General features: G+C 39.4%; 2 protein-coding genes and 1 long non-coding RNA gene across 4 annotated transcripts; 2 read left to right on the top strand and 1 right to left on the bottom strand.

Annotated features, from left to right (window-relative positions):
• Positions 1–135,272: 135,272 nt before the first annotated feature.
• Positions 135,273–458,488, top strand: jade2 (jade family PHD finger 2). 2 transcript variants are annotated; one of them, XM_039774037.1, is made up of 12 exons: positions 135,273–136,186; positions 200,817–200,880; positions 206,016–206,101; positions 235,213–235,370; positions 328,069–328,253; positions 332,926–333,137; positions 344,619–344,786; positions 350,383–350,499; positions 355,730–356,251; positions 423,969–424,086; positions 443,890–444,018; positions 456,059–458,488. In XM_039774037.1, exons 2-12 carry the CDS (start codon positions 200,817–200,819, stop codon positions 456,880–456,882), a joined length of 2,583 nt encoding a protein of 860 aa, XP_039629971.1. In that variant the 5' UTR covers positions 135,273–136,186; the 3' UTR covers positions 456,883–458,488. The 2 variants fall into 2 exon arrangements, with proteins under 2 accessions (XP_039629971.1, XP_039629972.1); XM_039774038.1 differs by lacking the exon at positions 135,273–136,186 and adding an exon at positions 137,476–137,642.
• Positions 458,489–510,238: 51,750 nt separating this feature from the next.
• On the top strand, positions 510,239–534,199 carry LOC120542783. The gene is made up of 3 exons (XR_005636237.1): positions 510,239–510,407; positions 512,503–512,612; positions 532,752–534,199. It is a non-coding gene; the product is annotated as an uncharacterized LOC120542783 (long non-coding RNA).
• Positions 534,200–536,907: 2,708 nt separating this feature from the next.
• On the bottom strand, positions 536,908–568,376 carry LOC120542781 (GTP-binding protein SAR1a). Its single transcript, XM_039775432.1, has 7 exons — positions 568,174–568,376; positions 561,990–562,065; positions 554,727–554,846; positions 553,769–553,834; positions 546,242–546,345; positions 545,777–545,908; positions 536,908–539,514 (listed from the first exon to the last, which is right to left on the bottom strand). Exons 2-7 carry the CDS (start codon positions 562,045–562,047, stop codon positions 539,398–539,400), a joined length of 597 nt encoding a protein of 198 aa, XP_039631366.1. The 5' UTR covers positions 562,048–562,065; positions 568,174–568,376; the 3' UTR covers positions 536,908–539,397.
• Between the last annotated feature and the right edge of the window lie 8,340 nt (positions 568,377–576,716).

The following is a 576,716-nucleotide window of genomic DNA, read 5'->3' as shown; positions in this document are numbered from 1 at the left end:
TCATAGAATTAGCCTAGCTGCTCTTCTAGCACTGCCCTGTCTTTTTTGTAATATGGAGACCAAAACTGCACACAGCACTCCAGGTGTGGCCTCACTAGTAAGTTAAATAACTTAAGCATAACCTCACTTTACTTGCACTTACACACCTTGTGATATGTAACGGAACATCCCGTTAACTTCCTTAATCACTTCTGTACATTGTCTTGATGTAGATAGTGATGAGTCTACTATGACTTCCATTGTGTGCTGTAAAATTAACATAGGGACAAGAAAAAAAGTTTGGTGATCCTCTCCATATACCTGAAAATTGTGATGAAAGGTCTTTACAAACATGAGCTCCAAACAGAACTGAGCTTGGTAGAAAATGGCTGGCATATACTGTATACACGTCAGACAGGAAGTGATGTAATTGATGGGTAGATTCCTGGAAACTGGAAATTACATCAGGGTAAGGCGGGATCTTGAATGGCGTGAGGGGATTCTTTTTTTTTTTTTTTATTAATTTTATTACAATCCATACAAAGCAATCAAGTTTTTACAAAAAGAAGAATTGAGTTAAGAACAGATCGATCCCCACCCCTGAGAGAGAGAGCAAGCCAAATGGCGTTAAATTTAAGGCTTGTAAACATACCTAAATTAATAAATTCTCTGTGCTTTATAAACTTATTTTATAATATTACTGATTAGATCCTGCCATGTTTTGAAAAAGGTCTGTACAGATCCTCTAACTGAGTATTTGATTTTTTCCAATTTCAAATAATATAACACATCGGTTTCCCACTGACTTAAAAGAGGATAGTTTGGGTTCTTCTAGTTTATCAGAATAAGTCTGCGTGCCAAGAGTGTAGTGAATGCAATCACAATTTGTTTGTCCTTCTCCACTTTAAGCCCCTCTGGAAGAACCCCAAACACAGCTGTTAATGGGTTAGGAGGGATTTGGAGTTCAAGGCTGTCTGAGAGGTAATTAAACATTTTTGTCCAGAATAATGTTAATTTGGTGCAGGACCAGAACTTGTGACCTAGTGAGGCTGGGACTTGGTTGCAACGTCCGCAGGTTGGATCATGCCCTGGAAACATTTTGGAGAGTTTTAATCGAGACAGATTTGCTTGATATATAATTTTGAGTTGTATAATTGTATGCTTTGCGCATATGGAGCTCGAGTGAATTCTCTGCATTGCTACTTTCCACTCCTTTTTTGACATATTAATTGAAAGATCTTTTTCCCAGGCTAAGGCGGGATCTTGAATGGTGTGAGGGGATTCTTCCGCTGGTCTGTAAGGGAAAAGGAGAAAGAGTTAGAGGGCAGTGCCAATCCCTGCTCCGGCAGGAGAAATATAAGTATTCAAGCCAATAAACTGTCTCCCCTCCGCACATGTGTGACAGTTTTCATAACCAACATTTCTACTTCCTACATGTAATACTTTACATTTACTTGCTTTCAATTTTACCTCCCAAAAATATGCCCAACCTTGTATGCTGTCCAAGTCCCTGCTGATTCTACATCATTTGCCTTTACACCTAGTTTTTTTTTTTTTTTTGGTTCTTTATTTCGCCTTATACAATTTCTTGTATGAGGAGTTTGTTAGTTTTTCCATAAATCCTTGGGGTCAGAGCACAGGCTCAGCCATTGTATGGTGCCACTGGAGCAAATACAGGTTAAATGGCCTTGCTTAGTGGCCCAGCAGAGTAGGATCTCTTTTTGGCAATAACAGGGGTTCAAACTGGCAACCTTCCAGATACCCGCACAGATCCATATATATGCAGAGTTAACCATCTTATTTGATTATGTTCTTGACCAAATAATTTATGTATATTTAAAAGTACAGACACCCCTAGCTCTGTCTCCTGAGAGAGACCACTTTTAACATCACCTTCTACTGAAAAAGTTCACCTCATCATAACAATTTGATTCCACACCTCAAACTATTTGAGTTTGATCACTAAACTTGTATGTGTTTTCTTATTAAAAGCCTTCTGAAAATTAAGATAAATGCTAGCTTATGCACTTCTCTAATTGTATGCTTTTGCTACTTCCTCATAGAATTATAGCATATTTGTGAAACATGACCTTCATTGTCTGAGCCTATCTTGACAATTTGCTAATTACTATGTTCTACTCATGCGCTGCTTCATCTTTTCCTTAATACTGTAATTGCTTCCATTAATTTACCTTGGATCAACATTAAGCTTACTGACCTATAGTTACTTGGATCAGCACAATCACCCTTTTTATATAACAGGATAATATTTGCTAGCCTCCATTTTTTACAAAATTCTGCAGTGTGCTGAAATTTTCAAAAAAGTGTCAAGGGTTTGTACAGGTAATCACTAACTTCCTAAAGTACAAATGTCATCTGCTAATTTGGTGGACAGAGTAACAAGTGAATTTATAATAAAACAAGTAGAAAAATACATTTGCATTTAACTTCAGGTTTAAAAAAGAGGAAAATGACTCACAATGTTTTGATGTCAATGTAAAGTCTGAGCCTGCTTTATGGCACAGAGTCTTCCAGTTTTGATACCTTTAACTCATGTTCTGTTTCTATGTTCAGGATGTTCCTGTACTAGTTTTTAAGGAAAAACCAAGGTAATCAAACTTTCCACAAGTCAGGTCAGTCAGATCAAGTTGGGAGCATACATTGGTACAGAGTGTTGCCGCACCCATCACACGATGAAACAGCTTGGGATCCTGATTGGCAACCTCACCAAGGAGACATGCAGTTCAGTCACACCCCCCGCGCCCAAAGGGAAATGACTATGTATGTACGGCAGCCAGGTGTTACGTGGGCATCCCCTTGGCTCAGTTGAGCCACTCGGGTCCTCAACAATGAGGATCTTGTGCGCCAGATCACCCTCAGGGAATCACGCCACATAGCCATAGTGCGGTAACTGATGCTCCCTCATAATAATCCCTCAGGTAATTTGTCTCATTCAGGACTCCATTTTTATCATTCATCATGTACCACAAATGTCCACCCAACAGCCTCACCTGATCTTATATACTAGGTTCTATTAGTCAAAAAGCACATTTTAGGGGAATGTTTTTGGTCAAACACAGGTGTACTTAGATGGTTAGTCTTTTCACCTGCACAGATCTCACACTTTTATTTTCGTATTTGAGCTGAAAGCAGTTACTGTTTGTGTTGCTGGTGGCTGAAAATGTTTTGAATAACCAGCATTGGAGTGTTGTGAACAGCAGGGGGTGATCTTTCACTGAGCCACCTTCCCAAAGTAACACTAAGGAGACAAGAACAGCCACCAGAGGGAGCTGACGTTGAGGTGAGTGGTGCAAAAGAGTGTGGGATTCACTTGGCTACAGACTTCAGATATACTGATTTTGTTTCTTGTTCTAGATGCTGACATTCAACATCAAGAATATTAAAATATTCTAACCAGCCTTGGCTGCATTAGCCTATATTTATGTTCAACACCCTTGAACAAAAACATGAACTACTTTGAAAACATCAGAAGTAATCAGTTCCTAGAGGTTAGTGTCATCAAAACATCAGATTTTTGATAATTGCAAAAGTAAGCTTATGGACTGTCCTATAGTTATGATTTCAACTTTGATGTTTAGTACATACTGGTAAATTAATTCTATTGAACGCATTTGCACAGATGTGGTCATTGACGTAATTAAACAATTAATGAGCCATAATAGTTAAGAGCATGCATAAAAATGTTGGGCAGATCCAGATCATCCTTATTCTGGCATTATCAGTGAGAGAACAAACATTTTGGTGTGTTTGACAGTAGCTTCAGCAATGTTGTCTGCTCAGTGCACTAATGTTTCATAAGGAACAGGCCCAAAGATGATAATTGGAATGGAAGTCAGAGAGGATGATGTCATTAGGAATGGGAAAATGCAGATAGACATGCAAACTGCTTGACTGAGATGCAAGAAGAAATAGACAAGCACATCTGGAGTATTTGAGTATATAATGTCAACCTTAAGTGAGAGCAGGATCATTGTGAAGAGTCTGTCAATAGAGAGGAATCCTAAGGTCAGGTTGTACTGCATATACCCTTTATTACACCTAAAAGTGCATAATTTATGGGTGAAGTGGTACATAAAAAGAAGACAGTGATGTACTGAACAAATGAAAACACATTTGGCCATATAAGTCATCCTTCACCTTGTTTTTAACAGACAGATACCATTAGAAGTGTACAGCCCTGAATGGTTCTGATGGCTCTTTTCTCGTGGGGACTGTCTTTTCTTGAAATGGCTTATGCCCATTGATTTCCAGGTTAAATGCAGTTAAATGCAAAGCAATCCTCAAAGATCATTTTTGTTCTGTCATGAAGCATATCTGTCTTGATTGTTGTGTTTTAGTACCCCCATCAGCAGGGTATAAATGGTCAATGAATGGTTTGATGACAACAGCAATGATGTCAGCAATTTGATAATTTCCGGTTTCTGAAGGGGTACATATACAGCAGGGGTCCTTACTCACAGTCCTGGAGGGCTGTAGTGACTGCAGGTTTTCCTTACAACTAGTTTCCTAATTAGAAGACAGTCCTTGCTGATAATGAAAATTGGTATTTAACTATTTGGCTTGTTAGTGCTTTCATTCATCCAAGAGAAGTTTTAATTGCACTGTGGAGTTTCTTTCTCGGAGAACATTATCCATATGTTTTGTGGATCAGAACAGATTTAAACTTTACAGAATATTTGAGAAGTAACTGGGAGAAAAATAGTCAGCCTTACTGTTACCAGGGCCAAATCGTGAGACAAAATGGAAGTTAACAATTTGAGCAAAGTCAATAAACAGAGCAACAAAAGTAATAAGTTTTAAAGGTACAACAAGATATTTTGAATCTACAAACATGGATAAGAAATGATCTCCAAAGATGACCTTTTAACCAATCACTTCCTTAACTAGAGGCCACAACTTCTGAGCACATTTTAATAACAACATGAGAGGATTCCCTATTGACAGGATGTCAAAATCACAATGATCAAGGATAAAGTAGCCCCCAAAACAAATAAGAAAAACAAAAGTAAACTTCAATTTAATTCAAAAATCTAATGTTAAATTTAGATTCTAAGTGCAAAGAGATGTCCCAAAACATATTCTTCCTCACAAAGATGAAGAATAATGGACAAAGATTTAAAAAATTGTCCCATTCATAACATCACAAAGTCTATGTATCAATCATGTGCATTGCATAGCAAAAATAATGTGATGCCTGTAAAAGACCCGTACGACAGGCTAGGGTCATTCTAACCCTGGCCAGAAAAGGCATCACCTAGGGCAGCCTGACCCAATTACTCTACTGACCAGCTTTGGCTTACATGTTCCTGAAAGAGATATTGGCTTCAAAAGTTTAAATAATTATATTTATTTTGGAATGCAAAAAGAAGCACAAAAAGCCAAAGACAAAAAATGAGTCAAAAAAGATTTGCCTTAAAGGCAATTCAGAACAAACAAGTCCCAAAATGTGATCCAATAATCAAAACCAAGAACAAAAGTGATTAAATCCAAGAACCAAAAAATATCAAATAATAAATGAACTGCTAAAGGACCTGCTTCCCAGCTTTAAATATATAGAATGAGGAAGGTCCCTCGGCTGTGACATCGGGATGACCTTAGCTTTTCTAGTTCCAAACACAAATCAGAAATAACAAAGGAGAACATATCATACATAGATAGTAAATAATTGAAAAGTATAATAGTAACACAAATACATGCATACAATAATAATCAGAAAAAGAATAATTAACAATAAAGAAAGGACAACAAAAACGAAAAATAAACCAGGCAATACCCTGGCAGTGTAAGACTGTGAATGTAAAATTGCTCTAATCAGCCAAGATATTCAGTGAATTGAAACATTTGCTATTGCCAGTGATGGGTATCTCTGGGTAGGCATGTCCTGCAGATCTTGGAATGCCCAGAAATCTTCTTGAATATTTTTTGGATGACACTTAGGTATATTGTATTCATGTTTGCACCATGTGAGAAGCAGCTGGTTTGGTACTTTTTTCAGAATCACAAGGGAACTTAGCATTGGGGCCTGAACCCACAAATTTGTGGTTTACTGGTGGGGCAAGATGTGGATGCTTTAGAGTGGACCCAATGGCTAGAATGACACTGTGACATTCCAGATAAAGTTTAGTAAGGATGTTTAGTTACACAAGATATACAGGTGAGAGGGAAATGGAGTACACACAATACAAAAGGGTGAAAGTCTATGTCCCTCTGGATCTATCTGTGGTCATTTGGGCTATCTACCTGAGTATGACACTTAGGTGCTCCTCCTCCTCCTCACCAGGTCAGCCTTTGCCTTTATTTGTCTTGACATTTCTTTGGCTGAGAACTGGAGGCAGATATAATGCTTCTTTTGGTGTCACTTCAGCCTGTAAGGATCCACTTCTGGGTCACCTCTGTTCCCACAGGGACTACTGCAAATACTATGCCTCCCAATTATCTCTGGGAAAACATTTAGGAGCATGTGAGGCCTGTAAGCAGAATAATTATGCCACCTGGTAGTAGGCTGGGGTCACTGCTCTGTTAAAGACCATCCCCATGTGAGAACCTCTTTATGTGGCATCCTGACCAGGAAATAATATTGTCACATTCCCTCACAGTACCCCTACCATACTGCTGCTAGTTTCACATTAGTCATTGGGCCATGCTGTCTACCAGACAAATTGTGTTTGTATTTAAATCCTGTCTTGGAACCAGCTGTTAATTTAGGAGAGGTTCTTCATAAGTGTCCCCAAAGCACAGATGGAAGCTGGAGAAGAGCTAATTTCACACAAAGTTCAGGAAGCACCCTTTTATTTTGTTAAGTACTAGTTTCTACTCCACTGTGTATTAAAGTAGTTGCCTAGCAGTGCCAAACAAACTTGTACCCTGGGGACCCTTAAGAATGAGCTTGCTACTGTTTTAAAGGCACTTGGTGAATACAAACTGACCACACATTGGGCTTGAATGGCCTCTTCTTGGCAGAATACTTTTTTATGTTTTTATAGACAATGATGGTCCTATGCAGTCATGACTTTTCCAGACTTGTTAGAGGGCTGAAGTTTATCCAACATTCATTGATAGCAAGACAATATGGGCCACCCATATATTGCAGTACACATTGAAACACTGAGTTTTAAGCTGTCAGTTAACAGAGTGTGTGGCAGGATTCTGGTGCCATGCAGGCTTAAATGACCTACCAGAATTTTTTATTGTGCTTAGATACCACTACTTGCAAACAGTGTGGGCATAGCGCTTAAATTCTAGCTGGTTTTGAAAATGGTTAGACTATTAGATTGATCAAGTGTGAAGACTGAACTGCATGTCCAGCAGTGACCCATCAGCCAAGGAAAGATATCCCTCTTGAGGCTGACTTCAGAAATAACCATAAATTTAAATGAAGGACAATCAGCAAAAGCAGAATGCCTCGTTGAACAATATATGCATCAATGGGTTTCCAAGGGACATATGCTGGAGCTCCATGGTCTGCCCATCTGTTCCATGTCTATGGACTTCTGTGTTGGGAAGCACAGCACAGATTGAAGTCCCCCGTAGTGTGTCAGACTTTCTTTTCCTGCAGCTTTCTGCTCTGTCTTTTCTTTCCTCTTTTACATTTACCTATTTCTGTTTCATCACAGCTATGGTTCTATTCATGCACCCAGCAGAGAACAGAGAAATGTTTCTTAAGATTTAAACCACTATGTAGATCTCCAGTTTCCCTAGTGCTCACTGTTTTCCTTATGAATTGAACATTTTCGTTGGAGGTAGAGATCCAAGCAGCCATATTAGAAACCCAACCTCACTAGTACTACAGTTCATTATGGAACAAACATATAAAATCACTGAGTCAATTTAGACTCGCTGTATTAGCAGATGTTAATCTATAAGAGAAGACCCTTGTGAAATGAAAAATATGCAAGCTCTACATAGAAGACCATGATCCAGACCCAGTTTGAGTCCTGTTACACTGATGTTCCACCCTGCGCACTTTGTAAATTAAAGTTATGAATGAATCTCCTGATTTAGGTTATGCTAACTGAAAACAACAACAAAGGCTTTCATTTAAACACACAGTGATTTTAAATAAAAGAGTGTTAGCCTCTTAAATGAACATTAGACCAAGCTTTAATGACACAGGCTATCTATTACCCAAAAGGGTTGAGGCCCACGCCTTCTCTGAATTTCCGAGTGTTTCTCTAAACAGTGGTGGGGCCTATGTGCCAAGTGCAGGTCAGGTCTTTTTAACAATTTCAGATTGGGACAAATTCCTTGTGGGAAATATTTATCCAGAGATAATGAAGGTGACCTAGACAAAGTGTTAATTGCAGATGCTGTCTCTTTCCTAACTGAAGGTGTAAACTATTGCATGCATTGAATTCAGAAAGGATTTAGACCCCCTTCACTTTCTACACACTTTATTATATTATTGATTTATTGTAAAATTAATAAATGTGTGATTTTCTCATCAATCTATACTCAATATCCCCATAATGACAAAGTAAAAACATGTTTTTAAATTTATTAAAAATCAAAAGCTGAACTAATTCATATAAGTATTCAGACCCTTTGCTGTTGTCAGGTGACTCCTGCTTGCTTTTAATTTTCCTTAAGAAGTGTCTTGAATTTGATTGGAGTCTGCTTGTGGTAAACTGGATTGACTGGACATCATTTAGAAAGGTACACAACTATGGATACAAGGTCTAACAATTCATACTGCATGTCTTGATAAAAATCAAGCTATGAAGTCCAAGGAACTCTCTGTAGTGCTGTCCACAAAAAGTGGTGCAAAACCACTTGTGAAGCTTTGAGTGTTTCCAGGAGCCCAATGACCAAAGTCTGGAGCAACCAGGACTCGTCCTAGAGTTGGCAATCCAGCTAAACTGAGTAACCGGGCAAGAATGGCCTTGATCAGGATGATAGCCAAGAACCCAGTGGTCACTCTAACAGAGCTTCAGCAGTCCTCTCCTGACATGGGAGAACCTGTCGGAAGGATGGCCTTCTCAGAAGCACTCCATCAATTTATGGTATTTATGGTTGAGTGGCTAACTCCTTCATGGAGTTTGCCAAAGAATTCTTTAGGCAGAACCCCAAGCACTGTGTCTGGCAAAACCAGGTACTGTTCATCATGTGCCTAATACTTTCCCTACTGTAAAGCATGGTGGTGTCTCTTGTGGTAAATTGAATTGACTTGACATCATTTAGAAAGGTACACATCCATGGATATAAGGTCTAACAGTTCATACTGCATGTCTGCATAAAAATCAAGCTATGAAGTCCACAGCACCATAACAGCAATATATGGTATTTATGGTAGAGTGGCACTCCTTCATTGAGTTTGCCAAAGACCTCTTTAGGCAGAACTCCGTGCACTGTGTCTGGCGAAGATTAGGTTCTGCTCATCACCTGCTTAATACTGTCCCTACCATGGAGTCAGCATCCTGCTATCAGGGTGCTTCTCAGCTACAGGCACTGTGAGACTAGAAATGCAGCCAAATACAGAGAGGTCCTTAAAGAAAACTTGCTCCAGAATGAATACAGTATTTCCTCACACTGTGGCGACAGTTCACCTTTCATCCTGACAATTACCTGAAGCATACAGCCAAGATAACACTGGGGTGGCTTTGGGACAAGTCTCTGTCCTTGAGCGGTTGTCTGAACACTTTCTGAATCCACTTAAGTGCAAAAGGTTTCTTTTTCCTAATTGAAGATGGTGTTAATGTCCTAAGTAAAGAAGGGGTATGTTCCCTTAAAGAAGACAGATCTAAAAGATATTTTTCCCAAATGGAGATGGGGCTCAAGTGAAAATAAAGACCAAGTCTTAGGAGTAGTGGAGCACTAAAGTGTCAGTTTCCCAGGCTAAGATGGTGGTGGGGGGTGCTGTTGGGATTTGGGATTTCAGAGACATCCTGGTAAATGCTGGATGTTTAACTCTAACCACTGACTCACACATTAAGGCACCAGCTGGTGCAAAGTGTGGCCCACTTCTAACTTCTATAGATTCTCATTCTCTGTGTCACACCATCTTTTAAAACACTCACATTTTAGAAGAATGAAAATCTGCCTCATCTCTCACCACCTGCACGGAAGCAGATGGTCTGCTTGGACTGGATTCAGTTTGTATGTTTGATTGTAACGCCTGTTATCACATTCAAAGAAGCTGATTTGCATGCCTTTCTTATCTCTAATTAGTCTGTGTGGTTAGCCATCGAGATGTACCTCTGAGGGTTTCAACTCCCACTCCCTTTTCCCGTTTAAGACAAGCACATAATGGGGGAGGATCTGCACCTCATCCAATTTCAGCTTCCTTTTGCTTTTGCAGGCACGTCACTGGCCATCAGGGCTGCCAAGAACAGAGCCTGAGTCATCATCCCAGGTCCGGCTTGACCTTCTGCAATGCCACACGCACGCCAACCATTTTTTGTTGCTTATTTTAATCAGGCAGCACATAATGTTTAATTCATAGCCTTCCCATTTGTTTTTTAAATGTTACTGAAAGGCAAATCAGAGGCCCCATCTATATTTTCCATTGCACAAATTTGTTTTCCAGCTCTGTATTTATAAAAAGTGTTTTGTTTCTTTTTTTTTTTCCAGGAAGATATTTCACCATCATTAATATTTTGGATCTGTGAGAAAAATCCCTGATAATAAAATAATAAAGTGTTTGAGATGCACAACAAATGGACTCTTTTTGATGAGTCACCTAATGCATGCTTAGTCAGGAGAAAATTCTGTAATTGGAAGTAATGGAGACAGCAGGTTGCCTTTTCAGCAGAATGCTGGACTCACGCCAGGGAAACAGAACTGTCCTTGACAGCAACATTGAGAGCTGGAAAACGCTTTTATGGCTTTCTTCTGGGGGTAAGGAGGGCTTGTGTATTTTTGTCAAACTTGGGAGAAATTTTCCAGACATCTCTAAAGTACAATGCGTCACATTGTAGTCAATCTTGAAAATATCTGGTATTACAAAAAGTAAGAAGCAAAATGTAGCAGAATGGAAGGTAATACTAGTGCAACAGTGGGAAAAAAAATCCTTAAATCAGAAAATTGAATTGGGTACTTCTGTTATTCTATTTGAAGAGTTTTAACCCCCCTACTCTTCAAATACATGCCTTCAGTTGGATTTGTAGCTCTAAACATTCCCATCTGTGACACATAATCAATTAGTCTTTCATGTTGAACCTTTTCTTCAATGGCTAATTTAGTACTTTGCCTTTTACAAAAATATGCATTTTTATATTAGGATTGCTGAAGACAGTTGGTTGAGGTTATTTAGGTGGCAGAAGTGGGGTTTTATGTTCCTGTAAGACAGAGTATAATGTCATAATGGACAATTTGAAGGAAGTGACAGATAACAGCTAAGGTCTTTCTTGTAGCGATTTTCTCAATAATGGTCAGTCATTTAAGCAATGGACACAAGTTTTTTTACAAAGTTCAAAGGGCAAAACAGAGTTTACATCAAAACATAACTGAAGTTGTAACCAGAATCTTATTCATAAATAACTAATTTATTTGCTCACTACAATGCATAAGTCACTTCTTTATTGTGTTGAAATTCTAACAGTTCTTACTGCTTACTGTGTTGTACAGTTTATACATAACATACCCAGTAATGAGCAGCATTACTAGTTTCAAAATGGCCAGGTCCGTAAGAAATCATCATCCAAGCCGCTATATCCTAACATAGGGTCACAGGGGTCTGCTGGAGCCAATCCAAGCCAACACAGGGCACAAGGCAGGAGGAAACCCCAGGCAGGGCATCCATAAGAAATGACAAGATGAAGTCACTGATGTAATGAATAAAATGTAAAGCATCATTAACACTAAAATAAAAAACTTAAGAATAAAATCAGGCACCAAAAATAACTCAAAAGATCGTTATCCACCAAACCACAATGTCTAGGTGAATTCTTATAGAGAAATGTCTTGGTATATGGCACAGAAAATGTGCCAATAAACAGCACTTAAAAACACAGAACAGTACACAGAACGAAAAGAATTTGCCTTGTGGCATGTATTTAACTGCTAAGAAGCGTCTTACTTTGATCCATCCATCAATTCATCCATTTTCTGCTTCACTTATCGCAATATAGAATTGTGAGAGACTGAAGCCTGTCCGAACAGGACTCCACACGACACAGAAACCGACCTTGGATGGTATGTCCTAATTAATTGATTAAATAACTGGATTTTGGGTTGTTCTGTGCAAACTTTTGTGGAACAATGTTGGTTTATTCTGAACTACAGAGGCTTGGATTTGATTACTAGCCTACTCACTGTTTACATTGTGTTTACATTGGAACATCCATCCGACCATTCATCTTCCTAACCGACTTGTGCAGGGCAGGGTCACAAGGCAGCTGGAGCCTATCCCAGCAAGCGTAGGACACAAAATAGAAACAATACCTTATCAGGACCCCAGCACTGCAGGATGAACTTGTACATGGGTCAATTTAGCAATGCCAATACAGCTTGGGAACATGACTCTGTAGTGGACCTTATCATGCATTTACTGAAAATTTGAAACTTAATTTGCAGGTATGATTTGGCATTTTTGCCAATTTGTGTGCTTGTACTATAATTTGTATGCTTATACCTAATTCAAAACATATTACATTGTCCATATTATGCAATTCTCTAGCTATGTGTTTGCTTGTTTTCATAAAACTGCTGTTGAAACATTTACATTGATGTGCTGTGATGATTGTTTAGAAATGTTTTTGAAATGTCAAATATAAAGTCTATCCATCCATTATCTTGTAGCCCACCTTGGTCCAATAATGTATATAAATGTAGAGAGCCCATCCCTGCAACACTGAGGCAATGCAAGAACCATCAATAGATCTGGTGCCCGTCAATCAAAGGGGACATTCATTTAGGTGGAAGATTGATCATCTAGTGACTTGGGGCAGCCAGTGCAACCTACTCAGAACACAGTGGAGATGGTAATAGATTTCTGGAGGAGGCTACCCGCACTGACCCATATCACAGTGTGCATCGTACCTGTAGACTCATTCCTTCCATTGCCTTAGCGCCTGTATTGCTAATTATCTCAAATGAGAACTGAATATTAGTTTGCTCACTTAGAAAGATCAGCAAAGGATTTTTTTTGATGGCAGGTAAAGACATTCAACCCATCAGAGACAATAATGATGTTTTTTTATTCTGCCACCATTGAGTCCATTGTATCTTCCACTTTTATTGTATGGTATGCTGCTGCACAGCCTGGGACAAACTGCATTATATCATCAAAAATGCAGAGAAGGTGATTGGTTGTCAGTGGCCATTGCTCCCGGACTTTTGTCTGACATGCAAGTAAGATCATAGCTGTCAATAACCATTCTTTTCTAACTCACAGTGTCTTAGGGATGTTTATTCTTAGTTTATTTTTTTATTTCTCATTTTATGTATAGAGCTCTAATTGCATCAAAGCAAATTCCTTATACATGTAAGGGTATATGGCTAACAAAGTCTGATTCTAATTCGGGTTTATACTGTAGTACTTTAGTCATGCTAATTAGGCTAATATTCACATCGTTAGAAATGTGGAGGAAGATTAGAGTTCTTGGAAACAAGGCTTGAAATTACTTTTATTTCTGTGACCACTAGGGATTGCTCAGCAAATTAAAATTCAGGACAACAAAGTCAGGATTGTGGTTACTTTTATTTACAATTATTTGTCAGTTTTTTCTGTATTAAAAGGTCATTTTGATTGCAAGACAAGGTGTTGAACCTCCAAAATGAGACAGAAAGCAGGGCAAGACCTTCATTATCCTGCTCAGATGTAGCCATACCCCAAGTCCGCCAGCCCCAACCAACTACTAGCTAGCTGCAAGCTGTAGCCTACAAAGGCCCAGAAGATGGGGAGCTGGCTTTAAAAATTTGAAATATGACAAATGTGCCAGAAATATATAAAAATTATCTGCAAGGGTGAGTGTCACTGTAAATCTCTGGCTTGTGAACAGGGTAACGATGAATCTTTATAAAATGAAGATTTATTAACAAAAATAGAAAAATATAACAAAATATTCAAAAAAGCAAAAAGGAGTCAAATAAGTCCAATTTCACAATCAAACAACAAAATCGAATAAGAAAAGAGAGGAAAAAAATAACCAAGTAACACTGCACTGATCTCAGAGTGCAGAAATCCCATTTTAGATTAAATAAAAATGCCAAGCTTTGTGAGTGATCCCTGTAATGAAGTGGTAGTCTGGCCATAGTTGGTTCCTGCTTATTGCTAATAAGAAGAACAGGCTCCCTGTGATCTTGTTATAGAAAAGATGGGTGAGAAAATGGATGAATGTAACATAAAGAGAGGAGAGAACACACATAAACCCATTATGCCATGGACCTAATAATTACATGGGTGATGCTTGTTGGGGGTTTGTGGCAGTGTGTAGAGTTTTTAAAATACAACAGTGTGTCTGGGGCTCTGTGTGTGCATGTAGTTGTGGTGTTGGTGGATATGGGGTGTTTATTGTGGAGGCAAGCTGATTACCAGTTAATTTTCTGACTAAATCAGCTCAGCAGTGCCACATCAGCACTCCTCAGATTATAATGAAGATGCCACATCCATTGAGATATATGGGTGCTCAAAATAAAGATCAAGGGAAGACAAGAAAGAAACAAAGTCTGAAGGTTAAACTGGGAGAAAAGAGGAGTCAGGATTGAGGCAAAGCCAGTGAGGCAGTGAGAAGGCAAACGATCTGGGATGATGCTACAGACGGAGGAGGAGTGCTCTGTTAGTAGGGTCTTCTGCTACTGTGTTTCCAGAATAGCAGGGGCAACCAGCTGTTCTGAGAAATTCCTGTGGATGCCAAGGGACAGTAGTGGGAGAAAGGGGCAGGTCTCATGGGGTCCGCACAAATACCAAGGGATGGTGGTTAGGAATCAAGGCAGTTAAGAGTTGACTCAACTTGTCAAAAGATGCTTTCTGCCGTTAAGTGAACCATAAGGGTGAGCAGCAGGGACAGGGGTTAGAAGAAGCTCATGATGTTTTTTTTTAAAGGAACAGATCCTGACAGTTCTTTAACCTTCTAATTTTAACTGTTAAAATATGGGTTAACACTTTTTGCGTCATGCATTTCCATGACCCACTGTTGTATTCAAAGGGTTGCAGACAGCTTGCAAAGTGATTTGTGATGGTTGGTCGTGGGTGTCCCCCATCGTCAAAGGGGGACCTCCATACAATCTGGTCTGGGCCTCGAAGACACTAAGAAGGTCAAGATTATATCAAGAGAAAAAAAAGTTTAAGAAGCACTGGTTTGAATTATTTATTTAAAGATGTTTACCATTCATGGAGCACTTATTTATTTATTTATGGAATGAGCTCCACTGCACTTTATGGTTGAACACCGATTTGTTTGAATTCAAAATAAAAGCACAATTCACTTTCTCCACCAACCAACCTCCTGTTGCTATGTATCTTTATTGCTCAGTTCATCCTCTGTTTATGACTATCAATGTATTGGATTCAAGGATGAAGTGGCAACTGTAGACAACCTGGGCATAATAATGCCGTCATCTTTTCTTCTGTCTTTTAACCTCATGCAGCCCTGTCTGTATGGCTTGAGGCCTGCACAAAATTCTGCTCTTAGCTCCAGTCACCATTCATCTGTTGGGGTGATGTCAGAAATCCAGACAGAATTCTGAAGTTAGATTATGGTTCTGCCTACTGTTAGCTATGACAAATTTTACATGCAGGATTGTTCATTAAGCAGGGTTCATTATCCCTGCTTAAGCCCCCAAACATTACATGAAATTCCCAGCAATTTTCAGTTATAGCATTCATTTATATAATCTTAGTGAGTCATGGACCATTATTCATGCAGCTTGGCAACCCCAGTGACTCAATAATACAACTCTATGACATATATGACAAAATCAGAGTCACAAGTCAGGAGGCTAACAAAAGAGAAGAGCCCAATTAGATCTACAAGAAAAGGAAGAACAGAGAAGAGCATTGGTGGCCTCCAGAAATGATGACAAATGGTCTTCTTGATTGCACAAATAAGGATGCGGCTCATGGACCATCGAAGCCAGTACAAATGTATATTTGACAGCTCATATCAGTCATACCCTGACAGAGTAAAGAAAGAAAAAAGATGTTCCACGTTGATTGGCTGCCAAATGTTTCAAACTTATCATACTTTCCTAACCCAACAGAAAATTTGAAACTGCAGAGCAGCCAAGAGGGAGTTGTCTAATCTGACATCTTCATCCGACCAGTGCTGTCATTAAGGCCTCATCCCCATTGGCATCATTAGTATCTGTTTTTTTCTTTTGTCAACGGTACTTCGTCATTTTCAACACTAGAAAATAAAATCTTCTGAAAACACCCTGCTGGCCCACGTACTTCTGAAAATGTAGCATTTGTAATATGCTTGGGCAAAAATGCAGTGTTTTGAAAACACAGACTCTAATTTGTTTGTACGTGTCCCTTACCTGATTAGATCCTGCTTGTTACAATTTTTCATTTCCTGATTGGTCAGTCTTCACTGAAGAAAAAACATATTTAAACATAGAGAGGAGTTATTTTCCATGGCACTTGTTGTGTGGTAAGTTGGAAGCATCTAAATTGTGGTTTGTAGAGTTTGAGTGCCGCATACATGCACAAAGAGCAAATAATTTACTGGTCATTAAGATTTTGCGATAAACCCTATGGTTGTCACCGTTACTGTCCCTTCAAGGATCTTTCTGTTCTTGCATGCCTGTCCAGCATTTTCACCATTTTAACATAGACAACTGTTTTCATAAATGAAATGAAAATGCTAGTAATGACAGGGATCATTATGGTTTAAAAACGTTGTTTTTAAATGAAACATAGTATATTCAACGTAGCCTAAGTGTGACAGGCACTCCGAGGTGAAGATGTGTAGTGTGAAACCAGCGTTTGTGTAAAGTCCTATGGCAGTGTGCCATGTGGGTATGAGAATAAGACCTTCTGTGCACAGTGCTGTACTAACCCAGCCAAAGGTGATGCACAAACCAGTGTGTTTCGTTGTGCTGGTCCCAAGCCCGGATAAATGGGGAGGGTTACGTCAGGAAGGGCATCCGGTGTAAAATTTTGCCAAATCAATATGTGGACAACAGTACAAATTTCCATACCGGATCGGTTGAGCCCCGGGTTAACAATGACCACCACCAGTACTGTTAGCCAACAGGGTGTTGGCGGAAATTGGGCTACTGTTGGCCGAAGAAGGAGAAGAAGAAGGGTGGGACGTGTCCGGAGGCAGGAGGAGAAGAGGAAAGTAAAGAGAGTGGAACTGAGGGTAGGAACTTTGAATGTTGGCAGTATGCCTGGTAAGGGGAGAGAGTTAGCAGATATGATGGAGAGAAGGAAGGTTGATTTATTGTGCGTGCAAGAGACTAAATGGAAGTGGAGTAAGACCAGGTGGATCGGAGGTGGATTCAAATTGTTCTGTTATGGTGTGGATGGTAGAAGAAATGGAGTAGGGTTATTCTGAAGGAACTGTATGTCAAGAGTGTTTTGGAGGTGAAAAGAATGTCAGACAGAGTAATGATTATGAGGCTGGAAATTGGAGGTGTGATGATATCTGCTTTAATAACAGGGATCCACCAGGTCTTATTTTATACTCATTCCATTCATTCACAGATTTTTCTGTGTTTGTTCACCTGGAGCACTGGGTGGAGACTTCCTCAGGGTTACACTGGGAGTTGGAGGAAAGGTTTGAATCAGCAGCCATGTTGCTTCCAGTCCAAATCATTAACTACTAGGTCACTCTTAAACCTGCTGTTTTGTCTTCCTAGTTTATATGTCCTTTGAAAGTAAAGTTCTCACTCTACATATGTGAAGTCCCAATACCCCACAGAAAGCCCATAAAGAATTATATAAAGTGCCTCAAACCGTCTCTCTGATTTAAACAGATTGAACCTTAACCATGATACTGAAAATCTATTCAATAAAACTAAATTTAACTCTCTCCGGGTTCTTTTTGCAGCTGCTGACGTTCAAAGTAATTAGGAAGAAATCCAAAAATCCAGCCTAAACAAATGAAGGCTTCCCTGCGTCTCTGTAAGAACTTGTCTGCGTTCCCTGGGACTCCCACAGACGCCATCTGTAAGCCTCCATGTGCACATAAATGTAACTTGCTGCCTTCTTTCAGCAGATTGTCTGACTTGTAACTTCCTTTTCTCAAAGGGTGGTCATCATTTCAAATCCAGACTCTGATTTTCACTTCTTTCTTGGAAAGCTCAGGGGACCAGGACCACCCTTGGTAACAAGTATCCAGCGCATTGGTGAGTGTTATCTGATTCCCTGCTAAGTGCGACACTCTGAGTTGTGCCATCCAACATGTCAGCAGTAATTTAGCTTGCTAGCTGAATGACAAAAGGGCCTTTTATTCAAGTGAATCTCTGCAGGCAGCAGCATGTCATTTGTGTCATGATCCTGTCAAGAAGGCGTGCGTCATAATTGCAAAATATTGTCACTAGCTGAACATTATATGTAGTTGGTCTTGAAATCGCAGTTCATTTGACAGAATTAAGACACAGTTGCTTTCTGTTACCTTCTGACCCATATGTAGACTTAAATAAAAGAAATTACCCATTTATTTATATAACACTCTCAAATCCAAATTTCCCAGTTCAAAGTATCAAGTTTCCAGAGCCTATCCTGGCAACACTGGGTGTGACACAGGATGCCATTCTTGCAAACACCCAACTAGAGAAAATGTGGAATAAGCAATTAAATGTGACTTGCATGTCTCCTTCTATACAGCATCTTTCTATTGATCACCATCCCAATGCCCTTTATTAGTACAGTGAGCTGTAGTACAATCGATTACATGTATTTAAATCATTTTTAAAAACACATTTTTACTCTCTGGCTTTTAACTGAGTATGAGATGTTGGCTAACTGTATATTTTGGTATATTTTTTTATTAAGAATCTGTTCAGTTCTTATGTGCTTATTTATTTATGTGTTTATTTGTTTCTGTTTCATTTACCCTTTGGTTTAGTGTGTCTGATATGCTGTGTTTTTATTGTACAGCACTTTGGTCAGCCTTGACGTTGTTTTTAAAGTGCTTTATAAATAAATAAATAAATTGCAGCCAATGCAACTGAATTAAGTTGCTAAAGGTCACACCAGGAAGCAGAGAACATGTGACCTCAGAAGTTAAAGCCCATACGTTTGTCTTTAGTTCTTTTAAAATGGAGTCTGTTGTGACTACTGTGCTAATGCTGACCTAGTGTCTTGTTGTCAGTCACCCATGATGTATATTCAGTATGGCATAGGCATTTGAGAAATAAGCTTTGACTTGAAATTGAAATAGAACTCTTCAAGGTGGTTGGTTGAATCCCTGTACCACCAAAATCTGCAAACACAAATGCCAAATTCCAAATTTACAGCAAAAATGATGATTTTTAAACATTTTAGGGAGGAATATCATATTGTTCAAAGCAAAGCAGAAGCATGGCAAACCCTAGCACTTTCCTTGGACCTGGTTAAACAGGATATGGTCCATAACTCTCACTCAGACAGTGCCTCAAGCACCAGACCAGGAGACTTTCTTACAGTGTGCCCTCTCTGTCTCTGGCTACACCTCACTCTATGCCAGTTGAGTTTTTGTTCCAATTCACTTCCTGACTCAGTTCCATTGGAAGTGGTGTTGCTTCCACTGGAATTCCTTGGAATCACTTCAGAAACACCATCTGAACACCCTGAGTCAATCCCTCAGTGCTCCCAGTGATCCCATCATACACTCATGGAGCAAATGTTTACGAATTCTGTACTAATACAGCTTAGGGCCTCTTTTTGCTCCGCTCTCAAAACATCCTAAATTCTTCATGGCATAGATTCTGGTCCATATTGGCATGTTTGAAGATTTGTCAGCTGTACATTCATGCAGTGAATCTATCATTCTACCACATCATTGATGAACACTGAGCTCACTGTCATGTTCGTAAAACCAGTTTGAGATGTCTTTTGGTTTGTGACATAGTGCATTAACATGTTGAAATTAGCCATCAAAACGTGGGTAAATTATGGCCATGAAGTAATGCACGTCATCAGCAACAACACTCAGATAGGCTGAGGCATTAAAGTGATGATTGATTGGTACTGAAAGGCCCAAAGTGTACCAAGAAAATGTTCCCCACACCATTATACTGTCACAACCTGCCTGGACTTTTGACAAAAGGCAAGCTGGGTTCATGGATTCATGCTGTTGGCACCTAATTCTGACCATACCATCTGTGTGCCTCAGCATAAATTGAGATTCATAAGACCAGCCTAAGTTTCTCAAGTCTTCAACAGTCAAGTTTTGGTGGGCTTGTACTCATGGCCACATCAGTTTTCTGTTCTTGGTAGACTGGAGTGGAACCCGGTTGGTCTACTGCTGTTGTAAGCATTCACCTCAATTTTCAACATGCTGTACATTCTAAAATGATTTTTTGCTCAAAGTGGTCATCTGAGTTACTGTCGTCAGTTTGCACACTCCTCGATAGTCCGGGATTTTTCGGGTGATTTTCCATGTAATAAATTTAATAAGTTATAGCGTAATGAAAATTGCATAATTAGATCTGGACCACCCTATACATGGTTAAGCAGGTGTACAAGTGTTCCTAATAATTTGTTCTTTAAGTGTTCAAATGAATTGCCTTGCACTCTTGGTGGACACAGCACTATGTGCCCTCCATGTTATGGTACTTTACCTCCCATATTTCATTTTGTAGTCCTGGAGGGAAGGATGTGTTCTCCTGGCATCTTTTTAGTCAGCCATGACCTCACTTCTACTTTGAAGTAACAACTTTTAGGACGGCCCAGGAGAGGCGCACTTGGACCAGCTTACACTCAGCTACCACCCGTAGACTTTGGCCCAACTAGCATCCCAAAAACAGGAAAACTGATTCTAAAGTTCAGTATAAATCATAACAATCCCAAAGTCCCTCATAAGAGGGCAAAACAGTGGAAAACTCCAGCTTGTGGCCAAAAAGCAATGAGGATTCATTATAAAATATTTTATTGGATATCAAAATGAATAACAAAAGGGTGCTCACAAGAACAAGATAAACAAGCCCCAATATACAAATCAAAATAAAAAGTCTTAAAAACAGAAGTAAAAATTAAAAATTGGCAACTCCAATACAAAATTGGATTTAGTTAATAAAAACCCTCCAACAAACACCAATGAGTAGCTAGCTGCCTGAGCTCCTTTCCACAGAGCTTAAAAAGCCAGGGGGAGGGATCAGGAGTGGTGATGTCATAGTGGCCCCGCCTCCTAGGGCTCCAGTCACAAAGAACATGAAGCACAGGCAACTTAAAGAAAAAGTACATAATTAGCCTCCATCCATCCATATTATAAATAAAATCAAAATAAATAATTCACTAATATAATATAAATAAGTAATTTACAATGGGCTGCATGGTGGTACAGTGGTAGCAATACTTCGTATAAGGAGACCAGGGTTCATGTCCCAGGTCCTCCCTGTGTGAAGTTTGCATGTTTTCCCTTGTGTCAGCATGGGCTTCCTTCAGTTGCTCTGGTTTCCTCCCAAAAGACATGCAGGTTAGGTGAATTGTCAGTGCTAAATTGGCTCTAGTGTGTGTTTGGTGTGTGTGTGTGTGTTTTTGTGTGTTTTCTGTCAAAGACCTTGACCTGGGTTAAACAGGTTAGAAAATTATATGAAAATTAAATATAAAATAAACTTGCATTCCCTGTATAACATAACAGATATGTTTCAACCAGGGTATGTACCCTGCTTTATGTTTATCTATATCCTAACTACAGGGTCACGGGGGTCTGCTGGAGCCAATCTCAGCCAACACTGGGTGCAAGGCAGGAAACAAACCCCTGGCAAGGCGGCAGCCCACCGCAGGGTGTGCACACACACACACACACACACCAAGCACACACTAGGGATAATTTAGAATCGGCAATGCACCAAACCTGCATGTCTTTGGACTGTGGGAGGAAACCGGAGCAGACACAGAGAGAACATGCAAACTCCATGCAGGGAGGACCCGGAGGTTTCCTTACTGCGAGGCAGCAGCGCTACCCACTGCGCCACCTTGCCGCCCCTGCTTTATGTTTATTTTCATTGCAATCTTTGTTTTTTCTGATGTATTTTTTCTAATGTGCTTTTTTGATTGTGTAAATTATACATTAATATTATTCTGTGTATTTATTATTTAGTATCTATGTATGATTTGTTCTCTTATATTGCTTGTATTTTTTGGTGCCACTCTGGTATGTGTATATATATATATAGACTGGGTAATGTGTTAGGAACGAAAGGATGCCACATCGTTTGATGGAAATGAAAATGATCAACCTACAGAACCCTGAATTCAAAGACGCCCCAAAAATCAGAGTGAAAAAATTATGTGGCAGGCTAGTCCATTTTGCCACAATTTAATTGCAGCAACTCAAAATTGTACGCAGCACTTTGTATGGCCCCTGTGTTCTTGTATACATGCCTGACAACATCGGTGCATGCTTCTAATGAGATGACAGATGGTGTTGTGGGGGATCTCCTCCCAGATCTGGACCAGGGCATCACTGAGCTCCTGGACAGTCTGAGGTGCAACCTGGTGGCATTGGATGGACCAAAACATAATGTCCCAGAGGTGTTCTATTGGATTTAGGTCAGGAAAGTGTGGTGGCCAGTCAATGGTATCAATTCCTTCATCCTACAGGAACTGCCTGCACACTCTCACCACATGAGGCCAGGAATTGTCATGCACCAGGAGCCACTGTACCAGCATAGGGTCTGACAATGGGTCCAAGGATTTCATCCTGATACCTAATGGCAGCCAAGGTGCCTTTGTCAAGCCTGTAGCGGTCTGTGTGACCCTCCATGGATATGCCTCCCCAGACAATCATTAACCCACCACCAAACTGCTCATGCTCAATGTTCTCCATGGCTTCTCCAAACCCTTTCACCTCTGTCACGTGCTCAGGGTGAACCTGCTCTCATCTGTAAAAAGCACAGGGCACCAGTGGTGCATCTGCCAATTCTGGTATTCTATGGCGAATGCCAATCGAGCTGCATGCTGCTGGGCAGTGAGCTCAGGGCCCATTAGAGGACATGGGGCCCTCGGGTCACCTTCATGAAGTCTTTCTGGTTGTTTGGTCAGAGACATTCACACCAGTGGCCTGCTGGAGGTCATTTTGTAGGGCTCTGGCAGTGCTCATCCTGTTCCTCCTTGCCCAAAGGAGCAAATACTGGTCCTGCTGATGGGTTATGGACCTTCTATGGCCCTCTCCAGCTCTCCTAGAGTAACTGCTTGTCTCCTAGAATCTCCTCCATGCCCTTGAGACTGTGCAGGGAGACACAGCAAACCTTCTGGCAATGACACGTATTGATGTGCCATCCTGGAGAAGTTGGACTACCTGTGCAACCTCTGTAGGGTCCAGGTATCGCCTCATGCTACCAGTAGTGACACTGACTGTAGCCAAATGCAAAACTAGTGAAGAAACAGTCAGAAAAGATGAGGAGGGAAAAATGTCAGTGGCCTCCACCTGTTAAACCATCCCTGTTTTGGGGGTCATCTCATTGTTGCCCCTCTAGTGCATCTGTTGTTAATTTCATTAACACCACAGCAGCTGAAACTGATTAACAACCCCCTCTGCTACTTAACTGACCAGATTAATATCCCATAAGTGTTCCTTTAATTCTTTTGAGCAGTATATATATATATATATATATATATATATATATATATATATATATATATATATATATATATATGAAGCTGTGGACTAAGTCCTTCAGTGGCTCATTGTGGATGTTTGTCCTTCGAAGCATACTTCTTTGTGAGCATTCTATTTATCTAGTTTCTAAATTCTTGCTTCTATCTTCAGCTTGTGATTGATGGATTACAGATCAGGATTTTTTGCCTTTGTGCAATGATTTGCTCTTTTGGATTAAATTCAAATAAATCCTTGTTTTTATAAGATGGATGAACAGCAACAGCAAGTGGTACACCATGCAAAATCACTGAGCAGGGCCACTGAATGCTGAAGTTCATAGCATATAAAAATCGCCAATTGTCTGTTGCATCGCCAGTATCAAAGTTCCAAACTGCATGTGTCAGCATTTTCTTGAAATGGGTTTCCATTGGCGAGCAGCTTCACAAAGGTCTGAGATCACTTTGCACAATGCCAAGCATCTGCTGCAGTTGTGTAAAACACATTGCCATTGGACTCTGGAGCAGTGGAAATGTGTTTGCTGGAATGATGGATCACGTTTCACCATAAGGCAGTCTGATGGATAAATCTGGGCATGGTGGATACCAAGACAATGATACATTGTCGACTGCGTAGTGCCTACTGTAAAGTTTGGTGGATTAGCGCTAATGGTTTGGGGCTGTTTTTCAGGGTTTGGTCGAGGCCCTTTGGCTCAAATGAAAGGTGCTGTTAATGCTGCAGCATAGCAAAGCATTTTAGACAATTGTGTTCTTTCAACTTTGTGGCATCTGTTTGGGGAAGACCCTTTTCTGTTCCAGCATGGCTGTGCCCCATGTGTGCTCAGCCAGGCCCATAAAGACATAGAGGAACTTGAGCAGACTCTTTGCAGCCATGACCTAAACCTTACAGAACAACTTTGGGATGAATTGGAACACTGATTAAGAGCAAAGTGTTCTCATCCAACATCAATACCTGATCAACAAAAGCACTCTTGGCCAAATGGGCAGAAATTCTCTCAAACACATTCCAAAATCTTGTGGAAAGTCTTTCCAGACTCCATTAATGTCCTTGGTTTTGGAATGCGGAAATTCTGAACTCATATAGGTGTGATGGACAGGAGTCCACAAACATTTGTCTATATAGTGTGTATATACTGTACTTACTACCTGGCCCAGTCTACAATAAATTGTGGGCTATTGGTCTAGAGCAGGGTTGGCCAACTCTGATCCTGGAGGGCCTCTGTGGCTGCAAGCTTTCATTTTAACCATTTTCTTAATGAGTGACCAGTTTCTACTGGTAATTAACTTCTTAATTGTTTCTTTTTTCCTTAATTAGCAGCCAAACAATAATGAGACACAAAGTGAGTCAGCACATGACCAGCTAACCTGTGTACATCATTCTATATCTGAAAATAAAGAAAGATGAAGGTCTCAGTAATGTTGATCTGCTCAGATCCTTAAAACATTTTGATGGTTCTCTTTGAAAAAAAAAATCAACTGATTTGGAAATCTCTGCTGTGCAAATTGAGAGCACATGCAAGCCATGGAGGTAAATAACAGGTTTAATTAACAGCCAGAATAGTATTTTAATTAAGAAACTGGTTGGAGAAAAATAGTTTGGAGTTAGCTGGTCATCTGTTTGCTCACTTCACTTCTCAGCTTTGTTTGAGTGCTATTTAGGAGAAATTCAGAGGACAGAGTTTTTAAAACATGGCAATTAAAATGATGGGAATAGAAGTCAATTAATAGCAGAAAGTGCTCCCTGATGAAGAAAATGGCAGGAAGGAAAACCAGCACCCACTGCGGTATTCCAGGATTGGCATAGGACACCCCTGGTCTAGAGCATAGATCTAAGTGTCGACGTGTCATCTCATTGAAATGAATTTAACAAGTCCCTACGATGTCACTTGTGAAACTCTCACTCCAGGGCTTCAGTCTCTGTATGCCTGTTCCAAGGCGCTTTTCATATGTACTGATAAACACCTTGCATTTTTCATTCTAAAGGAATGAACAAAAGAAAAATTAAATCGAAAAAATATAGGAAATAAAAAAGACTGACAAGGTAAGTAACTATTCCAGTGGAGCACATAGACTGTCATACAGAGGGAAATGTTAGTGTGTACCCTTTTTGAGGTTAATGGGATATTTTATTTATTTATACAGTTTATTTCTGCTCTCATTTTGTAACACTAATGAGGGCAGATCACCAGAATGTTTAATGAACTTGAATGAGGATAGTACTCCATTTATCACTTTTTAATTTCCTATATTATTTCTGTATAAAGTTCCCCTTGTGTCAGTTTGTCTATATAGTGTCAGTTTGTCTCTTGCTGCAGTTATACTGCATTTGCTACAGGATTCCCAATAGCAGTGCTAATATTTAAGATGCGCCATCTGCAGGAATGAAAAATGCAATGCATTTTGTTACAACATTAATTACAAAATGCAGTCCAGTAGATGGCGTTCCACACACTTTAACTCAATCTACGCCCAATAGTGTTACTTGCCTTGTGTTATACAAGCACTGCGCATATAAATGGCTCACAACTGCTTGAGCACTGCTGAGCTCAATTCCCACCTGTGTGGAGTGTGCAGGTTCTTCCTGTGTCTTCATTATTTACATGTTGGTTTCTTTCCTCTTCCTGATGACATGTTTGGCTGAGTATATATATGTGAGAGTGTGTATGAGGGGGTTCTGTGATGGATTACTGCCCAGTGCTAAGTTAGTTCCTGCTTTGAACCCAGTGTCATCAGTTTTGGCTACAGCCCTATGCAGGTTCAAATTATTAATAGTTGTCAATGTCATTTCCATCCATCACAATTGCCAGTGTCACATTAGCTGTACCTCAATTGTATTTTGTTATTTCCCTTTTTGATTTCCCCCTGTTGCACTAGAAATATTTAGCACCAAAGGACAAATTTTGAATGGCCTGATGTCTGTTCTTACATTTTCTTGCCGCTTATTATTAACACATAAATTATTAATTGTGCATCACTCCACCTTTCATCACCTTAATTTGTCCCTCTGGCAATTTTAATTTTGCGTAGCATCTCAAGTTTACTTCAGTAGTGTACAGTATTGTAATAACCCAGGAGGTGCATGAGAGAAAGGAATGGATTCAGAAATGTTTTGCGAGAATGCAGGCTGTGGCCATAAAAATGACCCTTGGTTTCTTCTGGGACGACTCCACCACTCCATCGCCCAGCTGCCTTGTTCTGTTGACCCACACCTCACTCTGGCCAGCTCTGCCTCACTTTCTCAGCTGGGGTCAGAGAGAACCCAAATACCACTCTACCCCCCGGTTCTGTGAGCCGACTCAAGGCCAGGGTCCACATCCATACTCTTACTGGTGGGCTCACATACATGATGATAATCCTGAGCAGCGTGGAGATGCATAATAAAGTGCTTCTCACAGTGCTGGGTCTGTAGCTCCCCACACATATGGCCGACTTCTTCGGGTATCCCTGCCCTTTACAAAAGTCTGTGGCCATCACAGGTACAGACCAAAGGTTGCAACAGTATTCAGCTTTTATTTTCTCATGTACATTTCTATTTAATGTTTTCAATTTTCAATTCTTTTTTTGTTTGTTTTGTAAAGTGCCTTGTAAAGGTGTACTTCTCTGACGACCACTGTACAATACAAAATAAATTTTATTAGTTGACTGAAATCATCTACTGGTGTGGCCCAGCCACCGTGTAAGCTGCAGGAGTCACACACTCTGTATAAAGCAGACGTAGCAGGGTTTTATATTTCCTGCTAGACTGGCGCCCCGTCCAAGGCTGGTGTCTCCCTTTGGCCCATTGTTGCTGGGATACGCTACATCTTCCCACAACCCTAAACTGGATAAGCAGGTTTTGAAAATGGACAGGTTAAATTTACAGCACAAGGTGAATTTCCGTCATCCATACTAATATGAAGCGGTCATTGGCCTGATTCCTCATGAAGATCACCGTCGGCTTTCGATTTTTCTTTGTGACACAGACTTCATATGACAGATTTTTTTTTCTCAATCCCCTCCTGGTCTTGACCAGATTTCATTGAGTTTCAGCAGTCTATTTTTTTTTATTTCATTTGGACTGCAAAGTTGAAAACAGGAGATGTGGGAGGGGCTTTGGGATAACAAAGAAAGCTTTGTTTGTGAAGATGTAAGTAGGGAAATCTGAAGAACCAGTAAAACACCATTTTAGCTGCTGATCTTGGCTTGTCTCTGTTAGCAAAAAGAAGACGGCAGCTTCTCTAGCGCTGTCAGCTGATGGCGCCTCCTCATGAGGGTGCAGTCACAGCTATCTTCTATTCTCCTTTCTTAAGACTTCCACTAGGTCATTGTGTAGCTCAGTATGTTCCTTGTCATGACTCTGGTGTACTTTTCCACAACTTGATTCTTTGTGCTCCATTTGGTTAATGGCTGTAATGTGCCTAAGACGTACAGTATGTGCAGCAACCTCATGCAATAGAAGATTCCTGTGCATAAACTTCAAGTGCAGCGGACTGCAGTCCACACAGCTTCAGCTTTTCCACTGGGCCTTGATGGGAACAGCATTGGCCAAAGAGAAGCAATACGATGAACCAAAAGAAAAGCATAACGATAAACGGAACCGCTCCGAAAAAGACAAGAATAAATGTGTAAAATCACTTCCATCACATCTGTGTTCTAAATTGGTTTCAAGAAGTAATCAGCTTCCCCAAAACTAAAGCGCCTTTAGAAATTATTCAGGCCCTGACACTTTTATTTCACATTTTGTTATGTTGCAGTCTTTACATTCATTTCTTCCCCTCATCAAGCAACACTCAACACCCAGTTTGGGAATTTTCTGCTCTCCTTCTCTGCAGATTCTCTCAAGATCTCTTAGGTTGGATGGAGGCCATTAGTGAACAGCTACTTTTGGTCTCTCCAGAGATGTTTGCTTGGGTTTAAGCCCGCGTTCTGCTTGGGCAACTCAAGGACATTTATAGTGTTGTCCCCAAGCTGCTCATGTATTGTCTTTGCTTTATGCTTAAAGTCTTTTTCCTGTTAGGAAGGTGAACCTTCTCCCCAGTCTCAGGTCCAGAGCACTCTGGAGAAGTTTTTTTTTAATTAAGGATATCTCTATACTTTTTTCCTTTCAGCATTCCTTCAACCTTGTCTGCCACTGAAAAACAACCCCATACCATGCTTCACTATTGGAATGGCATTGCACAGGTGATGAGTGGTGCCTGTTTCCTCCAGACATGACACTAATCTTGGTTTCATCTGACCAGAGAATCTTGTTTCTCACAGTCTGAAAATCCTTTATCTGGGCTTCCATGTGTCTTTTTCTGAGTTGAGGCTTCTGTCTGGCCGCTCTGTTGTAAAGCTCAAATTACTGGAGTGTTGCATTGGTGGTTGTCCTTTTGGAGATTCCTTCTACCTCCATACTGGTTCTCTCAAGCTCAACCAGGGTGACCATTTGGGTTCCTGGTCTCTTACCGTGGCACTTCTCCCACAATTGCTTAGTTTGGCCAGGCGGTCAGCTCTAGAAATAGTAGTGGTTGAAACATCTTCCAGAATTGCAAAATCAACTGTGCTCTTGAGAACCTTCGATGTGGGATTAACTTTTTTGTATCCTTCCCCAGATGTGTGCCTCAACACAATCCTGTCTCTAAGCTCTGCAGGCACTTCCTCAAACTCATGGCTTAGTTTTATCTTTGATACACATTGACGACTGTGTGGTCTTCTATAGACTGTCCTGTGCCTTTCCTAATCATGTCCAATGAATTGAACTGACTGCAGGTGGACTCCAAACAAGGTATGGAAACATATAAATGATGATCAATAGAACATGATGCACCTGAACCAAATAACAGGGTCTGAATACTTGTGTCAATGTGATTTGTCAGTTTTTTTATTTTTAATAAATCTCCAAACATTTCTAAAATCCTGTTTTCACTTTGTCACAGTTGAATGTTGCTTGAAGATGGAAAAATTTATTTAAATGAAAAAATGAAAGTAAATGATTTTAGCACAAGGCTACAACATAACAAAATGTGTAAAAAGGGAAGTAGTCTGAATACTTTAAGAAGGAACTGTCAAACTAGGAATACAACTCCAGGGCTCCAAACATGTGATGGGAGTGATTTTACACATCACCAGGAGATAATTCATCAACATTTATTCTCATCTCTTTCAGAGCTATAGCATTTTGCAGCTGCAACATGACAAAATGTGAAAAAAGTGAAGGGGCCTGAATCCATTGTACTTAAACTACAGCACATTGGCTCTAAAATAAGAGGAAGCATGTTGGGTTAAAATTAATACAGAGTCTTTCACGCCATGATGATTGAAACTGCTTCTGTGTCAGAAGAGGAGGCCTAATCTGAATGTGTTTCTTGTCTGCATTAACTACTCTTAATGTAGCCAGACCTGCAACAAAAATGATCAAATGTCAGCTGTTTTCTGGGTGTCACGGTGCCGCAGTGGTAGCTCTGCTGCCTCACAGTAAGGACACCTGCGTTTGCTTCCCGGGTCCTCTCTACGTGGAGTTTGCATGTTCTCCCCGTGTCTGTGTGGGTTTCCACCCACAGTCCAAAGACACGCAGGTTAGGTGCATTGGCGATCCTAAATTTTCCCTAGTGTGTGCTTGGTGTGTGTGTGTGTGTGTGTGTGCCAGAGTTTGTTCCTGCCTTGCGCCCTGTGCTGGCTGGGATTGGCTCCAGCAGACTGCCGTGATCCAGTGTTAGGATATAGCAGGGTAGACAATGAGAAACTGTTTTCTGAGCCTGAGCTGTGGGCTGCAGCTGAAGTTACACGAGTACAAACCCTTTGTGCCGAAAGTCAAGACACTATATGAAGGAAGAGCTGCTGCCTATAAGAAGGCACAATTAGTTAAAGCACAATGCTCAGTCCTATCCTTATGCCACCAGTCGATACACATTTGTCACGGTGCTCTTTTTGTCATGACCCTAGCTCTAGCTATCCACCAATCAAAATAGCTGGTGCTCTGAGTGCCCAGATTGGCTAATAGCTGCTATGTCAGGCCTTTTTAGGATTTAATCTCTTCTTTGATAATATGCTAAATGGTTTGTCGTAGACTGCCACTATTCATTAGGCAATATTCTGGCTTTTTCTCAGCAGTTTTACAGAGTGGATGTACAAGGCAGCCTCATCTGAGCCACTCTGTATATCCTTTGTGGCGGGGCTGGGACATTTGTCAAATTGCTTTCTGGTCCATTCCATCCCAATTTAAGTACTGGAAGAAATCAGCCCTGGATGGGGTGACAGTCCATTGCAGAGCACAAACATACTTAATCTCACCTCTCCTGGGACAGTTTACAGTTGCCAGTCTAGCTGGTGTGCATCTCTTTGATATGTTCAGGTTTTAGCTAAGTTCACGTTTATTGTCACGCGTGCACAGTGCAATCAAATTCTTATTTGCCTGTCTTAGACAGACCACAAAAAGAAAGGGATAAAACGTTATATCAGCTGCTATATATATATATAAAGCTTTCATATTTTATTTTTATATAGCATTGAATCACATTGGAATTAATTTGGCTTTTTTAACAACTGATCAACAGAAAAAAACCTTTTTGATGTCAAAGTGAAAACAGATGTCTGCAAAGTGTTCTAAACTGATAACAAATATGAAACAGAAAATAACTAATCCCATTAAGTACTCAGCCATTTCAAGTCAGTATTTAGTAGATGCACCTTTGGCAGCCTTCAGTCTGTGAGCACAGGTCTCAGCTTTGCACATCTGGATGCTGACATTTTTCCCATTCTTCTTTGTAAAGCTGTTTAGCTCTGTCAGGCTGCATGGGGATCATGAGTGAACATCTTTTTTCAAATCGAGCCATAAATTCTCGGTGGGATTGAGAATCTGGACTGTGAGTTGACCACTCCAGAACATTAACATTGTTGTTCTGCCGCTATTCCTGTATACCTTTGGCTTTATGCTTGGAGTCATTGTCTTGCTGGACAACAGATCTTCCCCCAAGGTGACAGTGTCTTTCATACTGCTTCAGGTTTTCCTTCAGGGTTTCCCTGTGTTTTGCTGCATCAGTGTTTACCCTCACAAGCCTTCCAGGGCCTGCAGCAGAGAAGCATCCCCATAGAATGATGCTGCCACCACATGCTTGCTGTTTAGTCTGATGGCCAAAAAGCTCAATTTTGCTCTAATCACACCATAGAAAACCTTCTTCTAGCTGGTAAACTCCAACTCAGAGCTCATGTACATTTTTTAACAGTGGCTTTCCCTTTGCCATTCTTCCATAAAGCAGTGACTGGTGAAGCACCTGGGCAGCAGTTGTTGTCGGCACAACCTGACACTCACATTCTGAGTCACGGTAGCTTGTAACTCCTTTAGAGTTATCTGTCTCTTGGTGGTCCCTTGCTAGTCTTCTCCTTTCACAATCACTCAGTTTTTGTGCTCTAGGTGGAATAACAACTGTGACATACTCTTTCCATTTCTTAATGTTTGATTTATATGGATTTCAAGGGATATTCAGTGAATGGATATATTCTAGTGTCCATTTCCTGACTTGGGCTTTTCACCTTCTTATGGAGTTCTTTTGTCAGTTTTGTGTCAGTTTGGCCACCATACTGACTTTTCACAAGTTATTCTTTCCATTCATTTAGACTACAATTAATGGTAACCCTTTGACCCTTTGAGGTGATCTCCATTAAACTAATTATGTGACTGCTAAAACCAATCAGCTGCACCTGCGATGATTTAAGGGGTTTTATATTACAGGGAATGAATACTTTTGTAATCAGTTATTTTGTGTTTTATATTTGTTATTAATTTATACCATTTTATAGAGATCTGTTTTTTATTTTGACATTTAAAGACTTTTTATTTCGATTTATAAGTGTCAAAAAAAGCCAAATTAAATCCACTTTGATTCAATGCTGTGTAACAATAAAATATGAAAAGTTCTAATTGGATGAGGGGGTGAATACTTGTTATAGATGCTGTGTATATATAGTACATATATACTAGGGGGCTTTGCCCCCTGCTCGCTTCGCTCACCAACCCCTGTGTTTGGTTAATCGGATATACAGTTTTAATTTTTTTTTTCTTTGGAATTGTTTCAATTTCATTATTTGCACTTTTACTTAAAAGCATCATTAAAAACAATATTTTTTGGAGACACATTGTGATAACGCAACGTATAACTGCCCGTGAGTGAATATTGTTTCAGTTTCTTTAATAAATAATCTGACTTTTTCTAATGTTTGTGCATGTGATTTATTGATTATCATAACAAAAGCTATTCTCATGGTAAACTGTAAACATTTTAATACGATTGGCATATCACGATCTCCTTTGATGTGTAATGATATTCTCAGAATATATACATTACCTTTCTTTTTGCCTGTTAAAAATGCATCACTTCTCTGTGATCATAAATATACACCTGACCGAATTGTGTATTCTTTGCAATTCAACTTGTCGTTGCTTTAACTGTTCCAGAACCACAGATTCTCATAGCGTATGGTCTATTATTGTGTAAATCCGCGTTTTGTGCATTGAATGATGCGAATGCAAAATGACTTTGTTGTCTACTCTTTGCCTTTTATTTCTGACCTCGATTTGTCCTGCTCTTTTTTCAATTACACCTGGTTGTGATGATTAATCACCTTTTGTTTTTTGGTAATGTGATCTTTTCTGTCTTTTCTTTGATACTGTACTGACTGACATGATAAAGTGTCACAAAAGTTTTACTTGAACAATCGCTGACTTCGTAATCCCAAACACAACATTCTAGCACAACCCCTCATCCCTTGCATCTCAATTACCGCATCAATCAATACCCCGCTATCAGTCTTCTGTGCTGTACTCCGCCCTCCCTCAATCGGACCAAACAGCCACTTAAAACCAAAAAGGCCTAAACCTGGCTGGCACGCTACAATACTTTCTAATTTTACTGCTTTCATATTCTGTACCTTTCTCTGCATGTGTATCGCGCCATCGTTTGTTTGAGCCTTTTGAATTCCATTGCTTTCATAATTTCTTATCTGCCTTTTTTTCTCTCCAGTGCCTTTGGGTCTCTATTCTCCGTATTGTCCTTATACGCTTTATATGTGTTGAGAGCACATGATCTGTGTGCACTACATGCTTTTACTGCGACTGAATGTTTTTTGGTGGGTGTGCTCTTATATGATATCTTTTGTAAGTAGGGCGTGTCTTTCAAGAATCTCATGTTCCACGTCCCTGCGAGACAGCCCTTGGACAAATTCTTGGCACTAAGTCTCATGTTTACAGTTTCCACCAGACGCTCCGTGGCAAGTCTCTTTTGTCTTGCTGGTCTTTTAAATGTCTACCGAGAACTTCCGAGAAGATCACGTATCGTCACCTTGCTTTTTCTTTCCAGGATTTCTTTTTATAATAGAGAGACAGTCCCTGAGCTAGCCACACAGCCCCACAGCATGATGGAACCTCCACCAAATTTGACTGTAGGTAGCAGGTGTTTTTCTTGGAATGCACTGTTCTTCTTCCGCCATGCAAAGCGCTTTTTGTTATGACCAAATAACAAAATTTTTGTCTCATTTTTGTCATACAATAAGCAACTCTGTTTATGGCGTGACTACAGAAAGGGCTTCTTTCTCTTCACCCTGCCATACAGATGTGCTTTGTGCCAATTGTGCTGAATTGTAAAACGATGTACAGATACTCCATCTGCAGCAACATGTTCTTGCAGGTCTTTGGAGGTGATCTGTGGGTTGTCTGTAACCATTCTCACAATCCTGTGCATATGCCACTCCTGTATTTTTCTTGGCCTGCCAGACCTGCTGGGTTTAACAATAAGTGTGCCTAGTGGCCTTCCATTTCCTGATTACATTCCTTACAGTTGAAACTGACAATTTAAACTTCTGAGATAGCTTTTTGTAGCCTTCCACTAAACCATGATACCGAACAATCTTTGTTTTCAGATCTTTTGAAAGTTGCTTTTGCAGCTGGAGATCCACAAAGGGATAAAATGAATCATGTATCATAAAGTTGTTTTTATTCCTGAGCTTTCAGTCCATTATGTGATGGGGGGGCTACGTCAGTGTGATCAGGAGGGTATAGGTTGTAAAGTTTTATTTATTATGAACATGTTCTTCATAAGTTTGCATATGCAAACCCCCATGTAATTTTTGTTATATATTGCCTTTGATTCTTGTAAGTCTAAGCATTATCCTCTGATGAAGGCCCCTGGCAGGAGCTGAAAGCTCAGCAATAAAAACTACATTATGATACGTGATTCGTTTTCTCCCTTTGTGGAACTACAGCTGCAAATATGCAAACCGTATCACAGACCTTCTCTTCCATATATATATATAGGGCGAAACACGTGTTGCATACTCTTTGCCTTATTTGACAGTAAACTATGCAACATTCTATGATCTGCTTCTTGCAACTGAAAGAGTGCACCGTGGCGGATGTTTGCCAACTTGCAGACCAACCACAAGCATTACCTGGTAGATAACCACCCATACAATCAGATTGTGATTCAGACTACGAATGCCATGAATGTAATTACCCCGATCTACAAGCGGTCAAGTAAACGAACCACACGCCGTGGTGCAACGTTAAGAGTCTTCGACGCTGACGTCCAAGGTTCAATCCCTGAGAGGGGGTGCAGTGAGTGTGTACGCCTGATGAGCCCAGAATTAGGGCGAAACACGTGTCACGCATTATTTGACAGTAAACTATTCAACCATATATATATATATATATATATATATATAGTCACACACTTTGGTACAGTCTCATAAGTGCTCAAATTGCCGGGCTTGCGTTCTCACAACTGAACACCTACTTTATATAAAATTATAGCAGGGTGCGGTAATGACTTCTCAGGACTGCAGCAAGAAATTTAGGTGACACCAATCTGTGTGAGCCCTTTTATTGGTCCAAAGACACAAAGTAAGGAAAAAGAAAAGAATGTGTCTGTCTTATGGGAATTCAACGAGCTGACTAAGGGAATGTTCCGTCAAGTTTCAGTGAAGTTCTGTCTTGTGGTTACTCAGACTAAAACGGACGCCTTCTTAAGGAACACCTGGGAGTTTATAGCAGTGAGCCTGGAGGTGGCATGTCTAAATGCATTGGGTTTTTATAGTCCGACCAGAAGGGACAAGGTTGGTTACCCTCAAGGGGCATTTTCTCTGTGCTGGGGAGAAGAAAAGAGTCAATACTGCTAGTGACAGTGGCCCCTCTTGCCCCTGTGGGGTACTGCATACTTTAAATGACCCTTAAATGGAAGTTGTTCCTCTAACGTGCAATACATATATAATACTGAGTCCAAATCTTGCTGCTTAATTTTACTGTCATATGTTCAGAGTGCAGTGAAATTCTTATTTGCTTCTGCTAACCCACATGCACCATGTCCCCACTCTCCAGCTTTATGATTAATGAGTACACCTGCCTTACTTTGAAACTTCTGTCTTCTTTCTCTGAAAAATGTCAGAGCATATTGTTAATGAAGCAGCATGAAAAAGAAAGTGTCCTGCATCACGATCAGTCTTTAATATTCGTAAAAGCATGTATACAGCCTCATAAACGGAGTTCCATTCCGTTTTTGTGTCCAGTATTGTCCCTCCGTGGCTTTTGTTTCCTTTTGGTGCTGCAGTTGATAGAGTTACTGGAAGAGGTGATCCTCTTAGACAAGGGGTGTCCAGCTCCAGTCCTGGAGTTTCATTCTAACCCTTTACTCAATTATTGACTAGTTTTTGCTGTTAATTCACTCCTCTGAATTGTTTTTTTTTCCTTAAATGGCACCCAAACAGAAATGAGATGAGACCTTAGCTAACAGATGATGACCAGCTGAGTAGGGGCTACAAACTCCTACCAATTTCACCTATCTAGCTTTCTAATTAGAAACCGATTTTTGTTTTTAATTAAGCCTGATGTTTGTGTTGGTGGTCTCATTCTGCCACAACAGACTTTTCCAAAACTTGATTTTTTTTTTTCTGAGACCACTGTCATAATGTTTTGTGGACGTGAGCAGATCAACATTACTGAGACCTTCGCTTTTCTTTATTTCAAGATGTTGCATGATGGACACAGGTTAGCTGGTCATGTGTTGGCTCATTTTGTATCTCATTGTTATTTGGCTGCTAATCAAGGAAAAAGAAACAATTAAGGGGCTCTGAGTCTTAAATAGCAAATTAATTAAAATGAAGAGTAAAGAAGCTAATTAGCTTCAATAACCATTCACTAATTAAGAAAATGGTTAGAATTAAAACCTGCAGCTACAGCAGCACTCCAGGGCTGGATTTGCAGACCCTTGTCCTTAGGGCCATCTTGCTTTTGCTGAGTGAGGCTAAGCTACCTAAACTTCTGATGGTCCCCTCAAAAGTGCATTCTGGATGCCAGGATTGTGGTTCCTGAGAGTGAAGGCGAGAACAGCATCTAGAGTTGTTAACCTCCACCCAGTGACCTTTTTGAGTTCCCATCAGTAACAGTGTGAACTATGGCAGTTAACACACACACACACACACACCCACTCAATGCTCTATTTGTATAAGTAATGGCTTCCCTTAATCGTTAGAATGTAACTCGGGCCTTTTGTGCCTTCCTTCTTGACTCAGCACTGTCCTGCTCTTCACTACTTCAAGTCTTCTGTCTCTTTTTGTGTTCCTCTTTAAAGCTTCCTTTTTTTCTTTGTACTTACTGAATCGCATGCCATTTGTGTTTCTTGTTCCCAAGGCATGGACTCAGATTTATCTTGCCTCAAAATCTTCTTTCATTTTCCTGTCCTTCAGATACTCTGTCTGCCAACAACACACTTGTTGTTCAGAGGTTGCTCATTTCCCATCAAGGCCTGAAGCCAGCTGAAGGACTAAACATCTTCCTCCCTCCAAAAGATTGTTGTTGTCCATTATGATGTTATCTGACTAGCAGTTTAAAAGCATTTCATGTATTCTCGCCTTTGCATGTCACCTTGGATAAAGCCATTCACTAAATAACAAAATATTCATCAATCCATTTTTCCACTAGGTGTATAGGGATATATTTTAAATAAACACATCAATGCAATTTATTAAAATTGACTCCTTATCATTCAAGCTTTCATTGCTTTTTACTGAACATATTTTGTTTTGCACTTCCTTATAGCCGTACTGTTCAAATAAAGTGTTTTAGGCCTACAAGTTTGCAACCCTCTCTTGTATTAGGTTTCAGAAAATGTGACTCAAATGTGTGCACAGAATTCTTTTCTCCTGTCCTGAATGGAATGAATCCCATTTTTATTCAAGGCTTTTGCACGGACATGAAGGATTCATTTTCAAGCTGCTATTTAATGCTAAGAGTGTGAGTCCAGTAAATCAATCACTCTATTATACAGAGCTTTTCACCGCGAGTTCCATCACAATCACAATATAACAAAATAACAAAGTGGACATAAAGAGAGTTTTACCAAGAGACTTAAAGAGTTACAATACATGTAAAACTGTGATAAACTGCGATAAATAACTCAGCCTTGGCTCCCTGTGCGGCTTTGGACGAGTCATCTGATTTCGTGGTGTCTCGTCCCTTGAGGGAAGCATAACTGTGGGAACAGCGGGTCTATTGTCTGTGAGCCTATAGCAGTTGTTCCCGCACAACTGACTCCCAGATTCTAAAGAAAACGCCTTGAAAATGAAAGAAGCCACATTATTGCCTCATGGAGGTTTGCTGTTATGTGTTTGTGCTTGTATCAGGGTCTGCTGTCTGGTCACCTCCACCCAGTGTGCCTCAGTGTGTCTTCTTAGATTTATATTTGGAAAGGCTGTCCAGTCTTATTTTCGTAATTTCTCTAAAATGCAAGTTCTCTTTTCGTTAAGATCAAGTGTGGTCAAGTGGCTAAATGTTTGTCAGACGTTTGACAAGTCAGTCTCCACAACTAATTAATTTCAATCTACAACAGTTTCAGGATACTGGGCTCAAATTCCAGTCTCCTCCCTATGTCCATGTACTCTCATTTTTATCCCTCATCATAGAGATTTGCATTTTAGTTTAACTGTTCAGTTTTAATCAGCCTAGTGTATGTGTGAGGGTGAGTGGGCACTGCAGTGGATTTATGCCATGTCTTGCACTGATGCTGCTGGGAGAAGCTGTAGCCATCTCTGCTTGACCCTGAACTGGATTAAATGGGTTTGTGAGTGAATGGATGGATGGATGTTCAAAATGTACAGATGTGCAAACAGCCTACCTACGCACTACATCATTTTTGTTTATAAAATCACAAATTAGTATTTTTTGCCCTTCTTTCACATGACTCCAATGTTTTAAACGCCCCAAAACAGAGACTTTTGAAAACACTCTGCAGAGCTGTGAATTTCTGTTGTGGCAGACGGCCAGGATCCTTACCTGAGCGGGATGCCTCTGAAGTGGAAGGACCACCAGGGGAGAGACCATGCATAGGGCACTATCTCCCCTTGAACGCTAGATGGCAACTGCCCCTGGGTTACAGTGGTGCCTCAGATTCCCACAAGGCTTCGTGGGAGTTGGAGTTCGGCACATGGGTGCTGCCAGGGGGTGCTGCAGAGACTGCGGAGCCCAACTTTGTCGGGCTTCCAGACCACAGTAACAGGCCACTAGAAGTACTCCCAGGTGCTGGATAAAAGAAGCCCACTGCCACTGCTCCTGGAGGAAGAGGGACAAAGCTTGCTGGAGGAGGAGTGAAAATAAAAGCCTTGTGTGTTGCAGAGATTCATGTCTGCGTCTGTCTATGTCTGGTCTGGGGAGCTGGAGCGCCCCCTGAAGGCTACACTGTATATTTCATTGCGGTGTGAATGGGTGAAAATGTAGAGCTTTGAGAATCCAAATGCTAATCACACTCTGATTGATTTGTGCGTATTACATGGACCTTCTCTGATTGGACTATTACATTTTCTTTCACTTTGCTTCCCTTATAGTCATGGGTTACTCTCAATTACAATTCCACATCATTGTCAGTCCAGTGACTTTATATTTTGTCACCCCGATGACATTAGAGCAGTGAGTTTTGTTTTTGGTGATTGTGAAATTGCATGTAAAACACATTTTAGCATCATTTTCACAAAACGCTATGCAAAGTGAAACTCAAGAGGTCACAGGTCACTATTTGTAGGTAAAAAAAAAACAAGATGGCCTGGAGTCATACTACTTTCTCCATGCTCTGACCACTCTCGTTGGCAGCACATGTATGATCTGTGGTCAAAATTTAAAACTAGCATTAGTAGTTACTTGACAGAACTGAACCAGGTCTAAGCATCCGTAATGGACTTGTCACTATCAACATCTATTCAGTATCCATGAAGCCATTAAGAAGGCTAATTGAATGTTGTTATATATCACGATGTGTAGAGTAAAAGTCACAGGAGGTTATCCATCCATTATCCAACCCGCTATATCCTAACTACAGGGTCACAGGGGTCTGCTGGAGCCAATCCCAGCTAACACAGGGTGCACACAGGAGGTTATGCAAAAGTTAAATACCGCACTACTGAGCTCCCACCTAAAGCACTGCACACAATTTTTGCAAAAAAAAGCCGTAGCAGCACTAGAGGAAGCCCAGAGAAGAGTAACTAGGCTGAATCTAAGACTGACTGAAAGAGTCAGACTGAAAGGTAACATGACTGAAGTGTTTAAAATTATGAAGTGGATCAAGACTGTTATTTCAAAATGAGATGAACAAGAACATGTTGGTATGGTTGGAAACTTGTTAAGGGCAGATTCGGCTCACATTTTAGCAGGTTTTTCTTCACATAAACAAAGACGCACCAAGTAGTGTGGTAGACAGTAGGCCTTGAGGGACCTTCGAATCTCGACTAAATGTTAATTTGGAGAAATGAAGTGGATAGGATTGGCAAGCCTTGTTCTTTTCAACATTTTTCTAATGTTCCGTTTTTCTTGCTGGTGAATACTTTTTCTCACTGTTCAGAATTAGTTAAAAATATTCAGACAAAAACGGGTGATGTTTTCACTCCCATTATTGCTCATTTGGTTTTTTCCAAAATATAAAGCACCATACACAAAAAACCCTTTTCCTGCAGTAAACATAATAACTAATAGCAAACTGGAAATGGTTCAAAACATAGAAAAAAGCTTTAAACAAAATACTTCATGTAAATATTCGAGGCTTGGAGGTGTGTTATCAGGTCTGATGAGTCGAGTTTCTGCTTGTTACTTGAATGTTGTGAGGCGATGGGTACATCATAAACCGCATGAAGCCTTATATGAGGACTACTGTATGTGCAAGGTGCTGTCCAAGCGAGAGACAGCTCTCGGATGTTCTGTGGCTGTTTCAGTTAATAGGAAACAGGTTCTTTGGTTGAGGTGATGTTGCACTTGAATCAGAAGAGCTACATTGATCTACTGGATGACCGTGTTTTATGTTTTGAGCTTCATTTCCAGAGAGAACACAGAATTGGCTACCCCAGTCTTTCAAGATGACAGTTGACGAAGCAGAACAATATTGCTTCCACCAGTATTCTCACATCTTGATTGGCCTGTAAAATCTCCAGATTTAAATCCCATAGAAAGTCTGTGGGACTATTTACAGGAAAACGCAAAACACCAGCAGAGATATCCAACCAATCTGAGTGAACTGCAGGGTTTGGTACTCAAACAGTAAATGAGAATTGATGCCAACTGCAAACTGATGGCGTCCATGCCAGACAAAACTGCAGCTGATTTTGGGTCTCATGAAAGAGTTATGTACTATTAGGTATGATTTAGCCAGGGTTGACTCACGTTTTTATCTGGTGAGCTTATATTGACTGTGCAAATAAACAGGGTGAACTATTATTATAGTCTAATAAAGGCACACATAATACAACAATAATTTAATACACTGGATTATAACTCAGGCAGCACAGTAATGCAGTGGTTACAACTTCTGCCTCACAGTTCCAGGGTCTGGATTTAGTCCTGGCCAGGTCACTGTCTGTGTGGTGTTTGTGGGCTCTACCCCATAGTTTCTCTGGATACTCGGGTTACCTCATATGCCCCATCAATGTACATGTTAGTTTAAAAGGGGGACTTGGTGTGAGAAGACTGGCGTCCCCTACAGGGCTCATTCTTACCTTGCTCCTAATGTTGCTGCTACAGGTTTTTTCCTGTAATGAAAAAAATTGATGGATGATTTAAAGGACAATTTTTGTATTTTTCAAGTCAAAGTTATGTGTTCATACTCATAGTATATTTTAATTTTCATTATAAAATTGGTGTTACAAAAGTGAAGCATTTTTATGTATTTTAAAAATACATTGTCTTTTATAATGGGGCTGAAGTGTACCAGGGTCCAACTCAGTTAAACTCGTCAGGCATGGCCACTTTTTAAGGTAAGAATGTTTTCAGATATTAATCCATACCTTGAAATTTCACAAATATGATAAAACAGAACATCCATATCACTTTAGAGAAGAATAAAAACAGCAAAACTATTTGTGAGATTTGGACTTTTTAAATGAAAAGTGTCTGTGCACCTCATCTTTTCGACTGTCTTCTCCCTTTGCAGCACAATTTCTTGTGTGAAAGGTAACAAACAAGCGCCAGCCCATCACAGGAATAGCTGTCTCAAGCACTCATCCACAATCCCATTCACAACCTGGAATCACTATTTCAAATTATCTTTATGGCTTTCTCTATGTGACATGGAAACTTCACACGAGCAATGACATTATTCAGACCAATGACACTAGGTCCACAAAGCAACACCAGTAACAATTGTTCTACCTTGCCACCCTACATAAGAGATACACATCTCTACCTTATTCAGTTTGCTAGTAAATGACATTTCCATTGTTAATATTCTATGGCTTTTCAATTATAGCTGCAGTTAAATGACTCACCTTAAGTTTCTTTGGAACTGCATTTAGATTTAGAGGACTGTTTGACTTATGTTAGGTAGATTGCCCAGAGGGGACTGGGTGGTCTCTTGGTCTGGAACCCCTACAGATTTTATTTTTTCTCCAGCCTTTGGAGTTTTTTTTTTTTTCTGTCCACCCTGGCCATCGGACCTTACTCTTATTCTATGTTAATTAATGTTGACTTATGTTTATTTTTTATTGTGTCTTCTATTTTTCTATTCATTTTGTAAAGCACTTTGAGCTACATTTTTTTGTAAGAATATGTGCTATATAAATAAATGTTGATTGATTGATTGAGATTCAAGCATTGGCTGATCAGGAACACATTTTTTTCTTGTCTTCGGCAGCAAGTGGTCGTCCACAGAGAAATGAGTATTACAAGTCACAGGTCTGCTTTCAGTAGGTTCTCCTTTTGAATGCTCACTTCCAACTTAAGCCATAACTTTAAGGTATCGTGATTATCCCAAGGAAGTAAATGGAAACTGTATACGCTTCTTTTTTTAAGTTTATGTTCACATCCTTGATAAACACATTTTTGAACCATTTTCTCAAAAGACAAAATTGCTCTAAACAACTTCAAACACGTGTTTGGTTTTTTTTGTCTAATCTCCACCCAAAATGGCAGCCGTGAGCAGATACGCAAACAGGAAATGTATTCTTACCTCAAAAGAAAAAAATAGTTTCAAGAATCTTTGCTATAATAATAATTTTTAGTTTCCTTTCATTATCACAGAGATGCCTCATAAATGTGGAAGGCGTGTTTTCTTAATTCAAAACCTTTGCCACTTGAGTATGGATGTATTTGGTTAGGTTTTAAGGCTTTTTTCATTTAACTGCAGTCCCTGATAACCTTCAGCCCCATTGTAAGCTGCCATAATAGAGAAGGCAATTTTAAAATCTGTAAAAAATGCTTCACCTTAGAATGCAATTTTATGTGGAAAAATTAATATATAGCATGATTGTGAAGAAATAACCTCAATTTGAAAAATAACAAACTCGTCCTTTAATCGGCCACAGTGAGAAATAATATAAATGAATATGGATCAATGTGTTTGGGTGCTTTTGTCTCGTTTTCTAAAGAACGTCTGATTTCCTAAGGCATAAAAAAACAAAACAAAAAATCCCACAATTAAGTTTTTCAGTGACAAGTAAGGTGCATTCTGATGCAATGCAGAGCAGCAAGATGAAATACTTCAGAATATGAGATGACAGTTAACTAGGCCAAGCAAAAAATTACCATAGAAAACAATAGTGGCAAAAATAATAGAAGGTTAGTTTTGTGCAATTTTAACTTGGTTTGGATAATGCAAAATGACAAGCCTAAGAACCTTTAAGAGTCTTTTCAGTATCTTCTATTGGCAGCCTAATCACTAAATATCTGTGACAGGAAGCCATTGTTGAGCCTTCTGAAAAAAAAAAAAAGGTTGTAGTTCTTTACATCTGCATCTGCTTTTCACATCCAGTCCTGTCAAGGGCCCATGGTATGATGATGCCTGGCCCACCTGCTCGCCTCTAACCATCACTTGTCTGGGACATTTACAGACGCTCTCCAGCCTTCACAGGGTCTCAGTATAAAATGAAACTGGACTTTGAGCAGCTCCTGGAAGTCACTTTATAAGGGGATTTTAAAATGAGAACAGAGTTGTCACCTCATGCAACGCCAAAGTCTTCACATTTCTAGGAACTCTTTGGTTTTAAATTTTGTACCTGTGGATGATTGAGATTCTTTCTTTGGTGAGGGTGCCTCTACTTTCTGTGTTTGGGGAAATTTGCCGCAGGTTCTCTGGTACCTCCAACAGTGAAATGGTGATTTTAAATTGCCCTTGTTCTCTGCCTCAATCGATCAGTCAGATGGTGTTTTCTTTGTATTTGGGACTGGCTAACTTTTGTTAGTTGACATTTGTTTGGATCGTTATTTAAATGTTAAAAGGGAGTCAACCTCCAGGATTGACAACAATTAATTAATGGACAGATTTTGTTGGTTCCCATGAAAACTGAGAAATGACAACAACAACAACATTTATTTATGTAGCACATTTTCATACAAAAAATAGCTCAAAGTGCTTTAGATAATGAAGAATTGAAAAATAGAAGACACAGTAAGAAAAGAAAATAAGTCAACATTAATTAACATAGAATAAGAGTAAGGTCCGACAGACCAGACGGCTGGAGAAAAAAATAAAATCTGTAGGGATTCCAGACCATTAGACTGCCCAGTCCCCTCTGCATTCCTTCACTCTGACTTGTAAGGGGGTGAGAGCATCATAGCTCATCATGTCCCAGAGGCAATTTGAGGCCCTTCTTCATTTTCTCCTGCGTCTTCTATGCAGAATTCCCTCTGTGCCCAAGAATGATTGTACTTCATGAACAAGATCTCTAGCGACCTGCCATCCAGCTAATGTACATCATCGATCATGAGCTGTCCTATCCCACTTGGAAATGCCAGAAAATGGTGCTCAGACAATAATCAGCATCCACTGAATGCTTTGAACACACTGAACAATAATGAACTCATAAAAAGATTTTGAATTAACAAAGGTGGAAGAATATTCATAACAAGTTCTGTATGTCACTTGATCAAAGCTGTCAGCCAAAATGAAAGTGTTGGTAACATTGCATTTTTGGCCACAGCAAAAATATAGCTTTGCAATAGCAATGATTTAAGTATGTCACAACCAACCGTTTCTCAAATTTTGAACACCCTTACAACACGGGAGATAACGCCCAGATTAATAAATTGCCCCACCGCTCCATGTGAGTTATTATTAAAGCAAGCTGCATTCATTAATTGTCGGCACACACATAAAGACTGATGCCAAGTGTAGATGACCGTGTATGTGTGAATCATAAGCAACCTCACAGTATCAACACACTGGTGGTCATGAAGCAAATTACCCTGCAGAATAACAGCGAAATGGCACACACGTACGCTGAGCTCTGCATTCCAGGAAAACCTGGAATATTCACATTTAGAACTCGCAGGACATTGAATAAATAGAACCTTGCCAAAGTTGCCTAAGCACATTAACCTGGAAGATGATCAGAAACACTGGAAGACTGAATGTGAGTTCAAGAAAAGCATAAGTCATGGCTAGTTTCAGCAAGTTAGTTCCCAAGGCATTTTTCTATGGCCTTAGCAGGAGGAAGCTGATTCCTCTGAAAGTATGGCTATGGATCATTCACTGTTAATAAAATGTGCACATTATTAGGCTTTACTGTCATTCAGTTAGTGTGTCTCAGTCTTTCCATCTTGGTTCTCGCTACTGTAATATTCTCGATGTTGTTGCTAAGTGCCAACAATTACATGCAGCTTACTTAACTCAATATCCTACCTTATGGTTCTTCTTTTCCTACCACTTTGAATATTATTATTAATAGGAGTATTATTGTTATTGTATTTGTAGTGAAGACTTGGTGTTAGTATCAAAATAAAAATACAAAGTGTCTTCATTATTTCCAAGGAAATAGCAGAGACCTTCATGAGTGCCAGTTTGCAGCTTAGGTTGCTGTAAAATCGTGTTGTAATTCATTCATTCTTGGCTGGGAGAGCGTGTAGGATGCTTCATAACTACTTCTCATGTTCTAATCTAAAGGATGGACACGTTCATCCTAGTCCTAGTCAGAGTTTTACTGCAATTTGTAGAAGTAATTCTGACATGCGGGGTGGCACAGTGGCACAGTGGGTAGCACTGCTACCTTGCAGTTAGGAGACCCAGGTTCACTTCCCGGGTCCTCCCTGCGTGGAGTTTGCATGTTCTTCCCGTGTCTGCGTGGGTTTCCTCCGGGTGCTCCGGTGTCCTCCCACAGTCCGAAGACATGCAGGTTAGGTGCATTGGTGATCCTAAATTGTCCCTAGTGTGTGCTTGGTGTGTGGGTGTGGGTGTGTGTGCCCTGCGGTGGGCTGGCATCCTGCCTGGGGTTTGTTTCCTGCCTTGCACCCTGTGTTGGGGGGATTGGCTCCAGCAGACCCCTGTGACCCTGTAGTTAGGATATAGCGGGTTGGATAATAGATGGATGGATTCTGACACGCTTGATAAACATGCACACAGATCTCTTGTAAAGTGGACTAAATGACTTAAAACACAAAATAATTCATCACATACATATTTAGTCAGGAGGTTTAAATAGAGCTGTTTTGGCCACACCTGAAGTCCTACTTGAGAGATAGTGCAGAAAGGGGCTGGGGCAAAATTACAAGCAATACTTACAATACAAAAAATGAGCAAACAAAGGCATGGGGGAAAAGATACAGAAAATGCAAAAAAAAAAAATAAAATAAAAAATAGTAATGTGATTTAAAACAAAAGAGGAAAAGCAAGAATACAAAAAACATATGAGGGAGATCTGGAGCAAAAAGCAGTGGAGAAATGCATCTCAAATGGAACTAATGAACTCAGAAGCTTTCTTGCTAAGTGGGGCACATATCAAGGAAATTGTACAAATGAAATGAAAGAAGAAACAGGGTTTCATCACGATGGGATTATCCATGTATCCATGTTTCTTAAACTGTTTAATCCAGTTACAGATTTTGGGGGTTTAACTTGGTAACTTCAGGTACAAAGCAGGAATTAACCCTGAATAAGGTGCAAGTCCGTTACAGGACACATTTACTCACATACTCATATGGGACCAACTTATAATCACCAGATTTCCTAACACACACACACACGTCTTATAGGATGTGAGAGAAAAACCACAGTACCTGGAAAAAAAGCTACATAGACAAGGATAAAACTTGCACACTCCATTAAAAGCTTGGACATTGGCTCTTGAGTGTACTTATTGTATTTGCCTTTTGGTAATAAAATAAAATGTATAATGAAGAATAGATATGGCTTTGATTAGCTTCAGAGAGATGCATCCTTAAACCTAGACAGGATAACAACAGCGAGCACCAGAGCGGCTGTACAGGGGTGTGCTTGTTTTTTAGCCTTCATCGAAATAGGGCATGTCCATGCTGCAGATCTAGAGATCAAAACACACCATTGAGATCATCTTTGATATCTCAGTCTGACAGGAGAAATTGAGACAACAGAAGTCCAATTTAATCAGTTCAAGTCAATTACGTGTGTCAGATCTCTTTTTATTAAAAGATGGGTTGGGCCATAAAACACCCACCCCTGAGAACTCACTTTAAAAATCTTGGATGACACACCGTTGAAAATATCTGATGAGGATACAAGTGAACTCAATTTGGTGCATTTCTTGTGTTCTTGCATTTTAAGTCACCTGTCTCCATGGCTCAGGGATTTTAGAGAGTGTAGAATGTATGGCTTGCTAGATGTACAGTTAGGTCCATAAATATTTGGACAGAGACAACTTTTTCTAATTTTGGTTCTGTACATTACCACAATGAATTTTAAATGAAACAACTCAGATGCAGTTGAAGTGCAGACTTTCAGCTTTAATTCAGTGGGTTGAACAAAAAGATTGCATAAAAATGTCAGGCAACTAAAGCATTTTTTAACACAATCCCTTTATTTCAGGGGCTCAAAAGTAATTGGACAAATTAAATAACTGGAAATAAAATGTTCATTTCTAATACTTGGTTGAAAACCCTTTGCTGAAGTCTTGAACTCCTGGACATCACCAGATGCTGGGTTTCCTCTTTTTTAATGCTCTGCCAGGCCTTTACTGCAGCAGCTTTCAGTAGCTGTTTGTTTGTGGGCCTTTCTGTCCAAGTTTAGTCTTCAACAAGTGAAATGCATGCTCAATTGGGTTAAGATCAGGTGACTGACTTGGCCATTCAAGAATTTTCCACTTCTTTGCTTTAATAAACTCCTGGGTTGCTTTGGCTGTATGTTTTGGGTCATTGTCCATCTGTATCATGAAACGCCACCCAATCAATTTGACTGCATTTAGCTGGATTTGAGCAGACAGTATGTCTCTGAACACCTCAGAATTCATTTGGCTGCTTCTGTCCTGTGTCACATCATCAATAAACACTAGTGTCCCAGTGCCACTGGCAGCCATTCATGCCCAAGCCATCACACTGCCTCCACCATGTTTTACAGATGATGTGGTATGCTTTGGATAATGAGCTCTTCCACGCCTTCTCCATACTTTTTTCTTGCCATCATTCTGGTAGAGGTTGATCTTGGTTTCATCTGTCCAAAGAATGTTTTTCCAGAACTGTGCTGGCTTTTTTAGATGTTCTTTAGCAAAGTCCAATCTAGCCTTTCTATTCTTGAGGCTTATGAGTGGCTTGCACCTTGCAGTGCACCCTCTGTATTTACTTTCATGCAGTCTTCTCTTTATGGTAGACTTGGATATCGATACGCCTACCCCTGGAGAGTGTTGTTCACTTGGTTGGCTGTTGTGAAAGGGTTTCTCTTCACCATTCTGCGATCATCCACAACTGTTGTCTTCCGTGGACGTCCAGGTCTTTTTGCGTTGCTAAGTTCATCAGTGCTTGCTTTCTTTCTCACGATGTACCAAACTGTAGATTTTGCCACTCATAATATTGTAGCAATTTCTCAGATGGGTTTTTTCTGTTTTTTTGCAGCTTAAGGATGGCTTCTTTAACCTGCATGGAGAGCTCCTTTGACCGCATGTTGTCTGTTCACAGCAGATTCTTCCACATGCAAACACCACACCTCAAATCAACTCCAGGCCTTTTATCTGCTTAATTGATAAGACATAACGATGGACTTGCCCACACCTGCCCGTGAAATAGCCGTTGAGTGAATTGTCCAATTACTTTTGAGCTCCTGAAATGAAGGGATTGTGTTAAAAAATGCTTTAGTTGCCTCACATTTTTATGCAACATTTTGTTCACCCCACTGAATTAAAGCTGAAAGTCTGCACTTCAACTGCATCTGAGTTGTTTCATTTAAAATTCATTGTGGTAATGTACAGAACCAAAATTACAAAAAAGTTGTCACAGTCCAAATATTTTGGACCTAACTGTAGATGATTAGTGTTTGGTGCTTTGGTGCATAGTGTTTTCTTGTTCTTGTCTCAGGCAAAAATTTACTCTGTTACTGTCAGACTCAAGATAATGGAATGATGCCAGTGTGATCATAACCAATGAGGTCCAAAAATCAGCTGTGTCAGTCACTCTGCCGTCCTCATTATTCCTTAAAGGTTGTGTGGAGCAAGAGCTTATCCCATTAGCACCAGGTTGAGGTCTTGTGCACTGCCTTCTCATACACACACAGGGTTGGGTTTTGATAAGGAATCCCAAGTTCAGATCTGAAGGGCCACAGAGGCTGCAAGTTTTTGTTCCAGCCTGCTTGATCAGATATCCATTGATGACGATAAAAGAATTTGTTATGTAAGTTTATCGCTGGTTAGTGGTTTCATTCTCCTATGTCAGGTCATTCTTGCATTGTGGATTTTTTTTCTGATACCATGCAAGTGAATTGTAGCCCAGAACACATTTAGTAATTCTATCTTTCATTTTTTTTCTCTCCATTTTCTTTCCTAATTTAATATCATGAACAGTTAGAGGTGTCAATGGGACCAAGTCACTTGTCATTTGTATCTCATTGTTAATTAGCTGCTGGTCATGGACCACGGATCTGCAGCAGGAGGCTGCATGGTGCATTGGGAAAGCCGGATACTCTGTGATTCCTGCAGCACTCCCTACTATAGGACACAGCACTTGAAGCGGTATTCAGTAACATTTGATTTAACCTTGCTACAAACCACAACTCTGTGTTGACATCAAAACCTAAAAGCAAAATTGCCTCATCATATTATGGACTTGAATAAATGCCTCCCAACAACAAACAGTAAAAGTTACTAATTACATTTACTTCCTCAAACAAGCCATCCTTAGCTGTTCTCTTTCTGTCTGCCATATTCTCACCAAAAGTGGCTCAGCATCTGCTATAAATATGCAGTACATGGTTAGTGGAACTTCACTCTTTGTCCTCACCGTGTGAATTGTTTTTTGTTTCCTCCATCATTTACTTACTGTGTTTGCCCACCCCAAGCCACAGAAACTATATCATGCTGAGTGTTGATTGGCATTATGAACTTATTGCCATGTCACATTAGACATTATTTCCAGTCATTTTCAGTCACATTCCTCCTTTACATAATCTTAGCAAGTCTGAGGCAGACGAAGGCAGTCAGTAGCGCACTACTGTGAAGGCCAGTCACGGCCAGTCTGATATGCCAAGTGACTCACTCCAACAATGGAAAAAAAAGGGCAGAGCTTGTGGCTAAGCTTGCTACCTGTTAACCCTTTGTACAGGCCCAGGTCTGTCAGGCATCACACTATTGGCTCTCAGAAAAAGCAGCAAGCAAGACTGTGCTGGAAAGTTGGGACACAATCACGTAATTTTACATGCACAGTAGTTTTCAGCTGTTTAAATCAAAAGGGTCCGGCACCCTCAGTTTGCAAGTCTGACATACCCTCAACTAGAATTCGCGTAATGTGATATCAGCTATGGTGACTACATGTAGGTACACAATGCCTTTGGCTCTTTTAAAAAATTTGTAGTTTTGCTTTGATAAAAAGTGTAATCCAGTGTAACCAGTTCAGAGTTGATTTATCGTTATGAGTGCAGCAAAATTCTTATTTGCATGCTTGACCAAAAGGCAACATGTGCCACTTTCTGATTCTGTCAATCTTACTCCACAGATTACAGTATGTAAAATATAACAACAGAAAAAACAGTACGTTCAGGCCTGACCCTGGGTGATCCCCCACTCTGCTTTTCAGACCTGTGTAGCTAGTTAAGAAAATAAGAAGTAATTAAAAAGAGGGAATTGAAGACTAAAAGTAGCAAATAAAGGATGGAAATGGAGTTAACTAAAATCAAACCCAAAATGGTGCTTGAGCATTCATTTCCTCAGCAGCCATAATTAGCTTCTAATTCACGCAGTGAGAAGGAAGAAAAACCTGCAGCAATGCTGTGGCAGCCCAAGACTGATTGAACTTGAGAAGCCCTGGCTTAGAGTCACCAAGAACACTAGCATACACATCTTTGAGGAGACGCGTGAGGACTTCCTAGTCCCTCAGAGAGACAGTAAGCAGGCCAGGAGAAGACCCCAGGTCACTGAAGCTATTAGAGTGCAGCACCAAGTATTACACCATCATGCCACATACCGATGATTCAGTGAATCTTTATTTTACTGTGTATAGCAGCTTACATCAGTGGTTCTCAACCTGTGGGAAAGGGGGCGCGAAGTAACAAAAAGGGGGCGCGAAGATGTGAAAAAAAGAAAACAAGAATCAAAAATATGAAAAAAACATCTTTCGAAACCAAAACAAATTAACTTAAACTACATTCTGATACTAGAACAATAAATATAGAGTTAGATAAATGTTGATAAAAGTTAAGTAGGTATAATAAAATATGCATCTACATTTCAAAAAAATGTTAGGGGGGGGGCGCAATTAAAACTGTTATGAAAACTCGGGTTGCAAATACTTAAAAGTTGAGAAACGCTGGCTTACATTGTGTGCATCGTCAAAAGGCAGTTTAGCAAGCACATCACAATACATTTCAGTGCAAGACACAATCTTCATATACCTCTTCTAAAAATGTCATTGCTCTCTTTGCGTATTCTAATGGATCAAATAAAGTCAAGAATAAAGATTACTATGAATAGCTGTACAGAATAAGTGCAAGTACATGCTAAAAGTATTTGCTGCCTAAAACAGGACAGGTTAGACTGAATGGCAAATGTGTGCAATAAAATCTGTTAGCTTCACATTAAGTGTTTTCCCATCCTGGTCACTAGATGTTTCAAATTTTCAGATTACTAATTCACTATATTTACTACTGCTCTGATTTAAGATAACTCTCATTTATTATAGAGATAAAGAGAATAAAAAAAGAAGGCTCTCATTCTGCTGCTGATAGTTTGCCATTTGTTCAACAGCAGTTACATGGCAGCTTTTCAACTGCACCTTGATTCTGTGCCAAACAAGGGAATGCTGTCCTTGACTTCAATACAGTTCTCGGGGGAGTTCTCTTCATTACCTGCTCAATGGAATCACAAATTCTTGGATTACACATGATTTCTGAGCTCCTAAATATATTCATTATGTTTCTGCATAACAATTTAGAATAGTTTGGCAGATGCCACAGAGCTGTTCAATATACTAGTTTTGAATCTGGACCTGGGCTTTATCTGCATTGAGCTTTGTACATTCCTCCCATGTCTGCATGGGTTTGCAGGTTATTATCATTTTCTGTTATGATGTCAGTTTCCTTTTGATTTTTCATGGGTTTCCTTAATGCTGGAAATCTACAATCTGTGTCATTTTGGGGGTTTTAACACCCAAGGAATCCAATTCGTCAGTCACAATTTTGGTTTGATCTTTGATTTAGAAGTTCTTATATTTTCTGCCTTCTTTTCTTTTGGTTGTGGTGCTGCTATTTGGTGGGTTTTGTGTTGTCTGTTTCCATGGGGCTTTCCTATGAAGCCATCACCATATCAGTATAAAGAACATCCAAAAAATTGTCCTGAGCTACCTACAACAATCTCTTTTATCCAAGCCAGATATTTTTATGTGGTTTTTGGTTTTTTAATTATGTTTGTTAATTTATTTGTTTTGTAGCTTCTGTAAAATTTTAATTTCCCCTTGGGGACAAATAATCTATCTATCTATCTATCTATCTATCTATCTATCTATCTATCTTTTTTAGGTAGAATGCCCAGAGGGGACTGGGCGGTCTCGTGGTCTGGAATCCCTACAGATTTTATTTTTTCTCCAGCCGTCTGGAGTTTTTTTGTTTTTTCTGTCCCCCCTGGCCATTGAATCTTACTCTTATTCAATGTTAATTAATGTTGATTTATTTTGTTTTATAATTGTGTCTTTCATTTTTCTATTCTTTAATATGTAAAGCACTTTGAGCTACTGTTTGTATGAAAATGTGCTATAGAAATAAATGTTGTTGTTATCTATCTATCATATAGTGACTTTATCTATCTATCTATCTATCTATCTATCTATCTATCTATCTATCTATCTATCTATCTATCTATCTATCTATCTATCTATCTATATAGTGCCTTTATCTATCTATCTATCTATCTATCTCTATCTATCTATCTATCTATCTATCTATCTATCTATCATATAGTGCCTTTATTTATTTATCTATCTATCTATCTATCTATCTATCTATCTATCTATCTATCTATCTATCTATCATATAGTGCCTTTATTTATCTATCTATCTATCTATCTATCTATCTATCTATCTATCTATCTATCTGTCTATCTATCTATCTATCTATCTATCTATCTGTCTATATAGTGCCTATCTATCTATCTATCTATCTATCTATCTATCTATCTAGTCTATCTATCTATCTATCTATCTATCTATCTATCTATCTATCATATAGTGCCTTTATCTATCTATCTATCTATCTATCTATCTATCTATCTATCTATCTATCTATCTATCTGTCTATCATAGCATACTACTTACTTTGAACTAAGATTACTGGTATTTTGAAATAAAGTTCTGCCTTTTTGATTTTTTGTTTAAGATTTGGCTTTGATATTTCTTTTTAAGTTTCAGTTTTAATCCTTGCTTTGCCCTTTGACTGTGTTCTTTCTCCTGATCTTCACTCTTTAATTATATGGACTGGCTGACCTTTTTACAGTCAGTACTCAGGTTCTCCAGTTTCCATCCTAAATATTAGCAAATAAGGTTACTTAAAGTTGTGAATTGGAGTCACAGACATGGTAAGAATGGGTGTGAGGGGTCTTAAAAGTCTCATAAAGCAGGCCAGTTTTAAAAGTTTAAAGTACACTTTAAATTCTGAAAATTCGTAAAAACGTTCTTCAAGAGGGAACTGTCAAACCCATGACTAGAACAGACAAATCCAAAGCAAGAATTTATATAAATAAAAGCTTTATTACAGAAAAGAAAAACAGGACAAAAAATAGGGAACGGGCAAGAATAAGGACAAAAAGGACTTGTCTTGAAAGGCAATTCATAGCCAATAGCAAACAAGCCCCAATACGAAATCCAATAATCAGATATCCAAGAATAGAAGCAAAAAATAAAAAATAGAAAATCAATTTCATTTTAGAGTTATTTTCTGCCTTGTCCCCATAATGCTGGGTTCAGCTAAATGTCCAGCAAATCTAATTCTAATATGACGGTTAGATTTTAAATGGAGGAAGACTTCTGACATTTCTTTATACGGTATATTTATCTCTGTTTAATGTATTGGATGTTCAGTCACAGCTCGCCAGGTGAGAGTTAATTGAAGACCCATGGAGTCAATTAAAACTGAAAGGGGGAGGCTGCTTCCACCTGCCCACTGCCAGTCCTAGGTTATTTTGTGCCCATGGGCAATTTTATTAGTGCACCCACTGACTGTTTGGTGGCTAACCTGTGTAGCTGGGTCCCCACCCCCCTTATGATCTGCGCCCTAGCGAATGCCTAATTCGCCTTAATGGTGGCACTGGACCCCTGCACCTACCTGAGATATTCACCCAGTATCAATATTTGAAAATGATGTGTTATATTAAGTAATGAGCCAATCTAATAGTAATGCTTTAATAATCAGGCACTGAATCATACATTATGAAATAAATCTATTAGAATTGTTCTATTGATATCATCCGTTAAATCATTGTTGAAAAAACATACAGTAACTTTAGCATAGCACGTTCTACTGAGGCTGCTCTGATGTTAATAACCTTTTTTTTTTGCAACACTTCTAAGCTGAGTCCTTCCTTCTCATTCCCTTTTGATGTCTGCTAGTGTCACTTATTGACAGGTCTATTTCATTCAGGTTATGCCTCCTGGCTTTGCAATCGGACTTTGGAATAAATGTGTTACTACCAACACCTGTGCTGTGGTGTGTTGTCGGAGTGCCCAAAGATGGCCTGGGTAACCAGTACGATTAAGAAATTTCTTTTAACTTTTGGGCATAGTCTGTTTGATGTATTAAGTGTGGATTTTTGGTGCTGCTTTGACTGCCGTTTTACTGTGGGCACCACCATTTTGCTTCATCTGATGTTAGCAGAGCTCTGTTGTCGCCATGTGTTTATGGTGTTGACACACTCTATCTGGTATTCATGGTTTTGAATTGTAAACAAAACTCTTCTTTGTGCTAGGTAGAGCAAAAATATTTCCTAGCAATCAGGAGATGAAACAGTCAAGTAAATGAGCCATGGTTCATTAACAGAAATCAATAAATCAAGAGCTCAAAACACTAAATAAAACTGTAATCAGAATAACAATACCATAATCAAGAACTAGAGACACAAAATCACAATGAAACATGCAAGTAGTTTTCGTTGAATCCTCAATCTGGGACAACCAGGAAGTCCATAATGTTGACCTTTGAACCTTCACAAAAGTGACATTACAAATGTGTCCTCCTAGTCATCACTCCAATGTGCTAGCGACCACTAACAAAACACTTAACTGACATGACGGCACCAACTGAAAACAAGATTGCATCACAGGAGAATGACAAACAATTTTGACTAATTTCAAATAAAAACGTAACTAAAAATAAACAATAGAAATTACTCTATAGTATATAAACCCCGGCGGCACGGTGGTGCAGTGGTAGCGCTGCTGCTTCACAGTTAGCAGACCCGGGTTCACTTCCTGGGTCCTCCCTGCGTGGAGTTTGCATATTCTCCCCGTGTCTGTGTGGGTTTCCTCCAGGCTCTCCGGTTTCCTCCCACAGTCCAAAGACATGCAGGTTAGGTGGATTGGCGATTCTAAATTGTCCCTAGTGTGTGGGTGTGTGTGTGCCCTGTGGTGTGTTGGCGCCCTGTGTGTGTGAGGGCAGATCCATGGTGACTGTATCTTGGGAGTAAAACTTCAGATAATTAGAAGGTGATTGTGCTTTTGCAGAAATGTAGTTGATATTGTTGGTCTTCATATAAGGACTGGGAATTTCAATAATAATAACAACTAAATTGGAAAAAACGTTTTAGACAATACAAACTTCTCAGTATATTGACTTACTTTTGCAGACTGCAGAACCAGATGTCATTATCATAAATGGACTCTTAATTACTCTGAAGGCCCCAGGTGTTTGCAGAGTTACCCAAAAGTATGGAGTTCCATGCTTATAATTGATCAGATAAAGGAGATGGAGTTCTGATGCATGTTTGTTTTCATACATGTTAAAAGAGCTGGATCATAACTATTCCAGTTGTTCATAATGTTCTTTTTTGCCACCGTGAATAGTCTGCTTAATAACTTCATTGTGTTATATAAGGTCCAGCTGAAGTTTGATCAATGTTTAATTATCTGACAAATGTCTGGATTCATTTTGACCTCAGACCCCTTCCGTTTCTTTTGCATATGGTTCCTGGATTGGGTGGAAAGGAATATGTATTTATATGGGACAAACTGTGGGACCAGATGGAGTCAGTCCTTGAGTTCTTAAGGCCCGTGCTGACCAGCTTTGCTGTATCTTCAGTAACCTGTTCAGTCTGTCATGGAGGCTTCAGAAAATGCTGCTGCTGTAGAAAATCTCCTGTATTGTTTCAGTTTCAAAGCAGGCAGATGCCTCTTCACCAAATGACTTCAGACCACTGGCCCATTCATCCCTCATCATTAACACCTTTGAGAGGCTGGCCTGGATTATATGAGTCTCTTATGAAAGACTAAACGGACAAAACACAGTGTGCCTATCAGTCAAAGACTTAAGTGAAGGATGCAGTTATCTATATGCTGAACAAATCTTATCCTAACCTCGACAATGTTGGGAGCATTTTAAGAACGATGTTTTTTGATTTCTCCAGTATCTTCAGTACCATCCAGACATCAATGTTGAGGAGTAAGCTCAGAGATATTCAAGTGGATTTGACAATCATGTCCTGGGTTATTGACTATCTGTGTGGCTGACCACAAGTTGTGAGGCTGCATGTCTTTGCCTCTGATGTGGTTGTAGGGAACACTGAAGCACTACAAGGAATAGTCCTATCTCCTTTTCTCTTCACCCTGCGCACCTCAGACTATAAACATAACACTTTTAGAAATTTTGAGATGATTCTGCACTTATGGGATGTATTGACAAGGGGAATTAGACAGAGGACAGGAGTCAGGTGAAGTTTGCTTCTTGGTGCAGAAAGAATTTTCCGCAACATAACATCAGCAAAACCGAAGGACTGATTTTTGAATTTCCCTATACCAAAGAGCTTCTATGTCCGGTTACTGTTCAGGGAATGGATGTGGAGGTAGTGCGCTGCAACAAGTTCATGGGGGTCTACATGAGTGACAGGCTGGACTGGTCTCATAATTCAGAAAAGCAATATAGGAAACAGCAGAGAAGACTTAATTTTAAGGAGTCTGTGTTCCTTTAATATGAGTAGTAACTTCCTTAACATCTTCAATAACTCTGTTTTGGTCAGTGCGATTTCGTATGCTGTAGTGTACTGAGCTGGTAACATCACTTCAAGGGAGGCCACCGAATCAACAAGCTAATTAAAAGTTCAAGCTCAGTTATAGAACACATGCTGGAACCCCTGGAGTTAGTAGAGAAGGAGGGAATTAAAACAAAACTGAGTGCCATTATGAACAATTCTGCACATCCTCACTCTGACACATTGAGAGCGTTCAGCCAAAAGATTATTCAGCAGAAGTGTGTCCAGAAATGGTACTGGGACTTTATACCAACAGCAGTATGCCTGGATAATGCCTCACTGGGTCTGCGACTGCTCCTTTTATCTTTAGCCTAGTCACAAGGTTTCTTTTTTTCAGTAATCCTTGTGGATACTTGTTTGTTATGATTTTTATTTATTTATTTATTGAGCTTGTGTAAAAAGCTACATTTATTTCCATTTTAAAATAAACTTTGTTCTCTCTGTCTAAAGTGGCTTGCAAAAGTTTGGGCACCCTCCTCAAAATGACCATTACTGTGAATAGGTAAGTGTGCAGAAGACAAACTGATCACCAAAAGGCATAAAGTTAAAGATAACACATTTCTTTTCAAGATTAGTGCATTGTTTTTGTTTTATGCAATTGTACAATGAAACACCATGCAAAAGTTTGGGCACCCCAAGTTATTTCTGGTCACAGGTAACTTTTTTGCAGGTCTCTTGCCTTAATTAGCTCATTAGGACTTCACAGTCATTGTTGGGGAAACCCCAGGTGATGCAAATTGCAAAGCTGTATAAATTCTCTGACTCTTCAAACCTTGTTTCAACAATCAGCAGCCATGGGCTCCTCTAAGCAAGCTGCCTGGCACTCTGAAAAATAAAATAGTTGATGCTCACAAAGCAGGAGAAGGCTACAAGAAGGTAGCAAATCATTTTCAGTTAGCTGTGTCCTCAGTTCATAATGTTAATACGAAATGGCAGTTAACAGGAAAGGTAGAGGTCAAGTTGAGGTCTGGAAGACCAAGAAAACACTCTGAAAGACCTGCTTGTTGGACTGGTAGAAAGGCAAATAAAAAACCCTGTTTGACTGCAAAAGACCTGCAGGAAGATTTAGCAGTCTCTGTAGTGGTGGTGCACTGTTCTGCTATGCAGCAACACTTGAACAAATACAGCCTTCATGGTAGAGGCAGCAAACAAAAACCTTTGCTGCATCCTAGCCATAAAATTCAGAGCCTGATGTTTGCAAATGAACATCTAAACAAGCCTGATGCATTTTAGAAGCAAGTCCTGTGGACGGATGAAGTCAAACTAGAATGTTTTGGCCACAACATGCAAACATATGTTTAGAGAAAAAATTGTGGTGAATTCCAAGAAAAGAGCACACCTCCAACTATTAAACATGGGAGTGGATTGGTCAACTCAACTAAACTCAAATTTTATTGTCATTCATCCACATACAATAGTACATCGTACAACAAAATGTTGTTCCTTACAGTCGCTGGTGCAGAGGCAAAACAACATACATTTTTAACATACACCATAGCATTACCAAAACCAGTGCAACAATACAATGAAACAGAACAAAAGATGCAGGACTATACAGCTCTAACAATGCTCAATATCCACAGCAAAATGCAGAGTGTAAAGTGACAATACATAATTGGGGGAATGTTATGGAGAAATGGTACTGAGGGATATGTAGGAGTTCACAAGTCTGATAGCTTCGGAAAAAAAGCTGTTATTGGACCTGGCTGTACTGGTCCTAATGCTGTGGTATCTTCTACCTGATGACAGGAGGTCAAACAATATGTGTGAGAAGTTAGAGATGTTTTCCACCGTGGCGGAGGCTCTCTGCAGACAGCGGGTTAGAAAAATGTCCTGGATTGAGAACAGGGAGACCCCTATGATCCTCTCAGCTGTCCTCACTACACACTGCAGAATCTTGCACTTATGGGCTTTGCTGTTCCCAAACCACACAGTGATATAGTTTCTTAGGACACTCTCCACAGTTCATCTGTAAAAGGTGGTAAGAACGGGCTGTGGCAAGCCGATTCACTTCATTCTCTGCAGAAAAGAAAAGTGTTGTTCTACCTTCTTGAAAACAGAGTTGGTGTTGATTGTCCAGTAGAGGTCATCAGAAATATACAGGCCAAGAAACTTGTTGTTACTGACTTCCTCCACAGAAGATCCATTGATGAGCAGTGGGGAATAGTCAGTGGGGTTCTCCTGAAATCAACAAGCATCTCTTTTGTCTTATCGACATTTAGAGACAGATTATTTTCACTATACCATTATGCTTTGGGCTTGTGTTGCAGCCAGTGGCACAGGGAACATGTCATTGGTAGGAGGAAGAATGAATTCAAATAATTACCAGCACATTCTGGATGGAAACATCACAACATCTCCAAAAACGTTGTTTGAAATTTAAAAGAGGATTAGTCCTACAACAAGATGATCAGAAACACACCTCAAAATCTGCAATGGAATACTTCAAGAGACACAAACTTACAGTTTTGTCATGGCCCTCACAGTTCCCCAACCTAATCATCATTGAAAATCTGTGGACAGATCTCAAAAGAGCAGTGCATGCAAGATGGCCCAAGAATCTTGCAGAATTAGAAACCTTTTACAAAGTCAGATGGGGAAGAACTGAAAGACTCTTAGCTGGCTACAAAAAGCATTTACAAGTTATGATACTTGACAAAGGGGGTGTTACTGAGTACTGACCAAAACAGGCCCTTTTAATTTTTTTGGTATTTTGTACCTGTGAATTATGGAAATAAAAATGTAATCTTGCTTAAAATATTAAAGAAATGTGTCATCTTTAATTGTATACCTTTTGGTGATCAGTTCATCTTCTTATCACATAACCATTCACAGTAACAGACATTTTAAGCAAGGGATCCTAAACCTTTGCATGAGACAGAAAAAAGGAAAGATTGACATTAGATATTTAGTTTTTCACTCTCTATATATTCAATTTGTTATGACTTCTTAGTGTCAATGACAACTACTGCCAGTCACTGGTTTAGACCCTCAGGATTTATGATGTCATCCAGAATTCCCTAAATAAGATGGTCATATTCAAGTATTGTATTTCTTACCTAATTCTCTTGACCTTTTCTGTTAGTGTTAGTGGAAGCTATAAGATGTTTCCAAGAAGATGTTACCATTAGGTGTATTTGTTTGCTTTCATTTCACTTCAAGTTCATTGAACATCTTTGGTATATTTGTTTCAGTTCTTGATTATTTTTCCCAGTTTCTGATCCCTGACTGTTTTTTCCCTACCTATCTGTTTCCTGGTAAGTATCAGGTGTAGAATATAGGACAGTACACTTCCAGAAATGTCATGCAGCATTAACCTTTTCTAGCTACTGTTTGATGCTTACAGCCTTGGCAAAAGCAATTTTGCAGAGAGAATATCCTGCTAACTGGTGCTATAGGTATGATCATAACTTTTGACTGTTCTGAGTGTTCCACACAAATTTTTGATGAGTGGCAAAATTTGAAAGATACCCTACTGATGAAAAATGAAGCTTCAACTGAATAATCGTGATGAACTGTAATTAGCAGATTTAGGAGCCTAGTAGAAATAGATTGATCTTTTTCACCTTACCATTAATATTAACAAATTTTGGCTGACACAGGGATAAAGGTAAACATTCATATTACAATATATACTTATGGATTGACCATGGACAGTTGCAAAACTTGCCCAAATTTCAAGTACAGTAGACCCCTGCAAAGTCGTGATTCAGAGTTCGCAGCCTCAGTCGTTCGCGGATTTTTCCTTAGAACCTAACTAATAATTGTTAGTGGAAACCAGAAATATCCTCCGCAATTTTTTTGCCTTTTTTTCGTTGCAATACTATACTGTAGAGAGTACACAAAGCAACCATAGAGGAAAATGTGGCTTGGGAAGGTGAAAGTAGCCAATCCAAGAGTGTTATTCATTTCTCTTTGCTGCTGATTGGCTGCTGCCCTGTGACCTATCTCTGACAGATGCAGCCCAGCATTCCCACATCATAACAGTTTACAGCATGTAGCTATATTGAGTGTTTTGCTGAGTGTTCTCGTGTTTTTCGTTTTGTTCTAAGATGCCGCCGTAATGCCCTGCACCTTCTAATGCTTCTGCCAATGAACCTATGCCCCAGAAGAAGTTTAAGACACTCCAGAAGAAGGTTGAACTACTGGATTCGCTCCAGGAACTAAAATGTTATGCCACAGTAGCCACCTGAGGAGCTGTAAATCCTCTGCTTTGCTGTGCAGTCATTATCTTCATTACATACCTTCATCATCCTGCACAGCTAATTCATCATCATCATCATCTTCAATCAATATCATTCATTATTGGTGAGTACCTCTACATTTTACTGTATTTTTATTAAATTAAATTATTGCATATTTACCCGACTACTTATACCAAAGAAAACGACAGCACATACCAAAGAAAACGTGCTTGCATGAATTATAGTACATATAAGGATAACATCTGTATTTTACATTCTAGCATTGTGGGAGACATAGCAGTACAGTACTGTACAGTATACGGGTTTACCTTTACATTCCTTTTTTTGGGTAATGTATTAAGCTGAGTTTGAAATGAAATGAAACTGTTTTGGGGGCATATTTAGGGTTTAAACTGTAAAAATAGGTATTTATAGGTATTTTTTTACCACATCCAAAATTTATGGTTTTTCACAATTTGCGGGTGCTCTAGGAACGTAACCCCTGCAAATTTTGAGGGTCATCTGTACTACCTATATAATGCCACAAGTTCTCTGTCATGTTATGACATTTTTGCTCATATCTTTGTATGTTTTGTTATTTGTGTTTCCATTTTTGCTCCTGTTGCACTGGTTGTTAGATATGCTTTGTTATTGTACACATGGATCTGTTCCTGTGTGTATGTCATGGGTGGCAGTTATTACAGTGCAAATGTCAGCATTGGTATGGATTGTGGAAAGATTCCTTGACAAGACACTTGCATAGTCAACAGCATTTACATTGTGGGTAACGTGTAACAAATGCAACAGTATAAAGTATAATGAGAGCAGTTTGTAATACTACTTGTCTAAACTTTAAGTAAGACTTGATAAGAAATACAAACTAACTCAAGAATTTTAGGTTTCTCAACTCCACTTATGACTTTGACTTTTAGTTTAGCCCTCACTAGCACTGAACATTATTAGATTTATACCTACCCATTTAAATGTGTTTTGAACAATTACAAAATTCAATTTGAGAACATATACATTGGTCACAACAAGCAGATGTACATACAGAAAATTTCGACTAACAACAACATTTATTTATATAGCACATTTTCATATAAAAAGTAGCTCAAAGTGCTAAGCATCTTATATCGCATTGCTTCCGCTGAACAAAGAATACTGACAGGTGATGCAAGCAAGCTCTGCAAGCAAAGTGTCTTCTCGATTCCACATTATTTTTTGACTTTGTCATACTTCCATTTAGATTACATGGGAACCCCCTAATATTCAACAAGTGATGAACCACATTTTGAGGTCCCATTCTGGGGCATATGAAGCTTTTTTGATAGTCATTGGGAATCTATTTACTGAAGTCTTAAGTAATTTGAGAACTAATCAAAATATAAAAGAATGAATAAATTAGGCATGCCTAAACCCTATCTCAGGGGTCTATATAAAGAAAAGTCGTATCCACCAACCATTTTAAAAAAGTTCAAAGAAATTTAACTTTTTCCTGTGTCTAAAATCCAAAAGATGAGTACAGTAGTCTTTCTTGGTCTAGCTGTAGTGGGCATCTCAGAACCTAAACACCAGAAAATAGCTGCCGCAGATACAAGCCCTGGGTTCAAAATGGGTCTTTTATTTAACAAAGTACCTTTCAACAGGCTTCTTTTTCATTCACTGCCTCCACTACAGATGAGCTTCATCCTTCTCCATTCCCAACTCCAAGTTAAAGTTCCTGATGGGTTTGTGCTATTCAAATAGGAGTCATGTCAGAGGGTCGATGCCACCCAGTGTACTATGGGAACCCATGGCATTGGAAGGCAGTCTCTCTCTCTGTACTTCCACTATGTTTGAATACTTTTGAGAAAGGGAAGTGTAATCAACCTGGCTGGGATTCCCTTCCATCCACATTGTGCATCCATTACTAGAGTCTTCTGGACAGGGAAAGAGACATTATCCACCCTAGGTGGGATGCCAGCCAATCCATTTTCTTTACAACACTATAAATTTTGAATTCTGCATGGTGCAATGCTATGTTCCTGGATTCTATGATACAATGGAAAATTTCTTCTTTTTGCTATGCAAAGTTTAAGGTCAAGTTCAATAAAAAGTTTTGTTTATTTGCCTGGCAACCTCCTTTCTCAACCCAACAATTACAACACTCACATAGGGTGTGACAAAGACATTTAGAAGAGCAATATTGAAAGGAACTGCCTGATCTAAATGTGTGTGGTGAATTCCTGTTTGACTTTAGCGCTATTCATAGGTTCACCACAGCAAATGCAGTCTTTGAGCACACTGCATTTCATAGGAGAACCCGGCACCTTAACGCACAGTGTCTTCTTTTGGCTTCTCGAAGTCTCTTTTTTATTTAAAGGGAGAGATGCTCCTAAACATGTTGTTCTCTCCTGTAGCAAGCTGGGCCATCTGCTGATTTGGGGGATAATATCAGCTTATTTCCATTTAGCTATCCATCTATTATCCAATCCCAACTACAGGGTCACTGGGGTCTGCTGGAGCCAATCCCAGCCAACACAGGGTGCAAGGCAGGAAACAAACCCCGGGCAGGACACCAGCCCACCGCAGCCATTTAGCTATAACATCTATAATAAAAAAGAATTTTCTTTCAGGACATTGCATTTATACAGTTTAAAACTGTCTGTTCAGAGAAACTTATTTTCTATTTCTATTTCTTAAGATGACTCTTGTCAGGCCATTTCCCTTTCATATGCCACTTTAATACCACTTGTGCCTTATAACTTTACATTAATCAATCTATATTTTATATAGCAACCTTAGCAGTAGAATACCAAGGTGGGGCAGTGTTTAGTACTGTTACTTCACTGCTTCAGCATACTGAGTTCCATTCCAAGCCCAGTTACACTACATGTACAATAAGACATTTTAATAAACAAACAAAAAACAGCTTCTCTTAACTTGTAAGACACTTGATTGCATTGCATAGATCTATTATTCAGTGACATCTCCACCCTGTAATGAAGATCAGTGATAACAGCTCCCTGGATACAAGATTTTATATTACAGTCTGAATTTATGTATATTGTATTTTAATGATTATCTTTCATATAGTATGTCGGACGGCCGGGACCCATGCCCAGCCAGGACACACTTTGTCACTAGATCCGGGGGAGCAGCCATGGGAGCCACGCTACGTCCCTCGGAACCTTTGTTTATAGCTCCCCTGGGTTGCGTCGGGGCCACTTTCGTGGAACACCGGAGCTCATATTGGTTAGGCTCCATGGCCTCCACCAGGGGGAGCTGCATAGAGCTGCACGGCTTAACAAGCCCGTCTGGGCGGGAGTGCAGCCACACCCAGAAGTGCAGCCAGAAGTAGGTCAACGAGCACCTGCAACACTTCCAGGTGGGCTATAAGAGAAGCCTGCAACCACTACTCAGGGCGCCAGAGCTGCCCTGGGAGGAGTGGAAGACAAAGAGTGTGATTTGGGGTGATATTTCTTTGTTTATATTTTGGGACTGTGTTGTGCCTGTGGGGTTCACGGGGAAGACATGCCCCACAGGTGAAGAAAAAATAAATCTTTTTGTTTATTTTGCCCGTGCCTCTGGTGTCAGTCTGTGTCGGGTCAGCGCCAACCGAGCGCCAATATCACAACAGTATGTTATGACTTTTCTGGTATGTTTGGAAGTACATATTGTTTCTTAAGAAGTCCTAATATTCCATGTGCTTTGTGGATGGTTACTTAGGAGGTGGGGCCACCATGAGGTCACTAGTCCTGACCCCTCTGTCTGGCTATTTAAGCCCAGAGAGAAGACAGCATTTTCAATGAAGTCATTAAAGTTTTCTATATATTATTATTCTTTTGCTTTTTGTCAGTTCTTTGATTATTAGTGCAACTCTTTTGGATTTTGATTTCTGGATTGTGTATTGGAACTTGTTAGCCTAAGGAATGCCATTTAAGCAACTCCTTTCTGTTCTTTTGAGCCCCTCTTTTTTTTTGTTTAAATAGAAAATTTAAATTTATTCAAATTCCAAATTTATTTATAAAACAAATTTAAAACAATAACATAAACAATAAATCACAATACATAAACACTAGACTAATCCTCCAAAAATCAAACCTACAACAGACATCCCAAGCAAATACATTATGCTACATCCCCAAAAGACAGAGTAAGAACATTAGACTTTAGGTGAGATTTAAATATCATAACCTTGGAAGCAGTTTTCACATCTAGAGTTAGAGCATTCCAAAGTTTGGAACAGTCACTGAAAAAGCTTGATTGACAACATTGTATGTGTTGAGAGTGTAGCATCTGCAATAAAGGTTGAGAAAAAGATCTGAGCCACCCTCAGGGTGGAATACTTCTAAAGAAGATCTGAAATCTGGTGAGAAGCCAGTTTGTTTAAAGCTACAAACAAAGGTACCTTTTAACTCAATCCTGTACCCAACAAAATGAGGGCAAGACAAGAGTGACGTGTTCTCTCTTTTGTGTGCCTGTTAATAACCTGGCTGCCACATTTTGAATTACAGTAGCTGCAGCCAAGCTAAAGAGGACTGACTAACACCAAAGCGCAATGAGTTGCAGTTATTATTTGATTCAAAACAAAAGAATGGATTACTATCTAGGCTTTCAGCTGATAGAAACTACCCTTGACCAGTGGCATCTCTAAGGTTGGTATGGTAACCAAGTCCGGATTAATGTTGAATTCTATTTACCTTTGAAATCAGACATCAGAGCTGGGAGTGATGTCACACCCAAGTTGACCACACCACAGTCAAACATTTGGCAAAGCAATACAGACGCATCCAGGAATACCTTTGCTTTGCTTGCTCTTTCGTAATGCGGACAACTATGGAACAACGAATTGCGGGGTACTTTGCACATTTAAACACCATAGCAACGTGTCCACAAATAGGTTGGACATTACTGTGTGTATTGCTGATTTAATGAGACACAAGTACTAAGAAACAGTATAATAGAACAGCTTTCACTAAAGTTTGTGGTATACATTGCCATTTTGGATTGACGTCATAACCTGAAGTCAGACAAAAGTTTCCGAGTAGGAAATCTGACATGTGGGGGCATTCCAGTTAAAAAATACAACTAGGACCTTGGAATTTCCTATTTCTAGGTTCAAATAGAAAGCAGCATAAGGCCTCCACAGGCTCCTGGTTGACTTGATTAATGAAAAGAGTTCCTTACCAGAGAGCATCTCAGTAATTCCCACTATTAATAGTGGATTGTTTCTTCAAGCTTTGGACCTCTTTAGTGATTTCAGGCCATGATCACTCAATTGTTTTTAAAATTGTATAGACAGACTCTTGTGTATTATCCCTGTATAATAATATTTTGAGCTAATATTAATAGTACATTTACCTGTGTTTTTGTTTAATTAAGTTTCACACAAATGAAAAACACTGTTTACCCCTATAAGCTAACATTTTAATGGAATATTCTTAATTCTCTGCTCTATTTCTGTAAGATAGCTAGAAAGAAACATAAACTGTTAGTCAGAAAGGCATTAAGTGCATATAGTTTTTGACCGTATGTGCATATGTACATCGGTCAAGTGTAGGTCCTAGAGTGTGTGATAACAGGCAGAAACCTTGAGAAATTTCTGGAGAGACCTGAAAACAGTTGTCTACTGACAGTCTTCATCCAACCAGACAGAATGTGAGAGGATCTGCAGAGAAGAATGGCAGAAAATTCCCAAATCCAGATGTTCAAATCTTGCTGCATCAGACTTTAGACACCAGTACTTAGTAAAGGGTCAAAATTTTTGTATTAATGGGATATTTTAGTTTTTATTACTTTTAATAAATTTAAAGACATTTCTAAGATATTGTTTTCTCATTTTCTCATTCTGGGCTATTGAGCGTTACTTGATGAGGGAAAAATTAATTTTACTTATTTTAGCATGAGGCTACAATATAGCAAATGTGAAAAATGTGAAGGGCTCTGAATACTTAGTGAAGGCAGTGGGCACAAGGTCGGATCTAACCCTGAACAGGGCACCAATCCACACCAGATTAAACAAATTCTGAATCTGAATATATGTGCAAATGTCACACTTCCACCCTAGTTTGAAAGAATAACTGTATGTACAAACATTTTATGTCCTGAAAAGTAAAATTTCTAGATTGAAATGTTATAACTCTATGAGATTTAATTAGCTGACGTTCCCTGGAATTAAACTGTAACAGTACCAAAGTTTAGACAGAGGCTTTCGAAAGACAAAAGCTGTTTACATTGCATGGCATTAAAACTTGCAGATAAGCATTTGACATTGTCTGCCCTGTGGGAATTCTGCACTTGGGTACAGTATACTCTTTGGCATAGTGGCATTTTGGCAGCCTGCCACTTCTCCTGTCTGCCCTATGGCATTAGTGCCTTTATCCCTGACCCAGCCCAGTGTCTAGCATTTTAAGTCGCCTCCCTACCGTGTCTCTATGTGGGGACTTATGAGTCCGGTTTTTCTCTTTTTCATGCATTCTACCCTGTAAATTGACTATTTAGGAAATTTATGCTATATTTGTATTTCTAACTTTATACTTTTATCATGTTTTTATTGTTTAAACTTCATGTACCATATATCTCCTCACGCTGGTTCTAACCTAGATCTTTATTTATTGATTTTATTTTGCTTAAGTAAATTTAGTGCTAAGCCTAAATTACCAGTCAGTGCAGATTACTTTAGTTAGAAATTAAAAAATAACTGTGCAGTTGTCATTTTTTTTAGCATAAACAGCCCTCAGTCGTTCTTTATCTTTATTTTATATCTGCTATCGATGAACAGATAATTTACACTGATCTCATTGTGGACTGGCTGCTTGTAGAAAGATTTAAATAATAGCAAGACAGTAAATTGTTCAGGACATGTCAGAGAACAACAACACTGCTGTGTATAAAATGTGCAGCTCTACAGCACTAATGTTACAAGGGTCAGACCATCAACTACAGTATATTTGACACAATGGACAAAGAATGGAAGTGTGCTACCTGGGCAAACACAGACTTCATTTGCAGTCATCTAACATAGGCTGCTACAGCTCTTGTTCTCATGCTGGCTGGCCTTGCAAAGCATCATGGGGTGCTGGGATAAAAAAAGGTTAGCCCAAGCCAGCTGCACAGTGACTTTTCTGGAAGTCACTTGGCAAACAAGATCGCCAGCAAACCCAGCAAATTCACTGCAAACAAAATGCATTGGTGACTTTTACCAATCAACACTACTAATACTTATGTGTGGCATGTTTACGCTCTAAAGTTCTGTGGGTGCAATTCCAAAAGGCAGATCCACCCTGATGTCACTGCTGAGGGACCACCCACCACCTTTATATTCAGGTACAGGAGATGGTTCCAGCAGAGCGTCATTGTCTGTTGAGGTGTGGATTTTATGGTGAATGTTGCTTAGAACTTAATCTCGTTTCTCGTCTTTTTCTTCTGCTTTTGGATGTTTCTAATTTTGTTATGGAATGGCTTTGCTTATTTTTGAGGGACATTTAAAAATATTTTTTGCACTTTTAATGACAGTGCCCCATTTTGGATATGTGCATGCCTTGAAGCCTGCCTTTTGAATTTGGGGTAAAGCCTATTGCTGGAGCTGATCAGTGAGTTCCTGGTCAGGTCTTTGTATATTTAGAAGCCCATTTGCCCTTTTGGATCATTTTGTGCTACAGCTTGAGTATAGCATGAGTGAGTGTGGGTTTGTGGGTGAGTACTGTATATCTTGCAAAGGAGTGTTACCCTGTCCATCAGTGTTTCCACATTTAGACCAGTATTGCCAATAATAATGTCTGCTTCCTGTGACTCTGAACTGAATAAGTGAGTCTGAAGATAAAAGTCTGAAGACATCCATGCCACCTGTAAACACCTGGTATTTTATTTGTTTATGCTAATTCTGTAATGTTTTGCATTGGAAATCTGCACAGCTGTGCTATAGTATCCAAGAAAAATATGTTTTCGGATTGCTAGATAGATAGATAGATAGATAGATAGATAGATAGATAGATAGATAGATAGATAGATAGATAGATAGATAGATAGATAGATAGATAGATAGATAGATAGATAGATAGATAGATAGATAGATAGATAGATAGATAGATAGATAGATAGATAGATAGATAGATAGATAGATAGATAGATAGATAGATCTTTATTTGTTCTCAGGGAGAATTTGGCTTTTCACAGAAGGTCAATAAATAAATACAAGTTATTGGATTCTGACAAGCAATAAGCCCCCTCTCAAATGCACAACAGAATCTGCATTTAAAGATCTATAATGCTGTCAATGTATTTGGTGATGTGATCCTTGAGCTTGAAGAGGATGACACTTGCAGTTACTTTTAATATATATGCCATTTAACAGTGTTAAACTATCAACCATATAATATTCTCAATTAAATTCACATCATACTTTGAATGACCTTAATCTCAAACACAGTCAAATGTTTCTTGTGATTTGCATATTCATTTATTTGATTGTCATGTTTTTACCACACCTTCATTTTGAATCGGTTTCAGGCATTACCATTTTATGCTCTTGTTCTTGGGTACTGACATATTGTGTACTGTTGTCATGGTACTATGGACCACATAACAACATATGATATCATCATCCTGTAGCTATTAAACATGGTGGCGTGGAAGTCGCTGTATCCTAGTATTTAGATAAACAACTTCTTTTTTATGTTTTCTTTGTTACTTGAAAGGACTTTTTCTGGTTTGAGACTTTTCTTTGGTTTTAGTCACTAGAGTAGTCACTTTGCCCTGGTTTTTGATTCCTTTCTGATTTTTGTTTTTGACCTTGGTTTAGTCTACTGTGTTCACGTTTGCTTGACTATTCCTTCTCCTGATCTTTCCATGTCCTTTTCAGGATATTCATTTTCAACAGTTTTTGTAAGAGCACCAGTTTTTCCATCTATTTTTTTTTAAACTGACCTGTTTAGGGCCAAGTAGTTTGTAAACTGTCCTGTTAGGACAGGCATGCCTTTTTGTACTGACATTATGCTTCAACTTAGGCCACAGTGAAAAAAAGTTACCAGATTTGAGTCATGCCATCCCATGTCAGCAGTCAGAGTCATGGATGTAATTATAAAATCTTCAGTAGTCTTAATGCCTTGGGCACATCTGAGTAACTGATTTCCCACTGTATGTTTTCTTGTAGATGAATCAGAAACTTAAGAAAATTCTGGGGTGATTATTATCCTATATATTGGAAGATTTGTTAGCCTATATAGTGGTAGTTGAGTCAAGAGGTTTATCAACTACTAAAGAAATCTGGAAAAGGCATAGAAAACTAATGGACTGGAAGATGAGGAGCAAAAAAAGCATAGTCTTAATAAAGGAAACATGCAAAGGCCAAAAACGTGAAATGCAAAAGTACCCAAATTACTAAACCCAAAACGTTAAGCAAACTCAAAGTTGAAACAACATGCATAAGTATAAAGAATCACTTTAAACTAGGTAATCACCAAGAAAGTTCTTGCTTTAAATCTTGGACATTAATTACAGTGTGCCGCTGTTGTGACTGGCAATCTTTGATGGCAGTCTTTGATTTGTTTGTTGTTTTGTTTGCACTGCCTTTCTTATTTGTTTCTAACTTCCTTTGGTTTCTTTTGAAATGCAGAATCGATTTCTTTCATCAGTTATCTCATATATATTTGCTCCAAAGATTCTAAAATGTTGTTGCCTTTTTTGCCTGGTTTCTATGGAATGATGTCGCACCACACACGATGTTGCAGGTCGTCTGGTGTACAGGTCAGAACCTTTGGACGGTCTGAGTTTGCAAATATCACAACAAAAGAGTTTCTCGTGTGTATGATTTCAGAGTACTTTAAATTTACAACCTGATTTTGTTTCTTTGATTAAACATTGAGGAGTTTGGTTTGGTTTTGATTTTTTGGTATTATCCCTTCGGGGATGATAGCCTTACTTGATTCTTCAGTTCTGACCTCTGCTACCTATTTGATTGCCCTTATCTCCCGGTCCTTTTCTCTCTGCATGGGTGGCATGCCCTTTCCATCCTTGGCACAATATCTTAAAAAATCTTTGTGAATGACTCTAATAAAAGGCAACTATAGAAGAAAGTCCAAACATTTGTCTTTTTTTCTGCTAGTAGGGCAAACAGTTTCTCAAAGTCATTATCACAAAAACTCAAGGTCATATTCCCATGGCTTTCAAAACGTTGCTCCCAGCTGCAGGCAGACTAGCTACACAAAACTATGTCTGGAAGATAAAAAAAGATATTTTTAAACAGAGATGGGGTCTGTGGCTCTAGTAAGTACCCAGAAGAGTGGCTTTTAGAAATTGTTCAGCATAATCTAATCCTCATTCAGAGCTGTAGGTTCTTGTTATATTTCAGCCAGGGTCCCTCCTCCTGGAGTGGGTATCTTTGTTTTTTTGTCCTTTTTCTTCATTTTGGTTCTTTTGTTTACATTAATATTGCTTGTGTTTATTATATGTATTCTTTGTTTTTTAGTTTCTCAAAGTATCAATGGTGTGGTAGGTCCCATGTGTTATGTGGGTGGTCCCACAAGAGTTGGGTCCATCTGCCAGTCACCACCAGGAACTGCCCTATAAATATAGAGGGTATCCCATAGTTCCTGGTGGTTTATTTCAAACGTGCTTGGGAGTTTTGATGAGTTTACTGTGCTTTTGTGAATTTTTGTTTGATTTTTCTAGGTTCCTGATCTTTTTTGCTCAGCTTTCTGAACATTTGCTGAATTTGTGATTTGTGACTTTGTTTGCTAGCATTGCTTTGTGTGTCAAGCAATTACATTTTGCCTTTCCACTCCACGGAGATTCGTTCTCATTGGCATGCTGTTTTGCAAAGAATATACAGTATCTTTTGTTTTATAAACAGCCTGTATTTGCCCTATTACTACCCAGGTAGTGATGATTGGAAGTTCTTTTTGGAATTTGCATGCCTTCAGACTCCCAGTCATAACAGGTGCAAAGTCTATTCCAGCAGCATCAAGCAAAATGTTAAGTCACCAATCAGTCTGTCTTTGGGATTAAAGCTGGAGTACCTTGAGGAGAAAATCCAGACTTTATACACACTTTACATAACACTGTGCTGCCCTTCTACCGCTTATTTAAAAATCTTACAAAAATAAAACAAATATAACTCACAGTTTTCTGACTTTTCACAAAGTTGCATTTATTAAATAGGCTACTTTTATCAAAGCGGATGAGATTAAAGCTGAGATAATGGTAACTGCTAAAAGTGTCCTCCATTTAGGCAGCACATGTGGCACATTTGTACATTTTGGAAGCCAAATCCTTTATGGCCTCCTATCGCTTGACTCTCCCTACTTAACTCTGTCACACATATTTGAAACACACTACCTGCTTTCTACTTGCCAAAATCAATTTGCAGCTCTCTGCCTGTCATTTTTATTCTTTTAAACATAATCTCATGTTTCAGCCTACCAGTATATATTCTATAAACGCTTAAACTCATTGAATCCTAAAATTAAATCCTGTTGAAGGCTGTCAAATGACAAGGACTTGCTGCCAGAAATTAAAAGAAAACAAACAAGCAAGGAAAGAAAATAATTTAGTTGCTGAAACCACAAAATCAGTCAAATGCACTTTAAAATGTAATCAGCCTTCTCAGGTTATGTTAATATAATTACTGTGTAATACGTATTTCATATTCTTTGTCATTCTTGGAGGATAATCCAACCAAAAAAAGAGCAGGGCAGCCTAGTCTTGTTCTTTATGGAACCCATGCCCAGCCACATCAGGAAGGGTGAGAGGAGAAGCACATGTGCAATGATATGAGTGGAAGACAAACTACCGAATCTGAGCATCGAGCAAGCCAGACTATGTGAGGTCCTCCATAGTTCACACAGATTCCATCACCTTTTGTAGCGCCATCCAAACCCTTTATGCAGTTTGGCTCTTTCCTTTCTGAGTAGCCCTGAAGCGCTCTATTGTTCAACTCTTAAATCCTGTTTGGATGAGTGGGTGCACCACTAAAAGACTGTTGTTCAAGTATGCTGCACTGAAACACCGTTTCATCTTTTATGCTCTCATTCAGGTACACAAATGCTATTGTAAGTTTTAAAGAGACTAGGAGATGAATGCAGAAGCTCCACAGCAATGTCAGCCAGACAAACACAAGTACTAAGTTAAAGAGGAGAATCAAAAAAATTAAGTGTTAAAAATTAATTCAAAGTCAAAATTCCAAAATACACTTCTCTACTCGTTACATAAATGAAACTACCGAGAGCTATAAGAGAGAGCTATATTCACTAAGGGAGAGTTATATTCACTAAGGGAGAGCTATATTCACTAAGGGAGAGCTATATTCACCAGGGAGAGTTATATTCACCAATGGAGAGCTATATTCACTAAGGGAGAGCTATATTCACTAAGGGAGAGCTATATTCACCAAGAGAGAGTTATATTCACCAAGGGAGAGTTATATTCACTAAGGGAGAGTTATATTCACCAAGGGAGAGTTATATTCACCAGGGAGAGCTATATTCACTAAGGGAGAGCCCCAAGATCCAGTAGCAATGCATTTTTACCCAGCAGTCACTAAATAACTGTCGTGATGGGACGACTCATGTGACATCTAAGTGGTGTCTCATAACCGCAAAATAACATGACATGAAGAAATATTAACATTGTTAAAGTTAACATTGAGAACCAAGTAAACATCAAAATTAAATTTCTTATGAAAAAATGCTAAGAATGGTGAAACAAAATGGAAATATCAAAGGTCAAAAATAATTAAAATAAATAGAAAATAAACCATAATAATAACATAATCTGCGAATAAAGTTTAATATTTTTGTAGTGATAGCCACTTAGCTACTATGCATTCGTACATTTCCAGACTTAAGCCTGATTAAGCTTTCAGGGCATTTCTTTATAAAAACTATTAACACACAACATCAGCAATTTCTACTGTGGATTTGCTCAGGATAAAATATATCTGGAAAAATTATAGAGATAGACGTGCCTTCTGTGGTTGCACAATGTCGTCATCTCAAAACAGCTATACGCATTATAGCTACGTAACTATTACTCCTACTAAATCTCTAAAATCCCCGGGGGGAAATGTCATTTTATGGATATGACGGAATTTTACTGACAAATCAATTCACATTCTTATGGACTTTCTTGAAAAGGTAAAAGGTCATCCTTACTAAGATGTGAACACACAGTCGATAAAAAGTTACTGACATGACAGAACAATTCAGATGGATTGTCTGGTAATAAATCCTTTAATTGACCTTGTGGTGTAAAACTACTCCTATTTGGACAGGGCTTTACTGCATGCAGTTTTTTGGTACTTCTCTTTTCTGTGAAATGGAGACAGAAACATGAAGAAAGCAGTGAGTGGCCTCCAATATAAACCACAAAAGTAGAACAGGACCTTAACTGGCCAGGCCAGAAGAGGCTCATCCCAAGCTTTGGTTACCTGCCAGCTTCGGCCTAGACAGGCCTAAAATGCGAAACTGGTTTTAAAAGTTCAAAATTCACAAAAATTCTCTTCTAGAGAGAGGAACTGTCAAAGAGCCGGCTTGAACAGATGTGAAAGAATTTTTTTTATAGATTTTTTTCTAAAAGTGATTCTATGTCTCACCTGTTTTATACATATAAATTCTCATATATACTAGTATTTTAGAATAAAGCATTTCCTTTAACCTCATCTAAAACAAGGCATCACTTGGATAATATTATAAGTTGTGTACTTTATGTTTCTGATTTTCTTCATAATTTTCTACAGTCTATTGGACAGTTTACTATTTGATAGTTATCTTTCTTATCTATGTCAATATATATTTTCTTTGTCTAGTTAACAGTACCCAGTAGATCTGTTGAATATACAGTATATGAGAGACAGCTAAAGGGCCTGAATAATAGTAGTTCCATGCCAGACCAGGGGATGGCAAGGTGTACTGACTTTCTCTCTCGATATTCTGCAGACCATCCACAGGAAATCCTGCACAGTTTCAGCGCCAATGATGACGTGACTTCTGGTCACAATGATGTCACTTCTGGTTTCGGCCTTTAAAGCTGCCATCTTTACACCTCTCAAGCAGGTCTGTTTTGGACTTGAGCCTGAAAACAACTAATCTCAAACAAATCCATTTGCAGCCAGGGCATAATAAGTGGGTGGCTGCCCCAAACCTTTTTGATGTCTTCTGTCTATTCTTGTGACAATATATATATATATATATATATATATATATATATATATATATATATATATATATATATATATATATATATATATATATATATAAATCTGCAGACGTACTGGACTTTTTTCCTGCGACAAGACTTGATCTTTAGAAGAGAGATCTTTTGAAGAGAGACAGAGGAACACTTTCACATCCCGCAAGATGGTCAAGTCACATCATACTTACAACCTTTGGAAGCAAGTCCCGTGATACACATGCAGAGCAGGTTAGAGATAATGAAAGTAGGAAAGTTCGAAAGTCTCACAAAAATGAGAGTAAACAACGCATTTTTGCAAACAAATGGAAAATATTATTCGGTGAAAAAACAGAACAGTGAAAAGAGATTGAACATTGTTTGAGGATGTCTGGGTGAGAATAGAGACAAGGCAGTGAGACAAAAGGACAGCTGCTGTACAGGCTTTTAAACGGTTGAAGCGCCGCACGAAATGCAGATCACACTGCAAGGCAGCAGAAGCAAGCCAGCATCTGATCGAGCAAAGAGCAGGTAAAAAAAAAGTGTACAGTAATCCCTCGCTATATCGCACTTCGACTTTCACGGCTTCACTCCATCGCGGATTTTATATGTAAGCATATCTAAATGTATAACACGGATTTTTCACTGCTTCGTGGGTTTCTGCAGACAATGGGTCTTTTTACTTCTGGTACATGCTTTCTCAGTTGGTTTGCCCAGTTGATTTCATACAAGGAACACTATTGGTGGATGGCTGAGAAGCTACCCAATCAGAGCACACAGTTAAGTTCCTGTGTGCTGATTGGCTCAGCGACGGAGTGCCGAATTCAATTCCGTAGCGTTAACCAGGAAGTCTCGACTCGCTCATTCAGCATCAATGTGTTTCGCTGTGTAAAGAGTTAACTGTTGTGTTTATCTTTGTGCATAGTCAAGCCCTTCGTTATAACTCCAAAATGATCTGCTCCTGCTACTGCTTCAGGAGCCATGCCCAGGTGCCAAAAGAAGATGCTAACAATTGCCGAAAAGGTAAAAGTTTTGAATATGTTGAAGTAAGGGAACAGCTACACCGCTGCAGGACGGCATTACGGCATCAATGAGTCCATGATTCTTTTTATTTAAAAAGGAGGAAAAGAATATAAGATCTACGGCCGCAGTGTCCTTTTAACCATATATATACGTATTGTCACAAAAGCCACAAAGAGCCATAGCAAGGTTTGGGGCAGCCATCCGTATATTTGGTTTCTTGGCTGCAAATTGAAGTTGCAATGATAGCACTGCTGTGCACAAAACCGAGTCCAAAAGAGAACTGAGGGAATAGGGAAAAGGTGGAGGCTTTTTAAAGGGGAAGACTAAGAAGTGAGATCAGAGAGGTCCAGCTCATGAAGGTCTTCAACCAAAGGTTCGAGCCCGGACGTGACATCGCAGTGGCTGGAGCTGGCAAGGTCTTCTTCCATAGGCTCGGACCCGGAAGTGACGTCAAGAGGGCCAGGTGGAATCTCCCGTGAATGGTCTGCAGGAAAGGGAGAAAAAGAGTCAGTACACTCTGCCACATCCTGGTCTGATTCAAAATTGCCCTTACTTAAACTTAAGCCCTTTAGCTGCCTCCCATGCACACATGTGTGACAGTATACAGTGGAACCTCGATTTGCAAGCATAATTTGTTCCGGAAACATACTCGCAGTCCAAAGCACTCGTATATCAAAGTGAATTTCCCCATAAGAAATAATGGAAACTCAGATAATTCGTTCCACAACCCAAAACTATTCATATAAAAATGATTAATACAAAATATAAAGTAAAAATACATGAAACAAATTAACCTGCACTTTACCTTTAAAAAGAATCATGGCTGGTGTGAGTGAATTTCTAAACTCTTGTGGGATTCCACCCAATGGGACGACACACGGAAGAGTGTCCCAAAGCAATCGCAGTCTCCCAGCACTGTAGTAGTTCGCCGTATAAGCATATCCAAAAAGATCGTAGACATGCTATAAGCGCCAGCCTTCGATGGGTGATACAAGGAACATTATAAAGATCCTGCTACAATAAATAACCGCGCTGTTACTGTTTCAAGCTGAATAAAGCTAGTGTTGTTAAAGTACTGAGACTCAGCTTCGTGTTTTGGGGCGCAAAACGGGGACTCGCACTTCACAGCACACACGTGCGCGCGTGCACACACACACACACACAGTCACAATGCTGTAGTAAACAGTATATGCTCGCACGGATGTTGACTATATGAGTGAGGCACACAGACTCAGACAGAGAATAGGAGATGATTGCCCTCAAGAGGAGAGAGAGAGAGAGAGAGAGACGCGTGCAAACGAGCAAGATAAGGAGAGAGAGAGAGGGAGAAAGACCATCAGCTCAGTTGTGATCACATGACGCTCAGCAAACAAAGTGTATCCATACTACTCGTATTGCAAGAGATCGCTCATTTATCAAGTGAAAATTTATTAAAAAATTTAGCTCGTCTTGCAAAACACTCATAAACCAAGTTACTCATAAACCGAGGGTCCACTGTATATATATATATATATATATATATATATATATATATATATATATATATATATATATAAATCCTTTACAGAGTAACTTTGGCATATTTATTTAAAAGAAATAGAGGGAAAAAGGCAATTTTTATGTTTCAGCAAGGGGTCCTGTCATGGCTAGTCTTCAAAATACTTTTTTTATTTCTTTTTTTCGCATGTTTGATTCATTTGTTTGCCTTAATACTGTAATTTATGGCAATTATGTGTTTTCTTCTTTTTTTTACTAGTTTTGTGTATTATTTAATTTCTAAGGAGATTTGAATTTCTGAGGAGATTCCCCTGTCGGGGCAGCACTGTGGCGCAGTGGGTAGCGCTGCCGCCTCGTAGTTAGGAGACCCAGGTTCGTTTCCCGGGTCTTCCCTGGGTGGAGTTTGCATGTTAGATATCTAGATAGATAGATAGATACTTTATTAATCCCAAGGGGATGGGTTTCCTCCGGGTGCTCTGGTTTCCTTCCACAGTCCAAAGACATGCAGGTTAGGTGCATTGACGACTCTAAATTGAGCTTGGTGAGTGTGTGTGTGTGTGCCCTGCGGTGGGCTGGCGGCCTTCCCGGGGTTTGTTTCCTGCCTTGAGCCCAGTGTTGGCTGGGATTGGCTCCAGCAGACCCCCATGACCCTGTAGTTAAGATATAGCAGGTTGGATAATGGATGGATGGACTCCCCAGTCCCTTGAGGTACATTGTATGCGCTGGGCATTGGTGAATTCTGTGTGATTTTTGCTGTGCTTTCTTTGATTCATTGGATTTTGACCTCTTTTGCTTTGTTTTTGACCTCTCTTTGGATCTGTGTATTGGGACATGTCTGCCACTGGATTGCTTATTTTTGAAGTCAAGTCCTTCTGTGCCTTTTGAAGCTCATCTGAGCTTCTTTTGTTGCAGAGCATTTTGATAATAAATCTTTTATTTTATAAAGATTCTCTGTTTGTGTACTGACTCGTGGAATCAGGAGAAAAGACGTGCTCAGAAAACAGACAGGTCAACACTCAAAGGACTACTGGCTGATCATGAAAAATTAAGAACGCTAAGCCAAAAATCAAACTCTAAAACCAGAAAAATATTTTCTTCAGAAAACCAGTGAGTTGGTCAGAGATAATAGCTACATGCAATCAAATAGACAATCTTAATATTGGATGCTCTTTAAACCTTTGAGCCAATCCTTATGCCAGCACAGTGAATGACATCATGTGCTGCACACTCCCGGGGGCTGTTGGGATGGATCACCATGACAACAACTTATGCTAACTCATCAAAATGGCAGTGTTTAAAAAACAAAAAAACTTATTAAGTGTTGCAGATTTTTCAAAATCATTGTGAAGTTCACATTGCTTAGGGTTCAGAACCCACGTCCATGAAAAAATGTCCAAATCTGCAAACAAGTATAGATAGACACTTAAAGAACAGAGCAGAAAGTCAACAAAACCAGAATATCAGAAGAAAACAATACCTATTACAGAGCTCCCGAAACTTTCAAGCCTGACGGAAGCCATCACATCATGCATGGAGACACAGTTTGTAAACATAAACACAGCAGCATTACATGAGAACATGCAGTTATGAGCAGCAGGGAGTGCTCCAGCTCCCCAGACATCCAACACAAACAGGCTCGGACACAGGTTAAAAGGCAAAAGAGTCTTTTATTGTGGGAAACTCTTCTTAAATAAGCATTTCCCACCACTGCCACAAATGTAAACAATACACAAGCTCAACTTTTCTTTTCTTTTCTTTCTTTCTTTCTTTCTTTCTTTCTTTCTTTCTTTTTTTGTCACTGGTCACTACCTCCTCCACTCCTCTTAGCAAGCATTGTCCTCCTCATTCCGACTCTGGCTCATTGATATGAAGCCGGATGCTCCTTTTCTCTAATCTCCGGGAGTGCTTCCAGTTATATGACAATGCTGCTTCAAAGCACTTCCGTGTGAGGTTGGAGCCCTTTGTAGTAGTGACTCCCAGATCTCACAGCTCCCCCTGATATCCCCCATGGGACCCAACAAGGCCGTCCCCCAGGACTACGATACTTGGCATGCTTTGAGGGCATCTCATACAGGGATCTGAGCCTGGGCTCACTGTCATCTACCATTCTGGAGGAGACAGAGCCCTGTATTAGCTGTCTCCCCCTGTCCGTCCACCTCAAGGGCATCCTGGCTGGGTAAGAACGCCGGCCATCCCTCACACGGTATAACTGAGACTGCAGTAGCTTAGCCTTAACTTCTTCATTTCCTGCTGCAGTCTAAAGTTGAATGACAGATTCTTTTGAGGCGAGTCGATCTTTGGTCAGCCCCTACTTACTTTTGCTGATTATTGTGAATTGAAGTCCTCTTGGTGACCCTGCCACAAGCCAATAACCAACTTGTTTGTTGAACAGACAAGTACATTAACACTGAATTGTCTTAGTGGGTTTCCTGTATATTAGTTTTCTAAGAAAGCCTCTGTCATGCTTCTGTAACCCTTCTGCACTCTGAGCTATATTGTTTGTATGAAAATATGCTATATAAATAAATGTTGTTGTTGTTCTGATTTGAAGGAGCTGGACTACTGACACTTTGATTGACTTTGTGTCAATTCTGATGAGGGAGCCCTTTGGATCTGGATGACCCCTGCCTTGCGGGGACGACTGTGTGTGCAGACTTTTACAAAGTATTTGAAGTGCATTTTAAACCACACAGCATTGTACCTGATGACATTACAAAAAAATGCTGTGTTCATATTTCAGTCATTGTCCCTTATGTTTGGCTACACCAGTCACCACACCTCTCATCTGCTGTTTGCTGGCAACAGTTTCTAGCCGGCAATCACCTGAAGCTCATGTGAGCTCAACTGGCCTTATTGTGTAAGCAGCCTCTTTACACTCAGATAGCCATATTCCTGATTTAGTCTTTTGAGCTTTGTTTTGTTTTGTCAGTCAGTATTTTTTGTCATTGTCTCTAATAACTTGACGTTTTTTTCTTCTGTCCTTCTTACTCTGTTTATGTTGTGACTTTTACCCACTTTTTTTAACACATCTCTACGTACTTTCTCATGTTTTTGATCAGTTGGTTTACCAACCATAATTTCAGGTCATAATGACGCTAGGGACTTTCATTTCCCTGTTCAGGTACAAGGACTTCATGTCTGTGAGCAGCTGCACCTTTAATCTCTAGCTAACTACAAATCTCCACGAGCAGATGAAGAGATGGTATGGGAGGAGAGTTTGAGAGTCTGTGGTGGTGTTGATCCTGGAGTGCTAAGTACAAGCATGGTGCAGTCAGGTTCATCCATTTCAAGCAAACATCCTACATGCAGTTAATTTTTTTTTCCAAGCCTGACCATGCTAAAAAAGGTCACAGAGAGCCCCAGCTTATCTAGTAGCATTGGGTAGAAGACTGAAACCCACCATAGACTTACTATAGGCACTTTCGCATCATAGGAACTTTGTTTTCAGGAACCAGTGAGTTCCTGTATGATGCAGACCCTGGCCTTTCCACCACACAACAGGAACTGTAACCTTTATGCAAACTATGGGATGTGAAAAGAAGGGTGATGTGCCCCCCCCCCCTTTGCTTTGACGTGGTCTGGACTTCATGGAGGATCCCCTTAAAACATATTACTTTGATGCGGTGCATGGCACGGCGCACCAGAAATGTGGCTGTAAAGTTAGTGACGTAGTGTGAATTGCGACTTGATCGGGATTTCATAGGGGATCCTCCTGCCTTATTGCTTATTCACGGGGGAGATTATTGCTGTAATGCTGGGCCTGGACACAGTAGTTCCTAGTTGAATGAAATGTACAATAACCAGACTGGTAATTGAACCCTGGATTCTGAAGCTGTGAGGTAGTATGGTGATAATCATTTTCTTACCATTTTGTCACGCTGCATGCAATTATAATTTGTAAATTAGTATGCTGCTGATGAGACTCAAAGAAATACGATTCAAACGAAAATATTTGATAAACTTACTGGTGAAATAAACAAAAATAATTAAATAAAATTAATATTACAACATTATTTTTGGGGATTCCTGCTTAGTTATTTATAGCTTTATAAAGACCACATACTAGCATGCTTTAAATCCCTGTAGGCATCTCATAATTAGCAGTTACTTTGTGTCACTTCAAATTATTAAAACTATTCAGCCATTGATCCCTCTATCCATTCTCAAACACCTCAATCCATTTTCAGAAGCTAGACCCCATTTGGTCCTAGTTCAAGTTTGTGTGGTGTCTTCTAGGGTGCTTATTAATCACAGGACTCACACTTACTTTAACTTAACACTTTATGGTTGTAAGTTAGTCTGCCTTTGAACAGAAGTCAGAGTACCTTTAGAGAAACCCATGCAGACACAAGGCTAGAATTTTTTTTTTTTTTGTGTGATATATTAATCCCCGAGGACTAATTATCTTTTCACCTGACCTTTGGAATTCAGAGGACTGGGTCAGCCATTGTACAGCATCCTTGGAGCAAGTTTCAGGTTAAGGGCCTTCCTCAAGAGTGCAACAGAGTAGGATCCCTTCTGGATGTAACAGGACTTGAATCATTATTTTTTACAGACACCAGCACAGATTCTTAGACTCAGAGCTACCACTCCACCGTAATCAAAGCCAGTCTGCCAGTGTCAGGCTAACCACCGCACTACTCTTCTCCTGTAATGCAGGCTGGTAAATTTTAAACCTGTCTGTTCGTATCCTGCTTGGTGTCTCCTCTGACTTCGAAACCCAGTCAACCAAAAAACACTCTGTGCCCCTCCCTCTTGTCCTTGGCATCACTGAGACCTCTTGGGCAGATCCTACTATGTGTCCTGGTGGGGAAAGAGGTCAAGGGTGCACCAGGCAAGCATGGGGTTAGGTTAGGTTAGGGGTAGGGTTACGGTTAGGGCCCAATGGATCAGCACTGGGTCTTCTCTTCTTCTCTATCTACACCTCCTCACTAGGCCCTATCATTCAGTACATGGTTTCTCATATCAGTTGTATGCAGATGATACACAGCTATATGTGCCATTATCTGTAAAGGTCCACATGGTATCAACTAGAATCTCTGCATGTTTCATTGATATTGCATCCTGCAAGAAAGAACACTGTCTCCAGCTCAGCCTGGCAAGGAAATACATCTTACTATCCCAGCTCGTCTCTATGTTCAACAAACTATCTCTGTTTAGCTTGGCTTATTATCACTAATACCCAATAAGTTGATACGCAACCTTGGGGCTCTGATCAGTTACCAAATGTTCTTTAGGGACTGTGTTACTACAGTTTCTCAGTATTCCTTCTGTACAATGTCCACAAAATCAGACCGAATCTAACAGAGAGTTCAGCACAACTCCTGTTCTATCTGGCAGGAGTAACACCATGTGTCATGAAGATGCTGCAGATGATTCAAACTGCAACGGCATGATGGCATTGAACCAGCTAAGGAGGGCACATGTCATTCATTTCTCTTTTCAGATTAGTATATTGGCTCACTGTAGCCACACATATTGAGTTCAAAATCTTGATACTTGCCTACAGAGTAGTCAGTGGGTCTGCACCTATGTATATGAAGACACTTGTGAAGATCTATGCTACTTCTTGACCACTTAGGCCTGCTGACGAACCGCTTCTAGTGATACCATCTTTGTGTGGCATCCAATCTTAATCTAGTGTGAAGGAACCAGGGGCATCAGTGAGCCCCAAACCCCCAAACACGATCACACCGAGTCCTGGGTTCAAATAACAGTGCGTTTATTGCACACAATCCTTCAGAAAGTTAACAAAGTATAGCACAAAATTAACATAAGTACAAGATTCTCTTTCTCTGTCTCCTCCATACTTCTCACCACCACCACATTGCCCTCCTCCAACTGAGTGTTGCGCCATGATCCCCCCAGCCCAGACTTGTGTGGATAAGGGAATGCGGTCCCATTTATTAAGGACGGGGAGTACTTCTGGTGCCAGGGCCATTTCCCGATGGAAATACTTCCGGGTCATGTGAAAGTCCATTACAGCAGGGAGCTTGTGTCCCTGCAGCGCCCCCTTGCTGCACCCAGTGACCCCAGCAGGGCTGCTCCGCTGGCTTCTCACTGGGCAGCGATATCCAGGGCTGCTGCCATCTAGCCCTTTGGTGGAGCCCCCAGCATCATCTTCCATCTTCAGTGGGCTGTCCATCTATCCCTTCTGGTCCCTGGACCCTTCCAGGTCTGGTCCCCTTCTTCTCCCTGGCTGGGATGCCTGTCTGGCTACTAGGATCCTTCCGTACATTTAAGTAATCATCCCCTCTTCTGGCCAGGATGCCTGTCCTGCCCATGTGGCATCTACACTAGATTCTTTTCATGTGTAGATCCTAACTGGGGGAGTGAGCTGCCCACCTCCATTCAAAATTCTGACTCCCTCAATATGTTTAAGAAGGACTTGAAGACTAATTGGTGAAATTCTGGCTAACTGCTGTTGGTGTTTTGTAATGATAATTATGATTAACTTATATTTTGTTCTGAGCTCATAATTTGTGATGATCATTTTGTAACCGTGTCCTGTAACACTTGTTCTCAAAGAGTCCCCCAAGTGATTTTGTTTTGATTACGTTGACTTCTTTTGTAAGTCAGCACCCACTAGGCAATGTCAATGTAAATACAAACCAAGTGTCACAGAAATAAGTATAAATATGACTAGAATGCAGTTAATGAAGTGGACACTCTTGTCATTTTGTTGCCATTCCTGTACGTACACTGTTGTGATTCAATCAGGACCACATTCTAGTTTCCTCCCTGTTCTTGCAACCTATAGAGAATGAATGCTATATGCAATAAACTGACAAAATTTGCTAAACAAATCCTGCTTGTTCTTATTCATGGGATCAAATGTCTTTTCCACAACCTTCTTGGATTAGTTTTACTGATTATTGGGTGTATTTGTGCATGTGACAGAGCCCTTTAACGTACTGCTAAGAGCTGCCACTGGATTAGGATAGCAGACTTCACAGCAAAAGCAATTGTCCAGTGTATGAAAAAAAAATGTGGGAATTATCACTTACCATGAAGATGATAGACTGGCTGACTTCAAGAAAAAATGAAAGTAAACACATTGGGACTTAAAGCTTATGGCTGGGGGTCTTTAATGTGATTGATGTAGTTCTCAAAGCGCTGTCCACTAAGCCTGGGTGCTGAATCTGATCAGGAGCATTCGCCTTGGCTTCTTCCAGCTTCTAGCAGGCCATTCTAGGGGCAACATTTACATAATTTCTATGTACACTGCCAAGTTAAAAGAGATTAGATAAATATATAGAAAATATATTATTAATATTCAGACATGGTGAACTTTTGGTCTTGTTTTACATGCATATGTCCATTTACAGAAACACACCTTTTCAGTACTGTATTGAGGGAAGCCGCCATTAGGGCCTAGTGAAGTAATCAACATGCATGATGCTGAGCCAGGATTCTGGGTTTGAATCCCACCCTTTGTATAGAGGCTGCATTTTCTTTTCGTACCTGTATAGATGGTTGGGGCCATGGATTCACTATCATGTTAAGTTCATATTCTAATTCTACAATGTTAAAAACATTGAGAAAAGGTTGTTTGTTTCTAACATGGTGTCTCTGTGTATTTCTATGTGTATGTCTATAGAAAGTCAAAATGATTTTCTATTTTTGTCAGAAAATTATGCATTTTTGTTGTGTTGTGTCAAGCTTCTGAATCACAACATCCTAGCAAAGATACACACATTTTGAACAAGTGGTTTCCATGATATCAATCCTGGTACAGTAATAACTTCTGAAAATACTGACATATCTTCTTCAGATAAGTCACATTGTGTTTGTCTTGTTACAGGCTCCAGGCCTATTGTTTTTTCCAGTTTGTTTTCCTTCAAAAACTGTTTGTCCTACAATAACTGCCATAGAAATTATTTAATTTAACTGGGGTTTTTGTAAAGCACTCTGCTTAGTCATGAGACCAGGATTTTAGATTTGAAACATTTTTGCTTCAGTAGTTTTCGAGATAAAGTGTAATTTTGCACGGAAGTACAGTATGGACCATTCCATACTAATTGTTTTCTTGGGGTACTTTACCGTTCTTTCCATTTCTCCAAAAATGTATGTGTAGGTTCTGATTGGTAAGTTTAAATTGGCTCATTGTGAGTGTGGGTGTCTGCATAGGTGGGCCTTACAACAAACTGATGCCCCATCCAGATGTTGTGACCGATTTGCAGGATGGGCTCTAGTCTTTCAAATCCTGACTTACAATACATGAATTTGAGAATGTTATGTTATTATCAAATTATTTTAATGGGCTGAGAAAATGCAACACAAAGTAGTCACATGATATAATTAATGGTCTGTTTCCATAGCAATTATGAACAATGGAATCAGTGATTTAATCTTGGGAGTGTCTGTTCCACCAAAACGTAACATGTGAGCCATTTTCTTGTATCTGAGCCTGGCATTCTAGCATGTTGGTTGGGTTTCACGCATAGTTTAATCTCCACATTTGGCTCATTTTGCAACCCCGAACAGATCACCCAATTTACCTGTGTTCCATTTCTGAAAATTACATCATCAGCCACAACATTAAAACCCCCTGCCTAATATCATGTAGGTCTGACCCACTGAGGTATGGACTTCACAAAACCTCTGAAGGTATCCTGTGCTATCTGATACCAAGGCTTTAGCAGCAGATCCTTTAAGTCCTATTGGTTACAAGGTGAGGCGGCCATGAATGTGACTTGTTTTTCCAGCTCATCCCACTGATGCTCAATCAGATTGAGATGTAGAACATTTGGAGGCCAAGTCAACACCTTGAACTCTTTGTCATGGTCTGCTACCCATTCCTGAACCGTTTTTGCAGTGTGGCATGGTGCATTTTCCTGCTGAAAGAGGCAATTGCAAATCTGTTGTCACAAAGGACAAATCTGTTGTCACTTGTTCTGCAGCAAATTTTAAGTAGGTGGTACATGTCAAAGTAACATGAATGCCAGGATCCAAGGTTTCCCAGCAGAACATTACCCAGAGCATCACATAGCTTGCACCAGCTTGCCTTCTTCTAATAGTTCATCCTGTTGCCATCTTTTCCTCAAGTAAATGACACACACTCCTGGCTCTCCTCATGATCTAACAGAAAACATGATTCATCAGACCAGGCCATCTTCTTCCATTGCTCAGTGGTCCAGTTCTGACACTTACTTGCTTATTGTAGGTGCTTTTGGCAGTGGACAAGGGTCATCATGAGCACTCTGATTGGTTTGTGGCAACAACGTCCCATACAGAGCAACCTGTGATGCACTGGGTGTTCTGACTCCTTTCTCAGCATTAAGTTGTACAGCAAGCAGTAGCTCTTCTGTGGGATCGGGCCAGAGGTGCTAACCTTCGCTCCCTAGGTACATCAATGAACCTTGGACACCCATGGCCCTGTTGCAAGTTAACTGGTTATCCTTCCTTGGACCACTCTTGGTAGGTACTAACCACTGCATACCTGAAACACCCCAGAAGACCTGCCGCTTTGGAGAATCTCTGACCCAGGCATCCAACCATCACAGTTTGGCCCTTATCAAAGTCATTCAGATCCTTACACTTGCCCATTTTTACTACTTCTAACACATCACCTTTAAGATCTGACTGTTCACTTGCTCCCTAATACGTCCGATCAATTGACGGGTCCCATTGTGACAAGATAATCAATGTTATTCATGTCAGCTGTCAGAGGTTTTAGTGTGGCCGATCTCTGAATATAAACAATAATAAAGTATTCAGAGCTTCATTATCAGTTTGGTTAAAATGTTCTACCAAATCTTAAACAGATTAGTAATAATAATATACATAAGGGCCGCTATGGTTAGTGCTACTGTCTAACAGTTCCAGAGTCCAGGGTTTAAATCCCAGCCAAGTCTGTGTCAGTGTGGAATATAAATATCCTCCTATACCTGTCTGGTTTTGTTTTTTAGGTTCTCTGGTTTTCTTCCAGTTTCCCAAAGATACGTAGAATTAGTTGACTGGCAACTGTATCCTGGCCCCTTATGAATTGTGTAGGTATGTGTTTCAAGGTGCCCTGCATTCATGGACGGATATATTCAAGATAGTTTGGACTCCCTCCAGCTTGCATATTATTACAACTGGTCCACAGAGGGTCCCATGTCCCTTGCACTTCATTTACAACCTGGCGCACCCAAATAATAAGAATGGATATGTCAGAGTCCTGTTTACTGACTGTAGCTCAGCCTTTAACAGTGTTGTACCATCAAATCTGATCATTAAACTCCTAAACCCAGAACTTCCTGCCTCCCTCAGCACCTGGATTTTGCACCTTCTAACTAGTAGACCTTAGCCTGTGTGGATCAGCAACATCACTGATCCTCAGTTCAGGAACTCCAGAAGGTTCTGTTGTATGCCCTCATTGCCTATTGCTGTGTGATCAAATAACACATTTAATTTTCTGATGACACCACCATGTTAGGTCTGATCAGCAGCAATGAGGCTACATAAAGAGAAGGGATTTGCCATCTGACACAGCAGTGCAGGACAGCTCTCTTAATGTCTGTAAAGCTAATTAGCTGGTCATAGACTCCAGAAGGTAACAGACAGAACACACTTCAATCTGCATTGGAGAAAACACTATAGGAAGGGTCAGCAGATTTAAATTTCTTTGATTGAATCTTATGGGTAGAACATATCTAAGGGCATCACTGCCCTCCCCACAATAACAATGTCAGAAGGTAGTAGACTTTGTTGTTTTTCAGGATTATTTGCCCTTTTATGCTGATGAGTATTTTCATGGCTTTGATTTTTTTTAATTTATGTAAAATCATGTTTTTATTTAATTATGTTTTGTTTAATTATTTGTTGGTAAGTATTATTCTTTTATGTTCCTTGTGTTTTGTGGGTGGAACCCCAAAAGGCAGGCCATGCTGACATGATTGCTGAGGCTCCGCCCTCAGTTGATATATAGTGAGGCTGAGGCTTAGATCCTTTTATTGTTCATAGAGTTCCTATCACAGTAAGTATTATTATTTCTGAACTCTTAGATTATTGCTTCTGTTTTGGGTTTTTTGATTCTTAGATTGGCATAATGGGCCTTGTTTGCTCTGGGTGCCTTTATAGGCAAACCCTTTTTGCCTCTTTTGTGTTTTTCTGCTATTTTGGTGCTTGTTTTTTATTACAAATAATTATTTTTAATTATAAAGATTCTGCATTAGCCTGGTTCTTCCAAGACTGAGGCTTGTACCGTTCCTCTCCCTTAAAAGGCACTTTTATATTTTTGTGTATTTTTAGGCATTTAAAGGTACTGTATATTTTGAAAATTTTATGCCGGCCTCCTAACACACACAGATATTTTTGGGCCTTTGTGGGCTGAAGCCTTCCTGCAAAGCTGGATGTTCAGGCTGCCCGGTGTGAGGCCTATTTCAGGCAAACTAAAGAGGACTTGTCTTTTAGAGTAGCAGTTCAACAAGTGTGGTCAATGGACTGCTAATGGTCGGTAAGCATGTGCCAGGTGGTCTGTGGGATGACCTAGTCATCATTCTTAGAAGCACTTTCTTGTGGATAAGGCCTCATGAATCAGATCTAAGATGCCGACCCCAGAGTTTCAGTTCCTTGCAGACAAAAACATCTTTTACTTCTACACTACTCCTTCTTGCTCTGATCCTGTATGGTTGTAGTAACAGGATCACATGGGGCCTCATGTATAAACAGTGCATACGCACAAAAATGTTGCAAAAGAACGTTTCCACGTTTAAATCGCGATGTATAAAACCTAAACTTGGCATAAAGCTACACATATTTCCATGGTAGCTCATACTCTGTCGTACACAAGTTCTCTGCTCGGTTTTGCAGACTGGCAGCACCCAGCATCAAAGCAGTGCTACTGTTCCTGTTACTGTTATCCTTTCTTTTTTAGATCCACATCCCTGATGCGGCTCTATAAATACACTGAAATTAACCGCATATTGTTTATTAGTTTAATGCATCTGATTGTAATTAACCAGTAACAATATAATGGTCCACATGAGTATTTACATCACTGTATCTGAGTGTGAATCACAGCTGTACAGCAGCTGATCGGAAAGAGAATTATCAGTATACAGAATCAAGCAGATGCTGCCTCAGCCATGCTGTCTATTGAACTGCTTTCATATGACAAACGCTTCAGAGCCTTTCCTGTACGGACCTCACAGTTCAGAAACAGTTTCATCCCAAGAACTCTAAACGCACTCAATCAGTCCATCAAGTGCTCCTTGTAGAACTGTTTGTACTTATAAGTACAATTACCTCACTGTAAACTTGCACTACAATTATAATATTGCACAACCTGAGCCATTTTATAAAGCGGATATTTACATATGATGACAATATCATTTTTACGATGAAATGCAGCAAAATATATTTATTATATTATACAGATAAAACTTTAACTACACAGTGCTGCAGCACTAGCGAGCCTCTGGCGCTCTGTTCATGGATTGTTTCTGCCTCGCGCTGTATTCTTGCTGGTGCTGGCATGACACTGGAAGCATAGATGGATAGAATAATTAAACATGTACTACGAAGATATTTCAATATTCCTTAAAAGTTTCAAAGAATCGCCGTTCTAAGCTTACAGATGGCATAATAATAACATGCTTTAACTCCTATCGTCATGAAAATGATATCACGTATACATCTCAGTATTTAAATTATTTAGAGAGCTATAATATCACGAATGTAATGGATTCTGTGACCTGTCGGAGGAAGAGAAAGCCCAGAAGCACATAGTGATTCACACACATAGAAGATCAAATACAAAACAAAGCATTTAACGTGCTACATTAGTTACAATGGGATTTGAGAAACTAGTAAATGAATTGATTTTAAGATGAAGTTTATGATGTTCTACTTTAATGACAAAATAAGCCACATGGAAATTTAGAGATTAAAGTTGACATTTCATGCTTTTTCCCCACTGTGTACCTTTTTTTTTCTCTGTACCCTAATAATTTTTCATATGACTCTCAAGCAGTGGGCTACGACTCGCCTTTTCACGGCGACTTTGATATCAGACAACTTCTTTTTTATTTCGGGCATTGTGCAACTTTGTGATCTTGAGCTTTCGAGTTTCTCCGACACTCTATGCCATTCGATCAACCACTGTTTATACCACTGTTTAAATCAACAAATAGTATGTTTTTCTTTGCCTCCACTTGGTATTCGCTGAAATTCTTCTATTTTCCCTCGTGCTTTTGCCATTGTCTTTTCACAGAAGGCTGATCTTAAGGGCTATTTATATTGATTAGCATATTCAAAGAGGCGTAATTCTGGGAGGAGTTGGGGCAGGACAGCAGGTGCATGCACGTGCATTACTTTTCACGCTGACCGGGATTTATGTAGTGGAAGAATGTGGAAGTTGGCGTTCGCACAGATTTATGCATCTGGATTTTTTTGTGCATAAGCACATTTCCAGTTTTGTCCATACGCCATGTTATAGTGTGAATTCTACGCACCGCGTTATACATGAGGCCCCTGGTGTGTAGATACAGTGTATGCCACCCAGACCTGTGAGAAGATACTCGGTGAAAAACAGAGACTTGTAGGGTAAAACCAATAAAAAAGTAGCAAGTGTGGAGGCTCACAGAGTAACAATACGAGAAGTAGCTTGCAACATGGAAAGAGATAAAGGAGCAGCACAAGTTTGACAGAGTTCCATTTGTGCTGGGTGGTCTTTCTTTGGGTGCCTTCCAAAGGCATAACAGCTGGAATAGTGCAGAAGCTTAAAATAATGAGGTGCCCTGTCCTGGCCTACTAACTCACTTTTTGAGTGTATGTGCATAGACTCTCCTTCTTTGCACTGTTCATCATTACAATATTTTTCACATGAGTACATGTAGAAAAAAGAATGTGGTAATTGTTAATGTGCAAACTACAGTAATGAGTGGCTGTTGATCATACGTGATCCTCCAAAACTTTGACTTTGACAAGGTGGTTCTTGATCCAAAACACTTTGAGAACAGCTGTTTTAGAGGACACAACCCCTTTTAATATTGGGATTGCACTTGAAACATGATGAATAGAGTGCTGTGCAGAAAACCAAACTGGTTAAACTAAATGCCTGTGCAGCCCATCATTCCTGTATAAAGATAATGTGAAGCCAGCGTAAGCCCACTGTGTAGTCAGCATCTCTTTAAAAGTACACAGACTAAAGGAGAGCAGGGGTTAAATTTAAGTTGAACAAAAATAAATAAAAACACCAAATAAACAGCCGCCTGAAGCCCCTCCACTTGTAGAGGCATGCAGCGTATGTCAGGTTAAGTGACTGACAGGTTGTGCGACGGCTGCAGGGTCACAAAGTAGGCCACTGCAGAGAAATAAAGCAAAAGATTAAGATGTGCAGTCTAAAGCCTAACCTACTAGGCATTTTGAGTACCCCATTGAGAGATAACCTTTCACATTCCTTAAAAAGGCTTAATGCAGTAAGACAACCATGACTTTATTATTTGGCTGCATATGTTGCATGGAGTGACTGACATGATTAATCATTTGAACCAGTGTCTCAGAATAGTAAAAAAATCATTTAGTCATAGTCGTAAAGCTATACCCGTTTAAGAGCCACAGTGGCAAAAAAAAAAAAAAGTTTGGAGTGGCAGCACTGCTGCAAAGAATGAAACTCATGCCAGGTTGAAGAGAAAAAAAGCCATGATTGCTAGCTGCTGCAAAGAAATGTGAGTCATCACAATACAGGAAGAGGAATGGAGGGCTGCTTGTGGTGCCAAGAAATAATCAGCATGCAAAAGATCTGCCTGCCTCATATTAAGAAGAGACTTTTCTGTTATATTTCATTTCTGCTTAGCTTGCACTTTCCACAATTCTGTGGATCCTTTCTTTCTCCATCTTTGTAAACGTTTCTTATGCTCATAGTCCTCCTTCGCTTGTGCACTCTACAAGGCAGCATCTGTTTCTTTCACTTCCATAACTTCTTTTGCTGTAAAGAAACTGTCTTGTCTCCTCGGGGCTCTGTTTATAGGGACAGAAAGCAGATCTTACTTAAAATTAGTATTTACATCATGCCCCCGAGTTGTGAATCTGTTGCTTAATCTGTGCCTTTGTTTTTTCACACTTCTTTTATCGTATACCATCTGTGGGTCTTTCAAGTTACAGCTCTGAAAAGAGGACTGAAGGCCTGAACAGAAAGGCGAAAGAAGCACTGGGGATTTAAGTGAACTGTTAAAATGGCCCAGGGATTTTTATACTGTGATATCCTTAAGAGCTCAACACAGCCATGGCTTCCTTTATGTCCCCACAGCTGGATTAGAAGGAACAGTCTGAAGCAGAGCAGAAAGCCGAGCCATTCACACAGGGCTGGGTGAACCATGGAAATGGAGGGTCAAAGCAGCCCGGGTCTCCTTTCTAGCCAATGCTCAGAAGCAACAGTGCACCTGTAAGTCAACTCTTTACTGGATTCACTTGCTTTTTCTTCCCCATTTTTTTGTCCTTTTTATCTTTTGCCAATTTTAAATGTTGTTGATATGCCTAAACAACCTTCTCCATACAGCTTGGTCTTCAGTTCCTTGTGAATTAAATCCTTTTCCTTCAGATCTTCTTTTACTTTGTCCATCCACCTCAGCTTCAGTCTTCATCGCTGTCTCTTCTCCTTTACTTCTGTTTTGGCCTCCTAGTCATTTTCTCTAATCATTACATGTCCATACCATACCATAATGAAACAGGTTTGATTTTATCCTCAGTCACAGGCTCTCTGTGTGCATGAGAGCTGACAAGCAATGAGAGCTCAACCAGAAATGCAAATCATATAGCGCAACGATGAGGAATAAGAAATGCGGATGCTTTGGACCTCACAAACAGAAGAGAAGCTTGTCCATCTGATTTCTTGTGTTGTACGTATGACAGCAGAATGGGAAAAAGAAAAAAAAAATAGGGCAGTGACTGTAGCCAAACTTGCCGTGCCAGTTAACCTTTCATGTAGAACATTATTGGCTGTGACAAAAAGGGACAGGCAGGACTGTGCTAGAAGTAAAGCACATGGTCGCTAAATTTGACATCAAGAACGGTAAAAGCAGTCAGCAAGTCTGACATACCCAACGATTAGACTAGAAGGTGTGTAATGTAATCAGAGAGATCAATGAATTCTGAATTTCCCCATAGGATTAATAAAATGTATCTAATCTAATTTAATCTAATCTAACCTAATCTAAGAAACAAAAAAATGAGGGCAAATTGGATTATTGAAAGGCAAGGACACAAAGAGAGTTCAAAAACCAAAATGATTCCCTCCACTTGGCCTGCTTGCTTAGAAACTATTTATGTTAAAGTTTGTATTTATTTATCCAACTGAGGGATACTGAAACATGAGAATGCCACCATATTTGTATCGTCACATGACTTGTCTCAAACAAATAATGGAAAGAACAAAAACAAAATTAAACTTTGCTAAAATAATTTGAAATGGTTAGAAATCTCCGTAAAATGATTCTCCATGTCAAAATAACACAAAATGCAAGTAAAACAATGGTGCACCATTACTACAACCTGAAAAACAATATAACTCAGCCCTTATTTTATATAGACCTTTAACAGCATGCATCACCGCAAGGCATTTGTGCCAAGCAGTAAAAATAATCAACAGTCTTTAACCAATGGCTTTAAATAGCTGTGCAGACATACAGTAAGTCCTCTATTTGTGCCGTACTTACCCGTTTGTATTTACATTTAACCTGCAGTTACAGTATATGCTGCACGTACATAAACAGTATTTCATCCATTCCGCTATATCCTAACTACAGGGTCCCAGCCAACACAGGGCACAAGGCAGGAAACAAACCCTGGGCAGAGTGCCAGCCCACCGCAGGGCACACACACACACACACCAAGGACAATTTAGAACCACCAATGCACAAAAACCTGCCTGTCTTTGGACCGTGGGAGGAAACTGGAGCACCTGGAGGAAACCCACACAGATATGAGGAGAACATGCAAACTCCATGCAGGGAGAACCCGGGAAGCGAACCCAGGTCTCCTAACTGTGAGGCAGCAGCGCTACCCACTGCGCCACCGTGCCGCCCTACAGTATTTCATATGCACTGTAAAAGTATTAGAAATCCAATACAGAAGGTTGTTCTTTAGTTTTGCCAGATCACTGACAAGAGGTTATTTATAAGAAACCAGGAGACACATGTATAAACAGAAATGGGAGAAAACTGGGAGATCAAGAGAAGAGCCAACAAGGCCAGAAGGTGTGACAAAATCAAAGTCAAAAATTCATAGCACTAGATCAGAACCGAAAAAAGCAATAATGCGGATTTTTAGTAATATCTTGTTAGGTTTATAAATCTGCAGTTTGGATGACAAAGTCGATCTCTTAACCAACAGGTCACGACCTCTAAGGCCACGCCCCGATAACGTGGGTCAATGCCCTAATGATGGCTCATAATCATTCAGAAACAAAATGGCAGCCACAACAATCCAAAAAATTATGCAACTCCTGAAGTATTTAGAGAAACAAAAAAAAAAATGCTGAAAAGGAAGTCTCTGGCTTTGAAAACAATCAAAATGCATATAAGATCATAAACAATAACCAAAATACTAAAAACAAAACTCATATCATAACAGTTTTCAAATGTAATCATCCAAATAGAGACAGATAACTAAGAAAATAGAGTAGATGAAGGTCAGGCTGAAAATGTTTTATGCAACAGGTTTTAGCCAGAATTTTACATTTAAGGATATGAGAGGTTCTTATTACAAAGTATTCGAATGCTTTTTTGTAGACAACATTTGAATAAAGTGATAAAAAGTGATGTTACCACACCCAACTGTCTGCCGCTAAGGTTAAAATCTGTTTGCTGTCCTGAGGAATCAGCGACTCATCCAGCTGTTGGACGTCTTCCTTCTTTACCAAAGAACCTGAACCAGATAAAGAGCCAAGAGCTCAGGGAAAGACACAAAACTCGCTGATGTTGTTGACCAGAGACTTTTATTCTTCTTCTGATGATGATGATGATGATGATTTGCCAATTAGCTCTATGTAAACATTTCTAGTTGGTATCTGCCTTCTGCAAAATAAATTAAGGTATAGACAGAAAAACGATGCAATATGGCTTAAGACTGTGGAATTCATGAGAACGGTAAAAATTTAAACTGTATGACAAGTAGAAACAAGAATGAAACATTGGCAGACAGTAGAAGGTGAAAAGAAAAAGGCTGAATTAGCATAAGCCCCCCTAATGTGGCGTGTTTGTAAGAAATGTTATGATTTGCTTCATGAGGTAGAAGTACATAATAAACAAAAATAGTTGCATCAGATATTTGAAATATTAAAATGCCTTCCTCAATTAAATCTTATTTGTCATTTTTCACCCTCTGACAGAGGTCCATAGAGGGCTAGATCCCTAGTAAAGGATCAAAAATCAAAAATAACAGCATATCTTAGTCATAATCACTGACCTTGAAATAGTCTAAAATAACACCCCACATTCTCATGTTTCAAAGTTGTCATTTTTAACCATCTCGAAGTGACTCTTTGAGGGGTAGGACCACCGATAAAGAATCAGATATCAAAAATATTTTCATGTCCGTGATCACCAACCTCGAAATTGCATAAAATGACACTCCACAGGCCTGCATACTGATCCTCACTTTTATGGAAAGGAGTACTTTTGACCCCTCACATCCCATTAGAGGGGGAGCCCCTGGGGTTGGCTGATGTGGTCTGCACAACTTCAAGTCCTTCTGATCATTTCTGTTAAAGATGCCAGTTGGTTTACTCTTTATCACAGCAATTGGCTAAAAATGAGGGTTCATCATCTCTAGAGGGTCAAAAATATGGGAGAACCTAAATAAACGTGATGTATTGTATAACTCGATTTCAAGACTCGTTGAATAGTATATCATATGTCGGGGGTCAAGAGGCGCCCAGCAAAAAGAAAAAAAAAAAAACTACAGTGATTGCAAAGAGTTTCTAAGTAATTCTCATGAACACTAAACAGCAAAATACCCTCTGGGAACAAAGAAATCACTTGAACAAGTAAATCATTCTTCTCCTGAATTAATGAGAAATATTGCCTTTGTTAAAGACACATAGTTTGTAGAAGTGATCCATCATCCATTTCCTAACCTTATTATTAAATTCAGAATCTTGGAGGTCCAGCCAACCCTGAACAAAGCACCAATCCATTACAGGACTGACTCAGTCACTATTTCACACTCAGTGCCATGCAGAATTTAAACTCTCCATTCATCCACACATTTTCTGACCTGCTTAATCCAAAATCAGGGAAAGCCTAAGATGAGACACAAAACCAATGCGCGATACACACCAGTTCAGAATGTGAATGATAGTGGTACCAAGAAGTTTAGATGATTACGCCCTGTTGACAGACTCCTAATGGTAAACTTCTGTGAGCTTATCCTTAATTAGTCATTTTAAATGCTAATTGGTTATTAGAGAAACCTTTGTAATTTTATTAGTTCCTCTGAAATGCGCTGTTCTGTTCATCTGGATTACAAAGTACCAGCACTCCTAAAGTTCAGTCCTGGATTCAAAATGGCCAAAATTAAACAGCTTTCTCAAGAAACAAGCAGGTCTATTGAGTTGGGTTTTTTTGTTGTTGTTTTTTTTTGGTTTTTTTTTGTTTTTTTTTGCAGAATGAAGTTTATTCCATGAGACAGATTGACAGAAGATTTTAGTACAAAGGTATCTATTACTGTGTTGAGAGTGTAGGGCAAACTGGATCTAATGAGGATACAAAAAGAAGGGGAAGGCTTATATGCACGACTGCATTAGAGCAGAAGGACATCAGAGTCTGTAATTTGAGAATGAAACACCTTACAGGTCCTCGGTTGGCTTCTACATTAAATACATGCCAAACACCAGTGTCATTTACAACAGAGAAAAGATGACTCCAGGATGCTGGCCTTAGGGGAAAAGTTTCAAAGAAAAATCCATATGTGGAACTGGCAAATAAAAAGAAAAGGATAAAATGGACAATAGAACACAGACATTGGACAGAAAAGCATATTACGGTCATCATCATATGGAGTCATCTTTACTCTGTGAGGGATTTCAGTTTTTGATTTTTAATAAATTTGCAAACCTAAACACATATTCAATTTGTCATTATGGGTTACGAAGTGTAGATTGACGGCCAAGAATTGTAAATTAATCCATTTAAAATGAAATCTACAACACGATAAAGTGTGCAGAAAGTGACGGGGCTGAAAGGGCCTGAATACTTTCTGAATTCACCATACAGTATTTACACTATACAAGATATTCTCTTTACACTTTCTGTGTATTTTCTCCTTCTTTTGTCTGATATTTATGTAAAAGACATGACCAATTGTATTTCTTATTTAGATTTTTTTCCCTTGACCTTTATTCTGCAAGAACTATAAGAAAGGCTTTATTACTATTATAGTAGATTTTTGTCAGGTTCATCATTTATTTGGTTTTGTATTTGAAGAAGAAACTGAAGACCTTTAACTGACAATTTTGGCAGTCAAAAGCAGTTCAATTAAAACACTCAGTCTGCAGAAAAACAGCTCCAGTATCATCTTGCATCTGAGGTGATATAATAAGAATAAAAGATAGTGAATAGAAAAGGATTATCAATCTAAAGTAAATTCTAAGAATATAAATAAAACCTTGGATTGCGAGTAACTTGGTCTGTGAGTGTTTTGCAAGACGAGCAAAAATTAGTAAAATATTTTAACTTGATAAACAAGCGAGATCTTGCAATACGAGTAGTATCTATACTCTTTGCCTGCTGAGCGTTACGTGATCACAGCTGAGCCGACAGTTCTCCTCTCTCCGCGAGATTGTGGGTAATCGTCTCCCATGCTCGGTCTCAGTCGCCATGCCTTGCTCATATAGTCAACATCCGTATGAGCGGATACTGATTACTATAGCATTGTGACCACATGTGTGTGCGCGTAAAGCATTTTTTTATTTTGGGTGCGAGCGATGAATCTGTTTAACGACAATGTAATGTCACAAAGGGAGGCAAAAGAAACTGTCATTGGATGGGTTCCTTGTTAAAAGTCGCCAAAAAAGAAAAAGATTCTAGTGAGCCAACAGAAAGTAGTGATTCTGTTAGTTATAGTGAAAGTCGTCCTACACAATAACCGTCCTCCTCCTCTTCTCTCTCTCCTTTCTCTCGTCTCCCTCACACCAGCTACAATTCTTTTCAAAGGTGCCCGTTAATTTGTTTTATTTATTTTTACTTTATATTTTGTATTAATCAATTTTAAATGAATATTTTTGGGCTGTGGAACGGATTATCTGAGTTTCCATTATTTCTTATGGGGAAATTACACTTTGATATACGAGTGCTTTGGATTACAAGCCCGCAAACCAAGGCACCACTGTACACTATATATATATATTTATAAAAGTCAGTGTGTGTATGTATGTTCCAGCATCACGTCCGAACAGCTGGAGGGATTTTCATGAAACTTAGTACACATGTTTCTCAACGGTTGACTAAAAATACTGTAGGGTGAAATCAGCCCTTCTGGGAAGGGTGGGGGGTGATCTTACGCTCTTGTATGCATGTTATCATTCAGTTGACACTCAGAACAACCAACAAAAGGGCGACCTTGAGGTGACTGCCAGCATTCTTTATGTTTGAGCACCACTACGCCTCTGTTGCTTTTGAAATTAAATAGAGTTCTACACATGCAAGTGTGTGTGTCTGTCCGGCCCGGAAGTGACACGTAGAGTCGGGGTGAGGGCTCCAGCTCCAAGGATATGCAAGTGAGGCCAGCACACCGGCAAAAGGAAGCCTCCTAAGAAAGACAGTCGCTTAGCTGCTAATGCAACAACAATGCGAGCACGTCGGCAACAGGAATCCTCCTAGCAGAGAGATGCCCAGAGAAGTTCTGACGATTTAAATACTTTCTAGGATCCCGTGCTTTTAACAGCATGGGCTTACACAGTTAGTATATAGCAGGCAACTGTCAGCATTCTGTTGCTTTTCATATTAAATAGAGATGGCCGGTTCCGAGCGTCAGCTGGATGATAATATACATACAACACTACAAGACAAGCACATTAGTGAGTCTTTATCCATCCATCCATTATCCAACCCGCTATATCCTAACTACAGGGTCATGGGGGTCTGCTGGAGCCAATCCCAGCCAACACAGGGCGCAAGGCAGGAAACAAACCCTGGGCAGGGTGCCATCCCACCGCAGAAAACCCACGCAGACACGGGGAGAACATGCAAACTCGACACAGGGAGGACCCCGGAAGTGAACCTAGGCTTATTGTTTGTTAATTTATTTTTATTTTTAAAGTTGTTTTTTTTTTAATTACACAGGGTATTTCAGCTAGTATATATATATATAGTGAAATAACGAGTCTCAACACACTAAAAGAAGGTTTGGGGCAGCCACCCATATATTGTTCCTAGCTGCCAAAGGATTTAGAGAGCACAATTGATGTTGCTGGTTTGAGTTCCCAAAATTAACTGAACTTGGTTTGGCAAGATGGAGGATTTATAGTCTGTAACCCAGAAGTGACTTCAGTCTGGGAGCCGGAGCCGGAAGTGATGTCAATCTGGGAGCAGGAAGTGACATCGAATCAGGCAGGTTTTCCCGTATTTGATCTGCAAAATTAACAGAAACAGGTTTAGAGCACCCCACCACCCCCTGGCCCAGCAGGTAATCACCTCCACCTCGACTTGGTCCTGTCAGCTCGCTCCTAGTCACACGTGTGTGACTATATATATATACAGTGTATATATGTAGGTAATGCAGAGTGTGAGGACTAAAGCCAAGCATGTCAACAAATGATTTTTCCAAACGTTTTACCTAACATATTGTGCCAAACAATGATTGATTGGCATTACCAGGCCCAAAGTGTATCAAGAAAACATCCCGCACAACATGATACCACCACTACCACCAGCCTGGACTGTCGACACAGGAAAGGTTGGCCCAAAGGTTTCAACCTACCATCTGTGTGCCTCAACAGAAACTGAGATTCATCAGACCAGGCCATGTTTCTTCCAGTCTTCAGCTGTCAGGTTTTGGTGCCCTCTGCAGTCTCAGATTTCTGTTCTTGGCTGAGAGGAGTGGAACCCAAGGTGGTATTCTGCTGATGTAGCCCATCTGCCTCAAGGTTTGACGTGTTATGTATTCTGAGATGGTTTTCTGCTCACCACAGTTGTACAGAGTGGTTATCCGAGTTGCCGTAGCCTTTATGTCTGCTCAGACAAGTCTCCATTCTCCTCTGACCTCTCATCAACAAGGCATTTCTTTCAGCAGAACTGACACTCATTGAAGTTTTTTTGTTTTTTGTGTCACTCTGAGTAAACTCTAGAGGCTGTTGTGAATGAAAACCCCAGGAGGTGAGCAGTTACTGAAATACTCTGACCAGCCTGTCTGATCTTTCTGGTTTTTGATCCCTTTCCTGTCTTTGTACAGTTTTGCTCATAAGTTTGCATACCCTGGCAGATTTGTGAAGTATTGGCCTTTGTTTGGAACATAAACATGATTATGCAGAAAGCACTTCTTTTAATTAGGGTGTGTGCTCAGGCGAGGCCATTTATTATCATACAATGGTGTATGCCCTTTTTAAATTATAATGAGAACTGAAATCATCTAAATGGGCCTGATCAAAACTTTACATACCCTTGAATGTTGGGGCTGATAATATTCACACAAGTTGACACACACACGTTCAAACTAAGGGTAGTTAAGGGAGAGTGTCCACATCAGTAACTTCTTGGATTGTAATCAGTGTCTGTGTATAAACACTCAATTTAAATTCATGAAGAGCTGCACTGACTTTGCTGGGTACTGAGCCATGGGGAAAGCAAAAGAATTGTCAAAGGACCTGTGAGAAAAGGTTGTTGAATTGTATACATCATATATACATCAGGAAAAGGATATACAAAATATCCAGAAATCTTAAAAATCTTGTCAGCAGTGTTCAAACTCTGATAAAAAAAAGTTTCAAGTCAGGGCTTCTGTTGTTAACAAGCTATGGTTAAGTAAACCAACCGAGATTTCAGCCACAACTGCCAGGATCATTTGTCGAGCTGCCAAGAAAAATCCACAAGCCACCAGACTGAGATGCAGGCTTCTCCACAAATAAGTTGTGTTGCTGTTTGAAGAAACACAATAAGGAGGTACTTGAATGAAAATGGGGCGCATGGTCAAGTTACAAAAAAAAGCCTTTACTGCGCCAATGCCACAAAACAGCCTGCTTACAATATGCCAAACAGCATCTAGACAAGCTTCAAAACCTCTGGATCAAAGTCCATTGGAGTGATGAGACCAAAATTTTACTTTATGGTCACAACCATAAACGCAAGGCCCATTACAAAAAGTACACCATCCGTACTGTGAAGCATGGAGGGGGATCTCTGATGTTCTGGGGGTGTTTAAGCTAAAGTGGCAAGATGAATGCAGCATGTTACTGGAAAATGTTGGAGGACAACTCGCATTTATCAGTCCAGAACCTTGCACATGGGACACACTTGGATCTTACAACATGACAATGATCCAAAACACAAGGCCAAGTCAACCCTTCAGTGGGTACAGCAGAGAAAAGTGAAGGTGCTGGGGTGACCATCACATTCTCCTGACCTCAATTTCATTGAGCCACTTTGGTGACATCTCAAACGTGCAGTTCATGCAAGGCAACCCAAGAATTTTTTGGGATCTGGAGGCTTTTTGCCAAGAGGATTTGGCAGCTCTACCACCTGAGAAAATCAACGGCTTCATCCACACCTATCACAAAAAAAGTGTAGGCCATCATTGATGCTAAACGGGGCAATACACAGTAGTAAGAACTAAGAGTATGCAAACTTTTGAACAGGGACCATCTCATTATTTTCCTTATTGCTATGTTTTATTTAATGGTTGTGAAATTCTGTGATGCCTTATAGTTTAGTTGGCACCATTGATCATGAGATCTAGCTGTTGCAGCTTAAGCATATGGGGGTGGGGGCGGTGATTAAAGGGGCTGCTTCAGGTCATATCTTACTGGTAGACGCATTTCAGCGACTTTCAATTCCTCTTTTTCGTCTACTGCTCCTGTTAGTTGTGGTGTTCCTCAGGGATCCATTCTCGGCCCTATTTTATTTTCCATTTATCTTCAACCTATAGGGAGTATAATGTTTCTTTTCACTGTTACATTGATGACATGCAGTTTTATATTCCTGTGTGTAACTCTGCAATGAATCCGCTACATGATTTTCTTGTAGAACTAAGATCATGGATGGCTGACAATTTTCTCAATCTTAGTCAAAATAAAAGGTAAGTGCTGATAGCCGGTCCTGCAGCCAAAGCTCAAATTGGTTTTGAACTTCTTGGCTCTTTCGTGGAGTTTTTGCAAACCTCAGATTCAAAATCTTGGTGTTTTTTTTTTACTGTAACCTCTATTTTGAGAAACAGATAAATTCTGTGGTCAAGAGTTGCTTTTTTCGGGCTTCATCATCTTTTAGACATAGTTAAGACTTTTTTTTATCTCCTAGCGATCTTAAGAAAGTTACTTATACTTTTATCTGTTCTCAGCTTGATTACTGTAACTCAGCAGATCCCTGATATACAGGTTGCAGTTGGTTCAGAATGTTGCTGCCTGCTTTTAGGTCGGGGCAAGAAAGTTTGATTCTGTATCTCCAATTTCAGCCTCTTTACACTGGCTGCCAGTTGATTTCAGAATTGATTTAAAAATTTTCCTGCTGGTTTTTAAACCACTACATTGGTATGCTCCTGCCTATTTATTTGAATTGTGTGTTAAATCCCAGCCATCTGGAGAGCTTAGATCTACTGGTCAGATGTCTCTTGTGGTCCCTTATACTAAGTGAAAAACTAAGGGGGCATGGCCTTTGAAGCTGATGGTTCCCTTCCTCTTAGTCATTTGTTTCTTTCAATTTACTGCTGGTTGTATTCTGTTTTATTGCATTTTATTCTATTTATTTTATTTTCTGTTTATTGTATGTTTTATTGTAAAGCACTTTGGCCACAGCATTACTGATGTTGTGTTAAATGTACTCTATAAATAAACTGACTTTGACATTTAACTTGGATTCCTTTAAAATTAGATGAAATGTGTTTTGCCTGCTCAGTCATCATTTCTTTAAAGTGTTGTACACATCTTACAAATTCTGCTAGGGTATGTAAACTTATGAGCACAACTGTATGTTCCTCTCCTGGTCACTCTCAAATACCGTCTGTTTTGCAGTTATAACAAATACCGTGACAAAACAAAAATAAGGCCAAGCAAACCAGTTCAATGACTTTACTGTTACTGCACAGGAATTCATATTGGACACTGGTGCTCTGTGCAGTGAAGTAGTTCAGATTGTGCTTGAGCAGGTTAAGAGCCACACATTCCCCATTCCAAGTGGTTCTCAGGAAACCCAAATAACTGGGCTGTTTTCTAATCGTCAGCGCAGCCCTTGTTATTCAGATTGGTCAACAGAAGCTTTCATTAGCTGTCTGCTGGTGGGATATTCTCTGGAATGGATTTCTGCCTTGTACAGGGTGGGGCATAAAATTCTCCCACACTTTGAAGGGGTATAAAAAAATGAACGAAGCTATGTAAAAAATGTATATATTTCTGAAAAGTACTTCAAAAACAGTTTTGTCTTAATGGGTTTTAAAAATCATGTCAGTCGTCATTGACAATACATTGCTGACGATGTTCCCTGAAGTTCTCCATCACTCTCCGGGTCATTTCAGGTGGAATGGTGTCAATTTCCTGTCTGATCCTTTCCATCAAATCCTCAACAGATCAAGGATGATGTTTAAAACCTTTTAAGTCACATGGACTTAAATCTAGTGACTGTGCTGGCCGCCCCACATCTCCTCTTAAACAGATCAAATGGCCAAAGAATATTTCCCTCAACACTCCGAGCAAACGTTGTGCTGTAGTAGCTGTGGCCAAATCCTGTTGAAACCACACATGTTCTGTCCTAGGTCTGCCAGGTGATTTTCTTTTCAGTGTGGATCCAGTTGCCTGAAGGTAAGAAATCCATAGCAAAATCATTTTCCAATCTGATACAGATGCATTTCGACCAAGCGCAAAGCGAGTATGGAACTCTCTCTGTGTTGTTCTCATAATACGCTTGAACAACAAAGCTCCGATGTTCACCGGTCTAACTCATGATGGGTACTGCAAACGATAGATCCTAACCTACCAAATGAGACCTAGCCCACCTCTCTACCCCTACTACAACCCATACAGTTCTCCCTCGAAATGTGGGAGATCTTTATGCCCCACCCTGTATGATTCTCACCACTCCTGCAGTAACAAATGTACATTACATTGTACAGAGTTTACAGCAATTTTTGATTGCCTGAAAGAAAAAGAGTGGCCACAAACTGACTATTAAATGTTAAACAAGGAAATAAATCAATTGGTGACTATGTGGTGAATTTTAAAACCTTTGTGGTGGATGTGTCCTGAAATGAATCAGCATTACCTCCCTTATTTAGCAATGGTTTATCGGAAGATTTAAAAAATAAAATGGACAGTGACAATATTGGTCCTTAAAAGTAGAAGCTGGATTATCAGAACGTAAAAGGGAATAAAGACCTAAACCTAACCCTAAACCTAATCCAATGCAGTTAAAGTGCCATCAGAATCAAAGAATGCTTTAAAAGAAAAAAGGAAGAATGACAGATGGATCATTTTTTGTACTTACTGAGAAAAGAGCAGTCAGTTAAAAAATGAAGAGTGAGGAACAGGTGAATGAATGGAGTCGAGAGCAAAGCAAAGGTTAAAACCAAAGGTCAAAAGATAAATATCAGAGACAAATCGTAAACCAAAAATCAGAGTTAAAAAACAAAGCTATGCTTCAAATAACCAGTAATCAAGAGTACAAAGAAGTAAGTCGCTAGTTTCAACCCAATCTTTATACTGGCTCACTGCCACAAGATGGTGCCTCCGATAGTGAAAACAAAACAGTGTCAGGAAGGACGATAAAAATAATGAACATTTAATTGGACACTCTTATTAAAAATCTGTTTGTAGAATTGGATTCCTTGGATGTGAAAACTCCCTAAATGACAACAAGATGATTTTTCTGGCTTCAGGAAAGTCCAAGAAAAATGAAAAGATAACTCTAGCAATGTCCTATTGTTTACTAAATGTTCTGGCCGTCTTGAAGTTATATGTCAATTATATATTTAATATTCCATATTTAAGGTTTAGTCTACATGGATGAAATTCTTATCATTCCTGCCAATTTAAATACCCATTTGTTACCTTATTTGAAGTAAAATTATTTATATGTTAAACTAGACAGATGTGAAATCCTCTGTGATATTTTTGAGTTACCATATTATTCAGTCATGTCTGAGGTATGGTCTAAGCCAAAGTCCTGGTAATCCAGAATTGTCAAATTCCATTTTCTGTCAAGCAGGAGTAATGTTTTGTTGGGTTTGTCAACTTTTATAGAAGGTTCATTAAACTTTCACTTTGGCAATAACTCCTTACAACAGCATTAATGAACAAGTCTTTAAAAAAATCCCTAAGGCTCAAAATGCTATTGATCACCTTCAAAGATTACTGGGGATTGACCAGTTTTGTGTCTTTCTAACTGCTTGATTTAGCAGTCGAAGCATCTAACATAGGGGTGGGAGCCATTCTGTAGCAAATGTTTTCTAATACAGTGAAGCTCCAATCCTGGTTCTATTTTTTCAAAAAACTTTTTACTGTTTGAACAAAATTATGATGTAGGAAATTGAAACTATTTGCAATAAAGCTAGCATGGAAGTGTAGTACTAGTGACTTCAATCTGCAAAACATTTTTTTTGTTAAATTTACAGCAAAACTGAATCTATTTAAAAACAGTGAAGCGGTTGAAGGCCAGACCGGCTCAGTGGGCTCCCTTCTTTAGTCACTTGAGTTTTGTAATTTCATATAAGGCCAAGGTGAAAAATGAACAGGCGGATGTGTTATCTCAGTAGTGTGAAGATAATGATCCTGCCCTGGAACCAAATTAATTCTCCCTGCAGAGAGATTTCTGGATGTTGTAGAAGTTCATGAACCTGGTGGTTTACTGAGTGAAATTAAGAGGACTAGCAATGGTCAGGTAATTCCAGCAGAATAAGGAGAGAGGTCACAATTGGTGCTGGATTCTTATTGTAGTCAAGTGCTCACTTGGAGGCATGATTAGTAACTAACCGGGCACCCAAGAATCTCTCTGAGTAAGCAGCTCATTATTTCTAATGGCCATCTATTAAAATGAATATTAAAGTAAAATGTGAAGTCTGAAACACAGATATATACATTTCAGGAAGTCTGTTTGTCTATTATTACATCTTCCCCTTCAAACTCAAACTTGTCAAGAGATTCAAAGTGATTTTTTTTACAAACTTACCTCAGTCTAAAGGTTTGCAGCTATTTTGATAAATGTGAATCGATTCTCTACAAGGGGTTGATTTATGTCATTAAAAAAATTCCTTTTGCAGAAGAACAAACGGGAATGTTTATTAAGGAATATTTTTAATTACCTGAATTGCCAAAATATAGTAACCTCTGGTCAGGGTCCTACATGCATAACCAGTTTCTGAGAATATTTTTGTGCAAAGGTGGGCACGAACTTTAATTTAACATCTGGTCATCATCCAGAGTGTATTTGTTGAGCCCAGTAAATTGACCAGTAAATGGAGAAGTATGTGAGGTGCACCATCATTGCCTTACAGTCAGATTGTCTTGATGTATTACCGTTTGTCATATTTGCTAGAAACATTCATAGTGCTTCTTCCTAGCATTCCCATTTATAAGGTACAGTAGATATAAGCCACCTCTCTCATCCATAGCATCCATATCCTCCTCCTTACCTTGATTTTGGAGCATTGAACTTGACTAATGGACGTTCAGCAGAAAGTGAGGAAAAACTTGTTGATGTCTGAAAACTCTGCCAAAATTTTTGCTGACAAAAGAAAGAATATCTCGCCTGAGTTTTGCGTTGGGACAGATGGTGTGCTTTGCCACACAGGATTACTGCCTGAAGGTTCCATCCTGCAGACTCCTGATCACTGGGTCAGAAAAGCCAGTTAATGACACCAGACCATTTTAAGCTCCATCCAACCTTCCACATCTCATTCCTCAAACCAGTACATAGAAGCCATATATCTCAACCCACTGACATTTTTCCTTCTGTGATAATGAATGGTGAACAGGAGTAAGAAATTCAGAAGATTTTGGAACCTTATCGTCGAGGTTTTTATGTAGGACACCTTACATATTGGATGGGGTAAGCTCCAGGAGATTCCACCAAGGCATGTTCATATTCTGTGTTTATCATCCATCCATCCATCCATTATCCAACCCCCTAACTACAGGGTCACGGTGGTCTGCTGGAGCCAATCCCAGCCAACACGGGGTGCAAAGCAGAAAACAAACCCTTGGCAGGGCACCAGCCCACCGCAGTGCACACACACACACACACACCAAGGACAATTTAGGATCACCAATGCACCTAACCTGCATATCTTTGGACTGTGGGAGGACACTGGAGCACCCGGAGGAAACCCACGCAGACACGAGGAGAACATGCAAACTCCACGCAGTGACATCCCGGGAAGCGAACCCAGGTCTCCTAACTGCAAGGCAGCAGCGCTACCCACTGCGTCATAGTGCCACCCTGTTTTTATCATGCTGGCTATAAATGTGTTACCCTTTCAAACCAGATGGATGTACTCAGGCATCATTTTGATTTTGGTATTTAGCAATCTTCTTTTTGTCCTTTGACTCCTGGTTGATTTCAAACAACTTTGACAAAAAATCAGTTTTTTTAAAGACCTGCTATCATAGATGACTTCCTTCCTTCATTAAATCTCTCTGAAATTCCATTTTTCTAAACATGATAATAACATAATATTGAGTCTTTGATACACTGGTGAAATGACTTGTGGATATGCACAAATGAAGTATGCAAAGAATTAGATTTTTTGCTCAGTTTGGATTTGCCTATCTTGACGGTTCACACTCATAAGTACAAGTGATTTGTATGTAACTGTCCTCCAGAACAGCACATATTCATATGTTCGTGCACAAGTCATCTGTGTCACCAACATAAAAAAGTCTTATTTGTGAGACAACTTGTGGTACTAAAAGCAACAAAATGGAAGTGCTGGTAGTTAGCGCATGTATCGCATTTCACTCGAGGACAGCAAACAGTTCGTTAGCAGTACTTGGGTTGAAGACCATCTAGGAATAGCTTGGGTTGCTGCTGGAAACAGTGTTGGCACGGCCAGCAGAAAGCTTTTACCCTGTGGTCTGAATGCGGATCCCAATGTGCCAGTGGAGTGACAGGGACATTGTGCTATCTATATGGTGCCATGCTTTGGATGAAACGTAAAATCAAGGTCCTGATTCTCTGTGGTCATAAAAGATCCCTGGACATCCTTCATAAAGAGCAGGGTGTATCCCGATGTCCAGGCTAAATTACCCACCACGGCCTATTCATTCTGTCTCTTGAATCATCCCCTGTCTCTCTCTCTCTCTTACCACTTCCCCACCTAACAGCTCATGTGTGGTGAGCATACTGGGGAAAAAATGGCTGTCATCACATTAGATGCTGCGCACTAGTGGTGGTTGAAGTGGCTCCCCATTCACTATGTAAAAAAGAAAGCACTTTGAGTAGCAAGTAAAGCGCTATATAAATGTAAGAATTATTATTATTATTATTATTATTATTATTATTACATAATTAAGTCAAGAAGGTGAAAGAAACAGCTTTTGCTGTCATTCACAGCTGTTTTTGGCACTGCAGCACCAAGAGATGCCAGCAATGGTGGGACCGTATACCACACTGCCGGTGCTGGCTGTTGATGACAGCACTCAGGCCATGCATGTAGACTAAAAAACACGTGAATTCCGATCTGACTGTTCTCATTCAGGTCACATGACCATGAATCAGCTACGTATGCAATCTAGAACTGCATATGAAAATGACTCAAATCTCATTTCAAAAGATCAGATTTCTGTGTCCACACAGCCCTGAAAACATCAAATTTGTGTCACATCAAGACATAAAAGATCAGCCTGGTAATGTGAATGTAGCCTTTGCGCTGGTAGTTTCCCAAAAACACATGCATGTAGGATGTGAGAGGAAAACTAAAGCACTTAGACGGGCATGGAGAGAGCATGAAACTTTTAATAGATACTGTCTAAGCCTGGGATTCAAATCCAGTGAGACAGCAGAGTGGACTACTGCACCGCCATGCAACCCCCTGTTACATCAGGCTTTTCAAATGAATTAAATACCTGCCAGATGGTGTTGCTGAATGAATGGGTGCGGGCTGCCAGTTGGCCACGGTCACTGTCTTTGTGGCACCATCTTTCTTTGACTATGACTTTGTCTGTTACAACCCACCATGGAAGTCCCAGAAGTTCATTTTCTCTTTGAATTTTGTGCACTGATGTTTGTGTTTTCCTTCTCTCTGTTGTCAATTGGTCATCTCATTTATAATGGACTTTATATTTTTGGAGAGCCAGAAGTAATTCCACTCCTTTGGGCCCTTGAGCAAGGCCCTTAACCTGCAATTGCTTAATCCTGGGTATGACATTAATCTGCATTCACCCCAGCAAGCAGGTCTTTCAACTTGCAAGGGAAACTCAGGGGTTGGTGGCAGAATTAGCACTCCATCCACCATAAAAACCTCACACTCTTCCATTGCATTCAGACTAACGTGTTGCTGTGGTGGTGCTGAGATGTTGTATGGCCACACTTAGGTACCTAATTGGGGTTCCTGAGGTGCTTCATCGGGTGGTGGGTCCGGCAACTCACTGTATCAGTGCAAGCTCCCAACCTGTCTCTCTTACACTTTCATTATTCCTTCATGTTGATCAAGTTGAAATTGTTTTCTTTGTAAAAACAGTTTAAATATTAGTGTATATAAATGTGGTATGATTTGTAATTTAATGTTGGTACATTTATACAATTGTTTCAGAAAGTATTCAGACCCCTTCACTTTTCACATTTTGTTATGTTGCAGCCTTCTGCTAAAATCATTTAAAATTCATTTTTCCCACATCAAGCAACACTCAGTACCCTAGAATGAGAAAGTGAAAACAAGACTTTAAAAATGTTTGCTAATTTATTAAAAATGAAAAACTGACCTGTGGTCAATTCAATTAAATTGAACATGATTAGGAGGGGCGCACACCTGTCTGTAGAAGGTCCCACAGGTGACAAAGTATATCAGAGTCAAAAACCAAGCCATGAGGTTGAAGGAACTGACTGCAGAGCTTAGAGACGGGATTGTGTTGTGGGACACAAGATTAGAAAAAAACCCTGCAGTATTGAAGGTTCACCAGAGCACAGCTGCCTTTGTAATTCTTAAACACGAGAAGTCTGGAAATCCCTCAACTCTTCCTAGAGGTGGTCACCCAGTCAAAATGAACAATCATGGGGGAATGGTCATGGTAAGAGAAGTGGCCAAGAACCTGATGGTCACTCTGGCTAATAACCTCTTTGGAGATGGAAGAAACCGGCAGAAGGACAGCCGTCATTGCAGCACTCCAACAATGTAGGCTTTATGAGTTGCCAGACAAGAACGTCTTCTCAGTAAAAGACACATTAAAGCTCACTTGGAGTTTGCAAAAAGGCTTCTAAATGACTCTAAGGTTATGAGAAGCAAGATTCTCTGGTCTGATGAAAGCAACATTAACATCGTGATTGATGGAATCAAGCTTCGCTCATCACTTGTGCAATTCCATTCTGATGGTGAAGGGCGGTGGTGGCAGCATTGTGCTGAGGGTTTTTTTTTTCAGAGATAGGGACTAGGAAACTAGTCAGGTTTGAGGGAATGCTGAGCAGAGCCAAGTGCAAAGATATACTTAATGAGAAACTGCTCCAGTGCACTCTGGACCTCATACTGTACTGGTCTGAAGATTCACCTTCCAAAAGGAAAATGATCCTAATTACAAAAGAAATATATGCAAGAGTGGCTTATGGGACAACTCTATCAATGTCTTTGAGTTGTTCGGCCAGAGCCCGGACTTGAATCCAGTCAAACATCTCTGGAGAGACCTGAAAGTAGCTGTCCACTGATGGTCTCAAACCAACCTGACAGACCTTGAGAGGATAGATCAGCAGAAAAGAATGGCCGAAAATCTCCAAGTCCAGGTGTGTGAAGCTTGTTGTGTCATACCTGTGAAGGCTGGCATCGCTGCCAAAGGGGCTACAGCAAAGTACTGAGTAAAGGATCTGAACACTTGTGTACAGGGGGCAGATCTACTATGAAATTAATAACGCTTAAGCTTGAGGGCCCCCAGAAGTGAATAACTTGAACTACTATAAAGCATAGGAAATGTATATTCACACCAGTGACTTTGACGTGTAATACCAGCAATTTTACAGTATTTTTCGGACCAGATTATAAAGCGCAATATCAATGAATGGGTCTACTTTCATACATAAGGCACATCAGATTATAAAGCGCATTCAGCGAAAAAAAAGTCAAACTTTATTCAACTCATTCACAATAACTCTCAACATTGTTCAGTTGTAACATAAAATACAAAACAATACACTCACTTTTTCAGTTCATTTTTCCACAAATCCATCAAATTCTTCATTCTGCATCTGCATCAAGTATGCCCGGATCTCTCTTGTCATTATCTGAGTCAGTCTCATTGCTGTTACTTCACTTTTTAGTGATGATTCCGCCCTTCGTGAAAGCTATAGGACAATACTTGAGACTGATACCTTAGCCCAGGCATCCACGGTTCATTGGCAGATAGTGGCGTAACTCGCCTGGCGTTGCCTTCCTGTCTTGGTGAATGTGTGTTCGCCTTCCATCATTCAATGCTCCCACGCAGCTCGCAATTTAACTTTGAAAGACCTGTTGACACCGATATCTAACAGTTGGAGTTCTTTGGTTAATCCATCCGGAATGATGGCAAGCTTCGAATTAGTTTGCTTCACTTGGATTTTGACAGTATTGGTGAGATGGGCACTTATGGAGTCGCAGATCAATAGAGACGGAGATTTGTGGAAAAAGCCATCCGGTCTCCTGATGTAAACTTCTCTCAGCCACTCACTCATCTTCTCCTCGTCCATCCAGCCCTTTGGGTTAGCTCTGATGATGACGCCGGCTGGAAACTTTTCTTTTGGCAAAGTCTTCATCTTGAAAATGACCATGGGTGGTAGTTTCTGGCCATTAGCCTGGCAACCGAGAACTACAGTGAAGGATGACTTCTCATTCCCTGTGGTGCATATAGATACCGTACTGGTTTCTGTTTTCTCGACAGTACGGTTCACGGGTATGTCAAAGGTGAGGGGGACCTCGTCCATGTTGGTGATGTGTTCTGGCCAGATCTTCTTTTCAGTGATTTTGTTCTTGCAGTAAGTGCGGAAAATGGCCAGCTTTTCTTCGTAATCCTTTGGCAGTTGCTGCGAGATGGTAGTTCTTGTGCGGATGGAGAAATTACGTCTTTTCATAAAACTGAAACACCAAGAAGGACCTCCTCGAAAGTCAGTGATCTTCATGTCACATGTTACCGCTGTTGCCTTGAGTTGAACAGAGACTGTAGAGACGCTTCTACCTGCTGTTCTCTGTTCAATAACCCACTGTTCAACTTTGTCCTCTAACTGTGGCCATCTCGCTTTGTTCCCTCGGAAACTCTGTTTGGTCTTCTTTACTTGGCGCAGGTCATCTTCTTGCTTCCTCCACTTCCGCACCATCGATTCATTAATGTTGAATTCTCTCGCAGCTGCTCTATTCCCATGTTCTACTGCGTGCCTGATAGCCTCAAGTTTGAAATCTGCTTCATAAGGCCCCTGACTACGGTAGCCGTAATGCTCCAACAATCCATCAAGTGGTGCGGCTTCGTAGCTTACCAAAGTCATTCTAAAACATTTTGATAGATTTTTGAGCACCGTGTACCACATAAAATCGGTTCGAGGTCAGTAAGCACAACCAGAATTAATACATAAGGTGCACCGGATTATAAGGCGAACTGTCTATTTTTGATAAAATTAAAGGATTTTAAGTGCGCCATATGGTCCGAAAAATACTGTAATCAAAATCTGAGATGTAGTGGTTACATTTTTTAATAATTTGTGGTGAGCAACCCCATCATGGTTACCCAGACCTCATTGCTGGTTGCAAAGTGGCCCCCATAACACTCGTGTCAATGTGATATTTCAGTTTTTTATTTTCAGCAAAAAAATTCTTAATTCTTGTTTTTTCTCTGAGGTATTGAGTGTTCTTTGAAGGTGGGGGTGAATGTAGATGATTTTAGCACAAGACTGTACCATAAAAAAATGTGTAAGAAGTGAAGGAGTCTGAATACTTTCTTGTATTTGTAAATATATGCAAGTGCTCTGAGCCTGTACCTAGTAAAGCGCACGATACAAAAATGGATTGAAATCTGACAAGGGAATGCTATGAAACGCCACAGCTATGCTGTAAATGTGTTGTTGCCTCGTTTTTTGAATGGCATGTCCATTCAGATGACATCTCTCTAAAGCCGGTGTCACAAAAGCGTCTGTCTAATTCAAGTGCTCAGACGTGGCATTGACAGGTGACTGGCAGAGACTCATCAGCAGGTGCCACACATCAGGTTTTCAGAGCCTTTATTAAGCAAGGAAGAATAGAATTCAAAAAACAGCCAGCCCTAGGTGCTGCTATTGACGTCATCTCATGAGTCAAATGGCATTCCAAATATTTTTCTCTTGATCTTAAGATATTTATTTCACACCATTCATGAAAGATTCATATAGGATTATTTTGAATATCATTCATATGCTGTAGTACTGAAAGAGAACACCAAATGGCATTTCCATAAAGGTGAAAGAGAAGAAGAACAAAGACAGCAGTGATTCAAAGTTTACAGCATTGTATAGTGTGGCAAAAATGGAAGAATGGCTTTTGCAAGGAATCCCTCGTTTTGATAAATCCTGAAGTTAAACAGTAGGGCCTTCCTGTGGGGATTGATAAACAGCTCTACTTATTTAAAAAAAACTGCTTATGTAATTTCAGAGTCATGGTGACTTTGGAGTTTTGACAGCCCGGGATGGGATGCCATCTACTGGTACTGAACCAGTTCAGATTCAGTCATGTGAAAAAGTAAGTATATCCCATGGAAACTTGACTTTTTCCACATGTTTGAACAGACAAACAGTAGATCTTCACGTAAATAAAGCCTACAGATAAACGTGATATACTTGAATAAATGACATAAAATTGACATGGTGTATTCATTGTCATCTACATTAACAAAATGCAAATTTGTCACAAGGAAGAAGTAAATATACCCCTTAATTTATCACCACTTGTGGCCCATAAAATTAGAATCAGTTGTTCCAGGCTAGGGGTCAATGATTAGAACTCCTCAGGGAGTATGCAGGTGGACCCTGTCTTATTTAAACCACAAATATCAAGGGTCTGCCATCTTCTTTGTGTGTGTTGTCATCATCCCAAGATCAAAAGAGCTCTCTGAGGTCCCCAGAAAGAAGGTTGTGGATGCCTGTCATCTAGAAGTGGCGTAGATTTGAAATGACTGCTAATTTGTCGAAGACTGAGTGGCCCGTCAAATTCAACCCCAGAGCTGATGGCTTCATACTCCAAAGAAGAATCTACAGGTAAGTACCATAAAATCCATCTTGGGATCTTGCCCAAATTTGACCTGTGATGTGTGCCAAGAAGAAACCTTTTCTGTCCAAAAACCAAACATTACATCAAGGCTACAGTTTGCCATTGGTCATCTAAACAAAGACCAGGGGCCTCATGTATAACGCTGTGCGTAGAACTCGCACTATAACATGGCGTAAGCACAAAAGCCGAAATGTGTTTACGCACAGAAAAATTCAGATGCAGGAATCTGTGCGTACTCCAACTTCCAAGTCCTTCCGCTATATAAATCCTGGTCAGCGTGAAAACTAACGCTTGTGCACGTGCTTTTTGTAACGCCCCAACTCCTCCCAGAATTACGCCTCTTTGAATATGCAAATCACCCTTAAGCTCAGCCTTCTGTGAAAAGACAATGGGAAAATCACGGGGGAAAATATAAGAATTTCAGCGAATACCAAGTGGAGGCAAAGGAAAAACATACTATTTGTTCAAATAAACCGCGGTATAATCAACAAAAGGAAGTTGATCGAGTGACATAGCGTGTTGAAGAAACTTGAAAGCTCAAGTTCACAAAGTTGCACAGTGCCGGAAATAAAAAAGAAGTCATATATCAAAGTTGCCGTGAAAAGGCGAGTCGTAGCCCACAGTCTGAGTGTCACATGAAAGCTTTTTAGGGTACAGAGAAAAAAAAGGCACACAGTGGGGAAAAAAGCATGAAATGTCAACTTCAATCTCGACATTTCCACTTTAATCATGTAGTTTATTTTGTCATTAAAGTAGAACATCATAAACTTCATCTTGAAATCGTTTAATTAACCAGTTTCTCAAATCACATCGTAATTAAAGTAGCACGTTAAATGCTTTGTTTTGTATTTGATCTTCTATGTGCTCTATGTGTGTGAATCACTACGTGCTTCTTAAACCGGCTCTCTTCCTCCGATAGGACACACAATCCATGACATTCGTGATATTGCAGCTCTCTGAATAACTAAAATACTGAGATGTATACGTGATATCATTTTCATGATAATAGGAGTTAAAGCACGTTATTAAACATGGGTTTCACGGCGCAGTGATTGTGTGCGACCTTCGATGAAATTATTTATTGCAGCAGTACTCATGGGCAGCTCTAGGCTTGTGATGGCCCTGGGCAGAGAAAGAATCGGTGGCAAATTCGTCCACCAATGTCAATATGGTATCTTATGCACGGTGGATGGCCACATCCGTTGCAGACACTGCATAGCCGCCTCGTGCTCATGACACAAGCGTTTAACTTTTGTCGAAATTTGCCGCTGCATTTTTAGCTGTGTCATTATTTTCTCTTTCTGTTTTATATTCAATATGTATTGGCGTGGCCGCCCCTGCAGTCCTTACTTTTCTTTCTCCAAATACCCAATTGCCACACAATCAGCTCTGTAATAAATGTTAAGCCATCTGTAAGCTTAGAGCGGCAATTCTTCAAAACGTTTAAGGAACATTGAAATAACTTCGTAGTACATGTTTAATTATTCTATCCTTCACACCAGTCCCAGTGAAGAATATAGACTATTTAAATGAAGTTAAAGTTTTATCTGTATAATATAATAAACATATTTTGCAGCATTTCATCTTAAAAATGATATTGTCATCATATGTAAATACGCGCTTTATAAAGTGGCTCAGGTTGTGTAATATTATAACTGTAGTGCAAGTTTACAGTGAGGTAATTGTACTTATAAGTACAAACAATTCTACAAGGAGCAATTGATTGAGTGCGTTTATAGTTCTTGGGATGAAACTGTTTCTGAACCGCGAGGTCCGTACAGGAAAGGCTTTGAAACGTTTTACCGTGGCTGAGGCAGCGTGTGCTTGAAGCTGTATACCGATAATTCTCTTTCCGATCAGCTGCTGCTGTTATTTACACTCAGATACAGTGATATAAATACTCCGAGTGCTGCAGTGAGAGTAATATGGAAAAAGATGATACGCTGTGGCAACTCCTAACGGGAGCAGCTGAAAGAAGAAGAAGAAGAAGAAGAAGAAGGTGCAGTGAGAGTAGCAACGCTAAAGCAGTTATGGTATTTGTAATACTATGGCTATTCCCTGGACCATTATATTGTTACAAGTTAATTACAATCAGATGCGTTACACTAATAAACAATATGCGGTTAGTTTCAATGTATTTATAAAGCTGCGTCAGGAAAATAAGGTGTAACCACATAGGAACAGTAGCATTGATTTGACGCTGGGTGCCGCCAGTCTGCAAAACCGAGCGGAGAACTTGCGTACGACAAGGTATGAGGTACCGTAGAAAAGTGCAAGGCTTTACGCCAAGTATAGGTTTTATACATCGCGATTTGAACCTGTAAGAGTTCTTATGCAACATTTATGTGCGTACGCACCATTTATACATGAGGCCCCAGGCCTTCTAGAACAATGTGCTCTGGACGTATGTAGCAAACTCTGCTGCTTGGCCACAGTAACAGTGGATGTGTTTGTTGCAATCCAAGACAGCATTTCAGAAGAACCTCATACCAACTGTGAAGCATGGCAGATGAAATGTTCTAGTTTGGGGTTGCTTTGCTTTTTCAGGGTCACGGCAGAAAAGTCTTAAAAGTATTCACAACCTTAATGGAGTACTTTGTAGAAGCCTGTTTGGTCACAATAATAGCTTTGAGTCTTTTTTAGTTAGTCTCTACAAGCTTTGCACATCTGGATTTGGGTAGTTTATCCCATTCTTTTGACAGATCCTACAGAATTTTAATAAAATATTTGTTATTAATACATGATCATTTTTACAATTTAGTGGAAGCATATACTTAAATGAATTTGGGTTTTTGAAAGCATAAGGAAAAGGACTGACGGTACCTAAAGGGTTAACTAAAAGTGGCATGTGAGGGCTGCCTCATCTTAGAGCAGGGGTTCTCAACGTCGGTCCTGGGGACCCCCTTTGGCTGCAGGTTTTTGTTCCAACCAGCTTCTGTTTTTAATTGAACTACTGGGCTAATTAAGTGAACTGATATTTCCCAAGTTCTGTGTTTAAGGAACAATATATTAATTAGAAAACTAAGTTTGCTAAAAAATATATATATATATTAAAATATACCAAGCAGTTATATAGGAATAATGTATTTTTGTCTTTTTAACAGTATTTTCATCCTACTTTTCCAGGTGTTCTAATTGTTTAATTAATCCATTATTTACTAATTAGTGGGTCTGACGCTAAAGTACTTGCAGCCTTTGATTATTCAGTGTTGTTTGGCAGCGTGTCTGATCTGCTCGTTTTCAGTTGTCATTATTAAAATACAATGAAGGGGGAAAAACTGCACAGAGAAATGGCAAAGTAAAATGAAATCAACAAAAGACAGTTAAGCATTTAAATCTATAGCAAAAGCAGAAATATTTATAAATGTCTTATAAATGTAAAAATCATGCTGCTATGATTTTTTTGAATGTCAAATAAAAGAAAAAATAATACCAGCTAATTAAATGAGCTCCGTGTTATCAGGTGTTGTCACTGATTAGGAATCTGGTTGGAACAAAAACCTGCAGCCACAAGGGGTTCCCAGGACCGACGTTGAGAACCCCTGTCTTAGAGGAACCACTGAAGAAATTACTAAGGTCAAAATGAAGTAAATGAGCAATGAACACCCCTTAAAAAGTGAGAAAAAACTAGTGAGAAAGCTCAAACACCCCTATTGTGAAGTGGTGATAAAATCAATGGGGAAAACCGTAGGACACCCCTATTAAAGAAGTGATGTTTAAAATAATGGAAGAATCGACATGTATACAAAGTTATTGGTGGCTGTAGTTGATTGGCTAAGATGATAGAATTCTGCATATTAAGAGTCAGATGACGTGATGTATTAGTGCAGTGCCTGGGGACCCCCTGTGGCTGCAGGATTTTGTTCCAACCCGATTCATAATCAACACCTGATAGCACTGAGCTCATTTATTTAGCTGGGATTTAGCTGCAGCCATAGTGGAACCCCAGGACCGAGTTTGGGAAACTGAAATAAGGTAAAGGTAATAGGAAAGTATAAAAGGAAATGAGTTGTATTAATGATGGCTCACTCCATGGTCTGAGACATTTCTGCATATCTCTGCGCAAATAATGAATTGTTCTGCATTTTCATCTCGTCTCCATGAATGAGTTCTTTGAAAACAGAGGAATGTGTCTTCCTCAGCAATCCTCTCAAGCTCCATTACATTGGATGGAAAGTGTCTGTAAACTGCCATCTTCAGGACTCTCCACACATGTTTTGTGAGGTTCAGGTCAGGGCTTTGGCTGGGCCACTCACGGACAGCTTGAGGCTTGTGCCACAGCCACTCTAGTGTTGTCTTGTCTTTATGCGTCGGGTCATTGTTGTACCAAAAGGTGAGCTGTCTCCCCAGTCTGAGGTCACATGCATTCTGGAGACAGTTTTCTTGAGAACCTCTCTGTATTTGGATGTATTCATCCTTTCCTCAAACCTGACCAAACTCCCTGTCCCTGCCAATGAGAAACATGCATGTAGAATGATGCCACCACTACCATGCTTTACTCTATGGGTGGTATCAGGCAGTTAATGAATAGTGCCTGGTCTTCACCAGTCATAGTGTTTGGAGTTCTGCCTAAATACTTTAACATTTGCCTCATTGGACCAGAGAATCTTTTTCTTCATGCTGTCACAGTGCTGGCAAACTGCAAGAGTGACTTGGCAACTCTGTCTGCCTGTTTGATGGAGGGCTGTTGTCCTTCCAACAGGTTCTCTCATCTCAGCAGAGGACTACTGAAGCTCTGTTAGAGTGACCACTGCGTTCAGGTCAACTTCCTGACCAAGGCTCTTCCTGCCTGGTTACTCATTTTAGCCAGATATCCATCTCTAGGAAGAGCACAGGTGGTTCCAAATGTCTTCTGGTTCACAATTATTGAGACCACTGTGCTTCTGGGACCACTTAATGCTTTAGAAATGGTATTATCCCCTTGCCCTGAAATGTACCTCACCACAATTTGACCATAGAGGTCTACGGAGAGTTCCTTGGACTTCATGGCTTGTTTTTCATCCTGACGTGCAGAGTGATTTGTGGGGCCTTCTATACACAGGCCTTTCTAAATGTCATCCAGTCAGTTTGATTAGGTACAGGTGGACTCCAATCAAGTTCTAGAAACATCTCAAGTAGAATTAGATTTATACAGGATGCATCTGGCCAGAGTCTGGAGTTCCATAGCATAGGGTCTGAATATTACAGGGATGAGAGATTTTGGGTTTTGAATACATTTTTTAAACCTTCCTGAAAACATTTTCACTTTGTCATGATGGGTTATTGAGTGTAAACTGATGGGAAAACATGTCACATTATTCCATTTAAAAATCTACAACACAATATTAAGTGTGCAGAAAGTGATGGGGTCTGAATATTTTTGAATCCGCCGTATGCCCAAATTTCTTGCTATGCCCGCTCTAGTTTGAATGCAGGTGTGAAAGACTTGCATCCCGTCCAGGATGGGTTCCTGCCCTGCACCAGTTTCTTTAGGATAAGCTGTGGCTCCCTGTGTCCATTTAATAGATAAGGAAGTTTGAAAAACAGATGGATATTACCAATTGGCATATTGGGGTGGCAGGTGGCTTTTCCGTTAGGGGCATAAGCACTAGAAAGAACAGAGCATACGGGTAGAGGATGGGATGTTTCATCAAAAAAATCACAAGTTTCAAGATTGATTTGCCGTGTTTTTCTTGCCAGTGATTCTAATTCAAAGGTCTCCAATGCAGCTCCCAGTGGGCTGCAGTTTTTGTTCCAACACATTTCTTAATTAAAAGCTAAATGTTGTTATAAATGTCTCCTGTCATTTGATTAGACACCTACCTGAGCTCTCAGTCTGCAGTTTACCGAATATCAAACACTGTGGGTTACACAGTTTCAAAAAAGGCTTCTTGGAGACTGAATATTTAGTATGCAGGTGTTGGGTTAGTCTTTACACTTTTGGGTTTAATTTTATTTAAGATTATTTACTTTCTTGTTTCTTAATTTAGCCCTTAAAAATGAATATACAGTAGATGCAAAGTAGCTGCCAGCAGAGCAGCTAATGTGATCCTATTTGTACCTGTAAGTAAGCTGTCTGAATTCAGTAATTACAGCTGAGTAAGGACAAAGTTGATGACTGATGGGTATTCCCGGCAGGTGATTTTGAGGTAACACCTTTGAAAACAAAAATGTTAAAGGTAAGAGTTCTAATAATTGGTACTAGCCCTTCCCACCTTCTTCATAATAATAAGAAAAATGTATAACATGAAATGAAGTTCTCAGCATGTCTCTTATACCGCGGGTCTCAAATTCCACTCCTAGATGCCCAGTGACTGGCTGCTGCTTTGTTTTTCATCTCTTTTTTTAATCAGAGGCTAATTCTGCTTTCTAAACAGCATCCTTTAAGCTGGCTTCTCATTTCTTTGTTTCTGAAACCAGTAGGTGGATTTAAAAATAGCATGCAAGATGTCTTCACAAGTTTCATTATATCACACGAATCCAGTTTATCCCTTCATCCATTTTCTAAGGCCATAGAGCTGCAGGAAACTGGAGTCTACCCTGTCATTACTGGGAACAAGACAGGAGTTAAGATGGGATCAGAGACCATTGCAGGGCACTCCTGAAAGAAGTAAAAAGCATTATGCAATAATCAGTTATTAATACATTGCTGTGATTTGTAATTTTAAACTTCTTTAGAGACATGTTGGCTCTGTTTTTGCTCTTTTTACACACAAATACGTTCAAACAGTACTAAAATATAATACACAATAATAATATATAATATAATAATACACACGTATATGAAGAGTGTATATTGTGTATATAAATGTGCAGTATTTATTGTTACACTCGTTGTTTTTTGCTCACTTATTTAATGGGGTCACCCACTTGGTGCCCCAACACTCCTTGTCTTGGCAACATTTTGTGGTTTGTCCACCTAGTAACAATAAATACTGTATGTTGTGAGTGCCACAAAGGGCAGACTGGCATCCCGACTGGGATGGAGGGTGAGTCCTTGCCCAGCTGGAAGGCGTATTAGAAGAACAGTATGAATGGAGGCATAACGCAGCCAGGAAGGTCCTCAGTTCATATCCCAGTAGGGATGAAAGAATAATAGATGTACTGAGCAACAATGGGTAGCAAGAACAAGTCACCAAATCAAAAGGTATGCAGTGTTCCTCGGGATTGCTCCCAGTTTGGACACCTGCAGACTTGACTTTCACTTGTGGTCAGGAAGTGCAGCTCTGTCAGGGGTCTTTGGGTGCCACCAGAGGCTGCTGTTGGCAAAGAACCTCCCATATGACCCAGAAAAGTTCATCTATCATGCAATGCCATAGCAATCTGAGTACTCATGGGTCCAACATAATTGAGGCGTCTCACGTCACTCTGGGAGTCAAAGTCAGGAGGAAGAGGACAACACTTGTCTTGGCTAAAGTCACCATGAGGTACTATGAAAGTGTGGACACACTTCTGCTGAATAATTTGTTGTCCAAAAGTCCTCAGATTTAATGTGTCAGCGATAGGATGTGCAGCGTTGTTCATAATCTTTATTTGTAATTGTTTGTGCATATTTCAGGGAGGTTATTGTTTATTTGTTATAATATTTCTCAACATTTCATAAAAAGCTACATTTGTGTCAAATAAACAAATAAAGCATCTATCTATCTATCTATCATATAGTGCCTCTATCTATCTATCTATCTATCTATCTATCTATCTATCTATCTATCTATCTATCTATCTATCATATAGTGCCTTTATCTATCTATCTATCTATCTATCTATCTATCTATCTATCTATCTATCTATCTATCTATCTATAATATAGTGCCTTTATCTATCTATCTATCTATCTATCTATCTATCTATCTATCTATCTATCTATCTATCATTGACTGTGAGAGATTTCAGGCTGTATGAAGTTTGATAAAATGAAAGAAATATATGTCTGGTGTTTGGAATGTGTCTAATGAATTCCCTTTCATTCTTTTATGTGACTTTAATTCTGACTTGTTCCTTTTAAGGGAGCATGGCCCTGCCACATAATAATAAGAGGCTCTGATTTTAGAAGACTTATTGCGTTTGACCTCTGCTTACAAATACTGATTTCCATCTCAGTTTTTAGTATTAGATATCTACCTGGCACCTTTATCCAAGGAAGCTTATGGGACACATTACAATTGAAGCCCATGCAGGTTAAATGAGTTGCTCAGGGTCACACAGCAAGACAGAAATGATAGCTGAACCAGCAGGCTTACAATTTAAGGCTTTGTGCAATAGCCATTACACCATATTGGCTGGTAGGCAGTTAATATCTGTTTAGTATACATGGTGTGGACTACCAGGGGGCGCACCAGCCAACCCAACCCCAACACAGACAGGCAGAGACACGAGTTCAATCAGAGCACACACTTTTATTGATGTGGGGAGAGCTATTTCCTTGCTCACCACAACACAGTACACAAGCACCAAATGCACAGTCCAGACAAAACCCGGAGAGATTTCGGAGGAAGAGTCTCCGACGAGGTATGTGCTGGGAATGTACTTTATAATCTTTTAATTTAACACATGATGTCCCATGTACATTCCCAGATGTCCATCCTCCTTCTTGAGCAAGCACCGCTCTCCCTACTTCTTGAGTTTCAGAGCACAGCCCGTGCACTTGTTTCTCCACACTCCACTTGTTTCTCCACCTCTTCCTGGCAAGCTTCATTCACCTCCTCCCATCTCTGGCTCCCCAAATGGAGTGAGGCAGCTCCTTTTAAGCAGACCCTTGGAGTTTTCCAGGGGGCTCATTAATGGGACCTGGAAGCACTCCCAGGTGTGGTGAAAGCCCCACGTAGGGCTCTGCAGCTCCCCCTGGTGGCTCCCATGGAACCCAACAGGGCTGTGTCACACTCCAACTCCCCGCGTGCCCTGCAGGAATCCATGGTGCCACAGCCACCCAGGAGGGCTGCCGATGCCTTCTCCCCAGGTCCTTTCATCCAGTTGCTATCCCGGCCAGGTAATGACCGTGGCTGCCCGTCACAACAGATTCAAAGGTTATAAACATTTTTTCAGAAACTGGTCTTTGATCCAAATAATGTCTTATTTGCAGAACCAATGCCACTTAAAACAGCATGTGATCAAGCAACCTTACACACTTTTATGGCATCTAGAGAACTAAATTTTGATATCGTCTAACAACTGTGCAATAGTCCAACATAATTGGCAAACCTGTATAACAAAAACAGTGGTCAGTACAGTGAAAAGCACAGCAATAATAACTAAAAGCATTTCTTCTTTGACATGTAGCGCTGTAAGGCTGTTTCCGTGCTGTGACAAACCAGAAAGCTAAAGCGAAAATATTCAAATAGTTTGTAGTGTTTAAAATTGAATATATGTTCAATAGCCATTGCTTTAAAAGATTTTATAAAACAACATTTGTGTTTAAAATACGTTATATTATGAATATGTAAACATGGATCTACGTTTCATTTCTTTAAAAAGTCCTAAAAATATTCAGACTAAAGGCCACTGGAATGGTGCTGGTGAAATGCAGGCTCTACAAACAGAGTCACTAAGTTATTTAATCATTTATTTGAAACTCTGTGTAAAGAATGGGTGGTTTGTTCAATTTTAGAAATCAGTTGTGAAATTTCTTTTTAATTACATTTAAAAATATCGATGAGAATGCATCCCACGATTCCAAAAATTTGAAGCTGATTTTTCAGTCTGTAATCTAATGATGGCTACTTTATTTTTCAATTAATTTGTAAAGCCATTACTGTTTGTTGATGCTGGAGGAATTATTAGATAACAGTTCTGATTTTTTTATTTGTCATCTTTAGTGCTTTTCATTTCTAATTTCATGTAATAGTTTGAAAGAGAATTCAGTGTGGGCCACATAAAAAGTCTTTCTTATTATTTTAATGCTTTCAGTATTTGCTCTTTGGTAAACCTGCAGTGTGTTGTTCTCTGCCTACTCACTAGGTTTTGACATTCTGATTTAAAACCATGGAATTATTCAATAAATAGTGGATTTTATTTTTTCCTGTAACTACCTTTGGTTTGAAGGGAAGTAGTACAGCTTAAAAATACCAAGTGGTGCAGTGGTTATGGTACATACTGTATGTGAGCTGATCCATACTGGCCCAAAGAGCACACTCTTAAAATAAAAGTACTTGTTCTTCAGGGAAACCATTCTAGAAAGTGCCTTAATTAATTTAGATCTGTAACAGGCTCCATAAATAACTATGAATAAACGATAACAGACTTCTCAAGTCCCAGTGGCCTCCTGAGTTTCAAAGGACAGACAGGCTGAGTTCAGGTTTTCTTGATCTGCTGTATCCTGCTAGGTAGCCTACTAGACATGACAGAATCCTGTTTTGTCCACAAATGATGACCCTTTCAAAACCCAGAGAACTGTTTTCATGTGCAAAGCAGCCTTGACAGAAATACTGTAGCTCTTTGTCAAGCAATGGCTTCACAAGAACCAAATCACCCAGCAAAGTGCCATTTAAGAAACATTAGAATGAAGAACTGGATCTTCACATTATCAATGAGTCTTGATGTTGCACTTCTCAGGTTTTCACCCATTCATTTATTAAAAATAGATGGACCAAATGTAATTAATTCATAATCTGTTTTGTTTTTTTTTTCCGGAGACAGATAAAGAACATTTTAAATATCAGCACCATAAGAAATAAGTAGGCATAACATAAGATCATCTGATCTGCAACCATTAACTGGAACAACCGAGTTCTAAAAATGAATGGATGGATATGATTATGAGAACATGCTGGAACTGTTTGGAAAAATCTCACTATATTAAACAGACAACATTTTATTATTGTGTATGTTTTCATGAATCTGTAAATAATAAAACACCTGTCAAAATTACTAGGTTGGCCAGATAAAAATTTGCTAAATATGTCAAAAATTGAGGATATTGCATTGGGTTTGATTTATTTTTGATATTTACTGTTAGTGTGGCAGTTTATATCCAATTTGCAGCCTCAAGGGGTCTACTGATTATAGGGATGAAGAGCTAAAACTCTGTGCTTTCAGTGTAAATCATGGTTTACCACTGGCCACTAGATACAAAGTAGTTGTTTACCTCACTTATGCCAGGAAACAGTCATGACTATTAGCACCACGATGGATTGAAGGCTGCCTGGATTTTATGAAGTAATTTGAAATCCATCAATTAAAATTATTACACATCAACGACAGTGACCAATACTGCACAATGTATGGAAGAACATAAAACCATTCATTTGAGAAATTTCTGTCTGTGTGCTAACATAAGTTCAAGTAAGCAAACAGAAATTAGACTTTGTACTTCCTATAATGTCATTAGCCGGAAAAGCTATATTTCTTCAAACAAATATATAGCAGGCAACCCTGCAAATTGCTCTGATTTATGTGTCCTGGTTTAACAGTTAAATTGTTCTGTTTAGTAAATTACTAATATTGGGTGACATAGATAGATAAATAGGAAAGGCACTATATAATCGATCAATAGGAAAGGCAATATATAATAGATAGTTAGATATTCCCCAGAGGAAAGGGTTCACCGACAAAAGCGTGATAGACATATGAGCCCCGACAAAACGGCGACGGACAAATGAGCGCTGACAAACCCGCTAACTGGTTTTCGACAAATGCACGCCGACAAAATCGCGAGAGAGGCCAAGAGAGTGGGACGCGTACGTGCGCATTATGTACACATTATGTGCTGGGTTATAACTGTTATAACTGCTGATGGCATGCCACGAACAAATAACTTAGTCGAGGGTTGGCATAACACGTCGTATACAAAGCGGAATTACCAGCAGTCAGGCAGCCAGCAAGTCTAAATACGCTCAACTATCAAGACGTCTTACTGCAATTCTTCCTACATATGCAGGGCGTGATCTTAAGGACTATCTGCGTGCCGTGCTGATGGCATGCCGCGTCTCATAATATTGACTTCTAAAATAAACATCATTATATATGCTTTAAACTAGTAATTCATATTTAATGAAACTTTTGCGATTTTGTCGGCGCGATTTTGACGCCGTGTTTGAATCGGCGCTATTTTGTCGGCACTCATATGTCTATTGTGCAAATGTCGGGTCACAGAGGAAAGTGTGATATTTTACAGAACCCCTTTAAATAAATAAATACATACATAAATAGTCTTAGCACATTTCTACTGAATGATTTGTTGGCTGAAAGTCCTCAGTGTTAGTGTGTCAGGGAGAGGATGTGCAGCATTGTTTATAATGGCACTCAGTTTTGTTTTAATTCCATCCTTTGCTACAAATTCTAGGGGGTCCAAAGTGTGTCCCATAACTGAGCCTGCCCTTTAAATTAGTTTATTGATTCAGTGGACCTCCATTGAAGTGTTGTTGCCAGCCCAGCACACCGCAACAGAAGATTTCACATTTTATTAGTATACAACATTGAACTAATCATTGGTTTTATTTGTTTTTTACACACTGATTAACTAAATAAAAGACCCTTTAATGACAAAGTGAAAACAGATCTCTTCAAAGTGTTCTTAATTAATTACAAGTGTAAGACTCACAATAATTGATCATTGTAAATATCTTTCAAGTCCATACTTAGTAGATACACTTTTATCAGCCATGACAGCCTTATGTCTGTGTTTTCGCAGGTCTCTCTGATTCTCTCTCAGCCTCCACCATGTTTCACAGATGATGTGGTATTCATTGGATCATTTCTTCTCTTCTCCATGCTCTTCTCTTTCCAACATTCTGGTATATATTGATCTTAGTTTTTCTCTGTCCAAAGAAAATTGTTCCAGAACTGGACAGGCATTTAAAAATGATTTTCTGGCAAAGTCTAATCTGTCGTTTCTATGCTTGAGGTTAACCAATGGTTGGCACCTTGTGGTAAATCCTCCGCCTTTGTTTTCAGGAAAGTTTACTCAATGATGGGATTACCTCCTGGAGGGTGTTCTTGGTTTGGCTAAATGTTGTCAAGGGGTTCTTTGTCATCAAGGACATACTGTAATTCTGCAGTCATCCAACACAGTTGTCCTCTGTGGTTTTCCAGACCTTTTGGTGTTGCTGAGTTCACCAGTGCATTCCTTCTTTTTAAGAATGTATCAAATAGTTTGGTTGGACCACTCCTGGTGTTTCTGCTATCTCTCTAAAGGACTTGTTTGTTTTCTCTGCCTAATGATGGCCTGCTTTTACTTGCATGGACTGTTCTTTGAGAGTTTACTGTGATAGCTTCCAAATGCAAATTCCTCACTTGAAATCAATTCCAGACCTTCTGCCTGCTTAATTGTTAATGAAATAATGAGGGACCTGCTCCCGCCAGGCTATTGAACAGGTTGTCGGTCAAATGTATAAATACTTTTTGAGCCCTTGGAAATCCATTGTGGTGGCATACAGAGTCAAAATTATGAAAATTGTGTCAGTGTCCAAATACTTATGGAGCATACTGAATAAGGGAGAAAGTCCAACACAGTTACAGTCCTGTAGACCTTGGCCAACTAGCCACCCAACCTCTCTGTGCAGGGCCGTCCACTTCTTTGAATCCAGTTCTGTACTCATAACTTGCAACTACACACTTAATTGAAAGAGTCACTCTGTCCAACATGGAGTTACAAAAAACACATTAGCCACCGCACTTAGTGAAAGCTTTGCCAGCACATTCCCCATACTGACCCTTCTTATAGAAAGCATTTAGCTAACCAAATGAGCTGGATGGACTGGATGATCTCCTCACGTTTGTCAGACTTCTTCTATTTGTGTTTATATTTCTGTTCACATTAATGACCAGATAAACAAAAAAAGAGAAACAGAAGGACTTCACCATATGCGCTTGAGCACCATGCTAGGTGTTAATAAGACAATCCTGCTACTGCTTCATACAAACACTACGTCATTAATTTTGTAGATCAGTCCTTTATATAGACCTGCTTAATCTATTTATACAGTCATGGGGAGATGGAGACTGTTCTGGCAGCATTTAGCTCAGAAAGTAACTGTAGACGGGATACCATTGCATCACAAGGCACAATTTTAGAAAAAAGAAAATCCACACAGATGCTAGAAGAATAAGATCAGACCTAATCAGACTGAAAAAAGATGTAGTACTCTAGTTGTACTAACTATTTACTGAAACACAAGCCTTGTAATGAAATCCTTATAATCAATACAAATATAATTTAAAAAAACACTTAAAACGGACCTGTGAGGAAGCAGTGGAAACCACTATGCCAAGATACTCACCAACATTTGCATATGGAAGCTGAGACTTGGTTTTATATATATATAAAAAAATGGCTTGCAGAGTTTAAGACATTCAACCAGGGTGGAATGGGTGGAGAAGAGTGTCAGGAATCATTTGTGACAGACGGGTATCGGCAAGAGTGAAAGGGAAGGTCTACAGGACGGTAGTGAGACCAGCTATGTTATATGGGATGGAGACGTTGGCACTGACCAGAAAGCAGGAGACAGAGCTGTAGGTGGCAGAGTTAAAGATGCTAAGATTTGCATTGGGTGTGACGAGGATGGACAGGATTAGAAATGAGGACATTAGAGGGTCAGCTCAGGATGGACAGCTGGGAGACAAACCAAACAGACAGGCGAGATTGCATTGGTTTGGACATGTGCAGAGGAGAGATGCTGGGTATATCGGGAGAAGAATGTTAAAGATAAAAAGAGGGAGACCTAAGAGAAGGTTTATGGATGTAGTGAGAAATTACATGTAGGTGATGGGTGTGACAGAACAGATGCAGAGGACAGAAAGATATGAAAAAGGATGATCCGCTGTGGCAACCCCTAACGGGAGCAGCCGAAAGAAGAAGTACCTTTTTTGGTGTCAAACTGTCATCCTGTTCACAAATGTCACGAATTTACTAATCTATTAACAACTTTGTTTTTCATATGTGAATTATTTAATCTTTAATAAAAGTTTGGGGTATAATTACCAACTTTTTAGAAATGCCAGCCCAATATTCATGACGATTAAGAATTCCATGATCAACAGTATCAGAAGCAGCACTTAAGTCTAAGAGTGCCTCTTAGTAATCCAAGACTGTTCACGACTTTTACTAATACTGTTGCAGGGCTCTGACCAGATCTAAAACTTGACTAAAATTTTTCATGAATGTCAGAAAATTATTAATTTCTAGAAATACTACAAATACTACCACATTTGTTTTTTCACAGCTAGACCGCTGTGATGCCTGGTATACATGATTACCTAAGTGTGCAATAGAAAGGCTACAGCTGGTCCAGAATGCTGTAGCAAGAGATTGACCGGTGCCAGAAAGAGGGAACACATTAAACCTTTTCTAGCATCTTTGCAATGGTTGCCCGTTTTGTTTAGAGTTGATTTTAACATTTTATTACTGGTTTTTAAGGCACTTAATGGTTTAGCACTGTCATACATCTGGGAATCTTTAACCAAATACTGAATGTCTCATCTAAAGATTTACAGTCATATAAATGCTGGTTTTCTGATTGTTCCCAGAGTTAATCACAACTTATCTTTACTTTTGTGCAAACCACAGCACACAGTAAGATCTCAAGATGCCACTCTACTTATGATTATAAGAATTAATAAAATAACAGTGGAAGGTTGAGCTTTTAGTTACTGTTCCATGAAGCTGTGGAATGATCTGTCTGCTTGCATAAGAGATGCTCCTTCAGTCTCAGCTTTTAAATCCCAGCTAAAGGCTCACTATTTTAGGCTGGCATACCCTGACTAGAGCTGCTGATTAGCTGTGCATAGTGCATCTCTGTTTATTATTATTTTGTACAGACTATAAGTAATATAATATTTAAAGAAAAACTACAATCTACCTTTCTGTTTATGTTCTTGGTATTTGTATGTGGCACCAAGCTCTATTGACAGGTTCTTCTCCTGCCCATGGAAAAGACATCTCACATACTGGGAGTATTGGAAGGATTCTATCATCAAACTGGACAGCCCAGCATAGACTGCACTGTAAAATACACAAGAGGAGGCAGACGGCCAGTTAGCTGGGATCTCCAGGACTCTACTGTGACTGTATCTGACTTTGACTTTCCCTCCTATAGTTGACCGTGGACCCCCAAAAGACGTTTATTTACTCCAGGGATTCTGCTTACTGCAGTATTTGTTTTCCTCTCCTCTGTTATAAAATAACCAAAGTTCAACAATTAATTAATGGACTGATATTGGTGATTTACATTTATGTTAATTGGTTTCTGTGTTGTTTGCTGTATTTATTTAACAACTCTGTGTCTTTATGTGTACTAATTCTGTATTTAGCAATCTATAAAATTTGTACTTGCATTTTACCTGAGAACTTATCACAGCTCTCTGTGCCTGCATTCAGTGAAGACTGCTATGCAAAAAATAAACTGAATAGAATTGAGTTGAAGTGGTGAAGCAGCCTTTAAATTTTTTGCTCCAAATATCTGGAACACATATCTCGATTACACTGACATGCGACAATCTTATACCTTATTTTTTATTTTACCATTTAATTAATTTAACTTTTTTACTCTCTGACATAAGTAGTCTTGTTTTATTGACCTTAAATAATACAATATTTTGATTTGGGTTTGTTTCTAGATGGGACCTTTTTTGGTGTAGAGGGCATAAAAAAAGAAGAGAAGGAACAGAAAGGAGGGGTGAGCCAGGATGGTGATTGGTGGGTCCCAGTTGTGAGATTGCAGGATGGAAAGCTGGAGAAATGAGAACAAAGAAAGTTTTAAAAAACCCTCAGTCTTCAGTAACCCAGTTGTGTTTCTCTTCTTGTCTCAGAAGACTTGGAGATTCAGATTGCTACAAAGAAATGGATTACAGATTGGTGGCAGAAGTGGGATTTGAATGTTGTCTTTCCCATCTTCAGATGATACTGATTGCTGCTGATGGCTAACACCCACATTTGGAAACGTTCCCTTGTTGAACCTGAGCTTTTGGACAGGAAAAAAACTGCTTTCAAAAAAAAAAGATGCACTGTGCATCAATTCATAGTTATTTGCTTGGGGTTAACAAATAATCCTCCCAGTCAAAGACTAATGGAGCTGGTGCTTTTCGAGTACTTAATTGGAAACTGTGTCTCATTTATCTTGATGATGTTCTTGTGGGTTACACATATATAATATTACTGTATTTATTCTTATTTTTATTGTTCCATACCATGTTCTAAGCCCACTGACCAAGGTTGTAGGGGGCTAAGAATTACTTTATAAATACTTTGAAATCATGTGATATATTTTTGACTTATCCTGATGTCTAGTTATGCAAGATGTCAAGCTTTTTGGGGTAGAAGAACGTGAAGATTTACATGCCACATAGCCACCCCCTGGGGTTCAACCCTTAATACCCTTTGTGGCAGTAGTGCTCCCTTGAACCCTCAGGTACAACTCCAGACAGCAGGTAAAAGTCCAAGACTTCTTTATTTCTTCACAGAACGTGCAGAAAGCACCCTCCACACTACTCATATATTTCACTACTAAATAAACAATCCACTAACTACAATAATCACTCCTCCTCGCCCAGACACTTTGCTCCTCTACCTCCCAGCACAGCTCAGTGTCTGGACTGAGGCACCGTCCTTTTATAGCCCCTGACCCGGAGGTGTTCCTGTCCCAGCAGTCCACAGTTCCTTATTCCTTCCGGGTCAGGGCAATCAGTCTTTTACTTCACCCCGGGAGCACGCCATTCCTTCCGATCCTGCTGTCGGGAGAGCTCCTCCTGGCGGCCTGGGGGTGAGGACCGGCCTGGGAAGCCGGCAGTCCTCCACACCTCTTAAAAATAAAGGTGCTAGAGTGTTTCTTCAGAGCCATGCCATACAAAAGACCCATCCACATGAAGGGTCCAGAAAGGACCTTTATTTATTTGGATATGTAACAGACTTCATAAATATCCATGAATAAGAATATAACAGATTTGTGAAATACCAATGGCTCATAGTTTTAAAAGGACTCTTGCTACATACGTTCATTAACACTAACACAGACTAAGCCCAGGTTTTCTTAATCTTCTAGTGGCCTGCTAGGTTGCCTACCATACACTAAAGATTTCATTTTTTTCTGCATATTAGGAAGTTTTTCAAAGTACAAAGAACCAGCTTCATATACAAAGAGCCCTTAATGAAATGCTGCTACAAGGAACCACATAACCCAGTAATGAACCATAAAATGTCATTCAAGAACCAGTATTTTTAAAACTAGGACAGGAGGCCTCAAAGTTACTCCTTTTTATGAAACTGCAAAAAAAATGGGGATTGGTAATATAGGCATGTGGATTGTCATTTTATACTATTTTGAGGATGCTGATCTTGAATATAATATTTTAAATATTTGCTTCTTTACCATTGGTCCTAGCCCTCTAAGACCCACTCTCAGAAGATTAAAAATGACAAATGTCAAACATAAGCACGTGAGGTATTGTTTTAGACTATATCAAGGTCAGTGGTTACGACTATGATGTTATTTTTTTTTTCTATTACAATCGAGAATATTTTCACTTTAGACATTTAATTTGGCGTACACGTTATAATATTTCAAACATTTGGTGCAATTGCTCTTTATTATTATGTACGTCTACCTCCTGAAGTAAGTCATTACATTTCTTATGAACACCCGAATTAGGGCGGCTTTCGCTAACCTTTTGCCTTTTCCTATTTCTATCTTTTTATTATTATCGATCGTTTTATATTTGTGAAGCACTTTGTGTTGTATGTTACATGTATGAAAGGTGCTATATAAATATACGATGTCAATTTTTCAGACGATTACTTTGAAACGCACATGGACAAGCGAGTTTAAGGCAGAGCCGTTTGACGTTTTTATATTAATCTGACATTCGTGCTTCCTAGCCATCAAAACAGAATAGGAATATAATGGTTTCCAATTTTAATGTACTCCGTATTATTTTTTTCCTTCAAATATTCCAGTTTTTAAAAGGATTAGAAATGAACTTGAAGAAACTACGGGATATGTGTAAATGCAGCAAATGGTAGAAATAGCTTGTCAAGTGAAGGCGAGCTTCACGTGTCCTCTGTTGCCTGTGACTTGGGGACTGACTGTGTGCACGCACGTGTGTACTGTGTCCTGTGTTCGCTTGCACATGCACACGCATAAGGAAGTGCCGGGCAGTGTCTGCTGAATCGGGCAGCTAGCTCTGAGTTTAGTGCTTCAGAGACAACCTGAGCGAGCGAGCGAGCAAGCGAGAGAGAGAGAGAGAGAGCTAGAAAGAGAGAGAGAGAGAGAGAGGAGGGGGTAGGGGGAGAGAGAGTCGGCGAGGAATGTTCTGCGGCGTGTTACGAAGCTTAACTCTTTCGCCTTTCGGAGGATGAAAGCTGCCCAAATGACATCACTTTAACAAGAAACTTGACTGGCGAGTGAGCCGAGACGCAGCCTTCGCCGCTCTGCTCCGCTCGCTGGGCGAGAGAAACCGGCAACTGAGCGCCGAAAGCCAGAAGCAGTTTGAGGCGCAGGAGAAATGGCAAATTTAAAGTACGTCATTAATATGGCGCCAAAAGATTTTTAAGTATGACTCCGGGAGCGTATTTTTTGTTGTAAGGTTGCAAGATCCAGTGTACGCCTGTGCAATCACAAGAGAAGAAGACTAGGCAGCGAGCGAGCGAGCAGGGGAGAGAGAGAGAGCGAGAGAGAGAGGGTGGGAGAGAGAGAGAGGGAAAGGGAGAGATGTTTTGGTAGCACGGCGTTGCGAAACTAACCTGATCTGACTTGTAAGGCAATTTGATCTGCCAGTTTCTGCAGGTTAAGAAAGGAAGCAAGCACCTACTGTACAATACAACCTGCACGATCGGATATCAGTATTGGATTGGCAAAGACGATGCGACAGGCTTGAACGCGAAGGAGCACACGATTTGCATTTCGGAAGAGATCGTTACAAAGTCATAAAAAAGAAAAAAAGATACACAGTTCGGTGGCTGCGTAGGCGGCCATCTCCTTTTTTGGTTGTACCCCCCTTTTGGATATAATAAATGGAGTTGTTACGACTATGCACTCCTGGAGGAGCATCTAGCTAACGGTGTTCGGAAGCAACGTGGAATGGTGCAAACGCCAGCCGCGCACCTCAATGATCTCCTAATCCGACAGCATCGTTGCCCTCCGGATCTGAAGACGCGTCGCATCCCAAAAGCGCCCTGCGACTAAGGTAAATATAGCATGCATTTGCGTGCATTTTGACATTTTTATTTATCTTTTCTGCTTCCGCCCGTTTTCTTTAAGTCCCCGGGGCGACGGTTTAAGATGACACCCAGACGCGCAAATAAATGATGAAAAAAATCGTCAAGTGGGGAGTGGAGACTTTCAGGAAACGAGCGGGTCGGGGAATTCTTGCGCATGTAAGCTGACTAAGATGCTTTCAAGAGATGCAAACAGTCAAGAATACTGAACTTTTTTTTTGGCAATCGGATAGCCCGGGTGTGTATAACCTGTGTGGCTTTTTGTGTATTTATTTTTCAAGCCGTGCATCCTGGCTTTGGGATCCAGATGGCAGAAACGACAGGGCAGCATGGCAGGGTATAATAGACTTTCCTGTCTGTCGTGACATTTTTTTTTCGGCCTCCGTATCGACTTCAGTTTGGAAATTTAACTGCTGCACGGCAAAGTCCACTCGCGAAACTTGCCGCCTCTCCCGATTCCCCCTTGACAGCACTGCGGACGCGATCGGGTATGTGTGGGGCAAAGCGAAATCTTTTACTTCTTTATGTGACGAGGAATGGTGCGCGGCTGCTGGAAATAAGAAGAGCAAGTTTATTATCTTATTCGCAAACAACTTCGTTTTTACATTTGCAAATACGTGCTTGCTGCTTAGTTTCACGAATGATGTTTATGAAATAGAAATTCTTGTTTTTCAAAGGGATGGGCTGCGCCAAGAGGTGAGGGTGCTGCCTGCCCGCCAGAGCGCTTGCAGCCTACCGCCTGCAAGCTGTGCAGGGCTTTGACTCTAGGGGGCGTGGCTGTTGTTTACCTTCTCAAACTGGGCTCCCATATCTGTGGGGGGCGGGTTCTGAGCGAGCAGTAGACAGCGGATGTCCTTTTGCTGCGCATGACATAGCGTGCAAGTTACAAAATGCCGCAAAGGTTGAGAGGCTGCTGGGGCGATCCCGCGGAGCGAAGTTCACCGCATCTGAACTGATGGCGGTTGTGCAGGAAACTTTTATGTGTAAATCGGAGGTCCCCCATCTGAAATGCGAGAGTATTTTCTACTGGAATTTACCGGCTGCTGCAGGTCTCAATCGCTCGTAAATATCGCGCTCTTCGTCCTTGCACGTATACGGGCGGAGGAGAACGAGGGCGCGGAGGAGGAGGGCTAGGGAGCTGCCAATCATGAACGGCCGGCTGGCTACTCCCCATACCTGTCAACACCATGTGTCGTGCGCACGTGTAGTTCCCTTCTCTGTTTCTGTGTACCTCTTGTGCACGTGCACTTTACTTCTGTCAGCTGTCGACTACGTTCACGATTTATATGTACTGCGTGTGTACGCGAAGTTTTATTTCTTTTCATTTTCTTTGTCCAACACCCATTCTAACTATGGTCTGCTGACAACTTTTGTATAGCTCCCGATCTCAAAGCTTAATTGAAGCGTTGCATTTTCGTCAGATAAGTAAGTAAGTAAGAATTTCATTACATATTAAACCCACTTTAAACATAAATTCGACTGCTCGTTTATAATAAGAATAACAGTAACAACAAGAGTGGTTTATATTGATTAATTGTTTAATACTGTGCATGAACGTTGGAGTCCTCATTTCGGTAAAATAGCAATGAAGCGTATAGTTACATTCCACACGCGTTACTCCACAAAGCACTCCATCACAACAAATGTGTGCAACTGCTGGGATCTGACCGACTTATAAAAGTGCCGGACAGCTAGCTATATTGTGCTTTTTTACACGCACGTTCACGCATACTGTGGTTCAGCCTCAGTACTGTGTAGTACAGACAGCTAAGTGGTGTCTGTGAGCATGCATTACTATCCCCCGTGCCTTATTAATTAATGTGCCAAAAGACTATGGAGTGCTTCAGTGTATTCCATTGCTGCACCGTGTGCTCTTATACTGTGTAATTATTGTGTTGTTAAGAATTACTTATGAACGCTGTGAAATCACTTAAGTTGTTTTTGTCCAGCGCCTCCCGACTCACCCCCGTACAAAACAAAAACTACCATATGGTATAAAGAGCGACTCGTCTTGATGTCCAGTTATTTCTAGTTGCATACTTTGTGCAGGAAATTATACTCCTATGATAAAGAGTAAACCAATAGATGTCTTTAGTAAAAATGACCAGAAGGACTTAGACGTTTTGCAAGCTTCATCATTCAAGTTTATCCCCAAATGGGATGTGAGGGGTAAAGTTACTCCTTTTCACAAACTTTGAAAAAACGGGAGTCCCTGTTATAGGCGAGGGGAGTGTCGTTTTATGCCATGTAGAGATTATTGATCATGAATTGGTTAATATATTTGCTCTTTGATTTTATGATGGCCCTGACTCTCTTCAGACTCACTGCCAGAAGTTTAAAATTCAAACATAGGCATGTGGCGTATGTTTGTTTTAGACTATTTCAAGGTCAGTGTTTACAAAATATGATGTTATTTTTGATTATTGATCCTTTATTAGGGATCTAGTCCACTATCACAGGGTCTAAAATGACATTTTTTGTATTACAATTGAGAATATTTAGACTTATTTTAATATTTCAAATATTCGACATATCAGTACCTGATTATTATGCACTTCAGCCTTGTGAAGTAAATCATTATAGGGTGGTCCAGATCTAATTATGCAACTTTTAATGCAATACAGGAAAACAATACAAGACAAAAGAATTGTTTGAAATACTGTATCTTGTAATAAACGAAAATGGACTTACATTGAATTAATTCACTAATTTTCCATGTAATGTCCCACTTGTCCTCCATTCAGTTGGATACAGGCTCGGAGTAATAAACTTAATAAGTTATAGCGTAATGAAAATTGCATAATGAGATCTGGACCACCCTGTACATTCCTTGTGAACACCCCTAAGTAGGGTGGCTTACACTAAATCAGACTTTTTTTATTTAGTAATGTATTCAGTATATGGCAGTAGTACATGGTACAGGGTAACTTAACATTAAATATGCCAAAAGTCAATACAACTGTAAACAGATGTATGTATAAATGTAAATAAATTAGATAATTGAATTTACATTGAAAGCACAAAGTGCAGTCACAATGTAATATTTCCTTTTTTTTAAATCAACTTTGGATGAGGGCAGCCTCAGCAAATCTGTTTGTGTATTAAGGTAGGACATGCATTCACAGTTTTGTACAATATGAGTTATTGTTTAGGTAGGGGCACCACAGATGCATTCTGGGTTAGGAATTACTCCCCATGTGCAAAGGGAATCCCCACATCTATGGTGTCCTATATGGTTTCACTTCAAATCCTGCAGGTCTCTCCCTGGTGGTGATATGGCTATGACTGTCGTTGGGAGTTGCTTGAATCCAGGATGAATTCTTCCCATTCTTTCTGTTTATCTAAATTTTCTTCACAAGGGGCCCCTGCTAATCTTATTGACAGATGTCTGGATTTTAGCCGATTTAAGAAGGCCTTTGGCATATCGTGGTGTGTAGGTAGTTGCACAGCACCAATAATTTTCCAGTATTCTCTCAGTATGGCATCATGTCTTGGTAAAGTTGGGGGTGAAATGTGGCTGAGTGTGGAAAGCCAGAAATTAGAAGCTGATTTGATGCAACCAGTAATTATACAAATAGCCATGTTAAACCTGCATATCCAGCTTTCCAATGTGATGGCTGTTCAGCCACACTGGTGCCCCATATTCTGCCATACTGTATACAAGCCTTAAAGTTGAACATCTCAGTGTTGTAGCTGTGGCACTCCATAATATTCTGCAACTTCTGTAAGATATTCTTTTCTTGTGTAAACATTGGCAGCTAAATTATTCAAGTGCTACCTGTATGTCAGGGTATGGTTGAGAGTGATTCCTAGATGCTTGAGTGTTAAATTATAGTTCTCAAGTTCTCCGCTCACCATTTTACTGTTCAAATGGAAAGTATTCCGTTTTATTTGGATTAATGATATAAACCTCAGAGCATCCTGAGATCCCTACCAAAGTGCTTCTTCTGCCGTTTCCACAGCTTTGTGCTGGACAGGAATTGCTAGGTTGTCTGTGTATATAAACTGTCTGGATGTTGTATCTGGCATATTTGTGATTTGTAGGTTAAACAGAATGGAGCAAGACTGACCCTTCTGGGACCCCATTTAAAATTTTTTTTTTTTTTTGTATTCTCCCATCCTGACTTGAATTGTTTTGTCGCAGAGCATGTTATTCAGCAGTTGAGCTAGTTTTTTACAAGGAAATATTCTGAGAAACTTGTAGAGCTGCCCTTCTGTCCAGACTGTGTCATAGGCAGCACGTAAGTTGATGGCCACAGCTGCTTTTCTAAGACATTTGTGAAATCTACATTATATGTACTGTATGTTTTAAGGCTTAGCACTTAGTTGGTGTAGCTGCTTCCTGGTCGAAGCCCTGCTTTCTCTATTGGGATGTTTTGATTGCTTTTATCTCCCATTCCATTCATTCTGATGTTGTTTTACTGCACAGTGTGTATGTAAGCTGTCATTCTAACTCCCTCAGCATTTTGATCAGTACTTGTATAGTGTCTGAATGCACGTATCCCTGCTAAAAGCTCATTTGCAATTCTTGAGTACACCTGCATGGGTTCTGACTGCCAGTGAGGGACAGGGTCACAGGTGGGCAAGACATCGCTCTTGAACAAAAGGGTTTAGACCTGAGCCAACAGAAAGTGCCCTGGGTGTCCAGTGGTGGACTGAAACGGACAGTTTCAAATTTCAGATAAAGACAAGCCCTCTACAAGGTATGGTATTCTATCTGTTATTCAATGTTGGATCGTCAAGGACACAAATGCGTGCGCTGACACCCACTCTCATGTTAGGCCAATAGAATCACAATCACTGATGAATCCAATAAGCACATCTCCAGGAATGCAGGAAGAAAATCCATGTAGATATGGGGGAGAATGTACACACTTCATATGTATAATGACATGGCACAGGATTTGAACCTAACATTTGAAATGGCATTTGAGGCTTGAGACAGCAGTGCTAATTACTCTGCCACCCTTAAAGAGTTTATATTTGTTAGTTCAAAATTAAAACATTTCAAAGTGACAAGATAGGCAGAAACACTCCATCTGTATAGGGCCCGAGTGTTCCAGGATAGCTTAGGTTTGTATGACTTATACAGATACAGTAACTGTATAGCGCCTCTGCACATGCATTACTCCACACTGGTTACCCCAGTACAGCTGCTTTCACTGGGTTCTGACTGTTCCTGTGTATTTGCAGTATCTGATGCTCAAGTGCAAACATTTCCTTGTTGACATCTTCAGTGCAGCATCTCTGTAAACATTATGAGGTTTTGACCACTTCAGTTTAATATCAGTTAGCTGTGTAGCGACTGTGTATCTGTTGCTGTCCATGGACAAGAATATCATCAATAAGCTGGTTTATATAATCGTATATCTGGAGATGATACCTGGTTAGGTGGTAGGGCCAATGATGTAGAAAAAGCTAAATGTTACAGAGGGACTTGGACAGATTTGTGATAGGTGATATTATTATTATTATATTTATTTAAAAAAAATATATATATATATATATATTTGTTTATATACTTTATTAATCCCCAAAGATAAGTTGTTTTTTCACATGACCTCTGGGGGTCAGAGCGCAGGGTTAGCCTATGCAAAGCACCCGTGGAGGAATTTTAATATACGTAAATGTAAAGTATTACATACATTGTAGTAAGTAAAAATGTTAGTTTTGAATAATACATTGGGAGGTCTGAAACTTGAAAGTCCACCTTATGAAGGTGACAAGGGCCAATTTGTTGCAGTGGACTCATCACTACCTACATCCTGACAGTGCACAGGAGCGATCAAAAAAGGTAATAGGATATGTGGATTACAATTCAAGGACGGGTATGCTTAAGTTATAGAACACACGTGTGAGGCCACAGCTGGACTACTGTGTGGAGGTTTGGTCAACATATTACACAAAAGATATAGCAGCACTAGAGAAAGTCCAGAGAAGAGCAACAAGGTTGATTCCAGGACTAGGAGGTATGAACTGTGAGGAGAAATTGAAGGAGCTGAACTTTTTCAGTTCAAGAAAATCTAAGATTAAGAGGGGCCATGATTGAAATGTTTAAAATTCTAAAAAGGATCTGGTACAGTGGATCCCAGTTGTTATTTTAAAATAAATCCTGCAACAAGAACATGGGGACACGGTTGGAAACTTGTTCAAGGCAGATTTCACATAAATGTTAGAATTTTCTTTCTTCATGCTAAGAACCACTGACACATGGAATAAATAACAAAGTGTTGTGGTGGAGAGCAGGTGTTTAAGGATCTTCAGATCTGGACTTGATGTTATTTTGGACAATTTAGGTGAAAAGGATGGGTGAGATTTATGGGCTGAATGGCCCACTCTTGTCACAATCTTTCTAATGTACGCCATTGACTGACTCCACAAAGCACCCATGTGCACTTCTGATTTCTGACTGTTCCTGTATAATACCAAATAGCAATATGGTGCCTTTTGTGTAATGTGCATGCATCACTCCGCTCTCTGTGACAGGTTTTGTTCATGCAGGTTCAAGATTCTTCCAGATGCTTTTGTGGAGTGCCTGTGTGCCCCACAATTTATTTTGTGATTGCTTTACACTTGTTTTTTTGGCCTAAAGTGCATGGATTGTTTTGTTCAATGAAGTTGTGTTTTCCTACTTACTGCTCTCATGACTTTTCCTGCATAATTTCTATGTACACACTTTCAAATTCTGATAAGAATGCTTTTCTGCTCTGATTAATCTGAAATGTAAAAATGCTACATAGTGCCCTTTCACGTTAATCTCTCTCTGTATGCTGTTAGAGCTTCTCTGCCCACCTGCTTGCTCTTACCTGTTGTCTCTGGCACAGATTGGTCTTCTGAGTGCTGTTATTAGACCTAGCATACACATTGATGTCCTTACGGCCTCTGAATTCTCTTAAAAGTGTACTGTGCCTGTGTGCACATATTGGGTTTGATGGTTTCTTTTCTGTGCCTGTGTGCATATGTTGCTCTTCTAAAATCTTCTGTATATTGTGTGCACACCTTAGTGCCAGTACGCATGTACTGTTTTCCTGAATGCTGTTTCAGACAGTATATAGTGCCCCCGAGAGTATGTTGATATTCGGATTACTCCTGGCTAGTGCCCACATACTGCGGACTGTTCCTGTAAAGCTTTAATGCACACACAGAGTCGTGACTGCTCTTGTATAGTGTCTGAGGGCATGTCCAATGTTCAGGTATAATTGACGTGACTGTTTCAGTGTTGTTCCTGTAAATTATTTAGTGCCTGGTGGGTATACCTGTTACTCCCCTAACTGCTCCTGAATAGTGCACACGTCCACCTGTTGACATTCTGACTGCTTCTTCATAATGCTTGTTTACATACTACTGTATATATAAATTTCAATACTGTGATGCCGGCAGGTATCAAAATGAGTCAGAGTATCTGTTTCCAAGTTTTGTTTTTTTTTTTTATTGCAAGTCAGACAACATAAAGGAGGCAATACTTGTACGTTGATTACATGAAATGTTTGCAGTGGATATTTGTGTACTCACCTGCATAACATACTTGAAGGGAATTGCTGCAGGACTAATTGTTCATTTTGCTGCTTTTTAACTTTTGGTTTAGCTCAAGTTTTTTTGTTTTATACAGCATTCCTTGTTTGATTCCGTCAGCATAGTTTCTCATTTTGGATTAAATGCTGTTATCAGGTCAACCTGTAATAAATGCTCTAGTTTATCTGTGGTCCAATGAACTTGTGACTCCATGTTACATAAGCAACAAGTGCTAAACAAAAAAAAAAATCAAATAAATTACCACAGCGTTGACATCAACCTAATGATACTTTAAGGAAATATTTACCACCCACTTGGTCACCACAGCTTCCTTGGCGGCATTCCCATCCATACAAAGCTAAAACTTTGCAAGGTGTAACATTTCATGGCATGGAAGTACAGTGGTTAGCACAACTGCTTCATGGATCCAGGGTCCTGTGTTTGAGTCTGGCACAAAGTTAGGCAGGTTAGGCAACTCTTAATGGCTCCTTGTGAGACGGGTGTGCGTGTGACAAGGTTCTGCTATGGACTACCTGCCACCTTGTCTGGGGTTATTGTCTGCCTTTATACCCATTGCTGCCAGTGAAAGCCCCCTGTTACCCTAACTGGGTTTGGATTTAGCGGTTTGAGAATGTTCCCTTTCAGAAGTCTGCTGTTTCCATCTTTGTTTGCAATCTCTTTTAGAGTGTTCCATGACTTTTCTTTGTAATTATAAAAGTATGTTAACTTTCTCTGTCTTCCTATATTGTATGGTGCCCATTTCTGTCCTCTTCCACCGCTTTTGCATATAAAAGCAGAAATGGGAGCTCATGGTGAATGTTCTGCCAGATTGCAGTTTGTTTTTACAAAAATAAATGTGAAAGATATAAAAACCGTGATATTTGGAATTATTTTTTCATTGAAATCAAAAAAGGAATTATATCATCTTTTTTGGTTAAATTATATGTAGTTGCACTCTTCAAGTTGTTCAATAAAAAAAAATGCTATTTTATATAGTGTCTTTCAAAACTCACTAGCTTACTACTGAACAAAAGACTGCAGTAAAAAGTAAGACGGGAATAAAGCGCAATCAAACATAATCAGTAGTGTGCTGGGGAAATGACATTAGTGCAAGTGATGCCAACAGACTAAATAAACTGATTAAAAAGGCTGGATCAATCTTGGGAGTCAGGCTGGACTCCCTAAAGGAGGTGGTAGAACAGAGGTCACCCCGGAAGCTATTTACCGTCCTGGACAATGACCCTCACCCTCTGTATGAGGTTTTGGCCAGCAGAGGTGCATCTTCATGACAGGTTGAGACAACTCTGTTTCTTTAAGGAGTGCTATGTGGGGTCAATTGTATCCTCCGCCGTCAGGCTGTATAATGAATTGCCTCTTGACCAAGGTGGTTTTGTTACCAGTTTGCTTAATGGTACTGAGCGGGTCTAGCAGACATTATAACAGACTGATGCTCTGTGCAATGGACTGTGCCAGTGACCGACATCCTGTACTGTAAAATTATAACTGTGTATGTTAGTCAACTTCAAATTTGTAACATATACTACTAAAATTATAACCTATAACTATGTGTAATTCTAATCACTATACCTAGTACATAAATACCTACATTTTATTCATTTACTTCTCGATAATTCTTGTTACATGTTTATTTGTACCTTGTTAGCATAGATGTCAGGCAAGCTACTATTTGAACTTGAAATTGCAGGCAGCAAGGTTGTATGTGTATTTTGTAACAAATATATTGGAAGTTTAATTCCTCTGGTTTTCATAGTAACAGTCAACAGTAAATAGTTATTACAATGCACTTATCCTGCAATTAAGTCCATTGAAAGTATAAGTAGACCGTTATTACTGTATACTTAATGTGCAACTCAGAGTAGTGGCATAAGTAAGCACACATTGCTCATTCTTATTTCTTACTCTGTTTTCTCTATACAGTATCTTTACTGTTGCTACAGATACACATTACATGGTAAGTAATAATGACATATGATTATACTGTAAGTAATTACCAAGCAAGTACATTGATGAACAAAAACATACTGGCCACCTGCTGATATGTGGTTGCTCCTTCATGTGCTGCCCCAATGGACCCTACAAGACCTGTGAAGGAGTCCCGTGCTATCTGGAATCGTAAGGTTCGCAGCAGACTCTCTAACTCCTTCGAATTGCAAGGTTCAGCTGCTGTGGATCAGACTTGTTGTTCCAGTCAGGGCCGTGGAGTCCATACATAAAAACCTTCCCCTCCATCTCCTGTATTTATGATATCACCGACTCCAACTCCTCAAATTTATGGTACCACTGACTCCAACTACTCTATTTGTAATTAGACTAATATATTTACCACGTTGATTGAAAGCACACACTTTATCACTGCCAGCATGAATCATCAGGCTACCTTTTAGCACTCTGACCAGTTAAAGTTCCATGTAAAAGGCTGTAGCAATGTTGTTATGACTTGCAAACGCTGAGTAACGTCTCTCTCTATATAAAATCCAATGTCTGTCTGTCTGCCTGTCTGTCTGTCCGCTTTTCATGAGAGAACTATTTAACGGATTTAGATCTGTTTTTTTTTTTTTTTCTACAATTTGCTTGAGCATTCCGGTTGATTTTGCAGATTCCCTCATCGTGTTAAGTATCATAGTTCACTTGCAGTACCAATTTATTTGTGTAAATCTGAGAGAGATGCAGCGGGCCAAGGGGAGGGGGGCTATGCCTTCCTCACTCATGTGCATCTTACCTCCACTTAGCTAGAGAACGAGAGAGCTACTTAAAGGATTTAAATCGGGTTTTTTTTCTATAATCTGCTTGAACATCCCGGTTGATTTTGTGACTTGTCTCATCGTGCAAAGGATCATAGTTTGCTTGCAAAAGCAATATATTCACACAAATCCGAAACAGAGGCTGCAGGCCGAGGGCAGGGGGAAGCGTGACGTCAGGAGTGCCCTCCTCACTCATTTACCATCCTCCGTTCAAGTTGGTGTACCTCTGCATTTTGGAGTGTAACTTTCCTCCGCTTAACTGTGTGTTTATTGTATTGATTTTTAAAGTTTTTAAAGTTTGTCCTGTTTAACTACTACGCAGGCGGCGTCATGGGGATGGCTAGTTTCAACATAAGACTAAATAGCTAAAAGCTATATAGCTAAAAGCTATATTTTTTTTATCAAAAGTCTAGAAGAAAAAACGGTTTGATCAAATCAGTATCCATTACTGCTGTAACCAGTATTACAGTTAGCTGTCCTTCTGTTGGTTCATGCCAGACGGGATAGCCTTGTTGACCTCTTGCATTGATGAGTCTTGGCTGCCCAGCACCCTGTTGGAGGTTTGTGGTTCTTTCCTCCATGTCGCGTTGTCATGCTGGTGGGAGTATTCATAATGTTTTAGTTCATCCGTTTATATTCATCATTATCTGTGACTAAAAGAACAAGAGGAATGAGAATTCAAAGAGTAAAACTTCTACTTTCAAATTCATACTTAATTGTGTAAGTGCCATTACGTTTACTCAAGCAACACATTAAGTACATGATAATAATGTATGGCAGTTAATTACAGTGTAAGTATGAGACACTTACTGGAAGGCAATTCTGCAATAACAAATTAAAAAGCAGCACAAGTAATGCAGTCGTTCAATATAGAAAACAATATAGCATACTGAATATGACAACCTGCAGTATGCAGTGCAAAAGTGAAAACATTTTGCAGTCAGTCAGCAAGCGGTCAGACAGTCTGGATTCTGCTAAGTGACTGTGAGACGCACTGATTGGAGGTATAAACTCTTTTTGAACTCTGTAGTCTTGGCTTTAATGGTGTGACAACCATTGAGGTGTGAACAGTTTGCCCCTGGCTTGTTGAAATCTTGTATTGTGGAGCTGGTTTTATTTTGACAGCATTTGATGTTAGTCAGTCCTTTTGATTTAACGTGTTGAGGTTTTGAGCAAACACACATGACACATACTTACTAACGGTTTCTCTTAGAACCTTTGACAAGTGGTTAGTGCGTGTGCCACACAGCACTGGTAACCAGGGTTTGACTTTCATTCTGGCTGTCACTTCCTGTGTGTTTTTTGCTTATTCTTTTTGTTATACATCTGTTTATTTTTGTGCACTCCAGTTGTCCTCCTCCATGCTTGCTGGTCAGGTATTTGGTATAAGAAAGTATGCCCGGTGACAGACTGGCATGGTTTCTGAGTTGCACCTGATGCTTTCCGGAAAGGCCTGGCTCCCCTCCACTATGACATGATCCTGGCACTTTGACAGTAGTGGGGAGACTGATGATAGTACTTTTGTAAAGAGTATGCCTTCAATCAGAATTTTTAATGACCACAACCAACTAAACTAGCACACCCCTGAAACTGCTAAAGTTTAAGTGGAATTTGGAACAAGCCATTTGTACAAACCTTTGACAAGCAGAAAAGGCGGAGATCTTGAGAGAGCAGCACTTTGTAAAAGACAGAAGGCAGCCATTGCTAACTCCATTGAAGAACCAGCCCCTTTTTAAACAGGACAAGACTTTTCCTGAACGCAGCTGTTCAATATGTATCATGTTCTTAATTCATTAGTGTAGTACTTTTTATATTTGGTGTGTTCTCTTTAGCCCACACTGGGAATTGGAACCAAGGCCAGCACAGAGTACGAGACAGGAACACAGCTGCACAGGATGCCAGTGCATAATCAATTCATTTAAATTGTAAAAAGAAGGAAAGAAATATACCTCAGGTGTTATCTGGTTTGGAGTGGAGCCTCACAACTGCAGAGACATGGATACAATTCCAAATGGTTAGTCACTCCGTGGAGACTGCATGTTTTTACACTGCCTTTTCTCCAGGCACTACAAGCATCTTCCCAAATCCAGAATGTGCCCAGTAGTTGTGTAGGATTTACAGGGAGATTATTGTCCTGCTTACAGGTTACAGTGAAATTCTTACTCAAATGTGCTAATCAACATACAGTATTTCCCCATGCTCTGGCTTCATGATTAGTGAGTAGCTTAATTGATCTAAATTGGGGTGCATAGGGGAGCACGTACATGTGTGTGTGCTCCTGCCTCAAGCCAGAAGCCTCTGGAATAGTCTCAAGCTCCCTGCAGGCACATATACAGTAAACTGGTTTGGAAAATGAGTTGGAGTCGCATAATGGTGAAGTGGTTAGGGCTGCTGTATTCAATTTGAGGAAACTGCTAGTGTGTAGTTTGCATGTGCTTCTCATGTTTGAATTGGCTTTTCCAGTTCTTCATTGGTTAGTTTGGTTTTCCTCTCCAATCCAGATGACATGAAGTGTGGAAACCAGGGGGTGTACAGCTCCCCCGGTACCTGACTCCCCAGACTCGGAGGCACAATTCCAGCACAAGACATGTTTATTTTCAGCTGGGGAGCTCTGTTTCCTTGCTCCCCACAGCACAGCACCAAATAGCATCCGCCTCCACTGACAGGCTTCGTCTTCTCCTACGTGGGTCTTCGAATGGAGCGAGGTGGCCCCTTTTATAGGGCACCCAGAAGTGCTCCAGGTGCTCCCAGATCCTCTTCCAGCAGCACTTCTAAGCTATAAACCTGTGGCTCCACTGTGAACTAGGGGAGTTGCCCTCTCATGTTCTGGGGGAGGTATTGCCCTGAATATGCCCTCTTATCCAGTCCCTCCATCACAGGGGCGTCCCGGCTGGGCCCGCTTCAGTAGGTTAAGTTGATTGGTTATGCAAAATTACCTAAGTATGGCACTACTTTGTATCTGATGTTGACAGAATAAACTCTCAGCCCTGGCATCCCAAATTGGAATCAGTGGGCTCAGGAAATGAATGGGTGGATCGAAGGACCTCAGGCTTTGCTTCATATAGCACCTTTTATGGTGGTGTGCGATTTCTAAAGAAAAAAGCTACTTTTTTAATTGAAAATGGTTTATATTGGAATTTAAACCAGGGCATCTTAAAAAAATTGCTTCTTCACCCTGACAAAATTAGTATTTACCAAGACGTGTAATCACTTAAAGTGCGCACATTGTTATACTGGAGGAAGCAACATGCAAATCAGTAATTACAAGATGATCTGTTACTGGTTTCTCTATCCATTTTTCTCAAATATTTGCTCTTCAAGTATGAGGTTGTGGAAGGTCAAACCTTTCCCTGCACCCATGGCTGCATGACAGGAGTCAACCCCAGAAGAATCGCCAATCTGTGCATGCAGGCTCATGGTCACTTATGCTAGGACAGTTTAGTGTTGACAGCCTAACAGAAGCGCTTCAGACTTGGACAGGAAATGTATGGTGGAAGAACAAGAAAACTTGGGAACTGAACCGAGGATCACATTGCTCCTTCCATTCTTTATATACAACCATCTCTCTTAAATATATTTTTGCAGTATGCTACCATGGGCTGTAAAATCAATCAGTTTCACATCAAAACAGCAAATTGACATAATGAAATTTTTAAATCATAAGAGCTATTTTAATTAATATAAGCATTACAGAGAATTTTATCACTGACTACCTGGTCTGTGAATTGCTGCTGCTGCTGCTGCTTCTTCTTTTTTATTTTTTTAAGTTTGTTTCTGCTTGTTGGTACAGAGATACATTGTAAGTGGATACACAGCGAAGTAACAATAAGCACACACAATGTCTGTGGCTAAGATCAGCTGTGAATGTCCAAAAAAATACCACTGTATAATGAAACATTTCTGTTTTTTTCTGTAGATTCTTGAATAATGTATTTGTATATACTTTTCAGACTGAAACTTTAAACATATAATACATGTAATGAAAAAATGTGCAAAATAATAATACACGAACTATTTTACAAATGTACATAAACCCTCATTGTAATGTCCATCCCATGTCATACATAACAATAAACCTCTAAACACATCACAACCCGTAGTAATGAAATAATTACAGTCCAGAATGAAAGCAATTATTATGAAGTTCAGCAAAATGTTATAAATGATGTGAGCTACCATAGATGTGCAATGAGCAGATCTTGTAACGAAATGAATTGTCCCACATTATATCTGTTACTCAAGTGGGTTAAAGTTCAGCTTCTCGCTTGCTCGCTCACTCACTCATTCGCTTACTGTCTCAGTAACGCCACCGCTACTGCTGACAAAACGTAGCCCATTCCTGCATGTAATGTGCACCGTGGCACAGTGGGTAGGATTGCCCTTTTCACATATACAGGTGGCATACTTAATAAATAAACATCCATCCATACATTATCCAGCCCGCTATATCCTAACTACAGGGTCACGGGGGTCCAACACATGGCACAAGGCAGGAAACTGCAGGGAACACACACACCAAGCACACACTAGGGGCAATTTAGGATTGCCAGTACACCTAACCTTCATGTCTTTGGACTATGGGAGGAAACTGGAGCACCTGGAGGAAACCATGCAGACACAGGGAGAACATGCAAACTCCACACAGGGAGGACCCGGTAAGTGAACCTGGGTCTCCTAACTGCGAGGCAGTAGCGCTACCACTGCGCCACCGTGCCACCTATACACACACATATATATTTCAAATTAGTTTTTGGTTGCCCTTCTGCACCATATTGACAGTCAGAGGTCTTATTGGTTCATGGTGTAGTTATTACTCCTTTAAGAAACCTTTTTTTTTTCCACTGTTCTATTGTGGCAGAAGTTCTAATCTTGTATATAAGTGACTACACGTGGAAATTTGTTTGTGTGTCTGTCCATCCTGGAAGTGAGCTGTAGAGCCGGGGTAAGGGCTCCACCGCCGAAGATATGCAAGCAAGGCCAGTATGTAGGCAAAACGAAACATTCGAAGAGAGAGTCACTCGCTTATCTGCAATTACAGAAGCGTGGCGAGCATATCAGCAAAACGAAAACCTCCTAGGAGAGAGATGCCCTGAGTAGTTCCTTCAATTACCTGACATCTCCACATTTCATTGTTTTTCTAACAATTTCAATAGTTTTTAGGACACTGTGCTTTTTACAGCACGGGCTTACACAGCTAGTAATGTTATAATAATGCTATTTAAATAAATAGTTGTAGCAACTTCATCCATTCATCTTACTCTTTCCAGGAACAAGTAAAGTTAGAAACATAATTAATCCCAGTTGAAATTACATTTGCAATATTGGTCAAAACAGATATTTTTCACAAATCATACAGCCCTGATTCTGTTCTCACTGGGAATAAGGCATGAACCAGCTGTGTATGGGTTGCCAGTATGGCACAGGGCACACTGACATTTGTGACCCCATGTTGGAGTTGGCCGTTAACCTACACAGCTTTGGGATGTAGGAGGAAACTACAATATCTAGAGGAACACAGAAGAACATGCAGAATCCACACCAGCTTTGACTGGTTAGGACTTGAACCCACTTGCATTGCAATAACAAAGTGAAGGACTATGGGACTCAAAAGTCGTTTAACAAAATGACTTACGTATAAGTGAAAGTTTAAAATGAAATTGACTCAATATGGAATGGTGCCCCTTCTGGGTCTGATTTCCAATCTTGTGTCTTGTGTATCCACGAAAAGCTGGGTAAGCTTTGCCTCTCCTTGGCCCTGTACTGAACACAAATCAATAGATGTTCAGTTGACAAAGCAACACCCCATGTAGTGCCATTCCATGGTGATACACATCAAGGGACACATTTTTGAAAACTGAAGCATAAAATTCTTTATGACATCGAATTTCCACATGGTTCCTTTCAAAGTGAAAAAAAAGTTTTTGACTTGTCCTGTGGTGTCTTGTTAATGCCTCCTTGCTCCAGCTTATGGAGGTAATAGTGTGTGCAGTTTTTTCACATATCTATTTTCAAAACTTAACTGGTCAAACATTCTTTATTTTATGCAACCTTTTCCATAAGATCCATTGTCAGGTGCATCACAGTTGCAGACGTTTAAAATAATTATTTACATGTGCTTGTTTAAAAATTGAATTTTGGAAGATTAAGGATTGAACTGTCAGTCCTGGAGGTTTAAACTCCATGTCTTTAACTTCTGGACTATAGTGCCTAATGTCAGACCTATGGACAGCCTGAGTCTGTTCCAGGAGCAAATAGATGTGAATTAGAAATCAGCCCTGCACTTGTCACCTTTCATACTGGGCAAATAAAGATTAGTTAAATATATCTTTTTAAAATCTAAGATGAAATTTGAGAATCACAAGCAAAACATGAGTGTTCAGACTCCAAAAAACATCAACCCCATCTAGTCGGTTTTCCTCTCAGATTTTGAAAGTGTGTATATAGTTCATTGTTGGTTCTAAAATTGACCTAGGATGACTAAGCATGGGGTGTATGAGTTGTTGTGCCTAGAGGTAAAGATGGTTCCTGTTCTGTGCACAGGCATACTAGGATAGACACATGCATGCCACAACCCCAAACTGGACAAAAATGGTATAGAAGATGGGTGAATAGATAATGAATCAAAATTTACTGTGAAAAGCAAGCTCATAGATCTAAAGAGCAGTATCTTTTTCACCCTTGTTTGGGAGAAGATGGAGTTTTTTCCTATAGTGTATCCCAAGGCATATCACTGAAATGTTTTCTCAGGACCCATATTTGTGTATTTCTCAAATCAGCAGAATTACGCTTTACAGCCATAAATCGCATTTTGCACCTGTTCCTTATCTTGAGCCAGCAGATTTTATTCTGTAGATCTGTTTGTTAGTCAAAATAGTAACAGAGAAACAAGATTACAAGGAAAGTTCATTCAGTCCATCTGGCCTCTCTGTTGCCATTTCAGCTCTGAGGCGGAAAGGGGATTTCGGCATCCTGCCTTGCGGCTCCCATTATTTGCTTTTCTTTCATTGGCAGCTGCCTTGAATTGCTAGATAAGCTGGTGATATCGATTAAGGGGAAACTTGTTTAGCCTTCCTGGGATGTGTTGGAAGCAGAGTGGTTAAAGTAAAGGGATTAGAGACAAGAGGGTCACTGGCCAGTATCTGACTTGTCATGTCTCTCTAAGTGAAACACTTAACTTGCTTTAAGTTGGGGACTGGACGCCAGCTGCTGTTCCCGTGGCCAAGTGACAGCTTAGTGGGTGGAGCGTGTGCTCAAAACTTTAGATTTCATTGTCGGTTCTGTTTTAAAGCATTTTATTTGTTAAGTGTTTCTATACCTTTACAACTGCAGCCCAGTGACACTTGAGGTTTATAGCTAAATGCAGGGGTTCCCAAAATTTTAAGCCAAGGCTCCCCAAAATGCTGCCCCTCTCTAATATACAGTAAACTTAATATTGCAGAGTTGAGAGTGATTGTGTATGTTGGTTTCCTTTAACGGAAGTGCTACAGCATGATATTGGATAATAGCAGACTTTTCATTCAAAGGAAATGCTTAACTATAGCATACTTTTCTTTATTCTTTATTAACAAGTTAGTCAATTTGCAAAAGTACAATCATCGTTGTTGTTATGTTCAATATGATAGATAGATAGATAGATAGATAGATAGATACTTTATTAATCCCAAGGGGAAATTCACATAATCCAGCAGCAGTATACTGATACAAAGAAACAATATTAAATTAAATAGTAATAAAAATGAAAAGAATTAAAATAAAATTAATGTTCGCATTTACTCCCCCGGGTGGAATTGAAGAGTCGCAGAGTGTGGGGGAGGAACGATCTCTTTAGTCTGTCAGTGGAACAGGACAGTGACACAAGTCTGTCACTGAAGCTACTCCTCTGTCTGGAGATGACACTGTTCAGTGGATGCAGTGGATTCTTCATGATTGACAGGAGTTTGCTTAATGCCCGTCGCTCTGCCACAGATGTTAAACTGTCCAACTTTAATCCTACAATGGAGCCTGCCTTCTTAACAAGTTTGTCCAGGCGTGAGGCGTCTTTCATCTTTATGCTGCCACCCCAGCACACCACCGCGTAGAAGAGGGTACTCGCCACAACCGTCTGGTAGAACATCTGCAGCATCTTACTGCAGATGTTGAAGGATGCCAACCTTCTCAGAAAGTAAAGTCTGCTCTGACCTTTCTTACATAGAGCATCAGTATTGGCAGTCCAGTCCAATTTGTCATCCAGCTGCACTCCCAGATATTTAAAGGTCTGCACCCTCTGCACACAGTCACCTCTGATGATCACAGGGTGCATGAGGGGCCTGGGCCTCCTAAAATCCACCACCAGCTCCTTGGTCTGACCTGACATACTTATTTTTTATTGGCTTGGAGAAAAAAAATGACCAAAGTCACACACACGATTGCAGAATAAATGTCAGAAATAACGGATCTCGATCAACTTGCACATTGCTACTCAGTGGTTGCTTAACCAGGCTGTACACCATAACCATATGATACATATCAGCGTAGTCAATGACTACACCCTACTTCTGTTCTATTGACTGATTCCAGGTGTTTTTGGGTCTCCCCATTGCATGTTGTCAATATTTAAAATGAATCATTCCACCTGTTCTGCTCCTATCAGCCCCCAATTTCCAGCACACAATCCTGCATTGGGTAGAACATTTGTGCTGCTAAAACCTGGGTTAAAATAAAGGTCACTGTAACACTAGGTGTTATTTTTATTTGTGTCATTTGTCCACGGCCAGGAAATGTCTATATAGAATATCTGTTTTTTTCCTACTAAGTTCATTTAAGGCTAGTTGATTGAGTGGGTGTGGAGGATAGTTGGAGGGAAATCCCCCCTGACCATTTTGCTGTAAAAAAAAAAAATAATAATAAAACAGTGGGTGGGTAACATTCAGGAGGCTAACACACAGAGAACAGCACAGGGATTCCCCTTTGGCATTTAGCATGGTAGTTAATGATCGCATAGCCACAACCTTTCATAAGACATTAACCGCCTTGTTGAAGGTGGCTGGACATTTAAAAAGGCACTGTGTAAGTAGTTTAATGAGACAAATCTGCGTGTATTGAAAAAGAGCATGATGGATAATAAATGTATGTGAATGCTGTTAATTGATAGTTCAGCCTAGTGTGGCCTTCCTGTCTCAATATGGCTTTAAACTTTTTTTTACACTATCAACATAGCAAATCCAGGTTAAAGAGGTACGTTCAGTGACAACTGTGCAACCACTTGGGGCCAAAGTGGCTTAGTGCTAGCATTTGTTATAGAGCTGAGATAGTTGCTGAATATAATCCATATTTAAAAAAGAAAAAAAAAGTAAACAAAAAAAGAGCTATTTCTATTGTTGCAGTTCTGTTTCCCCTAGTTTATCCAATCAATATTTTAAGACAGACTCTACGTATGGTAAATCTGGTAATTACATTATTAAGTTGTATGCCACAAATCCGCTGGTTCAAACACTGATTCAACTAAAAATAAAATCGTGGAGTGCTCATAAAAGAATTAATGTAATTCAATTAAAATGCAAAGATTCGTTAGAGTGAAATTTCTAACCACCTTAAATATGGAAAGAAAATGACACATCATATAAAAGTGCTGTATGTAGGATAATGGTTATGGAGAATTTTACAAATTGCAAGAGTTATTTTTTTGGAATCATTTAAGGGATCTATGCATTTTAATTGAATTAAATAAATTCTTTTATGGGTGCCCCATGGTTTTATTTTTAGTCACATATGATCAACAAAATCTTAGTATTAGAAAAAAAATTACTCTTTACTTTTTAGTGCATTTTTGAATAAAATTGTGTCACTTAAAAATCTTTTTTTATATATGGATTTTTTTAGCCACACAGTCCTCGGCAAGTTACGAAAACCTTGACATGGGTGGAAAGGTGATTTGACAGAAATGACATTAGCAACAGATTGGAATCGAACCTATGATCTTAAAGTGAAACGTTACATTCATTCATGTTCATTTATCATTTCAGATAAACCTAGCCAAGGTGAAACCTTATGCATGTAAAGTACTGGAAATGTGTGCTTGTCTATTGGAGAATCAAACCTTACAGTTGTGCATGAAAGTTCGTGAACCCTTTAGAATTTTCTATATTTCTGCATAAATATGACCTAAAACATCATCAGATTTTCACTCAAGTCCTAAAAGTAGATAAAGAGAAAACAGTTAAACAAATGAGACAAAAATATTATACTTGGTCATTTATTAAGGAAAATTATTGAATATTACATATTTGTGGCAAAAGTATGTGAACCTTTACTTTCAGTATCTGGTGTGACCCCCATTTGCAGCAATAACTGCAACTAAACATTTCCAGTAACTTTTGATCATTCCTGCACATTGGCTTGGAGGAATTTTAGCCCATTCCTCCGTACAGAACAGCTTCAACTCTGAGATGTTGGTGGGTTTCCTCACATGAACTGCTTGCTTCAGGTCCTTCCACAACATTTCGATTGGATTAAGGTCAGGACTTTGACTTGGCCATTCCAAAATATTAACTTTATTCTTCTTTAACCATTCTTTGGTGGAACGAATTCTGTGCTTAGGGTCGTTGTCTTGCCCGGGGGTCCTTTGTGACCTCGCCGAATATTACACGCCTTGCTCTTGGAGTGATCTTTGTTGGTCGACCACTCCTGGGGAGGGTAACAATAGACTTGAATTTCCTCCATTTGTACACAATCTGTCTGACTGTGGATTGGTGGAGTCCAAACTCTTTAGAGATGTTTTCGTAATCTTTTCCAGCCTGATGAGCATCAACAACTCTTTTTCTGAGGTCCTCAGAAATCTCCTTTGTCCATGCCATGATACACTTCCACAAATGTGTTGTGAAGATCAGACTTTGATAGATCCCAGTTCTTTAAATGACGCAGGGTGCCAACTCACACCTGATTGTCATCCCATTGATTGAAAACACCGGACTCGAATTTCACCTTCAAACTAACTGCTAATCCTAGAGGTTCACATACTTTTTCACTCACAAATATGTAATATTTGATCATTTTACCTTAATAAATAAATGACCAAGTATAATATTTTTGTCTCATTTGTTTGACTGGTTTCTCTTTATCTACTTTTAGGACTTGTTTTAGGTCATATTTATGCAGAAATATAGAAAATTCTAAAGGGTTCACAAACTTTCAAGCACAACTATAAGTCTTTCTTAGAAAAACCCACAGAGACGATATCACCAAATTACTGAAAAGACCAAGTTTGTATATAAATGATGAAAAATTGGTAAAATGAAAAAAAAAAAATAGTTTGTAAAAAAAAGTAAGTACGTTTGTTACTTGACCAGTGCTGCTTAACTGTCATATTGACAAAACTTCAATAAAAATGAATTCATTTGTAACAAATAACAAATAAAAACAAACCTAACAGAAATGATATAAAGACACGGAAAAGAAATAATTCAAAAACAATAATAAAACAGATAAAAACTCTTTAAACACCTAAACCAGAGAAAAAACATGGCTGAAACAACATTTGCATCTAAGAAGATTCTTTAAAGTATGTAAATAGAGTGTAAAGTAATTAATATCATACATATTTTCAAAAAAGTTTCACCAACAGCAGCCAGAGGTTCAAGATGGAGCCATGTGGGAGGGTAGGTAGGGAGGTAACATCCACACTAATCAAATCAACCTTAGTGAACTTCTAATAGAAAACAGAAAAAGAATGAGAGAAAAAAGGAAATACCCTTACCCTTTTACACATATTTCACCGCTCACATTTTACATTTCCTACTAGAACTAATGAGAGCACCATGTGGGTGTAGATTAAGAGCCCCTGATTCCTCAGAGTCTCTTTATCTCTCTCCTCAAGAAGGAGCTGGACGCCCAATTTATAAGACACACTTAAGATAGAGAAACAGAACCCAGTCAATCCAGGAGGACCAAGCCAGCCTTTGGAGGATGACCCTTTCTGATATGCCGTCCTGAACAAAACTTCAAAAATTGGTATACAAAAAGAAGAGCAAATCAGTTCATTGTGAGCACCAGTAGGGCTGGACCTTTACCTAAGAGGCTGCTCAGTCGCACTTCAATGGTGAATTTATGGTGGTCTTTTAAAGGCAAAACCAAATCTTGGTCAAATTTGACCTTAGGCCAGAACCAAACAGAAGTCTTGGTAAACACATAATGCAGGGTTGGGGTTAACCATTAGCCCTGGTATACAGTCATCTAATTTGTGGAACAACCAGGAAGGCACACTATGTCATTAATTAGGAGTTATTCTGCCCTGTTTTATACACAGTATTATGTTTTTGGGCCATGACACTGTCCGTGTGGACTTTATTTAATTCTAAATATACATTTATGTGCTCAGAAGATGTCTTTATCCAAAGTAACTTACAAAAGATGTCAACATAATTGAGTACACATCAGCCTAGGGGACTATTTATGAACAAGTGTTACGAAGTGATCTGTTCTATCTTTGACATCTTAAAGAGCTATGTTTCGTTGAATGGTAGAGCTAAATTGACCAGGCGTAAGAGGCTAAGTGTGCCGTGCCTTGCCTAGAGTTAGCTACTGCCTTGCACCTAATGCTCATAGAAACATTTCTGGATTTCTCTGCCACTGATTGTGCATTAAGTGGGTTCAAACAGTGTATTGAGGAGTAAATAGAGCTTGAAGTTAGCTTAACGCATGCAAAGTCAATATTCATATACCTTGTTCTGGGTACTTTTTTTCAGAACTTTAACCTCTGTTTCATATGTGAACTGTTTTGAATATAGAATGATGAAATATTAAGTATTTTATCAAGTAGAAATTACAATTTTCTATGGCTGGTTTGTTTTAAAACACTTTGTCTCAAAAATTAGACTTTTTAATAGTCAATATTCGTATACATTTGCACTTCAGTGAACCAGAATAAAATAATGAAACGTACATTTAAGGTGGTCTGGTAACCATGAACCCAGCCTCCATCCCTTTTGTGGCCTTTCTTTTCCTAGTCGGGTTTATGCAGTACAGTAGTTGTGTCAGGTAGCCAACGACTTTTTGCACAACATTCTGTACATTCATTTTTATGGAGGAATATTTAGAATTTGATAGATGGCAGTCAAAACCAAATACTTTCTGCTGTATAAGTGTCACCCTACATGAACCACACACTTCAGTAAGAAAGTGTGAAAACAGAATGAAGAAACAATCTCCTGTGGCATGTATTCTGCTGTCTGGCTGTGTGACATTTAAGACCTAGAACTCGGGGGAATTCCCAGGTCAACCATGTAAAGAATTTAGTGAGGTTTGTTTCCATTTGGTATTCATTCATGAAATGGATGAATGAACTAGACTTTATCAAGAAATTAACTTCATCTTAGTCATGTCATCTTAGACAGTGTTTCTAAACCTTTTTTGCAGCTGGCACCTCTTGGATTCCCCAAATGTGCTTTTTCAACCCCACAAAGTTAAATTACATTCAGTTTTTTATTTAGAGTAATTTGAAGACATAGCAATCATCAATCCATTATCCAACCTGCTATATCCTAACTACATGCTCACAGGCGTCTGCTGGAGCCAATCCCAGCCAACACAGGGCGCAAGGCAGGAAACAAACTCCGGGCAGGACACACACACACACCCGCCAAGCAAACACTAGGGACAATTTAGATTCGCCAATCCACCTAACCTGCACGTCTTTGGACTATGGGAGGAAACCCACAGAACATGCAAACTCCACGCAGGGAGGACCTGGGAAGCGAACCCTAACTGCGAGACAGCAGCGCTACCCACTGCGCCACCGTGCTGTCCCCACATAGCAATTAAACACGCAATATTACAAATTCAGAGTCTATAAATATGTTATCACGTGCCTCACATAATACCATTATTGCTGTTTAGCGCAGATAAAACAAGACACTCTAAAACAACAGCCATTTAAGTGGTGACACAGGTTAAAAGGAACAAAAAAAGAAAAAACAAATAAGAAACGTGGAGTAGGTAGAAAACTAAAGAAGCCAACAAAGTATGTCTCCCACCTATGGTTTTATCAGATCAAAACAATATTGGTGCAGGGATGGTGCACCACAGCCCCCTATCATCCCACCAAGCTTTTGATGTAATTAAAATAGAATTCATGTTAATTAGTTAGTCATTCGTGAAGCAGAGTTTTGCAGTTTCATTTCTATTACTAATATATATATTTTTAAACATCTTTATAACAATCCCTTACATCTGTAGTGCTGTGTGCACCCTAAGTTAAGAACCATTGGCCTAAAAGATAATTGTGTGGTGAGCAATAGTAGTTGAGTATTGTATTTATACTACTCATAAAATCAATCAACTCTTGTACTGTATTTTGGCATGGCAGAGGTGCCTTTGAAATATAAATGAACATTCTTTCTGGACAAAAAAATATTACATTAAATTAAACACAAACATGAGGCGAATCTCAGAATGTTAGCAGGTGGACTGGATGTGCCCTGCAAGGCATTTGTTTAACTGGTGTTTCACTGCCACCTGAGGACTCTGCTCCATTGGTTGATCAACAGTTCTTTTATTTACTAACATGGAAACCGCAAACAGTTGTGTCCAGGTGAAATCTGCCATCTCTTTTTACATGTCTGCTTAAATGGAGTGTTGATCCCATATTTTAAGTATCTATCCAATATGCAAACCTAATTTATAGAAGAAAAAATTTAATGGGCTTGGAATTGAAACTTCAAGTAATTTATGGATTTTTGAAAATGTTTTAGGCATCTATGCACACAATTTATGTATGTCTGTGTGTGGGTGCCTGTGGCATGCATGATTCACGAATAGAGTCACAATCAAAAAGAAGTTACGGTTCAGGGTGATGTTTGTAGATGTGTTCAGAATTGGCTCAGACACAGGAAGCAGAGGCTTATGGTGTCAGGAACCTTATTAGAATTGGCCAACATTAAGAGTGGAGACCTGCAGGGGTCAGTGCTAGGGCTGCTGTTATTTTTAATACAATTAAATGATTTTAATTTCAGTCTCAAAATAGAAACTCTTGAGGCCATAACTCCAACTCTTCATCAAGCATTATACTGCTAAGCAGTTTTTTTTAGCAGGGTACAAGTTTCAGTTCTATTCCATCCTTGGTATTTGTGGCACTCAGCTCTTTGTGCACCACAGAAATAGTTAAATACAGAGCAATCCTTGTTATAGGCCCCATGCCATGTATCTTCTACCTGTTCATAAACTGCAGGTGCCGACTTCTATCTTTGTATCGCTTAGAGGAGCTGCACCTTCATGGGTGATTAATTAGTTCAAACACTTTTTAGCAGCAGGTTTATAATGTCTGTTCTTTACAATAATGCACTGTAACATAAATACTTAGTTCAGTCTATGCTTATTGAGCGATGCTTACAGAATTTATTCTCGCTTCCATTCATTTCCAGACAGGTGACTTTTTTGTGTGTGTGATTCTCTGTGAGCTACTTGTGTGCATGGTTTTGACTAATAAGTGTCAAGACAAGTAAATGAAGAAAATATACAAAATACACAAGGTAAGTATTGCTCTCAAAGTAAAATTGAAACAGTAAACTAATTCATAGTTGCAGAGAACATTTCTCCATTTTAAAATAGATGGGTTTGCAAATTCGCCAGAGATTTTAAATGGAAGATTTTGACATTTTCTATGGCACGATCTGTTTGAGGTGTCACTATGAACGTTGAACTGTCTCAATAGAATTCCTTGAAGAATAAGTGTGCCATGTTTCAACAAAATTGATATACTGGGGAGCAGGTTGTTAATGCGGACAGACAGACAGACATGGCTATTACAGTAGGTGCTTCGCACATTATATGCAAACTCACCTAAAAATGAATAAAATATGTTAGTGCTAGCGCTTACTAGAATTTGAAGCTAACTATGACTAAGAGTTTTCCAAAATTGTATAAAGTGTATCTGTCAAGGGATAGATAATGCAGCGAATGTTTATAACATAGTTTTCTGTGACATCAAAAACACAATTGAACCAGTGACGTGATTCAACTCGGAGTGTCGCATAAGTAATAAGGACAAGATTTTAAAAAATATTAAACGTCAAAATTAGCTAAAGTCAAAAATAGACTTTGAATCAATGATCCACAATATAAAAACACCAGTAGCGGTGCACTGCACGATAACGTGCAGGGAATACACTTGACTTGAGCATTCATAGATTTCATCCTCTTTCTCTTTATGTTTAACATTTGTTTTCTCAGAGGTTGATGAGCTTACTACTTCCTGAGCAGGTCTTCTTTTCTCCACCTTAGCGGGCCGCTTCTCCTCTTCTTTGATTAAGTCAGTGTTTGTGTTGCAATTACTTAGTACGTTTTCTTTAATTCTTTACTTAAACTGGCACATAAGTCTTCAGTCTTCCTCAAAAATGATTTAAGATATGAAGAGGTAGGGGAAGTGACAGCAGAGGTGGTAGTGATGAGAACGGCGCATGCACTGCACAGTCACCCTGCTGGCCTCTGCTGACAGCTGATTCTGCAATAAAATTAAAACAAAAAGAGGAATAACCTTGGAGGTCAATCATCACCCCGAAAGCATATAGTAGACATCACATAGTATATGTGTACCAATTTTCAAGTCAGAATGTTAAATGGTTTGCGAACTACAGGTGATTTAAAACCCTGGACAGACAAACGAACAGCCATGGTAGCGTATTATATATAAAGATAAAACAAAACAAAATGCACATACAGGGGGTCCTCAGGTTACAACACAGTTCTGTTCCTACAACAGTGATATAACCCGAAGTCGAAACACACCGTAGCCTAAGTCACTTACCTATCCTAACACATTTGCAAAATCATAATCTACATAAAAACACAACTAAGCCACAGAAAAAGGAAAAGGACATAAATAAGCTGTACTGTACACTGTACTGTAGTAACAAAAAAAAAATGACAAAAAATGAGTGTAAACAGATTCCTTGCCTGTATTCCTTCTGATCTCTTTACAATGTATAATTTCACTTCGATCATGATGGCTTCCCTCTTCTTCGATGCACCACCATCTGAAGACTGTGACTTTCGTTTAGGTGCCATGATAAGGGCCAAAAAGTTGCCAAACAAAGCAAGACAAATGGAACACTTCCTCTGCGTGCAACCAAACTTGTTCGCCAACTCCCTCTCTCATGCGGTGTGTTACTGCGTATTCTTCCGCTGCACGCAACCAAACTAGTTTGCCCACGTTGTCCGTAAGTACGACGCTAACGGCGTAAGCCGAAACACTCACGTCTCAATTTTTTAAGTATTTATGGGAGTGAGTGTTGTAAACTCGAAATGTCATATGTCGAGACATTGTAACCCGAGGACCCCTATATACAAAGTCTCAATTATTAGAGTAAATTTCACAGACTTCCATTTGTGTTAGAGTCATCCACATGTTTGGATTGTGGTTAATTGATCAACAAATGAAGTGGCAAGTAATCAGCATCTGTTCAAATGAATGAAGACTGCTACAATAACTACAAAAGATACCAGCACCAGACACTAAATGGCAGAGCAAATGGCCACATTAAGCCAGGGCTGCCATTTATTGTGTTGATATGGTGTGTGATGCAGAAACCTGTTGTGGACAGGAAGCCAGTCCATCATAAGACATGTGGCACAGATAAAGACAATTGTCAGCCTAACTGCATTTGTTTTTATTTGGGGATCACACAAGAGAAAACCCACATGAACATGGAGAAGCACTGCCCAGGATACACATGAACTGGTTCTGCAGCAAGCATTGTCAGAAGAAAGCTTTTATTAAACGCCAAGTAACCAGTTCATATTTAAAACTTCTCAAGCACCTGGGTCATAGCAGTACCTCTGAGACATTTCTATTATATAGTTCCTTTTGTGGAGTACAGTAGCCCCAAAACTATTACACTTCCATGCTGTTTGCAGCAATTACGTTATTGGGACCTCTTATCAAAAGACACAACGCGCCCCCTCAAGGGATGACGTGCAGCCAGCACAGCTGCGTCGCTTTATCCGTCATCACAGAGCACTCCACAGGCCAAGCACAGAGGCAGCGTTCATTGCAGCTCAAGTTTCCCAAATTATCTTATGTGACGCGGGACACAGCTTTGTCTGTCTCAACCAGCCGTGACACTTGCAGTATGGAAGATTAGAGCCTGAAGGTAATTGGCTTGGGTATTAATAGCTGTGGTGCAGCTGACCACAAGTGTTTCAGGAAAATGAAAATCAATAACAAGTATTGAGAAAGAAATCCTTTTTGTTGACTCATTCACATCCAACTGCCTGACTCATTGCTGTTGCGATCGCATTCTGTCTGATGGGGTAAGTGAATACTGGTGATTTTTTTTTAATTTGCTCTTGGATGTATCAAAAAATTTTTTTTTTTTTTTAGAAAGTTTACTAAATTCGCAAGAAGAAAAAAAAAATAAATTGAAACCTCTTGATACATTAACATTCAGGTTTTGGAAAAATGCCTGATATTCTACAGGGCTTCAGGGAACACCTGTGCAGCTGATGCAGCGCTTCCAGCCCATGGTTAAGTGCTCACACTGTCTAATTAATTCTTAAGATGTGTGGTGTTCCTGGTTTGATGTAATATATGAGTTCCCGACCCACTCCTTGTTCTCCTGGAATGTACTGATGCTTGAGGAAAGTTGGCAGCAAACTGATTTTTAACTGCAGTTACAAACTCCCTGGAGTCTCTATACCTTCTTTACTCCGATTGCTGCATTTCTGTCCTCTATAATCTTTCCCTTAAAAAAGATTTTCACTCTGACTCACATGACGGTGGCCATAACTCACCACAGCTGGTTGTGCATGTGGCAATGCCATTTTTAGAATGACACCGCCCCCAACCCAACCGATCCCAAATTCATTTATGTTTGGCCATCCTGGTAGTAAGCAGTGAGCTCTGAAATTCTGGCACATGAATATTGTAACAGAGGCTTGTTTTGTTGGTACCACCTGTGGGGTAGACAGAAGCTGCAGACTTTCATTTGGTGAATTTATTAATTTAGGGTATTCCCAGTAGAATAATTGTTTTTAATATGTGTAAATGGCATGATGGTTAGTGCTGATGACTCTGACCTTCAAGGACCAGAGTTCAAATCATTGACTGTTTGCACATTCTCCTTGGGTCTGTGTGAGTTTTCTTTGAATACAATAGTTTTCCATTTACTCCTAAATCAGGAGTTAGATTGAATTGGTTCAGTAAATGGTTGATTATAGTGGCTAGGGGACATACTCATAACTAACGAGGTCCTACCGATCACACACTACTGTACTGCATCCAGAATTGCTGGTAGAGGCTTTTGGCAACCTGTAGTGGATTACATATGCAGAAAAAATAGACGGTGTAAACTTTTTTCCTCTGTATCTGTAGCTTTCATTCAGAAATTGCACAAAGTGAATATTTTTAGGTTGTTTTCCATGAAGAACTTCCCCTACATGTCCTTTCACTTATAATTACATAGGCCAGCTGAAAATGAACTGAGAAACACATTGACTAATATGACAGCAAGCTGTCATCACACACACTGCTTACTGCACCTGCTGTGTTCACCTTTACTAGGTCAGTCTGTGATTGCCTGGTGCTGAATGAACACAAGACTGACAGCATGTACAGTGTCTATAGAAAGTATTCACCCCTTTTGAAATGTTCACATTTTGTTGTTATACAGTGTTGAATCCCAGTGGATTTAATTTGGCTTTTCTGACATAGATCAACAGAAAACAATTCTTTTATTTTGAAATGAAAACCAATAACTGCAAAGTGATCTAATTTAATTATATATATAAATATATAAATCACAAAGTAATTGATTGCATAATTATTCATCCCCTTTAATATGACACTACTAAATCATCACTAGTGCATCTAGTTGGTTTTAGAAGTCACATTGTTAGTTCAGTAGAGATCAACTGATTGTAGTCTAAATGCATCTTATCTGGAAGGTCCATCTTATAGTGAGTCAGTAACGTGGCCTAAACTACACAGTTAAGATAAAAGAACGCTTCAAGCAACTCCATGAAAAGGCGATTAGAGAAGGGATTGATCATGTAAAAGTAAACTAGTGAAGGACGCCACCAAGAGACTTAGGAGAACTGTGAAGGAGGTACAAGCTACAATGGTGGGCATCGGAGAGACTCTGCAGACAACACCGGTTGCCTGGGTGCTTCACCAGTCGGAGATTTATAAGAGAATGGCAAAAAGAAAACTTGGATGTGACACCTCAGCTCAAAGGCACTTGGGAGACAGCTTGAAAATTTTTTAAAGGTCTTATGAGACCAAAATGTTTTTTGGCCATCAGACTAAACTCCATGTTTGGCGTAAGCCACATGCTGCACATTATCAGAAACAATTCATTCCTAACGTGAAACATGGTGGTGGCAACATCATTCTGTGGGGACGATTCTCGGCAGCAGGCCCTGGAAAGCATGTGAGAGTAAAGTGAATGTATGAGAATACTGGAAAATCCTGGAGGAAAATCTTGTACAATCTGTAAGAAACCCATACCTTGGGAGAAGATTTGTTTTCTGGCAAGACAATGACCCCAAGCTTAAAGCCAATGATAGACAGGAATAGCTTCAAAACAACAAGGTTAATGTCAGAGTCCAAACCTCAGTCCAGTTGAGAATTTATGGATGGACCTGGCCAAGGCTGTTCACTCATGACTCCAACATGCAGCCTGAAAGAGCTTGAGTAGTTTTACAAATAAAAATGGGGAAAAAGTGCACTGTTCAGATATGTGAAGCTGATTGAGACCTGACACAGACTCAATGTGGTCATGGCTACCAAAGGTTGTTATTTACTAAATACCGAGTTGAAGATGGTGAATACTTATAGGATCAAATATTTTGTGTTTTTAATTTTTGAATTAATGTAGACCACTTTGCAGAGACCTGTTTTCACTTTTAAAGAGTCTCTTTCTGTTGATCAGTAACAACAGAATTAATTCCACTGTGGTTCAGTGTTACCTAAAAATAAAGTACATTTAGAATTACCGATTTACCTAACATCCTTTGGTATCCAGGATAGAAACCACCCTATTCAGAGAACAAAATAAATCTAGACTTACAGTAGGAAGAAAGGGCAAAGATAGTGACTAGCCATGTGTTCTGAACCAACAAAGCCAAATGTGTGAGGCAGCAGAGCTAATCACTGCGTCACCATAATACCAGACATAATCAGAGAGTGTTGTGAATTATTGCAGAGTTTTGTTTACTTTTTTGTCTGGCAAAATATTATTGCTTGATTTTCGTTCAGTGTTACATTTTTGTGTAGCATGCTAATAAGAGTATTAACCTTGTTGACAAAAAAATTAAAAAGTTATTAATGGGTATTCTAATATGTTCACCTGTTATATCACTGCCATGTGACTTTAGGCTGACTCTTAAAATATAACAAACCATGAAAGTTCAAGTTTGGCACAGTAGATAGCGGCCCTCTCTCAGTTCCAGAGTCCAGGGTTTGAGTCCTTGCCTGGTTACTTGTCTGTGTAAAGCTGGCACATTTTCCTCATGTTCATGTGAGGTTTCTAACCCAGGTTTTATCCCAGAGTTGTGCATGTTTGGTTGACTGTCATCACTAATTTGTCCATGTGCTGTATGACATTTCCAAGAAGGACATAGCAGCACTTGAAGCTGTGCAGATGAGAGGTATAAAGTACCGGGACTTAAGGGCACGTTCTACTCAAACAGACTCGGAGAATTAAACCTGTTTAGTCTTGAGCAGGAGAGACTGTGTGGAAACCTAATCCAGGTGTTTAAAGTCCTCAAAGGCATTGATAAAATAGATCTAGAAACATTCTTTTGGCTTAAGGGTGAATCGCATACTTGAGGCCATCAGTGGAAATTAAGGTAAAGTTCAATTTAAACTGAAGCACTTCTTTAGGTAAAGAGTTGTGGGACTCTGCAAAAAACTACTGAGGCATGGAGCTGAAGCAGAAGCTTTGCAACCTTTAAGAATCTCGAAGGGACAAGTTTGATGGACTGAATGGTTTCTAGTTTGTCAAATTTCTTATGTTCTTATGAGTAAATGTGCCCTGCCATTGATTGACACCCCATTCAGGGTGTAATTCTTCCCAGGGGCACCTTTATTTAGAGTTTTTGTATTTCATTGTGTTTCTTTTCAAAATTGTTAAGCTGATTAACATCCTTAGCATTGCATTTTATTCCAAAAAAATATGTTAAAAGTATTGAATTTTTTTGCCATGAAAAATTACATTTTTATTAAATCTCAAAAGTATAATAATGATATAAATAAAAATAATATAAAAATAATATAATAAAAGTAAAGATGAATAAAAATAATAATGAGAAATGAAAAATAATAACAAAAATAATAACAGTATTAATACTACTACAGCCGTGGCCAAAAGTTTTGAGAATGACTCAAGTATTGTTTCCGCAAAGTTTGCTGCTTCGGTGTTTTTAGATCTTTTTCTCAGACGTTTCTGTGGTACACTGAAGTACAAAGTATAATTACAAGCATTTCATAAGTTCAGAGACTTTTATTGACCAATTACATTAAGTTTATGTGAAAAGTGAATATTTGCAGTGTTGGTCCTTCTCTTTCAAGACCTCTGCAATTCACCCTGGCGTGTTGTTAATCAACTTCTGGGCCAAATCCTAACTGATGGCAGCCCATTCTTGAAAAATCAATGCTTTGAGTTTGTCAGAATTTGTGGGTTTTTGTTTGTCCACCTGCTTCTTGAGGAGTAATCACAAGTTCTCAGTGGGATTAAGGTCTGGGGAGTTTCCTGGTCATGGACCCAAAATTTCAATGTTTTATTCCCTGAGCCACTTAGTTATCACTTTTGCCTTATGGCACGGTGCTCCATCATGCTGGAAAAGCCATTGTTTTTCACCAAACTACTCTTGGATGGTTGTGTTTTGGTACCATTCTTTATTGATGGCTGTATTCTTAGGCACCATTATGAGTGAGCCCACTCCCTTGGCTGAGAAACAATCCCACAAATGAATAATCTCATGATGCTTTAAAGTTGGCATGGCATGAGACTGATGGTAGTGCTCCCATTTTCTTCTCCGGACAATCTTTTTTTCTGGATGCCCCAAAGGGGATTCATCAGAGAAAATGACTTTACCCCAGTCCTCAGCAGTCCAGTCCTTGTACCTTTTGCAGAATACCAGTCTATCCTTGATGTTTTTCTTTGAGAGAAGTGGCTTCTTCGCTGCCCTTCTTGACACCAGGTCATCCTCCAAAAGTATTTGCCTCACTGAGCATGCAGATGCACTTGCACCTGCCTGCTGCCATTCTTGAACAAGCTCTCGACTGGTAGTGCCCTGGTCCTGCCACTGAATCAGCTTTAGGAGAGACGGTCCTGGCGCTTGCAGAACTTTCTTAGGCACCCTGAGGCCTTCTTCACAACAATTGAACTTCACTATTCTAACTCAATCAGCATGCGTGATGTCCAGCCTTGTCCTCGTCAACACTTTCACCTGTGTTAACGAGAGGATCACTGGATCACTGAAATGATGTCAGCAGGTCCTTTTGTGGCAGGGCTGAAATGCAGTGGAAATGGGTTTTTTGAGATTAAGTTAATTTTCATGGCAAAGAGGGACTTTGCTTATGCAAATTGCCATCATAAAAACTGAGACAGCAGACTTGAAAATTGTGTCATTCTCCAAACTTTCGGCCATGACAGTACTAATGATGCCAAAACAGTATATAATCTTAAAATGAGTCCTTTGTGTGGTAAATCTTCAAGCACAGTGAAAGACACAATTCAGTGTCACAGTCCGGACAATAATAGTGTGCTTATTTTGGGATTTTCTTTGCAGATGTATCAGTATTTGAACAGTGCACTGCACAGGCATGAGTTGGATTCTGGTTTTATTTCTGTTGGAGGTATATAATCAATAAAATCTCTACCAATAAGATGCTCTGGATTAATCCTCGATGTGCTGGTTTGACATCGTCTCTTTAGCGGTAGTATGGACAGTGAATGTGCAGCAGTAATTTGTTCTACAAGCTGGCATATAAAGGTTACATGAGATACAGTTTCACCAGCTTTTTGTTTGTGTAAAACAAATGCATTCCAAATGCACTGCTCCACCAGATGATGAAATATAATTTTGTAGTACCGGTATTTCTTTTGTTGCCTCTGCATTAACGGGATGGAAAGTCAATTGTTGATCCACACAATCTACCCTGCCCAATGTGCTATTGGAGTCGAACACAGCACAAGGCTTCGTAACCTGCTTGTTGCCTTTTGTCTGTACAGTGACTGTAGCTGCATTATCTATGGTGCAAAGAAGACAAACATCTTTCTTGTCTTTCCATTTCAGTGCAAGCTACTAGCACACCTCACTGTAATTTAGCTTTGCCAAATTCTTCAGGCATGCCACAACGATTTGGGCGCACTATTGCATATGTGTCAGTCTTTCTTTGCAGCAAGATGTCAAACAGCTCTAGTGAAGAGTGAAGTATAAAAACTGTCAATGGTTACACAGTAACCTCGATCCAGCAGGTCATCTATCAAAGTCAGTACCAATGACATAGCAACGCTGTACTGATTGTACTTTGGATCAAACATTGTCCCATTCCCTATGTACAGAACCGAATTCCAGGTGTATTCTGTTCTAGATTTGCAAAGCTCGTAAAACATTATGCCAAATCTTGCATTTTTTGACACAATGTCCTGTATCCATGACACTCTGCCCTTATAAGCCATGAGACTTTCATCGATGCTGACATCACGGTCTGGGATGTAAACACTCCAAAATTTTTCTCCTAAATTTTCTTCAGTTTGGGTGCTGAATGGGTATTCTCATCAAAATGTTCATTGTTCGTAAATTGCAGATATTTCATAATTAGTGAAAACCTGCACTCAGACAGAATTTCTCCAAAGAACGGCAGCACTGGCAGCACTTTTACAGCCTGAGTGATTCTCGGTTCTAACGCTTACACAAGACACATCGGTATAGCTGCCCGAGTGACACTCGGGACTAACACTTTTAGCGTGGTTTTTGCAGCCCAAGTGTCTAATGCTAAGGAGGTTAATATTTTTGTCATCTGGGTGTGCTTCTTTGTCCATGTAGGGTTAACCACCTGTAGTTTTCTTGACAGTCCTTGTCAAAATAAAAGCAGTTCAAAGACATAAATGACGAACATCAAACATGTATTACTAAACTATATGTAATTATCATCTTATTAGTGTTATACACTTAAAGCAGCCATCATGCTTAAGGCACATTGCATTCAAAGACAATACTCGCCATTAAAAACACAAAATTAAATCTCAGGTCATCATAATTCTTTAATGTTACGTCTGTATACAACTGAGAAATGGTTTTTGTTTACAGACCTTTGATGGTATCAACAACTTACAAGTGTGGGTCACCAGTATCTGTTCAAATGAATGAAAACTAAACATTGCTGAGCACAGATAGAAAGGCGAGGTGTTGCTGTCTATTATTTTCCACGTCTTTTAAACTTAATTGCAATTGTTAATTCTCAAAATCTTTAACCAGGTAATTATAAGGAAAGCCCTCAGGCTACTAGGTGATTCCAAGCCACCACCTCTTGTTAAAACAGTAAAAAAATGAAACAGAAAGCTGGAAGACTTGGCAATCAGTGCAATCTAAAGCTTCATCAGCCATACCTCATTATGTTCGAGGAAGAAAAGGACAGTGCCCAGTAAGAAGGGCAGCAGTGGTGCTAAAAATAAGTGTAGGAAATAAGCTTTGCTGGCCTGAGTTGCTGAACATTGCTGCTACTGGCTGCTCTGTGACATAGGAATTGAAGGCATCTGATCTGATTTTATTTTCATGAACAGGCATGGAGAGGATTCAGGGAATAGGGACAAGAACACGACCTCATGGAGGAGATTGTGGCTGCTGAACATAGTTAAAATGCTCTGTGACATGCCAAGTGTACTGCCTACTCACAACTATGCCTTCTTCACCATACTGTGAGTAAACACATGAAGATTAGGTTAATTGGCATTTTACCTATGTGAGTGTGGGTGTAAGTGAGCACTGACCTCTACACCAACATTGAAGTAAATGAGTTAGAGAATGTTATATTGTGATGTTTACTGTACAGGAGCAGGCTTAGTGGCAATGTCTATCCATCCACCCTGTATATTAATCATCCATCCTTTATTAATCTCCTATAGGGTCTATTCATACACATATTCACACTCACACAGGGCCAATTTAGGAATGACAGTTAGTCCTTTGGACAGCACAAGTGGTGGGCTATGTGGGCCTTTGCCTGATCTGTTTTTCAGACTGTAGTATTCTGTGTTGTTGTTTTTTATAACCTATGGAGCGATGTTCACAGCACCAGAAAGTGGTATGTGTTGTGTGTTGGTAATACATGCAAGTAAGGATTCCATTATAAAAGTCAAGTTTACTGTCACATGTACTTTGTACACTGAAATTCATACTTGCATGTCTCTTAAGAATGGCTGACAACAATATAATGCCCCCCCAAAAAATTATACAGTTGTTAGCATGAAACATGTGCATACAATTACTGTCAATTTTCATCATCCACGGGGGTTACATTCCTGAAAAACCCCACAGATACTGAAGCATTCATTCTATGGGAACAATGGGGTTAGGTTCTGGCGGGATACCAGCCCAAAGCTTTCGCCCCTCGAGGCTCCACGGAATACCTTGTTACAATTTCACTTCCTCTATAGTCAAGTTTGATCATCTTCTAGGTGCTCTGACAGAAGCTACATTTGACCATAGCAGGGCCTATTGGAGAGCCTCACTAAACCAAATTCTCTAGTGCAGCTCTGTATGGCCTACCCCAACTACAGATGCTTTCTGTAGTCCAGTAATCTAACACGTTTGTTTTTGGGGATGTGGGGAAAAATAACAAGAGTATCTGGGGAAAAAACCCATGCAGACAAGGGGAGAGTGTGCAAATTCTACCCAAAAAAAAAAATAACCAGGCATGGGATTTGAACTCAGAATGCTGTACTAATCAGCAATGCTATTCTCTTAAAGGCAATGTCTGTGCATCCACTTGGTGGTTAGAGTGGTAGCCTCCCCCAGCAACAACTGTCTATCACAAAACATTCCAGTACTCTGGGGAACATTTAGGGGTACCAATTACCTTAATTTTTGGGATCTACCTAGGGAAAAAAATCTGATCACGAGAAGAGCATGTAGATATGATACAGACAGTGAAAGATGCCATGCTCTCTACTAACCACTACTGCCCCCTCCCTGGACAATGTAAATAAACTTTTATTAAAAGTCTAGTATTACTAGTCTACTAATTAGATATATACATTTGTGTATTTATTGGGTGCAGAATCTTGGCAACTCATAGCCCAAGGCAAGAAACACACACTGAACGGTGTACTAGAGTCCTGTAGGGCCTACACATACAAATACTCACACATACACAGGGCCAAATTCGAAATGACAGTGGTGGGCTCTATGGACCTGGACCCTATCTGTTTTTCAGCCCATTGTATTCTGTGTTGTTATATTTTCATAACCTATGGGTTGGTATGCGACGTATGTTGGTCAAGCATGCAAATAAGTGTGGAAATATACAAGTCAAGTCCAGTTTACGGTATGTAGATACCAGGTTTCCCCGAAAGTAAGACCTAGCATTAATTTCTGATGTACCGTTAATAAAAGCCCTCCCCCAAAAGTAAGACCTACCGCTAATCCGCCATTTTTGCATCTGTCCTGAGAGCTGCTGTATTTAGCCTAAAAGCTGCCCTGGTTACACTTGACATTGCAATAAACAAGCCATTCAAGGACCATTTGCGAATAGAAGTCAATGATTACATTGAAAACAGAATGGATAGAAATCAGCTGGGGAACTTTGTGAAGCCTAAGCTGCATTAGGTGGTGACTTGGGTGAAGAATTCATGGGATAAAAATCACTGAAAGCTGTGTTGCCAATGCACTACAAGCAGGTTACCTGGACAAGAAGTGTTCATTTATTGTTCATTTATAAATTTGCAAAAACCTCAAGTAAACTTTTTTTACGTTGTCATTATGGGATGTTGTGTATAGAGTTCTGAGGAAAAAAATGAATTTAATCCATTTTGGAATAAGGCTGTAACATAACAAAATGTGGAAAATGTGATGCGCTGTGAATACTTTCCGGATGCATTGTACAGTATATATATGTGTGTGTGTGTGTGTATATATATATATATATATATATATATATATATATATATATATATATATATATATATATATATATATATATATATAAACTGCTCAAAAATTAAAGGAACACTTTGAAAACACATCAGATCTCAATGGGAAAAAGAAATCCTCCTGGATATCTATACTGATATAGACTGGGTAATGTGTTAGGAACGAAAGGATGCCACATCGTTTGATGGAAATGAAAATGATCAACCTACAGAGCCCTGAATTCAAAGACGCCCCAAAAATCAAAGTGAAAAATTATGTGTCAGGCTAGTCCATTTTGCCAAAATTTAATTGCAGCAACTCAAAATTGTATGCAGCACTTTGTATGGCCCCTGTGTTCTTGTATACATGCCTGACAACATCGGTGCATGCTTCTAATGAGATGGCAGATGGTGTTGTGGGGGATCTCCTCCCAGATCTCGACCAGGGCATCACTGAGCTCCTGGACAGTCTGAGGTGCAACCTGGTGGCATTGGATGGACCAAAACATAATGTCCCAGAGGTGTTCTATTGGATTTAGGTCAGGAAAGTGTGGAGGCCAGTCAATGGTATCAATTCCTTCATCCTCCAGGAACTGCCTGCATACTCTCACCACATGAGGCCAGGAATTGTCGTGCACCAGGAGCCACTGTACCAGCATAGGGTCTGACAATGGGTCCAAGGATTTCATCCTGATACCTAATGGCAGCCAAGGTGCCTTTGTCAAGCCTGTAGCGGTCTGTGTGACCCTCCATGGATATGCCTCCCCAGACAATCATTAACCCACCACCAAACTGCTCATGCTGAATGATGTTACAGGCAGCATAATGTTCTCCATGGCTTCTCCAGACCCTTTCACTTCTGTCACGTGCTCAGGGTGAACCTTCTCTCATCTGTGAAAAGCACAGGGCACCAGTGGTGCATCTGCCAATTCTGGTATTCTATGGCGAATGCCAATCGAGCTGCATGCTGCTGGGCAGTGAGCTCAGGGCCCATTAGAGGACATGGGGCCCTTGGGTCACCCTCATGAAGTCTTTCTGGTTGTTTGGTCAGAGACATTCACACCAGTGGCCTGTTGGAGGTCATTTTGTAGGGCTCTGACAGTGCTCATCCTGTTCTGCTTTTCCCAAAGGAGCAGATACCGGTCCTGCTAATGGGTTAAGAACCTTCTATGGCCCTGTCTAGCTCTTCTACAGTAACTGCTTGTCTCCTGGAATCTCCTCCATGCCCTTGAGACTGTCCTAGAAGACACAGCAAACCTTCTGGCAATGACAAGTATTGATGTGCCATTCTGGAGAAGTTGGACTACCTGTGTAACCTCTGTAGGGTCCAGGTATCGCCTTATGCTACCCGTTCTGACACTGACCGTAGCCAAATGCAAAACTAGTGAAGAAACAGTCAGAAAAGATGAGGAGGGAAAAATGTCAGTGGCCTCCACCTGTTAAACTATTCCTGTTTTGGGGGTCCATCTCATTGTTGCCCCTCTACTGCACCTGTTGTTAATTTCATTAACACCAAAGCAGCTGAAACTGATTAACAACCCCCTCTGCTACTTAACTGACCAGATTAATATCCCAGAAATTTCATTGACTTGATGCTATACTCTCATTAAAAAGTGTTCCTTTAATTTTTTTGAGCAGTATATATATAGTGTTATGTATTCACTGTGTATTATTTTACAATACGAGGTGAGACACAAAAATAACCAGGCTGGGCTTGGTGTTTTCCTGGAAAACTGTCTGGAGGTCGGTTGGACATGAATCATAGAACTATATCCCCCCCTACACCGGCTAGGTATGTCCTTTTGAATAGCCCATTCAGTAGTTGCACAACAATTGCTACACGAGTTGCCTCGACCATGTCGGGTGAAAAAAGCAAACAACGAGACAAGGCAATGCTCCCGTGCACAATGCTTTTTCTGTAAAGCAGTTTTTGACTGACAAAAATTTTCTTGTCCTCTATCATCCTCCCTATTCACCTGATTTAGCTCCCTGTTGTTGTTCCCAAAAATCAAAAGTGGCCTGAAGGGAACACGTTTTCCTTCAATGGATAAAGTGAAGACCAAAACGGCACGCCTGTTGAAGAGCCTCAAGCAAGAAGACTTCCAGCACTGTTTCAATCAATGAAAGACACGAATGGAGCGGTGTAGAGATCGGGAGGGGGAGTATATAGAAGGTGACAATGTTTAGAATGCTGTAATTCAGCAATAATTTTTTTTTTACCAATCTGGTTATTTTTGTGTCTGACCTTGTATTTGTTCTTGTGATTGACTGTTTAGTAACCTTACAACTTGTGGGTAGAAACTATCTCTATATCTACAGTGTATATTCCTAAAATATTCCTAAATTGGTGAAACTCTGTACACGCTACAACAAATTTGAACTGAACAGATTACGCTATGTTACATTTTTGGTGTAATGAAAACCTTACATTTTTGAAGGCACCTATTTACCGCTGTATATTTTTTTTTTAATATAGTAAATGCTGAATTGCTTTTGTTAAGAATGGTAGAGAGAGAGAGAGAGAGAACAGCTGAGGACAGAGGGTGAGTCATCGTAATTAGTAACTTTTACTGTTTCTTGTCGGTAGACATTTAAAAGTCCATAACCTTGTTATTGCTGCCAATACAGAGTAATAATTCATACCAATTTGAAATCAATTTTGAATGATTTTTTTTTATCATAACCTTACTGAATGTGGTTTCAGGTGCTGTAGGAAATTCTGTAGGAATTTCTGTGCACTGACACCCCTGTACCTGGTAAAAACACATGCAAATATCTTGCTAAACAGGCCTGATGACCCCCTTTTTCTAGCATCCGCTCACTAGGAAGCATCTCATTGCATCTTTGGTTTGCTGCTGTCTGAAGAAGATGTAAGGAGCTCAGCTGTCAGCTTACCAACTCACTTGTCACACACCCACGCCCCCTTTAGTTTTTATAAATGGGAACCCTCTGAGACTGGAAAATAGTTGATAATAAGGAACAGCCATTATTGCCTTCTCTGATGTGGTTACCGTGTGGACTGAGAGGCACCCACAGCGCACTTCTTGGTCTACAGTCCTGACAGCAAATCAGATTAAAATAGCAAACGTGCAGGGCTGCGCGCTGTCTTCTATAAATAAACACAAATATGTTCCAGGGTTGCCATTCCTCCTGACCGAAGCTTGCCAAGGGAGGATCTGCACCTGGTTGAGACAACTTTTTACAGTGGGTGGCAAATCACAGAAGCTTCGGCTCAGCTGCATCCCACAACTGCTACTACAGCCCAATGGCAATCAGGATCAGTGGCTGAAACCTTTGTTTTTTAGTTGATTGAGTCTTTTCGTGTTACTCGTTATGAGTCTGCAGGAGACGGATGATTCTATGTCCGCTTCACATGCAGGTGGCGTGCCACCCATCTGTAAGCCGCCACTACCCCCCTCAAGCTGATGGAGTGTCTGTAATTACCATAGGGTTCCCAGTGGGGGCCTCAGCAGCCGTGCTATAAAACGAAACAGATGCAGTTCAGCTCTTTGTTGTTTTTCTGCATACAGTAATTGAGCGTCACATGTTTTTCATGGCACTCTTTCACTTTTTAATCTCGGTGGACAATATTCTTTGTAGATTTATTTATTTATTAACAATTTTCCATTAAGAGCTGACTCACAGCAAACCAAAGCCTGTTTAGGAAATCCCAGAATGCATTATGGGACAGTCATGAGTCATTCAGGTTGAATGCCCTCCCTACATGATGTACTTAAAGAATGCTCTTTAGATCCATTCATCAGTTTTTTAGTTGCACTGAATTCATGTTTAGCGTCTTCGGAGCATGAGCTTATGTTGTCAACACAGGTGCAAATCAGGAACTAATCGTGGATGGGGCTCCATTACATCACAGAACATGCTCCCTAACAACGGGCTAACTTAGAGTTAAAAATACAACTATCCGTCTCATTAAAAAAACCTGCTGCAGTGTTAACAACCCCAATTAGAAAAGCCAGCAAAGTATATTTAAAACAAGTGCATTGAAACCCTTTTGTTAAAACTAGCAAGTGATACATTACAGCCGTCAGGCTTCTCATTGTGTTTTGTGGTCATAACTGTGTAAGATAGTCTTCTAAATGTAGTAAATGAAATAATGAAAATGTGTTTTAACAGGAAACTGAATCTGGAAAAAAAGTGTCCAGTCATTAATATTTGGTCAAGTCTTCTTCAGCCAATGAATTTCAAAATTTGCTTTCCTTCTTCTGGGTGAGGTAGACAATTAAACATCCTTTATAGACAATAAATAACCAACTTGCTGACACTTTTTTATATTATTATTATTTTTTTTTTACAAATGAAGGTTGCAGCAAATGGTCATCTACTCGTACTCTCTTGTAACTAATGGTGTTAATACTGTAGTGCGTTTCTTTAAAGTTTTTTTCAGCCATTATAGCGGTTTCTATCACTTTGATATTTGTTTGCTAACATTGAAGCTAATTGCGATCTTATGTGTCTGCTGTGGCCATTTGGATACGCTTGAGTTGACCTCTCACTTAAAAGGGCCTGCAGACACGACACAGTCAAGTCGTGAGGGTTTTATTTCTAGTAAGAAGGACTGCAGAGTGGTACAGGGCACAGGTTATAAGGATAAAACAATAAACACTTGCCACTTCTCTGCAGTATGCAAGATTCTGTTCCTTGCCTACCATTACCCAAAGGATACTGGCAGATTTTTCTCCCCTTTCTCCACTAACTTTGTGGCTGAGAGAAGGAGGCTATATTTAAAGTGTGGCCCTTGACTGCTTCCAAGGTAAAGGCCGATTGGCTGACCAATAGTTCTGGGGCATACTTCCATCTATTTAATGGACCAAAGCACATCTATATTTGGCTGCAACTGGAATTAGCTTCCTGCTGCTCCCTTGTGGCTGGCAGGATTAATAGGTGGTCTGTAGTTCTCCTTTAGCCACCTCTACTTATCCATCTGGGACGTATTTCTCTTTTGTGTTCCATCTAAGCAGTGGTCTGGACCAACTCACAAATGGCATCTTGCCTTCCTCTCAGGATAGTGGTTCCTCTCAGCCCCCAGGTGGTACAAGAAGCCTCTGCAGTGCATCTCTGTGTACTGTTGACCTTCACACTGTATACAACATCCTTACTTGGAGTAGTCACAGGAAGTTTAAGTATGGATTAATTTGTGATATCATGACATTAATTTGCATAAATGGCCTAAAATGCCTTAAAGAAATACTCCACCCAAGCCAAAGGACAGAACTCTTGACCAGTGAATGAGGAAGAGAGGTATGACTTCAATTCAAAGGCGTAAAATTAGAGGAATGTGCCTTACCAGTTTACATTCCACACTGATTTTTCAGAAAGTATCCTTCTATATAAAAGCGGTTGGGTTTGTCCTTCCATCCTGTGAGTGCTACGCAGGCGCGGAGTTTCACACATACCCTGTCCATTTTGCAATGCACGATGGGATTTGTAGTTTCATTTTTCCAGGTAAAAGATGATTTTCTACTCCAGACTGTGCGTTATCTTCTTCTTCTTTCTTACTATATAAAAGCGGTCGGGATTGTCCTTCCGTCCCGTGAGTGGAAAGCGTAGTGGTATTCCGCTTATCACAGACTTACTACTTGCAGCTTGCAGTACGAAGCGACATGATGTGGGCTGAGTTCTGGTGCTCCCATCGTTCCCTTGCTTTTTTGTGCGATGCTCTGGAAAAATAGACAAAATTATGTCTCTGGAAATAATTAATGTTGATGGAGTACAAATGCCTCACCGCGTAGTAAATATCAGGGGGGTTCAAAAGGGCGACCTCAATATAGAAAAAAAGTTTAAATTTCATCACAAAAATAACAGAAACTACGAGTATTAAAGTAATACCGCTCAAATGCAATCTAACCAAATTAATGAGTTTGTATAAAATATCAAATTGATCTACATATTGAATTGCCTGAAGAAGTGGTCAACTTAAAAGCGTGCCTTAAAAGGCGGGTCAGCCTAGTTAATAATATTTTAGTGCATGATTTGAGCATTCAACTAGATTAAAAAAATATATATATTTTAATATTGTTTACCTTTGGACAGAAAGGGTCTCCATTATGTTCTATTAATTCATAAACTGTTTCTTTTGTTCTGCATTAAAATATGAGATTTTTTTTCTGCCATCAATACAAACTACATTTGGTAAATAAAATATAAGTACATATTACTTTAGGTGGAGTATTCCTTTAAAGTATTTAATGGATCTGAAGTGCAGAATGTGATCAGGTGAGCCTAATGAATCAGACAATAAATAATAATAATAATACATTTTATTTATTTGTAGGTGCCTTTCTAAACACTCAAGGACACCGAACAATAGATAAAACACAGATTATAAACAAAAGTAAGATACAAAATTAAAATCGGACAGAGCAATTGTAATCAAAGAGAAAAAGCAGTCTTAAACAAATGAGTTTTAAGTTTGGATTTGAAAAGTGAAAATGATTCAGTATTTCTAAGCTCAGATGGTAGTGAGCTGCAGAGCAACTGAATGCTCTGCTTCCCATAGTGGTAAGACGGACGAAGGGGACAGTCAGGTGGATGGAGGAAGAGGATCTAAGGGTACGGGAGGGAATGGCAACATCGAGGAGGTCAGACATATATGGAGGGGCAAGGATGTGGATAACCTTAAAAGTTAACAAAATTTTGAATTGAATGCGGAACTTAACTGGCAGCAAATGAAGCTGCAAAAAACGGGAGTGATATGGTGAATAGAGGGGATTCTAGTAATGATGCAGGCAGCTGAATTCTGGACCAGTTGAAGCTTATAAAGAAATTTGTGAGAAAGACCAAAGAAAAGGGAATTGCAATAATCCAGACAAGAAGTGACAAGACTATGAACAAGGATAGCAGTGGTGTGGGGAGTGCGGGAGGGGCGAATACGATTAATGTTACGCAAGTGGAAATATGCAGACTGGGAGGTGTTATTGATGTGGGACTGAAAGGATGAAGTACTGTCAAGGATGACACCCAGACTTTTAACCTGTGGGGAAGGGGAGACAGTGGAATTATCAATAACAAATGAAAAATTATCAGTTTTGGATAATGTTGATTTTGTACCAACGAGGAGAACCCCAGTTCTGTCACTATTTAATTAGGGAAAATTTGAAGAAAACCAGGATTTGATTTCTGCTATGCAATCAATAAATGAGGAGGGTGGAAAGGAAGCAGTAGGTTTGCTAGTGAGATAGAGCTGGGTGTCATCAGCATAACAGTGGAAGCTAATGTTATATTTTTGAAAGATATTACCAAGTGGAAGGAGGTAAATAATGAAAAGGAGGGGCCCCAGGACAGAGCCCTGGGGCACACCTGAAGTAACAGCGGTGGGTTGGGATGTGAAAGTTTTAAGCTGAACAAACTGAGTGTGGCCTGAGAGGTAGGATCTGAACCAGTCTAGTGGAGTGTGGGTAACGCCAATCGAAGATAATCTATTGAGAAGAGTAATGTGACAAATAGTGTCAAAGGCTGCACTCAGATCAAGGAGGATGAGAATAGTAATTAAAACACAATCAGCTGCCATAAGGAGGTCATTAGTAATTTTTATAAGTGCCGTTTCTGTACTGTGAAGGGGGACGAAAACCAGACTGGAACTGTTCATACAGATTATTTAGAGATAAATAGAATGAAGTTGAATTGCCTCTATTTTTAAAAAAAATTATAAAATGAAGGGTAGATTAGAAATAGGACGAAAATGACTGAAATTAGTCGGATCGGCACCAAGTTTTTTCAGTATTGGGGTTATTGCAGCATTTTTAAAAGATGAAGGAACAGTACCAGTAGTGAGAGAAGAGTGGATTATAGCAGAAATAAGAGAGACCAGAGAGGGGAGGCAGACTTTGACCAAAACTGTAGGGAGGGGGTCCAGTTGACAGGTGAATGGTTTAGACTTACAGACAAGTTCTGAGATTTCTGAGAAAGTAGGAAGCTGAAAAGAGGAAAATGAGTGAGTTGGCGGGTGAAATTCAAGTGGAGTACTGGATGAATCTGTACAGATTGACTGATGAATCTCGTGGATTTTTTCATTAAAAAAGGACATAAGGGAATTGGAAAATTCAACACTGGCACCCCGCAGGGCAGCGTGCTGAGCCCCCTGCTTTACTCTATCTACACGCTTGATTGTGCAGCTAAGTACAGCTTTAACACCATCCTCAAGTTTGCTGACGATACCACTGTAATAGGTCAGATCAGCGAGGACGATAAGACAGCCTACAGGGAAGAGGTCAGACTCCTGTCAGAGTGGTGTCAGGACAACAACCTCACCCTCAATGTTAGAAAAACTAAGGAGATGATTGTGGATTTCGGCAAACAGGCAACAGAGCACAGCCCCATCTACATCTGAGGTGAGGCTGTGGAGCAGGTCAGCAGCTTTAGGTTCCTTGGAGTTACCCTCACTGATGACCTTAAATGGTCAAGTCACACTCTGGCAGTAGTCAAGAAAGCTCAACAACGCCTCTACTTCCTCAAGAGACTGAGTAAAGCCCGGATGTTCCCCACAACCCTGTGCAGATTCTACAGGTGTACTGTGGAATCCATCCTGACAGGATGCATCACATCCTGGTACAGCAACTGCTCAGTTCACTACTGCAGAGCTCTGCGGCATGTGGTGAACACAGCACAGCAGATCACGGGCACACAGCTCCCTGCGATCCATGACATCCACACTACACGCTGTCTCAGGAAAGTGAACCATATCAGGCGGGACCCCAGCAACCCTGCACTCTCACTTTTCACCCTCCCCCCATCTGGGAAGCGACTAAAGTCCATTCGGACGTGCACCTCCAGGTTCAGGAACAATTTCTACCCAACTGCAATCAGACTCATGAACAATCAGTAACCTTATGTCACCTCCACTGCTATGTCCACATATACTTCTGCCACTGTCGCTATTTATTCCTAGGATTCTTGTTTTATTTATTTACTTATTTGTATTAATTTATTTATTGTGTGTTGGTTTTTTTGTATATGTTCACTGTCTGCAGGGGCACAAGCAAGCAAGCATTTCATTGTACATGGTACTTGTACACATGACAATAAAGAATTGAAATTGAAATATTATTAAGTAGTGAAAATAATGACTTGGTGTTGCCTTCATTGGAAGAAATAAGAAATAATGTTAATATAATAGTTAGATTTAGTTTGGGCAATACAGTCCTTGTAATAAAGTATATGTTTTTGTACATCTCTTTTGGCGCTTTTCCACTGCATAGTACGGCACGACACGGTTCAGTTCAGCTCACTTTTGGGGGGTTTTCCACTGGGAACAGTACCTAGTACCTGGTCCTTTTTTTAGTACCACCTCAGCCGAGGTTCCAAGCGCGCCGAACCGTTACCAAAACGTGACGTGTAAACTCTGCTGGTCACTGATTGGCCGGAGAAAATCGTCATTACTGCGTCACTGGCTATTCTTTTCTTTAAAGGTACACACTCGCGGAAGTTTGTGTCCCGTCTCTCCATCGCTGGACGCAGTTTGTTGCATAAGTGGATGAATGTTTCTTCAGACATTCGAAAGTTCTCCAGCCACTGAGTGTTTGTAAAACCGGGAACAATCACATCCCACCACTCTGAGGCACGGTTAAATGTCCAAACAGATGGTCTGTTGCGGCGACTTTTTTGCAAAATGTGGAAGATCTGTAATATACAGAATCAGCATTTTAATGTTACACTGGCAGTTAAGTTCATTTTATGCTTTGCAACAGTGATAAAAGTTTGCTAGTGATGTGCTTTTTTTAGATGCTTACCCTTGCGCGTCGTCAAGCTAAAGTGTTGTCGTTGTCTGCGTGTTGTTGTAAAAGTTCCACGGTGTCACGGCAGTAGAGGCGGCACAACTATAACGACACGTGAATAATCCCGCCCACTCTAAAGCGGTACTAAATTGCAGTCGAAACGCAAACCGAGCCGAACCAAGGTGAGCTGTACTGAACCGTGCTGTGCCGTACTATGCAGTGGAAAAGCGCCTTTTGTGAACAGAGAGTCCAGTTTTTTTTATATAACCGTTCAAGTTGCTGGCCTTTGGCTTTCAAAAGCCGAAGGTGTAAACCAGGGAACAGAAAAGGTGAAAGAAACAGATCTAGTTTTTAATGGAGTGACAGAGTTAATAATACCATTAAGTCCAGTGTTATAGTGTGAGACCAGTTCTTCAGGAGTAGATAAATTGTGAATGTCCATAAAGGAATCAGTACTAGAGGAAAGAGAGTCTAAGTTAATATTCTTAATATTACAGAAAGACATGAAACGGGAAAGCTTAGTGTTGGAAAGTGCAAGTTTAACATTGAATGAAATAAGAAAATGATTAGTTATGGGGAGTTCGTCTGCAGTACAATCAAGAGGGGTGACTCCAGAACAGCAAATCAAGTCCAAGATATGTCATTTGGAATGAGTGGGAACATCAGTATGCTGCTAGAATCCAAAACTGTCAAGGCAGGATGTAAAGTCTTTAGTAATAGGGACATTGATATTATCCATATGTATTATTTGGTTTACAGGGCCGGTAAACAGTTGCAATAATAGTAGGAATAGGTCCATTTAATTAACACACAAGAGATTCAAAAGAACTGAAGGCAGGAACAGACAATGGCAAGACTTTCCACTTCTCATGATACATTAACGTGAGACCTCCTCCCCGGCCAGAGCCACAGGGGAGTGGATTCATTAAGTTGGGAAAAGTCATGAGGCTGTTGCCATGTTCTGGTTAGACAGAAAAAGTCAAACTTGCAAAGAGGGAGGAGATCGTGGATGAGAGGCTCCTTGCTTGTGAGTGAGTGGATGCTTAGCAGACCGAAGCTGACAACGGCGTTATCACATCTAGCAACGGTGTTCGCCGACCGGGCTAGGCTGGCTAACACACTGTGGTCAGCGACTCTGCCTAAATTACATGGAGGACGTCGAGAACTGGACCAGATGGAGTTTATTATTTTAGAACTGTTAGCTTGGATACTCCGGCAGGACCCGTGGTGGATGTATCTCTGACTGGGGAGGAATACGATGCCTGGGTGGAGATACAGCCCAGTCAGTGGAGGCTCATACAGGTGGAAGCGGAGTTGGAGTAGCTTGGCAGTTAGTTAGTTAGTCTTTGAAGGATGTTTAATTGTTCACATGGCCCTAAAGAAGGAAAGCAAATTCTGAACTTGTGTGGTGGGCAAAAGATGACTGAAAATAACAATAACTTGAAATGACTGTCGGGAACTAAAGACCTGACGCAATTAGGCTAGAGTCACTAAACCAGGCCAATGTGAAAGCGACCACCGATGCATTTTCCCAGCAAAACATTTTGACTGTAAGTGTGGTCTGTTTGATACGTGATTCTGAGTGGAAGTGGCAAAAGTAGGTGGCTTCATACAAATTAGAAAAGGCCAGGGTGAGGAATCAGGAGTATATAATTATACCAGGCTAAAGGGACAACCTGTATATCTAATAAAAAAAAAAACAAGATGTCTACCATGATTACTTAGATTTCAATCCATCTTAAATGGGTAGGTAACACAGCTAGTTTTATATTCATTACGATTATAATCAGGTTGAAATTTATAATCTTAAAGTGTGTTAAAGTCAATGTGTGTATTCAAGCTTATTTCTGATGTATGGTTGATTAATTGCTGTACAATAATGAAAAAAAAATTGAATGAACTTGAGATGGTTTGGAGTAGCTGGAAAACATCTAGTATAGACAGAGGGAGAGCATGCAATGTACACACAGATTGTGATTACTTAACATTAGAATATGTGTTATTGTAAATGTGAGGGCAGCAGCAATAGCAACTGTGCCAAAACACTATTCCTACAAAACAATGATCACACCGCTACATGCATTATCTTTTTTTCTTGGGGATGTTATTGCCTTTATATATTTCCAATTAAAGATAGTATGCTTGCATGGTTGTTAGGGCTGTTTCTCAGCACTCCTAACACATCCCAAGCATGCATTTGTTGAAATTAACTGACGCAGTATAAATGTGTGTGTGTCCTTGTAGTGATGTTGCAGCATAAAATGCAAAGAGGATGAGCAGATGTCCAAATTCCACCAGCTATACCAAAACTTCAGTGAGCCTGACCCCAAAGTAGCCATCATACCAGGCAGCCTGACCCCAAAATCAAAAGGCACAGTTGCAAAAATGGGACTCATTATGTAAACATTCAGAAATTACTTTAAATGCCCAAAATATGCAAAAAAGTTATTTCAAGGGAGAGAATGACTGTAAACCCCTGGCATTGAATGGCAAAAACAAAAAAAGCTCCTTATAGTCAAATACCTTATTTAAATATTCAAAAAGGAAGGAAAAACAGGCAAAGCAGGGCAAAGGCAGAAAATTATTTGCTTAAAAGACAATCCAAGGCCAAGAAGTCCAAATCCTCAATCCAGTAAAATGTAAACAAAAATGAAACAAGAAATGTATGGAGTTACTTAGAGCTCTGTTTTGTCATCATTGTGTAGGTTAGGCGACCATACTGAATCAGCACAAGTTGGACTTTCCAGATAAGGTGCATTTATGCTGCAGTCAATTGAATCCTCAGACAGGTGGTCTCAATTGAACTAATTATTGGACTTCTGAAACCAACTGGCTTCACCAGTGATGTTTTAGGTGGGCCATATTAAAACAGGTGAATGGTTGTGCAATCAGTTATTTTGTTTTTTGTTATTGTAATTAATTTAGATCACTTTACAGAGATGTTTTTACTTTCACATTAAAAAAGTTTTTTCTGGTGTCCATAAAGGAAAATTTCAATCCACTGTGATTCAGTGTTGTACAACAATAAAATGGGAAGCCTTCCAAGAACCGTGAATACTTTTTATGAAGTTTATATAGCATCTCAGAATAGAGTTCAGTATGAAAAAATCCCTTATAAAATAAACCGTGTTTGAGGAGACATTAATACAGGCAGCTTGGAAAAATGGGTGAGCCAGTAAGGGAAGATATATGTCAGAATTAGGCAGTGCTTGAAATTGAGCATTTCATTGCTTAGTTGTCCGCCCCATGCTTTGTTCCTGTTGTCTGTCTGTTGCTACTAGGATAGGCTCTTACTGCATAGGATAACGATTGTAACAAAAATAGTTTTAGAAAACAGACGATCGCTTTAAAGAGGACGTAGCCCAAGTTCTGTTTCTTTTATGAGAAAAAGGAAGACATTGGAGAAGCCTCATAGACTGACAGTATGGTACCTTAAGCTATGATTGAATGGGAAAGCAGACTTTAGAAAATGTAAATTCAAGTTCAGAGTAAGTCCTTCAAACCTTTAAAGAAAATATTAGTAGTGCATATAAAGTCTGATTTGTCAGACCTGTGTACTTTTAAACTTTGTTAATTTTGTTTTTCTTTTTATGTGGTGGTTGTTATGGATTAAGCATAATTCAGGAGAGGTTGAGAAAATCTGTACCTCAGAGAGTCGCAGTCAGGGCGGCTGATAGAATTGTCCTTCCAGATGACACTACAGTTGTAAACCACCGGGCTGGCTACTTTGACCAGCTGTTTAAAGCTGAACCTCACGGCTAGGATGTTGGATTTCTTTGGGATCCTCCAATTAGCTGTGAACCACCCAATCTCACTGAGATTGCACAGGTAGTGAACCAGCTGAGGGTAGGGAAGGCTGCAGTGATCTGTAGTATCCGGGGTGAACTTCTCCATTCTGGTGGTAAGGCTGTCGTCCTGGCATTGCAAGCAATCTTTGCTTCCGTTTTGGGAGAAGGGCATCATCCCAACTGACTGGAAAATGGGACTTGTCATCCCTATCTGGAAAGGGAAAGGACATTGCCTGGATTGCAGCAACTACAGGGGGTAACACTGCTCTCGGTGTCAGGTAAGGTCCTTGCTAGGGTCATTCTTGATATGATCCACGATCATTTGCTCACCTACCAGTGACTGGAGAAGTGTGGTTTTACATCAAAGAAGTCTACCATCGACTGCATCGTGGCACTGAGGGTTTGCATGGAGCACAAACACAAAAATCGGCAGAGTCTCTTTGCAGTCTTTGTTGATTTTCAGAAAGCGTTTGACTTAGTTGATCAAGCTGCAGTGTGGGACATCCTGAGACTTTGCGGGATCCCCTCAAAGTTGCTGAATATCATGGCTGGCCTGTACACTGGTATTGTGAGTTCTGTGAAGTTGATTCTGGGGTTCATCAGGGGTGTGTTGTTGCTACTACTCTGTTCGATGCTCGCAGGGACTGTGTGTTAGACAAAGTCATGGGGTCCAGCAGCTGTGGGGCATCTGTTTGTTGAAGAAAGATTCACTGATCTAGACTTTGCTGATGATACTGTGATATTCGCGGAGTGAATGGAGGCTCTGATTGGGGCTCTTTAGAGATTGAGCGAGGAGTCTTGAGTGTCTGGGCTTGCAAGTATCCTGGATAAAAACCAAGAGTCATGCCTTTAATGACCTCTTAGGCACAGCCATCAGCAGTGTGTCTGTTTGCAGAGAGAGTGTCAACCTCATCAAGAGGTTTACTTACCTCAGCAGTAACATTCATGTCTCTGGGACTCTTCCTATGAAGTCAGTAGGCAGAATAGGAGAGCATGGAGGGTCATGAGGTCACTGGAAAGGGGTGTGTGGCGTTTCCGATGACTATGCTAAAGGACGAAGGTCCAAGTCTTTAGAGTCCTAATGCTTCTTGTCTTGCTCTATAATTGCAAGGCATAGACGCTGTCCAGTGACCTGAGACAAAGACTGGACTCCTTTGGTACTGTGTCTCTTAAGAGAATCCATGGGTACCTCTGGTTTGACTTTGTGACGGATGAGCGGTTTCTCACAGAATCCCGAATGAGACACATTACCTGCATTGTGATGGAGTGTCAGTTACAGCACTACAGCCATGTGGTGCGATTCCCTGAGGGTGATTTGTCTCGCAGGATCCTCATTGTTGAGGACCCGAGTGGCTGGACCAGTGGATGGACCAGGTCAAGGGAACCCTACGTAACAGCTGCCTGCGGCAGACGGGGTCATTTCCGGAGGGTGGGACTGGACTGCGTGTCTGCCTGGGAGGTTGCCAAAGAGGATCCCGAGCTGTTTCATCATGTGGTGGGTCTGGCAGTGCACTCTACCAGTGCATGCTCCCCAACCTGTTCTGATCTGTTGAGAAAATTACCCAGCCAAGAAACTTGGGCAAGAATAAGTTTCTTAGAAGGAAGAAAGGACGCTTTTTTTTTTTAACAACAGTAGGTCATTTGTATTATTTTAGCATTCATATTCACTGCATCACTTTATTAATATTGTGTCTTTCTAAACTCAACTCAGCTGTGTGCTTTACATGATGAAGAAAAAGAAAAAAAAGACGAAAGAGGAATTAAAATAGAGAACACTAATTAACATAGAATAAAAAGTAAGGTCCAATGGCCAGGGAGGACAGAAAAAACAAAAAAAAAACTTCAGAAGGCTGGAGATAAAATAAAATCTGCAAGGGTTCCAGGCCATGAGACCACCCAGCCCCCTCTAGGCATTCTACCTAACATAAATGATCAGTCCTCATTGTATTCAGGGGTTTCATGGAAGGACTTAATGATGACGGTCACATGGACTTCTGGCCTTTAATCCATCAATGTAAGGACATCACGGTGCTTTGATTAGGTGGTGGTGGCACAAGTCGCCACCACAGAAAACTGGAAAAAGAACAGAAGAGAGAGTAGGGGTTAGTACCGATTTTGGAGCAAACACCATGAATAGCAATGATAATTAATTGAATACCATACTGATATCATTCATAGGTTAACCACCATACTAACATTTTAGCCTGCTGGGGTAATGAAAATGTCTGAGACAATCTGTGGCATCATTGCAGAGTTGAGTGTTCTTGAACATTTTGAACATGTCATTTTTGGACACCCCTTGTCTTTTTTTTGTAGTTTTAACATGCACAGTGAGAGGCCATGTGACTTTAAGACACAGAGTGATTTTTTTTTCTTGAATTTGCAGCATAGTACAGTTTTTCTTGTAAATTTTCTCATTGTCATCAAGCCTCTTCTCACTTTTTGTTTGAAGGTTTTGTGTTTAGTGCAACACATTGGCATAGTTAATGCTGCTGCCTCACAAATCCAGTTTTTCCTGGGATCTTTCTCCAGGTGCTCTGGTTTTCCTTGAACATTTCAAAGACATGGGTGCCATGCAATGGACTTTCAACCTGTCCAGGGCTGGTTCCTTCTGCATGTCCATTGGCATATTTTATACCCCCGCCACTATCGTTAATTACATTAATCAAGATTTAGAAATGTATTTATTCATGAAACAACTATTGGTACCTACTATGATATAAAGACATGGGGCTAATTATAAGTACAATTGTGAAGATGTATACTAAAATGTAAAAACACTGATTGAAAAGGACACCGAGTACAAATGTTAAGTGCCATAATTCAGCTTGGAAACAAAGTGACTGTGGGTAGTAGTCAGTTTAGGTGAGTAAAAAGGAGGTGTGAAAATAATATTGGATGCTGAACTGAAGGATTTCTATGGCCTAATGCATCCAGTACCGAACATCAGTTAGGTTGTCAGTTAAGCCTGCCCCCATCTGACTATGTGACCAAAAGTGCATCACATCACTTAGGAGTAACCCATTTGTATCCTAGTAAATCTTGCCATGGTCATATGGGCCAGTATCTGGTCTAGAAGCATCTGCTGCATTGGAAGAGGCAACAATGAATTGTATGCCAGTCAAGTAGAGCACATTTATCTAATTTAATGTTACTAGTCATCCTAACCTGCACATCTTTGAGGGGTTGGCAGGAAAACAGGAGTGCACTTGGCAAAATCCACATGAACATGGACATAATGTACAGAGTCTTCACAAACTGTGACCAGGTCAGGATTTGAACCAAGGTCCCTGGAGTAAAGAACTAGTAGTGTTTAACACAGTAGCACTTTGGATAAAAGCCCTTTTTGGTTATTTTTGTATCCTTGAAGGACTGATTCCTAAAAATTGTTCCTCTTTTTTGCTGTCTGCAGGTGATATGGGGAAGGGTCACCTGATGTAAAGAAAAGTAACGCTTTAGTTTTCCTGATCTGTTATGTATGTTGTACCAAAATCCTGTAAATGGCACTATATAAATTTTAGATTAGTAATTAAAATTCAGTAAGGCATACACTTAACTAAAAGTTAGTGCCCCTTTATGAACCCACTATAGCTGGGGATTATAATTCCCTCATTCAACTTAAGATATCAGCAGTGAGCCAGACTTCTGCAACATTCCGCCAGTGCTAATAATCTCTGTACAGTATATCTGTAATGATTTGATGAATATAGAATGGAGGAGTCTGGGGGCAGCCTGCTTATTAAGGGAGTGGGATTTATTGCAGAACAGCTGTCGTTTGTATTTATCCAGATGCCAAACAACAAACCAATTTCAGTTTAAATAAAATAAAGAGAGCAGTCATTTATAGCAACTGCGATGACAACAAAAAGCCAAAGTTGCACATGATGGCCCTTACTTTGTCCTCTGATGAGGATGAGTTCCCCCCAGCTCATAAAACCAGTTGTCTGCTCTTCTTGGCTGACAGAACATGAAAACAAAAATGCAGGCAGCCTCCCGCCCGCCGTCTTCCAGCAAAAGGCGTTTGTTTTCTGCCTTCAGACAACGCGTTTTGTTTACAAAGCGTCTAATGCCATCACTGCCTGTGCGGCAGCTCCAGAAATAGCCTGATTGTCACTTTGAGAAGGAGCCCGCTCCTCTGGGAGAGAAAGGTGACATCATCATTCTGCTGTGGGAGCTGTCTCCTTGGCACATTCGGATGCTCCACATATCAGAATCGGGGACGGGAGGAGAGAAGTACTCAGCTGCGACATTCCTGTGTTTGTATTGAGGGCAGTTCACTCTGATTTGAGACCTGCATACATATGGATGAAAATGTGTGTGGTAATAATTCAAGCAGGACACACCAGATTTGTAACGTAACATATTATCTGTTTTGTAGCTGTTGTGTGGGAGTGGAGCACTATAGATTTTTAGAATGCCCAATGCAATCTACTGCCTTTCAACTGCTCTCATGTGGGTTCACTAGTGGCTTATAAAAATGAATAGTTGTGTTTTTTATATATATATATATATATATATATATATATATATATATATATATATATATATATATATATATATATATATATATATATATATATATATATATACTGTATATATATATATATATATATATATATATATATATATATATATATATATATATATATATATATATATATGCTGTATTTATTTTTATCACAAACTCCACAAAGAGTCATGTATATATACCTGTATATTTGGTTTCCTGGCTGCAAATTGCAAATAATAGATAGCACTAATGTGCACAAAACCGAGTCCAAAACACAACTGAGGGAATAGGGAAAAGGTAGAGGCTTTTAAAGGGGAAGACAGGAAATGAGGTCAAAGGGGTCGGGCTTATAAGAGTCTTCAGCCATAGGCTCAAGCCCGGACGTGACATCATAGGGGCTGGAGCCGGCAAGGTCTTCTTCCATAGTCTTGGACCCGGAAGTGAGGGCCAGGTGGAATCTCCCGTGAATGGTCTACTCGAGTCCTTTAGCTGCCTCCCATGTGCACGTGTGTGACAATATATACTAGCAAAATACCCGCGCTTCGTAGCGGAGAAGTAGTGTGTTAAAGAAGTTATGAAAAAGAAAAGGAAACATTTTAAAAATAACATAACATGATTGTCAATAAAATTGTTTTGTCACTGTTATGAGTGTTGCTGTCTTCAAGGATTTGATTATCATTATTTCTTTCAATCAGGTTCGTATTTGGAGGACGTGTTGTGTTCAAGTTACATTCCGTGTTTGTCAACCGTTGTAAAGAGAACAGGTTTCATTCATTGAAGTGTTCACTACCCAAATCGGTACTCGTGAATCTAAGATGTTTAACAGGCATTCCTGGTATTAACTTGTGGATTTGCCTGCGAGTATTTAGCGGCAGCATCTCTATTAAGTTGTGGATTTGCTTGCAAGTATTTAGTGACAGCTTGTCTATTAACTTGTGGATTTTTCTGCGAGTATTTGGGGGCAGCGTCACAACTTATTTTCGTCTAGCTGCATCAGAAAATGTACCACGATGTCTGACACCTCCTTTTTACTGTTTTCTCACAGCTTGGATTGCTGTTGTCATTGAGTTTCATGGTTTGTTTCAATTATATTAGCATTTGCAGGACTTGTGTTGAAGTGACATTCGGCATCTGTCAAGTGTTGTAAGCATACAACCGGCTTCATCGATAGCTTCGCATCCAGATTTTGAGAGTTGAAACAGTCATAAACATCAAAGTGTCCACTACTGAAATCATCACCTGTGGATCTAAGATGTTTAAGAGGCATTGGCGGTTCTCCAAAGGTGTAAAATATTTGGCCATTTCAGTACACTTGAAAGCGACAACCGAACAATTCAGTGGCAGCCATCAACTCACATGCAGAAGCATAGGTGAAGGGCTTAAGCATTTCACTCTTCTAGTGCTCCTGTGTAGTATAATTATCTCCTGTACCGTCATCAGTCCACACCTTGAACCTGTCCCAGTCATTAAATACATAAGACACAATGTTCCTCCAGATATCAAGAGTGAGCCTGATATGGCCGTGCAATATGTAACACAGAGAATGGAAAAGGCAGGCGGCATCTCCGGGCATGGAAACCACTCAGTAAGTGACAGTTCTTTTGATCGATGGTGATCACCTTGATAGACATGTTAATGGGGGTACTGTTGGAACGATGAAGGAAATGGGTACCTGAACAGTAAACTAAGTCTAAAATACCTACACAATAACTATAATCGTAATAAACAAACAATAAAACGGCGGAGAAGCCATGGATTAAATAAAAAGGCTGCAGTTACCAGCTGGGAGACGTGAATACTGCGGCGAACCAAGGAAGGGAATGAAGAGACAGGAGCGAAGGACGGCCTTATATGGGTAGGCAGTCAATTACGTGGGAGGCGTAGGGATGGAGGACGCGATGCCGCCTCACACGGTGACTGAGCTGCAGGCTATGGGCGTATATACAGTATGTACGTAAGTAGGACTCAGTTATGACCGTTACGCGTAGAATTTCGAAATGAAACCTGCTTAACTTTTGTAAGTAACCTGTAATGAGCCTGCCAAATTTCAGCCTTCTACCTACACGGGAAGTTGGAGAATTAGTGATAAGTGAATGATGAGTCAGTCAGTCAGTCAGTGAGTCAGTAAGTCAGTCAGTGAGGGCTTTGCCTTTTATTAGTGTATATATATATATATATATATATATATATATATATATATATATATATATACAGTGGGATGCAAAAGTTTGCAACCTTGTTAATAGTCATTTTTTCCTGTATAAATCATTGGTTGTTATGATAAAAATGTCAGTTAAATATATCATATAGGAGACACACACAGTGATATTTGAGAAGTGAAATGAAGTTTATTGGATTTACAGAAAGTGTGCAATAATTGTTCAAACAAAATCAGGCAGGTGCATAAATTTGGGCACCACAAAAAGAAATGAAATCAATATTTAGTAGATCCGCCTTTTGCAGAAATTACAGCCTCTAAACGCTTCCTGTAGGTTCCAATGAGAGTCTGGATTGTGGTTGAAGGTATTTTGGACCATTCCTCTTTACAAAACATCTCTAGTTCATTCAGGTTTGATGGCTTCGAGCATGGACAGCTCTCTTTAACTCACACCACAGATTTTCAATTATATTCAGGTCTGGGGACTGAGATGGCCATTCCAGAACGTTGTACTTGTTCCTCTGCATGAATGCCTTAGTGGATTTTGAGCAGTGTTTCGGTCGTTGTCTTGTTGAAAGATCCAGCCGCGGTGCAGCTTCAGCTTTGTCACTGATTCCTGGACATTGGTCTCCAGAATCTGCTGATACTGAGTGGAATCCATGCGTCCCTCAACTTTGACAAGATTCCCAGTCCCTGCACTGGCCACACAGCCCCACAGCATGATGGAACCACCACCATATTTTACTGTAGGTAGCAGGTGTTTTTCTTGGAATGCTGTGTTCTTTTTCCTCCATGCATAACGCCCTTGTTATGCCCAAATAACTCAATTTTAGATTCATCAGTCCACAGCACCTTATTCCAAAATGAAGCTGGCTTGTCCAAATGTGCTTGAGCATACCTCAAGCGGCTCTGTTTGTGCTGTGGGGGAGAAAAGGCTTCCTCTGCATCACTCTCGCATACAGCATCTCCTTGTGTAAAGTGCGCTGAATGGTTGAACGATGCACAGTGACTCCATCTGCTGCAAGATGATGTTGTAGGTCTTTGGTGCTGGTCTGTGGGTTGACTCTGACTGTTCTCACCATTCGTGCTTCTGTCTATCCAAATCTTTCTTGGTCTGCCACTTGAGCCTTAACTTGAACTGAGCCTGTGGTCTTCCATTTCCTCAATATGTTCCTAACTGTGGAAACAGACAGCTTAAATCTCTGGGACAGCTTTCTGTATCCTTCCCTAAACCATGATGGTGAACAATCTTTGTCTTCAGGTCATTTGAGAGTTGTTTTGTGACCCCATGTTGCTACTCTTCAGAGAAAATTAAAGGAGGAGGGAAACTTACAATTGACCCCTTAAATACTCTTTCTCATTATAGGATTCACCTGTGTATGTAGGTCAGGGGTCACTGAGCTTACCAAGCCAATTTGAGTTCCAATAATTAGTTCTAAAAGTTTTGGAATCAATAAAATGACAACGGTGCCCAAATTTATGCACCTGCCTGATTTTGTTTGAACAATTATTGCACACTTTCTGTAAATCCAATAAACTTCATTTCACTTCTCAAATATCACTGTGTGTGTCTCCTATATGATATATTTAACTGACATTTTTATCGTAACAACCAACGATTTATACAGGAAAATAATGACTATTAACAAGGTTGCCAAACTTTTGCATCCCACTGTGTGTGTGTGTATATATATATATATATATATATATATATATATATATATATATATATATATATATATATATATATATAAAACAAAGTGTTAAAGGAACACTTTGAAAGCACATCAGATCTCAATGGGAAAAAGAAATCCTCCTGGATATCTATACTGATATAGACTGGGTAATGTGTTAGGAACGAAAGGATGCCACATCGTTTGATGGAAATGAAAATGATCAACCTACAGAGTCCTGAATTCAAAGACGCCCCAAAAATCAGAGTGAAAAAATTATGTGGCAGGCTAGTCCATTTTGCCAAAATTTAATTGCAGCAACTCAAAATTGTACGCAGCACTTTCTATGGCCCCTGTGTTCTTGTATACATGCCTGACAACATCGGTGCATGCTTCTGGACAGTCTGAGGTGCAACCTGGTGGCATTGGATGGACTAAAACATAATGTCCCAGAGGTGTTCTATTGGATTTAGGTCAGGAAAGTGTGGTGGCCAGTCAATGGTATCAATTCCTTCATCCTCCAGGAACTGCCTGCATACTCTCACCACATGAGGCCAGGAATTGTCGTGCACCAGGAGCCACTGTACCAGCATAGGGTCTGACAATGGGTCCAAGGATTTCATCCTGATACCTAATGGCAGTCAAGGTGCCTTTGTCAAGCCTGTAGCGGTCTGTGTGACCCTCCATGGATATGCCTCCTCAGACAATCATTAACCCACCACCACACTGCTCATGCTGAATGATGTTACAGGCAGCATAATGTTCTCCATGGCTTCTCCAGACCCTTTCACTTCTGTCGCGTGCTCAGGGTGAACCTGCTCTCATCTGTAAAAAGCACAGGGCACCAGTGGTGCATCTGTCAATTCTGGTATTCTATGGCGAATGCCAATCGAGCTGCATGCTGCTGGGCAGTGAGCTCAGGACCCATTAGAGGACATGGGGCCCTTGGGTCACCCTCATGAAGTCTTTCTGGTTGTTTGGTCAGAGACATTCACACCAGTGGCCTGCTGGAGGTCATTTTGTAGGGCTCTGGCAGTGCTCATCCTGTTCCTCCTTGCCCAAAGGAGCAGGTACTGGTCCTGCTGATGGGTTATGGACCTTCTATGTCCCTTTCCAGCTCTCCTAGAGTAACTGCTTGTCTCCTGGAATCTCCTCCATGCCCTTGAGACTGTGCAGGGAGACACAGCATACCTTCTGGCAATGACACGTATTGATGTGCCATCCTGGAGAAGTTGGACTACCTGTGCAACCTCTGTAGGGTCCAGGTATCGCCTCATGCTACCAGTAGTGACACTGACTGTATCCAAATGCAAAACTAGTGAAGAAACAGTCAGAAAAGATGATGAGGGAAAAATGTCAGTGGCCTCCACCTGTTAAACCATTCCTGTTTTGGGGGTCATCTCATTGTTGCCCCTCTAGTGCATCTGTTGTTAATTTCATTAACACCCCAGCAGCTGAAACTGATTAACAACCCCCTCTGCTACTTAACTGACCAGATTAATATCACATAAGTTTCATTGACTTTATGCTATACTCTGATTAAAAAGTGTTCCTTTAATTCTTTTGAGCAGTATATATATATATATATATATATATATATATATATATATATATATATATATATATATATATATATATATATATATTCAGGTGATTATACAATAAATACACATTTACACACTCACATACAATTTCATATGTGATATCCAAAAACAGCATGTACTTGACTGCCCCCCACCAAAAGGCATACACTAACTGACAATTTTCTTATAGAAATGATCACTTTCTCTCACTATCCCCATTTTCTCATATTAAGAAACCAATTCATCAGAGTCTTATGCCTAAGGACACCCTAAAGACTTGGAGTCTTGTACACTTCTTTTTTGGGCTTTGCTCCTTGTTGGCAGAACATTGTTCCTATGCATATGGGACACAGTGGTAGCCTAGATAGAGGCAACATTCCTGCACTTGATGTCTGATTCAATTCCAGGCTCCGATGCCTTCTGTATGGAGTTTGCTTTTCCCTCTAGTGTTTGCATAGAGTTTGCCTCCTACACTTTAAAGACATGCTGGTAAGTGTGGCATTCATTAAACTAGCCATGGCTGAGTGGTTTTCCCTGTGAAGTGATGGTGTTTCATCTTGCATTGGTTACTGACTTCTCGTGATGAAGTCAATAACGCCAATAATTGTAACACACTTGAGCAAATGTAGGCATTGCCTCTCAAATCTAACCGCAGAGTTTAAACGAAATCTAGGACCTGAAATGGGAATGTCCCTCCAAACAATAAGACACCAGAAGAGGGAAGCATAGATCCAAAACAGTCTTTAGCAGTTTTTAAAATAACATCAGAAAGGAGGAGAGGAAACAGTAACACTAACTAACACTAACACTAATCTAACAAAGATTTTTGAAAATGTTGAGTATTTATTAATAACCAAAATGTATTTTCAAAAATGGCTGATGCTGACACTGAATCCATGCCCCATGAATGACATTTTCTATAATTTTTCCAGAATTCTTTGGGTTCTTATAAATTATGCTATATATGTTTTTTTTCTATTAGTCATTAGTTTCTTGATTGGAAATGTTTTTTTAAAGTTTATGATTTTTTTTTTAAGCATCAGTCTCGACATTGTTTTGTTTTGTTTTGATGATTGGTGCCACTGTTGTTGGGTGTTCATTTCATCTGTTTCTATGGAAATAATCTTATAATGCATTGGGACAGCATGGCGATGACTCCACTGGCATGCTGGTGTAAAGGTCACCCAAGCCTTTGCTCAATATCTAGGATTGGATAACAGTTACTGTTCTTTGTGTGCAATATTTGTATTTCTTTTGGTACTTGACTTCTTGCATGTTCCTTTTAGACTTCAATTTCTGGTTATAGTTTTTGACTCTGTCAATCATGTTTTTGACTTCAGATTTTGACTTACGCATTGTTTCTTGTACAACATTTTTTCTCCCAGTCTTTTCACTTTAAAAAGTGACTCTCTCCAGTCAGCACACTGTATTACTACAACTAGCTAATTCTAATATTGATTTTGATTTGGCTTCTTTATCCTTTATATTTTTATTTATGTTTACTTTCTCCTTTAAGCTCCTGCATAACCAGCTGTGTAGAAGCCTTATGATTTATTTTAAAGTACCAGCTTTATAATTAAACTGCAGACCACAAGTGAAAAAAATGAAATTCTGTAATCTTATTGTTAAGTGCATATAAAATACCAATATATAGTAAATAAAAACCTCTTGAAACAAACTTTTTTAAGCTAATGTTTGCAATGTACTTTACAATGTTTGCATGTATATGTGATAGATAGATAGATAGATAGATACTTTATTAATGCCATGTTCATTGTTTACATGTGCACAAAATATTTATCCATAATACACATGCCATAAAAGAAAAGAAAATTCTTGTCATACTTACAAGCCACAATTCTAATAAAATATTCCTGTTTTTCAAGAAGATACAATGCTAACATTCTTAATTGGTTTACATGTACAAATTGATACATTTGGCTGTTAAGCTAACAAATTTGTTGTTTATGAAGCAAAGAGTGAACATTCTTCTTTATCTGTTCTTTTTCTAATTCAAAATGTGAGCTGTTCTACTAAATACAAGCTCGCTGACAATTCACTCAGACAAGTAGTATCTGTTTAAATAAAGGGCAAAACGAAAAGATCTTATCACATTAAAGGAGCTTCTGTTTTCATTTGTGCCAAAGATGAAAGATTGAAGTTCAGTGGTGAACAGAGGTTAGAAATGATACTCTGACTGGTCTATGGCTCCTCAGCCCCATTTGCAGCAACCTGCAATGCACTGCATGTTTAGACTCCTTTCTGTCATGGTCAGCATTACGTTTTTCAGTTATTTTCTGCTACAGTAGCTCTTCTGTGGGATCGGACCAGAAGGGCTTCTTTCCCCACGCACATTAATGAGCATTCAGTGCCCATAAACCTGTTGCTGGTTCGCCGGTTATCCTTCCTTGGGTCATTTTTGGTGAGTAATAACCAACTCAAACCAGGAACACCCCGAAAGACTTGCTATTTTGGAGATGTTCTGATCCATCTGTGTAGCTGTCACAATTTGGCCCTTGTCACAGTCACTTACATCGTTTGTGATGCTAACTAATTCACCTTCAAGAACTAAATGTTCACTTGCTGCCTAATATATGCCACTGCTTGATAATCAATGTTATACACTTCACTTGTCAGTGGTTTTAATGCCGTGTCTGATTGGTGTATATATAAATTGAGAACTTAAGTACCATACCATAGCAAAACTAAGGTGTCTTAATACTGAATTGAACTTGAATGCACTCATTTCTAATCTGCTGTTTTCCTTTCTCACTTTTAGATGGAAAACGGAAAGAAAAGGAGGAAATACTCAACAAGCAGTAATGATTCGGATACCACTGACAGTTAGTACCTATTTTACCTTTTTTATCTTTTTAAACAAGATATTGATTAGTAGATCTAATTAGAGTCACTGGATCTTCCAAATGTTCAGATGGTTTACAAGATACAATGGAATAGCATGATCATAAGGGATATTACTTGTGACATCTGTGTGCTTTACATGTTCTCATTGTGTTCACATGGGTCTGTAATTTCCTGTGATGACTTCATTGAGACTAAATTAGCCCAGTGTTAGTGAGTGTTGTAGTAGACTGCAGTTGTCCTTTGTGAAGGAAACTGTTTTTTTCTGAATATTTCTGAATCAGTTTTAATATGTATGATCAATTTTATGCCCATGTATACTCATCTATAGTGCTATTGTAGAACAAAGGCTTTCCTTTAGCTTCACCCAAAACATGGTGTGGTCTGAATCATATGAATGTGTGTACTTTATGTTTCTAACTTTCCTAGCAGCTTTCCATGTCTATAAACATGGTCTATAGAATGATGCACTTCTTGTTGTTTGTCTCATATATGTCAATAGAAGCCTGTGAATGTCTTTGTCTAGTTAAAACAGCTGAAGTAGTTCACTTGCTGCTCTCCAACAGATCTTTTGAATAAATAAATATACAGTCAATTCTTGTATTCTGTGGGGGTTACATTCCTGAAAAACCCTGCGGATACTGAAGCATTGATCCTATTAGGGGGGAAAAAAGAGTTAGGTTCCAGCACAAATAATGGGAAACAGGGCTGGGTGGCCGTGCTGGTCCTCCACTCTTGCTGCTCGAGGCTCAGTAATGATCTTTCTGCAGGTTTACCAATGTTAAACCTGGTTTTGACTTTTACTTGCTTTATAGTCAAGTTTGATTGTCTTGGTGCTTTACCAGAGGTCATGATCTGAGGATTTCACTATAAACAATCCAATCAGTAGTAGTAACAGATATTGTGTCCAGAGCGCAGGGACTTCATTAGTGTGAGCTTATGACCCACACTTGCTGGGATTTTTTTCTTCATAGGGTACAATTGTAAGCCCTAGCCCCCATCACATATGGGGTTTAATGGCTTACTCAAACCTCAAGGCACCGGGAGGACAAATTTGGACCCATTCAGTATAGTGCACATGCACCTTTGGACATGTAATGGACCTGTTATTGCTCAGCCTCCTGTGATGCTCTTGCATGATTGGCCTCTCAGAATTTTTTTTCTACTTCACAGAAAAGTGAATAGATGGGATTACAATGCACATGGTGACAAATGGGTTACACTTTTGTAATAATTAATAAATGAATAGGCAGGAACAGAATCTGTGGAAAGTGAGGATTTACTGTTGTGGACGCTAGAGGCGCTATTGCCCCGTTGAACCCACCAGAAAGACGGCCAAGACACACTTATAAAAAGCACCAAGAATAATTTTAATAATTTTCTTAAATGAAGTGCACAAAGCACCGCACACTCCACAATACTTCCAATCAATAATCACAATAAACACAATCCTCCACTCCCATTAGCTCCGTTACACACCCCCCCAACTACGGCTCTCTTTGCTGGGTCTTGACCAGTCCTTTAAATAGTCCATGACCCAGAAGCACTCCATCTCTGGGTCAAACGCCACATCATCTTTTCTCAGGTAGCCCGGGCTTTCATCCTTGTGCCTCAGAAGTACTTCTGGGTCATTATTACAGTAGGAGTCCCCAGGTTCCTTGTGAGCTCCCCCTGGCGGCACCCACGGCACCCAACAGGGCTGAAGAAACGGATTCCATGTGCCATGCTGCCCTGAAGGAATCCGGGGAACCATTTCCATCCAGGGGAGCTGCCATCTAGCATCCTGGGGAATGCAATGTCCTGAAAAGGCTGCTGGACGTTGAGGGACGTCCCACCCAGACCCAGACACTATATATAGACAGAGCCCTTTGTATAGTGTCTTCAAAACATTTAGTTAAAAGTAATCCATAACTTCCATCCTTGACCCATCTTGTTCTGCCTCACATGGCTGCTGCCCAATACACAGTTGCATAAAATAAATGAAGAATGTATGGATTGGGGCTTACAAAAGGCAGATTCTTTAACTGATGCTTGTTAAATCCTACTTTAAGGTGTCGGATGCTCTTCCTTGTCAGCCCTTGCCTCTCTATGGATTCATAATCTTATGTTCATTAAAAGCATTCCCCATCACAAAACAGTTTTCACTGGGGTGTGCACTTTAGACACTGTTGTGCTGGAGGTGAACAGCACCTGATGAAGCCAAGATAGAACTATACATCTTCCCATTACTTGATGTATACCTGTGGATACTGTTCTATTGAGATTGAGAACAAGGGCTAAAATGATTACTTGATATCACTGATAATGTCAGCAATGAAAATCTGTTGACAGATATTTCAGATGAGGGAGTGGTCTTTTTGAATCTGTTCCAGTCTGCTTTTTAAAGGGTTTCGCTCAGCTCTAGTTCACTCCCACTCAAAAAGAATCTACATTCCTCTTAGTTGAAACCTTAACACAGAATAAAAAATAAAAATAATCAGTGAAAAAGTAAGCTGATGAATCATAACACTTTGATTTTTAAAGTCAGAACTAATTTTTCAAAGGAGCCAATGAATGGTTAAAACAGAAAGTGCTGCTGACAAAAAGAAAATGTGTGATCTAAATACATTTTATTTAAAAGTGAACCATGCAAACATGTTTTATAGAAGTATGCTCATGTATGGACTCTATTAATTATGGAATGAATTATGTACATGTGAATCATATGTATGCAAAAAGGATCTCTTTGGTAACCAATTTGTCCAGCTCCCCACAGGAGTCTATACTGAGTGTGATGAAAAAATGTAGTGTCCCACAAGTGTGCAGAGAGTACAGTGGACTCTGAAATTGGCAACAGCAAGTGCAAAATAAAAAATAGCATTGGAAGGGACATCGGTTCATGGAGAGTCACCAGTCCAAAGTAGCCTACTGATTTATAATTTGACATTATACATGAAGTTAATTGAGAGAGAGAGAAAGAAATTTTAAGATGAGTAGTATTTCAAGATAATATATTTTCTTTTAAATATTTGAGAAAAAAATGATCCTGCAAAATCATATGTAATTCACCGTAAAACCTGGCTTTTGTCCCTGGGAAACCAGTATTTACCAAACCATTTACCAAAATAAATATAAACTGCTTTACAGAACTATGTGTTGCCTGTAACTTCAGGAGTATCAGAAAACCAACAGCTAAGAATTGTTGCATATGAAAACAAATATAGTTTGAGAATACCTTATTTGTCCCAAATTTAAAGAATTTTTACTTTTTACAGACCTTCAAGAAATATTATAAAAAATGACACTAGCCCTACTCAAATACACACAAGAATAACAAACAAGAAGAAAACTTCTGATTTGGCTAAAGATAAAAGATCAGCCACAGTGAGGCATTATGAGTGCATGTACTTGCAGTATAATGAAGAAATGTTCTGAATTGATTAAATGATTTTAGTAATGGATGGCTAAATCACAATATTTATAGATACAAAAAAAAAAAATCTCAAATACCCTTCTGGCAAGTATGAATGTCCAGTATTTGATGAGAAAACTCTGCTTTTATGCTTTGACACCAGTACAAGTTCCTGTCTTGACTCGTGACTAGCTGTTGTTTGCACAAATTCATTGAACAAGATAAGCCTGCCCCTCCTCATGCTGTTTAAAATATTACCATTCAACAGTAGTTTTAAACCAACTCAATTATTTAGAATCACCTTCATAACATTACTGATCAAATGAGTGCTGTGCAAAGTGTACACTACTGCCTTGTTTGAATGACTTTAAAGTCACCTTTTTCAAGAACATATTTAGTGTTGATAATGCAGTATTAGTTTTACAGTAGTTATTTTGAGTAATACACTCTTTCACAATAGCTGTAAGAGGAGTTCCTGCTATAATTTATCAGTCATGATTTTCAGTTACATCAATGAATCGATTAATTATTCTAATGTTTGCCTGAATAGATGATTATCAAACTAATCATTTCTTGCAGCCTATTGAGCAGCTAAGAATGAACCACACATTTATTTCCTGAGCCCAGATTTACCATTTCAGAATCACAGGCATCCAAAGTCTATCCCTGAGAGGTCAGGCACCATGGCATCAACCATGCCTGGTATGAGTGCCGGTCCAACACAGAATTCACACACACTCAGTTAACCTAATCAGCAAACATTTGGGATGTACTTAAAAAAAACAGAGCAGCAGAGAAAAAAAATCACTTCATCATGGGGGAGAGCATGAAAACTCCACACAGGTCAAATGCCAGTCTATCACAGTGCATACTCACACTTAAAGTTTTCAGTTAATCTAACAACAAAACTTGGGTACCTGGAGAAAAACTCATCCAGGCATGGTGAGAATGTATAAACTTCAAGTGGACAGCATCCTGGGCAGTATTTAAACCGGGGACTGCATGCAACTGGGATTAGTTCTGCAGTCAGGGGTAACGAAGGGCAGAAGTGGAATAGAGAGATTCCCTGTTTTGTCAGGAGGCCAGGACATAGTGAGACTGAGTTTGGTGAGTAGCTAGCTATGTGTCATAGAGTAATTAGGAAAAGATTATTTCCATGCTAAAAATATAAACTTAGAGACCACATACAGTATTTTGGATGTATCCAAGGTTGACTTTAGTGGAACTGAAACTGTAAACTGCTTGCTGCAAGAGAGAATCAAGTGTCATGTCAGTGGCTTATAGTGTTGATCAAATGATATGCAATAACTTTCTTTATATACAATATAACGTGTATAATGGGAGCCGTTGACTTGGCATGAGTAACTGTCGCTGTTCATGCCCTGCAAAAGATTGGTGCTCTGTCCAAGATTACATTGTAACCTGATACTGCTGTGGTAGCCTGCGGCTTTGAGTTGAATAGAGTGGGTCTGAGAATGATTGGTTGAAAGGGGGGCTTTCTGTTTTAAGGATGGGCATTACTACAGTTTAATACTCTATTACTTAACAATTTACTGTTAATGGATTGCAGATAGAGATTTGTGTTGGCATTATACTCAATGAAGAGCACACTATAAAAATTGAGAGTAAAACTGAAATGTTCAGCTTTTTAGAATTTTTAACTGTTCTAACATGTTTCTCATGCAGTAACATTTTAAGAATAGCCTGTTGCTTTCCTTTTCTTAGGCCACGCAACCTTTTGGTCAAGATGTTCCAAAAATGTGAATCCCAAAACCATGTGGGCTCGGCCGGAGGAGAAAAAACCATCAGAGGTTAGTTTCCAGTTTTATTTACTGTCCCTGGACATTGTCCATGTATGGCTGAGAATTTGAGGGGCAGTTTGCCAAGTTAAGAGGCATTTGCCCTTTCACTGATTGAGTACCTAGCATTTCAAAGAGACCTTAACTGTTAGCTGTTTAAATATCGATAAAGGAATTTAGAGATGGTGGGATTGTCAAGACAATTTTCAGGTTGATTAGAGGTGATTTCACCTCACTAAATGCCTTGAAGTGTAAGATTATGTGTGCAGTCGATAAGGTTAGAGATTTGACACAGAAACACTTTTAGTGGTTTTCATGCAAGACCTCTGTAAGTATGTCGCACCTTCTAAGTCGATATATAAAACAATATAAATATCACATATGTCACATATACACACATACAGTCTGTCTTTGGAACCCACTGTTACAATGGCTGGTTGGCCTCCAGTCAGTGGCATTGAAATTAGATATGGAATCAAATAGTTGGAATCCTCAGATTTAAATATTAAATAAGCTGGTATGAAAATTGAAAGAAAGGGGCTTATGAAGCATGCAACTCATAGATGTAGCCACATGTGTACTTGGACCATTCAATAAAACAAACAATTTCTGTATTTTTGTTATTAATATTAAACTGCTATATGCATGTAGCTGATCAGCTAATATGGAGGTGGATCCATTTCACTTGTAAATTTGTGTGAGGTCAGTACTGTTTAATTTATGAATAAACATAACTGTAAAAACACAGGAAAGATACATGGTTGCATGATATCACCATTGTCCCCCAAACTCAGAAATATTAATTAATCAAATCATTTACATCTCTATTTAGAAAAATAGAACTTTATTTGTCCCTATGGGGATAACTTTTTTTTACAAAAAGCTCTTTAAATGAATAAATAAATAAATAGGTAGGTAATTAAATAAATAAATATACACACATTTTGATCAAAACACACACTGGAATGACTATAAAGCAAGAAAATTCAAAATAAAGAAAAGTTATGACTTGGCTGTCACAGTTCTAGTGAGGCATTATGCAGAAGCACAGCCTCGAGTCTCACAAACTGTGGTCTGCCCGACAAATAGTCCATTATCTAGGGGTCATCCACCTGCATATCTCTGAATTTATCTCTTAACAGGGATGGCTGGATGGTATTGAAGGCACTGGAGAAATCAAAAAGCATAATCCTCACAGTGCTGCCAGCTTTGTCCAAGTGAGAGTAAGCCTTGTAGAGCAGATGGGTAATTGCATCCTCCACTACAATCTTTGCCTGATAGTCAAACTGTAGTGGGTCCAGGTGGGTTAAGTAGCTATCATCTTCTCAACCAAAGGTAAATAAATATGAAGATGGGACATGACCTGGACAAAGGTTCAGCAGGGAAAATAACTACAATGAGGTAACACATTCTGGAGAGCCCCGTGGACGAGTGGGAGTGTTATGTATAGTGTAGTTTAAGTTGGCATCTTAGTGACACCTGCCAAAGAGACAGGGAGAGAAACTTACTTAGTTGAATGGGCAGCTGAATTTTACTTTATTTTTGTGTTCTACTTTGTCTACTCCTTTTGACTGTCTAACTCTGCTTTTGTTAAATAATCACATGATTTCTGTTATTTGAAATGTGTTTTTTGTTTGTTTCAATTTTATCTTGTGTGATGCGTGAATCACTGTCTTGCACCCCAAAACACGAGGCTGAGTCTCAGTACTTTAGCAAAACCAACTTTAATCTACTTAAGAAACAGGAACAGCATGGTTATTTATTGTAGCAGGATCTACCACTCTCTGATACATAGACACAGCAAACAGGCATGGTTGGGACCAGGTTAGTGGCCAAGTTGCTGCTCCCTGCATTTACAATGTTCCTTGCATCACACATTGACGACAGGTGTTTACAGCGTGACTGCAATCGGCTCATAGTTGCTCTTGCTGCACTATGCTGCTATGCTGTGTTGCGAACCTTCAGTGGCCTCGGCAACGGACAAGCAGCACTCCACAGATGCGGGAATCGCGCTTTGGCGTAATGTCCCATTGGGGGGGGTTGTTTCCCAAAAGAGTTCAGATACCTCACACTTGATTGGAGTGTCCATCCAGACGCTTTCTCAAAAATATAAAGGAGGCATTTATAAAATAGTATATGGTGTGATGAACAACATGGATGGATTGTTATCTTGATATGAATGAATGGTGTCTTCTTACCTGGTCAGGAGGCCATCATAGATGGATGGCTTAGATAGATTGGTATTCTGGCCAGGGTGGTTGCTATTACTTTCCTGGTTAGGAGGCAGGTTTAATGGAAGGATAGAAGGTGACTGCCCTTCTGGGCCATGTGTTCCCTTAGCATGCTGTGTGGCAGCATCCCTCTGCTGTAGCTCCCTTTTTCGATAGCCACTGGGCTGCATGGGAACTGTAGTTCTGTAGTGCAACTTTGTTGGTGTCCCTGGGGGCAGGTAGAGATAACTCCTGTCAGTTGGGGGTTCTGCACGACCCAGACATGCTTCCTATCTGCATTGTTTTGCACTGGAAGCACCCCCTGTGTCTGACATAGAAGTAGCTGTTCTTCATCATTCAGAGAGTTTTGGTCTGGAGAGAAGGAGAACAAAGCTCACTTGGGGAGAGGTGGAGGAGGAATAGGAAAAGGGATTAGAAACAAGGTAAGAATAAAGTATATTACGTTTACTGCGTATTGTGAAAGTATGTTATTTGGGAAGAGTTTCCTGTTTGTGAAAGATACTCTGCCCTAAAAAAGCAATGTTTTTTTAAACTAAGCCCGGTTTTGATCAGGTATGTCAGGGGTTTGGGGTGCAAGATGCCCCTTACAGGACGCTGCGGTTATTCTAAAGCAGAAAAAACAATGTTCTTAAAATTATGAGGAAAAATATAAAACTCCATGAACCAAGTTAAGTCTACAGTTGCCAATCTTACTGGTTTCATCCCAGGCGTCTCTTGAACCCACTTCCGCCGATAACATACCTGAGGGATGAGCCAGCAGATGAGGACACAGCAGACATACAGAAATGGATAGGTGTAAAAAAGTGCTCCAGTGCTTTTATTAAACTAATCCAAGACAAATAATGTTCAAAAACTCCAGTGTTCAAAATGTTCAATAAATAAATAATCCATAAAAATAAGGTGAAAGTGAAGGTTAAAAACAAATAAATAATCCATTAAAATCAGAGGTTAAAACCAGAGATGATCCATAAAACTTTGGGCCACGAATACTGCCCTTTTAAACCTGGCATCTCCTTCCCTTATCCTTTTCGGAACTCGTAGGAAGAAGAGAAGATGCCGACCAACAGGTTCAGTCAACCTTCACATCCTGGCTCTGTTTCCTGCAGCCCTTCCATCGGTGTCTGCGGGGCAACCTGTTGAGCCACACATGTTTCTTGCACCGCTCACACTCGGTCCTTGCAGGAGATGCAGTCAATCGAGCTGCTCCTACTCTCTGGCAGTTGCTCAGCAGGAGTGCTGTTTCTTCAGCTTCAGGGTCCTGCATCCATGAAGCTCATTCTCGACCGTACTTCTCTCGCTCCCTGCAAAACAGGCACTCTCGCTCTCACTACGTGTCTCTGTCTTCTCTCCATTTAACCTCTGCCTCTCACTCATCTTTCTCTTGTTGGCCAGGCTAATTTTCCTCTTTTGCCTTCTCTTTCGCCTCGATTGTGAACTGCGCAAAGCCGATTAAACAATTGAGACAGACCGTACCCTCATGTGTAGGTGTTTCATGCCCAAATTACTCCACCAACTCCCTGCAGCACACCCATGGAGACTGAGCCAGCCATTCAATTTTTTATTTATTTAAAATTGGCCACCTTTTTCTGAGGTGCAGACCTACTATACCACAGAGTCCATCTGTTTTTCTGTTTACAACTGTGTACCTGAAAGTCCACATACTCGTGTGTTCCAGGTCTCTGGTATCTGTTACAAATAAATGGATAGCACTTTGATATTCTTCTACTTTCAGTGGATATCAGAAGGCTTTATAGCAAACTAGCTGAAATACCCAGCATTTGCCGGGAGGAAAATAAAGAGTGTTTTTTTTTTAATTGTTTGAGAAAAATATAATTTAAAAAAACACTTTAAAAATAAATCAACAAACAATGAAGACTCAGTAATGTGCTTGTTTTCCGGTCTTGTATGTATCATCCAGTTGACGCTCGGAACCGGCCAACTCTATTTAATTTCAAAAGCAACAGGGGCATGGTTGTGCTCAAACATAAAGAATGCTGGCAGTCGCCTCTAGTTCGCCCTCTGGTGGTCGTTCTGTGTGTCAACTGAATGGTAACTTGCATACAAGACCGCCAGATCACCCCCCCACTCTACCCAGAAGGGGGTGGGTTAGGGTTGATTTCACCCTACAGTTTTTTTAGTTGACCAATGAGAAACATGTTTACAAAGTTTCATGAAAATCACTCCAGCCGTTCGGAAGTGATGCTGGAACATACATACATAAATACACATACATTGACTTTTATATATACATGTGTATATATATATATATGGCCTTCATTCTGTTGTCAGGTAATTGAGCTGTAAATTGTTAATTTACACAACCTTTGAGTCATTTTATCTTTCTTATTTTGCTGATAAACTGGGCTACACTGCAAATTAGAGAACCAGTTAAATTCCACCTGACCAATGCTACTGGTATTAAACATCACTTAAAGTAGTTTTCAGCAGCCAAGACATTGTAGTGCAACTACATTTAAAACTTGTCACTTCTACATACCTAATTTAGCAGTTGGTCATGTGGCTGAACAAGGTGGAAGGTAACCAGAAACAGCAGAATCAAGTTTCAATGTATGAGTACTGTACAGTGGCACAGTAGTTAGTAATATTTACCTGTCAGCACATTCAGGATTAAATGTTTACTTAAAACTTTTGTTATTTTTTTTCCATTTAATTGCATGCTCTGCATATGCTTAATCTTTTCCTCATTAGCTGCCACCAGACGCCACAGCATACATGTAGATGATGTGAAATAATGCAGTAATTTTTTTTTGAGTGTCAGGAATAAGCTTTGGTAATAACACAGTAATGCATATCTCTATTTTTAAGTAATACTTTAATTTTTTCTTCAGTAAATGTTGCATTATGCATTGCTTTAAATGTAATCCGACTATGTAACACATGTTACTTGTAATGCATTATACCTAACACTTCTTATGCCAAATGGATCATTCTCCTTATTTTTTATGTTCCCAGCTAAATAATCAGCTCAGAATCCAATTTCCAAAATTACTTCTGATACTAGCAGCCTCTGGTTTGAGGATTACTCTTTTGGTAGTCTTGCATCAATGGCGTTTTCAAGTTCTAAGTGAACTAACATTTTTCAGTGAGATATCTCATGAAGAGTACTGTGTCCATTGCAGTTTCCATGTAATTATCCAGCTATCAAATCCATCCATTTTCAAGTCCGCTTAATCCATTTGAGTGTAGCAGGTGCCAGAGCCTAATCCTAGGAGCATCGAGCCTTAGGTGTAAACCATTCCTGGACATTTAATTAAATTCATTAAAGTTCATATACTTCAAATGTCAGGCCTAGAGAACATTTGGGCTTTCTTTGGCCACATTTAAACCATGAAAGTTGATAATCTTGTTGGAAAACTTGTGTAAAGTAACACTTCTTAAGAGTACCCTTTATGTCTGCTAGATTTCATAACCATTATGGTCCTAATTGATTAAATTAAATTAAATTAGTAATATACTAATTCTTTTTGTCCTTGTATGTGTTGTAAAGAACAGAAACTGAACTTAGTTTCAGTAATTTAAGATGGTGGAAACCTGAAGGAGCTCCTGAATGTGTGAGTGTGTGTAATAAATTAAGTTTGCATGGAACATGTAATTTGGTAAATAATCATTTATTTTATATACTGCATTTTATAGCTAGAACCTTTACAGGGCAATTTATAGAAATAATAGTTAGCATATAGTAGCAGCCAAAAGTTTTGAGAATGACACAAATATTAATTTTCACAAAGTTTGCTGCCTGAGATTTTATGATGGCAATTTGCATATGCTCCAGAATGTTATGAAGAGTGATCAGATGAAATGCAATTAATTACAAAGTCCCTCTTTGCCATTAAAATAAACTTAATCCCAAAAAACCCATTTCCACTGCTGTTGTGAAGAAGGCTTCAGAGCACCCAAGACCAGGAAGTGCCAGGACCGTCTCCTAAAGTTGATTCAGAGGCGGGATCGGGCCAACACCAGTTCAGAGCTTGCTTGCAGCAGGCGAAAACTTTTGAAGGATGGCCTGGTGTCAAGAAGGGCAGCGAAGAAGCCACTTCTCTCCAAGCAAAAAACCAGGGACAGACTGACATTCTGCAGAAGATACAGGGATTGTACTGGGGTAAAGTCATTTTCTCTGATGAATCCCCTTTCCAGTTGTTTGGGACATCTGGAAATAAGATTGCCTGGAGAAGAAAAGGTGAGGGCTACCATCAGTCCTTAACATCCTGAGACTATTCATGTCTGGGATTGCTTCTCAGCCAAAAGAGTGGCCTCACTCACAGTTTTGTCTAAGAACACAGCCATGAATAAAGAATGGTACCAAAGCATCCTCTGAGAGCAACTTCTCCCAATCATCCAAGAACAGTTTGGTGACAAACAATACCTGTTCCAGCATGATGGAGCACCGTGCCATAAGGCAAAAATGATAACTAAGTGGCTCAGGGAATAAAACATCAAAATTTTGGGTCCATGGCCAGGAAACTCCCCAGACCTTAATCCCATTGAGAACTTGTGGTCAATCCTCAAAAAGCAGGTGGACAAACAAAAACCCACAAAATCTGACAAGCTCCAAGCATTAATTATGTAAGAATGGGCTGCCATCAGTCAGGATTTGGTCCAGAAGTTGATTGACAGCATGCCAGAGAGAATTACAGAGGTCTTGAAAGAGAAGGGCCAACACTGCAAATATTGACTCCCTGCATAAATTTAATGAAATTGTCAATAAAAGCCTTCGAACTTATGAAATGCTTGTATCCATGGTATACTGAAGTATAATAGAAAGTAGATGGACCACAGACAAGTGTGACTTGTAAACAGTCAAACATCAAGTATGCTGCAATCTTGTAGTTTTCAGTTGGGTATTTTTGCCATTAGCAGACAAGTGACTTGTAAATGGTCAAACTTTAAGTTAGGTTTGGGATCAGAAGCTGCAACCTTTTGAGAATATTTCTGCAACTAGCCTTGCTAGCCATCTTGAAAAAAAGCAATTGGCTTCAGTTATGGTCAGTTACTGGGCAGACTTGCTGCTTGTAGTATGAAATTGTGAAGTTGGCTTATGAGCTACAGGTAGATAAGGTACAAATGAGCACAACAATTAAGCAAGCATAGTCTATGTCCTGAATATCTAAAGAATTGCTGCACAACACTCAGCTAACTGTTTCATATCCGAAGACCTCTTAAAAATGGAATTGAAATTGTCAGCAGGCACATTCGTTTACCAGCCAGTGTGCCAAAGCTTTTTCCTGTACAGTTTCTGTCCATGTGCATTAGTGGTCAGCAGTACGTTGGGCCAGCATGCAAGCAGGCTATGTTAGTGCTGCTGCTTGATAAGTGAGGATAATTCAACACAATGGAAGCCTCAGTTGAAATGTATTTTAACCTACAGAGTTGTAATGGATAATCAGAGGTGGAATTCACATTTTGTGGTCAAATTTATCACAATCAAGAATTAGGAGATGAAGCAGTTGCATCAAAGCTCCATTTGTGTGTCAGCAGGTTTAAGAAGTTCTTTAGCAGAAATTAAATTAAAAGCAGTCTAATAAAAAGGCAACAAGAAGTCTGCCTGCACAGCAGTTGACATCTTGAATCACAATGTGGTGAAGTTGGAAGAAGATGCCAGGACATAGTTAGAATGAGGTTATCAGGAGATGCCTGTGTTGATGAACGAGGGTTAGTTCAGATGGCTTTATTCAGCATGGTCTTTATTGAACTTTTTGATTTACTGGTATTTTCACTCTATCCCGACCAGCTAAACACGTTCATATTTATTTATCATAAACTTTGCCCAGCAGTCATAGGCATTGTGGTATGGTGGTTAACGTGCAGGGCATTTAACCTCAATGTTCTTGGATCAGCTCCTTACCACTGGTTTACTGTCTGACCTTGTATAAATCCCATTTATTGCCTCAACCTTGGCAGTTATTTTCTAATAAAAATAAAATATTTGTAGAAGTGTTTCTGTTTGTTTGTTTGTTTAGTTGAAGCTGTGAAAATCGCAATATAACAATAGAATTAGAAAAAAATCACATACATAGTTTGTGTCATGTGACAGGATGCGCCACATGTGTTGGCAATTATGGCGGTACCAGACCACTACAGTGGTGAAGCTTCTGTGCCTTGGTAGTAATGAAAAGCAACTTTTCACTTAGTAGGTGACTGCCAAAGAAGAGGTTAGGCTATCTGATGTAAAATGTAATTACTTTTATTTCTTAAGTGAACAGACTGATCGCTAGTATACATTGACATATATCTGGCTGGGGTTTGATTGGGAAGGAAATTAATTGTTGTTTAACAAAAGCTATTGTTTCTGTTTAGATTTTAAGTGCTGTGTTGAATGCTTCAGCTGTTTTCTTAACTCATCAGGTCTGCTTCTAACACTGTGTATGAGTCTCTGTTGGTCTGCCATCTTAATTTTTAATTACAGCTACAATTATGTAAGCTATTTTGTTAATTATGACTTTTCTACTCACATTATCGTTTATTTTTAGAACTGCAGGGGATTATAACCAAGAATTTGTGCCAAACTGGTGAACTCTATGCAGCTTTTTTGCATTTTCTATCTGCCCAATCATGTTGTTCTTAAATTATATGTCTTCTTGTGTCTTAAACAAAGAAAATGGTCAGTAAGTAAATCATCAGGAGAAGCACCTGTGTTTAGGTCAGAGGGTGCTAACATTAGGAATATGGGGTGAATGGGGCACTGTATTGGTCAGACTTGTTATTATTCCTATAAAAAAGACATATAAATGGCTAAATCTTATAACAACTTTTATCAGGAGGGAAAGACAAAGAGAATACTTAATAGGAAACAAAAACTGAAAACAAGGGTTGTGATGGAAACCAGGGCATCATCGGCCTAAACCCCCAACACGAACACACAAAAAATCCTGGGTGCAAATAAAGAATGGTTTGTTCAACCGTATTTCTTTCACAATACCACAAGTAGCATAAAATCACAGGTTTCTCTCTCCAATACACAAAATCTCTCTTCTTCCAACTGTTACCACCGCACTGCCTCCCTTCAGCTGAGTGTTGCCTTTCTTCCTCCCAGCTCTGACTCACCTGGGTAAGGGAGTGCGGTCCATTTTTTTTAGGACCCGGGAGTACTTCCAGTCCCAGGGCTACTGCCCAATTTAAGCACTTCCGGGTCATATGTCCATTACAGCAGAAATCTTGTCTCCCTGCAGTGCCCTCTTGTGGTACCCAGTGATCCCAGCAGGGCTGCTCTACAGGACTACATTGCCCGGCAAACCCTCCTGGCTTCCCACTGTGCACCAATATGTAGGGCTGCTGCCATCTAGCGTGCTGGGGGGAATAAAAAAACCCCAGCGACATCTTCTCCTTCCGGTAGGCTCTCTGCCATCCTTTCTGGCTCTCTTTTCTGGGTCTGATCCCCTTCTTCTCCCCAGCCAGGATGCCTGTCTGCTTGCTAGGATTCCGGGTAAGAAATCATCCTATCTTCTGGCCAGGATGCTTGTCCATTAAAAAACAAATAGGGCAGTTTGAAGTCATTAGATTTGTAAAAGGTCAAAACCTGAAACTTGAATAATGCTGCATTCATATACTATCAGACAGATGTTAAATGAGTTTCTGATTTGGAAATATTTTGTGAACACCCTATGAAGTTGGAGCTAGAAGTTGGACGATTTGAAGAAAACAAAGATACCTGAATCTTCCAAGTTATGACATAACACTTAACTTTCATTTTATCCAGTTGTATAAAAAAATATGTAAGTATGTACTGTATATGCATGTATATATGTGTATGTATATATATATATATATGTATATATATTTATATATATATAATATATATGTATGTATGTGTGTGTGTGTATATATTTATTTATTTGCACTCAAGCGAGAAGGTAAAACATCACAGCTCAGAGTTTTGAATATTCTGATAGCACATGAATGCAGCATAAGGTGGCCATTATGATGCTACGTTCTGCGTTTTATATGTTGCCCTTGGCCAAGCAGCACAAAGGCGTCATTGAAGCAGTTCCACAATTTATTGAGTCTTATAATGTCATTGACCGTTTACTCAAAACAATGCAAATAAATAAACACAAAAAAAACAAAACACTACAGTTTTTCTCAAACTCAGACAATGTGACAGATGACTCAGTAAGTTATTTAAGATTTTGTTTGATGAGCCATATATATTCACATACAGAAAGTTTATGGCCAAATCCATAAGAATGTTGGTGTACGTAATACTTAATTGTGGTGCCAAGCACTTTCTGATAGTATGTTAAAATAAAGTAAGTGGTTCTTCCACTGTACTGCAGTTTTAATTACTCTGAAAAGCACTCTGTGAAACTGCTGTGAAAACATACATAAATAAAGATTGATTTATTCTGGCATAAGTCAATGGTAATTGCTCTGTGAAGTTGTTTTAGATTAGTTTCACTGTTAAACTGTATGACATAAATGTGGATGGATTGATTATATATATATATATATATATATATATATATATATATATATATATATATATATATATATATATATATATATATATATATATATATATATATATATAGGTATATAATGAAAGGATCCCATAGGTAACTTCCTGTAATTAAACAAAGATGGCTATAAATAATAGGAAATTAATTCACCAAAGTAATAAAAGGAGACAGGGAGTCCTCCCTTCTGAATGAATTCCAGCCACAAACGTTAAGAAGGTCTTTCAGGAGTGTCTAACCCTTCTGTGGTTGATTGGCATTAGGGTCTGTAGAAAATAGATTATGCTGCCAGGTCATTCCTGGACCCTAAAGTGGTTTAGGGCTATACACTTTAACTAGTACTTGGATTTTATTTTGGCTAACTTTTTTTGTATTACCTAGGTAGACCTCCTTAATTTTTTTGAGTTTGAGGATGGCTTTAGAGCACTTCTTACAGGCCATAATATACATATAGAATATGAAGTATGAAACAAAGAGTGCCTTGTAGCTGCCCATCACCCTTAGCATAACACCAAGTAAGCAAAAAATTTTACAAGTGGCACCTTTATTAATAAAAAAATAACATAGCAAGTCTTCAGGTTCTTTCTTTTGAACTTGGCCTCTGCTTTCTTTCCTTTTATCTGAATCTTCACATCAAACACACCTCCCAACTGTAGACACCCTAAGCCTCTGGTAGGAAGGTGGCTTTAAATTCCCTCCCAGCATCACGTCCATCAAAGGCTTGGTAGTCACTCCTGATGTCAGAAGCTGCCTTACTTTTTGCTACAGGGACACAGGGCTAGAGCTCCTTTTAGTAGCTTTTGGTGTTTGTGTTGGAGCAAGTTAGCTCCATGCTTCTGCTTCTATGTGGGAGCCTTTTAAACCCACCACCATCGATAGTCATAACTGAGATGAGCTGTACAAATGAGAACACACATGCAGCAACAAGGTGTTGATGAAATCAGTGCTCAGTGCTTTATTTACAATGCAGCAAAAACAAAAGTGTTGCAACTGTGCAGTGCAAACGCCTTCTCAATACATAAATAAATAATCCATAAAGATCACAGTGAATGATAATAATAAATAATAATAATAATAAATAAATCTACTGAAATTAGGTTAAAATCCCGCAGGAAGCAAAAACTCACAATTTCTGGTGCCTCATGTATAAACAGTGCATACACATAAAAATGTTGCGTAAGAACGTTTCCACGTTCAAATCGCGATGTATAAAACCTAAACTTGGCGTAAAGCCACGCACATTTCCACGGTAGCTCATACCCTGGCGTACGCAAGTTCTACGCTTGCTTTTGCAGACTGGCTGCACCCAGCGTCAAAGCAGTGCTACTGTTCCTATGTGGTTACCTTCCTTTTTTATCCCTGATGCAGCTTTATAAATACACTGAAAATAAACGCATATTGTTTATTAGTTTAATGCATCTGATTGTAATTAACCTGTAACAATATAATGGTCCACAGAATGGTCAAACTATTCCAAATACCATAACTGCTTTAGCGTTGTTGCTCTCACTGCACCTTCTTTTTCTTCTTTCAGCTGCTCCCGTTAGGGGTTGCCACAGCGGATCATCTTTTTCCATATTAGTCCCACTGCACCACTCGGAGTATTTATATCACTGTATCTGAGTGTGAATCACAGTTGTACAGCAGCTGATCAGAAAGAGAATTATTGGTATACAGCATCAAGCACATGCTGCCTCAGCCATGCTGTCGATTCATCTGCTCTCTGAAGCAAAGGATTCAGAGTCTTTCCTCACGGTTCAGAAACAATTTCATCCCAAGAACTATACATGCACTCAATCAGTCCATCAAGTGCTTCTTGTAGAACGCTTTGTACTTATAAGCACAATCACCTCACTGTAAACTTGCGATACAGTTATAATATTGCACAACCTGAGCCACTTTATAAAGCGCGTATTTACATATGATGACGATATCATTTTTATGATGACATGCAGCAAAATATATTTATTATATTACACAGATAAAACTTTAACTTCATTTAAATAATCTATATTGTTAATAATTAAACACGGTGCCAGCGCTAGCGAGCCGCTGCGCTCCGTTCACGGATTGTTCCTGCCTTGCGCTGTATTCTTGCTGGTGCTGACACAACACTGGAAGGATAGATGGATAGCATAATTAAACACGTACTACAAAGATATTTCAATGTTCCTTAAAAGTTTTGAAGAATCGGCGTTGTAAGCTTACAGATGGCTTAACGTCTATTACAGAGCTGATTGTATGGCGATTGGGTATTTGGAAAAAGAAAAGTAAGGATAGGAATTGGAGGTTAGTACGTTTCAAAGAGACAGTACTGCTACAATAAAGTTTTTCATCGTAGGTCGTGCATGGCGCAGCAAGCATCATTCATGAGACAAGAACAATCGCTGCGCCACCGTGTTCCCATGTTTAATAACATGCTTTAACACCTATCATCATGAAAATGATATCACGTATACATCTCAGTATTTTAATTATTCAGAGAGCTGTAATATCTCGAATGTAATGGATTCAGTGTCCTGTCGGAGGAAGAGAAAGCCCGGAAGCACGAAGTTAATCACACACATAGAGCACATAGAAGATCAAATTCAAAACAAAAGCATTTAACTTGCTACTTTAGTTATGATGGGATTTGAGAAACTAGTAAATTAAACAATTTTAAGATGAAGTTTATGGGCTCATTTATACTTCACGCTCAGAATGCGTACGCGCCCGCATCATGGCTGCCACACGTTCCCAGCGTTCATTTCACGCGTCCTCTGAGCAGGGCCTCAGAAATTAACGCGACTCGTGCGCGAGTTGCAGTACCAGCAAAAGTCGGGGCGCAGTGTGCTAAAAGTCGGAAACGTGACGTCAGAGTCTCTGTTTACTATCTACATGTGACAGCAAGCCTCTATGGAGATCATTCGGGGATCGATGTGCGCACTTTGCTGTTTGATGAATGGCTCAAATACAGCGCTATACATTATGTTGCCGATGTGAAGTTGCAAAAAAAAAAATAGACGGCACAAAAGATGGTATGTGAGACTTTTAAAATGTATCGTGTCATTTATATATGTCTTTTTTACTTTGTAATTTTTGCAACTTAACAACAGCAACATAATGTATAGCGTTATATTTGAGCCACTGAGAAAAAAATAAAGGACACGGTGAAAACGTGCACTTTGTGATTAAAGTGGAAATTTCGGCTTTAATCTCGAAATTTCCACTTTAACCTCGTAGTTTACTTTATCATTAAAGCAGACGGTTGTAAACGTCATCCCAGTTTTTAATCGCTACGAGCTTCTTGGACCTGACAGCAGGTAAAGTAAAACAATGAAAAATAGATGGCACAAAAGATGGTATGTGAGACTTTTAAAATGTATCGTGTCATTACGATCGGGAATATGTGACACTTGAATATAAAAGCACCACGAATGCATCTGTATGTCAGCATTTTGCTTCAGCAGCGGAAAGCAGCAATAGATCGCCAAACAGAACAAATTAAATGTATGATATTCCAACTCTCTGCACATTTAGAATCTTTAGATTTATACTTGATATCACTTTCATTATGAAATGCATTAAAATGTGTATGTTATATTTTACATATAATTTCGTTTAAATAATGAATACTGTTAATAAATACACACATGGGGGTGTGACGGTGGCGGAGCGATAGCACTGCTGTCTCGCAGGGAGTTATGTTGCTGGTATTCCACATTGTGCTCCGGTTTCCTTCCAAAGATATGCAGATTTGGGGATTTGGTGCCGCTAAAATGACTCTAGTGTATGTGTGTGCTTGTATTCACCTTGCGATGAGCTGAGGCCTCGTCAAGGGACTGTTTCTCACTCGTGCCCAATGCTTCCTGGAATGGACACATACATCCCTGGATTTATGGATTTAATCAATAAACATCCTTTTCAGAGATATTGCGGTAAGGTGTTATCGGAATTTAATAGGTGTTCTAGGCAATTCACAACACAGAGAAGCCGAACATGTTCTCACCGCCATAATATCTCGCACTGCCACCTGGTGGATTCCTCCAGATTTACGTAAAGAACGCGCGCAAGTATAAACACTACAACGCTTGCGTAGCAGGAGCGTCCGCTGCAGCATGCGTCGCGTCGCGTCGCGTGAAGTATAACTCCGGCCTATGATGTTCTACTTTAATGACAAAATAAACTACGTGATTAAAGTGGAAATTTCAAGATTAAAGTTGACATTTCGTGCTTTTTTCCCCACTGTGTGCCTTTTTCTCTGTACTCTAATAAGTTTTCATATGACACTCAGATGGTGGGCAACGACTTGCCTTTTCACGGCGACTTTGATATCTGACAACTTCTTTTTTATTTTGGGTACTGTGCGACTTTGTGAACTTGAACTTTCAAGTTTCTCCGAAACGCTATGTCACTCGATCAACTTCATTTTGTTTTTTATACCACTGTTTAAACCAACAAATAGTATGTTTTTCTTTGCCTCCACTTGGAATTCGCTGAAATTCTATTTTCCCTCGTGCTTTTGCCATTGTCTTTACACAGAACACTGAGCTTAAGGGCTATTTATATTGATTTGCATATTCAAAGAGGTGTAATTCTTGGAGGAGTTGGGGTGGGGCAGCAGGCACGTGCATGTGCGTTAATTTTCACGCTGATCGGGATTTATGTAGCGGAAGAACGCAGAAGTTGGCGAATGCACAGATTTATGCATCTGGATGTTTCTGTGTATAATAGTGTGTCTATTTCCGAGGCCCAAGTTGAGGCACCTGACTGACATTCGCATTTGTACATATATGTGCAATCAACCAGGAACCCTATCCATCCTGGGAGGAAAGTACACTCGCACACACCGGCATCCGATTCCGAGCACGCATGCTACCTGGGACACAATTATTTATTTAAAAAGTGCCCTGTGCCATGGACCATTCATCACAGTGTTCCTGTGCCACTGATCCTTATGTTGCCTTTAGGAAGCTGTGCCTCCCTGTTAGCCTTCTACCCACTTACTGTCTTTGAGAAACAGCATAGTTCCTTAAATTTAAATTGGGATTGTGTGTCCCAAGTGTCTCCAAATTTTCCACCTAGTAGTCATGTCCTGCCATCTGTCTCAGCCTCTTTCGTTTATCACCCTCTGATGGTACATGCATAGATACACAAAAATATACTACTGTGATTCTGTCTATTTCCTGGATGCTCTCCAAAGGACATGGCCTTGCCTTATCTTGCCTTATTCCATCATGATGGTACCCCTTGCTCCTGTCAACTTCTTTCAACTCAGCTATCCTTTAACTGTACATGTATTTGTATATGTATAGTATGCAGCCATAGGGGCAAAAGGTGAGTGAGCCTGTCACAAAGTTTAGAAGTGTAGAGTTAAGTTACTCTCTCAATGTCAAAAGCTTAGACAGTCACTTTGACTAGCAGAGTTCTCCTGTAGCTCAACTGGCAAGGATGTCTTGATGTATGTCACTCCATGAAGTATGTGCATGAATGTGTGTATATATTGGTGTACTTGTGTTCCTTATGATGGGCTGACTACTCATCCTACATTAAAAAATATACTTGTAGCTTTCCATGACCCTAAAATTACTTTAAAATTACTCCAGAATTGGATGGATGGATGAAGGGGTGAACTGATATGCGTACATGAATGTAGCTGATGATAGTACCTGCTGTATAATTGGGCTATATGATAGGTAGCGTAACATTTGTTCTCAGAGCCCTGTAATTTTAATTTCTGTGCTTTTATGTTTTATGCACCATGAAAACTGATTGAAGTATAATGAAGAGTATGGAGTTTATTGGCAATTGTAAATTGAACCAATAATGTATAAGTGTGGCCTGTGATGGAGTGACATCTGTCCCATCCTGAGATGGTTCTTGCCTTTCTCCAGATGCTGCCTACTGCACCCTCTGACCCCTGCTTGGAAAAAAGTGGGTTACAAATGAATGGAAATTGAATTTCTGATCATTCCCTAATGAAGCAAAGTAATCTAGTCTAGTAAAGAAAAGGCCAGGCTTATTTTAACAAAAAGGCTATGATTGTGTACTTTCTTTTTTTCCACCAGTGATTTGTCCTAAGAATGTGAGAGTGGCGTCAGCATCTTAAATCCAACCATTAAATAATAAGAAATGTTTACAGAGAACAGAGACATCTTGAATTGAGTCATCCTTTCCTAATGTTCCTAACAGTTTTGGTGGACAACAGATTCATATGGATTATAATTATTTTGATAGGTTACATGTGTATTTTTATTGCAGCGAAACAAATAAAGCATATTCTACTGTTACTCTGTAACATTAATTATCTAAGGAATTTTGCTGTGTGCCTTAGAAAGAGCTTCAGGCAAAAATGCCAAGGTTATGCAGCATTGTGCAATGTGTCTATTAAAGTTAAATGCCTTTAAAAGGCATCAGTGGAAATTCTGAATTCATCTGAATTAAACAGTTTGGTGAGTGGCGAGGCTTAATTACTTATGCAGTACATTGGCAACACATTCAAAGATTAGTCCCCGCGCTAGGCCAGTTGTTTATTCAGCACCCAATTAATAAGTATGGGACTCGATAGTGCGTTGGTGGGAAAATCAACTTCCTTACAGGAGCTACTGTTTAGCAGACATAGCAGTCAGAGGTGCCAGGAATGTCTCAGGGCTGATGTGGCTGTTGGTTTTCATTTCAAAGATTTTATTTCATTCTGAAACAAATTACTGCTGGAATTCATCCCTCTATCCATTTTCTATACTTGTATATTCAACTCCGTATTGTGGGGGCAGGAGGTTAAATGAACATTGTTTGCAAGGACCCATCCAGAATGGGGTGCCAGTGCATTGCTGGGAACACTTGCACCAATCAACCCAAAATGAATGTCTTTGGGATGTAGGAGTACCTGGAGAAATCCCTGCATTGACACAGCGAGCAGGAGCAAACTCCTGGAGCTGTGACATAGCAGAGGTAACCACAGGACCACCATGCTGCCTGCATTTGTTCTTCTCAGTCTTATTTATGCTCATTTTCTGTATAGAACTTCACATATGTAATTTAGAACATGTGTTTTGTTGCCCATACCACCCCGTAAAGGAACAGACAAAAAAGATCATAAAAGTTTGGTGCATATCTGTCATCCCTGTATAATTCAAGATTAAAATAATCACAAAGAAATCAAAATAAATGTTGGACATTAAAACAGAGGAGCTGGTTTTAAGGGCTCAGGAGTAGAAGAGACAAGTTCAGGAGACCAGAAAGCAGAAATTACTTCATTGATGGTTGGCCCGTTGATCATTCCATTCATAGAGGAAGGACAAGGAGAGGAATTAAGTGACTGCGCCATTCCCTGGTTCGGAGTGTTATTGCAATCAGACGATCCCTAAAGTTGCCTCCAATACACGTGTGTGATACCTGATAATAAACAGAAATACTGTAAACATGAACACATTAATATATTTCTTTTAAGACTCTCTCATACTTTATTTACTTTAAGACTTTTCTTGTTAATGTTTTGTCTCCTGAATTTTTCCCAGAGTATTTCATTAATAAACAAAGTGCTGACAGGGTATGCTAAACTGGAGCTGACCTTTAATATACTTTTGTAAAGCCGCTTCTTTAATAATAGACATTGTAAATGAAATAGAAAGCAAACTTTTAACAAATAAACTCCAGTAGTAAATGAGGTTGTCCTAACAGGACCCAAAGAATGGTATCAAATACCTTACAGAATTAAAAGAAACTCTAATTGGTTGTTTCTGTGTTATCGCACAAAACACAAAAACAAGGAAACGGCATCATGTTCAATTAAGTGAGGCGTCCAATTACAGACAGGATCTGGCCCCAGGGTAAACTGGTTGGAGTAAAGACCCACATCTGAGGATTCATTTTCTGTCAGTACAGTTTCTTCTATAAAGCAATTACATAAAGTGCATGTTTAGTTTACTCACTTTCATAACGAAACACTTCAAGAACTCGGTGGTAGTTTGCATTAGGCCTGCAATGACCTTAGCCAGTGTTTGTGGGAAATCTAACTGACTTTCAAAAACCAGTAAATGGGCTGCTTCTTCCACCTATGTCCATCCATCCTCTTCCGCAAATCCAGGGTTGGGTCGCGGGGACAGCAGCTTAAGCAGAGAGGCCCAGACTTCCCTCTCCCCGACCACTTCTTCCAGTTCTTCCGGGAGAATCCCAAGGCGTTCCCAGGCCAGCCAGGAGACATAGTCCCCCCAGCGTGTCCTGGGTCTTCCCCGGGGCCTCCTCCCAGTTGGACATGCCCAGAACACCTCACCAGGGAGGCGTCCAGGAGGCATCCTGATCAGATGCCCAAGCCACCTCATCTGACTCCTCACGATGCGGAGGAGCAGCGGCTCTACTCTGAGCCACTCCTGGATGACTGAGCTTCTCACCCTATCTTTAAGGGAAAGCCCAGACACCCTGCGGAGGAAACTCATTTCAGCCGTTTGTTTTCACAATCTCGTGGTTTCGGTCACTACCCATAGCTCATGACCATAAGTGAGGATAGGAACATAGATCGACTGGTAAATTGAGAGCTTTGCCTTACGGCTCAGCTCTTTTTTCACCACGACAGACCGATACAAAGCCCGCATCACTGCGGATGCCGCACCGATCCGCTTGTCGATCTCACGGTCCATTCTTCCCTCACTCGTGAACAAGACCCCGAGATACTTGAACTCCTCCACTTGGGGCAGGATCTCTCCCCCAACCCTGAGATGGCACTCCACCATTTTCCGGCTGAGGACCATGGTCTCAGATTTGGAGGTGCTGATTCCCATCCCACTCAGCTGCGAACCGATCCAGAGACAGCTGAAGATCACAGCCTGATGAAGCAAACAGAACAACATCATCTGCAAAAAGCAGTGACCCAATCCTAAGTCCACCAAACCGGACCCCTTCAACACCCTGGCTGCGCCTAGAAATTCTGTCCATATCTGTGACAAAGGGCAGCCCTGGCGGAGTCCAACTCTCACTGGCAACGGGCTGAACTTAATGCCATACTGGCAATTCGGACCAAGCTCTGACACCGTTTGTACAGAGACGAACAGCTCTTATCATATCCACCTATGTATACACTTTTTATAAGAATAAAGGTAGAGAGGATTATTGAGATCATCAAGCTTTGTGATTCTAGATCCTCCTCTTGGAGAAACTTTGTGGCCGCTGGTTCACGATCCAGCCAATATATTCATTAGAAATTACTTTAGTGACAATCCTTACTTTACCCCAATCTTTCTGACTAAGTAAAATTCCCAAATTGTGCCATATTTGATCATGTTGTTAACCTTTCTGAGAAAGTTTGAAAAATTATGTTCTGCTGTTACAGCTTTTATTTATTTCCTCACTTTATTTTGTTTCTGCATCAAGCAATTCTAAAGTAGTGTCTATACATGTAACATTTAGGTGTAGAGGTGTGTGCAGATGTGCCCTGCGGTGTCTTTTATGCATTCAAGAGATGGTTCCTTCCTTGCACCTGATGTTGCTGGGATAATATTGAGCCTGTTTGACCCTAAACTGAATTAGGTCAATTTTAAAACTGATGGATGGAAATTCCTGTATTTCTGCAACTGAAACACTTTAAAGTTTAGTGTTTCGTTCTGAGTCATTGGAAGAAACTGAACTGACAACATTATGGTTTGTGGTCAGCTGTCTTCAAACTTGGCCACATGGTCTCCTCATAATGATTATTCTTTGAATGCCTATAGAAGTGGGGGTAGGAGAGGTCATTGAGTAGCTTCTATGTTATAGACCGCGTGAAGAGGTTGCCCAGGTTGCTGGCTTCTTTTGAATATTGACATTCCCACACTTTTTAAGCCCTGCTAGTGGTCAGTCTGCTGGTAAAGAACAGGGCTGATACAGAACTCCTTATTTGTTTCTGTTGCTGGAGCATTGGCATAAAAACCCTTGGCCCTTCCTCTGTTTGTAGTATCAGACTGTACCAAGTGTCCTGGGACAACTGTGTAAAATCAGCTTTACTGGGACTTTTACCATTTTAACATGAGAGTATCTTTTCTCTCTGTCACACATTGCAAAACATTTTGTGGTAGCAAGCAACAATGAGAGCTCTCACTTTCGATGATTATTTGTCACCGATAGTAACCTCCTTCTGTTCTCTCAAATGTCACAAGCATTTATTAATTTCCTTCAGCCCGGCATTCATTAGTCATTCACTTTTATTGCTTTGTTCCATCATGTTTTACCAATTTGACTTTTGATTGCTTTTCTCCAGTTACAGTGAAATACAAAGAAAATCGTATGACTGAAACTGCTCTAGGGGAGTGAATTGTATAGATTAAAAGCATCCAGAGAGACAAGTGCAATTAATGTGTGGTTAAAAAGAAAAAGGGGACACTGAAAAAGCATCCCAGTAATTACTTTTCAGTCTCACTTACCTTTAATTGACGGACCAACGGCTGAGCCTTGACAAGAGAAGGCTTCAGAGTGAGCAGAGCTGACTTGTGCCGGAAATGAGCTCATTCAGTAAGTGACATCAGACCTCTACACAAGACTTAGGAAAGGAATGAGAACAAAAAAAATGTCTTGCATTTTCCATACCTTATTTGACCTCAGCACGGTGTAAATTCATAGAGATGAGAATATCATTTACTCAATGAAATGGAGAATAGCAATGTTTAAAGTTAGTTCATTAGCTTCTGGAGATTGGGTTGGAATCCTGGCTTGGGCCTTGTCTGTGTGAAGCTTCCATGTTCATCCCATGTCTGTGTGGGATTTTCACCCTGTGCTTTTCCTTCATTGCAACTTCATGTAGGTTAGGTGATACCATTATTAACTTGATGTGTAGGAGAAAGGGTGTCAACTAGGGCATCACCATTTCTCCTGGTTTTAATATGTTGAGATCTCACCAACTGAACAACATATCTATTGTCATTCCATATGGCATATCACCCCCAACTATGGACAATACATTTAGGATAGTTTGATCTGCAAACTCCACAAGGGCCTCTATAAATGCAATCAAATGGTATACAGGAAGAAAAGGAGTGGAGACTACATACCCCTAAAGGGACCATAGGCTATGCCTCAGGGTCTCTGATTGATCACTGCACAACAAGGATTTTGCTTCTTGAATACTTTTGGGTATATCTTAGGCATTCTGCCCTTCTGATGGTAAAAATCACCTTTATATTTTCCTGTCACAAGTCATTGCAGTTGCCTATTTTTGAGATTTCTCGTTATGTTATAAATATAGATACACAGTATGACAACTACAACTGGAACATCTGCATTGGTCTAAAAGTAGTGGGACTGCTACGATGAATGCATCACAAACATACCATGGACTATTGGGTTTGGACAGCTGTGCTAAAGAGTCTCATTAAATTAAAAAGAACCGGCTACTCTGTAAGCATTTATTGCCAGTGTATTGATAATTTTGCCTCCTCTTCATATAAAACATCAATTGATGAAATATTTTATGAAGGAGGTGAATAGGAAAGGAGAAGGATTTTGATATCTGAGATTGATGTTTCATAGAATAACTGATTCTAAGATTAAAGAAGACACTTCTGTTGGTTCACAAGTCAAACACATAATCGATGACAAGCAGTTCAAAGATCTGCTAGTGGGGCCTGAAAAAATTGCATGGAATGTATTCAAGGATGTTGTTGAGAATTTTCTTGGTAACTACAGAGCACCAAGCTACATCCAGCTGGTTGACAACATGCTTCAAGCATACAGAACTATGAAGTGCAATATGTCACTAATGGTTCATTATCTGCATTCCTAATTTGACTTTTTCGCCTGATTACTTTGGTGCAGTTAGTGATGAACACAGTTAAAGGTTTCACCAGGGCATTGCAATGATGGAAAAGTGGTATCAGGAAAGCGTAACCCGCCAGTGCTGGCCGACTATTGTTGGATACTGAAACAAGAAGCATCAGATGCGGATTACAAATGAAAATTTGCAGCAAAACATTTTTAGCTCAGTTGAGCTAATGCAATATGTCTGCATCATTCAGTGATTGAACATGCTATTAATCTAATGTTTCACCAAATGTCTGCATGAAACAGTGTATCTAAAATTATATTTGTGTTCAGCTTAAAGATATCTATCATAATCAATAAAAAATTTTTAGGGAGCAAAATGTTGAAGCAATTTGCTGTATAGTACGCTGCTTAGCTTTACTGCTTGACATCTATTTTTCTGAAAGTTGGAGATCCAGAGATCTGTGGCATATACTGTACTTCATTAGCGATTCTACATCATAGCTCCAGAGTTTTGGATTTACATGTCTGGTTCGACACTCTCTGGTGGGTCCTAAAGACATGCTTGTTAGGTCAGTTAGTGACTATAAATTGGGCCTGTATTAAAGAGTGTGCCCTGAAACGGACTGGCCCCTTCACTTTTGCCTTGGCAAGATCCTGACCCTGGGCTTGACTGTGCAGGTATCTCTGAGTCTTACTCTCCAATCAGTCTCCTAAAGAATACTGAGGTTAAACATTTTTACTCCATATAACAACAGTGATAGTGACTCAAGGCAGGATTCAGACTTAAAGACTTTTTTTTAGCCATGTGGCATCAGGGCTAACTATTGGCCACTATGCCAACTCTATGGATTTGAGTGTGGGTTCCCTACATAGATAGATATTTATACTTTTCCATGCACTACGTTTAAATCACAGGCATGCCTCTTTCCATAATTCTAGAGTACTAACAGGTTGAGTGACTTAGTATAATATAATACTGTATGTCACTTATGGGAACTGAAGGAGCTTGTGATTTCCAATGCATTTCCTACAACTAATTTATTCACCCCAGGATACCATGACCGCAAGTTATGAGAGGTCTTGATTGATTGTTCTTCATATTTGTAACGCAAATCCTGGACGTGTAGGACACATGTTGGCTAAGAGTGTGATAGACACTAAAAAGGGTGGAGATTTAGTGTTGAGGTTACAATTCTGCCAAAAACTGAGATGGAAAGGTTACATAATTATTAATTGAGATCTTTTGAAACCCCACCTTCTGGATTTCTGCGTACTTTCTTCATATCACCCTGACGTTGTGGTCTGGTCTCTTGTGATAGTGACTGATACCTTACTGGAGACTGACAAAGAACAAGATCAATATTTTCAAACTAAGACAAAAAATGAAAACTGTTGTGAGCACTGCCCAAGCCAGCCGCCTTTTGAATGGCCTTTGTTTTCCTCTTAACATTGTTGTGTTCATTGTAGGCCGTGGATCATTAAAAGTCAATTTTATTTTGGCAAGTGGAGCGAGTCACGCGGCAGCACCTCTTAGCGAGGCAAAGTTATTTCTTATTAGAAGGCTAATAGCGAAACTGGGGACCTTGTAATTCTATTTCTCTGACATTAATTAGCTATGGTTCAGCTGTATAAACATGCCGCAGTAAAATGAATCACTGGTGCACCCGTGCTTCTGAGCGATATTACAGGAGAGATGCCACTCGAGAAGCAAACATTTACCAAGCAAGGAACTCTGTGATAAACAGTTGATAGGGAGAGCATATCATAAGGGGCTGACAGCAGACCAAGCAGGATGTGCATCACACTGGCATCTGACTGTGTTGCCTGTCTGGCGTCACTACTCAGTGTCATTGCATGATGTACAGACATTAGGTTTGGGTCTGACATAGTTCTGCCATTGGATATAGCAGGAAGAGAATTTTTAATAAAGTTCTTTTGATGGCAATGTGCCTTATGTGGGCAGTCATCAGCAAACCCCCTCATATATACAGACATGAACAAAGCGAACTTCACTTCTAATCATTATGTATAGTTCTGCAATGTGATACTCAGTTCTCTAAACATGAAAAATATCTACTGGTTTCTCTGTTTTCCTTTTCCAAGAGAGGAGTTGTAAAAGGACTGCATGGTGCCACAATGGCTAGCACTGATGATGCCTCACATTTCCAGCGTCCTGGGGTCAGATCTCAGTCTGAACATTGTGTGAGGTTTGCATATTCTTTCCCTGTCTGCATGGCTTTTTTTTCTGGTACTTCAGTTTTCTCCCCACAAAAGATGTGTGTGTTAGGTTAACTGGAGATAAAAAGTCATTAAGCATGACTGTGTGTTGAGATAGATTACCAAAGTCAAAACGTTTTTCTAAATTCTTATCTGGAAGTGCACTTGCTTTGTGCTAGAATTTGTATTGTTTGTGCAGCTATTGTTATTATTTTTTTCATATGCATGTTTCATCATTATCTCTATGCATTTTTGTGATGTCTTCACCAGTGCACTTTTGTATGTTGCTATGGTGCAGCATATTGCTTGGGGCATGGCTGTGGATATATGTTTGTGTGTGTGGGGGGGGTCTTTTTTATGACATGAGTTTGATGCCTGTTTTTTTTTGCCTACTCCTGCTTCTTAGTATTGATTGACCCCTGCCTGTCTGAACACTCTCTGGCAACACAGTCTATATTCCACTAGATTCCACATTGGCCTACTTATTTAGGGTCATATGGTCTTGGGGCCCATGTTGTAATTGTCCATCTTGTGGCATTGCCCCTTGCTGACTGTAGCCTACTCATCCATAAGAACATAGAATCATTACAAATTTGACAAACAATAGTGGACAATTAAGTCTATTAGGCTTCTTTGGTTAGCTAATCCTGAAGTTGCACTAATACTATATTTTAAAAGTTGTCACGGTTTACACTTCAACTGTGAGACTCTTCTTTCTTTTGACTTTCTTGCACATTGACCTATTCTGATAGCCAACGCGACCTTAAACCCAACTCCCCCAAATGGCCAAATCTTTTCTAGAGGTTTGACACCATCTCTAAATTTAATAAACAATCAAGCGACACTTCATATTGTAAGAGACACCTCATACTCAACCTATCAACATTCAATCAATCAACATTTATTTATATAGCACATATTCATACAAAAAAAAATGTAGCTCAAAGTGCTTTACAAAATGAATAGAGTAATAGAAGACACAATAAAAGATAAACATAAGTCAACATTAATTAACATAGAATAAGAGTAAGGTCCGATGGCCAGGGTGGACAGAAAAACAAAAAACTCCAAAAGCTGGAGAAAAAAATAAAATCTGTAGGGGTTCCAGACCAAGAGACCGCCCAGTCCCCTCTGGGCATTCTACCTAACATAAATCATCATATTTTCATGGAAGGACCTGATGATGATGGTCACGTAGACTTCTGGCTTTCAGTCCATCATTGTTGGAGCATCATGATGCTTTGAGTAGGTGGTGGTGGCGCAGGCCGCCACCACAAAGAAACCGGAAAAGAAACAGAAGAGAGTAGGGGTCAGTACGGATTTTAGAGCCACCATGAATAGTTATTATGAAGAATTGAACATACAGAGTATCAGGATTATGTTAAAGTGAAGTTATAAAAAGGCCATGTTAAAGTAATGTGTTTTCAGCAGTGTTTTAAAGTGCTCTACTGTATCAGCCTGGTGAATTCCTATTGGCAGGCTATTCCAGATTTTAGGTGCATAACAGCAGAAGGCCGCCTCACCACTTCTTTTAAGTTTAGCTTTTGGAATTATAAGGAGACACTCATTTGAAGATCTAAGGTTACGATTTGGAATATAACGTGTCAGGCATTCCGATATATAAGATGGAGCGAGATTATTTAAGGCTTTATAAACCATAAGCAGTATTTTAAAGTCAATCCTGAATGACACAGGCAACCAGTGTAGTGACATCAAAACTGGAGAAATGTGCTCGAATTTTCTTTTCCCAGTTAGGATTCTAGCAGCTGCATTCTGCACTATGGAGTATTTGATGCATGTGTGAAAGCTGAGAATGTCTACTGTCTACCCCTTAATTTTCAAGCCTGCTAAATTTTTTTATAGGGTTGTGGCTGGTTATACCATATCCCAGTAGCATCACAGGAGCTCTTAAGCAAACCCCAAACCCAGAATAATACTCAGATGCCATAACAAAGTAACAAAGGGGTTTATTGGAGGAGAAAATAGTTTCAGGAAGATACAAGAACACAGGTTTACACAAAAAAGGAAAAACAAAACACGGCACTCAGTGTCTTGACTATACCATGTTTAATAGTTTGAAACCTTTCTATCTTCCTCTTTCTTCTCTCACCAAAAACCTTTGTGAATGAATATGCCTCTACCTCTTTGTCAGGAGAGCCCTTGCCTCCACTTTACTCCTGATTCCAAGCTCATCCAGCTGAAAGGGAGACACTGGAAGACTTCTGGAGCACTAACCATTTAGCAAGGAAGTACTTCTGGGTTTATTCCTCTGGCTATAGAGCAGACACTCATATACACTCACCTAAAGCATTATTAGGAACACCATACTAATACGGTGTTTGACCCCCTTTCGCCTTCAGAACTGCCTTAATTCTACGTGGCATTGATTCAACAAGGTGCTGAAAGCATTCTTTAGAAATGTTGGCCCATATTGATAGGATAGCATCTTGCAGTTGATGGAGATTTGTGGGATGCACATCCAGAGCACGAAGCTCCCGTTCCACCACATCCCAAAGATGCTCTATTGGGTTGAGATCTGGTGACTGTGGGGGCCATTTTAGTACAGTGAACTCATTGTCATGTTCAAGAAACCAATTTGAAATGATTCGAGCTTTGTGACATGGTGCATTATCCTGCTGGAAGTAGCCATCAGAGGATGGGTACATGGTGGTCATGAAGAGATGGACATGGTCAGAAACAATGCTCAGGTAGCCCGTGGCATTTAAACGATGCCCAGTTGGCACTAAGGGGCATAAAGTGTGCCAAGAAAACATCCCCCACACCATTACACCACCACCACCAGCCTGCACAGTGGTAGCATAATGGATCCATGTTCACATTCAGTTTACGCCAAATTCTGACTCTACCATTTGAATGTCTCAACAGAAATCGAGACTCATCAGACCAGGCAACATTTTTCCAGTCTTCAACTGTCCAATTTTGGTGAGCTCGTGCAAATTGTAGCCTCTTTTCCTATTTGTAGTGGAGATGAGTGGTACTCGTGGGGTCTTCTGCTGTTGTAACCCATCCGCCTCAAGTTTGTGCGTGTTGTGGCTTCACAAATGCTTTGCTGCATACCTCAGTTGTAACGAGTGGTTATTTCAGTCAAAGTTGCTCTTCTATCAGCTTGAATCAGTCGGCACATTCTCCTCTGATCTCTAGCATCAACAAGGCATTTTCGCCCACAGGACTGCCGCATACTGGATGTTTTTCCCTTTTCACACCATTCTTTGTAAACCCTAGAAATGGTTGTGCGTGAAAATCCCAGTAACTGAGCAGATTGTGAAGTACTCAGACCGGCCCGTCTGGCACCAACAACCATGCCACGCTCAAAATTGCTTAAATCACCTTTCTTTCCCATTCTGACATTCAGTTTGGAGTTCAGGAGATTGTCTTGACCAGGACCACACCCCTAAATGCATTGAAGCAACTGCCATGTGATTGGTTAGATAATTGCATTAATGAGAAATTGAACAGGTGTTCCTAATAATCCTTTAGGTGAGTGTATTTGGCCAGAACACAGCTGCGGCCTCCTGTTGCTTTTGACTGGCCTGGAGGACTGTTTTCTAGCTTGGTGACTTCCTTCATCAGCTGTCAATACCCTGACCATCATGTGTTCTTCTCCAACCCCTAGAAGGCTCCTTGGTGTCCCATCAGGATAACAGTTCTCACCAACTCCCAGTTCCGCAGCCTCCCATCCAGCTCACAACAACTCCTAGATGGCTTTTTACTGCCTCGCCCATGCAGTGGTCCATACTAGTTCCTATAATGAAAGGGAAAAACCCTTGCACTGTGTTTCAGCAACCTGAAGCAGGAAAAAACTCTAGATAGGTTGGCCAAGTACTTTTTGAGAAATACTAATAACATAAACCTCTTGGAATCAATAAGGCAGAACAAATTCATTGCCCATGTCAGCCCTTCATTTAAGCTATCTTCTACTTTTGTTAAAATGCAAGACAAGTGCAAACAAATGTAAGAAATTACCTTCAGGAAGAGGAGTATTTCAACAGTGTGCAAGTTGGTTTGCTTTTCATCCAAACTAAGCCTCAGGTCTATGGAACCAGAGCTGGAATAGTTCTGGAGTTGAGAAGATGACGTGTACAAATGGCTCCCTAGAGATATCCTGACATCATAGTACATGGAGCCGGGAGTGGTTAACGGGTTTCCGTTTATTACTTTGCGGCTCGTGTCCTGTCTTTTGTTTATTTGGCTGTGCCCTAATAATAAAATACCGGTAAGTCGTGATTTATGCCCCTCTAGGGAATGTTTCAGCTAAGCAGCCTGACTTCTTAGCACACACGTGGTCATACATGAGCAATAAAGTAAAAGCAATCAGCTCCTTGAAGATTACAATCAGACCTTGTGCATTTCCAGGAAATTATGTTTAAGACCTCCCTTTATTCTATTAAAATATTTGTTTCTTAATGAATGTTTGACTTGCCTTTACTGTACAGGAATTCACCTTCATTTTTTTTTGGTTTTGTCTCTTTTATCTTAGGTATTCCGAACTGATTTTATAACAGCAATGAAGTTGCCAGATTCCTTCCAGCTGAGCCAGGAGGAGTTTTATGTCCTCTCAGACCCCTGGAGACAAGAGTGGGAGAAGGGAGTCCAGGTGCCTGCCAACTTAGAGGCCATCCCAGAGCCCCTGGTCAGGTAGGCCAGCCAGCAGGAAATTCTTCTACCTTGGGATCAATTCAATAAACATTCCTGATTTTTTTTTTTTTTCTTTTCCTCCATGATTACTCAGCATTTTGAATGGAGAAGCATTCATATTATCTTATTTTTTTACTTTAATGTGCCAAGCAGTTTTTCACACATCATTACTATAAATTCTCTTAATTTCCACTTATACTATTGACCAGGAAGATGGTACAGTTATCAGTGCTTTTGTTTCATAGCTCCTAGAAACTGGGCTGAGTCCCAGCCTGGTGTTTGTCTATTGGGATTTTGTATGTTCTCCCACTGTCTTTGTAGTTTTCCTGTGGACACCGTGACATTACTCCCACATCCTAAAGACATGTGGATGAGATTTGTTGGTGATTTTAAACCGGCACTTCATTATTTAGTGAGTGAATGATGGACTGGTGCACTGTCTAGGGTTTGATTCTGGGGGTACCTGATCCTGATGGAATTCATGGCCTCAGTGATACTGAATTGGACAACTGGATTCAAAAATAAATTGGGGAATATCAAAATTTTATGGCTTAAACTATGCCCAGGATGTGATAGCCAACAATTTCAAGTATTTTTTTGATTTGAATGTATTTACATCCTGATTGGATGACTCATATTATATCATAGTTCATTTGTTTTTATCATTTTCTCTACTGTGACTCTACTGGCCGCAGTGACTCTATGCTGGACCTATCAGGTTTGATAATGGAAGGATGGATTCCTTTAGTTATTGTTTTTATATAAGACAACTTGCACAAACATTAATAATCATACAGTATATTTCATGAATTCATAATAATTTAACAAACAACTGAGTCCAACACAAGAAGCCCAGGATAAACAGTTAATACTGGACCTAGATTGGTGGAAGTGATGAGCAAGCTTGTGCCAAAAGGAGACACCATGCCCATGGTGGATTTTGTTTTGTTTATGTTGTTCATGGAACTATAGTACATGAAAGATTTTGCTGTAGTCAATTATCTGTTTTCAGCCAGTCAGCTTTTAAAGTTAGCCACCGTCCTTGTAAAGCAACCATTTCTTAAAAGGTACTCAATATCCCCCACTGGAAATTAAAACAAAAAACTTCCTTCGTCATTAACAAATATGCATGCAAAATTCCCTACATTTAGTGGAAAAAAATGTCATCATGCAAATTTCTGTTATGCAAATTTCTAGGCCATTACTAAAGGATCTGAAATGGTAAGCCTTTGTGCCAATAGTTCCTACTTTATAATGTCAGAGGCTAACTTTTAAAGTAATGGTTGAATATAAATAGCATACTTTGATGTAGTTACAAGCATAGGAGTTGTCTACAGGGTCAGCTGCCCCAAGCCATCTTTAAAATTTGGGAAGTGCTATTGAAAATGACTCTGGTAAAATTGAGCTGAAAAGTCCATAAAATCTGTACAGATGCCGATATTGTTTTAAGAAATTGTTTAATACACACTTAATCCAATTATACTGTTGGCGGGGAGGAGTCTTCCCCTTCAGCATCAGCAACAAGGCAGGAACTAACTCTGAACTAAGGGCTAGTCCGTAATAGGGCACATTTTATATGGTCTCCTTCACTCACTCAAGCTGGAGCAATTTAGGCTCATTAGTTAACCTAGCCAAGCTAGCCTTAGAAGTGGGGGAGGGAAAAACTCACAGACACAGGAAGACCATGCAAAGTCAAATTGATCAGTGACTAAGCCAGGACTGCCCTATTATGCACTCATCCAGTTATCTGTCACATTCATATCATATACATATATGATATATATATCAAATGTTAACATAATTTAGACTCACCCATATGATATATATATATATATATCAAATGTTAACATAATTTAGACTCAACCTGCAGCAGCTGAGTGAGCACTGTTTAAGAGTAGGTTTCGGAGGAGCGACTGCATCTCCATGGGGTGCGTTCAGCCCCCCTCTTCACAACACAAGCGGCAGGCAAGGGAGGTTGGTGAGCAAAGCGAGCAGGGGGTAAGCCCCCTAGTGTATATATACATACACACACACATATATATACATATATACACATACATATATATACACACACACACACACATATATATATATATATATATATATATATATATATATATATATATATATATATATATATAATGCTGGTGATGCTGCAAGCAGTGACCCTGTTGTGGCTGAACTGAGGCCATTGAGGGTGAATGAGGCAGCGGGGGCCAGCATTGTATAGTGTGCCTCAGGTGGCTACCGGTTGATTGGGGGTGGTGGTGGGCGATTCACTACCCGCCTTTGGCCGCACCCTGTTCATTCTTGGTGGGCAGACGCTGCAGGTGAATCGCCCCTTGCCACCCCCATTTATTCTCAATAGCAAGCCTGCTTGTATTGTTACGTACATAGCAGGAAGTTGTCTCTCGTTAGTACACCAGACGTGCTGTCGAGAGGTGTCTTCCTGCTGTGATAGCTTGTACAGTGCTGTGCTGAAGAGCTCATCTTAACCTTTTGTCTTCACCCTTCAACAATGTCTCTGAAACACAAATTTGTGCAAGTGCTGGTGATACAGTAAAGAAGAGAAAAACCATCACCATTGAAAATAACATAGAAATAATAAAAAAATTCAGAGAGAGGTGAAACTCCATTATTCATTGGCAGAGCACTTGGTTACAGTCGGTCAACAATAGCATTTATTCAAATAATGTACCTGTTCCGAGTTACATACAAACCCACAGTCCCTATCTCATACGTAACCCGGGGACTGCCTGTATATATATATATAGGAAAATAATATTTATTTTATATATATATATATATATATATATATATATATATATATATATATATATATTTATTTATATATATAATATTTATTTATATATATATATACTGTATTCTCACACAATTAATTAATATTATTAATTAGTATTGGCAATTAAACAGTGCTTAAATATAAATATACATGTACTTATAGGTTTTAATTATTTTTAATCATTAATTGCACTCCAGCTTTTTTGCTTTTAAAATATACATTTGCTATATTTATAAAAATGTGTTTTTTTTCTTAATTGTATCAGCTAGACATTCATAATTCATGAGGAAAAATGATGAAATATGGATTACCATTTTAAACATGTAGTACTTGTTTTTTACCAAAACATATGTGTAATACACAGAACTAAATAATAAATACCGTATAAATCTTTAAAATAGCAGAAAACGTATCAAAATAAAGAGGTCTGAATTCATTAAAGTAGCTTTTATTGCCGTTTGTCTAAAAACACAGGATGACTTCTCCAACTCCGTTTTCACAGTTTATTACTCCACTTTGTAAAACAAGCCTTGACAGCACTTTGTTTAAACTGCAGGAAGTTTACTACTGTGATACCACATGTAAAGGAGCACTGCAACCAAATTGCCATAAAGCTTAGAAAAGCAGGTGATGAGTAGATCTAGTTTTCTGATCAGCCAATTTAATGAACACTGATTGAGTCTCTTTTAGTTAAAACCGGCCAATTTAGATTGGAGCATCCCTATTGACACTGAGCAAGTCACTTACTCTGCCTTTGCTACAACTGCAAATCATCTTTGTAAGCAGTTGCATTATATTATAACTTTTTAAAGGCTCTTTTATATTTAGGCACAGGCAACTGTAGATATGGTCACGCACAGGTCTGATTATAGTCATGCATTCAGTGCATGACACTGTGTGATAGTAGAATCATTGCCTTTCCCCCAGAGTTTTGTCTTTGTCCTTACATAATCGATCTTACAGATATTTTCATTTCTGCCTGCAGAAACACATCTTTTTCCAGAGTCTGGGCAATTTCTGGCCATGGAATTCAGCACATTTTGGTTATCTATGTGTGCTTTTCATGTTGGATTGTATAGGTGTGGCTATTGGCAAATCATTTCTCACAACTGTTTCCAGAATGAGCCCATGTTTTCTGGCAGATTCGATGCACAAAGGCACACTCGGGACTGTGCAGTCTCAAAATTTTGGAGGCATGTGTTTGTCAACATGAGGGTCAGCGCCAGGACTGCTGAAAAAATTTCCATTAGGCTACGCCCTAATTTGATGGGGATAAGGACAGCAGTCAAATCTATATAATAATAAATACAATCATTTGAATAATGCCAGATAATATGAAATTGTATTAAGTGTGCACAAATCAAGCTAAGTATCAATGCTATTACTGTGAAGGTGAATGCTTCAGAGGAACTGATAGCATCAAAGTGTATTTCCGTAGTGTGCTTAAATATATTAACCACAAGACCCGCTACCATAGCTTGTTTATGATGCCAACTACAGGTGTACAGATGGTCTTTTGATGATGTAGTTTTTTATCTTGTTTTTCTCTCTCTTTATTCAGCTTGCATCCTCAAACTGTAAAAAACTTAATCAAAACACATGAACAAAAAAAAGAAAGAATGCATTTCTGTTTGTAAGTTTTTTTTGTGTCTTACCATACCCTGACCTTCTCTAATTTTCATCTTTGTAGTTTCTGTGTAATTTTTCCATTGGTAGTTTTCAGTTTCACAGCTTGACAGTAGAGACTGTTGTCTACATTTAAAATGTATATTCCTATGTTCATCATGATGCGTTTATCTGTTATTATGTACAGATGTGAAGTGGCTGGATTCAATTCACACTCCTAGTAATCAAATTGTTACAATACTTACGGTTGACTTTTAAACTGTTATGAAATCATACATGTGGTGTTTCATAAATTGTCAGAAAAAAATTTGAAAAATTTGTAATTATTCTATATAAGGAATACCCAAGTGTTATGCATCAATCAAAAAGTCCCAACCATTTGATTTCAACCAATACAATAAACCCTTCCACCGACTGAGCAAACGAGAGCTATAGGCTGAAAACCAGAAGCAGCGTTACACCACTGTTCTGATTTTTTTTATGTGCTCTTGCATATTACTTCAAAAAACAACAGCAAATATCTACAAGTGAAACATCAATACTTACAGTAGATTCTCCTGATCAAAACAAGTTCAGTCACATTATTATATAATGCATCAATGATGAGATATCCTCCAAATACGAGGAGTCATGAGGCCATCTTTGGCAACTGCCGCCTCATATTTCTGGGTCATTAACTCTGACTCAATAGGCCACACACTTGCAAACTTTATACTTTTGGAGGGCAGCGACTGTGAAATCTCCAACGATACATAGATATCGAAATATGGACATAAAGAAAAACATAGCTAAGGGCGTGCTTAATAAAAAAACACACTATTTGAAGTAGGAGCAAACGATGTGAAGAGTGTCGTGTATGTGTAGGTGGGACAGGATGGGTGTATTAGGGGGTGGGGTTCAGAGTTTTTATATGATTCACTGTTTTATGTGCAGTAAAATTGTTCTAAACCTGGATCCCCATTTGAAGAGGTTTTGCACGGGTGGTGGTGGTGGTGGTGGGGGGAGGCATAGTGCCAAATGTTGTAACTATTAATTTGTTTGTGTTATCAACATGAAGATTTAGAATGGTACAGCTGACATGTCAGGAAATGCCAAATCAAAAAACTGCCCTGGCATTACTTGTACATGAGATATATTATATCAGAAGACAAAAAATGTAAAATATTACAGTGAGCACTTAATTTTTTTTCCAATTCAGCAGCAGTTTCTAAGTAATGTTTAAATTTGACACAGACACAGATTCTGTCACATTTGAGAAGTTATCTGTCAGGTTTTAGTGAAAAATTGGCTGTCCTCCCTTTATTTCTTGAATAATAAGTATTTATTTTGGGGTACTGCCGCCAAGGTGGAGATTGCTGAAAATTGTTCCCAGGATAAGGGATGTATGCATACTGTATGTGTAACAATTATACAACAATAATGAACATGCAGGATGGTAAGTACTATTTGTGAAAACTAACATAAAACAATAAAAAAAAAATGTTTTTGCTGTTTTTATAAATTATTTATTACAAATTATTTATAAATTATCTGCAGAAAAAAATTTTGCGGGCATCACTCATTTGCCATTTCTATCTTGGACTTGCCAGCATTAATAAATCTTCATTTCACTATTGTTTGTGTAGCATGTAGATTGTATGTAGGAAATTAACTTTTATATGTTGTGAGTTTTATTGTAAGCTAGGAACCACTGGAAGCTCATTTATTATTTCTCTAAGTCTTTTTAGTTAAATATATGTATGCTACTTAGTAATTAATTTTAGTAATATATGGTATTGCTTTCCACCAGTGCAAAGCGAAGACTTCTGGAATACCAGAAACAATGTGTTTCCAGTAATTCATATCTATATTTAATTTTATTAAAGAGGACTATGCTGTCACACCCTGATCCCCCCCTCCTCCCACTGGCTGTGTTTCATCCATAGCTTGTAATTCTCTTTGCATCCAGTTTTAGATCGGGGAGACTTCTTTCCACAGATAACATACGGTTGACCCCCTTATTTTCTTTTTATTAGTGCCTGTCACACCATGGCTGATTCTGCTAAACAGTCTATGCATTTTCTCTCTTGAGCAGTTATAAGCACTTCAGTTTCTGGTACAAAGATTTTCTAATGTCTTTTTCTCATTTTCACTGTTGCTGTAGTTTGATGAATGAGAATCCTGTTCATATACAAGAATACAATAGCATCTAACGTGTATTGGATTACAGCAAGCACAACACAGACATCTGAGCATTCTGTTAAGTTGCATTTAGGATTTATAAACATACACACTTTGAGTGTACGGATGTGGTCAATAAGAATTTTTAGATAATTGATTTGTTGTTGGTGTCTTCATTCAGTACATCAATAAATTATATGTTAGTTATTCCTGTAAAATGCATGTTTGGGAGGAGTTATTTCCCTTCAGGGTTTTTTGGCAAAAAGGGGTTGCAAAACTGTGAGCAAGGAACTGACAAGCAAGTGGCATTTTGTTGAAAGACCCAGCATTTTTGATTTTCCCTTGAACATTACGAAGAAGGATCATAGAGGATGTAGAATGCACAGGCAGCAACATTCAAAAGTCTTGAACTGCCTGTCAGCATGAAAAAAATACCATTTATCTTTTAGATGACGTTATGTTCTGTTGTGTTTCAGTTTCTTATATAGAACTCAAAGTGCATTCTATAAATTAATTATTAATGTTTGTCATATGAACAACCCACCTATAACTGTTTTAAGTGAATTGTTCCTAAAGGAGTTTAATGGGGCTAACATTGGTTCACCATAGGCCAGTAACTAATATTTGATCATGAATTAAGTTAGTAGTGACAGAGTAAAGGAAACAGAATTGTATTAGAGGATTGCTTCAGGAATTAGTCATTTCTTATGGATAGAAATCACCAGTATTAATGAGGGGTACATGAGGCTTCTTTTGAGTATTGCTGCTGACAATAAAAAGAAACCTTTTCTCAGATTTTTTGTAGCATTTCTCTCCCCATTATCAGTTACTAAAGTGTGGTGATCACACTCATCACTCACTACAGAAGCATTATAGTGTTTTCACAGTATGCTCTAACAGGATCGTTTCTAAGTTGCACTGTATTCGCTGGTTCGTTGTGTGTCGTTTTGTATCTTAGATGTAATTTTTAATGATGACTATGTATATGTTGGTCAGCAATCTCAGGGTCAGTGTGTATGATCATCCTGGGGAACAGTTACAGTTTTATGTCTTTTAATAGAGAAAAGGCACTTGGAAAAAAACTTGTAGCATGAAACGTTGCAACTGTTTTGTATAAGAACTCAAGTCCCATGAATCAACACAGGTCAACAGGTCCACTGTTGCATTGTTTCAAGGCCCATGTAAAAGTGTTTTTGCTATTTATAGATAGAAAAACTGAACTGCTGACCTTTAAGGTTGTGAAAAAGTGAGCTTCATCATGCTTTGATTCAACGAGAATGCCTTCTGTGGATCATGATCCTTGCCAAACATGGCACTCCATTTTATCAAGTTATTATAGACATTGGAAAAGAGAGAGAAAGAGAGAGACAGACACATGCCAAAAGTGGAAATCTTGTTTAGATTCCAAAGAGTTGCACCCTAGCATCAGCAAAAATATCTGGAAGGATCAAATAAGATTAATTTTCAACACTTAGCTCTTCTTTTTGCCTTCCTTAACCCTGGGAAGTGAGTTTATTAGATAAACTGCAGTGACTGTTGGGACATGTTCCACTGTTCCAGTGAATTGTCTCATTGCCTTGCACGTCTGTCCCTAACTGTTTCTGTTGCTTTACCAGTTGTTATGCTTTGGAAGCAATCTTACAAACTAGTAATTCCTTCAGGATCTTTTAGCAGCAGTGGAAATGGCTTGCTGCTTTTGGACTCTTTAGTGGAGCTGTCACATGTGAACCCATACTTGGCTTCTGAACCTTAGCTGACACTCACATCCAAGTCCATACTGAAGCACCCTGAATGACATGCCTTTTATTAATTTACTAGCAAAATACCCGCGCTTCGCAGCGGAGAAGTAGTGTGTTAAGGAAGTTATGAAAAAGAAAAGGAAACATTTTAAAAATAACGTAACATGATTGTCAATGTAATTGTTTTGTCACTGTTATGAGTGTTGCTGTCATATATATATATATATATATATATATGTATATATATATATATATATATATACACACACACATATAAACATATACATATATACATATAAACATATTTACATATACACATATCTACACATATACATACAGCATATATATACACATACATACATACACACACACACACACACACACACACACATATATACATATATACATACATATATATATATATACATACACACACACACACACACACACACACACACACACACACACACACACACATATATACATATCCACATATATATATACATAGATACTTATATACCTACATATATATATATATACTGTATATAGCAAAATCCCCGCGTATACCACGTGTTCAGTTCAGCAGCCTGGTTGTAATATGACCAAGCTGTGCAGTGAGATTACTTTTGAGAATGCAATGTCTAGTTTTGTCCAGGAGGAAAGCAATGTTGCCTCAAATCAATGGCAACCTTTTGTGGGGTGTGTCCCTGAGACTTATTAATTGTCATCGCGAAGCTGGAAATTTGAGGCATTTGAATTGAAATGGGAGATCAGAGGGTATAACGGTGATGCAAGGAATACATTCAGCGTGTGGCGCTCTGCTGTTTTTTTGTGTAGCTGTCTTCACACAGCTTCCCCGCTGCTTTATAAACGAACGCCATATAAGGCCGTCGTTTCTCCTTGCTTCACGGTTCTGTACTGTTTTATTGTTCGTGTATTACGATTCTTATAGGTATTGTGTAGCTATTCGAGACTTACTGTACTGTTCAGGTACCCATTTCCTTTATTTAATCCGCGGCTTGTACGCTATTTTTTGTTCGTTTATCACGATTAGAGATATTTATTGATTCCCTTCTTTAGTTGACTGCCTGCTCATATAAGGCGCTCCGCTGGCTTTTTGTGAAGCAGCCTTTACACAGCTTCTCTGCTGTTTTATAAACGAACGACATATAAAGCCATCCTCTTTCCTTGCTTTGCCAAGAAAGCTGCCTTTTTATTTAATCCACGGGTTCTCCGCTGTTTTATTGTTCGTTTATTATGATTATTATAGTTCTCTTTATATATCACGTTGTCAGTTCAGCACTCTGGTTGTAATATGACGAAGCTGCGCGAGCTCACTCTTGAGAATGCAACGTATAGTTGTTCAGGAGAAAAGCAATCTTACCTGAAATCAATGGCAACCTTTTGTTGAGTCTGTCCCTGAGACTTCTTACTTCTCATCGCGAAGCAGAGCCTTACTGGAAATTGGAGGCATCTGAATTGAAATGGGAGATTAGAGGGTGTAACGGGGATGCGAGGAATACATTGAGTGTGGAGAAACTCTAGAGACAGAATGTGTATTAACTTGTGGATTTTTCTGTGAGTATTTGGTGGCAGCGTGACAAAGTTGCTTCTGCAAGACCGCGTTAGCTGGGGAGCTCAGCTCAGAGCGAAATGAGGTGAATGGGAGGGGAGAGGATGCCGTCACTCCCCCACACACCTCAACTGTCAATCCCCCCACAAAGACAGTCTCTCGGAATTTGCATAAGCACAGTCCTTCACCAGCAATTTTAACTTAGTTAAATGATCAAAACTCTCGTTTATACCCTGTGTCCTGTCATTAAACTTGTATCCCGCATTAGTCGTGGGCATGGCAAACGCCAGCGGCAGCCTGTCTATGAACTTAACTTAAACTTTAGCTTTACACCGTGCTTTGTTTCCGAAGTAGCTGCAGTCATGAATATACTTGTATGCATCACTGTGCATGACAAACGGCAGTGGGAGCGTGTCTATAAACTTAATTTAAACTTACGGTTTACACCGTGCTTTGTTTCTGCAGTAGCTGCACTTATGAATATGCTTGTATGTGTCACTCGCTCGCTTCTTATTGTTTCACTGCCTTCTCAATTGTATAATGCATGTTTTCTTAAGCGCTTTTTGGAGCTCTTCCTTGTTTTCTACATACTGCGCTCACAGTCAGTTCACGTGATTACGTGGGAGGCGGCCATCGAGCTGAACTCCATTACAGTATATGGAGAAAAATAGGTTCCAGTTATGACCATTACGCGTAGAATTTCAAAATGAAACCTGCCCAACTTTTGTAAGTAAGCTGTAAGGAATGAGCCTGCCAAATTTCAGCCTTCCACCCACACGGGAAGTTGGAGAATTAGTGATGAGTGAGGGAGTGAGTTAGTGAGGGCTTTGCCTTTTATTAGTATAGATGTATGTAGTCATTTATTTGGATTACAAGCTGTGTTTCCTTATTTTGTTGTGGGCAAGAACACAAAAGAATTCTGAATATTCTTAGTCTTATTGTGGAGAACATTGAGGTACTGAAAATTCATTTCCACTGTTATAAATGTTTAAGTGGTACAGACTGAGTCAAGGGTTTCTCTGATTAGGAGGTGTAACAGACTAACATTTTGTTTAAAGACATTATTTCAACATTAACAGCAAATAAAAGAAGTAATAAATTGAAATTCTTAAAACATCGTCAAATTTAAACACTTGTCCTAAAAGTAGGTGAAGAGAACATAATTGAACAATTGGTTATTTCTTTATAGAGGAAAATGATGCAGTGTCATAAATCTGTGTCTCGTAAATTTATATAAACCTTTGCTTTTAGTACTTGGTGTGACCCCCCCTTTTGCAGCAATAACTGACACTAAACATTTCTGGTAGGTCTTGATCACTCCTGGACATCAGCTTGGAGGAATTCTTGCACACTTCAGGTCCTTCACAACATTTCTGTTGGGTTAAGATCAGGACTTTGACTTGGCCATTCCAAAATGTTCATTTTTTTCTTCTTCAACTACTCTTTGGTAGAGCAACTTGTGTATTTGGGGCCTTCATCTTGGTGCATGACCGTGTTTCTCTTCAGCTGTAGTCCACAGACAGTTATCCTGACATTTTCCATTAGAATTCACTGGTATAATTCAGTTTTCATTTTCCCGTCCACAGTGGCAAGTTGTCCTGGCCCAGACACAGCAAAACAGGCCCAAAACGTGATACTACAGCCACCATGTTTCACAGATGGGATGAGGTTCTCATGCTAGAATGCAGTGTTTTTCTTTCTCCAAACATAAATTCTCTTTTAAACCAAAAAGTTCAATTTTGGTCTCATATTTCCATAAAAAATTACTCCCAATTGCTTTTAGGCTTTTCCCCATGCTCTTCAGCAAACTGTAGACGGGAAGCAATGTTTTTTTGGAAAGCGGTGGCTTTCTCCTTGCAACCCTACCATATACACCACTGTTGTTCAGTATTCACCTGATGGTGGACTCATTAACATTAACTAGTGTTAGAGAGTCTTTTAGTTGCTTAGAAGCTACCCTTGGTTCTTTTGTGACCTTCTGGACAACCACACACTTTGCCCTTGGAATGATCTTTGTTGATTGACCACTCCTGGGGCCTCATGTATAAACGGTGCGTACGCACAGAAATTTTTGCTTAAGAATTTTTCCACGTTCAAATTGTGATGTATAAAACCTACACTTGGCGTAAAGCCACGCACTTTTCCACGGTTCCTCATACCTTGTCGTACGCAAGTTCTCTGCTCGGTTTTGCAGACTGGCGGCACCCAGCGTCAAAGCAATGCTACTGTTCCTGTGTGGTTACACCTTATTTTCCTGACGCGGCTTTATAAATACACTAAAACTAACCGCACATTGTTTATTAGTGTAACGCATCTGATTGTAATTAACTCGTAACAATATAATGGTCCAGGGAATAGCCATAGTATTCCAAATACCATAACTGCTTTAGCTTTGTTATTCTCACTGCACTTTCTTCTTCTTCCTCTTCTTCTTCTTCTTCTTCTTTCAGCTCCTCCCGTTAGGAGTTGCCACAGCGGATCATGTTTTTCCATATTACTCTCACTGCACCACTCGGAGTATTTATATCACTGTATCTGAGTGTGAATCACAGCAGCAGCTGATCGGAAAAAGAATTATCGGTATACAGATTCAAGGACACGCTGTCTCAGCCACGGCAAAACGTTTCAAAGTCTTTCCTGACCTCGCGGTTCAGAAACCGTTTCATCCCAAGAACTATAAACGCACTCAGTCAATTGCACCTTGTAGAGCTGTTTGTTCTTATAAGTACAATTACCTCACTTTAAACTTGCACTACAGTTATAATATCGCACAACCTGAGCCACTTTATAAAGAGCGTATTTACATATGATGACGATATCATTTTTAAGGTGAAATGCAGCAAAATATGTTTATTATATTATACAGATAAAACTTTAACTTCATTTAAATAATCTATATTCTTCACTTGGAAGGATAGAATAATTAAACATGTACTACGAAGATAAGCTGAGCTTACAGATGGCTTAACTTCTATTACAGAGCTGATTGTGTGGTGATTGGGTATTTGGGGAAAGAAAAGCACTGACTGCAGTGGCGGCTACGCCAATATATATTGAATATAAAACAGAAAGAGAAAATAACAAGACAGCTAAAAACGCAGCGACAAACTTCGGCAAAAGTTAAATGCTTGTGTCATGAGCACGAGGCGGCTATGCAGTGTCTGCAACGGACGTGGCCATCCACCGTGCATAAGCTACCTTACTGACATTAGTGGGCGAAGGAGCCACCGATTCTTCCTCTGCCCAGTGCCACCACAAGCCTAGAGCCTCACCTGAGTACTGCTGCAATAAATTATTTCATCGAAGGTCGCACACAATCACTGTGCCGTGAAACTCATGTTTAATAACGTGCTTTAACTCCTATCATCATGAAAATGATATCACGTGTACATCTCAGTATTTTAGTTATTCAGAGAGCTGTAATATCACGAATGTAATGGATTCTGTATCCAGTTGGAGGAAGAGAGCCGGTTTAAGAAGCAAGTAGTGATTTACACACATAGAAGATCAAATACAAAACAAAGCATTTAACATGCTACTTTAATTACGATGTTATTTGAGAAACTGGTTAATTAAACGATTTTAAGATTAAGTTTATGATGTTCTACTTTAATGACAAAATAAACTACGTGATTAAAGAGGAAATGTCGAGATTGAAGTTGACATTTCGTTTTCCCCACTGTGTGCCTTTTTTTCCTCTGTTCCCTAATAAGCTTTCATATGATACTCAGACAGTGGGCTACAACTCACCTTTTCACGGTGACTTTGATATGTGACTTCTTTTTTATTTCCGGCACTGTGCGATTTTGTGAACGTGAGCTTTCAAGATTCTCCAACACGCTATGACACTAGATCAACTTCCTTTTGTTGATTATACCACGGTTTATTTGAACAAATAGTATGTTTTTCCTTTGCCTCCACTTGGTATTCGCTGAAATTCTTATATTTTCCCCCGTGCTTTTCCCATTGTCTTTTCACAGAAGGCTGAGCTTAAGGGCGATTTATATTCATTTGCATATTCAAAGAGCCATAATTCTGGGAGGAGTTGGGGCGTTACATAAAGCGCGTGCACCAGCGTTACTTTTCACGCTGATTGGGATTTATATAGCGGAAGAACGTGGAAGTTGGAGTATGCACAGATTCCTGCATCTGGATTTTTCTGTGCTTAAGCATATTTCGGCTTTTGTGCTTACGCCATGTTATAGTGCGAGTTCTACACACGGCGTTATTCATGAGGCCCCTGGTGAGAGAGATTAACAGTAGACCTAAACATCCTCCACTTGTACACAATCCGTCTTGACTGTGGACTGATGCAGTCCAAACTCTTTAGAGATGGTTTTGTTGCCTTTCCCAGCACAATGACCATCAGCAATTCTCTTTCTGAGATCCTCTGAAATGTCCTTTGTCTGTGACATGGTACACTGATACTGCACAAACGTGTTTGAAGATGAAGCCCTTGACAGAACCCTGTTCTTTTAATATAGACAGGCAGCCCATTCACACCTGATTGTTATTACACTGATTGGCAACTATGACATTGATTGACAAACCCTGACTTTAATCTCATGTTCAAATTTCCTGCTAGGTTCACATACTTTTGCCACTCGCAAATATGCAATACTGGATGATTTTCCTCACTAAATGTATGATATTTTTGTCTCATTTGTTTAGGTGTGTTCTCCATATCTACTTTTAGGACTTTTCTCAAAATCTGATGATGTTTTAAGTCATTTGTGTAGGAATATGGAAAATTCTGAAGGGTTCACTAACTTTCAAGCACCACTGCGTATCATAGAATCAAATGTAATATATTACAAAATATAAAAAAAATCTATGTATTATTATATTATGATAAAATTATCAAGATAATACTGTACTATGGGATGATAATAATAATTACATTTATATAGTGCTTTTCCCACCACTCAAAGCACGACCCAGGATGCAAACCCATGATCTCTTTACTTTGAGGCAGTAGCGCTACCGTGACCCTTTCAATTCCCACTCCTACTAAAGACTGAATAAGTACCAGCAGCAGGAGTGGCTTAAAAGAGAGTCCAGCTACACCTTAAGAATAGACTTAGCTTTAACAGACTCCCCTGTTGTCTTATCCCCACTGGTGTTGTCAGGTTGGTTAAAGGATTACCTGTTGCAAGAAGCATTAATTTTGCTGTGATCGGCTGTTAGAGCTGCACAGTATACGGTACTGAAAAAGTATCAAAAAACCCCATTTTTAAAATGGTACGGTAATACGCCAGTTACATCTAGCATCTATCTACATCTATCTATAACAAGTGGGACTTGTTATACTGTAGATAGCCCCCCCTCCCACACTCCTCATACTGTTTTGTGGAGTGTAGCACATAGCACGGAGGTGTCCGACTGTGTGAATTGCATTGGGGGTAAGTTATCTGTTATTTGCTTCAGTATTGTTTTGGTACTGATACTGTGGTCTGAATGATGGTATCGATACTGATGTCAAAATATTTGTATCAATTCATTATCGCCTGTGAACACAAAATTTACAAAAAAGCACGAGCGAATCTTTCAGCAGGAAGAGGAAAAGATGGTAAATCTCTCTTTGTTCTTTGCAAAGGGGAATGGCTAGCATTTCTACTTAGCTCTGTGAAAGCAGGTTTTGTGGTTTGCAGATTCCAGTTGGGTGCAGGACACCTCCGGCACCACCCGCCTCCCTGCCGCTGCTCAGGGGGAAAGAAAAAAAAATGTGAATTAAATGTTTATCTGTAATGGGGTAAAAAAGCTAAAATATACTGGGAAGCTGCATTGACACATCCCAGCCAAGCAGTTTGCGTTTGCCTAGCCAAACACTTATTTGGCAAAAAACCCTTGGCACTGGACAGAGCGTAGGAGAGCACAGATCGAAAGAGAAAGATGTGCTTTTCAAGAAAGTCATGCTTGTGGCTGAAGAAGAATAGCTATGCAGAGGGGGAAAAAGACTGAAGCAAAAAAAAAGAAAAAAGTTTGCTGTTCATTTTTTTGAGACATGAAAAGGCCAGTGGACTGAATAGTTCTTATTCAAGAGTAAATTAGTGAGATTACCAGGAATGTAGGCAATACAATGCTGCTTATTACTATTAAAAGCTACTTGCCGTCTCAGCTGCTTCTCCGACATCCGCCTACGTCGCTAGCTCCTCACATCTGCAGCCACGTGACGTTCCCTTCTCTGCCTGCAGTCTTGGCCAATTTTTTGGACTGTGGATGGCATTTTTTTTTTTAACCCTTACCTTGTCAAAGTGCATTAGCTGTGATCTTCTAAAGTGTCCATTTCAAGACAAAGTTCAATGTCCATTTAGTGTTGATTTTCAGCTTGGGGAAAGCTTTATTTGTCTTAGTTTCTTACTTTGATTGCTTTAATCCACGAGAATGCCAGTTAACGGCCAACTTCTGACTCACACTGTGACCCTGCCTGAGTCATTTCACCTGCCAGTGCATAAAATATTAAAGCAGTTGTTCTATACACGTATGGTTTGTAACTCCTTTACATTGATGAGCCAAAAAATTATGACCACCTGCCGAATGTGCTGTTTCTCCTCTGTGTGCTGCCAAAGCAGCTCTGATGCAGTAAGGCATGGATACTACAAGACTTCTGAAGGTGTCCTCTGGCACCAGGATGTTACCAAAGGTCCTCTGACTCCTGTAAGTTGTAAATTGGATCTGCCACGGCTCAAACTACTTGTTCCAAAACTTCCCATAGATGCTTAGTTCAGTAAAGTTCTGGGGAATTTCGAAGCAAGGGAAACACATATTCTTCAAACTATTCCTGAAGACTTTGTGTAGTGTAGCACAGGGCATTATCCTGCTAAGAGATACCACTTCCATTGGGGAATATTGTTGCCATGAAGTAGTGTATCTAGTGTGCAACAATGTTTAGGTAGCTGGCACACATCAAATTAATGTCCACATGAAAGCCCATGTCCATGGCCTCGCAGCAGAATTTTTCACAAAGCATCACACTCCTTCAACTATACTGTACTGTCCTCTTCCCACAGTGCTCCCAAGTGCCATCTCTTCATCAGGTGAATGGCACACTTTTACATGGTAATCCACTTGATGCAACATAAGATGGGATCTAGTTTGGATGCTTGCGTACCCATTGTAAGAGCTTTCAACAGCAGACATGAGTTAGCATGGGTACTCTGACTCTGACTTGGCAGTTATGTAGCCCCATATGAAGCAGGATTTGATGTACTGTGTGTTGTGACACATCTGTAACCATCATTTAAATTATCTTTGATTGTGCCACAGTAGCCCTTCTGTTGGTTTGCTGACCTTTCACATCAGTGAGTTTTGACCACCCAGCACCCTGTCAATGGTCTTCATAGTGTTTCTCTCCGTGGACCACTTCAAGTCTTTACACCTGCCCATATACTCTGCATTCAACACGTTCACTATGAATTCCTAATGTCAGTTTGCCATCTAATATATCCCTGACCTTGACATTCACCATTCTTACTAGACAGTTGAAGTCATTTACTTCATATCGGAGTGGTCATAATGTTTTGCGTTATCAGTGTAGGTGAAAATGTCTGAAAAAATAAATATATATATGCAAGTACGATTATAATGGGTTATATAAAGTGTTTAGTGGAGCTGCATGACTCCCCCAGGAGACTGGGATCACATTCTTGCTAGGTTTCTGTCAGTGTGATGTCTTCACATACATTCTGTGTTTGTACAGGTTTTTCTGTAATTACTTTCATTTTACTGTTTCCCGTCCTAAACACATGCATGTTTGGATAATTGGCAACTCTAAATTGGCATCATGTTAGTGTGTACTGGATCGGTACTCTGTCCAGTGTTGCTTCTTACTTTGTGCCCAGTGTTGGCAAAATAAACTATAATCCCTCACACTTCTTGGCTGTTTCACAGTGGAATTAACATCACAATACACTTTCTACCTTCTGCTGCTCAGCATTACCTATTAAACAGCTGTGTAAAAATGTTAGTGGAGCAAGTAGTGCTGTATGGAAGAATCTACTGGCTGGCAGATCTTGACTTCTTCAATGTGCAATTTTATGCCATAAACGCGAGCCATTTATATGATGCTTTGACACGTTTTTAAACCATATGGACTTCATAGGGCTGCATGTAATCGGAAATGCATTGTAGCCGTGTGCTTTCTGAAAGCTATAGTGCCTTGTGAGAGTGACTCAGCTTTCACAATGATCTGATTCCAGAGCCATGTTGCTATGGCAGGGAGAAGATTAATCACACCCATTCATCTTGACTAGCAGGAAGCACTGATTGCGTAATTTAACATTTAGAACTTGGATGTGGACACAAGGCATGGAGTCAAAAACGAAAGCAGTTGCACTGATGACTGCTTTATCACAGAATAAAAATGAGGAGGCGTTGGTATAGGTAATTAAAAAAATAGTTGATTGGTGGCTTGCACAGAATGTATTTTGTCAGTCCTGAGAGTCTAAACTTGCTAGAGGTGTCTCCTTAAAGGTGTCTCTGTAGAGGTAACGTAGAAGATAGCATCATCCACTTTAAATCCAAGTGTTGGTTCATAAACTCGATAAGAGGACAGTACAAAATCTGAAATTGTTTGCAAGAGTATAACCGTACTTTCTAACAAATCATTCATTTGCTAAACCAGCTTAATCCGATTTTAGGGTGAGTGAGAATTAGAGCTTAGAGGGGGATCATTGACACAAGACAGTTTCCACCTGTTGACGGGCGCTCCCACACACATCCTCCTTTGTATCGCCCATTTATCTGAAACTTTCTTAACCAGTTTGAGTTCCTGTGAGCTAATACCAGGTGTAACAACACTACATACAAGATGGCAAGCAACCTTTAATAATAGTTTTTGTATGTTGTTACCATTCTTAAAAAAGTGAAATCGGTTAAGAAAAAGCTAATCAAAATAAATTACAACAAATTGATAATTTAGTTTGCAAAAATAATTGAGACGAAAATATTTCCAACTAAAAATTTTGGAGGGAATATTTTTACTTTAGAAACCCAAAAAGAAATTATTAAGAAATAATTGCCAACGTAGTGGCACTGCTGCTAGTCTCACAACTCCAAGAGAGCAAGTTCAAATCCAGTCTTGCTCACTGTCTGTGTGGAGTTTTTACAGTTTTGTTGTGTCCATGGGTATTTTTTCCACATATTCCCATTTCTTCCTGTGTTCCAAAGACATGCAGCTTTGGTTAATTGGCGACCCTGAGCCAAACATCATAGTGTTTTTATAGGAGTGATTCTGCCATGGACTGGAAAATTAGTCCAGAATGGTTAATGCATTACATCCAATGCAAAACATCCCAACAACATGCATGTAGGCTGTGAGGCAGCTCTAATATGTCACATTATGAGTTAATATTAGTGTATGAGTGACTGTACCAAAACTGTGCTGGTTTTGGTCTTGTGCCCAAGGTTGCCACTAGAGGAACTGTGTAAGTGGGTGATAAAATGGATTGGATAGATGGATGCAGGGATTTGTTTCAGATCTCTGTATCCATAAATTACAATAAGTGAAAATGGTGGACGGATAGGAGGATAAAACGTGAAAAAGAAATTTTAACCAAGGACCCAGTGTTCTGAACAAAATCACAGATTTGTCACCCCCATCGTTGACATTTTTCTTTTTTCCTTATGATGTCATTTTTAAGAACATTTAGAGAAGCATGAATAAAGAGAAGTTCTTGACCCTCAATCAAATGCTCACAATGGTGGTGGTTTAAGTTATTAATAAAAATGATAACCAAGGATGCAGTGTCCTTAATTTGAAAATGTATATGAAGGGTAGGTATAATAAAAAAGACATGATAGCATATGATAAGAATGTTTGAATTGCAATAATAAAGAATGTGACAGTACCTCCGTGTACAACGCTTAGAATTCAATTTAAAGCCTAATATTAATAATGTGGGATGTGAAGTGCTTTAATTTGAATGTTTCATTAAAGAAAGTTTCAAGCAGCTTTGACCAGAGGCCATGCTGCTTATGAAAACATGCATAATTTATTATCATTGCATTTCAGGTTTAAGATTACAAGATGCAGAATATAAAATATAACTGAATTATAATTAGCATTTTAATGATTAATACTGTACATTTTGGGATACATGGTGGTACTCCAGTTAGCACTACTATAAAGAGATTAGGTTTGAGTCTTGTCTAATTACTCTGTATGTGGACTTTGCATATTTTTTCATTGTCTGTCTGCTTTTCTTTGTGTATCCCTGTTTTACTTCCACATCCCTAAAGACATGTTAGTTTATTGGGAACTCTAAATGTGTCCATTGTAAGTTTGTGATGTAAGTGAGTGGGCCCTTAGATGCCCATCCAAGGATGGTTTCTTTTTTGTGCCTGATGTTTCTCAGAAAAGCCTGAAACCTGTGACCATGAGATGGAGTATGTACATTCAAGAATAGATGGAAATGTGAATGGAGTCCTTCTTGATGTGTGTGTTAGATTATTTAGCTCCTGTAAACTGATTTTGTGTTAGTGATTGTTAAGGATTTGCCCTGCCAATGATTAATGCCCTGTCCAGATTGGTTCTTGTCTTGGGTCTGACAATGTTAGAATAAGCTTCACCTTCCCATGACCCTGAATTAGCCAAAACTGAATGAAGAATGAATGCATGCATGAATGAATGTTAATATTAATGGGTATATCATGTTTACATCTCTGTTTAACAGAAATGATCACATGTATACTAATAAATCTGTAATAATACCCTTTAATATAGTGGCTCATAAAGACCTTGATTTGGTTTATGGCAGAAAATAGGTTGATTTCATGAATATTGTGAGAGTTTCTAACCAAAAGGATGAACCTCATAATACCAAAACTGTCGTGTAGATCCATTCAGTGTAAAGGGGGTAAAGATGATTACATATTTCCTTTTTATATTTATTTTAAAATAATGTAATGTTTAATGACCCTTCAGTGAGGTTATTCAAAGTCCCTTTTTCAGTTTTGTAGTAATGTCTGAATAAACTCTTGTTATTTTTTTTAGGGTACACGTTTAACAGATTTAGATTTAACTTGATTTTTATGTCCACATTACAAATGTATAATGCAGTATGCATTAAAAGTATAAGTTTTGTCTCAGCTTAAATGTAGAATGAGATGCAGGATAATTACCTTGTTGCGTGCCTGGAATAGCTGGCTTAATGCAAATATGTTTTTTCCCTTTAATTGCTTCCTTTACAACATAACACATAGCCCAGTTAACCCTGGTCAGCAAAAGGTCTGCACTTCTTTCCCACTTGTTTAAAATGCTGGAATTCAATTACTGGCAGCCTAGCAGAGGTGCCTTAATTCTGATTTTACTTTGAAAACCATCATAATAATGATCCAATTATTTTTCTGACACATCCAAGTTGGAGTTGAAGGGACCCGCTGCCAGTTGGTTAAAGTGTCTACCTGCAGGCAGTTCATTTAACCAGTCGCTTGAGAACAGAGAGAATACTTGCAGTCTATTGATCGACTAATTAGTTACAAGCGTGTTGCTTTTGTGATAATCGGTGTCATTTCGGCTTCTGTATGTTAAAGCCGGCAGGTTTTTTGCTGCCATAATAGAAAAAAAGAGAGAAATGCTGAATAGCCTGTGAAGGGGATTATCTGCAGACAAAAAAGCTGTGTAGTTTAAAGGCACTTGCTAACACACCTTCATATAATGCGAGGAGCCATAATGGTCCTTACTCCTGGCAAAAGAAAACCACCAGAGAAACAAAGCATTAAAATCTTCTAAGGCTGATGTGTGAATAGGTTTCAGTGACAATGGCTTTGCAACATTAAGACTTCCCACTGCATAATCCATCCACAACTATTAAACTATGTCATGTGAAGCAGGACTAAGTCACTGCAGATATGTTTGCTGTCTGGTAATTCTTGGGTTTCAAAGCCATTCTGAATTGGCCTCTTTGAGAAGATTACATGTTATCAATGTGTTATTGTGGATTTATTTTGATTAGAGAAAAGAAAAGTCAGTTCAGTAATTTGTCATAAATTTAATACTGTATATGTGTGTGAGTGCATAAATGTTCCCTTTATTAGATGGCCATCCGACCTAGTGTGTGTTACTGCTTTTAGCCATTACAGCTATGATTTAGTGATGGGCATTTTGATTCTCTTTAGTAACTCTATTCTTTTGAACTACCAATATAAATCAATTGTTTGATTCATCAGTAAAATCTGAAGGGGCCCCCTTAATGAATTCAATATATATATATAGAAAACAAATACAAATATATAGAACAAATGACATATTAAACATGCAGATAGTTCATATTGTATTACAGTGTCCTGTTTGAAAGCACAAAGCATGACAACATAGTTAAAATGCGTGATTAAAACAAGACAGTACAATAGAGACTCATAAGTTAATGACAAGTTTGTTAATTGTTCGCTGGTAATGATTGAGGTTGCGAATAAAATCAATGGGAATCATTTGGCTTATTCTTGGGTAATGATTCAGTCCACAAATCAAATGAACAAACATCATGCGACTTGTTCGCAAGCAATAATTCAGTTCACGAATCAGATGAATGAGAATCATGCAGCTCATTCAGCGATAATGGTACAGTTTGTGAATGAAATGAACAAGCATCATGTGCCTCATTCGCGGGTAATGATTCAGTTTGAGAGTCAAATCAACGAGAGTCACAAACCTCTTTTGCAGGTAATGATTCAGTTTGAACTTGAAAGAATCAATGAATGACACATGGGCAGTACAGCCAATGAGCTTTAATAAATGGGGGTTAAATAAAAGTCAAAAGCAGATAAATGTTAGAAATTTGTAAACTATTTTATAAGGTTTAATTTTGTTGTTGAATGTACAAAGGGACATAAAATATTACTTTAATATTATATGTATATATTCTCTTTAATGAAGCCCAATACAATTTGTACAAAACAAACAATTAATACATTCTAACCTAAATGTGTTGTTAGTGTATTGTACTTGTATGAAGACAGTGACAGAGTTCTTGTTTGCTGGTAATGATTCAGTTTGAGCATGAAGGAATCGTAAGTGAAGTGAACAAGAATCATGTAATGCGGCCCTTGCAAATGCCCTTTACACATCTACAAAAGATACTGGTGACATCACACATGTGTTACAGCATTGCTGCTGAGCTCTGCTGAATTGATTAATTCGTGGTTGTGGTTCGACTTACATGATTCACTGGAAAGAGTCATTCAAACAGAGTGAATCATTTGTGAATCGCCTATCACTACCAAGATGGGCTCTAATTGCCCCAACACAGAACTATTCAAATGGGTGTCTATATGGATGTAACTAGTAATTCTTCATTTGAATATTTACATTAGAACTAATTAGTGATTGTAAAGGGTAGATAAAAAACCCTATCTTTAATATTGGAAGAAAATCCCAGCAATAAACAATTATGATTGATCCATTGGTATCATTTAACAAAGATCAGAACTTTAATAAGAAAAAAACTACAATAATAGTGATGAGGGGACAGTCCTACATGAGACTTTACAGAAAAAGAGTGTACTTCTGCATTTCAGTATGGCCCTAGACCCTATAGCACTGTGTTTAGAGTTCATAACAATTACATTAATGAGTTTGGATGCACCTCTATTAATTTAATTTGCTGAATGGGACTCCTGCTTCCGAAATGTTTTAGAAAGGCTATGAACAGTTGTGACTGATGATTTGGGTGTACTGAAAAACAACAACGAAAAGTAGGTGGTATGAACGTATAGTGGTTATTGTTGTTCCCTCACAGCACAGGAAACAGAGGTTGAATCCCAGTCAGGTCACTGCCTATATGGTGTGAGCACCATCCCCATGGGGATTTTCTCTGGCTATTCTAGGTTTCCTCCCTATCCCACAGATATGCATATTAAGTTAATTATCAACTCAAATTTAGTCTGCTACAAGTATGAGCTAGTGTGCTGTGTGATAAACTGGCACCCCATCAAAGGATGGTCCTGGCCTTGCATGCATTTCAAATATACATAGATTGATAGAATTTTCATAAAATAATGCTGTTGCCTTACAGAGTTTCCTGATTTTTACATTTTCTTTCAATGTCATTTATAGATTTTTCCCCAGTTACTCCAGTTCTCCTCCAACATGCAAATTATTTTATTTGGCCACTTTACAGTAAGTTGGTCTTGCATGATTGTGTGTATAAGAGTGTGCCCTATAAAGATGCCCTAACTAGTGCAGGTTTCTGCCTTGTGTTCAGTCATCCCTAAATTTGAAGAATTGTGTCATCAGTTGTGTTTAGTGATGCCAGGATAGGTCCCCAGTTCCTTTGACACCCGGAGTCAGATTAAAGGGCACAAATAACGGATGGATAGAAGATGTCATTAGTTAATAATTTTTCAGCTATTCATTCTGCTTCTTGCTAGCAGTTGTTTTAAATGTCCTGGATGGTGGCAGCTGGGAAGCATGGGAAGACTTTTTTGTGTCATTCCCAGCCACTGGCTTCCCTGAGGAAGTTCTGGAGTTGAAATGGTTTCCCTTGGGGGTGGCATATGGTATATGACAGTTAGAGCTGGGTGCTGTGAGTATTGCCTGACAATCCTTCAGTCTTAAGAGATACAGCCTATAACATGTGACAGGTCTTTTTCATCTTTTTTATTTATCTCTCGTTGTTTTTCATTCTGCTTACTTTTTATTCTTTTGTAAAGTGTATCCACTCAGCAATGAAGTACTATTTTGTAACGAAGACAAGCTCACTCCCCTGGCCAAGTGGAAGTAATTAGTTATTACATAACAGTCCCTTTTCAGCAAGCTATAAACAGCATGCTGGCAGAACTGCCTACGCCCCCCTAAGCCCCCCGAAATGTTGAAGAGAAAAGACTGACACAGCAGTAAAAGGAAAACGGCATCTTTTGAAGCAGTGGATGGAGGCCACCAATCCTTCTGTGTGTCACAGAAAAAAAGAACAATCTCTTGAAAAGGGCAGGCTCATGGAGTCAAGTTCAACATGCAGTTTGAACGGTCTTTAAAGTTCTGTATCACCCCATCCACAAAAGTTGCCTCATTTGGATTCAGTCCTAAAAGAACTAAAAGCTTAAAAAAGAATATTGGAGGAAATCTGTGGATAGCTCCCTCAAGGAATCTGCTTTTTTTCCTTCTTAAAATGATAAGCCACAGTTTGGACATTATAAGATGAGTGTGTGTTCTGCAATAGATTATCACTTCAGTGGCAGGTTTTTCTCTGCCTTGCAATATTTGCTGCTGGGGTATGCTCTACATTATTACATCTCTGTAACTGATTTAAGTAGTTATGAATTGATGGACATTAAATTTGTTGATGCAATATTTGCACATTTCCTCAATCAAAGCATTGGCACAGAGTCACACATTGAATCAGTGCTGGGGATTGAACTTGTCCCTTTATCCTGAGTCTCTAGTCTCTACACTGAATGCTGTAGCAGTATATCAAATTTTCAGTCAGACTTCAGTGCCATTACCAGCATGTACCATCACCAGACTAGGAGTCGTGAACAGAACACAGTTTGAAAATAAATGTAGATGCAATATTGACAAACAACAGAAAGAGACCTGAAATTAAGAAAAAGATAAGATTGTATTGTGGACAAAAGGAAAGCGTTTGGAACTGGAGTTTGATGTAACACCCTAAAGTGATATCACATAACATTTTGAAACACATCTAATCCAATTGATGAATCAATCCTGTTTGGCACTTGTCGATAACTGTGTCAACTCACCTCCATATGGCCAGTTTAGAAATACCAGTTAACCTGATATGCTTGAGGAGATCGTTCCTCCCCCCACACTATGCGACTCTTCAGTTCCACCCGGGGAGTAAATGTTAACATTATACAGTTATTGTCTGTTATACCTGCATTTTTATCACTCTTTAATTTAATATTGTTTTTTATCTATCTATCTATCTATCTATCTATCTATCTATCTATCTATCTATCTATCTATCTATCTATCTATCTATCTATCTATCTATCTATCTATCTATCTATCTATCTATCTATCTATCTATGTCTTTGGAATGTATTAGGAAAACTACAAAACCCAGTGATAAACCCACCCAGATGTGGGGAGAACATGTAAACTCCACACAGATGGAAGCCAGGCATGAGATTTCAACTAAGAATGTGGACCCCCTACCCCAATGTAGTTTTATTCATAATCGTATATTTATTGTTATTATTTCCCTGTTTGATACAGTATCCCAGAAGACTGAGGCTAAATGGTAGGAATGTCCTCAAACCAGTAGACTTTTAGAGATGGCAAATACACCCCATTTAAAAAGAAGATGATCAAACCCAAGTCAGCAATGCTGTCTATGCTTCCCATTCCCTGATGATGGGTTATTTAAAAGAGTGTCTTTCATAATGAGTTTCCATCAATTATCAGGACCTGCTTTGTCAAACACTGGTCCAGGGACTGTCTGTGCAACATCAAGTGAATGGCAGCATTGCAGTGCAGTTTCAGTTGCATGGGACACACACAACAGACCATTTTAAAGTCATTGATCAACCTAGCATGCATGTTTTAGGGTGTGGAAAAACCAAATGGAGTATTTGGAGAATAGTCAGACTCAAGTGTTGTGGATCTGTAATGAAGCATGGTTGAACATCGTGGCATCTCTTTGAGTTCTGCCTGCGTGAAAAGCATTACGTTAAATAAAGATGACTAAACTGCGTTACTTGCTAATTTATTACAGCTGAAGGCTTCCTGCCAGCAGTCCCTTTTGTCCACATGCTTGTTGGGCCTGTCTACAGCCCCACAACTTTGCTATCTATCAAAGGAAGAATACTGTTACCCTCTAATTAAGCAACCTGCTTCCCTATTTAGCCCACACATTCAGCACACAGAGGCAGAGAGAACCGCAAGAAGATTTTCTTTAATGGTTGACTGGTGGTAGCTCAGTAGTGTCCAAAGCTACTGTCATATAATTTTGATGGTCAGTTAAATGCCCTGAGACAAAGCCAGCAGATGGGCTTGGAGTTTTTACTATGTGGGGATTGTAGGTTTAATGTGGTTGTGTCATAATGGGGAATGATTCTTTTTTCTTGTACTGTATTCCCTAAAGCATCGATATTTTCAAGGCCCAGATTTTTTACTTTCAGAAAAAAAGAACAAAAAAGGAAAGTCATTTATAATTTTTTCATTCTTTTCTTGACCCTGTGAACACAGAAAGTCACTCTGAAATTGTGGTTTCTTCCTTTCCTTTTTTTTTTTTCTTCTCTGGCTCGACTTGTTTTTCATTCATTCCTTTTCCCTGCTAAATTTCCCGCTGTGTGCCAACTGCACAACTACCGGTAATCATCACCGATGACATGGCTGCTTGGCTTGGGATTTTCCATGGCTTTAAATGTAATGCACATGCTTTCCAGGCAGAGGGACTGAAGAGGGGAAGACGTTTTATCAGAAGCCCGCAAGTAAATCTTTACCACATGTTGCTTGTGGGCTTCTGCTCTTTTATCTTTGTAGCCTGCCACTTAACTAGAACAAGTTTAAGTAAGTTTGTCTTGTTCCCCTAAATGAAGAGAGCATCAAAATGGCCAAGCTATGAAATGTACCAGATGATGATTTTATTTTGTCTAGAGTTTTTGTTTTCTCCTACTCTATTGTCAATTGTTCAGGACTAGTATAAATTGCATGTCCTTTATATTGTCATTATTTGTTTATGTTGATTACACTGAAATAGCTCTTCTTTATTGTGTGTTCAAGCTCATTTTTGTGTTCATGTATATACTGCACATGACATATGGTTTAATGATTTATGTTCTTGCATTATAGCTGCAAACCTGTGTAAGCAACCAGAGCCTGTCCTAAGGGAAGAGTGCTATTCAAAAATTAAATGAAAACTGAAATGAATTCCAGATAGATCAGATTCTATTTTTGTGAGATATTTGTCTAATGCAGTGCTTTTCATTGAAAACACCATCACAAAGAGTTTTTTTAAGCAGTTAATACAGAGAAGGTGCTTGGGTTACCATTTTGAACAGATAATTCATACTATAAATACAAAGCTTATCTGTGAATACTGTCATAAAGGTTACGGTGTATGATGGCACTGTATGCTGTAGACCAAGGAAAGAAGTCATTCTCTAGAACCTTGCCTGATCTATGAACATCTTAGGACAGGGGGTACCGTCTCATTTACATATAGCAAGCATTCCTAGAGTGGTATGTTATTATGTGTGGTGATTAGGACACTGAACTTTATACCACAAAGTTACAGTTTTACTCCTGGCCTCCTAATTAATGTCTGATCCTGAGCAAGTCAATTGACCTGTTCATACTCCAGTTACATACCTTGCCAAAGGTGCATTGACAGTTTCTTCATACTCTAGTCACTCTTACTGGAAGTAAATTCACACCCCAGTATCCATATTAATATCTAACCAAATCAACATTCCCTTGACAGAATTAAACACAATACATTTGTCTGTTAAAGAGAGGAGACTGAAGGCGGGTGAGATAGGATGATATAGTGGTAATGTTAGTTCTTGACAGTGACTGCTTAAATTTTTATTTTTTTTTCAAGAACTATTGAAGTTTTGACAAATGTTTCAAACCTAGGCTGTTGTTATTTTTATTCTTGACGACATTAAAATTGAAGCATTGTTCTAAACAATAAGACCACTGTGCCATAAATGGCAAAACTGTTCTCTGTAGCAAACATGTAATGACAGCAAACATCAAAAACACTTTGCACAAAATCTGGTGGTATTTGAATTTTGTTTAACTTGTAAGTTAAACATTTTTAACAACGGGTACTTTTAAGGTCATTTGTAGTAAAAAAGAAAATGTCATCTATTCTAAAAAATTTCTGTGATTTTTTTTTTTTTATTCAAAATGGTTAGGGTTATAGCATTTCAAGAATTATAAGCGCAATATTTGATTGCAGTCATTTGGTCTCTTCACAAATTATGCATACTACTGATACTCACAAACATCACATTGGAAATGGCAAACATATTTCAGGGATGCCTAAAGTGTGTTATCGTGTCCTGAACTTTGAAGCCATCTTGCGATAAGGTTTATTCCAAACATACAATAATAATAAGAGGAATTGCACTTCCAGATGATACAAAATACTAGAAGTGGCTAGGGATCAGTAATGGGTACCTGACCTTTAAATAGAAAAGGGTGCAGTGCACTAAGACATCCCAAGAACAACCCAAAGTGCCAAAGTTATAAATTGCTGCTTCTCACAAGAGCTGATTAGTTTAGAGCTGTAAAATGAGTGGGGTAGGAGCTCATTAGTAGGGAGGCAGAGAACCAGAGTTTGAAGGGCAAGGGGAGTCTGTGGATTATCTTTTGTGTAGTGTGGTGGGTTAACAGAAGAACTTCCCTACTTGATAGCTTGGATACAATTCTGTATTCTAATTTGTATTGTTTTCCTCTTGTTTCATTTATTTTATGTGTGGGTGTTTATTATTCATATGGTTTAACTGAAATGTAAAGAAAAAAGCTGTGGTTTTAATTAATTATGCAATGAATACACTTTCCCAAATGCATGTTTGAACTAAAGGACATGTTCTACTTTACCAGGCTAAGGGGAACAGAATCTCTTTAGTTTTGAACCTGAGGAGTTTTCTTAAATTCTCAAAGGGATCAATAAAGCTGATCTAGCAGAATTCTCTCACTTAAATAGCAAATCAAGGACACCACTGTAAATTTATAGGAAAGTGCATTCAAGAAACATGTATAAACAAGCATGTGAATGCAAAACAAACTGCATTTTGACTTAGCTGAAGCTTAAGCTGAAGCTCGGAGCATTATGTCATTACCTGACGCGTAGTAGGTGCAGTTTTTTCCTTATACAGTGGAACCTCGGTTTGCGAGCATAATTCGTTCCGGAAACGTGCTCGCAGGCCAAAGCACTCATATATCAAAGTGAATTTCCCCATATAAGCGTATCCAAAAAGATCGCAGACATGCTATAAGCGCCTGCCGCCGATGGGTGTTACAAGGAATATTATAAAGATCCCGCTACAATAAATAACCGTGCTGTTGCTGTTTCAAGCTGAATAAAGCTGGTGTTGTCAAAGTACTGAGACTCAGCTTCGTGTTTTGGGGCGCAAGATGGGGACTCGCACTTCACAGCGCACACACACACATACACACACACAATGCTGTAGTAAACCGTATACGCTCGTACAGATGTTGACTATATGAGTGAGGCATGCAGACTCAGACGGAGAATAGGTGACGATTGCCCTCAGGAGAAGACAGAGCGAGGCATGCGCGCAAGCGAGAGAGATAAGGAGAGAGACGCGCGACAGAGAGAAGAACCATCAGCTCAGTTGTGATCACATGACGCTCAGCAGACAAAGTGTATCCATACTACTCGTATTGCAAGACATCGCTCGTTTATCAAGTCAAAATTTATTAAAAAAATTTAGCTCGTCTTGCAAAACACTCGTAAACCAAGTTACTCGCAAACCGAGGTTCCACTGTAATATGAAATGCTAATGAAACAAGAACACATACAGTTTTTGTATCATTTTGTAGCATATCAATTCAACATTCTGTCATGTAAAATGTATCTTCAGTGATGTTCCTGGGGTCATGGGGTGTTTCAGTTCTTTCAGCATCAGACACGTCGCCCAGGTGACCCAGCCAGGGTTGATCAAGCCCCAACTTGCATCCCAGTAGCAGCCACCCACGGATCAGCCCTCTTATTCCAAAGAAACTTGGTGGCTTTCTCTGTAGCTTTACTCATGGATTTAATGGCCCTGTCCCTTACTCATGGATCTTCTTTTATGGTGTGATGGTAACTTGCTGGACCGGTTTTCTTTGCGCACCTTTATGCACAAGCCTCTGTCAGAATCCATGTGGATTGTTTTTTTGACGTGCAGTAAGACTTGAAGTTTATGGTAGGGAAATGTCTTCTTCAAAAAAAAGAAAACATTCTGTTGAAGAATTCTTAGGAAAGTTACAGAATATTATCAAAATGGAATATGAAGACCTTGAGTCAGGGTCTGATCACAGTTTTGACTCTATTGAGAATGACAACTTTGCTGAAGGACTTGATGCTATATGCTTGAGTTGTAAGTATTGCTCATAGTATAACTGGAATTGTCACGGCTTGCAGTTTTAAAGTTGAAGTGCCATGTGTTCAATTACCATACACAGAGGCTGTCTGCGGAATGTTCTCCCTATGTTAGTTTTCTGAACAATGCTCTTACAGTTTCAGTACCGCTAACATACCTGCTAGAAGTTTCACGTGGGGAACCACCTACCACCACCCCTCTGATCAAGTATCACTGAATCGCGACATGCAAACTTTCAAGAGGGACCACTCTTTGATCATATGTACTTGTATCATGTAGTGCTGCCCCCTTTTATAGTTTCATTTGGAGACCAGCCTTCTTCCTCTAATTGATTTAATATCACTCTTCCAGTTTGCTGTTTTGAGCATCCCAGTATTCAACTTGCATGCCAAAAATGTCTTGCTTGGATACTCTGTATTGGTCCTTGTGTGAATGATTACGTGTATATGTGTGTGTAACTACTTTTGGGGCCCTGCCCAGGGCTGCCAGGAAAAGCATTGCCTCCACTCCATGATCTAGAACTGAAAGATGCAGGTATGAAAATGTGTATATGTACTTAGTTTATTCCAGATGTGAAATGTAAGAAAAAAGCAACAGCAACAAAAAAAAACAAACAAAAAAAAAAAAAATGAAAACACACTAAACATTTGTAGGGAACTGCAACAGAAAGCTGGAGAAGATATGTGAATTGCAGCACAAAAAAACCAAACTGTTTTTCAAAATGTAAGGATTCAATGTGTCTATTGGCAAACACAGAATTAAGCACAGGGAAAAAATGAACATTTGAAAAATCCATAATTTAATAAACCATCAAGAAAAGTAACATTGAAACAATGCACGCTGCGAAACGATCGCTGTAAACTGAAGTGAAGTGGAGGTTTAAATCCAACAGAAGAAAGTCATTTCATTAAATACAACGAGGTTAAAACAATGCTCGGATCTATCTCTTTAAAAACAAGCCTGGTGCACTCTTTAATTGCTTTCTCAGCCTTATGCATCCAGCCTGTCTCTCTCTCTTGTGTGTGTCTCTCGCCTGCATATGCGTGTCTCTCTCTCTCTCTCGCGCGCGCGTGCGTGTGTCTCTGTCGCGCGCCTGTGTGTGTGTGTCTCTCTGTCGCGCGCCTGTGTGTGTGTGTGTCTCTCGCGCGCCTGTGTGTGTGTGTCTCTCTCGCGCGCCTGTGTGAGTGTGTGTCTCTCGCGTATGTGTGTGTGTGTGTCTCTGTCTGTCTGTTTGTCTGTCTGTATCTCTCTCTCTCGCTGCACAGGGAATGCACAGGGAGAGACTAAACACGTGCGGAAATCATTGGTGCGCACAAACTGAAAGGGAAACTGGCTTGTTCGTATACCGAGCCTGTGGTCGTGAACAGATGCAAAAGTTTGGTGAACGTTTTGGTCGTAAACTGATTTGTATGTGTTCCGAGACATTCGTGAACCGAGGTTCCACTGTATATATGTTGCGATGGATGGCCGTGGACCTTGCCCCACCGGGAGGCCTGGAGAAGCAGGGGATCAGGAGAGGGGCAATTTCTTCCCCTGGACGCATGAGGGCAGCCATCCTGGAATATGTGGGAAACACAGAACTGGAATGCTCAACCATGTGGGGATCTGTGGCCACCGCCACAGGTGCGCCCGAACGACTATGGAGCCTTGGACCGTAGCACATCTGCCGGACCAGGAAGCAGGTACACCCAGAGTTCTTCTGGGTGCCCATGCAGCACTTGTGCCACACAGGAAGTGCTGCAGGAATGTCATCAGGGAGCACCTGGAGCACATCCAGGTGCATTATTAAAAGGGCCGCCTCACTCCATTCAGGGAGCCAGAGTTGGGTGGAAGAGGACGGAGCTTGCAGGAGAGAAGTTGAGGCGGTGAAGAAAAGACAGAGAAGGAAAAGATAAGGATTGAGTTTATTGTGCTGGTTTGTACACTGTGTGTGCTGTACAGAAGAAAATAAAATGTGTGCGTTGTGAGCATCTGGTGTCGTGTCTGTCTGTGTCCGGGCATCTTTCACAATGTACAGTATATATATTGTAAGGGAAGGCCGGCATCCTTACCTAGTTGGGACTCCATTAAGATGGAAAGACAGGGGGAGACAGCTTACACAGAGCTGTCTCCCCCAGGATGCTAGATGACAGCAAGCCCAGGCCTGGATCCCCACATGAGGTAGACTAGCTTGTGTGGAGGAGGCAGCAACTGAGAGAAAGAAAGAGTGAGAGAAAAGAAAGAAGACAAAGTATTGTGCCTTCATTGTGCTTATTATGCTTTTGCATACTTATGGCTATGGTGGGAAACGCTTGGTTCAAAGAATTTCCCAGGAAATAAAGACTCTTGTGATTTGAACTTGTGTCCTGACCCTGCTTGTGTTGGGTGTTTGGGGAACTGGAGCATCCCCTACTGTCACCAAAAAATGAAAATGTATAGTTTTCTAAAAAAAATCTTGTTTAGGTGCAGGAGACTAAATGTCTTGGTTGTGTACTGTAAAATCCAGTTTTTTGAAAAGAAATTCCTATTACACCTAATTGTTTTGTTTTATTTAGTTGATATTGGTGTGAAACAAAGTTTTGTATTTATACAAAGACTTTCTTTTTGGAATTTGGAGTGTTGTACTCACTACTGTTTAGCCTTTTGCAGCACCTTTATTACATAAGCAGAATAATAGCCATTTATTTTTGGGTAATTAATTTAGGCGCAGTAATGCCAAAATCCCCTTAGGGCATATGGAGTTAAACCACAAGGCTGCCATTTCAGTAGTAACTTCTGCCTCATTGTATGTCCCTCGGCAAGTCACTTAACCACCCTGTATTCCAACTATTAAAAAAGAAAAAAATCGGAATATGGAAAATCCGTATGTGCAAGTTACTTTGTATAAAAGTATCAAACAAATATATACGGCATTATTAAAAAATGTGTAGAGTTTGCATCTTTTCCCTACGTTTAGGAGTTTTTCTCCAGCTACTCTGATTTCCTTTCACACCTCAATTAACCTAGCATGTTTTTTTAGATCTTCTGTTTCAGTTTGACTTAATATAATTGAATGTGCCAAGTTATAGACTTGCATCTGTTGGGTTATACTCTGCCTTTGTGACGATAAATTGGATTGAGCTGGTTAAAGAATGGCTGGGCTTTTATAATGGATTTTAATATTAATATGAATGGAGTGTTTTTCTCTCATAAAGATGTTACAAATAAAACAGATCAAATGACAGAAGTGATTGTAAGCCAAGTGGCTATATATCAAGAATCATCTGTGTTGAGATTCAGGCAGTTCAGATTTCAAAACTGTCATGTCAGAAAAAGGCATATTATTATAAAGAGACATTCTTATACAGAATGATTACAATCAGCACCTTTCATTTAGGCCTATTATCATGTGGCTAAACACCAAGCCATGTTACCACAAGAGTGATTCATTCAGCTTAAGTGGGCTGCTTCTTCCCCATGTCAACTAAGTTGTGATTAAAAACATATCTCGTCATCGCTCACTAGTGATCTGCCAAGAGCTGTAACCGCTTGTCAAAATCCACATCACTTGCTTCATGACTTGATCAGCTGTTCTTTTTGATGCACACTTACATTGCAGCCCCTTTCTCCCCAAGACAAAAGTACTGTTTTGTGCTCAGGAACAAAGTTTGTCCCGATTTTGTAAGTCATGCAGAAAATTTCTAACATCATATCACTAGTTTAGAACTCCTGCAATGGAATGTGTCGTTTTAGTTGCTGAGATTCTGGTTTCTAGTGATCATGATCAAGAAAGCCAGGCGGATAAGGGGACAGTTGGGTGGACGAGTGGCACTCACCATGCTGCCCCTCTGTAATAAATAAATGAAACAATCCTAATAAAAATTGAATAAATAAAAAATTAACACCAAAAGAATAATTGATATTTCCTGTGGTGAATCAGCGATGCAAAGGTCAGCCATTCACAACTAATTAGCCAAGCACTTCCCACACACTGTTCACAGCAAACATAAATCTGCATCTCAACATGTATAAAATGGCCATAATATGAGAAGGGTATGAAAAGACACATACTGGCAAGGATCTTTTGCATGCTCTACATATTTTGGCATCTTTATAAATGATTGAAGCTGCATCCAGTCACCTTGGTTGTTATAAGCTCTTTGTAAAGTTATACTTTGTAAAGTATTAATTTTAAAAGAAACATGCTTTGTTTTATATGGTTCATTGAACCATAAAAATTAATAAATGGTGTGTTGCAGAAAATTGGATTTAGAAAGCAGTGTACTGTATAGGAACAGAAGAACAGAAGCAGCAGGATAGTAAGTATGAGGCAATGCAGCGCTAGAAGTGAAATATCACAGATTAGGAATGAGGATGGAAGTGTATAGATGTGAATGTGGAGGTTAAAATTATCCATCCACTTTATGATTGCAGGGACACCAGAGCTTGTAAAATATAAACTGTTTAACATAGTTCAATTGGGATTTCATGCGTGCAGTTTGACTTTTGGGGCAGTCGGAGGAGAAGCAGTCTTTAATCATACCCTACATTTAAGGGAGAACACTTCTGCCATCAAATGAAGGAATTATTAGCATACTACCAATAGATAATGGTACAAAGGGCACATTGGAGAAGAATGAACCATGAAGCACTTTGTGATCAGGCCAGTGTACTAGGTGTATCTTGAGCATGGAAGAATTTGAAGACACTGTAATTTGCCAGAGGATGTCCTTACTTGTCAAGTCATACGGATATGAGTGATTTATAGAACATAGTCTAGTTTTTATAGTGGATGTGGCAGATGGGATGTCATTGGTGAGGACAACAAAATTAAAGATCCTTGACACAAAATGCCAGTTAAAATTTCAGGAGAAACATGATGTCTTTGTTGATTTGCTATTTGGTCCTTACAAAAACAATAAGGATAAGTTCTAGCATATGACCCAAAATGGTTGATCTAGACTAATTTTTTATTTTTACATCATTGACTTAGGTGATAGATCAGCTTTAGGTCACTTCTTAGAGAATTTTGGTAGCACTGTTTTCTCTGAATGCTTTGACTGGGAGCTCCTAATTCAAAGGCATTTATGTGAAAATTATTTGCTGAGAAATCATTTCCTATCTGTCTAATAGCACATGAATACAACATATCAGTGGCAAAACTGTGAAGCCCGGGTTGTGTTCAGCCGCCCTAACCCTGACAGACAGGCATGACATGAGTTTATTTACAGCTGGGGAGCACTTTTCTCTGCTTTCCATAGCACAGTACATAAAGCACAGCAAAGCACAGTCCTCTTTTCCTTCTCTCTTTTCTGACTCTGGCTCCCGAATGGAGTGGGGCGGCTCCTTTTATGATAACCTCATTAATTGGGCCTGGAATCACTCCCAGGTGTGGTGAGAACCCAGTGAAGGGCTCTGCATCTCCCCTGGAATCCAACAGGGCTGTGCCATACTGCAACTTCCAGCATACTCTGCGGGAATCCTGCTATATTGTTGGTGTCCTGAACAGGTAATGGCCATGGCTATACTGCATCTCTCTATTATAATAAAAAAAATCCTGGGATGAGACGTGACTTTTTCAGAGAGATACTTTCATGTCCCACGAGACGAGACTTTGTGCCAAGAGATTTAACCAAGCCCGGGGCTGGAAATAAAAGACAAAGAGTAGATGATAAAGTAGAACATTGTAAAGAATTCAAAAACGCTGGCGTGATACACATGCAGAGCAGGTTAGAGATAATGAAAGTACGAAAATTCAAAAGTCTCAAAAAACTTATAGTAAAGATCGCATTAGCGTAAACGAAGGTGAAATAACGGAACAATGAAAAGAGATTGTGTATATTGTTCGGATTTAAACTTTTAAGTCGCTGACTTGCAGATCGTCTAATTTGTGTTGCCATCAGGGAAAAGTAGTGTTTCTTCCTCAATGAAGAGGCGTATCCGCGAGAATTGAAAGATTTGTTGTTTGGTGAAAGTGAAATCCACATATGCGAGTGGCAGAGACGTGAAGAGGTTGGCATGTAGTGCAAATTTTTCCAGGTCGATTATTTCGATTACTTTCCCTTTAAAAACACTACCGCGTGTGGAGTCACGTGACCCCGCTCCGTTACGTTATGTTATTCCGCCCAAATGTCGAGCAATGAGAGCTTAAACACTGACACAACTGAGCAACAAGAGCAGCTTGTACCAAAGAAAAACGCAGTCTCCGTCATTTGGACACATTTTGGCTTCAGTAAGGATGACATCGAACAAAATGAAGTCAGATGTAGACACTGTAGAAAATTTGTTTCAACACTTGAAGCACAATCACGTTACTGAATATGAACAGTGCATGGCTCAAAAAAAACAAAAAGAGACTGACAAGCGCCCAGCAACAAGTGCCTCCACAAAGCAGATGTCAATAACACAAGCTTTCACAAATGCCACACAGTATGAGAAGAGTTCAAGAAGATGGAAAGAAATAATTGCCGCTATTTGTTATTACATCGCAAAGGATATGACTTCCTTGGCTACAGTGGAGCGAAGCGGGTTTAAACACCTCGTTAAAACTCTCGACAGAAGATACACTGTGCCATCGCGATCACATTTTTCTAAAACTGTAAAAATGTAGCTGCTGAACTGAAAAATGTTCAACACTTTGCAGCCACATCTGATCTCTGGTCGAGTATGACGATGGACCCATTCTTGAGCCCATACTTTGCACTACATTGATGACGATTGGAAGCTGCGCCAGAGATGCCTTGAGACGGCATATTGTGCAGCCGATCACACGGCAGATATGATTGCGCAAGGTCTGAAAGATATGCTTTCTGAATGGGACCTCGCGGAAGAAAAACTTTCAGCCATTACGACAGGCAACGGTGCAGAGATGAGCAGCTATTTGGTGTCCCTCATGCTGGATAGTGAGGCAAATCCACTGGACTGGTGGAGGAAGCATCATATACACTTTCCCACTCTAAGTAAGGTGGCAAAAAAGTATCTCTGCATACCAGCTACTAGCTCCCCATCAGAGCGGGTTTTCAGTTCGGGCGGATTGTTAACATGCCTCAGGTCCTGCCTGAAACTTGAAAAGGTTAACATGCTCATGACAGAAGATGCAAGAAATGCACTGTTTAAAATATTATTTACAGGATATATACGAGGTATGTTATTTAGAAGAGATACTTCTTATTTTCTACTTTTAATAAGAAAAACATTGAAAATAATTTATTTTGTTTCCAAAAGTGCAAGTTATTTATTTTTACTTTTTTTATAAGAACAAAGTGACTGTTCGTTTTAGGCAATGTGTGCTTTAATTTCAGTTGTTCAACATTGATGTTCAATAAATAATCACAGATAGTAGATAGTGTGTTTCCTTCAATTATTTTAAAATCAAATAATGCAGCCTTCATTCAAAAATCTCTCACTTGTAATATATGAGCATATTTACTGTACAAAACTTGTCAGTGAACTATGAGGGCAAAAAAATAAAAAAAATAATTGTTCATTAATCGTAATCGAGTTAAAATGTTCAATTAATCGAGATTTTGATTTTAGGCCAAATCGCCCAGCCCTACTCCAGGAATTATCACTTGATCTGTTTTCCCATCTTTCAGTCTTTCTTTAACACCTTCAGTTAAATTGCCACGAAAGCTGTCCATGACCAACATGTTTGGCATTTTCAGCAGACTGCCTGGCCGACGTTGCCACATACATTTCAACCAATTGATTACGAGATCATTGTCCATTCAACCCATTTGTTGAGCTCTCACGATGATCCCAGGAGGAAACTTCTCCTTTTTTGGCAAGGTCTTCCTTTTAAATATTACGTACGGCGGTATTTTCTTTCCATCCGCAAGAATTGTCAATATCACAGTACACCTCTGTTTCTCTCTGCCTCCCATGCGTACCGGGACACTCTTGTCTCCGACTGCATTAAGAGTAATTTTTGAGGGGTTCTCAAAATAAAATGGTGTTTGATCAGCATTACCAATTTGCCCCATTAAATACGTTTTCTGCTGCCTCAACTGAATAACGTGTTTTTGGAAAGCTAGTACCTTTTTCTTCATATGCGTATGGTAAACACTGCAAAATCGTCATGCAGCATCTTATTGATAAGCCATTCCTTCTCATGAAGCTTGTAACCCATCCACGGCTTGCTTTGAACTGAGTGATGGGTATTCCATGTTCTTTTGCTATATCACGAGCTTTCATCTGAATCATTTCCGTGGACACTGCATATCCAAGCTGACGCCTGTCTTGAATGTAATCAGCGAGTGCAACTTCAACTTCTGCAAAATGCCCTTCTGTTTTTGTTGCATAACGAAAGTTTTTCTTTCTTCCGTCGCCAATCTTGAACATATGACTCTGGAACACCGTACTTGCGATCTGCTGCCCGATTTCCTATCTTCTCTGCTTTCAAAATCACTTTTCGTTTCTCTCCCGCTGTGAAGGAGAGTAAACGCTTGCTACTATCCATGCTGAATGACGACACCAAACAGATTTCTCGTGTATGACGCGCACCTGATTTTCTAATGCAAATTTTTGGAAAAAAATGCGAGTTTGGTACATGTGTAAATATGGTATATTATATATATATATATATATATTTTTTTTGGTATAATAGCAGAATAACCGCTCAGAGTGGAGAAGTAGTGTGTTAAAGAAGTTTTGAAAAAGAAAATGAAAAATTTTAAAAATAACGTAACATGATTGTTAATGTAATTGTTTTTGGGTCATTGATATGAGTGTTGTTCTCATATCTATATATTTATATATACATATATATCTATATACTGTATATATATATATATATATATATAAACTGCTCAAAAAAATTAAAGGAACACTTTGAAAACACATCAGATCTCAATGGGAAAAAGAAATCCTCCTGGATATCTATACTGATATAGACTGGGTAATGTGTTAGGAACGAAAGGATGCCACATCGCTTGATGGAAATGAAAATGATCAACCTACAGAGCCCTGAATTCAAAGATGCCCCAAAAATCAGAGTGAAAAAATTATGTGGCAGGCTAGTCCATTTTGCCACAATTTAATTGCAGCAACTCAAAATTGTACGCAGCACTTTGTATGGCCCCTGTGTTCTTGTATACATGCCTGACAACATCGGTGCAGGCTTCTAATGAGATGACAGGTGGTGTTGTGGGGGATCTCCTCCCAGATCTGGACCAGGGCATCACTGAGCTCCTGGACAGTCTGAGGTGCAACCTGGTGGCATTGGATGGACCAAAACATAATGTCCCAGAGGTGTTCTATTGGATTTAGGTCAGGAAAGTGTGGTGGCCAGTCAATGGTATCAATTCCTTCATCCTCCAGGAACTGCCTGCATACTCTCACCACATGAGGCCAGGAATTGTCGTGCACCAGGAGCCACTGTAACAGCATAGGGTCTGACAATGGGTCCAAGGATTTCATCCTGATACCTAATGGCAGCCAAGGTGCCTTTGTCAAGCCTGTAGCGGTCTGTGTGACCCTCCATGGATATGCCTCCCCAGACAATTATTAACCCACCACCAAACTGCTCATGCTGAATGATGTTACAGGCAGCATAATGTTCTCCATGGCTTCTCCAGACCCTTTCACTTTTGTCACGTGCTCAGGGTGAACCTGCTCTCATCTGTAAAAAGCACAGGGCACCAGTGGTGCATCTGCCAATTCTGGTATTCTATGGCAAATGCCAATCGAGCTGCATGCTGCTGGGCAGTGAGCTCAGGGCCCATTAGAGGACATGGGGCCCTTGGGTCACCCTCATGAAGTCTTTCTGGTTGTTTGGTCAGAGACATTCACACCAGTGGCCTGCTGGAGGTCATTTTGTAGAGCAGATACTGGTCCTGCTGATGGGTTATGGACCTTCTATGGCCCTCTCCAGCTCTCCTAGAGTAACTGCTTGTCTCCTAGAATCTCCTCCATGCCCTTGAGACTGTGCAGGGAGACACAGCAAACCTTCTGGCAATGACACGTATTGATGTGCCATCCTGGAGAAGTTGGGCTACCTGTGCAACCTCTGTAGGATCCAGGTATCGCCTCATGCTACCAGTAGTGACACTGACTGTAGCCAAATGCAAAACTAGTGAAGAAACAGTCAGAAAAGATGAGGAGGGAAAAATGTCAGTGGCCTCCACCTGTTAAACCATTCCTGTTTTGGGGTCATCTCATTGTTGCCCCTCTAGTGCATCTGTTGTTAATTTTATTAACACCACAGCAGCTGAAACTGATTAACAACCCCCTCTGCTACTTAACTGACCAGATTAATATCCCATAAGTTTCATTGACTTTATGCTATACTCTGATTAAAAAGTGTTCCTTTAATTCTTTTGAGCAGTATATATATATATATATATATATATATATATATATATATATATATATATATATATATATATATATATATATATATATATATATATATATATATATATATATATATATATAATATGTGTTGAAATCTCAAAGCCCCAAACCCTTGACACAACTTCAAATACACTGTATCAGGTTCCACTATTCACAATGCACTTCTTTTCGCGTTTTCTTTCTATCGTATTCCTCTTCCTCCTCCAATCCAGTCCTCTCCTGTCCTGTCTAGGCAAGCTTTGGCCTTCTCCACTTGTAACTCTGACATATTTGGCTTAGGTGCTGGAGCATCTTTTAGGCCACACCGGGGAACTCTTCCAGTGCTCTGATATTGCCTCCAGGAAGCACTTCCGGGTCAAGTGAAACCTCCACCTGATAGAGGAGTCTCCTTTCAGCAGCACCTTCTAGGGTGCCCATTACTTACAAGGAGCATACCATCCTATGGAACCGTTTATGCCCATAGCCCAGCATATGGATTAACACCAAATTCCCATTCTTTCCTCTCTCTCAGTAATTGTAGAATCCCATTCCTGCCCTGTGTTACATTTTTTATCCCATGATTGCCCTGATCAGAAGGTCCCCAGATGCTGCAGCTTTAGTTATGTTAAGTTCACCTTTCATTTGACAGCTTTGAACTGCTTTCATTTAGCTCCAATTTGTGTACATGAGAGTGACACCAGTGTCCTGGAGACAGTACTTGTCTCTTTGGTGGACATTTGGATAGCACCGTAGACCTTGTTGTTATATTTTGCACCCTAGCTGTTTCTTTTTCTCGTGGTTTTCTTTTTCTTGTGCACATTCATTTCCAATGAATGATGAAACAGTAGTTTTTTTTTCTTTTAGCTGTTGGTTAAACAGACAAGTCATGTATTTCAGCCTTAACTATTTCTTGGAAAAATTAATCTCCTAAACTGACAAGCAGACAGGAAATGCGGCTGCTGGTGTGTACACAGAATATATGTGTGTGTGTGTTTGGTAGTACAGTCAAAGTTTTGGAAACCCTCTAATAAGATACACACGCTATGTATGCACACTTCATGGTACCCCGCTCCTCCAGCTGTAACTAAATTACTTGGAACCTCGCTTGTGGGGAGTCACTGGGGTGCTTCCTGTAGGCAGAGTGACATCCATAGTCTGTTTGTCACACCTGTCCATTTGTACACCTACCAGATTAGATGAAGTGAGCTGTTTTGTGCTTTTAAGGAGCCCTCATGTTAAAAGGAGAATTTATTTTTAATTTGGTGCAGGCTCTGCACTTTCCCCATGCCATCTCTATAACTGTCATGCCCAAAATCTTGATTTCATTTGCTTTATTGATGCAAGCTTTACCAGCAGATGGTGGAATGCATAAAAAAAAATCAGGCGTAGGCTCTAATCAAAGTCAAGCCCCAGATGTTGGATGCCCTAATGAGAGAGCTCTATCAGCAAGATTTCTTTTTTTCTTTTACTCTTGTGTGATTCACAGCCGTCATGCGGATATTGAATGCATTGAAGCCTGGCAGAGGTGCAAGCCGTTGAGCAGATGTTCCCATATAGTTTCCTAGCAATGCAGTGTGGCATAGTAAGGTATTCACACAAGTGGTTGGTAGGGAGGCTGCTACCAATATGAGGGAGAGATCTGAGCCAGGAGGCAAGGACAAGCGCAGTTATCCATGAAGCCCCCCTGTCTCAGTAGTAGCACATCTAATGTATACAGCTTAACTCCAGAATATAAAATTGTTTTGTATGAACACTCAATCTGTCCAGAGAAACCCAAAAAAATTAATCAGGGCCATATTTCCCATGAAAGGGTAGTTTTTGGAGTCTTTAAAGGTGTCAACCAACAGCCTACAGCCTTTAGCCGAAAGATTGGAAAAAACCTAATGTTTCATTTCAGTCAAGATTAATTTATTTGTTTAAAATGGAAAGCAGCCAGATCATCATTTTACCGCTTTTCAATTCTTTGCAGGATTTCACCATTTGCCATATGGGTATGGCACATTCCTATAGGATGGCTATCTTCAGCATTGGGTTAAAAAAGAGTAAGGGCTGTTTTTACTGAAAATAAAGTGGAATGAAATGTGTGAGAAATAAGAAATATACTGTACAGAGAAATTAACAGAGCAGTTTTCAGTTAATTGAGGGAGAATGGATTTTGCAGTGGTTGGCAATTGTGAAACTTGCAGGAAGAAGATGAGGATACACAGGTATGATGGGTAAAGGTCAGTAAGTTTGTTTGTATGAGAAATGAAAATACAGTGGTACTTGAAACTTAGTGAACCTTTCAGAATTTTCCATATTTCTTTATAAATGAGACCTAGAACATCATCGAATTTAGACACTTGTCTTAACAGTAAGAGAACACAATTGAGACAAAAATATCATATTTGATCATTTATTTATTTATTGAGGAAAATGATCCATTGTCACAAATCTGTGAGTGGCAAATGTATATGAATCTTTGCTTTTAGTACTTGGTTTGACCCCCTTTTGCAGCAATAACTGCAACTAAATGTTTCAGTGGGTCTTGATCAGTACTGTACATCAGCTTGGAGGAATTTTAGCCCATTCCTCCATACAGAATTGATTCAGCTCATGGACATTGCTGGGTTTTCTCAAATGAACTGCATGCTTCAAATCCTTCCATAACATTTCTATTTGGTTAAGGTCAGGACTTTGACTTGGCCATTCTAAAATATTTATTTTATTCTTGTTCAACCACTCTTTGGTAGAACAGCTTGTGTATTTGGGATCATTATCTTGCTGCATGACCCAGTTTCTCTTCAGTTGTAGCCCATGGACAGTTGTCCTGACATTTTCTTTCAGGTTTCACTGGTATAATTCAGAATTCATTTTCGTAATTACAATGGCAAGCTGTCCTTGCCCAGATGCAGCAAAACAGGCCCAAAGTATACTACTACTGCCACCATTTTTTACAGATGAGTTGAGGTTCTCATGCTGGAAAGCAGTGTTTTTCTTTCTTCAAACATAACACTTTTCATTGAACCAAAAAGTAAAATTTTGGACTCAACTGTCCATATAACATTAGATTAGATTAGATTAGATAGATACTTTATTAATCCCAAGGGGAATTCACATACTCCAGCAGCAGCATACCGATAAAAAAACAATATTATATTAAAGATTGATAAAAATGCAGATATATCAGACAATAACTTTGTATAATGTTAATGTTTACCCCAAGGGGTGGAATTGAAGAGTTGCATAGTGTGGGGGAGGAACAATCTCCTCAGTCTGTCAATGGAGCAGGACAGTGATAGCAGCCTGCCGCTGAAGCTGCTCCTCTGTCTGGAGATGATACTGTTTAGTGGATGCAGTGGATTCTCCATGATTGTCAGGAGCCTGCTCAGTGCCCATCGCTCTGCCACGGATGTCAAACTGTCTAGCTCAGTGCCTACAATAGAGCCTGCCTTCCTCACCAGTTTGTCCAGACACGAGGCGTCCTTCTTTATGCTGCCACCCCAGCACACCACCGCATAGAAGAGGGCACTCTCCACAACCGTCTGATGGAACATCTGCAGCATCTTATTGCAGATGCTGAAGGAGGCCAGCTTCTAAGGAAGTATAGTCGGTTCTGTCCTCTCTTGCACAGAGCATCAGTATTGGCGGTCAAGTCCAATTTATCATCCAGCTGTACTCCCAGGTATTTATAGGTCTGCACTCTCTGCACACAGTCACCTCTCATTACTGCAATCACTCTCAGGCTTGTCCACATGCTCTTCAGAAAACTGTAGATGGGAAGCAATGTTGTTTTTGGAAACCAGTGGCTTTCTTCTTGCAGCCGTTACCATACTGTTGTTAAGCGTTCTCCTGATGGTGGGGTCAGGAACATTAACATTAACCAATATGAAAGAGTCTTTTAGCTGCTTAGAAGTTACCTTTGGTTCTTTTGTGACCTCGCGGACAATCACACAGCTTGCCCTTGGTATGATCTTTGACAATAGTCCTAAATGTCCTTCATTTGTACACAATCTGTCTGACTGGAGATTGGCGCAGTCCAAACTGTTAAGAGATGTTTTTCTAGCTGTTCAGTGCACAATGACCATCAACAATTCTTTTTTTGATGTCCTTTGTCTGTGGCATGGTACACTTATACTGTGCGAACGTGTTTGAAGATGAAGCCCTTGATAGAACCCTGTTCTTTTAGTATAAACAGGGTACCCATTCAAATCTGGTTGTCATCACATTGATTAGAGACTGACCACCCCTGACTCTAATCTCATCTTCGAATTTCCTGCTAGATACACATACGTTTACCATTTGCAGATATGCAATACTGGGTGATTATCCTCAATAAATAAATGACCAAGTATGATATTTTCAGCTGATTTGTTTAGCTGGGTCCTCCATATCTACTTTTAGGACTTGTGTGAAAATATGCTAATTTTTTAAGTCATTTATGAAGGAAAATAGAAAATTATGAAGGATTCACTAACTTTCAAGCACCACTGTATGTATGAGCAATCAGAAGTCGAATATGAAATAAATAACAAACAAAATCAGTTTGGTAGTGTAGTTGTTAGTGCGGTTACCGCATAGATTTAGACTTCTAGTATCATATTGTGGTCTAGGGACAGTCTTTGTGCACTTCGCACATTCTCCCCATGTCTCCATAGGTTTTTATTTACAGGTACCTATGTTTTTCATTTTTCATTCATGGCAAGTTAATTGGCTAATATAATCTGGATTTGTTAGAGTATAGGTGTGCATGAGCATGCTCTATGTTGGACTGACATCCTTCCCAGAGGTTACTTAGATAGGCTTCCCCCAACCCCATCAAGATATATATTTGGAGAGTTGTAGTGCTATAACATTGGTGCAGTTTTATAATATTATAACATTAGAACAATTTTAGGCCAGAAGTTAAGGTTAAGTTAATATTATTAGCGTTTAGTGTGAATGGCACCATGAACTCTGTGTAGTTACAGAACAAAACGTCAATACTGTTTTAGGACGGATGTTAAGGCTATCGGCTGGTGTCATTAGAGTATAATGTGAACTTTGTCCTCATTCTTCATGGCATAAAGTTTGCACCTAAAGTTATAGGTTTGGTTCAAAACATGCCTAGATAACAGTTGCTATGATATTTTTCAGTCTCAGTACATAGCCCTATGCAATTGCTGTTTGATTTTTTTCTTTTCTATCCACATGTAAAAAAGTGCTCTCTTGCTTAAACAAACTTCCGCCCTAAAACTACACTGACATCATGTCCTAAAACTGTATTGACCTTAAGGTGCTGTGGCTCTGAAAAGAGAATAGATGCTTGTTGTTCTCTTATGGAATACCATAGGGTTGTGCTGGTTGGCTCAAGGAGGATGGAATTAAGGTACTGTTGTGGTCCATTTTAAATGTGTCTGTATTTTAAAAGGTATGTTGAGGTGGATGCCGGAGAGTATGACCAGAGCAGCACATTGGGGTTTTTGTATTCTAAGTTTGCCCGTATTTGTCAATTTAATGCCTACCTTGTTAGAACAATACCTTTTCTGACTCTCATTCATTTCTGAGTATACAGGCAAATTCTAATCCAAATTAGAGAAGTTCAGTCTGACTTAATTATTCAGTCTAGAATAATATCCATTTTCAGTGTCACCTCTATTTGTTAATAATACACTAATGTTGTTAATCAGCAATTGTCTTTTTTTATAAAGCAATTGTAACTGTAACTAAGGACAGAAACTGTCCATTCAAGCCTTGGAAGAATATTATCTAACAAAATTGATTTCCCGCGATTTGGAAAGCTTATGGAGTGCAGCAACAAAGATTGGTACATCTATTGTAGGTATCATCAGAGAAAGGTATAGGCTGTTTATAGTTTTGTAGTGTTTGTTTTTCTTTAACTTTTAACTATTACTGCTTAAATAGATTTTGCAAATACAGGGTGCTCTGATACATTATTCAAAATTAGCTGTTTGGCACAGGCCTAAGTACACATTTTCTGAAAATTAATTGACGGATGAATAAATGGATGGAAAATAGCTGAGTAAAAATACAACCAGTACTTGGAAGCAAGGTTTGAAAGTAGATTTCAGAACAAGAAAGCAGCTAATATAATACATAAAAGTCTCAGCTGCAGAGCACCAAGGTCAGATTTACCTCCATTTAGGCAAAATGTGCAAATGAGGAGCATTGCTTGAAGCTAACCACACAGGTAAGACTAAAGGTGTGGCAATGAACATGTATGAGGGTAGTGCATGATCATCTGCTTTTTGTGGCCCCCTTCTGAGTTCTGGTAAGTCTCTGTCCTTGTGTCTTTTGTATTATTGTTTGACTGTAGAGGTTAACTTTTGCAATGGGGAGAGCTTACAATAAGAAGTGTTTTTCTGGAATGTATTGATAAGAAACAATATATATGAGGGAGGGTGTTACTAGCAGACCTTCAAGATGAAAAGAGCAGGTTTACTTGCCAGGAAAGGTGTGAAAGGCTGAAAGTGTACATTCATGTTCTGTGGGACAAGCTCATAACTCACAAGATGAATCTTGAATCTCAAAATATTCAGCCAGTCAGTCAAGGAATGCTTGGACAACTGCTTTAAAAAGAAAAACAGAACAGGATAGTTTTTATTGTTCAGAGTTGCATTTTAAGATGGGAATGGCCAGCAAATTATGTAATGGGCTCCATGTCTTTACAGGTAACTGTTTATGTATGGAATGAGACTATTCAGGAAAAGATATTAAAAGCCAACATTCAGAGTAATCCTTTGAGCTCAAGATTAGGAGTTTACTTTTAGAGTAGTCTTATTGGTAACAGGAAGCACAGACAGGATAACGAGAAAAAACTGAGGTGAGAAGGTGTGGTTTGCCTTACAGGAGAAACAATTAACGGACGGAACTTGCAAACACCTTATTTTTATATACTGTTAAGTGTGGTTTAATTCTTGTGGTATTGCACCATTACCACCCTAAAATAAAATGAATAGTTTACACTAGAAGCATGATTTAGAAAATAAAAACAGTGTAAGCCCAACTGCTTTTGGACTGTAATGCTGAAACTTGTCAGTTCGGTATTTAACACTGGCCTGTTCTGTCTCCTCAGTTTTGTAGTGCTACAGTTAATACGGTAAATCTGCAATTTATAAGTCACTTTGCAAAAGTTGAAGTCACAGTATGGTTCAAAGAATGCCTTGTGATGAACAGAAGCAATGTGTGTGCCATTTAGCTTGAAATGTTCTGAAGTCCCCTAAATGTTAAATTTAAAATCTGGAACAGGCAGAAATTTCTCTCAAAACGGAGGAGATGATTCCTAAAGGAGAAAATCAGGAGTTCTGAAGATCTGAACTATTGATCACGTATTTTGGGTTGAGCAGCAGTATCAGAATGTGTGCAAGCAATGGAATTTTGAAAATGACGGCTAAATGCTTCAGGAGCAAGAGCAGTAGAGCCACCTGAGGGGTTATGTGCTTATAAAGTCTGGAAGAAGCAGTGTTCTGTTGCAGTTGTGTGGAATTCTTTGTTAGAAGACAATTGAGACACTGATAAAAAACCTAAAGCAATCAACAAAAAAGAGGTGAAACCCATCAGTCTGGCTGTGAAACATGGGACAGTTCATGTAACTTAACCAAAACTGATGGACATTAGAGGAGTGCAGGCCAAGCAAATCTTGAATGAGTGGTGGACACATTTGAAAGATACCACAGTCACGGTAATAAAAATGTTTCTACCACTGAAATGTTAAACCAGTGACAGCACAAACTCGGTTTAAACCAAAAATCTGCCACCTCAGTGCTGGAGGCTTCAGGGAAGTGGATCAAGCAGTAGCTCTCTGCTGTTTTGCTGTTTGCATGCAGAGTGTTAACGGCTTGGCTTATCTGTGTAATTTCCTAAACTTCCCTCTGAAAGCAGTGAAGTTTGCCAGAAGGAAGCATTAATTGTGAGTATCGGTTAGTCCTGTCCTTTCTGGTTATTATTTCTTGTGAATGTGGTACCTGCAGGCACCATATCTAACAGATAGCCTTCTGACCTGAAATCAGTTTGATGAAACTCTCTGTCAGACACCAAGTGCAACAGTAACTCAGGCTCAGCCTTTAATCCCTACAGAATATGCTGTCCCGATTATTTATATTGACACAAAGCATAACACATTACTCATACTGACACAGCTAGATTTGTGTGCGGGAGAGGGAGAATCATTGAATGGAAATTGGCATCCACAGATTGTGGCTCACTATGGTTAAAAAGGGTTCCTGACTATGGATGGTGCAGACCTAGCTGATACCACAGAGTGTTTTGTCAGTGGTTACCCCCAGAGGACACCTTAAGGATTTCTTAAAAAGTCTGGGTGATCCAGGGAGACTAAGCATGTGTTGAGCACCAGCAGTGGGATTTTGAATGGGAAAGTGAAGGGAAATGGCTATTTGCAGAGGTGTCGGTATCCTCTCTGGATAATTTGAGGTGTGATAATTGTGCTTCTTGATCTGTGAAGAGGGAAGGAGTTATTTAATTCCAACAAGACAGAGTCTCACATGGCTGCATTTAAATTTTTGTATTACTTGTGTCATTTTTGAGATGGTGAAGGGCAAAGGAGATACAAAAGGGTGCACCCCTGAACAGAAAGTGATTTTCAAGGAAGAATTGGAGGAGTGTGAGAGAAGAGATGAGGAAAAAGTGTAAGGGCTACTGGGCACATTGCCTGACTTCAAAAAGTGGTCTAATTTGTTCCTCCCAGTCTAGTCCTTTTTTTTTTCGTCTTGATTAGGTATCGCTTTCTATAACATGTCTGGGTAAGTCTGCACATGAGTAGTCAAGGGGATTTCCCAAGTACTGGTGTAGGACAGCCAAAGATAACACCCAAGGAGTTTCTTGGAGGGCAAACACACATTATAATTACGTGCTTTTTGCTGCTAGACACAGACAATAGCCATGAAAATTGACTGCCATGTGATTTTGATAAGCAGGTTATTAACAGAAATCATTTGCTTCAAAAACAAATGTCCAGAAGCAAATATGTGTCAGTAGAGCAGCATTTAGAATATACTGAAACCTATAAATGATCAGGGCATCTTGTGTTTGTTTTTTTTTTCCTTTTAACCTCTCATTATTTGTACTGAAATACTCCATCTGGTGTGGCAAGATTGAATTGTGACAGTGCTGTACTTTTCCAAGCAACACTGTTTTAACCTTGATCTGTGCTTTTTATTAATTTGCAATTTTCTTCACGCTACCTTTAAGCTTGTGTTGGCACATTTACGCACAAGTAACATAAAACAACAGTACATTATGAACAGTGCATTAAGTGGCATTCTATGGCAGTCTTTATGTTATGTACACCTATCAATCATAGTATGTAATATGATCCAGCCCCCCATGACCCTAAATTGAATAAAGTTGATGTAAAGAGTGTTGTGATGTGTTAATAGTCTTGCTTTTTTAGGGAATTATGAAAAAGTCTGTATCTTGTTTTTACAGTGTATGCATGAGGTTTTAATCATTTGTGGGGTCTATTAAAGAAGTAAGAGGAGTTAATTTGTTTGTGACATTATATGTCTGAAACAGTATCTTAAAATCAACTTTGAAGTTATTTGGTAGCCAATGATGTGACTTAAGAGCATGGGTTACTGATGACCCAAAACATTTTGACATCTGAAGTACAGTACCTAATATGCTGTTGCTCCTCCGTTTGCCCTCAACATGGCTCTCGCCCACTAAGGCATGGACTCTTCAGGGCCTCTGAAGGTGTCCTGTGGTATCTGGCTTCAGCAGATCCCTTAATTCCTGTAATTTGCAAGATGAAGCCTCTGTAGATCTGACTTTTTGTTCCAACATGTCCCACTTGATTTGATTGAGATCTGGGGAATTCTAAGGCCAGGGTAACACCTCAAACTGTTGCTAAACATTTCATGCAACATGGCATCGTATGTTATCCTGCTGAAGGGTATCGTTTCCTTCAGGGAATCGCATTGCCATGAGGAGCTGTAGCTGCTCTGCAACAATGTTTAGGTACGTGGTATACAGCAAATGAATGCCCACACGTGAAAAACAACATACTCTCTCTTCTTCCCACAGTGCATCCTGGTGCAGTATCTTACCCAGGTAAACGGCACACTCATACTTGGCTGTCCAAGTGATGCAACAGAAACTGTCATTCATCAGACCAGGCGACCTTCATCCAATTCCAATACTTGCGTGAGCATTTTTGGCAGTTTTGAAAGTGGACAGCTCTTATTAGTTCATAGCAAACAGGATAGCATTCATTGTCCTTTGGCATTGAGGAGTCTTGGCTGCCCAGCACTGTATGTGCAATTTGTAGTTTTTCCCTCCTTGAGCCACTATCTATAGGTACTCACCACAACTGACCAAGATCACCCCAGAAGTCTTGCCATTTCGGAAATGCTCTGACCCAGTGGTCTGGCCATAACGATTTGGCCTTTATCAGAATCACTTAGGCCTTTGCACCTGGCCATGTATTCTGCTTTGAACATGTGGACTATGAATACCTAATGTCAGCTTACCATCCAGTATATCCCTGACATTGATATGCATCATTATTATGAGATAGTCAGTATCATTGGACATCATAAGGGAGTGAGTGTTCATAATGTTTTGCCTCATCTTGATCATGATAATTTTTCTGTAGCATTATGTATTAACTGTTGGGTCAATTAATGAATCTTTGATTTTTTTAATTTATTTAATTTGTTTAATCACATGTTGCCCTTAATTGTATTGTTAGATGCTGTTGTAATAATGGCTACAACAAAGAGATCTCACTTATGAGTTTGCAAGTATGTATCATTTCTGTTCTTGACACTCCTTCCTTTTTTAAGGACTCTCTCCTTTTGTAGCTGTTGATTTTGTTTTTTTCTTCGTGTGGCAGTAAGTCACTTAAATGGCTCAACTTTTGCTTGGCTCTAAATTTCCACATTATGTGGGCTGATAGATGACTAGTTGTTGATTGGTTACAGTATTTCAGATTGGATTAACGCCTCCAGGGTATAGGCCAGCACATTTAAGAGAGCCCACTTACAAAGCTTCGACAGACTGTGCATCAATCCAGTCATGAGTCATGAGCTGCTGATGTCATGTAGGTTACTCCCTCTTGATCAGTCATGTGTAGTAGATTCACAGCATCAATCTATTTGATGATATTCTCCCACATTGAAAACAATGAGACACTGTAGGCAACCATGACATCTGTTGGGCATAGTCTAGCACAATAGATTTCCCAAGAGTGTGTTAACAGTCAGGCCGCAGTTGTTGTTTTGTATGTTCTCATTCATGGTGAACCTCTTTAGTTCATGTGTACAACTGAGCTCAGATGTCATAACGAGGTATCTCTCTCTTACTCTGTATTACAGGGTCCCACAGCAGCAGTTAGGTTTGAATATTTTGGGTACAATAACATACTAACAGACATAGAACGGTGAAAGATGTATCCAAAATTGTGTTTAAATAACAGTTAGGTTAAGGCTAATGTGCAGAAATTAAAAACAAATTAAGGCTGGGGGTTGTTTGGGGAGGGAGGGGGTATAAGTGGTGTTTATGGTTATGAGGTCAAGAAACAAAATTTATTTGACTCTGGATTTATTTAGGTTGAATGTGAAGTGTGTTCTTCTGGTCTCGACACTGCAACAGTAGACATTTCTGTTGTGGGAGATGTTACCATGGAAACTTAATTGATTTAGCAAGGCTAATATGGAAAGTACAGTCAATTAATCAGTGCACTGTTGCTCATAAGTAATCCTTTTTTCTTATCCAGACACATCTTCTGAGGATTTGGATGGCATGCACGGAGCTCTCCTTTTCAGCTGATTCTACAGCTAGCAGCTGAACTGCACTTGGCCAGAAATCACCTGTTTAAGGTGTTTGATGGCACTAATTTGCCTTTCCTGCTAAAGTTTACATTTGCTTATTTGGTTGATACTTTTATCCAAGGCAACTTACAGCATTTATTATACAATTGGTTATATTTCTTTTGGTTCTCCAATTGGAGCACAGACAGGTCAAATGACTTGCTCGTGGTCACAATGTGTCAGTAGCGGGATTTGAACTCACAAACTCAGGGTTTGAAGTCTAAAGCATTTATCACTACACCACACTGCCTGCTTAAACTTTAAACTTGAAAGGCTTCCTGCCAGTTGGCTATTAATATTCTCCAGAAAATAAATGGTCCTTTGAAGTTCTATTTAATATTACTAAATGAAACAGCTGTGAATTTGTTGCGAATGTTAACTTTTTTCTGGAAAGAAAAAAATCTAGGATTTTGTTTTTCTTCATTAGCTCCTAACAGTTATGTTCAGACCTCCAGTCAATGAACAATTGCCTGATAAACATCACTTATGGAAAGAAACACCAGCTCTCACTTTGGAGATGGAATTTTGCTATTTGCAAAGTAGAATTTCTTTTTTAATGCCTGACTCTGTAGGCGGTTTTTACGTATGAAAGAGATCCTTTGCTGACCATTATGTAGGACTGCATGGAGAAATAGTTGGTGTTTTAAGGTGGTGGAAATTTTGTTTTTTAACACTCCATCTTTTTGAAACTTATTTGTGAGCTGCAGTTAGCTTTTCATATACTGTTTCTCTGGACTTTCTCCCATGGCTGTATTCTGGCAGTAATAATGCCATCTTATTAAATTCTTGAAATTAAAATGTTTTTAGTCCTGTGTGTAAGAGGATTTTCCAAGTGAAGTGGATACTGGCTGAGAATCAATTTTGTTTTTTATTTTAGGGTCAAAAAGATAAAATTGACATTATTGGTCCAGGGTTTTAAGAAAGTAGATTTGGGTGATCTTTTATTTAAAAATAAGCCAGATTTTGAGATCACAGCCAAAACATTATCAGGCAGTAAGTGTTTATTGATATGATGTTAATAGGGTTTAATAATCTATCCATCTCATTCATAGTTTCTCACCCTTGTATTCATTGGGAAATTGAAAGTATTTCCCGCCAGGTCTCCGTGGGTATTTTAAGCAACTGACTTTGCTCCTCTATGAATGTTGGCGGTGATTCTCCAAGGGGGGATCACCAGGGTAATGACTGTTAACAGGGATTCTCCAAGGGGGACCCCCACCAATCGTTAAGAACCACAAGATTGGGTCGCAAAGAAAAAAAAATAATTTAAGAAACACTGATCCAGTGGTTTAACTGTTTTTTACATTCAGGGCTTCCAGGTGAATGTGGTTGCTTAGTAAACAAATACACAAACAATCACTACACAATTTGTGATAAAAAAAATCTGGGGACTTATTCTATATGTTTAGAATGTCCCTTTTAAGCACAGTGGCAGCCAGATTATAGGTGATCCATTAAACTGCTGTTGTTCTCATGTAGGAGTTTGACAGAATGAAGGGGCACCATGTATTTCTTGGCTTCTTTAAGAGAGATTCAGGGACCTGTACTTGAATTAGATGAACCTCCTAAGATGATAGATGTATGCTGCCGTTGGTTTTATATACTGTACTATGCTTTCTGCTATTTCAAAAATACAGTAAATGCATGTTCACTGGAGAATGTCACAATGTCTGATTAATACAAAACAACATCCAGTTTGCTGCAAAATGGTCTTACTGATGCAAAATTGTTCCAGTGACACATATTAGTCATTCCAGTTTTTTAAGTATGTCAGAAGAATAAACCTGCCAGCAGCTGTTTGCTTTGTGATTTTGTGATGAACATTAATTTTTGGGCTTGACCTGTCATTTTTAATGAACTATACATATTATTCTTTGTTTTTTCTTATGTTTTTTAATTGTTATAATGATGATGACCTCATAGCAACATTGTTATGTTTGAGCGGATCACTATATCTTATGGATATCCTGACTGCCGCCATTTTGTGTAGAGCAACAAGTTCCACTGGAACCTTTTGGCTGTCAGCAGAATGTTCTGTGGTTGCTGTATAACATGGCAGGGCTGTATGCTCAATGTCCAAGTCCATGAATAGCTGGTTGGTTAGTGATTTAATTAATAAAAGGATGTTATGGTAGCCAGAAGTTTTTGTTTTTGCTTTTTGATTGACTAAGATTTCTGACACTTGATTTCAGAACTGAAGCTTGATTGTTACTCTTATTGGTTTTGACCTTTTTACCTGTGTAGACTTTTTTGCATAAACCTGTTAAAAATTAAATACTGTACATTTCTGTTCAATAGTCATTTTTACTAGTCGAGAATGTAATAAGGCAGGAAGCTCAGCTTTTAGACTCTAATGTCACTACAATGATGTGATCAGTAGCAATACTAAATCATCTTTGAATGATTTTTGCTTTGCGCCCTCCACCCACCATAACCTATTATCTATGACGGAGGAGCGAAAGCTTTAGACTTGTCAAAAATTTCACTCTCCAGTTTTTGATGGATCTCGACGTTTTAGGGTCACCTGATACCAAAAACATTGATATCTCAATGATGGGTGTGTGTGTGTGTGTGCCTGTGTGTTACAGTTTCTTAAGGATGGTCTAGAGTGAAAACAGCTGGACGGAAAAATACCAAACTCAATACTTAAGTCTGTTATGAGATAACAATGTGCTGATTAGTTTTTGAGCCAAATTGTGCAAGAGAAAGAGGCACTCTAGAGGAATCCTCAAATACTGTAGTTCTGGAATTAATGATTAATTGCTATTGTATGATCAATATATTGTATGGTACTGAAAGATCAGTATCAGAGCAGTAAATAATTACTGAAATTTTATAGAATAGTTCGGTACCTTGGTTCATAGGGCGCAAAACATATTGATGCTCAAGTCTGAATTTTTTTTTAATTATTTAGTTGTATGTAATTTACTTTTTAAAGAAAAGGTATGAAGTCTAGTTTCCCATGCTGTTTTTTTAAATTTGTGGACATGAACAGCAATCCTTATATCTGTTCTCCTTCACAAATTAATTGTTTTGTAGTGTAAAAGTGTCCACGAAAGGCACTTTATCCTCTAAAGTTCTTTTATATTGGTGGAAGTGTTAATATTGGAAATGTATAAACTTTTGTCATGAAATATTTACTTTTTAGCATTCAATCAGCATAAATAAACTCAAATACGAAGCAAGAATATCTCAAAACTGGCCAAGGCTAGCTGCCTCAACTTCAATACTGTACCAGCAGGTCCATGGTGAGATTTGTGGAGGTGCTGATCCATCTTCGGATTGCTTCCCCTGAAAGCACTACACTTCTGAATACCTTAGCAGAAGCCAGGAGCCCCTTTTGTTAATTCCATTAACAATCATTGGTCATTGCTAAATGTCAGTAAACAACAGGACAACTTTAGCAAATCATAACACATTTATTTAAAGGAGAATCTAGGTGTAAATGTTAGTTATTAAAACATAAAACCTGAGCAGTTCTAATTAGGGTTACACCACAAGCTTCATATCAGGTGGAATAATCTAACTGAGTTGTCTTCTCTTTATATCCTAATGCTTCTTTAAAAAAATGTTTAAATTGAATGTGTCTGTCTGGCGGAGTGGTGGTTCTGAGGCTAGAGGTCTGTGCCAGCAATCGGAAAGTTGCCAGTTCAGATCCCGTAAATGCCAGAATGATTCCACTCTGTTGGGCCCTTGACCAAGGCTCTTAACCTGCAATTGTTTTTCCTGGGTACTATGTTAACCTGCATTCAACCCTGCAAGCGGGTCCTCCAACTTGGAAGGAAAACTTGTGGGAATGGGGGCAGGATTTGCACTCCAACCACTGTTAAAAACCTCACATTGTTCCATTCCATCTGAACTAGCGTGGTGCAAAGGTGTCACCTGTTGCACGGCTGCACTCGGGTCCTAATTGAGGATCCTGAAGTAGTTTGTTATGTGGTAGGTGCAACAACGAGCTATATCAGTGCATGCTCCCAACCTCTTGCAAGATATTGCATCATTTAAAAAAACTGGGACAGCCAATAAGTTCCCATCATGTGGTTAATTGTTAATTAAATTACTTTTGATATACTTTGATCAGTCCCTAGCCTCCATTTCACATATTCTTCCAAGCATACACACACTGGACATTTTATCTAAGCTTAAACATCTAATAAACAGTGACACTGTTTAACCATTTAATATTAATTTTCCCAGAATCCCTATCTTTCTATTTTGCATACACCCCTGAATTTTTTCTAGTCCCAAATTTGACATTCTTGGAAAACTACCTCATGAATGTTAATGATCCAATGAGGTCATTTGTACCTGCTCGCTATTTCAGTTATAGAACGTTTTGATTACAGAAATGTCAGCTTTCCCACATGAGCTCTGGGCACACAGGTTAATTAATTCTAAAATAAAAACACACTAAAATGAAACACACAAATTAAATGTTACAGGTCGTATTAAGCATACTGTAAATGCATCATTTTTTAACAGCATTACATGGATAAATGAATGAGTGAATTTATGTAATTGAATAGTTTAAATAAACATGACTCTTAATAAAAATTATTACTTTTGAATAGGTATTTTTATTGCATAATAGTAAGTAGTGCTCAGAGGGTACTACAACGAAAACATTTTGTACACAAAGAACATTTTTTGTTCATACCCACCCAGTTCTTAGAAGCAACATTTCATGTACTGTGAGTGAATGCATTTACCCAGATGAAGTCTTTGTTGGCAGCCACCTGTCCCAGTTCATTTTATTTGTACTTAACTGATCATTGTGTTTTATCTTTCAGGCAATTTTCAGACAATTTCCACAATACTAGAATACTTACCTTAAATGTCGACAAGCATTGATTTACAAAAATACTGCATTTTATTATCTTATTTTGTAAATTACATTGTCATGATTATTTGATCTGTTAAAAGTTTCATATGATCATTATCATTATTTCTGTTCCATTATTGCTGGTGAGAGTCTCCAGCAATATTTTCATTTGGGCTGACAAGGACTCTTTAACCCCTAGTAACTTCCTCCAGAACTTCTTATGGAATATTAGAATACTTCAGGTATAACTGACAGATATTGTCTGTTGTGACACACTGATGACAAAGGATTATTGGGAGCAAGAAAGATAAATAGATGATAATGTAAAGCAAGAATCAAGTTAAAAGGGAAAACCAGGTCAAAGCTAAATAAGTCAAAACATCCGGTAACCAAAAAGAGATGACAAAATGACAATGAGAGGTTGAAGGCAGAAATAATTTAAATCCAAAAACAAATACCTGAAACTAATGCTGCATTCTTCATATGGCAGAGTTGGGAAGTCAGAAGTTGCAACTGCTTCATTTGTGACCGCCACACATTTGCACTACCCTAATGAGAAAGTAAAAATGGCATTTCAGTAACATACAGTAACTAATAGTTGTACAGTCTTAATCAAAGGAGATACTAATGAGCAAGAAATTCAAAAAGCATGTTGTCAGTTCCAAAAAATATGTTGTCATGTCTAAAAAAGATTGTTATGCCCTTGGCCACGATAAATACCACTATTTCTGTATGGAAGCTACAGTTAAAATAAACACAAAGCAACCGTTCAGCACAATAATAATAATAATTCTTTGCATTTATATACATGAACAGTAGCGCATGTCATACTAACATTGGTTAGTTTGTTACTGTTCACTTTAGTAATGTTAACCTTTACCTTCTCAATGTTCAGTATTATGGACTGAGGTGATTCATTTAAGGTAAATTCTTCTGATAAACAAATTAAAGCTATAAAGTGTTACTAAACTTCATGATTGCAGTGTATGTCATTATTTTGGTTTGATGCCAAAATCTGAAGTCGGGCAAACTTGGACTTGAGAGACCGGACCTGCGTTTGTGAGTAGGAATTCTGAGTTCAGAATATGTTTTCTTTCTGTTTTTCAGGTTGGAGGTTGGAACTTTCAAGTTCTTCAGGGGTCTCCAACTCCAGTCCAGGAGCACTACTGTGGCTGCAGCTTTTCATTCTAATCATTTTCTTTGCAGTTTTTGCTGCTAATTAACTCTTTTGCCTTAATTATAATTGACTTGATTTTTAAGACTCAGCCCCCTTAATTGTTTCTTTTTCCTTAATTAGCAGTCAAACAATAATGAGATACAAAACAAGCTAACACAATAGCAGTGTCCATCATACAATATCTGAGACTAAAGAAAGGTGAAAGTCTCAGTAATGTTGATTTGTTCAGGTCCACAAAACATTTTGATGGTGTTGTTACAAAAAAGAAAATTAACTGTTCTAGAAATGTCTGCTGTGGCAGAATGAAAGCAGCAACGAGCCATGGAATAAAATAACAGGTATAATTAACAACAAGAATCATCTTCTAATTAAGAAACTGGTTGAAGTGAAACGGTTGGAGTTTGAGTCCCTGACTCATCCTCTTGTTGGTTCACTTTATATCTCTTATATTTGTGTTTTGGCACTGTTTAAGAAGAACAAATGAAGCAATTCAGAGAGCTGTTTCTTAAAAAACAAGGCAGCTAAAATGAAGGAAAAGAAGGTAATTAGAAGAAAAACTGGTCAGTAATTAAGAAAAGGGTTAGACGTAGTGCTCCAAGAGCACTATAGGACCCAGGCTGGAATCATCTGGTCTACTTTTTAAAGAAGGAAAATAATACTAGAGTTGAGATTTAAAACCTTTATACACTGAAGGATAAGGTGCCATATTTATCTCATCTAACTGATGCAACAATCATAAAACAAAACCAATAAACTAAAATACATATATGAAATGTGTTAAGTGTTATCTTACCACCATGGGGGATAGATATACCCATGCCGTCCTGAATCTACACGTATGTATATGTATATATACCAAAAGTAAATACTCAGATACAAGTTTAAAAAGCAAAAAGGCAGGATTTAGAAGTGACCAAAGTTGGTGCTGACCTAATATAAAACGTTTGAATATTCCAAAGCTTACGGGCAGCTACTGCAAAAGACATCCTAGCTACATGGCTATATGCCCAAACCACCTCACCTGGCTTTTTTACATTCAAAGAAACAGTGGTCCTAGTCCAAGGTTCTTCCATTCAGCCAAACTGCAATGGAGAATGAGTACAACAATTCTGCCAAGAAATTCTGATTTTGGTTTGATTCTAATACCAGGGAGCTGTCCATGTGGATTTTAAAAATAATAACAATAATCTTTAGATTGATTTAGTGCTTTTCTCAATATTCAAAGTGATCCAGTGAGTCAGGAGCCACTTCGACCACCACCAATATGGAACATCCACCTGGATGAATTAATGGCAGACATTTTTGCACCAGTATATTCACCACACATTAACTGTTAGATGGTGAAGTGTTGAGAGAGATGGCCAATTAGAGACAGGGGATGATTAGCAGGCCAGAATGACCAGACAGTGTTGGGCAATTTAGCCTCACATGGGGATACCCCCTACCTTTTATGAAGGATGCCCAGAGATCTTCTATGACCACAGGACCTTGGTTTTACATCTCATCCAAAGGATAGCACTTTTTTTACTGCACAGTGTTCCCATCATTGCATTAGGGCATTGGGATTCACATTCAGACCACAGGGTAAGCATGCCCTGCTGGCCGCATCAACACATCTTCCAGCAGCAACCCAAGCTTTTCCTAGGTGGTCTCCAAACATGCTTAACTTAAGGTGGATGACCTGTTCTGAAGTGCAGTTTGCAAGTTTTCCTTTTGTATTTATGATTTTTTCTCCTTATATCCCGGTTTACTCACAAAGATGTACATGTTGTGTTAACTAACAAGCAGCCCCAAGAAAATATGTGTGTGTCAATGGTCCCTGCAATTCAATATAGAATTGGTTCCTATCTTGTGCTCAGTTTGCTGGGTTAATGTCTGGCACCTCATGAACCGTAAATTAGATTACACGCAACAGAGAATGTTTGCTAATAGGAAACCTGAGTGAAGGTATGATGATAGTACTCATTTAAGCTGTTTTTTCAATCAGTAGTTTCTCATAAAAAATGTGAATTTGTTTCAACTGGGTGGTGCAATTTACTCGTGCAGCATAAGACATGATGTCAAGGTGATTGCTGATTTTTCTTTTCTGGTTATTAGTAAGTGTGAATGTGAGTGTATAAACACTGCGATTGATGGTGTATTGGAAATCTCACAAAAACAAAGAAATTAGAGAGTTGTAGGCATGCAGTACCAAAGCCCAGTTAAACTGATTATTTTGAAATATGGCAGAATGCTTTAGACACCTTCTTCTGAACCTTTTCATAACTTAGAGCAGTTATAGAAAGACATGTTATGTGTCTGCAACAAGTTGCATCCATCTGCTGTGCTACATTTTAAGTCTTTGTAGTCTTCCTTACAGTATGGGATTATTTGAATTTAAATCTTGATGAAAGTTAAAACATTCTCATGCTTCATTAATACTTAGCTTTCTGATCCCAAGGTCAAAATCAAGGTGTACTTTATTGTTATCAAGTAGTCTTGTGAATCACAACTGAAGAGAGAATTACAGGCAGGAGAAGACCACACAGAGCAAAGAGAGAAATCTTGTTGCTGACAGAGGTGATACAGGTTCTTATGCCCATGAATAAGAATGGGCAACACTGGGGGCAGTATAATGTGTTTATTTAAAGTTTTTCAGACGTAATTGCTTTGTGCGCACCAGTGTACAAAAAAAGGCCAAGGGGATGGACAGGAGGATAGAACAAGTCTTCCGTCTTGATAGGTAGTAGCATGAAGTTACATGCTGCACTGCTGCGCATTATGAATAATAGAAAGGTTTGGAAACTCTAATTGATGCTTGGTCTTTACTGTATATTGAGTCTCACGAATACCTTGTATTCCTGCTCAGCATCTGTCATCAAACATCAGTAACTGCGTATGCTGTAAATTACCTGTTTGAATGAAAAAGAGAAACATTTGTGCAAAATCCTCTAAACGTGCACTTAAAAATCTTTCATCAGGAAACTAGGCTTTTTATCCATTATTTAAAAAAAAATGAAATTGTGTCACTTTGAGTAAAAAGTTCATTCTTAATGAAATCAGAGATTGTTTAAAACTAATTGGCTGAAGGTGAATGACTGTCTTGAACAAATCTAATATTTTTCTGGGAACAACAGAAACCCACAGAAATGTGAGATCCACCATACACATGACATCAAAGCAGATGTGTTTAAAAGACCAAGAAGTGGATTTGTTTAGTGTCAAGCTAAAAGATTAACCCATAAACAAAGGTTAGCTTCAAGACCAGATTCATTTGTTTTTAGGTATTCTTTTGGTTTTAGTCTCTTGCCTGCTTAAAACTTCAGATTTTTTTTTACCTCTTTTCATTCTGGCTGCTTTATTGAATTTCATGTTTACTAACCCAGTCTCTCTTGGATCGTCCCTGGAAAGCTTTTTGCCTCTTTTAAATAAATAATAGCGTGCACTAAGTATTTATATAAGCACAACACTACTGTAGTTCTAGCCGTATTTAAGCAAAATCTGTATATGCTTATTTAATTAAAATCTGTATTAAAGTTTATTTTGAAGCATGCTGTATTATTAGATAATGGTCCAAATCATCTTTGTGTTTAAATGGCTAGGAATGAAGAGCCAACAGTAATCTTTGACCTATGTCTACACACATGTAATGGACATGCATTCATATTACTAGATCAGTCTGTCGTATATGCTTTATGCTAAAGGTCTAAGTGATTGGTCATGCAGGTAATGAAGTGATCTAAATCCCTGTGAACTTAGTGTTGTTAGCTGTTATTGTTCATTTACTTTCATGATTACTGTGCCTTTCCAGATTTTTGCCCCCAGTGGTGCCCATTCTTATTCAAGGGCACAAGAATCTGTGAGACTCCAGATTTAATAATAATACTAAAAACTTAAGTATTTAGTATTATTATTTTCTTATTAATTCATTTTTCAGTATAGTAAGGGCATTTTATGAGATATCTCACTAATCTGCTAACTAAATCGTTACCAAACAGTTTCTTCACCAATATGTTTGTAAAGGTGTGTAATAACATGTATTAAAATGTTGAACTTCAACTCCCGTGGAAAACCCTGAAAAAACCTGCTCAAGTTAGGGTACCGATTAATTATTTTTTGAAAAATCTATTTTTTTAAATCAGGCCTTAAGTAACTTGTGAGGGGTCAAATAAGGGTTTTTCATGAATCTGAGTTGACTGTTCGCATTTATATTTCACCACAAACACTCCATTGTTGAAAAAGGCCACACTCACTTTTACATTTACATTGAAAGTAGCGTTTATTTCACATACTTATATAATACTCAGAGTTATTTCTCATTCACAATTTCAGAAGCTTCAAGAGTCATTTTCTATGTCTTTTTCAGACTCAACAACATCATCACAACAATTTCTGCATGTAATGCCTTTACAGACTCCACAGGCCGAGATGCACGTGACCCCATTCTTCTTGCAGCTGCACCGCCGGTTGCTCCAATCTCCATGACAGTTACAGCTCGTGAACTTAAGTAGCTCTTCAGGAGCCATGGGGTCTAGTGTTGGAACTGGCTGATACCCATGCACACCTAATTTCCATCCATAGCCACTGGGGTTCAGAGAAATGCTCTGTAGAAGGATCCAGTCCCGGGTCTACAGGTGGGCACGGAGTGAATGCTGTGCAGGTGCACCCTCTGTTGGAGGTAGAGTCTCTGGTTTGATCACTCCTGCTGCCGCCTTCCTTGAGAACATGTTGAACCGAATTTCACCCAGTGTAGTATCTGGTCCATGGTAAATGTACTGGAAAATCACAGTACCAGCCTGAATCACTGCCTCCTTGGTGGTTTCTGTGTCAAGGAAGATGTCCATGTACTCATCCACATCCCCTGCACAAAACCTAAAAAAAAATGCATCAGGTTTGTGTCAAGTATAATGTGAAACAGAAATACAATTATCATTATTTTTAATAGTTTTGCTATGATGACAATGATTATTATTATTATTATTTGTTGAAGTAATAGTAGTATTAGCATTATTACCTGTCAAATAGACTTGTTTTCCCATGGCCAGTGATTGCAGAAACCGTATCACACCCTGTGAAGGCATGACAGAAGAGTAGGTAGCGCATCTGTCCTTCACAGAGAGATTCTTGGATCTTTCTGACATCATAAGAGCCGTTTGATGTGGTGAAGAAGAGTGGATGGTGGCTGCCTGAGCTATGGTGCACCAGCATTACCAGCACGTCTGCATCTTCTGCCTGGACCTGAAAATAAACCAAGATATACAAAGCATAATGAACCGTGCAAAAACAGATCAAACTTTTCCACAATGTAAATTCTCTTCTTTGGCAAAGGTGGTGCCGGAGAGGTGACTTTGATCCAACCCATTGAGTGGAAGGGAGTGCTTCCATGAACAGAGACAATGTTTAAATCTATATTGTCTCCAACAAACTGAGTGACTGCATTGTTTGTTTCCACAACCTCCATAGAGACCACCTGATCATTACTCGACATTTCACTGTCACTGGCTGCATCAGCCGCAACCTCATTGTTGATCTGATAATCGGTTTCTTCCACAATGGTGTCAAGAGTGCCATAAGTATCTGGGACACCATCTCCACTCCTGCTATTAAGGAAGCAGTATTTGTAGTTTTGTGTCTCCGAGTAAGACTCAGTGTATCCCAGCTGGTGTAACTTGTTGAGCATTCACTTTGTCCCAAATCTATGATCAAGTTGTATGGCAAGCCCCATTTGGTTTGGCAATACTTCTGACCGAGGCCGACATGCCTTAATAAAGTTCTGACCCCAAATGGCAACTCTTTCGTCTGTCTTGACAATAGGTCTCAAGAACATCTGTAGACTCGCAGGAACAAGTGCCAGCTGACTATCGATGTCCGTCATACTGTGTGCGGTGTGGTATGACTTCGGATCTAGGTCAGTCATGGCAATGTCATTGCTTATGAACTTGAGTACCGTCTTTATGATCTGAGTCTTCTCATTTCCATGTTCAAGATTAGCATGATGCTCTCGCAGTTTGTTGTCGGTGCCATCTTTGAGACAGAGCACATCTGCCCTTCTTTCCTGTCTTGTGAAATACAAGGTATCATGGTATTTCTCTTGGAGTTTTATCTTTAGCTAATACTTTGAATAACAGAGTCTCTTATCTGGTGATTGATCAAACTCCTGCAGTTTTTTGTGGACTTTGTCAAGCGTCATCACCCCATGTTCTAATTCTGAGTCAAACCATTCACAGAATTCACTAAAAACTGCATCTCACTTCTCATCAGTTTTCCTCTGTCGTCTCTTCCTTTTTCCTTTCTCTTCAGTCTTGAAGTAATTTTCACCTTGCAGTGCAAATGCTACAGTGTTTCTTCTGCTACCAAGTCGTTGATCCCTTCCAGGTGTCCAATGACTTCAGTGTCCCAGTCATCCCCGCGACTCTGTGCTGTCTTCTGCAAGCTTACCTTCAGTTTATCTGCAGTCAAATTATCTGGTACTCTATATTTCTTTCTAGCTTCTGCTGGATTATTTTTGTAGAGCTGAGCGGGTTGGTTGCAAAGAATGCATGCATACATCCTTATACAGGAGGTGAACTGACTGTGAACTTGTAGAACTACAGGCAGTAGATGCATTAAATTCAGAGCAAGTGTATCTTCTCTTCAATATATAAATTATTTTTTCCACAATGGAGTGTTTGCGGTGAAATATAAATGCTAACAATCAACTCAGAATCATGAAAAAACCCTTATTTGACCCCTCACAAATTACTTAAGTCTCAATTTTAAAAAATCGCTTTTTCAAAAAATAATTAGTTGGTACCCTAACTTGAGCAGGATTTTTTCAGGGTTCCCACAGGAGTTGAATTTCAACATTTTAATACATGTTATTACACACCTTAACATATTGGTGAAGAAATTATTTGCTTACTAGTATTTGTCCTTTGACTTTAAAAATGTATTTCTAAGCTTGTATTGTCAGTGTGTCCTGTGCATTGCTTGCGGTATTTGGTATTTTTTTGTTGTTTTGGTATGCGATTATCAGATACTTTTAATTTTGCTTATGCAGCACTAGATATTTGGTTGCTTGTTAAACTTAGGAGTGTCTTTCAGCATGTGATTATGAGAAGGACCTTTTTCAGATAATTAAGCAGAAAAAAAGCATGGTGATCTTCCTCATTATGATCTTTTCCATCTAGCCATCCATACTTGAACCTGATTAGTTCACTTCAGAAGCTGATTCTGGCAGCAGCCGATACAATGCAGGAACTAATTTTGGACAGCACACCAGCCCATTGTTGGGCAGCTTCACTTATCCACACACTCACTCCCTAAATAAACCTAATCTATATTTACATTACATTAGAGAGTAAAATTAAACAGTCATTTAATTTAGTGCAAAATGGTCCATTTCTGTGCTAGCTGGAGAGTCCAAGGAATTAGGTCTACACATTAGTCCATTCCCTTGTTTTGAAATAAATGAAGGGCAGTTGTCTTTATATTTATATATACTAGGGGGTTTTGCCCCCTGCTTGCTTCGCTCGCCAACCCCATAGCCTGTGCTACATGCTAATCTCTTTGTGGTTCTGTCGCTCGCGTATGGGGATACAGATGTACAATTCAAACAGATTTTTATTTTCATGGGAATTGTTACATATGCATCAACGCAACGTATTACTGCTTGTGGTTGAATATTGTTTCTTTCTCTCTATTAAATGAATTTTTCGAATGTTTGGCTCTGAGATTTTTAATTGTCTTTGAAAAAGCTATTCTAACTGGAAACTGTTAACATTTTAATACAAATGGCATATCAAGATTTCCTTTGCTGTCTAATGTTATCCATGGAAGATGTACTACATTACCTTTCTTGGATACATCCTTTTTTCTTCAGTAATTTGTGCGTTATAAGACCTGACATTGTAAACGGTTGTAGATATTCTTTGGGATATTGTAAGTTGTTGTTTTCATCTTCTGCACGATAACCACCAACTGTTTCAGTGTAATAGTGTATTGATATGCATTTAACCAATTTGCTGTGTAACAAACATTTTTGGATGCATTTAACAAATTGGATGTGTCTCTGATTGACATTTTTGGCATTAATTCTTTTGACTTCCTTGTTTCTCTGTGCTAGGATTGCGAGTGTACTCATTTTTTATTACCTATTTTTTATGTTAATAACCCTTGATGATGAAATTTTTCAATAAGATTTGGACATAATAAGTCTTCTTTAATTGGGAACTTAAAGTGAGGAAAACATTAAAATGTATAAGAGCTGAGAGAGCAGGAAGTGTGTCAGACAAAAGCATTCACACGAATGAGAGTTAAGGTCTTGTTAGAAAATGTTTGAGAGAAGGGTGTGACTTGAAAAAATGTCAAGGCAAAAGTCTTATCTCGTGGGACTTGAAAAATTGTCTCTTCCAAAAAGTCCCCTCTCCAAAAAGTCTCATCGCGTCATTTTTTTAATAATATAGGTTTGTTGCAATATCAATGTGATAGTTCTGTTTAGTTCATTGTTAGCTTCAGCTTTTGCCAAAATTAATGTTAAAGCAGATTTTGAAAAATTGGTTAGGTGCATGCTTGGTGTGTGTGTGCGCGCCCTGCAGTGGGCTGGTGCCCTGCCCGGGGTTTGTTTCCTGCCTTGCGCCCTTTGTTAGCTGGGATTAGCTCCGGCAGACCCCCATGACCCTGTAGTTGGGGTATAGCTGGTTGGATAATGGATGGATGGGTGGTTTTATATATTCTATAATGAAAATGATGTGAGGTAGCAACACCTGTCATTGCATCACAATAGTGTCTTGTACCATCCATTAGACATACCCTCTAAAAGACTAGGCTCAGAGAGGTTGTTAGGTTACACTACAAATCATGTTGCATATATTTGTGGATTTGGCCCATTTTCCAATGCCCACATATGTTTTAGCCAGTTACATTGGTTTCCTCCCAAATTCCAAAGATGGGGAAGCTTGGTTAATTGCCAGCTCTAAATTTCTGCTGTGAGTGTGTTCATGATTTTATAATAGGCTGGTGTACAATGTAAAGTTGGTTTCTGCAGTTGTGAATTGAAGTGGCAGGCAGTGCGTTGTGGTTAAGGACTTGAACCCAGAACATAGCCCCGATTTTGACTAACTATGTGACCTTGAAAAATTCACTTAACTTACCAGTACCCTAATTGTAAAAGGTGTATATGAGCAATTTTACTATCTTCGTCTTGTAAGTCACTTTGGATAAAGCCATCAAGTAAGTGTAAATTAGTCTAAGATACAGTATATGATTGATCCACGTTGTATTTTCCATACATCTGTACCTTAGTATAAATGTCAACATATCCAAAACATTTACTCTAGGAGAAAGCATGAGCCCAGTTCATCAGAACTGTCCAATGTAAGAAGAATGTGCAGACTCGTCAACAATGGTAACCCAACTCATCATTCAATCCACCATCCTGCTGTGGAGCAATCGGAGAATGTTTACTAGGAGTCTGTCTAGGAAGTCATGGGAGACTCTTAGAGAAGCATGTTGAGTATATTTGCATAGCCATGCCTTGGTAACGACTACAATGTAATGAGGTTCCTAGTAAGCCTCAAAGGTTCAGACACTGTGCTTCACAGACAAAAAAAATGTTTTTCTATGGCTCACCAAAGACAATTTCATTGGGCAATACTAAAAAGAGAATTCGTTTGAAATTGAGTAAAGGGGCCATGGGGAGGTGGATGGGTTATGGCGAGTGCCAGGAGAGGAAAATGTTAGAGATCGCCAAAGCCGCAAGAGGAACACCCGTCTGGCATGCACATTTGGTTGTCTCCAAATCTAGGAGGGACTACAGTAGGAAATTCTTTATTTCCTTACTGCAGTGTTTTAGCTCTAAAAGAGACTGAGAGAGAGAGCAGGACTCTGAGACTTAAAATGAGGCACTGGCCTCACGCCAGCAAAGGAGTGAGTCAGTGGAAAAACTGAATGGAAAATGAAGTGAACTGAGCACAACCTCAGCCCCTGATTAATCTCCAAATATTATGTTTTCTGCACTATGACATGAAAGTCTGGGTTAGTGAGAGTCGCTGTGTTAGTGGGGAAGCAGGGGGTGGCAGAATCACTTTGCCTACTTGTTTTGTACAGGAGATCCCAGGCTTATGATACTAACAAGGGCACAGATAGCCATGACAACGCACTTGGCTTCCCTGAGCACAACGCTTTGGCATCTGAAGGAATCACAAAATGGCAGTTTAAAGAAAACCTCAGCAGAGGAGGAGTAGCCTTAACCCTTTGCTTTCTGAAGCATAGTGCATGGCATCTTGCAATGCAAAACCACTGTTGCCAAGGTTATAGTGTCTGTTGATCTGATTAATGCATTTTTGTTCTTCTTTACATTAACAAGCTAACCCAATCAAGCATTGCATGAGCATTTATTGAGCCTAAAGATATGCAATTACTGAAACAAGGGTAAAAAGAAATATTAATAGCTGATTTCTGACTTAAGGTACTTTCACCCACAAATATACATATAGGTTAGAACATTAGGATCTTGTTTATATGCTTTACTGCTGAAGAATTACACTAATACGATAGCAACCTTCTGTCTAGGACATATATCGCACACACTGCTTTATTATTAAAGACCTCAGCCATCCTGCACAGTCACTTTTTTCCTCCTTCATTATGGCAAACTGCAGAGGACTATTAAAAATCATATTGTACTGACCAGCTAATCAAGAGAATAAACTTGAACTAGATAATAATACAGGGTAAGAACATACAAACACAACACAGATAGTGATCATCCCTAAAATCGAACTGAGGACTTTGACGCAGTTGTACTGACTTTCTAAATCTCTCTGCATGAGAGATGATAATGACCAAGAGATACATGTACTCTAAAGCAAGCCAAAATCAGGGCCACAAGTCAATCCAATCTAGAAGGACTATCGCGAAAAAAGTTTTGCCCCATGTACGACGCGCGTTGTGATTGTATAGGAAGCTTTTAAAGAGAGAGCGAGCACTGTCGAGCGAGAGAGCGAGCATGCGAGCGAGAGAGAGAGAGAGCACAAGTGGGCGAGCAAGCGAGCGAGAGAGAGCACGAGTGGGCGAGCGAGAGAGAGAGCGCTAGTGAGCGAGCCCAAGCAGAAGTTTCCTCGTGTATGACGTATACATTTCCTCGTGTATGACGCACACCTGATTTTCTATTGCTAATTTTCGGGAAAAAATGTGCACGTGGTACAGTTATACAGTAACTAAAATCGAAAAACAGAAACTGGAGCAAAGCAGTTCTTAAACTGTAAATAATGAATGTGTTTTTGTTTTTTTTATATATATACAGTAACTAATGTTAGATTTTATTCACAAATTCGGATACCTAAGTTGAATTTTATACCCTGCTCTGAATACGCCCTAAGCGCCTCTCAATCTGGAGAACTGTTGGTAATATTACTATGTAGAAAATAGACACAAATGTTTTGAAAATGGCTGCACCCACAGAAAAACAAGAATGATGTTGTAGCAGAATGCTACTAAATTTCAACTTTGCCAGTATGCTTCAAAGCAAAAACTAATGTTAAATTGAAAAGCTTTAGGTCCTAATGCCCCTATTTAAACAAATAGACTGATGATGTCCATATAGGAACTGTAACAAAAACTGTATAACTGCTGCTCATAATAACAGCTGTGCTGCTGTAATTAAAATCCAAGGAGAGTAAACAGATCCCAGTAAAGCAACAGTGGAAGATGGCTTAATCTGATTCATATCAGGCTAAGCCTCTGAAATTTTCACTTATGTATATGATACATATGTGGTTCAAGGTTAGATTGTGTGTGATATACCTGTTTTATAATTTTTTTATAATTTCAATGTAGGTTTTCCAGATGGAGTAACACCATAGTTTTCTTGGAGTTAATTTTCCCTGCTTGATTCGGGCATTTTGCTGAATGCTCCTCTTTAGATGTTCAGTGAGTGACAGATGAGTGTTTAGTTTATTTTGATCATCCATGCATTGTCAACTCCTGCTTGTTCTTGCTGTGGTTGTGAAAGAACATTGCCTATCCTGATTCAAACCAGAAACTAGGCCTGGAGAGGATGTCAGTCCAGCACAATGCAAACTCACACACTTTCCAACCTCAAACCAATTTAAAGTTGCTAATCAATCTAAAACCTGTGTCACATTATGCTACTTTTCCAGTGATTTTGAATCATAGCTTTTATGTGGGAGGTAGTGTGCGGCATGCTCCCATGAAGCCAGTTGCCTACTGTAACATAACCAATGACTAAGACCAGATAGTCTACGACTTACTCCGATAAACCTAAATATGTTTGATTTTGTCTTTAGTTGGATGGGCAGGCTGAGTGTGAATGAGAGCTGACAACAAAGTAATGCTCATCTGGTAGAACAAAACATAGAATGTAGTGTGAAGAAATAAGGAAAATGTGAGTTTTGAACCTCACAAATAGAAGAGATGCTTCTCTGTCTGATTTCTCATGTTATACGTACTAAAACAGAATGGAAAAAAGGGTCAACACTGCACCTGAACTCATAGCACTATTAATCCTTCATACAGTCCATAGGCACTCAGTAAATGTGACATGGGACCATGATTTTTAGTCGAGTAATTCGACATGGTACAGCAACAAGGTCAGTGACTGCGGTCAGCAAATCTGACATAATCCACAACAAAAAGTCTCATAATGTGACATCAGCTTAACACTTTATGAAAGCCTATGGAAAGAGCTTGAAACCTTCATTCAGGAGGCATAGAGATACAACTCAGTAATCTGCCTTTAATGGTAAACATTTTCTTTGATTGTTTTACAATGTAGCAGAATGGAATTCACCTTATGAGTATTTGCATAGCTTGAGTGACAGTATCCATCATACATCCATCCATGTACTTACTCTACTTTACTTATCGTATTTGGTCTAATACAGAGGGATTTTAGGAGATCATCTTGGTAGTAACATGACAGTAATCAGCCCTATATTTCACACCACACTAATATTCAGTTTTACAGGATTAAGTTAGAGTTACTAGTCAGTCTGAGTGACACATCTGTAAGAGAATATTTAGAGTGCCTTGAGACAATGTATACGAGAATGGAGTGGATGTGCAGGTTTCACACAGACTGGCCCAGGATTTGAACACAAGTTGCAGGATCTCTTTTGCTACCATGGAGTCCTTTAATATTCAAATATTTGCTCAGTATTACAATATGATCTAATAGTGGTATCTGATCCTCCACCCCTGGAAGATCACACTACATCCATATCACCAGTGCACCTGCTGATTTACTTCCCTCCAAGTAAGGCAACTTCCTTTGCTACGTTTGATCTCATGTTGCTGAATTTGTTTATTTTCCTTTCACGGATCAATAATAGCTTTCAGTAAGTTTCCATGGGCAAGCAGACCTCTTACGTTTTCTTTTGTGTGGTGTTCCACATTATTTCTTATAAGCCTGCCATCATCAAGACAAGACCTTGCACTAGATATTGGAAGATATTGGAAACACCTGGTCATCTTGAAACATAATTATATTATTATGAGGCATAAAGTATTAATGGTATGAATAACACAATTGCCGTAGTATTTTTTAATTTGTCCTCCCCTTCTCATTTATGTTTCCAGATTTAAGTATATGACCAATTACCATTGTTCTTAGCCATGCTCAAGAGGTTTCAAAACCTCTACTACTGCTACTGATGAATGTCTAATAAGCCTGATGCATGACAATTTGAATAATGAAGAATGATTAAAAATCTGTGAAATGCTGGACATTACTTTTTTTTGTATGGCATTATATTATAAGAATGCCATTTGGCTTAATGGATGAAGCCTTTGGTTCTACATGTTTTTGATTCCATTTTGTGTGCAGATCAGGCTTCTTTAAAACCAAAAGCTGGTGGACAGTGTGACTTGGACTGGATTCCACCAAATGATCTCACTCACTGCCTGTGAGTGGTGTGTCTAAGCAGTTTACTGGAATTAATGAATATATCTGGACTTCGATGGACTGGCACCAGTCTGGTTAGTTTATGCCTTGCTACTGATTCTGAGGGGACAGCCACCAGCCTTCTGCAGCACTGAACTGGATTAGGTTGGTTTGTGAATGTTGTGTTACAGTATATTATATCACTTCGTAAGAATCTGTATGCTTTTTAGCTGCATGTGGTGCTTCATTAACCAAAGATTGTTTTCTTTAGACTATGGAAGACTTCACAGTGGCACAGACCTAACTTAAAAATATAAATTTACTTTGAGGGCATTGATTTTAATATAATGACATGAAGTGGTTAGCTAAATATTTAATAACCGCACATTCAAGTGGAAAGACATCAAGCAGTTCATGGAATATATGTAGACGAGATTTAATCTTTCAGCCTAAATCCCTTTTCCCATGTAGCAACTAACAAAATAAGCAAGTTTTAAGGCGTGCATTTATGCAGCCAAAGTGACAAGATAGGCAGCAGATGTGCAGGTCAAAGCAAAAGGCAGCCACCACAGACAAAGCCAGATATGCCTGTTGATAGATGGTGCGATAAGCAGATGGGCAGCTGTGAGCTGCCGGCGAGACGCTCTGCTTTTGGCTTTGTTTTGTTGATGACTGTGCAGGCCCCCTGGCCAGACGACACCGAATGGAGGCATGTGTCTGCAGTCATTCTCGCTGCTCTCATCCATCTGCGCCCGCATTGGCTGAGCTTAGTCTGAAGCGCCTTCTGCTGAGCTGACGCAGGCTCACAAGACCAGCTCTGTCATGAAAAAAGTGGGACGTGACTTTGCTCACTCCTGACAGGCTGCCCCAGACTTGATGCTTGAGTCTCCGCTGTAAACAAGCTCTCTTTTTGTAGATGGGTCACTGGCTGATCCCTGGCAGCATGCCCCGGGTGCCTGGGCACTGGCACTCAACAGTCACTTTCGGCATTGTGGTGTCATATCCTAGCGTTGGACCCCAGACACTGAAAGTCTGTCTTGCCTTGATTTAAACTATGTCTGGGAAGTCAGTCAGCAAGAAGAGAGATGATTGTTGGACAAATGCAGTATTGGATGGCTTCCATGAGAAGAAATTTGCACCATAGATGCTAGTATTGTGTCACAGTATTAAAAAATAACCAAGTATATTAAGAAAACAATATATACATTCATTAAAATATTTGAAAAACCTGTAGTTTTTTTTCTTATAGATCTTAATATAATTACTAATCTGTTCTGTATGTTTAAAATGTAATAATGTTATTGTTTGCACGGTGGACCTAGAGATGTCTCAAATGGAGGTGGCAAAAGAGGCAGCCATCCAGACTATGGGGCTCTATTCCAGCCAAACATCCCCACTCCACAATCAACAATCCCCCTTTACACATGTATAAAAAGATAAATAAATACATATTTAACTATTTTAATAAAGTGACACAAAGAACTCAGAAACTCACAATTAAATCCACAATTACTCGGAGAGCATATGCATTATTCAAAACTGAAGGTCCGTCAGACCTGCCCTAATTCTGTAATCAGCTGAAAGGTAAAAGTTACTGTGAAATGTGTAATACCTAAACTAGCTGGGGAAAAAAAGTTAGCTGGTGGCAAAATGGGAACATAAGCAGAAAGATGAATAATTTACTACAGTGGGTACAAAAAAAAGAACAAGGAATCAGAAGATGGAAGATGCAACTGTAGAGCTTAAAAGGTCTTTTGAAGGGTTCATTGTAAAAACCAGGAGTGAAGAAGAAAGAATGCAGATAATAATCTTAATAACAATGATGCTAGTGAGACACCTGAAAGTACCAACAGCATTACCAACAACTACACAGGTCAGTTAGGTAGCTACAGCATTTCATCACCTCAGTGCTACCCCCTGCTGCCACTACTCCACACGAAAATTCTGCAATATTGCTCTCGTGATTACACAAACCCCCTGTCCTCACCCCCACCCCTTCAACACAACTTCACCTGGCCCAGTTACACCTTGAGGTGGTTCTAAGTGGCACAGTGGTTAGCACTGCTCCAGAAGACAGCTAATCTCTGTGGGAAGTCTGCATGTTCTCTCTACGAATGTCTTTTTCTCCCAGTAGTCCTACTTTTCCTGTCACCTCACAAAGATGTGTAGCTTAGGTCTCAGTAAACAGGTCCTATGTCAGTATTGGGCTGGCACTTCTTGCATGGTTTTCATATTACACTTAATTTCTGCTGGAACAGGGTCAGGCCTCCCATGACTCTAAATTGGATTAACTGGGCTCAGTAAACAGATGGATTTTGTTTTATTTTGGGAATAGTGTTTTTATAGTAAGGTTTTATTTCAGTCTTTTTTTAATCTCTTCTAAGTAGTAAATAAATAAAAATCATGATTTGAGAGAGATCTGTGCATCATCAGTCATCTGAGCTTCACAATGTCATAACATGAGACATATAATATTACATTTCACTGCCAAAATATGTAAATGTATTATAAAATCTGCTTTAGAATAATGACTGTAATATATGTTATCACACTTAATAGATTAGATGTTATAAAATTCATCCAGCTGCCCATTTTCCAACCACCTTTCCTATTCAGTGTCACAAGGAGCCCATGCTCATTCTTTCTGCATTATAGTCGCTCCCTTTGGGCACATTTAGGGTCAACAGTCAACCTAAGGCCCTCACAGACAAAGGCAGGGCTCAACCCGAGATTTGAATCGAGACTTATGGATCTGTGAGACAGCAGTGGTAACCAAGAGATACACTACTGTCCTGATCTTGTAAACTAAATTATTAATAATTATAGTGCATCGAAGTTAACACATTATTCTTTGTCAAGTGTTCTGATAATGTTACACTTTTAAGCTACATCCACACAATTACATTTTCATTTGAATACAGTGTTTTTAAATAGATAGATATATACTTTATTAATCCCAAAGGGAAAATTCACATACTCCAACAGCAGCATACTGAAAAAGAACAATATTAAATTAAAGAGTGATAAAAATGCAGGTATAACAGACAATAACTTTGTATAATGTTAACGTTTATCCCCCAACCCCGGGTGGAATTGAAGAGTCCCATAGTGTGGGGAGGAACGATCTTCTCAGTCTGTCAGTGGAGCAGGACAGTGACAGTAGTCTTTCGCTGAAGCTGCTCCTTTGTCTTGAGATGATACTGTTTAGTGGATGCAATGGATTCTCAATGATTGACAGGAGCCTGCTCAGCCCCCGTCGCTCTGCCACAGATATCAAACTGTCCAGCTCCGTGCCTTCTTCTTTATGTTGCCTCCCCAGCACACCTCCACGTAGAAGAGGGCACTCGCCACAACCGTCTGATAGAACATCTGCAGCATCTTATTACAGATGTTGAAAGATGCCAGCCTTCTAAGGAAGTATAGTTGGCTCTGTTCGCTCTTGCACAGAGCATCAGTATTGGCAGTCCAGTCCAATTTATCATCCAGTTGCACTCCCAGGTATTTATACGTCTGCACCCTATTCACACAGTCATCTCTGATGATCACGGGGTCCATGAGGGCCCTGGTCCTCCTAAAATCCACCACCAGCTTCTTGGTTTTGCTGGTGTTCGGTTGTAGGTGGTTTGATTCGTACAAGTCCTTGATTAGGTTCCTATACTCCTACTCCTGTCCACTCCTGATGCAGCCCAAGATAGCTGTGTCATCAGCGAAATTTCGCACGTGGCAGGACTCCGAGTTGTATTGCAAGTCCGATGTATATAGACTGAACAGGACTGGAGAAAGTACAGTCCCCTGTGGCGCTCCTGTGTTGCTGACCACAATGTCAGACCTGCAGTTCCTTGGACGCACATACTGAGGTCTGTCTGTAAGGTAGTCCACGATCCATGCCACCAGGTATGAATCTACTCCCATCTCTGTCAGCTTGTCCCTAAGGAGCAGAGGTTGGATGGTGTTGAAGGCGCTAGAGAGGTCCAGAAACACAATTCTTACAGCACCACTGCCTCTGTCCAAGTGGGAGAGGAATCGGTGTAGCATACAGATGATGGCATCCTTCGCTCCCACCTTCTCCTGGTATGGTAACTGCAGAGGGTCGAGGTTGTGGTGGACCTGTGGTCTCAGGTGGCGAAGCAGCAGCTTCTCCATGGTCTTCATCACATGTGATGTCAGAGCGACAGGCCGAAAGTCATTCAGCTTACTAGGACGCGATACCTTTGGGACAGGGGTGATACAAGATGTTTTCCAAAGCCTCGGGACTCTCCCCTGTTCCAGGCTCAGGTTGAAGATGCGCTGTAGAGGACTCCCCAGCTCCAATGCACAGGCCTTCAGCATTATGGCGATATTCCATTTGGACCCACTGTTTTGCTGGCATGAAGTTTCCTCAGCTCTCTTCTAACCTGGGCTGCTATAATTGTGGGTGGGGGGAAACTCTCTCCTATGCTGGTATCAGAAGAAGGATGGGTAGAGGGTGCAGTACTCCGATGTGACAGTGGGTTAGGGTGGTCAAACCTGTTAAAGAAGTTGTTAATCTGGTTTGCTGTCTCCATGTCTCTCTCGATGGTGGCACCCACTTTGAGCTGCAGCCAGTGATGATCTTCATCCCATCCCACACTTCCTTCATGCTGTTCCAACTTCTGCTCCAGCTTTCTCCTGTAATGCTCCTTCACCGCCCTGAGCTGGACTCAGAGTTCCTTCTGCACACACTTGAGCTCATGCTGATCACCACCACCTGATCACCACCTTTTCTACTGGTTCAAAAGGCCCTTGATGTCACTTGCAATCCATGACTTATTAGCATAGCAGCGTACTGTTCTTACTGGAACTACAATGTCCATACAGAAGTTAATGTAGTCAGTAGTGCAGTCAACAACATCCTCAATGTTCTCACTATAAGATCCCTGCAGGATATCCCAGTCCGTAGTTTCAAAGCAGTCTCTCGGAGCCTGCTCTGCCTCAGGGGACCACTTCCTGTATGAGTGTGTGGTTGTAGGTAGCTCCCTCACTCTTGGTTTGTAGTGAAGCTGAAGCAGAACCATGAAAATGAACTCCATCCTTACTAGTGTTTTCACGTAATTTACAAAAGTATCTAATTCCATAGTAAAAAGACTGATAACACATATGAAATAGACATTTGACATTTGGGCATATGTGCATCTGTGGAAAAATCCTTGAAGGGATGGTAACATCACCTGATCACCGGCCAGGGGATTATCTCAAAACTACAGGTATACCAGCTGGTAAATTTTTTGCCTTTTGCAAGTATATGCAGCATTCAAACTGTATAAAATACTATTTAGATGCATCATACATAAGTATCATAAGTGCCATGGAAAGCAACCTTTCTTTGTGCACTATGTGGGGAAATTATTTCCTTTTGTGAAAAGGTGACCTGTCAGGGAATGAGACGTTGTAATGAGCAAGATCCAATCAGGGAAGGGTTATATGATTAGCACAAACAAATCAGAGTGAGTATAAAGTTTGTCTTTTTAAAAGTCTTCAAGCACCCACATTGCAGTGCTGGCATTTTTAGAAGAATATGCCTCTGGAAAGCATTTATCTAAAGTCTGATGGTTGAAAACGCTGGTGTAGTGTGGACAAAAACTGAAAACGCAAGCTAATGCATTGGTTTTAAATGGAAGCGTAGTAGTGTGGCTGTACAGGGACTTGTTTAATTTTGGTAACTTAAACTAGTCTTCTAAATGGAACATCGATACTTTACGAAAGGTTCAAATCCTATTGCTAGAGTTCTAACCTGGAATAAGCATAATGAACAGATTACACCTAAATTGGTTTGAATATGTTTGATCATGATGTGATATCATGCTGTCTTTAAAATTTGCAAAGCCTGTTAATGTCCACACCAAATATTACCTGATACATAGAAACATGAAATCTGCCTAATTGAGCCTCTTCAATATTCCAAAGATTTGATCACTCACTCTTGGTTGGTGCCCCTTTGTCTCTCATTTTACTTAGCTGTATCTGTACAGTAGCTTTATCTTCAAATTTGGCTCTTCTGTTCTTACTATACTGATTCTAGTTCATTTGTGTTTTAATATATTCCTTTTTTACTACAAGTTTCATCTTTGTTCGTATCCTTGTAACCCATGATATACTGAATGAATGTGTATTATAATTACACTTTTAACTTTGAATAGTGCTCTTATTTGGTTCGTTAAGTGGCTTGTGATGGTGTGCTCTGTGAGGGATGTAATATACAATAACAAGTTACAGACATGCGCATATGGTATTGTACTCTAAATATTAAAACCTTTCTTGAGTACTTTACAGTTCATGGACATTAGAGACACTTATCTTGAATTTCTTCCATAGGAGGTGTGAGAGAAACTCCACTATAAATGGTTGCTGCCCTTAGTAGAGCCCAGTGCAGTTTGCAATATAGCAAATTAGGTTACAGCCTAGATTACTATGGGGTAGTGACCCTGAACCACCCCTACCCGCAGCAGCTGTGAAATTAATGGAGTTATCTGAACTGCGTGTTATCTTGTGCCTTGCATGTACGGCACATTTTCTGAATAATAAAATCACTAAGGAGAACTGAGTAGTGCTTTTTGTTTGCTGTTAATCCATGCTTTATCTTATTGCCCTCTCATGTGTGTAAACAATTGTAAAGTTGCAGAATATTTTATCTGTAAAACTACCCAGTTAATTTAAAAATTACTGCCCTGTTACATAGTTTACGTTGATACTCATGAAACTACATCATCCTCAGCTAAGTTGTTGTGTGCATGAGCTCAGGATGAACAGCCAAATCTTTTGAGGAGCTTGTCTTGATGCTGAAGTGAGCCCATATTTCACTAAACATTATTGATTTGAGTCTGTTGGAAATGGTGGATTGAGGTGCTCCGTGTGACAGATTGCACAATGAATGTCTGTCTGTCATTTTATTGACTGTTGTTTAATACTGAAAATCCTTTATTGACTGGCTAATTAGCAAAAGTCATTTCTTTAACTTTTCCGGTGCAGCAGTGAGAAAGAAAACAAATAATCTCCGCTCTGGCTAGGACAGGGGCATTAGTATAGTTTCAATATTTTTTTGGCTGTTTTAGCTTTTGAATGTCTATTCCACTTTCTTTTATATGTATATAATGTATACAGCTAAACATATATATGTCAAATAAATTGTATTTTTTGGGGTACTTGCAGTTTTGTGCTAAATAGTGGTTGTGGAAAATTACTGTATGAGTTGGGTATAAAGAATTTTGTGCTGGTGTTTACTAAGGAAATAGAAAATTACTTTAATCCATTTTATTGTTTTATTTAGTTCATTCCCAAGGAGCAGGAGACTGTTCTGGCAGCACTGAGTACAAGGTGCAGACACATTCACGAAGGGACTCACCCACAATGGATCATTTCAGAAACACCATTTACCTAACTGTTCACATCTTTAGGGCATGGGAGGTAGCTGAAGAGAACTAAATAAGGACAATGGTGTTAGGGTAACAGGAACCTGAATCTCAGTTCTTAGATCTGTGGGACAGTTCCATCTGTCTATTTTCAAGTCTAATGAAGGAACCAGTCTTGAACAAAGTTCCAGTCTGTTGCAGCTCATACACACAAATAGACATATCAGGTCAATTCTGAGTTAACAGTTGTGTATGACACACAGAGTGCTGAGGATTACTGTGATTACAAAACAACCAGGAGATGACTGAACAATGAGGAAACCATGGTCACAAAGACAAGTAAGGCTCAAAATACCAGAGAAGCCAAAACAAATACAAGTGATGAAAACCAAAGTGCAAAACAAAAATCGAAAGTCAGATTCAGAAGAGGGTTGTAACCAAAACACAAAATCCTAATATTAGGGGCCTATTTAAAAATAAGGCTAACTATCACTATAAAGATCAAAGGGTTTTTTCATCCAGTCAGGGATAATGTAAAGTGAGAGTGAAGACCAGCATATTTATATTGTTGCTTCCATTACATCTTTAACATGGCAATCATGGTCATGTGACCTTCAAAATGTTGTCACGTAAGTAAACAAAACCAAGATGTCAATGAAAATGAACTTTTAAATTACAAAGCAAAACATGAAAATAATCCTAGAAGTGGAATCTTTATGATGGAAAATCTCTGAGCAAGACAAAATATGCATATAAAGAATTGTTAATACTACACATTTAAACTAAAATGAGATTTGGCAGGAGCACTGAAAGCAATACACAGAAAAACCCCATGGATAGAATGTGCAAATCCCATATAGACAGGACCTGGAGCATGGTTAGACCCCAGGGCTCTGTAGTTTTGAAGCAGCTGTGCTATCTGCTGCACCCTTTTATTAAGGTTGCCATATAAAATAAAAATTGATCAAGTGAATGAAATGAGTTAATAACGTATACAGACTAGGGTAAATGTGGCAAACAAACGTAACAGAAAATCAATATAATGATTCAAGATGGATGAATTGCATTTAATAGTAAGAACAGCCTAATGGGAAATTAGCACTCAGTTTGAAGGAAAAGGTGTGCAAAGTCTTCACTGAATTATGCATAAAAGTATTGGGCAGCAGCTGCTGAAATGGACACATCTCTTAAAAAAAAAAAAAACCATGAGATCACTGGAAAGAACAATATTACATAATATAAAAATAAGGGACAGAAAAAAACCATAATCAAGATAAAAGATGTTGGAACGCTGTTACAACAAAGTAACAGGATTTGAGTTGATGATGTAGTCTAGCGTGGTGATGTGGTCTGAGACATTAGACTTTAAACCCAAAGTTCAATATTTCTATGTCTGACTCACAGTATGATTTTAGGCAAGTCACTTAACTCATCTGCAAACAATTGTGCCATACTTGTAAAGTGCTTTGTGATGGTACGTGCTACCAGAATATAGGCTATAGTTACAGAATTTACAGAACCTGGCCAATGAAATCTAATAAAAATGGATGGAATGCAAGCAATAATTTGTTATCATGACTTTGTAAAATTAGCAGGGGTAAACTGGCTTTAGAACACATAACCCACTTTTTAAGATGTGTTTTATAAGTGTTGGCTTCTTTTCAACCACATTCTCCTTCCCTCAGCCCATTCATACTCACAGACTAGAAAATTTGTAAAGTAAGTGCAAAGAAGTGCTTACTTATTCCTCTGTGTTTGGTGGGAAAGGGGCAATACCTGTTCACTGAATGTGAAATAAGATGGCTTTAGTAACTGGATTGTATTAATTATTCATGTGCATTCCTGAACAGGAACACATATATTGAAAGCAACATTCAAGTGAAAATAATACCTATGTGGTTATATACTATATGCTTTAACTTTTTTGTTTTCATCTAGATGGAAAACATGTAGAACCCAACTTGTATTTATTTCATTAATCTCAACTGTGCAGCAGATTAGTGTGATAAAGGATAAAGATGGAAACGTACTCACAAGCAAGGAGAGTGTGTTGAGCAGATGGAAAGAGTACTTTGAGAGGCTGATTAATGAAGAGAACGAGAGAGAGAAGAAGTGGGATGATATGGAAATAGTGAATCAGGAAGTGCAACGGATTAGCAAGGAGGAAGGAAGGACAGCTATGGAGAGGATGGAAAATGGAAAGGCTGTTTGTCCAGATGACATACATATATATAAGCATAGAGGTGTTTAGGAGAGATGGTAGTGGAGTTTTTAACCAGATTGTTTAATGTAATCTTGGAAAGTGAAAGGATGCCTGAGGAGTGGAGAAGAAGTGTACTGGTGCCGATATTTAAGAATAAGGGGGATGTGCAGGACTGTAGTAACTACAGGTTAATAAATTTGATGAGCCTCAGCATGAAGTTATGGGAAAGAGTAGTGGAAGCTAGATTAAGAAGTGAGGTGATGATTAGTGAACAGCAGTATGGTTTCATGCCAAGAAAGAACACCACAGATGCAGTGTTTGCTCTGAGGATGTTGATGGAGAAGTTTAGAGAAGGCCAGAAGGAGTTGCATTGTCTTTGTGAACCAGGAGAAAGCATATGACAGGGTGCCTCGAGAGGACTTGTGGTATTGTATTAGGAAGTCAGGAGTGGCAGAGTACGTAAGAGTTGTACAGGATATGTAAGAGGGAACTGTGATTGTGGCGAGGTCTGCGGTAGGAGTGAGGGATGAAATCAAGGTGGAGGTGGGATTACATCAGGGATCGGCTCTGAGCCCTTTATTATTTGCAATGGTGATGAACAGGATGACAGACGAGATTAGACAGGAGTCCCCATGGAATATGATGTTTGCTGATGACATTGTGACCTGTAGTGATAGTAGGGAGGAGACACTGGAGAGGTGGAGATATGCTCTAGAGAGGAGAGGAATGAAGGTCAGTAGGAACAAGACAGGATACAGTGGAACCTCGGTTCATGATCATCTCTGAACCCGTACATATGGGGTTACGACCAAAAAGTTCGCCAAACTTTTGCATCTGTTCATGACCACACACTTGGTTGACAAACAAGCCAGTTTCCCTTCCGGTTCATACGCGCTGATGATTGATTTCTGCACATGTTCAGTCCCTCCCTGTACTGTACATTGCTCTCAGTGCATCACGCAGATGGACTCTCCCTCAAAACTGTAACCTTCTCTCAACCCAGTTTCCTCCTGTGGTATAGCGGGTCCACAGCTCCCGTCAAAAAAGCAAGTTTTAATAAATAAACACCGCACTCGAAGCTTAACGAGGGGGCGTGGTGGTGTGTGGCCGAGGCGGTTCCTGAGGAGTTTGTGATGTGGGCGTTTCTCACCTAAGTGCACAGGTTAGAAGCGGTTCACTTCCGTAATTGTTCCCAGGAGCTTCTGATTGCCACGACTATCATGCCTCTTCATAAATAGAAGCGTGAGTCAGCTAAAGGGAAAAAGAAGAGAACAGGAAAGAACGGGAGGTTGCAGGAGAAGGCAGGAAGCAGGAGGAGAAAGCCAGTGCAGCAGAGAGAGAGAGACAGAGAGAGCGAGCGAGAGAGAGCGAGCGAGCTGCTGAGCAGGGAGCCTAGGTTTGTCTTAGTGTTATTCAACGTTTTTACATTTAATTTACTATTGCACTGTGCATTCTATGGTATAATTAACTAGTTTTGTGCTTAAAAATCTTTAAAGAAAATATATTTACATACAGTTCGTACGGTCTGGAATGGATTAATTGTATTTACATACAATCCTATGAGGTAAATTGCTTCGGGTCACAATCAAATCGGGTTACGAACCGAGTTTTGGAACGAATTATGGTTGTGACCCGAGGTTCCACTGTACATGTGTGTAAATGAGAGGGAGGTCAGTGTAATGGTGAGGATGCAGGGAATAATGTTGGCGAAGGTGGATGAGTTTAAATACTTGGGATCAACAGTACAGAGTAATGGGGATTGTGGAAGAGAGGTGAAAAAGAGAGTGCAGGCAGGGTGGCGAAGAGTGTCGGGAGTAATTTGTGACAGACCGGTATTAGCAAGAGTGAAATGGAAGGTCTACAGGATGGTAGTGAGACCAGCTATGTTATATGGGCTGGAGATGGTGGCACTGACCAGAAAGCAGGAGACAGAGCTGGAGGTGGCAGAGTTAAAGACGCTAGGATTTGCATTGGGTGTGACGAGGATGGATAGGATTAGAAATAAGTACATTAGAGGGTCATCTCATGTTGGACAGTTGGGAGACAAAGTCAGAGAGGTTAGATTGCATTGGTTTGGAGATGTGCAGAGGAGAGATGCTGAGTACATTGGGAGAGGGACGCTAAGGATAGAGCTGCCAGGGAAGAGGAAAAGAGGAAGGCCTAAGAGAAGGTTTATGGATGTGGTGAGAGAGGACATGCAGGTGATTGGTGTAACACAGGGGTGCCCAATGCGTCGATCGCGATTGACCGGTAGATTGCAAAGGTAGTGCAGGTAGATCGTGTTGCATTCAAAAAAATTTTTTTTTAAACATTAGTCTATCATATCCTCCATATGGCATTTGGCACTTGATTGACATACAGGGCGGCCAGTCTGAGATTTCTTCTATTCTAACACACTGGTCATCCTGCACGCACGATCAAACGCGTGAGCTACTGCACCGGCTGTGATCTAGTTAGCTTTCCAATTTATATCGACTAAAGAAGGGATTTAAAAAAAATTGTTTGGGGAGGGTATGGGCTGGATGTGGAATTGGAAGAGGATTTTTTTCTCACAATGTTACAATCAAAGTGTGTTTGTCTGATCTGTCAATCTATCATTGCTATTCCAAAGAAGGAAAATGTGGAAAGGCACTTTCGAACTGTTCATAAAAGCTACGAAACTGACTTCCTTCCAAAAAGTGATCTGAGAAAGAGAAAGGAGAGGGAACTAAAATCGCAGTTAATTGGACAGCCGTCATTTTTCACTCGGCTGAATTCAAAAGCCCCTTGACTGCATTATTCGGCTCTAGTTATTTATGCGAGTAGCTCGCAAGCCGAAAAACTGTGGGCACCCCTGGTGTAACAGAACAAGATGCAAAGGATAGAAAGATATGGAAGAAGATGATCCGCTGTGGCAACCCCAAACGGGAGCAGCCAAAAGAAGAAGGAGAACTCCATTTATTCTTATAAACCCAGTGCCTGCAGTTTATGTATGAAATTGTATACAAACACACCCAACAGAAACTAAGAAGTTCTAAAGTACATACTGCATTCATGCTTTTTCTCACTATCTTCATTGATGAAAGCTATTCTTTTAAGCAGAAATACATCATGTGTATACTGTGCACTTATATTTTGAGAATGTAAGAGAGATATGATATGCAATGTATATATAAGTATTGTCACAAAAAGTTGAAAATTACTGTATAAAATTGCAAAGGAAAAACGTTGGTGGGATTTTCCCAAAATATTTTGCTTGGATGTTTAGATCCCCTTTCTCTTTCATTTCCTTGAGTTTGTGGACCAAGCTAATCTCTTCATCCCCAGTGATTTAAAGGTGTAAGCACTGGAAAATGACCGTATTTTTTGCTCCATAAGACGCACTTTTTTCCCCAAAAGAAGGGTACAAATGTATGTGTGTTTTATGGAGTGAATATTGCGTCACAGACTGTGATGTGTATTGCCTGACAAAAGTCGACATCTAGGGGTAGAGGGCGACAATCAGCTGTTAATGGTGACAAAACTCACCGTTACATTACAGGAGGAAAGTTATACTCATTGACTCAGCATCTAATCCTTGCGTATGATGGAGTTACAAAATGTAAACAAATGTAAACAAAGGCAAGATAGCGTCAACTTCTCACAAGGGAGCGAAGCGAGTGCAGAAAACAAAATACTCTGCAGATTATGTTTTGCGTTTTATCGCTGAGTCATACTCTGATTTTTCAGAATCTGATTTTGTTGAGAGTGATCAGGAGATCGAGCAAGAGAATGAGGAACTGGCATCAGCTGATCGGACACCAGCCGATGCCACCCCAGCTGAGCGCATTCGCGCAGCCGATGTATCCATGGCAAGGTTCGTGTGGGAGGAATACCCAGACATTGGGAGCCAAACTGGCTACCGAACTTCACAAGACAGCATGGCTTGCTGTTGGACTCGACAGATTACCAGCTGCTGGACTACTTCAGGCTGTTCTTTTCTGAAGCTGCCTTTCAGCTACTGTCGGACAAAACAAACAGGTATGTAGAGCAATTTTTTGAATCGCGGGCTGCGCTTGCACCGCATTCTCGTTTTTCAAAGTGGAAACCCACAACAAAAGACGAGATGAAGGGCTTTGAGGCATTACAAATATAGATGGGACTTGACTGGCGATATAACTTCAGGGATCATTGGTCCAATCATGCTTTGTCCCCTGGTGGCTTTGAACAGGTTATGCCATGTGATGATAGGCACGTGCTCCTGCAAAGCTATTGTGGGCAGCTGAGCTTCATAAATTCTAACACTAGCGATGAGGAGTTCTTGGGGTTTCCAGAAAACTAGAAGAGTGCTTGAACCTTAAAATCTCTCCTCATTTGTTAATGACAGTGATGATGATTCTTAATACCACTGTCAACTTTACATGGTTGAAATGTTATTCTGCTATATTTTATAAAATATATTAGTACACCATTTGGTTCAGAATATTTTTTTTCTTGTTTTCCTCCTCTAAACCTAGGTGCGTCTAATTGGTTAGGTGTATCTTAAGGAGCGAAAAATACAGTAGTTTGTACTGCAAGGTGTACAAATAACAAAAGGCAGAACCAACTTGTCTTGGATTTACTTTCCCATCTGATAGCATCATGTTTAATATAACCCATTGTCTTTTTTTCACAAACCCCAACAGAACAAAGTTAATACTGCAACTCTAAGCATGCAAGTTAGGTATGTGTCTGTATGGGTAGGATTTGGGTCTGTAATTGGGGTGACCTGGAGTACAGTTCCTTTTCAATACACTGTGATCTAGTATGGACCACTAGAAATAGAAATGGTCCTCCCTAGAGATTTTACATTGAAAAAAACTTTCCATTCTAATTTAAGTGGCTATTCCCCTCTACATCCTGACACACATTCTATGATTGCAAGTTGGCCATGCTTGAATTGTGTTTTTGTGTTTGAAAGGGGCATTGGGTAATCAATACTCTGACATTACTATGAATGTTTCGAGTACATACCTACTGTATATTCTATTCAAAAGGAGCAGAGGCCAATAAACATTGATATTTGCATACCTGGTTTACAGATTTTTCGGCGTACGTGGGAGGGTTTACTTTTAAAATTCATACTGGTCTTTATTTGCAGTTTGAGTAGTGGATTACAGGTTTTCATAAATGAATGGGTTTTTCTATAGTTTATTTAAAATTGGGCTTCATCAGTTTTAACTTGTTCTTTACAGCAGTTTAGATACATTGTTTTAAACAGAATTGGACTACGTTATATGTAAATGGGATGTTGGCTGCTACATCCAAACATTTGTAGGATAGCTTGACTGGGATCATCTGTATTCTGTTTAAAATTAACATTGGCTGATGCATATACTTGAACACTCACATAACTGTTTAGGGAAATTTCTCCAGTAGTGGGCATACCTATCATATTTAAAAGTCATATTGGCCTACCCATTATGTTGTGCAGTTCTTTATAGTTTTTTCTATGGAAGTGGCCTCATCAGAGTTACATTGGTCGGTACATGCTAGCATTAACACAATGGTTAAAGAGGTTTTCCTGGAAAAGTGAGTAGGTCTGCATTATGTATAAATGAACCTTTAGCGGTAGTGCCCTTCAGTGTCATTACTCATGTGTGGGCTCATCTACTATATTTTCAATGTAAAGGGAGTATCAGCCTGCATTTTACAGTTCACGTAACATGTCAATAGATCATTTTATAACAGTACCTTCAAAGACATTTTTTTAGTCCATAGGTTAACAATCAAACACAATCAGAGGTTACAGAGGATGCACTCCCTTTTCTATATATGCCCACCAATGTATTTGTAATTGTGTATACACATATTTTTCTGTATGTGCGTATTTTACAGTTTCATTGCTGATTCATGCTCCCAAATTGACATGCTTTTCTTCAGCATGTGCCCACACAACGCAAGCTGTTCTTAATGGATTTCACGGCAGGCTGTTACTTGGAAGAAGCTGCTGTTTTAGAGATCACGTATTACAGTGGCTGATGGCAATGTCTTTCTAAAGCCTTGATGTGCCTGCCAGCTGTCGTAAGGATCTGGTTTCTCAGTGTATTTTTTTTTAACACCAGGAGCAGCCACTCTGATCTGCTAGATAACAGCATCTGTAGGAATGCTTTTCAAAGACACTTCCTTCTTGTTCAGATCCTTTCCTTTTCCTACTGGCCCTTGACATTTTTTTTCTTTTTCACAATTTTGTTCTACATTTGTCGGCTAGAGTTTCTGTAGATGGCAAGAAAAGTGGTGTTCAAGTTTGTATGTGTTCCCCCTAATAAGAGTGCAAATTTCTTTGTTCCCTTCATCTCTTTCATGAGGCTGCGCCAAAAATACATCAAAACTTATAAAAGCACTCTTTTAGAGTTATAGTTCTCTATTGCACTTGGGATCACCCTTTTTAAGTAGCCATAAGCTAAACCAGGTCCATTGGCCTAAATATTAAAATAAACCTCAGGCTGAAGCATTTTAGTGATCACCGCTTCAGGGGCAGTGTAACTATCTTTTAGCCTTGGAAGAAAATCTTGCTTCCAGATCCTTCAGTGACTACTTCTGTCGTCTGCATTTTCTTAGCAAATATCTTTCATGGTTGAACTGATAAAGCAGTGTTTGCTCCATTATAGTAGTTAAATTCATCCTCAATCCCCTTAGGCCCAGTGTAAAATGGACATGTTGGAGAGAAAATCCTTCTCTGGACTTCGTTGGGATCTTCCAAATTTAACTCTCCTGTCCAGTACTCTTAATTTGAACCCTCCATAAAAATAAGCACCTTGCTGTACATTTAACCTGATTCAACCATAAAGTTGAACACCTCAGTGGCCAACTTGTTAACCTTTTGCAAATAAGGACTTTGTTGATGTGGACAGCATTCAAACTTATTCTTGCTGCCTGATGCCTAGGGCAGTTATATTCTTAGGGTCAAAACATCCAGACCCTCATTTATGATGGTCAGGAGGTAGATCTTCCACCTTTGGCTCTTCCTGCTCTCCACATTGTATGCTGCATACAACACTCTTTCTTATATAGAGGTGCACCAGTGCTATTTATGTAACTCTTCTCTTAATGGGTCAAAAGAGCACACTCTTACATGGGACCCATATATTCAGAGTTACCTTCCATAGCAATAAGTAAAGCCTTGCCACCACTGTTACCAATCCTTTTGATTTTATAGGCCTCAGGTGGGCTTTGAAGCTAGGGCTTCTATTGTGTCTACTTTCTCCTCATTAAGCAGTCAACTCTGTGGTTTATGGTCCAGTTTCCTGTCCACTATGCCATACAACATGACACTAATGGCTTTCACAGATTAGTGTTGGTACAAGTATGCAATTACCATGTAACCCGGCCGCTTAATGAAAGAGGATCTGCTCAAAGACCTGACAAGTCATGATGTCATATGTAAGTGTTCACCAATTAGAAGAGAGGATTAATCCCGTTGGTGAAGCTAAGTGGAGGATCCTTCACTACAGCAAGTGTTTTATTTCTTTGTATCAGTACAGAGGTGTTTTATAATTGTTAACTGTGAGGGTTTGTTTTGTGACAAGTCTAATGTGCTGCTTCAATAACTGCCCAGAGAGCTCAAATCGAGTAAGTGGCATGCATCTGGAATACAGCTCAGAATATTTCCATCAGATGTTATTTTTATGAGATCTGGCTGAGTTGTTCAGTATAAAAAGAGACTGTTTTGAGGTTCCTTTCATTACTTTCAGCAGTTCTTAGTACTAAAAGTATCTTGGACACAGCAAGTAGATGGTGGTGGTGTCATCAGTCACAAGTAGAATCCCATACATAGGCCTTCAGAACGGATATGGGTAAGCATGGTTCAGGTATAAAATCACAGAGTATGTCAGTGTAAAGGCAGCACAGACTGTCTTTCAGCCTTACTGCAGGATTTGTATATTCAGCTGTTCAACCACAGAGATTGTGATGAGAAAACAAAATTTGACTAAAATAACCCATTACATGGGGTGCTGGCAGAATGATACATCTTTACTATGCAAACATATGGCTTTTTTCTCACTTGTGTTGTAATTGCATTTGCCATATTAACAATTGATTTTTTTCTTAATGAAGCAGTGTAACATCACTGGTGGTGTAGTGACAGGAGTATTTAGAAACAAAGCTAAACTGTCAGATAGAAGAAGAACTCTTTTTTCAGTTCTAGTTGCATCTTTTCTTGATGCTGAATACTTTTATGCATGAAAAGTAAAAAATTGTTTCAGCAACCCGTGCAATGGACATGTTATATATCCCAAGGCAGCAAATCCTCTCTGTTCCCACTATTCCATTCTCATTCAGACACTTTTGAAAATAGATTACAGTACTAGGCCACTTGTATATTTATTTAAGCACAGCACATACATGGATACAAACGAAACTTAACCGGCGTAAGTATTGAAGCTAAAATATTATGCCTTCTGCTCACCTTTCCCTGTAGTGGTGAATAGGAATGGCTGCCTTATCTTCAAGAGCAGTATTTCTTAACCCTTTTGGATCTGCCTAACCCCATACAAAAAAAATAATCCCTTAGGAAATTGTAACAAAAAAAAGGAGATTACAGAAAAAATCAGTTGTTTGCAAAACATTCCAATCAAGAAAATGTTTATGCATGTACAGTATATGCAATATTTATGCAATAATCAAAGCATGTTACAGGCATAATTTTTTAAATAAGGAGGATGTGCTCTCATTGTGACACAAATCATTAATATTTGATGTAAGGTTTGTTAAAAATATCTTTAATATAAGTTTTATATTTAGCATATTTTGTTTCTATTGCAGTTAGAGTTGAAAATATACTTTCACATAAGCAGGTAGAAGCATACAAGAGTAGGAAACTAAAAGCTTACTAAATTTAAAATCCATATTGACTGATTTTGTTTTTATCTAAAATAGTCCTCAAATTTGTTAATATAATTTATAAGGAAAGATCAGTTAAAATATCTTCTTCATTCACAGATAGTTCATTCTTTACTTGTCCATTTAGATTAAATGGAACCAGAAGCCACAAAAAACACCTTCTCTCGAGTCTTAACTCTTAGGAAAATAGACTTCAAAATTAACTAATGACATGTTGAAAATGATTGATCAGTATGTTTTTAGTTTGTAATCTTCATTTTTATTTTCTGCCTTATTCATTTGATCAGTTAAGTTTTGAAGTTATACAAGATGTTTTTTTTTACTTGTTTGTGTCCAAAGTTAAAATTTCTTGTTTGGGTCTTCTATTTTATTATAATTATTGAATATTATTTTATGTATTTCCTGAAATAATAAGTTAAATTTATTGAAATATATCTACAGTGTAATATACCGTTATGGTTTAATCTGTATTTTTTACAAATTACACAAAGTTACAGTTTTTTTGATGGTAAAAAATGTACTTCTGCTGTTACATCATTACAAAGTCTTTTTGAAAATGTGACTCTCAAAAAATAGCAAGCATCCATTTGTAATAATAATTAAAAATCTAACTTGAGTTTAAAAAACAAAAAAAAAACTATCACAGTAATATTAATATGCTCAGTTTAGTAACTACCATGACAGACAGCAGAACCTCTGCTTTCTGATTTGGGTGAGTTCAGATCAATGTGGCAAGGGATGCAATCAGTGTTGCTTCAAGTTCACCCTAATTATTGATTGCTGTTCATTTTTCCAGTAGTTAAAGCCAATGCACGGCATTATGACCAATGGCTTATGGAACTCCTATACGTTTTTGTGGAACCATACACAGTTTAAGAAACAGTACTCTAGGGTAACACACTCTGTTTCCTCGTTTCTTTCATTTCACTCTGAATTTGTATCTTTTGTGTCATTGCTAAAATCTGCCACTGCTTATCAGCCTATACTGCTACCCTTTTATCCCTGACTCTGGGTTGCATATCATGCTCAGAAAACTTTGACATTTAAGGCATCCAGACAAAATACATGGATAACCTATGTGTGACTCTATCCTTTTTTCTGTGCTGCCTTTACCAAGGTGGATGATGCTCTCACTTACATTCAGACTTTGTATGTCAATTGAGTTTTCTCTCTCAGTGTCCCATGCTTACTCCCAAGGAGCTAATTTTTCACTTAATGGCTTACTATAATAAAGGTACTCTTTTCCTGGTCTGCAGTGGTGACTCACATAGTATAGAGAAGTCCTTGTCAATTATTTTGTTTCTTGTATACTAATATATTTTTTTTCATTTTGCTTCTGTGCTAAAAATAAACTTCAAATGAGTCATCAGAGCACATCCCATATGGATTCTGATGTGGCTATGTCTTTTTATAGGGTCTTACCAGAGGACAATAGGATTCCTTTCTATTCAGCCTCGCCGAGTTCCCTGAACGGATTGGAGGAATCAGAGTCTGGCTATGTGGACATGAGAACCTCGATGGAACGGCCCTGCCGCTATGATCTGGACGACCTAGATGCCATGTGGTTGGAACTTGTCAATGCAGAATTCAGGGAACTGGGTAGGCATTGCCTCTTTCTAATGAGCATGTATTGTCATTACACCAAGAGATATTCGCTAATTAAACATGCCACCCATCTTAGGTTTATATAGCACCTTTCTATTGTAAACACCATCCCAAGGACAGATACATTGTACATCTGATTACATACAGAACACAGTTTAAGTGATTTGCTCAGGGTCAGACAGTGGGTCAAAGGCAAGTATTAAACCTGAGACTTGTTGTTAAATGCACCTCTTTAACTTCTATGCCTTACTGCCTAGTGCCTAGTACAGTCAAGGCCAAAGGTTTTGAGAATGACACAAATATTGGTTTTAACAAAGTTTGCTGCTTCAGTGTTTTTTGATCTTTTTGTCAAATGTTTCTATGGTATACTGAAGTATAATTACAAGCATTTCATAAGTTTCAAATGCTTTTATTGACAGTTACATTAAGTTTATGTAACATTGGCTCTTCTTTTTCAAGACCTCTGCAATTCACCCTGGCATGCTGTCAATCAACTTCTGGGCCAAATCCTGACTGATGGCAGCCCATTCTTGCATAATTAATGCTTGGAGTTTGTCAAAATTTGTGGGTTTTTGTTTGTCCATCCGCCTCTTGATGGTCAACCACAAGTTCTCAATGGAATTAAGGTCTGAGAAGGTTCCTGGCCATGGACCCAAAATTTCGATGTTTTTTACCCCGTGCCACTTAGTTATCTCTTTTGCCTTATGGCACGGTGCTCCATCATGCTGGCAGAGTCATTGTTCGTCACCAAACTGTTCTTGGATGGTTGGGAGAAGTTGCTGTCTGAGGATGTTTTGGTACCATTCTTTATTCATGGCTCTGTTCAACATTGTAAATGAGCCCACTGCCTTGGCTGAGACGCAAACCCACACATGAATGGTCTCAAGATGCTTTACTGTTGGCATGACACAGGACTGACGGTAGCGCTCGCCTTTTCTTCTCCAGACAAACTTTTTTCCGGATGCCCCAAACAATTGGAAAGGGGATTCATCAGAGAAAATGACTTTACCCCAGCAGTCCTCAGCAGTCCAATCCCTGTACCTTCTGCAGAATACCATTCTGTCCCCAGTGTTTTTCTTGCAGAGAGATGGCTTCTTTGCTGCCTTTTTTGACACCAGGCCATCCTCCAAAAGTATTCACCTCACTGTGCATGCAAATGCACTCCCACTTGCCTGCTGCCATTTCTGAGCAAGCTCTGCATGGTGGTTCCCTGGTCCCGCCGCTGAATCAACTTTAGGAGACGGTCCTGGTGCTTGCTGGACTTTTTTGGGTGCCCTCACAACAGCAGTGGAAAATTTTTTTTTGGGATTAAATTCATTTTCATGGCAAAGAGGGACTTTGAAATTAATTGCAATTCATCTGATCACTCTTCATAACATTCTGGAGTATGTGCAAATTTCCATTATAAAAACTGTGGCAGCAAACTTTGTGAAAATTAATATTTGTGTCATTCTCAAAACTTTTGACCACAACTGTAGTGCCCTTTAGTTTCTGTATTTTTAATCAGCCATATAATTCTGCTATTTTCAGTCCTAATTAATTAGAGCAAAAGGAAGTAAACACAATATTTACCCTGAAATCATTTCAGGCTTAAGCTAATCTTTTCAGAGCAGTGTTTGCTTAAACAAGAAGAAGAAGAATAAAATGGAATGGACAATGTATCAAAAGGATCTTCCTTTGCAGGTCAATACATTGCCCAGAGAATATTTGTTTTAAATGATAAGGCCAGACCTGCTGAAACTATGACTTCATCCAGCTGCTTCTTTATTTAAATGTCATGTTAAACATTAACCATTCAATCACACTGTTGGCTAGGAGAGCAGTGTATTTTATATTTCATGCCTATCTGGGAGAAAAAATTAAAGCCGTCAGATCTTCTGGCCTACTTGTCCTATTTACAATAGCTCAAGGTATATGAAAGTGGCACTTAAATCTAGAAGAGAACTAAAATGGCAGTCAGAAAAAGGTGATTAGCGAGAAGTTGAATTTACATTAATGGCTACAGCATTAGAGAGAAGCATTGAGCCTTGGTGTCAGCTTAGTGTCAAATGTCAACTGGAGTAATGGCAATTGAACTAAAACTCTTCTAACGTGGGTGTCTGGTCTTCCCCATAAAGCCTGCACCATAAACAGTACTCTTATTTAAACCTGAAATACTGAATGAATATCATATCGTTGCTAAATATACTTGACAATGTGAGTCACATTTTGTATAGTTCCAAAGTAGCAGGAAGACAACTCTGAAAAACCCACATACACACTTGTAATAGACAATCAGTCTTTTTAATATAATAGTTATTAAAAGGAGAAGCACTTAACAGGTTAGGAGATATATAATCTTGCAAGGCCACTGAATTGTAGTTTGTACCTTGCGGCTTAAAGCCGCTATGAGCCCAGGACAAAGACGTCTGTGGTGGAAAACTTGTCTGACACAGAAACATTTTTACATTTGCATTTATTTGCTTAGCAGACGCTTTTATCCAAAGCGACTTACAAAAGATGTCGACATAATGAAGTAAATATCAGTCTGCGGGGGGGTTGGGGGAGGGGTTGTTTAGGACAACTGTTACAGGACAGGGTTATAAAATTGTTCATCACAAGTGAAGAGATAAGAACAAAATACAAGCTAGTCACAATTCCTAGATAGTAAAAACCTAACTGCTAACAACAGCTAAACAGAAATTTACCAAGAGAAATTTGCTCAATGTACTTGACAATGTGAGTCACGTTTTATATGGTTCCAAAGTAGCAGGAAGACAACTCTGAAAAACCCACATACATTCTTGTAATAAACAATCAGAATCTTTTTAATACTGCGATTATTAAAAGGGGAAACACATAACAGGTTAGGCGATATATAATCTTGCAGGCCCACTGAATTGTAATTCGTACCTCGGAACTCGAAGAAGCTGTGAGCCAAGAGAGTCTTCAAATGCTTCTTAAACTCCCCTAAGGAATTAGACGTTTGAAACAATGTGGTCAGCTTGCTCCACAAGTGAGGAGCTACACATGAAAAGAGCGTGGATTGAGATTTGATGCCATGCAGAGGTGACATCACCAGATGTTAATCATCAGTGGACCTGTATGACTGAGGACCATAGGACCTTTCAAGTGTCTCCATATATATATATAGATGCTGACCTGTTGACTACTCTGTAGACAAGCATCAGTTATTTGAACTTGGTATCTTCTGCTACAAGTAGCAAATATAGTGACTTGAAAAGAGGAGTGATATGTGCCTGCCTCAGCTTGTTGTACACCATGTGTGCCACTGCATTTTGAATCATCTGCAGTTGCTCGGTGATACATGGTAGTACTCCTGCCAGCTGGACCAGGAATTGTACTGAATTGACTTTCAGACCTGATCTGATCTTTTGGATGTTGTATGGAGTGAATCTGTAAGGCCGAGAGATCATAGCAACACAGTGCTTGAAGAACAGCTGGTCATCAATCACAACCCCAACTTTGCATAGGGTCTTGATAAGTATAAGTGATAATAAGCCAAGCTGAACAGAGATAGAGTGCTGAATAGATGGATGAGTTGAGATAAACTGAAAGTCTGTCTTTGTCTAATTGAGTTGGAGATGGTGATCCTTCATCCAGGGTGCAACATCAGTAAGTCATGCATAGATTCTAGCTGATATCATGTGGCCCTCTGGAGGGGAACGATAAATACAGCTGCATTTTATTGGTGCAGCACTGATAAGAAATACTATTGGACAATGATGATAGGGCCTATTGAAGATGTGTATAGAGATGCTATTACAGTATGATTTTAAAATGTTAGCTGAATATTTATAAAATTTGCCATATCCACAGAGGAAAGCAACACATTAGAAGTACCTGAACTATGAAGACAGATGTGAACTGGCATTTCTTTTCATGTTTAACTTATATTATACCTTTTATTAAATCTAGGTGTTTTATGTGAAACGTAGAAGTATTGTAGAAATTACGAAATTGTTAGACATGGTTTCTGCTCTGGAAGATAGTTGCTAACTGGAAATGTTGAAAACCCATAGGCACAAAAAGTCAGAAGAAATTATGTGGTATAACAATATTTTAAAGAAACAAAAAATATACTTGTTGGTCACAGGATCACTTGTTTTGCTACAGAATTTTCCATTTTTTTCAGTCAGCTATAGAAACATTCTTTAATTTTAGAGGTACACTGAGCATATTGTGCCCATTTTTTAAAAGATGTTTGTTCAAATGGCCTGTGCACAGTACAAGTGTCTCTCACTCCCACAGTCCTTTCATTATTGAACCCACTTTATATAGTTCAGGGTTGCAAAGGTGAATCCTGGTACTATTGTGAGCAAAAACAAAATGAATAGTAATGGGATGCCAGCCCATACTCTTGTCCTCACAAAGATATTTTGAAGTCACCTGTTAGCCCATATTTAGGATGTGGTGGAAAAACTGGAAGACCTTGAGACCCTACAAACTCCATGAAAAGTAGTGAACAAGCAGAGATCTAAACCCAGTATGCTGGAGCCTTGCACCATCATCCCTATCCATTACATGATCCATAACCAGTCAAAGTAAAAAACAAAATGTAATTTTCATTTTTTGTTTGATTTTGTTCTTGGAGAGAACCAAAGGCACTATGTACAAAGAATATTCTTCATTTGATTGGTTGACTAAATCTGTTTTATTTCCACAGCTCTGCCTGAACTTGATGAGCTCACAATGGAACGGGTGCTCGAAGAACTGGAAAGCCAGTGCTCAGATAATATGCAGATTGCCATAGAAACTGAAGAAGGGCTGGGCATTGAGTATGATGAAGATGTTGTGTGTGATGTTTGTCGCTCCCCTGAAGGAGAGGATGGCAATGAAATGGTCTTCTGTGACAAGTGCAACATCTGTGTTCATCAGGTAATCTGCTGCTCCATGTGCCTGTGGTTAGGACTGGGCTAGGTGTCTAATTTGATCCCAGGCATGGTAGGATGCATTCACACACCTGCGGCCAGTGATGTGACAGTTAGCGTGCCTTTGAACGTCGTGACTAGTAGGAAATCTGTTGCTAGGGTGCATTGCTGAAGCGTGAGTGAGCATGTTTTGTATTTTGTTTTGTGAGCAGCATCTTTGCATATGCAAATGCAAGTGGAAATGTTTTATGAATAAAGGAATATGATAAGATAAAAATACCCAAAATGACACATCTTGGAACTAGCGAAAAAAGCAAAAAGGCTGCAGACACATGTGCATCAGTTTGCTTAACACATGCCTATTCCACAGACGGCACAGCATGCTTAATAGTGAGTGACATCGGAGTAGGACATACCCAACACAGGGCACTTTCAGAGTGTGTAGACTTTACTATCTCATTTGGGAGTCTAGAGTGTCAGTTCAGATATATCAGTTTATTAAATTAAAAGTTAATTAATTGAAAGTTATGTCGGAGGAAGTTATCTTTTTTAACATATTGCAGCTTGCTTATAGTGTCTGCATAGCCTTCTTTTTTCAGAACATAGAATTGCTATTGCATTTCTGTACTTACATTTTTATTTTTTAAACTTCTATGGCCATGGTCAGTGGTAGTCGTTTGGTGTTATTTTTTTATTTAAATATAAATTTATAATTTTACAGTTAAAAGTAGCTCATTTTAAAATATACATTTCACAATTGTAGGTTTTACTTCATTGGATTATAACTCATTTGGAATGTTTGTCTGAATGTCTATACATCCAGCTCTGAGCAATTTTTTTTCTTGGAATCAGAGAAAATTGGTCCCACTCACACATAAGTAGGTAAAAAGGTAGTAGCCCATCATGCACAGAGTGATACAACCATCCTTCAGCACATTCTTGCCGACCAGCAGATGTAGAAGTGCATGTTAAAGAAATTCTCCACCCAAAAATTAATTTTTATATGTTACATTCCCCATTTTGTTTTTAATGGTGGTCAAGAATATTTTTTTGTGTGGAGAAGATACATAACAAAGATTTATATTCAATGGGACCAAACAGTTACCAGCTCTGGACAGTGGCAAACAATGTGAAAAATGTCCATGGAAAAAAGAAAAAGTAATTCTCAAGTATCTCGTGTTGTATAATCCATATGTCCATTATCCATTCATATTCTCAGAACATACAAATTGCATGAATTTTTTTCTAAAATACTATTCACGCTTACTTCCAAAAAACACAGAGTAAAAGGTAAACAGGACAGGCAAATTTTCATAATAATGTGCAATTGAACTGAAGACAGGATTCTTGACAAGTGAATGTGGAGGAGAGGTGGATCTTTAATTCAAAGTTTTTGTCAATTGTATGTGTTCCCCCTTTAAAGTCCACAAATGCAAATGTTTACACAAAGCACTGCTTAAATTGTATATATATAAGTGCTGGTACCCTAAGTGTTACACTGATGTATTACCATGTAAGGAAAGGAATGTAGATAGATAGATAAATAGTGTAGAACAGTACCTTTGCTGTTGCAACACAATTTCGGTGGCTTCCCAGTTAGACATTCAAGCGCCACGATCTGAGTCTAGCCTGGGTATTACTCGATTTAAGAACCGCAATAAAAGAGCATGGGGAGCAATAGTTGGTGGCCCCCTTTGAAGTTCCCAGTGCTGTATCCAGGAGCTGGAAGAAGATAGAGCAGAATAGATAACCATGATGCGAGTATGCTAGAAAACACTGCCAGTATGTGTCTGAGTGCCAGCAGTCAAAAGCAAATAATTGATAAATACCGGCTCACTTCAACCAAAGAATTTCAGAAAGCTGGGCAGTGGGGCATCTTTCAAAGTCAACAGATGCACATGTAATTGTAAACAATTTTGAAGGTTGGGGTTGGGGGTCCCCTATCGAAGTCTGTAGATGCAAATGTACATTACAGTGGGATTGCTCGTGGGGGACCCATTAAGTTTAAACTGATGCTATTGGTCCTAGGCATTTCTAGGATTTGCAGGTATCAGGGATTTTGCCACCTCTGTGATTGTAACACACATTTTTACATGTATTTAAAATCGGAGGGAGGTGGGGAGTGTCTCTTTGTGCTTTCATGCACATTCATATACAGTGTAATGGTTTAACAGTGATCAGGGCCTATATAATATATGATGAACAAAAGCGTTATTATCATGTATGTATTCAAGAAAAAATGAGGGGCTAGGTGCAATAGATCAGGGGTTTAAGCCTTTAAAGGCTTACCCTGACCCTGATGCCACTGCATTGCTCCTGGCTGGTTTTGGATCAGAGAACTTCCACTTCAAACTCTACTTCTCTCTCACACTTCCTTTTCACTTCTGCTAAGCAATGCGTACTCACAGTCACAGTGCCTGGCACTGACACTTTAGGTTTATAGCATGCTTGCTATCCACTGACCTTCGCATCTTCCTTCATCAGACTTTCTCCTTCCATTTCATACATGACTCTATATGCCAAATGTGATCACATCTTTTTTTTTTTTCACTGTTCAGGATATTGCCTCTTTTTCAGTTATTCATACACCCTACTGGTTAGTGCTCCTGCTTGGCCCATCAATCACTTTTACAGAAAGCATGCTTTCAGCACAACAAAAAGTGTGTGAGTTAGCATAAATTAATAAATATCGACAAATTTAAAAATGTATCAAATAAAAACACACGGGTTAGCTAATTTTCTTTTTTCTATAATATCGCATTATTTAAATCAATCCCTCAATGCATTTTGTACTGCCAGTGCCAGGTAAGATCTTTGCTAGGGTCATCCTCAATAGGATCTGTGATCACTTGCTCACTTACTAGCAACCGGAGCAGTTTGACTTTATGCCTAATAAGTATACCATTGACCGCATCTCAGCAGTGAGGGTTCTCATAGAGCATAAATGTAAATATCGAGTTTCTTTACAGCCTTTGTTGATTTTCTTAAAACTTTTAACTCAGTTGATCAAGCTGCACTGTGTGGCATCCTGAGGCTTTGTGGGATCCCCCCAAAGTTGGATATCATGGCCGGCCTGTACACTGGTACTGTGAGTGCTGTGCAGAGTGGAGGCAGAATCTCTGCACTTTTCCCAGTTGATTCTGAGGTTCATCAGGGGTGTGTTCTTGCTTCTACTCTGTTCAGTGCTTGCATGGACTGTGTGTTGGGTAGAGTCGTGGGATCAGTGGCTGTGGGGCATCTGTTGGTGAAGAAAAATTCACTGATCATGACTTTCCCAACAATGCTGTGATCTTTTCAGAGTCAATGGAGGCTCTGATCGGGACTCTCAAGAGACTGAATGAAGAGTCTGAGTGTCTTAGCTTGTGAGTGGCCTGGAAAAAAAACAACATCCAGACCTTTAATGACCTCTTGGGCACAGTCATGTCTGTCAGTGTAGAGAATGTTTACCTCGCTGAGAGGTTTACTTACCTTGGCAACGACATACATGTCTCTGGTGACTCTTCCTATGAAGTCAGTAGATGGATTGGAAGAGCATGGGGGTTCATGGGGTCACAGGAAATAGTTTTGTGGTGCTCCCAATATCTTTGCAAAAGGACAGAGGTCCAAGTCTTTAGAGCCCTGGTGCTTCCTGTTTTACTATATGGTTGTGAGATATGGACAGTATCCATTGACATGAGATGAAGGCTGTACTCCTTTGGTACTGTGTCTCTTCAGAGAATCCTTGGGTACCGCTGGTTTGACTTTGTGTCGAATGAGCAGTTGCTCATGGAGACCCAGATGAGGCACATTACCTGCATCATGAGGGAGCTTCTGTTACGGTACTATAGCAATGTGGCACTATTCCACGAGTGTGATCTGGCTCACAGGATTATCATTGTTGAGGACCCAAGGTGCTCGAGCAGGCCAAGGGGATGTCCACGTAACAACTGTCTGCGGCAGATAGAGGATCATTTCCAGGGTTTGGGACTGGGCCATATGTCTGCCTAGGAAGTGACCAACTAGGATTCCAAGCTGTTTTGTCGTGTGGTGGGTGCAATAACGTGCTGTACCAGTGCATGCTCCCCAACCTGACCTGATCTGACCTGGGGTATTTAGTTTTTCTATTGTAGTTGGGTTTTAACTCCTAATTATTGATAATTCAAAATGTCCTTTTTTAGTGGATACCTACTGCCCTAGATGTACCATCCTGTCAATTGTCAGCTTTTTAACTAAAGTGGAAATAAGTGTTTTTGTTGATGAATGAGTGAGTGAGTAAGTGCGTTAGCTTTGCATTTGTATGTGTGTATATACAGTGGTGTGAAAAACTATTTGCCCCCTTCCTGATTTCTTATTCTTTTGCATGTTTGTCAAACAAAATGTTTCTGATCATCAAACACATTTAACCATTAGTCAAATATAACACAAGTAAACACAAAATGCAGTTTTTAAATGATGGTTTTTATTATTTAGGGAGAAAAAAAAATCCAAACCTACATGGCCCTGTGTGAAAAAGTAATTGCCCCCTGAACCTAATAACTGGTTGGGCCACCCTTAGCAGCAATAACTGCATTCAAGCGTTTGCGATAACTTGCAATGAGTCTTTTACAGCGCTCTGGAGGAACTTCGGCCCACTCATCTTTGCAGAATTGTTGTAATTCAGCTTTATTTGAGGGTTTTCTAGCATGAACTGCCTTTTTAAGGTCATGCCACAGCATCTCAATTGGATTCAGGTCAGGACTTTGACTAGGCCACTCCAAAGTCTTCATTTTGTTTTTCTTCAGCCATTCAGAGGTGGATTTGCTGGTGTGTTTTGGGTCATTGTCCTGTTGCAGCACCCAAGATCGCTTCAGCCTGAGTTGACGAACAGATGGCCAGACATTCTCCTTCAGGATTTTTTGGTAGACAGTAGAATTCATGGTTCCATCTATTACAGCAAGCCTTTCAGGTCCTGAAGCAGCAAAACAACCCCAGACCATCACACTACCACCACCACATTTTACTGTTGGTATGATGTTCTTTTTCTGAAATGCTGTGTTCCTTTTACGCCAGATGTAACGGGACATTTGCCTTCCAAAAGTTCAATTTTGTCTCATCAGTCCACAAGGTATTTTCCCAAAAGTCTTGGCAATCATTGAGATGTTTCTTAGCAAAATTGAGACGAGCCCTAATGTTCTTTTTGCTTAACAGTGGTTTGCGTCTTGAAATCTGCCATGCAGGCCGTCTCTGAGTCGTCTCTGCGCTCTTGGGGTAATTTTGGTCGGCCGGCCACTCCTGGGAAGGTTCACCACTGTTCCATGTTTTTGCCATTTGTGGATAATGGCTCTCACTGTGGTTCGCTGGAGTCCCAAAGCTTAAGAAATGGCTTTATAACCTTTACCAGACTGATAGATCTCAATTACTTCTGTTCTCATTTGTTCCTGAATTTCTTTGGATCTTGGCATGATGTCTAGCTTTTGAGGTGCTTTTGGTCTACTTCTCTGTGTCAGGCAGCTCCTATTTAAGTGATTTCTTGATTGAAACAGGTGTGGCAGTAATCAGGCCTGGGGGTGGCCATGGAAATTGAACTCAGGTGTGATACACCACAGTTAGGTTATTTTTTAACAAGGAGGCAATTACTTTTCACACAGGGCCATGTAGGTTTGGATTTTTTCTCCCTAAATAATAAAACCATCATTTAAAATCTGCAATTTGTGTTTACTTGTGTTATATTTGACTAATGGTTAAATGTGTTTGATGATCAGAAACATTTTGTGTGACAAACATGCAAAAGAATAAGAAATCAGGAAGGGGGCAAACAGTTTTTCACACCACTGTATATATATATATATATATATATATATATATATATATATATATATATATATATATATATATATATATATATATATATATATATATATATATATATATATATATATATATATATATATACAGGCAGTCCACGGGTTACGTAAGAGATAGGGACTGTAGGTTTGTTCTTAAGTTGAATTTGTATGTAAGTTGGAACAGGTACATTATTTTAATAAATGCTATTGCTGACTGACTGTAACCAAGTGCTGTGCCAATGAATGATGGAGTTTCACCTCTCTCTGACCTTTTAATTATTTCTACTCTATTTTCCATGGTGATGGCTTTTCTCTTCTTTACTGTATCACCAGCACTTGTATCAGATTTGTGTTTCAGAGATATTGTTGAAGGGTGAAGACAAAAGGTTAAGATGAGCTCTTCTGCACAGCACTGTACACGTTATCACAGCAGGAAGGCACCCCTCGTTAGCACGTCTGGTGTACTGACGAGAGACAATTTCCTGCTATGTATGTAACAGTACAAGCAGGCTTGGTATTGATAATGAATTGGGCCAGCGAGTGGCAGTTCACAACCCGCCGACCACACAGTCACCTCCACTTGCATACAGTAGGCTGCCTGCAGCATCCACCCACCGAGAATGAACAGGGTGTGTCCAAAGGCGGGTAGTGAATCGCCCACCACTGCCCCCATTCAACAGGCAGCCACCTGAGGCACACTACAATGCTACCCCCTGACGCCCCATTCACCCTCAATGACCTCCATTCAGCCACAACCAGGTCGCCGCTTGCAGCATCACCAGCAACCCACCAAGAACGAACGGGGCAGCCATTCGAGGGACACTGCAAGGCTGTGTCGTGGGCGGGCAGTGAAACGACCCCCTCGCTCCATCCAGCCTCCATCCTGTCAGGAGCAGTAGCTGCGGTACCATGGTGGGTGGGCAGCGAACCGCCCCATCAAGCCTCTGCCCTGCACACAAGCGGTAGCTGCGGCCCCAGTGACTGTAGACCCCAGGTCACCGCTTGCCGCGCACCCATCTGCCCACTGAGAATGAATGTGCTGCAGCCCACACCACCCCATTCATCAACCGGGGCCACCCACCAAGGTTACTACACTGAGCGAGCAGTGAAACCACCCCCCCTCCAGCCTCCGCTTGCAGCGTCCCCAAGCCAAAGATGACGAAGCAGCAGTTACTGAGGAGCTGAGGAGCCTGCGTTGCGTTCCCCAGACAGATGATAGGGAGCAGCTGTGGCCCCGTTTGTATGTTGGATGTCCGTAACTCAGGGACTACCTGTATATGTATGTGTGTGTGTATATATATATATATATAGAGATGACAGTTCTTTGTCACAATTAAAAGAATGCACACATATCTTCCTCTTCGAGGTGTGCGTCAGGAGCGGAGAATGTCAGAGAGAGAGTAAAGTAAACAATCAAAATCAATAGGGCTGTTGCGCTTTTAAGTATGCAAGCACCGCGATAAAGCAGCCGCAATGAAGGGATCAATGTGAAGGTAGCCTTTCAGCATTTTTTACAGGAGCCTCCGTATCTTCTAAGCAAACAGCCCCTCTGCTCACACCCCCTCCATCAGGAGCAGAGAATGTCAGAGAGAGGCAGAGAAAAGCAAACAATCAAAAATCAATAAGGGCTGTTAGAGCTTTGAAGTGTGCGAAGCTCCCCGTGGGAAGCATATCTTATATCATTGAGGAGTTTTATTTAATATGTAATACATGCTCTGATTGGGTAGCTTCTCAGCCATCCGCCAATAGCATCCCTTGTATAAAATCAACTGGGCAAACAAACTGAGGAAGTTTGTACCACTGTACCATAAATTAAAAGACCCATTGTCCGCAGAAATCCGCGAACCAGCGGAAAATCCGTGATATATATTTAGATATGCTTACATTTAAAATCCGCGATGGAGTGACGCACGATATAGCGAGGGATCACTGTGTGTGTGTATATATATATATATATATATATATATATATATATATATATACATACAGTGGTGTGAAAAACTATTTGCCCCTTCCTGATTTCTTATTCTTTTGCATGTTTGTCACACAAAATGTTTCTGATCATCAAACACATTTAACCATTAGTCAAATATAACACAAGTAAACACAAAATGCAGTTTTAAATGATGGTTTTATTATTTAGGGAGAAAAAATCCAAACCTACATGGCCCTGTGTGAAAAGTAATTGCCCCTGAACCTAATAACTGGTTGGGCCACCCTTAGCAGCAATAACTGCAATCAAGCGTTTGCGATAACTTGCAATGAGTCTTTTACAGCGCTCTGGAGGAATTTTGGCCCACTCATCTTTGCAGAATTGTTGTAATTCAGCTTTATTTGAGGGTTTTCTAGCATGAACCGCCTTTTTAAGGTCATGCCATAGCATCTCAATTGGATTCAGGTCAGGACTTTGACTAGGCCACTCCAAAGTCTTCATTTTGTTTTCTTCAGCCATTCAGAGGTGGATTTGCTGGTGTGTTTTGGGTCATTGTCCTGTTGCAGCACCCAAGATCGCTTCAGCTTGAGTTGACGAACAGATGGCCAGACATTCTCCTTCAGGATTTTAGTAGAATTCATTGTTCCATCTATCACAGCAAGCCTTCCAGGTCCTGAAGCAGCAAAATAACCCCAGACCATCACACTACCACCACCATATTTTACTGTTGGTATGATGTTCTTTTTCTGAAATGCTGTGTTCCTTTTACACCAGATGTAGCGGGACATTTGCCTTCCAAAAGTTCAACTTTTGTCTCATCAGTCCACAAGGTATTTTCCCAAAAGTCTTGGCAATCATTGAGATGTTTCTTAGCAAAATTGAGACGAGCCCTAATGTTCTTTTGCTTAACAGTGGTTTGCGTCTTGGAAATCTGCCATGCAGGCCGTTTTGCCCAGTCTCTTTCTTATGGTGGAGTCGTGAACACTGACCTTAATTGAGGCAAGTGAGGCCTGCAGTTCTTTAGACGTTGTCCTGGGGTCTTTGTGACCTCTCGGATGAGTCGTCTCTGCGCTCTTGGGGTAATTTTGGTCGGCCGGCCACTCCTGGGAAGGTTCACCACTGTTCCATGTTTTTGCCATTTGTGGATAATGGCTCTCACTGTGGTTAGCTGGAGTCCCAAAGCTTTAGAAATGGCTTTATAACCTTTACCAGACTGATAGATCTCAATTACTTCTGTTCTCATTTGTTCCTGAATTTCTTTGGATCTTGGCATGATGTCTAGCTTTTGAGGTGCTTTTGGTCTACTTCTCTGTGTCAGGCAGCTCCTATTTAAGTGATTTCTTGATTGAAACAGGTGTGGCAGTAATCAGGCCTGGGGGTGGCTACGGAAATTGAACTCAGGTGTGATACACCACAGGTTATTTTTAACAAGGGGCAATTACTTTTCACACAGGGCCATGTAGGTTTGGATTTTTTCTCCTAAATAATAAAACCATCATTTAAAAACTGCATTTTGTGTTTACTTGTGTTATATTTGACTAATGGTTAAATGTGTTTGATGATCAGAAACATTTTGTGTGACAAACATGCAAAAGAATAAGAAATCAGGAAGGGGGCAAATAGTTTTTCACACCACTGTATATATATATACTGTATGTATATATATATATATATATATATACTGTATATATAATATATGTATATATATATATATTCGCACACACACACACACATAGATATGCTGTTAATAGAAAGGAAAGGTGCTGTACACGCTAACATTGACAGATCACTTTAACTCCTTATTTATTTTGTAACTTGGGTGGCATGATCTCTGTTAGTGTACACAATTTGGTTATCATTTTAAAGATTTGTTCCATGCACTGAACTTTAAAGTTGTGATTTCTTGCAGGGACTTCCCATTGACTTCCACTTTCCTCTTATTCCAGATTTAAAAGCTGTCAAAATATGCATGAACAATAAACTGAAATTATTGTCAGTTTCAGTTTCAATGGAAAAAAAACTGAAAAATTTGTATAAAAGCAGCATTTTAAAAAATAGGGACATTCCTATAAAATGTGTATTTCTGAAGTGACTCCCTTGCCTACATCTTAGAATCTGTCCCTGCATTGATTGTGATACTTACATTTTCATGCAAGCAAGCAATCACAAATCCCCACAAGTCTGTTACTTAATGTGTGATCTTTTTTTTTTTTTTTATTTTTATTAATTTTATTACAATCCATACAAGCAATCAAGTTTTTACAAAACGAAAAATTGAATTAAGAACAGATCGATCCCCACCCCTGAGAGAGAGAGAGAGCAAGCCAAACGGCATTAAATTTAAGGCTTGTAAACATACCTAAATTAATAAATTCTCTGTGCTTTATGAACTTATTTTAAAATATCATTGATTAGAACCTGCCACACTTAATGTGTGATCTGCAGGATGACACAGTGAGTCCAGTCTGTCACTCCTACTTTCCTAGGCAATTACTGCATAACAGAATATTCTACGATTTTAAATATTTAATTTTTAATAATTGTCTGCCTTTTTAGTTGCAATGAGACTTTTTCTACTGTTTATGACAAACCTCTAACTTGGACATGTGTATTGATCAGCAGGGTGCAGCTTGAAGCTTGTGTGTGTGTGTGTGTGTATATATATATATATATATATATATATATATATATATATATATATATATATATTATCTACTCTGCAGTAGACGATTTTTGCTTTCAATGTGATACCCCCTTAAGTTAAAAGAATCTTACCACCATCCAGAAGAATTTTAGCAAATGAAACTGTACTCTGTAATGAATGGGTGACCATTAGACCATCAGACATTTAGACAAAACATTCCCTGTTAAGGTTTTTTATTCACAAATGAAGTCAGTCATTGATTTGTTGCAGTTCCAACAATTAAAGACATTGTGCTAATAAAGCAAGACACAATGATTGATCAGCCCTCAGGCAGTGATACCCTGGTTTGTAGTAAAGATGAGCTGTTCGACAAGAAGGACGGAAATTCATCCAAGCAGGTTTTTAAGCTGGCAGATCAGTGATTAACAATATTCTGAAGGCAGGAGTTTCTGATGAGTTGAAGTAGTGAAAAAGATGAAGTATGTTGGCTTCTCTAAGTCCGTTTTGTACCAACACCCTCCTTAACACATTTTTTGTAGCAATGTAATATAAATGGGACCTTGTGGACATCCAGAATTAACACACTGGGGGTAAAAATGTAATTAAAAAGAGTCACCTTTATTAACAAAACTAATATTAGGGTGGGATGAACTTAGGAAGCACACAAAGTTCAAAATTAAGAGGTACACACACAAGAAGCTCTTATCATCTGTATAAAAACGGAACATGTAGCTGTATTGTGGGTTAAAAATGCATTACCATTACCTCAGTATTATAGCTTAATACCTAGACTAGTGAACTTTAATTTAGTATTTAGATAATCTTGGCACTTCAGAAATTTACATTTATTCATTTTTTCACTCGGAACTGAAGTAGTGTCATCCTGTGAGGATCATATTTGTTTTCTAAAGGCTACTGTTTAATCTTAAATAGTCCTTCTTTTTATCTGCTTTCTTAAATTGTCATTACAGGAAGCATTTCAGTTCAATGAGCAGAGAAATTCTGAACTAAGAAGAATATATTTCTAAGCCATTTCTGATGGGCATAACTTCCCATATACCAGCAAGGATATTGACGTTTTATTTTTGTGGTTTTTTTTTTGTGCAGGCCTGTTATGGGATCCTGAAAGTGCCCCTGGGAAACTGGCTGTGTAGGACCTGCGCACTTGGGGTCCAACCAAAATGCCTGTTGTGCCCCAAAAGAGGAGGAGCCTTGAAACCGACTCGAAGTGGAACAAAGTGGATCCATGTCAGCTGTGCCTTATGGATACCTGAAGTAGGTATATTATTGATAGGGCAGGATATCACAAAAAAATTCAACAAGCCCATTTTTTTCTTAGAAAGGATGTCATCAGTGCATACTGTCATTGTAAAATTTTTAAGCTGCTTTTATAAGTTAATGTTCATAAGTTATCTCTGTTACTGAAAGTTAATGCACTTTTACATCATTTTACTAGAAACATAAACCTTATTTGTTCCCCTCACATTTGAAAGTGTTATGTGACATGATTTAATTTTTAATAATTACTAAATTCAAATTCATTAATCATATAATAACTGGAAGTTAGAGCACACACAAATCATAGCTGTCAGGCCATCAATCAAACATTGTATGATCATTGTATATAGTGTCTTTCATAGCAATCCACATCAGAGGGAGTTAAACAAAGCATGTCAGACTATAATACAATGCAACACAAGGCATCAAGGTAAATTACAAGATAAATTAAAACAAATGTGAGTGGGAGGATAATATTGACCTGGTAAGACCACTTGGGCAAGAGCAACACAAGGCATGACATTCCCTTGTTGTTTATATATTAGGATTCATATTTTTATGATTTAATTGTGGAACTTATTTAGCATATCATGAGTTTGAATCCTGTGTTATAAACTGTTAATTTTCAGAACCTTTGTATACATACTATGAGTGGAATAAATTTGCTCAGATAAGCTGATTTGGATTTTTAGTTAAATAAAAAAAGTTTTGCATTTTAATATATTTGAATATATATGGTACTACTATTACCACAACAAACCCCTTATCCCCATGTTGGAATATGTTTTAAAATGCAATAAAGACAAAAATCTGTGATTTACTAATTTTCTTGAACCTTATTGAACTGAAAAAAGTACAAGGAAAAGAATTTCAGTATTTTCACTGACCAGTTTAATTGTTTTTTGAAAATGTTAATATATTTAGAATTTGATGCCTACAACACGCTCAAAAAAGTTAGGATACAGACATGTTTACCACTGTGTTATATCACCTTTCCTTTTAATTACATTTTGTAATCATTTGGGAACTGAGAATGCCAATTGTTACAGTTTTGCAAGTGGAATTTTTGTCCATTCTTGCTTGATACATGACTTCAGCTTCTAAACAGTCCGTGGTCACCATTCTATGATTCTGTTTTTATGATGCACCATAAGTCTTCAACAGGAGATAGATCTAGACTGCTGGCAGGCCAGTGAAGTATATGCACTATGTGCTTACAAAGCTACACTACTGTAACACATGCAGAATGAGGCCTGGTATTGTCCTTCTGAAATAATACCACTATACCATCACAGGTACTGGCTTTTGTACCTTTTGCTGTTAACAATCTGGATGATCTTTTTGGTCTTTGGCATGGAAAATTCGCTGCCTGTTTTTCTAGAAAACAAGCTGAAACATGGACTTATGTGACACACTCCCACTGCCTTTCGGTGCACATGAGATGAGCTCGGGCCCAGAGACGCCAGTAGCATTTCTGCATAGAATTGATATATGGCTTCCTCCTTGCAAAATAGAGATTCAAGTTCCGTTTCTGGGTGCAGCGGTGGACTGTGTTAAGTGACAGTGGTTTTCTGAAATACTCCAAAGCCCATATGGCTATATTTATCACAGTGGCATGATGGTTTCTCTTGTCACCTAAAGACTCAAATGTCATGCGCATTCAGCAATGGTTTCCATGCTTGCCTTTTATGCACTGAGTCTTCTCCAAATTACCAGAGTCATTTCACATTATTATGTAATGTAAATAGTGAAATAGTGAAAGATCTAAAAAATTTGTGCAATCTTGCATTCAGATATGTTATTTTTAACTGACTCACAATTTTTTCACAAAGTTTGGCACAGAGTAGTAAGCTACGACCCACCCTAGGTGGCAAACAGGAAGTCTTTATTGGTATCTCCTTTTATATCCAATCGTGATCCACGCCTGTTTCTCATTAACCTGCTTATTGTGGAATCTGGTGTTCAGTAGAATATTCTAGGAGATTTTCAATCCTATTTTGCCGTCAATCCCAACAGTTTTTGAATGTGTTGCATTCAACAAATTCTAAATTTGTTTATTCTTATAAAATATAATTACCGTAAGTACCACTACTACTACTGCTACAATTAGGCAGAAAGTATGTTGTAATAGTTAAGGCTTTGGACTTCAAACCCTGAAATGGTGGGTTCAAATCCTGCTGCTGAAACTGTGTGACGAGCAAGTCACTTCACCTGCCTTTACTCTAATTGGAAAAAAATTAAATTAATATAACCAATTCTGTCTCACTTTGGATAATGCTGTCAGCTAAATGAATAAATGTAAATACTTGCACAACTACAATTAATAATCTGATTCCTTATTTAAAGTATTCATGTAAACTAAGGATTTAAAACCCAAAGAAATCATTGGTTACTTTTATGTCATGATATTGACTTTGTTTTCAGTTCCTGAAGCCATTTCCTTGGCCTCTAAAAATAATCAAGACATCATATAGTATTCTGGAATTTAGTGGTCAAGAAATGGTAAGATTAGTTGGTTCAGTGGTTAGATATAATTTTTGATTTATGGTGTTTTTAAAGATGTTATTTGTGAAAATGCATCTTCGCATGTTGCCATTCATCTTTTGTTATGGGTGCCGACATCTTTTGCTGTTTATGATATACAATTGCCAAACTGTTACCCGGTAATGTGTGATGTGTGTGTGATATTATTACCACGATTGTATGGTGAGCATCACAATCTTCCAGATTATCTAAATTAGTGTAATTCTCAGAGCAATTACAATGTAGGGTTTACAAATGCTAGTTACTAATTAACTTTTTTTTTTCTTATCTTCAATTTGCGTCTTTGGATTTGGCCCTGTTTTTTGATCCTCATGTCTTGCTTTATTCTTTAATTTCACACTCTACACTTGTTCTTTAGATCACCGACTTCCTGGTTATAACCTCTGCTTTATTTTGATTTTAAGCCTGTCTCATAATTCTACTCTTCGTCCCTATGATCTCTTAGTGCGGCCGATTACAGTTTATTTCTTATTCTGAGTTATATTTAACAGTGTTAAAAATTAATTGTGTTTACCTGCAATGACTAGTTGATTTTCTCAAGCATTTCACCATTTTATACTTCTATTACCTTAATGCTACGGCCAGTTGTCAAAAGCCATGTCCCATACCATATGATGTCATCCGTGCAATCATATTTAAGCCATGTGTTAATTCCCTAATTATTCACTTGCTTCCCTATTATTTTACTGGAATTATTGTTAAACACCTTGAGCTTTGGTAATAACTTGATTGATTTTTCTGGTTATGACTTCTGGCTTGGCATTTTGACTTCAATTCGTCTCCTAACTCCAATTTTAATTATTATTGCTGTCTTCCCTGTGCTCTAAGTATATATATATATTAATTGTTTTGTTTATTTTGTGCCAGACATTTCTGTCCATTAAGTAGTAAATGTAGGCCTAACACCTAATTTTGAGTTTTAGGCCTATGCCTATTTGTAGGATTCTTATATTTAACCTGGTGTATTAAAGGTAAGGTGAAACAGTGGAATGAATGTCAGGTAGTGACAGTTGTATTGCAGATGTAGTTTGGATTGAGTACAGTGGCTCAGCAACTGGCAGCCAAGTTTGTAACAGTGTACTGAATTTGTAAAAGCATGCCTCCTATTTCAGTAAGGCTTACACTCCCTTGATGAACTTTTATTTTATAATAAGTTTTGGAGCTAGGTTTCTGGATCACAGCACACTAAAACCCTGTGCGTTAGGGCAGTGATGTACAGCACTATTTTGCCAGTGTTTACTGGGGAAGTAGAGTTGATAAGTGTAGGTAACTCCATAGAAGCAAAATGGCCAACTGAGACAACTGGGAGACGCTTACACACATGCTCGCTTGTTGCCTGCCATTTATGTTGTGACCTGTCTATAAAGAGGCAACCTAACACAATGAGTATTATTTAAGAAGGGGAGAGATACTAGGTAGAGATGTACTTAAATAACAAGAAAGATATAGTATATTAAATCAGTCGATATATGTGAGATGAAAAGCAGACCAAACCTATACCCAGAATTTTTCACAAAGTTATTCCTTTTAAGAAAGTTCAGGATGAGAGCCATATAGAAAGATAGCCCCTTTTTTAATATGTCCACCATGACATCATATACTGACATGCATGTTAACCAAGTCAGTGCAACCACATTTAATGTGAATTGCTATGACAGATGAGAAGGTCAGTGTCATCATAGTAACACAGCAGCTCATGAGAAAAACATAGAAAAAAGGCAAGAAATTGCTATCAAACAAATACCAATTATACATCTCAATTAACATACTGAATTAACAAGAGACAATTAAGAATGATTTCAAAATAGCAAACAAATTATAAGTAGCAATGCGAAAAACAATCTGTGTATGGGAGTAAGAATAGCTAGACAGCAGAGTTCACAATGTGAAAAGAATTGCACAGAAGCATAGCAGATTTTAGGTTTAACAGAGAACTAGCGAGTTTTTAGGCATGATTTTAGTTTTATGGTCGATGAAGCCTCACTGACTGACCTAGGGAGATTTATGCTGAAATCTTTTACTCATCCACAGGGGTTTACCTAGAGTTACGGAGGAGGGCATTGGGATAGTGAGAAGGCTGAGTTAATCACATCTAATAAAATAGCTGAAGCACACAATATAGTGAGTGTGTGCCTGTTGATGACAACTGCTTTTCATTTTTAGCTGATTACATACAGGTCGGGTGCATGCTCTAGAGGCGGTATGTTTAGCAATGTCAAAATAAATGCTAGCTCCGCTCCCCGCAGTGCCATGAGTGACATCAATTATGATCTAAATGACTGTTTTTCTTAGCATTTGGAATTCCCAATAGAAAAGACAAAAACAATAAAAAAAAAAAACAGATAGGCCTAAGGTTAATGTGATTCTAATTGTTTTCTCTCTGGCGCAGGGTAGACACCCTGACACAATATTCAGTTTAGCACCCACTTACTAGTCAGCAGGAGACAAAAAGTGAAGTCTTGTTAATCCATCATTTTCACATTCATTAATGGATATGTCCAAATGATAAAGATTGAGTTCTTTTATAAGCGCTCTTTAATGTATTATTTAAATGACATGTGGATAAAACTGAGACGCTTTTATCAGTACTTTTATGTATATTCATTAAAAAAGTTATTCAAAGGATCTGCCCAGAGGAACATATTCCACTGGTGAAATGAAAGGAAAAAGATGATTGTGTGGCTGCTTTGTGCTAATGGGACATTAAAGAAATGTAAATGAATAATCTCTGCCTGGGCTTAACTCAATGTGCTCTGGAGGTCTATCCTTTGTCCATTTTGTATATGCCTGTATTTCTGCATGGTTAAGCCACCTCATTTTTTCAACACCGTTCACTATACACTGACTGAAGAAACATTATAAACACACAGAGTTTTACATAAGGACTTTTAAAATGAGCACCATTCCAGGGTGCTTTAACTTATTATTTTATAGAACTGCATCTTAATACAATTGAAATTGGTACATTAATTGATCCATTGGATTTTATGAACAAATCTAAGTTTTGGGATCACCATTCCAACAGAACTTTTTTTGTTGTTGTTTCTAGGTCAGCATTGGGTGTCCAGAGAAGATGGAGCCAATTACAAAGTTGTCTCACATCCCTCAAAATAGGTGGGCCTTGGTCTGCAGTCTGTGCAAGGAGCACACTGGCACATGCATTCAGGTGAGTCCTTTCTGGGATGTACAGTGGTTGGGGTTTGTAGGGATGTGGCTTTATAAGAGAGCATAAACAAGGGAGGAATAAATAAAAAACACAGACATAGAAAACAGTACCATCTGTGACCAGTTGTAGGCCTTACCTGTACAGGTGACTCACTGCCTACTTACTGGATTGACTGCCCCCAGCACTGTTCAACAAGAAAACGCGCTCTATATCACTTCTCTTTGTCCATATCCTCTCTTCTTTCATCCAGTTGAGCGTTTGTCCCAAAGTCTCTTCTTAAATCTACACATACAGGCCAGTGATGCAAAGTGCCTTTTAGTTCTAATTAATTTTGATTTAATTTTTGTGGTCAGAAATGCCCAGTGAGAGTACTGGAAATGTCCTCACAGAGTTCCCAGGTACTCCTGTACCCCTGAGCTCCAATTCTCCATTAAATGGACAGGTAGCTTCTCTCCTCAAAATGCAGCAGTGGTTCAAATATATTTTAATGAAACATTAGTTGCCCTTTTTTGACCTGGGGGACTTCTATCCCTGTTTTCTCTACATGCATCCCTTCAGAGCACCATCTCCATAAATAGAACATACTGACTCCTGGCAATGTCCTACTTTCTGCTTGGATCAGTGTGTGTTTTGTCTGTGCATCTTAGTGCACTGTCTAGCCCTCTTGTCCCTGTCTTGCCTAATGCCTTAAACTTTACCATTCCTTAAAGGAATTAGCCAGACAGTATTAGCCCCCCTTCTCCACTGCTTCTTCAACTTTGAACTCAAGTTGCTTGTGCTTTTCTGCTGCTGAAGCAAGAGATAGATCCAAGAATTTGGAGCCTCTTCAACAGCCAAGGCTGTGGAGAACTACCTTGTCCAATTATGTCTTGTGTAGACGTGGACACATCTTTTTAGCTCTTTACAGGTTGTGATACATCGTTGTTATTCTTTCTACTGTATGTGAAAAATGTTACAAACCTAAAATGTTGCAGTGTTATTCTTATTCTTCCTTTTTTTGGGTTTGGAACATAATGACAGCATACTACTTTATATTTAAAATATAATAATTGCAGTATAGTATATAGTATACATTATAGTAATTTCAGAACATTGCATCCTTTCTATCTACATATTCATTCATTATCCATTCATCCGCCCACTATGAAAATAGTTTAGTTCATTTCAAGGACTACTCCATCATGGGACACATTTGCGTAGACATCCCCATGGGGCCACAGTTTGAGTCATTAGTTAGTTTAACCTACATCTCTTTTGAATGTGTGAGAACATTCACACAGGCACATTGAGAATGTGCAACATCCACACAAACCACGAATGGAGGGATTTAAATCTAAGAATCAGGAGCTGTGAAGTAGCTGTACTAGCCACTCTGACACTGTGTTGTTCCTGTATATATCCCAGACTTTCTTTTTACACTTCAGTGTCATGGCTTTACCAGGATATTGCCAGCACAAACATCTCTTAGTTTTACTGTGTATAGAAGTTATTTGGCAGCGGTTGGTTGGCCCTCTTTGGGTTTGTACATGATTGTCCTGCAATGAACTGGTGTTTCATTCAGGGCAGGTTCTTGCCTAAGCAGACAAAGCGGATACATGAAAAGATGAATTGTTAGGTGAATTTTGCAAAGCTGACAATTATGCTTTCCTTGCTGGAACTTCCTGGCTCTGGCATCCTGACAACTTCACTGACAGTTGATCGCGTTGGTTGCTCATCCGCAGTGGGTCTCTGTGCTGCTCTTTAGCGCTTCAGTAGATTCAGGGTGGTGCCTTCTTTACTGTTGTGGATGAGATGTGACAACAACTCAAAACAAACGCTCGAAAACAAGTCAATAGGTTCCAAATAGGAAAAATATGTTATTTTAATAAAAATGCACATATTGAAAAACCCACACAGTATGGAATAGATGAGGTAGAGTATTAAAATAAAACTTTAGATGATAAAAACATCTCCCAGAGAGAAAATATGATGTGGGGACTCACCAGCAAGTATGAATCATAGAGCTGGAGTTTTACTGTGACAATGAATGAAAGCACCAGGCATCACACAGATAAAGAGGGAAATGCCGTTCAATTTCGATAGATAGATTGATAGAAAAAGCTTTATTTTTCCCAGTTGGAAATTTTACAAAGGCTCTTTAAAATAATTATTCAATAATTAAATAAATACTTTGGTCTCAACACAAAAGAATAACTATAAAGCAAAATATTTAAACAGAAAGAAAAGGTCTGACTTGGTTGTCAAAGTCACAGTGAGGCATTATACAGACATATTGCTGTTGGTATAATATTGTCAACTACATGTAGATTTAGACTCTTCAGTAATCTAAATACAAATATCCCATGATCCAGAATACAGAGAGCCTTCTAATTTTGAATTTGCTTAATCAGTCTTAGGGCCTTGAGTTCTGATGCATTACAGAAACCTACACTTAAAGGCATAACAGTCCATCACCAAGCAAGTTCACATGCACTAATACTAATTAACTTTGTACATACATCTATTAGATTAAATTTCAAAAACACAGAGTAAGTAGGACATTCAGGAAACAAGAGAAATAGAAACACAGACAGTGACTTTGGCCATGATTTGAATTTAGTCTGCTGGAGGTGTGAGGCATCATGTTTAAACCCTGCTCACAAATTGACTTTATATAGTGACTTTCTATAGTGAACCCAGTGTCAGTGTATTTCAAGAATCTTATCTGCATCTTTGACCCACTGTGACCCTGAAATGAGCATGTGCACAAAATGAATGGATGTTTGCGTATATTTTTCAAGTGAAATGCACATTTTTTAAACAAATCTGGCAGGGCCACAATGTATCTATGTTTTGGGGACTGAACCAATTAACTTGAGCTTTAAAAGCCAATAGATTAAAACTCCCTACTAGTAAGTTGCTTTATAAATCACATTAGAATACACTATAGTATGATAAGCACAATAAATTCTGTTATAAAATAACTAAATAACAAATAATAATGGCACATCATGCAACAGGAGACCTCTGAATATTCACCCTGGCCACAGTTTGTATTACAGTACACATTCTCCTCCTAATTTTGTAAATTTCTCTCCTTGTAGTTGGTTATGCCTCCAACAGTCTAAAGCTGTTCTAAATTGGCCTGATATGTGTGAATGAGGGGGCATATGCGACTATACCCTGTGAATGATATTGGGCTGGTGGTACTCATTCCAGTCTGTTGATAGAAGACTAAAATTTTAAAAATGTGATTTATTTTTGTAAAGATCTAAAAAAAAAAGGGAACAGTCAAGTTCTTAATTTTTTATCTTACCTATTTTATGTGCCTCTTTTTGAAGAACCACATGCTGTGATGTTTGCCACATGTGATAAACAAACGAAAATGGAATAAAACACGTAAATTGATGTACCTCCATAATTTTGAAAAATGGTAACATTTTGCTATTGAAGTTCAGTAATATATCTGCTGGAGTTACAGCGCCACATACTGTAACATGATGAGTAAGGGCCTGCTGCTGTAGCTGTTATTAAAGCCACTTAATAAAAAGGAGTCAGTCACTCGTCCTGTCATTTCCATCTCTACATGCAGTAAATCAATCCTTTTCATTCCTTTCTAGATCACTAATTCCCCTCAGATACAAATGCCTTGACATTCCCAGCAATGGCATTTCCTTTGATTTACTGAAAAGCTAATTTAGTTAAGTATGAGCCTAATCAAAGGGCTCTCAACACATAGTGCATTTTGAAAAGTAGGATCTCTTTGCAGAGTGTTGCTACTCATATGCGTGGTTTTCCTTTTGCTGTCAGCTGTCTTTCAGTGAAATTGTCCACTTCTCTTTATTTTTTTTTACCTTTTATCTCATCTCTTTCTTAAAAACACAGCTTTTGCTTGCATAGTGTTAATATAACAAAGATGACGGGTAACTCGATGTGCAGAGGGACATAGAGAGAGACTTGTTGCATTATTCACACAGATTAAAAGATTCAGTACACAAAGATTATGGCAGGGAAAATTGCATACTTGATGGTACACAGGTTACTACAATAAGCAACACTTCCAGAGTGGGAGCCATATCTCTTGCTGCTGAATCATCACAAGCAGTTTCTTCAATCCAAAGTTGTAGAAGAACAGACTTTCTCTACCTCCATCCCCAGACAAGCCTGCTAACCAAAGTGGGTTTCATGTTGCAGAAGCTGCCCAACATTAGAGTCTCAGTAGAGAACTACTCCAGCTGTGGGTATAGGTTTTGATCTTACTGTGCTTGAGCTGCTGTGCCTCCAGAATTTAAAGGGTTCCAGTTCTTGAAGTACATACACCATTCATTCTTACAAATCAATCATTTTTTACTTTTACTGGATCAGTTTATCTCACAGTAATGAAAATCCAAACAGGAGTGTCATGTAGCACATCAAAGCATGGCCTGTAAGCCAGATGGTGTGTGTAGAGTATAGATATGATGTTCTATAGTTATTTACCAATCATTTTACTTTGTACTGGTTTTCCATTCAGGGCTGCTTCCTGCCAGCCACCTATGGCTGCTAGGATAGGGTGCAGTCATCTGCAGTTGCTTCTGCTCTTTCTTGAGTAGGGAGATGTGCTGGGTCCAGGAGTGATGCCCTGTACCCTGTTTTATCAGGAAGACTATGGCCATTAATAATAATAATAAATTTTATTTATATAGCCTTTGTGTCTCTATATGAAAAAAATGGGTTTGGAAAGTGCATTGTCATTTACACGTTTAAACTTGATCTTTTGCTTTTAACCTTGGCTGTCTACACACCAACAAAGCACAGTATTATATTTACAAATTCATTAACTGGTGAGAAATTAGTCAACTAATAACTCTTTGGTTGTTGTCACATCTCTGTGGTATGGCAGGGTCCCCCTCACTGGGTGTGTCATGAACTGACAGTGTAGCAAAGAGCTCCTGGTTATGGTGTGGAAGTGACACATTTACCAGGGTCACTGAAGGACAAGGCAAATTCCAGCTGACAAGAAAGAATAAAAGAGTCAGAAAAGCAGTAAATATTTCTGGGTAAACTTGTTTTTGTTGTGTTTCAGTGAATGAGTGTTATAAGTGTTTAATATGTTTTTGTATAGTCTTCTGTTAACCATCTTAGGCTTGGTAGGTCATTACATTGATTTAATACTATTTATACTGTATTTTGTTTTACTATGATGGCTTTTCACAAATGGTACTATATAGTATAATTATAATACCTACTGCAATTTTTGTTTCCTTTATAGTGTTCTATGCCCTCCTGTGTTGTAGCCTTCCATGTCACATGTGCATTTGATCATGGCCTAGAAATGAGGACAATACTGGCTGAGAATGATGAGGTGCGGTTTAAATCCTATTGCCTAGAACACAGCAGCAACTGTGGCTCTGGAAACAGCAAAGGAGATAGGAGTGAGTCAAGACTGCAACCAACAGGGGGTGCATCTGAACTAAATGGGCTGCAGGCTGCACCAGACAAAGTGGACAAGAGTGAGCTGGAGAAGGCCAGCCAACGAAAGCAAAAACTGCAAGAACTAGAGGAGGAATTTTACAGACTAGTCAACCCATCGGATGTGGCTGAGAACTTAGGCCTTCCAGATTCTCATGTTGACTTTGTCTACCAGTTCTGGAAACTCAAAAGGAAGTCAAATTTCAATCAACCTCTTCTGGCACCCAAGCGGGATGAAGTTGACAATCTTGCCCAACAGGAGCAGGATGTCCTATACCGTCGCCTAAAACTTTTTACCCATCTACGGCAGGACCTGGAGAGGGTAAGTTTAACTCCTCATCCCAATTAGACTTTTTCCAGGAATATCTGAATGTGTCATTTCAGTCACCATGTGTCAGTCATTGATTGAATTATGTTTTATGTGAAATGGGGTTTTGTGTGTCCTTGAGAGGTCAGCTCGAAACATCTTGCTGAAATCAAGATTTCAAAGGTGATGGCTTTTATAGGAGGAATATGAAAAAGAGAATTTTACTTGGATATACATCATACATGTTGTTGTTAAAACAGTCAAAACAAATTTTGATAAAATGATAGAAACACTTTTGGGAAAATACATAAATCTGTATATAAAAGTATATAAATACATTAGATTTATCATCCACTCACCTATTTTCTGAATTCATTTATTTAAATTCATAGTGGCATAATGCCAAAGCCAAGGTTGGCTACATCAGACACAAAGCAAGAACTAGCCCTGGACGAAGTGTTTGTCTATCACAAGACAAAGTGAAGCCTACACCCATAACATTCATAATGAGACACCAGTTAACTTAACCTTCATGTCTATGAGATTTGGAGAAAATGCTACACCCACAAGAGGAAAACATTCTTTCATACAATAATTATGCTGATATCTGTCCCCAGTCTCCTGAAGCAGTGAGGCACCAGCACTAAACATTACTCCGCTATAACATCCTGTTTCAAATCCATCTATCTCATTTTTCATTTTCTAAACGTGCTCATGTCAACACAGAGTTGCATCCACTATTTAGTAAATATAATTTCATTAAATTTCACATAAACAGTACTCTGTCCTGTGATATATTTCCAATATATTCATCCATTTTTGAACTCACAAAGTTATAGAGAATGGTGAAACACTTCACTGATCTGGGCTTTATGGCAGAGTGACCAGAGGGCAGCCTCTCTTCTGTGAAACACACATGGAAGAAACAGGATTCCCAGGTCTGGTTAAACCAAGAATGAACTGTGTGGCCTTAATTCTAAGCATCATGTCTAGAGGAAACCTGGCACTGCTTATCGCATATCCAGTAGTGAAGTCTGTTGGTAATGGGATTATGCTGTGGCGTTATTTTGAGCGGCAGGGTTTCGGGGACTAGTCAGGGTTAAGAGAAAGCTGAATAGAGCAAAGTACAGAGGTATTCTTAATGAAAACCTGCTCCAGAGCAACTTGCACCTCAGAATGGGTTGAAGGTTCATCTTTCAATAAGACACTGACTTTAAGCACAAAACATCGACAACAGAAGAGTGACTTAGAGTTCGTTTATACTTCACACTCAGAACGCAGATGCACCCGCATCCTGACTGTCATGCGTTCCCAGTGTATATTTGACGCATCCTCTGAGCAGGTCCTCAGAAATTAACGTGACAAGTGCGCGATGTGTAGTACCAGCAAAAAGTGTAGGGAGCAGAGTACGATAAAAGTCAGAATTTGACGTCAGAGTCTCTGCGGATCCTGGGAGATCGGTGTGCGCACTTCAATGTTTGATGAATAGTTCGATGTGGTGAAGCAAAATACCGACTTACAGATGCATTGGTGGTGCTTTTATATTCAAGCATCATATATTCCTGATCGTAATGACACAATTCATTTTAAAATTCTCAAATACCATCCTTTGTGCCGAGTTTTTTTTTTTTTGGCAACTTCACAACAACAGCATAATGTACAGCACTGTATTTGAGCCACAGAGAAAAAAAATTAAGGACATGGTTAAAAAACATGTATTTTCTGATTAAAGTGGAAATTTCGTCTTTAATCTCGAAATGTCCACTTTAACCTTGTAGTTTACTTTATCATTAAAGCAGACCATCGTAAACGTCATCCTAGTTTTTAATCGCTACGAGATTCTTGGACTTCCTCCTGACCTGACAGCAGTGGCAAGCAGCAATAGATCACCATACAGAACACATTAAATGTATGATATTCCAACTCTCTGCCAATGTAGAATTTTTAGATTTATACTTGATATCACGTTCATGATGAAATGCATTAAAGTATGTATGCTACATTTTACAGATAATTTTTTTTTTAATTTTGTTTAAATAATGAATACTGTTAATAATTACAGACATGGGGGTGACACAGTGGCAGAACAGTAGCACTGCAGTCTTGCAGGGAGTCACGTTGCTGGTTTTCCCTGCTTGGATTCCGCACTGTGCTCTAGTTTCCTTCCAAAAATATGCAGATTTGGGGATTTCGTGCCGCTAAAATGACTCCAGTGTATGTGTGTGCTTGTATTCACCTTGCGATGAGCTAAATCCCCATCCAAGGATTGTTTCAACCTTGTGCCCAATGCTTGCTGGAATGGACACATCCCTGGATTGATGGATTTAACCATTAAACATCCTTTTCAGAGATATTGTGGTAAGGCGTCATCAGAATTTAATGGGTGTTCCAGGCAATTCACAACACAGAGAAGCCGAACCTGTTCTCACCGTGATAATATCTCGCAGTGCCACCTGTTGGATTCCTCCAGATTTCCGGAAAGTACACGCGCAAGTTTAAACAGTAAAAAGCTTGCGTAGCAGGAGCGTCCGCTGCAGCATGCGTTGCACCGCATGAAGTATAAACCCGGACTAAGGGTCATCTCTATGAATGTCCTTGAGTGGTCTAGCCTGAGCCTGGACCCTAATGAAAGATCCAAAGAGACCTGAAAATAGCTGTCCACTGATAGTCACCATCTACCCTGACAGAGCTTGAAAGGATGTTCAGAGAAGAATAGCAGATAATCCCTAACACCTAGGTGTGTGATGCTTGCTTTGTCATACCCAGGAAAACTCCACGCTGTAATCAATGCCAGGTGTATTTTTAGGTACTGAGTAAAGGGTCTGAATACTTTTGTCAATGTGATATTTTCAATAAGTTTGCAAAACTATATAAAATTCTGTGTTTGCTTTATAATTCTGTGTACTGAGCGTTCTTGATGTGGGGAAAGTTTGAAATGACTGCAAAATAAAATAAAAAAGGGAAGACGTCTGAATAATTTCAGAGTACACTGTATTAGCTGTAGCTGTAGTTTTGTTTGGGATTTCAAAAGATTGACCCTCATGGTATTAGCTCAATACACCATTGATCATCTTATCTTGTTTAACATGCTTCAGGCACATTTTTGATTGGATTGTTCCTGTTTAACACACAATCCGGTTATTCCTTTTAGCACCATGTTACAGAACCTAACGTGTGTTCATCCAGCACAAAATCTTGTTCCTGAGAAGGTGACTACGTCTTCCGTTTTCTTTTTCAAAACGGCCTCAGTGGATGGTAGTTTCTGATTCAGTTCTTGCTTCAGCTTATGTGCACATGAACTTTTAAGAGAAGCATTACCAACTGTAATGAGTGTCCATTTCCTGCAACCAAAGTCTGCCTATCTGGAAACGTTTGGTGCAAGGGTCTATCAGTCACGGCAGAAATTTCATAACTTAACTGCAAGTTGAATTCATTAAAGTATAATTGCAAATTTCACTTTAATTCAAAGAATGCCTTATTATCTTGGAGAGTTTAAATTGATCAGATGAAACATTTTAGACCAAGTATTTAATGACATTTTTATGTTGGTATTTTCAAACCTTTTTCAAACTTTAGAGAATCTAGTTGGAGAGTAATTTGCAAGCAGAATGAAAGAAACATCCTCTTCAGATGACTGGTGTAGTCCTACAGGGCCATATTGTGCTCTGCTGGCCTTCTGGGTGTGGGGGACTAGCATGAATAGTGGTGGTAAATGAATACCTTTCTTGTATGGTGTCTTGACATGGCATACCATACTGAATGCAGCAAGTGTTCCTGGGGCTGTATTAACTAGCATACTGTATATGTACCCTCATTCTTTAATTATGAAGAGGATGCATAGTGATGGCCGGCTAGAAAGAGTTAAAAAGGATAGACAGTAGTGGAGTTACTCAGGCTCAGATGGAGTTTAGAAACTAACAAACAGAATTTTGGAGGGTTAAGCGAGGTAATCAGGTCAGCCCACCCCTGATATATGCACACACTTCAGCATATGCCGCTTCTTTAGATTAATTATGTTGCTCTGTGCTGGTAGTGCTGTCTTTCCTTCGCACAACACAGTGTGGAGGCGGCAGTGCTAATGTGGGCATTGGTTATTTCACAGATATGTTGCACAGTACTCATAACAATAATTCAGTTCTCTTTAGGAGTCATTCTCCAGGCACAGCAGTCTCCAAATCTTCAGCAGCAGTTGTCAGTTGGTTATAGGTGATCTTTCTTTTCAACACGTAAGAACTGTAATTTGTTCAACAAGTGAAAGCTGATTTTTTGAACCCACGCAGGAAAGGGAAGAACACAGATTTTGAGCTCAGCATACCACAACAATGAACATAAGATAATACACTTCTAAGGTTTTTTTTTTTTCTCATCTGTGGTTCACATAAAGGGCTTCTCATTTTGCTTTCTCTCATTTATTGTCTCATAGTCTTGTAAGGTCTTATAACTCCTACAATAAAATGGCTACATTAGCCTCAAGAGAAACAGGTTAGAATGTGGTAGGGTTAGGCAGCACAGTCTAAATGCTTCCTGGTTTCCACTATGACTTAAAGGATGGGTTTGGTATTTTTCAAGTCAAGGCTATTCCTTTAAAATCATGGTATATATTATTTTTATCATATGGAATTGTTTTGCTTAAATTAAAAAAAACACTGTGCCCATTCTTGCTGTTTAAACGTGAAAACAAAAGCCTTAAAACTTACCAAAATAGATTCATCATTCAACCCAAGCATTCAAGTATATTGACCACTGATCCACATTTTGAGATCATCAAGTTATTTTTGGGGGGATATATATATATTATTTTATATTATTTTATTATTTTATATAATTTTTTATTATTATATAATATTTTATTTGTTTATTTATTTATTTATTTTGTGAGATTCTGCATTTTTAGAAAAAGACTTTGTGTGGTTCGTTTCAGTGCTTGTGTCCTTCTGCAGCAACCATTCAGCCCCAAAGGATGGCTTCCTTCAGCATATCCCTTTTCACCTCAAAAAAACCTCTCCTAACACTTTTATTGAAATTATTGAATGTTACTACAAAGGTGTGAATTGCTGTTATGTAGAACTACTAGACAATAATTACTGAAAAATTGTAACATTTGCAGTCAGTCACAGTTTGTCACCACATGTGATTAAAAAGATCATAGATAATTATGAAAATCTCCCTGTGCACCACTTATTTCAGTTATGGGATGGAGGATTGTTTCTACATAGAGATTGCTGCAGGATTCTGCATTTCAAGAGACAGCATCACTAGTGGTATTCAGTAATTTTATAAAGAATAATAAAAATCATTGAAAACTGATACTCAGAACTATTGTGGGTTTGAGTAAATGTATACTGTATGCAGTTAAGGTTACCAATTAGTTTTACTCACTCACATTGTCTTCAGTTTTCTTTATACTGTTTCCTTAGTAAGAGTGACTCAGGATGCACTATATTGTAAAATTTGTTAATTGTTTTATGGTGCTTGATTCTTTTCATTTGTGGTTGAACTCTATTGCATAATCTCCCTTTTCATCTCTCCAGTATGTTATTATTGTGTGTGCATCAACATGCCACAAAAAGTGCATAATGCAGAGTGTTGTTTGACATTGTGAACTTAGTAACAACATGTTAGGTGGCCTTGGCTCTTTCAAAAATATATGGCTTTAATAAAAAATGTAAAGTAATGTAATGTTGTCAGTTCAGTTTACATTTATTGTCATATGTGCAAAGTACAGTAAAACTTTTTTTGCATGCTTCACCAACATACACCACGCCATCACTCGGCATTAATCTCACTTAGTAGGCTGTGTAAAATATGACAACACATGTTGTAATAAGCAAAAAAGTAGCCCCTGCACAACTTCTATAATCTCCACAGACCCAGATGGAATTGTTATTCATGGTGCATAACTACAGTTAGGTAAAAACATACAGTATATAAAATTACTGGAAATGGCATTTAGAAATTTTGCGTACATAGGAATAATTAGCATACAGCCTGCACCTGTTTCAGTGTCAAGACAGAGAAGATGGCACAGAGTGGACAGAGCAAGATGCATGTAAAGAACACGATGGTGGAATATGGTACACTCACAGTCATGGCAGACACAACAATGTATAAAAATCAAGAATAAATTGTTGATTTTCTTTTGTTTGATGCTGACACGCATCCTTGACGGTAGCCAGTAAAACCAATGTAACATGGAACTTAACTAAATATGGTAGCGGCTGTCAAACCAGTGTCCTTGTATGTCAGTCAGAATGTATGCTAGTATTGCATATACTGTAAGAAAAAACAATTTGAATAGACTGGTGGGCAGTCATAATGGTTTGATGGCAGATGCATGCTAAAATTAGATGATCTCATGGCATACAGATTGCTCTGCCACTACAGCAGGCACTGGGCACACTTTTGTCCAGAGCATTCTTTTTATAAGCTATGGCGGAACAAAACTGGAGATTAAACAGAATTAGAAAGTGAAAAGGAGAATAAATTGCAGCATTAAGTAACAGCAAGGTTACAGACAACTGGTGATTTGTGGTGCACCTGTAGAAAATATAAGCCTTCACCCAAAACGGAATCTGTGAGCAGAGAAGTAAACAGGAAATGTATCCTTACCTCTACAAAATATAAAACAAGGATCTGTAATAAAATGAATTACCTTCAATTTCCTTTTGTTTTCATAAACATGCATCAGAAACACATAAGTCATGCTTTCTTTAGGCGTAGTCTTTATCACCTCGAAACTAATCTATTCAGTGAGTTTTAGGGCTTTTGTTTTCACATTTAGACTCTTGCCCTTTAAAGCCCAGTTTAAACAGCCAGAATGAAATTTTTTTTTTTTTAATTAATTTCAGATTAGAATTTCATGTGGCGAATTAATATATGCACTCATTGGCAAAGGTTTGTGGACACGTGACCATCACACCTGCATGTGCTTGTTGGACATCCCATTCCAAAACAATAGACATTAATATAAAGTTGGATCCTGTTTGTGGCTATAACAGCCTTGTACTTCTGGAAAGCTTTCTAGATGATTTTGGAGGAGTCTGTGGGAATTTATGTTCATTCGGCCAAATGTGAAATCAGGTACTGATGTTGGACATGGCTTATAATCAGCATTGCAGTTCATCTGAAAGGTGTTCAGTAAGGTTGAAGTTAGAAGCGCATATTTATCTAAAATGTTTATATATAGTGCAGAAATTAACAGTACCCTTTACTGGAACCAAGAGGCCTATACCCACACCCTATGAAATAGACGCAGACCATCATCCCTCCTGCACCAAACTTTACAATAGGCTCTGTGCAGTAGAGAAAGTAGTGTTGTCCTGGCATGCACCAAACCCAGATTTGTCCATTAGACTTCTGGATAGTGAAGCATAATTCATCACTCCAGAGACCACATGTTCACTGCTCCAGAGTCCAATGTTGGCACATGCTTTGCACCACTCCAGTCAATGCTTGGCATTGCATATAGTGATCTTATATCCACACTAGTGCGTTTTCATTTCAAAACTAAGTTTTTAAACTAAAGTAATCTCCATCCACACTGGAATTTTCACATCATTTACAAAATTAAATCTTTGTCCATACTGAAACCGAGTTTTTAAACTAAGATAATCCCCATCCACACTGAAGTTTTCACATTATTCATAAAAGTATATCTGTCCATACTGAAATGCCCAAAAATACATATGATCTTTACACAAGGTGTTGCATGCAAACTCCGTTTAGAGACTATGTAGTGAAAAATTCAGACCCCTGTAAAAATCTGATTCCTCTGTGCTTTATGCGCTTCCAAAGTATCAATGCTCGCAGGACTCTGATAGAGCATTTACAGCATAGAAAAAGAATCTGCAGAAGGATCCACAGAAAATTGGCCCCATGTCACATCAATTTGATGATTACATTTCGATTTAACAGTCTTTAGAACTAGCAATGGTCATTTTGTCATTAAATAAAAACACCACAAATGTTAAAGTGATCTATACTATAAAAAGGCAAAGCCCTCACTGACTGACTGACTCACTGACTGACTCATCACTAATTCTCCAAGTTCCCGTGTGGGTAGAAGGCTGAAATTTGGCAGGCTCATTCCTTACAGCTTACTTACAAAAGTTGGGCAGGTTTCATTTTGAAATTCTACGCGTAATGGTCATAACTGGAAGCTATTTTTCTCCATATACTGTAATGGAGTTGAGCTGGATGGCCTTGGGGGGCGGAGTTTCATGTGACATCATCATGCCTCCCACGTAATCACGTGAACTGACTATCAACGCAGTACGTAGAAAACCAGGAAGAGCTCAAAAAAGCGCTGAAGAAAACATGCATTATATAATTGAGAAGGCAGCGAAACAATAAGAAGCGAGCGACTGACATATACAACCATATTCATGAGTGCTGCTACTTCGGAAACAAAGCACGATGTAAACCTAAAGTTTAAATTAAGTTCATAGACAGGCTGCCGCTGGTGTTTGTAATTTAGTGCCTGCCCATATAAGGCCGTCCGTCAGCGGCAATTCAATAGAAACACTGCCGCTAAATATTCACGGGTGAAGGACTGTGCTTATGCAGAGGAAGATGAGATGGTCAGGGTGGTGTTTGGCACAAACTCAGCGAAACTGCGAGAGAAACTTTTAAGTGCCAGGTCTTAGCTGACATTACATACAGCCGTGGACATCACACGAAATGGCACCAGCACAGCTGGGAACCTTCGACGCAAGAATACCAAGCGGCTCACGTGAACTGACGTAGTGCACAGACAAAAAGCAACAGTTCCAAAGAGTGCTGAACAAAAACCGAATTACACAATTGAGAAGGCAGCAAAAAAATATGAAGCGTCTGATACATACAAGCATATTCATAAGTGCAGCTACTGCGGAAACAAAGCACACGGTGGAAAAACATCCGAGGTTCGTTTCCCGAGTGGGGATGTACTGAGTATGTACGCGCGCTTGCCGATTCATTTTAACCTCGCATCTCCTTGGTTTGGGACATATGAAAAAATATGCGGTTAACGCAGAATCATGTTACGTTATTTTTAAAATCTTTCCTTTTCTTAGCACAAGCACAGCTGAGAAGCTTCGATACATGTACTCCATACATACAAAAAATAACGCATTTAATCACACTTTCAATTCCAAACAAATGGGAACTTTTGTCAATGCATGCTTTCCTGGTACATCGATTACACTGATGCACATATCACAGCTACAAAAATGTTAGTCGGAATGAAGCGCGTTCCTACGACTGATCGGAGGAAAATTTCTTTTCAAAAAACTACCCGAGCGAAGCCTTGATAAAAGCATGGTTTTGTGCACACTGAAAAGCAAGCAAAATTAGATGCATTACAGAAAGCGGACTTTGTGGCTCTTACTGGGGATCATTGGACTTCCGTGACCGTTAGTAATTCTAAATACATCTAATTACAAAATGTTCAATGATCACACTGTTTTAGCCTAATGTACAAAATAATTTTGGCTAAGGTTACTCAGAGTTTAAAGATTAAGTTGGTCAAATTACCTTTTATGTTTCTGACTTATTTTTTAAGAAGAAAAACTGCACTTTATGTTGAAATTTTGGTTATTATTATTTAAAGACAATACATTCTGAAAATATACTTAAAGTACTTAAAATACCACTTTATTTTTAAGTCTGCCCAATTTTAACCAGGGATGATATTTTTGTTTGTTTTAAATTCAAATGCAGTTTAAAAGCATTTTTTTTTTCAGAAATTAAAACGGCTTCAGTTTACAATATTCATGTCCATGTCTATTATTTGATTCTGTCGCCCACTAAAACCCTTTTAAATTTAAAAAAATATTTAGGATTTGGGGCAAATTTACGTAAATGCGATTACATACGATTAATCAAGATTAATTATTACACAGCCTCTAATTAATTGGATTAATTTTTTAATGAGTCCCACCCTATATATATATGTAGATATATATATGTAGATTTCTATATATATGTGTATATACAGTATATATGTAGATATGTATATGTGTATATATATATGTATGTATATATGTGTGTGTGTATATATATGTGTATATATGTATGTATATTTATATGTATATATATGTATATATATATATATATATATATATATATATATATATATATATATATATATATATATATATATATATATGCCAGCAACACTCATGACAATGACAAAACAATTACATTGTCAATCATGTTACGTTTTATTAAAATGTTTCCTTTTCTTTTTACTTCTCTGCCAAACAGGTATTTTGCTATATATATCTATATATATATATATATATATATATATATATATATATATATATATATATATATATATATATATATATATATATATATAGAGAGAGAGAGAGAGAGAGATATGACAACAACACTCATCATATCAATGAAAAAACAATCACATTAACAATCATCTTACGTTATTTTTAAAATATTTCCTTTTCTTTTTCATAACTTCTTTAACACACTACTTCTCCGCTGCGAAGCGCGGGTATTCTGCTAGTACTTAATAAAACAAAGAAAGTGTTTAGCTTTATGTTCATTCTCAAGAGGATTGACTAAAAGCAGTCCACAGCAGTTGTACCAAACAACACGTGTAAAACTAACTCAGTAAAGAAAATAAATGTGTGCATGTGTGTCTATACAGAATCTTCACTTTATGGCATTGTGCTTTCATGTCTCTGTCCTGTAATATAGTGAACTCAGTTGTATTCTATACCTATCCACTTTGTTAAGCTCTTTGTTATTAGTTTTGCTTTGTAAAGTGCTTCTCCTTACTGAAAATATGAAGTTTAAGTAATACATATTGATAAGAGGCTGTCAACTTAGTTTTTACTATCTTACTTTCAGGGGGCTCTGAATTTTTCACTACAACGGTAACCCCACCAGCCACAGGATTTAGCACAAAATTGTAATGACCAGTAAATAATTTACCTTTTGAGCATATATTCAGCACTAAAAAAAGAAGCATTATTAAGATGCATACTAGTAAGCAGAACATCAAGCACCAATAAAAAGCAACACTTCTATCCCCACTATGTTGGACTACTGTATGTTTTGTTCTGTAAAGGGTGACCAGTCAGTGAATGAGACCTTATAATAAGCAGAATGTAATTAAGGAAGAGCCACAGAGTAAGCACAAACCAATCAGAGCTCAATTAGAGTATTATTTTTGGAAAATTATGTTTTTGCCTGTCCAAACCACAATGCTGATTCTACATTTATGAAAGTATGCGATTCTGGAGAGTATTTTCGAGAAATGTTCATTTTCAGGGGTTCAAAACAACAGGCTAATGTGGACAAAAGGTGAAAATGGAGACAAATGTCTGTGTTTTTAAATGAGAACATAGTCAGGTGGATGGGACCTTAGGATTGTGCGCAGTTGGTCAGCCATGGAAATCCATTCAATGAAGCTCCCAACTTATAGTTTTTATGTTGATGTTTCTTTCAGGAGCAGTTTGGTACTCTGTTGTGAGTGATGCAACAGATGATTGGTAATTTTACACACTATGCACTTCAGCATTAGGAACCCTGCTGTGTGAGTTTGAGTGAATTTCATTAACATTGGTCCCAAAGCTACAAGAGGCACCACAGGTTTAAAATATAATTTTTTAATTAGGACTTACTTTACATTTACAAGAAATAGGTTATATTTCAAGAGTTTCTACTTTTCCTATAGCCTTCAGACCTCAGCATTGCTTGTATTCTCATTTTCATTCTTAGTGAAGTCCTCAGTAAACCTCATTAACCTAATTATCATATCCATTGGACATGTTTAACATTTTGCAAAGGTCTTTAATTGAAAGAGGTTAACACTGCCTCCTCATTGCAGCTTATTTAGTTCTGTGAAAGTATTAAAAAGTAAATTATGTTTCCTCAAAGCTTGACTTTGGTACATGCCATCTTACCTTCTGAAGATGAAGCTTGCATTCTGATGGTTTTGTTTCTTTAAATGAATGTCATTCAGCCCATTAGCAGCACTAAAAGTCACTTTATAATTAAACTCTCAGATTAGGAGCAAGTCACACAATGGGGATTCTCTCAACAGAGTGACTTTTCAAACATTAATGGTCTACAGTCTCACTTCAATTTGATTTTGACAATGGTATTAATAAGGCAAAATGAGGGAACTACACATTTTCTGAGGAAAGAACCACTCTCTTCAAAAAAAATATCAGAAATGTCTGAATATCGAGACTGAAGTATTTTACACTGAGAGAAACCCACCTGGCCAAAGACAAAGACACTGAATGTCCCGAAATTTTTTTTACACAACGCCAAAACAGCCAACTCAGTCTCTTTCTTTCTTTCTCTTTCTTACTCTTTCTTTTCTCCAGCCACCTCCTCCTCCTAACTCAAGCTCCTGTCTTCTCCCTCCCGACTCTCGCCCCAAGTGAAGTGTGGTAGTCTCCTTTATACAGTACCCAAAAGTGCTCCAGGTGCTTCTTGATTAGCATCCGGTAGCACTTCCGGGTGTGGCGGAAGTGCTGCATTCGGATTCAGCTCCTCTTCTGACAGCACTTTCTATTGTGGCGGAAGTGCTGTCGACCACCGTTCTGGAGCTGTCCAGGCACCCCTTGGCGGTGGCCACGTCCTCCCACAGGGTTGAGCATCCCGGCTCCGTGGCCCCTATGCAACCTAGGAAGGCTGCCCTCTCACGTTCCGGGGGAAATACTGCCCCTCTCCCGGGCCTTCCCGTCTTCCCGCGTCCCGGTGGGGCAATGTCCCCGGACATCTGTCACAACACATACAGTACTAGATTTGAAAGTAGAAGTTTCAGGTATTATGACTGCTCACTGCTGTCTCACAGGTCCAGGAAATCAAATTAAATTCCCTCTTAGTCATTAGCTGCATGGAGGTTTCTCTTTGTCTAAGTCTGTTATTCCCTCACATCCATAGAAAATGGAGTTGGGCCAGAGTAATTGATAGTGTGTGTGTGTGTGTGTGTGCATGCGTGCAAAATTGTGCTCTTTGATGTATCAGAGCTCTATTCAAGGTTGATTCCTGACTTGTGCATTATCCAGGCAAGGTAGGCACAAGCTTTTTGTCATAGAAGGTTTTGATTTAACAGGTTCAGACACCAGATAGATGGAACAATGAGACTGACATGTTTTGTCCTTATTGCAATTATTATGGTCATGTTTTGACAGCCTGGATTTCTGTCATGTGTTTAATGATAATCAAATGTGTGGCTTTATTTTGTGTGCCTTGTGCAAATATTGATTGTCGAGATAACTGTGTGGTACAAACAGCACTATTTACTAAACATTCTCAAAATATGTAAGGTGACACTCTTTGTGCAGATTAATATACACACATTCACAACATGTCTGTATGCAAGCCTCCGACTCTACTGTGTTCTTGATTGTGTCCACATTTGCATGTGGACAGTATTCTCCATTCATATTTCCCAAGATCTGCATAAAAATATTACCCAAACATTCTTTAAATAAAACCTCAGAAGAAAGTGTTTCATAGTTCATAGAATTCAACAACACAAGTATAGTTTTGTTTATGGACAGCAATCCAGTTACATCCTTGTACACTTCTACTGTAATTCTGCCCTTCACTTTGCATTCATCCTCTACCTAGTGAGAAGCACGCTGTGCATCAGCACTTCTGCTGTATGTGGTGTGGTCAGTATGTGGTCAGTATAGTCTGGTCTTTTATATTCTGATCTCAAATCAGACAAGTAAGTGTATGTGCTGCACATTTTTTACTTGTGCATAGTAATGTGTTTAGTGTCAGTTGGCTGAAGGGCAACTGCTAATTCTCAGTATCCATTCTTCTTGATATTACTGATGGCTTCCCTTTCTTGGGGTGTGAAAATGGAGTTTCTGATTTTGTTTGCTTTCCTCACTTTTCTGTGTATATCATATTTATGGAGGTTGATTCTGCTCATTTCCATTAATTGAGCATAGTTGGCAGTGCACATTGGACCTGACTTTTACAACTAAAGTGTAATGGTATTCCAAGGCACTAAATGTAGTAGCTCTTTGGTCCAGTGTAGTGACTATTACAGACATATTTCTTAGCATGACCGTTAGTTTGTGACATTTCTAGGATCCATGAATCAAGTTGCATCAATTTGATAATTATAAAATGACTAATTCAAAGTTCTGACCCTCTCACCCAAAACGGCTTTTTTCACACCCCCTCTTCTGTACCTTCTTAACTCATGGTAAACGACACTGGATGACCACAAGAGCTCAAAGCAGTCTGTTGAAGTAAAGAATATGTGAGAGTATCTGCAGATGTTTCAGTAATTGGCTTTGTTTTTGCAGCTAAGGTGGACATTGTACATGAGATCAATGTCTAAACATACTTTAAAAACTAGATGAAGAGGAGTTGAAGTTGGAGTAAAAGTTGAAATCCATGAATCCATCCATCCATCCATTATCCAACCCACTATATCCTAACTACAGGGTCACGGGGGTCTGCTGGAGCCAATCCCAGCCAACACAGGGCGCAAGGCAGGAAACAAACCCAGGGATATCTTAGTAAATATATTTACATCCACCTTAATACTGTAAAAGGATAAGTGTCTGTGTGTCTATGTATATGTATGTCTGTCTGATTGCTATGTTGCTGTCATTCCAACAGACTGTGCATCACAAATATTTGTAGTGCTAAAATGCATTGAATTTGTCATTCAAACAGATGACACATCACAAACATTTGTAGTAATGCTTTTTATTACATCAAATGTGAAATGCTAGGTGTAATGCATTTTATTACTACATGCATTATAATATACATTTCAGTAGATGGTGCACTGCAAATGTTAATGCTGAGGTCTGTGTTGATTAGTTAGATTTCATCCTGTCTTAGATAGATAGCATAGCTAGATTTTGGTATCTGTATAAACACTGTCTATCTACATCAGAAGACTTCATTCTGCATGACCTAACAGATCATCATTGTCCACTTTGGGAAGCATCATGCTCTCTCTCAGCTGTGATCTTTGCAGTTAGTCAACAACAACAACAACATTTATTTATATAGCACATTTTCATACAAAAAGTAGCTCAAAGTGCTTTACATAATGAAGAAAAGAAAAATAAAAGACAAAATAAGAAATTAAAATACGACAACATTAGTTAACAAAGAAAAGGAGTAAGGTCCGACGGTCAGGGTGGACAGAAAAAACAGACGGCTGGGGAAAAAAAATAAAATCTGCAGGGGTTCCAGGCCACGGGACCTCCCAGTCCCCTCTGGGCATTCTACCTAACATAAATGAAATAGTCCTCTTTGTAGTTAGGGTTCTCACGGAGTCATGTTGATGGTCATACAGACTTCTGGCTTTTAATCCATCCATCATTGTTGGAACATCACTTTTCTTTGAGTGCACCACCACCAAAAGGATACCGGAAAAGGAAACAGAAGAGAGAGTAGAGATTTTAGAGCCACCATGAAAAGTTATTATAATGAGTTGGATATACAGAGTCATTACACATTTGCCCCCTTGTATACTTGGGTTTTTATTTCTATCCCAAAGACATCCAGTATGATTAATAACTCTTGATTTCATTCTTCTCTTCTGGTATCTTGTCCTACATTCAATCCTGCCTTCCTCTAAATGCTTCTGGGATAGGTTCTATAACACCATTTACTATACATGAAATAAGCAGCTTAATGAAATGGACAAATTGCCGAATTATGCTTCATATTTTAATGCATAGTGTGTGTACCTTTGTCTTAACTAAAACTAAGAACCCTTGAAAAATGGTTTCAGTTTTACACATTTTAAGCACTCTGTGTTTTGCTTGTTCCCACAATAGCCACTTATTTTGAGACCTGTATTCCCTTCTTTTGGCTTGGTATCACTTGCTAATTCTTTTTTCCAAGGCAATATGGATTAGTTGAACTGCATATTTTGTTGTTAGCCATCTGGCTTCTTGTTTATTTGTTTGTGTGGGCTGCTAAAAGCTTCTGCCTGTTGTTTTAAAGTAAGATTGTGTAATTTTGAGAGCTCTTGCAATATCTGTTCTATGTCAAGCGTTAACTCGGGCCCAACACAGTTTCTGTTGTACTTGTGCAGAGGATATTCCTGGAACAGTGTGATCCATGATCGTCTCCTTTTTTTCTGAAGAATTTGTTGTTCATTTGAACAACGCTCAAAAAGTACAAATTCCTTGTGTTTTCTTGCACTGCTCCTGGGGTAGGTTGCTGGTATTCTAATGCATTTTTGATGCAGGAATTCTGTTAACATCCATCCTGTCTTAATACTCATGCTCAAGGTTCTTTCACATTGACACTCTTACTTGATTTGCAAGGTATGCACAAATAGTGACTTTCAGACAACCATTGTAGTAAAAATGAAAGTTTTAATTGTAAATGTTCAGAGTTCAATTGGGAAACTGGAGCCCACACTAGCTCCTAATTCATACTGGCCCTCTTTCACAGCATGATTGTGTAGACTGTAAATGCCTAACACTCTAGTGTTCTCTAGTTGTGTAGTACACATTTGTGGTAAGATATCTTAAGGCAATGTTCATATGTTGTTAATTTGTTTGGGTTAACTGTTGTCCCAGACCTACAGTCGTGTGGTATTAAATAACTAGGCCATACAGGGTTATCACCGAGTATGTTTGTACCGTGAAGTGAGGCTTGTTTATCACTAGGTGCTGTTTCCCTAACAATAAGAACAGATCAGATGGTCAGGTAATCTGATGAAAGAGGCACTCAGAATAACAGCATTCCCTTTCTATTATATGTTAACTTCACACAGCTTGCCCCTATTGAACTATGTGGCTGTACAAATATGGGTATGAAATGTAACCCTCTGGTTAAAACTGGTTACTATTTTGATTTAAAGAGAAAGGAAATGATTATGTACAAATATGACAGTATTTTGTGGTTTACTAACAGTACCTCAATATTTGTTCTATTTATTTTTTCAGCAAATGATTTTATTCCGAGTATTCTACTTCAATTTGGAGGACTGGCAGACTACAGGAATACACCACTCAAAAAATATCAGTTTTGTATTCGTTACTTGCCTTGCATTGTTTGTAGTGATGGGCAAAAAAAGTTTTAAAAATTAATGTCATGTTTTCAAAGACAACAGAGAGAGCAAAATTCCTGATACAATGGACTTCAATGGTGAAAAGATTGTAACAACAGCAATATGATATCATAACACCTATAAAAACCTCAAATTGCACATGCCATATAATCTAGATGTCATTTATTCAGTCATATGTTTGCAGTTAGTGATGAGCGAACACCACTGAATTCTCTTCGCCTCAGGCTCACCAAACTCGGAGAAATGAACTGAAGTAAATGGGGAAGGAGAAACTAAAATATTTGTGAGAAAATAATTGTGAAATGGTTGAATTAATGTTTGTGGCAAAAAATATAACCTGAGGTATGAAGCAGAAGTGCAAACCACTGTACCACCATGCCTCCCTGGAATAAATTTAAGAGAATTAAATATCAGAACAGTAACATTTCTTGAACACGGTGGCAACAGAAGTAGCAAGCATACATTTACTAAGGCTTGCTCTCCACAGATTTGACAGCAAGTACTCACCTCTCTCAAACTGAAAGTAGTTTGTTTTTATTTTCCCTGACACATTTGCTTATCCCCTGCTGCGTCTACCAATTAAGCACAACACTAAAGCACGTGAACTCTTCACTCCTTCCTCCTTGCATCAACTGCACGGCATTCTGGGTAATACTATAATACTGCTTTCCGGCAATCAGTCATGGCCACACCCCAGTGTGGCGGAAGTGCCGGCTGCGCACCCGGAACCCGTCCGGGTGTCCCCTGTCATCTTCCCCCCAGCACTTCCTGGTGTGGCGGAAGTGCTGGGCTCCAGTGATATGCAGGCATTGGGGCGCCGCCTGGCGGTGGCCACAGGTCCCTACAGGGCTGGGCTTCCAAGCCCTTTACCCGAGGCCCCCTACATAACCAGGATGGACGCCCCCTCACAGTCTGGAGGAGGCACAAGCCCTCCTCCGGTCCTCCTGGGCGTCGCCGGCCGGGGACCACAATATATACTGTATATATATGTATTTTTTATTTTTTTTATATATAATGTTGACCTCCAAGTGGGTGTGCCAGCCACCCAGGCAGACACAAGTTCAAGTCCAGTAGGTAACCACCCATACAATCAGATCGAGACTCAGACTATTGATGCTATGAATGTAATTACTCTGCTCTCCAGGCCATCAAATAAGCGAACCACATGCCATGGCGCAGCGTAAAGGAGCTTTGCTTCTGACGCTGACGTCCGAGGTTCGATCCCTGCAAGGGGATGCATTGGAGTGTGTACGCCTGATGAGCCCAAATAAGGACAAAACAGGTGTTGCGTACTCTTTGCATTATTTGACAATTAAAATATATAACATTCTGTTATCTGCTTCTTTCAACTGAGAGGGCGTGGCGGACGTTTGCCGACCAACCACATGCGTTACATGGTAGGTAACCACCCATACAGTCAGATCATGTTTCAGATTAGGAATGCTATGAATATATATATAATATATATACACACACACAGTATATACAAGGGAGGGCAAAAGTAGGAAACTAGGTTTGCAGTTGTTTGTATGGAAAAAGACATACAGGTTATGATTATTACAATAGTTTTATTAACTCAAAAGAATGTGACAGTGGCACAATGCACATACAGTAGGTACAATTTCGTAAGTACTCAAATCACTGGCCTTGAATACTCACAACTGTAACCTACTTTTGCCCACCCCTGTATATATGAGAGAGACAGACAGTAATATTGTTGAAGAACAAGATTTTGAATTGAGCAATAAACAATGGAGGACATGGTACTTAAATTAAACAGCATGATTTCATTTGAATACACTTCATCTTCATGCACTTGATGATTTTTTGAAAGTGGTTTTATTTTACAATATTTTTTAGAAAAATGCATGCATATTGAGAGCATATAGCTAGATAGCCTTGTGCAACACAAGTAGTTTGAGATTTTTGCATTGATTTTTTTTAATCTCAGCACTATTGAAGCACATTGTATCAGGAACTTTATCTTTGTTTTCAATAAAAATAATGGGATTAAATATATTCCTTGGTGCTCACTATACATAACACGAGGTTAATAACAGATACAAAATGTTATGCTATTTTTGGGTGGAGTATTCCTTTAAGTGACTGTTCAAATGAGTCAGTAGTGGGACTGAAACCGCAGACTTGTGTTTTCCTCTTCAAATATTTTAGCCAAATTAGCACACACTGCCTACTAGCGTTCTGTGTTAGGTACAGCGCAGTTACAAAACTTCTTGTGGAAATTTACTGCATCCCTGTAGGACTATGTACCCTTTATCAGTTTATGTGGCAGACAAAAACTTGTGAGGTTCATTTGGAAAAGATGCAGGAGTCACTTTTCACTTTAAGAATACATCTCTTCACAGCCATGAAAACCAACCTAACAGTTAAACATACTGATTTTGTGTCAGTTTTTACAGCACATGAATCCCCTCAAAGTTAAGTAGCCTGCTTGAAGTCACAAAGTGAGGTAGCAGTGGGTTTTGAACCTTTGTAATTAGCTGGTTATTCCCTACTCTTTCACTACTAGTCCCCCCTACCTGACTTCTTTGCACTTTTTGCTGTGAGATTCATTGTTTAATTTGCTATGTTCACCTTATAACATTCAGATGCGTCTTTAGCAATTTCCAAATACACCCAAGATAAATACCAATGAACATAAAAATGATTTCAGACATAAACGTATACTCAGAGATCTGTCATTATGGCTTTTATATTTTCAGAGTCCACTGATACTGTATACACTCACTTTCTGGTTGCTATGCGATTTGAAAACTTGATCCCATGTCTTATGAATTACTAATAATCCTGCTCTTCTATATTCCATGGCCCTATCTGCTTTTGAAATGAGGTGTACTAGGTCTGCTCACATCATGCTTCACAAAGCAGTTGCCTTAATAGCAGCTCATCACTGACCCCTACAGAAGGCAAATTAAGGTTACGTACTAAAGAGACCCTTTGTAAAGTATATTTGCACTCTTCACTTTTACTTTTATGCACTAGAAACACTATAGTGAATAATTTTCCATAAATGGCTTACTTTCTAAGCTTGGCCTATGAGCAGTTGTCTAGCTGCAAGGATGGAACAACCTTGGACTCTGCCATTTTTTGAGGAATTCTGTATTATGAACTCACATTACTGGGTTCATCTCCCAAATATTGAAGTGTCCACCTCTAGTGAGCCGTTGTAACCACTTGGGAGAAATCTTCAAAGCGACTCATCAAAAAACAGGCTCTCTGGTCTAATTTTGCTCATAAGCTGTTCCTCACCCTGATCTCTATGTGCTATCTCTGCTCTTTTCAATAAGCAAAGATCCCTGTTTTAATCCAGCTTGTTCCTGACTGGCCCAATTCTACCTGCTCACCCTGGGTGATGCATGTCACACTTTACAGTACCATAAGCCTTTGAACTTCAGTTAGGAAAAGCTGAGTGCCTGTTTTATGTTTAACAAATGAGTATAGTCAATCAAGATCATTTTCAGGAGTACAGAGTACAGTTAATTTCTTACTTGCATGTCTGATTAACATACAACACATCACCACATTCTGATGCCATGGCCATCAGCATCAACACCTCCAGATCTATCACACTGAGCACAGGAGCACCACAGGGTTGCGTCCTGTAGCCCTTTGCTTTTTACACTGCTGGCACATGACTGCTCAGCAGAGACCAGTTCAAACCAGACCATCAAGTTTGCAGATGACATGGCGGCGGTGGTTCTCATTGAGAATGATGATGTCTCAGCTTACACATAGGAGGTGGTGAGTGTGTCTGCCTGGTGTAAATACAACAATCACCCTCTTAACGTTGAAAAGATGAAAGAGATGATAATAGACTTCAGGAAATCCAGCACTGCTGACCAACCTCTCACCATTGATGGCGAGGGTGATTGTTGAGAGGGTCAAAAACATCCAAATTCCTGGGAGTCCAGATCACGGATGACCTTTCTTGGTCCCTCAACTCTGCCTCTATAGCCAAGAGGACTCTGTAGCGTCTGTACTTCTTGTGAAGACTGAAAAGAGTGAGCTTCCACCCACAGATTCTTATTATATTCTGTAGGAATGGTACGGGAACTATAATGGTTCAGACTGCAGCACACTACAGTGGATAGTGAGAGCAGCTGAGAAGGTTATTGGTGTTATCAGGTTATCAGCCTCTACCTCCCCTGAAAGACATTTACCAAACCTACAACTATAACAGAGCTAGTAACATTGTGAAAGACCACCATTCCACCCGTTACATGGACTCTTCTCTCTTCTACCATCTAGCAAGCGGTATCAAAGTTTTCACTCTGTTCCTGCAATTTCAAATAATATAGGGTGGTCCAGATCTAATTATGCAATTTTCATTGTGCTATAACTTATTAAGTTTATTACATAGAAAATCACCCGAAAAATCCCGGACCATCAAGAAGTATGCAAACTGATGACATGAAAAATCGTATTTGTGCCGAACTGCAATCGTCCCTGCATAAATCAAAGTCATTCAGATGATCTGGATCTGCATAATTAGATCTGGACCACCCTGTAGTTTCATACCATAGGTCATCAGAATTCTGAATGCACAGATATGTCTAGTTCCTGTTTAACAAGTGTCATTCCAGTGTATTGCCTCACTCTATGGTTTATATATTTATCTTATTACACTTGAGACATTTTCAGCAACACCTGCACTTTGTCTTTTGTTTTGTTTATTAATACAACAGGTACTTATGTCCTGTTACGTTCTTTGATAATCTCATACTCATCACTGACTCATTGGGGTTCAATGCTGCAAATTGCTTCTGTATAATATCTTACTTCCATCCATCCATCCATCCATCCTCCTTTCGCTTATCCGAGGTCGGGTCGGGCGGGCAGCAGCTTGAGCAGAGAGGCCCAGACTTCCCTCTCCTCGGCCACTTTTTCTAGCTGTTCTGGGAGAATCCCAAGGCGTTCCCAGGCCAGCCGGGAGACGTCCCTCCAGCGTGTCCTGGGTCTTCCCCGGGGTCTCTTCCCGGTTGGACGTGCCCGGAACACCTCACCAGGGTGGCATCCAGGAGGCATCCTGATCAGATGCCCGAGCCACCTCATCTGACTCCTCTCGATGCGGAGGAGCAGCAGCTCTACTCTGAGCCCCTCCCGGATGACTGAGCTTCTCACCCTATCTTTAAGGGAAAGCCCAGACACCCTGCAGAGGAAACTCATTTTAGCCCCTTGTATTCGCAATCTCGTTCTTTCGGTCACTACCCATAGCTCATGACCATAGGTGAGGAAAGGAACGTAGATCAACTGGTAAATTGAGAGCTTTGCCTTACGGCTCAGCTCCTTTTTCACCACGACAGACCGATGCAGAGCCCGCATCACTGTGGACGCTGCACCGATCCGCCTGTCGATCTCACGCTCCATTCAATATCTTACTTACAGTGTAATATTACTTTTTCTGTAAGGTTTAAACGGATTTCATATTATACAGTTATATGGTTGTATTGTGTATTTATGGTTTTGTTTCTCTCACACCTTGAACCTTGTTGTATGTTGCTATATGTTACACTGGGGCTCATGGAGATACATTGTTTCATCTCACTATGTATGTGTATAAAGTTGCTGATAATGAAGTAACCTTGACCTAAACTATTACTTGTCAAATATGGACCATAAACCATGTTATGTAGTGTCCTTTTGATCACACCACACTAAGGTGCTTTTCAATGGTAAAATTCAAAGACGCAAGATCAAATTCAGTACATGATCACCCTCCCTAGACAATCAGATTACCGGGTAACATTTCGCCCCATTCATGGCAGAGAGCACTCAGTCATCTTCTGGTAGATGAAGCACCCTCACTTCCACTTGCCTTCAAGTGGAGTGTGCCGCTCCCTGCTGCTTTAATGGGGCTCTCTTTCTCAGCTTCCTTGTCCCTGACGCCGTTTAAGCAAATCATGTTCCATAATAGCAGGTTCCAGCACGTCTCGTCAAACCTGCCAGCATCAACAGCAGCCAGGCTGATGCGGCCCTGTTTGAACAGATTCAGTCAAGCGGAAAACAGCATCTCCGTACTCGGATTCGACAGCCTCTTGCTGTATCCCACTTGATGTGTCTTCACTCCCTGACTCTCTATCTCCTCTTTGTGCCCAGACATGAGGCTGCTTACCTCACACTTCATTTCTCAGATGAATACTGGCTTTGTTCTCAAAATTATAACAGTTTGAAAATGTTTCTCCCTGCACCCCTCCACCCCCCCCACCAAACTGTGCAATAAGATTTATCTCCCCTCTATTGAAGCAAGTCATGTAACCATTTTAAGAATAGTAAGCGGTTTTACTGAACTTATCAGTTTTTAGGGTACTATATTAAAAGTACACTAAACTGAACCATCTACAGATAAAAAGCAATTGAGAAAACTACAGTCTACTTTTTCATTTGATATATTTTCATTTATAGTATGTTAAATTACAGTATGTCTCCTAGAGCTTGCTGCTTAGAAAAGCTGTATGTAGCAAAAGGGTGATAGAGTGAAATTCCAAACATCAGGTGCTGGATAAAGAGATTGGATTATACGGATAATATGAAACAACTGGAATTTACTCATTAAACTCTGGGCCTTTTATTAGGTGCATAAATGTATTAAATTGAAAAGATGGTTGAAGTACTACTTACCTTCCAATACTGGAAGTGCATTTAAATGATAAGTTGAAGCACATGAACTATTGTGTTGCACTTCCAACATGATCCATCCATTATCTAACTTGCTTAAGTTTGTTCAAATTTTGTACGGAACACAGCCAATCTCAGCATCCTTGTTCATAAGGCAGGATCCAAATCTGGATGGGAAGCCATTCCATTTCTGACCACTTTCTTGTACACATCCATTGTGACTCCTATGGAATCAATTTAGAGTCGCTATTTAAAGTACACATTTTTGTTGTGTTGGAGGAAAAATGGAGCACCTGAAAAAATGTCCATACAGAGACACACGGAGAACTTGCAAACTATACATAAATAGTACAGAAGCCCGTGAGTCAAACCTATGACTTTGGAGTTGTAACTTCTAATTACTGTGTCACTGGTCTGCCCATCCTCTGTACTGCCATCGGGTGATTTAGTAAGACACCAATCTGTATTTTGTACTAGCATATTGTGTCAAAGGACTGAATTATATCATTAAACATTACGTGCTCAAAAGCAATACATAATAAACTAATAAAATAAACTGTATTTAAACCAAACTACACTTCTTGTCCTAAAATACTCAAAGATGTAATTATAAAACATTATATCACCTACAGCTAGTTGCTAAAAGGCTCTGTATAAATAATGAGAGCAAAATTTACCGCCATCAGGTGCTGACATAAGAGATTGAATTATATTTCTATTAAGCAGGGTAATATATTTATAAAATGAATTACATTTACTGTCATCTGGTTCAGAAAGTCACTATATTGAGTAAGATGTTGAAATATATTGCTTGTGTCACTATACAACAGCATGTTTATTTATAGGATGGAAAATTTATTATAACGAATATGAGGAAAATACGTGCACTGTTGTGACTGGGGTCACTGGCGATTCACTATATCTAACATTAGCCATGCAAGGACAGCTCTGTAGCTGCTCTGCTGCATCTTATAGTGTGCTTGTCACGTGATGTTTAGAACAATTTAACACCCAACCTGAATTAATCTTTCTGTCACTCGTGGAACTAACTCTGTGACCCAAGCTTGACAGTACCTGTATAAAAAAACAGCACTTTTTAAACTGCAAAAAATATTTTATTTGAAAATAAGACATTAGATGTAAGGTTTTTTTATAGAAATACAGGTGTAAATACAGAATGAAAATGAGATGTTAGAGGTAACTTTTTTTTATAGAAATACAAATGTTCTAATTTTTTTTTCATTTGGGTCCCAACACCTGCTCTTTAACTTTGTCTTCTATTTTTCTTTGATTCTTCAAAATTGTTGACGACATTGATGGCGAGATTCTGAAAGCTTTTGAAACTTTTTCCAGGATTGTTATTTTTTCTTTTAGCGTAAACTAACACTGTCACTTTTTTTTGTTTTTAAAACTAGAACAGTACAGTAACCATACACGACACAACTACCCACACGAACACTCAGTGGAGCACTATATCAGAATACAGCTATGTGTATGACGTCTCGCCTACACTCGCGCTGAGCCTCACTGAGACTGCCCTAGACCGGAAATTTTGCAACAGGCTGTCACTTACTTTTGGTCTAACAAGAAAAGGCCAGGCTGTTGCAGATTTCCCGAGATTCAGTGAAAGTGTAGGCATGGCATTAAGCATTTTTTGCATTGCATTATTATCATTGGTTGCCATTTTATTAAAACAAAATCTGTTTAACATAATGTTGTATGAATGTTTGTCCAGTCCAACAAAAAGTATTTGTTATTGTGAAGGTTTTGTTACTTCAGTATTCACTATAACGGGATTTGACCTGTATTAGCTACTAAAATTCACTACAGAACTATAAATAAAAGTAAAAGAATTACATATTTTATTATCCTCTGCTGTTGTTTCTTGTGGCCTCAGAAGCCAAAGCATTCTTTAAGGTTTTTATTGTCAACATTCCCAGTAATTTCAGCATATAACTCTAGAATAGGGTTTCTTCAACTCTGTAACCCAATGTTGTGTTTTGTTATAGTCTTCGAGAGCAGTTCCTTTCACGATCGTCAAAGAGTTCACATGATGTGATCTAATCTCACCCCTTGACTACTGGAGATTCACTGGGTTTTTCCCCTTTGGAGAATTGCCACCAATTGTCAGAGCAGCTGTAGGTCAAGGAAGATCGTCAGAGTAATGTCCATTCCTTAATCAACTTGCGCCGGTCCACCATGGCCCACTTCACAAACCATATGCACCCCATTCACATTAAATACAACAGTGAGTTGTGACCCACCAACGACAACACCTTACCAATCTTGGGTCATGACTCATAGTTTAAAAAAGCCTTTTCTGGAGTATGGTCCGCACCAAGATACCACCTTCAACAATCTGAGTGGGCATCATAATTGTGGTGTATGTAACTTGCTCAGATTTACTGTAGTTATTTGGTAGCCTTGTCTATCTACTGCAGCACATGCTTTGTACATTAGCCCACATGTTGAGATCCTGGTTATAGTTTTTGTTGTTTTTCATGTTAAAAATTATTTCAATAGTTATTACTGTTATATATCAAGATTTTTGATTTGGGCATAGTGAAGATTTTTATAGGGTATGAACAGCAGGACCCCAGTACATTATTCACCTGTGTAAGCGCCAGAAAACTGATGGCTGACCTCTGAGAGGCACCAGTCAGAAACCTGCCCAAGATATGGTAAGGTTCACCCAAAAACACAGCACACTGGATTTACTTAAGGTACGTGGCATGCCACTAGCAAGAAAGGAGAAAATACAAACTGAAAGAAAGTGTTCATCCACCATCTTGGACCACTGTCACACCTGTGTAGAAATATCAGTCAGACAGATGTTTCAGTTGCTCTCGTCCTCACACAGTGCTGAACAGTTACATCCTTTCCCTAGCACACGCAAGTATCTAAATGAGTGTGGAGGTGGCTAACTCACTTGCCCAATGTTTTAATGTTCCTTTCTCTGACCATCAACCATTACTGATTCACATACCGTGAATGTGTTCCCATTGAAGCATACAGTGGTCCTGCCAACATTTCTAGGGTGCTTTATTAAAGCACAGTTAATACTGGCAACAACAGCCACACTTCTGCCGTTTCTCTCTCTTCATTTCTTATAGCACCTTTCATCCTAAAGTAGCTGGCAGCGATTCTTTTAGACATGCATGTCATGAAGCTTAGACAGGTTAATTGACTTGCTCAGGGTCAGACAGTAAAGCAAGAGTGTCGATGAACCTTCAGGCTTGTGTTTATTGTGTTGTCTATTCCATTGGCCTATAGACCTAAATACTTTGCTGTTTGAATCCTTTATTAAAGGGCAGGGGCAGCATGATGAACAGCACTTTGACCCCAGGTCGAGTTCCAGCTGGATGGATGAATGAATAGATGTTTACAGCTGCATTTAGCGGAATAGCAGTTTTTAATGCCAGTATTTCACTAGGGGAGCCTATTCAATTCAGTAAGCGCTTATTCATATTTACTCATAACAGTTTAGAATCACCAATATACCTAACTAGGATGTGTTTGGGATGTGGTGGGGAAGCCAAAGACAGCATTGTGCATAAGGTAGAAACCAACATTCTGCAAATTGTTAATTGGGGGGAAGTCTTAATAAGTAAGTGTAGGGAGAAAACACTTCCGTGATGAGTAAATGAGCTTGACTGACAAGACATTGGCTGAATTAAAATTAGGAATCATGCAGCTTCCTTCAACAATTTATTTTTGACAATTTTAGGCTCATTTTCTTTGTCAAAGGTGCTAAGTGAAGTAAAGCTTGAGTGCCAAGTAGGTATATATAGTAAGTTACACTTTTTGCTTTTATTATTCTCCTTTCCAGCAGTTTTATAGGAGCCACACTTAAGGAAAGAGTGAGTGTGTGCCACTTAGCCTTTTCATATTTAGAGTGTCTTACAAAATGTCCATTTTTATTTAAGCAGCTCATCCCACTCCATAGGTCAGCTTAACCGTGTCAGACTTTGATGCCGTAACGTGCAGCCTATTTTCTCCTTTCTAGAAATACAAATCCTTAGATAAGGTAGCATTGCCCTTTGTGGTATAAAGGCAGAATTAGGTATTACAGTGACCTCACAACCATAGTCAATGTCGCAATATTTTAAAATCCATAAAATTAAAAGAACATTACTCACAAAAACATTGTGGGCTTGGTATACATCTACCCAGTGCCACGCAGACAAGAGATAGCAGGCTTATAAAACGGGAACGCCATGTCTGCCATACAAGTGGTTTCATGCCAGCAAAGCTCTGTCACCTTCGCTCTATGCTGCCACCTCTCATCCTCATTAAGAGGCGAGAGGGAGAGCGAGAATCCTTATAATGAAGGGAACATTAGAGAGCTGGCAGCATTCCAATTCCAGTCATTCAAAAGAAAATCAGGACTCAGCCATAGCATGGCACTCTGAATCTGGAACATTCCCTGGGAAAACCAGCAAGAGTCAAAGGGAAACCATAGGCCGAATGGATTTGCTTTTCATATGCAGCATGGACCGAGCTTAAGTCTCTCTCTCTCTCTCGTGAGCCGACATAAACATTTTCATTAGTGAACTGTGACGATCAAGGGACCGCAGGCTAACAGTGACATAATGAGATTATTAAATTATTTGCCATCCACTGACAAATGAAAATTTAGTAGCATAAAGTTATGAGATACCTGAGTGTCTATGAGCTTCCATCAAGTGACACCTCATCTAACTGGACAGGAGCAGTGCCTATCAGATTACTTGGCTATCATTAGTACTTGGTGTTTTTAAAAGAGGGACAATTTAGCTTAGAGAGCTGGTAGGGTGGTTATGCATGTGTTTGGCAGATGGCAATCATCCTGTTTCCTGCATTCCAGAACTGCTACTTTTGAAATTCTGTTGACAGTAAATAATTTAATCAGGTTTGCCACATTAACCAAGACAGATTTTCATTTCTTCTTGAAGTATAGTACATTTAGTGTCTTTTATTGTGTACACTGCTAACCACTCTTTCAGTTCATAAAGTACCTTTCATGAGGTGGTCTGCTTCGAAGCCTTTTTAGGGCAACACCAGGACAGCAGTAAGAATATACTGTAGTGCTTTCTGTATTTTTGTACCGAGTGCAGTTTTGATAGATGGTCTCTTAAGAGTTTTGTCAAAGGTACCTATACACCTTTAATTTATAGTGCCTTTTATACATCACTCGATCCCAAAACAAAATTAATAATCTGTCAGTACAAACAAGGTACAGTGAGCTGGATATCAAAATTAAATATATCTTCACAGAGTCGGACCAAAATAACAGATGTCCAGCACTGTAAAACAAGCTTTAGTCTGTATAGCTTCTTTACATGATCACAACATTTAGTTTAAGCCTGGATTTGTTATCAGTGTTGTCTGGCCCTGCAACTTATCCTCACCCTTCATCAAATAGGCAGTGACGAGTCTGACTGAGTTATGATACTCCTGGGTAATTCACTTCATTTGCTTCAGAGTTTATAAGGATTCCCCAGAAAGAGCTGTAAAAAGTTGCTGAGGGTAGGATGGCCTGGTCTGCCCATCTCTGCATGTTGCTACTGTGACCCTAATCAGAAAGAATAAGCAGAAAATGAAGTGAAGGCAAATGGCTTTAAAATCGTCTCTTACAAAAAAAAAATCTGAATATGACATTTTAATGAAGCTAGACAGAAAGTGAGAGTTGGTGCCTAATTATATCCCATTTGTCTTCATTGTACAGTATCTAGGACCTTTATATAGCACAAATAGATTGTAGTACTAGGGTGTTGTACCGTGTTAGCCATTATGAATGTAGAGAAAAGCCAAGCAAAATGACACCTTTTATTGGTTAACTAAAAAGATTACAATATGCAAGCTTTCGAGGCAACTTGACATCCAGTTCACTGTACCTTGTTTGTACTGACTGATTATTAATTTTGTTTTGGGATTGCGTGACGTATAAAAGGCACTATAAATTAAAGGTGTATAGGTATATAGGTGTATGGGTGTAAGAGGAAAAAACTCTTAAGAGAGCATCTATCAAAACTGCACTCAATACAGAAAGCACTACAGTATATTCTTACTGCTGTCCTGGTGCTGCCCTAAAAAGGCTTGGAAGCAGACCACCTCATGAAAGGTACTTATGAACTGAAGAAGGGGCCTGAGTTGCCTCCAAGCTTGCATATTGTAATCTTTTTAGTTAGCCAATAAAAGGTGTCATTTTGCTTGGCTTTTCTTTACAAATAGATTGAAAAATCAAGAAAGATATCATAGCAGAGCAGGGAAGTGAACTTGACACATTGAGTAGTGCGCTGACATTATCAGTAAGGACATATCAAGAGTGACTGAGAATTACAGGTTAGTTGCTTAATCTCAGCAGATTCACTTTTCTCTTCCATTGATTAGCCGATAAGTTTTGTGTCCACCTGAAGGCCACCTTTTTGTAGATATGATGTGAACTTATTGCAATATAATCAACTAAATACAGTTGTGAAAGGGCGAGATGGTAGTGCAGTGGTTAGTTCTGCTATCCCATGGTTTCTGAATTTTTCTGAAGTCTTTTTGCAGTTTTTTGTTACTGTAAAGGGTGGTCCAGATCTGATTATACAGATCCAGATCATCTGGATGATTTTGATTTATGCGGGGACGATTCCAGTTTGGCACGGAAACAATTCTTCATGTCGGCAGTTCACACAGTTCTCGATGGTCCAGGATTTTTTGGTTGATTTTCTATGTAATAAACTTAATAAGTTATAGCATAATGAAAATTGCATAATTAGATCTGGACCACCCTATACATTAAGGAGTTTGACAAGCAATAAAAGATCATTCAGTCCATCAAGCTTATTTGTTTATCTAATAGCTAAGCTGCCCCAATCTCTCACCTAGATACTTCTAAGGCCGGGGTTATACTTCATGCGACGCATGCTGCAGCGTTGTACTGTTTATACTTGCACGCATACTTTACGTAAATCTGGAGGAATACACCAGGTGGCAGTGTGAGATATTATCACGGTGAGAACAGGTTCGGCTTCGCTGTGTTGTGAATTGCCTGGAACACCCATTAAATTCCGATGACATCTTACCACAATATCTCTGAAAAAGATGTTTAATGATTAAATCCATCAGTCGAGGGATTTGTCCATTTCAGCTAGCATTGGGCACGAGGCAGAAACAATCCCTGGACGAGGCATCAGCTCATCCAAGGTGAATACAAGCACTCATATACACTTGTGTCATTTTAGTGTAACCAAATTTGCATATCTTTGGAAGGAAACTGGAGCACACAGTGGAAACCCAACAGGAAAACATGTACACTCCAGGCAGGGAATATCAGCGACGTGCCTCCCTGTAACAGCAGTGTTAACGCTCCTCCACCATGTCACCCCCATGTGTGTAAGTATTAACAGTGTTCATTATTTAAATGAAATTACAGATTTATCTGTAAAATGTAACATACATACTTAATGCATTTCATCATGAAAGTGATTTCAAGTATAAATCTAAGGATTCTAAATGTGCAGAGAGTTGGAATATCATACATTTAATGTACTCAGTGTGGCGATCTATTGCTGTTTGCCACTGCTGTCAGTACTGGAGGAAGCCCTAGAAAAAAAGACGGCACAGAAGACGATTATGTGAGACTTACAAAATGTATCATGTTATTACGATCGGGAATATGCAACGCTTGAATATAAAAGCACCACGAATACATCTGTATGTTGGCATTTTGCTTCACCACTTCGAACCATTCATCAAACATCGAAGCGTGCACACCGATCTCGTAGGATCCGCAAATCGGCTTTCTGTCACATGTAGATAGTAACTGGAGACTCTGATGTCACATTCCACCTTTTAGCACACTGCGCCCCCTGACTTTTTGCTGGTACTGCAACTCACGCATGTGTCGCGTTAATTTCTGAGGACCTGCTCAGAGGACGCATCAAATGAACACTGGAAACGCGTGGTAGCCATGATGCATGCGCATACGCGTTCTGAGCATGAAGTATAAACGAGCCCTTAAAGGTTGCCAAAGTTTCTGCTTCAACTATGTGTGTCAATAGTTTGCTCCAGATTCCCATAACTTTTTGAGTAAAAGAGAGCTTAATGGAGTCTGTCACTGTTACCCCAGTATCTCTATAGGATTTCATTCCGCATCCCAAAGACTTTCTTCAGGTAAATTTAATCACCAACTCTAAACTGACCCTTCATGTGGGTGAGTGAATAATTGTGCCCTACTACCGACTGAGGAGGATGTGGCTGCCAAACTCTAGTTGCAGACTCTTCAGCAGCCGCCAGACATTTGACATCATTAAGGGGCCTTCAACTAGAGATGTAAAGCAGAGAGCCTCTGTGGGTCTCCCGTACTAAAAGATTGGTTTAGCGGATAAATGTATGTGTGCTTGTAACGGCAGCTAAGGATGCCGAGCATAAATAAATCAGTAAATAAATAAATAAGTGTAGCTCCAGCTACATTTTTACTGTAGCAGAAACCTCCTTAAACCTTTGTTGCATTGTGTGTATGTTTGACCAGCTGATATCTAAAAATACTTTCATGTTAAATATACTGAAATGGAAAGAATGAAACACATATCAAAAAGCAGTTAAGTCCAACAACAAATTTTTTTACTTAACAATGAAAAGTTGAATCTTGGGAAGCCTGGCATTCCTAGTTGAATTTTTGCTCTATTACAGTTACAGTTCTATCCTCCATCATGCACAACAGAAATCTCCAATCATCCTTCCCACTGTCATGTTGTCTCCCTGAAATTCACCAAAAACATTCTTCATCTTCTGCACAGGACACCTGTATGTTCTATCTTCTGAACTATCCCTGTGTTCTTGAATCTTGCCAAAGATTGTGACGTGCATTGCTTTGTGTAACTGTATGACAGGTCGCTATCAATCAGGCTTACAACCTCGTCCAACTTCAGAGCAAAAAGCTGGTTGCTAAGTCATTGTCACAATTTAATATCTAAAAATACTTCTCTGTTAAATATACTGTGATAATTTCAATGGGTCGACACTGTAGAAATACTTGAGCGGCCTTGTAGGGTTCTGCCACTGGAAGTCGGCAGCCAGACTTTATTGGAATGACTCTCGGTCTGCCCAGTTCTGATTCCTGCGATGGATTCAGTGCTTCTGGGACAGTTTGTGACTCCCTGTAACTAAAAACTTAGACAAATGACTAAATTCCATCCATCCATCCATTATCCAACCTGCTATATCCTAACTACAGGGTCACGGGGGTCTGCTGGAGCCAATCCCCCCAACACAGGGTGCAGGGCAGGAAACAAACCCCAGGCAGGACACCAGCCCACCACAGGACACACCCACACACACCCACACGCCAAGCACACACTAGGGACAATTTAAATCACCAATGCACCTAACCTGCATGTCTTTGGACTGTGGGAGGAAACCCACGCAGACACAGGGAGAACATGCAAACTCCACGCAGGGAGGACCTGAGAAGCAAACCCGGGTCTCCTAACTGCGAGGCAGCAGCGCTACCCACTGTGCTACCGTGCCTCCCAATGACTAAATTATTGTAGAAATTATATGTCTTAGAAAACAGCCAATACTATACAGCTGTGAAACAGTCTTCACTGTTTATAACACCTTTCATTATACAAATGTTTACTAAAAGCTGTGAAATTCATTTAATGAATTTCCGGATTAATAAAGTATCTATCTATCTATCTATCTATCTATCTATCTATCTATCTATCTATCTATCTATCTATCTATCTATCTATCTATCTATCTATCTATCTATCTATCTATCTATCTATCTATCTATCTATCTATCTAATGCAAAACACACAGACACACATATTAAGTACAGTATAGTGCAAGGATGACTCTAAATTGGCTTAGTATACATGTATAGGATTGTGCCAAGTGATGGACTGGCACTCCATCACTGGCTGGTTCCTGCCTTTTATTCAGTGCTGCTGAAATCAGCATTAGCCTCCTCTATTACACTGATTCATTTAAACTCATGATACACAGGCACAATGAGAGCACTAGCACAGAAATATCAGCCAGTCTTTAGTTTAAACGTGCACTCACAAGATCTCTTCAAGTACAGCGGACAGTATGTTTCTTTTTATAGCCCAACGGCTTAACTGGCAGGTGCTGGGATTGAATAGCAGACGCAAAAAGCTTTGGTGTGCAAAGCAGCAGGAGAGATGTGTCCAGTTTATAATATGGCCGCTTAGTGACTTGACACTGATGGAGCCTCCTAAATGCTATATCATTAACAGCTACTTCGATGTTACACTCATTTGTGTGCTAATCTACTATATAATATAACACTGTGGTCTGTTTGTGTGCAAGTGTGCCTGGTCCCTCTGAGCAATCTGATTGGTCAGTTTGGCTTTGGTGAATCGATCAAAAGAGGATGTGTGTGTGTAAGACACATGAGGAGGAGTAAAGGCTCAGGAGGCATGATGAGAGTCAACTTCTTTATAAAAGCAGGTAGGAGTTGAGCAGAGCATCTCGAAATGACAAGAGTCTAAGATGTAGGCTTTACAGAAACACACTAGAGAGAAGGGTGCTGGTCAAGAGAAGTTCAGACACACAAGGTCCCATTAAAGACAATGAAGGTACACATAAGGAAAGGGTTAGCAAATACTTTCAAATTTATTCTGTTGACAGGTAACATAGCTAGTTAGTAATTAAAGGGTTAACTTGGTGGTCCTCGAGATCAGTCCTGTAGACCACCTTAACTGCAACTGTTCATCCTAACCACCTTCTGCTTTTAACTGGACTTCTGATGTTGCAGGCATTATTTGATGTAATTACACTCTGTCCCCAGTCGTCCAGCTAAAAACACTCCCAAGAACAACTTGTATTCCTAATATAAAATGTGTGAAAGGCCATAAATTGTAACATAAATGTGAGTTAGCTGAAGATTTTCTTTTCCAGACAACCTGTGCCTTTTTTGTACACAATATTGGAGAATTTTGTTCATTGCATACATTTTTTTACATTAAATTATTAACTATGTTCCTTTCCAGTTTGATTCCTGGGTCACACCTGATACTGCCAAAAAAATGGATGTTACCTAAAATTAAATTAAGTGATTTTAAACTTGGACTTCTGTCCCCATGAGCTTCAGTTTTACTAAGCAGGTTTTAGAATGTTGTGTTATACTAGTTTTTTAGACCACTTACAACAGTACTTGTGCATATGCAGCATTCTTGTCATTTGGAGAACATTCTAAGTCATGAGATGACTTGTAGCACAGAGCATGCTAGTAGGGGTGATCATTAGAAATGCACAGATCAATTAGTCAGTGACCTGAATCAGGCAATTTTCATTTTTTTAATGCTTGATCAACTCTTCAGTTCATAAATAGCTGATTTTTTGCTGAGTATATCAAATGCTAAAATTCAAACTAATTCAATTGTATGCACACTATTGGAATGGTGTCATCTTGCTAAATGAAAATAAGCGCTAAAAATCTTTATTTGCACTCTGGCAATTTATGGGAAAAACAGATGAGCACGTTCCTGTCTAGGTTGATACAATGAATATGCTAGTAAAGCAAAATGCACTGAAACAGCAAAATTTTCAGTCCCTAGAACTTTACAATGATTGAATGAAACTGAAAGTGTGACCCTGACAGTCAAGGATGCAGGAGCAAAACAAACAAGATGCAGGAGAGATCCCGTAACATGCATCATATGGTGTTGTCTTGCAGGGAATACTGTCACTACATGTTTAACTTGCAGTTACAGTTAGTTTGTGGCTGTTGTGTCCACATCTAAAAGAGCAGTCCAAAGTGAAGAGCTACTGTCATGTTATAGCAATATTGGGAAGGCAAGTCAGATCTGGATCTTTTCGACATTAATTATGCTGCTGCTGACATCCCCTGTCTTCCTTCCTCTTGTCCTTGGATGCATTTCAGACTCTTCCTGGTTTCAGCCAGCTGTTATTACGTACTTTATTACTTGATAAGCACATCAGCTATCACTGGGTTTGTGACTGCCTTCGATAAAGATTGCTATAGTAATTGCCTTAAATATCTGGTTTTACAGCTGGATTAAATCTGTTAATACAAGACCTTTTGAACTTTGGACACTGATCGCTACGTTTTAAGATTCCCTTCTACTTTGGAGTTTTTTTTTAATTAAATGGCTAAACTTTTTTGATTGCAGAAAAGTCACCCGTCTGTCTGCTTTCCGAATTTGCCATTTTCATTTCAGCATTTTAAGGAGATAGAGCATATCCTACCAGCACTTAGCAGAAAGAAACAGCTCTGGAGGGGGCACCTGTCCATCATAAGGATAGTCACATATACCAGACCAATTTACCATTGTCAGTCAGTCTTCCCTACAGCTACTTGGGAAGTGGGGAATAAACACGCACTTGGAGACACAAGGAGAACATGAAAACGCCTCACAATGACTGAAAAAGGATTTAAATTTGCATCCTTGGAACTAACCACATGAAAAGCCCCCCACACCACTTAAAACAATATCCTGAAGCATTTGTATTAGCTACTTTGCTCTATATGATTTCTGTCCACATAGCCATCCATTTTCTGGAGATTATTATTCCAGTACAGGGAGGCCAAAGATTATCCTTACAAAAGGGAAATCAAGGTAGGAAGCAATCTTACCAATTCCAGCCACACATCCCATCTTAACAGTTTAATGCGGTAGCACATCTTTGAACTTTGTGGAGTTACTATATAGAAATAAGAGGAGAGCATGAAAACTCCATAGGCAAATAGAAATGCACACACAGTCTAGGCTCTGTGTTGTGGCAAAAGTGTTAAATGCGGCGTATCCATGTCTGCTTTTTTGTAAAAAGAAATTAAAATTTAATGTGCCATCACACTGGAGTCCTACGGTGTCACACACCTTCTAAAAATGTTGACCCTTTCTGAAAATATCGGGTTCCTGTCTTCCTAGTGCAGCACTCAGTGCTGTTTAACACGTCAGCCTACAAAAAAGTGAAAACTGACGCTTCTCATTTCTCTCTAAACTCAAAGGCAAGAGTAGAAAACTTGTGTTACTGACCCAGTTTCAAAAGCCTGTGCTGCGAGGTACAATCAAATGTTTACCGAGCAATTAAACCCGTGGGAGGACACTACATGAGGGAGAAAAACAACAAATACTGTTAGCGAACTTGTATGAGACAAATAAGCCTACGTGTTAACTGTTCAGCTACCGGTTTATTCTGGGCAGTGTACGGTCAATCAGCCCACGGCCTCACCTAACTCCCCACTTGCCACTAGTGGAACTATGACGGTGCTAATAAATTCTAAATGGACAATTTGGTGTGGGTAGGCCAATGAGATGCTCCCTCATCCAAGCTTTTTTGTTGTGTCAGGTACAATTTATATAAAGCTACAAAAAATTCATATTTAACAGCAGGACACATGATGTATTGTGATAATACAAAGGGAGTGAACAGAGTGATTCTGGCTTTGATAAATGTGCCACTTTTGGGGGCAGTTGTGTGTTCAACTTCTATTAAAAGCATATTCAGCTATGTGCTCCAGTGACCTCTCTAAATTTCTTTTGATTTATAAGTTATTTTGGCTAATTGAATTCTCTTTAATAAATACACAAAATATATGCTTGCCATACTAGCACACTCAATTTCCTTGAGTGAATTTTTTATACACAGTCTGCAGCCATGCGACATGCACTTCAGAACAGGTCATCCACCTGAAGCTAAGCATGTTCAGGCCCTGCCATTACTTGGATGGGAGACTAGAAAAGCTTGGGTTGCTGCTGGAAGAGGTACTGGTGAGGCCAGGAGGGGGGCACTTACCCTGTGGTCTCAATGTGGATCCCAATGCCTGCATGTATTGATGGGGACAATGTGTTGTAAACATGGCATCGTCCTTCAAATGAAATGTTAAAACCGAGGTCCTGACTCTCTGTGGTCATAAAAGATCCCTGGGCATCCTTTTTAAAGAGCAGGATGTATCCCAATGCTCAGACTAAATTGCCCTCCATGACCTATTCATCCCAGCCCCATAATCATTTTCAGTCTCTATTGACTGTCGCTCTCAGCACCTAATAGTTCATGTGTGGTGAGTGTACTGGCGCAAAAATGGCTGCTGTCTCATCAACCAGGTTGATGCTGCACATTAGTGGTGGTTGAAGTGGCTCACCACCCATTAAAGTAAGAAAACTGAAATATAAATGTAAAGAAAATATTGTTATTATTATACAGGTAGCTGGCAGAAATGCAGTATTCACATGGTGAGATTGCGTCAGGGCCCCTGCTTTACTTAGCTCTTGTCACAGCAAAGCAGATGGCACAAGAGAGCAAACTGAGGACACAGACACAGAGTTTGGGAGAGCAGCAGGGACCTTTTAGTATAGAATGATCTTGACAGGATTTCAGACTTGACCCAAATATGTAAGGTCAAGGATATCTCTCAATAAAGGGTGTTGATTAACTCTGTCAGTCCTTGCCTTAATGTCCCTCAACGCAGACTAGTTCCCTGTTAATTTAAAGTTTAAACAGAATATTAGAGATTTTAGAGTTGAAGGATGTGTTTCACAGGACTGAAACTTGCTTCATATACTGTATATGGAGTGTTGACACAAAAGTGCATTTTGGGTACTGCTAATCAGTGTTAACTATTGTTGTTTCATGTTCATTGCTGGCTGATAATCTTATCTACTGGGTGGTGATAATCAGTGCTGCCTACTGATTATCAGTGTCAGTTATCAGTTAGTTTTGGGCATTGATTATAAGTGTTAATTATTGGTGGTCATTGTTGGCTGCTGGTGATTAAAGGATACGTTCAGCATTTCTAAAGTTATTTCTTCACAAACATGTGCATTTTCCATGTGAAATTGTGTTCTAAAGTTAAGCATTTTCTATAAATTATAAAAAATATAGTTACTGATGTTTTATAGTGGAGCATTATAGGGAACAAAAGCCTAAAAACTACATATATCAATTTTTTCAAGCCAAGACAGTATTGATCTGCTTTTTGCCATTACACATACATTATAAAATATTTTAGGAATGTCTTTTTTGAACAAAACTCAAAAAAAACTATTATGAGATTTAGCCATTTTACAAGAAGAACAGCTGTGCACTCTAGCACAGCGATTGCCTTTGTCCACTGTAACCTTTCACCCCTGGGCTGTGGTTGCTTCTCAAAGGACCAAATCATAGTAAACATTTCATGCAATGTAGTTGGTTTCATTTTGATTCACATCCGTATTTATGTGAGAACTCACAGAAGCGAACAGAAAAAAATACTCTTACCGCAAAAAAAGCATTACCAGTGATATGCAATAAAATGACTTTTTCCAAATGCCTTTTGTTGTTACAAACATGCTTTGAAAACACATGGCAAATACATTTAAAAATAACTTTGACTTGAAAAATACCAAACTTATCCTTTAATGTTACCTGTTGCTTGACAGCGTTGTGCACTGATCATCATTTAGTAAGCCCTGCTCATCTTCTCATCAATGTTAGGTTTTTCTCATCAATGTTAGGTGCTTCTCATCACTATCATGTGCTACTCAGTGGTAGTTTTTCATTGTTGGAGAAGGCAACTGATCATCCATTTTAGTTACTGCTTGTTAGTGTTAGCTGTTGTTCATCAATTTTGGGTTCTGACCAGCAGTATTGATCATCGATTATTAATATTGGCTATTGATTGTCAAAACTGAGCGTAGATAATCAGTGTTGGCCACTAATTATTAGAGTTAATTTATCCTGGCCATTGTTTGGTGTCAATAAGGAAATGTGACATGCCAGGCAGTGTTGATGTTGATCATCAGCAGTTGCAATTGTTGTTGGTCAGTGTAAACTGTTGCTCATAAAGGCTGGGCAGTATGGCAGACTGCTCCAAAATGTGAGAACAACTCATCAATGCAGCACACATTTGGTTAAAGATTATCAGTGTTGGGCACTGATCATCCATGTTACCTGCTGCTTATCAGTGTTAGCTTTTGCTTCTCAAAGTCAGGTGCTGATTGTTTGTATGGAACTCCACTCATGAACATTAGTGGCTGATCATCAATGCTGGTCACTGATTGTCATTGCTGGGCTCTTATCATTATTAGTCATAGCTTTAGTTTTATAAATGATGAGCAGCAAATCTCCAGCTTTGCTAAAATCAGGGGTGTCTTAACATATGGGCACAATTGGCACTAGCCAGGGGCGCCAGGAGCATAGGGGCCCACAATGTTTCTGATGCCTATGTATGTTTCTGTTTTGCTATAAAAAAACAGTGGTGCCAGCACAACACCTTTTCCGGGGGGCTATGATGCTGTTCAGACAGCCCTGGCTAAAATGTTTATGCTAGCCGAAGTACCTGGTGTTGCATGAAAGTAAATATACTAAGGACAAGCTATCTTTCGGAAATTAATCATGGCTAAACACAACCCATGATGAGACAAAAAGTATACTTTTAAACAAAAGCTAGAATCCTGTGAGACAATGAAATTCTTATCCAAATTAGAAGAAAGTGCTGGCCAGTACAAAATTTGGTACACTCCGATGACAGCTTGCTCCCCTCAGTCCCAAAGCTCTCCTGCTGCGGAATGGAAGTCCCCAAATCAGCTATGGTTTATGGGTTGCCCCCTCTCATTACAATTCATCTCCCCAAAATGCTATGTAGGCTAAATTTTAAGTTGGAACAATGACAATTTTTTGTGATTTGTGAACAAACAGTCATTCAAACAGCATATATATTTATTATTATTATTATTATATAATACTAGGGGGCTTTGCCTCCTGCTTGCTTTGCTCACCAACCCCTTTACTTGCGCTATGCACTAGCCTCTTTGCGGTTCTTTCGCTCGTTTCATTCTGTTTGGCTTTGAAATTAACACGCAAATACTTTTTAAACTTACACTTTTACTGTAAAACTTCAGTAAAAACAATTTTTTTAATAAAATTTTCGTCAACGTTGCATTGAATTTTGATGCTGTGTTTGGACTTTCATCAAGACAACACAGCGTATAACTGCCCGTGATTGAATTTTGTTTCTTTCCTTCTATTAAATAAAACGACTTTTTTGAATGTTTGGCTCGGAGATTTGTTAATTGTCTTTGCAAAAGCTATTCTAACGGGAAACTGTTAACGTTTTAATACGATTGGCATATCAAGATTTCTTTTGTTGTCTAATGTTATCTGCGTAAGATTTACTACATTACCTTTCTTGGATACATACTTCTTTCTACAGTAATTCGTGTGGTGGAAGACCGGACGGTGTTAATGGTTGTAGATATTCTTCAGGATATTGTAAGTTGATGTTTTCATGTTCTGTACGATCACCACCAACTGTTTCAACATAGTCTATTGATACCCATTTAACCAATTTGATGTGTAACCGCATTTTTGGCGTTAATTCATTTGACTTTTTTTTGATTGTTTCTCAGTGCTAGGATTGCCCATGTACTCCATTTTATGTTGATAACTCTTCGGGGTGAAATTCTTCAATAAGATTTGGACATAATACATCTTCTTTAATTGGGACCTTAAAGTGAGGAAAACGTTAAAATTTATAAGAGCTGGGAAGAGCAGCAACTGTGTCTGTCAAAAGCATTTACACAAATGAGAGGTGAGATTACCATGTGTATGTTTGAAAATAGTTGAGAGGAGGGCGTCACTTGAAAAAATGTCATGGCCAAAGTCTCATCTCGTGGGACTTGAAAAAATCTTCCAAAATGACTTGTTGTGTTGCAGAATTTTTTTATATTATAGGGAGATTACTTCAGGGACTGAACTTAGAATTCAGCTAAAAGAACTTTAGTTTTTGTATAATGCAGGCACTGTGTTTCATTGTTGAGTTCAGTCTGTTATTTTTATGTGATGTCTTGATCAGTATTTAATAATCATGCTGGGAAAACAAATTTCTCCCACAGGACGAAAAAACATATACAATGTTTTTACAGCCTAGAAAGTGGGCAGAGTGAAGAAAATCAATGCATGCAGTTTTCATCATTAAAATCAAAGTATGTAGACTCCAGGAGAGATCCAAATTTGAGGTTCCATATTAACTTGTATGGAGATAAATCCTCTGGAATCAGGCTGCTCCAGAGAAAACTGTCAGGATTAGACACTTCCTTCCCAACACTGAGCAGAAAGAAAAACCTTTTATCATTTGGACAGGTTTGAGCTGCTGTATGAATTAATTTTATTCAGTTATCCCTTAAAGAGGCAGATGTTTTGTCTCAAACCATGATTTATTATTGGTGTTATACCCGAGATTGAAACAGTCAACAGGAGCTGAATGGAGGAGACTGGAAGACAAAACTTTGTTAAACTTGCCAAGATTCAGTAACCAAATGTATGTCCAATCTTTTGCCAAGCAAGAAATACTAACACTAAAATGTAGTCCAGGAAACAAGTCTGTAATTCTTTTAACAGTAAGTCAATATCGCAAATTGGGCCACTAACCCATGGATATTAATTTGATCTGCAAACTCAGATAACCAGAAAGTGCACAGTTGTGATCTTTTATCCTGTCGTGACATGATGTGTTGCGCACCTACAGCTGTTTCACATACCAACAAACTGGCAACCACGTTAAAATATGGCACGGCCCACAGGAAAACAAAATGATAAAAATGTAAAATTATTTCCAGCCTAAAAATAAATGCCACAGATGCATTCTGTGTACTACCACCTAAATGTCTGAATGGCCTCCATCCAGGACTTCCAGACCTGACCTTTAAAAGGGCCACTAATGACTCAGAAAAATATGCTGCAATATACAAATAAGGCAGTGTTCTGCCCACCTGCTAACCCTTCATGGCTTCACCTGTTTGTACAAGGAATGCTAACATCTGTAACTCACTTAGCATCTGTTCTGAGAAAATGTAATGTTCACATCCACATATTTTCAAGCCAACTTAATTTAGTACACATTGTAACAAAAGACAAAGTGACATGATAAATATTTGGGGTCCCTAGTAGGATAACCCCATTGTGGACCACCAGGGGGTGCAGCAGCCATTCTACACAACACAAATGGGCAAAGACGCAAGTACAACACACATTTATTTTTCTATGTTGGAACAGTTTCCCCCTGCTTCCCACAATTACAGCACAGTTCTCCAGTACACAAAGCACATGTAATCGTCTCTCTTTGCCCTTTTTTCATCGCCACTCCTCCGCCAGCAAGCTTCACCCTCTAACACCCGACTCTGGCTCCCGGAGTAGTGTCTGCTCACTCCTTTTATAAGGCACTTGGAAGTGCTCCAGGTGCTCATTGACTGACTTCTGCCAGTATTTGCAGGTATGGCAGAAGCGCTGTAACCCAGAGCTCTGACAACATCCAAACAGCCTTTGGTGGTGGCCTTACTGCAAGCCAGGGTAGCTGCCCTCTAATTTTCCAGGGAAGATAACGCCCTGAACACAGTACTTCCCCCAGTCCTTCCGTTAAAGGGGCGTCCCATCCGTCACACCATATCTATACTAATAAAAGGCAAAGCCCTCACTCACTCACTCACTCATCACTAATTCACCAACTTCCCGTGTAGGTAGAAGGCTGAAATTTGGCAGGGTTATTCCTTACAGCTTACTTACAAAAGTTAAGCAGGTTTCATTTTGAAATTCTACACATAATGGTCATAACAGTCGACAACATCCGCCATGTTGAACTTTCTTATTTATGGCCCCATCTTCACGAAATTTGGTAGGCGGCTTCCCTGCGCTAACCAAAACCGATGTACGTACTTATTTCGATGGTATGACGCCACTGTCAGCCGCCATATTGAACTTTCCAATGTCACGAATTCTCCAACTTCCCGTGTAGGTAGAAGGCTGAAATTTGGCAGGCTCATTCCTTACAGCTTACTTACAAAAGTTAAGCAGGTTTCATTTCAAAATTCTACGCATAACGGTCATAACGGTTGACAACGTTCGCCATGTTGAACTTTCTTATTTATGGCCCCATCTTCACGAAATTTGGTAGGTGGCTTCCCTGCGCTAACCAAAACCGATGTACATACTTATTTCAGTGGTATGATGTCACTGTCGGCCGCCATATAGAAGTTTCCAATGTCACTAATTCTCCAACTTCCCAGGTAGGTAGAAGGCTGAAATTTGGCAGGCTCATTCCTTACAGCTTACTTACAAAAGTTAAGCAGGCTTCATTTCGAAATTGTACGCGTAACGGTCATAACAGTCAACAACGTCCGCCATGTTGAACATTCTTATTCATGGCCCCATCTTCACGAAATTTGGTAGGCGGCTTCCCTGCGCTAACCGAAACCAATGTACATACTTATTTCGGTGGTATGACGCCACTGTCAAAGGCCATATTGAACTTTCCAACGTCACTAATTCTCCATCTTCCCGTGTAGGTAGAAGGCTGAAATTTGGTACTTATTTCGGTGGTATGATGCCACTGTCGGCCGCCATATTGAACTTTTCAACGGTCTTTGTTACTTATGGGCCCATCTTCAAGAAATTTGGTACGCGGGTTCCCAACGCTAACTGAATCCTACTTACGTACTTATATACGTCCATAGCCTGCAGCTCGGTCACCGTGTGAGGCGGCCTTGGGTCCCCCATCCCAACGCCTCCCACGTTGTTGGCTGCCTGCCTATATAAGGCCGTCTGTCGCTCTAGTCTCTACATTCCCTTCCTTGCTTCGCCACGGGATTCACGTCTCCCTGCTGATAACTACAGCCTTTTTATTTAATCCACGGCTTCTCCGCTGTTTTATTGTTCATTTATTGTGATTATAGTTATTGTGTAGGTATTTTAGACTTACTTTACATTGTTCAGGTATCCATTTCATTTATCATTCTAACCGTACCCCCATTAACATGTCTATCGAGGTGATCACCATCAATCAAAGAACTGTCACTTACCGAGTGGTTTCCATGCCTGGAGATGGCACCTACATTTTCCATTCTCTTTGTTACATATTGCACGGCCATATCAGGCTCACTCTTGATATCCGGAGGAACATTGTGTCTTATGTATTGAATGACTGGGACAGGTTCAAGGTGTGGACTGATGACGGTACAGGAGATAATTATACTACCCAGGAGCACTAGAAGAGTGAAATGCTTAAGCCCTTCACCTATGCATCTGCATGTGAGTTGATGGCTGCCGGTGAATTGTTCGGTTGTTGCTTTCAGGTGTACCAAAATGGCCAAATATTTTACACCTTTCAACAACCGCCAATGCCTCTTAAACATCTTAGATTGACAGGTGACGATTTCAGTAGTGGACACTTTGATGTTTATGAATGTTTAAACTCTCAAAAGCTGGTTGTGAAGTTATCGATGAAAGTGGTTGTATACTTACAACGCTTGACAGATGCCGAATGTCTCTTCAACACAAGCCCTACAAATACTGTCGTAATTGAAACAAACCATGAAACTCAAACCGATTATGACAGCAGCAATCCAAGCTGTGAGATTTGAAACAAGATTACTGTTCACATGGCCAACTGTACGTTGCATGCTCAAGAGTAAGCTCAGCGCACAGCTTGGTAATATTACAACCGGAGGGCCGAACTCACAAATAATTATTGGTATATTTTCCCTCAGTTTAAAAAGGTTTAATTTTCTTCTTAATAAAAATTTTAAGGCAGTACTTCGCCACTGCGAAGTACGGGTATTTTGCTAGTATTCAAATAAAATGCGAGGTATAGCACATTGATAAAGAAAAAGAAAATGTTGTGATGATGCGAGTCTCCAAGATAGACTGATTAAGATGTCGTTGCTTCAGGAGATAAAGGTTCTTGACAGGAAGAGGCGGGTCCAGGCAGATGGAAACTGGAAGTGGCGTCAGAAGTGTCCTAGTTGTCAGTCTTCCAGTCTGCAGAGAGAGTAAGAGAAAAGCCATTGGTCAACAGTGCCCTCTGGCTTTCCAGAGGAAGATTACAATTATTTGAACCCTTAAACTGTCCATTATGCATATGTGTGTTACAACGTATAAATTATATCCATACTTAGTAATAACAAGATCTTGCAAAAATCCAATGTAAGGTCAGCCTTTCCAGGAGTAACAATAAAGCACCTTGCAGAGTTGTAACACCCTTGATCATTAGTGTGCATGTACAGATTTTTTTTTCTCGAGGCAGTCCACCTTGGGCATTTTGCAGGTTACCTTTCCAATCCACAATGATGTCTTTTGAGTTGCCTAGTAGTGGCAATTTAGTAGTGTATGAAACATTGGCATGTGATGTCATTTGGGCCATGTTTGAAAATCCCAGCTAGAGTACCTGCTATGTGCAGTTCATACATTATCCCAGTGTTAGGTAGGCAGATATCTCCATTGCTGCAGTTATGATTGTCAGTGTGCTTTGTAAGGGACTAGTGTCCATCCCAGAGTTATTCAATTTAGTACAGACAGAGTGCTGTTACAAGCTCACAGATGAAATGTAATTAAGACTTTTAAAAAATGGCTAATTACATAATTTGTACACATGAAGATGCAGATTTATTTAAAAAGTAAAACAAAGATGTTCTAAACTTATTAGCATAAATGACCCTAACAATATTTGACCCTTACCACTATTATTGAGTTATGGCGAGCTGACTAAGGAAGAGAAGGGGGTATGATGGGGGGGGGGACTCCAGTTAGCAGCATCCCTGGAGAAAATCAAACTCTGGGGTGTCAAATAACAATGTCAGTCGCAGTCCTGGAGACTTCAGCCCACTGGCCACCCACCTCCTACTCATCATTCTGCATTATAAGTTTGTGCAGGGCTGTTTGATATGGCAACAGAATCTTTCTATCCATTGATTCCATTGCTCCCAGTATTTCAGATATCTTTCCATGGGCATGAAAACAGCTTGAAAGTAGAGCAGTGGCAACAACTGTGATGGCAGAACACCAGGAACCAAAACAATAGAAGGGGTTAGTAATGGTTCATAATTAATGTATTGCTTACATTTTTTCCACACGTGACTAACTAATATAGAGGCAGTATGGATAGCTAATGAACAACTCTAATCAGGGTATCCTGAACCTGAATGTTAAAAGCTGAGATCAGTGCATCTCTTATATAAGTAGGCTCACCAATCCACATCTTTGGAGCCCTGTAACTAAAACTTTAGCCACCTGCTTTTATTTTGTTAATCCTTACAATACTTAGTAAGCTGGCGTCTTGAAATCTTAATGCATTTCCAGTTTAAAACTAATGAAAAATTCTGATAGTTAAGCTGAGCCTTGGCCATTTAAAGCTTTTATGTACTAAGAATGATTTTGAAATTAGCCCTAGGCTTAACTGGAAGGCTGCGTGGTGACTTAAGGACAGGAATCATGTGGTTGTCCTTTTTAGTTCTTGTAATGATTCTTGTAGCAGCATTTTGAACTGACTGAAAGCTGCATATAGAATGATTTGAATTGAATCAGTGACTAATTTTTAAGCTGGAAGAAGCAGGTTTTAGATAGTTCTGTAATGTGTGTTTATAAGTCATACTGGTGTCCAAGATAATGCTGATACAGTAAAACTAATTTTTAGTCCAACAGTTAGGAAGTATCAGAATTTTGTTACAGTGTTTGCATCTCTGCCTATAATGAATAACTTTACTTTTTTCTGTATTCAGAGGCAATTGGTTTCATCCATCCACTCTTCTAATTCTTTGATACAATTAACTACAGACACTATTAGAGAAATATCATTTATTGTAAAAGAAAGTTATATACGAGCATCATCTGCTAATGATTGAACATGAATGTTATGTTTGCTAATAGTTCCCATTGAAAGGTGCCAAAAGAGGCCAACATTCCACAAATGTGCATTTTAAAAGTAGATGAATAAAGAAATTTAGTCAAAGGTAAATTTGTTCATTATAGAAGCTGTGTGATGGCTCTCTGCCACATCAGCCTAGAGACACTCCATTTCAGCTGATTTTCTCAAGCTTTCTCTGTCAATTGATTGTTTGCACTGATGTTCAAACAGCAGGTAATCACGCTATGTCTTACTTCCTGGTGGCCTCAGAAGTACCTTTACCTTTGCTCTTGGTGCAGGCTGGATCCTTCCTACGCTTCTGGTATTTGAGGCCCAGTTATGTTGACATAACCCTGTATTATCTTATATCTTCTGGTACTGTGTCATGCATTATTTGGTTTGTCTTAACTGTAATGTTGTTAATTTATTTTCAAAAGGGAGGGTAGGAAAACCACTATATAAAGAAAATGAATTGAAGTCATTGTAGGAACTAAATGTGAAGAAAGAGAAGATAATCTGAAACAGACATTCATCACAATTATAAAGGAATGAATAATGTAACATGTGCTCGCAACTTTTGGTTTCAAAACAGTGGGGCATCACTCACAGATGAGCGAGCACTAATAGCCTCAGTTTTCATTTTGTATGGTCTAAAGAGTTAGAGCATATTCAAATGAACTTAAAAGTGGACATAAATATAAGGTGGCAAAAGCAGATCAGATAGATGGTACAGTGGGGCTTTGGTTAGAATTTCCTGCCTTGTAGATCTAGTGTCCTGGGTTTCAGTTTCATGCCTGGATTTTGTCTGTGTGGAGCTTTCATGTTCTCCCCATACCTTTGTGTGGATTAGGTTAATTGATTAAGTTGTCAATTCCAAGCTGGCCTCTGTGTAAGTACTGTAAGCGTTGTGAAATATAGCGGCCCGGACACACACAGGCGGACACCATTTGTTCCATCACCACACGTTTATTAACACAAAGTCACAAATGTTAAGTGCACCGCCACCAAACCCCCAGTTCCCCAAAGTCAACAAACACAGTCCTCTTCACACAACACTCGGGCCTCTTCTCGCCTCCTCTGCCTCGACCTTGTCCTCCACCTCACTCGACTCCAGCCTTGATTGCAGTGCGGCGGCTCCTTAAATAGGTGGCTGATTGCCGACCACACCCAGCCACCTGCGGCAGTACTCCCCCGCTAGCTGGAACCTCCCGGGACCAGCGGACCATTCCGTGAGGATGAAGACGCCTCGGCGCCAAGCCGACACAGTGCAGCGTAGGGCCCGAGCCTGTAAATAAAACAGAAAAACAAGGGGCGGGGACGTTGCCCTGACGCAGCCCCTCGGCTCGTCCTCTCAGCTGGGCCAACGTTCTCCACTCCGATCGACCCTCAGATGCTCTCACGTTCGGCTTCCCTGTACGGTAAGTCCATAGTCCCTGCCACGGAACCACTAGTGGGCTCAGGTGTTGTGTCCACCTCGTGGACCTTGTAAGTGGTTCCACCGACCGACTGCTCTCTATGGGCCTTTCCCTGCGGCCCACTCGGGTTTCCTGGGTGCACGAGACGGACATTCCCTGCTCTCGCCTTTGACCAACCGCTGGCGAGAGAACAGGACACGCTGTCCAATCCCGTGCCTGTATTGAGGAGGGACTTTTGGTCGGCCTTCACGCTCTCCTCTCTCACTGGAGAGCGTCTCTCCGGGCAGCATCGCTGCTGCTACGGCTTCCACAGCCCCAGCCTCACCTTCTCAGCAGCCCCCTTCCTGGGCTCCGCGTCGGTGAGCCGCCCCTTAATTACAAAGTCCTTCAATGGACCCCCAATGGTCCATACAGCACTTCGTTGCTGCGGGGTTGGGTACACGCCGCCCCTGCGGCACGTGGGTGGGCTCCTCTGTTGTGCCGGGCCTTTTACAGAAATATTTTGGGATACAGGTCCCCACCTCGACCCAGGTGGAGCATCCTGCCGGCTACACCACTGTGAAATATGATGGCCCAAACACACACAGGCGGACACAATTTGCTCCATCACCACACGTTTATTAACACAAAGTCACAAATGTTAAGTGCACCACCACCAAACCCCAAGTTCCCCAAAGTCAACAAACACAGTCCTCTTCACACAACACTCCTCTCCTCGCCTCCTCTGCCTCGACCTTGTCCTCTTCCTCACCCTACTCCAGCTTTGATAGGTGGCTGATTGCCGACCACACCCAGCCACCTGCGACAGTGTGTGTAAGAGTTGATGCCCAGGGATAGGTCCCCCTGCCATTCTCAGTTGCATTAAGCGGCTGTGACAGGTTAAATGAGAAGAACAGACATGGATACTGCAGTGCACAAACAACGGCACATTAATGTTTATTAATGATTATCTATAGAATAATGTCAGTGACACATAAATAATTATATAATAAATAATTGACCAAGTATAATATTTTTTGTCTCATTTGTTTAACTGGTTTCTCTGTATCTACTTTTAGGACTTGAGTGAAAATTCGATGATGTTTAAGGTCATATTTATGCAGAAATATAGAAAATTCTAAAGGGTTCACAAACTTTCAAGCACAACTGTATCTCTATCACCTTTTGAACATCTGGAGGCCATTTCTCCACATTTTTTCTTTGTAAAAACGCCATAAGCTCCGTCAGGTTGCATGGGGAATCGTGAGTGAACAGTCATTCTCAAATTCAGATAGAAATTCCATGTTCAAATAACATCTGAACTCTGACTTGGCCACTCCAGGACATCAGCATTGTTGTTTTGAAGTCATTCCTGTGTAGCCTGGGGTCTTTCTTCTAAACAATTTTTTTTTGCAATTTTTAAAAATATTTTTGATTTTAATATACTATATTAATCCCCTAGGGGAAGTTGTCTTTTTCGCATGACCTTTAGAAGTCTTGCAGACTACATCAGGTTTTCTTCCAGGATTTCCCTATATTTTGCTGCATGCATTGTATACTCTACCCTCACAAACCTTACAGGGCCTGCTGTAGAGAAGTTTCACTTACAGCATGATGTGGTCACCACCAGGCTTCACGATGAAGATGGTCTGTTTTTGATAGTGTACAGTGTTCAAACATGGCATGTAGTCTTATGACAAAAAAGCTCAGTTTTGGTCTCATCAGACCATAGAACCTTCTTCCAGTTGACTTCAGAATCTGCTATATGCCTTCTATCAAACTCTAGCTGAGATTTTTTTTTTTTTTAAACTGTGGTTTTCTCTTTTCCACTCCTCCTTAAAGCTGCAAATGGTAAAGAACGAGGTTGTATACACAGTCTCTCCAGTGTCAACCAATGCAGAAACTTCACTCCTTAACAGTTCTTATTGGTCTCCGGGTGGCCTCCCTCATTAGTCTTCTTGCACAATCAGTTAGTTTTTGTGGCCAGCTTGCTCTAGGCAGATTTCTAGCTGTCCCACAATCTCTCCAATTTTTTGATTATTGATTTAAATGGGCTCTTAGGTATACTGTATTTAGTGTTTTGTATATTTTCTTGTCTTCGTCCCCTGATTTGTGCTTTTTAATCTACTTTTCATGGAGCTGCTTAGAGTGCTCTTTTGCCTTTATTTTAGTCCATTAGTCCACCATACTGACTCAACCACAATCTGGACCTAACAGCTAAGGCACATTTAGACTACAAACAATGGACACCTCTTGACTAGTGACAAGGTGATCTCCATTGAACTAATTATGTGACTTTTTAAAACTAGACGGCTTAACCAGTGAAGATTTAAATGTGTTGTGTATACTTGTGCAGTCATTTTGTGTTTTATATTTGTAATTCTTTGAGATCACTATGCAGAGTTCTGTTTTCACTCTGACATTAAACTGTCATTTTCTGTTAATTAATGCCAAAAAAGCCGAATTAGACCCAATGTGAATCAGTGTTATGTGACAGTAAAATGTGAAAACATTTTTATAGGTACAGTACTCACTTATGGCCATTCACAGGGTTGCACAGTGTAGACCATTGTACTTGGAAATGTGTACAAAAGTATTTGTTATACATATGAAAAATGTGGAGACATTCAAATAAGTGGATGTTAGTATTTGGAATAATCATTTATTGCCATTTGCAATGCAGACAAACATACTTAGAAGTAGACATAAAAAATGTGGCCACACATACATGCATGTACATTCAGTCTACACACATTAGTGAAGACGTACAAATGTACACAAGTAAATTGTTATCCAGAGTCACACAGTTCAGGATACAGAAATCAGGACTGATCCAAATATAAGTGGACATGACCAGTTTGGGACGTACCAATTTCCTCCCACACGTACATAACCAGGTCTAAACACACATAGATTTGTAGATACTAGTAGTTTAAGTTTTCGCTTGTGGCCATTTTCAGAATAACCCAGTACAGATTAGTGGACTTGATAGAGAACACAGACATAAGTGAATATGCATATACAGTGGTGTGAAAAACTATTTGCCCCCTTCCTGATTTCTTATTCTTTTGCATGTTTGTCACACAAAATGTTTCTGATCATCAAACACGTTTAACCATTAGTCAAATATAACACAAGTAAACACAAAATGCAGTTTTTAAATGATGGTTTTTATTATTTAGGGAGAAAAAAATCCAAACCTACATGGCCCTGTGTGAAAAAGTAATTGCCCCCTGAACCTAATAACTGGTTGGGCCACCCTTAGCAGCAATAACTGCAATCAAGCATTTGCGATAACTTGCAATGAGTCTTTTACAGCGCTCTGGAGGAATTTTGGCCCACTCATCTTTGCAGAATTTTTGTAATTCAGCTTTATTTGAGGGTTTTCTAGCATGAACCGCCTTTTTAAGGTCATGCCATATCATCTCAATTGGATTCAGGTCAGGACTTTGACGAGGCCACTCCAAAGTCTTCATTTTGTTTTTCTTCAGCCATTCAGAGGTGGATTTGCTGATCTAGCTTTTGAGGTGCTTTTGGTCTACTTCTCTGTGTCAGGCAGCTCCTATTTAAGTGATTTCTTGATTGAAACAGGTGTGGCAGTAATCAGGCCTGGGGGTGGCTACGGAAATTGAACTCAGGTGTGATACACCACAGTTAGGTTATTTTTTAACAAGGGGCAATTACTTTTTCACACAGAGCCATGTAGGTTTGGATTTTTTCTCCCTAAATAATAAAAACCATCATTTAAAAACTGCATTTTGTGTTTACTTGTGTTATATTTGACTAATGGTTAAATGTGTTTGATGATCAGAAACATTTTGTGTGACAAACATGCAAAAGAATAAGAAATCAGGAAGGGGCAAATAGTTTTTCACACCACTGTAAGTTACACACTTTAGTGAAGACACACACAAATATATACAAGCATGCGTGAACACATATAGGTTATTGGGTGCTAATAGTTTTGATTATTCACTTTTAGACCACCTTAACAATAAAGCAGTGAAGACATTTGGACTCTGAAAGGAATTCAGCTATAAGTGGACATGAATAAATATAGGCACACAGCAAGTGTGATCAGACACAGATTAGTGGAAATTATATTGACTATAGAATATTTGCTTCTTTGCATCTACAAGGTCATACAGTACAGGCAAGCGGGCACTAATAGCTGCTTGACATATTCAGTTTTTGTTGCTGCCTACGGATTCCACATAAGGCACAGGCTAATCCTTCTTTCCAGTGAAAGCCACAGGATCTTGGCACCTCTCCTGGCAGGTGATGCGGAGCCACACCTTGGACAGAACACAGTCAACTTGGCCTTTCCCTTGAAGTGTGCTTGGCATTCCTGAAGCCCAGGCTCTCCCTAATTAGGAGGGAAACTGTTAAAAGATCTCGCCTTTTACTGTCAGAACAGTGAACAGACAACAAAGTAAAAAGGCGGCTAGCCCTTTGACTGGCGTGCCACATTAACATGGCCCCTTTTGTGGGATAATTGCGTTTTAGAGGACAGATCTCACAGAAGGGCTCGCTGACCCGTCCAAGACTCGGCTTTGTTCCCATTCATTATTCACAGTGTCATTCCTTAAAAACTAGTGAGCCGAGGCGAAGCCGTGCGCATTAATTCCTGGTGAAGGATGACAAATGTGTGCTTTTGGGGAAATGTAAACAGATGAAGCCTCTGTTACCAGGGGCAACCTGTTTTCCAGGAGCATGTGACACAGAGCGCTGCTGTTCATTATCTCAGTGACATTACACGCGGAGGGGAGGGGAGGAAAGGCAGGCGGTTTAGCCATGATTTGTTGCCTCTGGAAACGCAGGGTCAGACTTGTGCTTTTGTGCTTAGTAATTGAGCATCTGAATTGGAAACAAGGCCAGCTAAGTGGTTTGGATTTCAAGATAAGCTTGAGACTAAATTGCTTCATAGGGGTGGGGGTGTAAATAAATAAATGGAAACGACACAGCAAGGGAGACGGACAGGTTCATTAAAGAACTATGCTGTTTGGTGCGTTATTTATCACTCCTTTGGCATGAAAGATTAATAAGGATGAGTGGTAGGGCAACAGTGGTGGAGGGAAATGTGAACGAATTAGGGCATTTGGCTCAACGGCTCAGTGCCATCAGAAGGCACCGGCGTCTCTGGAGTGTTGCTCAGGATTTCCCAGCTTAGCTATTCAATACATCTTCAAAATTGCAACCACCAGCCAGAACGCTTCCCAAATGTTTAGACTTGTCATTCATTTCGGTTTACTTGGCTATAGCACCATTGCCTGGGTTAGAGGGCTGCACTGATTGTCAGACATGAGATTTACATAGAAATGGTAAAATACAAAACTAGAGTTTAACAACATGTCATGTGATCATAATGTTTGTTTGATTTATGGCTAAGGTGCTGAGTTGTAAGCTATAAGCATGATGATTTAATGGCCACAACTGACTCACTCTGTCACCCCGAGGAAGACATTTAACCTGACACTGCTGCAGCTATGCAAACATGGAAACAGATGTATTTATGTCACACTTGGTGATTTGTAAGTTACTTTTGACATAAGTATTACTTAAATATACATCCATTACAAAAAAATCACTTAATCCATTACTTGGTCATGTTGGTCAGAGCCCATACCAGCAAGACAAGATTCAACGCTGGAAAGGGTGCTAGGCCATTGCAGTCACACTTGTGTGCTTAATGAGACTAGATTCACCACCTAACCTGGGAGGGAAGTTAATGCTATCATGGGTAGAACACACAAAATCGACACAGGGTTTTCACCCTACTCCCTAGAGCTATAAAATTGCAGAACCTACCACTGTGCCACTCATGAGATAAGCAAATGTATGTAAATGTAAAAAGCTGAGAAAAAGATAGCAACAAAGGAAACAAAATCAAACACTCCAATGTGATGAAAATTAACCCCTGGGGGCCCACGATCCTTATCAAAAATCTTGTGCAGCTGGCTGCCCAGTCTTGCCTAGGTAATCTACAATGAACAGTCAGCTGTCCAGACAATTGTGTGCCATATTCGTGTCTTTTTAAGGACTGCCATCTGCTAGCACAATTGTACTAACACTGGAGTTAGCCTTTGTATATGTGTGTTTGTCCATTCAGTCAACCCTGACCTTTGTATAGTGCTTTCATACCCAGCATCCAGACATACTTTTTGTGCCATTTCTCCAGTCTGCTGTGATTCATGGGAAATCTGGTTATTCAATTGAAAACGAAGTAGTCATTACAATTTTATTTCCGTTCACCTATCCATCCATTTTGTGATCCTGCTTAATCGTAGCACACACAGGTTGGTGTTCATGCTGTTGGGGCTGTTTCATTATTTGTCTTTCAGTGCTGCTTTCTGTATGCAGACATGGGTACATTTGACATGACATCCCGATTAGCAGTTGCTAATATCATGTCATCTGCTCTTCATGTATTGCTGAATTTGTGTAGTAGAAAGATTTCACTGTAATGAAGGAAGCCATTTCTAATCAAGAACTGATAAACAATGAATATATCAGCCTATGTGAGAGTAATTATAATATCAGGGCACAAGTTTATGAAGTAGTGTTGGCAGGCATGATTTGCAGTCTTTTCACTGTCTGTACAGAGTTTGCACATATTCTCCATCTCCCTATCAGTTTTCTTTATGTTGCGGTGACACAATGATAAGCACGGCTACTTCACAACTCTTAAATTGGCTGTCAGTCTTGGCCTTGTTATAGTCTGTATGAAGTCTGCCCATTTTCCACCAGTTATGTCTTATCTCCCAAGGATCTGCAAGGTAGGTTAAATAGCAGCTTCTGATTGGCCCACCATAACTAATTACATTGAGTTGGTAAGAAGGTGTACAGACGGACGGATGGATGGATATAGAGAAGCATGAGTAATCTGGAAAGTTTCACTGAATGCAAAGCACAGAACTCCACCTCTTATTGTTTGGCCTCAGACACCTGAGAGAAACATTTTCATGCCCACTTAGTCCGATTCAAGCTTCATAGCAGGCATATCACGACAGGATCAGGTACAATTCAAGTCCATCACTGGGCCACCATCTCACACAACCACATATGGGACCTAGGGGAATTAACGACTATTTAAGAATAATGCGAAACATACACGATTGGGGTGGTTGTTGCCACCCTTGATTATATGTGTCTTATTTGTTGTAATGTAATTAATGTATAAAAATATATAAAAAAAAACACTAAACAACATAATAAACACATCTTTTCCATGTGTGAGAAAAAGCAGATGAAAAATGGTGAATAACTTGTTAGGGACGGTCATAGAAATCTGTCTGAATATACACAGTTTTGTCTTGTGACCAGAAGGGGGTGCTGTTAAGCTGGCCCCAAACCAAGATAATACCAGGGAGGCCAAAGTATAAAAAAGAAAAAAGGGATTTTATAACTAGATTATATCATTTATTACTTTTTTTTAAGTTTATTATTTAAGTTTATATTTTTATTATTACTGTTATGTAAACAATAATAACAGTAAAGTAAATGGTTTCAAACAAAGAGACAATGGGGTTCCAAATACAGTAATACCTCAGTTAGATGTGTTCCAGGACTTTAGTTTGTTGTAAGAAACTTCTTTATCAGAGGTAGACGTACAATAGGAGCAACAAGGATATGGATAAAAAGTTTTTTAAGGCCACAGATAAAACAGTTATATTTATCCCTAAAACAATAGAGAAACATTCTGTATGACTTCATTTACATATTAGTTTACTGTTTCAAATCAAACTTAAAAGATAGTTGTTTCAGCTTTGTATATTTCATATGCAACATTTTCTTGTTTGTCATGTCTGATAGGGAAACAAATCCTCAGTAGTCAGTACAAGTGGAGCCACAGTCTGAGAAAAGCTCAATAATACATCTCACACACACACACCATGGCAAAATATTTAAAAAATTGAAAATGTCTATTTGAATAGGAAATAAAAAATGAATTATACCCCAACTTTCAAAACAGTTAACCCCACTACCATACGTACCCAATGCCATGTGTTTGTTTTTTTACTTGTTTAAAGATAGCAAAGTGCTTATTTTCCATAATTACAAATAAGTAGACAAACAAGCTAGTAAAAAAACAATATTAACTGTGATTTAAGTATACTTAATGTACCTATCTATTTTGCATTATTTCAAAATTGTTGTGTTAATAAGAATCACGTATAATAACTTTAAAGACCCGGGTACGCTTCCCAGGTCTTCCCTACGTGAGGTTTGCATGTTGTCCCCGTGTCTGCGTGGGTTTCCTCCAGGTGCTCCGGTTTCCTCCCACAGTCCAAAGACATGCAGGTTAGGTGCATTGGAGATCCTAAATTGTCCCTAGTGTGTGTGGGTGTGTGTGTGTGTGCATGTCCTGCGGTGGACTGGTGCCCTGCCCGTGGTTTGTTTCCTTCCTTGCACCCTGTGTTGGCTGAGATTGGCTCCAGCAGACCCCCGTGACCCTGTAGTTAGGATATAGCGGGTTGGATAATGGATGGAAGGAACTTCAAAGACACTATAATGTTTTTTGTTTTTTTGTCTGGCGCTTCCTGACTCACCAGTACAAGCAAACCCCCACATTTGATATACCCTTCAACTTATCTTGATTTTTAATTATGCAAGACTTCAAATTTTTTGACCCTCTAAACCCAAAAAACCCTAATTTTTAGGCCATTTTTGAACTATATTTTGTGCAGGGAATGATACCTTTTTGATTAAATGTAAACCCGGTGTCTTCAGCAAAAATTATCAGAAGGACTTGAACTTATGCTTGCCATGCCAAGTTGAGCCTAGGGTTTTACCCCCTAATGGGATACAAGGGGTCAGAGTTGCTCCTTTTCATAAAACAGGAATTAGTAATATGGGAATGTGGAGTGTCATTAATGCTATTTTGATGTTGCTGATCATGAATATGATAATATTTTTGATACCTGATTTTTTATAAGTGACACTCCCAGGATGTCAAAAATGACAAATTTCAAACATGTATACCTGAGGTTTTGTGTTAGACTATGGATTTCGGGGTCAGTGATTATGAATATGGTGTTCTTTTTGATTTTTGATCTTTTACTAGGGATCTTGCCCTCTGTAGACCTCAACCAGGGAGTGAAAATTATATATTTCTATTACAATCAATAATATTTAGACTTTAAACATTTAAATTGAGGCATATATTGTAATATGACAAATGTTTGACGCAACTATTTTTGTTTATTATGTAATACTACCTCATGAGTTAAATCATGGCATTTCTTATGAACACCCCGAATTATGGAGGCTTAGGGTAATTTAGACTTTTTAAATGTGTTAATATAAGTGAGATGTACTTCATATTGTAACTTTATATTATGGTATTTGACCTATGATGAAAATATGTAGCAGTACGGTTGTAATAATAAAAAATGCAATTTTTATAGTTTGTCTAACCTACCCAAGTCTAAATGTCAAACTGATATATAATAACTTCACATTACAGTATGGACGATATCAATGGCAAATGAATATTCTGTGTAGTGATCCTGCATAGTGACTTCTGCAGTGCACTAATGGACTCATACTTGAACTTTTGCATGCAGTACAGTACATTTTTTGCAGAATAAGTTCTAAAGGAGTTTCATTCTCATAGAATCATCCTCTTTAATAAAACCCCTGTGTGCGTCCAGGTGTCCGTGTGTGTGTGTCTTCTGGTGAAGTGCGCATGCACAGGGCCACACAGCACGTGTTCAGTCTCTTCCTGTGCATTCTCTTTGTGTGCAGAGAGAGAGAGACACACACACACACATGCGCACGAGAGACAGACATACACACACAGGCGTGCGAGAGACAGACACACACGCAGGCGTACGCGAGACAGACAGACACACACGCAGGCACGCGCGAGACAGACACACGCAGGCGTACGCGAGACAGACAGACACACACGCAGGCGTGCACACGACAGACACACACACAGGCACGGGCAAAACAGACAGTCACACACACAGGCACGCGCAAAACAGACACACACAGGCGCGCACGAGAGAGACAGACAGACAGACACACACACACACACACAGGTGAGAGAGACGCACTCACACAGACACAGAGGTGCGCGCTTAAGAGAGACACACACACACAGGTGCACGCATGCATTGTTGCAATGTTACATTTCTTGGCTGTTTATTAAATTAGGGATTTTTCAAATGTTCATTTTTTTCCCTGTGCTTAAAACTCATTAAAAAAACAAAGTGTTTTTAGTGAGCGGGCCGTAAGGCTATAGCACAGACTCTTGCAGTGTTAGTTTTCTCTGTTGTTCAAGGTTTTCTCAGTGTTATTCAATGTTTTTACATTTAGTTTACTATTACATTCAATGTAATGCATTCAATGGTATAATTAACTATATTTGTGCTTAAAACTTAAAAAAATATATATTTACTTACAGTTCATACAGTCTGGAACGTATTAATTGTATTTACATACAATCCTATGGTTCACGACCAAATCGGGTTACAACCAGAGTTTTGGTCCGAATTATGGTCGTGAACCGAGGTTCCACTGTATTACTGTCAGACAAAATTACAGGCATTTTACAGAAATACAAACCAGTATTACTGAGAGAGAAAATTAAAGGCACACAATACAGTGACGCATATTACAGCCACATACAAGGTCTCTTGCTATTTAATATAGACTGTTCCTACTAATGTTTATGCACTACTGTTCTAGCGCCCATTATTGTAATGGGCTTAATGTCTAATTTACTATAACAGGCCAAACTCAGAAGCTTACAACTACACCGAGTCTTCTCTATACAGGGGAACTGACTCACTTGTTTGCAAAAATGATTCTTTAAGTAGTCTCCTCCTGCTCACACCTTTTCAGTTTTAGCCTTCCTCAGCCCTCTCCTCTGCTCATTAGTCAAGCTCTTGCTAACTCTGATCTTTCTGACTCTAGGTTCACTGACCTTATGGCCAGAAGGGATTTCTAATTCCTGGCTAGGAAATATATCTGGGAGAAGCTTATAAGTGAGCTCATTTGGGTCTAGGTATGGCCCAGAGAACTGTTGTCACTGTGCTCTTGATACATCTCCTGGTGTCTCCACATGTCCTTGCACTCCTAAACCCCAAGTGACCTGTAAAGGGCTAAGCATCCTCTTATGTCACATGTCAATTAAAATGTGGAGCTTGAAGCTACGTACAAGTTAACAAACCTCCCTGTCCATAGCCAGTGTAGTTACAACAGGGCATTTTATGGCCCAATTCCAGTGAGACATAAAAAGGCTTTCCATTAAAAACTATTTAGAAAAAGGGGAAAATACTGTAACTTAATTTTTGGTGCGTTTTATTGGATTTCTATGCCAAAGCTGTCAATTCTTAATGAATTTAGGAAAGCATAGTCAATTGCAGCTAAGGTCCTTTGACCAGTTTGTCCTTTGTCTTTTTTCGACTTTCTACTTTGGACATGCTTTTTGCTCTTGCTGTCTTCTTTTTTTGGTTGTAATTGTTATTCGTAGGACTGCCTGACAGGCCACGTTTAGACACTGCAGAATTAATTGCAGGAGACTTGACTTCCTTAGAACACAATCATTAGATGGTTTCTGACACGTCTTGATGGACAACAACTGCTTGACACGTGTAAAACATTCTTTTAAGCAGAAGCACTTAGAGTCTTCTGTCAAGAGCTGATTATTTTCCCCAACGACCGCTCGACCCTCGCAAGTGCTGCTCAAATGAATGTTGATAACCATTAGTCAAGCACTGATTGACGTGTCGTCAGTATGCAAATGAGCCCAGCCAGTCAGCCTATTGAGCTCCTGAATCTGATCTCTTTAGCTTTTGGCAGATTCCCACTAGCAGCCGAATGACAAGGCTTCCCATCTTATACATTTGCCATCTTATATTCCGCCCACAAGAAATGCCCAAGAACAGAATTAAATGCAATAGTTATTGCCATGATGTTTTTAAACATATTTTTTTTTTGGACAATAGCTTGCATAATATCTGTCCTGCAGTAGCTTGCCTAGAGTGACAGCTCTTAAAACCACATAACTATCCTAAGTATGACAGTGTAACTTTCACATATTTGACTTTTGATGTCTCTTCTGCATTTTGTCACTGACTTCGGTCATGGCCTTTTCTTCTGCAAGAAGTTAACTACTCCTCAGCTGACTGTTTGTTTTTTTTTCAGCATCACGTTTGTGTAAAATTATCAAAGCAATAGAAATAACTTTAAGATGTCTTTATTGCTTTAATGAAACATTAAGATGTGCAAAATGAAAGCTAAGTGAACTCGGCACTTGCTTATTGTCCAGGAAAACAGAGCTGACCCATTAGTCCAGCCACAAAACAAAGAGAAAGGGAGCCACACATGTGAAATAAAACACTGTCCATGTTTAACTCCCTGACTTCTGTCCTCATATTGCTCACATTAGAATCAAGAAAATGTGAAGGAGTATCAAGCTTTGTGTCCAGGGGCCACCTTTTCATTATTAATTATAATAATACTAGCAGAATACCCGCGCTTCGCAGCGGAGAAGTAGTGTGTTAAAGAAGTTATGAAAAAAGAAAAGGAAACATTTTAAAAATAACTGTTAATGTAATTGTTTTGTCACTGATATGAGTGTTGCTGTCATATATATAGACACACACACATACACAGACACACACACATACATATATACAGTATATATACATATACATATATATGCATATATATATACATATACATATATATATATATACATATACACATATATACATATGCATATTTAGCAAAATACCCGCGCTTTTCAGCAGTGTAGTGTGTTAAAGAAGTAATGAAAAAGAAAAGGAAACATTTTAATAATAATGTAACATGATTGACAATGTAATTGTTTTGTCATTGTCATGAGTGTTGCTGGCATATATATATATATATATATATATATATATATATATATATATATATATATATATATATATATATATATACAGTATATATATATATATATATATATATATATATACACACATATACATATATATATATATACACACATATCCATATATATATATACATATCTACATATACACACATACATCTACATACACACATACATACATACACACACATATATACACACAAATACATATATATATTTACATACACTCACACATATATAAACATATATATACATATACATACATATATGTATATATATATATACACTGTTTGGGGTGCGAGCAACTGTTGCTGGGGGTGGCAGAATCCATCAAGGAAGAAAAATGAAAAACATTATTTGTACAAAATCTTAATTTATTTATCCATTCCTAAATAATTAAATGGGCAGGCTATTTCTTATCAGTGCAATACGCTGTTTGTTAAAATGGATGACTCTCGCTCTTACGTGCAAGTCTGCGTGGATATTATGAACTATCATATCTGTTCAAGTTCTATTTCAATTTTAAACAGAAGGAATTTTTATTTAGTCGACTCACTCACTGACTCATCACTAATTCTCCAACTTCCCATGTGGGTGGAAGGCTGAAATTTGGCAGGCTCATTCCTTACAGCTTACTTACAAAAGTTGGGCAGGTTTCATTTCGAAATTCTACGTGTAATGGTCATAACTGGAACCTATTTTTCTCCATATAATGTAATGGAGTTGAGCTCGATGGCCATGGGGGACGGAGTTTCATGTGACATCATCACACCTCCCACGTAATCACGTCAACTGACTGTCAACGCAATATGTAGAAAACAAGGGAGAGCTCCAAAAACCGCTGAAGAAAACATGCATCATACAATTGAGAAGGCAGCGAAACAATAAGAAGCGAGCGAGTCACACATAGAACCATATTCATGAGTGCAGCTACTTCGGAAACAAAGCACGGTGTAAACCTAAAGTTTAAATTAAGTTCATAGACAGGCTGCCGCTGGCGTTTGTCATGCCCATGGCTAATGCGGGATACAAGTTTAATGAGAGGGCGGGATATAAGCGAGAGTTTTGATCACTTTGTAACTAAGTTAAAATTACTGGTGAAGGGCTGTGCTTATGCAAATTCCGAGAGACTGTCTTTGTGGGGGGATTGACAGTTAAGGCAGATGGGAGAGTCACGTCATCATCTCCCCATTCACCTCATTTCGCTGTGAGCTGAGCTCCGCAGCTAACACAGTCTTGCGGAACCAACTTTGTGACGCTGCCACCAAATACTTACAGAAAAATCCACAAGTTAATACACACACTGTCTCTACAGTTTCTCCACACTCTGAATCCTCCAGGCACTACTTACAAAAGGTTACATTGACAATCGTGTTACGTTATTTTAAAATGTTTCCTTTTCTTAGCACAAGCACAGCTGAGAAGCTTGATGCATGTGCTCCATAACGCGTTAAAAAGTAACGCATTTAATCACACTTTGCATTCCAAGCAAAGGGAAACTGTCAATGCATGATTTCCTGGTACACCGATTACATTGATGCACACATCAGAGCTACAAAAATGTAACAGTGGGAAGAAAGCGCGTTGCTACGACTGATTGGAGGAAAATTTCTTTTTAAAAGACTACCCAATGGAAGCCTTGATAAAAGCGTGGTTTTGTGCACATATATACATGTATATATATGTTTATGTGTGTGTGTGTATATATATATATATATGTGTATGTGTATATATATATATATATATATATATATATATATATATATATATATATATATGTATACACAACACGACAGTGTCAATCATGTTACGTTATTATTAAAATGTTTCCTTTTCTTTTTATTACTTCTTTAACACACTACTTCTCCGCTAGAGTATTTTGATATATATATATATATATATATATATATATATATATATATATATATATATATATACTGCTCAAAAGAATTAAAGGAACACTTTTAATCAGAGTATAGCATAAAGTCAATGAAACTTATGGGATATTAATCTGGTCAGTTAAGTAGCAGAGGGGGTTGTTAATCAGTTTCAGATGCTGTGGTGTTAATGAAATTAACAACAGATGCACTAGAGGGCAACAATGAGATGACCCCAAAACAGGAATGGTTTAACAGGTGGAGGCCACTGACATTTTCCCTCCTCATCTTTTCTGACTGTTTCTTCACTAGTTTTGCATTTGGCTACAGTCAGTGTCACTACTGGTAGCACGAGGTGATACCTGGACCCTACAGAGGTTGCACAGGTAGTCCAACTTCTCCAGGATGGCACATCAATACGTGTCATTGCCAGAAGGTTTGCTGTTTCTCCCTGCACAGTCTCAAGGGCATGGAGGAGATTCTAGGAGACAAGCAGTTACTCTAGGAGAGCTGGAGAGGGCCATAGAAGGTCCATAACCCATCAGTAGGACCAGTATCTGCTCCTTTGGGCAAGGAGGAACAGGATGAGCACTGCCAGAGCCCTACAAAAAGACCTCCAGCAGGCCACTGGTGTGAATGTCTCTGACCAAACAACCAGAAAGACTTCATGAGGGTGACCCAAGGGCCCCATGTCCTCTAATGGGCCCTGAGCTCACTGCCCAGCAACATGCAGCTCGATTGGCATTCGCCATAGAATACCAGAATTGGCAGATGCACCACTGGTGCCCTGTGCTTTTTACAGATGAGAGCAGGTTCACCCTGAGCACGCGACAGAAGTGAAAGGGTCTGGAGAAGCCATGGAGAACATTATGCTGCCTGTAACATCATTCAGCATGAGCAGTTTGGTGGTGGGTTAATGATTGTCTGGGGAGGCATATCCATAGAGGTTCACACAGACCGCTACAGGCTTGACAAAGGCACCTTGGCTGCCATTAGGTATCAGGATGAAATCCTTGGACCCATGGAGATCCCCCACAACACCGTCTGTCATCTCATTAGAAGCATGCACCGATGTTGTCAGGCATGTATACAAGAACACAGGGGCCATACAAAGTGCTGCGTACAATTTTGAGTTGCTGCAATTAAATTTTGGCAAAATGGATTAGCCTGCCACATATTTTTTTCACTCTGATTTTTGGGGCGTCTTTGAATTCAGGGCTCTGTAAGTTGATCATTTTCATTTCCATCAAACGATGTGGCATCCTTTCGTTCCTAACACATTACCCAGTCTATATCAGTATAGATATCCATATATATATATATATATATATGTATATGTATATATGTGTGTGTGTATATGTATATATATATATATATATGTTTATATGTGATTGTGTGTGTATATATATATATATGTGTATATATATATATATATATATATCTATATGTATGTATGTATGTGTATATATATATATATATATATATATATATGACAGCAACACTCATCACTCACAACAGTGACAAAACAATTACATTGACAATCATGTTACGTCATTTCATTACTTCTTTAACATACTACTTCTCCGCTGTGAAGCGCGGGTATTTTGCTAGTAGAAAAATAAAAGACATAGTAAGAAATTAAAATAAGTCAACATTAATTAACATAGAATAAGAGTAAGGTCCGATGGCCAGGGAAGACAGAAAAAGAAAAAAAACTCCAGACGGCTGGAGAAAAATAAAAATCTACAGGAATTCCAGACCATATGAGCGCCCACTCCTCTCTGGGCATTCTACCTCACATAAATGAAACAGTCCTCTTTGGATTTAGGGTTCTCACGGAAGGATTCGATGAAGATGGTCGTGCAGACTTCTGGCTTTTAGTCCATCAATATTGGAGCATCATGATGCTTTGAGTAGGTGGTGGTGGCGCAGGCCGCCACCACAAAGAAACCGGAAAAAGAAACAGAAGAGAGAGTAGAGGTCAGTACGGGTTTTAGAGCCACCATGAATACTTATTATAATGAATTGAACATACAGAGTATCAGGATTAAATTAAAGTGAAGTTATGAGAAGGCCATGTTAAAGTAATGCGTTTTCAGCAGTTTTTTAAAATGCTCCACTGTATTAGCCTGGCGAATTCCTATTGGCAGGCTATTCCAGATTTTAGGTGCATAACAGCAGAAGGCCGCCTCACCACTTCTTTTAAGTTTTGCTCTTGGAATTCTAAGGAATTTGAGGATCTAAGGTTACGATTTGGAATATAAGGTGTCAGACATTCCGATATATAAGATGGAGCAAGATTATTTAAGGCTTTATAAACCGGAATTTTAAAGTCAATTCTGAAAGACACAGGTAACCAATGTAGTGACTTCAAAACTGGAGAAATGTGTTTGGATTTTCTTTTCCTAGTTAGGATTCTAGCAGCTGCATTCTGCACTTTTTGCAAACGATTTATATTGATTTTTACGATATATCATAAATATATAAACACTACAGAATTTTATTTATTTTAAATACTACATAATAAAAAAATGAAGCTCAACTGAGGGGCTTGTAACTGGCTGAAAGAACAAAACCTACAAGAGTACATAAATCGAGAGAATGGAACTGGAAAGACAGCATGTGTCAAACAATGAAAGAAATGAGAACTTGTGTACCTCACACACTCCACATAATACAGACTGTATCTGTATCTGTCTGGTCATTATCCCAGTAAGCGGATTGTTTATTTTTTTCGTAGTTTTCCAGTAGTGGTTGTTTCAACTTTTGGAGGAGGCCAAAGTCCACCAAGAGCTGTAGAGCCAAACATGATGATGATACCTTTGGAAGATCTAAAATGTGAGAGTGGATATTATAAGTGGTGGAACTGATACCGGCACATTCTAGCAGAAGACAAGAACAAATACTGAGCACACTGATGTATACATCTACTAAAGCTAATGTACATTTTTTTGTGATTTAGGAAGTGAGGAGAATATAAAAGAAAAACCAAGGTAGGTACAGGGTGAGCTTGCAGACACTAAATAGACAGTGACCAGGTTATGAGGCAGCTGGAGTAAAAAGACAAAGTAAAGGTCACACCTGAGTATGCAAGTGCATGAGCATATGTCGAGTTGCTCCTGGTTTATAGGATAATTTTTTCGCATGTACAGAATTCAGTGAAATTCTTTTTTGCATAGGGTGGACATAGATAGAAAATTATTTCCTATATTAATATTTGCTTTTTATTTATGTACTTTGCTGACACTTTTTTCTAATACACTTTACAAATTACAAGAGTGTGAGATCAAATGGAGCCAGTGGTTAACACTGCAGCCTGAGGCTCCAGAATCCCAGCTTTGTCAATCTCTGTATGTAGTTTGCACATTCTCCATGGCACTGGTTTTTTTTTTTTTTGCCAGGAATTCCATTTTTCTCCCATATGTCAAAACGTACAGGTTATATCGACTGATGAATGTAACAGTCTCGTTCTAGGGTGAGTTTATGAGTTTGCATACTGTATTATGGACTGGAAAATGATTAATAAGTAAATGAATGATGCAAATTCAAGAGGAAGTGTTGAAGCATTAAATCATAGATGTCATATTAAAATAATGCTGTAGGTCAGGTGGTAAAATATGCTCAAAATTAAATTACAAATACAGTAAAATATTAAAGTCACAAATTAAAATGTTGATAAATAGACCATAAAATTGCAAGACATAATGGTGTAAGTTTAATGTGTAGAGTCAGGTAACCATTAACAAGCACATTAAAAACATGAGGTTATAAGAGCCAAGTTTTCAGTCTTTTCTCACAGGGTTGGATTTGGCAGTAGTAGTTACGATAGACTAAGAATGAGAAGGACATGCCTGGCCCTTGCTCAGCAAGAAGACTAAAGAAGGCCAGTGGTTAAAGTCTGGCTGGCATCATGCTGGCCTTCCTGCAGATAACACGCACTGGGCCAGCTTTCTTAGGGGCCAAGCCAGAAAACAGCAAGATTTAATATGATTCATGTCACAATTGATGGACAGTGTGTGGAATGGATTATGGGGTGTCACATGCAATCTTGAACATTATGAACCAAGGATTGTTCTGCATTCTGGAATATCTGAAGTGATTTCATGGCTCAGCCCAGGCGTTCTACCAGGAAGTAGTTGTAGTTTGTACCTGGAAACTATAAATTTACTGTTCTTCCTTCTTGTCAACCCCTCTACACTAATCCTTCTTTCAGCCTCCACTCACATTACAGCCAGCATTAACTACAGGTCCAGGTGATCTTTCCTATTTATCATTATTTTTATTTCCACACAGGTACGCAATCTGTGTTACATGTTATCAAGGAGAGAGAAGATGAAGCAGTCCCTCTGCACGCTCCAAGAAAAGATCTTCAACCTTCAGATTCAGCTCATTGAGGAAGACTTGGCTAGAGGTAAGGGAGTGTATATCTAATCTTTAAACAAGTTTGGGATGTTCATCTGCTGCTTTGCAGTGGTGGGACTCCGAAATCCTGCAAATAGGCATATCTTGGCATTTATCTCTAGACATTTAGTAATGTCAACCAGTGGTTTAATCTCACAGTGAATGTATTTGTCTTTTGAACCATAAAAACACACATGGTGGGGATAAATACGAAAACACCAAGTACAATGTAAATGTACAATTGAACAAAAACACAGTTGCCCTTTGAGTTAACCATTGCTTTCTTGAACCTATCTCTATCTAGTATCACTGTCCTGCCCACTTCTAAAGCATCATCACAAGCCATCTACTTTTTCACCGCCATTGTCACCTAATGATCTTGGCGCTTCTTTCTTGGTCCATTGTACCTTTTATTTTCTTAACATTAGACTCAACAGGCTCTTTGATCTCAAACAGCCCAGGTTACAGTGAGGGTCAAGGTTGGTCAGTTGTGGCTACAAAACCTCATGCTAGAAGTGTCTGCACTGCTGAGTCCTTAAAAGGATGCATCTCAAAATCAGTTACCCCACTTCAAATGTTAAAGATGCCAAGTGGGTTCACACGCTTCTGCCAGTTCTTTCTCTTTCACTTCTGCAAGAGAGCCAGGCACCTCTAGCACCTTTTAGGTCTCTTGCCCTCTTGTGTCCTGATGAAACCTCCTCCTCTGTTTCTTTCTGTCTCTGATGCCCCTTGTAATTTCATACTTGGAGTGGCACATATTCAAGAGCCAACCACCCCCTAGTGTCCTCTGTCTTCCTGCATTGAGATGTAGAGGTGTTCTGTTGCTGCCAATATGGGTGTCTATCTCATCTGGAAATTTCTGTGGGATTCCACTCTGTATCCGAGTAACCTCTCACCCCTTCACAACAGACAATTCTGATGACACAGTAATGTCTCATAATAATAAAGGTGGGCACGGCCCCCGGAATACTATGTATGTAAAGGACATTTATTATCAAAAATAAATTAAAAAGGATTGCAAAGAGGTACAATGGAGAGGAACTACAGGAGAAATATAAAGGCATGCTCCTTTTTGCAAAATGCAAGCTGTTGTATGCTCAGGATAAGCCTGTCTATATTAACTATGACTGTCACTCTGAAATATAGAGAGAAGTTAATCAGCTTATATCTGTGTTTATAAATATCTTCCAACTGTATCACCAAAACAACAGAAACCTGCCTATCCTGACAGAAAGTTACTTTCCCACCCATTGCTGTGGGCAGTCTTTAGAGTCACTTCCAGAGAAGCAAAGTGGCACAGCAACTTTGCTGCTGAAGCATATGGCACTGCCAAGTAATGTAGTTTACAGCTTACTGAAAGAATTACGGTAAAGTTGAATGATGGCGGGAGTGCGGGCAGACGCCTGTTGGTGAAAAGTTCTGAATGAGACATGCATAATGTTTACTTTTTGTGAGTTAATAAAAAGTTCTCAGTTGTCCTTGTACATTAATCCTGTTGGCTCATCATGAATCCTATCCATGTGCCTACGGACAGTAAAGTTAATGAAAGACTAGTTACTGTCTACAAAAATGTCGTTTTTTGCTGCCGTTGATGGATCTCCAGCAGCACTGCTGTTGTTGTGAGGGAAAGCTGGACAAGCCTTACAGTGCATTTTATTAGCATGTATTTCTCTTTTAAGCCAATTTAACTTTCATTTTCCAAAGGGTAGTAGATTGACCTGTGTAATAATTATGATAATTGGTCTGCTAGTGGTCTTATTGTTCTTCAATTATTATTTACAACAAAGCAGTCCACTTTAGAAATGAGAGCATCAACACGGTTAGCATCCCAAGGCAGCTGTAAAAAAACATAACATAGATTGGATCTGAGTGTTGAAGATGAGTTTTAGTAAGACAGTGACAGTCATATCTTAAATAAATTGTTAAAAATATTGCTTGTAATTTTGGGGACATTTTTGCCCCTGAACTTCTTTTAATGGGCAGAATTGTTTAGTTTGGGGGCAGTTTTACCCTCTGTCCCTGATTATTTCCAATGCTGGTTCCTACTTATCATAGCACTGCCAAGACCTGTACTGGATTAAGCCAGTGTGAGCGTGTTATATTATGGTATGTTATGTTATGTTATCAACTCCAACCAAGTGGCCTTATTGTCATACCAGCCATGCACAGTATTGCTGCATACATTGGCACAAAATAACATTCCCTGGGACTGAGGTGCAACGTATACATAAACACAGGACAGATGCTATGAACTATATCATAAATTGATAAATAAATAATAGGTTCATAAATAGATAATTATAATTTGAAATAGGCAGTAATAATTACATGATAACAATTTATTGGTGCTATGTGATCATGTTCAGGGTATGTTCAAGCCTTGCGTCCAATGCTGCTGGCATAGTTTCTAGCACCCCCATACTGTCATTTTGATGAAGCAGGTTAGGAAATGTTATGTTATGTTAAATATACTTATTATTACTTTTAATATTAGTGATTGTCCCTGCTGTGTTAATTTGTACCTTATATCCATAGCATAGGCCCAGTCCCACCAACACCCTGAACTGGATTAACCTGGTTTGACCAAGGTTTGGGGAACATTGCCTTGCAATGTGCTGGCATTCTATCCATGCTTGGTTCCTGCCTTGTGCCCAGTGATGCTAACATAAATTCTTTACCCCATTAACCCTGAATTGAATTTGATGGATTTACAGATAGATGAATAGATGATACCCCTTAGTGTGTCACAGCGGTGCAGGGTTAAGTGTTGCTTTCTTACAACTCTAGTAACTTGGGTGTCATACTTTGAATCGGTTACAGTTTATGCCTGATACTCCCCAAAAAGGTTCCTGAACCCTTAACTGGATTAAGCTGCGAGTATAATAATAAATGGAAGCATAATACTTTTAGGTATAGTACAATGGCAAGTGCTATATAACATCTCCCTTTGTGTGGAGATTGCTTGTTCTCCCTGTGCTCCACATCTCTAAAATATACATATTAGGTTATTTGATCCCTCTAAACTGCTGTGATTGAGAGTGCCCTGCATTGCTACTGAGATAGGCTTTCTCTTATCATAAACTTGAAATTAAATGGGAGGGCTTTATCATTTAGAAAATTATAAGCAATTAAGTGTGTTATCGCACATAATATTATTTCACAATCTCCAGTGGGCTTGTTAGGTTTCAGAATGCATAGTTATTGATTATAGCAGCTCTTAAGTGTTCCACAATACCTGCTTGCTGATTCAAGAAGAATAGCCAATACAGAAATGTTGTGATACTTTTCAACAGATGAGGCTGGGTGACACTGGCTAAAAATGGTTCGATTTTGATTGTCTTTTGCCTATTTTCCTGAAAATAGCCTGTCACAGTCCACTCAGCTCTACAACACATGATAAAAGATGAAGGATGATATCTTACAAGTTTCTTGTATGCCCTTGACATATGAGTGAACAGCAGTTCTTGGTTGTTACAGTGTGCTTGTGACAGCTGACTTAAGTCAGCATTTCTGCCCACACACAGAAAACACAGCAGAGCGGAGAAATGTAAAAGACTGCTTATCTGAGATGCTCCTGAGGCAGTCCTTATCCCATTGGCAGATACGAGTTTCTGGGTGAACTTGGCCTTTAAACTGTTAGAGTGTCCTAGCGCGCAGTAGTGTTGGGCTAGCCATAATTCATTTGCTGACCCTATTAAAGCCTTGGTTCAGGATAAAATATTGTCCTCTGCTACTCACATGTTATTGTATATTTCTGGATTGTATCATAGCCTTGCCTGCTACTTCTTAATTTAACCAAATAAAAATGTGCTGTGTTGGTATCAGTGTAAATGGTGCAGGTGCAAGACTCAGATAATTCTAAAGTGGCCGAGTTACAAAGTAGCCTGGCAGCATTGAATTCAAAGTATGAAAGAAAGATTGCTGGGCACCCTTGCGCATCTTGTGTTGTAAATGACTAAAGGATAAGTATAGTCCATAGTTGGTGTGTCGGCCAGGTAACCCAATTTAATTTTAATAAAATGAAAAATGTTGATCTGATGGATCAGAGAACAGAAGTATGGTCCAGACTGAGACCTCTTCCCCTAGACATGCCTCTTTTGGAAAATTAGCCCTGGCACAGACAGACACCAAGACACCGAGACACACAAATCCCCAAAAGCACATGTTTTTATTTCTTTTTTCCTTTATAGCACACAGTGCACAATCTCTAGCAATCACTGCTCAGTCCTTATATTCTTTCTTTCTTTCTCTATTCTTCTGCTGCCTCCACTCTTCACCTCTCCTCGCAAGCTCTGTCCTCTACCTCCCAACTCCAGCTCCCTGAATGGATGATCATCCGGTCGCACTTCCAAGTGTGGCGGAAGTGCCGCCTTCCAGGGCTCTACAATGTCCAGGCTCCCCCTGCTGGTGGCCACGGACCCCATCAGGGTTGAGCTTCCAAGCTCCAATCCCATGATCCCTATGCAAACCAGGGAGGCTGCCCCCTCGTGTGCCGGGGGAGGTATTGTCTCTCTCCATCCATCCTCCAGGGGCCCCAGCTGGGCACGAGCACCAGCCGTCCGCCACACAGTGTAAATATAGAATCTCCAACTAATTACTTTGTACATTTTTAGGATGTGAGAAAATGTCTGAAAAATCTGGAAAAGGCAGTACAAAGGAAAGCATGCAAACCCCCCAGAAACAGTGTTCAGACTTTGTGTCAAACTCAGATCACAGGAACTGTGAGACAGAAGCTCTAACCACTGTGCAATCATGCTGGCCAGAACTAAAGATAAAAATAAAATTACAGGATATTTCAACAGTAGCATCCAGACAGTTGTTTCCTGTTCAGGGTACTGTGGGCTGTGTGGTGTACCAAGCATTGAGGTCCTCTGTCACCAGCCACCCCACTCAGTCTTTCTGATGACAGGAATCTAAGCTCTAGAGCCTGGAAGACTGCTGCCCTAGAATGTGTCTCTGGTTGGGGCTTGTTTTTCAAAGTGTAGGTCAACCTTTGTGTTCCTTCTGTCATACTGAATATACAGGAGCACAGCTCATGATTTACTTGTCTGGTGATGACTGCCCATTTTCACTTCTAGGTGGCGATCACTTGATCAATATTTAGCAAGAGTCTAGTCACAGATACGAGCAAGGCAAAGGGGCCCTGTGGCACTTCAGTTTGTGTCAAGGTGCTGCATAAGCGCAGTCAGGAGAAAACCTCTTGAGGGACAGTGAGGGTGGCTAATAGCAGTACCTGACCTTGAAGAAGGCAAAATATATCTTATTATCAAACTGCCAAGTGCGGATGGCTGGAACTTCATCCTTAATGTGTCTCTTTTCAGAAATGATACAGACATCATTTCTATAAATGATTCAGTTAGAAAGATGTCACACACAAGTTGGCTGTCCTTATTGATGTTGCAGAGGTATAAGATTAAGATCTGTTGCAATCTGGGTATATTACCCTACTGACTATATCTGAAAAAATAATTCACAGCACATTGGCACAGTGGTTACCCCAGCTGCCTCACTTCTGTAGGGTCCTGGGTCCAAACCCATCCCGTTTACAGTCTGTGTAAAGTTTGTATACATTTGCTTGTGTCTGTAGGGTACCATAAATAAAACGTGTATTTTTGTGATACTGGTCCTGCTGCCTTATTCCTGTAGGAGGCTGAGTTCACATCTTAGTCCAGTCAATGCCTGTGTGAAATGTGCTTGGTCTCTTTCCCTCCAATAGAATTTTCTTCCACAAAGAAGTGCCGGGTAGGTTGGTTTGAGACTATATTAATTGCATCCTGCATGTCAAACTGTGCCCTGAAATGGACTGGCATCCCATTCTGGGTTCATTCTTGCCTTGCATCAACTGATGCTGGCATAGGAGCGGTTTGATTGATGGAGTTTCATGCACAGCCCTAGAGAGAGGCTTCTAGAAAGTAGGCAATACAAAGGTGAGTGAGCCTACGCTAATAATTACATCGGGGACTTTGGGCTGACATTAGGTTATCTCAGATATATTTGTGGGTCCATATGGAATAAGCAGGTATTATGCGAAGTTAGTAATTACAAAATAAGCTTAGAGTAATAAAAGTGATTGTACACTGGACAGCATGCCAGTATCAGTGAGCTGCTTTAATGAGATTGTGTGGTCCTCATCTTGATAGAGTAAAACATGCAGTTTTGGTTGCTAAGATGGGTTCACTTGGTCATTGCTCATGTAAATGCAGTTTTAGTCAAACAGGGAGGCGTTTTGCAAAGTTGTGCAGGTGATAATGTGCTCAGTAGGTGGCATCAAATACAATAACAGCATTTTGGGTTTAGTTTGTCACATGATTGTCACTGATGAATGGCTGCAGGGGACTGGGGAGTAACCCTGACCTAGAGCTAAATTAACAGCCCTCTTTATCTATCCATCCATCCATTATCCAACCCGCTATATCCTAACTACAGGGTCACGGGGGTCTGCTGAAGCCAATCCCAGCCAACACAGGACACAAGGCAGGAAACAAACCCCAGGCAGGGCGCCATCCCACCGCAGCTCTCTTTATCTAATACGAGTTAAAAGCAAGGACCTTTACTAGAATCAGTGTAAACTGAAATGGGCAGAGAGTAGGAAAAAGACGTTGAGTAACTGGATTTAACTGGAGAGCTGACATGAAGACATCCTGCCACAAGAACAATTGGCAAGCATCACTTATTTTATAGTTTCACTTTCATTGTATTCTAGTAGTAGAGCCTTTTTTTTATAAGATACATCAGTAGGACTCAACAGGGTAACATAATATTGGGGGGCAATGTTCTGGTCTGTGGTTCATGTCTTTAGCCCCAGGCCACAGTGACTGTAGGCTTATAGGAATATAAAAAATGCGCTGAAAGCAGATTTCCACTTCAGTCCAAATGAAAGGAGTCTTTAAGTGGATTTGTTTATGAGGGTTTTGTTGGTTCGGGTGTATTAGTTGGCTGCTGAAGAGGGGAGAGCGCAGCTAAGATTTATTAGGTTGATAGACTGTAACTGAAGCTGAGATTTCAGGTTAGCGGTGCTCATCATTCTTCTGCAGGATTCTGACACCCAGCCGCCGCCGCCGCCGCTGCTGCTGCCACCGCTAAGATTTGCTGCTACAGCACTTTTCTTGATCTGGGGTTTTGTTATGCTGCAGTAAATGACTCTATCTATTCAGAAATGCAAATTGAGGTTTATGCAGGGACAGCCCGGCCGTTGGACTTGCCTGCTGCTGCACACATAGAGGATGCCTCATTTTTCCTATTAACCTTTAGCAGCTCGAGTTAGCATATGGTTTTTAATGATTGTTTCTCTGCCTCTAAGAATTTGCATCACAAAAAGAAATTAAATACAAGGCATCAAGGCAGATTCAGTTTCTGTGCCATATGCAACCAGCTTAGTCAGTGCTCCGTACTGTGTTAATATAAAGAAGTTTCTGTGAATAGGAAGACAGTTAAGAGTTTAAAGTAAAACACAACACCAAGTCAGCTTGGGCAGTTTTAAATTGGTGGGTGCAGAACTGAAGTATAGGTTTTGAGGGCAGTGTTTACTTCATTTGTACCAGTTTATTATAAACAGAGAAGAAAAGCAGCATGTAAAGTGGTAGATACATACATACATACATACATACATACATACATACATACATACATACTTTATTAATCCCAAGGGGGAATTCACATAATCCAGCAGCAGCATACGGATACAAAAAACAATATTAAATTAAAGAGTGATAAAAATGCAGGTAAAAACAGACAATAACTTTGAATAATGTTAGCATACTGTGGGGGAGGAACGATCTCCTCAGTCTGTCAGTGGAGCAGGACAGTGACAGCAGTCTGTCGCTGAAGCTGCTCCTCTGCCTGGAGATGATCCTGTTCAGTGGATGCAGTGGATTCTCCATGATTGATAGGAGCCTGCTCAGCGCCCGTCACTCTGCCACGGATGTTAAACTGTCCAGCTTCATTCCTACAATAGAGCTGCCTCCCTAACAAGTTTGTCCAAGTGTGAGGCTTCCTTCTTCTTTATGCTGCCTCCCCAGCACACCACCGCGTAGAAGACGGCACTCGCCACAACTGTTTGGTAGAACATCTGCAGTATCTTATTGCAGATATTGAAGGACGCGAGCCTTCTAAGGAAGTATAGTCGTCTCTGACCTTTCCTACACAGAGCATCAGTATTGGCAGTCCAGTCCAATTTATCATCCAGCTGCACTCCCAGATATTTATAGGTCTGTACCCTCTGCACACAGTCTGCTCTGATGATCACAGGGTCCATGAGGGGCCTGGGCCTCCTAAAATCCACCACCAGTTCCTTGGTCTTGCTGGTGTTCAGGTGTACGTGGTTCGAGTCGCACCATTTAACCAAGTCCTTGATTAGCTTCCTATACTCCTCCTCCTGCCCACTCCTGATGCAGCCCACGATAGCAGTGTCGTCAGCGAACTTTTGCACGTGGCAGGACTCCGAGTTGTATTGGAAGTCTGATGTATATAGGCTGAACAGGACCGGAGAAAGTACAGTCCTCTGCGGCGCTACTGTGTTGCTGACCACAATGTCAGACCTGCAGTTCCCGAGACGCACATACTGTCTGTCTGTAAGATAGTCTACGATCCATGCCACTAGGTGTGAATCTACTCCCATCTCTGTCAGCTTGTCCCTAAGGAGCAGAGGTTGGATGGTGTTAAAGGCACTAGAGAAAAACATAATTCTTACAGCACCACTGCTTCTGTGCAAGTGGGAAAGGGATCGGTGTAGAATATAGATGATGGCATCCTCCGCTCTCACCTTCTCCTGGTATGTGAACTGCAGAGGGTCGAGGGCGCGGCGGACCTGTGGCCTCAGGTGGTGAAGCAGCAGCCGCTCCATGGTCTTCATCACATGTGACAAGCCGGAAGTCATTCAGCTCACTAGGACGTGATACCTTTGGGACTGGGGTAATACAAGATATTTTCCATAGCCTCGGGACTCTTACTTTTTCCAGGCTCAGGTTGAAGATGTGCTGTAGAGGACTCCCCAGCTCACAGGCCTTCAGCAGTCATGGCGATACTCCATCTGGACCTGCTGCTTTGCTAGCACGAAGTCTCCTCAGCTCTCTACTCACCTGCGCTGCTGTAATTGTGGGTGGGGATGTCTCTCCTGCTGGTATCAGCAGAAGGATGGTTGGAGGATGCAGTACTCCGAGGTGAGAGTGGGTTAGGGTAGTCAAACCTGTTAAAGAAGTTGTTCATTTGGTTTGCTCTCTCCATGTCTCCCTCGATGGTGGCACCCCGCTTCGAGCTGCAGCCAGTGATGATCTTCATCCCATCCCACACTTCCTTCATGCTGTTATTCTGCAACTTCTGCTCCAGCTTTCTCCTGTACTGCTCCTTCGCCGCCCTGAGCTGGACTCGGAGTTCCTTCTGCACATGCTTCTGAGCTCATGCTGATCACCGTCTTTAAAAGCCCTTTTCTTCTGGTTCAAAAGACCCTTGATGTCACTTCTAATCCATGGCGTGTTATTAGCATAGCAGGTGTACTGTTCTTACTGGAACTACAATATCCACACAGAAGTTGAGTGCCATCAGTGGAGTGCCATAAAGCAATTTAAAATGAAATGCCAAACTTTAGCATAAGAGAAGGATGAGTATGGACTGGATGGCTGGAGTGGCTGCAAGCTGAGTCCTGTGCAGGTGTAATTTTCAAGAATCACTTCTGACCTGCATCCACAATAATAAAACCACACCCAGACTGGGCCTTTTAATTTTTATTAATTCTGCCACCCATATTGACCCACTGATTTAAGAACTTTGACAGACCAAATGTGTAAAAATAGCCATTTGTAAATCTTGACTTCATTAAAAAGAATAGCATCATATTAACATAACAATAATAAAAATGTGCAGCAACAGACACTGTCACATTGGCAATCATTCTAAATCTGCCTCCAAATAGACAAGTGTTATTATGATAATAGATAGTGTTAGGTTTCACCCTGGCCACAAACAGACACCATGACACACAATGTCCAAAAGCACACACGTTTATTTTACAGTTCTTTTCCTTGCACAACACAGTGCACCAACACAGCAACAACAGCTCAGTCCTTTACTTCTAGTTTTACTTTTACTTTCTTCTGCATCCACTCCTCCAGTCGCAAGCTCCATCCTCTTCCAAGCAACTCCAACTCCCTGAATGGAGTAAGGTGGCCCCTTTTATAATGCACCCAGATATGCTCCAGGTGCTCCTTGATCACCTTCCTGCAGCACTTCCTGGTGTGGCAGAAGTGCTCCAGTCCATGGCTCTGGAACCATCCAGGTGCTCCCTGGTGGTGGCCACAGGTTGGAGCTTCCCAGCTCTGTGGTTCCCATGTAATCCCGTAGGGTTGCTATCTTGTATCCAGGGGTAGGAATTGCCCATCCCTGGTGGGGCAAGGTCCCCGGCTGTCTGTCAATCTATCGATCGATCGGTAGATAGATAGGTAGAGCTGTGTTTTTATACATTTGCTTCTGTAGTGGCACACTTTTTCTAACCAAAATCCTCCCAAGGCACACCACTTTTTTTGCTAACTACAAACACATATACAGGCTAAACAACATAAACGCTCAACATCCTGAACGGGCAGGACTACCAGAGAAGCCAGTAAAAAAGGAGCTTAGAGATCAGCATTTACAGACATGGCACTTAGTGAGCACTTTGGTGGCATCTCCAAGCTGCTTTTCCCCTTTGCCAGCTCCTTTCTGCTTCAGAGGCAACTCATATGCCCACTATCCACCAGCCTTGTGAGGCTTGCTGGCGACCACACACCTAGGGTAGATGGACTCTAGCAGCCAGGAGGCACATCCGAAGTGCTCTAACATGGCGATCGCGGAGCTGTTTTAATGCCAGCTCCTCCAGGTAGTCTTATACTCTTCAGACAGGTCTCACACACCTGTGGAGCTTGTCCCTCTCTGGTTCAGACCCAAGTGCACTACGCTATTATTTCTATGGTACACCTGGGTAGCTGCCATGGCATGCCACTGTACCACAGCACACTGAATGGTAAACACTGATAGATAGATAGAGAGAGATAGGGAGAGAGAAAGATATGATTTTGTCCCCAGGGGGAGTGGTGGCCCTCTAAATCTGTTTTAGAATGGAAATGGTGGCAGCAGACCAAGCTATTTCAGTCTTATGCTTTAAATTGTATACAGTACGTTATCCTGCCCCAAAATACCAGTGTTTTGCCACAATCACACAAAACAGTTTTTACAGAAGTTACAACACCATAAACAGTAACTTTGAGTTTGAGACATACATACGGTAATAACCTTAGCTCCTTAGTACATTGCCCTACGCACTTTTCCTATTTCACCTTTTAATAAGTAGTTCAAGGAGATGTATTAAAATTAAAAATGAGAAAGCTTTCTAGATGCTGAGTCATTTAAAAATTTCTTCAACATATTTTCCTTTAACATGTGGTGTTGATCTATCAATAATCACACCAAAATGTTCACAAATCTTCAGTTTGACACAAAAATGATTATCAAATAGTTGATATTCCCCAAAAGTACAATTGGTGATACAAAATACTGCCAATATAAAATGTGGCCTTGTATTGTGTATTGTATGACATCAGCATATGGCTGAAATGAAACACAAGGGCAGACAAAAATGTGTTTCATCAAAAGCAAGAAATTTAAAAATCTGATTGCAAAACTAGAGCTAAGGTTTAACATGACAAATTGACTGCACGTTGGCAAAACTGTTAATCGCCATCCGTATAATTGGGAAGGTGAAAACTGTCTGTGCACAACATAGACGTCACTGTATGTGAAGGTAGCCTTGGAAGTTTTACATAGGTTTTTAATTTAGTGAGTTGTGTTCTCAGATGAGGTTGGCGAATTGCAACATTGTTTCATAAATGCAGCTCTCTATCCGCAGGTTTGTTTTCAAATCTAAGTCAATCGGAACCAGCAAAGCACAAATGTATCAAGGCATTGGAACAGTTCTCAATCTCATGATATACAGTACTCAAATGCTACTGGGAGTAGCAAGCTGCAGTTACTTACATCTGCGGATGTGAATACAAGTGACATTGTATTCATTGATACAGATTCAGAAATAATGTAGCAATGGATCTTAAATTACTCTTGATCGCCATCATCTGGCATGGTGGAGAGAGAAAGCAGCCAAGTTCCCAATGCTTGCTTTTCTGGTCAGACTATACTTCTGTCCCTGCCACGTCTGTGCCTAGTAACTGTGTGCTTTCAGCTGCAGGGGAAATTTTCACAGTGGAGAGGTCTCAGCTTCATGCAGAGTTTTGACAGTTTCCCTTTTTTTTTTAAAGGATACACAGTATAACATACGTTCTTCTTATATCCATCAGAATCTACAACTAACAGGTCAGTAAAGCATTCAAGCAGGAGTCATTGTTGGAACAATGTTTGATGTTAACTTGGAACAACAAAAAAACAATTGTTACATTTGGATGGTTTCATATGGCAGTTACTCTGTAATAAAGATTTATTGGATCATTATGTCACGTGTACAGTGTGCAGTGAAATTCCTGCTTATGTGTTCTCATCAACATGCAACAAGTCTTTTATTTTTGCAAAGCAAATATTTTATGTTATTATTTGAGACTCTTTTATTTAAATGAAAAAGCTTACAAAACCTACTTTAAAACTTTTTGATTTGCACACTGATCTGAATTAATTTAGTGTTGTAATTTATGAAAGTCCAATACTAAATAACACTAAACACACAGTCCATCTCATTTATGAAAATTTCATGTCTTGAGACAATTGCATCATGAAGTCTGATCTGCTAATTTGCCTTCATGACATGAAGTATTTTTTCCAATAATGATGCTTTCTAGATCCAGTTAGTAACAAGTTGTGCATATAGTACCTTCCACTGACTAAAGTCTGCTGTTGTTGTTTCAGAGAGGAGCACATTTTACAAAAAAAGAACAATATAATGTTACTATGGCATTACATTATTTTTGATTGATTCAAGCAGCATTATTAAAATATTTGACCGCACATGAAAATAACACATCCAAAAGTTGACCTGTGGGTAACCACTGGGAAACCCAACACAAGTTTTCTTGTTTTAATTTAAAGCTGTTTTTTAACCTGTGAGTAACCCTGATTGTATTATTTGTTTTTCTAACCATTTTTGATTGACATGATCTCATTCTAGGATAGGGGGGTGCTAGTGAATACCCCAGCAGTAAAATGGTGAAACAGTTCCTTGTAGGGTACCTTCCCAACCACTCATACCAGATCACCAGTTAATCTAATCATCAGCCTTTAGAATGTGAGACAGAAATCAGATTCGCAAAAGAAAACAAACGCTAGACAGACCCAGGAAGAGTGTGCAGACCTGTTGTCGCAGGTACTGTGTGGGTGCTGTCTGCTGTTCTGCCTTACAATGATAGTGTACGAGTCAATGGAAGCTTGAAAGAATTGGCAGCTACATTCATGAAAATATGAGCCGCATATTATGCATTTGAAGTAAATGGTGCATCACACTCTGTCAAAAGGACTGCCATTAAGAGAGCTGATAACAAAGAGCCACTAGAGATGCAGATATCGGTACTCAAAACACCCTAATCAACAAATCTGCCTAAGAAAACTAGCAGACGCACAGATGAGGCTTCACAACATCCACCGAATAACTAAAGCAATTGAACAGTACTGTCTAATTGGAAATGCAAACATGACATGACAAAATAGCTGCAGCGTTTTAACACGATGTATATCCATAAACCACAATGCTTATCTAAACTCACTTTACTATTGTTATGTCATATGGTGATGCAATAGTTAAAATGACAGAAAGATATTATAACAGACAGAGGCACTTCTCTTGTGGAGCCCAGTAGCTGTGGGTGGTCTACGTGAGTCTGTCTATCTGTGCCCACAGTCACTGCACTCATTACAATGTGCAAATGAATGATTAAAAACTCACTATTATTAAAAACACACAGTTTAGAACATACTGACTGGAGATATTGGGGGTGGGTGTTTTAGGAAGAGGGCGGCACAGTGGGTAGCACTGCTGCCTTGCAGTTAGGAGACCCGGGTTCACTTCCCGGGTCCTCCCTGCGTGGAGTTGCATGTTCTTCCCTTGTCTGCGTGGGTTTCCTCCAGGTACTCTGGTTTCCCCCCATAGTCCAAAGACATGCAGGTTAGGTGCATTGGCGATCCTAAATTGTCCCTAGTGTGTGCTTGGTGTGTGTGTGTGTGTGTGTGTGCCCTGCGGTGGGCTGGCACCCTGCCCGGGGTTTGTTTCCTGCCTTGCACCCTGTGTTGGCTGGGATTGGCTCCAGCAGACCCCCGTGACCCTGTAGTTAGGATACAGCAGGTTGGATAATGGATGGATGTTTTAGGAAGAAGCCCCTGTGAGTTTAGCCTTTGAGGCACAGGATTTCGCCACTGTTCACTACACACTTTTCAATGGCTCGTCCCCAAGTGTGTATTTTCGTTTGAGAATCACATCCAGCCAAGTGACACTAGGGTCAAACTGATGAGACTAAAAATTGATGGATTATCTGAATAAAGAAAATCCGGTCAAACATCAGGTTAAGTCTAAAGCAAAAAGTAGGATCTCTCTAAACAGGATTCTGTCATGTAAGAGTTCACTTCTCCATTCTCTAACTGGCTAGATTCACTGTATTTAGATTTTCCTCTTCATAACAGATGATTTCCTACCTGCATTCTAGAGATACCACTAATTCAGGAAGACCTGTAGCAGGACAATGGTGATGATAATGTAAAATGTGAAACTAAAAGGCCATGCAACAGAATGTCTCTGTTCCTGCTAATCTTTATTTTTCTGTAAAACCTGCGTTCTGAATTAACATGTTTTTAGTAGGACTAGGGCTAGGGGCTGAACTTTATATTCCATTTATTTGTGGGTAAAAGGACACAGTCAGGGTGCAATTATAAATACTGAAAATGATCTAGCAAATGCTCCAAATTCCATTTTTCCGAAATTGTAATGCGTGAAGACGTTACCCACCTTGTAACTAGTTGGACTATTAAAGAGGTGCTAAGTGATTTGGAGATAGCAGAGACAGAAATACCGTACTACTGGATGAAAACAGCTAAAATTAAATGAATTGCCGGAACCAGATAAACTTCTGTCCTGGAGTGCTTAAAGAAATTACTCATTATATATACTGTACATAAACAACAAAGATCACTGGACACCTGGGGAATTACTAAAGACCAGAAGCTAGCAGATATCCCATTATATAAAAATGATCATACCAGTGCTAATAACTATTGTCTAGTCTGCTTAACATGGTTGACAGGTACATTGATGTAGTCAGCTATTAAAGAAAATATTGAGCAACACATGTAAAAATAGTAAAGAGAGGAGATCATGTATCACTAATATACTGGAATTATATGAGGAAACAAAAGTATATGATCTAAGAAGTGCTTATGATGTTACTGTACATATCTGAGTTTTTCATAAGTTTCCTTATGATTTTTTTTTATTTCTTTTCACTTCTTATGAAATTATTTTTCATAAAGTTCCCTATGAGAGGCAAGAGATCAAAACTTGAAGAAGTGAGAGTTCAAGGCAGTAGATAGGTGTAAAATTGGCTTGAACACAGAAAGAAAAGTTTTATGGACTTTTTTTTTAATTAGGCAGTATTAAAAGTAGTGTTCTTCAGGGATCAGTGTGTTTCTTCTATAAATGATTGTGATAAATGATAACAAGCTGAAATAGTGGATATCCTTGAGTCAGTAGAATCATTACACTCAACTCCCATTCACACCCAACTTGCTTTCCACTCATTCTTTTTTTAACTATTCTATTTTTCTGTTTGGTCCTAAAAGCTGGTAATCAGCATAATGAGTAATGTGACCATCTGATCTTTGAAGTTCAGTCATTACCTGTAACTGAAACAAAAGGGACGTTCAAACATAGCGTGAAGGAGACCTAATGCCGCACACTTTCTGGGATTATTCCATAGAGTTGCTGTGTACATGAGAGTTTTCTATGACATGCTGCTGCCCAGAGTTGCCTCCATCCCTTAGCAGAGCTCTCCTGGGGTAGGTAATATCACCAACTGAGGACATATTGGAATGCAGGCCCAGAGCAAACTAGGGAAACCTGAAGTTTGAGTCCTGAAATTCACCTCTGATTAACAGACTGATTGTATCAAAGGTCTGTGTTTACCAAAAGTCTCCCTATTGAAATTCATAACAGTGTAGACTGGGGGTGCTCGATTATGATTTGGATGGTCCCAGTGACTGTAGATTTTCGTTTTGACTGATTCCTTAATTTTAATCCATCCATCCATCCATTATGCAACCCGCTATAGGCCTATCCCATGGGGGTCTGCTGGAGGCAATCCCAGCCAACACAGGGCGCAAGGCAGGAAACAAACCCTGGGCAGAGCGCCAGCCCACACACACACACACACACACTCATACACCAAGCACACACTAGGGACAATTTAGAATTGCCAATGCACCTAACTTGCATGTCTGCAGGTCATTTAAACCTGTGTACATGCATCATGAAGAATTTGTGTTAATAAATAGTTTTGAAATAAATGAGCAAGAAAGTAAGGACCACAAAACATATGGATAAAGCGCTCAGAAAACAAAAATATATCTTTTCTTTCTTGGAATAGCAAGCCATATAATTAAATACCAAGTTTCAAGTTTCCTGTTAAGCCAGGTTAATAGGAAACCTGCAGCCACTGTGCACCTCTGTGACCGTAATTGAATACCCTTGCTCTGTGTTGTCCAGTGATCTACAGTCAGCATCTACAGAAGGCAAGATAGTTGTGCACACAAGCTTCAGGAAAGGCTGACCCTTGTAGCATATTGTTTAATGTGTGAAAGTGTTCAGGTGTGAAGTGCCAGATCTCCCTGACCTGAGGCCAGAGGGTTAATGAGGGATGAAAATGAAAGATCAGACACTCTCACCTGTGGCCACGTGAGCTCAGCCTTCTGGCTTTTCATAAGTGCCTGTTCCCCAAGAGTGAAACTGAATGAAGTGCAGTAACCCAAGCAGCAAAGCCAATGAGACAAGGTAACATGAGAGGGCTGATGCCGTCACTGCTTGTGTTTCATCTAAAAACCTGCACACTTCAAAGGTTTGTCTGTAGGCATGTGCTGTGAGAAAAAGGGTATCAAGAAACCAGTTTCAAGATGGCTTCCCTATTATCTGATTTGTTCTCACAGAGGTTACTGAATTTGTGAGTAAAACTGTCAATTAGTCTTTTGCTACAATAAGCTGGCACCCCATCCAGGACTGTTTTCACTCATCCTTGCTAAGATAGAATGGCTCCCCATGATGCTGAGTTGGGTTAATTAGGTTTAGGAATCAAAAGCCACACATGCACATGGAAAATGTGGAAAACTTCCCATATTTCCCAGATGCCCTGGCTTTCTCACACATTCCACAGAATGGTTGGGTAAGTTAATTGGCAGCTCTAAATTTGCTTGTTAATCTTTGCCAACTTCCCGAGTCCAGTCTTGGATCCATAAATCACAATAAGTCGGATTACTGTTAAAAAGTTCTAACTTTTGTTGTTCTACTTATTATATTATATTTAAAAATCCTGAAGTATAAAGCACCAATAGATGCCCTTTTGCTCTGCATGCATCAATATCCTCAGCAATGCAGTTCTCATGTGTGATCAATGTGCCCAAGTACTTCAACTCCCTAGTTCTTTCAAATTCCTTTTCTTCTAATATCCTCAAGATCTTAATGTCCTCCTCTTTGCCTACTAGAAATAACCATGCTTTAGTTTGTTCTGAATTCACTTCCAAGTCAATGTTTCTTACAATTTCTTTTAAATTTTTGAATGTCACTGGGTTTCAAACCGAGGTCCTGAGGGGGCTGCAGTGGTTCCTTCTCAGCCACTTTCAGGTTCCTTCTCAGCCACTTTCTTAATTATTACCAGTTGCTGCTTCTAATGGAACAGACTTTTTAGCCTTAATTTTAATGGACTTCTTAGGTCTCTTCTGGGGTCTCAGACTCGGCTCCTAGAGGGTTACCATTTTCACTCAGTTCAGTTTCTTAATTATTGCCAGGATCTGAGTTTGACATCCCATTTCTAGGTCTCTTTTACTTCTTGCAATTACTGCCACATTGTCTGAGTAGGTCAAGTACTGCCATATTCTGTTGAAAATTACTCCTGCTGGGTTGTTTATTATTACTTACTTATAGCTTTATCCCGTACCAAAGTAAACATTATTGTTGAAAGCATGTCCCCTTGTCACAGTTCTTGCTTTACATCCACACATCTTGCCTCACCTCCCTTCTACCTTGACCAAACTCTTTATGTTCTTTACCTTTTATATTGTGTATTAATTTAGCAGGAACCCTCCATTTTCTCAAATCTTGGTACTACTTTTAATCTGTGCACTGTCTCATACTCCTGTGTAAGGTCAACGTGCTACTGATATTGATCTGTGTCGCACTTGTAGCACATTTTTTCAGAATTTCACAAGAGTGTTAGAATCAGATCTGTCATCAATGTATTGCATCTAAAACACAGTGGTACTCCAAATTTTTTTCTGACAGGAATTGTAACCTCTTTGCTAATACCTTTGTGAACCCTTTGCGCATAACACTTAGTAGGCTGATTTCTTTGTAATTTCCACTTGTTGATTTCTCACTTTTCACAGATGGGACGTATAATTCCCATTTTTTAATCAAATGATACTATATATGTATCATTTATATAATATGCTGTATATGCAGATACAAAGTGCAGTATTCCATATCAGTATCTGTGTTGTCACAAGAAGTAGAGTTATTTAAAAAAGCAAAAAAGGAAATCAGAATGGTAAAGTGGCTGTAAATAAAAACAGCAAATAACAGGAACTACTCAGTCGTGCTGACGTACATTAATAATGCAGGTGTCACATCCAAGAGAACTGTATACTGTATACAGTAAATGTTTGTGGTTCAAGATGTATTTTGTTCTATAAAAACAGGAAGTGGCTTAAAATGTGTGATAGCATATCCATCAGAAACAGAGGAACAGCACCTGTTGCTGGGCTCACAGCAGCATTGTTAAAAAATACAAATATACAAGTAATAAATGGCTAGGCCAATCCAGGTGCCATGTAAACGCATGTACAAGACTATTACAGTGTTTTACACAATTGCACGTTTTATTTTGCCTAAAGATTCCTACTGACACATTCCTGAATTGAATAAGCACCTTCACAAATGGATGGATTATTATATACAGTAAATGCTTTACAGTGTTGGCTGTTTTTCAGATCCTCCTGCTTGTTGCCTTGGGGGAATGGCAGCTCACATATAATACAAATTTACACCAATAAACAAAATAAGCCCAGGCAGCCCTCCCATGGGTCTGCTTAAACTGATGTTGAGACCCTTTCTATATAATTTGAGGGTATGGCTGCTTCACATATCACACTGCCTTCCTCCTGGAGCTTACAGCGATCCATCCCTCTAGTGAGTCCTTGCTTCAGAGCGCCATCTTCTTCCTCTTCTTCATCTTGATTGGGAGCATGGAGTAAAGAGCTGTTTTTTGAAGAGGACACTTGGAAAAACCTGTAAGTGTAGCCCCTCCAAACAGACAGTATGAGTAGAGTAGACAGCAGACTTGGCGTTCCCCAAATGCCACTCCGTTTGTAAAAAAAACTGCCAAGATGTTCCTGTCTAAAAAAAGACCCACTTATAAAGATTTTCCTAGCAGTTTAGCTCACAGTGTGTCATGTATAAATTTGAATTTCAATTTTTAAACTTGCATACCAGTCACTGTTTTTCTTTATATCGTTCCTTTACTAAATCAGTTTATTTGTGCAGTAAACCAAAAGTTACTGAGATACCTGCTCTTATTGTATATTTTTCTTTAAACAGAAAAAGCTGGGAAGGGACCTAAAGGCAAGGTGAATGGCACAAAAGAACGCCGGAGAGAACGGAGGAAGGACAGCCCAGAGATAAAGGAAAGGTGGAAAGCAGAGGATGGATCATTACTCAAGCAGCTAGGTGAGCTACAGGGTCACTTATCTTCTCCATTTGTAATTGGGCATCCAAGACCACTGGAGCTGCTATGGTGGCCAATGCACCACCGTGCTGATGTTTGCTGATCTTTTTCAGACACATCATGCATGTATTACTAACAAATAACATGACATTCTCAAACTTACTTAATCAATGTAAGGGCTACAGGGCTGGAACCTGTCCTGGCAGCACTGTGAACACAAGGGTGGAAACAGCCTTCCACAGGGAGTTCAGTCCATCACAGGGTCCACCTGTACACCCATACCCAACTACATGCTCAGAAATGCAAGGAAGCATTTTAGTATAGTCTGTATATTCAGTAGCATTACTACTACTACTGCACCCGCACTCATATTTAATTAATAATAATAATGAAAACAATTTGTTACCTACTACTCAAAGCACTTTTTACATAGTGAGGGAGGAGCCACTTCAATCATGAGTAATGTGTAGCATCCACCTGGATGATGCAACGGCAGCCATCTTTCCGCCAGTACACTCACCACACATGAGCTGTTAGGACACACCCTGCTCTTTACAAAGGATGCCCAGGGATCTTTTATGGCTACAGAGAGTCAAGACCTCGGTTTTACATCTCATCCAAAGGACGATGCCATTTTTCCAGTACAGTGTCCCCGTCACTGCACTATAGCATTGGAATCTACATTCAGACCACAGGGTAAGTGCCCCCTCCTGGCTTCACCAGCACCTCTTCCAGCAGCAACCCAAGCTTTTCCTAGATGTTCTCCCATACAAGTACTGGCAGGACCCAGACATGCTTAGCTTCAGGTGGATGACCTCTTCTGAAGTGCATGTTATATGGCTGCTGGCCAGATTGCCTTAACATATGGGAGAATAACTGGAGCACCATAGGGGAAAACCCCATGCAAACACATGTAGAACTTTCAGTCTCTATATTAAGAACTAGACATTAAGCCCGTTACAATAACGGGCACTAGAACAGTAATGCATAAACATTAGTAGGAACAGTCTATATTAAATGGCAAGGGACTTGTATGTGGCTGTAATATGCGTCACTGTATTGTGTGCCTTTAATTTTCTCTCGCAGTAATACTGGTTTGTATTTCTGTAAAATGCCTGTAATTTCCTCTGACAGTAATAAAGTGGAATACAGTGAACCGAAGTAATTTCCCCCATAGGCTTGTATGTAAATACAATTAATCCATTCCAGACCGTACAAACTGTATGTAAATATATATTTTTTAAGCACAAATATAGTTAATTAAACCATAGAATCCACAGCATAATAGTAAACTAAATGTAAAAACATTGAATAACACTGAGAAAACCTTGAACAACAGAGAAAACTAACACTGCAAGTGTTTGCGCTATAGTGCTACGAACCGATCGCTAAAAACACTTTTTGTTAATGAGTTTTAATCACAGGGAAAAAATGAACAATTGAAAAATCTGTAATTTAATAAACAACCAAGAAAAGTAACATTGGAACAATGCACCTGTGTGTGTGTGCGTGTCTCTCTCACACGCCTGTGTATGTGTGTGTGTGTGTCTCTTGTGCGCCTGTGTGTGTGTCTCTCGCACGCCTATGTGTCTCTGTCTCGCGTGCATGTGTGTGTGTCTGTGTGTGTGTCTCGCGCGCCTGTGTGTGTCTCTCTCTCTCTCTCTCTCTCTCTCTCTCTATGCACAGGGAGAGACTGAACACGTGCGGCCCCACGCATGCACACTTCACCAGAATACACACACACGGACACCTGGACGCACGCAGGGGTTTTATTAAAGAGGATGACTGGGCATTGGATTTGAAAACATTACTCTGGTTTTTAGTGCTGGTGATGCAGCACTAACCAATGTGCCACCACCACAAACTCTACTAACAAATATTCATTTCTAATTTGAAATGTATTTATATATCATGACTGATAACATATACAGTACATATTGGCCCACTAGTCAGCTGCCTCGCAACTTCTATAACCGAGTTTTAAACCCTAGCCTTCTTAAAGCAAATGGTAAGTTTAAGTTGGCCTGGTTTGGGATGTATGGGCCTATTAGATAATGTTAGATAATAAATGTTTCTTTTGGATATTTGTTTTTATGTAGAACTTACTTTCACTTTTGTTTTTTTTACCTTTATTTTGTCTTTTGTTATTTTACTTAATTGGCGGAGAATTTATGACATGACTGTCATCAGCTTAGCTCTGGTAGTTCATCTTGTGTTTTTAGATAATCTGGCTTAATGGGGGGCAAATAGATTGATAAGGTAATAATATGGCTGTCCTCTTCCTACACTAGGAAATGAATATGGAATAGTGTGGGTGTCATCCGTTGCATGGCTGTGCTCGGGTCTTAAATTGGGATCCTTAGGTGGTTTGTCATGTGATGGGTGGGCAACGCGCTGTACTAGTGAATGCTTCCAACCTGTCTTTCTCTCTCTCTCTACACTGAGAATTCCCTTAACACTGGCCTAATATGTTCTGCTGGAGGATCCAAGATAACTCCTTTGGCATTTTGTTACTACAGTACAGCATACACTTATGCTTACTGCCCAAATTATGACTTCTTTTCCTTTTTCCACATTAGCACCACAATATTTGTTCAGTTTTCCATTGCCTTCGTGTACACATCAGTGTGGCATATTCTTTTGCTGTCCTGGTCATAAGGTTTGAAGTACTATAGTTTGCAAGAAGTGCAAAAGTTGAGATTTCCACTATACTGTATATTCATGTGAGTATAGCAATAGAAGAGCATCCCTTGAGTGGGACAGAGAAGCTTCTTTGTGATATTTAACAATCTGTAATGTATATTTTACTTTAGGTAGTGACATTATAAATATAGCGATTATAACTTTACCATTTTAACTCAAGATCTGCAGAGATGTGCAGGTACCTCTGCCTAAATCTGCCTCAGTTGTTTCAACATGATTCTAAGAAACAGTAAGTTATGTGTCACTGTTGTGATTAACAGGTCCCATCACCTGTACTTCTTTTGCCATTAACACTATGGCCCCTGCTGTGATCATTTCCCTTATCTGTCTCCCACCTGTGGATGTACAGTATGCATACAGCTTGTGCAGTGGTATCTGTGCTGGCCTCACCCTACTGTTGTCTGCTGCTGATGGAGCAAATGACCAGTAACAGTCACTGACATTATTCCCAACATCTTTGTACATTACTCTGGGCAAAATCTAGTTATCTATAGGGGACCCACCGTGTTCACCATTCAATTTCATCGCACTTTGTCTACTTTCACTTTGTCGCCACTTACACCATAGGATACACATTGCCACTGTGGACGCGGCCCAGACACAGACAGGCGGATATGTTGTTAATCACCACCACACGTTTATTTTACACTATTTACAATAATAAAGTCAGTGCACACACAAACCCCACACAGTCCTGGCCACTCAATGCCTTCTCTTCGGGCCACCTCCACTCTCCTCTCCTGCTTTGTCCTGCTTCCACCCGACTCTAGCCTCAAATGAAGGGAGACGGCCCCTTTTATTTCACCCCGGATGGGCTCCAGGTGTTTCCCGGCATTCCTCCCTGGACACGCCCCAGTGTGGTGTAAGTGCCGGCTGTTCTCCCGGAAGCTCTCTGGGTGTCCCTTCTCCTCTTCCCCCCAGCACTTTCTGGTGTGGCGGAAGTGCTGAGATCCAGGGTCCCCAAGGCATTGGGGCACCCCCTGGTGGTGACCACGGATCCCTACAGGGTTGGGCTTCCAAGCCCCCTACCTGTGGCCCCCAAAGCAACCGGGATGGCGGCCCCCACGTGATCCAGGGTGGGCATAGACCCTCTTCTGGTCCCTCAAGGCGTCCCGGCCGGGTCGTTGCCCCTGGCATCCCTGACACCACCTTGTACACAAATAGCAGTAGTTAGGGGGTAGATAATGGTTTAGGTACGATTTTGTGCCAACATGGAAAGCACCTTTCAATAATGACAGTGACATTGATCACATTAACTTATTGCTTATTACATTTTTCTTATTATACGTAGCATAGATAGTAACAAAAAGTAAAAAGAAACAAGCATAAGGGGACAGAGAGCTTTCAGATTAAAGAAGAAAACATCAGAGAGGCAGGCAGCTTAGAAAAGCTGGGCCTTCATACTGATTTGGTATAAACTGCATTCTGCTCTCCCTAGGGCACTTGGTGGCCTAGCTTGACCTGCACAATTAAATAGTGTGACTGGCACTCGGTGTAAAGCAACACCAGCACTGCTGTTTAGTGCTGAAGTGTGTCAAGGCAGCTAACAATAATAAAAAGCCCGAGAGATGTCGAAAACCACTTTATTAGCAAACATGCTGTCAGTTGTTTGTCTTCACGAAGTGGAACGACAGCTCAATCTTAAGACAGCTACATAGAAACAAAATGCAAATGTGGCCATCATGTCAAAATGGGGATGTGTACATCTGTACTGTTAGACATACGGACTTTGTGTAGGGGGATAGGGGGAGGCAAAGGATGGGCAGTCCAAGAAAACAGAATTTGCTTACAGTTCTATTTGGCTTCTGAGCTTCTTGCAGTTTGGGAAGATGCTGGTAAGAGCCTGATTTTCCCCATGTACACCGTGTAGAAAGGTTTATTTAAGTCTGATCACACACTTGAATGATATGTGACATCGCAAATGTCCCTCAATTAGTAGTCCTGCCTGGCTTCTTGTTGCTGTCCACCAGAATGAGAACTGGTACCCTGTCTAAACTGGGTAGAACTCAGAGCTCTAAGGGTCTGACAGCAGGTGTTGTGCACAGATTTTCTGTTGAACCGATTCATGGTGGCAGTGCATCCCCTCAGAGAACTGTGAGTGGCATCAACTTGCTGGAAGAATTTTCATTTTTTCAGGTAATTTATTTAATCTTTCAAGTTTAATTTGAATAATAGCACATGATCTATAAGGAGCAGCATGCTCTTGACCAGTTGGTCCATCCATTTTTACACAGGATTAATTCAGGTAAGGGTTGTAGAAAATAAAACACATCCCATCAGGACTAAGCACATTTTGGGAACCAACCAATGATGGGGAACTTGCCTATCTCTAAGCACACAAGCAGACACCTACATCCGTTCATGCAAGGCTTGTTGCCAATGAATCTAATCTATGTAAGGCAGGACAAAATTAGGTGCCTGATGGTCCTAGGGAGGTCACTGCATGCAACCTCCACACAGAGAGAGACAAAATTCAAGAGTCAAATCCAGGATTCTGGAGCTGTGGGGCAGCATCAGTAATCACCAATATTTACACATTCTTTGGGCAGAAGATGAATATATAATATTTGTCTGCATGGAGATGCAATGAGTAGTGTGAAGTTCTCCCTGAATATGTGTTGGTTTTCTCCCGGTATAGCCTTCTCCATACCCCAAATATGTCAATATTAGGTTTATGTGTAACTTTAAATACACTTGCTATGAAAATGTGTCTGAAGGTGTGCCTTCAAAAGGGCTGATGTTTCATGCAAACCAGGCTACTGTCTTCCATGTACTACTTTCAGTATTCCTCTCCCCACAACATGTGAAAAAGTGGGTCCAGACATACTTTTTTTTTTTTTTTGCTGCATCCCAAACTGTAATCAGTCATGACTTAAATTAAGATGGACTTTAGGGTGTGATGAGCCCATTGTTATGTTCTTGTTTCTACTTACTTGTTCCTCAGCATACAACAGCAGCTTCCAACCTGTATGTACTGTATGACACTCACACCTACAATAAATGCATAAGAGAAGGTTTTGAAAGTCACAATGCTTACAGTTGATACTGTTTTGTTGATGTTTGCCCATCCTTTGTGTCTTCTTTCACTTGACACTGCTCTAGGCATTTGTGTATCGCATTGTTTCTTAACCACTAGTTTGCAAGATCATCAGTGACAAGTGTAATCCCATCTCTGGGAAACTTTGGCCTGGGGTAAAAATCATCACACTGTACTCCTTTGGAACAGTTGAAGATTGAATGTATTGTCAATTTTAAAACATCCATTCCTTTTTAGTGTTTTACAACAATAGTATAAATGGCCACAATAAAACTGCATTTTAGTGAAATATATCAACATTCTTGGAATTGTATACATTCAGCTTCTTTACAGTTTTCCAGAATAAAGAGAGACAATAAACTATTTCTCTGGAATCTGTTATGTTATAATATAATAATATAATTTAACTAGTGAGCTCCGCCCCCTGCTCACTTTGCTCACCAACCCCCATGTTTGGTTAATCAGATATACAATATTAAAGCTTTTTTTTTCTTTGGAATTGTTTCAGTTTCATTAAGTGCACTTTTGAATTTGTATTCCGTTTTTGAAGGTACATTGTGACAATGCAACGTATAACTGCCCGTGAGTGAATATCATTTCTTTTTCTCTAATAAGTAATCAAATTTTTTCTAATGTTTGTCCCTGGGATTTGTTAATTGTCATAGCAAAAGTTATTCTCACGGGAAACTGTAAACATTTTAATACAAATGGCATATCAAGATCTCCTTTGGTGTCTAATGTTATACGAGGAATATATACTACATTACCTTTCTTGTCGCCTGTTAAAATTTCATCTCTTCTCCATGATTATAAATGTACACCTGACCGAATTGTGTTTTCTTCGAAATTAAACTTGTTGTTGTTTTAACTGTTGCGGGACCACAGATTCTCATAGTGTATGGTCCATTATTGTGTAAATCTACGTTTTGAGCATTGAATGATGTGAAGGTAAAAAGATTATTATAGACTCCTATATTTTGCCTTTACTGTTTGTGGCTTCTGCGGTGGGCTGGCACCCTGTCCGGGGTTTATTCCTGACTTGTACCCTGTGTTGGCTGGGATTGGCTCCAGCAGATCCCCCGTGACCCTGTTTTTGGATACAGCGGGTTGGGAAATGACTGACCAACTGTTTGTGGATTTCACTTTCCCCAAACATCAAATCTTTTAATTCTCTTGGATACGCCTCTTCATTGTGTAGAAACACTACTTTTCCCTGATGGCAACACAAATTAGACGATCTACAAGTCTCCCATACAATATTTCCATACTTCTGACATATCACCTATGTCCATATATTCGATCTCTATTCGCCTTTCCGTTATCTCACAGAGTAATACTTTCTTTTTTTTAGCACTAATGTGATCTTTATCTTTTTTTGATACTTTTGAATTTTTCTGATTTTACTGTATATTCTGTAACTTGCTGTGCATGTATATCATGCCTACATTTTTTGTGTCTTTTGAATTCCACTGTTTTCATTATCTCTAACCTGCTCTGAATGTGTTTAGCCCCCTCCTTTTTGAACCTCTTTATGACGTTTTACTTTGTTTTCTACTCTTTATTTCTCTTTTTGTCCTGCTGTTTTTTCAATTACACCTGGTCCGTGACGATTAATTTCCCTTTTTTCACATAGTAATTTCCTTTTGTGTGTGCTAATACAATCTTTACTACCTTTCTTTGATACTGTAGTGACCTCCGCGTCCGGCTCGAAAAGAGAAGTAAAAAAACAGACTTCGTAAAGTCTCACAAAAATTTCAAGAAAAAGAACGCCGACTCCGTAACCCCAAACAGAACCTTCTAGTACCCTCTCCAACCCCTCCTCCCATCCTGCCCCCTTACCGCATCAATCAATACCCCGCTGGTAGTCTTCCATGCTGTACTCCGCCCTCCCTCAATCGGACCTAACAGTCACTCAAAAACAAAAGGCTTCCACCTGGCTGGGACACTACAATACTTTCAAATATTACTGCTTTCATATTCTTTACCTTTCTCTGCATGTGTATTGCGCCATCATTTTTTTTTTTGAGCCTTTCAAATTCCACTGCTTTCATAATCTCTTATCTGCATTATTTTTCTCTCCAACTCTTTTGGGTCTCTTTTCTCCACGCTTCTCTTTCTTCTTCGTTTAGTCGTTGATGTTTCATTTAGAACATATTGTCCTTATACGCTTTATATGAGCTGAGAGCACAGGATCTGTGTCTACTACATGTGCATTGCCATTGGTCCAGCTTAAAATATAAGCTATAGACAAGATAGTAACCCCCAAAAACCAGAGCTCACATGGCGACTACAATTGCTGTCAGGCAGCAGAAGAGTGCTGGGGCTGACGGGAGGGGACTATTATCAGCGCACACAAAGTTTTGTACCAGAAAAAGCAGGATCCCATCTAACACCCCAGGTGCATCTTTTTCTTCTCAAGTAATCTGGGTAACAAATGTATTACCTTGGATTATAGGATTGTTAAAGGATTTGTCATTTTGTGTCAATGATTAAAATTTAACTGTGATGATGTACAAAAACTGAGTAAAAGAGCTAAATGCAGTTACATATTCAAAATGCATTAATTCTTTGTAGGTAAGTAAAGTCTTCTTTCTCGTTACGAAAACACGTCATGTAAAGTAAACATCATCGACGTTTGAGTGGGCGTAGCAAGAGCAATGATAAAGCAGGATTCTATTTAAATAAAATGCATGCAGTATGCCATAAAAATTAGGTTGTGCGTTGTACAGTGTGACAGACAGAGGGCGCAATCGTCCTCTTGAACCCTCGGAGAATATGTCAGACACCAGATAAAAGTCCAAATTATTATTTTATTTGAACTGCACAGTGCCCAAAGCACCCTCCTCTCCACAATACTCATAAATTCCACAATACTCTATCACAATAAACCAATCCACCACTCCCAGACGCGTTGCCACCCTTCCACCCAGCTCAGCTCCACGCTCTGGTGTTTTCCCCAGTCCTTTATAGTCCTTGACCTGGAAGTGTTTCGCTCTCTCTATCCATGTGACTAGGAACACTACCGGGTCAGATGAAAACTCAATTTTTCTTCAACCCGGAAGCACGTCATTCCTCTTGGACATACTGTACTTCTGGGGCGTAGGGCAAATAGTCGGTGCTCCTCCCTGCAGCGCCTTCTAGCAGCCCCTGTGGTATCCAGCAGGGCTGTAAAGGAAAACTCCAATGTCCATAATTCCCTGCTGGCATTCAAGGCACCTCCATGCTGCAGGGAGGGCTCCATCTGGGGGTATTAACCGGGATGAATGGCCGACCATATATCACAACAGTTGTACTTTATGAACACCCTGCGTGAAAGTGCTTATCACAGCAAGGTTTCGGTTGTGTCACTATCCAAACGTGATGCCATGATATCATTTAAATGACTGCAACAATCTAATATATTGTAAAAAAAAATGTTGGCAGTTGTTACAAAAAGTGCGTACAAGTTGTCATTTGGCTAAACTATACTTGCTTATGCAGGCACAAAACAGTCTGTTTTGGAAAATACAACAAGGGTCGTTCAATATGAAGGTTCCATACAAAGACTTCAGTATTTCCTCATTGATCAAAAGACATTCATGAAGCTTAACTGTACAGTTTACTTGGTCTGAGGTCTGTAAAATGTATCTACTATATAATAAAACACAAAGGACTGTTTGGCTAGTCCCTCAGACACATATCATTGGTGAATTTGGCTTTGGTGTGATTGGTCTGTTTGGCTTTGGTCATGCGATGAAAGAGGAATTTGAAGAGTGAGATGAACAAGAAGGAGTAAAGGAGTGGGTGACTTGCTGAGAGAGTCGCCTTCAAAGAAGGTAAATATAAAACCGTACAGGAGGTGAGAAAGGCACCTTGAAAATAATGAGAGAATCTGAGAAGCAGGCTTTACAAGAACATGCTCGAGAGAGGGAGCACCAGTGAAGAGACATTCACACACACGTGAATACAGAGGAAAGGTGCTGAAGGTACATGTAGGGCAAGAGACATCACATATTTTTTTTAATTATTCTATTACTTGTCTGCAATAGGTAGAGTGACAAGTGATAATCAGCTTTACCAGCTTATCAGTGCAAGGAAATCTAGGTTAAGTTGGCAGCTATGTAATCATACATAAAACACTAAACAATATACAGATGGACATGTTTAAATAACATCCATTATCCAACCCGCTATATCTTAACTATAGAGTCACGGGGGTCTGCTGGAGCCAATCCCAGCCAACACAGGGCGCAAGCCCACCACAGAAGCCACAAACACTACATGCAAAATACAGGAGTCACACACTAGGGGCAATTTAGAATCACCAATGCACCTAACTTGTATGTCTTTGGACTGTGGGAGGAAACCGGAGTACATGGAGGAAACCCACGCAGCCACGGGGAGAACATGCCAACTCCACGCAGGGAGGACCCGGGAAGCGAACCTGGGTCTCCTAACTGCAAGACAGCAGCGCTACCCACTGCACCACCATGCCGCCCTTAAATAACATTTAGTATTAAATGTATTTTATGTGGACTTCTAAAACAATAATGGTAGACTTTTACTCAAGTCCCCTTTATAATGAGGCAGCTATAATTTTAGGGTTTTAATGACAGTACAATGTCATTATTTGCAGAAATTTAAAATCAACATTGAATGAATCATTTTTTTACTATTATCGAATGCCACCCAAGGTTGAGGTCTCCTGTGATAATAAGGAGATCTGCAGTGATATCTGTGCACCCAATTTCTGTGTGATTTCCATTTTTCTGTCTTTGAGTGATGTAACCTTTTGTTTTTGTTCAGTCAGTGATAACAAGGCAGGCACTCTATGAAGTGTTAAATAAACACACTGAGTGGACATGAAGAGGTCAGTCAATCTAGCACAGCACGTACTGTATTGTGGAAATGTGTAAAACAATACCACTCTATGTGTGGCATAGTGGTTAGCATGGCTGCCATAGATATCTACAAGAATGGGTTTTGAGCCACACCCTGGTCACTGTCTTTGTAGATTTGTAGAAGTTTCATGGATTCTGGCTGTTTTCTTCCTAAATCTGAAAGGTATGTATCTCAGACTGACCAGACACTCTAAACTCGACATAGTAAACTTTGCACCAAATAAAGTTGCCAGCTCCCTGCAACCCCGAACTACATCGGCAGTTCTAGTAAACTGAAGGATGCCAGTTAGTAGCCTTGGCACACCCCAAGAAAGGTAGTGCTACATCTGCAGGGCCTTCTGCTGATTGTGTTTAGATAGAACTTTATTTAATACATTTATAAATTTAGGTTATTTATACTTTGCTTATTCCTCAGCTGTTTCTGAGTTGAATATTTTTTATGCAAGCTGGTTGATTATCAATATGCCAAACTTAAAGTTTTTAGTGCTGTTTTATATTGAACAGAATGACAAGTTGTTTTACAATTGCAGGTCAAGTGAAGAACATCTATTGAACTGATACCATTGTGCTTTGCAGTCTTACACCTCATCTCCTGCACTTAAGAAAGTAAGAAATGTATTGGCAAGAACAAAGCCCATCAATCTAGTTGGGATTTGAAAGTCCTCAAGTTACTACTGTTTAATATGCAGCTTGGTAACTCTGGATGGGGAGGCCCTTTTTAATATATTTTTTTAAATGTACCCACAAGATTTCCATCTCTAATCCTGTTTTTAATGAAGAACTCGTTTTATGGTAAGGGATGACATCTACCGTACTACCTCTTTTCATAATACTAAGAATATAGCCCTAGACAGAGTCTAGTAGTCACTCTTCATTGGACTTTGTTGACATGTCTCTTTGTAACAGCACACAGTATTCTAGATGAGGTTCACATTTAGGCATCACCTTCCTTGACTCACCCTCTTGGTACCATGCATGGCTGCCAGTCTGTGGTCTTCCATAGGCTTGGCTGTAGGACATTTTACTTTCCAAAGTTTCCTCTGACAGCACAGTGGAAGAAGCATCCATCTCTGTCCACATATATGGCACCATGGCCACACATTTGCTGCTTGGATGCTCCTGGTTCAGATAACAAAACTCATTTAAAGTGTTTGAACCCCATATAGTGAATCATTCTGGGTGCTCCCATGTGAGGCACTAATTAAGCAGGTTCAGCAGATGGAAGGATGCAGTCCAATTATTGTGATTTGTAATTTGCTTGTTTAACATGTGAAAAGAATTGATTCTGTTTACAGCCCTACCCCGTATTGTAAGGTCCTAAGTCATGTTTACGATTAGAAGGGGCTCAGTCATAGCATGCCTGCCAGTGCATACCCACTTAACATTTTCACTTTAAACCAAACATATTTTTTTGTCTTGCAGGTTTGTCAAAGACTTTTCCAATTGACGAGGCTCTCTTCAATAGCTGGCTTGCACAGTCTGTACAGATCACTACAGAGGATATGCTGAATCAGTGGTCTCTCCATGATCGACAAAAGAAAAAAACTGGCAACCTTCTGTCCGATCAGCTGCTTCAGGATGAACAGAGCCTTCTGAGCCTCATGATGGACCATTCAGTAAAGCCTGCCTGGAAGACGCCCCAGGCTGGAAAAAGAGCTAGGGGGACCTCAAAGGGGAAGAATCTCAAGACCACTTCCTCTTCTTCCTCAAAGGAAAGCAAGGACTGTGGACACTCTGATGAACCAGGGACCCAAGACAAGAGTGTGAATTCTTCAAGAAGATCTTCAAACCACGTAGAGAAATCAAAACCTTCCAAAACAGTACAGAACCATAACCGCCGAAACAGTGAGACCAAACTAGATTCTGGGAAAGGAGTCACACAGCCTTCAGTTACTAAAATGAATTCCTGTCACAATTCCGAGGAGAAAAGTCAAAGTTGCATCCACCCTGAGCAAAATCTGGAACTCAGCCATCCAGTCAAAGTGCCTGAGGCAGCTAAAGCTGTGGTACGGTTCAGACTACCAAAACAGGGTAAGTCCAAATCAAAAGCATGCAGCCCTGGCCCAGCTGCAAGCCGTGAACATATAGGAAAGGACGCCTTGTTGTTTGACAGTGAGATTGATGGCTACTATTCTGATGCTGAAATGAGAGATTCCGACATCCAGTGCAGCAGTGCGAAACTCCATCTTGGCCAACTGCACCCTGGAGGTGAGGACTTTGTCAGGAGAAGCGTGTTGGCGTCATAAAATGAAGAGGGAAAAGCGGACAGCGATGGCAGCAAAATTCAGTGCAGAAGCAAAGCCTGAACCCAGTAACAACTGCCATGTCTTTTACTTTTTCTAGTTCATGTCACGGCTAATTTCTGATTCCATCCCACAACCAAAACCAGAAAGCCGAGGCCTTAGTGTCCCTGCAGAAGCCCAGCATCATTGCAGGCATTTATTCCTTCGTTTGCAGGGGATGAAAAAGTAAAGTCTGTGCATTACCAAGGAGATGATATCCCACATGTACGCATGTATTTTGTATGTAAATCATTGTGACATTGACGTTTCAGCTAGACTAGCCTTTCATCACAGGCTCCATTGGCAACCTTTGCCAGTATTAACAGCATAAGCAGGGATAAATAACTTAGGGGCATTAAAAACAAGGAGCTGATTCCAATGTCATGACTTCCTTTAGAGTGACGGAAACGTATGCAGTTGGAACATTTTTTAACATATCGAACGGTCTTAAGTAGGAACCTCTAAGTAAATTAAACAGCTGAAGTTAAAAAAGATAACAAGCACAAGGGGTTTATGGGTAACTTGACGCACTCACCTGCAGCATAGGAAAGTTGCAAATTTTTGAATTCTTCCAATTTACAAAATATTGAAATACTGCTTTACTTTAGACCAGTTGACACACCTTTAAAGTTTAGAGGGCTCTACTCCCAAATGTTTTGACGCTTTCAGCTTTTATTTGTCTCCTTTGTTAATGATGTCTGGTCTAAATGAACTAACAAGGTTGTTAAATTAAGAAAGAGTCTCCTTTAACAAAGTTCCGTCGGTTGGTTGCTTTCTGGTCTAAGAAGGACTGTGACAACCATTGAATCGGAATATGAAGTAAGGGCTTGTAAAAATGGATTTTGGTTTTACCTTTTGATCTTGTAAAGCTTGTGATGGGTGGTCATTTATGGAAGTGAAGCTTTTTTTCAGATCTGTGTTTTTGGTTGCCATAAAAACAAAAAAAGGATGCAGGTATTGCAAATGAGTGGTATATAAAGTTCCCATTCCCACCATTCCCAGTTTCCCGACCAGGGCTTCTCACTCACAGCTCCTGAAAGGCTGCAGTGGTTGATGGCTTTGACTCCAGCACAATTCTTGAATATAAGCTATTAATGGATAGTGTCACTTAATTTGATGGCTTGCCCTGTGAAATTACTAGCAATGTCAAATTTTACTTTGCTGCTAAAATAAGAAAATATTTTCTAAACCAGAGTCTACTTTTCTACATTTTTTTTCTAACAGGCTTGCCATAAGGGTGGTATGGTGGCACATTGCTTAGCACTGTTGACTCCGAGTTCCTTTTTTTTTTTAGTCCAGGACCCATAAAAAACATACATGTTGGTTTTTGACTCTAAATTGGTGTGATATTTGTAAATATGTCTACCCTGTAACGATTGGTACCTCGTAAACAGGTCGTCCTTAAAATTGATAAAAAAGACACATCATGAAGACTGACATCCTTGATGTAATTGATAGCTGTTCAACAAGAATTGTAACAAGCCAATGTCACGTTGATAGATAGACAGACCTTTATTAGGGAGAAATCTAGCTTTTTACAGAAGCTCTTTAAATAAATGAATAAATATATATATAAATGAATATTACACACACACAATATGGTCTGATCACAAAACAGGACAAAAAGTAAAAAGAAAGAAAACGTCTAACTTAGCAGTCACATTCACAGTGAGGCAGTGTGCAGGCGTATTGCTGTTGATATAAAGAAGCCCCAGTAGCATTTCCTGACACAGTTATGCTACTTCTAGTAATGTTGTATGTCAGATTTGTCAACTTCAGTTGCTGATCTCGTCTCTGAACTGTGTGTCATTTTCCATGATTGAAAATCTCTGTGTATGTCACATTTAGCAAATGCGTGCCAACCTTCCAGCACAGTCATGCTTGCCCCATTTTGTGAAATACAATAACAGTGCTGCCTGACAGAGCCTGTGCTGTACAGTGAGGGTTATGGCGAATTCATCTGTAATCTCTGCCCCTTTTTTCCATTCTGTCATGGTACATAAAACATGAGACATCAGAGAGATGAGCCCACTCTTCAGTTTGTGAGGACCAAAACACCCTCGTTCCTTATTCCTCATTGCTGCATCATATGAATTGCACTTCCAGATGAGCATTCATTGGTTGTCAGCTATCATGCACATTTGCTTTTGTTGGAGTGAGTCATGGACTGGGAATGTCACATTACACGACATTACATTTCATGGGCGTGCACCACTGACTGCCCCTAACTGGCTAAGATTATGTCAATGAAGCTACAACTGAAAATCACTAGAAATGTCGCATAATGTGACATAGCCTTAAGTGGAGCAAAAACCAAAATGAAAACACGTTTCCTGTCCATTAAAAAGCATCTTTTTCTTATTTGTATTTGAAAAAAGAACACATGTATGAAATTGTGGGTAGAAAGCTGAGATAAGCCATCTAATTATGTTTCACGTTTGATTAACAGCTTCTAATAACCACAGTTGTTGTACACCGAGGCCCAGGAACTGAGTCTGAGATATCTAATCCAACTTTCCCAGCCTCCTTCATGCCCTCCCACCCCATCTGTTCTAGGGGCATACCAGCGTCTGCCCATCATTCTTTGTGCAGCTCTTCTCCCCTCCCAGCATGCTGGCCTAATGTGGATAAACTGGCTTTTTTTATACCTCCTATGGGGGTCAACTGCTCAAAATCAGGGGCCAACACAAACTATTGTTGCTGCCTCCTGGTGACAAAGGATGTATTGCACCCCCGATCAAACACTATTATCCCTTAAAGGGACAAGCAGGGCCAGTGGAATTTTCAAACTTCTTGAAAGCATCCCGCCACATTTTCTGCAGGCAGCACATTTACTGGCTATGATCAACTCCTTCATTCGGCTGACCCATCACAAGCTTTAAAAGCAAAGTGTAAAGTAATGTCCGCTGACAAGACCTGCATGGGACCTGTAACGAAATGTCAAGGAAAAAACAGGGTTTCTAAAACCTAATTCTAAACACCCGAGCAAAAAATGAAATAGCAGACAGGCTGCCCTTCTTAAGAGTTGAGCCCAGCATGGTTGGACTTCACTGTCATTGTCCTGTTCGTGAGCATCTTGATGCAGAACTCTGGGCTCATTTCACTGTTTTTGGTTTTTATTGTTGTTTTTTTGTCCTCTTATTGGTGAGTTGCATTTTCTATGTATTCAGAGTGGTCCACAGAATCTACTCAGGGGTTAAACAAAAAAAAAAAAAATAGAAAGAAAAATTATTTATTCTGTGGCTTTTCTGCAAAAATACACTGTCTGAAAGCTGACTACTGCTGAGGTTTTTTGCTCAGTGAGTTCTGACACTTTGTTTTTGATTTTCGAATGCCAAAGAACACGCGAAAGATGAGGCACAACTGGGAAACCCAGTTAATTCTTTTTTAAGAGAAAGGCAAATGGATCATTAAACAAGGGCCGAGAATAATGCATATCGAGTAGGTTTCCACATCTCACCATTGCCAGGACTTGCAAAGAGCCTATCCGCTTGTTCACAGTTGATCTGTAGCTTCTGGAGCATTCGTTTATTTACTCAAAAAGTGGTGGCTGGAAAAACAAAAAAAGGCCATAGCTGCTGCTGCCTTCAAAGGCAAGGTGTCGTCTCCTCACTGGCCTCCGTACATCTCAGCTGCCAAGCTGATACCAAAAAAACAGGTCTTGAAATATCCGTTGAATATGACGTACCTGCTATTGCACTGTGCCACTCCAGGTTTTTGCGTTACAGACAGACAGCCGAAGTAAGGTGTTTTGTGAAGCTGCTCGCTGGCGCCTTCCAACACTCTTCAAGGCCAAACAATGAGAACGACAACCATCTACACTTCTGTCCAGCAGGGAAATGTTTCAACTCGGGTGATCCTTCACTCCCTTAAAACGTTTCACTGCTGAACACCACGTAACTTACCGACTTTGATTTAACCTCTGTATATACAAAACAAAAGGTTGCTAGCAGTAATGTGTTTGGCTATTTCTGTTTCCACACCACCCCAAGGAGAACACAATGGAAGCCAGTAAGGGTGGCAAGATTCCAGCGCGGTGCACCTTTTAAGGACATCAGCATACCATGACAAGTGTTTAAATTAAAACTCTAACACTTGTATGAGGAGGGATACATGTGTGTCTAATCTATCTGTTCACGTCACAAGTTACATCTCATCTTCTGTGTCAATGAAGAAAGGGAGATGCCCACCAGTGATACATATCCACCACACTGACAACCTACAAACATTCACTCAGGCTCAGCACTCCTTACATCTAGGGGCTGAAGAACTGCCATAATAATTATTTGCTTAGACTTCAAGAAGAAGGATCCTTTAAAGATTTACCATTTTTCACTTTTCATAGAAAATTCAGCCACTTGGACAGCCCTTACTTCAAATGTTAGGAAGGTCCTTTATATTAGATGGTGATAGAAGAGGGGCATCAAACGGAGTCATTACCTACTATACCGCTGTTACCACAGCTGCTGGTAGTGTGGCCCTTTGCAGAAATGCCAGCTGCTTTGGCAACCTCCATGGCTTCAAATACATAAAACGCAAGCGTTCTTTAGTTTTACCTGAGCTTTGCTAGTCAACTTTCTTCAATGTTTATTGTCTGATATATGCAATTAAACAGAGCTATGAGGTCAGTAACACGACTGATTAGACCGTGGCTTACGCCAAATTCAGAATGGACATTTCTGTGCCTCCTTTACTCCAATAGCATATAAATTCATTTAATAAAAATTGTGTGTTTATACTGTACATATGTATACAGGGCCATTATAAAGCTCTTATGCATTTAGAAAAATAACTGAGTCTGTTGTATAGGAGATGGAAACTATCTGTGAAATGCTTCAGCATTCTAATTTAATTCAAGTTTTAGCACATTTAATCTATTGATTATTAAATTTCAACAGAGTAAACAATTCACCTTCTGAATCCATTCAGTACAGCACAGGGAAGATTACTTGGAAAACTGGAAGGGAAGAAATTGGAATACTTTACAAAAATTAAACATGATCATTCTGAATTATTTTGCAGATTGCTTTTAATCTCCTATAGAATAGACGTTATTAATATTAAAACATACACACAAACACACATACATGAGGGTAAGACTATAAATAATCTGCACTTTTCTGATAATTTTGTTTGGGTTGGCTAAACAACTTTCCCCGGACACATGAAAACTTAATGTGTCACAAAAATGAAATGTTGACCTTGATTGGTCATTTTTTCTTGTTGTAAACATGACCTCTCCGCTCTCCATTTGCACCAAAGAAAACCAGCGAGCAGTGATTGCTTTTTATAGCCTGAGGGTGTACCAGTGGCCTCCGTGTTTCCACATGTGCATGGAGGAAGCTGAACAAACAACCCAAACAAAAGGGCCCTAAAGTGTAAATATATTATATATATATATATAAAATGGGCGGCACGGTGGCGCAGTGGTAGCACTGCTGCCTCGCAGCGGGTTCGCTTCCCGGGTCCTCCCTGCGTGGAGTTTGCATGTTCTCCCCGTGTCTGCGTGGGTTTCCTCCGGGTGCTCCGGTTTCCTCCCACAGTCCAAAGACATGCAGGTTAGGTGGATTGGTGATTCTAAATTGGCCGTAGTGTGTGATTGGTGTGTGGGTGTGTTTGTGTGTGTCCTGCGGTGGGTTGGCACCCTGCCCAGGATTGGTTCCTGCCTTGTGCCCTGTGCTGGATGGATGGATATATATAAAATATTAAATGAGTAAATGCACACAAGGGCTATACTAAAAGTAATGAGCATATTAACTTATTAATTTTACAGTTCAGCAAAGTTATGAATAGTGAATTTCTACCTGTTAATCAGATACTCCATACTTTTGTTTCCTTTCCTACAACATCCCCATTCCTCCTAATCAAGGCATTTTTGCGACACTTCTGGGAGTTTCGAGGTCCATTGCAGCTGTGCTTAACCAGTGGCTCACTGCTGTCTGCTCTTTCTGTCTATGCACTGGCTGGTTCTCTTTTTGTTGCTGTCTGTAGAGCAGTCTGACTGATGACCAAAGTCAGTGTGATTGGAGGGGTCAGTGCTGCCATCTTTCAAGCGCTGTAGCCATTGCCTGACAGTACAAACTCCCATGCAGGCATCTCCAATTGCACACCAAAGTCATGTGTGTATATATAATCCTTGTACATTATTAAAAGAGTATGCCTTTGTCAGCCATTGTTTCACAATGCACTATGAAAGTGTAATTAAGGCAAGTACATCATTTTTCATTTAGATATAAAACAATAGATGAAAGTATTAGATACCTTCAGTTTGCTCATTGCTTTTCGCTCAACCTTTATATATATATATATATATATATATATATATATATACACATTCCTTTTCTCTTTTTCTGTCTCTTTCTGTACACACATGTATATATACTCACACATATACATATAGAGAGGGTTGGCACACATAGTAAGAGAAAAAGTTCATATGCATATGAACACAACAAATTTCCATTGTATTCACTATTTTCAAATTTCTGTAACAATAATTAGAAATTATGACTATTTTATCATTTTGTACCAAGTGTGTATGACAGGAGGTCATTCTACACAATTAGATGCTTGGAGTAAAAGAGTCTAAAAACACAAGCCTAACCCTAAGTATAGCAGCCCCAGATTGTCACTGCAGTCAGTCCCACACATAGAGTGCTAACACGATTGTTCACTCTGCCTTGATCTGGGCTGCCCCGCAGATATATATAGCACACTCATTTTGGGCTTACTTCACTTTAAATGACACAGTTGGGATACAATGGGGGGCTAAATAGCCACATGCAGTACTGCTCAGCAACTGAAAGGTTTTTAAACTGAACCACCTCTGCTAAGTAAGAAAGAAAGACTAAGAAATTGGACTAAGGTCTCACAGGACTTCTTCTCGTGTTTTTAGTTGGTTTTTCCCACTAGGGGTTGAGCCAAGGCTGTAGTCAACAACTTCTTGCTGGTTTTGTATGCACCTCCATAATGTACAGTACAGTCCAGTACTAGCAACCCGTTCTCTGTATCTGGCTTTGTATGTTTTAGCTACAGTACATATTATAGAATGCTCAAATATAATTAGACAAACTGCATCTTGACCGGAGCTTGCTTTAGTGTGCTTCAGTAACCGAAAAAAGACAAAAAACTGCAATGTTTTTTCTTTTTTATATACAAAAAAATCACTGCTTCTAGCTTCTGTGTTCTGCATCCCAAGTCCTTTGTCTTTAAAACCACAGGAGGATGAACAGGAGAAGCTTAAAGGGCAAATGATGACCAGGGCAGGCAATCTGGTTTATTTTTTTATTTTTTTTTTTTTTTTTCAGGACGGTTCCCCCATTTGTCTCTTTGGTTCAGCACGTTGTCACATCATTTAAAACCGTAGGTGATTAACCCCCAATTGTGTTATCAGGTTTTTAAAAAATATATTTTTGTACCTAAAAGGATGGTTAAATGATATTGTGACTAATGACAAAAAATAGATTATGCAAAGGCCAGTTAAAGACAACCCATCTTTTAACCCTAAAGCAGTCCACTAGGTGAATGCCACGCAATGTGATGTCCACAGTTGCACTAAATGTAAGACAATCAGAAATGTTGAGTGGCACTGTGAGAGGTTTACAGGGGGACTCCAAGCGGGGCTGAGGGCACCAAAAAGAATGCAGTGCTGCCAGGCTGTGTGATACTTTACTTTATTGGTCTACAGAAACTTTATATTTTGACCTGCCATAATTTTCAGTTTATGGTATGACATAAGATATAGCATAGCATGTCGCATAAATTTAAATACCGACTTTCACCCGTCTTCAGTTGGTATTCAGACAGAGAAGATATCACTAATTTAAAAACCCCTTTCATTTAAATTGGATCACTTCTTTGATTTACGTCAAATTCCCAAGAGACTCCAGTTATAAAATTATATATATATATATATATATATATATATATATATATATATATATATATATATATATATATATTAGAAGGTAAATACTAACATATTATTAGTTACTATGTATATAATAACCAATAATATATTTGAATGTGTGTATATACAGTATTTGTTATTATTATTTCTATTGTAGCGTTTTCTTATTTTTTTTAGAGACAGGCTCATTTTTATCGTCCACTCGGGTCCATGTCTGGATTCCCCTGCTACGCAGATCAGCTCACATTCACGGAGGTTCCTCCCACTCTTTGAATTGTGACGCCATATTGAATTGCATTGGATGCACCCAGCTGAGCAGTGCTATATGACCCACCGTCAGGTTGTATTACCTCCTTGGCTCCCCCCCAAAGTGAGTAAAGGCTGGTTATTAGAAACTTGGAAACATGCAGACCTCTGGTCCTCTAAAGATGAAGGCTCTAACCCCATCAGTTCTCAAGGAAGCAGCAGGTCCCTGCACGATGTGTGCTTGACGTGCAGAGGATGCCACCATTGTCATTCTTCTTCTGTCTGACACATAATCGGCTTCTGCCGTTTGCTTCACACTCGGCAGATGTTGCTGCTGTTCTTTTTCTTTTTGTCATGTCACCTTCTGGATCAGCCTGTACAGCTTGTCGTATAAAAAAAAACGCAAATCCCTTAAAGAGGTTGCTGCTGGCCGGATTCCTTGCTTCACCAGTGAGTATCATGTCAAGCAAGACCCATACTGACATTATTAGAGGTAGATCCGGACAAGTGTATTCATTGTTGCAATCTGTTACACGGGGCAGCACAAAGAATTATTAATATTTGCACAACATAAAGTAATTAACCTACACTTGAACAGATTCTCTGTGTTGATTTCTAAAGTGAACGTGATTCAAGGACATTCAGTTTTTTTTCCAGAATTTAAAAGGCATTTTGATTTAGTTAACAAAGAGGACTAGATAATCATAAATAAGGAAATGATTGCAGTCATTGGGACTTACAAATATTAGCTGTTTTCCAAATAACCATTAAAACCAGTGAAGTCCAAAAATAACCACTTTATGGTGTGTGCTTTCTTTGTGGTCAGATAGTGTGGCCTAGTGACTAAAGCCGAGGCTGATGGTTGATTCTGAGTCAGTCACGTAGACATGAATCTCTGTGACAGTTGTGAGATAATTCAGTACTGTTAGGTGTTGCCGTTGATGCGGTGGAACATAACAACCTGGAGTAACATTGACATAAAAGGCCGGTCTCGTTCAGGGTGGAGATCAAGTCACAGCTCCCCGTGCACTCCATCACATTTCCCAGCTACGTGTATTGGCGAGCGTTTTCTGAATTATTCAGCAGTGTATGTGGCCGGCCTGCTTCAATGAGTTTCAGAATCGGGAGTTAAGATTGTCCAGGCAGTAATAGGGTAGTCCATGATGGCACATGTCTGGCTAGCGCCTGATGCTTTGTGCAGTCTGGTAGCATCAGATATAAGGCGAAGAAATCAAAAAGTCAACAGAGGAGTGAGTGGCAGACCTGCTTAGTGTATTGGCCAAGGTGTGGATGGTTCAGTCCCAGGATTCTAGTCCATGTGCATGAGGTGCTTATACCTCTTTAAGTAAATGCAGGCAGTTGTACTGAAGCCCTTTATTCAGCGTGGTGTTCTCCATAGAAGGGTACAACATAAGTTACTACTCATCTTCCTCCCTGGTGCTTTGAAATTTTAAACTGAGCCAACATGTTTAAATGACAAATAGATTACATGAGGGTGGCACTCTAGTGCAGACGGTGGAAATGCTGCCTTATGGACTTGGCGTCCTGTGTTCAGGTCCTGTGCATGGACATTGCCTACATGAAGATCTCATAATTTGTCCGTTTTCATCCTTAATCCCCAGAGACATGCATGTTTGGCAGACTGGCGGCTCTGAACTGGCCCAGTGTGACTTGTGACTGTAATGTGTGTGCGCGCGAGTGGACCCTGAGGTGTTGCTTCAGATCCACCACTGACATTGAGTGACCATAAGAAGGTCACTTCACCTGCCTCAGCTCCAGCTAGAATAACAGAAGAAATGGAACCAACTGTTTCGCAAATGCCGAAAGTCACCTTTTGTTAGAAAAATAAGTAAATGTAAATGCATTGGACGGATTCCTGGCTTATGCCCAAAGGTGGCAAAATAAACTCTGGGCTGCCACCATTGTGAATTAGATTAAGCCAGTGTGAGGATGTTTTGTGTTGTATGGAACAGATGCTTATTTAAATTATGATAAATTAATTATATTAGAAAATATTTTGCCCAGGAAGTGTAGCCATGCAAGAGTTAAAGGAAATACAAATTTTAAACATCCACCCAGTTGGTTGTTGTCAGACATCATTGAGATATAACAAGTGTTGTTTGTGGTGTTCAGTTTCACTTGGAAACTTGCAAATTGGACAATAAACTAAAAAAGAATGACTCCGTTATGCATAAACAGGTCACATGGTAAAGGCCTCCCATTCAAGCCAGAGCTCTGCCTTATCCTGCCCATAGTTTTTAGGGTACGTTTCTCAGTGACAGCCGGCAGACGCTGGAGAGCCGTGATCGATAGTCGGTGACCTCACTTGACTGCTCCGAAGCTCAGCATTTGCTGTTATTGATGCGCCTTTCCAGTAAATTGAGATGGCTTCCTGGCAGGCAGGCCGCGACTGCACTGCCAGCAGGGTGACCTGATGAATTAGGCACGAGATGCGTCTCTGATTGACTTTCCCATTCCTCGGCTCAATTAGAACGATTGATGGCTCCTTAGCTCTGTAAACTCTTCCTGCTCAATGAAGTCCTGCCAGCGTTTTCAGCTGTCGGCGTGTCCTGAAGAAGCTTTGATGTGTTTGATGATTCTGAAGTGGGAATCCTGACCAGCTGCTCCTTGGCTTTAGTGGACGGCATTGGTGCCAGCTTGCATTAGAGTGGCCCAGTGTCACAAAGTCAAGAACCTGCCAGTCCATCACTTGGCGTACACTGACACTTTTACAGTTGCTCGTTCACCTTGCTGCATCTTTATGATCTGAACTAACTGCTGTCCCTGGAGGGAACTGCTTGTACTTCCAGTTATAAGAAAAAAAATGTCTAAATCTTTGTGATTTATATTGTTTGACAACAAAGCAAATGCTAGCTCATCACGTAAAACACACACTCATGAAAGGTCAGAATGCACATTGAGTTTGAGTAGCAAGAGAAACCCAAACCAACAAAACTCCACACACACAGCTAGGCTGAAGCAGTAAACGGTGACCCACTAGTTATTTTTAAAAAATCTGTGGCTTGTGGAAGAAATCAACATATTAATTAATTAAGGAAAGAAACTTATCCTCTACTAGGACAAGTTTGATAAATCTCTTTGAGTCAGAAACCAGGCAGGAGGAAACCTATCCATTGCGTCACTAATTACCTCTCCAGTAAAAGTGAGCATTCATCACAGCAGCCAGTTACAGAATGGACAAAAAAAGTAACAACTGAATTCACGTAACAGTGCCGATTAATACATACATTTCCTCTGATTTGTTTGTTGGCTTACACCCAAACTTTTATTGAAATAAAAGTCTATTCTACGGCACTGTGTACTTCTCCCATCTCTTACGTTCAGCTCTTACCCTTGAAATCTCTGTGTATGTGACAACCTTCTTGTTTTGAGGACATCTGCTGATTTCTTAATCCAAGCACACGTTGTATATTACATCAACCGTTCTTCTAGTATATTCTTGTTTTTTTTTTTTTATTTACTTAACCATTTCAGTAGTTTTCTTCATGAAATTTCTAAAACAGACGCTTATATAGTTCAGCTTGCACTGTACACCAGAATACCTCGAAGTTATTCTCTCACAGGCCTCAGTAGTTTTTAGTAGTTGATCAACGCAAGGCAGTGAGAATGAACTAAGCCCTTCATTTAATGGAGCCTCTAGAAAGCCCCATCCCGCGGGACTGACTGGTTGGGGTCATGAGAGACCCTCAGTGACACAGAGAAGGGGGTTTGAAAAGACGGCCTTTTGGTTTACGTGCTGTGCCACACTGCTGGAAACCCGTTTGTTTTTAGCATAGTTGACCACTTCCTTTTACCCAGTGGTGTAAGCATTTCCATCGACGATTACCTCTTAATCCGCGGCCTGCTCACGTATGTTCACAGTTCATTGTGTACTTGATTGTACACTCGAATCAAGCAAGCAACATGAGAAGAGTGAATAGCGACTTGGAGTGCTTTGCTGCGTTTTACAGAACCAGACTTGATTCTCTTCCTTCAGATTCCTTTTTTTCGGCAGAAGGGACTGGCTGTGTCCACACTGCTACACTTTCATTTGAAAATGCAGATTCCCTTTCTCTCCCCACCCACCCATAACTCCAGTATTTTTAACCCCCAAAAACAGAGACTTTTGAAAACACAGACTCTAATAGAACTCTGATTAATTTTTATTGCTTATTACAAAGCCTTTCCCCAGTTGTATCCTGCTCGTTACAACATCTCATTCCCCGATTGGATTTAGGCATGGCGTTCACAAACAAGTTGCTTTCCACGGCGCTTGTTGCATTGCTTACCTGTATGTATCAAAATGGCAGTTTGTACAGTTGGAAGGCTGCATGCATGCACAAGAGGCACATCCTTTTCTGGTCACTGCAGTTTTTTTTAAAAAATCCCATTGCCAGTGGGGTAACAAACCCTTCAAGGATTTTTCTACCGATGTGCACGTGCCCAGTACAGGCGAACATCTATGTCGTATGGTTTTTTCGGACATGTTAGTGGAGACAGAGATACATTCAGAAACTCGGAAAACGCTAGTGTAGACTGAGATCGTTTTCTAAATGAACATGCAGCAGTGTGGATGTAGCGTTAGATGTACACCAAGGCTAAGCACGGAGGTCATGGGCTGCTCAAGTCATTTTCAGGTATTACTGACCGGCCTCGCATAATGGCCCTGTGACTTAAAATCGAGCCTACATGACATGAACTAGATGTGATGTACCATAAAAGAGCGGACTCGGCCTCGTCAGGTTCTATGAACACACAAATGGCTTAAGAGGACCACTAATCTGCGCCCACAAGCTCATTGACACTCCTTAGCAGCAAAAACGTGTAGTCAGTCCAGCTGGACCCCCCACTCCCCTGATTTAGCGTTACTGTCGACAGGAAAGAGTTTTAAAGCACTGTGTCCTTTAGGTGGGGTAACCAACCTTCAGTTTTACGAAGCTTCACAGACCACTTCGGGAGGAAAAGCAGTGCAAGATGAAAGGAAGGCCAATTCACTCACACCACCAAATGGAAGGATTTTTTGTATTTATTTAATTGATTTTGTGTTGTTACTTGGAGGTGATTGATAGGGTTACAAAGTGGGGGTCATGCCACCTTTACTCTATATAGTGCCTTTCAAACTGAGCCCTGTCTGAACACAGCAGCCATCTTGAAGAGTATTGTAACTTAACAGTGAAATTACGCAGATCCCAAGTTTAGGGAGGTCGCTTTGAATTCAGTGCTTCTTTAAGCAGAACAAGTCACCACACCCGTTGATGTCAGGTCCTTGGTGCCCCGGATGACGGCCGTTTCAGCCTGCTGCTTTTCTCCAAGCCCACATGTTCTGTCGCTCCTCAGTCAGTCCAACGTTTGGCTAAAGAGCCTGTGGGGGAACCTGCTGCTTTTTGGTGCCTACATTCCTGTAATAACACGTTACCTAAATCTTTGAAATTTCTCTCAGTCCATCCTTCTGTTTGACCAACCTGGTGAAACTTTAGTTGTTTTTATTTATTTATTTATTTTTTGGCTGGAAACCTCGGAAAGTCCTAACTGTGCTCCACTGCCTTTGAGGATGATGTCCAGACCTGTGGAATGGGTGCCCACGCCACAGGTACAGACGTCTGGTCATTTGTCCGCTAAGCTTGTGCCTGTTCTGCACCTCTATGTAGTTTCTGAAACATGACAGCTCTGCATCAGTTATTGATACGATAATATGAATGTTACAGGGGTTTTTTCCTTCTGTATTCTTTGTTTCAAAGAATGTTGTGCCATTTGTTAATAGCAAAGAAAAATATTGATGATATATAAGAGAAGAGCTATTTTAAATTATTTTTTGGCTTTTTTTGGCAATATTTATTTTCTTGTATTAGAATCTTCTTTGTAGAAAAAAAAATAATTAAAAAAAAAAAACAAATGTATTTTTCATTAGTGCAGAAACCTATTTTTTCCTTTTTTGTACATTTTCCATGTTAAGCAATCTTTAAAGCAATATGATGTACAAGAAGGTGTTTTACGTGACTGTATCTGCATGCTGTTTGTGTTGCCTTAACGTGGCCTGCATACACCTTTGTTCCCCTCGTCACGGAGAACGTGGACTGTTGCATAATAATCCTAGCAGTCTTTGGTGTGATAAACAAACGCGGTCAATAAAGCAGTTCTTTCTGTGTACAAGCAGCCGCCTCTGGTTTGTATTGCCTGACACACTCGGCACACAAAAACAGGAGGAGCAAGAGTGGGTAGAAATTGAGCACTGCGTCCAATCACAAGCGAGTACACACAGAGGGGGACAACAAGGGGAGGGGAATTCAGAGCGGTGTCCAATCACATTTAAGTACAGGGTCATTTGGAGCTGCATACAATCACATTTAGTAAAGGATCGGGTTGGGCAACAAAGGGAGAGAAATTCAGAGCTGTGTCCAATCACGAGTGATTTCAGACAGAGAGGGCCTGCAAGGGGAGGGGAATTCAGAGCTGTGTCCAATCACGTTTAAATACAGACAGAGAGGGGCCGGCAACAGAAGTCCAGCAAGTGAGTACAGCCAGCTTGCCATCAAGGGAAGGGGAATTCAGAGCACATTTAAGTACAGATAGTGGGCGGAGCGAGGGGAGGAGAATTCAGAGCCGTGTCCAATCACACGTGAGTACAGGTGGAGAGGGTTAGCAAGGGGAGGGGCACTTGATTTTTTTTTTGTATATTTTAGGATGGGGGGGGCACCTTCTTTTTTTATATTTAATAATTTATTTTTTTACGTTGCAGATGCCATCTTGAGCGTTCTTAATTATTCTAAAGGACGATGACTCTCTTAGTTTTTTTTTTTTCAGTCTTTTTCTTATCAAGAAGAAGGGGTAACCTACAGCTTTTAATTTAAATTTTTATTTTTTTATTATAGGTGGAAGGTAACAATTTGCCTTTTTTTCCTTGTTTGATTTATCTTACGAGTAATGTCCACTTGAGTTGTTTTCCCCTTAGTTAGTTTCATCCCAGGAAAAGTGACACTTGGGGGGAAAACTTCTCCTTATTCAATTTATTTTAGAAGGGCGCCACCGCCTTCTCTGTTATGTATGTATTTCACCATATTTCAATGACAATTAATACACAGTGGATTCAAAGAGTATTCTGACCCCTACGCTGTCTGCACACTTTAGTTATAAACGCATACATTTACCATTGTTGCCCATCAGTCTGCACTCCATGGCCCGTAATGACAAAGTGATGTTTTCGGAAAGGTTTCCAAATTGATTAAAAATCAAAACCTGAAGTCTCTCATTTCTATAAGCAACTTTGCCTGCTGTTTGCTTGAAGTCTCCTTGAGATGTGTCCAGAACTTGGCTGGAGTCCATCATTTAGAAAGGCACATCCCTTCATATGGAAGGTCCCACAATTCACACTGCAAGCCAAGAAGTCCAAGGAACTCTTTGAAGAGCTTGGAGATCAAATTGTGGCGAGGCACAGATCAAGACAAGGGGATTAAAGCATTTCTAAAGCTTTGAATCTTCCCAGAAGCAACAGTGGCTTCAATAATTGAACTGGAGAAGAAGGACCTTGGAGAAGGAGGTGACCAACTTCAGGGGTTGAAGACCATTACACCACCAAAAATGAAACAAAAAACTGAATAAACATTCTGTGAAAATATCCCCAAAGAAATCAAATGGAAAACCTTCTTCTTTCGGCTGCTCCCGTTAGGGGTCGCCACAGCAGATCATCTTCTTCCATATCTTTCTGTCCTCTGCATCTTGTTCTGTTACACCCATCACCTGCATGTCCTCTCTCACCACATCCATAAACCTTCTCTTAGGCCTTCCTCTTTTCCTCTTCCCTGACAGCTCTATCCTTAGTATCCTTCTCCCAATATACCCAGCATCTCTCCTCTGCACATGTCCAAACCAACACAATCTCGCCTCTCTGACTTTGTCTCCCAACCATCCATCCTGAGCTGACCCTCTAATGTCCTCATTTCTAATCCTATCCATCCTCGTCACACCCAATGCAAAACTTAACATCTTTAACTCTGCCACCTCCAGCTCTGTCTGCTGCTTTCTGGTCAGTGCCACCGTCTCCAACCCATATAACATAGCTGGTCTCACTACCGTCCTGTAGACCTCCCTTTCACATTAAAAAAAATCTGAATGGGGGCCCTGTCCCCTTGGCAGCAGGACTGCAGGACCCCTGTAACATAAATGACTTCACATGTCTGTGAAATTTGTTTGCTTTGTTAAATGGCTCAAGTTGTTGACATGTGGCACAGTTGTGTCCGTTGTTGTTTTAGAAGCAGACAGGCAAAGCCCACAAACTCCATCACAAGTCACTGCAGAATCATTTTATCAAGTTAAAAACAAGTAGAGATCATACGCCATTGATTTATAGCACAATAGCCTACAAATGATTCATGTGATTGGTGCTCCTAATTAAAGCAATGACCTCCCTTTACACTCTTTAATGTGACTTCCAAGAGGTGTGATTTAGAAAAAGATATGTAAAATCTTATAGCTTGACGATTTTCAGTAGAGCTGATTTAAATTACCTACAACACACTCCAAGATTAATTTTAAGTGCAACATGTATTGAAAAAGAATGTGTTTTTGTGAAGTAGAAAATGAAAAATATTAATGTTAGCTTCAGCTGCATGTACTTCTTCAGGGAAGATCGAGTACCCTTACAGTTCATCAGACCCCGTGACCTTGAAAAGACGGCTGATGGACGTCGTGCGGCACCACCATTTGAGTGGCCTGTGCGGGTCCTGCCGCCCCGTTTACTTGATGGGTTCACTTGGAATGAAAAGTAAGGCGCACCACATCTTTAAGGGGCTTCTTCTTCAGAGGGATGGCGGCCTTGCTTTGGGGGCATCGGTCAGTTTTGTTAACGCCATGTGTATAGAGTCCTGGCAATTATTCTGCAAGGTAAGATGGACAGAGAAGGCGTCTTTACTCTTCGTCTCTGGCATGTTGTGTCTGCATAACAGCAACAAGGAGGCGGCGGCGGATGTGACAGCCATGCGACACAGCAGTTGTTCGTTCGGCTGGGACTGGGCACCTGCCAATTTTGCCGACACTTCAAAGAAAAACTGGAAACTTTACTCCTCGATGTTTTCATATGTAATTGATGCTAAAGTGACGGATAACGTAAGTGTGCTTTATGTTTTAATAAGATAAACGCTCGAGCAAAGCAGGCAGGTGGGAGAAACTGTTGGCGGCAACGTCAAATGCAGGGCGCGGAGTCTGCACCGGAGAGGAGCTGCAAGTCCTCGATCTGACCGGAGTCTTGGCTGCAATGGCACAAAGACGCCACAGGAGGGCGCGCGTTCGAAAAGCCTTACAAGAGAAGGCGGCGCTGGCGTGGCTATCAGAAGCGCTGTGGCAGGCGCTGTGGCAGACGCAGTGTTGGCGCGAACTGTTGACCACAGCCGCTAACTAGTAAAGCTCTTGTGATGGACACGTGCCGGAGTCACTCAGCGTGCCTTTGGGCTTCTCCCTCTGCTTCACAGCTCTCTTTAGCAGTTAAACCTTCTAAAATGCAAAGCAAAACCTCTGCTTCCCGCCAGCGCACCATTGTGATGAAGAAACTGACAGACCGGTGCTCTCCTGCATTGCCATTTACAGCCTAACAGTAGGTGTAATCATTTACAAGCACTTTATTTTCTTCGACCTTACAAATCGAATTACTCGGGAGGAGTAGAGTTAACATCATAAATGTTAATAAGTAGACGGCTTGTGTTATTTTTACCTGGCGCTTTGCGTGTTACCACTGGCAAGGTATACTAAATAAACTGCGGGCCAAGTCCAGCGGTGCTGGCCGGGTCTATAGCAGCAGTTGGACCACTCACTGTACTGGCCAGTAGCCCACTCCCATTGGCCAATGGCCCACCCTCAGAGGTTAGTGCTTGGCTCCCATGGGACAATGGCCCACCCCCTGATGTCAGTGGTCCGCTTTTGCAGGTCTGTGGCCCACCTTCAGAAGTCAGTGGTCTGCTCCAGCTGGCCAGTGGTCCAACCTCATAAGTCAGAGGACCACTCAAAAAGGTTAGTGGTCCACCCTTAGGGGTAAATGGCCCGCTCCCACAGGTCAGCGGTCTGCTTCCACAAGTCAGTTGCTCACTCTCAGAGGTCAGTGGTCCACTTCCACAGGTTAGTGGTCCGCCCTTAGAGGTCAGTGGCCTGCTTCCACTGCTCAGTGGTCCAGTAGCACAAGTCAGAGGTCCGCTCCCACTGGACAGTGGTCCATCCTCAGAGGTCAGTAGTCCACCCCAACAGGTCCACCCTCAAGGGTCAATGGTCTGCTCCCACAGGTCAGAGAGTCTGAGTTAAAGTGAATTGTCAGCACAATACTGCCCACCTCTCTCAGCTGGGAGTTGAGCTGCTGAGGCTGTGCTGGCACCTGGCACCTGGGCACGACTAATCTTAAGCAGTCAGCTCTCAGATATTCAAAACAAAGCAGTCCAGCATCGAAATCATTAACAACAGAAAGGTGTTGCTCTCTGTTTGCTGTGCCGCAGTCCACTGGATTACTTAATAATAAGCAGTTGTCTGCATAGCTTATTCAAGATGACTTCTAATCAGATTGTTTGATCTTTTCCTTGTTGGGTTAGATTGAGCCATCCTGTAAAATGGTTCGTTTGCACCGCATGTGGAGAATGGCCTGACATCAATAAAGTGACTTTACTTTGAGAACAACTGGATGACCAACTGTTGCCCTCGCATTTCTCTCTTCCAAGCTTTTCTTGCCTTGCTTTTCTTTTCTTGAACCTGACCTTAGGCCTCGACATTGCAGTTTAAATAAAATGAACGCGCATCTAAGGTTGGCTAGCCAAATGTGTGGACTACTGCTCTATGGAGGAAGTGAGGACCAGGATGAGACATCTTGGCTAAAAGAGAGACGGGGAATACAAATGAGATTTCCTGTATTCTTCAAAATTCTTCTTCAACATCATCCCTTTCCACTTATATTTGGGGTCGATGTGCCTGATCAACTTTCTCCACACAGCTTGGTCCTGCACCTCCTTGAGTCAAGTCCTGTTTCTTCAGATCTTCCTTTTCTTTATCCATCCAGCACCGCTTAGGCCTCCCTCACTTTCTCCTCCACTGTACTTCTGTTCCCATCATTCTTTTGCCCACATTTTCATTGTCTCTGCTCATGACATGTCCATACCACTGCAACCTTCTTTCCTGCACTTTCTTAGATATCTCTCTCACTTTTGTTGTCCTCTGATTATCTCATTTCTTATTCTGTCCATCTTTGGAATTCCACACATCCACCTCCACATTCTCACGTCTTCCACATCTAACGTCCTTACTGCCCATGTCTCATTTCCGTCCATCATTGCTTGTCTTAATTCTTCAGTCACACAATACTCCTGACACCTTCTGTCAATTGTTCTGTCCACGCTGCACTCTCCATCTAATTCTCCATCTTGGACTACCACTGATCCTATTTATTTAAATGTATCCACTCTTTTCAGTAGCTCTCCCTGCAGGCTATTTTCTGAATCCTGACCATCTTTAAACCTCAAACATTCTGTCTTCATCCTATGTATCTTCAATCCTCTTTCTCCTAAAGCCCTTCTCCATTCTTCCAACTTCTTCTCCACCTCCTCTTTTCTGGTGCTACACAACAAACACAATGTCATCAGCCAAAAGCAGCACCGGGGGATTGCTCTCTAATCCCACATAAAGTTTTTTAGTGGCACTTGACAGGGATGTGTGGTTCCTCATAGAGTCTTTGCTTAACAAAGAATGATTTCATTATGGGGGTGATTGTTCTGTCAGAGCCAGCTCAACGCATAGCCCAAGTAGGCACTGGCCAAGAAACGCCAAGCACCCCCTCCACCGTAGATGCGAGTCAATCACCAAGGGGGGCCCAAAACCACCCCCCGCAGCCCCATCTGTGTATTTCACTTGCTGTCACAAGCACGACAGTCTGCCAGGGTGGCCCATTCTTCGATGTCATTTACGACTAACTGGTGCTTACATACCCATCACTGCCTGGGAGCGCCATGTACCATTGAGCCAGCCTTGGGTGAACAGCTGGTGTATGAAATTAGGTCCTTGGGCTTTGAAAAGGTTGCTAACAAAATAAAAACCTTGAATGTCTGGTAGGCTACCTTACAGAGGCTCAACTATCAAAACGAGACCACCGAAACTGAGCCTCAGTTGTTGTAGGCACCAAAAGTGTTTAAAGTCAGGAAGCCAGTGGTATTTTATAAATCTGGTATCATCTGTTAATGGCTATTAATCTATTCAGATCTAAATGAAGGTTCCTTCTGGAAACTTCACTTGAATGGTTCCCCTGTGGCATCTCTCTGAAGAAAAAATAAATGAATAGATAAATAAAACACTTTGGCACCTTTTTCTAAGAATGTGGGCTGCTACCTTTAGCCAAAAAAAACAAGAAAACGCCAAAACCATTAACTTTCAAATCATCAGTAAAAATTACGCTCCAATATTGCTGAGGGCACCTGTCCTAACCCCCCATGAGGTGCCAGTTTGGGCAGTTGTTTCATCCAACGTGCCCGCATTCCGCTGAGCAAAACTCACGTGCAAGTTAGCAAAGGAATCTGTGTTGTCACAAAATTGTGAAAATTTAAAGGTTTCCCAGCAAGATGTAGCCCATTTATAGCCATGTGTAGCATGTACAACTGTACAATCAAATATCAAATAATTCGTCAGTTTTGATGACGTAAATGAGCTTGTTAACGTAGAATAAGTAACTGTGTGTTAAACTGTGTGACTGAGTAGCTGACCGTAGTCGGATAAGGAGCCTGCCGAATAACTCGAGCCTCGTGGGACTTTATACACATACAGTAATCCTGGCTGATCTGCTCTTCCCTGTTTACGATATTTCTTGGAAATCACAGGACTAAGTGACGAAGCCCCCGATGCTTGCACGGGGTGGGCAGGAACGTAAAGACTGTGACTCGGCTACCAGCAGCAGTGGACATGGAACAATAAGCGAGAGACGAAACCTCGGAGGGCTCACCTTTCGCTTCAGGTATAAATGAAATCGGTCTGCCTGCTGCGTGTAAGCCGGGAATTCAATGGCGGCCGCGTGCGGCTCGTCAACTAGCACGGAGTCTCGGCCATTGACAACTGATGCAAAGAACGCCACGCCCACTTCTGCGTCTTTCCTGACGGCTCAGCGTATTGACGCGCGGCGCGTGCGTAATGAGTTGAAGAGTCCCGGCTATCACTTCAGCACCACGGACAGGGCATCCGTCAAGACTTCTTTATTGTATGTAATGGAGAGAGCACGACCTTAGAAAGACCCAGAATGGAGTACTGAGTGGAGTTGGTGGGGTGGGGTGTGCTTTCGGGGCTTTAGCCCCCTAATCAATTAGAGCTCTCCCCTCAGCTGCTCAATAACTTTGGCTTCTGTCACCAGCTCTCGTGGTTTATTTATTTTTTTATTTCTACATTTATTTCTATAGCACAAAGAACGTAGCTCCAAAAAGACTACAGGTTATCATATGATTATCACCATATTGTAAGTCTCTAGAGATGAGTCCAATGATAAAATGGGGGGCACAAGACCACCCAGCCCCTACTGGGCATTCTGCCTGACATAAATGTGCTTAACTCGTCCCTCATTGTTTCCAGGCTTTGTCTTATTCCAGCATCGCTGCTGGCTGCACAGGACCTTGATGAGGTGATGGTGGCCATAGAACACCAGAACCGGAAAACAAAGCAGAGAAAAGCAGAGGTTATTCAAGAGTGCCAATCCTGGAAGAATATAATTCCATGCCTATATAGTCTATTAAGAGTACAGCTAAGAAAAAGCCAAATGTAAAAAGTGTTTTTTTTTATTTTTAAGAATATTTTTAAATTATTCCACAGTGTTACCCTGGTGTATGTTTATTGCTAAAGTATTGCAGATTTTTGGTGCATAACAGCAAAAGGACGCCTTACCACTTCTTTTAATCTTGGTTTTTGGAATATTAAGCAGACCAACATTGAAAACGACTTATTTTGTAGGGAGACAGGCATTTCAAAACAAAGGAAGGAGTGAAATTCTTTAAGGCTTTATATCCTACTAGTAGTATGCAGTAGTTGTCAATTAGTAGTCAATTCTAACACTAAGATTGGTGAGATGTGTTCAAGATGCTGCCTTCTGCGCGAATTGCTAAACTAACAGTAAACAACGGGCGTTCTCTTTATCCCCAAATTTCAACCCTCCAATGAATAATCGGCGCCTTCGTGCGTGTGTCTTTTAAATCTTTCCATAGAAGGGAATCCCCTTGAATTTCAAATCTGCTGTAGAACATAAAAACTGCACAGAGGTAACTGCACAATAAATCCTTATTTCTAAAGGGTATCAAAAGGTGCCATATAGTTTTCAAATCTAACAATAAGCACACAAACATTCATGGCTTTCCCGTTATTCTTGGCCAGTTTATGAAAGGCACTAAGTAGAATTTTGTCAATTAGCTTTCATTGTAAACCTTCATCTGCCTTTCCTGACAGCACCGTAAGCCGAATGATTGTCGCTGATTGTCGAAATGAACCTTGCATTTCTGTAGCACCTGCCCTCCTGCCCGTGCGATTTCCGTCTGATGTCGTCAGTTGTTGAAGTTCCTGCCGCGCTCCTGTTGTCCCGTTTCAAGGATTCATGAGATTTGGAAACGGTGCTATACAGAGTTGTGTGGACCATATATCTTTAATGAATGGCCAATTACACAAGACCGGATCTACCATTAGGGTGACTCGAGTGCACACCCTCGGGTCCTGCTCGCAAAAGGGGGCTTGGCATATGCGAGAAAAACGTAGAAGGAAAAGGCCACGTTCTTACATACAATACAGACAACTCGGCAATCTGCCATCCAGTATGCACCCTGCCCCACTTCTATCCTCACGATTAGAAACCCATCCAATCAAGCCTAAATAACAAATACTTTAACAGATAAAAACACGAATGTGTGGCGCACAGCCTGGGCACCTGTCTAATAAGTGTTTGATGAGATCAGTACCGCCGCTCCCTATACGCAGAGTACGCAGTCTGCGTAGGGCACCAACTCCTAGGAGGGCACCATCCCAGCAGCTCAAAAAATCGTTTTATATATTATAATAATAAATTAATATTAATAATATACATATACAAATAAACAAAAATATAAACGTATATATTGCATTTTACGGTGAACGCAGAGTAGGCTAAGCACACGTGATGACGCGGGCGCCCTCATGTATTTACTTTTATTTGAATAAAGTTCTATTTTGGCCCCTATAGTAGGTGTTTTTTTTCATTATTTTATTTTTACTTCCGTAATATTTGGGGAAGGGGGCACAAAAGTAAATTTCTGCTTAGGGCACCCATTTGGCCAGCAGCGGCCCTGGTCGAGATCGTAAATCTGGCAGTTATACTTGATGTACAAGAAACCAATTCACGATCATTTCCATCCACCGACTCAGTGTGCAGGTGTCGTCCTTCCCGTCTATGCCACGGATCTGTCATTGGGGTCCCTAAACGCACTCCCGCAGCTTGAAGTGACATGCGGTGACAACTCGGGCCTGCAATACAGCGAACGATCACGCTGGTGTCCGTCTGCGTGTGCCCACTCGTGTGTGCCCGCCAGTGTATACCGCACAGCGGCAGCGCCCAACTCGAATGAGCCCGCGTTTGCATGTTTTGGAGGACATGCCGAATGAAACGAGTTTTTCCGGTGCCTCGCCGACAAAAGGGCACGTCAACAGACACAGCGTTTGGATTAAGAGCGACGGGCGCTATTTTAGGACTTTTGGAAGATGGCACGCGCTATTTTTAGTCGGCGCTATAAATAGAAGGGGCGCTGCATGCCAACGTCTGCATTGCACACGTGAAGAAAGAAACGTGAGGCACAGCAAGAGAAACCCGACGGGTTATGCAAATGAGAGTGGACTTCATGTTTTGCTTAACTCGTTTTTATTCCTGCCTTTCAGTGGCACAGATAAAACTTACCTAATATACTTTACACGGAACAGGTGACAATGGCGTGCGCGGAGGCTTTGTGCACCTGAACCCACGCTGTCCACCTCGATGGCACCCCCTGACTCGCTAAGTTTAAATTAAGAAGTGCTGGGTGCCCCATAGACCTCGCATTCGGGGTGTAAGCCCACTGCCTGGTAATTGTGTGGAGGAGTCGCGATTTATTTACTAACACCTTGATATGCGTAGGCTATGTGGGGCATACGTGAGGAGCTTGTTTGTGGACCTCAGTTCTGCAGCCAGTGCTACCATCCCAGAGCTCCAAGACAAGAAACACATCCAGTTCAACCTGCCATTGGATTACAGACTTTCTTCCAGATAGGAAACAGTTCATGTGGGTGGGCAGACACGTCTGATTCTTTATCTCTTAGTAATGGTGACGCAGGCAATGCTCAATTCCGGTCCACTGGGGCTCATAGACGTAGAAGGAAATTGTGTTATACTCAGAAGAAACGGGGTTATTGATGTCCAGAAAAGTTTGTTACACACAAGCAGTAGATAGATAGATAGATAGATAGTGTGGCATATGGCCGGCCATTTATCCCGGCCAATACCCCAACACCGCCAGATGGAGCCCTCCCTGCGACGTGGAGAGGCCCCGAATTCCAGCAGGGTATCTTCGACCTTGGAGTTTTCCTTCACAGCCCTGCTGGATACCATGGGGGCCACCAGAGGACGCTGCAGGGAGGATCAAGGACTCGTATGTTCGATATAGCCCGGAAGTACTCCGTAGTCACGAGGACAGAAGAAATAATGTACTTCCGGGCTGAAGAAAAGAAGAGTTTTAATCTGACCCGGAAGTGCTAAGAATCACATGGACTGGGGGGATCAGAAGCACTTCCAGGTCAGGGAATATAAAAGGACTGTGGGAGATCCCAGCAGTTGAGCTGAGTCAGGTGGCAGGGTGACAACGCGTCTGGGAGTGGAGGATTGTTTATTGATTTATTATTGTGTATATTTATGAGTATAGTGGAGTGGAGGGTGCTTTGTGCACTTTATTATTGGAATAAAGTCAATTATTGGACTTTTATCTGGCGTCTGGTCTGAGGGTTCAAAGAGACGACAGCACCCCCTATCTGTCACAATAGATAGCTAGATAGATAGATAGATAGATAGATACTTTATTAATCCCAAGAGGAAATTCACATACTGGAGCAGCAGCATACTGATCATACTGATAAAGAACAATATTAAATTAAAGAGTGATAACAATGAAGGTATAACAGACAGACAATAATTTTGTATAATGTTAATGTTTACCCCCCGCGGGTGGAATTGAAGAGTCGCATAGTGTGGGGTCTCCTCAGTCTGTCGCTGATGTGGCTCCTCTGTCTGGAGATGATCCTGTTCAGTTGATGCAGTGGATTCTCCATGATTGACAGGAGTCTGCTCAGCGCCCGTCACTCTGCCACGGATGTCAAACTGACCAGCTCCATGCCTACAATAGAGCCTGTCTTCTTAACAAGTTTGTCCAGGCGTGAGGCGTCCTTCTTCTTTATGCTGCCTCCCCAGCATTCCACACTAGAAGAGGGCGCTCACCACAACCGTCTGATAGAACATCTGCAGCATCTTATTACCACAATACCACAGTCTGGGAGTGCAGGGAGGCCCTAGACAATGGTGACAGCAGTGGCAGGCCGATGTTGGGATTGAGCCCTGGATAAGAACTGGGTGCCATGCCCTACATTTTGAATTGTTCAGTTTAACCCCCCCCCCTTACTTACAGTAGGCAGTGTGGCCTAGAGGCCCAAAGTGGAAAATTGGATGACTAAGGCCTATAAATCCGATGACTGCTGGTTCTAACTCCATGAACCACAACAGTAACTTAATCTCCAGATTAATAAAGTACAGCTAGACACATGCACTGCGGTTTTTACTACAGAAAGGTGCTAAGCCAGAGATTGCCAGGTTACTTCTTATTGCAAATTTTGTCTAGGATTTGACTTGCCTCTGCATGAGCACAATCTACCTGAGACATTTGTGAACATAAAGATTGATTGACTAAGGTGGCCCAGCTATAAATGTCACTTCTTTGCAGCCTCAGAAGATTGAATTCAACCCTATCTCCTTCTGGTCCTGATCAGAGTTCTCCCTATGTCTGCATCTAGTTTTTTGGTTTTTTTTTTCCACCAGCTAATCCAGTTTTCTCCCACATCCCAGCGATGAATGGGTTATGATGATTCATGACTCTAGATAGACCCTCTTATGTTTCAGCCAGGGCCCCCCTCAACTGGTGTTCAAGTGCCTTTTCTATTTCTTTTTGTTCTAATTTGATTCTTTTGTTAACATTGTTGGTTGTTTAGTTTTTATGTTTCTGTGTATTATTTACTGTGGTACCTCGGTATATGTCTGCTTTGGAATAAATCCGACTTGGTATGCGACCTTTGTTTGGAATACGACTCGCGTGCTAGAACCTGTATGGGTCAAAATGAGTCACAACACCGCGCGCTACCCTTGTTTACCTCTCTCGAGACAAAGCTATGACTGCCCATGAGCATCAGTACCCCATTTGCTACCATTCAGTGAACAACCTGCACTATAACTCTGTGAATTTTCACGTGATTTTGTGTTTTTTGCGTACATTTTTAGTAAATTCATTAACCACGAGTTCTAAGAAAATTAACGAGAAGAGCCAAGCAATGAAGAAAATGGTTAAGATCACCATGGAGGTGAAAAATGAGATTGTTGAAAAGTATGAAGGTGGCATGCGTATCCGGGACTTGGCTGCTGCATACCGCATGCCGAGAACGACGGTATCTACGATTGTGAAAAACAAAGACGTTATTAAAAAGTAAATTGAAGTTAAATTTTCATTTATTTCATCTAATTGCTGTTGTATTTATGTATTTTAGTATTAAGCAGTGTTTCAATTATTTCATACAACCCCATCAATGTATAATATGCCAATAACAATTGGATTTTTTTCATGGGAATGGATTAATCATTTTCCCTTTAGTTTTTATGGGAAAAATTTGTTTGGTATACGTCTTGTTTAATATAAGTCCAAGGATCCGTAATGGATTAAGGACGTATACCGAGGTACCACTGTACTGTGTTCCATGTGTCTTGTGGGTGGTTCCCTAAGAGGCGGGGCCACCTGCTCACTATGCTGCCCTGAGGGCAAAAGAAAATAAGAATGACTGGAAGAAAAGTCGTAGAGAAAAAGCATAAATGAAGCAAGTGTCTGAATCAGGAGAGCAAAAACCCACCAATTACCAAAGCCAAAAACCACGAGACAAGAATAACGTGAAAAAGGATTGCAATGTTCAAAATCACTGAAAAAATCAAACATAAATTGACAAAATGAAAGCACAAGAAGAGTTTTGGAATCCAAGTAGTCGAACGAGGAAGTGAGCCTAGAATGACCATTTCATCCTGCTGTGTCATGACTGACAGGCTCACAACCTCTTAGTGGGCAACACCTGGCAATTGAACACAGCTGAGCAAAATCCAAAAGAGTAGCAAAAAACAGTCCAAATTGAAAATGAACTTCAGAATGAAGCAGTGTATCAAAAGCCAAATGATTTCACCAGATTCCTTGGTGATAAAATCCCCTATAATGATATGCAGCTCAGGATATGTAAATAATCTACAAAACGGTCCCTGGATCCTGATAGCCATCACCTCCGGGGACTGAGAAAGGAAAACCCAGAATCCCTTGTGGTTCAGTGAACGTGCTTGTGGTGGTGGTGGTGGTGGTGAGTCCTCCTGTGTATGTTGCTTTTTGATTATCTGTGAATTACTGCATTTTGGATCCTATGCTCCGTTTTTGACTTTGGCATTGCAATTAGTTTGCCTTTGCCTTTTCAGGCATCCCCTGCTGTAACCCCCTGCTTTACTATTTTACAGAGCTTTTTAAAAAGTAATATTTTTCTTTATAAAGATTCTTCATTGCCCTTTTTGTGAAGAGCAAGGGTTTGATGGTTATTCCCCCCTCTAGTGGGCATTTTGAGTATTTTGGGACTGGTTGTTCTTTGTAGCTCTCTAAAGGCGCTTTTCCACTGCATAGTACGGCACGACACGGTTCAGTTCAGCTCACTTTTGGGGGGTTTTCCACTGGGAACAGTACCTGGTACCTGGTCCCTTTTTTAGTACCACCTCAGCCGAGGTTCCAAGCGCCGAACTGTTACCAAAACGTGACGTGTAAACTCTGCTGGTCACTGATTGGCGGAGAAAATCGTCATTACTGCGTCACTGAACTTGCGACACGAGACACAACAGACCCGCTAGATTTTTAGCACAGCCAGCGAAGGTTCGGACGCACCATTTTGTTTTAACCAAAAATGGCTGTTTCGTGGTCTATTGAGGAAGTACAGACGTTCCTCTCGTTGGTAGCTGAGGAGCGGATCCAGCGAGAGCTGGATGGGGCGACGCGGAATGAAAAAGTTTTTCAGGAGGTCGCTTGGGGCGCGTTTACGATGATGTCACAGCAGTAGAGGTGGCGCAACTATAACGACACGTGAATAATCCCGCCCACTCTAAAGCGGTACTAAACTGCAGTCGAAACGCAAACCAAGCCGAACTGAGCCGAACCAAGGTGAGCTGTACTGAACTGTGCTGTGCTGTACTATGAAGTGGAAAAGCGCCATAACAAGCCCACATTGAGTCTGTCTGTCTGTGCCCTGTGATGACCTGGTGTCCTGTCCAGGGATGCGTCCTGCCTTGAGCAGAGTGATATGAAGAAGGACCTTGGCCTCTCTTAACACTAAACTTTAATTAAGTAGACAAGAGAGTGTGCGTATGTCCTTAATGTATAATTATCTTGGGGTTCCTATGAAGGACTTTTGTGAACATAAAGATTGATTGACTGATTGCTTCTGGGTGGCACACAAGAGTAAACTTAGAAGGGTTTGAACCGTTGTTTGAACCCCACCTAGATGTTCTAAGGGAATCACAGAAAAGCGAGTATGTAATGTCAAAGGTGAGGCGTCACCTAAACCTGACTACCCAAGAACTGCTAGTGTGAGATCATGCAATAGTATGGACAGCAGCAGAACCCACAGAGCATCTGAAAGTATAAATGATGCAGAGTATACAATGGCAAAGCTAAGAATTATGCTTGAAAGCCATCAGAATACAGCACAGTATTTCATGTGAGATGTTAAAAAGTACTGTGGTGGGCTGGTGCCCTGCCTGGCGTTTGTTTCCTGCTTTGTGCCCTGTGTTGGCTGGGATTGGCTCCAGCTGACCCCCGTGACCCTGTAGTTAGGATATGGCGGGTTGGATAATGGATGGATGGATGGATGGATGTTAAAAAGTAAAAGAGTCTGAGCCGTTTCATCTATCTGTTTTGAGAGAGAGAGATATAGGGAGGAAAAAAGATTTAGAAACATTACAATTGGCACCTAGCTATTTTCACAGTAATATCATGTATTTCCAACTGATAAGATACAACTAAAAAAAATTCAAACAGAAACAAAATTATATAAGAAGAAAGTTTTAAAAATAACAATAAAGTGCATGAACATGTTTAGTTGTTCACCATTTTGCAGTCTCTGGGCGCTTTTGTCCAGCTATGCCAAGCGCCACTGGTTCTACAATCGCAGTTCATCCAGCTCAGTAATTCCACAAGGTGGTACAGTGTGGGTCATCACTTCATTAACAGACGGCCTTTCTAAATTATGCGATCAGCCAACAACAATATTCTATTAAGGTATGAATAGCATAAACAATGAGTTTATTTTCCAAAAAGATCTCTCACTACTGTGTGCAGTGAGCAAAAACCCGACAAGCAACCTTAAACCTTTAACACCTGTGACCCAAATCCTGGATGGTCCATCAGATGTTTAAAATGAGGATTTTGTTGATCAGAACATGTCAACATCAAGTGTCGCTTGGCAAAATACGCCAAAGTGTTTTTTACGTTCCAGGCAAACACATGTAAACCGAAAAGGCTAACTGGTTCATGGGTGGTTTGTCTCAGTCCCATCCCATCCATCAGGCTCCATCTAATGCTTTTCTCTCTCTCTGATACTTGTTAGCCACAACCATTCAGGACAAAGAACATTGAGGTTTTTAAAAGGCTGATGTGAATAATCATGAAATGACAAAGGCCAACACATCCTGCTGTGCCTAGGGTGTCTGTAAAGCAAGTAACGACAGTTCACGTGCCATCGGTCAAACTAAAGATGTGGTGCACATGGTCTGAGCTCCACAACTGAGAGGTACTGTTCTCTGAGGGCCTTCTAATATTAAGAGTAGTTGCATGAGTTCAAATAAGTTCATGTTTTTTTATACTGCATGTGTCACAGAGTAGACCATCTCAAAGTGCCTTACAGAACAACAAACAGTACAATTCAAATAAGTGCTAACTCATGGAAAAAATAATATAAGCCTTGACGAGTGAGCATGGCAACAAGTTGACAGGATGAGTCAATGCCAGCATCTGAAGAGCTACAGGACAGATGGAAGTGGAAATTACAGAATAAAATACTGCACAAAGTGGTCTGTTGAGTATGCCCGCCGATTGATGATGGGCAGATCTATAGGGAGATGTCAAGAGAGCAGAAACTACAAAATAAAGTTCATTCATTATTCATTAAGGATTGCATGAGGCAAAAAACAATGATAGATCATCTGGGCTGTTGGACTTGAGAGATCTGAAAATTAACATCTGGGCTGTTGGACTTGAGAGATCTGAAAATTAACAGGCGAGTTTAAAAGAATACCAAATAAATTATATACAGTACTGATTAAATTAATGGGAATACCCATACACCTGGGCCCTCATGTATAAACAGTGTGTATGCACAAAAATGTTGTGAAAGAACATTTCCACGTTCAAATTGTGAAGTACGAAACCCATACTGTGGTAGCTCGTACCCTGGCGTACACAAGTTCTCCGCTCGGTTTTGCAGACTGGCGGCACCCAGCGACAAATCAGTGCTACTGTTCCTATGTGGTTACATCTTATTTTCCTGACGCGGCTTCATAAATACACTGAAACTAACCGCATATTGTTTATTAGTTTAATGCATCTGATTATAATTAACCTGTAACAATATAATGGTCCACAGAATGGCCAAACTATTCCAAATACCATAATTGCTTTAGTGTTGTTACTCTCACTGTACCTTCTTCTTCTTCTTTCAGCTGCTCCTGTTAGGGGTTGCCACAGTGGATCATCTTTTTCCATATTACTGTCACTGCACCACTCGGAGTATTGATATCACTGTATCTGAGTGGGGAATCACAGCAGCAGCTGATCAGAAAGAGAATTATCGGTATACAGCATCAAGCACACGCTGCCTCAGCCATGCTGTCTATTTGAACTGCTCACATACGGCAAACATTTCAAAGCCTTTCCTGTATGGACCTCGCAGTTCAGAAACAGTTTCATTCCAAGAACTCTAAACGCACTCAATCAGTCCATCAAGTGCTCCTTGTAGAACTGTTTGTACTTATAAGTAACTTAACTGGGATAACTTTGCAGATGGAGGAGCACAAGAGCAGGAGGTTTTAGAAGTAATCAGCGACTGTTTTTTAACACAGCATGTTAAAACACCAACACGGGCTGAAACATGTCTGGATTTAATACTTTGTAATAATCAAGATAGAATTGAGGGTGTAGAGGTGATTGAACCACTAGGGTCAAGTGACCATAATGTAATACAATTCTCAGTATTTTGTAAGAGTGCAGATGCAAAGACTAAAATTGTTAAGTTGAACTTTGGTAATTTTGAGCAGATGCAACAAAGTCTAAGTAGGATACACTGGGATAAGCTTTTAAATGTGGAGACAGTCGAGGAGCAGTGGAACAGGTTTAAAAATGTTTTACATGTCATGCAGGACAGATACATACCTACATTTGGAATTAATAGGAAACTAAGAAAAACTCCACGGTGGATTAATAAAGATTTTAAAAAGACTGCTGTATAAGGCATATAAGACTAATGACTGCAAAGTGAATCGTAGCACGTATGAGAACATGAGGGCAACCATTAAGAAGGATATCAGAGAGGCTAAAAGACAGTTGGAGAGGAATATAGCAGATAAGGCGAAAGAAGACCCTAAGAGATTCTTTCAGTATTTTAGTAGTAAAAGAACAGTTAAGGAGGAGGTCGTTCATCAGGAATAGTAAAGGGGAATTAAAAGATACAGACAATGAAATAGCAGATGCCCTAAACTTACATTTTTCTGATGTATTCACAAGTGAACAAGTGGATAACCTCCCAGAGGTAAACGCAACTACTAAGGAGGTATGGAGGGATTTGGAAATTGTAGAGGGAGAAGTGCTGCTCAGGTTAAATAATATAAAATCACACAAATCACCAGGCCCAGATAATATTTATCCTCGTGTTCTTAAGGAAGCTAGTGAGTACATGTATAAACCCTTGACACATATTTTTAGGAAGTCACTGATCACTGGAGAGATTCTGAAGGACTGAAAAATGGCAAAAATCATTCCATTATAAGTAACAAGCTGGTTACGTTTGCAGATGATACCAAGATAGGTGGATTAGCAGATAATTTGGAATCCATTATATCATTACAGAAGGACTTGGATAGCATACAGGCTTGGGCAGATTTGTGTCAGATGAAGTTTAATGTCAGTAAATGTAAAGTATTACACATAGGAAGTAAAAATGTTAGGTTTGAATACACAATGGGCTGTCGGAAAATCGAGAGCACACCTTATGAGAAGGATTTAGGAGTCATAGTGGACTCTAAGCTATCGACCTCCTGACAGTGTTCAGAAGCCATTAAGAAGGCTAACAGAATGTGAGGTTATATAGCACCCTGAACTGTGGAGTACAAGTCCAAGGAGGTTCTGCTCAACCTTTATAATGCACTGGTGAGGCCTCATCTTGAGTACTGTGTGCAGTTTTGGTCTCCAGGCCACAAAAAGGACATAGCAGCACTAGAAAAGGTCCAGAGAAGAGCGAGTAGGCTGATTCCAGGACTACAGGGGTTGAATTATGAGGAAAGATTAAAAGAGCTGAGCCTTTACAGTTTAAACAAAAGAAGATTAGGAGGTGACATGATTGAAGTGTTTAAAATTATGAAGGGAATTAGTACAGTGGATCGAGACTTGTATTTTAAAATGAGTTCATCAAGAACACGGGGACACAGTTGGAAACTTGTTAAGGTAAATTTCGCACAAACATTAGGAAGTTTTTGTTTACACAAAGAACAATAGACACTTGGAATTAGCTACCAAGTAGTGTGGTAGACAGTAAGACGTTAGGGACTTTCAAAACTCGACTTGATGGGTTTTTTTGGAAGAAATAAGTGGATAGGACTGGCGAGCTTTGTTAAGCTGAAATCACCTCACTGTAAACTTGTGATACAGTTATAATATTGCACAACCTGAGCCACTTTATAAAGCGCGTATTTACATATGATGATGATATCATTTTTAAGATGAAATGCAGAAAAATGTTTATTATATTATACAGATAAAACTTTAACTTCATTTAAATAATCTGTATTGTTAATAATTAAACATATGAGGACACGTGTCGCTGCGCTAGCAAGGATCTGGCACTCCGTTAACAGATTGTTCCTGCCTCACGCTGTATTCTTGCTGCTGCTGACGAGACACTGGAAGGATAGATGGATAGAATAATTAAACACGTACTATGAAGACATTTCAATGTTCCTTAAAAGTTTTGAAGAACCGGCGTTCTAAGCTTATAGATGGCTTAACGTCTATTACAGAGCTGATTGTATGGTGATAGGGTATTTGGAGAAAGAAAAGGAAGGACAGGAATTGGGGGTTAGTTTGTTTGAGAGAGACAGTACTGCTACAATAAAGTATTTCATCGAAGATCGCACACAATCACTGCACCACCGTGTTCCCATGTTTAATAACTGCTTTAACTCCTATCATCATGAAAATGATATCACGGATACATCTTAGTATTTTAATTATTCAGAGAGCTGTAATATTACGAATGTAATGGATTCTGTGTCCTGTCAGAGGAAGAGAGCCGGTTTAAGAAACAAGTAGTGATTCACACACATAGAGCACACAGAAGATCAAATACAAAACAAAGCATTTAACGTGCTACTTTAGATTATGATGGGATTTGAGAAACTAGTAAATTGAACGATTTTCAGATGAAGTTTATGATGTTCTTCTTTAATGACAAAATAAACTGCGTGATTAAAGTGGAAATTTAGAGATTAAAGTTGACATTTCGTGCTTTTTCCCCACTGTGTGCCTTTTATTTTTCTCTGTACCCTAATAAGCTTTCATATGACACTCAGACAGTGGGCTACAACTCGTCTTTTCACAGTGACTTTGATATCTGACAACTTCTTTTTATTTCGGGCGCTGCGCGACTTTGTGAACTTAAGCTTTCGAGTTTCTCCGACACGCTATGTCACTCGATCAACTTCCTTTTGTTGTTTATACCACTAAACCAACACATAGTACTTTTTCTTTGCCTCCACTTGGTATTTGCTGAAATTCTTCTATTTTCCACTGTGCTTTTGCCATTTTCTTTTCACAGAAGGCTGAGCTTAAGGGCTATTTATATTGATTTGCATATTCAAAGAGGTGTAATTCTGGGAGGAGTTGGGGCGGGACAGCAGGCTCCTGCACGTGCGTTACTTTTCACGCTGACTGGGATTTATGGAGAGGAAGAACATGGAAGTTGACGAACGCACAGATTTATGCATCTTGATTGTTTTGTGTGTAAGCACATTTCCGCATTTGTCCACACGCCATGTTATAGTGTGAATTCTATGCACTGCGTTATGCATGAGGCCCCTGCTTATCCATACGATTACCTAATCAGCCAATCATGTCGCTGCATCACAATGCATAAAATTATTGAAGTTAAAGGTCAGGGCTTCTGATAATGTTCACATTAAACACCATAAGAGGAAAAAATGTGACCCTAATGGCACGATTGTTGGTGCTAGACAGTCTAGTTTTTTATTTCTGGAACTGCTGATTTTCTGGAATTTTCACATACAAAAGTCTCTGGAGTTTACTCAGAGTAGTGCAAAAAACAAAAAAAAAAGAAAATAAAGTCCAGTGAGTGAATTTTAACCACTCAGCAAAACTGTGGTGAGCAGAAGCCCATCTCAGAACGCACAACACGCTGAACTTTGTGGCAGGTGGGCTACAATAGCAGAAGACCAGATTGGTATCTTTGTCAGCCAAGAACAGAAAGCTGAGACTGCAGTGGGCACAGGCTCACCAAAACTGGACAGCTTTTGTAGACTAGTAAAACACAGCCTGGTTTGATGAATCTTTATTTCTGCTGAGGCACACAGGTAAGGTCAGAATTTAGCACCAAAAGCATGAATCCATGCACCCAACCTGACTTGTGTCAACAGTTCAGGCTGGTGATGGTGGTGTACTGGGAATATTTTCTTGGCACACTTTGGTCCCCTTAATAGTAATAAATCATTTCTTGAATGCCATGTTGTTTATGAGCATTGGTGCTGACCATGTGCATCCCTTCATGGCCATAATTTATCTGTCTTCTAATGGCTACTTCCAGCACGATAATGCACCATGTCACAAAGCAGATGTCATCTCCAGCTGGTCTCATAAATATGACAACGAGTTCAGTGTCCTACAGTGGCCTTCACAATGCCTGCATCAGAGTCCAAAGAGAACACCTTAGGGATGTGCAGATGACAAATCTGCACAAAATGTGGTAATCATGTTAACATAGAGCAGAACCTCAAAATAATGTTTCCAACATCTTGTTGAATCTATGTCATGAAGAACTGAAGCTGTTTTGAGAGCAAAATGAGGTGCTACCAGTATTAGTATAGTGGTTTTAAAATTTGCTCAGTGGGCATATGATTTGATTCTATCATGTTGCCCTGACCTCAGTAAAGTGGAGTTTAGATAGTGGGTGGCAGGTGTAACACAATCTTGTACAGGAAGCCAATACCAGTGAGTCAGCCAGGGCGTGATATGAGTATATGAAGATATTAAAAAGCTCCCCACAAGACATCCCAATATGTCTGTTGCCAACGACTCAAGTGAATGTCCTCAAAGTGTGCAGTCCCATGACCTGGAATGGTTAATATGATGAGGCACATAGCTCAGAAAATTCCTGTGAGGTGCACACCCCTGTGTGATGTTACCACAAAAACTTACCACAGGACATGCTCTTAGTAGAACAATTCAAGTCCAGGTTTAATGTTCTTGGAGCCAGTGGCGCAGCTGGGGGTGCAAGGGGGGAACATCTGTTCCTGGGCGCAATACTGTATCCAGGGGGCACCAAATTGATGTTGCGGAATTTTAGAATGAAATGTTTCCCATTCTTAAATGCACTAAATAGTAAATAAAAAACATTCATATACTCAGTCCATCACTCCATCAGTATGAGGATATCTTTTTCCTCTGTTTTTTGTCTCTTTCTGATTTCGAAACACGTATTAGTTCTATATACCCAACAGACAATAATTTATCCCCTCCACTACTCTAACGTGCTTGACCCTCACCCAGGAACATTTTTGACGTTATTAAACAGGTCGCGCGACTGACACGAGGCATTAGTGTATCATTGTCTAAGTTGTTGCAAACGCCATTTCTGTGTGCCAAGTGATTTGTGTTTATGTGTTTGATAGAAAATTGATTGGGCTGTGGTGAAGTATTCTAGTAGATGGCTGAAAAAGTCTAGATGTTTCTCCATCATATTTTCGTACGAATAAAATGTAAGTAATGCAGTTTTTATAAGTATATAATTATTTTGCTTTATAATTTGCTATATACTTTCTATAAAATCATTTTTAAATGCGGAAAAACAAATTTTTTCTTACAAAAACTAATGACAGATTTAGATTTTAAAGAACACGAGGCGGCGTTATCATTTTCGGAGACTTTTTATTGATTAAATTATACAAACACGTACAAACATTTGACTTTTTAATTACAATAAAATAATCAGGATTTGAGATTAGTAATCGATAAATTTGCAGCAGCAAAGGCTAGGAAAATTTCTCTTTGAAGTTAATAATTACATTTAAAGCATTATACATCAAACTGTTTTTTTTTTACTTTATACTAACTTCATTTTCAGGTTATTATATTATTATATCCAATGTAAAGTTTTTGCAATGTTATATTTGAATAATATTTTAAAACAATTATATTTTCAAACTACCATTGTTGTCTTAATTATTTTACTTCGTTCTATCTTAATAAATTTAGCAAAACCTTGAAAATATATGCATAAAAGTGCTTTAAAAAATTTTAATATTTAAAAATGTAAAATATGAAATTTTGTCTTAAAATACTATTATTTTGAATACATTTTTTAAAATTTTCTTTCCCTTCCCCATTGCATTTTGGCAAACAGGAAGGGGCGCGAAATGTTCAGTTGTCCCCGGGCGCTGAACGCCCTAGCTACGCCTCTGCTTGGAGCCATGCCACTGTGGTCATGAGTATTAATTAAATCACTCTAAATAGAACAACATATGACAGTGTTGACAGGCGTATATCAGAATGTCAGCCTGAGGTGAAACAAAATTGAAGCAGAGTTCAGGATTCTTCAAATATATATCTTATATTAAAATAAAATTAAAGAAACTAGGTCAAGCCAGTGGTTCAACCCAACCCAGCCATTTCCTATGCTTACTTTACTTGCTTTATCTCAGTGCTCACAGATTCTCAGATGTGGACCCTAAACGGACGTGGTATCAATGGATGCACGTGACAATCCTCTCTGATAGGCTTATCAAACTGGTTGCTGCCTTCAATACAGTGTGGCCAATTGTAAATAATGGGTTCAGGAAAAGGATGGATGGATACTTGCATAAATACAAGGAAGGAAGGATCATAAGAAGTACCCAAAACATTTAAGCCAGGAGTAAAGAAATCACCATCTAAAAAGGCTACCAGACATTCTGTTTTCAACAACCAACAGCAATTCTCTATAAACGTCTAGCCATATTTCCCCTCAGCCATTAACACTTCCATGACTGGTCAGCCCAGGACTCCAGAAGAAGGTCATGGCCAGAGTTATCTTGCCTTAAAGCGTTCACTGGTCCAACAAGCTACAGCATTGCTGGTGGCCCTGCTGCTCTCTGTCTTGGATTACAAGCGACAGGGCATCATCCTAGATAGAATTTCCCTTATCAGGTCAATTTTTACGAGAAGTTCACTCGTTTGTTTTGTATCTGCATGGGTTTTCACGTGAGTGCCAAAGTTGTGTTGATTGGGCAGACCAGGTGGGTTTATGATGTGTGGAGTTAAACATGTTTAGCCACATCCCAATCTGCAGCTGCAGTGAGGGGTATCTTGGAAGAACTGGCAAACCATCCCGGGCTGGCATTGACTGGATAGAAAATGGATGGACATTTTTAAAGTGATAAATGTTATGTTTCTGCCAAGCTATTTTCCCTCGCTCAGAGATGTTTTTGTTTGTTTAATCTTTGTGTTGTTTCTCAAATATTCATTTTCATATTATGAATTCTGTTTTTGGTTTTGTTTTGATGCTATTGTATTTATTAATAGTTTTTGTATTTCTCCATTATACTAATAAATTACTTTAGTTAGTTATCTGCCCTGTCACCTTTATGAGGAGCCTAGGGAGGTGGGTTCACTTTATTATGTAGCTGGAATAATGGCTCTAGCAGTATTTAGGCCAAACTGCCGATGTATTAGCAGCTTCGGCGATGTGTCTGTTGGTTTGGATTCTTTTTTTGTGAGTTCTGGACTTTCTCATTGCGACCGTGTTCTTTGGATCTGTTTGCTTTAGGTTTTGGCTTTTAGTCAAACTTCTTTTTTGCACCTTTCTGCTGCCTTGCCTTATGGAGTCCCTTTTTGCAGATGTACAGTATAATAAGTCATTCTTTAAACTTAAAGAAACTTTGCTTTGTTGTCCTGACAACATAAATTTATAATTTCCCTTTCCTCCTTGTTAAACTTTTGATATTTGAAGCTTTGCCACATTTTTGGGCCTGCCTTTTGAGTTTGGAGCTAGGCGGCCTGGGATGAGGCTTATTCAAGGAATTCAGACCTGTGAAGAAGGCAGGTTCAGCTTTTGGATGTTTTATTGCCTGAATCTTCTTTTTGTTTTGTTTTCCAGTGGCAGGATTCATAACAGTAAAGAGCAAGTAAAACAGATTCTGATTCCGAGTGCTTTGAGTTCTGGCACAGAACACAGGAGCTAAGAGATGACTATCCAGTTGATTTTCTTTTTCTCCAGTTGTGTTTAAAACAAGGACATTATTTTTCCTTTATTGTTTTATTTACAAAAGATATTCACAAACTAAACCACACTGCAATCGTAAAGGATAAGTTTGGTATTTTTCAAGTAGAAGTTATTTCTTTACAGAAATGGCATATATTCATTATCTTCAGGAAAATGCATTCTAAAGTGAATTGTTTGTTAGAAAGTTTAAAAAATGCCAAGTTTGCACTTGCATTTATAGTAAATATTAAGGGTACCAGGATCCCAAGATGAAAATAAAAGTCCCAAATCTTATAGAATACTGCCATTTTGAAGCAGAAAAGTTTTCAGTTTAAGAAAACAAGTTTTCTCCATTTCTGAGGCATGATTGTGACAATAAAGGTAAACTGGAAGTTATTCATTTTAACACACATTCTTGGTATTATTTTCCTAAGGGTAAGAATATGTTTTTTTTGCTTGCAATGAACATCGTTGGTGAAACTTTGACACGCCACAAGCCCACCACCTCACACACAGAATATGCTACTTTGGGCTCTGCAATTCTGCTTTTACAATGGTTCTGCCATGGCTTGTAACAACACACAGATGCGCCCTCACATGGTTTTTTTTTTCCTTAGTGGTGCCTACTTTTGGCCAATTACAGTCTGTGTTGTTATTTTACATGGAGCCTATGGAGTGAGATTCATGCCATGTGGGAGCACAGTGAAAAGAGCTGGGATGATCTTCATTGTGCTTTGTACACATAACAATACATCGGAACTGAACTGATTACACTGCACTGCATTTTTTATAAAGCCTTGCATTTCTCAAATAGCCAAGTCACCTACACTTCAATACTAAGTTCAAAGGGTCACTCAGCATTATGTACTTTCCGTGGGGCACACACAATAAAACAAAACACTCACAAAATGAAAATAACATAGTGCGCGAATGAGGTTAACTACAATTAACCATATTGAAGCACCGCAAACCAATTATCAAAATTTATAGTGTATACTAAAGCCATGCTTGATAAGCATATGGTGGTAAAAGAAATGAGAACAATGTGTGTGACTGACAAAAAATCACTCACACTCACCGATTCCAATTATTCCATAAAAACACAAGGAGAATGTGCAAACTCCATGCAGGCGGGAGCAGTATGAGGCAGAAATGACAACTCTGAGGTACCATTCTGCCTATGCTAAATGATAACTGTATGTCTATAACGTCTGTTCAGTTCTTGTCATCTGATTGCACACTACTCATGTGCTCAGTCTTCCGGTCCCTAGACTATGGAAACACAGGCAATACCTTGACAAAGAACTGAAACTTTTTTTTTTGAATGTGGGGAATAAATTTTCATTAAATGAAAGACTGAGTGATCCAGGAAACATTTTTGCGTTATTTTTTGTGTAAAGGACACAGACAGCAATTCACATCTGGGCATTAACGTTCAAAGATGTCAATTAGAGCCACTGGAGTGGACTTTCTCAGAGGAATCCACACCCCCTGTGGTTGTTGAATGACATGGAAAATGACATCGACACGCTGTTCTGCAATATGTGTGTAATCTGAAGACACAAATCAATACTCGAGAATACTTATGGCTTGGAAAAAATTGACTTAATCGGTAAGTTTTAATGCTTTTTAATGTTAAGACCTGGGTACCAGGGGTGGAGGTCATAGGGAACACCGGGAGATTTCTTGCTGAGCCAGTGACATTTCTTTGCTGGTTGAACTGCCATGCACACCTTTAAATTTTTCATTAATAAAAGAACAGGCAGTGAGTAATTCCATAAAAAAGACGAATCCTTTCCAAGTTGTATAACCTCGTTTTGCTTGCAGGTATCCATTGTAGGGGAAAAGAATTAAGGCAACCCCTTCCTGAATGGTACAATCCCGCACATGTTTAAACTGAAACTATCTAGCCATCCATCCATTTTCTAAACCGGAGCGCTGAATTTAACAATTTTACAATGGACACGAAAGGTAAAAGTGATGGGTTTTTTCACTTTAGGCTGTTCATAGCCACCAAATTTTCCTGGGATGATTGCAAGGCTGTCATTTTACTTAATATTTAATATCTATGGCTGTATTTTTTCAGAAGTATCACAATGATCTGATACTAATCAAGGCAAACCAAACACCAGTAGGAATCCCATTATTTTGACTTATTGTCATGCAAATGGTGTGCAAACCTGTACACTAATCAATATCAAATGACGGACAAGCATAAATAATTATGTACAACTCCAATTCCAAAAAAGTTGGGACGATGTGTAAAATATAAATAAAAACAGAATACGATGACTTGAAAATCTGATAAAGCCATATTTTATTCACAATAGAACACAGAAAACATATCAAATGTTTAAATGAGAAAATGCACCATTTTAAGAAAAGAATATGGTCAATTTGAATTTGATGGCAACATGTCTCAAAAAAGTTGGGACAGGGTCATGTTTACCTCTGTGTGGCACCCCTTCTTCTTTTAAGAGGAGACCAGTTGCTGAACTTTTGAGAGAGGAATGTTGCCCCATTCTTGTCTGATGTAGGATTCTAGTTGCTCAACGGTCCTGGGTCTTCTTTCTCATATTTTTCGTTTCATGATGCGCCAAATGTTTGCAACTGGTGAAAGGTCTGGACAGCAGGCAGGCCAGTTCAGCACATGGACTCTTCTACTATGAAGCCATGCTGTTGTAATAGATGCAGTATACAGTTTAACATTGTATGTTGAAATATGCAAGGCCTTCCCTGAAAAAGACACCATCTGGATGGTAGCATATGTTGCTCTAAAACCTGTATATACCTTTCAGCATTGATGGTGCCTTTCCAGATGTTGCCAGTTCCACAGGCACTAATGCACCCCCATACTATCAGAGACGCAGGCTTTTGAATTGAGCACTGATAACAAGCCTGATGGTTCCTCTCCTCTTTAGTCTGGAGGACATGGTGTCTGTGTTTTCCAAAATAATTTCAAATTTTGATTAGTGTGACCACAGAACACTTTTCCACTCAGTCAATTTTAAATGAGCTTTGGCCCAAAGAAGATGGTGGCATTTCTGAATCATGTTCACATATGGCTTATTCTTTGCTTGAAAAAGATTTAACCTGCATTTGTAGAAGACATGGCAACCTTTGTTGACACACAGTGATTTCTGGAAGTGTTCCTGAGCCCATGCATTGATTTCCATGACAGAATTGTGCCTGTTTTTAATGCAATCCCGCCTGAGGGCTCAAAGGTCACGAGCATCCAATGCTGATTTTCGGCTTTGTCCCTTGCGCACAGAGATTTCTCTAGATTCTCAGAATCTTTTGATGATATCATGCACTGTGGATGATGAGATATTAAAATCTTCTCAATTTTACGTTGAGGAACATTACTCTGAAATTTTTCCACACTTTGTAGACAGTTTTTTTCCCAGATTGAACCTCTGCCCATTCTTTATTTCTGAGAGATCCTGCCTCTCTGAGATGCTCTTTTTATACCCAATCATGTTACTGACCTGTTGCTAATTAACTTAATTAGTTGCCAAGTGTTCCACCAGCTGTTTCTTTTTAGTACCATTAACTTTTTAAGTCTTTTGTTGCCAGGTCCATACGTTTTGAGATGTGTTGCTGCCATCAAATTCAAAATGAACGAATATTTTTAATGAAATAGTAAAAAGTCTCAATTTCGACATTTCATATGTTGTCTATGTTCTATTGTGAATAAAATATGAGTTTATAAGATTTGCAAATCATTGCATTCTGTTTTATTTACACAGAATCACAACTTTTTTGGAATTGGGGTTGTAAGTTCATGTTAATATTTAAGAGGTCTGCATACATATAGGAAAATTCTGACATATTCCCACCAATATTTTAATGGCAGGCCAGGATTGTGACCACCAGTTCATAGCTGCATGATCCTCTGGGTGGACACTGGGCTGCATGTGAGGTAAAGTAGAATGACCAAACTGTGAAAATATCAACAACTAGGATAGTAAGAGTACAGAATTGATATCTTTCATAAACCTGACACTGAAATCCCCTAAATACCTCAGAATTATTCACACAGAGATGGCATTTAAGGGGGAACTAAATTGAAACATATCTTTGAATTCATACACACACAGAAACAGCATCCTTAAAGACTGTAATGAAAACTAATTGATATGCAGTTCATCTTTCCATACTGTCTTCATTTCAGAGTCAGACAGGACCCTGGACAGGTCACCCTCAGGGTCACTCAAACATTCAGTATATTTTCAGGATCTGGGAGCAAACTGGTAAACTTGAAGAACACCTACATGAACACTGGAAGAGCATCAGCCCTTCTGATATCACAGCATTTTTCATTCCCATTCCTTTTATGAAACAGCCTATATGCCATTTACATAAACAAATATTGATGTGTCCAGTAGCATGTGTATCCATTGGTGTTGTCGCTGTAGTTATCTTTCTAGCCCAGAATTTAAAATCTAGATTATTTTGACTGCACCTCATATTCATAAAAGGACACTGAATCTTTGGTGTAATCCAGAATATACACACATTTTTCAGCTTTATTTGCTTTTTATGGTTGACCTGCTGCATAGGACATGTCAGTGTGCAATAACATAACAGGCCTAATGTGTTCACACAACTAAACACTAGAAGCAGAGACAGCCACGTGTCCAACCTCATTGGACACTCAAGAAACTAAAACAGAAGGGTCAGCAAAGTTTATTTCGTCACTGGGAGGACATCTATGCAAATACCCAAATCGATGTCCACAATCCTGCTATGAACAGGAAGCTGGTAGCTTTAAAATCAATGAAATAAGTGAAATATGAGCATACCACAACTTAACAAGAAGGCAGGAGCCACGGCCATACCGTCATGACACCTTAAACCAAAACACATTAGTCACTGGAGGAACTTTCAGAGCCATACCCAGGAGTTAGTTCTCTTCAAGGAAAAGGAGTGTCAGCTTAGCATATTAGAACAAAAGCTTGTCTTTGTAAATGAAATTCTACAGGAGATTCACAAGAAGATATTTTTTTTTCCTTCAGATTACTCTGTGATTCAGAGCTGGACAAATCCAGTCTGACTGAGCAGTGCGATGTAAAATTAGTGAAACACAATCTATATGTATGCAAATATTCAGGTTCCTGGGAAAGCCCATCCCGCGCTTCCAGGTATTTCTAATAGTAAAACCAGGAAATAAATTAAGTCAGCAGTCATTCAAAGGCCTGAGAAATAAAAGATTGGTGGAGCAAAAGTGCCTTGTGTGCAAGGTGTCAGATTTCCAGTAGAACATTTGGTCCTGGTAAAGTGGACATTAGGCTATTCACTTACATTAGTAGTGAATGCTGGGCACTTTATTCTGTCCAAAAGGGGGCAGTACAATTAATATTGCTACCTCATAGCTTTCAAGTCCCAGGATCAAATACTGATAGTAGATTGGCCTCACTCTTTTACCAGAAGCTTATAATCCTGTCCAAGACAGACTGACAGACACACATACACCTGTTTGAAGATGAACACGATGGGTAGTAAACCACAGCTGATTCAGGTGTGAGCCACCTCATCTGCCTGTGAAATGTAGAAACAAGAGTGATATACTTGTAATATCATGGGGAAAGCTTTAGTTTTCACACTGACCCTAAATCTTTGGTTCTTTGCTACATGGGAATATGTACTCAAAACCGTACTAATAGTGACAGTAATTGTAGTTATAGTGCTTTCACCTGGACAGGACTGTCCGCCATAGTTTGCCCAGAACTACTGAGGTACACCCTTGCTCATAAAGTGCTGTTCCACCATATGTATTGGCAGCAGTTTAAAGATGATCTTCATTCTCTGTCCAGGGCCCAAATTTGTTAGTTACAGAGCATCTCCAGAGGCAGACTAACAGCAGTTTATGTCATTCTCAGATGGAAAAGAAGACGACCCTCTTTAGGTTATTGTCTGGTTTATAGCTTAGGCAACAATGTGCTCAACCTATGAGTGCTCAATCAAACCTCCTTTTTATACTTATTTATATAAAACAATAACATACAAGTCCAAACGTGGTGTACAATGCTGCCAAATCCTTCAAGAGCAATGTTACTCCCCTCCCAAGAAATTTTTAAAAATCCAAAGCACCCTTATTAATGAGTTTTACAGTTGCTAAAAGGCATACAAAACTTTACGCAAAAGGAAATTCAACTCTTTTACTCACCACTACCTATTATTTAGTGGAGCTATACTTAACTAAAAAAGTAATATTTGGATCGCTAGACAAGGATAATGGCAGCCTGCTCTGTGTGGATCAAACTTGCAGATTGGAATTTCATTGCATCATGTATATGCAACAATAAATCTGAAATGAACTGATGACACTACGTGTTTTATCAAAGCAAAAAATCACATTTTTGAAAAGCTAGCTACTAAGTACAGCAGAGACAAGCCACAAAGAAACAGAATGAAACTCAGTTGTTTAGCTCATGCCACATCCTGTTCAGAATATGGTAGAAAGAGGATGACTGACGATGGTGTTAGTAACTTTTACTGTTTCTTTATGGTAGCCATTTACTGAAACCCTTTCTATGAAGTGGCACTTAGAGTATAATTTTAGGTCTTTATTGCCAATACAGTGTTGTGATTTTTAGCAATTTTTAAATAATGTTGAATGAATAAACTTTGGATTATCTTTATAACTTTACTGAATACTACCACTGATGTACTCTTGTATAAAAATATAGAGATGTGAAGCAATGTCAATGAACCCCAATTCCCTTACCATCCCTCCTATAGATGCTTCTTGCAGTCCATCGATTCAATTATTCAACATACCATCCAGTTTATTATTGTGGGAAACCACATTAAACTAGAAAATATGAGGAAGCAGAGTTCATGGTCCCAACCTAAAAAAGAATTACTGCAATTACATAATCTAACGCTAAACAAAAAGAAAAAATTCCCAACTCAGAGACAGGGCAGAGACACTGACATAGAGGTAGTGTAGATGATGGATGGGACACTCGCATTTCAGCCAGCACTAATAAAAAGGCCAATACTTAATAAAACAAAAAAACATTAAAATATTTTCTTACCATAACTCATTACATTAATATACACAAGCTAGTTTTAAATAAAACATTAAATACACAGTTAAAGTATACACCATTCAAATTGATTTAACATCAAACTTTTATCAAGCAATCAATTATTACACCTTAACAAAATCAAACAATAATGCTAAAACAAAGCCCCCATTGTTAAAACCTAACGCAATAAAGCAATTCTAATAATGACAGTTGAGAATTTCACACTAAACAAGGAAACAAAAATCCATGTAATCGCTCCTGCGGGTATGCCTTCACCATCAGAATGTAAGAAATTCAAACATGACTCCCTTCCAAATTATGGAAATTTTGTTAAACCTAGAATCTTTATCCACATAATATTGTAACAACAACAACAACGTTTATTTCTATAGCACATTTTCATACAAACAATGTAGCTCATAGTGCATTACATGATGAAGAGGAAAAATAAACAAACAAATAAATAAATAAAATTAGGGAACACTAATTAACATAGAATAAAAGTAAGGTCCGATGGCCATGGAGGACAGAAAAAACAAAAACAAAACAAAACAAAAAGAAAAACTCCAGATGGCTGGAGAAAAAATTAAAATCTGCAGGGGTTCCAGGCCACGAGACCACCTAGCCCCCTCTACGCATTCTACCTAACATAAATGACCTCGAACAGTCCTGATTGTATTCAGGGTTTTCATGGAAGAATTTGATGATGATGGTCATGTGAACTTCTGGCCTTTAATCCATCAATGTAGGAACATCATGGTGCTTTGATCAGGTGGTGGTGACGCAGGTCGCCACCACAGAAAACCGGAAAAAGAACAGAAGAGAAAGTAGGGGTTATTACGGATTTTGGAGCCACCATGAAAAATAATTATAATTAATTGAATATACAGAGCATTAGGATTTAACTAAGATGAAACTATGTGGAAGCCATGTTAAAGTAATGAGTTTTTAGCAGTTGTTTTAAAGTGCTCCACTGTATTTGCCTGTCGAATGCCTACTGGCAATCTATTCCAGATTTTAGATGCATAACAGCAGAAGGCCGCCTCATCACTTGTTTTAATTTTAGCTTTTGTAATTATAAGCAGACACTCATTTGAAGATCTAAGGTTACGATTTGGAGTGTAAGGTGTAAGACATTCCGAAATCTAAAATGGAGTGAGATTATTTATGGCTTTGTAAACCATAAGCAGTATTTTAAAGTCAATTCTGAATGACACAGGTAACCAGTGTAGTGACATCAGAACTGGAGAGATGTGCTCGGATTTTCTTTTCCTAGTTAAGATTCTGGCAGCTGCATTCTGCACTAGTTACAATCGATTGATGTCTTTTTTGGGTAGTCCTGAGAGGGGTGCATTACAGTAATCTAGCCGACTGAAAATAAAAGCGTAAACTAATTTTTCAGCATTTTGCAATATTATAAGAGATCTAACTTTTGCTATATTTCTTAAGTGAAAAAATGCTGTCCTATTAGTCTGATTAATATGTGATTTAAAATTCAGGTCAGAGTCAATAGTTACCCCTAAATTCTTTACTTCTGTCTTGACTTTTAATCCTAATGCATCAAATTTATTTCTAATAACTTCATTATATCCATTATTACCAATCACTAAAAATTCTGTTTTATCTTTATTTAGCTTGAGAAAATTAATATTCATCCATTTAGAAACACAATGAGACATTGTGTTAGTGAATCAACAGAGTCAGGGTCATCAGGTGCTATTGATAAATACAGCTGCGTGTCATCAGCATAGCTGTGGTAACTCATGTTATGCCCCGAGATAATCTGACCTAACGGAAGCATGTAAATCGCAAAGAGCAGTGGACCCAGGAGCCTTGTGGAACACCATATAGAATATCATGTGTCTTTGAGTTATAATTACCGCAACTAACAAAGAATTTTCTACCTGCCAGGTAGGATTCCAACCAATTTAAGACACTGCCAGAGAGGCCCACCCATTGACTAAGGCGATTTCTAAGACTATAAGACAATGACATTCACGCTATTTTTATTTTTACTTTTCTTTCTTTTTCTCTCTCTCTTTCTTTTTCTCTTTACTTCTCAAATCCATGTACCTCACTGAATTTCCATGAGTACCTAAACACACCCCAAAACAATGCCTGCAGTGTAAAACCAGCCCAGGAGGCGGCACTAGCCCTTCACATAGCATATTTAAGATGATTCACACCTCCAACACAGAGTCATCAATGAACCTAAGCAGCAAGTCTTGGGGGCCTTGGGGAACAAATGAACACATTTTAAAAATGGAATAATGAATGAATGAATTATAACCCTTCAAACCATATCAACCTATAAATGTGGTTCAAGATGAGCTTGATGTAAGACTTACAGAGCTTCTAGATTTCTGCTGTCTATTCATTATTATGTAAATCTTCCTATATGCCCGTTCCTTTGAATTATGTTTGGTCTACAGCCTTTATTCGTTTAATAAAGAGACACTTGCTTGGAAACTCTGTGTGCAACCCAAACTACAGATAAATTGCAGAAGATTCCTAACTCTTATACGGTATGTAATTTTTGTAATCATTCCTATTCACTTAGTCTTTCAGGTATTTTCCTTTATGTGTGCAAGTTCCTCATTTGTTTTCCTGTGTGCTACAAAAATTCCCCTTTATTTTCAGTTTTTCCTCCTTGCAGATGTTTTTTTCTGTTCCTTGTAATTATCACAGATAGTCTACCTGTTGGTTTCTCTAGCTGCTAAAATGATTATTACCTGTAGACAGAAGTCTCCATTCATTGGCACATTTTTCTTTGTTGTCTTCTTATTTCATGTTGAGAGCTCTGAATGTTAGAGCTTGGGGAGGCTGCATAGAAATTATATTGTGTTACTGGAAGGGCTGGGATTTCATTACAGTTGCATTATTTTTGTTATTTATTTTGCTATTTTGTTATTTTATTTTTACTGTTAAAAATGTAATTAAAAAAAAAAAACAATCATATGCAAACAGAGATGTTACTACAGTGGTGGGGCTGATCTCAAATGTAATGAAGAGGGACAAAGTTTGCAAATTGGCAGAATGGTGCTCAAAAAAACAACCAGCTACTTAATACCAGGAAAGCAAAAGAACTCGTCATCGGTTTGAGGAGACATCATGATGACTTACAGCCTCGGAAAATCAAATGAAATAACATGAAGAGGGTCTCCAGTTTTTAAATTTTAGCAACCCACATCACTGAAGACCTTATATAGTCCATAAACACTACAGATATTGTCAAAAAGACATGGTGGCATCTGTAATTTTTAAGGACACTTAAAAATTCAATCCCTGCACAAGCTGCTTGCATTCTTTTACCACTGCTCCGTAAAAGGTGTTCTGACATACTGCATAAGCGTGTGGTACACAAATTGCACAGCTGCAGACAGAAAAGTTGTTCAGAGAGTGTAAAATCTGCATACAATACAATTGGACACCATTTGTCCTCACTAGAAGACCTCTTTAGATCATAATGCCTTGGCAAAGCCAGTAGTATTGTGAAAGACACTAATCACCCTTGGCATCATCTGTTTACTCTGTTGCCTTCTGGGAGATGCTACAGGGCCATAACAACCCACACCCTCAGACTCAGAGATAGTGTTTATTCTGGAGCCATCACTGAACTGAATTTAGAGAACCCCCCTCCCCACCAAACCCAGTTAGATTTTACATTTAATTTTGTTTATCAAGTCAAATACTGTTGACTGTGTACAATCTACCAGAAGTGCTATGCTTTTATTTTTTTCATATGTATGTGCATTTACATTTTGTTTGTGAGTGTTCTTAAAGTTTCATCATGGAATGCACATTTGTTTTTAAATACAATGAAAATAAAGGCATGCATCTATCTATCTAGTCTCGGGTCACTAACCTTTCACAAAGCCCAGCCTGACCATTTGTGTAAAGTACCTTTGAGGGGGTGTTCATAGTTAAAGGCACAATACAGCACTCTTGAGTCTTAATAACTGGGTCAGTGTCTTGTGGTTGTGGTCTAAAGATTTCTGCTCCCAAGCTGGTAACATTGAGTTCTACACCATTGGTAATGTCCTCTACCGAGCAGGATACCTTAGAACGACCAGAGTTCCAATTCATCCCAAAGACATTCCTTCACACTGAAGTCATGCCTGTGCACAACCTTCCATTTTTGTGCTCTGTAGCTCACACATTCACAATATTCACACCACACAGTTTTCTTGTTCTGCAGGGAGAATCGTTTAGGAGGTCAGCACAATACCAAGGATTTCTGAACCCAGGGAGTGCAGCAAGGTGTCAATAGCAGAAAAACGTTTGAGTGAAAACATGGAAAGCCATGTGAAAAAAATCTAAACTTTTGTCATAGCAATTTTTTTGAACTAAGCTCCATTTGGTACATGACCACCACAGCCATTAGGACAGTTGAGAATTTGAGTCACTCGCAGCTTCTGGAAGTTGTAGGAAGCCACATCTTCACACACTGGCTTTTTGCTTCACATCCCACAAAAGGCCTCTTAGTTGCAGTACAAGTAAAGTTGTGCATTTGGATTGTAACTTTCACTGCGATCGTGCCTGAAACACCTGGGTACTCATTCCAAACAATACTGAATATAAAGAAAGTATCAAAAGCCAATAAGAAATGCAGTTAACAGCCAGTCACTCTTGTTGTCATCTATTAAATACTATGCAGTGAACAGCATATTGTACATCCCCATCTGCATGTTCTCTGTTGTAAGATAAGCTCTTTGTAGTTCAGGACGCAAATGTAAATCCCACAAAGAACCCAAGTAGAACAGCAGAGCTTCTTTTTTCAACCTGTGGATCGTATCCAACAACATGCTACAACCCAAAATACGTAATCATGTGGGTTAAAATGAATGTACGTTAATATCTGGAATCCACCAGGCAACAAACTCCCTTCCAACACTGGAATCCACAATATCATTTATTAGATGCTTTTCCACCAGATGAGAAACTCTCTTCTACCAGCTGAAAGCCACTAAATAGTAAAAATCCACCAGATGGTGACAAAAGTCTTTGTAACAAGAGAAATCCGCCAGAAGGCAACACACTCCACTCCAGCAACTAACATACGCCAAATAGGAACAAAGCAGGAACCCAGAAAACTAAACTCTCATCTAGGAACTGGAACTAACCATATTGTGCCAGATTCCTTCTAAAACACTCACTTGTTTTGCTGGAAGCAATATTACTGTTTTAAGTGTCACTGGCTTACAAGAATGGACCTTAAGGAGGACTTCAGTCCATGGCTTCCGGAGATTAGAGATGTTTAGAGTCAGGCCCAGAGGGATACCTACGTTATCTGTCTCTCTGTTTCCAAGGCTAAGAATTGAGAAGTACAGAAACAATGGTAACCTTAGCTTCCTTAAGCTTCACCCTGCAGTCCCAAATTTCTGGTTCTACAGCCTGGTGATGGAGCTTTGACAGCTTTGGTTTACATGTAATAGGCCATTTAATTCCATGAGCCAGAATTTCACATCCCTAACCCTGTTTAACCTTTCAATGAAACTGCTAGGGTTGGCACCCCTACACCTTAGCCGCCGAGACCAGGAAAAAAATGTAAGAATCTAGACCAAATTGATACTAAAAGATTGTATCTTAAATATTAAATTCCAAAACAAAATACAAAGGTAAGAGATTAAATGCAAATGATATATGGTATGAGAGTTTAGATGTCTATTTTAACAACTAGCTTCAATAATGAAGAAAATAATCTTTTCAAAATAATTCAGCAATGTCACAAACTCAGAGCATACTCTTTGTCTTCAAGATAATATACTTTTATTCAAATTGTACTGCGGTTTTCTGTTGTCAGCAGCAAACAAAAGATGAGCTTTTTTTTGTGGCTTTAGCTGAACTTCTTGTCCTTGTGTTCAGCTTGTTACTTAATTCTCAAATCCTCACTTGAACAGCCATGTCTTCACATGCCAGCCTTAATGTCTTGATATTAGAGTGCCTCCAGTCCATTTCTGAACTGATTCTGTTTTTAAGCCAAGCTTGTGGAAGAGGGTGGTTTGTTTTCTTGACAGAGTGAGATGTAGATGGAGCTGGGGAACTCTTCAGATGACTGGAGGCAGACATATCTGAGTGTACCGTGAGGGAGATTGGATTAGCCAGGTGACAGATGTGTCCTTCTGCATTGAGACATGGCTGGCTTAGTCACTTTATTTTCAGCTTTAATATGGGTTTATCTCCTTCTTCTTGTGACCATCGCTCCTTACAGAAAATATAAGCCAGAATGTGTCTAATACATGTTCCCTGGCAGCATTCAATATTTTAGAGACTTTGTGCTAATAAATCAGTTTTTGATTATTTATTGTACATAGCTCTTTGGGTCATTTGCTTCTAAGTGTGGATGATTTTCAAATAATATAAAACAGAATTAAGAAAAGTGTAGAAAAATAAAACCTACTTGGTAATGCATAAAAGGCCAGCCTGAGTCATCCAAGTCAAGGGCCCTCACCCACAGGCCTTGTGGGTTATTTTGGCTTCAAATTTTAATTTGAGTGAATTTCTTACTCAGGACTTAACTTTCATTCACTTATTTCTTAATGATGAAAACCCTAAATTGCATTCTCAACACTTTCAACAAATGCATTCTTAATTTTTAACCATGCTTGTTATCATAATCAACTGCTGAATGAAAATGCCTTGTAAAAATAACGATGCAACAGAAGTAGACTTCACCCTCAGCTTCAATGGACAATCAAGAGAGAAAACGTATAGCATTAACTGTATTTAAGTTGCTATGTTTACGGATGTAACACCAAGAGAAATTCCTACCAACTATGTTGCCAGCAATAAATAAAGTTCAGGCTTAATTAGGAGATTAACTGGAGCAAAAATTGCCTCCCACCAGGACAGAGTTTTGGGGCCCCTTGTCTAAGACACACGCAGTTTAAAACAAATCAGAAAACTGCTGCGCGCAGAATGGTGACAATTAATTTCTTTTCTTTTACAGTTCCTGTTCTACCTTTGCAGATTAAGCTATCCTTCCTCTCTCCGTTGCACCCACACCCCTTCATTCCAATGTTTGCCGTATAAAACTCACATGCAGACAGGCGACTGAAGATAATTGAAGATTCGCAAAACTGGAGCAGCGACTCCCCGTCGGGCAGTTTCACAAGTGGGGCTGAGGCGGCGTGACGTCACAGCCGAGCTAAGATCTCGCGTGTCAGACAAGCGCCGAATTTTGGAGCCCGCCAGATCACGGACTGGACAAGAGAAACGCCTTTAAACGTACAACGGGGGATGACATTTCTTAGGCAGTGGTAAGTTTAAGGGTGTATTTGACTGAAGTAATATTGGTGTACTCATTTAAATGTCATATTTTGTAGACGGGGATACTAAATGACAAAACGTTTATCTTTAGGTCAGACGCAGCTTAGACAGCATGGTCAATCAATACAGTGCGGGCGGTCAATCGGATCATATGTTGATTTAATTGTTTTTCTCCCATTAGTCTATTGATTTATGATGTATTTAAAGTGTTTACTTGATTTACTCATCGCTTGTGTGTGTGTGTGTTTTTTTCTTTCACTTTAAAGCAGGTGTAGTAAACTACCAAATGTCACAAGTGACAAGTTATTGCAGTTTATCCAGGACTTAAATAGAAATGTGAAAGGAATTAGGCAGAAAGAATCAAGGTGCGGAAAGATGTGTGCTGATAATGTTTGTTCTAAGATAAAAAAAGTGAACAAGTTGAATAAATCTAAACAAAACAGTGATCAAAGATAAAGTTAGATGATTTATATAAATCATTATTCATATTGTGGATGATTGAAACAATTTAATCAACAGATGAGAACATCGCCATTTTCTCCCTTTACATTTTTTAGAATTCGAGCTCGGTCAGGTAAATTGATATCAAAGTGGTTTAGAAAGAGAGATCGAACGAACCCTGTCGTTAAAAATCCAGCGTTCATTAAACACTCGGCCTCACCGTCTATATAAAAGCGGGTGTCTATTTCCAAAACCGGTTATCAAGTTCAGAGCCACAGGGAATCGGTGCCTTTTCCAAAAATTATAAGTGCAATGTGAAAACTAAAACTGGACAGGGTACACTCAAACACCAATAAAACACATTCACAACAAGGAAATTTATAGTGGCATATTTATCTAACCTGCTTGTCATTGTGGTGTTGGAGAGAAAAAACAGTGTAACCAGGGAAAAACTTACAAAACCTGTAAATACCACAGCGACAGTGTGGCATTGCTGAGCCACTGTCACAATACCACCCTATACTTGTGTACTAAATGTATATACAGGTGTTGATGAATTACTGGGGGGTGGCACAGTGGTAGTGCTGCTCCCTTGCAACAAGGAGGCCAGGGTTCATGTCTCTGGTGCTCCCTTTGCATGTTCTCCTCATGTCTGTGTGGGTTTCAGCTGCAGGTACTTTGAATTCCTACCACAGTCCAAAGACATGCAGGTTAGGTGGATTGCAATGCTAAACTAGCCCATGTGTGTTCACCCTGCAATGGACTGGCTCACTTTCCAGGGATTGTTCCTGTCGTGTGACTGCTCTTGGTTTGGATAAATTCCATCTTCCCCTGGATTAGCAGGTCAAGAAAATGGATGGATGGATAGTCAAGGATTGTGTCAGTCTACATTTGTTACACATTTAGAGGTTTGTTATTGTTGCCTATAAAAGAAAACACAAGCGAAGACTGCATCCATAGCAGATAAGCAAAAAGAAAGATTTGGCTGCTAATTCCTAATCTGGTGCCTTTTGGGTGGATATATGAAGACATGCAGTTTAGACAGACTCTTAAAAATGCTGGTTCTTTCATGGCATTGAATGGTTCTATACTGGGTTCTGTGGTTCCTCCTAGAAGTAAGGCTTAACCAACCTGAAGTTTTTAACGTTTAATGGGCTACCTAGCAGGATATTAACAGATTAATAGAGTCTGTTTGCAGCTAAAGTCCTTTTAGAATCATAATCCACTAATATTTCACAAATCTGTTACCATGGTTATTTACAGTATGGAGCTTTTTTTTGGCCCTAAATAAATAAAGGTTCTTTATGCACCCTTCACAATGGGTCTTTAGGGAACCAAAACTCGTTCTCCTATTGCATTGCTATGAAGAACCTCTCTGGCAGACTTATTTTAAAGAATGTAGGAGTGTGGATGGGAATGAAGCCAAAGGAGAGTGAAAGGGCAGCAGGTCAGGGTGGTCACCTGAAAAAAACAAGGTGTGAAGTTTAAATACCCATCACCAATCAGTATTTAGCTTTTAATGTGTGTTCTTCGATGGATGTCCTGATCTGTGTTTATTTCTAACAAATGAGCTTTCTTTTTGCCTTTTCAGGAGGACATTGATTTTCACCCTTTTGTTTTTATTCTAATCCTCTATTTATATAGTGGACACACTTGTAGCAGGAGCTGGAGAAACTGACCCAGAGTGAAATGCCAGTCCATTGCAAAAAACACAGATTGGCACACCAGAACTGGACCAATTTAACCAGCAACAGGTATGTGTTGAAAAACACACACACACACACACAACTAGAGCAAGACAATGGGATTGTGCATGTCCTTTGATTAAATACCCTGCCTCACAGTTCCAGAGCTCCAGGGGCCTGAGTTGACGTCCCAGCCTGTCATGTCTGTGTACATTTGCTTGTTCTTCTTATGCCAATATTTTGCTGTCAGATAGTCTGATTTTCGGGCGGCACGGTGGCGCAGTGGTAGCGCTGCTGCCTCGCAGTTAGGAGACCTGGGTTCGCTTCCCGGGTCCTCCCTGCGTGGAGTTTGCATGTTCTCCCCGTGTCTGCGTGGGTTTCCTCCGGGCGCTCCGGTTTTCTCCCACAATCCAAAGACATGCAGGTTAGGTGGATTGGTGATTCTAAATTGGCCCTATTGTGTGCTTGGTGTGTGGGTGTGTTTGTGTGTGTCCTGCGGTGGGTTGGCACCCTGCCCAGGATTGGTTCCTGCCTTGTGCCCTGTGTTGGCTGGGATTGGCTCCAGCAGACCCCTGTGACCCTGTGTTCGGATTCAGCAGGTTAGAGGATGGATGGATGGATAGTCTGCTTTTCCTTCCACATGTCAAAGACGTGTGTGTCAGGTTATATGCAGCTTGGAGCCCACCTTATCAAGAACAGATTCCCAATAACTGGAAACAGCAGGTCCACGAAATAAATGGGCAGTGGATTTTTATGACAACTCAATAAAATTTGTATAAATAAATTGTAAAGTTTATAAAGTATGGATAATATAAAATTTAGAAATATAAAGTTTTTAAAGTATGGAAAATCTAATTTATAGCGTCTTCTCAATTAGTGTTTTTGTAAATAATGTTTTTAATATATATCCAATGCCATTTAAAAAGATATAGATGGATGGCTGAAGTATAAAGTGCCCTTTTAAGGATTACCTACCTGGTTACTCTAAGGCATTTATTCAGATTAGTTGCTTCATTTTCTTAATTTGTGTCGCCGGATGTGTTGCAGCGCAGGGTGAGGCCATTTTAATGTGCAAACGCTCTGCATTGAGTCGAAAGAGTGGGCCGGAGAGCTGAGTCAGTGCTCTGGACAGGATCGGTATTTCTCCAAGTCGCACTTTACTGCCATCTTGTGGTAGTTTTGACATCGGCAGCCATAAAATACTTCTATCTGCTGGTATCAGTATTACGGAGTATTTCGGACAAAATATAGTAAATAATAAAGCAAATAAATAAATTACTTTTTTGTGAAATAATCAATAAATTAAAAATCTCAATGATATGTGATGGATTTTTTTTGTTGCTTATTTCTTTATTTTATCATTTATTTCAATGACAGCGCATGCAACTATAAAGGAATATTTCAGACAAAAATAAATACACAAATAAATAAAAGCACTTTACGATATGAAAATAAATAGATAAAAAAGACATGAAAGGTGCGGAAAATAGTTAAATCTGTGGCAAAATAAATAATTAATAAATAACAATAGTTATTTCTTTTTTTATGTATCTGTATAATGATTTCTGCATTCATTTATTTCAGTGGCACCGTACGTAACATAAAATACACCTTGAAATGAAAACTGTTATTTTCATCTGTCAAAGTTGAGAGGGCGCCTTCTAGCATTGCTGTTTTTTGATTGGGAAGTCGTCACTAGCGGGGACAGTACAGTCGCACGCGTCAAAGCGCATGCTCTAAGTAGTGACGTTGTGAGCACGTGCCGGCCGGAAAATTGTGTCAAGAATTACTCTACGAAACGGCAACTTTAATTTAAGAGCATTTTAATTCATTTTTAGGATAGATACTATATCTTAAGTGTCTTCGATTTATGTCCACTCTACCGACAATTCACCAATCAAAACACAGTAATCAATAGAGCCCACTCTCACAATTTCGATGGATGAAAATGACTGTTTTCATTTCAAAGTATATTTCATTTTGTGTGTGGGGTAACAAAAATAAATAAATTAACTAATAAATAAATAGCAAACGTATGTTGTAACAGATTTAATGAATTATGCTTACATATCATTTTGTTATTGTTTATTTACTGTCACTTCACAATGCATTTATTTGTTTAGTTTTGTTTAAATAAATTCCTCCATGTAAAAGTAGTGTCATGTCATCAGTTGTAAGAGTATGTCAAAGCTCTCCAGTGTCATTTGTTTAAATCCTACTCCAAGCTTTGTCTTTGTGAAGTTTACATATTCACTTTGTGTATTTATATGTTTATTTATTTATCCTCCAACATCCCAAGAATTGTAAGCTGCATTGAGATGTCCCTAAATTGGTCTTATAAGAGTGAACATGAATGTGCTAAAGTGAATATTTAATCGTATCTAAGGTTGGATCCTGCTTTGTTCCCAGTGCCTTTTGGGATGGTTCCAGCTCACTGTAACTCAGACTTGCTTGATTAGGCACATTTAAATCTGAAGGATGAATTTTTCACTTTTCCTGGGTGCATGATGTGGTAGTCCCAGGGATTTTTTGGCCATTGTTCTTGGTGTCCTTTTTTTCTGGTAGAATTATAATTGGCAAATAGGTCTCAAAGGAGAGGTCAGGCAAAACAGTTATCCAAAAATTCATTATTGGAAAACAGTGTGGTGTGGTGTAGTGGTAGGTGTTGGACTTCAAACTGTGAGGTTATGGTTTCAAATCCCAATACAGATACTGCATTGCTATAAGTAAGTCACTTCACCAGCCTGTGCTCCAAATGGAAAATGAAAGGCGATCAATTGTATCTTAAATGTTGCAAGTTGCCTTGGAAAAAGGTGTCAGCAAATAATAGATATTTACTTATCACCCAAGTAATTCAGACATGAACAAGGAGATCCTCACTGGGAAAAGAAATACGGGGACACACTACTTGTGCAAGTTTTAGGAGTTAGGTTTAGCATCAACTGTCTGAAGAATTCACAAATCCTATTGGGGCTTGACCTGAAGATACCAAGTGGAGCCACCATATAAGTGCAAAATCACCAAGACAAATAGGTGAGAAGTCCATTGTGATGCACATCTTGTCTCCCAGGGAAGTTATGTATGTCACATCTGGCCAGCCAAGCATTTGATGATGCAGTCTGACTCCTAAAACATGGACTATCACTTTACAGGCAGAGAAGGACCCTGAACTTGTATGGAAAGTCAAGAAGTGCCTTCAGGATGTAATCAGACCCACATCTACATGGCAGCCAGATTACTTGATTGAAGAGGACTATCTGGAGTAGAGACCCATAGGACTGGGACAAAACCGACTCAGAGATTCCCTCAGCACCTGAGTGTCATACTATTGAGTTATCTCACAAAGACTTTGAGTCACAAAAAGGACAACATGGATGTGTGTGTGTGTGTGTGCATGTGCCCCTTAGTATCTGTTTAGAGCTTCTTAGAGAATGTGCTGGTAATAATTGAAAGTGTGTTCTCAACTGACTCTGAGGTTCTGCTTGGCGACCAGGAGGACAGTAACTGGCAGGAACGGCATAATCAGACGTGAAATTTTAGTTGATTTCAGTGCTGTTCATGGAAAAAAGTGGGTGCAAATGGATGAATACTGGAGCATCTTGTGTAAAAGGTCACCGGATGCTTTGGTAAAGTCAATTGCTGAGTTGTTGAATGATCACCTGAATGATGAGAGATGTCACCTGCTTTGGAACACGCAAAAGACAAGTAAGGATCACTTGGGAATGGCCAAAGGACGCTTCTGTCCAGACTGAATTCAGCTTATACTATCAGAAAGACCTCTCCTAACCTCCTTCCTCTCTACGGATGTGGCACAGAGCCATAATGGATCATAATGGTGGCCACAACTAGCTGAGGCAAAAAGGTGTTTGACTCTCATCATAGTGGCTACCATTGGGCTCATTAATACATACCAAAAGCAAGATATGTTGTCTTTCTATCATAAAAGAAAATTTTGAGACAAGACTATTGCCAAGAGATTTTTTTAAGTCCCGTACTCCTCTCAACCATTTCTGGTTAACGGCCCCTGCCCACAGTCCTCTCGCTTTTCATTCATGTGAATGCTTTTGTCAGACACAGTTCCTGCACTCTCTGCTCTTATAAATTTTTACGTTTTCCTCACTTTAAGTTCCCAATTAAAGAAGACTTATTATGTCCAAATCTTATTGAAGAATTTCATCCTGAAGGGGTATCAACAGAAGAAATGAGTGCATGGGCAGTCCTAGCACCAAGAAACGAAGTCAATGAAATTAACGCGAAAATTGTCGATCGGTTACACGGCAAATTGGTTAAATGCGTATCAATAGACTATGTTGAAACAGTTGGTGGTGAACGTGTGGAAGATGAAAACATCAACTTACAAGATCCCGTAGAATATCTACAACTGTTAACATCGTCTGGTCTTCCACTAGCTATTCCTGTTGAAAGAAGGAAGTATCGTAATGTTATTACATAATTAATGTATGAGTGATGGGCTATGCAATAGGACAAGATTAGTTGTATTCATAATTGTTCAAACAATTCTGACATGTAACATTTTAGCAGGTGACAAGAAAGGTAATGTAGTACATCTTCCACGGATAACATTAAACAACAAGGGATATCTTGATATGCCATTCGTATTAAAACGTTTACAGTTTCCCGTTGGAATAGCTTTTGCTATGACAATTAACAAATCACAAAGACAAACATTCGAAAAAGTCAGTTTATTTATTGGAGAGAGCTCTATACGTTGTGTTGTCACGATGAAACTCCAAACAAGGAATCAAAATTCAATGTGATATTGACGAAAAGTTAATTCCAAATATTGTTTTTACTGAAGTTTTACAGTAAAAGTTTAAGTTTAAAAAGTATTTGCGTGTTAATTTCAAAGCCAAACAGAATGAAAACATAACACAACGAATACCTCTAATGCAACATGAAACATAATTTTCTTTGAATTTATTACTTTTTACAATGGTTTACTATGGTTAATTACTCGCTGTAATATAAAATAGTTAGTTCTATTATGCATATGTAACAATTCCTATGAAAACACAATCTGTTTAAATTGTACATCCGCTTCCCCACATGTGAGTGGCAGAACTGCGAAGTGGCTAGCGTAGCGCCCACCCGGGGGTTGGCGAGTGAAGTGAGCAGGGGGCAAGTCATTAAAAAAGATGGAGGCCTTCAATATAAAACTATCAGGTGGGTTTTTGAATGTGACATACAGGTTTTAGCAGACCAAGAAAGAGGTAGCTATGACTGAAATAAGGATGCCCACTTGTATGTGGAGCTTAGGGAAAGACAGATTAAACAACTACGAGTAGCCTGAAACTTTGTGATACTTTGGCTACAGTGGGCAAAGTATCATCTGGGTAAAAAAAAATTAGGGGAACTTAAGCACTGAATGGTAATATTGCAAATAGATGGAAGTAACTATTTGAAGAACTCAGGGAAGGCAGTGCAGACATGCAAATAATAATTTATTTGTATTCTGCAAACATGAAAATTCTACAACTGCTTGGATTCATTTCAGTGTGAGGGGTCTCTGTGATGGTTACAAATTCTGCTGTGATCAGATTGTGGGGTTGGAAGTGTTAGGCCCTGCTGCGGTGTCTTGGTTAATGTGCCTCTTCATTGAAAAGTGGAAGTTGAGGACAGAGGCTCTGACTGGGCTGGTGGTCCTTGCTCTTGCACCTAGATGTCAAAGGGCACTCTCCTCAGTCTCGTCAGCATATCCTTTGTCAAAGCACTGCCAAGGACACCCCTGGCAGTAGACAAAGTTTGAATTTAGGAGGACACTGTCCATTTTTTGGAGGTTCTTTTTGTTTACATATCACCAAGATCTCAGTCGATTTTTTTTAAACCTTTTTCAGAAGAAAACTAATATCATCATGAATGGGAAGAACGCTTTGTGTTATGTGATGCATGATCCTGTTAGACTTCATCAAGTCTGGGAAAGATCAAAAGTCAATATGATTATCAAAAAAGACAATGCACAGAAATCAGTGATACACCTTACAGTAAAACGCCATACAATAACTTGTGCTAAAGTTTTTCAAGAATTTTGTGCTTTGCTGTATCATGGTTTTCCTTTTTGATTTTGGTATTAGAGGCAGAACTTGACACGAGGGCACTTAGAAGTGAGCAGATTAGGGAACATTTGGGCATGGTATACTAGTACTACATCACTAAAATAGAAAATGCCATGCCCTTTACCCAACAAAACAATAACCGAGGGCATCCATGGGTGCCAGTTTTAAAGTGTACCTTAACAAGCACCAACATCATTAAGCCTACTCATTACTCTGGATAGCACCTTTTTTTTCTTAAGGACTTTTCTCACATACTGTAGTTATGCCACTGCCAACTGTATATGCTTACTGCACTTATTATTTTTCTATGGACACTAAAAGATATACATACAACATTTATTTGATTTAATATTGCTTTTTGTTTTCAAATACTCCATGTGATAATCTCCAGTATAAAGATGTGAGGACAGATTAGGGTGTCACCTGTCATGGTGACATAGTGACTGGTGTCTTACAGTGCATAGACTTCAGATTTGTATCCCAGCTGCAGCTACATCTGCGTGCTATTTTCCAGGTGTGCAATCAAATACCAGGAAGCTGATTAGCATTTGTAAATTGTCACCCTGTACATGTGAGTGTGCCCTGCTATAGATGGGCATCCATCCAGGATTTTTCTGTCTTGTGCTTGATTCCCTCAGGGTATTTTCTGTCTCAACATAACCCACTTATTGATTTAAGTGCAAATGACTGGATGACATTAGGCAATGTCACAGAGACCTTAAAACACAAAGCTACCAATTCAGATCCTTCAAGCAGCTTGACCCTCACTCAGCACATGGCAAGTGCCCCAAAAGTAAAAACATACACTTTCTGCACACTTTATTGTGTTGTGCTCTTAAATTTAAATGGGTACATCTGACATTTTTGCCCATTAATCTGCACTCAATAACACATAATGGCAAAGTGAAAACAGATTTTCAGGGAAGTTTGCACATTTAATAAAAATCAAAAACTTAAATCTCTCCTTCATGCAAGTATTCAGATACTTCAGTACTTTGACAGCTCCTTTGACAGCAATTATCGTATATAGTTTTCTTGTACATCTCTTCAAGCTTTGCACACCTGGATTTAGGCAGTGGCAGTTTCTTTCAGGCTCTGCTAGATTAGATGGGAAGTGTCTGTGACCTGCCATCTTCAGGTCTCTCCACCAATGTTCTATGGAATTTAAGTGTAGGCTTTAGCCGGGCTAACCAAGGACAGTATTGTCTTGGCTGTTTGCTTTGGGTCATTGCTGTCCTGGAAGTTGAACCATAATGCCAGCCTGTGGTCTTATTCACTCTGGAGCAGATAATCTTCAAGGACCTCTCAGTATTTAGCTGTATTCATCCATCCCTCAATTCTGACTAGTTTTCATGCTCCTGCCCTAGTGCTTGGAGTTCTGCCCAAAATATTTACTTTGTGTCTCATTAGACCAGAGAATCGTTTTCCTCATGCCCTCAAAGTCCTTTAAATGCCATCAGAAGCCTTTACTCAAGAGTGGGTTCCACCTAGCAACACTATCATAAACTCCTGATTGAGTGCTGCTAAGATGCTCATCCTTCTGACACGTTCTCCCTTCTTGGCAAATTACTTCAGAAGCTCTGTTAGAGTGACCATTGGGTTCTGGGTCATCTCTCTAGATAAAGCACTTCTTGCTCAGTTACCCGGTTTGGATGGATGGTGTGGAGCCGACCCTGACACAGACAGGCGGACATGTTGTTACTCACCACCACACGTTTATTATGTACAATTATTTACAATAGTTATGGTCACTCAGACCCAGTCCAAACACCAACACACAGTCCTGGCCACACAAATGCCTTTCTTCGGACCGCCTCCACACTCCTCGCGTGCCTTGTCCTTCTTCCACCCGACTCCAGCCCTGAATGAAGGGAGACGGCCTCTTTTATAGTCTCCCGGATGAGCTCCAGGTGGCTCCCAGCATTCCGTCATTGGCCATGCCCTAGCGTGGCGGAAGTGCCAGCTGTTCTCCTGGCAGCTCTCCAGGTGTCCTTCCTAATCTTCCCCCAGCACTTCCTGGTGTGGCGGAAGTGCTGAGGGAACAGGTCCCCAAGGCATTGGGGCGCCTCCTGGCGGTGACCACGGGCCCCTGCAGGGTGGAGCTTCCATGCCCTTAACCCGTGGACCCCAAAGCAACCAGGAAGGCGGCCCCCATGTGATCCAGGGTGGGCGCAGACCCACATCCGGTCCCTCACGGCGTCCCGGCCGGGTCGTTGCCCCTGGCATCCCTGACAATGGTTAGCTCTACGAAAAGTCCTAGTGGTTCCAATCTTCTTCCATTTCACAATTTCTGAGGTCACTCAGCTTCTGGGAAACACCCAAAGATTAATAAATGGTTTGATTCCCTTGAGCTCATCTGTGCCTTGTCACAATTTGATCGCGGAAGTCTACAAAGAGTTCCTTGGACTTCATGGCTTGAATTTTGTCCTGACCTGCAGCTTGAATTGTAGGACCTTATATAAACAGATGTGTGCCTTTCTACATGTGATCTACTGTAGTTAGTTCAGTTTGTTACAGGCGGGCTCCAATCAAGTTGTAGACACATCTCAAGGAGAATTAAAGCAGACAGGATGCATCTGACTACAATATGAAGTGCCACAGCAAAGGATCTGAATATTTACATTAAGGAATGATTTCAGTTTTTGATTTTTTAATACATTTGCAAACCTTTCTGTAAAAATTTTCATTTTGTCATTATGGCTTACTTGAGTGTAGAGTGATGGGTGAAAATGGCAAATTTACCATCCCATTTTCTAAATCCTATTTAACGCAGTTTTAATGCTGCAAGAGTAGAGAAAGTGAAAAAGGCAGAAAAGGGACTAGAATTAGTAATGGTAAAAAAGTAAGCACATTACAATTAAAACTAAAACTAAAATGTGTTATCCAGTCAATGAAATACTGACTGAATGTGTCCATTACTGCCTAGAGAGAGAGCTTACATCATCCTAATTAATGTTTATTAACTCGGGAAGAGAAATGATTCACTCTGTGGTAATATTCCAAAGAATGAATCACTGTGACCGTAGAATGCTGTTGACTTTACCAAAGAGTTATTGAAATGAACAGACTTCAATTAGCATGTTGGATTTGTGGACATAATAAGATGGACCTGCTCTATTTGAATGTCAGTGACTTTAAATGTAAACCTGCAGTACAATGGAGCAGATCTGATCACATCATACTCCCACCTACAAGCCTGTGCTCAACAGCAGCAGTTCCAGACGCTCTTATGTTTTGGGGGGATTGTTGTTTGTTCATATAGTGGCCACCAGGAGGCGCACCAGCTCACCCAAACTTGACCTAGACAGACACTAGGAACAAGTCCAACAACACACACATTTTTATTTGGTTGTGGGAAATACTTTCCCTTCATTCCCCACCAACACACTGTACAAAAGCAGTACACAGCATTTTGCTTTTTCTTTTCTTTTCTTTCTCTTTCTTTCTCTTTCTGTCTCATTCCGCCTCCACTCCTCCTCCTGACTCTCTGGCTCACCGAATGAAGGCAGGCGGCTCATTTTTTTCTGCACCTGGGAGTACTCCAGCTGGCTCGTTAGTCTGGAAAGTCTGGAAGCACTCCCAGGTGTGGCAGAAGCCCAAAAAAGTAGGGCTCTGCAGCTCGCCCTGGTGGCGCCCACAGAATCCAACAGGGCTGTGCCAAACTCCAACTCCCATGGAGCCCTGGGGGAATCCAAGGCACCGCCCTGTGCATATCTGCTCCCTCGATCCACATCACATTTCCTTGAGCTTCTATAAACTTTCAATTTACCTTTAGAGACAAATTCTACCTACCTATCTATCTATCCTGAACGGGGTCATGGCAGCTGAACCCTATCCCAGCCAGCATAGGGTGCAAGGCAGGAACATGCCAGTCCATCACAGGGTGAACACACACACACAGTCAGCATCGCCAACCAACCTAACCTGCATGTCTTTGGACTATGGGAGGAAACCAGAGCACCCATAGGAAGCCCATGCAAACACTGGGAGACAGTGTACAAACTCTACCCAGGGGTGATCCAGGACATGGACCCTATTCTATTTACTGCAAGACGGCAGCACTAGAAGGGCAAATTAAATTTGTAACACAGAGAGTGTGCACAAAGTGAAAGGGTCTGAATACTTTTTGAATCCATTTTACATAAAACAAATGTTAACTTACTAGATACAAATTCAATGCTGTTTACTAGAGTAACATAGATAAGAATGCATGCAGTATATTCACAAACAAATTGAGGGAGGATTTAACATCCATTATCATTCTCAGAATTAATCATTGCTTTGAAATCAGATTGAGTTGTTCCCCTAACTTATTTTTATTTTTTCTGTATTTAATCTTTTTGTTGTTTTTTTTTTAAATAATTTTGTATATGTTTATGAATTGTGTTTTTGTCTTAAAGCTATCTCTTTGTAATATGACTTCTTTTTGCCGTTGCGTTTATTAATTACTAATCGTCCCCCATGGCTCCGCCCATATAGCAGTGAAACAGGACAAACTTTAAAAATCAATAAACAAAAAGGTATCACTAGCTAAGCGGAGGCAAGGAACACTCCAACACATGGCGAGAGGTAGACCAACTCCCCACTCCTGACATCACGCCTCACTCTCTCCTCGGCCGGCAGCCTCTGTCTCTGATTAGCGTGAATCTATCACTCCTACAAGCAAACTATGATTCTTTGCTTGATGAGAGTAGCAAAATCAACCGGAATGTTCAAGCAAATTCTAGAAAAAAAAACATTAAGTTGTTCTCCCATTTGCTAGCTAAGTGGATGTAAGGTACTCTTCGAGGATGGTGCTTGAGTGAGGAGGGACCCACCGCATCCCCTTGGCCAGCTGCACTGCTATCAGATTCGTGCAAATAAATCAGTGCCGCAAGTGAACTATGATACTTAGTGCGATGAGAGAAGCTGCAAAATCAACTGGAATCTTCAAGCAAATTATACAAAAAAATCCAATCTAAATCTGTTAAGTAGTTCTCTTGTGAAAGCAGACAGACATAAGTCAGACAGATGTTGGATTTTATAGATATATAAAATCTATATATATATATAGAGATTGATAAAGAGATGTTGTTATTGCATGTTATGTTAAGAATACATGTAGTATTTATCATCTGCCCTGTCTCCTTTACATGGAGGCCAAGGACACGGGGCCATCTGATGATGCAGCACCAAGGAACACTTTAAACATCTATCTGTTGGCTTGCACACAGAGGAATGAAACCAAACAAAAAACAAATTTAAACTCAAATACTTCCAAATGGTCCGACATCATGACACCAAACTTACATGTGTAATTGTATAAATAATAATCACAAAAATGGTAATGACTGTTAACAGAAGTGTTCATGACAACTCAGCAGAGAGGTAATGGAAAAGTACATTTTTATGTTAAGAAGCCTAACTAAGGAACTTTTCCAAATTTGTACATTCAGGGAGTTCAGTGTTAAAAACTGTGATTCCCACTGTGGCTCAGGTTTGAGTCAGAAGTATTGTATCAGAAAAATGATGAGGGGACAAAAGGCTTGGTAGAAAAAAACAAAATCAATGTAGTGCCGTAAGATTTTATAATGCTGCTGTCAAAATAAGTGAATCATGACTTGGGGCCTCATGTATAATGCCGTGCATAGAACTCACACTATAACATGGTGTAAGCACAAAAAGCGGAAATGTTCATACACACAAAAAAATCTAGATGCATAAATCTGTGCGAACGCCAGCTTCCACGTTCTTCTGCTCAATAAATCCCAGTCAGCATGAAAAGTAACGCACGTGCACGCGCCTGCTATCCTGCCCCAACTCCTCCTAGAATTACGCCTCTTTGAATATGCAAATCAATATAAATAGCCCTTAAACTCAGCCTTCTGTGAAAAGACAATGGCAAAAGCATGAGGGAAAATAGAAGAATTTCAGTGAATACCAAGTGGAGGCAAAGAAAAACGTACTATTTGTTGGTTTAAACAGTGATATAAACAACAAAACGAAGTTGATCGAGTGACATAGCATGTTGGAGAAACTCGAAAGCTCAAGTTCACAAAGTTGCACAGTGCCCAAAATAAAAAAAGAAGTTGTCATATATCAAAGTGAAAAAGGTGAGTCATAGCCCATCGCCTGAGTGTCATATGAAAGCTTATTAGGGTACAGAGGGAAAAAAAAGGCACATAGTGGGGAAAAAGCACGAAATGTCAACTTTAATCTAAAAATTTCCACTTTAATCATGCAGTTTATTTTGTCATTAAAGTAGAACATCATAAACTTCATTTTAAATTAATTTAATTTACTAGTTTCTTCAATCCCATCCTAACTAAAGTAGTAGTAGTATCACTACGTGCTTCCAGGCCTTCTCTTCCTCCGACAGGACACAGAATCCATTACATTCGTAATTTTACAGCTCTCTGAATAATTAAAATACTGAGATGTATACATGATATAATTTTCATGATGATCGGAGTTAAAGCATGTTATTAAACATGGGAACATGGTGGCGCAGTGATTGTTCATGTCTCATGCAAGATGCTTGCTGCGCCGTGTGAGAGCTTCGATGAAATACTTTATTGTAGCAGTACTGTCTCTCTCAAACGTACTAACCTCCAATTCCTGTCCTTACTTTTCTTTCTCCAAATACCCAATCGCCACACAATCAGCTCTGTAATATGCGTTAAGCCATCTGTAAGTTTACAACGCCGATTCTTCAAACTTTTAAGGAACATTGAAATATCTTTGTAGTATGTGTTTAATTATTCTATCCATCTATCCTTCCAGTGTTGCGTCAGCACCAGCAAGAATACAGTGCAAGGCAGGAACAATCCGTGAATGGAGCGCCAGCGGCTCGCTAGTGCTGTGGCACTGTGTCCTCAAATCTTTAATTATTAACAATAGATTATTTAAATTAAGTTAAAGTTTTATCTGTATAATATAATAAACATGTTTTGCTGCATTTCATCTTAAAAATGATATCGTCATCATAACTAAATGCGCGCTTTATAATGTGGATCAGGTTTACAATATTATAACTGTATTGCAAGTTTACAGTGAGGTGATTGTACTTATAAGTACAAACAGTTCTACAAGGAGCACTTGATGGACTGATTGATTGCGTTTAGAGTTCTTGGGATGAAACTGTTTCTGAACCGCGAGGTCCATACAGGAAAGGCTCTGAATTGTTTGCCGTATGAGAGCAGTTCAATAGACCGCATGGCTGAGGCAGCGTGTGCTTGATGCTGTATAATATAATATAATTATATTATAGTATAATATATATTAAATATATAATTATATATAATATATATATATTATATATATAATTCACTAAGGGCACACAAGACAGTGAGCACAAGCAAGACAGAGAGCCATGCCCACCAACTCTAAGACCATGAGATATGCTCGACAAAGCCCCACCCGGCAACTCTAACTAAGGGCAAGCAAGACAGAGAGCGCACGCAAAACATTGAACCACGCTCACCAAAGCCTGCCTGCAAACTCTAACTAAGGCCAAGCAAGACAGAGAGTACACGTAAGACAGAGAGCCCCGCCCACCAACTCTAAGACCATGGGATATGCCTGAAAGAGTCCCGCCCACCATCTCTAATCCTACTACCGCGTCCACTGTCGCTCTCAATCAAACAGCAATAATTAGCAAACAAACAAAGATAACTGGCAGTAACAGTGCAAAATTCACAATTGGTATGCCAGATAGTAGTAGTTTTAAAATGTGTTATTGAATCGAGCTGATGTATATGAGAGAGAAGGGAATTCCCGAGTTATGGATCACTATGAGAGACGCTCGAGCTCTCATAGCACAGAGTTTGATGTGTGGTACAGAAAGTAGAGCTGCAGATGAGAATCAGAGTGAGCGAGACGAGTGTCAGTCTGTAGGAGATCAGTGAGGTTGTGGAGAGCTTTAAATGTTAAGATCGGTATTTAGTATTATATTCTGTAGTAAACAGGGAGCCAGTGAAGTTGAGAGGGAATAGGTGTAGTATGTTCAGTGGATTTAGAACAGCAGGTTATTATCCTGGCAGCAGAACTTTGAATAAATTGTAAGCAATGGATACGTTTTTGTGGGATGACAGATAGAATACCATTATAGTAATCTACATGTGAGGTGACTCGGGCATTAACCAAAACTTTAGTGCTGTGTTGCGTAAGAACAGGATGAAGTCTAGAAATGTTTCGGAGATGGAAGAAAGCAGTCCGAGAAATGTTACTTATACAGGAGGAATTATTTAATAATAAAAATAATAATTATTATTATTATTATTTAATAATTGCAATTATTTGTGTATAAATGGATGTAAATACAGTAATTGCATGTAAACGATTCGCCAAAATCTGTTGTATGTAAACGATACTGTTTAAAATGTTATTGTTTTTTCATCAGAAAACCCAGTTTCCACATCTACCTGTATTAGTTTAAATGGCACTTTTACCACTCGCAATAGGGCAAACGTGCTGACTTATCACGTTGACTGGGCAACACAGTGAATGCGGCGCCTATCTATATTTGTCTATGTTTTCCATAGCCTGCTACAGGAAGGTACTCTCTTGACCATTGGCACTGGTTTCGCACCTTGCTATTTTCTTATACTGCAACGGTGGTTTCCTAAGCCTTTGTTATACTGAATTCCTTTCTCACCATTTTCCGTTCCTGTTCTTACACCACCATATGCTATGGCGGGCTTCGGCTAGTTATATTATAATATTATAATAATAAGTCTGTATATTATAATATAATAATTTTCTTTCCGATCAGCTGCTGTCGAGCTGTGATTCACACTCAGATACAGTGATATAAATACTCCGAGTGGTGCAGTGAGAGTAATATGGAAAAAGATGATCCACTGTGGCAACCCCTAACAGGAGCAGCTGAAAGAAGAAGAAGGTGCAGTGAGAGTAACAATGCTAAAGCAGTTACAGTGGACCCTTGACTTACAAACTCAATTCGTTCGCGAGGGCTGGTTGTAACTCAAGTTGGTTGTAAGTCAAGACTATTTTTCCCATAAGAAATAATGGAAATACCCATAATTCGCTCCGAACCTCCCACAGCAACACTTACTTAACCCTTTCATAATAAAAAAGGGTTGTATAATGCGCATAATTTACCAAAACACCAATAATTTTTCTAATGTACTAACCAAAAAGTTTTAAAAAGTGCCTAGCCTACCAGAAACAACAATTTCATACTGTACTCACCATTTAATTTGACATCTTTGGGCTGCAGGAAGGGAGGAGGAAGAGAATGAAACAGAAGGTGGTTATTGTTTAGAAGGAGCCTCCTTATGCAAAACTTTTCTTTGTAAAATTGTCAAGATGGTGGATTTCGACATGCTATACATATTAGTGAGATCGGTCACGAACGCCACGCTCATATTTCTACACAATTTCCTTCTTCGTTTCGATTGTGATCGCTGTTTCTTAAGTTAATAATGACAGTAGTCAAGCACTCAGTTCAAAGCTGGTCGTGTTGTGAACTGCTGTAATAATACACTCCAAAGCAGGCCGGTGCTGACTCAGCCTGATGACATCATCAGTGCCGTGCCAGCCCACTAGCTAACATCCCTTAACAATCGCTTTCTTTACCTTCGTTACCTTCTCTTCCTTCCTTAGCAGTTATGCGTCTTGCTTGCCATGGTCTTAGTGAATTATATATATAGATAAATCACTGCACTGACCGAAATTACGTCCACAAACACATGTATCTGGGCTCCGACTAACGCTTACGAACGCTCTCGGCTGTTTGTTTACAATCGCACAAGCGGATACACGTGACCGCATTCGGGTCGTAATGCAAGACGTTGGTCGTAAATCAAAACAAAAATTTTGGTCGTAAATCAAGTTGTTCACATGTCAGGCCGGTCGTATGTCAAGGGTCAACTGTATTCTATTTAGAATACTTTGGCTATTCCCTGGACCATTATATTGTTACAGGTTAATTACAATCCAATGCCTTAAACTAATAAACAATATGCGGTTAATTTCAGTGTATTTATAAAGCCGCGTCATGGATTTGGATCTAAAAAAGAAAAGGTAACCACACAGGAACAGTAGCACTGCTTTGATGCTGGGTGCTGCCAGTTTGCAAAACTGAGCACAGAACCTGCATACACCATTGTTGGAGCTACTGTGAAAATGTGTGTGGCTTTACGCCAAGTTTAGGTTTTATACATTGCAATTTGAGTGTGGAAACGTTCGTACGCATTGTTTATACATGAGGCCCCTGGTCTCCACTTGACCTTCCAACACTGTAACAATCAACCTTTTGTACTATCCTGCCACCTTGTATCTGTTGAGTTTGACCAGCTTATGAGTAAGACAACTAGATGTGGTTTCATTTGGGCCTCCACTGCTGGACTGAGGTCTTATCATTGCCCCAAAGACTGAGTTGTGCCTGCCTAGTAAATCATGATGGGAATAAGATTCTTCCCTGATATTTCCTTTGTGATCTGGTAGATTACAACTTTGAGTTTTAAGTGATCACCACCTTACTGGATATTCCAACATTTAAGAAAAATGAGGGAGGGATCAACGGATTTCTTTAAGTTTCCTCTATGCCTTTCATCTATTTCAGTTGGTGTTCTTTACCTGTCATTTCCAGAAGATATGTTATAATGATTATAGAACATTAGAAATTTGACAAACGAGAGGTGACAATTGAATCCATCCAGCTCATTTGTCCCAAAATCTCATCCAGATGCTCCTTAAATTGTCAAGGTTTCTGCTTCAATTCCATGTCTTGGTACTTTGCTCCAGATTACCACAATTCTTTGCAATAAGAAGTGCTTCCTGGCTTCAGTCCTAAATGCACTTCCCTTTAATTTCCATTGCTGAAAGAATTCCGCTGGATCTACCTTATCCGTGCCTTAGGGAATTTTGAAGATGTGGATTAGGCCCCCATGCAGTCGTCTCTGCTTAAGACTAAACAGATTAATCCTCCGAGTCTCTCAGTGTATGACATGTCTTTAAGTCATAGACCACAGGACCAGGGGGCCAGCTGGGCCAAGGTCTTTTAGCCTGCTATTAGTGACAAACCAGATATGTAAAACAAAATTGACTTTGTTGCACAAAAAAAGAAAAATCACTAAACTGTGTCAATCATGGTGAAGAGAGAGCTGAACTGAAAGGCAAAGCTCCAGATTTACCAGTTAAGTCAACGTTCCTGTCCTCACCTATGGTCATGAGATGTATTTAAAGACTGAAAGAATGAGATTGTAGATACAAGTGGTGGAAATGAGCTCACTTTGCAGGGTGCAGAGATAGTGGGAGGAGAGCAGACACTCGGGAGGAGCTCAAAGTAGAGCTGCTGCTTCTCCGCATTGAAAGGAGCCAGTTGGGATGGCATGGGCATCTGATTAGGAAGTTAAGGCATGTCCATCTGGGAGGAGACCTCAAGGCAGACCCAGGACATACTGGACAGGTTAAATCTATTGGCTGGCCTGGGAACGCCTCTGTATCCTACCAGAGGAGTTTTAGCAGGTGGCAGGGAAAAGAGACATCTTGGCATCTTGGCATAGAGTGCTGTCCCCTACGACTTGGACCTTGATAAGCAGCAGAAAATGGATGGATGGATGGATGGAAAAAACTATTCACTGGGAAAAGTGCAATCTCATGTTAAGATGCGTACATGGTGTTTTTTTCATGAATTAGTTGGGATAACATTTGTACTGTCTCACTGGGTTACAACTTTTGTCTCATCATGGGTTGTGTTTAGCCATGTTCAATCTCCAAAAGACAGTTTTTCCCCATTTATTTTAATGTGGACCCTTCACAGGTGTATAGGGGAGTGCATTGCTGCCAGACCCTTAAGAAGTAGTATGTTCCTTTCTTTCCACTCCATGAAACTTTTAAAACCCCCAAAAAACTATTTTTAGTAAGTTTTTTTAGATGCCAAATCTCATGCAAAACAAAGATTAGTGTCAGTTTTGTGAAACTTTATGTGAAAGGAAACTCATCGCTTGCCTATTATATACATACTATGGGATTGACCCCAAAGCTCACTTCACTTGCAACCCCTTCTTGCCTGTGCTTCTTTGTGTCTGTGCTGCTCGCGTTGTGAAGAGGGGGCCTGAACGCACCTCAAGGAGACGCGGCTGCTCCTCCAAAACCCGCTTTTAAAAGGTGATACAATGGGAAACAAGTACAGTTTTTTTTACCTCCTCTTTTCTCGATCAGCTGCTGACTTCCTGCTGCTGCCATGCCGTGTGATCTGCATCTCGTGCGCTGCTTTGAACATTTAAAAGCCTGTACAGCAGCTGTCCTACTCTTTGTCTTTTATTTCCGGCCCCGGGCGTGTTTAAATCTCTTGGTACAAAGTCTCTATCTTGCAGGACGTGAGTTCTTGATATGTTTTAGTTTAGAATTTAAAAAGAGAGTAAGAATCTTAAAATCTAACAACATCACATTAAAGCTCGATAAATTCTGAAAAGAATGATACCAAGCATATATATGTAGGTTTTAAAATAAGCCTGATTTAAAGCATGGCAAAAAACGTGACATAAAATCGTTGCACAAAATCTTAGCTTAGGATTTTATATATATATATATATATAAAAATATATATAATAATAATAATATATATATAGGGTAGTTTTTTTTTTTTTTACTTTTAGGGAGTGAAGGCTGACTGGCTTATCAAAAAGCAAGTCCTATTAAAGCCCATTGAGGCATTCCTTGTGTGATTTTAGGTTATAAAAGAACTACATTTTTGCTGCTGTTCTATAACAGGGGTCCTCAGCTCCAGTCCTAGAGGGCTGTAGTGGCTGCATTTTTCCATTCGCTTTTCTTCATTAGTGACCTGTTTTTGCTGCTAATTAATTTTAATTGACTTGCTCTTGAAGACTCAGACCCAGTAATTATTTCTTTTTCCTTAATTAGCAACCGATAATCAGATGCAAAATGAGCCAAAACAAGACCAGCAAACTGCATCCATCATACATTATCTGAAAATAAAGAAAGATGAAGGTCTCAGGAACGCTGATCTGCTCAGGTCCCCCAAAAAATTTTACCATATCTCTTAAAAAAGGGAAAATCAACAAGTTCAGAAATGTATGCTATCACACAATGAGCGCAGCGACAAGCCATGGAATTAAAGAACGGGTTTAATTAACAAGAATCGGCGCCTAATTAAGCAACTGGTTGGAGTGAAATTGGTCGGAGTTTGAGGTCCTGAGTTAGTTGGTCTGTTGGCTCACTCACTTCACATTTCAATTCTGTTTGGGTGCCATTTAAGGAAAGGAATTAAGCAATTCAGAGGACCGATGAAGAAATTCAGGGATCAAATTTATTAAAACAACACCATTAAAATGAAAGGAAAAGGAGATAACTGATGACCAGTTTTTGTTGCTAATTAAGAAAAGGGTTAGAATGAAAACCTGCAGCCCTCCAGGACCAGAGCTGGTGACCCCTGTTCTATTATATTTTACATAACCTACATTGTGAGATTTGGGCAACCAGACAAAGACAGAGAGGTGCATGCTGGCCAAGCGTACAATAGGAATTTCATTGCATTGTGTAACAATAATTTCTGAAATGAATGGCTTCCACTATATTTTTATCAAAGCAAAACCTTATATTTTATTAAAAGCTATCATCCTATCATTCTCCTGCATATTGTTACTAAGCGCTATAACAGTAAGCCACAATGAAACAAAATGAAGCATGAACTTGGAATGTGGGAGAGAGAGAATGACTGAGGATGGTGTGAGTAACCTTTACTTGATGGTAGACATTTATTTTAGGCCATTTTATGATGAGGCAGTTACAGTTTTAGACTTTGATGATCAGTGTTATGATTTGTAGCAGTTTTAACTCTGAGTTGAATGAATACACTTTGAATTGTCTTTATAAAATTACTGAATCCCACCACTGGTGCTGTCCCCTGTAATAACACAGCGATGTCATTGAACTCCAAATGCCTCTGGCCTCCTCTGCTAATGGTGGTTATGGACACTGCATTTGCTGGATTCTTAAATCCACTGATCATTTTGATTCAGATGCCATGGAGAGTTTTCATTATACCATCATATTGGCCTTTGTGAATTTTTTAACTGCTAATTTGTGGTCACCTATAACTGTCTGTCTACCTGATTATCTGCCAATTACACCAATTTGTTTCAATGAATTTATGTATTTTTTTTAGGTAATTCCTTTTGGAGCTGGACCCTCATAAGCACATAATCCTGGACCTTTTGTAAGTGAACCAAGAGAGTCAAAAATGGACAACACCAACTCAACAGAAAACAGCTCTTCAGACCAAAAGGAAAGTTTACCTCAAAGCCAGAACTGCAACCACAACCAGATGAGGGCTGACATTGCTAACAATCAGCAGCCACCATCGGACGATGATGACGACAACAACAACGAACCCAACTCAGGAGACAATCCCTTTGCCATCTCCACAGACAAAGAGAAAAACCTAGTGTCCAGAGTCGATTCAGCGCCTTTTCCAAATTTGCCAGACCAATTCGGTGAGCCTTGCTCCCTTCCCACCATCAGTGCCTCACTGGCTGAAGTCAAACACAAAGCTTTGGAGTGCAAGATTTCTATTCAGTCCCAGATGTCAAAAACCAATCCACCAGATGGGATGTCCCAGTGCTCCCCGGGCTGCAAGAATTGCTGCATATCATGCGGCCACATTCTCCTCGCTATTGGCATGGTCATCTTCTCACCCATCATCGCCATTGGCTTTTGCTTGTTTGACATAATGTTCTGCAGGATCTGCCAAGCCAGAGAAGAACATAGACAATCAAGGTCGGGTTCAGAGAGATTTTATTAAGTTTATACTCAGTGGCACAGGAACAGACAGACTCTTTGTTTAGTGAGATGTAATAGATGCACCGTTCACCTGACTTTGCCTGATCACTGTATATCACTGCCACCAATTTCATTTTAGCTGTTTTTTATTTTTTGTTCTTTCCCATCAGGGTGGCACAGTTGATAGCACTGCTGGCCTGCAGCTCCCAAATCCAAGCACAGGTTCCATTCTCTGCGGGGTTTTCCTCCCATATGTTGTAAAGTTGATTGATAAATGCAAACTGTCTCAGCAAAAGTGACCTACAATGGACTGGCAGCACCGCTGGGATGTGTCTATGTGCTTAATGCCAGCTTTCTGCAGCTCTGAATTGGATAAGCGAGTTAGGCAATAGAAAGATGAATAAATAGCTGGATGCTGACACTGAGAAAGACATGTGGACTTCTTTATATTTTTATCAGAAGGGAGATGAACAACAAGTAGGAGCTTCCTGAATTCAGCCTCCAGGACGCAAATATTTGATGATTAAACTGCTCTCCTGTCCAGAAAAAAATGTGGCAAATAAAACAAGTATGGAGAGTGGATCCAGGACTCACTCACAGAAGAGGTACAAGAGCTCAAGGGATTTCAGAAAAACTAAAACCACGGCCCCAGAGTACCTCAATCCTGTCATAGCCCCTCCACCACCACCTAGGAGGGGAATTTAAAAATAAAAAAGGTTTCTTATGGACATTGAATTAGCTGTTTTATAGCTTTTGTCACTAAGTATATTAAGGGTAAACTGAATTCTACTTGCCTTGCACTTTGCTATTTAAAATAAAAAGTCTTTACATGAATTCAACGTCTGTTGACTAACATAATTGAACTGAATCCATAAGAGGTTGCTGTGAAAGGAGCGAAAAGGATCAAGAACAGGTTACCGAATATTCACCAGAATTTTTAAAGGACATTTCGGGAATTGAAGGCATGGTGGAGGTACTTTGTGTTAATGTTTTTTTAGGGCATCTCACACCACTCACTCAGAGGACTCCCACATGACATTAGTTGCTCGGGGGCGTATCTACCTGTATAATATATACGACGACGTGCGACTTTTCTGGAGGATGCATTCAAGCAAGCAACATCACCAGCATATGTAAATTCAATAGCCAGCAAATCAATAGGGAAAGGCAGAAGACATTGCTGAAGATGCCAAGTAAGGCCAGTGCAGACTGAGCCGGACATTACAGCTCTGAAAGCAGATATTTGGTTGCCCCCTGTGTGCTACAGCAAGTTAGGCAGACCACTTGGCTTTATACTGACTTGGTCCTATCACATTCACTCACTTGTAGCACAACTGACAAATGCATTAGAAGAACCTTTGCGTTAGACCAGGTGCAGTTTTCATCATTTAAGCTGAATGCACAGACGGGCCACACGGATATTAAGGCTTGATCACTAGCATCTGTTCGTATTTGTGCTCTTGCACATTTTTCTCATACCATATCTGCATTTAGAGTTGTCCCACATCACGGTATTGACAGCTGGCAATTCAGTGTAGATGTGTTCACCGAGTCTGCCCTGCAACTGAAGACACGTAGTCTGGGGCTCAAACCTGCCTTGTGCCCGAAAAAGCTTAACTACAGCAGGAATAAAGGACTTCAAAAAGTGCATAAATTTTGTGAAGCACAAATGTGTTACCAATATATTTTGAAAGCTAATTTGGCAGCCTTTCCAAACATAAAACAAATTCTGTCACATACTCGTGAACCAAACCTTAGTCTTAAGGACTGACTGTCACTGCATATCTCAGTTCCTCTACAACTTTACCCTAGCAGCCAAGACAAGCCGTTTTCTGTCACCCTCTGCCTGTTTACAGCAACTGAAATAGTCACATGGGTAACATGTGACCTCGGTGTAACACTCCTCCAGACCACCACACACGAGGAGCGCGGAAAATCTTACACTGAGAAGAATCACCCCTGGAAAGTCAATAAAAGTGTTTTTTCATGCTTACATGGAGGTTTCGTTTACTTTTGTATCGTTTCAAGTAGCTGTTAAACTGAACACTCAAATAAGATGAATCCTCCTGACAGAGCTTATTGCCTTAATTCATTACTAAAAATAAGCATTAAAAAACAAATCTACTTGCTAAACTCTTAGTAAAAACCATAAAAGCAGCATTCAATCAAATTAGAGTAGCACTGTACTCTAAATTTAAAATTAGTTGTAGATTAATGAAATATATACACTTGGCACGAAAACACACTTGAGAAAACTAAATCAATTTTATATATGGAGATTCTGACTATAGCTTCAATTTTAAAAGACCAATTTTAAAAAAAAAAAAATCCATCATCTTTAAAAAATTAAAATACTTGGAGGAGTTCCAATTGTTGGCACATAGTGAAACTAATTCCCTCTGCAGTGCATGTTTTTTGCTTGCACATATACAGAAAACAGTTAACAGCAAATTAACTGATTAAAAGTTCAATTACTGTGGCAACTCAGGGATGAAATACTACAGTCTGTGCTACTCAGAACAATTAAAAATACTCTGATGACATGCCTTTTCTAAAACCATATCTAGTATATGCATTTGACTAAAATAAGGGGATACTAAAATGACAAAAAAAAAAAACACACACACACACACAACTCCACTTGTCCAAAGAAAAACTCATTTTTACTGCATGACTACCATACTATGGGGTGTATCAGCATATTAACTTGCAAAAACTCAGGGTCACATAGGAACACAACAAGAAAGGAACACAAAGCTTCAGTAAATCAGCACCATCATCAGGTAAGCAGATTGCGGTTTTCTCCTAATAAAAGGAAGTTCTGAACTCTTCACACATTGTGTTTACCATGACACCAGACTGTGTGGCCCTTTGCAAGTACAGAAGCTACATTTTTGGTGTCCTTATTGTTCAGCTTCATGTTGTGCCCATTTTGATGCTCTATCCTTACCAATAAGAATTTAAGCAACATGTCCCCGCACTAATAATTTTTGATGATCTGGTAGGCCGTTCCATTAGAAAATTAAGCTAAAAAAAACAAAAAAAAGTGCATCCAAACACACAAAACATTCAAATTCATGTTCCATGTGTGCATCAATTCATTTACTAATACTGCCAACAGTAAAAGGAAATCTCTAGTCTTATTAACTAATGGTTTTAAAATGTCATTACGTGTTTATCAGAAATAAAATGCATGCTGTGTAAATACATGGTTAAACTTTAAATGGTATATTAAACCCTACAACACTTGGGAGTGGGGTGTTAAAATAGGGACTTAAATTTATAAACTTGAAAAACAATGTATTAAAGTGAAACAATTTAGTATTATATACAGTGATCTGGTTTATCATTGATCTCACCATTTTTTGAAACATTCTGTATCCTTTTTAGGGGTCTTAAGGTAGTACTATCACTGAAAAAAACGTACTAGAACCAAAGAGCTATTTTTAATTAAAAAATGAATGCAGTAATTAATCACAATAAAAAGTGACAAATGTTTTAAAGGCTAAAACTGAGGAGTGAATAAAGGTTACATACACATATTAAACTGTAAAATTTCATTATTCGCTGTCCTGGACCCACAAAAACAAATGAGATTGAATTTGAACACTGATGTATAAAAGACATGCAAAAATATGTACCTTCTGCAAAAAAGGAATACATAGGCTAATTGTATTTTTATACAAACTACTATTATAATCAACTGAAATTATCCATCCATCCATTATCCAACCCACTGTATCCTAACTACAGGGTAACGGGGGGTCTGCTGGAGCCAATCCCAGCCAACACAGGGCGTAAATAATATTAACAGCCAATAATTCAGCACAGAGCCAGGCAAATCACAAGCCCGTAGTAAAGAAAAATTAGAAAACTGTGTTAATAACTGTTAGAATTTAAAACCTTTACTCGAAATTTAAAAAGCTCTGCTCACTTTCAGTTGTTTCAGAGATGGTGGTGGGTTTGCTTGCATGGTGTTCTTTTTAAAAAAAAAAAAAAAAAAAGAATTAAATTTAGATACCTTTGGCAATACGAAAAAGCACATACAATCACATTCTAAATCTTAAGTTTTAATGAGTATGACTCATTTAAAAACATTTGTATATGTGGGATACATTAATTTGTTTTTCTTCATGTTATGAAATAAAAACAGTGTTCAATAACCGTAACCTAAAACACAGATAAAACGTAAAGCACTCCATCAGGTATGTATTTAATCACAGCAGAGAATGTCAGGCTAGTAAATTATGAATTTCAAAAAGCAAGCAAGACAAGTTTTCAGCCTTATCCTGTAATTATTTTTGAATAAATGTCTAAAGGCAATTAGAATTATTAAAACTGTTTGCTTACTACTTCACAAACCAACAAAAGATATATTTTTCATCAAAACCTGTCAGTTACCTTTTAACCTCATACCAGTTCTACAAAGGTTAGCATATTTAGTAAATGTTAAAAATTCAGGGCTGAAAGGGAAAAAGAAAGAAGTACTAAACTAACTAAAATTAAAGCATTTTAAATTGATTAAAATTACAATAACCAGATTGTCGACTATACGTTACAGTTAATAAAATATACCACATATGGCACTATTCAAAACGTTTTTCACTACTGTAGATGATTTTTCAGATGTGGTTCTTAGTTAATCTCAACTTGAAATTTTACATGGCTTCTGGAAAAATAAACCTCAACTGAAATCAAATTGCCCTGCACAATAAAGAAAAATGGAATTCAACTCTTCTTTTCTATACTACGTTTTTTTCCTCAATGAAATATACTTATCTGAACAGCTGCTTGTGGTGTATCTCTTACCTCCACAAATCTTTAAAAGCATTTGAAAAGTACAGCAAAGCATTCTCTTCTGCAGAGTCAACATGACAGCTTTTTCAACTCAAAACAGAAGGATTACTGCAGCTTGGAGCTTTTAAATTTACTTGGATGCCAACAGCATACAGTATGATTGAATGCCATTAATGTAAAAGAGTGCATGACTGCTATTAAAATACTTATTTTGTGTTAACAGAGCTCTCCAACAGTGTAGTCTTTTCAGTTAGAATGCTATACCACCCATTTTAAATTTGTCACAGACCATCTGCACACTTTACGGTAAGAGACCTTATCTCTGCATTATGGGTATCTAAAATAAACCCCAATACTCTAACTGCCATTTTCCCAATTAATTTTTAAAGGCAGTGATATACTTGCTATAAATACCTTACTAGTCTTCATTTTTTTTACATTCTTCAGCCCAAGCATGAAAATATAACAAAATATACATTTCAGTCAAGCGTAGATGAACCATAAATCTGACATTTCACCATCACCATTAACTGGTAAGGTTCTCCTCCATGTTATCATGTATGTGTGTGATTTTTTAAAAATTCTTTAAATAGTACAGAGTATTATTTAAAACACCTTCCTCTTTGATTTCAAGTTTAAGGCATTTCCTAGTAAGAAGAGTTACAACAAAAAAGTGTTTTTAAATAGCAGAATATAGGTGGATACATATTCTAGGTTTATTGAACCAAATATTCAAAAAAAAAAAACATAAAAATTTATCATGACAATCATTAAATACTAGTCACATGTCTGTAGTCGTTCCTGTTAAAAAGTCCATTCAGATGCATTCAAATACGTGTTCACTTGCACTCTTCAAAATGGAGACAGATTATGTTGAAGGAAACGGGTGGGGACGGGGATGAAACAAAAATTCAATTATGCCGAAAGAAATTTAACAGATTACAGATTTAACACATTGTCAAGTTCACACATACTAATGCTCAGCAAAACTGGGCGGGGGAATATATTCCCCCTTCCTCTCCAGGTGCAGATTTAAAATGTTTTAGCATATGTGATGCTATATTATTTGCCTAGGAAAAATGTGAAAGTTTATAACCAAATGGTCAACCAATAACAGTCTATTGGATTCAAGTTGGACACTGTTTTGATAGTTCAGGCAGAATTTTTTTCTTTTAATCAGACATGGGATCGAATATGGTGAAATTGCCTCCAGCTCGGACTCTAGGATTTGCACTTCAGTCAATATACTGCGCCAGCCAGCGAAAGCCTTCTCCATAGCCTTGCCTCTTCAGGACACTGCACATAAAGACTTCTAGTGGTCTTGTATTCAGTTCTTTCATTGGAACATTACCCTGTGGAGAAAAAAAATAAAAACAAATTGAATAAAATTTCATTATTTATATTACGCTGTTTCAAAATGTGTTAATACTGATTAGTGTTAAATTATAAACTAAACTTAATAAATACGATATCCATGGAACATGCAAAGTCTTTAGATTCTCTTTGCTTTAAAACATCATTCTATAAGATATGATTTAACTTTAATTTTAACCTGCTATATATGACTTAGTGCATTATTACTAAGGAAAGCAAAATACGCTGCAAAGACTACACTGGCACGAGGCAATATACAGAAAACAAAATATACACACTATAGCACAATTCAGTCTAGGGTTATCCTATGGCTACAGATTTTAACTCTAACCATACTCACAATCAGAGCATTATTCTCGATTTTAATTGATATTTAGTGAGCTGTACTTAATTTTACCATTTGAATTTCAGAATAAGAATATTGTTTTCTATTATCTTTTCAATTTACTTCATTCACCACTGAAAGAAATGATCAGAACTTGAGGTTCTACCAGAAAAATGGGATAAACTGCCTAAATCCAGGTGTGGAAACCTTGTTCAAACTTCCCCAAAAAGCCCAGAAGCTGTAACTGTTGCCAAAGATGCTCCTACGAAGTGCTGAATTAAGGTTTTACATACTTATATGAATGAGAAATTTGAGCTTTTCATTTTCCATAAATTTGCAAACATTTCTGAATTTTTTTTTTAACTTTGTCATTACGGGATATTGAAAGTCCACTTTAAGTAAAAATGGCAAATTTACCAGTTTAAAATTAATCTACAACACAATAAAGTGTGCAGAAAGTCAAGACTTATGAATAATTTAAGCCACTGTGCTTCAGTACTATATACACCATATTATCTGCTCTTTTTCCAAAAAATACACAAGTGAAAATGGCAGTGAAATAAATGCTACTCTTCAGCTTTCGGTGATGTCTGAACTGCTCATTACAATGCCAAAAGAAACATAAGCATTGAAAGCTATGGGAAAGAAAATTACTGATTATGAAATTCACAAAATCTTGAACTTAGATCAGTGAAAAGTAAGAATGGCTGTGTTGATTGTGAAGCTGATTGGAATAAAGACCTGCTGCTATGAAAAGCACTATTGTACAGTAAAACTGAAAAATATATTGGGTAAAAAAAATACTAAAAATGACTTTTTTTTAATTTTTTTTTTAACAAACTTAGAATGACATCTGACTACATAAAGAGAAATTTCTCAAATTAAAAAAAATTACATTTTTAAATAAAAAAGTATAAACAAACTTAATTACAGTTTAAAAAACTCTCAATTATAATACAAGTCTAATTGCAGAATATTTGAATCACAGACGATTACACTGTCATGTTAACATTTCTTCACTAATACTAGTGAAAAGTCAAGCAAAATGACACCTTTTATTGGCTAACTAAAAAGATTACAATATGCAGGCTTTCGAGGCAACTCAGGCCCCTTCTTCAGGCAAGATGTTACATTCACTAGTTATAATGGCTAACATGGTACAACACCCTTTCACTAATACTAGTAATATTGCTCCATGGGAATCGGCTTTCCTAATCTTCTCAAGCATGAATTCCACCACCGTAGTAGTGTGTATAAAACAGCCTCTCTCCGAAAGTACAGAAAAGCTTTGTTGAATGCTTTAAAGTACATAAAACAAATAAAACTACAATCTTGACATTAAAATTGTGGTTTACCAATTAATTTGTTTAACAAGGATATATCACAGAATATGAAATCTGTAGTATTTTTATTTAGTAAATGTTTCTTGTTTCGGTACCAAGTCAAAATGTATACCACAAATGACAAAATCGAGAATCAAGCTATTAGTGAACTTCTAGTGTGAAAGAACACCACTCTTTGGAAGAGTTCTCCACTCCTAGTTAACTTGTGCCAGGACTTGCCCCCTTCATGTGCCACAGTAGGGTGCATAATTTCATTCTAGCAGGATGTCTACAAAAGATGATTCAATATATAGACAGTCTCCAACAATGATGACAGTAGAAACTCTTGCTACCGTAAACAAACCATAATGAAGGACTGTGTGAGAGAGAGTTGATACTAAAGGAAATAGTGATGGACTAAGTGAATCCATCCTTCATGAACAATTAACACTACTGTAGAATCCCTGAAAGACAAAGAACATATGCAATGCTACTCCTTATTTAGGAAAAGATCCTAGTCGTCCCACAAGAGAAAGACTTTCCGAGATTGTGGTCATAAAGCTTATGGAGCAGTTTCTGGACAAAGGCAGAACCATAACAGACAACTTCTTCACGTCGCTTTCGCTGTCTAAAAGACAGGTGCACCGCAACACAACTCTGCTTGACATCATAAATAAAGTGGGATGAGAACTTCCACTTGCAGCTAAAGTCACTTCAGTATGCAAGAAATTCTCCACACTAGTGTTAATATCTAGCAGTGCCAGGCTGTCAGTGTATGATCCTAAAAAAAAGTAGTCAGTCTGCATTCTCAGTACCATGCACCATAACGTGAAGAGACTGGAAAAAAAATGTTCAAAAGACATAACACTTTCAAACATTGAAATGTATGTATTCGAAATAACGATATATTAATGTACCCTATACAATTCCAGACACCTCACACCCAGAAAAAAACTTGAGCTCTGAGAATTTTACATCTGACTTGATTTCATCTGCCTTGATGGGGGATGGGACAGCAGGCTGCTTGCGCTGATTGACATTTGCAAAACAAAGACGCTGATGAAGAGGTATGAAGAAATTTAAGGTGGTCCGGCATTACAACTTTTTCGTAAGCTTTGGGGATTCTAGTTTTAAACATGAGCAAGATCTAGGTGTTCGGAATGTTGACTCTGAAATAAAACATCACTACAACCAACATTCCAAGAAAAACAAACTAAGGAATATGGCCTAGTAGAAAACTAGGATTCATCTATTGGAAGGTGAAACCTGGATGAAGCATCAAGACTTAATACCAACACAAACAATAATGAATGCACTGTGGTCTCTCCAACAGCTGAGGAATTCAAAGTCAAAAGTCAGAACGGGAAAGATCACATGCACAACTTTTATGGGATGCTAAGGATGCAGTCCATATTAAGTACATGAAAATAGAACAGATAAAAACATTCCCTTTTTTTGTTTTGGGTGTTTGTGGTAGTCAATCAGGGGAATGCAGGTAGTGAGACTATTAACCGTCCCCTTCTGCTCCATGAAAATTCTCCCATTCACATTGGGAAATCTAGCATGAAAAAGATATGTTATATGGATTCAAAGATACGGTATAGCCACCTTACTTTTTTAGATAAACCTGGCCTTATGTGACTACTACCCATTCTCCACCTGAAAGGGCTAAATCCATATGCTGTATTATCAGTGTAAGTAAGTAGCAAGAGAGTGGTTGCACAATCATGACAAAGCATTTCACTTCAGTGTAAATTAATGGGAAGTACATTTAAGACTGAAGCAAGCTGTGGTAATGTGGAACAAACTACTATGGTATGTAATTGAATCAAAAACCCTGACAACCTTTAGGAAATACCTAGGTGAGATATTGGGTCATCTTAGTTATTAGCTAAACAAACAAGCTTGAATGACTTGAATGATCCACTCTTTTGTCAAATTTCTTATGTTCTCAGCGATAGAGACAAGCTTTGTAAAAGTTACATGTGAATCAGTGTACACTGGAATTATATGAAACAAAGAAAAAAAAATCAAAATCTTTAGTTAACTGGTGCTCTTCTTTTTCCAAACTCAATGTTTTTCACCTTGCAGTTTTAAAGAGCATTATACTTGCAGCAGGGCACATGTGAAGTCAGACTGTTTTTTAGCTAGACTAAAATGAGCATTTTAGTGTACATTGTGAAACTTTTGTAGGCAGATCTCAGAAATGATTCCAGATACACACCAAAAGCTCTTGGTTACTAGTCTGATTTCCTACTGCATTATATCTGCAAATAACCTGGAGGTTTACACAAGGGACCAATTTTCTTCCTGTCCAAAAACCGCCCAAGTATATGTGAGTATAATTTCGTTTTCTCAACAGTATTACATCCAGGACTACTTTTTCCCTGGCTTCAGCTCCACTTCATGCTTAGAAAAGAAATGAATGGATACAGACTACTATATATCTATGTATCCTGATTATACAACAGTGGAACTGAAACGTAGTTAAGAGGTAGGCTTGAATCAAATGAACTCAGAACATACTGTGAAGCCCAAAACCAAGGTGCACACATCATTACTTTTATGTTACGATATTCACAGTACATTCCTGTACTGCGTTTCCAAAATATAAATATATATATATATATATAAAAAATACTTAGTATTGTCATTTACATTTATGGCACCTGGGAATATTTAAAGTTAAAGAGTAAACAATTGAACCAAATACTCATATAATTTTAGCAAAAAATACTCATTTCACTAGAGTGATACAGAAGGACATGAACAGTATTAATTGCAGACTGTGTTACATACACTAAATATTAAACAGCTTTTTTGTATTTAGAGTTTAATGTAAGATAAACCCTAATTTAAGCACATTCTTCTGATCATAATGGCTATCCCATTTAAAAAAAAAAACAAAAAACTTACTACTCACACGGCAATTATTTCATGATAAAGCAACTCACAAGGTGAAAAAATTGTTAGTTGAGACAGAAAGAATAGACATTGCTAAAATTCTGCCACGGACATCAATATAGTTACAATTTCTCATTAAGACAAGGCTGAATGGACAAGGCCTGTGGCATGAAAATCATTATGATAGGTTAGTGGAAATCAGCTATGGACATGACCACTGGAGAGGAACAAGGAGGAAATCACATATCATAACCTGAACAAATGTGTGTTACAAATAGCAAGTATACACAAACGTTTTTAAACAGCTTAAAACTGAAAGAATTTCTCAGAAGCATTACAAAAGCTAATTTGGTTCGAGAAGTACATAAATGATAAATGATCATGTTGACAACCAAGAATAATGTTATTAAACAGGATGGGAATATTTAACATACTTCAAGGATAAATGCAGGACAAACTAATAAGTATAATATTCCTCACTTCACAAAACTAACCTTGCATACTTCATAAGAATTACTATAATTTTTATAGCTGTGTGCATTAGTTTTATTAAATGAAAAACTGTTATGTGGTCATACAGGAACTAAAACATTTTTTTCTCCTGTAACTGTTTTCATCAATTAAAATTTTTGATCTTTACCCTCTGAAACTAAAATGCAAGAAGAAAATTCAGTTATTGAACAGCTTCAAGTCAATCTCTGAGACTGTTGTGTTATATTTTATAGAATCACTAAAGCAGCGGTTCTCAAACTGTGGCGCTGAAGCTGTACAAGGGGGGCGTCGAATAAATGAACAAGACATCAAAATTAATTTTTTACATTTTTATTTCAAATTTAAATTTGCAAGCATATAATCACAATGAATGCATTATAACTAAAATAAAAATAAAACATTTCTAAGGCATAGATCTAATGACTGACGAGCAGCGCCGCTGCTGCTGCTGCTTTTATAGTCGCGTATTTTCAATCCAGAAAGTTCGAGAAGTATCGATATCCGTCACAAACATTAGATCAGGAGATAATACAGCATGACTGCACCACATTGGCAGCGTAGCCAATATTGCCAAATTGAGTTAAATTTACTGCGTATTGGATTATTTTCATGATACAACTAACAGCGGTATAATATTTGTCGGACGAAAATACGTCTCACGCAGATTGACTTCTTCGGTGTCCTCATTTACAAGATTTTTAAAAATTGAAACAATGTAATCGTTTCTTTACATAAAAAAAATGAAATAATTTATTCTTTGTTCTTGGAATTAGAATTACTACCAAAACCACAAGGCATTTTAATAGTTATTAAAGCACTTTAAAAAAAAAATTAATTGCAAATATTTCATTGAAGTTAGCCAAACACATGCAAATCTTATGGAAGTAAAAATGATAGGACACCGTGACACCACACGAGTATCACACCTTTGTTAGTTGTATCATGGGTTATTCTAATCTATCTTATATTATGCAGGGGGCGGAATTATTCCAGGCAGGAAAGGGGGGGCGCAAAATACGAAAGTTTGAGAACCGCTGCCCTAAAGCATCTTAACTATATATTCAGCAACTAATACAGAGGGTTTTAACATTAGAATTTGCTTTGCAAATAGTTTAGGAATTCATAACTGTGGCAGCCAAGAAACACAGCTTAAATATTTTAATACAGCAAACTAGGCAAATACAAAAAAACTCTTACCTTCCCTGTGGTCTGTCCATACAACCCAAAAAGCTCCCTTAATTTCTCTTCACTGATGGCATCTTGTCTATCAATCTTATTACCAAGGATGAGGATAGGCACATTTCCAATTGTTTCATCTGTCATTAGTGCCTGTAATGAATTTAACTTTATTTTACTGCATTAACACTTAAAAGTCCAATCACACCAAACATTAAAAGTGTATGAGGTACCTCTAATCTGATTAAAAAAAAATTCAATTCAATTGCATTTTTGTAAATCTACTGAAATAAGCATAGACAATTAACCAGGTAAAATCTAATTTAGGTAAATATAACAGATTCAAGACAAGAATGTTGGGTTTTTCCAATGCAATACAGAACTGCTACAATAAAAAGGTGTCTTGAAAGCCAAAACTAAAGAAGCCCCATGCATTGACAGAATTTTTAATAAATATAGGCAGGTACAGTCAGTTACATTTCTTACATCAAGTTCTGTTTTGGATTCAGCCAGTCTGCCAAAGTCTGCACAGTCAACCAGGAAGACGATACCATTGATGGCAGGGAGGTAGTTTTTCCATACCCTACGAGCTTTAATAAAATAAAATAAAAAGTTACCCACTTACTACCTATAGAAATTAGTATTTAAGCAAACATCATTCATTATTAGCATTACCAGAATGAATGATTATGTATTGCTTAGAGACCATAATTTTAATATGCTAACAAGTCCTTTCAACTTCTGCTGCCAACTTACTATCAGATCTTTAATACATTAAAAAATGAAAACCATAAACATAAGTAAATGGATGCAACGGAACTGTATAAATCAGTGGTCCTCAATCAAAGTTTTGGAGGGCAGCAGTGGTCACAGGTTTTCCATCCAACTAGTTTCCTAAACAGAAGACAGTTTTTGCTGATAATGAAACTTGGTATCCAAGTATTTGGCTTGTTAGTGCTTAAATTGAGACAAGAACAACTTCAACTGCACTTTAGAGCTTCCTTCTCTGAGAACATTACCTATAGGTTTTAAGGACAAGAACAGATTAAGGGTGTACTTGCACTATGCACGTTTGTTCCGTCCCTCTAGTCCCCCGCTTTGTCATGACCATGCGACTTTGTGTAAAGCCAAAACAGGATTGGAACATGGAATGACAGCAAGCATATCAAAACAACTTTCCTTTTTTTTTTGTGCTTTATTTTTTGAGTTGAGTAGGGCAGGATAATGCTCTACCTTCTTACAGATTTACTGAATGTGCAGCACAGCATTGTGCTGTTAATCGTGCTGCATATACGAGAAGGTTTTTATGGAGACAAATTATGTTAAAAATAAAGACCTGTTTTTAACTCAAATGGTACTGAATGAAATGAGAATTGCACTGACTTATTGCATCATTGAGGTCATGTCCTTTTTCTGTGTTGGCCATGTTTAGCAATCACACTGTTCCTGAATGCTACTAAACCGTGCTCAGGCCCACCTGTTCCAAGCGGGAGAGGGCAAGGTATGTTTGACCAAGCATGGAGCGATCACACTAGTCAAACAAACTAGACTTTGCAAGGGTTACATGCAGGGAAACATGCTCAGGCATGGAACGAATTGCCAATCTGAGTACACCCTTAAACATAAGAGCCCTTCTAATTCAACTCTCATTTATTTCTAAACATTTCTGTAACACAGATACTTCATGGTGCATATGCAAATTTAAAAGGAAGCATGTAAGCTGGAAAGGTGCTGGTTTACTGGTTATATGCATTTCATTGCTAACTAAAGTCTGGTTAAGACAACAGGCAACAATTAAAACTTTAATGCAGTTGCTAAAAACTAAAATAGGCAATTAAGGGTTCTGAATTGTAACAGGCAAGATAACGAAAATTAAGCCCCAAAAATATATAGCTTTAGGAGTAAATAAATGGATTATAATTAAGAAACTGGTTGAAGTGAAAACTTGCTGCCACTGTGGACCTCAGGCATGTAAATGAGGACCTTGGATCTACAATTTAACTAAAAAATTTGTTTTTAATGAAAGTACTAACAGAGTAAATATAGTTAATTACCAAGTTTCATTATAAGTCAGGACTGAGTTCTATTTAGGAAACTGGCTGGAATGAAAACCTGTAGCTACTGCATCCCTCCAGCACCATGATTGAGGACCATGGTTGAGAACCCTGGTGTTAAGGCTGGGCAATATAGAGGTTTTTAAAAAAACCTCCACATATACATTAACATACAGTGCATCCGGAAAGTATTCACAGTGCATCACTTTTTCCACATTTTGTTATGTTACAGCCTTATTCCAAAATGGATTAAGTTCATTTTTTTCCTCAGAATTCTACACACAACACCCCATTAATGACAACGTGAAAAACTTTTACTTGAGATTTTTGCTAATTTATTAAAAATAAAAACATTGAAAAAGCACATGTACATAAGTATTCACACCCTTTGCCATGGAGTTAAAAATTGAGCTCAGGTGCATCCTGTTTCCCCTGATCATCCTTGAGATGTTTCTGCAGCTTAACTGGAGTCCACCTGTGGTAAATTCAGTTGATTGGTCATGATTTGGAAAGGCACACACCTGTCTATAGAAGGTTCCACAGTTGACAGTTCATGTCAGCACAAACCAAGCATGAAGTCAAAGGAATTGTCTGTAGACCTCCAAGACAGGATTGTCTCCAGGCAAAAATCTGGGGAAGGTTACAGAAAAATTTCTGCTGCTTTGAAGGTCCCAGTGAGCACAGTGGCCTCCATCATCCGTAAGTGGAAGAAGTTCAAAACCACCAGGACTCTTCCTAGAGGTGGCTGGCCATCTAAACTGAGCGATCAGGGGAGAAAGGCCTTATAGTCAGGGAGGTGACCAAGAACCCAATGGTCACGCTGTCAGAGCTCCAGAGGTCCAGAGAACCTTCCAGAAGGACAACCATCTCTGCAGCAATCCACCAATCAGGCCTGTATGGTAGAGTGGCCAGACGGAAGCCACTCCTTAATAAAAGGCACATGGCAGCCCGCCTGGAGTTTGCCAAAAGGCACCTGAAGGACTCTCAGACCATGAGAAACAAAAATTTCTGGTCTGATGAGACAAATATTGAACTCTTTGGTGTGAACGCCAGGCATCACGTTTGGAGGAAACCAGGCACTGCTCATCACCAGGCCAATACTATCCCTACAGTGAAGCATGGTGGTGGCAGCATCATGCTATGGGGATGTTTTTCAGCGGCAGGAACTGGGAGACTAGTGAGGATAAAGGGAAAGATGACTGCAGCAATGTACAGACATATCCTGGATGAAAACCTGCTCCAGGGCGCTCTTGACCTCAGACTGTGGCGACGGTTCATCGATAAAGCGGCATTTTGTAGCGGAGCGTCCATATTCTAGGCAAACAGCCTCTGTGCAAACAGCCCCTCTGCTCACACCCCCTCCGTCAGGCGCAGAGAATGTCAGAGAGGGGAGAGAGAGAGAAAAGCAAACAATCAAGCACCGCGTGGGAAGCATATCTTATATCATTGAGGAGTTTTGGTTAATATGTAATACATGCTCTGATTGGGTAGCTTCTAAGCCATCCGCCAATCGTGTTCCTTGTATGAAATCAACTGGGCAAACAAACTGAGGAAGAATGTCTCATTAATTAAAAGACCCATTGTCCGCAGAAATCCGCGAACCAGTGAAAAATCCATGATATATATTTAGATATGCTTACATTTAAAATCCACGATAGAGTGAAGCCGCGAAAGTCGAAGCGCGATATAGCGAGGGATTACTGTACTTGGTGAAATAACAGAACAGTGAAAAGAGATCAAATATATTGTTTGAATTTAAACTAAGTTGGAGACTTGTAGATCGTCTAATTCAGGGGTCCCCAACTCCGGCCCTGGAGGGACGCAGTGTCTGCAGGTTTACCCTTTTCTTAATTAGTGCACAGTTTTTGCTGCAAATTAACTTTTGAATCAATTTCAATTGACTTTTTTTTTTTTTTTTTTAAGAACTATTCGCCTAAATTTCTTCATTGTTCGTTTGAATTGCTTCATTTCTTTCCTTAAACAGAAATGAAATGTGAAGTGAGTGAGCCAACTAAGACCAACTAAGTCAGGGCCTCAAACACCAACCAATTTCACGCCAACCGGTTGCTTAATTAGGTGCGGATTCTTGTCGTTAATTAAACCCGTTCTTTAATTCCATGGCTTGCTGCTGCTCTCATTATGCAATGGCACACATTTATGAAATTGTTGATTTTCTTTTTTCTAAGAGTAGTGTTAAAATGTTTTGGGGATCTGAGCAGATCAACATCCTTGAGACCTCCTTCTTTCTTTATTTTCAGATATTGTATAATGGACACACTTTGTTGGTCATGTTTTGGCTCATTTTGTATCTCAATATTGTTTGGCAACTAATTAAGCAAAAAGAAACAATTAAGGGGTCTAATTCTTCGAGAGCAAGTTGATTAAAATGAATTCAAAAGAAGTTCATTAGAAGCAAAAACAGGTCACTAATTAAGAAAAAGGGTTAGAATGAAAACCTGCCACCACTGGGGGCCCTCCAGGACCAGAGTTGGGGACCCCTGGTCTAATTCATGTTGCCATCAGGGAAAAGTAGTGTTTCTTCCCAATGAAGAGGAGTATCCCTTTAAAAGATTTGTTGTTTGGTGAAAGTAAAATCCACATACGCTTAGCAAGCGTTCAGCTGCCCCAATTCACAACGCGAGCAGCATTATACGTCCTGCGAGGAATAGATTTGACCACGCCTGGGGGTGGTGGAGTGAAGCGTGTGTGTGTGTAATATATATAAAAAGTCAATGTATGCATGTTTCAGCATCACGTCCGAACAGCTGGAGCAATTTTAATGAAACTTGCTACACATGTTCCTCATTGGTCTACTAAAAATGCTGTAGGGTGAAATCAGCCGTAACCCACCCCCTTCTGGGTAGGCTGGGGGGTGATCTTGCGGTCTCGTATGCATGTTATCATCCAGTTGACACACAGAACGACCACAAGAGGGCGAACTGGATGTGACCGCCAGCATTCTTTATTTTTGAGCAACTCCGTGCCCCTGTTGCTTTTGAAATTAGTTCTACTCGTGGAAATGTGTTTTCTTCTCCAGACCGGAAGTGAGACGCAGAGTCGGGGTGAGGGCTCCAGCTCCGAGGATACGCAAGCGAGGCCAGTACACCGGCAAAAGGAAACCTCCTAAGAAAGACAGTCGCTTAGCTGCTAATGCACAAACAGCAACATGAATCCTTCTAGCAGAGAGATGCCCAGAGAAGTTGACGATTTAAATACTTTCTATGATCTTTACAGTTAATATATGCCAGTCGACTGCCAGCATTCTTTATTTTTGAGCAGCACCGCGCCCCTGTTGCTTTTCAAATTAAATAAAGTTCTATGCGTGAAAGTGTGTGTCCGTCAGGCCCGGAAGTGAGACGTAGTGTCGGGATGAGGGCTCCAGCTCCGAGGATACACAAGCAAGGCCAGTACACCGGCAAAAGGAAACCTCCTAAGAAAGACAGTCACTTAGCTGCTAATGCACAAACGAAGCAAGCACTTTGGCAACATGAATCCTTCTAACAGAGAGGTGCCCAGAGTAGTTCTGACGATTTAAATACTTTCTAGGATCCAGTGCTGCTTACAGTTAGTATATACCAGGTGACTGCCAGTATTCTTTATTTGTGAGCAGCACCACGTCCCTGTTGCTTTTCAAATTAAATAGAGTTGGCCGGTTCCAAGCGTCAGCTAGATGATAACATACATACAAGACAGCAAGATAAGGATATTAGTGAGACTTTGTTTCCTAATTTATTTTTAACATTGTGTTTATTTTAATTATGTTTTTCTCAAACAATTAAAAAAAAACACAAGGTCGAAATGGAGGTGACTGCCAGCATTCTTTATGTTTGAGCACCACCGCGCCCCTGTTGCTTTTCAACTTAAATAGAGTTGGCCAGTTCCGAGTGTCAACTGGATGATAACATACATACAGCACCGCAAGACAAGCACATCAGTGAGTCTTTATCCATCCATTATTCAACCTGCTACATCCTAACTACAGGGTCACGGGGGTCTGCTGGAGCCAATCCCAGCCAACACAAGGCAGGAAACAAACCCGGGCAGGGCGCCAGCCCACCACAGAAAATCCATGCAGACACAGGAAGAACATGCAAACTCCACACAGGGAGGACCCAGAAAGCGAACCCAGGTTTATTAATTTATTTTTAAAGTTTTTTATTTTTTTTTAATTATGTTTTTATCAAACAATATAAAAAAACTTTATTTTCCTCCTGGGCAACGCTGGGTATTTCAGCTAGTGTGTATTTTTTTTTTTTTTAAATATTTTTTATAACACACACATACATACATACATACACACATGCATACTAGGGAGCTTCGCCCCCTGCTTGCTTCATTTGCCAACCCTCGTGTCCAGATACATGTTTTTTTTTTCCTTTGAATTGTTGCTATTTCATTAGTTTCACTTTTATTTCAGAACTTCTGTAAAAACAATATTTGAAATCTTTTGAGTCCTAATATGCTGAATCTTTAAAATTAGGTCAGTGAAATATGTGTTTAATGACTTTGTACCATAATTCAAGATAGGTTTCTCTGTTTGGAATTTGACCACAGACAAAACGATCAACATCAGCAGTTAATTTTTTTTGCAAAGTCACCAATAAATGCATGCAAGGTAAACCACGTTTTTGAAATTCTCGAACTTAAACTTCAAAGCCTTACAATATTACATACTTCTGACATATCACCTATGTCCATATATTTGATCACTATTTGCCTTTTCTTTATTTCTCAGAGTAATAATTTCTCTTTTTTGCACTAATGCGATGTTTACTTTCTTTTGACACTGTCGTTTTTGTTCTGCTTTCATATTCTGTATCTTACTTTGCATGTGTTTCGCGCCTACGTTTTTTTTTTTTTTTGAGTCTTTTGAATTCCAGTTTTCATTATATTTAACCTGCTCAGCATGTGTTTGGTCCCCTTGTTTTTTTAACGTCTTTATGACGTTTTACTTTGTTTTCTACTCCGTCTTTTATTTCTGACCTCGCTTTGTCCTGCTTTTTTTCCCCCCCAATGACACCTGGTCCGTGGTGATTTTCCCTTTTTCGAATAATAATTTCCATTTGTTTGCACTACTGTGATCTTTACTTTCTTTTTTTTTATACTTTATAATTTTCCTACTTTCATATTATTTAACTTTCTCTGCATTTGTATCACCCCAAGGTTTATTTTTCAGCCTTTCGAATTCCACTGCTTTCTACCTTTCCTTTTACCCTGTCTTTTTAATTCTGAGCCAGATTGGACGTGCTTTTTTTCAATTCCATCTTGTTCCGAGCTGATAATTACTGTCCTTATTTTCTGAATTTGCACCTAGATTATTCTTTTTCATTTTTGCTCTTTTTTCTCTCCAATGCTTTTAGGTCTCTTTTCTTCATGCTGCTCTATATTTTTTGCTTAGTTGTCGATGTTTTATTTATAACGTATTGTCCTTATACGCTTTATATGCACCGAGAGCCCTGATCTGTGTGTGCCCAAAGCCTTACACTCACATGACAGAGTGTTTTGCTGCCCATGGTCTTATTTGATATTGGTTGTAAGTAGGGCATGTTTTGCAAGAATCTTATGTTCTATGTCATCACGAGACTGTCCTGGGCCAATCTCTTGGCACAAAGTCTCATGCTTAAGGTCCCCACGAGACACTCCTTGGTCAATCGTCTCACAGGTCTTTTTAAGTGTCTTCCATGATCTTAACGTGAAGATCACATCGTGTGTACTGTCTCTCTCTCCCAGGATTTTTTTTTTTTTATAATATAGAGAGAGATATATATCCATCCACACACCAATACTCCTTTTTAATGCAACTCTATAAAATGTATTGTACTTCTCTGTACAATGCATTGGGATTATAAAATTACACTGGCAAATTTGTGATGGTTATTAATGAAACCATATTACCTCAATATTTCTTTTTTTAAATTTAAGCCATCAATAACTTTCCCATAGATTTTTGCATAAATACCTTGTGCATGGCCACCCAGATCAAAGGTAGTAAATGTCATTCCTGCAATTGTCAGCTCTTCAGAGGCTGAAAATCAAAAATAAGTCAATTATAAATCTTTAATATCTATTTAAATCTTTAGATCATACATAATTTAAGCATGCAGACTTTAAACAGTAAAATGATACCTTATTTTAAGCAGGAGCTTTATTTTCCCAATTGCATTATACACAAAATTGTTAAATGGCTTAACAATAGGCACAAAATATTTAAAGTGACTCATATTTTTCATAATTTTGTAACTCAGCACTGGTGACGAAGTATATCATATTAATCAATTTTCATTTTATTAATATTTGCAAATATTTTTGCTATTTTTAATATGAATTTTAAGAGTGAAGTTTGTACAAAAATAAGGGTGATACCAAAAGTAGTGGTGTATCAGAACTACCAAGAAATGCCTGACATTACTGAAAAATGCAGTACCCTAACTAGCACTTCTATCAATCATCTCATATTTGAATGAAAAAAATGAGTCATCTGTTCATAGTTCAGTGTAAAAATGACCAGCAAGGGCACACTGCTTTGAGAACATGAATTGCTTTCATATACAATTTGAATGTGCATATGTAAATGCTTTCATGGGTGCCAGCAGTGTCAGCAATGTGTAATGGTTTGGAAGGAGACATAGACAACTGTAGTAAGGTTTGACTAGAATTTACTGTTTTAAAAAGGCTGCATTACAGCCTATTTTCAAAAAATATAGAACAGCTAAAACAATTTTAAAAAGTTTACTTTTAGAATTTAGAAATAACAGGAATAGAGAGTTGTGTTGCATATCCTGGATCCTTTTTCCTCCCTTTCTTATGTAAATTTTAAATAAACTTCATTATATTCTTTATGTGCAAATTGCATTCACAACAGATGCCAGATAAAACTTTCTGCATATCTTCAGAGATCATACAGGCAGATAACTTACTGGGATGTAAAGTTGGTACATGCTGTCCCAATCTGTCATCTTTGAGCATATGCAGCAGTGTCGTCTTGCCAGCATTATCCAAACCAAGAAACACTAATTTGCCTGATTTCTTGTACAGCCCTGTATTGTTAGGGGAGATAAACACACTTTAATCAATCAATTAGTACTTGCTATGTGCCACCATTAATAAAAAATAAAAAGGGAACCAGGTATTAATCTCGTAATTTTCTTTATAGTTTAACATGGATCACAGAGACAGGTCACTATGTCTAATCCCATTTATACTCTATTTTAAGCTATAAACAACAATTTGTAAAATAATTCTGCATGTAATAAACACTAGCATAAATAAATATGGAGTAAATTTTACAATTGTAACCAAATAAAAAGTACACACAAAGAAAACTAAAATTAACAAATAAAAGATGTAAATGCCAAAAAAAGTACAAAATACTAACTTTAAAAAAAAAAGATTTTTTTTTTATTCTTCACGTTACTTTCTATAAACACATACGTCATCCATTTTCTGAAACCACTGTATCAATTACAAGGTCAGTGTATCCAGAGCCTATTTACACACCACCAAGTACTGGGCTGAAATCAACCCAGGGTAGATGGCTCATCATTCATATGTAAAAAGCTGCCAACATTGAATTTACATTAAATGTTCAGCTCTTTGAAAATTCTGATACCTTTGAAAAATTGCTTTCAATAATACAGAAATAAGCATATTTTGAACATCTCATGGCCTTATATAGGCAGGCAGCCAACAACGTGGGAGGCGTGGGGATGGGGGACCCAACGGCGACTCACACGGCGACCGAGCGGCAGGCTATGGACGTATATATGTACGTAAGAAGGATTCAGTTAGCATTGGGAACCCACGTACCAAATTTCTTGAAGATGGGCCCATAGGTAACAAAGACCGTAGGAAAGTTCAGTATGGTGACCGACAGTTGCATCATATCATCAAAATAAGTACGTACATTCGTTTCGGTTAGCGCAGGGAAACCGCCTACCAAATTTCGCGAAGATGAGGCCATAAATAAGAAACTTTAACATTGCAGACATTGTCGACCGTTACGCATAGAATTTCAAAATGAAACCTGCTTAACTTTTGTAAGTAACCTGTAAGGAATGAGCCTGCCAAATTTCAGCCTTCTACCTACACAGGCAGTTGGAGAATTAGTGATGAGTAAGTGAGTGAGTCAGTCAGTCAGTGAGGGCTTTGCCTTTTATTAGTACAGATTACAGCATTTAAAAGTATAATGAGAAGCTGAATAGTGATGGAACTAGAAATGGGGCAAGCAATTATGCCATGAAGTACAAACCGGATTCCAAAAAAGTTGGGACACTATACAAATCGTGAATAAAAACTGAATGCAATGATGTGGAGGTGCCAACTTCTAATATTTTATTCAGAATAGAACATAAATCACGGAACAAAAGTTTAAACTGAGAAAATGTATCATTTTAAGGGAAAAATATGTTGATTCAGAATTTCATGGTGTCAACAAATCCCAAAAAAGTTGGGACAAGGCCATTTTCACCACTGTGTGGCATCTCCCCTTCTTCTTACAACACTCAACAGACGTCTGGGGACCGAGGAGACCAGTTTCTCAAGTTTAGAAATAGGAATGCTCTCCCATTCTTGTCTAATACAGGCCTCTAACTGTTCAATCGTCTTGGGCCTTCTTTGTCGCACCTTCCTCTTTATGATGCGCCAAATGTTCTCTATAGGTGAAAGATCTGGACTGCAGACTGGCCATTTCAGTACCCGGATCCTTCTCCTACGCAGCCATGATGTTGTGATTGATGCAGAATGTGGTCTGGCATTATCTTGTTGAAAAATGCAGGGTCTTCCCTGAAAGAGATGACGTCTGGATGGGAGCATATGTTGTTCTAGAACCTGAATATATTTTTCTGCATTGATGGTGCCTTTCCAGACATGCAAGCTGCCCATGCCACACGCACTCATGCAACCCCATACCATCAGAGATGCAGGCTTCTGAACTGAGCGTTGATAACAACTTGGGTTGTCCTTGTCCTCTTTGGTCCGGATGACATGGCGTCCCAGATTTCCAAAAGAACTTTGAATCGTGACTGTCTGACCACAGAACAGTCTTCCATTTTGCCACACTCCATTTTAAATGATCCCTGGCCCAGTTGAAACGCCTGAGCTTGTGGATCTTGCTTAGAAATGGCTTCTTCTTTGCACTGTAGAGTTTCAGCTGGCAACGGCGGATGGCACGGTGGATTGTGTTCACTGACAATGGTTTCTGGAAGTATTCCTGAGCCCATTCTGTGATTTCCTTTACAGTAGCATTCCTGTTTGTGGTGCAGTGTCGTTTAAGGGCCCGGAGATCACGGGCATCCAGTATGGTTTTACGGCCTTGACCCTTACGCACAGAGATTGTTCCAGATTCTCTGAATCTTCGGATGATGTTATGCACAGTTGATGATGATAGATGCAAAGTCTTTGCAATGTTTCGCTGGGTAACACCTTTCTGATATTGCTCCACTATCTTTCTGCGCAACATTGTGGGAATTGGTGATCCTCTACCCATCTTGGCTTCTGAGAGACACTGCTCTTTTTATACCCAATCATGTTGCCAATTGACCTAATTAGTGTTAATTGGTCTTCCAGCTCTTCGTTATGCTCAAATTTACTTTTTCCAGCCTCTTATTGCTACTTGTCCCAACTTTTTTGGGATTTGTTGACACCGTGAAATTTTGAATCAACATATTTTTCCTTTAAAATGATACATTTACTCAGATTAAACGTTTGATCTGTCATCTACGTTCTATTACAAATAAAATATTGACATTTGCCATCTCCACATCATTGCATTCAGTTTTTATTCACAATTTGTTTAGTGTCCCAACTTTTTTGGAATCCGGTTTGTACTTTAACAACATATTACTGTATACCACAGCCTCTTCTAGCACATAGTATACAACTATCCATGTTGGAGACATCAACATGTATCATGACAGCCAACAACGATGATCAAATGATGAGAAAGCTCAAGGAAATTTGGCAATGCTATAAATACTAAGCTTAATAAAATTATTTGTCCAAATTTCTCAAAAAAAAAAAAAAAAAAGTGCACACCAGAAACAACTAGAAGTTACCTAGAATGATCTTCCCTTACATTTGAAATTTGTTCAATTATTCCGAGTATTGTTTTAGCTACTGGTGCCCTGATCAACCAGTTGATATTCATTCCAGATTATTTGATCACTGGTCTCCAAACTGGTCATTCCCAAAGTCTGATTTTCTTAGTTTTACTAAATGTTGGGTTAGTGAGGCTATAATGTTCCTCTAGCAAATCATTATAGGCCTGTTGCTGTGTTGTTAGCAGAAGACGGTTTGTTATATTGAGAAGAAAAAAAACACAAGCTAAGTTCAAGAGAGAAAAGATCAAAATAGTTCTCATATTAAAGAAAAGTGGAATAAGAAGGTGAGAACCTGGGCCTACATGAGTCATCCTGTCTATAGAAAGGAATGAAAAGCAGACAAATATTTGCCCAGCTGAACGGGACTAGGACAAGAACACCAAATGAGATTTAAATCTTCCAAGAAAAGAAAAAGACCAGGTGCTTTCATGATACCATATTTTCAGTCTGTCCTAAAATTAAAGGGACAGCTATACAAAGGGCCAGCTGTTAAAACAGTGTGTGAAAGTGCTGCATAAGAATGACATTTTGAGATTTATGGTTCCAGTAAAGGTGGAAAAAGTTGGGGAGCTACTGGAAGACTATAATACCTATGTATTGGTGTGGTGTTAACTGCTACAATCATGTACTGTGCTCTTGGCATTTAGTGCAGATTTATAATTATTTATGTTTGGGGACCAATTTATTTTTATAATTAGTGCTAGCTGTAATACACGTATTTGCCTGGGACAATTCCAAAGACAATGGAAATCAGGTATAGTGCTGTTGGTTAACTGGATGTATCAGAAGTACTTGGTATTTTTTAAATATATATATATATTTACAGTTTTAATGGGAATTTGAGTTATTTTTATTATTACGATTACTATGTTTACAATGTTCACTTAAGCGTTACTTTGTTATTTTCTATCAGCTGCATGAGATAAAGGTGCTTTTTTCCTAGCCATAGCCAAAATTATAACACTGAATCATACTGTACTTTAACTTACTATAGACAATGTCATTTAGAGGCTGCATATTTAGGTGGTGCGAGGAATTTGAATATTTTCACTTTGGGGGTTTTTTGCTCTGTACTCTGGTTTAGAGGCTTCTTAAACTACTTTTCTCACATGTACATGTATTGTACTGATGTCTTTGGTGGTAGAGATAAGATAAAGGGAAGAACTTTATGAAGGAGCAAGTACTAAAACAGGACAGAAGTAAGGATTGTAGGGAAGAGAACAGGTAAAAAGAAACAATTTCGAGAACTATGGCATATGCACAGAGGTTCAACCACCTGTTTTGGTTATGTGGGATGTCTTAACTGAGCTGGGCTAATATTTAAACTGATGAAGTCGCCACCTGCTTGTGTTGGATGCAAGGAACCCACTTCTCCTGTATTTCTCCCTCCAAACACGAATCAAACTTTACTGCTAAACACTTCTTACTTGAGTTTATGACATATATCCCATCCAGTAGCTGAAGTGAAACCATACAAGGGGTACTCTGTGCTTGACATCCTGTTCCCCCTTGTGATGCTTTACAAATATTACTTGACGTTTTACTCTATTAGTCTCCCCTTGGAGATTGGAGTGTATTTATTTTTGTATACGATATTGAGAAGCAGAACAAAAATAGTAACATCAAAGCAGAAGAATAGATGTTGCAAATCTAAAACCCAAGCCACCAAAATTTAAACACCAACCACCTACAGTATATTAGCATAACACATAGAATAAACTATGAAGACTTGGTATCATGCTAGAGGTACAGTGTGGTCCACATTACGTTCCAGTACTTAGCAGAATTCACCAAGACTAACACAAACATTAGGTCTGCCTATTTTTGGTTGCTGTAACTTGATATTAATAAGTTCAGATTTCCATGTAAAAGTTTACACAGTTCCAATTTTATGTAAATACAAATAAACAAGGGATGTCAGGACACCAAAATTTCAAACTTCAATACGATACCAAGTATTAGAGAGAGAGAGAAAGATAAGTAGATAGATACTTTATTAATCCCAAGGGGAAATTCACATACTCCAGTTTATTGAAATTCGATACCATTTTCAATACCCAATACAGTATAATACGTAACTCAATAAAAATGTAAATAAATTACAATTCTGTATGTATTAAAAATCTTGACATTGATCAACAGAAACTTAAATAAAGTTCTCTAAACAACAAAAAGTAAAGCAAGTTTAAATACAGACAACAGTTTATTTTTACATTGATGAAAACAAATACTGTTAGAGATAGAATAATGAAATGATACAAAAGCCATTTAATGTTAACTGAATGCTTTTGCATGCATTTGTTGGACTGCAAATCAACCCTGATAAGCTAAATGCAAGCTCTGAAGCACACCTGGAAGTATATGAGTACACAGAGTAGTATTGCCACTGTTTATGCAATTGAGCCCTAAAAGGTGCTTTACATTATACTAAATGTGATTAAATATAAATTTTAAAATCCATCCATCCATTATCCAACCTGCTATATCCTAACTACAGGGTCACGGGGGTCTGCTGGAGCCAATCCCAGCCAACACAGGGTGCAAGGCAGGAAACAAACCCCGGGAAGGGCCGCGCGTGCACACACACACTGGGGACAGTTTAAAATCGGCAATGCACCTAACCTGCATGTCTTTGGAATGTGTGATAAAACAAAAGAAAGTAATGTGCCACTTCAGAACACTTTGAATCAAGCATTTTAAAGTTGACGAGCAACAGAGCTCTAGTGCTGAAGAGTGCTGCCTAAATGAACAGCACAGAACATAACTAACCCACAGGTTAAAATAACTGAAGAACCCTGTCTTGATGCATTAAACATTTAACTGGCTACAAAATACATTTTAATCTGTAAAAAACAAATTAAACATCACAGCCCAATTTTAAATGCCACAGTTTATAAGTTTGTACTTATTAATGCTTCCAGAATTTAGAAATAAGATCTCTCTCTGGAAAATTTGCACTGAGTTGCATGTCAGTCCTTCAACTGTTTGGCTAAACTGGTGGCAATTGCCCCTTTATCTGGTATTGTGCTGTTCCAAATGATGTTTTTTTCTGTCCACAATGTCGTCAAAATTGCAACCTTAACACATGCGAGCGGATGGGAAGAAACGGTGCTCCAATCATGTCTACTGGTAGCCTACGAGACTCAATTGTCAAAAGCAACAGCAAATCAAAAGTGCACTTTTATGCTATAGCATTAACACAAAGAAAAAGGAGTACTGAAGGAATTTTAAATTTCGTACTCACTGATATATTGATACTTTTGACATAACTCATGCACTTCAGAACAAGTCATCCACTTGAAGCTAAGCATTTTCGGGCCTGAAAAGTACTTAGATGGGAGACCAACCAGAAAAAGCTTGGGCGGCTGCTGCTAGAAGAGGTGTTAGCAAGGCTAGCAGGGGGCAGTTACCCTGTGGTCTGAATGTGGATCTCAATGCTCCAGTGCAGTGATGGGGACACTGTGCTATAAAAATGGTGCAGTTCTTCGGACAAGTTGTAAAAATCAAGGTCATGTCTCACTATGGTCATAACAGATCCCTGGGCATCCTTTGTAAAGAGAAGGGTATATCCCGATGTCCTAGCTATACTGCCCACAACAGCCTAGTCATTCTGGCCTCCTGATTATCCACTGTTTCTAAACGACTCTCTCTCTCTTTTTATCCCTACACTACCTAACAGCCAAAGTGTGGTGAGCATACTGGCATAAAAATTGCTGGTGGTTACATCATCTAGTTGGATGCTGCACACTAATGGAGGCTGAAGCAGCTCCCCACTCACTACATAAAGCGCTTTGAGCAATGAGAAAAGCTCTATATAAAGAATCATTATTATTATTATTAATCATACTAGATACACACTGAGTACTTTAGAAGTTAATTTCAATAAATTGACTACCACAAGAACATGATATTTAAATTCACCAAGAGCAGGTTCACTCTTAAGTTTTTAATGTTATGCTTATTTTTTAAAAAGGTGGATGCTAGAGTACTTTGCATTGTAACAGTATTTTTGAGCATGGGAAAGGCCCTATATAAATACAATTTATTATTATTTTAAAATTAATATTTCCTCCAAGATCTTACCCAAAAACTGCAGTACACTACTGAAACCACTGTAAATCCAATCAAATATGAATGACATATCCGGATGCTGAAAAGTCTGAAAAACAAAAAAGAGCAAATTCAAATATTTAAAAAAATTCACACATACATAAAGTCATTGCCTGTCTGTTCACTCACTTTCTTTGCCCACCTAATTTGATCTAATTTTGTTGGTTTCCAGAGAATACCAGAAGTACTGGGTGCAAGGGAAGAAACTGCAGATGTGTGTGCACACTCACAAGGTTATTAATCCTTTTAACATTAACCAAATATACTTCTATCCTCAATATGAGAAGAAAACTGTACCACTTTCAGAAAATCCAAAAGAAAATATAGAGAAAACAAGTAAACTTCATACAAACAGTAACTACAATGACTAATAAAGGCAGGATGATGCGTTAATCTCATAATACAACTTAAACCATATTTAATCTCCAGAACTACTCGTTTATGAAATAGAAATACTGTATCTGAAAACTTAGTATTATCTATACACACTCCAAACATCAGTCGATTACAGAAGCAAAGGGATGCATACAGGTGCAACTCAATAAATCAGAAAATCATCAAAAAGTTGATTTTAGTAATTCAATTCAAAAAGTGAAACTCATATATAATACATGTTACCAGCAATGCATGAAAGGCAGGCGTTGTATAGAATGCCTAGGCAATATACAGAATGCCTGGTGTTTTTGGGCAAAGTATGAAATATCCAAATTATTTTATTATATATACACTTTCCCTAGGCACTGTATGTAATACCTAGGCATTATATAGAATGACAAATGCTATTTAGGCAAAGTATTAAAAGAGAGTCATGAAAAGGCTTTTACAGAAAAGACGTATATGAAAATGAAAGAATTAGAAAATAAAGCATAGGACTTTCTTTTTGAGGAAAACAAGAGAAAATAAAATATGAACCTACTTATAGCAAGAGTATTATAACTTTGCCAGTTTGTCTTTTGATATTGCATAGAATGCCTAGGAAATGTGTGACATATTAATCTTATCATACTTTGTTGTTCAATTTTTGGCATTTTATGTACTGCCTAGGCATTCTATAAAATACTTGTCTTTCATACATTGCTGGGAATATACAGATTCATTATACACAGTGATATATTTCAAGCATTTATTTCTTTTCATTTTGCTGATTATGGCTTATAGCTAATGAAAACCCAAAATTCAGTACCTCAGAAAATTAGAACCTTGTGTAAAAGTTCACTATTTTAGACTCATGGTGTCACACTCCACTCAGCTAATTAATCCAAAACACCTGCAAATGTGTTCTGAGCCTTTTAGTAGACCACAAAATCATGGGGAAAACTGCTGACTTGACAGTTGTCCAGAAGACAGACATTGACACCCTCCACAAGGAGGTAAGCCACAAAAGGTCACTGCTAAAGAAGCTGGCTGTTCACAGACTGCTGTATCCAAGCATATTAATGGAAAGTTGAGAGGAAGGAAAAAATGTTGCAGAAAAAGGTGCACAACGATAACCAGAGCCTTGAGAGGATTATGAAGCACAGCCCATTCAAGAATTTGGGGGAGACTCACAAGCAGTGGACTGCTTTTAGACTCAGTGCTTCAAGGGCCACTACACACAGACGTATCCAGGACATGGGCTACACAACTGTCGCATTCCTTGTGTCAAGCCACTACTGAACCAGAGACAACGTCAGAAGTGTCTTACCTGGACCAAGGAGAAAATGGACTGGACTGTTTGCTCAGTGGTCCAAAGTCCTCTTTTCAGTTGAAAGTAAATTTTGCATTTCATTTGGAAATCAAGGTCCCAGAGTCTGGAGGAAGAGTGAAGAGGCACAGAATCCAAGCTGCTTGAGGTCCAGTGTGTAGTTTCCACAGTCAGTGATGATTTGGGGAGCCATTTCATCTGATGGTGTTGGACCACTGTGTTTTATCAATTCCAAAGTCAGCACAGTCGTCTACCAGGAAATTTTACAGCACTTCATGCTTCCCTTTGCTGACAAGCTTTATGGAGATGCCGATTTAAATTTTCCAACAGTACTTGGCACCTGCTCACACTGCCAAAAAGTACCAATACCTGCTTAATAACCATGGTATCACTGTGCTTGATTGGCCAGCAAACTCGCCTGACCTAAACCCATAGAGAGAATCTCTGGAGTATTGTCAAGAGGAAGATGAGAGACACTAGACCCAACAATGCAGACGAGCTGAAGGCCGCTATCAAAGCATCCTGGTTTTCCAAACACCTCAGCAGTGCCACAGGCTGATCGCCTCCATGCCACACTGTATCGAAGCAGTAATTCATGCAAAAGAAGCCCCGACCAAGCACTGAGTGCATACATGGACATATTTTTCAGTAGGCCAGCATTTCTGTATTAAAAATATTTTTTTATTGGTCTTATGTAATATTCTAATTTTCTGAGATACTGTATTTTGAGTTTTCATTACCTGTAAGCCATAATCAGCAAAATGAAAAGAAATAAACGCTTGAAATAGATCACTCTGTGTGTAATGAATCTGAATTACCGAAATAAATTAACTTTTCAATGATATTCTAATTTATTGAGCACCTATAAGGCAAGAGTTATGGTCTCATTCTAGACTGAATGTCAGTCCATCACACAAACACCCAGCACAATCCAAGGACTGGCAAAACAAAAAAATATGCAGTTACTGGGCTCATTCTCCATGAGTAATAATGAGGAGAAGACTGGCAATACAGGATGACCTCAGAGTAAAACCATCCAGCAATAACAGAAACCCGTGATCTAGATTCTAGATCTTACGAAGCCAGGTGATTTACACATATAAAATGAACCACACAGCCCCCTCCCCCAAGAGTATGTTGCCACATGAAAGTAAATAAAGGCAGAGCATACTGGGAAAACACCATAGGGAAAAATCCTGGACATGCCAGAGTGTTCATTTCTTTGAAATGGGAGCATCCACTAATTCCCTAGGAGAAGTTGGAGGATGCTGCAGGAAAAAAAATGAAATGGCTTGAACAGCCAGAAATTTTATAAAAATAGTAATTGATTTACTTTTGCATATGGTTAAGCATTTACTACATAATCAAAAAGTTTACATAGTAGAGAAAATTAATATTAAATAGTAAAACTATTTTCTCAAAACATCAGTTTACTTTGTTTTTCTCAACATTAAACTTCTCAAAAAGACATTTATATTTTAGACATTCTTTGTAAAACATCTATTTGAATGTATACACAACGCCCAATTTGGTAATTTAAGATAAACCAAGTTTTGTAAATTTTGAAGTACACTACGTAATTAGCATATTTAAAAGAGAGGATATAGTCTGCAAAGAACTAGGAAAACAAAAAATCCATTTATTTTATTTTTCTGGTCTAAATCCAAAGTTTAGAGCTATTTCTGTACTGTCTTGTAATTGAATCCCTTTTGACCTGAAGTTCTAGTTACACAACACCAATAACGTTGCCTGACAGAACACTGAAGCAAAGGTCACTCACACATACAAATACATCAGAACATACACGTCAGCATCTTTATTTTTGACTTCTGACAGGAAGGATCTCCAATCAGATGGAGCAAACAGTGAAAGGTAAACTGATATAGAGGATTAACTGCCATAATATGATTGAATGCATCAGGTTGCTGTGATTTAAATAGCAAAGAACAATTCAACGTAACATGCACATTATTTTTATACAGCATAGGCATAGAAGACAAGTTATACTTCAGTACTGCTTGTTGAATATCTTTTGTAAAAAGTGCCAATGGCCCCAAGGTGAAGAAAAAAAAAAATATATATATGCTTGTTAAATAAACAATTTACCCTCTGGCAAACTTTTTTTAGTTTATGTTTGCTACTTTAATTTTCTTAGTTCATACAGCAAAAATAATTATGTAAAAGCTTTAAGCTAATATATCAAAACACCCTTCTGCCCAAAAAGGAAATGAAATCATCAACATGTTCTTAAAAATAACGTAAACAGTATTTAAACTAGATTAGGTGACAATTATTTAGGTGTGAACTCAGAATTAATAGGTCCAAAACTTGATAACAAGTTTTTTTTTTTTTTTTAAAGTATGTACTATAATATGGTGCTGTTACTCAAACTATTCATATGAATATATGGAAAATATCCCATATTCACTTATTCCTCTCCTTTCTAATGCAGAGAAACTTGTCCATGCTTTTAACACATCCCGCATTGACTAATTAAAATTCCTTATTGGCAGGAACCCCATCTAATCTTTTATCAGATCCTCAGCTGGTACAAATCTCAGCTGCTATAGTCCTTACACAGACCTGCAACAGCAAGCACATAACACCCATCCTACTCAACCTGCATTGGCCCCTTATAACCTATAAAAATTTAAATTGCCTTGCACTGGAGTATATTAGTAATCTCCTCAATCACTATGTTCCTGTTTGTCACTAAAGTCCACTGATTCTGGAAATCTTGTTATGCCCCAAACTAACCTATGACCTATGGGTGACAATGCTTCAGCTGTACTGGTCACAGACATTGGAAACACCTCCCTAAATTAAATTAGATCAGCGGACTCATTTCATTCTTTTTAAAAACTTAAAACTAATTGGTTCAAGATGGTATGTAACTTACCATGACATTCTGACCCTTCTTTCAATTTACCCCCTCTGTCCAGGGGCTCAAGATGATTTACATTTGTATCCCAAACTATGTTATTTGTTCTGCATTTTCTTGTAGTATTTGTATTTATTCTGGATTATTCATCTGTAATTCAAATCTTAATGTTTCCTATATTTATCATTGTGTTTTAAGCAGATGGTGTATGTGCCCTGTCATTCATACTGAATTTGTGTAAAGTGCTTTGGGCATGGGAAAGGCACTATATAAATAAAATGTATTACTATATAAACAGTAAATCCTATCCTGAAAAACAACAGCTGTTGACAACTCATGTACAGTCTTAATGGAACTCGGGAATATAGTGCTTTACATTATATATTTCAGTTTTGTGAACGAGGTTTATTCAAATACCTCATTTATTTCTATAGCACATTTTCATACACAGGAAGTAGCGCAGAATGCTTTACAAGGCATCAGTTACAAATAAAGAAAATTAAATTGAAATTAGACAATACTAAATAACATACAAAAAATATGCACTACATAAAATGGATATACTTAACAGAGAAGCAGTGTACTTATGCGTACAGTATATTGAAAAGGTTTTTAAAAAATCTTGCCAAGTGTCGCAATAAACTAAACACACAAAGAAACAAAGGCATCTGTCATTTTAAAAATATTAAAAGGTTCTAAATGGCACAGGGAATGTGCATTGCAACAGATCAAAAGTTTAAAGTACAATATGTTACGAGGCACGTGCCATCACCTGTGAGGTTTAAATTCTACACCTTTAAAAAGCTCAGACCCGCCCCCTTTAAGATGAACAGGTGAGTGTTCGACTAAAACGTCAGAATACCAATGGAATTACGATAAATCCTGGGGTAACTCATAGGCAAATCATGACGTGTCACGTTTGTCTAGTAACCAGGCGAGTACGTGTAAAACTTGGTACGAACATTTAGCGTAACAAATAGGGATCCAACCAAACAATGCCCATTTAAACAACAGGGACAATAGTCGAATTGTCTCTTTAAATGTATAGTGACAGCTGCCTCCGTATCTATTCAGTAAGCTCCCAAACAAAAGCTGAATCCGCCAAATTAACTAATGAAATAACAGACTATATACCACGGACTGCATCGTATAGTAAGAAACAAAATTACAGTAACCAAACATCAACCTTAGGCAATTTAAGCCACGTCAATGTCAAAATACGTTGGGTATTTTCTAAAGTATGCACTTTTTCACGAGATAAAATATACATTATCTGTATGTTCTAGTCACTACGAACTGCCATACGATGTTGACACTGGCAGCAAACCAAAAATTAGCCGGCTTTCCAGTACTACAAGAGGGAACGGAAATAGGAATGCCAAACTTCACACAAAGAAAATACCCTAAATAAACGCAACCACGTTTGACATCCTAAGACTTGTTTTCAACGTTCCGTAGTGCCTTTCGTTCCGCTACGTTTTACCGGAATGTTATAAACGTCTGCTCGGGTTACAGGCTACTTACACGTCCTCCTTAACGCGGAAACCCACCCTCGTCCGTTCGGTAACACGAAGTTAAATCGTCATACCTACCCAGAACCTAGCCGTTCAAGAACTGAGTAGCTTTCCTCCAGCTGATAAATAAAATGTCACTAAATACCACCAAAATGTTCCTCCGTCAGCCAAGGCGTCACTCTCCTTTCTCTGTATGTGTATTATTACACAGCCACGACTCACAGCAATGGCCGACTACTAGGTCTCAGTCTCTTGCGCAGCCGCTTCCTCACGCTGTCGCACTAAAATGTGTCCGTCTTGGAAACTTTAGTCACTTGATAAATACGTACCGTGTATGGACTGGTTATCATTAAAGTACATTTATCTGTTGGGTCAAAGTTTATCTCGTCAGTTTAATGATATTAGAGTTCATTCAGAGAAAACCGTTCCGAAGCTTTTCATTTTGCATTGCATTTATTTTAAAGTAATGGTAGCTTAATATGTATTTTATCGTTCGCATGATTTAGCGTTCCAAAAGCACATTTTCATTCATTACAGAGAATAAAATGAACTACTTAATCAACGTAAAAGATTTATTATGTTCTTTGCGGCAATTCCTTCATGTCATACGTGTCTTCACGTGTTTTTGGAATGTACCATCATATCTACTTTTTGGTCCAATGTTGACACATTTATCTTCCATTCCTGTTATTAATATTCCTCTCTTGTCTCGTCATTTTCTTTCTGCTTGATGTTTACCCCTCTCACTTAACGTTCTCCTTCAGAGGTTATTCTCCTCTGGCTCTGCTGCCAAATCTATTTTAGTAACCTGTTGGAAATCCACTGAATCTCTATCATTTTCAGCTTTGAAAGCCTCTTTCTTAATGTAACCCTATTGGAGGTGTCAGAAGCAAATGGGTTTAACATTAGCAAGTGGCATCACTGGGTGAAAATCATTTAAAAACAAGTTTCGAGTGGTCAACATTCCTGATCAGGAAAGTCCTTTAAAGGATCTGGGGATTAGTTGGCTTGGCTGTGCTTTTCACGTATCACTATTCACTAAATACAACAGACCAATTAAATTAGTTCGGGGGCTGAGAAAAGGCATTGGGGGGTTAGGTATTTCATTATATTACTTTTTTGTCTACATAGCTTCGTGCATTTGATTGCTTTACCCATTTAATAAATAACCGATCACAAAAAAAGTATAAAATGAACAAAATATGTAATATCAATTTTAAAAGGAGCAGCATTTAATCACAACATGTAAACGCATGCAAAACACATATAGTATACTAAAAATGATTATGTGAAATGCAAGCAAATAGCACAATTAAAACGTAAGTAGGCAATTTGGACCTTTTGAGACAAAAGGATTTGTTTACTCTGTAATCAAAGATACGAGGTGCCAGGCAGTTCTTTTTTTACACTACAGTTCTAGTGATGTTGTGGATTTTTTTTTTTTAATAAAGGAAAGATTATGAACCTTATCATTTAACAGCATACTGTCATCTAATGTGTTTCTCGAATATACTCAGGCTACAAGTTTATGATGTTTGTCATGGTATTGTTGAAGCAACAATATGGTGCATACAATGAATTAAAATTTTGTGAATATGCCATAATTAATACTAAAATATAATAATACCAAAACCACTTCATTCAGTGCATTATCATGGGAAGCAGTAATCTATTGAAGCAACATTTTTAGCAAGGCAGGAACCAGCACTGGATATACACCATAAAAACTGCCGGTTCATTGACCCTTCAGTAAAAATCATCTAGTTTGCCGATGACACCACTATTATTGGACTAATTACTAATGCAAATAAAACAGCATTTAGAAAGGAGGTGACTTGTCTTGTGTTTTGGTGCTCTATGAATAACCTGGCACTTGGTACCACCAAGACTGTGGAAATGGTAACCGACTTTTGCAAACTGCAGTTAAAACTGGTTTCTCTAAAAATGAATTGATTCCATAGTCATATTTGATGGAATCCTTCAAAATTTTAGCCAAGGCTATCACAAACACTTTCAGCTGGGACATTAACACCAATTCCATCACCAAGAAGGCTTCACAATAGACGTACATTTAATGCCAACTAAAGAAATGTAATATTTCCCAGCCTATCCTAGAACAATTCTACAAAGCCATAAATGAAAGTGTGATCACAATCTTCATTGTTATCTGGTTTTGTTCAGCAGCAGTCAACTACAAAAATAAATCAAAATAAAAGACATCATGTTGTGAGGTCTGCTGAGAAAATAACTGGCAGTACACTTCCATCTGTCACAGACTGTATGCATCAGAAGTCATAAACCGTGTCAAAAGGATCACCATTGACTCATCACTTGTTCCAAAAACACCTCTTTGGTAAACACTTTAGGTCAATTTAAACTAAAACTGACAGCTTTTCTTTCCCAGAGCCATAGCCCTCACAAAACAATAACTGAGACCTCGTTTATAGATATGTTCTTTCATATACTATATGAAGATGTGTATCCTTTATAATTGTTGTTTAACATGTTATTTATATTATTTGTATATGATGATGTGTTATGGTATAAAAGGCTCTAAAGTTACTAAGTTAAACACTCGTGCAGTTAGTACTGGCGGATAAAAGTGATTCTGATTCCAATTCTGATGTGATGCATCAGTCCATCGAAAAGCACATGTACGCACACACCCACTCTCACTCACATCGGGGGAAATTTATAGTGGGCAAATAACCATTGCAAAGAGACGTTTTTTGGGACGTGTAAAGAAAACGGTGAAACACAGAGACGCACACTTGGATAGAACGCGCACACGTTACTAACAATTTAAGCCCTGTTAGACGTGCTCTGTGTTTCTAGTACGGCGAGTAAGCGTTGACACAGAAGGAAATGCCACGTGTACGGAGAGCGCATGCGCTTGTCCCTCCCGCGCCAAACGGGGGTGACTGTTTTGGGGGGAGGGGTGGTGAAATTGAGCTTAGTTGGGACAGTTGTTTTGCGTGCTTGGAAAATCTGCGGTTGAGGCTGGTTGTTAAGAATAAATGCGACTTGCATGGATTCTATTGGGATGGCCTATCTACTGTGAGCTGGCCATTCATTATCGTAATGAACAAAGGGACGACCTGTGAACGGCACAAAGTGCAACGGAATGTGAATAGGCGTACATTTACGTCAACCAACAATATGTCGTGCTCCACACATGAAGTATTGGAGAAACTGCTGACAACAAAGATGACATTTTTAAATTCCTAATTTCATAAAGTGTTTATTGTATCCATTCATTATCGAATCCGCTCAATTCAAATGACTGTAGAGGAAGATCAGAACAACCCTGGCAGTTTCGTGCGCAATGCAGCAACCAATGCTGAGCAGCGTGCCAATCTGTCGTAGGGCATATGCGCTCCCACATCCACTCACGTGGAATCAGTTTAGAGCTACCGAAAAAAACTTTACAAATTTAAGTGTCGTGTTACCAAGTGAAGCAGTAGGTTCAGAGACGTTAGCATAAACAACAGTGAAGCAGAAGAGAGCTGCAAAGAAATAAAACATAAAATGAGAAGAGTCATATGCACCATATTTGTTTTTTCTTGGTTTGTGTAATTGACTAAACATTAAAAAAAATACAAAGCTAAAAGTTATAATGAATTCCCATGAATGTGGGTTTCAGAAGATACCCATGATCTTGGAGGACACCACATAACCACAGGCAGGTATTGAAAGTACAATGGAAGCATTTTGCACTAATCACATTATTGTTCATCTGACTGAGTTCATTACACACACTGCAATTGGTGGTCATGAGCTTAACGGATGTGTAAACCCTATCATTTGCAATTAGTATTGTTTTTTTCTAGGTTGATTAGGATGCAAAGTAGACTACTGCATCAAGGTGCATCCAAATGTATACTATCCAAATTATCTGGTATTACATGAAAATAAGTAATGCTGCTTTTTGGCTTGTCATGATTATCATCAGAGTTAAATGGGCAACTACCAGCACAGTTTTGTATTTGAACATTTCATTTCCAAATACTGAAAATGATGTTATTACAAAAAAAATATATAAGTACTATTCCGAGACTGAGAGATAGGAGATTGAAGGAAGTTAAACCTTTTCAGTTCAAGAAAATAAATTCAGCAACAAGAACATGGGACATGGTTGGAAGCTTGCATTTTCAGATTTGGCATAAGTTTTAAAAGTATTTTTTCACGCAAAGAACTTTAGACGTATGGGATAGGTCAGGTCAGGTTGGGGAGCATGCACTGGTACTGCACGTTGCCGGACCCACCACACAACAAAACAGCTCCAGGTTGCCAACACCCCAGGCAGACATGCGGTCCACCCCATTTATCTGCCACAGCCAGGTGTTCCGTGGGCATCCCCTTGGCCTGGTCAAACCGTTTGGGTAGTCAACAATGAGGATCCTGTGAGGCAGATCACCCTTGGGGAATCTATCTACATGGCCATAATCCCATAACTGACGCTCCCTCACAATGCAGGTAATGTGCCTCATTTGGGACTCCGTGAGCAGCCACTTGTTTGACACAAATGTCAAACCTGTGGTACCCAAGGTTTCTCCAAAGAGACACAGTACTGAAGGAGTCCAGTCTTTATCTCAGGTCAATGGATAGCGCCCATGTCTCATACAGCTAAATAGGAAGCACCAGGACTCTTGGTTGCTCAAGACTTGGTCCTTTGTCCTTTTGCAGAGATATCAGGAGCACCACACACCCATTTCCAGTGACCTCATGCGCCCCCATGCTCTCCCAATCCAACCATCTGAGTTCATAGGAAGAGTTACCAAAGACATGAATGTCACTGCTGAGCTAAGTAAACATCTTGACAAGGTCGATATTTCACAGACAAGACACACTGCCAATGGCTTTCCCCAAGAGGTAATTAAAGGCCTGGATCCTGGTTTTTATTCTGGACACTCGCAAGCCCAGACACTCAGACTCCTCACTCAGTCTCTCAAGAGCCTTCTAATAACTCTGCAAAGATCATAGCATGTTTGGCAAGTAAAGATCAGTGAATGTTTCTTCATCAACAGCTGCTGCTAACCATGGCCCAGCTCAACACCCAGTCCGTGCAAGCATTGAAGAGAGTATGACACTGGGGTTCTGCCTCCACTCTGTATAGCACTCACAGTACAAGTGTACAGGCCGGCCATGATATCCAGCAACTTTGGGGGGATCCTGAGAAGTTTCCTGTAGTTGCCGCAATCCAGACAAAACACCCTTTACTTTCCAGATAGGGTGGTAAGTCCTGCTTTCCATTCAGTTGGGATGATGCCCATTTCCCAAATGGAAGCAAAGGTTGCTAGCAATGCAAGGAGGACAGCATTACCACCAGCCTGTAGAAGCTCACCCTGGATACCACAGAACCCTGCAGCCTTCCCTACCCTCAGCTGGTTCACCACCAGTGCAATCTCAATGAGATTGGGTGTTTTCACAGCTATTTGGAGCATGAACCTCAAGAACCATGGACACAGAGATGTCCAACATTGAGCTTTAAACAGCTGCTCAAAGTAGCCAGCTCAGCGGGTTGCAATTGCAGTGTCATCCGTAAGGACTGTTCCATCACCTGCCTTTACTGCGACACTCCGAGGAACAGATTTGGATATGCGTGATGTTTCGATTCCTCTATAAGCAGGTCGTGGGTCACTTGCTCACAAATTCCTCTAACAAACACCTCCTTATCTGCTCTCAGAGCACTCACAGCCGTCCTTCTCAGTTCCCAGTACAGACTGGAGTTGGCATCAAGCGATGCACTGTGACTCCTCTCGATGATATCTAGGGTGCCCTGCGAGAACACCAAGACAACCCTCAACAACTTTCAGGTTCTTGTCATGGGAGGTCTCCCACATCATATTAGGTAATTAGGTAATTTAGCACTTTAGGAAGGGACCCTCAAATCATGGCTTGATGTTATTTTGAACAGTCTAGGTGAATAGGGTGGAGGAGCTTTTTAAGCTGAATGGCCTGTTCTTGTCACAATTGTGACAATGATTTTCATTTAAATTATCAATTGAGTCCACTTTACACCTCTAGGGCAAACCACATTTTTTTTCTGGAAAACAAAGTAAATACTCCAGTGTAGTAAATATTGCTTATGGCAATTAATGGATAAAAAGCTGAAATTTAGAAATTCCATCTTTTTGAAATCATACAATTTTACTAGTCTTAGCTTTATATTAGGTAAGAGGCAACATACACTAATATCTATTTTTCAGTTCTTTCATGTTTTCATCTTATTTTTGAGTACTGCTTTAGGAAACTTATGGTTAAACATATATGCCTGTGTAATGTTGATATTTTAGTAAGAGCAAAAAATACACATTCTATTCAGGTAATAATAATTATTTTAACAATAAAGTGAAAACATAATGAAATTCCACATTAATCTCTTAGAAATTAAATAAAAATGGATTATGAATATCTTTTTAAGAATAAGCCACATGTTAAATTTTTGAAGCAGAACAAATTATGCTTGTCGAGTTCTCAAAATGATCAAGAAAACTATACAAACGGATGTGTGTTAATGGGTAAATGTCAAACTGGCTTGGAAAACATATACAGTAGGCTATATGTTTTTTTGCAGTTATTCACATTTAAACCATTACTGTGGGAAGGTAAGATCACTAAAGCACTTGAATAACAACAAGCTTACTAGACTGTATCTGTAGTACATTTTATTTTAAATTTGTCCTTCTGTTTGTGATTTTAATAATAATATGCAAACATCATTTGGCATAGATCTAGCAGCAGCACAGTTGTTAGTATGACAGCTTCACTAATCTTGCATCCTGGGCTTGAATCTCATTATCCATCAGTTTGCACATGTTCCCATGTCTGGGTGGTGTTTTCCTTGAAGTGCTCTGTTTTCTCTCCCACATCCCCAAAAATGAGCAGGTTAGGTTAGCTACTAATCTAAATTGTCTATGTTTAAGTATAAAAGAAGGTTTGTGTATGATTCAGCACTGTGATGGACTGGTACCCCTCTCCAAGGCTGGTTCCTGCCTTATTCCCAAGGTTGCTGAAATAGGTTTCACCCAACCTCCCCATGATACTGAACTGTAAAAGATTTAAGAATGTAATAATTATTTTGCATTTTCACTTGTGTTGATAATATTTGATTATCCATCCTAATACTTCTTCTGCCGTACTGCAATATTATTTTGTTGTTTTTATTACCTAATCTATTAAGAAGGTTCTGCACCTACTTATTTGGAGGTTCTCATTAGGCCCTATGCTCAAGTCTGAAAATTAGTGGCTTCTGGTGAAACCATCACCACTTGGCATCAAATTCCAATCCAGGTTTTATTCATGTGTAGCACCTTGATGATGGAAAAAGTTGCCAGATTTATTCAAACAGCTGACTCCCTCATTGTCTTTTTGAAAAGTTTGATGGCTTTTCTGTTTTGAGAATACACTCCTAGTCGCTAACAGTTTTGATGCTAGGTTCTTTTTCTAGTAAAGGTAAGGTTAATTAGTATTGGGCTTTAATAGGTTTAATGGTTACTTACTTATAAGGTATATAGCATTTTTTACTTGTTTTGGTCAATGTTTGTAACCTAGTCTCATAATATTTATTTCATAACAGACCCCTAACTGATGTTGATTCAATTATGCCGACCTTACCTGTAAGTAATTTTGAATAAAAGTGTCTGCTCAATGAATAAATGTAAATGTTAAAAAGTTATTAAAAATCCAGAAATGTGACAAGGGGTGGAAATGTTAAACAGTCCTATGATAGTATAATTAATCAATATAGTTCAATTTGTATGCTGTTATTAAGATCAATAATCTCAAAAATATTTTTAAGATAAAATATCTGTATTAAAGTTTAAGATAGCTGGGGTCTAGCATTTACAATGGGATTGAATTAACAGAATTGATCACTGCAAATCATTCTCTTAAGATAATATTAATTAAATATCATAATATTATATAATTTCCTAATCCATTTAACATAATAAGAAGTAGGAAATATGATTGTATTACTCCACTTCATAAGTCTTTTTATTAATTGCCTGTTAAGTCCACACTGAATGTGGCAGAGCTTTGATTGTTAGGAATGATTGAAAAAAGCAAATGGGGGATACTCCAGTAGTATTCCTCCTTTCACCATTGGCTTTAACTAGATTTTCATTCTTTAGTACTTCTAGGCACCACTTGAAACACTTAAACTAAAGAACTTCTCCTATAATCTGATCTCAGGGTTGTACCTTCTCAGTTATGTCACACATCTTCACTGCAGTCTTGGTCACTTGGCTGGGTAGTGCTGAATAGTTCATCAGCCTGGAGAAAATCCTTATCCAAAAATGTATTTATTTGTACAATAAATTTTATGGAAAAGAGCACAAGGTCCATATTTTGCTCTTCTATTTTTTATTTCCAGAATTTGCATTATGCCCAAAAGTTATCTGTGTATTTTAACATTTTCCACTTTATGCTGATTGCATTCGTGTTTGGTTGTGTAATAGGAAGAGTGCTACATAATAATAAAATAATGAATTGTAATTGAAAACAATCTTTTCTCCCATCTTTTTACAGCTGTACATAAGCTGAAATATTGCTTTACTAACAAATGAACCAAAAAGGTTTTGTTTATGTAATTGTAGCAAAATGTTGTACCAGCTATG

This window comes from Polypterus senegalus, chromosome 13, assembly GCF_016835505.1.
Source record: "Polypterus senegalus isolate Bchr_013 chromosome 13, ASM1683550v1, whole genome shotgun sequence".
NCBI lineage: Eukaryota > Metazoa > Chordata > Cladistia > Polypteriformes > Polypteridae > Polypterus > Polypterus senegalus.
This window is presented reverse-complemented; position numbering and strand designations above follow the sequence as displayed.

What these genes read in the sequence shown, in the direction of transcription:
- LOC120542781 (XM_039775432.1), bottom strand. Translation starts at nt 562,047, where the DNA reads ATGTCATTCATATTTGATTGGATTTACAGTGGTTTCAGTAGTGTACTG. An exon ending in TAGTGTACTGCAGTTTTTGG is followed by an intron (nt 554,847 to 561,989) that starts GTAAGATCTTGG and finishes CTAACAATACAG; the next exon opens with GGCTGTACAAGAAATCAGGC. An exon ending in AATCCAAAACAGAACTTGAT is followed by an intron (nt 545,909 to 546,241) that starts GTAAGAAATGTA and finishes AATTCATTACAG; the next exon opens with GCACTAATGACAGATGAAAC.
- jade2 (XM_039774037.1), top strand. Translation starts at nt 200,817, where the DNA reads ATGGAAAACGGAAAGAAAAGGAGGAAATACTCAACAAGCAGTAATGAT. An exon ending in ATCCCAGAGCCCCTGGTCAG is followed by an intron (nt 235,371 to 328,068) that starts GTAGGCCAGCCA and finishes GTCTTTTTATAG; the next exon opens with GGTCTTACCAGAGGACAATA. An exon ending in TACGGCAGGACCTGGAGAGG is followed by an intron (nt 356,252 to 423,968) that starts GTAAGTTTAACT and finishes ATTTCCACACAG; the next exon opens with GTACGCAATCTGTGTTACAT.